At 33.6% G+C, this 576,716-nt stretch overlaps 3 protein-coding genes and 10 long non-coding RNA genes across 41 annotated transcripts in view; 7 read left to right on the top strand and 6 right to left on the bottom strand.

The window, feature by feature from the left end:
- Positions 1–57,614: 57,614 nt before the first annotated feature.
- LOC142241844 (uncharacterized) lies at positions 57,615–58,274 on the top strand. The gene is made up of 3 exons (XR_012723840.1): positions 57,615–57,927; positions 58,021–58,075; positions 58,148–58,274. It is a non-coding gene; the product is annotated as an uncharacterized LOC142241844 (long non-coding RNA).
- A 31,777-nt stretch (positions 58,275–90,051) lies between these two features.
- On the bottom strand, positions 90,052–175,094 carry hbs (hibris). 2 transcript variants are annotated; one of them, XM_075310118.1, is made up of 14 exons: positions 173,638–175,094; positions 94,666–95,160; positions 94,416–94,589; positions 94,193–94,346; positions 93,995–94,131; positions 93,612–93,911; positions 93,179–93,469; positions 92,802–93,104; positions 92,454–92,735; positions 92,106–92,387; positions 91,450–92,037; positions 91,163–91,374; positions 90,659–91,045; positions 90,052–90,573 (listed from the first exon to the last, which is right to left on the bottom strand). In XM_075310118.1, the coding sequence occupies exons 1-14, from the start codon at positions 173,690–173,692 to the stop codon at positions 90,565–90,567; spliced, it is 3,669 nt and encodes a 1,222-aa protein (XP_075166233.1). In that variant the 5' UTR covers positions 173,693–175,094; the 3' UTR covers positions 90,052–90,564. The 2 variants fall into 2 exon arrangements, with proteins under 2 accessions (XP_075166233.1, XP_075166234.1); XM_075310119.1 differs by having other exon boundaries at positions 90,659–91,024.
- A 7,748-nt stretch (positions 175,095–182,842) lies between these two features.
- On the bottom strand, positions 182,843–183,162 carry LOC142241720 (uncharacterized). The gene is made up of 2 exons (XR_012723779.1): positions 183,102–183,162; positions 182,843–183,044 (listed from the first exon to the last, which is right to left on the bottom strand). It is a non-coding gene; the product is annotated as an uncharacterized LOC142241720 (long non-coding RNA).
- Positions 183,163–237,595: 54,433 nt separating this feature from the next.
- LOC142240376 (uncharacterized) lies at positions 237,596–238,598 on the top strand. Its single transcript, XR_012723251.1, has 2 exons — positions 237,596–238,023; positions 238,088–238,598. It is a non-coding gene; the product is annotated as an uncharacterized LOC142240376 (long non-coding RNA).
- A 15,582-nt stretch (positions 238,599–254,180) lies between these two features.
- shot (dystonin-like protein short stop) lies at positions 254,181–526,805 on the top strand. 26 transcript variants are annotated; one of them, XM_075310682.1, is made up of 31 exons: positions 254,181–254,489; positions 307,901–308,558; positions 414,508–414,569; positions 420,250–420,339; positions 420,414–420,584; positions 453,947–454,226; positions 454,301–455,583; positions 460,269–461,187; positions 461,671–462,301; positions 464,864–464,999; positions 466,222–466,305; positions 466,956–467,177; positions 487,891–488,021; positions 488,143–498,565; positions 500,660–500,806; positions 500,869–508,349; positions 508,846–509,071; positions 509,154–511,113; positions 511,173–511,347; positions 511,541–511,600; positions 512,126–512,170; positions 513,463–513,537; positions 513,696–513,870; positions 513,942–514,059; positions 514,131–514,360; positions 514,427–514,544; positions 518,600–518,778; positions 519,012–519,273; positions 519,347–519,527; positions 522,806–522,922; positions 525,563–526,805. In XM_075310682.1, the coding sequence occupies exons 2-31, from the start codon at positions 308,465–308,467 to the stop codon at positions 525,705–525,707; spliced, it is 26,220 nt and encodes an 8,739-aa protein (XP_075166797.1). In that variant the 5' UTR covers positions 254,181–254,489; positions 307,901–308,464; the 3' UTR covers positions 525,708–526,805. The 26 variants fall into 26 exon arrangements, 25 of the variants coding, with proteins under 25 accessions (XP_075166797.1, XP_075166794.1, XP_075166805.1 ...); XM_075310679.1 differs by lacking the exons at positions 254,181–254,489; positions 307,901–308,558 and adding exons at positions 378,084–378,392; positions 389,538–390,239; XM_075310690.1 differs by lacking the exons at positions 254,181–254,489; positions 307,901–308,558; positions 522,806–522,922 and adding exons at positions 378,084–378,392; positions 389,538–390,239; positions 522,383–522,445.
- LOC142238942 (uncharacterized) lies at positions 441,947–442,401 on the bottom strand. Its single transcript, XR_012722872.1, has 2 exons — positions 442,205–442,401; positions 441,947–442,142 (listed from the first exon to the last, which is right to left on the bottom strand). It is a non-coding gene; the product is annotated as an uncharacterized LOC142238942 (long non-coding RNA).
- LOC142238941 (uncharacterized) lies at positions 478,677–480,778 on the bottom strand. The gene is made up of 3 exons (XR_012722871.1): positions 480,651–480,778; positions 479,649–479,776; positions 478,677–478,846 (listed from the first exon to the last, which is right to left on the bottom strand). It is a non-coding gene; the product is annotated as an uncharacterized LOC142238941 (long non-coding RNA).
- A 3,243-nt stretch (positions 526,806–530,048) lies between the features above and the next one.
- Positions 530,049–531,347, bottom strand: LOC142238844 (uncharacterized). Of its 2 annotated transcripts, XR_012722841.1 has the most exons (3): positions 531,040–531,347; positions 530,611–530,974; positions 530,049–530,546 (listed from the first exon to the last, which is right to left on the bottom strand). It is a non-coding gene; the product is annotated as an uncharacterized LOC142238844 (long non-coding RNA). The 2 variants fall into 2 exon arrangements; XR_012722840.1 differs by having other exon boundaries at positions 530,611–531,347.
- A 4,136-nt stretch (positions 531,348–535,483) lies between these two features.
- Positions 535,484–542,037, top strand: LOC142238036 (uncharacterized). The gene is made up of 3 exons (XR_012722621.1): positions 535,484–535,615; positions 540,365–540,789; positions 540,872–542,037. It is a non-coding gene; the product is annotated as an uncharacterized LOC142238036 (long non-coding RNA).
- A 1,491-nt stretch (positions 542,038–543,528) lies between these two features.
- Positions 543,529–543,981, top strand: LOC142238038 (uncharacterized). Its single transcript, XR_012722624.1, has 2 exons — positions 543,529–543,718; positions 543,790–543,981. It is a non-coding gene; the product is annotated as an uncharacterized LOC142238038 (long non-coding RNA).
- Positions 543,982–546,820: 2,839 nt separating this feature from the next.
- Positions 546,821–549,152, bottom strand: LOC142238037 (uncharacterized). Of its 2 annotated transcripts, XR_012722623.1 has the most exons (4): positions 547,873–549,152; positions 547,589–547,753; positions 547,419–547,524; positions 546,821–547,353 (listed from the first exon to the last, which is right to left on the bottom strand). It is a non-coding gene; the product is annotated as an uncharacterized LOC142238037 (long non-coding RNA). The 2 variants fall into 2 exon arrangements; XR_012722622.1 differs by having other exon boundaries at positions 547,589–549,152.
- A 22,690-nt stretch (positions 549,153–571,842) lies between these two features.
- The window catches only part of Shark (SH2 ankyrin repeat kinase), a gene marked incomplete at its 3' end in the record, with an annotated part of 19,376 nt that continues 14,502 nt past the window's right edge, over positions 571,843–576,716 (top strand). The window contains 3 exon segments of the mRNA XM_075310897.1: positions 571,843–572,062; positions 572,129–572,616; positions 573,675–574,205. Of these exon segments, the coding sequence (XP_075167012.1) occupies positions 571,957–572,062; positions 572,129–572,616; positions 573,675–574,205 (1,125 nt within the window).
- LOC142239118 (uncharacterized) lies at positions 575,678–576,465 on the top strand. Its single transcript, XR_012722919.1, has 2 exons — positions 575,678–576,023; positions 576,077–576,465. It is a non-coding gene; the product is annotated as an uncharacterized LOC142239118 (long non-coding RNA).

Below are 576,716 nucleotides of genomic sequence, written 5' to 3'. Positions count from 1 at the left end.
AGCGTGACTCACGCACGAATCACGAAAATGTTCGTGAGTCACGACAATTTCGTGTCACGTGCACACCTCTATTCCGAAACTTCTTAACCCAATGAAAGAGAATAGTTAGTTTTTCAAAAATATTTGTATTTTTCAATATAATCTCCTGAAACTTCAATACACTTAGTCCAACGCTTTTCTAGCAATTCTATCCCTAGATTAAAATAGCTTTCCTCAAGGTCTTCAAAATAGTGGTGTACAACTGTAATTGCATCTTCATTTGAGGTAAAACGCTTGCCAGCAAGGATTTTTTTTTAGATTTGGGAACAAGTGAACTCACTGGGAGCTAAATCGGGAGAATAAGGTGGGTGGTCAAGCAACTCGTACTTTAATTCGTTGATTTTAGCCGTTGTTAAAACACTCTTGTGCGCTGGTGCGTTGTCTTGATGAAAAATATTTTTTTTTTGTTGTAAGCGTTTTTCTCGAATTTGTACATTTAATTGATCCAAAAGGTTGCAATAGTACTCTAAATTTATTGTTTTACCCTTTTGCAGATAGTCAATCAATAAAATACCTTTGAAGTCCCAAAAAACCGTTGCCATAACCTTACCAGCCGATTGAATTGATTTTGCCTTCTTTGGGGCACTTCCTCCAGCTTCAGTCCATTGTTTGGATTGTTCTTTTGTCTCTGGAGTATAGTGGTGGACCCATGTCTCATCAACAGTTATGAAACGACGCTTAAAATCCATTTTATTTCGCTTAAAACGATCGAAACAAGCTTGAAAAGTGTTCATTCTTATGCGTTTTTGATCGACTGTTAACAAATGCGGCACCCATCTTTCAGAAAGCTGTTTCATCTGTAGTTCTTCATGCAAAATTAAATGGACTCGATCGTTTGAGATGCTCATGAAGCAATTTCACGCACTTTTATTCGTCGATCATTTAATTCCATATCATGCACTTTGGCTACAATTTCTGTTGTTGTTGCTGTTTTCGGATGTCCACTACGTGGTTCATCTTCAATGCTTGTACGACCACGTTTAAATTCAACAACCCAATTTTTTACTGTTGCATATGAAGGAGCACTTTCACCTAACACATTCACCATATCATTATGAATTTCTTGTCCCGATAAACCTTTTTTATGCAAATATTTAATGACAGCACACAAAAAAAATGGAAGACAACTGGGAACAAATCGTTGTATACCACTCAGAATATTACTCTAATAAATTTGCAACATGTCCAGTTTTTCGAAAAAAAACAGGCGATCATTTTGTAGGAAGTGTTTCGTGCGCTAGCAACTTTTATTGGAGTTGACTCAACTTTAAACACCCATACACAGTGATGCCAACTCCCGGAAGACAAAAAGCACTAAAACTGTATTTTAAATTCTAACATACCTGCTCTACTAAAAAAAACTAAGATGTGTTATAGAAGTATTGATTTTAAGCTTTTGACTTTAAGCTTTCGAAAGTCTATTCCGAATTTTTGTATGAAAAGATATCGTCAATTAATCTTAATACTGTTCAAATTGAAAAAAAAAAAAAAACACCAAAAGCACTAAATGAAAATGCCAGAAAGCACCAAGTTGATGCTTTTTTTGAAAAGGCACTAAAAAGGCAATTTGGTGCTTTTTGGAAATCAATAAGCACTAAATTTAGTGCTAAAAGCACCAAATTGGCATCACTGCCCATACAGTCGAATGCTATTTACTTTAGGTCTCATACGCATAAATCCACGATTCATCAACAGACACGATGTCAAAAATATGTTTGTTTGTTTTTATACCCTCCACCATAGGATTGGGGTATATCAACTTAGTCATTCCGTTTGTAACACATCGAAATATTGGTCTAAGACCCCATAAAGTAACATATATGTAATCTGGTCGTGGTGAAATTCTATGTCGATCTAGCTATGTCCGTCCGTCAGTCTGTCCGTACTGTGGAAATCACGCTAACTTCCGAACAATCACGCTAACTTCTCTAAAATTCGCCCTAAAATTTATATAGGTGCATAATTATATATAGCCCCCATGTGAACCGATTCCCAGATTTGACTTCCGGAGCCTCTTGGAGGAACAATATTTCATCCGATCAGGTTGAAATTTGGTACGTGGTGTTAGTTTATTGTCTCTAACAGCCATGCAAAAATTGCTTCAGATCGGTCCATAATTATAAATAGGCCCCATATAAGCCGATCCCCAGATTTGATCTCCGGAACCTCTTGGAGGAGCAAATTTCATCCGATCCAGTTGAAATTTGATTCTTCGTGTTAGTATATTGTCTCCAACAACCATGCAAAAAATTGCTTCATATCGGTCCATAATTATATATGACCCCATATAAACTGATCCCCTGACTTGACCTCTGAAGCCTCTTGGAGGAACAAATTTCATCCGATCCGGTTAAAATTCGGTACGTGGTGTTTATATATGGCCTCACACCCATGCAAAAATTGATCCAAATCGGTCCATAATTTTATATAGCCCCCATATAAATCGACCCCCAAAGTTCACTTCAGGCTCTCTAATTGCCACGCAACAGTTTATATCGGTTCGTAATTATTTATATACTCCCCTATATATACCGATCAAGAACTGAATTATATACGTATTTAATTGGCTTTTTTTAATATATACCCCGTATGGACCAACTTACAATTTAGAAGACGATGTTAAGAAGTTATAAGATACCTTGTCATCGGTTAGTATTGCCACAACCTAAGTAATACGTTTGTAGATGACAGTCTTTAGTAGAACTTTCTACGCAATCCATGGAGGGTACATAATATTCGGCCTGGCCGAACTTACGGACGTATATACTTGTTTTTTTTTCTCAAGTGGTGTCCTTTTTTCGATGACGAAAACAATTTTTTCATAGAGATCAAAAGATTTTAGGCTGTGACCATGTTCTTTTAACTGGAAAAAAAAACATTTTTGATGAATACCATAACATTTTAGATCGTTGTCTTTTGATTCAAACAAAAAGACAACCAAAAATTATTGTTGATTTCTCTGGGGCAGAGTCCGAAAACTCATTATCAAGACAAGTTTTTGCTTCCACCGTATTTTTCCCCTTCAAAAAACAGTATTTTATCAAAAATCCATTTTTTTCACAATAACAAAAGTTGCTTCACAAAAGACGCACTCACAATCTAATTGACTTACAGACGTTAAATTTTGACACGAATCATTTGAAGGTTGGTACTATACTATATACTATGTATCAGACCGGGGACTTATCAGCCAACCTGTTACACTTATCTCTGCGCGTGTCCCAAATCATCCAAGAGATTACTCTTTCCCGAATTACCAACGATTAAGTTTTCCCATTCTTTTGCCGTCAAAGAATATGCGAGAACATCAGTCAACTACAAATTATGTCATTTGGCATACGACTACGACTATTTATCCGTAAACCACATTTCACCACTGACCACTTGATAGCGTTGTCTTTTCCAAACTGTCAATAAACATAGACGAGCCTTATCTATTACATTGCCATTTAGTTAGACGATGGCGCCGCCATCAAGTGCCAATATTGACATTTCCATCGGCTAGCCCAAAATTCACACCAGAAAAGAAGAAAGAGGATACATCGGTGCTACCATTCACCGAGAAAGGAACTTCTTCTGGTAGCCGATGTAAACACATCATCAACTATTACCCATAATGGTTGGCGGCGTCATTAACAGCCACCCCAATATGAGGAAATTGTCCACAGTCGTCATAATTCATTGCAATGACATTTTCATGCCTTCTGTGTCCATGTTACTTGCGGGAGGATCATCTACTTGACCTTGCAAGATGCTGGCGGGCTAATTATAGACTTGTGACTGCAGCAGTCGGGGGTCGACAATAGTGGCACATGTTTATGTTTATTCTCAGCAGGGTGTCTCATTGCATGGATAACACTGATGAATTGTTGTTGCATTGTCATTACACCCAATGACGAGATGTTCCAAACAACCTATCCATCCATTAAGCGAATGAGGACAAAAAAAAATATGCACTGCATCCCTTCATCTGGGTGGGTGCATTCGAATTCGAGTAAATAAATTTAAATTATTTTTAATCAGTCTTTGAAAGAATACGGGAGAGACATTAGTCAGTCAATTGACAAGTGCCAAAAAACCAAGCTCTATGCTTCATCGCTTGAAAACCATGTATGGGGTATCATTGTCGTTATCGAGTGTTTAGTTTGTATTTAAATTGTAAATATGCGAGTCCTGGCTTTGGAGCACAAATCGATATGTTCATATGCTGTAGTAAAATCGCGTGTACAATAGGACGTACTAATTTTGTTTTTCTCCGACTATTCTCTCTAGAAGGCAGCAAAATTAAAAAATAAACCAATTGTATGGCAATACTAAAAGGCAACGGACAATGGGCTAAAAGCAGTATCGAAGAGGCGACCGGATTTGCAAATAATCTCCACTTGACCTTTTCAAATTCTTCTTATGCAACAAACAATACAGGACAAAATCTCCAACATCAAATAGATAACTGTGCAATTAGCGAGCAGCCGTTTGATAAAAATAACAATTAAAGAAGTTTATGATGTAGTGAATCAAATCAAGGTAAAAAAATCTGGCGGTTTTGATCAAATTAAGGTTGATATCTTAAGAAATTTACCATACCATGGTTTTATGCGTTTAACCACAATAATGAATGCTGTCTTAAAAATTAAATATATTCCAAATTGCTGGAATGTTGCAGATGTCGTCATGATACAAAAACCGGGGAAAGCAACACACGATCCCAAGTCATATATGCCAATTTCTCTACTTCCAGTAATTGGTAAGCTATTCAAAAAAATTTTCTGCAGTAGACTGGAATCATTTATTGTCTCAAGAAATATAATCCTGGACCATCACTTTGCATTCGACTATCGGTCAAGTTCATAGAGTCACCGATAATATTGAAAAAGCCTTCGAGAGAAAACAAGTCTGCTCCGCTGTATTCTTGGACACTTCCAACGCTTTTGATGGAGTATGGCATGATGGTCTCCTTCTAAAGCTCAGCAGATTACTTCCGAAGAATTATTGAGAGATACATAGCTCATACCTGATTAATCGTTTTTATAGAGTATGCCAAGATAACGAATTTAGTCATCTATATCCAATATCCGTAGGTGTTCCGCAGGGCAGTATACTTGGACCTATGCTGTATCTACTTTACACACACGATATGCCTGTTAACGAAGATTGTTTCATTGGAACATTTGCTGATGACACAGTTTTAATGTCAACTGGGAAAAAAAATACAGATGCATCCGTACATAACCTCTAGGCGTCTTTAAACAAGGTTCACCAATGCACTATGGGGCCAACGACCGGATTTTGAGGCAAAAACTACAAATATGCACTTATGGGTTTAAAATTTGGAACACATGTTGTGCATAACGTCAGAAGAGCTCATAGAAATTTTCAGATCGATCCGCTCACAGACACGTCCCTGAAACCTTTTATATTTATACCCTGCACTAGACTTTGGTTTTGTATTCAATGTCTAGGTCGCAATTTTAGACCAATTGACGTTAAATTTTGCACACGTATGTGTATTGGATCATGATAGAGCCCTATTGATTTTGGAGTAAATCGGTTGAGATTTAGATGTAGCTCCCATATACGAGTATATCTTATGCCCGGTACGCAAGAAGCCATAGTTTTATCCCAATTTTCCTCAAATTTTGCAAGTGTGCTAAATTTGGTTGAAATCGGTTCAGATTTAGATATAGCTTTCATATATATCGTTCACCTTATAGCACTTTATTGGATCCAGAGCCAGAGTTTCACCTTAATTTGTTTCAAATTGCACATAAAGATGGCTCTGAAAAGACCTCTAATTCTGTGAATCCTCGAGTCCTTCTTTGCATGATCAAGTCTTTATTATAACATTTATTTGTATTTAGTGAATCATTTCCCGGAAACAGCCAATGAGACGCATCTGATATTTGTGTTTCTTCCATTTTTGTTTGGTTCGATATATTTTCTTAATTATATATACCATGCAAGCTTACTTTGCATTCCTTGAAAATTTGGAATACGACACCAAAGGAATTCCGACGTTTTTACAGTAAAAATGTTACGAGTTTTTTTATTTTTAGAAACACTGAATTTTTTGAATTTTTAAAATTTTTTCATTATAAGCCGGACGCTGCCGGAATTAAACTTGAAGCCACCTGAAAGTACACACAATAACCTTTCTTCCCATACCAAAATGTCGGTGAATACACGTGAATACAGAAAGTACAATTCCACGAAACACAAACATTACATGAAAATTATAAAACAAAAACTTACCACTTTAACACAACACTTTTCTTTTCGCACAAACACAAACGAATTTTTAATACTTTTTATATTATTTTACGAACTTGCAGTACTATTTTCCATTTTACACAATGTAGATTAGCTTATTAGTTTATTTTTTACACCAAATTTTCTACAATGTGTTTTTTTGACTCGCGATTCAAAATGTAAATTGTCTAAAAACAGCAAACTTTGCCAGCTTGTTTTAAAAGCAATGAGTTGTCATATGTTTCTAATATTTTGTATTTCGAGCTTCTGGGATGTCTGAAACAGAATGACGTTATTAGTTTTTCCAATTTAAACTACCGAAAAACTGACTTTTTGCCGCAGAATGCAGTCATTTGCCCATAGTGCAATGGACAAAAAACTGGGGTCTAAAGCTCAACAATAGCAAATCGGTTCATGTTGACTTTGCGAAAATTTCCTCAAGATACAAACCCCTGAAAATAGGCAATGAGCAAGTGCCTTTTTCAAACTCAGCAAAATATCTTGGTTTTACACTGGATTCTATATTAAATTGGTAAAAAGTGCGAAGAACTAAATATTAAATACCGCAACCTAAGCTGGTTAATTGGGAAAAAATTAGTCCTCTCCACAGATAATAAACTCTTAATATATAAACAAGCATTAAAACCAATATGGATATATGGCATTCAACTATCCCAGCAAAAAATTCTTCGACAGTAAGAGTTTAGTTACGCTTTTTGGTATACAATAAAGTAGGCAGTGCCTCCACAATAACGTAAACGGTGGCAATAACGTAAACGAGTAATGAAACTAGCTTATGATCATTCGTTTACGTTATTGCAACCAATTCATGCAATATAGATGCATGAAATGTAGTGCTGTTTTCCTTCACGCCAGCAATGCTATACTCAAGATTTTATACAACTTCTGAGCAATTCTATCAGCGCTTAAAATGAGCAATTATATCAGCGCTATGTAGAAGCTGCTCTAAATTGGGACATTGTCCACAAAAGCGCTGATTCGGTTGTTTTGTAAGCAGTTAGTACCGCCTCTATCCCTTACAAACCTGCACTGAAAAAACAGTGAACCCTTTTCCATTGCAAAATGAACTAAACTGTAGTAATATTGACCATGATGTAGCCCTTAAGATTTTTTCAACTTGTCTAGTTTATAATTCTCTTAAATTTTAGTTAATCTATAACATTGTATTTTAGTTCATTTTTACAACACCATAAGATTTATATGTCCCTACCAAGTTAAAAAGTCAGTATTATTTTGGTTTACTTGCTTATTTTTTTGGGAATCCGATAATAAAAATTGGTTAACAGTCTCTTTAAAATGTCGACGACTAAACTATTTTCAAATCAATCATTCCACAGTACAGAGAAATTAAATAATTAAAGGAACAACAAACCGTTTTACTATTATGAAAATGTTCATACATTAAAATTCAACTTTCTTTAAGCAAAAGTACTTTATTATAAAAACTTATGATGAAAGTTCTTAATACAATGTTTTTGTGAATAAAAATAATGACCACGTGAAACAAGAAAGTAGTTTATTTTAACTCGCTTTTTGGACATTTTGACTTTTCCTTAGTTTTTTATTTGTCGTAAGTATCAACCCCAATCAACCTAGAAGATTGCGCCGCTTCAAACGATATTATTTAATAACTCGCTTTAATATATAAAAGTTTCAATTCAAAATAAAAATTTTACAACAACAATTGTCCTAGTTTAGTCTTAGAATATTGTAATTCCTATAAGTCTATTGATTGTTAATAAATAAACTACTGGTTAGTCACTTCGTAATAATAGAGACTAGTTGTAGTATAAGTTAAACCTTATATATGTATTTGTTTAAATAAATAAAAAAGTAAAATAAACTGTTTTATTTGCAGAGGGAACGACCTCGTGCAAAATTTCAACAAAATTGTATTCCATGTTAGAGAAATGTGACATTTTAAAACAAGGAACATGTAATACTTAGTATGCTGTTTAACTATAATTTTCGATATTTCTCCTTCTCATAAAAGAAATATTAACTAAATGTAAAGAAAAATCATTGACGCCAAATCATGAACCAGGAGTTCTTATTATTTTTAGAAATTGAGCGAACATTTTATTCTGTTCACCCAATAATTTTTATACCCACGTTTAATTCTTACAATGTTTGAGACATACTTGGATTTCAATTGTCTGAAGAAAAATTCGAAAAAAAATACTACACTAAAACAGAATATTTTAGGTAAATAATATTAGCAACAGTGAACCTTATATTTCAGTTCATGGAATTTTAACATTTTAAGAAAGTTTCCATGACTTAATATTTTTTTTGCGTACGTCAGTTAAATTAACTAAAAAAGGGGAATAAATTGAGCACAAATGAAGAATAAAGATTAACTAAATTCGTGTCTCCCACAAAATAGTTCAGAATTTCTTAAAATTTGTAAATTTTTTAATAATGCGCCAATCTTGAACTTCGTATGTCACTAAAGACATTTTTGCAATTTTGAACCAAATTTTTCCTTCAAACTACGAAATTTTCTCTAATAAGTGAAAAACAATAATATTGTCTAATAAATTTTCTTGAATTTATTGAAAATTATTTACTTATTTCGGAGTGACATCTGCGGTTCTAATACAGTTTAGTTAAAATTTTCTAAAATAAATTTATTTTTTATACAATTAACTAAATTTTTCTTTCCTGATGGGTTCAGTATTTGTATTGTAATTGAACTAAATTTGACTTCCTTCCGAAAAACTATTCCTCATATAATCCACTTGAAATTCCGTACACTCAAAAAAAATGAATCCACCAGGAATAAAATATTGGTCAATTGTATAAAAATTTAGTTGAACTCTAGTTAAAACTCCAATACAACAAAAATAAGTGAATATTTTTCGACATATTCGACACATTTCTTAGACATAATTATTTCATTTGTTTTCACTTGTTAAAAAACTTTCGTAGTTCGTAGGAAATAATTTGAGTTCAAAATTTAGAAAAATATCTTTGGTACCATACGAAGTTCAAGATGGGCGCGTTTGTGGTAAAATTTAAAAATTTTAACAAGTTCTGTTTGTGGGAATTACATTTGTGCATAATTTTCCTCTTTTAAGGTAAGTACTATGTTCGCTTTTCGAGTTGAAATTTTCGCGGTTACTTTATTTCAACATTCAATATAAAGCAGATAAATAAACTTAATTGACGCGCAGTTTTTCTAGATTTCGGCAAGACTTTACGGGAATATGTTTGTTTGTTCATTGATAATTTTGATTATTTCAGGAAAAGTAATCGCGAAATTAAAGTGATTTTCAACTTGAAAACCGAACATAGTACCCACCTTTACATAAAAATTATCAAAATGCTGGAAACTTTCTCATATTGGAGACATAAAAAAAAACAAATAACACATTGTTATTTCCATGAACTAAAATAGAGTTAAATTGGCTTTAGGGAACCTCCAGCGCTTCCCTTTTTTGAGTGTAGTTGATGTTAAATGCAACCTCTAGCAAACCAAAAAAAAATATTCTACAACGGTTTATAATAGTGTTGGGGAAGTAACGAGCATTTGATTACAAGTACTGACCAAATTTTTCAGTACTAGTTACCAGATAGATTTTAGGAAACATACTTTCACAAGAAGTTTGGTTCAAATCATACACCAGAGCATTAAATTTTATGATCCAAGCGTGGGTATAAAGTTCTCTTCTCTTTTGCGCACTTGATAATAGGAGACAAATTTGGATTTTCTATTTTTTCTCCCTTTTCTATTAATTTCCTTTAAAAGGTGTTAACGAAAACTTCCATTTTCAAATTCAACTCGACTTCAAGTAGAAATTATGTTAAGGTTCAAGTAAAAATGGTCTTTAAAAAATCGCTGTATTGTCCTCCAGGCTGAAATACAGTCGAACTTCCCTATAAAGAATATTGACGGGACCAGAACATTTCTTCATTATTTAGAAATTATTATCATTATAGAGAAATCATATCAGAATACAAGAAAATGGGAAGGGTAAAGCAGTGTTTTTGAAGTTTTCAGAGATAGCGTCACTGTATAGAAGTTTTGACAATACAAGAAGTGACAAAATGGCTGAGAAGTAATGTTCCAAAAATGTTAGCATAAATATATACTCAGATAATCAAGCTGCAATAAAATTCTTGGAGTCGGTTTTCCTTTACTCTATCCATCTACCTCTCAAAGCAATATCTGAGCACTGCCCCATCTAAAGTTAGATATGCTAGAATTTTCAAGACGTCATGTAGGTTTTTTAATATTTAGAGTCATGTAGGGACATAGGGGCGGAATGTAGCGACTTTTTCACTCAACACAATTTTTAATAATTTTTACATTTCGTGGCTCTGGGGGAGGAAATTAAAAGCCGGCAAACCTTGATCTTTAACAATGTGTGGCAACATTTATGTTTCGTTAAAAAATACAAGTATCTTCATATATAAGTATCTTATAGGAAAATGTCTTCGGAAATCTGTATTGGTAAAACGAAAAATAGAAGTGGCAAACATTTAAGTCCAACCGCCTTCAAATTTGGCACATGTTCCTAATTTGGGTCAGAATAGAACCCTATTGATTTTGGAAGAAATCGGTTCAGATTTAGATATAGCTCCCATATATATGTTTCGCCCGATATGCACTAATATGAACCCAGCAGCCAGAGTTTTGTACCGACTTTTTTTGGCCTTGTAGGATAAACCGAAAAATTTCCCCGCACTCAAAAAAATGTTTACTTGGATCCAAAGATTTTGACCTTCCCCTAAAGATTTTGGTATTAAAAGATCCAAAGATCCGGCTTCTTTAAAATAAAGAAATTTTTTAGCGACCTATCTGGCTTTAACTCTAGGACCAATAAAATTAAAATTAGAATAAAGATCTCATTTACCAAATTTTCATTCTCTTTTCGCGGATTATTAATAAAGGTACTCACGTACAAACAAATGCCAGTTTAAAAATCCAAATTATAACGGATACTTCAAAGTAAAAAATATTTTCTTAATTCCAAAAAAACTTTAAACCAAAGACGCTAAATCCTCAAAAAAAATCTTAGCCTATATTTGAAGCGTTTTTATCTTAAATCTAAAGTTTCAATATTTCACTTAATTTAAGCACAATTTCTTTAAAGGAAAATTAGCCCTAGTTCAAAGAGATGGGACTTTAAGGGAGTGATGCAAATTTACAAAATTTGTGTCCTAAATTTAATGAAAAAAATTTTTGAAGCAAAGATTATAAACTTTATTTTAATTAAAATTTCATTATTCTAAAGAAATTTGTTCTTAATATTTTGTAAATTTCGCATCCTAAAATTTAGGTTGCGTAATCTTAAATATCACGTAAATATTTTTTTCAGTGTGGCAACACTGCATCAGATATCACTCCTGACATCTGTAATAACGGGTCGCTGCATGTTAGCAAGTTTGCAGTTTGCATGAGGCAGACACGCCTCACGCTGCATTTTGTGTGAAGCGTGTTTGGAACGATCAGGTTGGTTGGTGACAGAAGGAAATAATCAGGTGGGTTCAGCGGTAAAAGCTCGAAGTGCCTTTAAAATTTAACATGAAATAAAACGGGCTACATAACCTAACCTATGGTAGCTACTATGGTGCGATAGTTAACATGCCAGCCTTCCATAAGATCATTGGCTTCGTTCGAGCACCATCGAGTTTTTCATCGGCGGTTTATCCCTTTTGAATGGATTCATGTACATCAACAACATTCATGTACATCATCAACATCCTTGTGTAAAAGCTTATGTGTTTTCTCAAAGTTTTTGGATTCCTAGTTAAAAAGGTAAAATTAAATACGTTTTGTTATAGGTATTCCACCTCATCTTCTGGAAAACAAAACAATCTCCTTTAAGGGTATCATATAGAGAGTATCGCCCCCCAAGATAGCTCTTCCCAATACGTTACCAGATTACATTATGATTATTACATATAAAAGTTTCTGCTTCTTTTATAGAGTTCAGTATTAACAAGACTTCTTCCTACACCTCCCACTGTAACGACAACTGCGTGCATCATTTGCGCTTGTCTACTTGTGCGTAGCAAATGAAGGAGTCTATAGTGTTTATTTATTTATTCATTCATATCGATCCATTATGTGAGCTAGTCAATTTGCAGTTGTTCAAATGCATGGCCCTTTTATCTGACAGATACTTTACGCCTTATTTGTTTGATAAACAGGCTGGAGGAGCGAAAATACACGACCCCATGTACTACTCACTTACACATGTTGCTACATGTGTGCTATGAGCGTGTATGTGTGTGCGTTGTACGAATTAACATGTAAATGACTATGCTACTGCGTGAGAATGATATGGTGATGGCGAGAAGAGAAAGAGACAGAATTTCAACACACATTTGACTGTTCATATTCATGATTTGATCCCGTGGGGTACATTATTGCTGTAATTCAATTTAATTGCCTACAGCGAATTTTTATTACTTTCACAGTCGGCTCATGTTAACAAACGACCAAGTCATACTAGGGTGCGCCCTCTTTAATATACTATTTTATAATATTCAAGTTCTACTTGCAAATGTGAAGAGGATACCATTTAGAATTTTCCATCATATTTTCATCAAAAACCACGATTTTTAACGATTAAATTTCGCGACAAATGTGTAAATATATAATCCTTTTTTGTCGCATAGTAGCCCAGCAAAAAAAGAGCTTCCAAAAAAATAGTTTGGATCCCCAATCTGTGATCCGGAAGTAGTGCAAACTTGGATCATATCCAATGAATTTTACATGGGCTTATCATAGGACGGAATTACTCCCTTTTTGGATCCTTTGCATTGCTTTAGAAGTTGTGCCCTGGAAGTTAATTTGAATGAAGAAATTTAAAACGCGAAAAAAAATTTTTTTTTTTCAACCAATTTCATTTTTTTTCAACCATATTTCTTATTATTACACTATTATCTATAGTTATATATATCCCTCAGATAAATCGATTTCCAATCACACAAAAATTGGTCCATATCAAGTTCATAATTGTATATAGCCCCTATATAAGCGACCCCCATATTACAATTCTGGCTCTCTACGTACCATGCAAAAAAGTCCAAATCGATTCGTAATTATTTGTAGACTAAACTATACATAACTTTTTTGTCTAATATATACCACGTATGGACTAACTTACAATTTAGAAAACGATGTTAAGAAGTTTTAAAAGATACCACAACCCAAGTATTTCGATTGTGGATGACAGTCTTTCGTAGAAGTTTCTACGCAATCCATGGTGGAGGGTACATAAGATTCGGCCTGGCCGAACTTACGGCCGTATATACTTGTTTTTTTTTATTATTTTTTTTACTTTTTTATTAATTTTATATTTTTTTTAATTTTCTATTTTTTTTGTGAAATTTAATTGTCCAAAATACTTTCTAATACTTGTCCACAAGGACTGCATCGGAAGTAGAAAAAAGTCATTGGCGGATCCGAAGATGCGCTTTAGAAGAAATGTTTGTGGACTTGTCCAAAAGGACTGCATCGGAAGTTGAAAAAAATCGATGTGGGATTCTGGGATGAGCTTTAAAAGAAATGTTTGTGGAACAACTTCCACAAGGACTGCATCGGAAGTAGAAAAAAGTCATTGGCGGATCCGAAGATGCGCTTTAGAAGAAATGTTTGTGGACTTGTCCAAAAGGACTGCATCGGAAGTTGAAAAAAATCGATGTGGGATTCTGGGATGAGCTTTAAAAGAAATGTTTGTGGAACAACTTCCATTTTTTTTGCTGGAAGTTTATTTACTTTTATCGGGTCTTAAGTGATAATGCGTAAAATAGTTTTATTGCACAGTGTGGTTTTATATCAGTTTACTTTTTTCCAATATTTTCCAAAATCAAGCAGACGTTGGATCTATAAAAAAAGTAACCTGCAACAATATTTCTTTTTGATTTCTATTTTTGTCGAAAAAAAACTTTGTCTTTCGAAATTAGTTATAATACATTTTTAAAGTTTTTCGCAAGATTTTGATATTCAAAGATCTTCGGAAGATTTTAAAATGTTGAATTTGAATCTATTGCATAGAGCTTTAAAAATCAAAAAAAAAAAAACAGTAACACCAATTTGTTATCTTTAGATATAGGGATCTAAGGACAATCTAATATACTAAAATTTAATACATATGCTCATATGATTAAGCTCAGATCCATTTGGTATCACTTTTTACAGTTTTCCCCCATTTCTTCATGACATGTTAACGATTCCATTTCAAAGAAAGTCAGCTATTAAGTATGATATGTGCGATTACATTTATATCGGATTAATAATCCTCTCTGCAGCATCTGGGTATGACGAAAAGTGCTGAGATATATTGGAGAAATAATTGTCCTTTCAATATTACCGGCCAGACATCATTGTGGTTATACAATATTTATTATAAAAAAGGTAAAGCCTTAGATAATCGAATAACATAATTAAAATTGAAAGACTAAGTAATCTGAAATATAATATGTACTCATATTTCAAAAATGTATTTTAGTGTTCATTAAAACCTAAGAATTTCTATATAAGAAGGAAAATGTGAAGTCATATTTCTGTTAATGGCTGTCTATCATTATATGTTACAATAGGAGTCTTTAAATTCGATTTGAAATGAATTTTTCTACAATACCTGCACGAGGAAATTATCAATCGAAAATGAAATTGTTTTTATGAGCCTCTATAGTTTTTTTCCCAATTCGATTTTGAGCATTGTTTTTTTATAATTTTCGCATGGCCAAAGCACGAAAGATGGTGTGATTTGTTTTTGAGTCTTCAGCAAACGAAACGAAGCAAACGAAAATGTTGAATATATTAAGTTGGAAAATTTTAATCTTCATGCTCAAAACCCCAAAAACATTTCTGGGGCACCCACCTAGGTACTCCAATGGTGGTGGTGTCCATGTATATCCGGGATACAAATGTCTAAAACCAATTTCTAACTAAAAAGCAACACCTAAATCCACTTTTTGCAATTTCTAAAATTTATAAAATCGAGTCTAAAAATGAGAAATGGAAAATGGTTGGTTTTTACATCCTTATAAATCGAAACGTTTTATTATCCATAAGAAGTAATAGGTACTTTTAGTTAATGTGGTATCACAATGGACTGAATAGTCTAAGTGAGCCTGAATCTTAATCGGGCTGCCACTTTAACCTAACCTAACGTAGCCTATTATCCATAAGAATAAGAGATTTGCTCTATTTGTATTTAATAGTACCTTAAGTTAGTCGAACCATATAAATGTGGACGTTGCTCCATATTTAGTATCTGACTTTACGTCATTTGCCTTATAAAAGAGGAATTTCAATTCCACTTTTAATAGATTTCGAGCCCAATGTGTATGAGGTATAAGGTATATTTCAGATAGATTTCAATAACATAATATGTTAATATCCCACTTCGGCGTAAAGAGATTCGTTCCTATTTCTGGATATTCTCCTGCAGTCCCTGTTTGGTTGTATCAGCTTATTTCGGATTGTAGGAAAACTTCAACCAAATTGTCTAATGTATGTATTTTTATATTTTTGGGGTTTTAACCAAAAGTACCACTGCTAGGAAACCTAGCTCGACGTAGAAAGGGTCCAAGCAAGAGGTGTGCGCGTGAAACGAAATTGCAGTGGCAGGCGTGAACCATGTGAATTATTGTATGGGACTAAAACAAATATGTCCAGGGTGAGTGAAAAATCGTTTCGTGAAATTTCTGAATAATCACGATCAAACTCACGCCCAAGATTTAATTCTCTCTCATACGTTAATCAGGTATATTATTTGAATATTGTCATAATTTGGTTGACTAACCATATGTTTTGTACTTTTGCTCATTCCTGGTTTCATGTAGTGAGTTTTGTCAATTTTTCGTGATTAGTGCGTGATTTATGGGTGGATGTGAGTGAGCATATCTTTTCATTTCGTATATATGCGTCAGCGTGACTGAATTATACTCAACATTCACAAGTAGTTTTTTTTTTCAAAAAGTTAACATTTCGATATATTTCAAAATCGAAAAGTCAAGTTGTTGACATCGATTACATTTTTTTCTATTCTCTCCTTTGGAGGTTGTATACATTTTATGTACGGATTTGACTTACGAATAATTTGTGCGTACTAAGTAAATACATCAATCAATTCGAGCGAACAATTATTTAAAATTTAGAATAACCACAATCTCAATGTATTTAAAATTAATGATGTCTAATTGCCAAGTCATGTATCATAAATCATACCGACTAATCCCGAAAGGATTTGCTATTCTAAATAACTTTAATTCAATTCGCTCACAGCATTGTCCTGGCAATTTCAAATTAAAAAGCCCAAAATGGTTTGGCAGTAATTAATTAAAAAGTTCATCATCATAAAGCATATACCTCACTTCATTATAGGTCTGACCGCCTTGCATGGCTGTGCATTTTAATTGTTTTTGCTAAAGTAAGCAAAAATTTATTAAAACGCCAGAACATTTTATGATTTCAAACCTAAAATATGGCAGCTGCCTAGCCAACCATTACAACTCAGAATCATAAAGTGTCCGCCACAATTTGCCATTCCCTGACCCCGTGTGTGACTGGGTTTTATGATATGGAGAGTGCGCACATACCCATGTGAAATCCAAACTCCCATCGCCGGACTTTCGATTATCATTAAATGATAAAACAAAGCCCCTCAGTTCTATATACATATGTAGCTACTATCATAGTTACAAATTAAGCAATATTATTAGCATTATACTACATTTGATATATGTGGGATAATGGTCGTATTATAAGGACATTTTTATATGCATACAGCAATGTCGTAAACTGTGGAGGATTAATCATTTAATTAGTTTTCCTCTATTACCGTCCATATTTCGGAATTGTGGAGCCTATGAGAAACAGACAACAATAGAAATGGGCCTACATAGGCATACCGCCTTTTATGCCAGGTAAATGCTCCTCAAAACCATAAGCTCATAATCAGATAATCGAATCTTACGTACTTTGTTAATTATTTACGAGATTCAAAGGGCCAACACATCAGCAGTTACCACACCTTTTAAACTAAATGTACATCTACAAAACATTATGTAGACATTTGTACATGCAAAAAAAAAATATTTTTTCCCAAGCCAAATTTTAGTTATTTTCTATCCGTTTTAAAAGCAAACTCCTTCTGGTCCTTGTCGTCATAAGCATATACAGTCTAGCATGTCTATTTATAGACCATATTGAAATGCACAAAGGAACTTCATTTATTAAAAAAAAAAAAAAATTTAGTTACAAATGTCCTGCCCTTCTTCCAACGATCCAAATGGTAAATCTAGAACTGACGCAACATGTCACAATTTAGGATTGGTAAATTTGCATAGTACTCTATCAAATTTTCAGATTTGCGAGAGATGTTACAGATTTCCGGTAGTATTCCACTGGTTCATCGCTCAACATAAACGAAATCTAAAAGTTTGGTCAAGCCGAATCTTACCCAGCAAAAAACTTGATGAATTTTCATCGCAATTGTAAAGGAGAATTGTCAGAGGCAGCGCTTGCCAAAGCGAGGAATTCATTGGTGAATTTATAAAGAAATGTCTCGCGAAAATGCGCTTACTTTATGCATACTTAGAAGCCCATAAACAAGCGCAGTTTGTGACACTTTACAAAAGCGCTGAATGTTAGCGCATCCATAATTGCCGAAAGTCGTACATGAAAAAATATCTCTGTGTGAAGCGCTTTTTCCTCGCCTTTTTAATGCGATGAAATAATGACTATTTATTTGTTTAATATTGAGGGAAAATATCATCCATTTATTGTTTTCTTTTTCATTTGTTGTTGTTTTATTAACATTTAATTCATTAATTTTAAGTAATTATAATACTTGGTGTTATATAAGGGCTTTTAAAGATAAGGAAAATTATATTCAGTCTTGAGAAATATGATTTCTCCAGGAACTCACACCACACCAACAAAAAGAAAAATAATACTTATATGATAGAAATACAAAATAGAATAGAAAAATAAAAAATATGATAGAAATAAAAAAATTACGCCTCTTCCGCAGTGTTGCCAACTCCCCAAGGCCAAAAAGCACCAAAATATATTATAAATTCTAACATACCACCTTCCACCACAAAATCGAAAAGTAAATGCTCTACTAACAAAAAAAAAACTTTAAAAAAAATATTCATATAATCTCATGTGTAGAAAATTTTATTTATGCAAAGGTATGTATACAATATTTTTATAATATTAAATTGAGCCGACGGGCTTTTTGGGCAGCAAATAAATCAATGACTTCTTTAGTCGGCACATTTATTCGGCGATGAACCGACATTAATGCCAATCCATTGAGTCTACTCTCGCCAGTCGAATTTCTAAGATACGTCTTTAATCTCTTCATTTTTGAAAATGAACGTTCGAATGAGCACGTAGTAACTGCAGGGATGGAAAATGCAGTACTAAAGTACTTTTTTCAATACTTTTTCACCCCGGTCAGTACCGTAGTACCCCCGCGAATGATTTAGTACCTTATGTGTAGACATTTTTGAGTCGATATCAGATTTATGGTACTATAGCTTTGACAAAATATTCTAATATTTTGAGAAAGTCTTTATCAACCTTATTTGCTAATAGTCTTTTACAAACATGGCAAAACAGACATGTTCATGTGGGAAGAAAATCTCGATTTTGTAAAAGATATAGTCAAAAACAGGATTTTATTGAACTTCAAGAATATTTTAGTCGAAAGAAGAATGCGATTCTATATTATCAATTTTTTATTTCGGTAGAAAATGTTGTCTAAATTTTATTTCTATATAGAATTTTTGCAAAATTTTATTTTTATAGATAATTTTGTCAAAATTTTATTTCAATTGAAAATTTTGTAAAAATGTTATTTCTATAGGAAATTTTTGCAAAACTTTATTTCTATAGAAAAAATTTTGTAAATTTTTTTTTCTATAGAATTTTTTGCAAAATTTTATTTCCCTTCGTTTTGTTTTGTTATTGTTGGTTTTGTTCTTTAAGTATTTTTGTTGTGTTTTTATTGCAGCTTAAAACCATACATTGACTAAACTACAAGTGTAGCTTAACAAACAGAGGAAAATAATGTTTGTCAAATTTATTCGGGCAAAGCCCTATAGACTGCAAGATGGTTGGATGGACGCACGTTTCGGAATTACCACATTCCTCATCAGCATCCCCTACTTGCAGCAAAACTATCAACCAATTATAAGAATAAATTCAGGCAGTTCATTAAACCCAACAATAAACCACACCTGAACCTTCAGAAAAAAAGGTTTTTGTATGATAGCCGGCTATAGAACATTTTTGCTTTTTTTTTATTTTTATAGAAAATTTTTTCAAAATTTTATTTTCTTTAAAATTCAGTCTCTTGACAATAATCTTCCAGTGAAATTTTTGTTGAAATTTAGTAAAAAGTACCTTTCCGCTCAAAAAATACCTTTTTTATACTTTCTTAAAAATTGTATTTTCCATCCCTGAGTTACTGGCAAAGTGACCAAAATTTTTAAAAGAATATGCACGTTTGGAAATATCTCTTTATTGCACTCTCCAAGTGCTTCCATCGCTGAATTAGGCAGGTTCTTTTCGCGGGTTTTGCGCCATTTCATTTACACATGTGTGTTTGGCTGTTTCGTTGTTGTTGCTATGGCCAAACAAAGCGAGTCATGTTCACAAAAAGAACAACAAACACACATAAAAAGCAGAAATACATTTTCCAAAAATGAAATTTGTTTTTTTTCGACCATCGTTTGACGGGCTTTTCAACTGGTATTCTAGGATTTGTGCAAGTTTTATAGGTAAGCGTTTTCAAAATAAAACCTTCAGCTTTCCTTCAACATCTTCGATAAGATTTTTCTATGCAGCTAAAAATATATATTTATTTATATAAAAATATTCATTCATTTCGGGGGGGTTTTATCCCCCTCGCCCCCCCCCCCCCCTGAATACGGCCTTGACCAAGTTGGTGCTTTTTTTGAAAAGGCACCAAAAAGGCAATTTGGTGCTTTTTAGAAATCAAAAAGCACTAAATTTGGCGCTAAAAGCACCAAATTGACAACACTGCTCTTCCGCATTGCTGTTGCTACTTCTCTAATAGATTTTTGTAAATCTCCCTTTCCTAAAATATGTTTGATTGTGGTAACCTGTTAAAACGGATAAAAAATAAAAATAAAATATTAAAATAAATATATATTTATAATATCATTCATTGCTAAATAGTCTTTTTATTTTTGGCATTTCGAACGGTACTACAAACGGTATTACAAATAAAATAAGTAAAAAAAACAAAAACAGTGGGGTTTACTTACCAAAGCTTTATGCTCTCAGAGCTCAAAACAAAAACATATAACTCTAACAAAAAAACAAGTAAGGAAAGTCTAAAGTCGGGCGGGGCCGACTATATTATACCCTGCGCCACTTTGTAGATCTAAATTTTCGATACCATATCACATCCGTCAAATGTGTTGGGGGCTATATAAAGGTTTGTCCCAAATACGTACATTTAAATATCACTCGATCTGGACAGAATTTGATAGACTTCTACAAAATCTATAGACTTAAAATTTAAGTCGGCTAATGTTAGTAAAAAACAAGTAAGGAAAGTCTAAAGTCGGGCGGGGCCGACTATATTATACCATTCACCACTTTGTAAGTCCACATTTTCGATACCATATCAAATCCGTCCAATGTGTTGGATGCTATATGAATCCATACCCATATATTTTGTATATCTGAGCAGATCTGTACAGAGTTCTGCAATACTTATAGATTTTACATTTAAGTCGGCTAATGCGCTGAGGTGGAACACAATGTTAGTAAAAAAAATATAGGAATCATTTAAATATGAACCAATTTTGAGGCAACTTCGCAAAAGTGTATTTCTGATTTATCGGTCGATAGATGTGTAATAGAGTAATAGGAAATTTTGAGTCATTTTAATACGTTTTCGACTTAGCAGTGGCGATTTGATAAGGAAAATGTAGGTATTTCGGCCAGTTTTACCTAAATAGGAAAAACATATATATGAAATCTGAACCGATTGCAATCAAATTTCACATGCATAGTTACTATGTTGAATCTACTCCCTGTGCAAAATTTCACGTAAATCGGATAACAACTTTGACCTCTGTGGTCATATGACGAAAAATCGGGCGAAAGATATATATGGGAGCTATATCAAAATCTGAACCGATTTCAACCAAAATAAACACGCATATGCAGAACCTTAATTCTAGTGCCTGTGCAAAGTTTCAAGTTCAATTCTACTCCCTCTGCAAAATTTCACGTAAATCAGAGTAGCACTTTTGCCTCTGTGGGCATATTAGTCCAAATCGGGCGAATGATATATATGGGAGCTATATCTAAATCTGAAACGACTTCAACTAAATTTTGCACAATTAACGATAATATAAAACGTACTTCTTGTGCAAAATTTCAAGCAACTCAGGGCAAAACTCTGGCTTTTGAGGCCATATAAATCCAAATCGGACGAAAGATATATATGGGAGCTATATCTAAATCGGAACCGATTTTAACCAAATTAAGCACACTTAACGATACTATTAAACGTACTTGTTGTGCAAAATTTGAAGCAAGCCAGGGCAAAACTCTGGCTTTTGGGGCCATATAAGTCCAAATCGGTCGAAAGATATATATGGGAGCTATATCTAAATCTGAACCGATTTCAACCAAATTTGGCACACATCACTATATTACTAATTGTACTCCTAGTGCAACATTTCAACCAAATTGGGCCAAAACTCTGGCTTCTGGGGCCATATAAGTCCATATCGGGCGAAAAATATATATGGAAGCTATATCTAAATCTGAACCGATTTCAATCAAATTTGGCACACATGACTATACTACCAATTGTACTCCTTGTGCAAAATTTCAAGCACAATTAACGATACTATTAAACGTACTCCTTGCACAAAATTTTGATCAAATCAGGGCAAAACTCTGGCTTTGGAAGCCATATAAGTCAAAATCGGACGAAAGTTATATAGGGGAGCTATATCTAAATGTGAACCGATATCAACTAAATTTGGCACAATTAACGATACTATTAAACGTACTCGTTGTGCAAAATTTGAAGCAAATCACGGCAAAACTCTCGCTTTTGGGGCCATATAAGTCCAAATCGGACGAAAGATATATATGGGAGCTATATATAAATCTGAACCGATTTAGCTGATATTTGGCAGTTTTTACGGGACTGACATTCAGATGTACAAAATTTGAAGAACCTCGGTTCATAAATACGTGAATTATGATCAAATCGGTGATAACTATATATGCCAGCTATATCTAAATCTGAACCGATTTTTTCCAAAATCAATAGAGATTGTCTTCTACTCGAAGAAAGACGTTATGTAAAATTTGAGGACGATCGGACTTAAACTGCGACCTGTACTTTGTGCACAAAATTACATATACAGACAGACGGACGGACAGACAGACGGACATCGCTAAATCGACTCAGAATTTAATTCTAAGCCGATCGGTATACTAAAAGATGGGTCTATGACAATTATTTCTTGGCGTTACATACAAATGCACAAACTTATTATACCCTGTACCACAGTAGTGGTGAAGGGTATAAATATGGGAAACATTTAAGTCTGAAGCAATTTTAAGGAAACTTCGCAAAAGTTTATTTATGATTTATCGCTCGATATATATGTATTAGAAGTTTAGGAAAGTTAGAGTCATTTTTACAACTTTTCGACTAAGCAGTGGCGATTTTACAAGGAAAATGTTGGTGTTTTGACCATTTTTGTCGAAATCAGAAAAACATATATATGGGAGCTATATCTAAATCTGAACCGATTTCAACCAAATTTGGCACACATCACTATATTACTAATTGTACTCCTAGTGCAACATTTCAACCAAATTGGGCCAAAACTCTGGCTTCTGGGGCCATATAAGTCCATATCGGGCGAAAAATATATATGGAAGCTATATCTAAATCTGAACCGATTTCAATCAAATTTGGCACACATGACTATACTACCAAAATTTCAAGCTAATCGGAATAAAACTCTGGCTTCTGGGTCCATATAAGTGCATATCGGGCGAAAGATATATATGGGAGCTATATCTAAATCTGTGCAATTTCAACCAAATTCGGCAACAAAATCTGGCTTCTGGGGCCATATAAGTGCATATCGGGCGAAAGATATATATGGGAGCTATATCTAAATCTGAACCGATTTCATTCAAATTCTGCACACTTGACTATACGACTAAGTGTTATGTTTGTACAAAATTTCAAGCAAATCGGTATAAAACTCTGGCTGCCGGGTACATATTAGTGCATATCGGGCGAAAGATATATATGGGAGCTATATCTAAATCTGAACCGATTTCTTCCAAAATCAATAGGGTTCTATTCTGACCCAAATTAGGAACATATGCCAAATTTGAAGGCGATTGGACTTAAATTGCGACCTAGACTTTGATCACAAAAATGTGTTCACAGACAGACGGACAGACGGACATGGTTATATCGACTCAGGGACCCACCCTGAGCATTATTGCCAAAGACACCATGTGTCTATCTCGTCTCCTTCTGGGTGTTACAAACATATGCACTAACTTATAGTACCCTGTTCCACAGTGTGGCGCAGGGTATAAAAACGCACACGCGAGAACACGTCCACTTGGCACAACTTTCAAACACAAACTGATGACCATACTCAATTTTTTCTACGACGCATACAAGATTTCGGTTTTCATCGTGAGCGATCGTATGAAAAAGAGATTAAAACTTACATACTTTAGAACATTTTTGTATACGAGGATGGATGCATTAATCATCCAACTCGCTGACTAACTTGCTTCATATTCTGCACAGTTTAAAAACTAAGTTAAAGCTTGCATACTTTAGTGCATCAAAGTATACGAGATAGGATGCACTAAATGAGATCTCGCATACCCAAGTGCTTTAAATTCGGCAAAGTTTTACAATGAGTTTGAAACTAACATACTTTTGTGCTGTTTTGTAAACGGCATGCATTAAATCGTATGTCCTTTACTTTCTTGTTTCCGAATCAGCATGAATTAAATATCGACGATTTTTTCTTCCTTCTTTTGTAAGCAAAAAAGTATGCGCTGAATATTAGAAATTTTTTACTGCTTCTAGATTTCTTAAAATTTTTTGCTGGGTATTTATCCTCCACTGTCGATTGCGTAGAAAGTTCTTCTAAAGACGGCCATCCCCAATCGAACTACTTGGGTTGTTGTAACCAAAGATTATAAATTGTAGGAAGATAGGAAATTAGCTATTGAGGCGATCGAACCATTTACCAGATTAGTTTAATTCTCGAACCAAACGCGTATACAAGTATTGACATAGCATTAAAATGCAAATAAAAAGAAATTAAGTACACGAAATAAATTTCCATAAAGGGGAAAATGTAATTTTTTTTTTGTTGTTGCCTAAAATTTAACATTGTTTCATTAAGAAAACTACATTTTTCATTTAAAAAATGAAAACGAAAAACAACTAAAAGATTACAAACATGTATTAAACTAATCTGGTAAATGCAACATTTGGTATGACGCATGCCAATTTCCTATCTTCCTCAAATCTATAATCTTTGGTTGTAACAATTGCCGATAGCAATATTGTTTTTACACCTACCACCATAGAATGGTGATGGGTGTATAAGAATTTTGTCATTCCGTTTGTAATGCATCGAAATATCGATTTCTGACTATATAAAGTATATATATTCTTGATCAGGGAGAAATTCTAAGACGATATAACCATGTCCGTCTGTCTGTTGTAATCACGCTACAGCTTTCAATAATTGAGATATCGTCCTGGAATTTTGCACAGATTCGTTTTTTGTTTGCAGGCAGGTCGAGTTCGAAGATGGGCTATATCGGTCCATATAAACCGACCCCCCGATTTGGGGTCTTTGGCTTCTAGAAACCGTATTTTCCATCCGATTTGCCTGAAATTGAATATCTAGAGGTGCCTATCGGTCCATCTTTTGGTATAGCCTGATCTCACATTATTACTTCTTGGGCTTCTAGAAACCGTAGTTTCAATCCGTTTTGCCTGAAATTTGAAATCTAGAAGTATTTTAGAACCACAAATAGTTGTGTCGAAAATGATGCCTATCGGTCCATGTTTTGGTATAGCCCCCATATAGACCGATCTCCCGATTTTACTTTTTAAGCTTCTATAAACTGTATTTTGTATCCGATTTGCCTGAAATTGGAATTCTAGAGGTATTTTAGGCCCAAAAATAGTTGTGAAGAAAATGGTGCCTAATGGTACCATGTTATGGTATAGCCCCCATATAGACCCATCTACCGTTTTTACTTCTTGGGCTTCCATAAACAACAATTAGGTGTGCTGAATTTGGTGTATATCGGTGCATGTTTTTGGCATAGCATTCTTTGGCTTATAAAAGCCGTTGTTGTTATCAAATTTGCCTGACATTTTAACGGATTAAGCTTTTATAGGCTTATTTGGTAGGGCCTCCAAGTAGACCGATGTTCACTGATCATGAAAACTGTCTGAAACCACATACGCATCCAGTGTGCCCGTTCGGACTAAAAATAATACAGGACTGCAAGTAATACATCCTAAGATACAATCACTAGTATCCGAAAGACAATACATCATATACACGCCGAGAAGGAATACGATCACCCCAAACATGTTTTAAGAGCAAAATGTTATTTTTGGACGGTTAAAATGGAACATTTTGGTCGCTAAAATGTTCTTTTCTCCGCAAACATATACATGGGTGCCGAAATCAGATACATAATTTTCGAGAAAATAACATTTTTGAGACAAACCTGTTCACCGTTCAAAAATAACATTTTGCTTTTGAAACATGTTTGAGGTGATCATATTCCTTCTCTGGGTGTACACTATACATTTTTTTTTTTTTATTTCAAACACGAAATTCGCGGATTCAATAATGGTTTTAATTGAAATGTCTTCAATCACGAAAATGACAGTATCAATTATCTAATTTGATTGAAAACCAACACGATTTTCAATTGAAAATTTAATTGACTTTTGTCACGGAATCAATTAATTGCGTGATTGAATCAATTAAAACAGTGATTGGTTTTTTTTACATAAAATTCAATCAATGTTTTAATTGAATCAATTAAAATTTTAATTAATTTCGCGACAAAAATCAATCAACTATTTGATTGATTCAATTAAATAATTAATTGAAATTTACAATAAATTTCAATACAAAATTTTTATATTGCGCCCCAAAATCTTATTTTGTCATATTTGAAATAAAAGAAAATAAGCGTTTCTTATAAAACAACCTGTATGCTAAATTAGTTTTTCTGAAAGTAAACAGAATAATTAGAACTTATTTTTGTTCAATTAAAAGTTTATTTTGTTAAACATTACCTGAATTCTTAGTTCCTTAGTTATAATCTTCATTTGCCTTCATAGTATTTTGGCATAAAATGGGCTAGGTTTATTTTAATTTTAGTGGCAATTCTTTTCCAAAATTTCGACACATTGAAATCGCCTATTAAAATCGGAACCAATCAGAGACAAAAATAATAGCAAAGCAATGTAATATTTGCTTTGCTTTGGAGATAAAAAATATAAATGGAAAATACATATTTTATTATACCCACCACCATAGAATGGTGACGGGGGTATAATAAGTTTGTCATTCCGTTTGTAACGCATCGAAATATCGATTTCCGACTATACAAAGAATATATATTCTTGATCAGGGAGAAATTCTAAGACGATATAACGATGTCCGTCTGTCCGTCTGTCTGTCTGTCTGTCTGTCTGTCTGTCTGTCTGTCTGTCTGTCTGTTGTAATCACGCTACAGTCTTCAATAATGAAGCAATCGTGCTGAAATTTTGCACAAACTCGTCTTTTGTCTGCAGGCAGGTCAAGTTCGAAGATGGGCTATATCGGTCCAGGTTTTGATATAGTCCCCATATAAACCGACCTCCCGATTTGGGGTCTTGGGCTTATAGAAACCGTAGTTTTTATCAAATTTGTCTGAAATTGGAAACCTAGAGGTATTTTAGGGCCATAAAGAGGTGTGCCGAAAATGGTGAGTATCGGTCCATATTTTGGTATAGCCCCCATATAGACCGATCTCCCGATTTTACTTCTTGGGCTTATAGAACCCGCAGTTTTTATTCAATTTACCTGAAATTGTAAATCTAGAGGTATTATAGGACCACAAATACGTGTGCCAAAAATTGAGGGTATCGGTCCATGTTTTGGTATGGTCCCCATATAAAACGACCTCCCGATTTGGGGTCTTGGGCTTATAGAAACCGTAGTTTTTATCAAATTTGTCTGAAATTGGAAACCTAGAGGTATTTTAGGACCATAAAGAGGTGTGCCGAAAATGGTGATTATCGGTCCATATTTTGGTATAGCCCCCATATAGACCGATTTCCCGAGTTTACTTCTTGGGCTTCTAGAATCCGAAGTTTTTATTCAATTTACCTGAAATTGGAAATCTAGAGGTATTGTAGGACCACAAATACGTGTGCCGAAAACTGTGAGTATCGGTCCATATTTTGGTATAGCCCCCATATAGACCGATCTCCCGATTTTACTTCTTGGGCTTATAGAAACCGCAGTATTTATTTATTCAATTTACCTGAAATTGGGAATCTAGAGGTATTGTAGGACCACAAATACGTGTGCCAAAAATTGTGGGTATCGGTCCATGTTTTGGTATGGTCCCCATATAAAACGACCTCCCGATTTGGGGTCTTGGGCTTATAGAAACCGTAGTTTTTATCAAATTTGTCTGAAATTGGAAACCTAGAGGTATTTTAGGGCCATAAAGAAGTGTGCCGAAAATGGTGAGTATCGGTCCATATTTTGGTATAGCCCCCATATAGACCAATTTCCCGATTTTACTTCTTGGGCTTCTGAAAACCGTAGTTTTTATCTGATTTGCCTGACATTGTAAATATTCTGGTATTTTAGGCTCACAAAAACGTGCATCAGATTAAGTTTTTATCGGTCCATTTGGTAATGCCTCCATATAGACCGACTTCACTTATTGAGGGTGTAGAAGGCGCACTGATCATGAAAATTGCTTGAAACTCAATGTAAAATTTCCAGATTTTACTTCTACAGATTTAAGATTTCAAATCAAGACGTTATTTTATAATTTTCTTGCACACTTACAAGAGATGTTAATGATTCCTCTAAAACTCAAACAAAAATGGTTCTTATAAATCCAGAATCTGATATAGTCCTCATAGTTGAAATCTTTAAATTTATCTTCGGGAAGTGTCCTCAAGCCCTCCTGAAATTTCAAAGGAAACCCTAATATTTGGTTCATGGTGGTGGGTATTTAAGATTCGGCCCGGCCGAACTTACTGCTGTATATACTTGTTTTATTTTATTTTATTTTATTTATTTTCGGACATTTTTCATATTTTTAAATCCCAAAGAAAGAAATGTCTTACCATTACATAGAGGTTGTATTGCTGCTCATTAGGTTATATATCAGATATGCTGCTCTTTACTTGCACGCACAGAAAAAACATGTTTGGACATGGTTGCCGCATCCATTTAATGCTTATTTAGAGTATGTAATTGTCCCGAAAACCATGTATTTTGTCTTTGTAAAAATAATTTTCGAGCGGAGAAAAATATATGTTGGCAATAAGCATTTAAATGGTTCTCAAATGCCGCAAACATGTTCTATTATTTAAATGATAGAATTTGAGACCATTATATGGTCAGGAAAATCATGTACCTGACCATTCAATTTTTTTACTTTTTTGCAGAGAAAAAAGTATTTTTATAGTTTACGTATAGACATGTCTACAACCATTACATGGCCATAAAGACCATGTACATTGTTTTCGTGACCATTTAATTTTTTAATTTTTTTGCAGCGACAAGAATTTTATAAAAACATTGAGCAGGTACACACGATTTTCATTTTGCGCGTCAGTCGTGTGTTGATTGTTTCTTGGAATGGACGGAGAATACGGAATTATTGTGTTTTGTGTTAATTTATTTATTCAGAAATGGCACGTGGTTTTATGTGAATACAAAAAAGAAAGTGTAATTGAAAAAAAATGACCTGGTTTCTGTTCTGCATTTTGATATATGGTATAATTTATTTTTATTTGCAGTTACATGATGTCTGCGTTTGTACATTTGATGGGCACGAAGTAAATATGGAATGATTACTTATTGTTGAAATTGAACCAAACTAGAGTGTGTAAAAATATGTGATGTTTGTGTGCACGACATTATAAATACAAATAATCAATGAATTAGTTTATATATAAATAAAAACAAATAAACAAAGTTGATTTTGTGTTTTCTTTTCTAAAGTGGCGTCCTTTTTTCGACGACGAAAAAAGTTTTTTCATAAAAATCATAAGATTTTAGGTTGTGACCACGTTCTTTTAACTAGAAGAAAAACATTTTTGACGAATAACATAACATTTTAGATCGTGACCATTGTCTTTTAATGGAAACAAAATTCTTTTTATCAATATAATAACATTTTAGATGAGGACAATAGTATTTTTCTGAGAACCCTGTTCACTGAGCCAACATGGTTGCAGGTTAAAATGTTACATGGTCGCCGGAAAAATAGCTGCTATCATATTATTTTGCTCTTCGAATATGATTGTGACAATCATGTTTCTTCTCTGCGTGTTTTGTTGACTTGTTACCGTATTCAAAATATTTATGCACACATTTCGAACGTAGCAGACAGAGAACGTAGCAGACACATTTCGAACGTAGCAGACATGTTTTTTTCAATTTATACGAAAAACAAAAACCCAACCGTTCGTTACGACTTACTTCCACAGACTGATCTCTCCATTACGTGTTGTTGAAACTTGTTCTCTTTTTGCTTTTTCTCTCCATCGCTCAAAACTATTCAATTTCAATCACAAAGGGGATTGAATCAATCAAATGTTTAATTGGGAACGGAATATTTTTCTATCACGTTTGTAATAGAAAATTTGAATTAACAAATTATTTGAATGAATTAATATTTTAATTGGAAACGTAACAAATATCAATAATTTTTTAATTGAATTTTATTCGAATTTAATTAAATAATTAATTGAATCCGTTTCCAAATTCAATTAAGTGTTGTGTACTCGTGTTTAGAACTCCTTACCCTTCACACTGCAAACTACAAGCAATGTTATCCGCTTTACAAATTCTCTTAAAATATTTGCTTAACTGTTGTACAATATTGTTCTCAATATGAAATATTGCTAACCTATCGAAATTTTCAATTATTATTATTATATTATATTATTGTTTTATTAAATAAGTCTTGTATTTATATTTATATTTTTTTCTCCTACATCATTTACATATTGTTTCTGATCAAAAATCAATCTCGTACTGTCTTAGTACTAGTTTTACAAATTATTTATAGATAAAATAAATAAAACAACATTCTTTGGTGCTAAATTACGGTCAATTTTAGTTTGGTTTAGTTCACATTTCGCAAATAATAATTCATGTTTTTTCGGTGTATGCGAAGAGTATAACCTTCCCATTAGTTTTCGTTTGATATATTGGGTCATTCTAAGAATAAAATTCCATTTAAGTTGAAATCAACTTCTGTTATATCGAAATTTTGTTTGGTCTTCTGTCTGTGGTGTGCCCTAATCTACTTGGGAGGAATATGTCTGGGAGGAAATATCATTTGACTTTTCGTCCAGACATATCAAGGTTTGTTTTTTCAAATTTTTGTCTAATTGGGAGTGTCATAGCAACACCTCTTGGCGATTTTGTTACAATTTTGTGTGGTGAGTTAATGATTTACGTCTCAAAATCAGAATTGTGATGTCTGTCGGAGGATATAGCATGCTACCTTCGGTATTAGGGAAGATTTCGCACAATATGTTGGTTTTAAAGTCAATTTGGTTGTGTACTCGAAAGACACGAAATAATTTCCAATGAATTTTCTTCACTTAATATCTCATTCTTTTCCTCGGCCTCTCAAATCTTCCATTCCACCAATTTGAACTTCCATTTCCATATTGAGTTGTATTTTCGTGGAAAAGATAAAGATGATTCAACATCGTGGCAAATCGCAAATGGGGAAATATAATTTCTATAAAAACAAGCGAGTGTTTACCCAAAGGAGAGCAAATATCTTCATAGAAACATGAGGGCGGAATAGATTCATGGAATAATTAAAATCATTTTGCGTTGAGAAGTGCTTTTGTGATGGAACTAAAGATTCAAATTTGTGAAAATAAAAAAGGACAAAGCACTTGGCATATCTCCAAGTAAATCCAACGTGTCACTGAGTCCTTTGGTAAAGGAAAACTTGACCGGAATCTTAACTACCACAATAAGCAACTTCTGAAAGCATGGTGATAAGAATATATAGGGAAATTCCAAGTAAAAGCTAATTACTTTTGTTCCGTTCGAATGTGAAACAAAGGTTTTTTATTTTGTATGTGTGTGTTTTCAGGTTGTGCACTGCATATCTATGGCGATAAGAACTTTCGAGCATACCTGTAAAAAGACATAAAATGGAAAACTTGAAATCGTCAATTCTATATAAGTATCACAGTTGATTAAGTTGACACTTTGTATTTTTTTTATATTATTCCATATGCTAAGGAATAGAAAGATAAGCGTGGATCGCACGATGTGATCACAACGGTAAACTTTTGGTTAATTTTAAAAAAATTTTAAATATTTTTAGCAAATTTTATCTAAACAGTGTAACAAATTCTGGCATCTCGCCGATATCACAAAAATAAGCAAATATTTTTCAAATTTCAAAAATTTATTAAGCATAATTATTTTTTTTTTCACTTGTTAAAGAAAATTTTGTAGTTTGAAGGAAAAAATTGGAGTTCAACATTGCAAGAATGTCTTTAGAGACATACGAAGTTCATGATGGACGCATTTGTAGTGAAATTTGCAAATTTAACGTACGCAAAAAATTATTAGAGTAGAGTAAACTTTCTCCAAACACAATAATTCCATGAACTAAAATAAAGTTAAATTGGCTTTAGTGAAATAGAGAGTTCACTTTTTTTGAGTGTTGAGCGGGGAACTTCACACTCAAAAAACAGTGGAAGTAAAATTGTGTATAATTTTAGAATAATTTTACTAAACTCTATTAAAAACGAAGATGCCATGCCGTTTTCAAAAATGAATATTCTTTGACAAATTCAAGAAAATTTATTAGACATAATTATTTGCTTTCACTTGTTTGCTTTCGTAGTTTGAAGGAAATCATTGGAAAACACTCAAAAAAAGTTTACTTGGATCCAAAGATTTTGACCTTCCCTTAATGATTTTGGTATTGATTCCGAGCCAAAGATGAAGTTTCTTTAAAATAAATATATTTGTTAGCTGAACTATCAATAAAGGAAAAAATGTTCATCAATTTAGTTTAGCCATTTTATTTCCATTAAGTTAAATTTTGTGGTGAAACAATAAAATTTACTTGTTCCAGTAAAAAAATCCTAAACTGAATGCAGTTAGGAATAGTTCATTAACTAGAATAAGGCATGGCATTTTACTAATACTGTTTTCTTCGCAAACATAATATATTCTAACATATCAACATATATGTCCAAACATTTTATGCTAATTTAGGAATATTATATTTTTGCACTTAATTATATTGTGTTTAAAAAATTCAGCTCGAAACATATTTTGTTTACATCGGAACATATGAAAAACATTTTTTCTATCCCTGTATGTGCTTTAGGCTAGTTGTAGAGTCCACAATGTGGAATTTCAAAAATATACCGAATTTTGAAAATTTTTTCGAAAAAGGCAACTGTGTTCTTGCTTTCGTAACATTTTTATACACTGAAAAAAACAGTGAACCCACCAGGAAGAAAAATTTCGGTTAATTTTAGAAAATTTTGAATATTTTGAGAAAATTTTAACTAAACAGTATAACAAACGCTGGCATCACGCCGATGTCATTAAAATAAGTAAATATTTTTCTACAAGTTCAAGAAAATTTATTAGACATAATTAGATTTTTTCACTTGTTAAAGAAAATTTTGTAGTTTGAAGGAAAAAATTGGTGTTCAAAATTGCAAGAATGTATTTAGTGACATACGAAGTTCATGATGAACGCATTTGTAGTAAAATTTACAAATTTAAAGAAATATTGAACTATTTTGTGGAAGAGACGAATTTAGTTAATCTTTATCCTTCATTTGTGTACATTTTTTAACTCGGTTTTAGTTAATTTAACTAACGTACACAAAAAATTATTAGAGTAGGGGAGACTTTCTTCAAGCATAATAATTCCATGAACTAAAATAAAGTTAAATTGGCTTTAGTGAAATAGAGAGTTCACTTTTTTTTGAGTGTACCCTCCACCATAGGATGGGGGTATATTAACTTTGTCATTCCGTTTGTAACACATCGAAATATTGCTCTAAGACCCCATAAAGTATATATATTCTGGGTCGTGGTGAAATTCTGAGACGATCTGAACATGTCCGTCCGTCCGTCCGTCTGTTGAAATCACGCTAACTTCCGAACGAAACAAGCTATCGACGTGAAACTTGGCACAAGTAGTTGTTATTGATGTAGGTCGGATGGTATTGCAAATGGGCCATATCGGTATACTTTTACGTATAGCCCCCATATAAACTGACCCCCAAATTTGGCTTGTGATTGCTCTAAGAGAAGCAAATTTCATACGATCCGGCTGAAATTTGGTACATGGTGTTAATATATGGTCTCTAACAACCATGCAAAAATTGGTCCATATCGGTCCACTTTTACTTATAGCCCCCATATAAACGGACCCCCAAATTTGGCTTGCGATTGCTCTCAGAGAAGCAAATTTCATCCGATCCGGCTGAAATTTGGTACATGGTGTTAATATATGGTCTCTAACAACCATGCAAAAATTGGTCCATATCGGTCCACTTTTACTTATAGCCCCCATATAAACGGACCCCCAAATTTGGCTTGCGATTGCTCTCAGAGAAGCAAATTTTATCCGATCAGGCTGAAATTTGGTTCATGGTGTTAGTATATAGTCTCTAACAACCATGCTAAAATTGGTCCATATCGGTCCACTTTTACGTATAGCCCCCATATAAACGAACCCCCAAATTTGGCTTGCGATTGCTCTAAGAGAAGCAAATTTCATCCGATCCGGCTGAAATTTGGTACATGGTGTTAATATATGGTCTCTAACAACCATGCAAAAATTGGTCCATAATTATATATAGCCCCTATATAAACCGATCCCCAGATTTGAACTCCGGAGCCACATGGACGAGCAAAATTCATCCGATCCGGTTGAAATTTGCAACGTGGTGTTAATATATGGCCGCTAATAACCATGCCAAAATTGGTCCATATCGGTCTATAGTTATATATAGCCGATCCCCAATCACACAAAAATTGGTCCATATCGATTCATAATCATGCTTGCCACTCGAGCAAAAATAATCTAGCAAAATTTGTCGAAACTTTATTCCTATAGAAAATTTTGTCAAATTTTATTTCTATAGAAAATTTTGTCAAATTTTATTTCTATAGAAAATTTTTGCAAAATTTTATTTCTGTAGAAACTGTTGTCAAAATTTTAATTTGAAAATTTAGTAAAAATTTTTTTTCTATAGAAAATTTTGTCAAATTGTTATTTCTATAGAAAATTTTGTTAAAATCGTATTTCTATAGAAAATTTTGTCCAAATTTTACTTCTATAGAAAATGTTGTCAAAATTTTATTTCTATAGAAAATTTTGTCAAACTTAATTATATACGTATTTAATCGGCCATTTTAAGTTTAATATATACCACGTATGGACTACGTGGTATATATTACGGTATTAGGAAGTTTTAAGATACCTTGTCATCGGCAAAAGTTACCGCAACCCAAGTAATTCGATTGTGGATGACAGTCTTCAGTAGAAGTTTCTACGCAATCCATGGTGGAGGGTACATAGACTTCAAGATGGTTGGATGGACGCACATTTCGTAATTACCACATTCCTCATCAGCATCCTCTACTTGCAGCAAAACTATCAACCAATTATCAGAATAAATTCAGGCAGTTCATTAAACACAACAATGAATCACACTTGAACCTTCCGAAAAAAGGTTTTACATGATAGCCGGCTTATGCCGACATATTTTTTTTACAAAATTCTCAAGTGGCAAAGCACCGATTGATAAGCTGATCTCTTTTCCAAAAACCTCATATGTTTACTAACAAACTGCAAAAACTTTCAACATTCAACCGGTAAACAGCTGATTTGCAAATTACAAAAAACTTGCCCTTTTTTAACGTATGCCCCCACTTTGGGGTTTATGGTAATAGTTCGTTCTCGCAAATTGTGTATTGGCAAGCATGTATATGCTTGGCGAGAAAAAATATTTTAGTACAGAAATGTTCTCCGTGAAAAAGTAACAACATGTGTGTTCTCAAGGTCATGGATTAGATAAAAACTTGATATTATTACTTTTTTAACCTCCACCGCACAGTGGATATCAACATAATTTTTTCTTTCTGTGTATGCTGAAGTGTTTTCCTCTAAGTTTCTGACTTCCTAGTGGGCTGACATGTAGGCGTTGAAATTTGGTCACCTCGGGGTATCAAATTTTATTTTAGCTGACAAATCCGCTATTATGAACCGATTTCGATGAATCTTTATCCGTTCAAAAGTTGCAGAATTATTTCCAAAAAAGAGCGATTTGGAACCACTGTGCACCATAGGATGGGGAGTAACTTACTTTGTCATTCCGCTTTTTGGTAAAGCCCCATATAAACCGACCTCTCAGGAGGAGTAAATTTCATCCGATCCGGTTGAAATTTGGTACGTGAAGTTAGTATATGCCCTCTAACAACCATGCAAAAATTTATTCATATCGGTCCGTAATATAGCCTCCATATAAAGCCAGTTTTGAACTCTGGAACCTTTAGGAGGAGTAAATTTAATCCGTCCTGTTGAAATTCGGTACGGGATCTAACTTTCTATCGTATTGATTTTTATTTTTTCTTAACTCTTTTTGATCATTTGAAAATTCCGTTGGTGAAATATTTGTGAATTAGCGCTACACTTATCTGTAAACTTTAACAAATTTAATTCATTTCTAAATGTGATTTAAAACAAAAATTTCCTCGTTAAGCAAACAAATGCGTAGTAGGAAACGGCTTTTAAAAATGTGTGTTAACAAAGTTTTAAATTGAATACGACCATAAAATCACTCAAGTGTATCCAAAGAATTGTCACAGATCAAATTGTCAAGTGACATTTTCACCCATTTCTCCCACAGCCGTTTTCTACCACAATTTCAGACGATTTATGGCTTTGGAGTTTCATGAGAAATACATTTCCCTATTAAACTCATTTGAAAATGTACTCCCAGCTTCGCCATAACTCAAGTTACAAATCAACATAAAACGATAATGAAATTCAATTAAGATTTGTTTTAAAGAAGAAATTCCAACAAATGGTTCTGAAGAGGTCCATCAGTAGCAATCATAACTTGGTTTTAAGATGACATTAACTCATTACAATGTCATTATGTAATAGAAAGACAGCCAATCAAACAAAAAAAAAAAAACAGAGCAAGCAAATATGGATAGAGATGCCGTATTAAAATCTAATCTTTCCAAGAAATGTTAGTATTTGAATTTCCAATACACAAAATTTTACATAATATGAATGACCTATAGAATGCTTAATAGTGCTATATTCATGATTCGGAAATAGTACCTAAATAACATACAAGGTCATTCGTTTGGAGACTAGACAATATACTAATTAAATGTACTTAATTACTTCATCTAGTGCATATTGCCAAATTGAAGTATCATATTTTTATGATATTTTCGGATTTCGACTATAAATAATCAAGTAGCAATTTCGCCCTCCTTTGTTCTAATCGAAAGTTATCAAGTATCCATATCATTGACCTGAAAAGAGAATCCAAATAGTCAAAATTACGTTAATATAATTGAGACCCACATATGCTCTCATACACTGAAAAAAGTAAAAAAATTTTGGGGAAACCTTAAGTAGAATATTCGAAAATTTAACTAAATTCCATTCGATGTTTTGAGTTTTCCGCAACGTGTTACTCAAAACCTGGAAATGCTCTGACAAAAAAAAACCAAATTTTCAATTTTCACCGGAGGATCGAAAAAGTTTTTCTACAAGCATTTCGGTTTAGACTTAAACACATAGTAGTCGAAATTTCCATATTTTCGGAAATTTGGAATTTTCGAACATTCCCAGCAAAAATTCTCATTACCCGGTAATCTTGTAGGTAAGCCTGTTTAAAAATTAATAACCACTTATTAAGTGGCATCGCTCCGGATTACATTTACATACGCATGTCCTAGGAAAAAAGTACTTCTCCCCAGGCATACCTTTGGCCATGAAATAAGTAGTGCTTTTAAAGCATATAATCACCTAATATGTAATCACTTATTCGTAGATATACCAAAGTTTGCAAAATAGTCACTTATTGTCTCAGGTAACCAAATCTCGAAAATATTGACTTCTCTAGCCGATTACAATGGATAAAAATATGGCTAGTAATGCTGTAATATGAACATTACTTGAATAGAAACGAATATTGTAGAAATAAACAAAAATGCAACAAATCATCTAGATAAGATTACACGCAAATTAATTTCACACTTAAAATAGAAGTAAATGTTGTTTAAGGGAGTTGGATTCGTACATTATATCCCGTTTTATAAGGCAAATGACGGTTGAACTCTAGTGAAGTCGATTTTGAAAGTGTAATGTGAATGAGGTATAATAAAGCATTTATTTAAAACATAATATGGCAATGCCATTAATTTAAAATACAATTGTTATGAAATATTCGTGAAGAACATTCCTTAAAAATCTTCAGAATTAACGTTACATAACATATTTTTTAACGTTTTTTTTAAGTAAATGCTCAATTATGTGAATAATTATACCTAATTGTACTATCATTTATTTTATTTTATTAAGTAATTAACAGCCAAATGCATTACATTTTGAAAATATCAATTCGAAAATTACCGATATGTATTTATTATTGTCATTACAAGTTAGTCATTATAACTCAGCCTAATGTAATGTAATGTGTAATGACAGCTTCACTCCTGGTAATGTAAATTGTAATGAGATGTGGTTACCTAGTTTTTGCTGGGTTTATGTTATAATGTAACGAATCGAGCTCGCGAGTGAAATTATTTTTCTATTATCCTGACGATTAAACGATTCTGTGGAATGTCCGTCATTACAGTGAGTAGGATTTCATATCCCCAAATTGGCAACACCTTCATTGAAATTGTGTGTAAAATGTGGGTAGTCTGGCAATAATTGCCTGAATCTAAAGTATAAACACCCAAAGAAAAAATAATTTTCTCAGGAACGAAATTTTAGACAAACGAAATTCCCCTTTTTATACCCTCCACCATAGGATGGCGGTATATTAACTTTGTCATTCCGTTTGTAACACATCGAAATATTGCTCTAAGACCCCATAAAGTATATATATTCTGGGTCGTGGTGAAATTCTGAGTCGATCTGAGCATGCCCGTCCGTCCGTCCGTCTGTTGAAATCACGCTAACTTCCGAACGAAACAAGCTATCGACTTGAAACTTTACACAAGTAGTTGTTATTGATGTAGGTCAGATGGTATTGCAAATGGGCCATATCGGTCCACTTTTACGTATAGCCCTCATATAAACGGACCCCCAAATTTGGCTTGCGATTGCTCTAAGAGAAGCAAATTTCATCCGATCCGGCTGAAATTTGGTACATGGTGTTAGTATATGGTTTCTACCAACCATGCAAAAATTGGTCCATATCGGTCCATAATTACATATAGCCCCCATATAAACCGATCCCCCGATTTGGCTTGCGGAGCCTCTAAGACAACCAAATATCATCCGATCCGTCTGAAATTTGGTACATGGTGTTAGTATATGGTATCTAACAATCATGCAAAAATTGGTCCACATCGGTTCATAATTATATATAGCCCCCATATAAACCGATCCCCCGATTTGGCTCTAAGAAACGAAAATTTCATCCGATCCGGCTGAAATTTGGTACATGGTGTTGGTATATGTTCTCTAATGACCATGCAAAAATTGGTCCATATCGGCCCATAATTATATATAGCCCCCATATAAATCGATTCTCAGATTTGTCCTCCGGAGCCTCTTGGAGGAGCAAAATTCATCCGATCCGGTTGAAATTTGGAACATGGTGTTAGAATGTGGTCTCTAACAAACGCGCAAGAATTGGTCCATATCGGTCCATAATTATATATAGCCCCATATAAACCGTTCCCCAGATTTGATCTCCGGAGCTTCTTGGAGGAGCAAAATTCATCCGATCCGGTTGAAATTTGCAACGTGGTTGTTAGTATAAGGCCGCTAATATCCATGCCAAAATTGGTCCATATCGGTCTATAGTTATATATAGCCGATCCCCAATCACACAAAAATTGGTCCATATCGGTTCATATTCATGGTTGCCACTCGAGCCAAAAATAATCTACCAAAATTTTATTTTTATAGAAAACATTGTCAAAATGTTATTTCTATAGAAAATTTTGTCAAAGTTTTATTTCTATAGAAAATTTTGTCAAAATTTTATTTCTATAGAAAATTTTGTCAAAATTTTATTTCTATAAAAATTTTTTTCCAAATTTTATTTCTATAGAAAATTTTTTCCAAATTTTACTTCTATAGAAAATGTTGTCAAAATTTTATTTCTATAGAAACTTTAAACATAATTATATACGTATTTAATCGGCCTTTTTTAGTTTAATATATACTACGTATGGACTACCTTGAAATTTAGAAGACGGTGTTAGGAAGTTTTAAGATACCTTGCCATCGGCAAGTGTTACCGCAACCCAAGTAATTCGATTGTGGATGACAGTCTTCAGTAGAAGTTTGTACGCAATCCATGGTGGAGGGTACATAAGCTTCGGCCTGGCCGAACTTACGGCCGTATATACTTGTTTTAAAGTATTTTCTTTTCGGCCAAACAAACCCAAATTTATGATATGCGATTCAACGATAGTCTCTACTTCTTTTTATTTGCCTTTCAAGAAAATTCTTTAGCCTCAAAAGAAAACCCATTTCAACCAAATCTGGCATAATTGACGGTACCATCAATTGTACCCTTTGTGTAAATTTGTAATCAAATAAAGGCATATGGGGCCAATTAAATCCATATCGCGAAAAGAGTTATGTATAAATTTGAACCGAATTATCGATTTTACTGCCTTGCAAAATATCACTTAAATCGGGTTCATGAAGCTCCGTTAGTGTCAATTTAGCTAACGAACTTTTAAACCGTACTAGGGACATATTTGTCATCTTGCTAACATATTCAATATACCAGTTAAGAACTTAACCGATGAAAATGTTTAATTAAAGTTAGAGAAGATATTAACAATTTACTTTCTGTTACAGATTGGTTGGGACGATCCTCATTTTGGCAGTTGCAGCTACTATCACTTGGCAGTTGAAGGGGGAAATATGACAATAATACACATATTTTACCCACGAGACTAAAGAAGACTTGACTTGATATTTTACACAGAGAGTAGATTTCACATTCACCAAATCGGCTCAGATTTAGATAAAGCCTCCATATATATGTTCTTCCGATTTGAAGAAATATGGCCAGAATGCCAACATTTTACACACAATTTGCCTTACCCAGATTGTAGTCATGTAGTCAACTTTTCACAGAATCGGTTAAAGCGAAGATAAGCCTTCGGCTTCTGATTTGGCCAAATATTGTTGGCCAAATATTGTCCAAAAATCCACAATTCACGAAATATCTTGGCGAGATCAAACGAATTGTGCACGGTATAATATTGTGGGGTCCGCCCGACTTTAGAGTCGCCTTTCTTGTTTTTGAGGTCAAATATTCCGCGATTTTTACTCCTACAAACATTCGGATCAAACAGAATCCAAGCTGAATCACAATCTTCATCTCCATTAACATGCTAGAAAGTGGGTACATAGAGTTATTTTGAATTCTCAAAAAAAAAAATATATAGAATACAAACCATTGTCCACAGGAAACATCCTCCCCTTAGATCATCCATAAGGTGTTGCGATCCCATCCATGGTGAAGATATGAGAAGAATCGACATTTTTGAGCCATTTTGTTGCTTCGATTTAAAAGTTTGAAATAAAATACATTTTTCTACTTCAATTAATTTTTATTAACGCAAATGACATTTAAAAATTTCAAACGCCATTCGGCTGTGAATGCTATATGAAAATGTTGGCATCTAAAAGATAGTTAAAAAATTTCCTCACGGTTGGTTGTATCAACTAATTTGACTCAACATTTTTCAAAGGAGGTAGATTTGGTTGCTACAACCATTTATTTTGTAGCATGACAGAAATTCTGTTGAAAGTCTCACCAAATAGTTACAGTTACGAACAAAAACATGTAAATCCAGAAAATTGGTATAAACAACCTATATTTATTTCTAAATGTAGAATGTTCATTACTACAGCGGAATTCCAACCACTCTCTTCTCTGTGTGTACTTATTTACAGCGCACTCGCGGTAACGTGAACATGCTTTTTCTCACACTAACTACACCGTAACGCTGAAAAACAAGAAATTTGACGTTAAAGGTAGATTCGCAATGCCAAAAACATTTTCAAATACACTTAGGAATTTTTTCGTCAATTTTAACTATTAATTTAAATTGCTTTATAACTACATACACACTGATATTTTTCCGATCTCTTTTTTTTTTAATTTTTTCATGAAATTAAAATTTTAATATTGCTAATAACTATCACGCTAGAACGTGTAAAACTCTCGAATATGGCTATATTTTGTTCTGAAATTCACTGAAGTTCGCTAACGTGAACTCTCTTGATTTTAATTAGCTCACGTTACGGCGAGTGCACTGCAATTTGATTCTAAGACGATCGGTATACTAAACGGTGGGTCTCAGACTGGTCCCCCTTGGCGTTAAATACGTTTTCTCCATTATTTTTTATCTTCACGAAGGACTTCACATTTATTTACATCTCTAACGGCATCCCTAAACTAAACGAATGAAAATGAAATTTAAAGTTTATCTGTGTCATGAGTGTTCCCATCGTTAGGCGACAAATTCATGCAACAAACAACGAAGAATTCAATTGTGTTATAGGCATTAATCGTTTGAACATTTCCAAATGTTCATCGCTTAATCAGTTAATTATTCTAAAGCTTCGACTTAGTGAAGAAACTTGAATCAAATTTAACATTTTCAGCAATGACTTTATTAATAATTGTTGAAATTATGAAATGTAATCTCACATCAAATGTTGGCACAAATATAGCATTTTTACTTCAAATGAAACATAGGGGTCCATTGTATATCTGAAATTTCGTTACGGAGGAAAGTACATTTTTATTTTCTGTATAAATGATCACAAAAATGTATTGAAGTCTTGGTGGTAGTTTTGCCAGACAAAAAAAAAATACCAAAATGTCAATATATTCAAATGGAACTTTCTTGGATTAATTTGAAAAAGTCTTCATAATATTCTTCCATCGAATCCTATAGTTTTTTAACGCTAATCCTAACAATTATATTATTATTATTAAATCCCAAACAATCATTTTTTGAAAGCCACACATAAATTTGTTTAGGAGCTAACAATTATTTTTTGTAATTTATCGTATTTGGAAACACAAATGAATATTAGTTGATTTATATTAGCGAATAATTCTGCTCTTAATTTCATTTCTCAAAATCTCAGTCGACTCCTCTTGGTCTCTCCCAATCAATAAGGAGGAACTAAACTTTGTTTTTGTACATCTCACTGTTTCATTTGTCATGCCGATGCATATAAAAACATCCACATAAAATCAGAACAAACAAGTATATACGGTCGTAAGTTCGGCCAGGCCGAATCTTATGTACCCTCCACCATGGATTGCGAAAGACTGTCATCCACAATCGAAATACTTGGGTTGTGGTATCTTAAAACTTCTTAACATCGTTTTCTAAATTGTAAGTTAGTCCATACGTGGTATATATTAGACAAAAAAGTTATGTATAGTTAAGTCTACAAATAATTACGAATCGATATGGACTTTTTGCACGGTACGTAGAGAGCCAGAATTGAAATATGGGGGTCAATTATATGGGGGCTATATACAATTATGAACTTGATATGGACCAATTTTTGTGTGATTGGAAAACGATTTATCTGAGGGATATATATATATCTATAGACCGATATGGACCTAGTTAGGCATGGTTGTTAACGACCATATACCAGCACAATGTACCAAATTTCAACTCACTCGGATGAAATTTGCTCCTCCAAGAGGCTTCAAAACCAAATCTCGGGATCGGTTTATATGGGGCTATATATGATTATGGACTGATATGGACCACTTTTTGCATGGTTGTTAAATATCATATACGATCACCACGTACCAAATTTCAAGCAGATCGGATGCATTTTGCTTCTCCAAAAGGCACCGGAGGTCAAATCTGGGGATCGGTTTATATGGGAGCTATATATAATTATGGGCTGCATGGAACCAATTCCTGCATGGTTGTTGGATACCATATACTAACATCACGTACCAAATTTCAACCGAATGGGAAGAATTTTGCTCTTCCAAGGGGCTCTGTAGGTCAAATCTGGGGATCGGTTTATATGGGGCCTATATATAATTATGGACCGGTTTCCACCAATTTTTGCATGGGAGTTTGAGGCCATATATTAACACCACGTACCAAATTTCAACTGAATCAGATGAATTTTGGTCTTCCAAGAGGCTCCGGAGGTCAAATCTGGTGATCGGTTTATATGGGGGCTATATATTATTATGGACCGATGTGGACCAATTTGTGCATGGTTGTTAGAGACCATATACTAACACCATGCACCCAATTTCAGCCGGATCGGATGAAATTTGCTTCTCTTAGAGGCCTCGCAAGCCAAATCGGAGGATCGGTTTATATGGGGGCTATATATAATTATGGACCGATGAGGACCAATTTTTGCATGGTTGTTAGAGACCATATACTAACACCATGTACCAAATTTCAGCCGGATCGGACAATAAGACTTCATTGAAGAGTTTATCGACTTTTGGACAAGGAAAAAAACTTTATATTAGAGAAATGCATCTTCTATGCTAAGCAAAATTTGCATTCGTCTTTTAAAGACATTAAATCTTTGACCTCACGACAATATTTTTTTTCAGTGTACTCATTTCAGAAGTTACAGTAATAGTGAATAGTAATGCATTTTATTGCTTTTATACCCTCCACCATAGGATGGGGGGTATATTATCTTTGTCATTCCGTTTGTAACACATCGAAATATTGCTCTAAGACCCCATAAAGTATATATATTCTGGGTCGTGGTGAAATTCTGAGTCGATCTGAGCATGTCCGTCCGTCCGTCTGTTGACTTTTTAAAATCTCTGTAACTTTTTTGTTTATGCATATAAGTAAATACTTCAAAAGCAAAAGTTTCATATTTTGTTAAGATCTTTATAATGGTTATCAGAAATGGGCATCATAGGGGTATACGAAGCGAAATAAAAAAATTAAAAATCAAATTTGACGTCGGAGTCAAAAATGACCAATGCACGAAATATAGCGCCCGATCAACCACGAACAACGATATGCGCTTCTTTTCGATCAGACTTCAAATGACAGCACAATAAATTGTATTTCGGGGGGTCGTAGTGTGCACGAAAAAAAAGTTTTGGTGTTCTGAAATTGTCTTCGAATATGCTACAAAACTGGGGGGTGACCGCATCAACTTTTTTTTGTGACCCTATCTACACGCACAGAAAAAACATGTTTGGACATGGTTGCCGCATCCATTTAATGCTTATTTAGAGTATGTAATTGTCGCGAAAACCATGTATTTTGTCTTTGTAAAAATAATTTTCGAGCGGAGAAAAATATATGTTGGCAATAAGCATTTAAATGGTTCTCAAATGCCGCAAACATGTTCTATTATTTAAATGATAGAATTTGAGACCATTATATGGTCAGGAAAATCATGTATCTGATCATTCAATTTTTTTACTTTTTTGCAGAGAAAAAAATATTTTTATAGTTTACGTATAGACATGTCTACAACCATTACATGGCCATAAAGACCATGTACATTGTTTTCGTGACCATTTAATTTTTTTGCAGCGACAAGAATTTTATAAAAACATTGAGCAGGTACACACGATTTTCATTTTGCGCGTCAGTCGTGTGTTGATTGTTTCTTGGAATGGACGGAGAATACGGAATTATTGTGTTTTGTGTTAATTTATTTATTCAGAAATGGCACGTGGTTTTATGTGAATACCAAAAAGGAAAGTGTAATTGAAAAAATATACCTGGTTTTTGTTCTGCATTTTGATATATGGTGTAATTTATTTTTATTTGCAGTTACATGATGTCTGCGTTTGTACATTTGATGGGCACGAAGTAAATATGGAATGATTACTTATTGTTGAAATTGAACCAAACTAGAGTGTGTAAAAATATGTGAAGTTTGCTTGCACGACATTATAAATACAAATAAACAATGAATTAGTTTATAAATAAATAAAAACAAATAAATAAAGTTGATTTTGTGTTTTCATTTCTCAAGTGGCGTCCTTTTTTCGACGACGAAAAAAGTTTTTTCATAAAAATCAAAACATTTTAGGTTGTGACCATGTTCTTTTAACTAGAAGAAAAACATTTTTGACGAATAACATAACATTTTAGATCGTGACCATTGTCTTTTAATGGAAACAAAATTCTTTTTATCAATATAATAACATTTTAGATGAGGACAATTGTATTTTTCTTAGAACCATGTTCACTGAGCCAACATGGTTGCAGGTTAAAATGTTGCATGGTCGCCGCAAAAATAGCTGCTATCATATTATTTTGCTCTTCGAATATGATTGTGGCAATCATGTTTCTTCTCTGCGTGTAGTGTACATTAACCTAAAATTTGTAATACCAGTGGAAGAATACTCTATTCTCGAAGCGGGCCAATTCGCAATAATTCAGAGTGGTAACGTCACAACAATTCAACGTTGAAGATTGCACTGAGTACTGACCGATTCCATGTTAAGCTCAATGACAAGGGACCTCACTTTTATTGCCGATTCCGAACGGCGTTCCACATTGCAGTGAAAACACTTAGAGAGACTTTAAAACACTCAGAAATGTCATCTGCATTACTAAGGTCGGATAATCCACAGCTGATAAACTTTTTGGTGTTCGGTCGAAGCAGGAATCGAACCCACGACCTTGTGTATGCAGGACGGACATGCTAACCATTCCACCACGGTGGCTCCCTCAAGTTAAAAAAGTGCGATTTTTCTCAAGCCAAAAGAATAATATCAATAGTAATCTCAACGAAATTTAAGTACAAAATTTACAGGACCGAAGAAATTAATTAAAATGGGGCACAACGCAGAAAAGGTAACACAAAACTCTTAAAAATTTGGCATTTTGTTGCACAACAAACAGTGGCATGGCATTGTCAACATCATTTTCGCAACTACTGTGCATCGTTCATTTAATATCGCATAAGTGAGAAAGTGCTTAAGCTGTGCATTTTACATCGTTAGTCACATCGCTCGACCGTCCTCCTTTCGAAATAAAACCACAAAAACATATGTTAACATTGCAACAACATCAAGTTGATGTTGGTTGGGATGGATATTGCACAAAGACATCATCGAAGAATATTCGAGCAACCGAAATAACTGGCCAACCACAAACATTTAAATTATTATTATGACGACGATGAGGCTGATGATAAATGTTTTAAAATTTTGTACAATTGTCACAATAGCAATTCTACCAGCAATAACGTCGTCCGCATTATTCACCAACCACATCGCACGCTTACACAAGCCCTCAAAGGCATACAATTTAATGAGTGGGGTCCCCAAGAGGCGAATGTATTTTTAATAAAAACCCTGCACAGTAAACTTTAGTGTTTGGATTATGAAACAAGTGACCATGAGTTCATACGAAATTTATTTCTCATCTGCCAATTTCTACTGGAAAAAACATATAGGTTAGGTTAGGTTAGGTTAGGTTATGTGGCAGCCCGATGTATCAGGCTCACTTAGACTATTCAGTCCATTGTGATACCACTCTCTTATCACTGAGTGCTGCCCGATTCCATGTTAAGCTCAATGACAAGGGACCTCCTTTTTATAGCCGAGTCCGAACGGCGTTCCACATTCCAGTGAAACCACTTAGAGAAGCTTTGAAACCATCAGAAATGTCACCAGCATTACTGAGGTGGGATAATCCACCGCTGAAAAACTTTTTGGTGTTCGGTCGTAGCAGGAATCGAACCCACGACCTGGTGTATGCAAGGCGGGCATGCTAACCATGCACCACGGTGGCTCCACAAAAAAAAAAAACATATAGGAATTTCCATTCTCGGTCAGAAACTTTTCTGACCTATTGATAACGAGCCGAAGAAGTGGAGAATACAAGTAAGGATGCTTTTAAGACACAATTCTCTTTTAAATTTAGGTTTTGTGTTCTTGCTTTTAGGAAGCAAATTTTAATTTTTCATTTTTCAGCTTTTTTTTCATATGCTATCTAAGTCCTTTAAAAACGAGTTAACGACAACTTTATTTTCCAAATTCAGACTCGACTTCCAGTAGAAATTATGCTACGTTTCAAGTAAAAAACGTCTTTAAAATAAAGTGTTGAAAAACATGTCCTAATTTTGAAGGTTTTTTTGCTTTGTAGTCAAGATGCAAAAAGACAACAAATTTAAAGACAATTTCATTAATTTTAAAGAATTTTTCTGAATTTTTAAAGTCAATTTGACCTTACCCCAAAAAAAATTTTCTTTCATGTTACGATACCCATTTTTAAGTCAAATCACTTAATTATATGGACAATACGACTTCGTTGAAAAGTTTATAGACTTTTGGACAAAGAAAAAAACTTTATATTAGAGAAATGCGTCTTTTATGCTAAGCAAAATTTGCATTCGTATTTTAAGGACATGAAATCTTTGGCCTCACGACAATATTTTTTCAGTGTGTTTAAGTTTATAATTCAGTCTTATAGATTACTTAATTTTATACTAACCACCCTAGGATTATTACAAATTTGTCATTACACTCAAAAAAATGTTTACTTAGATCCAAAGGTTTTGGCCTTCCCTTAACCCTCTAATGCCCAAGCCTGCCTTTAGGCGGTCTTCATTTAATAAGGAAGGTTTTAGTAAAACACACCTTAAGAGAACAAAAATGGGTAAAATAAAAAGAAAACTTAGTTAAAACTGTTCAAGAGGCTTTGCAGCATATACTGAATTTTACCGTATACATTTTTCTTGTTTAGTTTTCTTGCTTTCGTGTCGTTAACATTGAAAATTTAATCAGCTGGCAAACAAATTGGGGCATTAGAGGGTTAACGATTTTGATATTGATCTAGAGCAAAAGATCCGGCTTCTTCAATCTAACGACATTTATTCAAATTAAAATTAGGATATAGAGCTTATTTATCGAATTTTCATTCCTTTTTGTGCTATATTAATAAAGCTATTCACGTACGAACAAATGTCATTATTGAAAAAAAGGGGCTCTAATGCCAACTGAACTTTATTTTAGTTTATGAAGATTAGTTGATTTTAGTAAAATTGTTCACAATATGAGTAAATGTCCCTTACTGGAATAATTTTTTGCTAACTTTAATGACGTGAACTAAAAATAAGAAAAAAAGTTGTATACGAATATAGTGCACAATTTTACTAAAAAATAAAATAGTTCATATTTTCCTAAAATGGCAGAAGTTTGCTTAAATTGAGTTCATAAGTCTCTCAAATGAGTAAATTTTACTAAAATTGTACCTGTCTCGAACTTCGTACAGCGCTAAAGACTTTTTAAAAATTTTTAAATCCAATTTTTTCTTTCAACATATGAAATTTTCTTAAATAACAGAAAAAAATTAATTATTTTTAAAAAATTTTCTTCAATTAGACAAAAAGTATTAACTTATTTGTAACATGTTGCAATTAGAAAACTATTTCAGTTAAAATTTTCTAAAATAAACCTACATTTTCTTCCACGGTGAGTTCACACAGTGATAACAGAGAAATTCACCACCGTGGTATCACAATGGACTGAATAGTCTAATTGAGTCTGAAATATGTATAAAATGTTTTCTTAATTACAAAACCACATTAAACCAAATATGTAAAATCCTAAAAATAAGTCTTAGCCTATAACTGAAGCATTTAAAGAATTTTTTTTTTAGTTCAAAGACATGCGATTTTAACGGAGGGACGCAAATTTCCAAAATTCGTGCATTACATTCAACGAAAGGCCTTTTGTAAAGCAAAGATTATAAAAATCATTACTTTTAAGAAATTTGTCCTCAATATGTGTAAATTGCGCTTCCTAAAATTTAGGTCGCAAAATCTTTCATATTAGGGCAATATTATTTTCAGAGTCCGCTGCCAACACATCGAAATATGCATTTTCGACTATATAAAGAATGTTCATACACTGAAGAAAATATTGTCCTGAGGCCGAAGATTTCCTGTTCTTAAATTACGAATGCGAATTTTACTTAACATAAAGGACGCATTTCTCTGATATAAAGTTTTTTTCCTATCGTCCAAAAGTCGAAAAACTTTTCAATGAAGTTGTTTTGTCCTTATACTTAGGTGATTCGGCTTAAGTATTGGTATCTTTCCATGAAAGAAAATTGTGTTTGACTATTGTCGACTTTCTTTTGCTACACTCAAAAAAAGTTTACTTGGATCCAAAGATTTTCAATTCCCTTAAGGATTTCTGTAAAATAATATGGGGCTTCTTTAAAATCAATACCTTCTTAGTGACCTATCTCTCTTTATATATAGGATCAATAAAATGTAAATTAGGATACAAATCTCATTTATCGAATTTTCATTTTTCGCGGTGTGTTAATAAAGCTATTCAAAGTACAAACAAATGCCAGTTTCAAAACCCAAACTATAACAGATACTTCAAAGTAATAATGTTTTTTGTTTTTTAATTCCAAAAGAACTTAAAACCAATGATACTAAATCGTCAAAAAACTCTTTGCCTATATTCGGAGCGTTTTTATCTTAAATTTAAAGATTCAATATTCCAGTTAATTTAGGGACGATTTCTTTAAATCAAAAATGTGTTTTTTTACTTTAAGGAACATTTGCCTTGGTTCAAAAACATTCGGCTTTAACTGAGTGACGCAATTTAATAAAAAAAGGTTTGATCCAAAGATAACAAATTTTATTTTAATCAAAATTTCATTGTTTTAAAGAAGTTTGTCCTTAATACTTTGTGAATTGCGCATCGTAAAATTTAGGTTGCGTAATTTTTAATACCACATAAATATATATTTCAGTGTAAAGACAACACCGTTGGTATGAGCAAGCATTTTTTCAGTTTTCTGGTGGGTATTTAACTGGATAGAGTTTTTGGAAAACATTCTTTCGTCATGTTATATGTCCAGCACGAGTTAAAAATATTTGCTTGGCTCTGGTAACGAATTCTGCTTTGATTACTGTAAGCATACAAATCGTTTTTTATCTCTATAAAAATATTACAATTTTATGACCAGAAAACTTGTTTATTAAAAAATTTTATGTTTGCGTAAATGTTGTTTAGTCAAATACATACAGATATTTAGACACCCATACAATCGTGTCCCCTGAATTTCTTGAGCCACTTTGCATCAAAAAAAAAAAAATACTCAGACCCAAAGGTGTTTACCTTCCCTAAAGAATTTTAGTATTAATTCCGAGCCTAAAACGCGGCTTCTTTAAAATAAAGACATTTTTAGGCACCTTTCAATAAAATTAAAATGATCGAATTTTCATTCTCGTTTTGTAATATATTACTAAAGCTCCTCACGTAACAGGTTGGCTGGTAAGTCCCCGGTCTGACACATAGATGGCGTCGCTAATATTAAATGCATATATATTTTTATATAGTACCAACCTTCAACTGTTTCGTGTCAAAATTTGACATCTGTAAGTCAATTAGTTTGTAAGATAGAGCGTCTTTTGTGAAGCAACTTTTGTTATTGTGAAAAAAATTTAAAAAAAGGAATTTCGTGTTTTGATAAAATACTGTTTTCTGAAGGGGAAAAATACGGTGGAAGCAAAAACTTAGCTCGATAATGAGTTTCTGGACTCTGCCCCAGGGAAATCAACAATAATCGATTGGTATGCAAAATTCAAGCATGGTGAAATGAGCACGGAGGACGGTGAACGCAGTGGACGCCCGAAATAGCTGCTTACCGACGAAAACATCAAAAAAATCCACTAAATGATTTTGAATGACCGTAAAATGAAGTTGATCGAGATAGCAGAGGCCTTAAAGATATCAAAGGAACGTGTTGGTCATATCATTCATCAATATTTGGATATGCGGAAGCTCTGTGCAAAATGGGTGCCGCGCGAGCTCACATTTGACCAAAACCAACAACGTGTTGATGATTCTGAGCGGTGTTTGCAGCTGTTAACTCGTAATACATCCGAGTTTTTCCGTCGATATGTGACAATGGATGAAACATGGCTCCATCACTACACTCCTGAGTCCAATCGACAGTCGGCTGAGTGGACAGCGACCGGTGAACCGTCTCCGAAGCGTGGAAAGACTCAAAAGTCCGCTGGCAAAGTAATAGTCTCTGTTTTTTGGAATGCGCATGGAATAATTTTTATCGATTATCTTGAGAAGGGAAAAACCATCAACAGTGACTATTATATTGCGTTATTGGAGCGTTTGAAGGTCGAAATCGCGACAAAACGGCCCCATATGAAGAAGAAAAGTTTTGTTCCACCAAGACAACGCACCGTGCCACAAGTCATTGAGAACGATGGCAAAAATTCATAAATTGGGCTTCGAATTCTTCCCCACTAACCGTATTCTCCAGATCTGGCCCCCAGCGACTTTTTCTTGTCCGCAGACCTCAAAAGGATGCTCGCAGGGAAAAAATTTGGCTGCAATGAAGAGGTGATCGCCGAAACTGAGGCCTATTTTGAGGCAAAACCGAAAGAGTATCAAACAAGTATATAAAGCAGTAAGTTCGGCCGGGCCGAATTTTAAATACCCACCACCATGAATCAAATATTATAGTTTCCTGTGAACATTTCAGGGGGATTTTTTGACAAGCAAATCAGTTCAACCAGTACACTTCCCGAAGATAAATTCAAAGATTTTACCTATGAAGACTAGATCAGATTCTGGATTTATAAGAACCATATTTGTTTGAGTTTTAGAGGAATCATAAACATCGTGTGCAAGTGTGCAAGAAAATGAATTGAAAATGAAATAACGCCTTGATTTAAAATCTAATATCTGTAGATTTTTACCCCCATTATTTAAATGATTACCAGAAGTAAAATCTGGAAACTATAATTCAGATTCAAGTAATTTTCATTATCAATAGGTTAGGTTAGGTTATGTGGCAGCCCGATGTATCAGGCTCACTTAGACTATTCAGTCCATTGTGATACCACAGTGGTGAACTTCTCTCATATCACTGAGTGCTGCCCGATTCCATGTTAAGCTCAATGACAAGGGACCTCCTTTTTATAGCCGAGTCCGAACGGCGTTCCACATTCCAGTGAAACCACTTAGAGAAGCTTTGAACCCCTCAGAAATGTCACCTGCATTACTGAGGTGGGATAATCCACCGCTGAAAAAATTTTTGATGTTCGGTCGTAGCAGGAATCGAACCCACGACCTTGTGTATGCAAGGCGGGCATGCTAACCATTGCACCACGGTGGCTCCCATTATCAATGCACATGGACCGATATTCACCATTTTCGGCACACTTCTTTATGTTCCTAAAATACTTCTAGATTTAAAATTTCATGCAAATTTGATAAAAACTATGGTTTCTAAAAGCCCAAGAAATAAAATCGGGAGATGGGTCTATTTGGGAGATAAACCAAAACATGGACCAATACACGCCATTTTCGGCTCTCATATTTAAGGTCCTAAAATGCCTGTAGATTTCTCATTTCAGGCGAATTGGATAAAAACTACGTATTCTAGAAGCCTAAAAAATAAAAGCATTTCTTGCACACCTGTTTGTATTCCTAAAAACTTCCAGATTTTCGATTTCAGGCAAAGTGGACAACAATTACGGTTTCTAGAAGCCCAAAAAGTAATATCGGGTGATCGGTCTATCTGATGGCTATATCAAAGCATGGACCTATACTCACCATTTTCGGCATACCTTTTTATGGTCCTAAAATACCTCTAGATTTCCAATTTGAGGCAAGTTGGATAAAAACTACGGTTTCTATAAGCCCAAGAATAAAATCTGGAGATCGGTTTATATGGGGGCTATACAAAAACATGGTCCGATACTCACCATTTTCGTCACACCTCTTTATTGTTCTAAAATACCTCTAGATTTCCAATTTCAGGCAAATTGGATAAAAACTACGGATTCTATAAGCCCAAGACCCCAAATCGGGAGATCGGTCTATATGGAGGATATACCAAAACCTGGACCGATACTCACCATTTTTGGCACACCTCTTTATGGTTCTAAAATACCTCTAGATTTCAAATTTCAACCAAATTGGATAATAAGTACGGATTCTAGAAGCCCAAGAAGTAAAATCGCGAAATCGGTCTATATGGGGGCTATACCTAATCATCAATCGATAGTCACCATTTTTGGCAGACCTCTTTATGGTGCTAAAATACCTCTAGATTTCCAATTTCAGGCGAATTGAATAGAAACTATCGATTCTAGAAGCCCTAGAAATATAATCGGGAGATCGGTCTATATGGGGGCTATATCAAAACATGGACCGATACTCACCATTTTTGGCACACCTTTTTGTGGTCATAAAATACCTCTAGATTTCCAATTTCTGGCAAATTGGATAGAAACTAAGGTTTTTATAAGCCCAAGACCCCAAATCGGGAGGTCGGTTTATGTGGGGACTATATCAAAACCTGGACCGATATAGCCCATCTTCGAACTTGACCTGCCTGCAGACAAAAGACGAGTTTGTGCGAAATTTAAGCACGATTGCTTTATTATTGAAGACTGTAGCGTGATTACAACAGACAGACAGACGGACATGACTATATCGTCTTAGAATTTCTCCCTGATCAAGAATATATATACTTTATATGGTCGGAAATCGATATTTCGGTGTGTTACAAACGGAATGACAAACTTATTATATAAATTGGAAGGTCGTTATAATCGTTGTATCGCTCTTGAAGGAAACTATGTTGAATAATAAAAACGAATTTTGACAAAAAAAATGTGTGTTTTCTTTGGTAGACCGGAGACTTATCAGCCAACTTGTTACGTCTGTATAGGTTAGCTTAGGTTAAAGTGGCAGCCCGATTAAGATTCAGGCTCACTTAGACTGTTCAGTCCATTGTGATACCACGTTAACTATTAGATATGGGCACTATTATTAGATATTCGATATGGACACTTCTAGTTTTAACCACTGAACCTTCCCGATTATTTTCTTCTGTTGAACCAACCAGAATGTTCCAAAAATATTAGCAGACTGCTTAAGTTAACGTTTTCCAGGTCCGCCAGTAATCTAAAGCTATATGCCCCTAAAATTTCCTTACACAAAATGCAGGGCACTCACACAAGAGGTGTTTAATTGATTCCTTTTCCTCCGCATCATGACAGCTCATACAATAGTCATTATACTTCGCGCCAATAGTTTTTGCAAAATCGCCTATTAGGCAGCGACCCGTTATAGCAGATATCAGGAGTGATATCTGACGTCTCGAGAACACTAGCATATCTAGGGTGCGGTTTAAGTTTAAATGGGGCCATATTTTCTTGGTGTCGTTATAACCCTTGCAATTCTTCCATCGAACATTTGCCATCTTAACAGCCTTCTCACGCAGTATGAGCTTGCAGGTAGCCGGGGTCATACCAACAGATTCTAGTTCTCCTTGAATATGTAAGGTAGTCCCTAGCCTTACCAACTCATCCGCTTCGCAGTTCCCCGGTATGTTCCTATGGCCAGGCACCCACATTAGGTGAATATTGTACTGCTCAGCTATCTCATTGAGAGATTTGCGGCAGTCGATGGCCTGTATATATATTAATGCCAACATTTTTTGGAACAGTACTTCTCTGCCAAATCGCCACCTCTCTTACGAGTATTGCTAATATTTCAGCCTGAAAAACACTAAAGTGATTAGGTAATCTTTTCGCTATTCAAAGGTCCAGATCTTTAGAATATACTCCGAAATCCACTTGTCCATCCAATTTGGAACCATCAGTATAGAAAATTTTGCATCTTTGGTTTGATGTTTTGAAATTTTGTCCGTTATTAGTTGCAATTTTTTCGTATATGAATAGCTTTGTTAATAAATCGCAAAGGTAAAAAATTCGATAAACGAGATCTGTAGCCTATATAGCCCCCGGAAAAATGTCTTTATCTTGAAGATTCGGCATCTTGGACTAAGAGTCAACACCAACATTTTTAAGGGAGGGTTAAGATTTGCGGATTCAAGTAAACATTTTTGAGTGTACTTCACCCGTATGAATATCTTCATGTGAGACGTTAGTATACTCGATCTAAGGTCATATCGATACATTATTTCGGTAGTGTCTGATCCGATTTAATCTGGAGTTTTCAGAGCCCTGGAGACTAATATTAATCTGATCCTCTAAGAAAATTCCAGGCAAATTGCTGGCTAATTTTAAACGTCGTTTGTTCTAAACATGTCCCACTGTATAAAAATCAAATTATCCCGGACATTCATCGAAAACTTCACATTCTCAATTTATATCATTGAAATGAATCATTATTGAACAAACACCATTTCCGTATTAAACAATGCCTTCGGAAATTATCTATCGCGTCATTTACAAGGCAGTCACAGTGCAACGGAAATTATCTTCAATATGGGCCATAGGGAATTTCAAACTATTAAATGCTGCACTTGAGATATGTTCATGCCCAAATTGATGTTCTAGTGGGCATAAAACATCCGAATCAACTTCAAGCGTTCATTTCGAAAGCTGTTGCAGATTCTTTGTGGGATGGATTTTAGGTCGAATTTCCATTCAGATGTAGACTTGGAATGCAAGCGCCACATTTATCCATTCACCCATTATTAAATATCATCATAAATGTTGTCCGAAAATGAAGTTATGATCTGGGACAATAAAAAGGCATTTGTAAACTGTTGTTCATTGATGTTTTTTTTTTTTTGTCATTGTTGCTTGAAGTATATGGGAGGAGGGGTGTTACGTGATTGAAGCAAATATGTGGACCATAGGAATTAAACATTCACACCACAAACACCATCTCATATATGGATAAATGGAAATGTTAAATTGTTGTAATTTGTTGTAAAGTGTCAAAAAGACGCATTTCACAGCAGCCTCAGCATCAGCAGTCACTGTCACCCACACCGCCACTGTGATGTGGTGAACTCCTTCTGCAGATGCAGAAATACAAGAATTGAGCCGCACATCATTTTTCCATCCAGCTATCCATCCACCCATCCATCAGTCTACCAACAACCAAATGTCATGGCGACTCCCCATCATAGAGACGGACCATAACGCCATAACATTCTAGGTTGACTTGAAGATGAAATAAAGAGAAGTCAAAAACTGTGGTGACTACATTCGTTCGGGGGCAAACAAAACCGGCATGAAAACAAGAGCCACAATAATGTAGTCACTGCCACTGCAAAGTGTTTTCATCGGAATAACGAGCAGAAACTGTTTAAATGTCATTATGGCATATGGTTGTTTTCCCAGCAAAAAAATTTGGAAGTTCTTCCAAAGGCACATCTTCAAAAACAAAAAAGTTCATTATTTAAACCACACAGGAAGTTCTTTTAATTCAATTATTTATAACTCGTTTTTTTTCTTATTTTTAATGGGTAAATTGTTTTTTTTTTCAAAAAGGTAAAACACACAGTATCTTTCTCACAAATCCTTTAAATTTTTTGCGAGCTATATAAAGGTTTATATTCCCATATGCATGAATTTGAATCTGAATCGATTTAGACAAAATTGTGTATACACACAAAAAATTATCACCAACATTTTATCAATTAAACACTTAATTGAATTTGGAAACGGATTCAATTAATATGTTAATTGATTCAATTAATTATTTAATCAAATCCGAATAAAACCCAATTAAAAAAATGATTGATATTTGTTACGTTTCCAATTAAAATATTAATTGATTCAATCAATTTGTTAATCAATTCGGAAATAATTTTCAATTACAAACGTGATTGAAAATTTTTCCGTTTCCAATTACACATGTGATTGATCCAATCACCTTTGTGATTGAAATTTAATAATTTTGAGCAATGGAAAGAGCGAAAAGAGAACAAGAGAATGGGTATTTATTCAACAATGTATGATGGAGAGATCAGTCTGTAGAAGTAACTTGTAACGAACGGTTGGGTTTTTGTTTTTCGCGTAAATTGAAAAACATGATTGGCGACATTCTGTCTGCTGCATTGAAAATGTGTACATAAATATTTTGAACGCAACAACAAATCATAGCAAAGGGTTGAAATAAATAAAGTGTGCAACAACAAATGGCCACGTGGTAAAGGTTTGAAAAAATATATGAGAGAACGCATTTGAAATTACCTGTGTTTGTGTTTTGTGGTATTGTAAAAATGGAAAACAATCTACGTTTATTGAAGGTAAGAAATTGTGAAATGTGAATACCGTTTTCCATTGAAGCCTGTTTACATTAAACGGACTAAAATAATATATTTTTTATTCATATCTTTTAGTAACCAATTTTATTTCGTGAAATTGACCAATCAACTCCATCATTTTATCAAATATGTAAGAACATGTTTGCAACAAAAAAGTGGGTACCGTATTGATCTTTTAAAATTATATTTTTTTCACTACTAGTTTTCTTAAAACCAAGAGCGGTATGGGTTTGTTGGAAGATTCACCTTGAAGTTGCGAAGTGGCGTTGGCATTAAATTGTATTTTTGTTTTACCTGCCTTTTTCAGTTTGAACCCAAGTAGAGAGCAGTATATCTAATATATAAACTAATGAGCTGAATTGTGTAATGGGAAAAAAGTTCTTTCTTTTTGATTTAAAAATATGAAAAATATCCGAAAATAATAAAAATATGTATTTCCCATTTATATATTTTTTCTATTTTTAGAATTTGCAAAGTATCATCAATATAATACCAAATATTACATTGCTTTCCCATTATTTTTGTCTATGATTGGTTCAAATTTTAATAGACGATTTCAATGTGCGGAAATTTTGGAAAGGAATTGTTACTAAAATTAAATTACCGAGCTCCTTAATACACCTTTTTATGCTAAAAGACTACAACTGCAAAAGAAGATTATAAATCTGCAACCTGGAACTAAGAATTGAACTTGATATTCTATGCAGGTAACAAAATTAACTTTTAATTGAACAAAATTAAATTCGAATTATTCTGTTTACTTTCACAAAAACTAATTTAGCTTACTGATTTATTGGAAATCTAGGCGGATCTACATATTAGATGGACCATGCTAACATGGTTATTATTATAAGGAAGATAATGATTTATATAATTTATGTAATTGTATTTGTAAGTTATGTTAGAACAAACCACAAATGACAAGAACCAAATTTATTTGTCTATTGCATAATTCAAAAAATAATAAAATATTAAATATGTTTTATAAGAAACACATATTTTCTTTTATTTCAAATAAAATTAAATACGATTTTGGGGTCGCAATATATAAATTTTTTGATTGAAATTTATAGCCAATTTCAATTAATTATTTAATTGAATGAATCAAATAGTTGATTGATTTTTGTCGCGAAATTAATTAAAATTTTAATTGATTCAATTAAAACTGTGATTGAATTTTATGTTAAAAATCAATCACGTTTTTAATTGATTCAATCACACAATTAATTGATTCCGTGACAAAAGTCAATTAAATTTTTAATTGAAAATCGTGTTGGTTTTCAATCAAAATGGGTGATTGATACTATCATTTTCGTGATTGAAGACATTTCAATTAAAAAAATGATTGAATCCGCGATTTTCGTGATTGAAATCAAAAAAAAATTTTTTGTGTGTACTTCTACAAAATCTATGTACTTAAAATTTAAATCTAACGTTATGGGATGTAATACAATTTTAACAAAAAATAAAAATGCAAGGAAAGTCTAAAGTGGGGCGGGCCGATTATAATACACAACTTTGTATTTAGATCTACATTTTGATAAAATCTCAAATCAGACTTCTACAAAATCCCAGGCAATATTTGGGAAATATTTATAATTGTCTGGACAATTTCGCAAAAATGCATTTATGATTCATTCATTGAAAATTTTGAAAATTTGAGTCATTTCTACAAGTTTTCGACTAAGCAGTGAGGATCAGTGAGCATACAATTTTGGACAAAATTTTGTCTAAAGGGTGATACGGTCAAAATTTGGTCAATATAAACTTGACGTATTTCTTTCAATTTTGCATTTAAAAAACCTGAACACCCCTCATTTTGAAGGTGTGTGTGTGTAGAATGTTGCTCCTATTTTGATTTTGGAATGGATGTAATTAATTTGTACTCTGAAGTAGAAGTAAGATCATTAAAATATATAAAATCAAAAGATTTAACAATTGCCCTTAGTTCAAGAAAAATTTGCGTGATAGTCTGATTCCAATAATAGTTGTTAATAATAATCGAAATATTTCCGCCAATTTCTTTTGTTTTGATTTTATTATATCAGTGTTGCACCTTTTTTGTCGTTTTCACACGCAAACAGTGTTGTCGTTGCAAGGGGCTTCGGCAACACTGTGGTAACACCATACAATCTTGTACCATTTGTATGCAACACTTTTTTTCACAAACGAAATCACCATAACTTACGGCCTGCATGGACTAACTTACAATTTAGAAGGCGATGTTTAGAAGTTTTAAGATACTTTGCCATCGGCAAGTGTTACCGCAACCCAAGTAATTCGATTATGACAGTCTTTAGTAGACTGGTGGAGGGCAGGGCTGTGGAGCCGGAGTCGAAGTCTTGGAATCGGAGTCAGAAGATTTTGCTGGAGTCGGAGTCGTAAAAATTTTGCTCGACTCCGATTGCGGCTAACCGAAATTTTTTAAAACACTTCACATTTTTGTAACTAAGCAAGTTTTTACGCAAATTAGTTTACATTGCGTTATTCATTCGATCAATGTACAGCATGATTGTAAATGAAAATCAAATGGATCGATCCATTTTAATGCCCATATCAATTTATTTGAAATATTTCGAACAATCGAAATTATTTGTTTTAATTTTATTTTAAGGCCATATACATATGTGGAATACAGACAATTTTTTCAAAGTTGTTTTTTATAGAAAATTTTGTCAAAATGTTATTTCTATAAAAAGTTTTGTCAAAATTTTATTTCTATAGCAAATTTTGTCAGAATTTTATTTCTATAGCAAATTTTGTCAAAATTTTATTTCTATAAAAATTTATTCAAAATTTTATTACTATAGAAATATTTTTTTCTATAAAAAATTTAGTCAAAATTTTATTTCTATAGAAAATTGAGTAAAAATTTTCTTTCTATAGAATATTTTGCAAAATTTTATCTATAGATAATTTTGCAAAATTTGGTTTGTTACACAAAAAGTTTTTCAAAATTTTATTTCTATTGATAACTTTATTTCTATAAAAATTGAAGTCAAAATTTTATTTCTATAGAAAATTTTGCCAAAAGTTTATAGTAATAGATTTTTTTATAAGAAAATTTGGTAAAAATTTTGTTTCTATAGAATATTTTGCAAAATTTTATTTCTATAGAAAATTTTGCAAAATTTTGTTTGTTAGACAAATTTTTTTTCAAAATTTTATTTCTATTGATAATTTTATTTCTATAAAAATTTAAGTCAACATTTTATTTCTATAGAAAATATTGCCAAAATTTTATAGTAGAAGATTTTTTTTTATTAGAAAATTTGGTCAAAATTTTATTTCTATAGAAAATTTTGTCAAAATTTTATTCTATAGAAAATTTAGTCAACATTTTATTTCTATAGAAAATTTAGTCGAAATTTTGTTTCTGTAGAATATTTTGCAGAATTTTATTTACTACACAAAAATTTTTTTAAATTTGTATTTTTATTGATAATTTTTTCAAAATTTTATTTCTATAAGAAAAAATTGTCAAATTTTACTTCTATAATAAATTTTCTCAATTTTTTTTTTCTTACTGATGCTCACTGATACTCACTGCTATAAAAAATGTATTCAAAATTTTATTACTATAGAAATATTTTTTTCTATATAAAACTTAGTCAACATTTTATTTCTATAGAAAATTTAGTCAAAATTTTGTTTCTATAGAATATTTTGCAAATTTTGTTTTTCTATAGAAAATTTTGCAAAATTTTGTTTGGTACACAATTTTTTTTTTTAAATTGTATTTCTATTGATAATTTTTTCAAACTTTTATTTCTATAAAAAATTTTGCCAAATTTTATTCAAAATTTTATTTATATATATTTGGTAAAATTTGATTTCTATAGAAAATTTTGCCAAAATTTTATTTCTATAGAAAATTTAGTCAAAATTTTGTTTCTACAGAAAATTTTGCAAAATTTTATTTCTATATAAAATTTTGCAAAATTTTTTTTTACTAAAGGGTGATACGGTCAAAATTTGGTCAAGGGAAAACGCGTGTAAATCGGTGAAATCGTTTATTTAAAAAATCAAATTAAATTTCTTTTTCAAGTTCGAATAGTATAAAATTCAGGAAAAATATTCAGTTAGACTTTCGCTTTTCCAAATCCGAATTGCCGGGCCTCACGCTTGACACCTGCCATCAGATTTAGTACAGCCGCCTTGTCCACCTTCTTCGCCGCAGAAAGCCAGTTTGCCTTGAACTGCTGCTCGTCCTTAGCACTTTTTTTGGTCTTCTTGCTTGACAATAGCCCAGTATTTCTCAATTGGGCGGAGCTCTGGCGTGTTGGGAGGGTTCTTGTCCTTGGGAACCACCTGCACGTTGTTGGCGGCGTACCACTCCATGGCCTTTTTACCGTAATGGCAAGATGCCAAATCCGGCCAAAACAGTACGGAACAACCGTGTTTCTTCAGGAAAGGCAGCAGACGTTTATTCAAACACTCTTTCACGTAAATTTCTTCGTTGACAGTCCCGGAAGCTATGAAAATGCTGCTTTTCAAGCCACAGGTACAGATGGCTTGCCAAACCAGATATTTCTTTACGAACTTTGACAGTTTTATGTGCTTGAAAATATCTGCTCCTTTCCCCTTCCTTTTGCCGTATAAAACTCCTGTCCCGGAAGCTGCTTGTAGTCGGCTTTGACGTAGGTTTCGTCGTCCATTACCACGCAGTCAAACTTCGTCAGCATCGTCGTGTACAGCCTCCGGGATCGCGCTTTGGACCAAAGATTATAAATTGTAAGAAGATAGGAAAGTAGCTACTGAGGAGATCGAACCATTTACCAGATTAGTTTAATACTCGAATCAAACGCGTATATGACAAGTTTTGACATAGCATTAAAATGCAAATAAAAAGAAATTAAGAGCACGAAATAAACTTCCATAAATTGGAAAATGTATTTTTTTGTTGTTGCCTAAAATTTAACATTGTTTCATTATGAAAATTAGATTTTTCATTTAAAAAATAAAAACGAAAAACAACTAAAAGATTACAAACATGTATTAAACTAATCTGGTAAATGCAACATTTGGTATGACGCAACCCAATTTCCTATCTTCATCAAATCTATAATCTTTGCTTTGGCCGTCGTATTTTGTTTATCATCGCGATTTGGAGTCACTACCTTCTTGTAAGTCGATAGTCCAGCTCGTTTTTTGGCTCGATGCACGGTTGTAGACGATACACCCAGCTTATTTGCGGCATCTCGGAGAGAGAGGTTAGGGTTTCGCTTGAAACTACCGGCAACTCTCTTTGTCGTCTCAGCGGCTTCCGGTTTTCGATTTCCCCCCGGACGTTCCCCTAAGACTTTAATTACATTTGTAACGGTTGATTTGGCAACTTTTAGCTATTTTGCCAGCTTTGCGTGCGAGTAGCTCGGATTTTCGCGATGCGCGAGCAAAATTTTGAAACGCTGCTCTTCTTGCTTGGACGGCATTTTGACAACTGAAGAGTGAATTCCAAAATCAAAATAGGAGCAACATTCTACACACACACACCTTCAAAATGAGGGGTGTTCAGGTTTTTTTAAATGCAAAATTGAAAGAAATACGTCAAGTTTATATTGACCAAATTTTGACCGTATCACCCGGTTCCAAAATCTTTGGAACCGGGCATGCTTTTTTTTCAGTGTAACTATAGACAGATATGGATCAATTTTTGCATGACTGTTAGCGGCCCTAACTAGCGCGCAGTACTCAATTTCAACTGAATCGGATGAACATTGCTCCTCCAAGAGGTTCTGGAGGTCAAATCTGGAGATCGATTTATATGGGGGCTATATATAATTATGGACCGATATGGACCAATTTTTGCATGGTTGTTAGAGATCATATACTAACACCACGAACTAAATTTCAACCGGATCGGACGAATTTTGCTCCTCCAAGAGGCTGCGGAGTTCAAATCTGGGGATCGGTTTATATGGGGGCTATACGTAAAAGTGAACCGATATGGCCCATTTGCAATACCATCCAACCTACATCAATAACAACTACTTGTGCCAAGTTTCCAAGTCGATAGCTTGTTTCGTTCGGAAGTTAGCGTGATTTCAACAGCCGGACGGACATGCTTAGATCGACTCAGAATTTCACCACGACCAAGAATATATATACTCTATGGTCTTAGAGCAATATTTCGATGTGTTACAAACGAAATGACAAAGTTAATATACCCCCATACTATGGTGGAGGATATAATTATAAGTTAGACCATATAGAGTCTAATTAAATACCTATAAAACCAATTCAGGTTTGATCGTTTTTGAAGTTTTTTAATCTTAAGTCCAAAGATTTCTTTAAATGAAACAAGTATATACGGCCGTAAGTTCGGCCAGGCCGAAGCTTATGTACCCTCCATCATGGATTGCGTAGAAACTTCTTCTAAACACTGCCATCCACAATCGAATTACTTAAGTTGCGGTAACGCTTGCCGATGGCAAGGTATCTTAAAACCTCCTAACACCATCTTCTAAATTGTATGTAAGTCCATACGTGGTATATATTAATTCAAAAAAGATCGATCCAATACGTATATAATTCAGTTTGACAAAGTAGACATAAAATTTGGACAAAATTTTCTACAGAAATAAAATTTTAACAAAATTTTCTATAGAAATAAAATTTTCACATAATTTTCTATAGAAATAAAATTTTCACAAAATTTTCTATAGAAATAAAAATTTTGAGAAAATTTTCTATAGAAAGAAAATTTGACAAAAATTTCTACAGAAATAAAGTTTTAACAAAATTTTCTATAGAAATAAACTTTTGACAAAATTTTCTATAGAAATAAAATCTTGGTAGATTATTTTTGGCTCGAGTGGCAACCATGATTATGAACCGAATAAAATTTGAACAAAATTTTCTATAGAAATAAAATTTTGACAAAATTTTCTATAGAAATAAAATTTTGACAATGATGAAAATTTTATTGTGAACCGAATAAAATTTTAACAAAATTTTCTCTAGAAATAAAATTTTGACAAAATTTTCTATAGAAATAAAATTTTGACAAAATTTTCTATAGAAATAAAATTTTGGTAGATTATGAACAGATACGACTAACTTTTGTGTGATTGGACCAATTTTGGTATGGTTGTTAGCGACCATATACTAACACCACGTTCCTAATTTGAACCGGATTGGATGTATTTTGCTCCTCCAAGAGGCTCCGGAGGTCAAATCTGGAGAACGTTTTATATGGGGCTATATATAATTATGGACCGATATGGACCAATTCTGGCACGGTTGTTAAAAATCACATACTAACACCATGTTCCAAATTACAACCGGATTGGATGAAATTTGCTTCTCTTTGAGACTTCGCAAGCCAAATCTGGGGATCGGTTTATATGGGGGCTATATATAATTATGGACCGATGTGGACCAATTTTTGCGTGGTTGTTAGAGACCATATACCAACACCATGTACCTAATTTCAGCCGGATCGGATGAAATTTGCTTCTCTTTGAGGCGCCGCAAGCCAAATCTGGGGATCGGTTTATATGGGGGCTATATATAATTATGGACCGATGTGGACCAATTTTTTCGTGGTTGTTAGAGACCATATACCAACACCATGTACCTAATTTCAGCCGGATCGGATGAAATTTGCTTCTCTTTTAGGCTCCGCATGCCAAATCTGGGGATCGGTTTATATGGGGGCTATATATAATTATGGACCGATGTGGACCAATTTTTGCATGGTTGTTAGAGACCATATACCAACACCATATACCAAATTTCAGCCGGATCGGATGAAATATGCTTCTGTTAGAGGCTCCACAAGCCAAATCTGAGGGTCCCTTTATATGGGGGCTATACGTAAAAGTGGACCGATATGGCCCATTTTCAATACCATCCGACCTACATCGATAGCAACTAATTGTGCCAAGTTTCAAGTCGATAGCTTGTTTCGTTCGGAAGTTAGCGTGATTTCAACAGACGGACGGACGGACGGACGGACGGACATGCTTAGATCGACTCAGAATTTCACCACGACCCAGAATATATATACTTTATGGGGTCTTAGAGCAATATTTCGATGTGTTACAAACGGAATGACAAAGTTAATATACCCCCATCCTATGATGGAGGGTATAAAAAGTTTTTATTTTCGTTGCGGAAAAAAATTTTAACAAAGGGATGCAAATTTCCAAGACTTTTGTCTTACATTTAATGAAAAGAATTTTTAGAGCAAAAATAATAAACTTCATCTTTTAGTTTAAAGAAATTTGCCCTTAAATTGCGTAATCTAAAATTTAGATTTCATAATCTTTCACATTAGTTTAACATTTTTTCAGAGTGGGGGGTGGTCCGTTATGGCCCATTTGCAATATCATCCGGCCTACACCAACAAAAACTATTTGTGCAAAGTTTCAAGTGGATAGCTTGTATCGGTCGAAAGATAGGAGGATTTCAACAGATAGGCCTGACACAAAATACCAATATGCAATCCTACCTCGGATATTTTGAGAAAGAGTCACAATGATGAAAATTTCGCATATGTTTAGTACCGAGAGAATTAGTGGCCCCCATTACGAAGGCACCAATTTCAGGTTGCTATAATTTCTAAACTAACCATAACAGTTAATTTTATTATTTAAAAGTTTACAAGTTTACATTTTGACGTATTGTATTCAGAAAAAAACTTATTCGTGATGAAATGCAAGTGTGATAGTGAGATTGCTTTATATTTTGCTGAATCCCTGTGGGAAATTGAGGTGACTTTAAGTTAATAAATTGTTAGTCATAACTGAGTCACAGGTGACTAAAATCCTAACTCATTTCCCATGTAAAATCCTATTCAGTTTTAACACGAGTTGTCATTGGAACGAGTCAGTCCTCACTCAAACCTGCATAAGCTTCAGCTAACCAAAAGTTAGCTCAAAGTAAGTTAGCTTTAGGCTGATAATATATGAGCATACTATGAGTTAGCTCTTAACTGATTAGTTTATGGTGAGCTCTTTGTGGATAATAAAATATTTTGTTTTTGTTTTATTATTTTTGATTCATTTAATTTTGAATTAATTAAAAAATAATAATAATTCAGATTTTTTAAAATTATTTTACAATAAATAAAATATAACGTAAGTAAAAATTCGGATAATATTAGTTGAGTTCATCTTGTCTTGAGTTTGAGTGTTGTGTTAATTTTCTAGTTTAACTCAGAGGGAGTTGTACCTACTTTTGTAATGACGCACACTGAATGGAAGTGGGATTCGTCAGGAAAGTCCAAAAGGCTTAATGGCCTGTTCCTGTATATCGAACGAAAGCTTTCTTTCGTATTCCAAACGAAAAAAAATTGATTTTTGTTCTTTTATTTCGAAAAGCAAGTCACTTCACATTTTGTTGTCGAGTAATAAACGAACATATACAATAAGTGTCAAGAAAAAAGTAAAAGCATTGTTAACATTTGAATGAATTGTCAGGCCAAAAATTTAAAAATACTCATTTTTAATAATCAATGTATTCTCATACAAACGAATCGAACTTTCAAAAATAGAAAAACCCAAATTCATTCGAATTCGAGTGACTGCCTTTCTTTCGAACTGGTTTTCGTTCGATATACAGGAACAGGGCATAAGTGTATTTCCCAATATCTTCGTCCTCAAACAGCCATTTAACACTTTTATTCGAAGTTTCCATTTATTCCTTCACTGATAATGATGGGTTCTAGTGGAAATAAGGAAAGTTTAATTATTAAATTGCGTTTGAATTATGCATTTCTATGCTACTTACCGCTAACCGTGACAAAAAATTACAATAGTTCTCTGAAAATAAATACATAAATAAATTACAGCGCCGTTGTGATACTGGCAGTGTTCCATAGCGTCCAAAAACAAGTGAGCATGAACTTAGAACATTGGAGTTCCAAGATGTGTAAGTTCTCACCGACACACAAAAAAAAGTTTGGCTTGAATGGGCCAAGGAGTTGCTGCGCTTGCACGACAGGGGCCGGTTACCGAATTTGAATGGATTTACAAGTCAAAGAGGCTAGCTGAAAATGTACACATTCAATTGCCACCGGAACTCAAGCGACGCCGATGGTAATGGTGTGGGCGATGAACGCTCATCGCTCGTATGTAAAGACCGTGGGTCAAAATATATGCCGAATGTCCTGAAGATTGACGCCATTGAGGACATTCCACCAGGACTCAGCACACCTAACCAAGATCCTCACTTCACTTCTATCGCACAATGGCCACCAAAATCTCCGGATCTCAATCCTTTGGAATTATGCAACTAGGACAGAGAGTAAGGTTGACACTAAAAAATACCAAATGACCGACACCATCTCAAGACGGCGCTGAAATTCATTTCAGTGGGACGATATAATTATTAAATAAACGATTTGTATCCAAACAGAATATTTCCATTTGATGGAATTTAATATGTAAATTTTTGTTTCTCAAGAACACTGTAACCCATGAACACCAAAGATATTCACTGTAAACACTTGCTCCCGACGGTACTCCTCCATTACGGTATGTAAGTGTATACCATTTGGCATGGGAATCATCAGGCATCGCATAATTAATTCCCACGAATATATGGATGAACACATGTACCTCCTATGTTGATTCCGTCGAAGGAGGCTGAATAACAGCAGACCAAGAGCAATGTTATTCGTGGAAAGAGGGGAGACAAGCAGCAGAACATTGCAAAACAAAACAACAGCTCACAAAAAAGCTAAAGTAGATCGACATGAATGTACCTACAAAGCACATCACTACCCCCGTGGCAGGTCACAGCTCCATTTCCAACAACAAAATTAAATTACAACCGCACGAGAAAGCTCATAAGGAACCCACCACAGCTTGAGACAGATGAGTGAGAAAAAAAATCTCAGCAGGAAAAAATCTTCCTTTTTTGTTTTGATTTTTTAAGAAACCAAAAAAAAAAAAAACAGAAGCCTTCAGTCACACACACACACACCTAGGCACTCATATCCTTTTTCACTTCTTGTGTTGATGCATTCAAATACAGATGTCGATGATGTCGCAAGGTGCTCCCAACAGTAGCATTAAATCTTTGCGGTTCATTCCTAACTGGCGGCCGCAATGGTGGCCAAGTGCGAAGACAGATTCAAAACTCTGTGGCACACAGGTGCGTAAAGGTGAATTACTACGGGGGTTTATGACCCCCAATCAGATGCTAACACACAGGCTCACCGTCAACGATTCTTGTCTGTTTTATGACAGCCATTTGATGAAACGCTCATTCACTTAGGCCGCTTACTCGGATTTGTTGATTAATCGAGTTAGGCATGGAGAATCATTGCTCGGTGTATCAAATATCCCAAATTTACAGCTAAGTGTGAGGATTGCGAGCGTTATTTTGAGAGATGTATTTGCACTTGTTCCCAGAGGCCATAAAGTTATGCCAGATCATGTGATGGCCGACCCTCTAATTGAGTCGCACGACCAATACAATCCCTAATGTCTGCTTAGTACTCTCATATTCAGACTGACGGATTCGTTCTGCTATCGATTTACACATCAACGCTATTGGCAGGCAACCGAAAGTGTTTAAGTGGGCGTGGTACAATGACCTCATCTCATGCGGCAACTCCATAAATGGGCCACATTATTGCTAATTAAGTTATTAAGGAAGCGATTTTCTATAATTTACTTTGATTACATGACCCATGGCGCATATTATGAAATTGAGTTATTTCGTTGTCAATTTGAGGTTTGGGCGATGACTTGGGAATGTCTCCTTTATGTTAATTAGGTGGTTAGGGGCTTCGACGCTGCTTTTGCAACTATATAAAAAAAATTATATAAATACAATTTTTGAAAATAGATCACTTACAAAACATTACCATGAGTATATCTTAGAGCTGAGAGTACTTCAGAAAAAATCGCTGAAGTGGAGGATGCTGCGTATCAACGAACTCAAATGAGATGAGATAGGCAGCACACGCAAAATGACTTCCAGTTGCGAATGAGTGACGATAATTCTTTAGTATTTAAAATTCTATATATAAAACAAGCCTCGGGGAAATAAAAAAATAATTTTCGAATTTCCGGATGATGGATGGTAAAACTTGATTCAGAAATGAACACTTTGAAGCTAAAAAAGTCCACCTAGCTGGGATAGCGAACAATGTGATCGTTGATCGAGGTAATGCTGGACATGGAATCACTGCAAGAGGATGGCATCTATGTTATATTTCAGACAGAGCGAAAGTCACCGTGGAGAACACTTGAGAACAGAGTGCTAGTTTATCATGACCACACTAACACAAAGCATGCCCGGTTTGAAAGATTTTGTCTTTACACTGATAATTTTGGTAGTGATTCCACGCAGAGAAAAAACATGATTGTCACAGTCATATTTTATTTTTGCGGCGACCATGTAACATTTTCACCTGCAACCATGTTGACTCAGTGAACATGGTTCTAAGAAAAATAAAATTGTCCTCATCTAAAATGTTATTATATTGATAAAAATAATTTTGTTTCCATTAAAAGACAATGTTCACGATCTAAAATGTTATGGCATTTGTCAAAAATGTTTTTCTTCCAGTTAAAAGAATGTGAAAATGTTTTGATGTTTATGAAAAAACTTTTTTCGTCGTCAAAAAAAAAGGAGTCCACTTGAGAAAAGAAAACACAAAATAAACTTTATTTATTTGTTTTTATTTATTTATAAACTAATTCATTGTTTATTTGTATTTATAATGTCGTGCACGCAAACATCACATATTTCTACACACTCTATTTTGGTTTAATTTCAACAATAAGTAATCATTCCATATTTTTTACTTCGTGCCCATCAAATGTACCAACGCAGACATCATGTAACTGAAAATAAAAAAAAATTAAACCATATATCAAAATGTAGAACAAAAACCAGGTACATTTTTTTCAATTACACTTTCCTTTTTTGTATTCACATAAAACCACGTGCCACTTCTGAATAAATAAATTAACACAAAACACAATAATTCCGTATTCTCCGTCCATTCCAAGAAACAATCAACACACGACTGATGCGCAAAATGAAAATCGTATCAATGTTTTTTTATAAAAATCCTTTTCGCTGCAAAAAAAATTAAATGGTCACGAAAACAATGTACATGGTCTTTATGGCCATGTTATGGTTCTAGGCATGTCTATACGTAACCTATAAAAATACTTTTTTCCCTGCAAAAAAATCGACAAATTGAATGGTCTGGTACATGATTTTCCTGACCATGTAATGGTCTCAAATTCTATCATTTAAATAATAGAATATGTTTGCGGCATTTGAGAACCACTTAAATGCTTATTGCCAACATATATTTTTCTGCGCTCGTAAATTATGTTTACAAAGACAAAATACATGGTTTTCGCGAAAATTACATACTCTAGATAAGCATTAAATGGATGCGGCCACCATGTCCAAACATGTTTTTCTGTGCGTGTCCGAGCCAAAGAAGCGGGGAATTGAAGTAAGGACACATTTAATACAAAATTTTCCTTTATATTTGAGTTTTGCGTACCTAATTCTAGGAAACAAATTTAAATGTATTCCCTTTTTAGCGTTTTTATACCCTCCACCATAGGATGGGGGTATATTAAATTTGTCATTCCGTTTGTAACACATCGAAGTATTGCTCTAAGACCCCATAAAGTATATATATTCTGGGTCGTGGTGAAATTCTGAGTCGATATGAGCATGTCCGTCCGTCCGTCTGTTGAAATCACGCTAACTTCCGAACGAAACAAGCTATCGACTTGAAACTTGGCACAAGTAGTTGTTATTGATGTAGGTCGGATGGTATTGCAAATGGACCATATCGGTCCACTTTTACGTATAGCCCCCATATAAACGGTCCCCCAAATTTGGCTTGTTGAGCCTCAAAGAGAAGCATATTTCATCCGATCTGGCTAAAATTTGGTACATGGTGTTAGAATATGGTATCTAATACACATGCAAAAATTGGTTCTCATCGGTCCATAATTATATATAGCCCCCATATAAACCGATCCCCAGATTTGACCTCCGGTGCCTTTTGGAGAAGCAAAATTCATCCGATCCGCTTGAAATTTGGTACGAGGTGATCGTATATGATATTTAACAACCATGCAAGAATTGGTTCCTACCAGTCCATAATTATATATAGCTCCCATATAAACCGATCCCCAGATTTGACCGCCAGAGCCCCTTGGAAGAGCAAAATTCTTCCCATTCGGTTGAAATTTGGTACGTGATGTTAGTATATGGTATCCAACAACCATGCAAGAATTGGTTCCTACCAGTCCATAATTGTATACAGCTCCCATATAAACCGATCCCCAGATTTGACCTCCGGTGCCAAAAGTGGTCCATATAAGTCCATAATCATATATAGCCCCATATAAACCGATCCCGAGATTTGGTTTTGGAGCCTCTTGAAGGAGCAAATTTCATCCGAGTGAGTTGAAATTTGGTACATTGTGCTAGAATGTGGTCGTTAACAACCATGCCTAACTAGGTCCATATCGGTCTATAGTTATATATATCCCTCAGATAAATCGATTTCCAATCACATAAAAATTGGTCCATATCAAGTTCATAATTGTATATAGCCCCCATATAAGCGACCCCCATATTTCAATTCTGGCTCTTTACGTACCGTGCAAAAAGTCCATATCGATTCGTAATTATTTGTAGACTTAACTATACATAACTTTTTTTGTCTAATATATACCACGTATGGACTAACTCACAATTTAGAAAACGATGTAAGAAGTTTTAAGATACCACAACCCAAGTATTTTGATTGTGGATGACAGTCTTTTGTAGAAGTTTCTACGCAATCCATGGTGGAGGGTACATAAGATTCGGCCTGGCCGAACTTACGGCCGTATATACTTGTTATAGCTGAGTCCGAACGGCGTACCGCATTGCAGTGAAACCACTTAGTGAAGCTTTGAAACACGCAGAAATATCATCAGCATTAATGAGGTGGGATAATCCACCACTGATAAGCTTTTTGGCGTTTGGTCGAATCTGGGTTCGAACCCACGACCTGTGTATACAAGTCCCTTGTCATGGAATCGGTCAGCACTCAGTGATAAGAGAGAAGTTCAGCAATGTGGTATCACAATGGACTGAATAGTCTAAGTGAGCCTGATACATGGGTTTATGGGGCCAATTCCAGTTTCCACAGAATATAATAAAGTTTTTCGGTAGTGGATAATCGCTTCTCATTAGCTTCTCCAAGTGGTTTCACAGTAATGTGAATCGCCCTTCAGACTCGCCTAGAGTCCCATGTCCTTGTTCTTGAGCTAAACATAGAATCGAGCATAAATCATTAACAAGAGAGAAGTTCGCCACTTGTGGGCTGAATAGTCTAAGTGAGCCTAAAAACAAATATATACGGTCAAAAGTTCACCCGGGCCGAATCTAAAATAAATCAAAGAAAATTATTGTGTACGTAATGTGTATTTAATATATATACCCAAAGAAAAATACTTTTCTCTTATACATTATTTTCTTTTAGAGAAAATAAAGGCGAATTTATCATAAGAAATTTAACGATTGTCTTTAAACTTTTTTTATTTGCTTTCAAAGAAATTTTCTTAGTGTCAAAAGAAAACTTTGCTTATCTAAATTTCATTCCTCAGAAAAGAAAATTCGTCTTTCAGTGTAGAACAAAGATAATATGACGACTTTTTCTGCGGATAAAAAATAATATTTATTCACCAAATTTGAAATTTTCACTTTGCAACGTTAAAGTACATCTAGATGCAAACAAATCGGATTAAAATTACGGGTTTCATGCCATCCAGAAGTCAAATCAGGAGGTGTATCTATATGGGGGCTATATCAAAACATAGAGCGATATATTCCAGCTAACTTAAAATACTTCCATAGCCTCAAAATGTCAAATCGAGAAATCGGGTTGTATCAAAACATGTACCGATGTATACCAAATTCAGAAGAACTCTTTGCTGACTTAAAGATTTCAAATTTCCAGCAAATTGGATGAGAAGTGACGCTATATGGGACCGATAAGTACCAATTTTGCATATGTTTTAATGGAACTTAAACAACTCTAGATTTAAAATTTGACAAAATTCGAGTAAATCTAGCGGCATCTATATGCTCAAGAAGTCAAATTGGGAGACGAGTTTGTATGGGAGCTATCGAATATGTCCCGATGTTGTCCATCTTCGAACTTGATCTGAGTGCAAACTAAAAACGAATATGTAGAAAATTTCAGCACCATAGCTTCATTACTGAATCTCGATATTTACATTATTCAAAAACAAATTATTCTACATAATTAATGGCATTCACCCATTTGGGAAATTCACATATTAAAAGGAAAACTTGTAAACAATTTTGTTCATTTAATCATTTAATGACTTTGCGGAATCGACGTAATAATAATAAATATTTTAAATCTTGTTGTGTTCTTCGTTTTTGTCTTCTAAAGGTTTCAGAAATTGATGCTAATTGATGGGCATCCACTATGGATTTATATTTCGTGAGATGAGTCCATAACATGATTCGATATGTCCATATACAGTGGGGAGGAAAACCGAGTGCATGCTTTCACTTTTTGCTGTCTTTATTAGGTTAGGTTAGGTTAGGTTAGGTGGCAGCCCGATGTATCAGGCTCACTTAGACTATTCAGTCCATTGTGATACCACATTGGTGAACTTCTCTCTTATCACTGAGTGCTGCCCGATTCTATGTTAAGTTCAATGACAGTGAAACCACTTAGAGAAGCTTTGAAACCCTCAGAAATGTCACCAGCATTACTGAGGTGGGATAATCCACCGCTGAAAAACTTTTTGGTGTTCGGTCGAAGCAGGAATCGAACCCACGACCTTGTGTATGCAAGGCTGACATGCTAACCATTGCACCACGGTGCTGTCTTTATTAAATAGAAAATGTCTAGTAAGGCCTGCAAAGATTGGACCGTTGATAGATGGAAATAAGTTATATGGCCAGATGAAACAAAAATAAACCGCTTTCGATCCGATCCGAAAAAGAGCATTGCTGGTAATGACCCCAGGACATTCCTGGTAATGACAAAGTCTCACGTCAAGCAAACCGTTAAACATGGAGGGACAAGCAACAAGACGGCAAACCCAAGCATACTTACCAAATAGTAAAGAAATGGTTGTACACTAATAGAAAAAATTACGTTCCATAGTCGTGAACGGACGGTGACAAAATGAAACGTAAACGTTCACCAAAAATCAAAACGGAATGTTCACAATTTCGTCCACGGGCGTTCAAGATTTCAAGAACGGCATTCGTTTTTCTTTAGCCATGAAAAGTAAAATAACCGTTAGACGTTATTATGGCAACTCCCTCGGTGATGCAATGTGCTAATGCGACTGTTAACGCGTATAGTGCAGAAAACACAGGTTCGAGTCACTGTAGCCGAGATCTGTTTTTTTAATTTTGTAACCACAACGTTTTCAGATCGTGAACGCTGGTTGTTATTTCGACAACGCATGGTGTCATTTTATCGTTGTCAGATTGACACCGCCTGTTCTCCGTTTAACACCACATGTGTGTTGATTCACTTTCATGAACGAATCGTTTTGAAATGAGCACGCCGTGCATGATTTTTTCAATGAGTGTAGGGACAAAGTTTTCAAATGCTCAAATGGCCATCGAAATCCCCGATATCAATCCCATTGAGAATTTATGGTCTCTGGCTAAAGGCGCTTGAGATTACACCAAAGAGCACCAAAAATAGCGAAGAGCTCTAGACAAAGAGCTCTCCATATCCAAAGAACATCTTTGGGAGGGCATTTTTAGAAGTGCTTTTAAAGTAGTGCCTTTAGAAGAACTTCCAATTTTTTGCTGGGATGTTCATAAACAAGCATAACATGTTTGCAACATATATGTTAATATTAATGTTGGGACATAACATATTATGTTTAAGACATAACAGTTTTTAAATATAATATGTGAGTGGATGCAACATATATTAATTTAGAAATTGCCTATAAACATATAGTATGTGTTTCGAAAGAGAGACCGAGAGTGTATGCTGCAAGTAAAAAAATAGAAGTATCCAATTGGCGCCTTAAAAATATATACACACAAAGATTTCATTAAAAGTATTTCTACCAGTGTATGCCTAAGGTGGAACATAATGTGTTTGAACAATACAAAAAATATTTTGGTTGGACCAACCCAAAAAATATATATACTTGAAACAGAATGTTTTTGGGGATTTATGTCACAGAAGCGATTTTTTTAATTCAAGCAAATATATCTTTAAGAAACAATTCTGTTTTAATTTTCAATTTCGCGTACTTGATTTTAGGAAACAAATTTGAATTAATTAGTTTTTTTCAAAGTTTTTCTTCATGTGCTATCAAAGTTCTTTAAAAACGTATTAACGAAAACTTAAAATTCCAAATTCAGACCTCGAGTCAAATAGAAATTATGCTACATTTCAAGTAAAAATCGTCTTTATAAATACTTTGTAGTTTAGATGCAAACCTTCAACAAATTTACCGTGTCTAACGCCTACATTCTGTCTTCACATTAATGTTTTTGGTATTGATTCCGAGCCAAAGGAGCGGAGAATTTAACTAAATTCTCATGTGCTAAACTTGTTAACGACAACCTAAATATTCAAATTTAGACCCGTCTACAAGTAGAAATTATGCTATGTTTCAAATAAAAAACGTCGCTAAAATGAAGTATTAAAAACGTTTTTGTATCCAAGATACAAAAGTCAACACATTTAAAGACGATTTCATAAATTTTGAAGAATTTTTCAGAATTATTAAAACCATGTTGACGACCTTAGTCAAAGAATTTTTTTTTCATCTTAAGATACCCACTTCACCAAAAGACGAATCGACTACGTTGAAAAGTTTATCGACTTTTGGACAAGGAACAAATCTTTATATCAAAAAAATGCGTCTTCTATGCTAACCAAAATAGGCATTCATAATTTTAAGGACATGAAATCTTTGGCCTCACGACAACATGTTTTTTTTTCAATGCATGAAGGAATAAATTGCATCCAAATCGGATTATGGATGACAGTCTTTAGCAAACCTTTGTACGCAAACCATGGTGAAATAAGATTTGAACTTGTTCTTGGAATAACGTCGTTATATATGTATTAAAGGCATCATGTCTTTAATATCTGAACAACAATCCACGAATCTGTGATTTTCTCTTATTAAAATGTTATTTTTCCAAGGTGTATTGAAAATACTAACAATAACGGAAAAATACAATCTAAAAGATCTCAATTTGCTGCTGTTCAAGTGCTCGTGGCTTCTTTCTGTTGCAAAATCAAGTTTATCATCAAAATGAAACAAAGAAAAATGTCATGGCTTCTGTTAAAGTCATTGTGGCACCTTAATGAATTCTTGGGAGTTGCACTTGTACATGAATGGAGGTTGAGATGCGTATTCATCCAACACCCAATCGCATACTCCTGTGATGCTGGCACATCTGCATATGGATATGTATTCACTGGTGCATTCATTATATTATCTGTCACTGGTCCAATTTTCAACATTCGACTTTAATCACAATATCCCACAATATAACGGCTGTAGAAGTACCAGCCAAGGGGACACAAGGCTATGAGTGAGTGTGTGTGTGTGTGTGTGCGTATATTTGCGGATATATACCAGAGTCTGTTAAAAGTGTTCGGTGGATTGTATGAAAGATAGCAGAGGATATTCATTTTATTTCATTTTCAGTCCTCAGGATCTTCTTCTTCTTCATCTCCTATTTTATATCGTTGAGGTTCCTTTGTGTGTGTGTGTGTGAGAGTGTGTGCAAGGTCCTTGATTTGCTTGCTATACATGTTGAAGTCCTTTGTGCAATAATAAAGCACACCACCATCCGTCAAACACGTCCTTCTATTCTGTTCTTTTTTTGGTTTTGGCTTTTCTCTTGTGGTGATATTGGTGCTGGTGATAATAATGATGGTGGTGTAGGTCTTTTATCTGCAACGAGGATACCATGTGTTCGTTTGTCTCTATCATTTGCGTATGTCCTTTTATCCATGACATCGCTCACAATTTTGCTCAATGAAAATTAAGGACTTTCCGATCTAATCACCGTCGGTCTCTTCTGTATGCATTATTTTTATTTTATTTAAATAAAATGTGGATTCACTCAAAAACATGTCATTGCCATCCAATTAAAATATCTGCATAGAAAACTTGTATGGCATATGTATTTGTGGATGTATGTGCGTGTGCTTATGAATAAAGATCAGTTGAAATTTAAGTAAGATAAGTGAGGTCTAAGAAGCTTTTTCTTCTTCAAGGAAGTTTAAATTAATTGTCTCTTATAATCCAAACAATGGAAGGAGGCAACATAAATTGCGTATACAGAATATGGCGTAAGCAATTAAAATTTTAGGACAGGGTTTCTCAATTTAAAGAGTAAGTCAGTGTTTCCAAAATGTGCAGAGTTGCATAAATTTGTAGCTACCAGAAATATTAGTTGTAGACATTGGCGGGGCCAGCAAACATAAAACAAGCAAGTTTGATACTTACAGTGTAAGTTTTATACTTCACTGTACGTTCTCACCATGCATGTATTGGGGTTTGATATGTTTTCCCTTTATAAGCATTTCAAAACGAGTCGTTTTCCCCATACAAAAAATCAAGTTCAAAACACAAGTTTTCCTCCAAAAAAGTCAATTTTATAATGTAAACGCCCCAAATTTGGAATATGCTCTGACTGAACATACTCTTTTCAAAATTTATGTCAAATTATTAAAATAAATTTCATTGAAAAAATATGAATAAAAAAAGAAGGCTTTGAAGAACATAGGGATGTGAAAATAACTTAAAAAACTTTGCGTTCGCGGTATTTATTTGAACAAAAGGTGTATGCGAATTTCGAGTTTCCGTGGCAACCATCAAACTAAAACATCTCAACTCGGTGTGAACGGTGTAATGGTTTGGAAAAACGAATGAGGAAAACGAGTCAGTGCACACAAAGAAAAAAAGGTTTGGAAAACGTGTACCGAAAACGTTTTTCTTTTGTTAGAGTTTTTTGAATTACTTCGAAAATTTTAAACTGTTATAACCCAAAAAAAATTGCGTGTGGGAACATAGCATTAAATAAAATTAGTTTTTCTGGTAAGAATTAAAAACTTTGTAAATTGTACTAATATCAACCTTTATTTAACAGAAACATACATTTATTTGGGCACCGTGGACCAGTGGTTGGTACGACCGCCTTGCATACCAAGAGTCCTGGGTTCGATACCTGCTTCGACCGAACACCAAAAAGCTTTTTTTGTGTTTTTTTTTACATATATTGCAGATATGTTCCGAAGATTCCGAAGAGGTGTTTAATATTACATACTACTATATAAAAGTTTTACTATGAAACTGTAAAATGTGTCTTAATAAAGACTTGAAGTCAGAAATGAAGAGTGCTTGATATAAACGAAATGGACTGTGTTGATAGTTCAAAAATATTTTTTTTATTGGTTAATTAATGTATGAAAAGCTCATATTTGAACAAAACACTGTGACCAAAACCGCGAAAATACGAAATTTAATTTTGAACAGCATTGCTCTTTACTAACAAACAAAAGCAAATGCCGGAAAATTAATGTTTGGGACTGGCTCTTTACGAAATAATCAAAATGAAATGCCAGAAATTTGGAACTGACACATTTTTTTCAAGGAGAGGGTCTATAATCTATGACGCTAGTGCTACGAAATTGCGCTCATTTCAGCACTTCCATATTTAAACTAATTTTTGTCGGCCGTGCAATAAAAAAAAGCTATTAAGTGCGTCGCCCGCTGTAAACAAATAACTTACTTAGAAGAAGTAGCGCTGAATTCTGCACTTCCATTTTTGCGCAAAAAAGTAGCACCTACAGTATGGACACTATAATTTGGGTGCATCCTAATTTGTAATTATTTTTTGCTGAGGTATGAACGTATCATCCGATTTTAATAAATAACCATGAAAAACTGAGTAAGTACACTGAAAGGAGAGTTTTCTTTTCTGAGGAACGAAGTTTTAGACAAGGTTAGGTTAGGTTAGGTTATGTGGCAGCCCGATGTATCAGGCTCACTTGGACTATTCAGTCCATTGTGATACCACAGTGGTGAACTTCTCTCTTATCACTGAGTGCTGCCCGATTCCATGTTAAGCTTGTGGTGCCCACTTGCACTACATTAGCCTGTGTAGTAAATGACTTGTTTTAACTTTGCCAACTTATTTGAAAATTTTAATTTGCTTGAATTTAAATATATGTCAATCGTCAATAATTTTTTTCCAATAAAATTATATTCATTCAAAAAATCAATCCTCTCCTTAAAAGCATTTAAATATTTGTTATTTTAAATCAATTTTTGTAATTTACTTATTAAAATAAATCTGTAATTTTGAGTTTTATATAAACTGGTTGTGTGACTGAAGGATCTCAATCCGGTATCCAAAATACCACCCTTAACAAATAATTGGCTGACTTCTCAAAACAATAATTTTATCGTGGATACTAAGAAGATGATTATCTACATTGGTGGCCCCGACGTGACCTCCTTTTTATAGCCGAGTCCGAACGGCGTTCCACATTCCAATGAAACCACTTAGAGAAGCTTTGAAACCTTCAGAAATGTCACCAGCATTACTGAGGTGGGATAAAATAAAAGTTTTAGACAAGCAAAGTTTTCTGACGCTAAAGAATGTTCTTTAAAGGCAAACAAAAGAACTAGAGACAATCGTCGAATCGCAAATCATAAATTTGGATTCGTTTGGTCTAAAAGAAAATACTTTCAGACCAATACGTTCCTGAGGGAAGTATTTTTTTATACCCTGCGCCACACTGTGGACAGGGTATTAAAAGTTAGTGCATATGTTTGCAACACCCAGAAGGAGACGAGATAGACACATGGTGTCTTTGGCAAAAATACTCAGGGTGGGCTCCTGAGTCGATATAGCCATGTCCGTCTGTCCGTGAACACATTTTTGTAATCAAAGTCTAGGTCGCAGTTTTAGTCCAATCGACTTCAAATTTGGCCCAAGTATCTGTTTTGGCTCAGAATAGAACCCTATTGATTTTGGAAGAAGTCGGTTCAGATTTAGATATAGCTCCCATATTTCGCCGATATGGACTTGTGTGGCCCCAGAAGCCAGAGTTTTACCCTAATTTGCTTAAAATTTTGCACAAGAAGAGCAATTAGTACTATAGTCAAGTGTGCCAAATTTTATTGAAATCGGTTCCGATTTAGATATAGCTCCCATATATATCTTTCGCCCGATATGGACTAACACGGTCCCAGAAGCCAGAGTTTTACCCCAATTTGGTTGAAATTTTGCACTAGGATTACAATTAGTAGTGTAGTCAAGTGTGCCAAATTTTATTGAAATCGATTCAGATTTAGATATAGCTCCCAATGTCGAAAATCATGTATACTTCGTTTATAATATTAAAAATTTCATTAATATTATGTATACATTCATAGTCAATGAAAGCCTGTATTTTTTAATTTATGAACTTTTTTCATACAATTTATGAATTCCGTGTTTGGAAAATTTTTGGGAACACTATTCATAAAATAAATGAATAATTTTTTGTGTGTATGTAATAGGTACTTTTAGGTAAATGTGGTATCACAATGGACTGAATAGTCTAAGTGAGCCAGAAACTTAATCGGGCTGCCACTTTAACCTAACCTAACCAAGTAGTTTGGATCCCCGACTTGTGATCCGATAGTAGTGCAAATATCATCTCCGATGAATTCTACATGGACTTGTCATAGGACGGAAGTACTTCATTTTCGGATTTGTATTGCTTTGCATTGCTTTAGAAGTTGTGCCTTGGAAGTTCATTTAAATGAATCGACATTTTTTATTACACTTTTATATTATATTCTAATTATCTAATTTTTATAATTTGAAGAACTTTTTCGGTCCGACCAAATGTTTGTGATATTATCGTAATTATGTTTTTTACTTTTTGTTGATTTTCTATTCTTTTGTGCGACATTTAATTGTCCAAAATTAGAATCTTCACTTTAAATTGCCAAATATCGTATTTTTTAATACTGGTCCAAAAAAACCTCAATGTACGGAGAACCAATGTCGTGAGCAGAGAATGAAGCCGCCGAGTCGCGCCGCCGATTTTAGCCGTCGCCGACCCGTTTTTAGCAGTCGACGCCGCCGCCGAATATGTCGACTCATCTCGACTCAAATTTAGCCGCCAATTAATCTAAAATATTGATTTATATCAGAAAAATTTAATAATATTTGTTATAGTTTTTGCCAAAATTTTGAACTTTCCACCTTCAATGAATTAGTATCAAGTTGCTATAATAGTTTTACAAAAATTCAGCTCAAAAAATTTGAATGAAATGTAAATTTGATTGTAGGATTGGTTGTACAACTAATCTCATTACAATTCGGAAAACTTCAAATTGATTTTATAATAGATAATTTTGCGCCGCCGAATAGATAATTTTTTATCGGCTTAGCCGTCAAGCCGCCGCCGCGGGAGGCAAATATTTAGTGTCAGCCGCCGCCGACAAAAATGGGTCGGCTTCATTCTCTGGTCGTGAGTCGTTTGCTATATTAACACATTAAAATTAACCAAATTTAGGCGACCGTGGGTGTTCACTTCTGAGAGGTTTCACTGAAGTTAGTTTTCTTGAAATGCACTTGTGTGTGCATAAATGTTTCAACATTTGTTGAAACATTACTTTTTGCTAATATTTCAGCCTGGAAAACACTACAGTGATTAGGTAATGTTTTCGCTATTTTAAGTTCTTGGTCCATATATACCATAATGTTCATTTCCTGGGGTATGTGTGCTCCATGCCGCACTGTTGGGAATTAGAGTTTCAAACTTTTTGTTGCAAAGCTCGATTAATAATTGTAAAATTAGATATAATGTATTTGGACGTTAATTGCCTGTTTCGGTATCAGACTAACATGAAAAATAATAAGCAACGAAGAGCCCGTCGTAAAACTACGAAAAACACTACTAACACAAAAAAAAAGTGAACCCACCGTGGAAGAAAATGTAGGTTTATTTTAGAAAATTTTAACTAAAATAGTTTTCTAATTGCAACATGTTACAAATAAGTTAATACTTTTTGTCAAATTGAAGAAAAATTATTACAAATAATTAATTTTTTTCTGTAATTTAAGAAAATTTCATATGTTGGAAGAAAAAATTCGATTTAAAAATTGTTAAAATGTCTTTAGCGCTATACGAAGTTCATGACAGGTACAATTTTAGTAAAATTTACTCCTTTGCGAGAATTATGAAATCAATTTAAGCAAACTTTTGCCATTTTAGGAAAATATGAACTATTTTATTTTTTGTAAAATTGTGCACTATATTTGTATACAACTTTTTTTTCTTATTTTTAGTTCACGTCATTAAAGTTAGCAAAAAATTATTCAAATAAGAAACATTTACTCATATTGTGCAAAGTTTAACTAAAATCAACTAATCTTCATGAACTAAAATAAAGTTCAGTTGGCATAAGAGCCCCTTTTTTCTGGGTGAATGTACGCGTTAGAATTGTTGTTGTCTCCTTGAAACCAGTTTCTGTAAGTTGTCACATGTTGTTGTTGACTGTAGAAACAAAAATCATTGTTCGATTGTTCACCACTCAGGCGAATTACTGCAGTAACAAAACGAAATAAAAACAAGTAAATAAAGTAGAAAGTCGGCCGGGGCCGACTATATCATACCCTAAACCACCCTTACTGAATTAGTAATCATAAGCATTTGTGGGGTAACATTGATATAGGTCTGGGAGATAAACCGCTGTTGCATATTTAAGAAAATTAAGAGGTACATGTTTATGGGTGCTTTGTCTCAATCTGACTATAGCTCATAGTCAGTGTTGCCAGGGAAAATGTTCGGTTTACCCTACAAGGACAAAAAATGTTCTCTACTTTCCCATACATTCTCATACAATTTTCCCTACAATATTTTTCGTTAAATTTAACCAAATTTTACAAAACAAACATGGTTCTAAGTACTTTATTATCTGAAAACATGAATATTCAACGTATATAACCTAGAAAATAAATTAGTATTACCACTACGGTTGCCACAGTTTGTACAATTCTACGAAAAATAGTAGTTTTTTTTTGTTAAATCTCTATAGAAATCAAATTTTGGAAAAAGTTTCTATAAACAATTTTTTTTGAGAATTTTTTCTATAGAAATAAAATTTTGATAACAAATTCTATAGAAATAAAATTTTAAGAAAAAATTCCATAGAAATAACATTTTGAAAAAATTTTTTATAGAAATAATATTTTTGTTGTTTTTTTGATTTCAGCTTAAAACCATACATTGACTAAACTACAAGTGTAGCTTAACCAACAGAGGAAAAGAATGTTTGGCAAAGCCCTATAGACTGCAAGATGGTTGAATGGACGCACGTTTCGGAATTACCACATTCCTCATCAGCATCCTCTACTTGCAGCAAAACTATCAACCAATTATCAGAATAAATTCAGGCAGTTCATTTAACCCAACAATGAACCACACTTGAACCTTCCGAAAAAAGGTTTTACATTGATAGCCGGCTTATGCCGAAAATAAAATTTCTATTGAAATACAATTTGACAAAATTTTCTATAGAAATAAAATATTGACAAAATTTTCTAATGGAATAAAGTTTTGACAAAAATTTCTATAGAAATTTCTATAGATTTGTGTTAATTTTCAAATTTTGTTAGATTTTTTTTTGGCACGAGTGGACTGGCTTCTAATTTCCTCCTCTAGAGCCACCACAATGTAAAAATTATTACAAATTGTGTTGAGTGAAAATGTCCCTACATTGTGGCCCTACGTCCCTACAAAACGTTAAATATTATAAAAAACCTGCATATAGGGAATTTCCCCTACTTCTAGCAACACTGGCTGTAGTTGATATTGCACATACGGAGTTAGTATTCCACTAATATTGAGCCCATTATTAAAAAAGAGAAAATCGTTCCATTAGTGTGGGTAATAAATCCAAATTTGTAAAAATCGAGCAATATTCTTATGTAAGTGCTACAAGTACGTATAAATACGATCGGCCAGTACATCAAAATTTGAAATTTGAGTAACATTGGTTAATAAATAAGAGTACTATGGCCAAATTTGGGAAAATCGAGCGATGCATATATATGGAAGCTATATCTAAATCTGAACCAATTTGCATAATATTTTGCGGGTTTGATTAATACCACAAAAGGTTACCTTGTGCAAGATTTGAGTAAGATCAGTTAAGAAATGAGGCCTGTATGGTCAAACATAAGGTAATTAGGGGCGAATTTTTCAAAATCGGGCGATACATATATGGGAGCTATATCTACATCTGAACCGATTTCGATGAAATTTTGCACATATAGTTAGTACTATAGAAGACTATATTTAGCCAACTTTGAGTAAGCTTGTTTAATAAATAAGAGTTCTATGGCTAAATTTGGGAAAATCGGGCTATACATATATATGGGAGCTATATCTAAATCTGAACCGATTTCGATGATTTTTTGCACATATAGTAAGTGCTATAGAAGACTACATTTTGGCAAATTTGAGTAAGATCGGTTGATAAATAAGGGTTTTATGGCCAAATTTATAAAAATCAGGCGGTACATATATATGGGAGCTATAGCTAAATCTGAACCGATTTGGATGAAATATCGCAGACTTGAAGGGCGATGAAAAAGATTACCTTTTGCCAAATTTGGTTACGATCCGTTTGAAAAAAAGCGCAACGTGACCCTATTTATCGAAATCGGGCGATACATATATATGGGAGCTATATCTAAATTTGATCCGATTTCTTCCAAATTCAATTCGTCTTTGTACCCAAAAAACCCCCTGTACAAAATTTCATCAAAATCGGTTAATAATTGCGACCGGAATCCTGTTAACAACAAATACATGGACAGAAGGACGGACACCAAGCGCTAGATCGACTCAGAAGGTGATTCTGAGTCGATCGGTATATATTTTATGGGGTCTAAAATCAATATTTCTGGTAGGCACATTTTTTGGCAGATCAAACTTATTATACCCGGACCACTATGTGGTTTAGAGTATAAAAACGGGAAATTAGTCGATCGGGGCACTTACCAAAATATGGACCGATGTAAACCAAATTCGACACAGATCATTGTGCACGTAAAGTCCCTTCATATTTCCATCTTCAGACAAATGTGATAAGAATTTTGGTGTCTAGAAGTCCAAGAAGTCAAATCGGTTTATATGGAGCTATACCAAAGCATTGACCGATACCCACCCTATTCGGCACACACCTTTGTGGAACTAAACTAGCTCTACGTTTTAAATTTCATCCAAATCGGATAAAAAGTGGGGTATCTAGACGCCTCTTAAATCGTGTGTTTTAATTTAAGATCCATGGGTTCCCAGCAAAAAATTTGAAGTTCTTCCAAAGCACAACTTTAAAAGCACTTCCAGAAGATGTTCTCCCAATGATGTTCTTTATTTTAACTACACAGGAAGTTCTTTTCATTCAATATTTTATAACATGCTTTTTTCATATTTTTAATGGGTAATTTTAACTTTTTTTGTTTCAAAATGGTTAAAAACAGTTTAAGAATTCATAAAATGGTATAAATTATTTAAATTTTGTCAAAAAATGCAAAATTCAATGTAAAAAAATTGTGAATTTTTGAAAATATTTGAGGTCAAACGTTTCAGGCAGGCGTTAGAATCCATTAAAAATTATAAAAAAATATTTATTTGACAAAATATCACAGATTTTTCTAATTTACACCCAAAACATTGAATTCGGATCACACCTAAAGAAGTAATGCAAATTCAGTGCACCGGCTGTTGAAATGGAGGACTTCCGTCCTATGACAAGCCCATGTTAAATTCATCGCTTCTGCGTCAATTTTGCACCCCTTCCGGATCCAAAAAGAACATTTTCATTACTTTTTTGGCGACGCTTTTTTTGCTGGGTTCTTAAAGGTTATCCTGTACGACCACTGCTCTACTTCAGCCGACGAAAACCCACCTTACAGGACGAATAAATAATATGTATTATATCGGCAATTTTCTCCTACATTCATTACATTAGAAAAGAGAAAGTAGCCAGAATTCGAAGAAAGGTTAATTTGTGTAGTCCATGAAGACATTCGGCAAGTTTCGTTTCGTTTCTGATGTCATATGTGTGTTGGGCCAATTCCATCAACAAGTTGACCCAAAACTCAAAGTCCATTCTTGGATTTTCAATTTTCTTAGATGTGTGTTAGACTGCACTCTTTAAGGAGTTTTATTCTTTAAAAAATTGACCAATAATAAAGAAACATTTTCATTTCTGTGAACTAATTGTGAGTACGAAACCGAAATGGAATCTAAGAGAAGATTCAATCATCAACTACCCAACCATCCCTCTTTTACTTACCTTTCCTCCTTTATCCTTCTTTTTAGGTACTCATCAATGCTTCAAAGTTCGGACAGCAAATCAAATTAATGATCTACAGGACCAACATAATTGAACATACATACAGTCATCGCAGCACAAATACTCACCATCAGTAGAGGATTAAACGTCAAACTGTCTGACCGGCTAATGAACCAAGCCCAGGGGGAATGAAACAAAGATGATTTAAATTTCTTTTATATTTGGATTTATTTAAAATTGAATTTATTTAAAAAAAATTAATTTGGGAAATATGCTGTTGATGTTTTTTTTTTTGTATTTAAGATAAACATATACTATTAAGTAGGTACATATATATATATAAATCTATATATTATAAATATTTATAAAAAAAACTGAAACATATTTACAATTATACTCTAAACGATTTACACTGACGACCTTAAGTAATGAAACACTTGTATTCATTAATTAATTCATGCATTTATATGGTTTTTTTCTGTTTTTTTTTTTTATTCGAAATATATTTTTGTTTACATCCTTTGTTTTTCTCTTCTTTTGTCTTTGTTTTTGTTTCTTTTTTATCATCGTCACATTTGGCAATTATTTTTATTGTCTTTTTTCTTTTTTTTTTTTTGTAACAATTAAGGGATAAAAAAAGAATGAAAATTAATTGAAAAGTAAATATTTATACATGGTAAGTAAGAGGGAAGACCGATAATAGGAAATGAGGGGGATGTTAATTTATTTATTAACAAAACTAAATGATTTACTTTAAAAACTTAAAATTAATGACATTGTGAGATTTCTCATAAATTTAGATGGGAGATTGAATCTAGCAGGTTAAATAACACACAAAAATAAGCATGGTCTTGGCAATATTATACACTGAAAAAATATTTGGGGACTTCAACGACTTTATTGACTCAATTCATTATTAATTGAAACTAAAAATGTAATCCCGCGAATGGTTATACAAATTTAAATACTCAGCAAAAATTCTGCAAATTCGAATTTATTCTGAAAAATGCGTGGCATAAAGGACAAGAAGTTCTTTTGAGGATATGCAAGTAATGACTTAGAGAGAACTTCCAATTTTTTGCTGGTTAATTATTTGATCCACATAATGTTTATGGGTTTTTACTGATTATTGAAATTGGAAAAATATGTCATCAAACATTAATTGATTCTAATTTTATTGTAATTAAATAAAAATTCAATTACAGTGAATCCCCTCAACCTTGGACAACTTTCGTGAGACGCTTTATTATCGAATTAAAATTAACCCCTCATACATATATGGACACCTCCCAAATATTAAGAGTGCGTGGCCATTTCTGAGAGGTTCCACTAAACATCAATTAATTCAAGCAATAAAAATTTTAAGTGAATCAATTAAATTGTTAATTGTCATCGATGCAAGCAATTTCAATTAAAATTTTAATAATTTTGTGGAAAAAAAATATTTTTTCTGTGTATTGAAAAAATTAACTGCCAAAATAATTTAGAACCCTCCTACTACTTCTACACTTTCAAACCCATGAATATTGTGAATAATTAAAATAAAATTACCTTGAATCCTTCGCCATTGTAATTTAGCTGAATTTGGAATAATTTTAATTTGAAATTCTTTGTAATTTAGCTAGAAAATGAGGTGTGAGGAAGGCAAAAGAATTCGATTGATTGAATACCAGGAACGGGGTAAGCAGGACGAAAGGAAGGGAAGATCATTATCATATCTCTTGTGGAATTTGTTTGACGTGTTTGTTTTTTTCTGTTTTTTTTTTTCCTTATCATTTTGTATAATTCGCTGTAAATATAATTATGCTAAACATTTGATTCTTTTGTGTGAGTTAATTTATTTTTCACTTCTCGCTCTGTCAGTCGTCATCATCTAAATTTTGGGCGGGAGGTTTGCAAAACTCCCTCTATAAATGAACATTGGCAACATTTGCTTACAACTTTTCTCGTTCTTTTTTATCTTAAATGCTAATTTTGTTGGTTTTATGTGTTTTTTTATATTTCTTTTTGTAAATAGAGATAAAATGGTTTCAACAGGAAAAATGCGAATTTGGTTGTAATGGAAGGATGGAGGGCAGGATGTTAGGGTTTCGGACTCCAAAAAGAGGAGTCTCAGATGTAAGGGAAACTTGGAAATTCTTATCAATTGCCTGATAAACAGTTCTTGGTATACATATGTATATGAAGAAAGGGAGATGGAAAAAAAGGTAATGGAGGGGGAGGGGGAGTAAATGACTAACCATAAGTTATATTTAATTTTTTTATTTCTTGATGTTAATAAAATGCTAAAAAGTTATACTAGAGAAGAAATGATTTATGAACTATAACTATGCATGCTCTGATGCTAAATATAATAATCGTCATTGTCATAGTCCAAAAGACCATTGGCCACAGAATTTCCTTGCCACACATATACTGGGGAAAGACCTCGGCGATAGAAAGTTATCTTGAAATTGTATGGCCAATAAGGCCCAATGGAGTATGCATGTGTGTTTGTTGATTTCTATGTATGTGTGTGGGTAAGTGTAAAATATAAAACTACAGGGTGAAAATAAACCTGCTATCATGTTTGCCAGCAGCATGTTGTGCGGGTAACCCTTGAAAATGTTGGCCTACAATCTCGCTCACTCTCACATTTGATGATTGATGAGTCTCTGATGCCATGCCATTTGCGGGCCTTTGTATCTCTGAGTGTGTGTGTGTTTGTGACGGAGTGTTGGCTGCCTCTAAAGTGATGCTTATGACGCCCTTTTTTGTGTGTATGTTTGTTTTTGTTTTTTTTTTTTTGGATGCTGCTTGCATGCCTTGAGACATTTGATGGGGGCCCTTTGTTTTGGGTTTGTTGATGCGAGAATGGATGATGCCGGTTCTGCCACAAACACTTGAGCAGGTATTTTCAATATCACAGCCTTTAAGCACAAACTTGGAATTATTTTCTTCCAAATGTTCGCTATATGGAAAAGCAAACAAATATGACATTTTTGCCTAGGCGATTAGGCTGACTGTCACCTGGGGATTGGGGGCCATACCACAATCGCTTTTTCTATTTAGTTGACTTGGGGTTAATTCGTTCTGTTTGTACCACTTTGTAATTGATTCGATTTCAAAATTTTTTTGATTCGTTTTCTTTGTTTGTTTGTTGGGTTTGTTGTTGTTATTTTCGTCAGTCTACTTAATCTGAGTTAGAAGCTCTATGAGTTTCCACCATTGGTATGAGAGTGTGCTGTCGCGGGCCATTTTGCGTTGACACTACTGCTGCCTCAGCCGTTGTGATGCTTCAGTAGGCCTAGAGTAGCCACGCTTTAGTACAAGGAACATTCAAAATGCAAAAAAAAGAAAGGAGGGAAGGCGATTTAAACGCGTATACTCACCACTGGTGGATACGAGATGTACTTGTCGCTCATATTAAAATACGAGCCATCCGGTGGTGGGGCTGGCGATGGCGATGATATGTAACTGCCCTTGATGACCAGTGACGAGGCGGGCGAGGGTGATGGTATATACATGCCATTCGATATTAGCATGTGATCATCTTTGGAACGCTGACTCTGGTCGGGCATACCCGAGCGATTACTGTGGCGCTTGGGATTGGGCAGGGTTCGCGTGAAATCCGGATTGCACATGTATGGTGGGGTACACATCGAGCTTTCCTGATATTTGGGTGGATAGGCTGTGGACTGTATGATGTCGACATTCTCCACCAGATATGTGGAAGTGGCCTGTTTCTGGACATCAGCCTGCAGAGCAGAAATGGGCAACTGTGTAAAATTAATTTACGAGAATTATGGGTTAGTCCAAGCATATGAAAGTTATTTTATTTTCATGTCAATTGAGTAATGCTGAATGATGATTGCGAAAAACAAAGATTGACGTACCTTATAGACGGACTGATTATCTTCTTTTGAGTAGGCATCATCATTGGGTGCTTCCGTTTCAGCAGAGCTCTTATTCTGGCGCCTTATCACAAACCAAGCTACCAAGGCAGCATTCAAGACCAACAAAACCATAGCGGCAGAGGTAATGCCTATGATCATCATATTGGGCATTTCATCTTTCTCATTCAATTCCGCCGAATAGGGCTGGGAGCCTAAAAATCATACAAACAAAGAAAAATTCCCCATGAAAGCAAGGACTCATTGAAGCCCTAGATGATGGAAATTACCTTTAGTTAAAGTCAATTTAATGTCCGGCAGGAATTTACTTCCTCCCGCTTCATTGGCTGCCATTACCGAGAATACATAGGTACTACCCGATTTTAGACCGTCTATGCTTATATTCAAACTCCCTGGCTTAGCATCAATATGCCGATATTTGTCCTCACTGTGGACCTTATAGCGTAGGCGATAGTAAACCGGTAGACCTCCATCGAAACCAGGCACCCAGGCCAAGTCCACCCCGGTATCCGTAACATTATTCACCAACAATTCCAAGGGTGTATCGGGTCTAGTGGGTTTTGTGAACTCCAACGATGCACTGGCCTGGCCATGCGTATTGCGAGCCACACACTCATATTGGCCATAATCATCGGCCGATGTGTTCTCAATTACCAAAGTGGATTCATGTGTCAAAGCATCAAGTTTACGTTCCAAAGCCTTGAATTTATTGCGACGCATTTTCAAGTCTTTGCCATTGCGACGCCAAACAAAACTTGGCTGTGGTGCTGCCAAAGCTTTGCACACCAAACGACCACGTTCACCCATGCGAGCAGCAAAACGAACATGGGCAGGTGAATGATCCAATTCAGGAGCAGCTGAAAGATAATTGCATTGAACAAAATTTATAGTTGGGCCACATTACAAGTATCAGTGCTAAACTTACATTGGACAACGAGTAAAACATCCTTTTGGGCAGGTGGTCCACGCTGGTTGTCCACCACACAAGTAAAATTGCCAATGTCAGAACGTTGAACATGACTGATGTGCAAATAGGAAGTGCCATTGTCATAGGTGATGGTGGTTCTTTGGGCCATGTCATAACCAGCTCTGATCCAAGTCACATGTTCGGCGGCCAAAGGTCTAGCCATTATAGAGCAAGCCAATACAGCATCATCACCCTCAGCAAAACTGGAGCCATCGGTCACCGATTCAATAGAGGGAGGATCTGCAAATTCACACCACTGCTGCTTAGTATCCAAAGCAAATGCTCGTCAAAATCTTTAATACTTACATTCCACCATTACATGGATTTCCATAATGGCGGTGCCTTGAGAATTCATGGCTTCACAGATGTAATTGCCAGCATCGTTCCTAGAGAGTTTACTAATATTCAAGGTAGCTCCATCCGAGATAATCCTTTGACCTGGGGCATTGCTCATAATGGGCAAACCATCTTTAGTCCAGGTGTAGGTCATGCTCATGGGATTGCCACTGGCATGTAATTCAATACGCAGGGGTTCTCCTTCGACACCCATATATGAAGTCATTTGGGGATTTTCAAATTTAGGAGGATCTATTGAATGGAAATCCAAATTTTACAAAGTTCCCCTTGGGAGCCTAATGCTCAATTTTAACTTACACAGAATATCCAAATTGACAGTCTCGTGGACACTTCTCTGTAGGACTTCATTTATAGACTGACATGTATAGGTGATGCCATCCAAATCCTGTGTGATATTCACATATACCTCCAATGTCGATACTGAACCTCCCCAAAGGCCTGGTTTGGTTGATAGATTAACACCCTCTACGGGTATGCCATCCTTCCACCAGGACACCTTGGCTGGGGGATTACTCGAACTAGAATCGCATATCAATTTGGCTCTTATACCAGGGACCAGATTCTTAGGCTCCACAGATATTTTAACAGTTTCCGGAGGGACTAGAAATCATAAAATGCCAATCCATTAAAACCCCATTTGCCTCCAGAATAGAAAAGAACCCAATCATACTTACAATGGACATTCAATGTTTTTGTGGCAAACAAGGGAATCTCTATGGCAGGACTTTGAATCTCACATTTGTAAATGGCATTGTTGTCGGTGGCATTTACCAAAATTGTTAGCTCTGAAGTTACCTTGGAGTCCTGAACCTTTGCTTGGGTATTTAATTTCTTATCATTTTTGTACCAAGTCATGGTTGGGGGAGGATTGCCACCGGAAGAAGAACATTGCAATTTCTTAACAGAACCCGAAGTAATGACATCACCATCATTGTAACCCGTCAGAAGGGGTGGTGAGGGTGGATCTGTTGTTTTGTTGAAATCAAAAACAACGCAAAAACATATAAAGCGAGAGGGGGAGAGAGGGAGAGCAGAAGGAAACATTCCATAAATTATGTTTTCGATTCACTTTTCAATTAACGAGTCTCAAGACGATGAACAACTTACACAAGACATTGACACTGTGGGAACCCACCACATTTTGTGTCAGTTCCACATTGAGAGCATGACACACTACCACAAATGTGCGCGAATTGGAGTCAATTGTTATGGAGACATTGGATGTGGAAAACCAACCACCTTCAACACTTTTCTGTGACTTGTACGAAGAATTGCTCAGCGGGCGGCCATTGAGAGACCAACTAATGCGGGCCGGTGGATTTGAGGGTGCTGTGAGACAAGTCAATTGTACCACATCCCCCACCTTGGCTTCTGTGGCTCCACTGATGGTCACTTCCTTGGGGGCAACTTAATTATAGAGATGAAACGAAAGAAAAACATTTCAATTAGTTTGCAGTCCAGCAAGCATTTGGTCAATTTGTGGTGCTTACACAAAACCGTAAGATTGAGTTCGGCCTTGAAGGCTGTATTAGAGAGAATATTCTTGGCCTCGCATACCAAATGGGCACCATTGTCCGAGGCATCGGCCATAAAGCTATAGGTATTTTCCGATAAACGTCCCGAAGTTCTAAAAATTATCACAATTTGAGGTTTCTCGTTACATCCTTGCACATCTTCCACATTCTTACCTTTGGGGTGAATTGATGACTTGACCATTTTTATACCAAACCAATTGGGCAGGAGGATTACCTCCACGACTACGACAAGCAATTTTAACATTTTGTCCCCTACGCAAAGTTTCGCCTTGGACATATCCTTCAAAGAATGGGGGTCCAGGAGGATCTAAAAATACTCTCACCATTAGCAAACCGTAACCCTAGGGCTTTGGCTTAAAATCAGAAAAAAACTTACATAATACCGACAGTTGAATACCCGAACGCATGGGTACATCTGGAGGCAAGGCTTTGTGTTTGGCCTCACAGGAGAAATCTTTGTAATCATCATCCGCCTTTGGTTGTATGGTAATAATGGAGACGGTGGTAAAACGTTTGGGGGCAGTTTCAGTTATTTCGACACGGGGCTTAACTGATTAGTTTCAAAGGATTTTTTTAATTAGGGAAATGGGTCAATGATGCTTACGCTAAGAAAACTTTGTACTTACCTCCTGTCACAGGTACATTATTGCTATTCCATATTAAATTTGCTGCAGGATTGGCATTTTCTGCAATACACTTCAAGGTCAAATTCTGTCTCTCCACCACCTCCACTTTGGTATTGGGTGCATAGCCATCAATGGATATCGAACTGGGCGCCGCGACTATACTCAATTTGGCATTTGCCCTAATTGCTGGATTACCAGCAGCTGGTCCCACCTGACACTGATATTCGGCATCGTCTTCCAATGAGGCATTTTTAATTTGGAGATTGTAAACACCATTTGTGGCATCCACCAAAACCGAGTAACGTGGAAAGCCATGAATCACAGCCGAAAAGCCCAAGGCGAAACCATCTTTTGTCCATTGGACTTGACCGGCCCGATTGGCTACTTCACAACGCATAAGTGTGTCGGTACCCTCCAAGATCTGTAAGTCGTGGGGGGTAACACGAAACTTTTGTATTGGCGTCGTAGATTGTGCCACGGTGGTCGCTGTAATCACTGGAAAGTTGGAGAAAGACAAAAACAAAAGACAATGGTTAATTTAGTCATTTCGTAAGAGAAGAGGGTTTGATGGGATTTTATTCGTTGTGTTTTTGTTCAAGTCCATTTCTAGGTCTTAAGATTTTTCATCATCATGCGTTCACACTAATACTCTGCCCACTTTGTAATGTAACATCATTGTCACCATGGTCCCTCCAACCCACAGAAAAAGATGACTGTCACAAAACACCCACATGAGAAAAACCTGACCGGTATCTGGTTTCTATGCTCCCTTTGTCTCCAGGTAACAAAAACAGAAAACCGATGGGTGTTTTGTGAACTAATTTTCAAGCGGCAAAGCCCAGCTACCAATGCATTGATTCCCGCCAAACTGCTAACAATCTTGTATTGGTTCTAAGACAATCATTCCCAACCTACATCATATCACATAGTACACAAGTCAGTCAGTCAGTCAGGCATTCCATTTAATTCATTCATTGACTCATTCATGCATTACCAGCAACAAGCAAACTGATTAGCATAATAAACTAAGAAAGAAATCAATGGACTAAAATCCCACTAACGTTATCAACAGCCTGCGGTGGACTGGAGTAGTTTGGTGTGATCTACTCCACATACACCAGCACACACATGCCCAAGCTAACCAATTTTGACCATTGGTTTTCGGGATACGGTGGCTTATTGATGAATTTTGAAAGTGGGGTGGGTTGTTAATAGGCATTAAGGTACAAAAGGCCTACTAATCATTTTCCTAATGTACGACCAACAATAACAGCAACAATCAATAGCAACAGCATTAGCTTTGCATTAGAAAAACAACAACAACATCTACAGAGTTTCGTTCATTGATAACAAATAAACCAATTCCCATGGCTTTATTATCGACAAACTCACAGAGTTAGCCTCCATTCCAAAACACCCACCAATTACACTTGAAGAAAATCATTTGAGAGGATTTCCCACATTGAGTTGGAGAGAATTTTGAATCTGTTATGGAAGAGTTGAAAGGAAACTGTAGCTAGCAGTTATTACAGGTAATTTAAGACTATCAACTGTAATGCCACAAGGTGGTAGTGAACGTCTCCCTTATCAATGTGTGGTGCTCGCTTCTATTTTTAGGATATTTCATTGGCATCACTATCTGATAAAATGGGAATAAAATAAATAAAGGAGAAAGTTTTTGAAACATACTACAATATTGTAAGAATTTTATTCGGTTTAAAGAAGTACATGTACCAAAAGGTATGAAGTTATTAGAATTTTGCACCTTATAATAGGTAGGGAGTATATGATGTCGGATATAGATCCAGACTGACCAATGCGTAATTTAAAAAAAACTCGATTTTTCCCCTCCAAAGCTATATTTCTGAGCATATCGTAGTACTCTCAATGTGGTATAGAGCCTAAAAGTATGCTAATATTTCTATGCAAATTTTCTTTAGTAAATAAACTGTGGTAGAGAGAGAGAGAAGCCAGGATTTTTACAACGACAGATTTCCCGAAGAAATTAAGATAATGTGATCACGCAAAGAAGGAATATGATCACTCCAAAATATGTTTCAAGAGCACCATATTACTTTTTCATAGGAAACATGTACAGTTTTTTGGAAAAATATTCTTTTCTCATTAAACATAACATGCTTGCCGAAAGTAGATACAAAATAATGAGGCTGCTGCAACTAAATGTTTGTTTATGGTACCAACTGTTACGTTTGTCTCAAACGTATAACATCTTTAATTGAAATAAACACACTGCAAAACATCTTTATAACCAAATCAATTTTTTAGGGCTACAGTGAAACTTTTCAAACTTGGATACTCTAAAATCCGGACACCTCCCAAAACATTAAACCTCTCATAACTGGACACCACTCGTGGAAGTCTACTCCTCAGGGGTTTCACTGTATTTCATATTAAGTTTTATTGTTTTTTTTTTTTCCAGTGTATACTAAGAGTGTCTGGCCAACCGCAGATACGAGTTCAAAAGGAATCACGTTTAACAGGAACAATAACAGCGATCAATGGATTAATTGATTATTAGCCTCCACATAATGACTGGCAAGCCGGTGAATCGGTCATTCGGGCTTTTAGTCATCTATGTGTGGCTTGGCACGATTCATTTCCGCTGGGACAACATTCAATATAATTTATGGTAATTGTAATGAAAATGTCATCTCCCCAAGACATTGACTCTACACAAAGAGGTCCAAAGGAAGAGTGCTGTATTATAGGAGGGGCGAACGGTTGGCATCATGATATCTGCTAAAACAAAAAATAACCCAAAAAATGGTAAACGTGCAAACGTGAGACTTGTTTCCTAATGGACATAAACACTAACTCATACATCCGTTCTTTTAGGGTGAAATACATATTTCTTTTTGGTAAGACCAATTCACACCCCGGCCGCATGTTAAAATAATGCGCATTTCTTAATGTTGGTATTTTGCTGTGCGTATGGGTTTCGATGGATGTGTTACTGGGGCCCTTGTCCGCTATGTTTGTGTGTAGGGTTATTTGCAATTGAATTAAAGTATCTTGCAAATCCCCTACTTACTTTCCAGTTTCTTATGTTTCAAGCACACAACCTTCCTTCCACAACGGAACACTCGATGGATGGACAGTTTGTCATGGGTTTTGTGGTCTAAGTTTTCATAAAACAATTAATGCCTGTGAGAATGGTGTGATGAGAGGGGAATCAGTGAATGACACAAACGAATGACTGACTGACTGGCAGTTATAGTCCTAGCTTTGGTGGTTCTTGGCCAACACTGTACGATGGTTGTATGTGTGCAGTTGTCTCATAAAAACTCCTTCAACTGTAACAAGTTGAGGCAAAATGTGACATCTTTCAGTTCTTTTGGGTTTGTTTCCCTTTTTGGTTACTTTTTGAAATGTAACCAAAGAATAACACTTAAGCGGCTTCCTTCATTCTTCGTTTCATTCATAAAGTTGGTCTTCGTATACCGCTCTACAGCTATAGTTTCATATGTACATAGGCAGCACTTACTTGGTAATGTCACAACAAGGTTTTATGGTCATTTGTTATGGCCCATACACACACACATACGTTTGGTGGATATGAAGCAGGCTATAACCCCTCTGGCCATTTATGGTTAAGACGCAGTCAAGTATATTCGTTTATAAATATCATTTGTCTCCTGGCTTTTGTTTCCTTCAAATGTATGTTTTTTTTCTCTTTCTATTTAGCTCTTTTCCTTTCAAGTTCTTAGTACCACTATCGTCGTCATCATCATCATCACCGCTACGCCCATCAGTATTAAAACCAAAAATTACTGAAAATTGTTTACAGTTGATCCTTAACCACAGACACAAGGACTTCAATTGATGAACTCTCTAGTTAAGGTTTACAACACGAACAGTACCAGCAACAACAACACCAGCTACAGAGAGTGGCTATGTATATGTTATTGTGGTCTGATAGGACAATAACCAGCCATCAGGGTTTGAAAGAAATTATTTTTAGCCCTTTTCCAAATGCCACAATGATAGCAAATGCCACCGAACATTTTTGATCTGGGTAATTTTTCTTAATAAATATTTTCCCAAAAAGGGTTGGAAAAATTGCACTGTATAAAAAGTTATAATTCTTTGGAAAGAAACCTCATGAATATTAATAATATATTTTTTTATTTATTATTCATGTATTGCAGAAACTTTAAGATGTGCTGTGTTTTGCGATCTGTAATGCGACCTTCATATTGTTATATATTGATATTTTGAGAATTTTTAATTTTATAACTAAAGAATAATATTCTTTGAATATTGAATCAGTCTATTCAATTTTTAGATTATTCAGTATTATAAAACTTTATTAGTTTTTTTTTTTTTTTTGACTTACTCGTATATGCTCACGATCAGTTGTTATGTAAAATATGAGCTTATTTTTAGTTTATCATTAGCGATGAGGATGTAAAATTGCGAAGAAGTGTTCCTACGCCAATTTGGACAACAGTTTTCTTGCTCCTTAAAACGATGTTTACTCAATAAATCTTTCATTACCAGTACTAAGTATACTTTTCTGGTAAATATTTTATAGAATATTTGGTCTTGAGTACATCATGGATAAAATCAAATAAGAAGTAAATTTAATATTAAGTCATTACTACGTTAAGGTTTTCCTGACTATATTAATAAATGATCACCAATATCATCGCCAATTTTTAATGTTAACTTCCATTGGCGCACGGTCAGGATAATTTCGTATTTGAAATTTGAATGTTCTTCCAAAAATGCTCTCCTAGAGATGGACTTAATTTCCACTTCTTTTTTTTTTTGGGATTTCACGAAGCACCCAAAGCAAAAACACTTTCCTCCGGAACTAAATTTGAGGCAAATAGATCCGCATTTACGGCAAACTTTTCAATTGTTTCTTTTTTATTTAAAGAAAATTTTTTAGTATTAAAATAAAACTTTGTCTAAAAGTTTGTTCCTCAGAAAAGAAAACCCTTCTTTCAGTATGGTGACAACTGAAACTGGACTTGTGACAAGTCCATGTAAAATGTAAGGCTTCTGAGCCAATTTTGCACTACTTCCAAAAAGAACATTTATTTGCTTTTTTGCCTAAGCTTTTCTTGCTGGGGAATATAGTTCGATTTTTGCCCATGTAACAGGATTAAGAAAAGACCCGTTAAGGGATCCCAATAAATAGAATTTTGTATTATGTAGAAAAATCTCTATGTGCAAATTCAAACTCTGTAATAGTTTCGTCAACATTAGTTCTACTATATATGAGGTACTGGAAAAAATATATTCCAAAAGAACATATGTAAAATTCCTATATGAAATTCTTCTCGTTTTTTTTTTAATCTACAACAATATACAAGAAACAAGTGACAATGACAATATACCTAACACATACTATATTTAATGACTCCCAAGAAGAAATTGCCCAAGTCTCTACAAACAAGCCTAGTCAATTTTCGGCATACTAACATATATATACTTACACATACGAGAAGGAAAACAAAAATACCAAAAAATTTAAATGAAAATCTTACATATCTCCATATGACTACTTTAAGTCACCATTCAGTCACTCCATTTGTCCGGTTGTCCTTCTGTCACTGGACATCCTTGTGGTCTGTCTTTTGAGAAACTAATACAGAGGCAGGAAAAAACTCATTGTCAACTCAACTTTCTAGCAATTTTGTATGTGGCATAAACAACAGCACTTTTACAACTAAAACTACCAACACCAACACCACCATCAACAACATCAATTACCATTAAAACCAAAATCCAAATGACAACGTCAACGTCAATGACGATGGCTAAGAACAAGATGACAACAATAAAAACAAAACATAAAGATTTGAAAGAGAAAAAACAAGACATCCTGGTCTTATGACAACGAAAGAAAACTTACATCTGAAGGACACAAAAAGTCCATGTGGACTGTGAAAGAATATTCTGGTCAAGGTTGTATGGAATGCACCCTTCCAAAATTTCTGCATATGGATTTACAATTTTGAGTATATTGTCCTCTCAGATGTATTCTAGATTTATAAGGTCATGGGAGTTGTAAGAACTTCTTTAGGCAAGGCGAGTATGTTAGTCATTGCATAATGGTGTCTACCAAATTTTAATCACCTTCTTCGAGATTTGTTGTGTTTGCCAGCCATCCAGATATATCCGAGGACATACCCCGTCGACTTAGAATTTCATGAAAGAAACTTCCTCTGAAAAACAAATGGCATCTCTTAACTACCCGAATATAAGACCCCATATAAAGTGGTCAATGGTCCTTGCTCATGGATGGTACTAGTAGGATTATCCAAACAGTTCATAGCCTTAAACAGACGTGTGTTCACATATGACAACTGGCGGATGATCCTTAGTTTATGATGTGTTCATCAGTTTCGTTGCTCACCAGGTTCTAACTTGGCATACCAATCGATGAGGGCTGATTTCCTACACCAGTAGGCGGAATCTCTTCATCAAGCCAAATTTTTACTGCAACTGAATAATTTACACAAAAAAACTGACTTCATTCACAAGGCTGCAATTGTTTTACTAAATATCAAAAAGGTTTTATGGAATATGCTTTACTTTTAATGACAAACAACAATAAACCATATTATAAACTCATATGGAACGGTGACCATACAACCAACCAGCAAGTGTCCTCAGTTTATTGGAAAACCAAAAACTAAACCACTCGTTTAAATTTCCCATAAATCTATGGAAATGTTGCAAATCGGATGGCAAAGTTCCATTTGCTGTTCTCTGACACTTTGCCAGGTAGGGCATACGACATATAGAGTGTTAATCGAAAGTTTACCATACAGGCGCGTATGGTAATAACAGACCGGATGTCACACTAATGGCCACCACTCTTGCTTTATTTAGAGACTCTTTTTCGTTCATTCCTTTCTTTGGGTATCTCTTCGCCCTGGGATGTTGTTTTTGTCTTTCACCCTACTTCGATAGCTAATAGTTCAACTGACAAAAACACCCATACATATGGATTTTCTTGCCATCCCATCAATAACATCAGAGAAAGGCAATAACAAAAACGAAATACGCCATTACCACCATACCACAGGGTTATAGCCAATTCATTCATAAACTATTTGAAGTGGCCAAAAAGAAACCGATAGTAACCACAAAAACAACTACAATGTCACTTAACTGGCCCAAGAGCAGGCCATGTAGCAGTGAGAGCGGAAAAAACAAAAGTGCGTTCTTGATTTTTTTTTTAATATTGGCTTTGGTTGTTTTAGCCAAGATGCAGTAGTTCTTGGGAGCACAAGAAGACCCATGAATGAGATGTCACACATACACATGCACACACTTATGCACACCTATGGAGTAAAAACTAATGCAAGACCCATACGAATTTGATTCAAACCCCACAGCAACACAGCTCAGTGACTTTTCCAGTCGTTACGTTTGCATTACACCAATGCTTTTTGGGGTTCATTAATGGCTTGGAAGAATATTCAGTTTTTGTTTCGTTTTGTTTTTGTTTTTGGAGTTATTGTTGTCCATCCTTTACATCTTCTTTGCGTTTTGTGTCCAGCTGTAGACTTGGGGCTAGGACATAATGGTTATTAAAGTAGTTTCTCTTAAACACATAAACACACACACACATGCATATGCATGGCAAGTAGATATTCACTCTTCTGAAGCGGTCATAAAAAAGAAGGCCATTATTACAAACTGGGGAAGTAAGCAATTCTGGGGTCTATTAAACCGAAGAAAAAAAGGAAACGCAAACAAACACAAACTCCTGTCCTAAGTTTAAGTTCGATGGTCTTGCAGAGGTGCGAGTGTGCATGTGTGTAATCAAGAACAACTGCATTATCCGGGCATCCTTTACCACTTTAAGAGAAAAAAAAAACAAGTGGAAAAACTTGTTGGTTTTTTTCTTTCTAGAGCAATGGCAAGTGCTAAAGGTGCTTAAAGTAAGTAAAAAAAATTACTAAGTAAAAGGCCTTAAGAAATTTGTTTTATATCAAAAGGGGCCATGGGGCCTAATCAATTCCAGCTAGAATACTAAAAAATGTGATAGTTATCACAAACTACGCAATATTGCCAAAAACTAACCGCTTTGTGAACACGGAAAAAGATTGCTCGGTTCCATAGATTTTGGCTGTACATTAATGATTTTGGCATTGATATCCGAGGTGCGGAAAATTGCACTACGGATGTATTTGAGACGCAATTCTCATTTGAATTTGAGGTTTGCGTATTTTAAACTCCACTCCAAAAAATTTTATTTGGATTCAAAGATTTTGACCATCTTTAAGGTATTTTCGCATTTTTTCTGTTACTCATTAAATTATTTTTAATATATAACATAAGTATTATATTAAATGGCAAAACCCAGTGCCATATTTACATAAGTTTATTTCTTTTGTATATCAGACTTGTGAAGCTATGTGAGTAAGTCTTGTTGAGCCTTTTTTCAATCTTTTGAAGGTTTCATGATGCCAGTGGATTTGGGTGATTCCTGACTCTACTTTTGTAAGATGTTATGTTGGCATTGAGCAAAACATGCAGCTTCATTAAAATAGCCATATTTTTAGGGGCATAGGGCTTGAAATCTACACTGAAAAAAAAGTAAGTGATATTAAAGGTTACGCAACCTCAATTTTAGGATGCGCTATTAAGGACAAATTTCTTTAAAATAATTAAATTTTAATTAAAAGAAAGTTTATAATCTTTACTTCAAAAATTTTTTCATTAAATTTAGGACACACATTTTGAAAATTTGCGTCCCTTCATTAAAGTTGTGCATGACTTTAAACTAAGGCAAATTTTCGTTAAAGTAAAGAAACAAATTTTTGATTTAAAGAAATCGTCCTTAAATTAACTGAAATCTTGAATCTTTAGATTTAAGATAAAAACGCTTCAAATATAGGCTAAGACTTATTTTGAGGATTTAGCATCTTTGGTATAAAGTTTTTCCGGAATTAAGAAAATATTTTTTTACTTCGAAATATCCGTCATAATTTGGATTTTTAAACTGGCATTTGTTTGCACGTGAATAGCTTTATTAATATACCGGAAAAATAGAATAAAAATTCGATAAATGAGATCTGTATCCTAATTTAAATTTTATAGATCCTACATTTAAAGCCAGATAGGTCGCAAAAGAATTTCCTTATTTTAAAGAACCCGCATCTTTGGAATCTCGGAATCAATACCAAAATCCTTAAAGGAAGGTCAAAATCTGTGGATCCAAGTAAACTTTTTTTTTTTTGAGTGTAGGATCAATAGATTTAATTATCTGTAACATATCTCATTGATCGACTTTTCATTCTCTATTTGCAGAATACTAATAAAGTCGTTCAGGTACAAACAAATTTCAGATTAAAAATTATAACAGATACTTCAAAGTAAAAAATGTTTTTTTTTTTATTCCAAAAACTTTTGACCAAATTGGTAAAATGCTCAAAATTAATCTTAGGCTATATTTGAAGCAGATAATTTTAAGACTATTTCTTTAAAGTAAAATGTTTTTCTTTACTTTAAGGAAAATTTGCCTAACTTAAAGATTCAATTTAATAAACAAAAATATTTTTGAAACACACATCTGAAATGGGTTTCCAAGAGGTTATCCAAAACTGATTCATGGGGACATGGTTAGGTTAGGTTATGTGGCAGCCCGATGTATCAGGCTCACTTAGACTATTCAGTCCATTGTGATACCACAGTGGTGAACTTCTCTCTTATCACTGAGTGCTGCCCGATTCCATGTTAAGCTCAATGACAAGGGACCTCCTTTTTATAGCCGAGTCCGAACGGCGTTCCACATTCCAGTGAAACCACTTAGAGAAGCTTTGAAACCCTCAGAAATGTCACCAGCATTACTGAGGTGGGATAATCCACCGCTGAAAAACTTTTTGGTGTTCGGTCGTAGCAGGAATCGAACCCACGACCTTGTGTATGCCAGGCGGGCATGCTAACCATTGCACCACGGTGGCTCATGGGGACATGTCAAAGGACAATAATTTGGAATAAGCCCAAGTCATGTTCTAAAATTTGGTCCCTCAATAACAAGCCCATGTTCCCTATTTTCTTTTTAACCAGGTACTTACACATCAGGGACTAATCTTGAAACATTTCTGGTGTTGATCCACTTCCCGTAGGGTTCTTTCTCGTACGATAACTTTTAATTTGCATTCCAAAACGCTCACTTCATAAAAAGTTCTGTTGCGGTATATTGAAAAAATATTGTTTTTTAAATAATTTACCAATCGTACAAAAACCTTCTACATACATATATGGTCAGCGCAATATTTCCATTACTGAAGCTTGTTTGTTCGACAGAAAGACGGACATCATATTGGAATTTCACCCGATTAAGAACCCAGCAAAAAAATTTGGAAGTTCTTCCAAAGGCACAACTTTAAAAGCACTTCCAGAAGATGCACTCCCAATGATGTTCTTTATTTTAACTACCCAGGAAGTTCTTTTAATTCAATTTTGTATAACTTGGTTTTTTCATACTTTTAATGGATAATTTTAACTTTTTTTGTTTCAAATTGGTTAAAAACAGAGTAAGAATACATAAAATTGTACAAATCATTTAAATTTTGTGGACAAAAATTCTAAATCCAATCTGAAAAAATTGTGAATTTTTGAAAAATAGGTCAAACGTTTCCGACAAGCGTTAGAATCCATTAAAAATTATAAAAAAATATAAAAATTATTTATTTGACAAAATATCACAGAATTTTTTAATTTACATCCAAAACATTGAATTCGGATCACACCTAAAGAAGTGATGCAAATTCAGTGCAACGACTGTTAAAATAAATGACTTCCATCCTATGACAAGCCCATGTTAAATTCATCGCTTCTGCGTCAATTTTGCACCACTTCCGGATCCAAAAAGGACATTTTCATTACTTTTTTGGCGACGCTTTTTTTGCTGGGAATGGAATGGCAAATTTACTATGCCCTCTAATTTTGTATTTATTCTGCAAGAGTAATTAACATAATAACTTTTTATTTATAATTTATTACAATTTTAAAAATTATAATAAAAATTAAAACATTAGCTACAAAGGCTATCGGCCTTGTAGTTTTCTTCATTTCTTATTTTGTGTATAAATTCTAAAGGCCTTAATTTTATCGCCTACCACACTTTTCTCTCAGCATACTGCACAAACTAAAGTGTTATTCCTTGTGTGCTGATACTTGCAACTTGGTCATTGTAGTTGGCAGTACAAAAGGTTCTAAGACCTCTGCTTGGCTTGACTTAAAAATCAGTTTGAAAACTTTTGTTTTTAATGAAAATCTTGTATGCTTCCGCTCATAGAACAAGTCTACATACATTTTTGGAGCCTTCGAGCACGAAGGAGACCAGTAAATTTCATGATTGCCACTTTTATGAGAGTTATCAAACTACTCTAACTAACTCGAATATATTGTGGCAACACATTTATATCACCGGAAATCCGTTTAATTTCACTTGTAATCAACAAAAACCCGTTTTTCCTTGTACGCATTCACATACGCCTTCGATAAACTGTCTTCTATTCTCCTTAATTCATCCAGTCAAACCCAGTCAATCTGGTTGGGCAGAGCAAAAGAACCACTACTACTACTACCACTGATGCTGGTGATGATGGCCTATGGGAGTTTTACATTTTATCTCGGGCTACAAAATCATGAGAGCTTCCTTTCGTTGTTAATTATTTAACTATCATCACAGGAACAGGTTACATGACTTAGAGCTTCTTTCGTTTCATGTTTCATATCATTTGCGGATGCAGTAGCAGGCAAAGGGCCGATATAAAAATAAGCTAGCAAAAATATTACTAAATTGTAAAAAACTGGGGGGAAACTGACCACGTTCCTTTTTATTCTCAACTACATCATAATTCATTGTAACTTGTGACAGAGGATTTGCAGTAGCTAAGAATTCTGAAATAATAAAGATAACTTTTATGGTGATTTGTAAATGGTCGATTCAATGAAGGATGAAAATGAATATTCAAAGTTATATGCTTTTAAAAATCAATAAAACAAAATCAATCTAAGGAAGTTCAATAAGAAGAGATGGCCTCTAATGTCCATTACTGAAATGGTTTAATGGTCATCTAAACACTCCACTATTTTGTATCCACACTCAAAGCACTTATATAGGTCCAGATTTTCAAATATTTTTTTCTGGTTGAATTATATTGTCATAAGACTCAATAATCAATTAAAATTTTCGTGAAAATAAAAACAACTTCCATATACCCACAAAACTATCCACGGTACCACGAAAAAAAAATTTTCTACACTGAAGCCTACAAATTTTCATTGCCATCCTCGTAAGACATCTACATTCTGTCATCATGCCAATCTATTTACATTGCTAATCTAAATCCTCATGCTTAACTTAATTTTGTTAATTTCAAATATATATATATTTTAGGCTAGGCCTAGTAGCCTTTATTAATGTATTCATATTAATGAGACTAATAAGCCTATAACACATGTACATGTCGTTATTCTGTGGTATGTAAGTGTGGTAGTAGAGTGGATATGTTCACATTATACTACCCACACTTAATGGTTCGTAATTAGGGAAATTTGGGTCAACCATCTCTATATCTTTTGGTCTCTCAATATCTTTTGATGGGGGGCCCTGCTAACGGCGAGAGGAGATGCGTGTGTTAATTTATTTATCCATTGAGTTGTTATAGCAAATATTGTCTTACTCATCCTACAGCATTACAAATATTTCCGTTTGCTCGTTACCAATACCCTAAGGAAATAGGGTCCTTGCCGTATCTAGTTTCTTGGTTGTGGTGGGGATTTGCGGTGTCATTTGTTGTTGTGTTGTCTTGTCTCTTTGTCTTGTTTTTTGTAAATTAAAATAATTATTTTAACTTGCTGACTTAAAGAAGAGGAAATATTAACTGGCGGGTGGGTTTACATGTGTGTGCGAATGTAAACAAACACCCTAGCAAATATCCTCTAAAAGCGCCACACACTTCTCTATGTATAAACCGCAAGATGTTGTTAATGGTGAGAGCAAAAACGATCCAAAACATAAAAATTTTATATTAAGAGAAAAACATATCATGGACTTTCTATCTTATGTATAACCAAAAAATTTGTAGAGAGAAATGATAGCTTTACCCTAATTACTACAGAGTAGAGGTGTGCACGTGAGTAATATTTTATTCAGGCTCACGCACATTCACGACGGAAAAATCTTACTCACGCACACTCACGCACGATATTGTTTGGTAGGTCTCACGCTCACGCACACTCACGAAAAGAAAACTTGTACTCACGCACGAAAATGTCGAGACTCACGAAAAATATCGGGACTCACGAATAATTTTATGAGTAATTTACCTGAGGGACGTGTCTGAAATCATGAGCACGATTAAAATCGAGAGCATTATTAAACTCTTAACATCCTAGGTGTCACTAAAATTGCAAATTAATTTAACTTTTAAGCGTTTTATGTTGGAGAGCGGGATTATTTTCGTGAGCGTAATTCGTTACTCACGCACACTCACGAAGATATTGTTTTCGTGACTCACGCCCACGCACATCATTTTGGTTTGTTAATCACGCTCACGCACACTCACGCCGTTGACATGAGCGTGACTCACGACTCACGCGTGAGTTAAGAAAATTTTCGTGAGTCACGACAATGTCGGGTCACATTGTTGGGTTACTTTCTAAAAACATCTTTCTTTTAAAGAAAAATTCTTGTCTTTAAAATACGAATGCGGGGGTATCTTTATTTCATAAAATTTATTTGACCAATGTCAACTTGGCTTTAATAATTTTGAAAAACTCTTCGTCTTTAGATTGACTTTTTGTATCTTGACTACAAAAAGCGTTCAAAAATAGGAGACATATGTATCAAATCTTTAACTTGGAGACGTAAACATAGTAATTTACATAATTCGAATAAATTCGAATAATTTCCTAAAATCATGTACGCTAAACTCAAATTTAAAAGAGAATTGTTTTTTAAAGTTGTCGTTTCTTCAATTCTCTGCTTCTATGGCTCGGAATCAATATCAAAATCATTAGTGTAAAGATAAAGTCTTTGAAACCGTGCAACCTTTTTTTTCAATGTATATACTCTGAAAACAATTTCAAAGTAAATTGTAAAAACTTTATTTATTTAAGAAAATGTTCTTAAAATTATGAAAATTGTGTGTCCTAAAATTTAAGTTAAATAGTCTAGTCACAAACCAATATTATAGGGGAATGACTTTTGCCCTTTTCCTGGTATTTGCAGCAATCGTAATGATTTTTACAGGGTATTTTTATCTGTTCACAGCCACCATGATGCAATGGTTACCAGGCCCGCCTTGCATACATAGGGTCGTGGGATCGAACCCAGTTTCGACCAAACACCAAAAAGTTTTTCACCGGTGTATTATCCCACCTAAGTAATGCTGGTGACATTTCTGAATGTTTCAAAGCTTCGCTAAGTGGTTTCACTGCAATGTGAAACGCCGTTCGGACTCGGCTATAAAAAAGAGGTACCTTGTCATTGAGCTTAACATAGAATCGGGCAGCACTCAGTGATAAGAGAGAAGTTCACCACTTTGGTATCACAATGGATTGAATAGTCTAAGTGAGCCTGGAATATACGGCTGCCACTATACCTAAACTATCTGTTCAAAAACAAATTTCTCTTCAATCACGGTATTAATTGGTGCAATTAATTTTTAATTGAAATCATATTGATTTTTACCGGGTATTTTTTATCTTTACACAGAGAAAAACATTTTTTCTCTTCAAAAATTTTCAATCACAGAATTGATAGTATCAATCACCAGCGTTAATTAAAAACTCAAATGATGCAATAAGAGAATTAATTGTTTTTGTAGTTAAATATATTGTTGAGCTAATAATTGGAAACATTTTGGTAATATTTTATTGTGTGTTATAAACTATAAACAACCAATACACATACTCGTATAAGCCTTTGAATGTTTCAAAGAATTTTTGCTTCTATTCTAAGTTAATTAAGAGTTTTAAGATGTGATCTACAACGTGAAGCGATATCCAAGTAGCAATCACATAATTATGACTGGTCTTTGTGGTCATTTATTCAAAGCACCTTAATAAAGGAAACATAAAAAAATAATTTCATATGATTTTTGTGATTCACTGTAATATTTTCCCACGATATCCATATTTATGTTAGACCACTGTCATAAAATAAATTTTAATAATATTTACTTAGTATACCAATAAAAACCAAATCTCTTCTATGGCCAACAAAGATATATGTACAAGAAATGTGGATGTAGTTAATCCATTGTGATAAATTGCTTAAGTCATTTATAAATTAAAACTACCATGTTATTTGCTAAAGCAAAACTTGGCAAAAGCTTTATGGTTTAACTCACTGTTATGTTTAAAGCCTTTACATTTGAGAATTGACTTTTCACTCTCCCTCTCTCGCTCTCATTCTTTCGGTGACTCCCGAGACCCCCAAAACATATATCGTCTTACATTATCAAGAGCATCTATAAATTATGGCCCCTCAATTAGTAATGACGTGTGTCGTGTGTGTGTGTGGATATGTGAGTGTGGGTGGGGGTGCGTAAGGCAATAACAGTGACTTTTGTTGTTCACTCAAACCAATACGACAGCAACACGCAAAACCAAGTCACTATGTCTGCTGGTCCACTATAGGCGTAGGCTGGGTAAGCAGAAATTAGTTGGTACAAGTATTCGTCATACTTTCATATCAGCCTCGAATTACCAAAGTTTTTGGTGCGGGCTGTGTGGTTAACATGGATGCTGGTAATGGTTTTGAAACCAAGGAGCTGTTTCGTTTGATGCTGGCTGACTGGTCTAGCCAACCATATAGCTGGCAATCAAGTGACTGAGTGAGTGAGTGTTTGCGTGCATCAACTTCATTTAAAGTTGATGGCGTTGGCGTGGTATGCCGCTTATGGTGTCAGACATGAGTCAATAATTAGTGATGCGACTACATGACTTATGACTTGTCCTAATATGGATGATGGACTGCAAGTTCCATGTTTTTGAGTTTTCTCCAAAGTCACCACATCAACTTTGATCTTTAAATTGGGGTTTTATTTATTACTAAAATGCCCAAGTAGTGTGTTTTGCTCTTGCGTTTACCCTTTTCGGTCATTGTCATTCACATCCCCAAGAAATTCTACGAATATTTTTTCACTTTCGCTTTTATATGGTTGATGCTGTTGTTGTCGAATTTGATTAATAAAATTTTTATTAAGAAAAAATTAATTTTAACATAAACTTTTGATTGACAGTTCTTGGGTATATGAGACTTTAAAACGAAATTAGTCGAATGATGATATTATTAAATTCTTATTCGTTGGAAGAATTCTCATAATTGAATTAATTAAGAAAATTTCATTATGAGCTTAAACCACAATGAATGAATAGCATTGACACTTGGTGAGCAGCAGACCCACTTAGTTGACAGCCTTATGGTTGGGTGACTAAAACAGAACTCATTTGAAAATCCTAATTAAGTCCCTGAAAATGAATTACTACTCTTCAGCAGATTATTGCAAATTAAATAGCGAATTGCTTTATGTTATTGGCAAGAGAGAAAAAAACGCTGCCATTAATGACAAAATAAAGACTGTAGACAAAGTTGTTATCTGAGATAATCTGAAATCTTAGCAGCTATTACAATTAGACTGTTTTTTAAGTATATTTTACCTATTTATTTATAAATGCGCAAAACACAATATTCACAGAAAACCTTACATCCTTTAGTCTTCGACTAATTATTAATTTCTAGTCAACATATTTATGTAAAATTTTCATCTTGCGTCATTCAATATTCATATTTCGAAAAATTCTCATTGAACTAAAACATGTTTCTTTGGAATATTCATTAAAAAAGTTTTGGGTCTAAAACAAAACATGATGGATGTTCTTATCATCATTATGGCCAAATGGAAATTCTATTCCTTTTGTTCTTCCATGAATTGGAAAATCTAATTTCAATTCCTGTCATACTGTCTTTCAATTGACAATTAGCTGGAAGGAGTAGGGAGCAGCCCGCCATAGTCATATCATATCAATCGTTCACTGGTCTATGTTATGTGCCCAATGGTGTCCATTCATACTCATTTTGAGTAATACCCTTTATAGAAATGAATAACTTTTTTCACAATACAACTTAATTCTGCTTATGACAATTTTTTGATAAATCAATTTTTTCTTGAGAAAGACCAAGTGGCCTTTCGCAATAACAATGATGATGTGGAACAATTGAACTAACAGCAGGGAAGAAGCAAAAAAACGAGGCATTCGAGAAGGCCTTTAATAAGAATGTTACAGAATATTAACTACACTCAAAAAAAAGTGAACTCTGTATTTCACTAAAGCCAATTTAACTTTATTTTAGTTCATGGAATTATTATGTTTGGAGAAAGTTTCCTTTACTCTAATAATTTTTTGTTTACGTTAGTTAAATTAACTAAAACCGAGGAAAAAACTAAACTCAATTTTACCAAAAATGCGTCCATCATGAACTTCGTATATCACTAAAGACATTCTTGCAATTTTGAACTCCAAGTTTTTCCTTCAAACTACAAAATTTTCTTTAACAAGTGAAAAAACTTAGTTATGTCTATTAAATTTTCTTGAATTTGTCGAAAAGTATTTACTTATTTTGATGACATCGGCGTGATGCCAACGTTTGTAATACTGTTTAGTTAAAATTTTCTACAAATATTCAAAATTTTCTAAAATTAACCGAAACATTTCTTCCTGGTGGGTTCACTGTTTTTTCAGTGTAGCAATAATAATTAATTTAAATTTAAAATTAATTTACAGAAAATTAAGTTAAATTAAATTAAACTAAAAAATAATTCAATTAATGTAATATAAATTAAATTATTATTAAAATTAAAGTACAAATTAGCAGGTTAAATTTAAATTGTTAATTTCAATTAATTAAAAAATTTGTTATAGTAGCGAAAATACAAATATTCCTCGTGTTAAAGCACTTCCCAATACCACGGAATTGGTATAAACATTTTGCGAACAAAAATCGAAATTGTTTCAATCGCGGAATTAATGGTATCAATCACCGATATCAATAAAGAAATTAATAGATTAATTTAATTTATGTGATTACATAAAAAATAAAATTAGTTAAATTAAAACTTTAACTAAAAAGTCAGTTAAATCAATTACGATGTTGACGATTACGAAAGTAAAGCAGTAAAGACACAACTTTCAAAGCACTTCCAAAAATGTTCTCCCAAAGATGTTCTTTATTTTAACTGCACAGGAAGTTCATTTGAGTCATTTTTTTTATAACTCGCTGTTTTCATATTTTTAATGGTAAATGTATTTTTGTTTGTTTTAAATGATAAGTTAGGCTAGGTTTGGTGGCAGCCCGATGTATCAGGCTCACTTAGACTATTCAGTCCATTATGATACCACATTGGTCAACTTCTCTCTTATCACTGAGTGCTGCCCGATTCCATGTTAAGCTCAATGACAAGGGACCTCCTTTTTATAGCCGAGTCCGAAGGCCGTTCCACATTGCAATGAAACCACTTAGAGAAGCTTTGAAACCCTCAGTAATGTCACCAGCATTACTGAGGAGGGATAATCCACCGCTGAAAAACTTTTTTTGGTGTTCGGTCGAAGCAGGAATCGAACCCACGACCTTGTGTATGCAAGGCGGGCATGCTAACCATTGCACCACGGTGGCTCCCGTTTCAAATGATGCAACTTATTTAAATTTTGACGGAAAAACAAGCCAAATCCATTCTAGAAAACTTGCAAGTTTTTGAAAATATTTGATGTTAAATGTTCCAGACAAGCGTTAGAGTGCATTAAAAATCATAAAAAATTTTAAAATTTATTTATTTTTTAAAATATCACATAATTTCTTAATTCACATCCAAAACACTGAATTCGCATCACACCTTAAGAAGTGATGCAAATTCAGTGCAGCGGCCGTTGAAATGGTGGACATCCGTCCTATGACAAGCCCATGTTCAATTCATCGCTTATGCGCCAATTTTGCACCACTTCCGGATCCAAAAAGAACATTTTCACTACTTTTTTGGCGACGCCTTTTTGCTGGGATTTTATACGTAAGATACTTCCTGAATTTCGCCACCACTGAAGGTATAATTCCATTTAAGCCATATACGAGTATTTCTGTTTTTGTAAGGTGACCGTATTAACTATTGCACCACTGCCCGCTAATATTCAATGTCCAAAAGGCCCCAAAAACAACCTGGCCTGACAAATCTTAGTGACAATAATCAAAGCAACAAAAAACCCAATGCCATAAACAATCCATCAATTCACAAATTCAACTTTCCCAATGTTCTATGAAGAGGCACTTCATTCGCATATTTCCTGGTCAGCTGGTGGTGGATGTTGGCCATTTGTAAATGGGGGTGGGGTACTACTTGTTGTTGTTGTCTAGAATTCAATATTTGGTAGCACTTGTACCTTTTTGAGAAAATTGTTCGTGAGTATTTGGTTTTGTTTTTATTTCGTATGAAATGAAAATATGAAAAGCAATTTCCCTCTTGTATGGAATTTTTAGATTTCGGGACTTATTATAAATAAATGGAATAAGGGAGGGGGACAAATGTGAATAGAATGACTGACGGGCTAGCAAAAGAACTCCAAACCGAAACTCAATGAATGGACTTTTTCTATAAAAAGATAATTACTGCTTTGAAAAGCAGTGAACCCAAAAGACGTTATTTATTCCCCTACATTTTGGTTTTGAGAAATCCATGGATGGAAAAAAACCAACTATAAAGCCAAGCAACGGCAAGAACGACATTGATAAAAATATGAAAGACTTGAAAAACAAAATTAACCAAAAAAAAAAATTAAATGACCTTTTCATGTGAACCCATAAAAATAATTTAGAATATTTCCACCACCACAAACAAAAATGCTAGAATCAAAAGCAGTAACGAGCGCTGCTGGCACACTAGTGCTCACTACTCTATCATCCTCATCAGTAACGGCAGTAGCTTGATCCATCCATTCATCCGTTTCTATTAGCCACAAAAATTCTAAATGCCTTTGGACACACAAACACACGTGGTTGATGGTGGTGGCCTTAACGCAAACACTTGCCACTTGCTGGCTGGTTGACTTTAATGCATCCATCGGCATCCGCATCTTTCCATCCGATGCAATTCATCATGCAATGTGCCCTCCAGTCCATCCATAGCCAGTCATAAAGGTTGCGTCGTTATTGCTGGCAGAATTGTTCCGCTGGTATTAAGAGCTTGGAAATTTGTATGCATTTATGAAGTCCCACAGTAACGGAGAGCGGTGGTGACGACAACGACCCATGCCGTGAAACGATTACACAAATAAAATGTTGACCTTTTAATTGAAGTTTCTCTTGACGACGATGCCGAGCTATGTGACCATGCCATCAAGAACAACCACCACCACCATTAGAAGAAGCACTTCCACCAACGCCAATATTACTAAAATAGCAATAATAATACACCATGGTATTCCATGGTTATTCAAATGTTTCAAATAGCATTAGGTTTTGCGCTTTGTAATGAAGCCCCACGAAGTTTGATTATTTCATGAAAATATCAAAGCGAAATCTTAAAAATATGAACAAATAAAACAGTGGGACTGGAAAAATCCCAAAAAAAATTAGGAAAATCTTCGAACAGCAACAGGTTTGGAAGCAACATCTTCTATAAGTAGTCAAGTCCAAAGATTATAAATTGTATGAAGATAGGAAAGTAGCTACTGAGGAGATCGAACCATTTACCAGATTAGTTTAATACTCGAACCAAACGCGTATATGACAAGTATTGACGTAGCATTAAAATGCAAATAAAAATAAATTAAGAGCACGAAATAAATTTCTATAAAGGGGAAAATGTATTTTTTTTTTTGTTGCCTAAAATTTAACATTGTTTCATTATGAAAATTAAATTTTTCATTTAAAAAATAAAAACGAAAAACAACTAAAAGATTACAAACATGTATTAAACTAATCTGGTAAATGCAACATTTGGTATGACGCAAGCCAATTTCCTATCTTCCTCAAATCTATAATCTTTGGTCAAGTCGGCCTTGTAATTGAAGCAATAACAGTTCGGACCAATGCCTAAAAGTAAGCCAGTACGCATTTTCTCTCAATAACAGCAGAATAGTGACCAGTGTTACAGTTTTGCACCTTTCTGCAGTTTGCAACTTTCTTGAAGCCATTAATTTTCTTTATACTTTTTGTTGTGGCTCCAAATGCCACAATTTGTACATGTTTGTGCCACCTTTTTGTCATGTTGAGGCACTTTTTAATTAATTCCTTTTATGCTGTATTTTTTTTTTTGCAAATTACCATAATATTACGGATATGTTCGGAGCCTTAACAATTAATCGAGTGTTCCCCCTTTTAGCGCTAGTGACACCTTTTGTGTTATTTTTTAGAAAAACTCTATGATATTTATCTCTAGTTGTGACATGCTGCTCGGACTCGGCTCTTAGAAGGTAATATCTTATCATATCCTATATAAAAATCCTTAGACCGTCATGGTGATCGCGATTCCCCCAGACTTTAGTCTGGAACATGGCCTGATTGCTCTATAATAATGCTAGCCACAGTGTTTTTCTTTTTTTTTTTTTTGGGTACCACAATTTTTTTCTGATTCAATCACGAATTTAATTGAACCAATTAATTTTTTAATTGAAATGAATTCAATCACAAAAATGAGGGTATCAATTACAGTTTTAATTGGACATAACAAATATTTGATTAAAAAATTAATTGATTTGATTTGAAAATTTCAATTAATTTTTTAATTGATTCAATTCAAAATTTAATTGATGTTGATTGCAAAACTCAATTAATTTCTTGAATTAAAAACGTGACTATTTTTAATTATTTTCTCATCTGACTTCGTTATTTTTTTTGGGTTTGATTAAAAAATTGATTGTTTGAAATAAATTTCTATTTAAAAATTAAAAAAAAAGTTAACGGCCATTTTCATGTAGCTCCGTTAGGCTTTAACTGTCAGTTAATAGAAATTAAATTGCAAATATCTTCTCTACGGTAACCTTTTGCGGAAAAATTATCGGCAGTTAAGTTCCTAACTGGCATATAGAATATATAGGCAAGATGACAGCTATGTCCATAATACGGTTCAAAAGTTCGTTAGTTAACGGAACACTAACGGAGCTTCATGAAAATGTGGGTTAGTCTTCCGAGTTTGATTAAAAAGTTAATTGTATCAATTAATTTTTTAATTAAAAATTTGAAAATTATAAATCATTGACTTAATTAACTTAATGCTTCTGTCTTGATTAAAAAGTTAATTGTTTCAATTAATTAAATTTTTTCAACTTCAATCAACTTTTTAGTTGGAAATATTTTGGTGATATTTTTTCTGTGTACTACCTTTATCATTCTGTTTGTAACGCATCAAAACTGTGATATTAAAACTCTGTGGACAATTTTCGTTAGACGTTTGATATGTTATCATATTAAAACTAACCTCCCATAAATGAATATTTTCCAAATGTGGACAAGTGTCGACTTCTGGGAGGTTTCACTGTATGGTGAAATTGGTGAAATTCTGTGTCCATGTTGGATAGTCCGGCTAACGATCAAAATCATGCCATTAAAATCAATCCTGCCCAGAATTGCACCAATTTTTCAAGCAATTTCTTTAAATGTTGGCACATAAGGCTTATATTAAATATGCACTCCAATAACCCTAACAAAAATAGTCTAACTAGGCCTCTAATCAGGTTGGGCCGCATTCAAAGCGTTCTCTAGATTTGACTTAACGCTTAAACTAAGCGCAGATAACAATTAGCGATAGGCTATTAGCCATTGTGAGTCATTTTGCTTTTTTTTCAATTAAAGACACTTTTGTGCCACTTTCTTCCTTTGCAACTAAAACCAATACTTTTTTCATGTTTGTGCTACTTTTTATTCATTTGTGACACTTTCCGTATAATCAATTTAATTCAATGCTTCCATTAAGTGAGAACCGGAACAATACTCTTCCTTATATATATTTGCATGAAAAGAACTTTTAATACTATAAAGGCTTGAACATAATCACATCATAACTTTTCGATTATTTATTTATTTTTATTTACCTCAATTTTAGTTTACTGGAAAGCAAAAATTCATCAAACTTACCTAAAATGAAAAAGATAAAAATTATGAATAAATTATTATGTATTATTTAAATGTTGGTATAATTATTAAAATAAACATTTATGGTAAACTATTTGACTTGACCACCAATAAAATTTGGTTACTTCAAAAGTGTATATAGATAGATATCATAGGTCCATTAATTAAAAGTTTTCGTACAAAATTAAACATTTAAATTTTAATGTAAATTTTATTTGAGGTTTGAATTGAATATTTCCTCTTGCGTGATAAATTATCACTGATATTGAACTTTTGCTCTTGCTCTATTGCATAAGCTTGTGGTCTTGCGAACAATTTTTATTGGGTTTCTTAATTCTACATGCACTCCTTGAACTTTTGGCCAATTCTTATGGCCATAGTTACCCACTGTGTTTTGTTTTTCTTCTTTTTGGAAAATCATAAGCATTTGGTCTTGTCACCATAATAAATATTTCAATAGGATTTATATGGCTTGTCGTCATTTGCTACACAATTGTTGGCATTGTTTCCAATATTGTTTTGTTTTTTTTTTCTTTTTCTCTTGGCCTTTTTTACCAATATTGGCTCAATGGCTGGCAATTGACATCAAGCAACAAGGCAGCATTTAAATGCCAATAGTGGCATTTAAAAATCATTACGTTTCCTAAATACACATCAACGAACAAGTGCTCTTTTATTCCAGTTGATGTGATTGGGCTTCAACTTCAACTGGCTGGCAATAGGTGATTTGAATGGAATAGTTAAATAAATTCTATACGATTAACTTTTAAAATGTGGCCTGGATGCAGTTGAACGTGTTTCGTAGTATGGGTTGGTAGAGGCAAGTTGGCCAACAAATACTGCAACGGTATTTGGTATAAAGAAGTGGCTGACACAAACTCAATTGACTGAGAATTGGTGGTTGCAGGAAGCAAGAGAAAGGCCAGGGCTTAAAATTGGATGGATAAATTCTCATAGGTATGATCATAATTTTTCTACTCTAGAAGCAATGGAGAGACAAAAAAGGAGTAGAGGAACATTGTGAACGTACGAATGTGACCAAGTAAATGGGGTGATTAAGACATTTTGCCAAAGGCAAATCACAGATTAGGGTCATATGTATTTTTGTAATTTCTCACTTATCGCGTTTCAGAACAAAAGATTTTATGGTGAATATATTTTGCAAGATTTTGTCATAAAGACAAATCAGCTGGGTTTAAAAATTTACAAATTTCATTTTCATAGGCGTTGTTCAATATTTCAAGACATGAAAGCCTTTGTTTTCTATGCATGCAAATATTCCCATCTCCCATTAATAACAAGAGAGAAATCCACCAATTTTGATATCATAAAGGACAAAAACGTCCGAGTTTATCGGACACCATATCTAACGTATGCTGTCAGTTTTTATATTTAACACAATTCTAGGGAACTCTTTCTTATAAGGAGCCCAAAATCCTTGTCAAATCACCAAAATTACAGGATGGAGCAATATTCATGAGATTATCTTACCTACCACATAAATTTTCTTTGCATACTTTCAGGCGACAAACGTGTCTGTTTGAATGGTAAAAGAAAAAACTCTCGTGTTAAATCGTTTACATGTTAAAGTTCCGATTACATAGGGAACATAGAATGAAGCGGGATCTAGAAACAAAATCTCCAAAAAGAAAATGCTACAGTACAAAAACGTTAATTATAAAATGTCACAACTTAACAAAACTGTGGCATTTAGTCATAATGGCTTGAACAACTGGCAAATGGGCCACTTTAGCACTATATTGCATATAATCTTTCTTCTATATTCAATACCCAAGTTAGAGTACATCTCTCAGTCCTGATCAGTACATTGCACAAGCGTCATAGGACATTTCTTACTTGTACTTTATTCCTAGATTTCTCGTTTTCTTTCTGCCATCAAGGGAAGGGCTTCCTCTAGGATAGGTAACCACAAATTCATGTCACATATTTCTACGTTTGCCAACATTGAGCAAAATCTCATTTCGTAGAGATTGTGTTTTTTTTCGCGTGTACCTATTGTTCATATTTCATACATGCATTTGGAACTTCATACAGTGCTCATTATAATCACACACCTGTACAGTTTACTATTTATTCCACTGATCAAACAACTTGCAACAGACAATAATGATCGTGAATATGCAAACACAAACAATTTAAGCAAATTATTACTGACACTGTAGAAGTTCTAGAATTCATCAGCAAACGTAAACTGGACCTGTGGGGCGGGGAGTAGAACAAAACCCAGAATTGTAATAAGAACAACTCAAACGACACCCATGCACATACATACACTTGAATATGGATTTCAATGCATGTATTTAGTTTTCCACATGTGTGTGAGTGATTAAAATACTACCAATGTCCAATCCATTCGCTCTTTTTTCCGTCCTCACATCGGACAGATGGCCAGATCACTAGCAATTACAGCAACATCACAAACAAACGAACACATTTCGCATTTGTTAACTACAACATGTTTTACTTGTTATTGCGCAAAAGCACCAGCCAGCCAACAAGCCACCACTACGACCAAGTCTAAGAAGTCCATCTATCTGTTCAACAAGCCCCCATCCCCATTTACTTAAGCAGACTTCATGGAAAATGCTAAGCCAACACCAGTCATTCGAGCAACCAGTCAGCCGGTAAAGTAGCGAAAATCAACTTTAAAGCATCAGCATAATATCTTCACTGCCAGGTGCGTATTGGACATGGCGAAAAAGAGATCTAGCAAAAACAATGTCTCACACTTACAAAATGTTCGGTGTACAATCACCGGAGCCAAAGCTAAACATTATTTCAGTTATATTCTCTGGCTATAAATTCAAATTAAATTCAAAGCAAGACTTGTGGCGGAAAAAAATTAAAGACGCCAAACCAAAATGTTATGGTGACGATAGAGCACCGTGATTTTTAAATAGAGCTTAGAGAAATGAGAAGCTTTTGTGCCATTAATTGCGATACTCTTTACATTTTTACAACACCTTTTTACCATGCGGTGCAACTTTTTAATTATTTCCTTTTTTGTGCAATAGTTTCCGTATCTTTTGATCCCGGATCATGGCTGCCACTCGAGCTAAAAAATAGTCTACCAAAATATTAAGAAAATTTAACAAACTACCAATTAAAAAACAAAAACCTTTTTTAAAGTTTGTGGAAAACTTTTTTCTATAGAAAATTTTGCCAAAAATGTATTCCTATACAAAATGTTTGTTTAAATTTTATTTCTATAGAAAAATTTGTCAAGATTTTAATTCTATAGAAAAATGTGTGCAAATTTTATTTCTAAATATAGAAAATGTTGTCAAAATTTTATTTCTATGAATAAATAAATTTTATCAAAAATTTTATTTCTATGCAAAATTTTATCAAAAACTTTATTTCTACGGAAAATTTTATTTCTAGAGAACATTTTGTCAAAAATTTTAATCTGTAGAAAATTTTATCGAAATCTTTACTTCTACAATTTTTTTTATCAAAAATTTTATTTCTATTGAAAATTTTGTCAAAATTTTATTTCTATATATAGAAAATTTAAGTACCTCTTTTTGGTAAAATTCTACCAACCGTTTCGGCTCTAAAAATAATTTAGAATATTTCCACCACCATAAACAAAAATGCTAGAATCAAAAGCAATATTTTTATTCTATGCTAAATTTTATCAAAAACTTTATTTCTATGGAAAATTTTATTTCTAGAGAACATTTTGTCAAAATTTTATACCTATACAAAATGTTTAAACAAAATTTTATTCTATAGAAAATTCTGTCGAAAACTTTACTTCTACAAATTTTTTTTATCAAAAATTTTATTTCTATTGAACATTTTGTCAAAATTTTATTTCTATATATAGAAAATTTAAGTACCTCTTTGGGGTAATTTTTGGTAAAATTCTACCAACTGTGACAACCGTATCCTAAATGCCTTTCCAATTACTGCTAAGGATTGATTTTCAATGAAATGGAGACAAAATGTTTGTTCGGTTTATTTAGTCCTAATAAAAAAAAATTGCGACTTCATAGTTTTATAAAAAAAAAAACTTCATTTATTACGTATTTTCTTTTTTATAAAAAATTGCCACTTTCTGAAAATTCTAAACATTGATAACACATTAACATAGCATTTGCTAACCTATTTATGATGTGGTTTCGTACCACTGTATCATTTTAAGAAAACCGCAACAGCATCACAGAAATATTACCAATCTTCTCTCCTTGCTATTGTTCGTTTGTGTTATGGTCTAATCTAATACAACTTATTGCTGATATTTTTGACTGTTTGTCCGAACGTCGTTCTGCCTGTCGCTTAGATTGTTGGCTGTCTGTCGAGCACACAGATTGACGACCTATGAAATAAACTTTGGTTTTGTAACCGATATTTAAGCCAACTTTACTCGCGCTAACACTCTACACAAACTTACAAACGCATACACATACACATACACATCCCCACATACCTCAGTTAAGAGCAGAGTATGGTTCATTCATACGTTCATTCATAAAGACTCCATACAACTCCCTGGGATACGGTGTTGTGCGGTAAAGTTTCGTAGTAATCATAATGGATGTGGTTACTCCGACAAAACCTGCCACTGCTCTAAGCCAGGTTTAAATAAAAAAAAAGAAGACAAAAAAACAGAAATTTGTATAAAAACAAACCGTGGGCTGAATTAGTTTTTGCTTGGGTTGTTGGACTGGTTTCTCGGGGTGTTGTTGTTTTCTTTCTAATTTTTAGTTTGTTGTGAGCCTTTTTCAGAAGTTTTCTGCTATCCCCTCCATTTTTTAAATTCGTACATCTATTGGCTTTTTTCAGTCAAGTTTCATTAGGATCATCATAATCAATTCCCCAAACCACTATTGATTATTCCCAGCATCTATCCATCTAAGCATTGGTCTAATAACTGTCCTCATAGTTTTTGTTTTCTGTGTAAATTTGAAATGAATTCTTAATTTTAGTTCCAAGTCGATGATGATGATGATGATGACGATGAGTTGGTTGCATATGCCGTCTAGGAATGATGAGCGTTTTGTTGTTTATTGGCCTTTGGTCATTCGAGAGAGACAGGGGGATCTTAATGATGGTCACAGAACGAACTGATTAATAGTTTGACCATGTGGAAATGTTAATTAGTTACTTGAGTTTGAAGTCTTCCAAATCCTATGAATCTTATACATAGTCTGCTTATTGGCCATGATTAGATCTTGTGAGTTTTCACGTTACTTCTTCTCCAACTGTCTTAACTGATTGTTTTTTTTTTTTTTTTTGTGGTGTACCCAAATGATAACCCCCTAATGAAGCATATTATCTTGAATTGCTGGTCATTTTTATGATGTCTTGGTTCTGCCATGCCACCAATGAATGCGTTCTTATAAAGTTCACATTATAATTCTAAATAAATCCTACCGGTCAAATGATTTATGTATGACTGAAAACGAGAATTTTATGGAAAGCAGCATTCCAAATTGTTCAGCTAATGTCACCAATGGCCTAGCAAATTATTTGCTTATACCAAAATGACATAATGTCATAGCAATGGCCATAAATGTCTCCAAGAGCAATTGCCAAGAATAAAATCCAGTTAAAAATGTGAATGATATCATAATCTACATAAACATTGAAATGTCGGCAATTATTTTCAACAATTTTTTATTTAGCTTTTGAGCAAAGTCGCATTTATTAAGATTCTATTTTTGGTTAGATGTTCCGTCAAATTGGATAATTTTTAAAATCATATTTTTCTTGGATTCAAATTGATTTGAAATAAGAAACGACAAAGAATATGACATCGCCGGAGATAGGGAATAAATATATAATCAACGTAAAAACTCGTTAATCTAACAACAATTGAATTCGTTTTATTGCTGTATATATCGTGTAATTATCGCACAGTTTCGTTGTATTAACGTACATTTTCGTTATATTAACGAACGTTTGTCAACGAACGTTTGTCAACGAACACCAATCGTTAATATTACGATTGCTTTTGGTTAGAGCATATGGTGCCACCAGATTTGCTTGAATGTAATTCGTTTGTATGCCTTGATTGCGTGCACTTTAAGAAATCTGTTAACCTGCTTGGTTCAGAAAACTTTATTCGAAGACAGTACAAGACAGTCGAAGACAGCATTTTTGGCGCCTCTTAGGATCATCTCTCTCTCTCTCTCATACACATTACTTGCTTGTGTGATTTATTTTAAATCTCTATAGGAAATTTTATTCCTAAATTCTCAATTTTTTTCTTCTTACTAAATTTTCTAACATCCTGACTTAAATCTCACAAATGCAATGGAGAATCATTTCAAAACCATCCATAAGGTTGGTCATGGATCATGGCCCACTTACAAAGAAAATAATTACAACCTTAAAGTTACGTTTAGAGTATAAAACTTCTTTGGAGAAATTTGCGATTGAATCAAACAAATGAAGTAACGAAAAAGATAAAGTTCTTGTCAACAATTTCAAAGAAAAATAGCTGTGAGCAATGAGATTCATTTCTTTTCACATCCATACTGTTTGAGATATTACTTTCTGAAATTATGAAATTATTTCCTCTCTTGCATAAAATTCAATTCTTGAATACAAATGCCTCAAGACTCGAATGTCTGTCCCTGCAATACTTGCCAATCATTCAAGAAACTTTTTTCTGTTTTTTTTTCGCATTTATGTATTTTCAATTTGAAAACTTTTCTTTTGCTTTTTCTTATGAATTAATTAATACGACTGATATTTGAAGAGGACGACAAAAAGGAAAAAGCAACTCAGGTATTGAAGGTAACATAAGCATTGGTAAAAACATCAAGAATTGAATTAGGTGTGTGCCTCTTTGAAATGAAGACATCACTTCATTCATAATCATGATTATGGCTAAATCACCGGATGCCCTAATCATATCTAAGCTATTCCTCCCAAAAAGAAAATGAAAAGTATTTACGATAACAAATTTAGAGAATTCTCACCACTGACTTCCGTTCGAAAATCTATTAAAAATCTTAATGTGAAATATAAATTGTTGAGCCATGGGCTCAATATGTAGTATTTTGGCCTGAATGTGCCATTCAACGGCGGAAGTTGAAAACTTGTAAACGTCAATCAAAATTAGTAAGAGCTAAAATACGTCTGGCATGTTATAAACAATTTAAGAAAAAACTAACTTCAAATTATTCACAACAATGTCTAAAGTTTATCACACATTTCTCTTATCGAAATTATTGAAAAAAATTTACTTTTGTATTCCCGCTTCAACATTATTGGATGAAGCATCTTGATCAAGGGAACTTAGTCTCATATTAGGCGGGGGTTCCTAATGACAACAACCATAATGTCATAGTACATTTTTATGACACTATAATCTTTAATTAAAATTCTCTAAAAAGACAAATATTGAAGTGACCTTAGACTATGAAGATTTGTATCGTTTTACAATGAGAAATATTTAGTCATGTAAAGCAAATATAAAACTTCGATACGATTCGAAACAATCAAAAAGTTCCCAGGCTTTATATATCGTTTTTTGTATTTTTTTTTTTGTTTCTTCTTTATATTAACCGGTGTCAGCATGAATATTTATTTCATAAAGTAGAAGAAGAGGAGGAAAAAACAGAAATCACAAATTGCTGGCGGTTTTTGTAAGCATGACTTTATAGACCCCAACTCCACCAACCAACTGGCGGCCAACGGTGGTCGGTCTGTAACAGAAGCCAGAATTACCATCCGGTTTTTAATTTTCGTTGATTATTTATGTTTGCCATAGCTTTTGTTGTGGCTGTGACTGCAACTGTGTTAGTGTGTGTCGGTATATACGTATTTGTCTTAATCAATTTAAATATTGAAATCAAATATGGTTGTGATTGATGCAAATCGATGTTCAATCATCATAATCATTAATATGGGGAAATATAAACATGCCAATGTTTTCCATATTTGTGGTGTACAACTCTTCGCCTATGTTGTTGAAGTTTAATTGCAAAGCAATGCAAATTATTAATGAAAAGATATGAGTACAGCACTTAAATACAATTTTATAAGTGGTATTAATTGAGGGGGAAAGGCATTTTATGTTCATTTACAGCAGCAGCGACAATGGAATGGGAAAGGAAAAAATTTAAATCTTAACCATTTCTTGCATTTAATTAAACTTAATTTTATTAATTTAAAACATTTAACCAGCAATATTTAATTTGTAACAAATAAAAATCCCCCCACACTCTGAAAGAAGAATTTTCTTTCTTCTGAGGAACAACATTTTAGACAAAGTTTTCTTTTGCCCGAAAACTTTTTTTAACAGATAAAAACAATCGTTGAATCTTTTGTTGTCAACTTTACATTAAAGAGAAATTTCGTTTATAAAAAATTTCATTCCTGAGAAAAGTATCTTTTCTTTGGGTGTACAGAGAAGGACATATTCATCTAAAATATGTGTAAAGAGCAAAAGGGTGGGATTTAAATGGCGAACATTTTTGTTCCAAACATGTTGTTATCTCGCCAAACATAAATATCTATGTCGAGATCATATAAATGATTCCCGAGAAAATAACATGGTTGCGACAAACATGTTACATGTTCCCCGTTCAAAAATAACAGTTTGCTCTTAAAACATGTTTGAGATTATTATGTTTCTTCTCTGGGAGCATTTGGGGTTTTTTCACTTGTGACAAAACTATGAGATATGGAACAAATATCATTCCTTTAAAAATCTTTCTTTTCTCCGAAACGAAATTTTCTTCTTTTATAAGTTTTTTCTGTTTTTTTTGTTTTGTACTGGCAAAAAGCCGAAATTTAAGCGACTATATGAGTGTTTGTCTATATGAGTGTTTTGTTTGCCTCATAGGAATATAAGAAAACTTCTTTTGTCTATAGAAGAACCATGGTAACAAGGTTTCTTTAAAGGCAAATAAAAATGATTAGAGACAACCGTTGCATCGTTTGTCACAGATTCGAATTTATTTGCTCTTACAAAAATAAATTTACATTAGAATTCACAGTTTTTCTTTGGATGTAAATAATAGAATATGTATATCGTATTTAAGGATCATTTCAATGCTTATTGCCAAAATATTTTCTTATTGGTCTAAGAATTTTTTTTTCACTAAAGATGGTTTTTTTTCTAGCCATCATAATTGCATTGACTGAGGCTATTTATGCATGCATGCAACAGCATTAACTCTACTCATTTATGCAGCCGGAAGAAGAGTTAAATTAAATAAAATTCATTTTAATTAACACCACTACCACCAACAACAAGACCTCATATGCCAACACCATTACACCACGACCATTCACCATGGGAAAGTAATCAATGATATCATGGACCAAAGGGAGTATGAGAGCGACAACGAGGGAGAGAGAATTCATGTATGAAAATAAATTAAGCGATGTTTTTTGTCTCTCTCCTCTAGCATTTATTATCCAAACTTATCACCATTAATTTATTACTTCCTCTGCATACAAGTGAAGGATATTTGTTGTTGTGGCTACCATGACGAGCAACTTTAACAATAACTCCCCAAATGTTATTGGAAATCAGTGGATTTTAAAGTTGTAATGTGAAGAAGGCATTACATGTCATTGACCATCAACTACTCCATAGTTGGTATGGGGACAAAATTTCATTCATAAAAGATCCTCAATGGCCAAAAAGGAAGCAGTGCCATTATCCCCTTAAATCAATGGAAAAAGAAGCATAAAAAAACACAACACTCAAAAGTACTCAAGAGTGTTAAATCCACCATCGTGAACAGGTTGATGATTGTTGGACCTGGACTTGAAAGACCAGAATTGCTGGTCGATTATTCATTCATTCATCCAACGAATAAATGAATGGCTTAGGAAAATGTCCATCTACAGATCGAAAGATACATGACCAGAACAAGAAAAGCAATGAAAAATTGCCTCTTGCATGGCAGTGTTGATAGTAGGCCCTTGTAAGCTTCAAAGCGCTAATGATAAACAACTGCCAAACCAAACCAAAAAGCAGTAGCGACAGCGACAGCACAGGAAGCAATCAATGTCGACGTCATTATTATTATGATTATTTTTATCATCTTCATATTAACTTGGCCAGCAAATCAAAGCCAAGTAATACCAAAGTCACATCTCTTCTCTCCCCAACACTGTTTCCTCTCACATATGACCACAAGAGATAGCAAGAAAAAAAAAACAACCAAGCAAGAACAACAGCAGATGGGGATCAAAAAAAAAAAAAACATGAGAAACGAAAAGGAAATTAAAGGAAATTGAAAAAACACAGCTTTGAGAATCTGGTATCAAAAAATCAGTGCAACCAAATCCTTATATCATCATCAACTTCGTCATTCTCATGAATACACTGTGAAAAATTGATGTATATGTGATATTAAGAGTATTATTGAGAAAACAGGTAATCAGCCATAATTTCGTCTAACGTTTTAACACCAAAATTTTTAATCATAAAGCAGTACTAGAGACGATTTTCAATTATTTTTGCTTTTTTCATTTTATTTGGATATTTGTGCTCAATGACTAATTGCAGGAGAAAATAATTATAATTTCTCTTCAAAAAGAAAATGTCGTTGGTCTAAAATTTCATTTCGGAGGAAAGAATTGATTTCTTTGAATAGAAAAATATGCTATGAAGAAAATAATATAGAAAAAAAGAAACAAAATTAGAAAGCTTTTTTGTAAAAATTTTACGAAATAAATATGTAAATATTATATTTTTCAAATTAATTGTACTCTGCGTTACCGTTGAGAATTTCCAAAAAGTGGCACAAAAAGAGTCAATTGCAATAAAAGGTGGCACACTTTATTATAAAGAAAATATACGACTATATAAATGAATTTTATGGGCGATTTTTAGGAAATTTTAAAGCCGTATTTTTTTATCCTCATTTCATCGAACATGAATTCTTGACATTACCAGTTCATAAACGAATACGGTTTACCTATTATAGAACATTTTCTTTGCATATTTTCAGGAGTCAGAATTGTCCGTTTGATTATATTGTTGTTTGTGAAAGAAAAAGTGATCATAATAATAGTATTAGTTCTTTTTTTATGTTAAGGCAATGATCACATCTGTAATTTTAAAGGGATCAAAATTTACGAAAAGTATTGCACTAAAAAGGAATTTATTGAATGGAGGTCCAATATGGCAAACAGTGGCACAAAATGTAAAAAGTATGGTAAAAGTGTCACAAAAGTGTTAACGCTTACAAAAAGTGGCTGGTTGGAAGATCATTAAAAATCACTTCCTAACAATGAAAAGTTCATGAGAGTTATCAGGTTTACGTTGCATAGAAAATTTTGCATATTTTCAGGCTGTCAACGTGGTATGATTTAGAGGTGTGCGCGTGAGTGAAATTTCACTCACACTCACGCACACGGAGTCAAATATTTATTCACGCACGATAAGTGTCGTACCCACTCACAGTCACGCACATTCACGAAATGAAAAGCAGTAATCACGCACGAAGCACTATTACAGACTCACGTTCACGCTCGATTCACGTGACTCACGACATTTTCCCATCGGGAATAAGCAAGGGTAACAAAATTCATAAATAATATATAGTTCGAAAGCTAATTCAATTTCAGTTAACATACGAGTAAGAATTAAATCTTAATTTTTTTTCGTGAGCGTGATTTTGCAGAAATTTTATTCACGAACCGATTTTATTACTCACGCACGATATATTTGTTTTAGTCCCATTCACGCACATTCACGAGAGTTGCTTCAGATTTTATTTACGACTCACGCGATTCACGCGTGATACACCCGTGTCACGATAATTTCGTGTCACGCGCACACCTCTAGTATGATTGGTATGTTATGTGATGAACCAATATTAATGGAATTCGAAACAAAATTTTCAAGAAAATATTACAAATAATTTTCTCTGTTATTGATAAATTCCAAGCTTCCTCAAATGATGAGGATAATCGAATTAAAGCTAGCAGCCAAATATTCGCCCATAAAACTAGCTAATTTTTTCAAGGATAAAACACCTAATCCTCTTGGGAACATCTTAGACATAATCCTTTATAAAATATTAAAAATTATTACTTAACAAAAAATTATTTTGTTAAAGTGTATCGCCATAAACCACATCTCATCCTCTTCATCATTTAGGAAACGCACACACACACATTCACACCCATCTATAGAAAACTGACTTAACTCAGCAAGTAACTTTATATGCCAAACTGAATGAAGCATGTGTTAACTTCTTGGATCTTGGCTAAATCATTATTGTTGCTGCTGCTGCTGTTGTTGTTGTTAGTTTATGTATTTTTTCTTGCAGCTATGAAATATCGTCGTAGCCAAGTTAACACAAAATAAAAAAGAAGCAAAAAAACCAACTGACTCCCATCAATATAAAGTGCAGAGTGAACAAGGAAAAAAATCTGAAATGAAATACGAAAATCTGGAGAAAAATGTTCAATGTGCAAACTTCACAAAAAGAACAGCCAAAGTGCAAAACATCAATGAACGTCTAAACCAGATTCAAAGCTAAAAAGTAAACGGGAACAAAAAAACAGCGCAGAAAAAAAGAAAACCAAGGAACCAGAGGCTGGCGACCATGCGACCAGCCATACAACAGACTAAACGACCAACCGACATGTTTACCAATGGCCACTAAACTTGAGCAGGTGCACATTTAAAAGTTTCAACAACAGCAACAACACAAACAAACGATGTTGCAGTTGCAACAGGAATATGGGGTTTAACGCACAAAAGATAGCCGGTCAATATGGGTTCACTACTACTACCTGTGGTGAAGTATCTCAGTGACCAGCAGAAGCATATGTACATTGGCAGGAGATGCAGCAGTACGTACATGCTAAGAAACATATACAGTAGTGAACTGGACATGACAGAGAGGGAGAGAATGAGGTAAAGAATAATACTCCTCATTTTCATGCAAACTAATAACAGGGCAGTAGTTTCTGGAGATATCTGGCAGTCTTTGGCCAATGAATTAGGGAGGCAATGAAAGTTTCCATGAATCTGAAATTGTTGGAGAGGACAATAGTGAAGCTGTATATTTTTGGAATCCCTAGATTGTTGATGGTGTAAAGTGAGAACGAAGAATGTGAAAACTGTCAAGTGTTATGCTTAGCATGACCAAAGATTACAGATTACAGAAGATGGGAGATTGGCTATTGAGCACATCAAACCATTTACCACATTAGTTTAATACTCGAACCAAACGCGTATACGACAAGTATTGACATAGCAATAAAATGCAAATAAAAAGAAATTAAGAGCACGAAATATGTAATTTTTTGTTTTTTGTTGTTGCCTAAAATTTAACATTGTTTCATTATGAAAATTACATTTTTCATTTAAAAAATAAAAACGACAAAAAAACTAAAAGATTACAAACATATATTAAACTAATCTGGTAAATGCAACATTTGGTATGACGCAAGCCAATTTCCCATCTTCCTCAATTCTATAATCTTTGAGCATGACCGCCTTCCCTACAAAGAGTCATGAATCAAAACTGTGCTTAGATGGCGCTTCGGTTCGTCAGTTTCCAAGATTTTATTGTCATTCTTCAGAATTATAATTCAAGAGCGTGGTGCTTCAAAATTACCGGAAATTGGCGAAACGAAATCGCCAGATATAGATAAATAACGGCAAAATATCGGTAAATTATAGATTTCTTTTTACTACCCTCAATAGAATCAAACAGCAAACTTTAAAATAACCGAAAAATAATTTATACAACTATGGCTAAAAGCAGTCGGGTTAGGTTACGTTAGGTTTAAGTGGCAGCCTCCTTTTTTTGGCCTCTTCTTAAAGCCTTGTTCCCATTCATATAACCATGCACTGTAAATACAAGAAATTTCTCATGGAATATGTTCAAGTCATGTGCAGCAAACTTAAAAGACCAAATGTTGCACTCTGTCTCATCTTGACACCCTTAGTGCCTGACGTTCCTCTTCAGTGGTATCTAGTGCAGCCGGTTTTATTTTTCTTAACTGGATTGAAGACTATGAAATATGTTCCTTTTGGTTGGCTAGGTTGCGTTTTTTGTGTTCTCTACACTCGCTGGCATCTTGCCTTCCCCTGGGGCCCCCCTGGTTGTACAGTGCGTTTTCTTCAATTAAAAAAGTTTCTTCGTTTGCAAGTCAAGTCATTGTCAGCGTTGTCCATCCCCCTCAATGGAGGGCCGGGAGTAACTTAGTGTGCTCACTCATATGCAAACATCAATGGATGGAAACTGTCGGAGAGCAGACATGCATAACATTATTCAATAATACCCACGATGTAGCTGCTGCTGTTGCAGCTGATGATGATGACGATGACGACCAAGTGTTAGACAAGCAGAAGGTTTTGTTTAAATTTCATTCGTTTTTCATTCACTCTTGCTTAGAATGAGAATCAGCTAGAAGGGGTTTTAATGCCGTACTTGGAACCTTGGGGTTGATGGCACACATATCATACTCAATGAATACATAATGGCTATGGTCTTATTTGTTGTTTTTTTGTGCTCAACTTTTTATCACCATTATAGCCAAGACTTTTTTCGAAACCATTAATAAGGGTTAGTTGGTCTCTCTCTCTCTGTCTCTTTCAGATCACTTGGTGAATGAAGAAGGTCCAATTGTGTCTTAAAGGAAGCAAGCAAGGTGCACTTGTTCCTTTGTGGCTAAGGCCAACGCACCTCGACCACCACCACCATTGAACCACCAACTTTCTAGCAACAATCATGATTACACTTAAATATACCCCTAGTTCCGTTTCACCTCTTATCGTTGTGTGTTCTCTTCCTGGCCAACTTGGTCTTTGATAAATGAAACTTAATATTGACGAGAGTGCCCATTAACGTTTTTAGTGGGTTTCCCCATACCCTCTCCCCCTCATCTATTGTGTATTCTATTTTTAGTTCTCAGTCAGTTCCAAAACGTCACTCAGCTTCTAACAAACAAATGCGTAATTTTAACGGTCTTTGGTAAAATTTTGTTAATGATTTTATTTGGACCTCTACGTAATCGATATATAACATATTTGTTTCTTCGTTAAATATCTTAACGTTGTAGGGTTGTTAAGTTGTTTACGATACCCCATCGAAATACCTTTGACAAATGATGTCGAACATTTTGGCCACAAACTACGATGTTAATAACCCCCGTCAACATCATTAAGGGAAGTATGGGAGACGAAATGACTTTGTTTTGTGGTTAAGCAAAAGCTATTGATAAAATCTCTTGGAGCTTGTGGATTAGTTAAGTGACGAAATTAGTTTAAGACATTAATTTCTTTGCAATTATGAAATGGCAACAACAAGACCTATTCGTCATTGGAAATTAATCCGGGATTTTTTGTTAAGTAAAGATTTTAAAAATTTGGAAAAATGTAAGTTAAACAAATACATATAAAAGATGGCCGACAAATTGTAAAAGGGTGCCATAATTTGTATAACGAAAAAAGAACGAATTAAATGCATATGTATCGGATTTTTCTGTAGAAATTTGAATTCAGTCTTTTTGAAGTTGCAAATGAATATAACAATCAAGGGGTCCTATCCTCTGACTCTCGGGAAAAACAAAATTTCTTTAACGAATTGTTAGGATACCATACTCACTAGTTACACATGTAGATTCTTGCTATTAGAATGAAATATTATGCAACTAAGCTACAAGGGCAATTGGCAGTGAATGAATAGAATGAGAGCATTTCTTCTTGTCTCTCATCAGATATTTGTGGTTATTATGATCCGTAGTACCGTATATTCTCAGATAGCCAAACCAATAAGGTCCTTTAATAGACTTCGACAGCCCAATATCTCTCAAATAGCTGGCTTAGCAGTTTATTAGTTATTATTGAATGAGTTGGCATAAGATCTAGACCAAGATTGGAATCTTATCAGGTCGAATGCCTATTAAATTATTAAAAAATAGCAGTCCGCTATTTTAGGCTCACTTAGACTATTTAGACCATTATGATACCACAAGTAGTAAACATCTCTAACATATTATCAATGACTGCTCCCGGATTCTATGTTTAGATCAATGACAGTGGACCTCCTTTTTATAACTGAATCCGAACAACTTTTCACGTAACGGTGAAACCACTAAGAAGAGCTTTGAAAAACACAGAAATATCACAAGCATTTCCGAGAGGGATAATCAATCGCTGGATTGATTCACGGGCATTGCTAACCATTGGCCAATGATGACTTCGGATATGTGACTAAACAGTTTAATAGTCAATATCTAATGACAGCCTAATTAGTATACGAACATAAAATCTAAATGTCAAACATAAGATCTAGGCCAATAGTGGAATCTGATCGAATCGATTCAACATTAATTAGATAGGTTAGGTTAGATTATAGTGACAGACTGCTTTATTTCAAGCTCGTTCGGACCATTCGGTCTATTGCGATAACACATTTACTAAAAGTATCAATTACATATAGGCATTTCCACATTTTACCACAGAGTCCATACGCTTATATATCCTTCTGAACGAACCATTCGATATATCCATTTTTGGACTGGCTAACATTTACTTATATTAAATAAGACGCTTAAGACCTGTGCATAATAAAATGTTGTATCCCTCTAAGAATTCTGTAAAATTATCTAAAATAATATTTCCTATTGAAAATAAATGGAGCAATTATCTCAAAAAAGTCTGGAAATTTAAAGCTATGAGAAATTAAATGAATAAATCTTACTTTAGACATCAGCAAGTATTTTAGTTCACAGCATTTTATAATTTTATATTGAAAAAGAGATTTATAAAAAAAACTCTCACAACTCTGTTTTTCCGTCTTATATGAACGCTTTAGAAATTTGTTGTGGAAGTGACGTCAAGTGCGATCCCCTTGTGAAATTGAAACCCAATTAAAAATCTGTATGATGCCTTTTTCCTTTCTTTCCTTCTCCTAAAGGCTTAAATATCAAAGGATATAAAAGTCAAGTTTATTTTTTTTTTCTTGTCATTTTATAAACATTTCCTTGTTCTCTCCACTTGCTTGAAATGTGTTACAGGATAATCTGTCCTTTAGTGTTTTGTTTTTAATTTCTTAGAAAGGAATTTCATCTTTTTATTATTGCATGCGAAAATGGAAAATAATACCTTTTGGTTTTTTTTTTGTTTTTTTTTTTTTACATTCACATATTTAAGAAAATGCATATGAAAGATGAATACATATGATTGCGACACATATTTGGAATATCAAACCATAACCATGGTTTTTATGGATATTCTTCGAAAGAAATGGAAATATAGGAATATCTTCCAAAATGAGAGACATCAGTATTGAGTATTAAATATTAATGTGTGTGTTTTTTGTGAATACTAATAAAACAAAGCTAACACATATACAATCCCAGATTGTGGTGAAGGGGTCTATTACATTTCTTACTACTCAAAAGGACGAGCTGGTAGATTGCTTGAGCCATATCACCAGATTTTATTTCCCCTGGAATATACAACTTTGGAGTTAGTCTTGGTGACTATGTGAAGTTTTCTGACAATTATCTGTGCCCATGTTGGGTGAATATTAAACTGCTGAGACATCTCATTGAGAAAGCGGTCAATACTGGCAAGTCTAAGAGTAACGTGGGTGGCCAGTATAGCAGATACTGGGTACATGGCCATAGTCTTTGGAATCTTATATTTCTTCCTTTACCATTCGGACCATTCGGAACTTTTCACAAAAATTAATTATACAATCACATGTGGTGGGAGTATTTCAACATGAATATCGTCTCAAGGTTAACAACTGCAAACATGTCATACTATTTTTAAAAATATATTAATACACTTTCATGCTTCAACGCCTTAATTTCCATCTTTAAAATTGCAATTCCGAAAATAACTTCCCCATTACAAAACAAAAAGACTACCGATATACATTTCAAATCTCTAGTGAATTATTAGGTTAACTCTTCGAAGAACTTTAAAGTGTTCCATTCAAAACTTTGTTTAAATTATAAAGTAAATATAATCCTCACACCCAATGACACTTCAAATTCTTCTTCTAACAAAAGTGGCAAAAAGTTTTATCTTCATTTGCTTGGGAAGCCTATGATTTGTACCTTCTGCATATTAAATATGATAACAAATTTAAAGAAACTTTTCTTTTTGAGGCAATTTAATTTTTGAACTTTAGCACTTTTTACAGCTTTTCTTGCAAAACAAAAATAAAGACAAGGCAAAAAAAAACAACAACATGCCACCACATAAGTAACAAATTATGATGGCAATGCCTTCAAACTTGAGATGACAATTTAACGTTTATCCCCAGCAAAAGAGTGGAAAATAAATCTCATATATCCTGCAACGAAGCGGATATCATCAGTTTGTTGTTCACCATATGAATATGAGCAGGCGAAGTGAGGTGAGATGAAGTGTAGCAGGGGAAAAATCTGTTGCCTTCTCTCATTCACATGTTGTTTTTGCAAAATTAAATTAAATATACAAAACCCTTAAGTGATGATACGGATACAAGGATATACACAAGTTGATGTGATGTGATATGGTTGCAATCATAGTTGCCATCTTCTACGAAATTTGGAACATTTTGTTTTTTTGCAAGGGTTTAGTATCTTTTCGATGGCTTCTGGACACTTTCAGATATCAGAAAAATCCTAAAGCCGATCAGGTTGGAAAAGCCGTATTGTTTCCCAATGAGAAAATGAAACCGGGATCACGGGAACGGTACACTTGGTACTTATTTCCATTATTGATTATTCAATGTACATCCAGGATATCAGCAGTACAGTTGGTTTATATTTGATACTTATATGCTATTGTGAATTGATGTATTGGAAGTTTTCCTTTTGTTAAATTTGTGATCCCTCCATTCACAATATTTTATTGTAAAATGCACCTAAAATCAAATGAAAATAAATGTAACAAAGTGTAAAACAACTAAGTAGATTATAGACCATAAATTGGAAATTCTAACCAAGTATTTCTATTTTAACAATATATTTTTTAAAATCTGATTTTACTGTGATTATATTTAGTCGGCCAATGGCAGGGTTGCATATTTTTGCCCATGTTATGATTTCATTGGTTTTGTGTCCTGACTACATTGTATGATATATGGTATTAAACCCTATCATTGCTATTAGAATAAAAGTAATTAACTAAGAGATAGTCAACTATAAAAAAAAACTATAAGACCATTCACAAATACTTTTTATTGTGAATAACATGAAAACTCAAATGCAAATAAATATAACAAAGTGAAAAAACTAAGTAGTCATAATTTGAAATACTAAGCAAGTATTAATATTTGAACGGTCTATACATTACCAACTGATGATTTTTTACTGTGATTTGATTTGAGAGAAGTTCACCAATGTGGTATCACAATGGACTGAATAGTCTAAGTGAGCCTGATACATCGGGCTGCCACATAACCTACCCTAACCTAACCTACTGTGATTTGATGTAATCAGCTGATTGCAAGGTTGCATATTTGTGTACCATTCTTGATACAACGAAACCTTTAAATTTTTCACACTCTGAAAACCGATCGCATCCGGTATTTGGTATCCAGAATATCCGCTATTTCGTATCCAGAATGAAGCCTCCGAGTCGCGCCGCCGACCATTTATTGCCAGTCGACGCCGACGCCGACGCCGAATATGTCGACCCAAATTTAGCCGCCAATTAATCAAAAATATCGATTTAAATCAGAAAAATGTATTTATAATTGTCGTATGTTTTCCAAAATTTTGAACCTTCCACCCACAAACAATCATTTTCAAGCTGCTATAATAATTTTTACAAAAATTTAGCTCAGAAAATTTGAATGAAATGTAAATTTGATTGTAGAATGTTTGTACAACTAATCTCATTACTATTCGAGCAACTTCAAATTGATTTTATAATGGATAATTGTCGGCCGCCGAATTGACAAATTTTTATCGGCTTAACAGTCAAGCCGACACCGCTGGAGGGAAAAATTAAGTGCCAGCCGCCGCCAACAAAAATGGGTCGGCTGCATTCTCTGTGCATGGTATTTGGCATTGCTATTAGAATAACAGTAATCCTCTAATATATTTGCCAACAATATGGCAACCTTATAAATATTGTGACAATATTCGTTTCCTTGGAGTGGCAACCGTTGATGCAATGCAGCGTGTGATGTGATGATGATGATGAGGATGCCCTGATACTCTTTACATTTCGTCTCAGATAACACAACAAACATACAGACGGACATAAGGACAGGTCGCCATTGTATATGAATCTGCTTACTGCTGAGTGGCATTTGTTTCTCTTTTTTTCGTTGCGAAAAACTTTTTCAAGCTGCTGATGTTATTTTCTGTTTTTTGTCCTTTCAGGGCAAATTACACTTTACACAACCACGGACAGATACAGTCACTTGAACAACACATGAATACCTGTGTGAAGTGTGAACAAATTTTAATAGTTTGCAATTTGTTTTTGAAACTTTATTTCGTATTACAACAATATGGTTGGGAAAGCAGAGGCATCTCTACAAGGAGGAGAAGGATGAAAATAATCTGTAAAAGATATTATTATTGTTTTCCTTTCATGGAATTTGTAAGCCGAAATTTAAGAGAAAGTCCCCAACTCTATTGCGGTGGATGAAGCAGACCACAATCACCCTTTTCTTATGTTAATGTCATAAGCAAATATGGTCACTTAATTTTTAAACCATAAACTGAATTGACGTTCAACGATCATGTGGCAGCATGTGGCAACAACAGCAGCACCAGCAGTAGCATCATTATCACAGAGGCCCTCAATGCAACACAATATACATGGGCCACAAAAGGCCATTATTTAAGTATGTTAGTTCGAGAAGAACAGAAAAAAAAACGATACCGTTAACTGATGGCCCATAATTATAGAGTCGCCCTACCCCACTGATGCTGTCTCGGTCATCGTCTTCTTTGTGGCATAGTAATTTTGCCCATTAACTTGAATGTTGGGCTATACGCACTGAGTAGGCCGCCATATGCAGTGCAGACCGACCAAATAAACATTAAGGCCACAACATTTCCAACACCACAAAGCATCGCCATAATGATCATGCATCATGGCTATGAAGGCAATATTGATGGGGCTGACTGATCGACTCCAATATCATCCTCATACAGCCACTATAAAATGGCGATGTTGTTAATCAAAAAATCAACCCAATACCTTATTGTCAATCAATGGCAAGATGCAAAAATACGGGCAACCATTTATCACAAGACTAAAGGTGGGCTATATAAGGCCGAGAGAGAGAGAGAGAGAGGTATTTGATTAGGCCTGCCTAGCCAATGCAATGCAATCATGCCCATAGAACTCAAGGACGCTTATTTGATGATTGATTGGCTCTATAAACGACGGACATATGCATTGATCTAAAGACCAAAGAGAGATATATTTAAATTAGTGATATTAGACCAAAGCTCTGGATGCCATAGAGCAATTTGGAATATTTTGTAATTTCGGTTTAAAAATAATCTCCGTACTTTAGACAGAGTTATGTGTATAACATAATTAGTACATCAGGTGTGTTGTCCAAAAGAAGATATCAAATTTTTATGGAAGGTAATTACCCACTTTTATGAATAGGAGAACGGTTTCAACTGTATTATGGTAACGGAAAAATTTTCAGAATTTATTCAAGTTGCTCTAAAATTGTCATTACCTGTGTCCCTCTGTTTTAATTGGTAACCGCAAATTTTCTACTTCTTTGTGCGATGATATTTTTATGCCACTTTTTATTGTGCTACTAAATTTCATATTTTCTACATTTTTGTACCACTTTTTTATTCGACTGTGCTACTTTTATTTAAAATAATTATAATTTAATTCTTTTAATACCGAAACTGTTAAGATTTCGAATGTTATAGCCTATCACGATGCTTTCAATGTGTACGGCCAAAAAGTATGCCTACATTTCAATGGTAGTGATTTTATATCCACCATCAATATTTCGATTATTTCAGAACACCTATCAGTCAAGAGCCGGAAGTGCAATTGGTTGTCAAGAGCCATTTCGGTGCTGTGGGTATAGAGTAATCAAAACCGGTGGACCTGTTTACCTTCTTACACCGACCGTCGGTTTTGACGAAAATCCCATTTTTGGTGGGTAGAAAAACATAAAATTTAATACAAATACATCTGGGTATTTTAAGAGACTACAATGAAGATATTTCCAAACATACGAGTATAAATATAACAAGTATATACAGCACTAAGTTCGGCCGGGCCGAATCTTAAATACCCACCACCATGAACCAAATATTAGGGTTTCCTTTGAAATTTCAGGAGGGATTGAGGACTTGAGGACACTTCCCGAAGATAAATTTAAAGATTTCACCTATGAGGACTATATCAGATTCTGGATTTATAAGAACCATTTTTGTTTGAGTTTTAGAGGAATCATTAACATCTCTTGTAAGTGTGCAAGAAAATTATAAAATAACGTCTTGCTTTGAAATCTTAAATCTGTAGATTTTCACCCGAGAAGTATCTGAAATCTGAAAATTTTACATTGAGTTTCAAGCAATTTTCATGATCAGTGCGCCTTCTATACCCTCAAGAAATGAAGTCGGTCTATATGGAGGCATTACCAAAAGGACCGATAAAAACTTAATCCGATACACGTTTTTGGGAGCCTAAAATAATATTTACAATTTCAGGCAAATCGCATAAAAACTACGGATTCTAGAAACCCAAGAAGTAAAATCGGGATATCGGTCTATATGGGGGCTATACCAAAACATGGACCGATACTCACCATTTGTGGCACACCTCTTTATGGTCCTCAAATACCTATAAATTTCCAGTTTCAGACAAATTGTATTTAAACTACGGATTCTATAAGCCGAAGACCCCAAATCGGGAGGTCGTTTTATATGGGGACCATACCAAAACATGGACCGATACTCACAATTTTTGGCACACGTATTTGTGGTCCTACAATACCTCTGGATTTCCAATTTCAGGTAAATTGAATAAAAACTGCGGTTTCTATAAGCCCAAGAAGTAAAATCGGGAGATCGGTCTAAATGGGGGCTATACCAAAATATGGACCGATACTCACCATTTTCGGCACACCTCTTTATGGTCCTAAAATACCACTAGATTTCCAATTTCAGGCAAATAGGATAAAAACTTCGGATTCTAGAAGCCCAAGAATTAAAATCGGGAAATCGGTCTATATGGGGGCTATACCAAATATGGACCCATACTTACCATTTTCGGCACACCTCTTTATGATCCTAAAATACCACTAGATTTCCAATTTCAGATAAATTGGATAAAAACTACGGTTTCTATAAGCCCAAGACCCCAAATCGGGAGGTCCTTTTATATGGGGACCATACCAAAACATGGACCGATACTCACAATTTTTGGCATACGTATTTGTGGTCCTACAATACTTCTAGATTTCCAATTTCAGGTAAATTGAATAAAAACTGCGGTTTCTATAAGCCCAAGAAGTAAAAATCGGGAGATCGGTCTATATGGGGGCTATACCAAAATATTTTCCGATACTCACAATTTTTGGCATACGTATTTGTGGTCCTACAATACCTCTAGATTTCCAATTTTAGGTAAATTGAATAAAAACTGCGGTTTCTATAAGCCCAAGAAGTAAAATCGGGAGATCGGTCTATATGGGGGCTATACCAAAACATGGACCGATACTCACCATTTTTGGCACACCCCTTTATGGTCATAAAATACCTCTACATTTCTAATTTCAGGCAAATTGGATAAAAACTACGATTTCTATAAGCCCAAGACACCAAATCGGGAGGTCGGTTTATATGGGGACTATATCAAAACCTGGACCGATATAGCCCATCTTCGAACTTGACCTGCCTGCAGACAAAAGACGAGTTTGTGCAAAATTTCAGCGCGATTGCTTCATTATTGAAGACTGTAGCGTGATTACAACAGACAGACAGACAGACAGACAGACAGACAGACAGACAGACGGACAGACGGACATCGTTATATCGTCTTAGAATTTCTCCCTGATCAAGAATATATATACTTTATATAGTCGGAAATCGATATTTCGATGCGTTACAAACGGAATGACAAACTTATTATACCCCCGTCACCATTCTATGGTGGTGGGTATAAAAATGGGATTATCAAATCCAAAGATTTTGTCTTTACTTTAACAATTTTGGTATTGATTCCGAGTCAAAGAAGCGGAGAATACACAATTCTCTTTTAAATTCGGTTTTTGTGTACTTGACTCTACGAAGCAAATTTTAATTTTTCGCTTTTTAAGATTTTTTCTTCATATACTATCAAAGTCCTTTAAAAACAAGTTAACGGCAACTTTATTTTCCAAATTCAGACTCGACTTCCAGTATAAATTAAGCTGTGTTTCAAGTAAAAAACGTATTCTTTTAAGTGTTGAAAAACATATCCTATTTTTTAACGATTTTTTGCTTTGTAGTCAAGATGCAAAAAGACAACAATTTTAAAGACAATTTCATTAAATTGAAAGAATTTTTCTGAATTATTAAAGTCAAGTTGATCTTTCATGTTATGATACCAATTTTTAAGTTCAATCACTTAATTATAAGGACAACACGACTTCATTGAAAGGTTTATCGACTTTTGGACAAGGAAAAAAACTTTATATTAGAGAAATGTGTCTTCTACGCTAAGCAAAATTTGCATTCGTATTTTAAGGGCATGGAATCTTTGGCCTCACGTCAATATTTTTTTCAGTGTACATAGGATCATGGTTTCAATCCCAGTTTCTATCGACTTGCTGAAACTTCTTACGTTATAATTTATCTGCTATCACCACTGATGGTCATATCTGGAACAAAAAAAAAGTATTTGGAAACAATTGGCGAGCAATGAATTTGTATGCCTCGAAGAATTTGTGCCAATGAACTTTCTTTTGTTGCTATGAAAATTGTTACTTTATTTAAATGTCCCAAATATAGGTAGTTCAACCAAATATGATGGATTTCATTTTAGAAATCCTTAATAATTTTATGCCATACTTAACTAACTGTAATTATCATATGGTACCTTATTGAAATCCTTTGTTATTGATTTTTGTATGGGCGATACAAGGGTATCCAAATAACCGTTTTTTTTTTTTTTTGAATAAGCAGTTTAATGTGGAAATTCAATCTTTTTGAAGTGTTAATTAATTTAGTAAAAATGTGAAAAGAACTTTAGGACTGGTTGGTAGTAAAGTAAAGTAGACAAAGTAAAAAGATTAACAATTTATTGAAATAAAATTAAAGTCAAAAATTTTTCGGATTATCCGAAATTACCCATTTTTTATACCCGATTTCGGTCTTTGTAACCGAATTCGGTTAACCGGTTAATCACTGATACACATATAGCAGAATATGGCCAAAACCAAAAATATCTCTGCTGGCAGTGACTTTGTTTGTCCTGCATGTAACTAATCTCCAAATATAATGAAATTCCAAAATGATTCCATTTCCTGTGTATATGTATGCATGTGCTATGTGGTTTGTAATGCATCTTAAATGTAATGTCTCATGAATGCGGTCTGCCCCATTCGGACCTCAGACCATTCTAAAAATGAAATTCATTGTTCTTGACATCACCTCATCAACACATTTACCACCAGCAATTACTTTTCTGTTAACCACAATGCCTCAGAAAATATTTGTGATTTTGCAAAGGTGAATGAAAATGTGTTTATGGAAAAAGTTAATGCAAAATTTGAAAAATTTGCCATAACTTTTAATATAACAAACGATCAAATGCCAAGCAACGAGATGGCCTCCAAACAGACAGGAATGGTAAAACCAGAGAAAATTGGCCCTCAAAAACTTTTGCCCTAGAAAAGAGAGGCAAGAAAAAAGCAAACAGGGAATTTCTTTGCGAAATATGTAAAAGAAAAGGCATGTTCAACTTTTGCTTTTAACATGTAAATAAATCAAGCAAGCAGAAAATATGATGTTTTTTGCTTTAGTTGCAGCAGCAACGCAAGAAAATCAAATCAAATTTAAACTTTTTTCCATCCACCTGCTGCTGAATACTGCCTGGATGGATCACTGGCTGGCTGGCTGGCTGGCTGCCTGGTTGGGTGTTGTTAAGGCAAATTTACACATTCGCACTTGTCATGATGTAGGCTGGGTTTCGGGGAGTGTAGAAAGGGGATTCTAGTAGTTGCAGTGCATGGCTCACTTCGCTTACTCACTTACTCACATGCAGCTCATTCGACTTTTTGAATTTGAAAACTTAACGTTTAAGCTTCATTAGGTTTTGGCAACACCACCAACACAAATATCGTTTTCCGGTTCCGTTTTTTTCGTTTCTCCCTCTCCTTCTCTACCTCCATTTTACATAGAGAGATTTAGTGTGGAATGGGTATTTGGTATTCAGGGAGAGAATGAAACCACCATCATGGTGTGAGTAATGGCAAATGGATGTAAATGTTTTATAAAACGTTTAAACTTGTATTAAAAACTTAAAAGTAGTATATGCATTGAATTTGCATGAGAGAGTTTTCGAAGTGTGTGAGCGTGTGTTTGTGCTTTAGTGTAGATGTGAATTTCTGAAATGTCAACACCTTAAAAAACTTACCAGCATTTTTGGCAATAACTTTCCTTAAGCGAAATTCGTATTTTTCTGTAGCCTTCCACATAAAAAATTAAATTAAATAAATAAATGAATACTTCCCCTGTGGCCCCGAGGTGGAGTATTCGTATGTGAACAGCTCACTTGGCCATGGGCAGTTATAAAACTTTCAATGGCCCAAAAAACAAAATATACAAAAAACAAACAGTGGGATATGTATTGAGTTTGCTTATGTTTGAAAACTCTTTAAAGAAAAATATACAATTCTACCTTATCTAAAATTCTATGAAATCCTATAAAAATGTCAAATCACAGCTTACTCTTAATAATTTCCCTAGAATTGCGGACTTGCGGATTGTTGCTCAATATGCTAAACTACATCTTAAGCTTTGACACGATGTACAGATTCCACTATTTAGAATTTATATACATTTCTGTATATTTTTAAATCACTATGCTTACAAAGATTTACCAACCTAGAATCTCTCTAAAGATGATGTGCAATTTATGGGCAGGGTTATTCCAGATTTAAACCATTTTTCATATGGTCAACATATGTTATCGCACATTGTGTCGATTTCCCATTTGTTTGCTTTTTTATTCATGTTTTTAACACACAATATAGTATTCCAATATCCTACTGTGCACACAATATTGAAAAATTCCTCATGTTAAATAAATCCGAGAGTATGTGTTTGTGTGAACAAACAGGAAAAGTCACTTGCTTGGCAAATTTTCATAAAATTATACCACAAATATACATATAAATACATAGTGCTTATATATAAATCAAATCAGGGGCATATATAAGAGTGTATCGGAAATGGAATTTGTATATTAAACAATGAGTTTCTACTTCTCTGAAAATACCTATTTTACTATGATTTATCGCTCTATTGAATAATTTTATTTTATTTTATTTCATTCAATTTTTTTTTTTTTAATTTTAAAATTATTTTAAGAAATAATATATCTTTGTAGCAAGATAAATTTAATGTAACTCAACTTTGTTTGTCCTAAACAAACTAAGAGTTTCTAGTAAATATATATATATATATATTTTTTTGGAGTAAAGGAGGCTCAAATATTTTTATTATTCTCTATGCATGCTTATACAAATATTTATGAGCATGTAGAGAATGTAGGATTTTAAATTTCATACAGATATTTGTGTAGAATTTTTTTTTGTTGTAGATGGTCCTGACTCACAAAACAAAGTAACCTCAAAATGACAAATAAAAAGCAGAGAGTTCAACCGCACTGATTGTGTAAATAAAATGTAAAGTTGCTGGTTGAAGTTGATGGTGTTGCTGTTGTTGTTGCTATTTTTGTTCTAGTTGTTGCTGTAGAATCTTCCCATCTTACACTTGAACGGAAGTGAATTTGCAAAAATTCTGGTTTTGGGTATTAATTTTTTTCTTCACCAGCTCTGTTTTCTTCTTCTTCTCTTTCATAAAATAAAATTTATTTACCAACACACATGAATATGTTGGTTTACACTTACTCACACGCATACACACACAAATACATACATACCAGTGTTATATTGTATTTAGTTGGCATTTTATGTTTTATTAGCCGTTAACACAACAAAAGACTCTTCTCAACGACTCTAATGCAAAAACAACAATATTGCAGAGTATATATGCATGTGTTTAGTTGAGGGCAACAACAACAACAACAACGACATCAACAATATACATACACCACAATCAACCAGAGAAAAAAAGTACAAAGTTGTTTAACATTAGTTTAGTTTCACAGTTGGCTTTAATGTTAACCAAAATCAACATTTACACCGGATATACACTCCCGCACACACACAAACACACACACACATTCACAGATATGCATATATGTATGAGTGTCACCAAATTATGCACAAGCATTGTAGGTAGGCTTGAGGCATATACTTAGTCTTACGGTTGGCTTTATGAAACTTAACGATGTTAATAAAAAAACAAAACTTGCAAATTCTAGAGCAAAATTCTTTTTTGTTTTTTCTCACTACCATGCATAATGACATACGTACGTACATATGTATGCGTGTATGGTATGTGGTATCTACGTGAGATTAGCTAAGCACGATGTTGTATGTTTATATGAAAGTGGTCATGTGTGTGTGTGTGTATTAGATCCATGTAGTTTTTGTGTCAACATCATTGTCGTAACTTCAGGTCAGTAGAATTCTATTTGTGACCATTTTGGGCTATTACCTTTTGGCCAAAGCACATGGGATGGACAATAAATGCTAAGTTGTTTTTTTTTTTGCGTATTCTTTTATATATTTGCAAAGTAAACCACAGGAAATTGTTGGCGGAAAGCTTAAAGGGATCTCATGAAAATAGAAGAAAAATGTTCTAATATGATCTCAATATCCGGTTGGAAAGCCTACAATAAATTATTTTTAGGTCAAACATTTTATGGAATTATAATTTCTGGCAAATTTAGAAATGGTTATACCATGAACAATTTTTAAGGAGCACAATCTTTGCTAGAGGCTTATTCAGTAGGTATGTTTTATGGAGAGTATCTTATACACGCAAATAATTCTCTTCGTTATTTTTTATACTTCATTAAAACTACGAAAAGTTTTCATGAAAAATATGAAGAATTTCTTTAAGGAAAATAAAGAGTTGTACTCTCAATGTAAAGTTATTTGTTTGTAAAACAATGATATATTTCGTTCTTTTTACGAAGAGAATTCTTTCGGTGTAGTCGGTCCCACAAAATAGTAGGCTTGCTTCGTTGTTTATTTATCCATATTAACATAAATTAATATACATTTATCTAACCTCGACTTAAGTAATTTTAGTTTATGTTAATTTAAATTTTGTTTAATTGAATCTATTTTGCTTCTATGAAACTATCTACCGTACCACATGGAAAACTAAAACGAATTTGATATGCAGAAAATTATTATAAATTTCCATTCGAAAGGGTGATATTAGATGGGGTGTAATATTTGGAGACTATAATTTAGCTATTCATAATATCAGTGAGCTATGCCATTATAAGTGAAGGTACCAAAGGAATTAAACTCCTTAATAATCTTTGATAAATATGAGCAATTTTACAACGAACAAAAAAATTATTTTTTTCGTTTCTTATAGAGTATTTTTCTATAAAACATACTCGTAAACATTTGTATTTTTCAATCACAATAGAAGTATGTACTGGCCTTAATGCTTCTATGGGCTATGCAATTCAATACATTGTAGTGCAGTCCATCATTGAAAATCTCGCTGCAATAGCCATATTCTAAAAGTTTTATTTCATTTTTCAATCACAATAGAACTATTGTGAATTATTTCAATGTTTCTTAAGTACTGGACGTATATTTCTATAGGCTAAGCAATTCATTACATTCCACTGCAGTCCACTGTAGAAAATTTCGCTGCAATTGCCCATTTACTAAAAGAGCTCTTTCTACGCCCATGATAAGGGTTTATTGTGAATACACTGAAAGAAGAGTTTTCTTTTCTAAGGAACGACATTTTAGACAAGCAAAGTTTCCTTTTGACGATAAAAAATTTTCCTTCAACGCAAATTAACATTTTTATAGACAATCGTTGAATCGCTTATTATAAATTCTGATTAATATGTTCTAAACGAAAATATGTTATACTAAAGGTGAATTTCGTTTGTCTTAATACAATGAAAATATTCGTTAATTGTACGAAACGTTGCGTTGATTGAAAGAAAATGCCTTATATTAACGAATGGTTAGCATGACCGCCTTGCATACGCAAGGTCGTGGGTGGATTATCCCACCTCAGTAATGCTGTTGACATTTCTGAGGGTTTCAAAGCTTCTCTAAGTGGTTTCACTGCAATGTGGAACGCCGTTCGGACTCGGTTATAAAAAGGAGGTTCCTTGTCATTAACATTAACATGGAATCGGACTGCACTCACTGATAACTAAGAGAGAAGTTCACCAATGTGGTATCACAATGGACTGAATAGTCTAAGTGAGCCAGCTACATCGGGCTGCCACCTAACCTAACGAAAAAATTCGTTGTATTAACGAATTTGTGTCATTGGCTGACTTTTAACGACACATTTCATAAATATAACGAAACTTTTTCTTTTTTAATGACTAATAATTATTTTTTTTTTTTTTTCAGAAATAACTAAGAATTTTTGAAAATGACCACAGCAAATAAATAACACAAATCAAGGTGTTGATTTAAACATTTCAAGTCAAGACTTAGACAAATAACCAGTAAAAACGTGATATAATTATTGTGTATTAATTAAATATTTATTGCAAATATATATGACAATAGGCCTGTTTTCTTTTAGTACTGGATTGAATTTTCATAAAATGGCGTTTCTTTGGTTTACAATAGTAATTTGCACTATCAATTATTTGTTACCATTTGAACAATTTATGCATTAAACATGTTGAATTTCACTTATTTTTCCCTCTTCGTATTTAAACAGCTAATGCCAGTGTTGCGGAATTTTCGAAATGTTCTGGATAAACGATTATTGAGTTTTCTTGTAGTCCCTCACGGCTTGGTTATCCAGTACTAAAAGAAAAGAAGCCTAATAACTACATACTGAATTAAATGGTCTACATGCCCAACTTACACACACAGGACAAGATGGATTCTACCCCATTATCTAGTGGAATTTTCTAATATCTTAAAGCTTGGGCCTTTGGAGATATCTCTGACTTTTCGACTTTTTTAAAATTTGGAAATATCGGTACTATGAATAAACAGTCGATTAGTCAATTTTGGCTAGCATAAAAGTTCAATGACTCGATTTTCAATTAAAATTTTAAAAATCGGTTTAGTCTACTTTGTAAATTAAATACAGTCGACTTTTATTTGTCGCCTTGTTTGGCCGAAAGTCGTTTAGATGGAAAACCGAAATATTCGACTATTGTATTCCTAATTGAGCGTTAAAATCTCCTACGGTCCCTAAATTACTACATAAGAACTTCTTGTCAAATACAAATACAAGGCTCGGAATCATTCAGTCTAGTCTTTTAATATAAATAGCTTCCCTACTGTAATTCTTCCTCTTATTACAGCTCATTAAGGCTTCGATCTAAACTACAATCCAAAGCGAAAGGTAATTATTGGATTAGCATTTACAAGCAAAGAGACATAGCCAAGAGTGATCTGAAAACTCTGTTTAGCCCCAACTCTAGGCTAAAAATAAAGTGTCCCCCTGATTGCAAAATACCAAAGACTTTGCAAATACCTTCAGACGCATATTCATACAAAGTTGTTGCGACACTGTTTCTTTGACTAAATAGTAATTAAGTTGCATGTCAGTCACTCACTCATTGGCTCACTCACCATCTTGCCCCTAATGTGTTTGAGCCTAACTAGCCATGTAGTTGGGAGCCAAGTCCAAGAAGTATGTACCACAAAACCGAGAAACCACACCACAAAGTACACATTGGATAGGCTAACCCTCCAGTTTTTTTTTCTGCTTGTCCACTAGTGCTTTGTCGGTGCACATGTCTGTCCGTCTCATTCATTCGGTGGCTAGCAATATTCAAGTTTTGCTATTTTTATACGCAAAACACACCTCGAAGATAAAAATTCTTTAATTAATGTCGATTTTCTTCTTCGATGTCGATTCATTTGTTGCCACATTTTGTTGTTGCGATGTTGCTGTTATCACATCAGCATTTATTTATTCAAGTCATTTTCCTAAGACTACCTCGATAGCCTACATGGATGGTGGACAAAAGAAGGTTGAATGGATAATGTTGGAGTGCCCAGCTATGGGCATCGTAGAGATGGTTTCATTAACCACATTAGGTGGGCACATCCAGCACATGTGTATGTCAGACATGCAGACATATGGATGGATGGACGGAACTCAATGACTCTGTTTTTCTTTAAGATTTTCTCTCAATCCCGGGAAAAACATGTGTCCGTAGTTGTTTACATATTCTGCACATATTTTTGTAATATGACCTCGGTTGTGTCAGTGAGTTAGCCTACCCCTCTTGAGGGATATATAATTAGCTAGAGTCTTACTTTCAACACAGGATATTAAATTGACCCCTTTCTTTGGTGCAAATGCCATAGAGTAGCATTTTAATGGAGATTTGTTTTGTTTTTTTGCTTCTTTCATCTGTTTGAAGTTGTTCTTGAGCTTTATTAAGAAATTACTGAAGGGTTCCCTAGCAATGTAGGGAAATTTAGTGAGAAAAACGATGTCTTTACATTATTACATGTTCGTGATAATATTAGGCGTTAGTAGCCACTTATAATGAAATTTTTTCTAGGCTCAAGTAATCAGCAATTCATGGTCGTTTCATCACGTATGAAAAATGGTTTTGGTAGAGTTGGAAAATTCACTCATACCTTGAGTGTTCTGTATTGGAATACCTACTAACAATTACCATTATTAGATGCAATAAGACTATCTACCCTGTACTGAAACAAATATTAAATTAATATGAAAGATTATACATCCTAAATTTAAGGACATGCATTCCTTAAACTAAAGTTCATTATCTTTTATTAAATTTCATTTTTTGTTCATTAAATTTAGACACGAATCTTTTAAATCTGCGTCCCTGCCTTAAAGACGTAAGTCTATGAAGCCAGCCAACTTTTCGTTTTTTTTTTTTTCATTTAAAGAATTTATCTTTAAATTATCTGTGATATTTAAAATAAAGATAAAAGCATAAAATATGGGCTAATACTTATTTTGAGTGTTTTTTTTTTAATCTTTGGATCAAAGCCAATTTTCCTTAAATATTTGAAATAAACATGGAAATGCAAGAAATATAGGCTAAGACGACGCCGTTCGGACTCGGCTATACAAAGGAGGTCCCTTATCATTGAGCATAACATGGAATCGGGCAGCACTCAGTGATAAGAGAGAAGTTCACCAATGTGGTATCACAATGGACTGAATAGTCTAAGTGAGTCTGATACATCGGGCTGCCAGCTAACCTAACCTAGGCTAAGACTTGAGGATTTTAGATCTGGGATAAAGGCCAATATTTCTTAAAGTAAAGAAAATCATTTTTGATTTAATGAAATTTCTTTGGAATTAAATACGATAATGAATCTTGGAAAAAAGCAGAAAATATTTGATTAGACTTAGACTTGAGAATTTTGCATCTTTGATTTAGTTTTTTTTTTTTGAGATAATTTGCTTGAGGTATATGTTTGAAAGTGGCATTTTTTGTACGAAATGTACAGCTTTATCTTAATTTCTTTCTTAAGCTAGAAACGTCTTTATTTTAAGGAAGCTCCATCATTTGAATCCATGTAAACTCGTTTTGACTTTGGAAGCTGTGAGCAAAATGAAATCAATTAATATTTTATTCCCATTAAAATCCCTAACCTTAAGAGCCAAAAAATTATACAAAATTGTTACAATTTATAAAATTAAACTGCACAATATTAAATGTATTCAAATGTATATGTGGCATTCAGTAAACAAGTAAAACCCCTCCATTTATATGTCACCCAAGACTACCGAATTCATAGAATTGAAAGGAAAATATTTCTAAATTGTTATTCACAATAAAAAGTAACTTTAACTAATATTCCATGGTAACCGTAACAGCGGGCTGCTGTGCTCACCAAATTAACACCAATATGAGCAGTATTTCCTTACTATTTCACTAAAATTACAAGTGGGAGTTTTCTGAGGAATCATGACAATTGGACATCAATTTCACCTACAGGAAATGTTTATTATTATTTTTGCTGTGATTTGAGAGTTTCTGCGAATATTTCTTCATTAAATCTACGTGTGTCTTGTCTATGTTTCTTCCAAAATTCACATTAAGTTTTATTTAGAAAATTGTATATGTACGAAATGTAGAAATATTATACATTTCCATCATAATATTCATCAAGTTAAGGTGATATGTATTGTATTAACCAGAGTAATAAATGCGAAAAACAAAGATGTTTTCATATGAAATAATCGTTATCGTAAAATATCATCAAAAGGAAAGGGTCATAAAAATGAAAAAAAAAACAGAAACTTTCACAAAATCTGCCAAAGAAGAAACAAGTGACATAAAAACGCTGAAAGCAATTCATAAAATTGATTGGATGTAATAAAGTGTGATGACAGATTTATATCCATAATCGATATCAACGGCAGGTAAACATTTAGCATTAAATTTTTAGCATAGTAAGTAAGGTAACAAGAAGAATAAAACTTTGTATACTTAATAAAGATACCCCAAATACGATTAGAATAAATTGGACTTTAAAATCAGAGTGTCACAAGTTATAATGAAAATTTATGATTTGAAATACAAATACATTTTAAAATGTGAAAAATTTTAGAACACAATTGAAGTAAGATTCAGTAAAATTAGAAAAATATCAACTATTTTTGCGAATTTCGAATTTAGTACATCATCATTTGTATAAAACTTTTGTTTCTCAGTGTTAGTTCATGCCCCTTAAGAATGCTAAAACGCATTGAAATATGGAAAATATTCTCAAATTTGGCAAAATTTTACTTAAAAGTGGGTTCTAACATCGAATTTAGCCGCTAAAATTAAAAATAAATCAGTATAAAATCATACATCTTTGGTGCAAATTTTATTATAACTTGATGGAGAATAGCTTAAAGCAACTTTTTATAAAGTTTAAATTATTTAAAATGGATTATTAAAGAAACGTAATTGTGAGAAAAATGGTAATTTTAGCGGCTAACCTCGAACTTAATACCCACTTTAAACAAGGATTTATTTTCACAGACTAAAATAAATATTATTACAAATTTTATACAAGCTTATTATTGAAAAGAAAATGTCACATAGCAATCTGCACAAACCTACCTATACGTTTCATTGGTGTTGGGTACTATATGCAAAATTCTTATCGAAATAACATACTCGAATTATTCTTCCCAATAAAGTTCAAACGACTCTTAACATTTTCGTTAACTTTTTTCTAAGGATACCAAATAAACTGTCGCCATTACCCTCTATAATTTCAAATTTAAAACCCAAAATCCAATGCTAACTACTGTACTCCAAACTATTATGGATACAATTTTTCACTTAGGCAAAAAAAAATCCTGTTGATTACCACATGTCTATACGTTATTTTTCATGTCATATAATACCCTAAAAGTTTCCGCACAATACCATTATAGCCAAAAAGGACGAAAAACTATAGCTATAGTAGGAGAAAAAAAAGTTTTCAAAATCTCCTGTCATTTGTAAATGATATTGATCACGATATAGTTTGCAGCTAAACTTATTTGTCTTTTCAATCACATCAATGGCATATCAACTTGCAACTAATTTGCAACATTAATTGAAAACTAAATCCTCTGGACTCATCAACTTTTCATTTTGGCAATTTGTCAAAGTGTACAGGTAATGAGTCCATTAAGCAAACCCCTCTCCCCCCTATACCACAAAACAAAAAAAAGGAACAATACCCACTCAGCGGAGACCATTGTCTAAAAATATCTGCATAAAATTTCGAGCTATTGAGTCGATTATAAGCAAAACTTATTAGGTCATTGAATTCAATGGGTTTTCTTGGTCTTTCCTACTATTGTCGTAACGGGTCATTTCTATTCTTTGGAGACTTTTTTTGTTTGCAAAAATTTCAGTTCAATTGCAAAAGAAATCGATAAATCATTAATTAACAAATGAACGATATAAACAGATAGACATATGGACTTCAGAGAGATAGATAGGCAACACCAACAAAAAAAACAAAAACACAGCAAAAGTCACAACAAATTCACACACTCTTAGTTAGCGACCACCACCATATCTGGCTCAGTTAATTCAGTTAAGTAAGGCACATTCTCGGGGACCATGCAGACAACGACGAAAACTATGAACACCAGTGGAACACCAGTATCAGCAAAACCAGGGCCAAAACTCCGACAAAGTTATAAAGTTCTCAGCATGATAAAGAGCGATAAAGGTTAACAGGTTTTCTTGACTTTTTCTGCTTTAGTGTAATTTTACTGTCTGAGTTCATTTTGTTCGGACTAAAACAGCAAAAGTTGTTGGCTTTTTCAGTTGGACTAATAATATTCAAATGCATTGTATGAAGAATGCTGGAATAGTAAGTCAGTGGCACTTGCATACAAAAACTTTTCCAAGATTTATGCATAGGAGTTCGTACTGACTTCATTAAAAAAAAATTAAGAGTTATATTGATGGTGGTGATGTAATGGTTAGTAATTATTTTTGAAAAATTTTTGGTGTTCGATCGAAACTGGGATTGAACCGATGACCGATGCAAGTAGGACATGCCAGCCATTACATGGTGGCTCCCTTGATCCTGAATACCACATTATATTGCATTACATCTTTTAGTGTGTGTGTGTGTGAGTTTGTTTTATCTACGGTTGAGTACAAAATGTCCATGGCAAATCTTTATCAGCGGTTCAGTGCCGCCACGGAATTTACCTGGAAATTTTATCGGCAACATTTATTGTCATTACAAATATTGTAGATTATTCTTGTTGAAGTATTGTAATAATATGTTAGATGCTTACATTTCAATATTTATATTAAGATCTAATCTTTTATTCTTGTAATCTAGTGTTGCCTCTCAGTCAGCCTGCCAACCAGCCATTCATTGAATTTTGTACTTGAAGTGTAGGTAAATTTTCATTAGTGCCACCAAGTCTGACATCTAACGAGAACAGTCAACAGCGTTCTGAGTTTAGTATCAATTTTGAATGCTGGAACAATGTGGTTTGGGTGGGGGCCAAGATAGAGTGGAACACCGTCATTGCCATCATCATCGTCGTCGTTGTTGCCGTCTCACCCTTAGTGATAATAGAAATTCGAAATTCATATGAACGGACAGCGTATTTACCAACGCCAACACCAAACAAGCGAACAAATACGTAAACAACAACAATATCAAGTCATAAAATTTAATTTTAACAAAATCTAAATGCTTTGGACCAGACCAATTGAAGAGCAAGACAGTTGGGGCGTTTATTTTTTCCTATGGTGGCGAAGGCTATATCTCTCTAATAGCTACACGTGGGGTTGACTATGGCTAGGCATTGGAAGAAGTCGTTGAAGAGCTTGCCTGTTAACCTCCTTATTTATCCACTCCCCTGTCATGATAATGACTAACCCCTAATAAAAACAAAAAAAAACTCAGTCTATAAAAAAATAGACATTATAAATTATTTAATTAGCTCTCTCTCACATTTATAATTTATGTTCAGAAAAACTCCTAATTCATTTTCATAAATAATAGGAATTAAAATTACATTTCGACACTGTACAAAAACTGACATAAAAACAAACTAAAAGCTCACTCCTCTATATTCTTCAGAACTTCTCATTTAGAGACAACAAGGACTCTTGGGCATGAGTAACATTGCTCTTCTACGAACTCATTATGTTTGGCTTAAAGTTCCACTTATTGTATTTATTTTATGACTTTTGATGCCCCAGACGACATTTTCGGACGATATTAAAATGATTCGACGCCGACACCATCTACCTGCTTATCACAACAAAAAAAGTTAAACACCCAAAATGAAGCCTAAGTAAACTAAAATTCTGTAAATTTCAATTCATGTCTCGTAGCCAAGATAAAAACAAAGTTCCAGCGTTGACAAGTCAGCAAATTCCCTATTTTATTGTGACCGAAAAAGAGACAGACGATTATCATAGAATGCAGGTAAGCATTGCACTCAACGAAAAATATGCAAATGTGAAATAGTTACTAGGTTGTTGGGAATTCAATTTATTGATATAAATATTGCACCACATAAGATTTTGTTTAGTTTAGAAATTTATATATTTACAATCCCAAGCAGAAAAAAACATTTTGCAATTAGGATTGCAACGATTATAAGTTTTAAATAGAATTTTTTGTGACAAACACTTAGGGTCACTACAACTATGAACAAGCTCGTCATTCTCAGCAAAACTCTGGTATTATTTGGTTATTTATCTTTGAAAAGTAAACCACGGGAGTCGGCATGGTGCAATGATTAGCATGCCCACCTAACATACAGAGGGTCAATGGTTCAATTCCAATTGTGACCAAACACCCAATAGTATTTTCTTTTTATTCCAAACCCAAGTCGATAGCTTGTTTCGTTCGGAAGTTTACGTGATTTCCACAGACAGACGGACAACGCTAGATCGACCCACAATTTCACCGCGACCCACAACCAATATTTTGAATGTGTTACAAACGGAAAGACAAAGTTAGTATACCCTATCCCATCCTATGGTGGAGGATATAAACATTGACGTTACAATTTATAAAAACGTCTTCAGCGAAAGAAATAAATTCTGAACTACTTTGTGTGAAATTCATTGGAGGGAAACTTTCTAATATTGGGGACATTTTATGTAAGCCATGATAATATCCATGACCACAAATGTTGTTAAGTTGACTTGAATGCCCCTTTTTTTTGGGTGTTCGAAAGGTATGATTCTCGTGTCTATTTTATATAACACATATCTCATAATTCAAAACAATTTACTGACAGTTTATCGAAATAATTTACATGGTAAAAAAGATCTAAAATTTAGATTTGCATATAGGGGATAATCTTTGAGCTCATCATAAATAAAACACAAACATGGAATCAGCATTAAAGATAATTTTCAAATAATTGGAAAACTATGTTTATTTTGATCACCAGCACTGAGCTTTGGCAAATTTCAGAATTTTAATCTCAAATGTTAAAGTGAATATTTCGAAATATTCAAATACCTCTTACGGAGTTGTAATAATTAAAAAATAAGCCATTATGTCATATAGGAACACTGTTCAAAATTCAATTACTTGACGCCACAGGGAATTTAATATAGAGAAGTTAGAGAGCCATTAATACCAATTCAAAAAAATATATTAAAAGCTACACAGAAACAAATGCTATTCCTATCTAGAAGATTTTGTCCTCAGTTTAATTGTATTGACTATGAACAGACTTCCGTTATTGTCCTACAAATACTTCTAAAACGCAATTGAATTTCAGGTTGTTTTATATACGAGATACTAAAACAATAAATCCTATTTTGTTTCAGTGCAGTATTTGAAAAATATCCCCATAGCTTTAAAATAAAACATCATGCTTTGTATGGTAATAATCCCAATTACAAAGTCACATCGCCATTGGCAAGAGCTAGAGATTTTAATATAAATATTTCTCAAAGCTCCTTCATTAATCCTTTATTTGCAACACTTCACCAGCTATAATATTTTCCTAAATTAGAAAAACAAAATCTAGCTTTATCCCATACTTAACTGGTTATAATTTATGAAACTAATCTCTTACAAATGGATATGATAGATGCTGTTATACTGGTACTTATTGCATACGATTTCAATATTTCTATATTAAATACGATTGAATTAAAAAAAAAAAACTAATAAGCAAACAACAAACTGGTTACATAATACATAAACAAAAATTCAACAAATTTGGAAACCCGTAAAATACAAACAACTTACATAGCAAAAATGAAAAACTCAATATACAACTTTCCGAGAAAACCTGTCAAATAAACTACGCCTAATGTTTTGCCGCAATTGTCAAATTGAAAGAAGCCTCTCGAATATTTATGTCATGCCATTAAATTAGGTGAACTGCAGCAGCAGCATCAGCATCGGTACACCGATCACATACCGGACATACCATCCCTATAGGTCATATGTACTTTGGATCGTGTATGCATTTCTTATTTGGAAGATAAATCAAAGGCAGTGACATTTTCGAAAACTCAAACAAAACTCTAAACTCGCAAACGATACTAAGAGAAGCATATTCTGTCAAATCGAAGAAAAATCCCCTGAATAGAAAACTTTAGGCAAGGAGGCGTTTATCGATGGAAACAAAAAAGTGCAAAAGTCGAAACAAAACACAAGAAAAACTAAATCATATCCCGACTTTGGTGGCGGAGGGGAGCGGTAGATAGCAACTGAGTTTGAGATTTTCCATACGAGGTGTTTGATTTTAACACTAGAAGAGTGGCGGCCAAAGCTGCTGCAGCAGCAGAGGCATCATCACCCACAGTGCGCCAATAGATTATGGCGCTACCAACAGCCAAACACAGTACCAATCGCAGAATTTCCCTAAGCCAAAAACATCACAAACGTCCCCTCCCGCATTATCAATATGGCATGTGTATGTGTGTCTTTGTGTACTCTGTTTGTAGTGTATTTTTTTTTTTTTTTGGAGTTGCTCTATCGGAAAACAACGACTTTAGCAGATTGCATTTTAAGCCTGCCACAAACGAAGGAAACGAGATAGAAGAGAAAAACTTGGGCAAAAACTGGCTACAAAACATCCCCCCTTTCAAAAAGCAAAAAACCAACAGCGTCATGACATAACTTTGCCAATTGCATTTTATTGCCAATAATAATGCATAGACAAACGACGATGACGATAACAACAACAGCAACAGCAGCATCATACAACAACAGCAAGTGGCAGCGGCATTTACAAAAATAGTTGCGACAACATAGAAAAAAAACTCCATTCGATAAATAGTTTTGCAAGACCAGTAAAATATTTTTGGTGTGATTACCAAAAGGCTAATAAGTAATGGCTAGAACATTACCTTCAACATTATTTTACAATGTGTTATTCTAAGAAAGCATGTAGGGACAGGCTTGGTTTAAAATTTCACTTATCGTCTATTCAAAAAGTCGATATTTTCAAAACCAGTACAATACAAGTAACGACACGTCATCAGATTTGATCGATATCCAGGCTGTAGTGCGAGAAAACTTTCTCGTGGGCTGAACATATCGCGGAAACAGATGTAACGCATATTGAAAAATGAGATTGGACCATTCAAGTTCCAAAAATTTAGGCTGCAAAGAACCAAGAAATTGCTTAGTAGACACAACGAAGTGGCCAGTTACCGAATTTTTGTTTTTTTTTTTCGATAAGAAGCCATTCCAAATTGATCAGTTGTTGAAGAAACAAGATGTACTTGCCAAAGATATCAGCTGAAAATTTACACCTACGCCACCAGAACTCAAGCGCCGCCGATGGTAATGATGCCATCAAAATGTTCGTATCTCAATCCGTTGGACTTTTGCGCCTGGGCCATTTTGGAGAGTAAAATGGTTCTGAAGGCCGTAATTCGTGTCAAAGGTAGCCAATTCGAACAAAATTAAACTGATTCTACATTTACTTATTTATACACAGAAAAAAATTTCCGTAGTTAAACTAACTCTAAATATAACTTATTTTTATTGGAAAAAAATATTTGCTAGTAGTTAAATTTTATTATTTTTATCAAAATTTTCCACAGCTTAATGAAATCTTACTTTTTTAAGTATGTCTCAAACATTTTATGAGTATAAAGTTCAATGACCGTACACATAAGTTCAATATGAACTGAAGGAAAAGAAGATTTTCGTACGATTCCCAAAAATAGTAAGAATGAACTACTGTGTGGTTAAAATGGTCATGATTTGGCGCCAATGATTTTCTTCTTTACTTTTAATTAATTTTTTCTTCTATGAGATGATGTAATTTCGTGAGCTGCAGTTAAAAAGTACAACAGGACATTAAAATTTCCTGGATTTAACAACGCTTTGTGGAAATCTCAAAATGTGGAGCCAAATTTAGTTAAATTTTCGTGCGAGATAAAGGGTGATACGGTCAAAATTTGGTCAAGGGAAAACGCGTGTAATTCACCGATTTACACGCGTTTTCATCGTTTATTTAAAAAATCAAATTAAATTTCTTTTTCAAGTTCAATTAGTATAAAATTCAGGAAAAATATTCAGTTAGGCTTTCGCTTTTCCAAATCCGAATTGCCGGGCCTCACGCTTGACACCTGCCATCAGATTTTGTACAGCCACCTTGTCCACCTTCTTCGCCGCAGAAAGCCAGTTTGCCTTGAACTGCTGCTCGTCCTTAGCAATTTTTTTGGTCTTCTTTAGGTTCCGCTTGACAATAGCCCAGTATTTCTCAATTGGGCGGAGCTCTGGCGTGTTGGGAGGGTTCTTGTCCTTGGGAACCACCTGCACGTTGTTGGCGGCTTACCACTCCATGGCCTTTTTACCGTAATGGCAAGATGCCAAATCCGGCCAAAACAGTACGGAACAACCGTGTTTCTTCAGGAAAGGCAGCAGACGTTTATTCAAACACTCTTTCACGTAAATTTCTTGGTTGACAGACCCGGAAGCTATGAAAATGCTGCTTTTCAAGCCACAGGTACAGATGGCTTGCCAAACCAGATATTTCTTTGCGAACTTTGACAGTTTTATGTGCTTGAAAATATCTGCTACCTTCCCCCTTCCTTTTGCCGTATAAAACTCCTGTCCCGGAAGCTGCTTGTAGTCGGCTTTGACGTAGGTTTCGTCATCCACTACCACGCAGTCAAACTTCGTCAGCATCGTCGTGTACAGCCTCCGGGATCGCGCTTTGGCCGTCGTATTTTGTTTATCATCGCGATTTGGAGTCACTACCTTCTTTGGAGTCACTACCTCCGGCTCGTTTTTTGGCTCCATGCACGGTTGTAGACGATACACCCAGCTTATTTGCGGCATCTCGGAGAGAGAGGTTAGGGTTTCGCTTGAAACTACCGGCAACTCTCTTTGTCGTCTCAGCGGCTTCCGGTTTTCGATTTCCCCCCGATCCAGACTTCCTGGCTGTCGACAAACGTTCCCCAAACACTTTAATTACATTTGTAACGGTTGATTTGGCAACTTTTAGCGATTTTGCCAGCTTTGTAGCTCGGATTTTCGCGATGCGCGAGCAAAATTTTGATACGCTGCTCTTCTTGCTTGGACGGCATTTTGACAACTAAAGAGTGAATTCCAAAATCAAAATAAGAGCAACATTCTACACATACACGCCTTCAAAATGAGGGGTGTTCAGGTTTTTTAAATGCAAAATTGAAAGAAATACGTCAAGTTTATATTGACCAAATTTTGACCGTATCACCCTTTAGTTCATTCTTCCTATAAAACAGTTCACTTTTTTTCGGTGTAATATTGATAACCATAATAAATTATTAATATAAATAATGACAGAATGCAGGGTACTAACTACAAAGGTTTTCGACCCATTGAAAACTGATTCTAGAGTTTTCCGACATGTTTGGCTTTTGTACAATAAAGATTAAAAATATAGCGCTTTACTCTGTTGCATTATATATCGGTTACCCTGTATTATATATTGTCTAGGGTCTAGGATCAATATTTTTGTTAGGTATACATCTTGATCACTTTATATTATAGTAAGCGTAGGTTATAATTAGAAAAATAGTACAAACAGGAACGAGTTACGAAATTTCTCATACTCCTCAAATTATTCCAAAATCTGAAAATGATTATGAAATTTACAATTATATCCTCTATATCCTCACCATCATCTTCATTTAACGGCAATAAAAAAGTTCACTGGGATCTCTTTAGCATTCACTAAATTCAGATTTGCACAGATACTCTTCGACAAACAAAGGCAGCATCCAACACAGCAAGGCACAGCAGCTTTAGTTAGCATCACACAACCATCGGCAACAACATCACTTTGATAGACCATAATTATGCACTGTGGGAGATTCCGTTTGAAAATCTACATTACCATCAACAACAACGTTAGGCTGTCAACAAACGAGTACAACAACATCTTCATTTCCTTTGACATCCCATAAATATAATGTAGCTGATGCCGATGCTGATGCTGATGCTGTTCGAGATGTTGATGAGCATAAGGCGTTCGCTCGTACATTGGCAGTCTAATGCATAAATTTGAATTCAAATTCAAAACGATTTATTCCCAAGCCAATATTATGAGGACTCAGAATTAAAGCTTTAATATTGAAATTTTATATGAAAGCTAAACAAGATTAAATGTAACGGGTAATGATGTTGTAATACAACATGTATTCAGTATTTCTCGAATATGGCATATGACACCAATTTCCAGAAGGGTGAGAACTGCATAGGCCGTTCTTGTTAATTTTACAAAGCATTCTTCATTAAAACAACAACATTTTGATTGATTTTCATAAAATTCATAAAAGAGTGAAGCATGAAACTGTTTCATAAAAAGTACGAACACTTTTCATAAAAAATACAAACTTTTTTTAAATAAAAATTACGATATAATTTCGTAGAAAATACACAAAGTATTCGTTAAATGTTATCCATGCAAATTAAGAAGAACATTTGATTCTTTCTTTACACTCAAAAAAAAGTGAACTTTCTATTTCACTAAAGCCAATTTAACTTTATTTTAGTTCATGGAATTATTTAAAAATCGGGAAAAAAATTATACACAAATGAAGTAAAAAGTTTTACAAAATTCATACTTCTCACAAAATAGTTCATTATTTCTTTAAATTTGTAAATTTTACTACAAATGCGTCCATCATGAACTTCGTATGTCACTAAAGACATTCTTGCAATTTTGATCTCCAATGTTTTCTTTCGAACTACAAAAATTTCTGTAACAAGTGAAAGAAATTAATTATGTCTAATAAAGTTTCTTGAATGTGTCAAAAAATATTTACTTATTTTTGTGATATTGGCGAGTTGTCAGCGTTTGTAATACTGTTTAGTTAAAATTTTCTAAAAATATTAAAAAAAAAAATTCTAAAATTAACTTTTTTCAGTGTAGTTTTAAAACAATAAAAATTTTCGTTCTTTTAACGAAAGGGATTCTTCCAGTATCCTATCACCATAACCCAACTGAATCTTCTGTTACGAAGTATATTAATAAAATAAAATAAAATTTTAAGAAATCTTTTTCCTTAAATCTATAGTGTGAATGTGTCTATATGCACTGAAGTATACATATTGGAATTGTTTCTTATTAAAATAATATCCTTGTGTTGTTGCACACTTCAAATATGATTAAATGAATATTTGATGCTTTTTTTTACGGTAAAATAAAATTTATATGAAAAGTAGTTACATAAATTCCATATACTACTACTCCCTGATGGCTATAGGAAATAGGAATTCTGTAAACCTATTAAACAATTCAAATTGTTTGTCCCAGAATCTAACAAACCTCAACCCAAGTTTATTTATGTAATGTATTTTGCATGCAACTACAGAAGATTGTCTCTTTCTAACCCTAGAGAATTGGTTTTGAAATCCTTTTAGCATTCAAAGAAAAAGTCAACCCAAACTCTAAAACGAAATAAATATGTCACATGACTAACATGTGTTTTAAGGAAGTGACGACATTTATTGAGTTATGGCACCCCTAAAGGACCTCAGAGCATTACCAAGAACATACAAACGCCTTTATGTCCTGAGACTTGTTCAATGTGTTGATATTGTGGAAAAAAAAAATAAACTCAAATCCTGTGAATAAACATAACACGAAGAAAAAGTAAATAAGATGTTTTCTTTTTCGGAAAACGAAAACCAATTTTCTAATTTTAGAAGTGTTATTCTTTCTTCGGGAAGCTGTTATAAGGATGCACAAATGTTGTGATGTGGTTGTCGAGGAATTTTCGAAAAACAAAAATCAAATTAACCATTATCCTTCAAAGAGGATTACAACTGTTGCCGGCAACTAGGGTGCTACCTTAACAATATTCGAGACATTGTTGCTTACCGGAGTAATAGAGAGACAAAGATCAAAACAAGGGTATATTTCTAAGGGAAGGAATCGAATTTATTGTTTCCTTTCTTTACATCCACATTCGCTTGAAAATTGAATTTATTATTATTTTTTTTTTTTTTTTTGAATTAGAACTTTAAAACTTTTTTCTCTAATTTATACCAAAAATTTTCATACATGAAGAAAAGAAAGAGAGTAATATAAGTATAACACTGAAATAAGAGTGTATTAAATTAAATAAATATATAAAAATGACCCATAACAAAACATAAATCAAATTTAAACCAAATCATTTCAAAATGTATCTTGCTGAGCTCTCAAGAAATCAAATCTCCACAACTCTGTAGAACAGGGTATATGTTGTTAGTGCCACAAGGAGACGTTTTTTCGCTAAAACTATGAAGGATTTTCATGGGTTTTCTTAGGAACTTCCAATAGATTTTAGAATTTTACTCTGCATAAAAATAAACTAAAATCTGTCTAACCATTCACTAAAAAAATAATGAGCCCTTCAGGATATTAAAACCAATTTAATTTTAGTTCATGGAAATTCTTATATTTTAGTTAAAATTTCCCTTTTTTCTCATATTTTTTGTATTAATTGAACTAAAAAAGTGAACAAAATTTATACACAAATGGAACTTCGTATGACGCAAAAGACATTTTTGTAAATTCTAACTCCAAATTTTTCCTCCAAATTACGAAGTTTTCTTTAACAAATAATTTTTTTTAAACTTGTCGAAAAATATTTACAGTTCAGTTAAAAACTGCTAATATAAGCTTTCATTTTCTTTCCAGGTGGGAAAGAAACTCACGTGTGCTTAATCACAATTATAGCCGATATTACCCCAGCAAAGTGACTCAATTTCTTGTGGCAAAAAGAAACATCTGCTCATGTATAAAATCTATTATGAAATGTTCAAAATGGCTTCGATCGAGCGAGCAACAAATATACTGATAGAACGGCTGTCCGCTAAGTCGGCGGGGTTATCATTTTGTCATTATACCCTAAACATATAATGGCTTAAGCTAAAAAACCATGGTACACATCAGAGAACTGCAACCGGTGGCTTTTTTCCGTATTGCAATCTTACCCACAAAATGTCGGTGGCAGTGAGTAAGACACCAATTGCCATGCGATCTTTTACATTGATACAAATGCGAGAATAAAAACACCATTAGTATATAACAATGTTCGTATGCAGTGTCTTGCAATCTTAAACCAATCGACATCGTAACAACGCTCGGTTAACAAAAAACGAGTGTGGCACTTAAGTGTGATTGCACTCAACAACAACAATTGCCAGCAGTTGGCATTAGCGCAAGAGAATTGAGAGAGTACCAAATAAGAGAATACCAAACTGCTGAGATATGGGCAGTGTTGCCAGGTTGGGGGTTTTCCCCCCAAATTTAGGGGTTTTTTACACGTTTAGGGAGATTTTTAGGGGTAACATTTATTTGGGGGGATTTTTGGGGGTAAAAAAATATTTTAGACCCTATAAAGTGGAGCAATTCTCAACAAAATTTGGAACAATTCTGGCATGAATTTTGAAAAAAAATGAGGGAAGTCAACCCATGTTCTTAAATACAAGCAAGTAAGCAATGACATTCTGTTTTAAACGCATCTGTTGAAGGGGCATTTTTAATATTTGATACAATTAAAAACAAATTAAGAAATGGCATTGAAACATTAAATTATTGGTCTCATAATTTCACGCCTACAATTTTGGCGAATAATGTATATATTTACTGAACTTTAATTTTTGTTTATTTTTTATTTCTATTATTTATACTTTATAAGCCGCTGTTTTAATTAATTTGATTTGAAAGATTTATACATTGAATTATATTGTTTTGTCTGCTCTTTATATTTATACACATTTTGTATTATTATACCCATAGAAAAATTACTTTCCTCAGGAACGAAATTTTAGACAAATAAACCCGAATTTGTGAAAAGTGGTATAATGATGTTATCTACTGACTTTTATTTACTTCAAAAGAAATTTTGTTCTTAAGAAAAAAAAATCGTTCAGTATATATATTTGTGTTAAATTTAATTTGTAAAGTGTATCATTGCAGGATTTTTTAACGAAATTTGGGACACCTTTTTGACTTAATAACATTCTTAATTTTTTTAGGGGTTTTTCAAAAAAGTCTAGACCAATTTAGGGGTTTTTTTCTTAAGATTTGGGGGGAAGAATCAAAAATCACCTGGCAACACTGGATATGGGTAACCAATTTGTGTGATTGCTTTACTACGGTGTTTTCGAGAGAACAACACTCATACTAACAAACACCGGTTGCATTGGATATTGGTGGTTGAATTTTTTTTACCAATTGTTGTTTTAAGATTGCAAATATTGGCGTTTACTAAATACACTGGTCGGTTGCGGTAGATCGTAGCTGTTCTCTGGTACACATAACTGTAATTTTTTCAATTTTTTTTTTTTGGAAAATAAATAGGGCGTGCAATAAAGGTATTAATAAAAAAAACCAAAATGGCGCCCGAGCAAAAGGTTATTCATTTACAATGCATAACTAAATCATACACACTACACGGACAAAAAATACTGTTTTTCATATGTTTGGGTGTAAAAATTATATGTTTGGACATAAAATATTTGTAAATATAATATGCTTAGATGCAAACATATATTAATTTGGAAATAGCCTATAAACATATATGTGTTTAGAAAGAGAGACCTAGAGAGTATGCTGCAAGTAAAATAATGGAAGTAACCAATTGGAGCCTTAAAAATATATCCACACAAAAAAAAATTCATTAAAATTTTTTACTACAAGTGTATGCCCTAAGGTGAAACATAATATGTTTGAACAATACAAACAATATTTTGTTTCGACCAATCCTGAAAATGATATAGGCGTGAAGCAAAATGTATTTGGGGTATTTGTTACAGAAGCAATGTTTTTTTTTTGAGAGTGTAGGTTGTAATCTCGAACCACATAAACATTTCGTTGATTATATGAATGATAGTTGTCAATTTATGGTAAACAATTGTATTCGACTTTAACTTTTAGCCACATTGTGTGTGTGATTTAAATTTCAAATAGCAAAGACTTACTTGTTTAATATTTGACATTATATCTATAAACTAAATAGTAAATTAGGACACTTGACATTCTTTGGAATATGTAACATTGTGATACATAATCCCAACTTTAGAACAAATTATAGATTTTTATTTTTTGTATAAATATAAATGAGATTGTTTTTTTTTATAAATTTAAATTATCATTTAGGATATTAAAAATCAATAAATAAATTTAATTTTGCATTCCATTAAAGATTTTCTACTAAAGATATTTTTTAATTATACCAATGCAAATAGCTTCACACAAATCAATTATATTTCATTTAATCTGATATGTCAATTCCATCGCTTCAACACATACAGACATAAATGCATGAGCGAACATATTCATATGGTTTGTTTTTGTCTTTTTTTAGTCCTTCTTATTTTATGTGTGTGAGGGTGGGCGATCTATATGAAATGAGGTTTGTCAACAATGTCTTTTTAGGCCATAGCAGACCATTGTGCAGAGTTTGAAATGCCAACATTTTATGGGAGGCAATGCAACAGAGAACAAAAAAAAACAAACAACATCACAGCAAAAAAACAAATAGCCATAATATTTGCTGAATTATTAAATACACATAACAGCAGCAAACAGAGTTGGTACAAAAAGCAAATAATGTTGGGGCAAATGGCTAAACAGAAAAAAATCATCATCATTTGCTGGCAGACAAAGTGCAAAAATATTTCGTTTGCATACAAATGCGAAATGCGGTGGCAATAACACCAGCTAACCAACAATCACCATCGGACCCCACCACCAACATGGACAACAATTGTGGCAAGAAAAGAGGCTAAGTCAACACTACTCGGACAGACTCGATAATAATGTCATGAACTCTACTGGTTAGGAGTTTTGCATATTTTCCCTATGTTTTTCCCCAATTCAGCTAAGATTTCTATGCATTTGGGAACGCATTCTCATATGAGTAGTTGTCGATTTTGTTTGTTTGGTGTTTTTGCTTATCAAATGTGAACAAATCGACAGAAAGAAATGAATTCACATTTAAAATTTTGTGATTTCCCAAAAGTCTGTGGGAAAAGATTTCATTGCAATTTATTATCAAGTAGATTGGGAAATTCTCTCCTGCGTGATTTTGAATATCATCATAGCAAACTTCTCCAAATGAAATATTGATGATTTGATATGAAATTGAATTCGACCATCAGTTGTAATTTATTCTCATCATGGTTATATATTGATTGATGGTGAAAACCCCATGAACACTAAAGTGATAAGAAAATATCTGCCAAATTCATGTATATTTCTACTAAAAATCAAAATAACCAATTAACGAAAACAAGGCATATTATAATGCAGGTTTTGTATTGCTTAAAATGTTCATTATAGATAACAGCATTTTGTCATATTGTCAAAGGAATTTAACAAATTCTGTAATAAGAGAATATGGTTTAGAAAAAAGTTGTTAATAGAACTTAAATCACAAGAAATTCAATCACACTTTAGCCTTCTTATTTGAAGATATTATCCCTTAGGTTAGGTTAGGTTAGGTGGCAACCCGATGTATCAGGCTCACTTAGAATATTCCGTCCATTGTGATACCACAGTGGTGAATTTCTCTCTTATCACTGAGTGCTGCACGATTCCATGTTAAGCTCAATGACAAGGGACCTCCTTTTTATAGCCGAGTCCATACGGCGTTCCACATTGCAGTGACACCATTTAGAGAAGCTTTGAAACACTCAGAAATGTCACCAGCATTACTGATGTGGGATAATCCACCGTTGAAAAAAATGTTGGTGTTCGGTCGAAGCAGGAATCGAACCCACGACCTTGTGTATGCAAGGCGGGCATGCTAACCATTGCACCACGGTGTCTCCCGATATTGTCCCGTGAAGATGTTAAATGCCACCAGCTGGATACATTTGAGCCAGTATTCGTACCGGTCCCAAAATACATGAATTGATCATTTCAAATGTTAAAACCTTGCTAATATGGAATGGTATAGTATTAAGGAAGCTGGGAGTGGTTATGGAATTTCTTGTAAGAAAATATTTTCTTTCGTTGGAATATGGAATATAAATAATATGAAATATGAGAGGGAAATTGGTGGAATATATCTGACATTATTTGTTTATAACTCTACCAAAATTGGGATATCTTAACAAACAAACAATAGGCTCTAAACTCATTATTAAAATTAGTTTCAAACTGTTAATAAAAGTGTATAGAGTTTTAAGAAATTAAAATTTTAAGTAAAAAATAAGTCTTTAATATCTGGCTTAAATTTGTTTCACCAAATCTGAAATCTAGATTTTTTTTGGTCTAAACCTAGACCAATAATACAGATGTTCTAATAAAATACAATTCATCTTCTCTAAAGACAAATTGATGTGCATAGGTAATTCATTTGAGATGTCTTTATATTTATCGGTCTATGGTCTAGGGTAACTCATCTCTGATCCCAGGCTTATTGCTAAAAATTCCATTTATTAATATAATATTATAGATCTATCTGTTAATTAAAACAACACCAACACACAAAATGAGGTACAAAAAGAAAAAATAATTTCGCGTATTGTTGATTCTTGCTTAAGGCTCTATATCATATTAACTCATTCAATAATATTTAAATAATTGAATCATGTTATCGTAAATTATATCAAAATACTAAACTCAACTTTTTTATTTAATAAATAATATTTTTAAATAATCATTTAGTTAAATTGACAATTTCCCGTAAATAACACAATCGTGTGCGTGTGTTTTTTAACATAATTTAATTTTATTTAATTTAACTTAATTAATAATATAAATTAAAATAAATTTAATTTAAGTAAATACATTTAATTTAATTAATAATATAAATTAAAATAAATTTAATTTAAGTAAATAAAATCAAACAAACCGAAAGCTAACTAAATCGTTAAATAAAACAAAATGAATTTATACTTAATTAAATTAAATTAAAACAAAACAATTTAAGTATATTAAAATTTAATTTATTAAAATAAAATTCAATTAAAAAATGAATAAAAGTAAATGATTTTTTTTATATAAAAATAAAGTAAAGTTAAAAATGAAAACTAGTAAATTAAATTAAAATTTAACTTATTGAAATAAAATTCAATTTTTTATATGAAAATAAACTAAATTTAATAATGAAAACAAGTAAAACAACATTTTGAAAATGTGTCACAATTGACCAGGCTCACTTAGAAAAACTTGGAAACCCCCAAACCTATTAATAGACATACGCAAATCGAGAAAGAATCACCAGCTTATGCACCGAAAGAATTCTCTTCGTTAATTTTATGAAGAATTCTTCATTAAAATAACGAAATTTTCATTCGTAAATTTTACGAAGAACATTTTACGAATATACGAAACTTTTACGAAATATTCTACATTAACTTTTCTTCGTAAAAAGTTCGTACTTTTAACGAAGGTTATGTGGCAGCCCGATGTATCAAGCTCACTTAGACTATTCAGTCCATTGTGACGAAAACTTTCATGAATTTTGTGAAGAAGTTTCTACGAATATTTTACGAAACATTCTGCGTTAAAATTTCTTCATAAAAAGTACGAAACATTTTCTTTGAAATAACGAAGAAGTTTCATTGAAGTTGTAAAATTTCCGTTCGCGGTATTAAATTGTCTTTTATAATGTCCTTTAGTGTATTCCTTTATTCTATTTTTTTATGCAAGCTATGCTACTTCTCATTTGGGTGATAGCGCGCTATGAATATAAGTGAAGCAATAAAACTAAAAATTATTCAAAAACTTTAGATGTAAAGTAGTGATGTCATTTTTCACACTTGTAACTACAACCAAATGCACTTTCGACTATATTTTTTTTTGTTCTAAAAGTTCGAACATTTTTGAAAAAAAAAGTACGAAAGTTTTTCATAAAAACTACGAACATTGTTCATAAAACCTACGAAAATTTTTCAAAAAATTTCGAAACATTTTCATAAAAAGAACGAAATTGTTTCATAAAAAGTACGAAGATTTTTCATAAAAAGTACGAAGATTCTTCATAATAAAGTACGAATTTTTTTCTTACAAACTATGAAAATTTTTTTTTAATGAAAAGTTTCTTTGGTTATAAAACAATGACAAATTTCGTACTTTTAACGAAATTTTTCGTTCTTTTTACGAAGAAAATTATTTCGGTGTGGTGGCTACTATATTCGGTTCCGCAGTGAAGTACCTTAAAAAATAAAAAAAATGAAAAACTATAGATTATTATACTTCTTGCAAACGTAAAAAAACTGACGAAATGCGTATGTTTGGAATTAGAGCGTGTTAAATTCTTACATATGTTTGGTTTAGTAAGATTTAGAACGTGAAGCCATTTGCAATGTCATTTGGAAAATTAATTTGTGTACTATTATTTTCTAGAATAAAATGAATAAATCTTCGTCTTTCTCCAATTTTACATACTATTAAAAATTTGGCTCACTTTTATAGTTTGTGATACCCCTAATCTGCAAACTATTATCTCTGTACGATTAGACTTACTTATAGCTTTCATAAATATGACCATGTTATTTGCATTTCTGAAACGAGATGTTTCAACTTTGATATATAATATTCAAATTCTTTCTATCAGCTATGTCAGTTCAAAATCCAAATATAACTTCCATATGCATTCAAAGAGTTTGACAAATCTGGCCTTATTTTTTTTACTCTTCAATGTATAGACCTATCAGTTCGGATTAAGTTATAGAATATATATGAATCGCATGATTTTCACAATTATGGTTACACGAATTTCAAATCCATCATCCCAAAATTCTGTGCAAGGTATTCCCCCGAAATACTATATGCAATTGAAACGAATCATCAATTCGAAACACCCCAGTAGAAAAGCGTCGCCAAAAAAGTAGTGAATATTTTCTTTTTGGATCCGGAAGTGGTGAAAAATTGGCGCAGAAGCGAAGGACTTGTAATAGGACGGATTTCCACCATTTCAACAGCCGTTGCACTGAATTTGCATCACTTCTTACTCTGTGATTCTAATTCAGTGTTTTGGATGTGAATTAAAAAATGTTGTCATATTTTGACAAATAAATAATTTGTATATTTTTTATGATTTTTAATGCATTCTAACGCTTATCCCAAACATTTGAATTGAAATATTTTGAAAAATTCGCAATATTTGTTGAGAAGATTTTGAATTTTTTTTTCGACAAAATTTAAATAATTTAAATATTTAAAGCTTACTCTGTTGCTTACCTTTTTGAAACAAAAAAATTAAATTTATCCATTAAAAATAAGAAAAAATAATTGAATTAAAAGAACTTCCTGTGTAGTTGAAATAAAGAACATCTGGGAGTACATCTTTTGGAAGTGCTTTTAAACTTGTGCCTTTGGAAGATCTTCCAAATTTTTTTGCTGGGACCATACAGTGATAAATATGGAACTTATATCTTCCAATCTTCTTGAACCTCTTTCAAATTGTCGAAATCTATACGATTTTAATTCTGTACTAATTATTATTTGTATTTTTATTAGGTCGATATTTTAGAAACAAAAACTCTTGAACGTAAAAAAACGATCTAAGTGAAATCGAATATTCAAATATTCGCTAATATATACAATCACAAAAATTTTGAAAATTTCTTAGTAAAATTTATTTTTGGCATTGTTTAATAAGGTTTTCAAAATATTTTCAAAGCTCTTGAAACAATTAATCCCTATCAAATAAGTTTAGCAAAATCCCTAAGGAATTAACAAGGGTAAACACTTCGTTTGTTGTTGATCTTCCTTGATGATGGGTGGGCAACAAACGTATTTATTGTAGTAGCTGAGACACAAAAGTTTTATCCTTGAAATTTCCTCTGACAGTCTAATTTCCGTTTTCATTTTGGAAAATTTTCGCTATATTTTATTCCCATTAATCCAGCTTAAGATTGGCCACATTTTTAAAATGTGAGTTTGCAACAGCACAATTACTTAATAATAAAGACAAATGTAGACTTCTCCACATGTTGACTGGTTTGTTGGTTAGGCGGTTAAACCGTTGCTTTGTTACTGGGTGCAAGCCCTTGCGCTATTTTGGGTTGATGATGATGATGATAATGAACGAAGATTCTAGTGATGGGGACAGAAGTTAACAAAAGTCCTTGTGTATAACGATCCTTGTAGTGGCCATCCAGATGGATGGTTGAATAGATAATTCGCCAACATACTTTTGAGAGCATGTAAAAGGTCATAATTTCATACAAATTAATGCGTTTTTGTTGTTGCTGTTGGTGGTGTACTGTTGCTATTTGAACTAAAAAAGAAAACCTCTACCATTTGCAATTGGAATGGGGGGGCAAGCTTCTTCTCGTTGCTGCTCCTATTGTTGGCACCAAAGAATAATGGCAATATAATGGCTTAAAAAGCAGCTAACAGCAACGACAAGACACACAACACTGACATGATGGCACAGGGAAACAAAAGACTAATGCAGTAACCATAATATCTCAAGTTCTTAGACTCAAAGGGGGTCATCCGGTATGGTGGTGTTATTTGTCTGGCCTCTGTGCTCAAAATATCACCATGATGATATGAGAAGAGACTTTGGCTAACAAAGACCCAGGCAATTCTTAATGTTGGCAAAACTCTTGACTGGCTTTTTATGCATCTGTCTGTCTATCCAGCCAGCCAGCCAGCTTTGACTGCTATTCGTCCGTCCGTCCGTACATGTGGAGTCTGGTGTATGGTGTACAAGAAGTTATGTTATGACTTACCCGCAAGCAACGTAAATGTCAAAGTTATCCGAAAATGTGTTAACGGCAGATGCATCTTGTGGCATTAAATGTTGCAGACTGCTGCTGTAATGTTTTGTATTCTGTTGCTGCTGCTGCTCCTTGAACGATGAATGTCTTTCTTGGCTCACAGAGCCTACCGAGCAGACACTAAGCGAATTGGGAAGATCAAGTTTTTGTTATTTAATGTGTGTGGCACTTCAGCTGGTGTGCCTTCGTTTTTTTTTCGGCAAAAGGACTGTTAGGCAGCCATGGAGCTTTAATGAAAACGAGTTTCTTTGGTAGTTTCCTTAAATGTTGGTCACCACAATAACACAAAACACAATACACAGAGTTGAAGGACAGGTTCCAAGCACTTTCAATTTTCCTCAAGCAACCAAAAAAACATTATGTTCTTGTATGGAGGAAAGGGAGCTGGGTGGTTTCTATTCACTTGCACAGCTGTTCTTTTTGGGGGGGCTCTATTATGTTATGTTTTTGGCTTTCGTTAATAGAGTAGTTTTAATTTTTTATTTGCCTTTTTTATGGGTTATTAACATATTCTAATTTTGGAGAAGGCGTTTTATTTGAATTTAAATTTTTAAATATTTTTTGTGTCGAATTTCTGTTTTGTTCTCATTTAAATCGGGGGGCAATCACAGGAAACGCCAACGTAATTTTTTTGTTTTGTTTGATTTTATTGACCAAAATCACTAATCACACATTCGTTGTTCATTGATGAACTCAAAAAATCATTCATTCATTGACTATTTTGTCGTTTCTTTGTTTTGTTTATTTTTTTTTTTTTTTTCTTTACTATTTCAAGCTTTTGTTTTCTTAAAGCTTAGGAAATTATTGAGTCTTGTTTTGTTCTTCGCCACTCGCGCGCGCTCACACTAATTCACAAAAATTATTCGTAGACGTAAAGCACATCAAACACTTGTCTTTTCCCCCTCTTTTTTGTTTTGGTTGGTGTTATTAGCCCACGTACAGATAGGCTCATTCAAAACAAAACCATCAATATCAGGCCACACTATTCTTATTCAGTTAGGTTACGATTTGAACACTTGTCGCTCTGTGGCCAACAAACCGGTGTTAATATAAACTCTCGAGAAGCCGTGTACAAGCAACAAGCCCACTCACTCACTGGCTCTTTTTTTCAAACTCAAGGCAAATCGATCTCAACTTTGCGTTACAATCCCAGCGGCCAACATAGCCAGTTCGAAGTTAAAACTCAACTGAAGGGAGTTGAAGTTTATGGCGCAGAGCCACAGCAAACACTTACAGACTCATACACATACACACTACATTCATCCAACTTCTTGCAACTAAACTCCGCGAGGTCTATAAATGCGCGTGTGTGTGCGTGTATTCTTTTCTTCTACCACTTGACTATATTTCGTTGAGTCTTTGATTGGGTGTTCGAGCAAACCAACAATCCGTTGACCGTGTGTTAAACGTTCGAGGGGTCTTTGACGTTTGATACTTAAACGAATGTGGTTCCTTTTCGTTATGGTAGCATAATTGAAATATGGTTGCATGGGCAAGAAAACCAGTTATCAAACTTGGTTGTGTTTATGTTGTGAGTAAGAGCATCAGACAAGTATCGATGTGGTGGTATGGCTTAAAGGTTTGATGGCAATCTCATTTCAATATTCTCTTTAGCCATCAATATTGGAAAACGGAAATGGAAATTATGGCAGCACAAATGTTCAAACCAAACCAACCCTAGGTTCAAACCAAACCTATTGTCTTTGGTTCGAACTTGTCTGGTTCTTATTTGGTTCCACCATTTAAATTAAAATAAAATAAAAATGCAGTAAAATAAAATAGAAAAAATGAAAACAAATCTAATAAAAAATAAACAAAATAAAATAAATTGAAGTAAAATAAAGTAAAGTCAAATAAAAAAAATAAAATGACATGTATTGAAATAACCCAGCAAAGAAAGCTTCCCCAAAAAACTAGTGAAAATCTTCTTTTTGGATCCGGTAGTGGTGCAAAATTGGCACAGAAACGATTAATTTAACATGGGCTTCTTATAGGACGTATGTCCACCATTCCAACAGCATTTGTACTAAATTTGCATTACTTCTTAAGGTGAGATTGGAATTCAGTGTTTTGGATTTGAACTAAAAAAAAATTGTAATATTGTGCCAAATAAAAAAATTTTATAATTTTTTATGATTTTTAATGCATTCTAACGCTGTCTGAAACGTTTGAAATCAAATATTCTGAAATTTTCGAAAATTTTAATAATCTGTACCGTTTTATTATTTATTATATAATTTTAATCAGTTTTTAACACATTTGAAACAACAACAAAAATAAAATTACCCATTAAAAATATAAAATAGCAAATTTTAAAAAATTGAATTAAAAGAACTTTCTGTGTAGCTAAAACAAGCAACATCTTTGGGAGGACATTTTTGGAAGTGCTTTCGAAATTGTGCCTTTGAGTTTACGACATTGGGTATGGTCTAGTTCAATGGGGTATTTTATTAAAATATATGTCTTCTTAAATAGGCTGAAGGATTGCAACAAGTTAAAAGAGACAAATCTTTATAACAATAACACCACAATATATTTCGAAAAATATATTCAACTTTCTGTAATTTCTCCATCCACAGTTTGCCTTTATACATTTTCAATAATAACGATAATTTATCTTTGCTTCGAATGTTTTTGTTCGTTCATAGGACATAATTTAGTTCATGCTTTAAATATCGTCAAATAAAAAAAAGTTTAAGCATGTATTCTACTTAGTTGGATATTACAAAAAATTATTGTATGTTCGATGTTGGTTGTGGTAAACCAAGTTCTCTCTCAGACACTTGATTTCAGATGTTGTACAAAGCTACTACAAGAAGAAGATATAAAAGTCTTAAGAGAGACTTAATGCAAATCACACATGAGTATACCATCTCTCTCTCTCTCTCTCTTTACAAAATCGAAATCGAATTTCGAACCACATATTCAGCCATGGTGTTTAAGAGAACATAAATTTCGAATATCGTCATAAACCTGAATTAGCCCAGAGAATCCATGGTCAAATTGTGTATTCAATTATTTTCAAACATTTGCGTTACAAAAGATTGACCTAACGACCAACATGTTGCAACAAATTTGGATAGACTCACACTCGTACAGCCAACTCCAACAGATATTGCTGCTTTGGTGAAAAGTTCTCTTCTTTTTGTACGAAAACGGAAATGATGTTACAAAGGAAGTCAGTAATGCACATCTCGATGTTGCACAGTTAGTTACAGTTCTTAAGGGGAAGTATTAACAGGGCCTTAATAACAAGGGATATATTAAATATCTATTAGACTAGCTGGGTCAGGTCCGTATTGCAGATCCCAAATTTTTTCTCGTATTTTGAACTGCCTCTCGAAGAAAATCAAAATCAGTGTTTTTAGTTAGCAAGGTATCCTAAACCTTATTAACATTGTCTTCATAATTTTCATTTAGTCCATATGTTGCATGTTTTCCCAGTAAAAACTTGCAAAAGGTAACACACAATTATCAGCTGTTTTTACTCATGGACAAATCATATGAGCGACATATTGTGCAATGTCAATTACACCCTCAAAAAAATCGCTTCTCTAACATATGTTCCAAACATATTTTGCAGGAAGCACATATATTATTGGATATTGCCGAAACATTATTATGTTTGTTTTATGTGAACATATTATATGTTTGGAAGCATTTGAGCCCAACTTGGAAGAATTTTCCCCATCATCATTCCCTTACATTTTCACTTCCACGAAATTTTTTATTTCTTTGCACCTTTTTCTGTAATACAAATAATGTTGAAGAAATTATTCAATTTTATAAATTTTTAAAAAAATTTTATATTTCGCCTGGGCGGAGAATCGAACCGAGGACCATACAGTTTGTAAGCCAACACACCATCCACTGGGCTACGTAGCTGTTATAGTTACCAGTAGACAATTATCGTTATAAATAAGTTACATTTATATAGCATAGTTTGCAGCGCCGACGAGGACGTGCAAACATAACATTATTTAACAGAAACATACATTTGTTGGCCACGTGGAGCAGAGGTTAGCTGTCTGCCTCGCATGCAAAGGGTCGTGGGTTCAATCCCTGCTCCAGCCGAACACCAAATTTATTTATTTATTTATTTTTTTTTTTTTGTAATTTACACATTTATATATATTTATATTTATACTATATTAAATTTTTATAATGGAACTTTGAAATGTGGGTTATTAAATATTTACAGTCAGAAAAAGTGCTTCATATAATCGAAATGGACTGAGCTTTTGGATAAAATATTTTTTTTATTGCAAAAGTAACAATTTTGTAACAAAAAACTGTTTAGGTATAAGGATATGAAATTTTAGAAGGAATTAAAAAACTCTAACAAAAGAAGAACGTGGAGTCGAGTACAAACATACATAAATAATTTTATAATATACACATAAATTTATTTAGGCGTGAACAGTTTTTTACTAGCATTTAACACCATTTTAAATGCATTTAAAACTTATCGTGTTGTGTACTTAATTTCATTTTTACCTTTAAGTCCGGTATTAAGTTGGTATTATCGCTCTAAAATGCCTTTCATTCATTTTAAAGAAAATAAACTCTTTCAATTGTTTTAGCTGCAAAACTCGAACTTAATGCCCTCTTTTATATTTGAAGGTGTCCGTCAACTCCTGTTGGACTACGAGGGCGGTTCGGAAACTTCTTAGCCTATCAATGAAAGAGAATAGATAGTTTTTCAAAAATATATATATATATTTTTCAATATAATCTCCTGAAACTTCAATACACTTAGTTCAACGCTTTTCTAGCAATTATATCCCTTGATTAAAATAGTTTTCCTCAATTTTGAGGTAAAACGCTTGTCAGCAAGGATTTTTTTATATTTGGGAACAAGTAAAAGTCACTGGGAGCTAAATCAGGAGAATGCGGTGGGTGCTCAAGCAACTCGTACTTTAATTCGATGATTTTATTTTTGTGTTGTAAGCCAGGACGTTTTTCTCGAATTTGTACATTTAATTGATCCAAAAGGTTGCAATAGTACTCTAAATTTATTGTTTTACCCTTTTGCAGATAGCCAATCAATAAAATACCTTTGAAGTCCCAAAAAACCGTTGCCATTACCTTACCATCCGATTGAATTGTTTTTGCCTTCTTTGGGGCACTTCCTCCAGCTTCAGTCCATTGTTTGGATTGTTCTTTTGTCTCTGGAGTATAGTGGTGGATCCATGTCTCATCAACAGTTATGAAACGACGCTTAAAATCCATTTTATTTCGCTTAAAACGATCCAACAAGCTTGAGAAATATTCATTCTTATGCGTTTTTGATCGACTGTTAACAAATGCGGCACCCATCTTGCAGAAAGCTTTTTCATTTGTAGTTCTTCATGCAAAATTAAATGGACACGATTATTTGAGATGCCCATGATATTAGCAATTTCACGCACTTTTATTCGTCGATCATTTTTTGGCTAAAATTTCTGTTGTTGTTGCTGTTTTTGGACGTCCACTACGTGGTTCATCTTCAATGCTTGTACGACCACGTTTAAATTCAGCAACCCAATTTTTTACTGTTGAATATGAAGGAGCACTTTCACTTAACACATTCACCATATCATTATGAATTACTTGTCCCGATAAACTTTTTTTATGTAAATAATATTTAATGACAGCACGCATTTCTAATTTTTCCATTGTAAAAAAAATTGCGGATGCGTCTTGTTTGAACACCTGTTTCTATATGAGGGAGTTGCCAGATCGAAACAAAATTTAACATGTGTTCATAACAGAGATGGAAGTTTCCAAAACACTTAACCTTTTTCTTTTCATACCGCACTTTTTGTGCTAGGCTAAGAAGTTTCCGAACTGCCCTCGTACTTATTAATAAAGAGGAACTCAACTTTGTTTTTATACATTTTACTGTTTAATTTTTCACTATTTCCTTCTTTTTTCATTTTACTGTCCCAACTCTAAAAAGAGTATAGTGCCCTTTCATTATTTTTATGAAGATCCCTTTGTAACTTTTGTATATTTTCCACCGTTTTTTTAATTTCCTTTGCCTGAATATTTTGACTTACTCCTCGTACGTTCCGATTTCTTTTAATGAACCAAGAAAAAAATTGTGCCCATAATGCCAAAATGATAAACAAAACACATGTCCACACATACATAAAATGCTGCTCTTAAGGCGAAAACACATGATTTTTTTCAAATGTCTATTCTCTTCGTTCAGAATGTCTATTCTCTTTACTCTGAACACTCATTATAATATTCAAATTAAATAATATTTAGACTTAAGCATATTAAATTTTTTGCCTTATCATAAAATAGTTTTCCGAAACAACATGCAAGCAGTTTCACAGGAATTGCTCTCTTTTGATTCTCTCGCTGTGTTATGTTGATATCTTTCGTCAACCCTCCCGGTTTCCATCTCTATTTCTTTCTCTATAATCTCTCTCTCTCTCTCTCTCTCTGTCGCTCTCTGAATAAAATATCACAACATATATATGTTTACTTGAAATTTGTAAATTTATATATGTTTACATTCACACATATTATTTTTATGAAACATTCATTCCCCAAATATAATATATTCTAACATATTAACCTATGTGTCCCAAACATTTAGTTTTAGTTTAGGAACATTTCATGTTTGCACTTAAAAATATTGTGTTTAAAAGTTGTGCCCGAAACACATTTTGTTTGTATCGGAACATATTAAAAACATATTTTGTAGTAGCGTTTTCGAAAATATCAATATGTTTAGTTTTAATTGGTTTAAAACCGGTAAATGTGTTAATGGTAAATTGTTAAACGGGTACATATTTTCTACATTTATTTATAACTCTCTTGCAAGTTTATGTTATACTAAATAATTTTTATTGGAAAATACGCGAACGGACCTATTGGGATCTAATTTTCGTCAACGTAATTCAATTACTTTCTGCAGATTTGTTTTTATCGAGCTCATAACAATTTTTTGATCCTATTAATACGATTTTTATACCCACGACCATAGAATGGTGACGGGGGTACAATAAGTTTGTCATTCCGTTTGTAACACATCGAAATGTCGATTTCCTACTATATAAAGTATATATATTCTTGATCAGGAAGATATTCTAAGACGATATAACGATGTCCGTCTGTCTCTCTGGCTGTCTGTCTGTCTGTTGTAATCACGCTACAGTCTTCAATAATGAAGCAATCGTGCTGAAATTTTGCACAAACTCGTCTTTTGTCTGCAGGCAGGTCAAGTTCGAAGATGGGCTATATCGGTCTAGGTTTTGATATAGTCCCCATATAAACCGACCTCCCGATTTGGGGTCTTGGGCTTATAGAAATCGTACTTTTTATTCAATTTACCTGAAATTTGAAATCTAGAGGTATTGTAGGACCACAAATACGTGTGCCAAAATTGGTGAGTATCGGTCCCTATTTTGGTATAGCCCCCATATAGACCGATCTCCAGATTTTACTTCTTGGGCTTATATAAACCGCAGTTTTTATTCAATTTACATTAAATTGGAAATCTAGAGGTATTGTAGGACACAAATACGTGTGTCAAAAATTGTGAGTATCGGTCCATGTTTTGGTATGGTCCCCATATAAACGACCTCCCGATTTGGGGTCTTGGCCATATAGAAACCGTAGTTTTTATCCAATTTGTCTGAAATTGGAAATCTAGAGGTATTTTAGGACCATAAAGAGGTGTGCCGAAAATGGTGAGTATCGGTCCATATTTTAGTATAGCCCCCATAAAAACGATCTCCCGATTTAATTCCTTCGGTTTCTAGAAACCGTAGTTTTTATCTGATTTGCCCGAAATTGTAAATATTCTGGTATTTTAGGCTCACAAAAACGTGTATCGGATTAAGTTTTTATCGGTCCATTTGGTAATACCTCCATATAGACCGACTTCACTTCTTGAGGGTGTAGAAGGCGCACTGATCATGAAAATTGCTTGAAACTCAATGTAAAATTTCCAGATTTTACTTCTACAGATTTAAGATTTAAAATCAAGACGTTATTTTATAATTTTCTTGCACACTTACAAGAGATGTTAATGATTCCTCTAAAACTCAAACAAAAATGGTTCTATAAATCCAGAATCTGATATAGTACTCATAGGCGAAATCTTTAAATTTATCTTCGGGAAGTTCCTCAACTCCTCAAGCCCTCCTGAGATTTCAAAGGAAACCCTAATATTTGGTTCATGGTGGTGGGTATTTGAGATTCGGCCCGGCCGAACTTACTGCTGTATATACTTGTTTATTATAATTTTTAACATAAAACAAATTTGAAACTTTATTTCCTTAATTTTTTCTTGCACACAAAAGAATTCACATCTCAGTTTTTAACTTGGGAATAACGAAATATCTTGAGAATATTATAATAACATAAAAAATATAATAAGGACTCCATAAGAGAGTCAACAAATTTACAACAAAGTGTGTTTTCATCCCGTACTTAGCAGTGCTTTAATTAATTAATTTTCAAAAGAAAAATCGAAACATCGAGCACTTAACCCTTTCCCTACCGAAATAATCCTGATGTTAAAAACTTTTTTCATCTGTACTAGTACTAACAGCATGTAGAACAAAAATTGTAATTTTGAGAACCTACCTCAATTACTTCAAGAGCTATATGAGCTTGTTCTAAAAATTTTGTTCATGAATTGGGACCTAATGGCCTTACGAAAATAAGCGCTATATGGCCTATAATATCTTTCAAGGTGTGAGAAAAAATACAAAACAGAACCCGAAAAAGTATTAGCTATAGTTTTTGTATGAATGTCCATTTACTAGAAACATACAGTAAAGAAATTGTCTCCAATTTTCATATTTTTCGTTTATTGTTAAAGAAGATTATAAAAATGTATTTTAGTGCTCGCCAATATAGAAAATATTTATAGCTTATTTAAATTAAAGCTTCTACTTTTAAATAACATCGAAAAATAAATCGAAACTACACCCTCACAAAAAATCGCTTCTGTAACATACACTCCCAAACATATTTTGCTTCAAGCATATACATTTTTGGGTATTGCCCAAACATTTATTTGTTTGATATCTTCCAATATATAATATGTTTGAAAGCATATTGGTCTAAACAATATATGTTTGGGTAGTCTAAGTTCCAAACATTTTGTATTTTAATATTATATGCTTAAAAAAATTTCTCCCAAACAATATTGTGCTCAAAATTTTATTTATTTATTTATTTATATATAAATATATTTACAATCATAATGAATTATGAAAATAAACAGGTAATATAGGTGCTAACAACATAGGTTTTCGATCTGAATGCTCAAAATGTTGTTTCTGCCTAATTGTATATTCCTCCACATCTTTCTCACTTCCACGAGATTTTTTAGTTCTTAGCACCTTTTTCTGTAATGCAAACATTGTAGAAGAAATTGTTATATTTTATAATTTTTTTAATTTTACTTTTTGCCGGACGGGGATTCGAACAACGGACCACATAGTTTGTAAGGATCAAAGAAGTAGCTGATCAATCGCCCAAGGAAAAATAAAATGTTAATTTTGTAATAACAAGCCACAACCACCAACTTAATTCAATATCGCTCCCTGTTAAATAGCGCTCCAAGCTACTAAACACATATATGTTTATAGGCTATTTCTAAATTAATATATGTTTGCATCCAAGCATATTATATTTACAAACATTTTATGTCCCAAACATAATATGTTCTAACATATTAACATATATGTCCCAAACATGTTATGCTAGTTTATGAACATTATATGCTTGCACTCAAAAATATTGTGTTTAAAAATTTGTGTTCCAAACATATAATGTTTATAGCCAAACATATGAAAAACAGTCTTTTTCAACCGTGTAAGTAGAAAAATAGAATTTGGTGTCTTTTTCGAATGTCCTTCTAAGTGGATATCGGTAGTGAAAGGGTTAAAACAAAATTATTCCAAACAACATCCGATTCCGTGAATATAACAAGCGTTTGGACTATAGTGTTTGGACTTTGCCCAAATTCCCATGCATTAAATATAAGGAAAGCAAAAGTTTACACAATTTTGTTATAATAATAATATTAGGCCTCAACTCTGCCGAAATCCGCATTCGGTCCCCTTTGATAATAAAAAAATTGGTAACACACAAAAAAATTTACATTTTTATACTGTAACCTTATAGATTTGGGGGGTATAAAAACTTTGTCATTCCGTTTGTAACACTTTGAAATATTGGTCTCAGACTTCATAGATATTATTTGATATAGCGATATATGTAGAGTGCTAGACAAAACGCGATGTTTTTAAAACAAACACTGAGAAAAAACAGTGAACCCACAAGGAAGAAAACTTTTGATTGATTTTAGAAAATTTTGAATATTTTCAGAAAATTTTAATTAGACAGTATTACAAACGCTGGAATCACGCCGATATCGCAAAAATAAGTAAATATTTTTCGACAAATTCAAGAAAATTTATTAGACATAAATAACTTTTTTCACTTGTTAAAGAAATTTTTATAGTTTGAAGGAAAAAATTGGAGTTCAAAATTGCAAGAATGCCTTTAGTGACATACGAAGTTCATGATGGACGCATTTGTAGTACAATTTACATATTTAAAGAAATAATCAACTATTTTGTGAGAAATACGAATTTAGTAAATCTTCATATTTAATTTGTGTATAATTTGTCCCGTTTTTTACTTCATTTAACTAAAGTACGCAAAAAATTATTAGAGTAAAGCAAACTTTCTCCAAACATAATAATTCCATGAACTAAAATAAAGTTAAATTGGCTAAAATAAAGTTAAATTGGCTTTAGAGGGTTCACTTTTTTTTTTTTTAGTGAATAACCGGCATAACCAATTGTCACATAAAATAAACGAAAAAACTGATTCTATAATATTTTAAAAAAATTGACACAATTTTCTACTCAAATAAATGTTGCTCCTCTTGGGAAGAGTTTTCAATGGAGGATGTATTTGTTTGAATTTGTCATTAAAAGGGAAATTTCACAATAAAAAATAAAAACCATAACCGGTTTTGAGGCCTTAAAAACATCGCAAATGACATTTTCACGAATACCAGCAATTGGTGTAATAAAATAAACCGGTCCATCGGTATTGATCACAATATAAATTTATTAGAAGCGTTGTGACAATTGTCTGATATCTTTTTTATTAGCTTTTAAAGACAATTTTTAGTCAGACATCTACTTTTTTAAACGGGTATTTTCCCTTCAACTTTCATAAAAAAAATAAACAAAAATAATGTTTACAAAGGGAGCTCCTTAACGGTATTCAATTTTTCTATCACCCTGGAAGTACAGCATGCATCAATCTTAAGTTTGTTTTAAAATTATTATTTTATTACAAGGAATTATTAATTCGTTTTTTTTTTTGTAATAGAGTGTTTAAACTGAATTTGTTTAATTTTGATTTTTTCGGTTTAACGCGGTTAACCGGATTTGAGCAAAATAAAAACCCGAAACCCGGGTTTTAAAAATTGTGATTTTCGGATACTTTTCAAAAAAACCGGTTATTTGAATACCCTAGATGTCATATACCGCCCGGAAGCTACACCTAAATGGACCCATTAGCAATACCATCCGACCTACATAACATACATCAATAAAAGGTACTTGTGACAAGTTTCAATCTATAGCTTGTTTCGTTTGGAAGTTATCGTGATTTCGAAAGACGGACGGACAGATATCGCTAAATCTACTCTGAATTTCACCACAATCTAGAATATACATACTTTATAACGTCTGTAGGAAGAAATCTGTTCTATATAAATAAAACAGTGGATAAGTAAAACGTTTATATTCTTAAACTAATTCTCCCCTAACCTAACCAAACATAATCAGATTAACAGCATTCCTTGGATAATATTTTTGCATTACCTGTTGTTCTATGTTATGTTGAAGTGCTCTTAATTGCATACAGATTGATTATTATTCAAAAATTTCTTGTATTCTACAAATCCAATAAAAATGGTTTACTCACAATGAAAACTAAACAAAAGGTGTCTTAGTTGCCTCAGGGCAAATTCTGGTGACGCAGTAAATGCAAAAATTGTTCATCTATGATGCTGGCCTTCAAGCATTTTAGGAAAAGCGTCTAGACTGTAAATATTATGAATATTTCTTCAATTTCAATGCCACTTAAATAAACCAGTTGGCATATATTGAAATGAAGTTAGAATTTTTATTTAGTTATTAAGAATTGAATAGGAATGCACTTATCAATAAAAAAGTTGAAAGAATTATGCATTTTATAAAAAATGCAAAATCCCTTATTATTAAACTCAATATAGAATCGGACAGCACTCATTGGTAAGAGAAAAGATTAGGATGGACTAAATAGTCTAAGTGAGCCTACACTCAAAAAAAAAGTTTACTTGGATCGAAAGATTTTGACCTTCTATTAAGGATTTTTGGTATTGATGCCGAGCCAAAGATGCGGCTTCTTTAGAATAAGGAAATTTTTTAGCGACCTATCTGGCTTTAAATATAGGACCAATAAAATTAAAATTAGGATAAAGATCTCATTTATCAAATTTTCATTCTCTTTTCGCGGTTTATTAATAAAGGTACTCACGTACAAACAAATGCCAGTTTAAAAATCCAAATTATAACGGATACTTCAAAATAAAAAATGTTTTCTTAATTCCAAAAAAACTTTAAACTAAAGACGCTAAATCCTCAAAATAAGTCTTATCCGATATTTGAAGCGTTTTTATCTTAAATCTAAAGTTTCAATATTTCAGTTAATTTAAGGACAATTTATTTAAATCAAAAATGTGTATCTTTATTTTAAGGAAAATTAGCCTTGGTTCACAGACAATGGACTTTAACGGAGGGACGCAAATTTACAAAATTTGTGTCCTACATTTAATGAAAAAAATTTTTGAAGCAAAGATTATAAACTTTAATGAAAATTTCATTATTTTAAATAAATTTGTCCTAAATATTTTGTAAATTTCGCATCCTAAAATTTAGGTTGCGTAATCTTTAATATCACGTAAATATTTTTTTCAGTGTACACTGAAAAAACAGTTTACTTGAATACAAAGATTTTGAACTTCCTCTAAGGATTTTGGTATTGATTTCAAGCAAAGATGCGGCTCCATTAAAATTAAGACATTTTTCACAGGCCAATATGGCTTTAAATCAAGAATAAAAAAATTCAAATTAGGACAAAAACAAATGTCAGTTTAAAAATCCAAATTATGTTTATACAATGCCTTTCTTAATTCCAACAAAAACTTTAACCCAAATATGAAAATCATGTAAATAAGTCTTAGCCTATATTTGAAGCGTTTTTATCTTAAATCTAAAGATTCATTATTTCAGTTAATTTAAGGACGATTTCTTTAAATAAAAAATGTGCTTCTATATTTTAAGGAAAATAGACCTTAGTTCAAAGACATATGACTTTATCGGAGGGATTCAAATTTCCAAAATATGTGTCCTAAATTTATTAAAAAACAAGTATATACAGCAGTAAGTTCGGCCGGGCCGAATCTTAAATACCTACCACCATGAACCAAATATTAGGATTTCCTTTGAAATTTCAGGAGGGCTTGAGGACTTGAAGACACTTCCCGAATATAAATTTAAAAATTTCACCTATGATCACTATATCAGATTCTGGATTTATAAGAACCATTTTTTTTTTTTTTTTGAGTTTTAGAGGAATCATACATCTCTTGTAAGTGTGCAAGAAAATTATAAAATAACGTCTTGATTTGAAATCTTAAATCTGTAGATTTTCACGAGAGAAGTAAAATCTGGAAATTTTACATTGAGTTTCAAGCAATTTTCATGATCAGTGCACCTTCTATACCCTCAAGAAGTGAAGTCGGTCTATATGGAGGCATTACCAGAGATAGTCTGTATCAAACTTTTTTCGGTTTGCGACTGTCGCAATGTTGTAAAAGAACATATGCGTCGTAAATGTAGAAAAAGTAACAAAAGTCGCAAACTGAAAATACTTTAGTCGCGTCGGCTAGGCAGCGAATTCGATGATATCCAAGACGATGGTATGTACGAAGAAGTTTCAATTCTTAGGAATGTTCACAATTTTCGGTTTTAGTCCCCACATTTTCCCTATTGCCTTTTGCACGAGTACAGGGTAACCGTGGATTTTCTCGTCCTTTCTTAGCTTTAAGTTCAGTCTCCTGTCCAATATAACTCCAAGGTATTTTGCACACTCACCAACGGGAATTTCGATACCACCTAAGAAAATAGGCTTGACCATGGGAAAACTTTCACAAATTTCTGGAGAGACTCACAGCGAATGCTGTCAAATTAAATTAAAAAAATTTTCAGGATTTCTTCTATTCAAAATTTGGTTTTCTACATTAGGTTTACGACTTTTGCGACATACGTATTATACCGTCGCAAATGTATGTCGCAAAAGTCACAGTTTGTGACAGGCCAACCCTGGGCATTACCAAATGGCCCGATAAAAACTTAATCCGATACACGTTTTTGTTAACCCAAAAAACCAGAATATTTACAATTTCAGGCAAATCAAATAAAAACTACGGTTTCTAGAAACCCAAGGAGTTAAATCGGGAGATCGTTCTTATGGGGGCTATACTAAAATATGGACCGATACTCACCGTTTTCGGCACACCTCTTTATGACCCGAAAATACCTCTAGATTTCCGATACTCACAATTTTTGGCATACGTATTTGTGGTCCTACAATACCTCTAGATTTCCAATTTCAGGTAAATTGAATAAAAACTGCGGTTTCTATAAGCCCAAGAAGTAAAATCGGGAAATCGATCTATATGGGGGCTATACCAAAATATGGACCGATACTCACCATTTTTGGCACACCTCTTTATGGTCATAAAATACCTCTAGATTTCAAATTTCAGGCAAATTGGATAAAAACTACAATTTCTACAAGCCCAAGACCCCAAATCGGGAGGTCGGTTTATATGGGGACTATATCAAAACCTGGACCGATATAGCCCATCTTCGAACTTGACCTGCCTGCAGACAAAAGACGAGTTTGTGCAAAATTTCAGCACGATTGTTTCATTATTGAAGACTGTAGCGTGATTACAACAGACAGACAGACAGACAGACGGACATCGTTATATCGTCTTAGAATTTCTCCCTGATCAAGAATATATATACTTTATATAGTCGGAAATCGATATTTCGATGTGTTACAAACGGAATGACAAACTTATTATACCTCCGTCACCATTCTATGGTGGTGGGTATAAAAAATTTAACTGAATTGAATTCATATATGGAATGATTTTATTGAACTTTTTTCATTCATTTGGACAAATCTTACATATTTGTGGTAAACCTTTTACTTCGTTTTTAAATACAATTTTCTGTATTTATATAATCAATTTTTTCTTCAATAAGAGACATGGTTTATTAATATATTAAATATATTTATTTAGAATCAACAGCATCGACTGGCCTTGAAATATTAAAACACATTTTTTTCTTCTTCTAGTACCTTTCACTTTGAAAAAGTTGCTGCCTAGCAATTTTGTCCACCTTTTACAATTTCAATACCTACAAATATAAACAAAAAAATCCTAAACTATTTTTTTCACAAAAGATTAGCGTCACTGAATATTACCTTATAATTGAAAATTCCAAAATGAAGTCGAATGAAGGGGTTGGTATTCTGCTGGTGTTTTCTTTTTTCAAAAAAACGAAAAATTTTCTCACTAATTTAAAATAACAAATATTTGATATATTTTATTTGTTTTTATTATATTATTTTACTATATATTTTTTAATAATTTCTCCGTATACCATAACAACGCGATTCCAACTTAAAACAAGTATATACGGCCGTAAGTTCGGCCAGGCCGCAGCTTATGTACCCTCCACCATGGATTGCGTAGAAACGTCTACTGAAGCCGATGGCAAGGTATCATAAAACTTCCTAACAACGTAATATATACCACATAGTCCATACGTGGTATATATTAAACTACAAAAGGGCCGATTAAATACGTATATAATTAAGTTTAAAGTTTCTATACACCCTCAAAAAAAATCACTTCTTTAACATATGTTCCAAACATATTTTGCAGGAAGCACATATATTATTGGATACTGCCGAAATATTAATATGTTTGTTTTATGTGGACATATTATATGTTTGGAAGCATTTTGAGCCCAAAAATATTATATGCTTGGAAGAATTTTCCCCAAAGAAGATTGTAATCATTCCCTCACATAATTTTCACTTCCACGAAATTTTTAGTTCTTGGCACCTTTTTCTGTAATACAAATAATGTTGAAGAAATTATTCAATTTTATAATTTTTTTTTTTAATTTTACTTTTCGCCTGGGCGGAGAATCGAACCGAGGCCCATACAGTTTGTAAGCCAACACACTATCCACTGGGCTATGTAGTATTTATAGTCACCAGTAGACAATTATCGTTACAAGTTACATTTATATAGCATACTTTGCAGCGCCCACGAGCCCATGCAAACATAACATTATTTAAAAGAAACATACATTTGTTGGCCACGTGGAGCAGTGGTTAGCATGCCTGCCTTGCATGCAAAGGGTCGTGGGTTCAATTCCTGCTCCGACCGAACCAATTTTTTTTTTGAAATTTAGACATTTATACTATATTAAATTTTTATAATGAAACTTCGAAATGTGGGTTATTAAAAATTTACAGTCCCCACATACATAAAATTCTCCTCTCAAGGCGAAAACACATGCTGTTTTTTTGTTTTCAAATCTCTATGCTCTTGGTTCCGAATGTCTATTCTCTTTACTCCGAATACTCATTCTAATATTCAAATTAAATAATATTTAGACTTAAGCATATAAAATTTTTGGCCTTATCATAAAGCAGTTTTCCGAAACAACATACAACCATTTCACAGAAATTGTAAACATATATATGTTTGCTCGAAATTTGTAAATTTATATATGTTTACATTCACACATATTATTTTTATGAAACATTCATACCCCAAACATAATATATTTTAACATATTAACATATGTGTCCCAAACATTTAGTGTTAGTTTAGGAACATTACATGTTGGCACTTAAATATATTGTGTTTAAAAATTGTGCCCGAAACACATTTTGTTTATATCGGAACATATGAAAAACATATTTTTCTAACAGTGTAGAAATAAAATTTTGTCAAAATTTTCTATAGAAATAAAATTTTGACAAAATTTTCTATAAAAAATAAAATTTTGACAAAATTTTCTATATAAATAACATTTTGACAATGTTTTCTATAAAAATAAAATTTTGGTAGATTATTTTTGGCTCGAGTGGCAACCATGATTATGAACCGATATGGACCAATTTTTGTGTGATTGGGGATCGGCTATATATAACTATAGACCGATATGGACCAATTTTGGCATGGTTATTAGCGGCCTTATACTAACACCACGTTGCAAATTTCAACCGGATCGGATGAATTTTACTCCTCCAAGAGGCTCCGGAGATCAAATCTGGGGAACGGTTTATATGGGGGCTATATATAATTATGGACCGATATGGACCAATTCTTGCGTGTTTGTTAGAGACCAAATTCTAATACTATGTTCCAAAATTCAACCGGATCGGATGAATTTTACTCCTCCAAGAGGCTCCGGAGGTCAAATCTGGGGATCGGCTTATATGGGGGCTATATATAATTATGGGTCGATGTGGACCAATTTTTGCATGGTCATTAGAGAACATATACCAACACCATGTACCAAATTTCAGCCACATCGGATGAAATTTGCTTCTCTTAGAGGCTCCTCATGCCAAATCGGGGGATCGGTTTATATGGGAGCTATATATAATTATGGACCGATGTGGACCAATTTTTGCATGGTTGTTAGAGACCATATACTAACATCATGTACCAAATTTCAGACGGATCAGATGAAATTTGCCTCTCTTAGAGCAATCGCAAGCCAAATTTGGGGTTCCGTTTATATTGGAGCTATACGTAAAAGTGGACCTATATGGACCAATTTTTGCATGGTTGTTAGAGACCATATAATAACACCATGTACCAAATTTCAGCCGGATCGGATAAAATTTGCTTCTTTTAAAGCAATCGCAAGCCAAATTTGGGGGTCCGTTTATATGGGGGATATAGGTAAAAGTGGACCGATATGGACCAATTTTTGCATGGTTGTTAGAGACCATATACTAACACCATGTACCAAATTTCAGCCGGATCGGATGAAATTTGCTTGTCTTAGAGCAATCACAGGCCAAATTTGGGGGTCCCTTTATATGGGGGCTATACGTTAAAGTGGACCGATATGGCCCATTTGCAATACCATCCGACCTACATCAATAACAACTACTTGTGCCAAGTTTCAAGTCGATAGCTTGTTTCGTTCGGAAGTTAGCGTGATTTCAACAGACGGACGGACGGACGGACATGCTCAGATCGACTCAGAATTTCACCACGACCCAGAATATATATACTTTATGGGGTCTTAGAGCAATATTTCGATGTGTTACAAACGGAATGACAAAGTTAATATACCCCCATCCTATGGTGCAGGGTATAAAAACAACCCACGCACAAACATGTCGATTACATCGATGACAGGTATCGATTACAGGTAGATGAAAGAAATGTAGGAAATTTTCCTATATTCTAACAAGTGTGTTTCCTTAAGTTTTGAAAGGATTGAATACTTCTTAGTAGGAATGAACTAAAATATTTTTCTATGCCAAGTGTTATTCGTATGTATGATAAGCTTTCTATAATAAAGGAAGTCAGAATTATCATTTTATAAGAAATTTTACTAAATTTGAGGAAACTTGGTTTTAGTTCGGTTTTTGTTTATTTTTACGAATGCTTTGTTATCAGTGAATAAAATTTTCTTTTTCAGTAGTAAATTATTATACCCAGCAAAGAAAACAGTATTAGTAAAATTCCATACCTTAGTCTAGTTAATGAACTATTCCTAACTGCTTTCAGTTTAGGATTTTTTTTACTGAAACAAGTAAATTTTATTATTTCACACAAAAATTTAACTGAATGGAAATAAAATGGCTAAACTAAATTGATGATTCGAAGACACTTTTTTCTGGGTGCAGGTAAATGATAATGCTGCTGTTGGCTTTTCTTCGCTTGATATAAGCAACAATGATATACAGTTTGGGATTTCCAAACTGAAACCGTCATATCGTGTTGATTCCGACGGTTTTTATGGTTTTTTCTTAAAAATTGTGCCAGTTCTTTGGTTGACCCATTGCTAATGTTGTTTAAAATGTCTTTAGAAGAAAGTATTTTTCATGATAGTTGAAAGTTGGCGTCGATTACTTCGATTTTTAAATCGGGTGCTAAGGATAATATATCCAATTATAGACCTATTTCTAAATTATGTAATGTAAGTAAAAATTTTGAGCATATCGTGTTTGAGAAGCTATACTTTCCAGTAAATTCCATTATTTCCCCCTTTCAGCCTGGATTTGTTCGTGGAAGATCAACGGCAACAAACTTAGCTTTATTATCCATACAATATACACTGATTTAACCAAAGCTTTTGATAAAGTGTCGATCAAATTACTTATTCAATAATTATCTGCTTTAGGTTTTCATTCTTTATTTCTACAATGGATTAAATCTTATTTGCTCGATAGAAATTATTTTGTGAATATTGACGACTGTTGTTCTTATGTGTATGTTGCTACATCTGGGATTTCTCAAGGTAGTATACTGGGTCCTTTGTCATTTGTTTTATTCATTAATGATGTTCCTTCTTGTCTGAAATGGTCCAAAATGTTGTTATATGCAGATGACCTGAAGTTATATATGCGCAATAGTCTTGCAGATTGGTGTTCTTCCAGGAAATTCCTGACGATTAATGTCGGGAAATGTAGCAAGATCTCATTCTACAAATGTAAAAATCCAGTTTTCTATGATTATAAACTCAATGGATACTGTATTGTACGAGTTGAGGAGGTTAAAGATTTAGGTGTTATATTTGATTTCAGATTTACGTTCGTTAGTCATATAAATACTATTGCACCAAAGGCGTACTTCTTACTCGCTTTTATTAAGAGGAATTGTAAACATTTCAAGGATCCATATTGTCTGAAATTGGTATATACATCATTGGTACGATCTCATCTTGAATACTGCTCATATATTTTGGAATCCTTTCTATGGTGTTTATTCGGGGCGCATTGAAAGAATTCAAAAAAGATTTATTAAGTTCGCATTACGCTTTATAACGTGTTCCGATCCTTTTCCTTCCTATCTTGATAAATGTCGATTAATTCACTTAATGACTCTTGAAAATCGAAGAACATATTTATCGCAAGTTTTTTTGTTTAAAATAATCTTTGGTTTTATTGATTGTGCTCAACTTCTTGAGTTAATTTCATTCAATGTACCCGCAAGATCTTTGCGTAGTAGAGCTTTATTTTATACATATATACACAAAAGTAATTATTCAGCAAATGAGCCTATTTCTCGTGCCTTAAATGAGTTCAATAATAGCTCCAATTGTTATGAACTTGATGTTAGTTTTTGTTTAGCAAAGTATTTAGAAATTCTAGAATTCATATATTTTTGATTTTGATATATGTATAGTTTTTAAGTTTTTGTCTGTAAGGAATTCTTGTAATCCAAAGACAATGAATAAATAAATAAATAAATTGCGACAACTGAAAATGAAAAAAAAATCTTCACATATTTCTCAATCATAGAAATTTTACAAAGCGAGAATTCACATTCTCCTTACTGGACAAACTACTATATCCAATCGCAATGTTAGTTCCAATTCTGTTGAGAAGAGGAGTCTATGCATTTTATGTGTGTACGTGTTTATATAGGTATTTCACGCACAGGGTTGCCATTTTGGTCCGATCGGACCAAAATTGGTCCAAAAAATTATTAATTTTTAAATTTGGTCCGATGGTCGGACCAAATGGAATTTGGTTGATTTTGGTCCATTTTCATCAAATCGATATTTTTTTCAAAATTTTATATTGAAATAAAATTTTGGCAAAATTTTCTGTAGAAATAAAATTTTACCACAAATGTCTATCGAAATAGAATTTTAACAAAATTTTCTAAAGAAATAAAATTTTGCGATAACTTTCTATAGAAATAAAAGTTTGATAAAATTTTCTATAGATATAAAATGTGGGCAAAATTTTCTGTAGAAATAAAATTTTCTAATGAACTAACAAATTTTTCTACAGAAATAAAATTTTCTATAAAAAAATAAAATTTTCTATAGAAATCAAATTTTAATAAAACTTTTTTTATGGTAATAAAATTTTCACAAAATTTTCTATAGAAATAAAACTTTCATATTTTCTAATGAACTAACAAATTTTTCTACAGAAATAAAATTTTCTATAAAAAAATAAAATTTTCTATAGAAATCAAATTTTAATAAAACTTTTTTTATGGTAATAAAATTTTCACAAAATTTTCTATAGAAATAAAACTTTCATAAATTTTCTATAGAAATAAAAGTTTGACAAAATTTTTTATAGATATAAAATTTTGACAAAATTTTCTATAGAAATTTGGACAATATTTTGTAATGAACTAAAATTTTTAACAAAGTTTTCTACAGAAATAAAATTTTTTATAAAAAAATAAAATTTTTTATAGAAATAAAATTTTCACAAAATTTTCTATAGAAATAAAATTTTCACAAAATTTTTTTACAGAAATAAAATTTTCACAAAATTTTTTTACAGAAATAAAATTTTCACAAAATTTTCTATAGAAAAAAAATTTTCACAAAATTTTCTACAGAAATAAAATTTTGACAAAATTATCTACAGAAATAAAATTTTGACAAAACTTTTTATAGAAATAAATTTTGACAAAATTTTCTATAGAAATAAAATGTTAACAAAATTTTTTTAGAAATAAAAGTTTCCTATCGATGTATAATTTTTCCAAAATTTTAACTTTTAAATGATATTAATTGAAATTGGAAAAATGGTCCGCTGGTACGAATTTTGGTCCAAATTTGGAAAAATGTTGGCCTAAAATAAAAATTCATTGCGGCAACGCTGTTCACGAATGCGACATTTCACGCATAAATGTCTACACGCTCACAAAAAATCGCTTCTGTAACATATACTCCCAAACATATTTTGCTTCAAGCATATACATTTTTGGGTATTGCCCAAACATTTATATGTTTGATCTCTTTCAATATATAATATGTTTGAAAGCATATTGGTCTAAACAATATATGTTTGGGTAGTCTAAGTTCCAAACATTTTGTATTTTTGCATCCAAATTCAATAATGTTGTCTTCCAAAAAACAATATGTTAATATGTGAACATATAATATGTTTGGAAGCATTTTGCACCCAAAAATATTATATGCTTAAAAAAATTCTCCCAAACAATATTGTGCTCAAAATTTTATTTATTTATTTATATATTTACAATCATAATGAATTATGAAAATAAACAGGTAATATAGGTGCTAACAACATAGGTTTTCGACCTGAATGCTCAAAATTTTGTTTCTGCCCAATTGTATATTCCCCCACATCTTTCTCACTTCCACGAGATTTTTTAGTTCTTAGCACCTTTTTCTGTAATACAAACATTGTAGAAGAAATTATTCAATTGTATGATTTTTTTATTTTAATTTTACCTTTTGCCGGACGGGGATTCGAACAGCGGACCACACAGTTTGTAAGGATCAAAGAAGTAGCTGATCAATTGCCCAAGGGAAAATAAAATGTTAATTTTGTAATAACAAGCAACAACCACCAACTTAATTCAATATCGCTCCCTGTTAAATAGCGCTCCAAGCTACTAAACACGTATATGTTTATAGGCTATTTCTAAATTAGTATATGTTTGCATCCAAGCATATTATATTTACAAACATTTTATGTCCCAAACATAATATGTTCTAACATATTAACATATATGTCCCAAACATGTTATGCTAGTTTATGAACATTATATGCTTGCACTCAAAAATATTGTGTTTAAAAATTTGTGTTCCAAACATATAATGTTTATAGCCAAACATATGAAAAACAGTCTTTTTCATCCGTGTAGGAATACGAGCAATTCACAGGGACTTCCTAATTTAAGTTATTCGACTGTTTAAGCTCACTTGTGCATCTCTGGGTGAGAATATAAAAATAAATATAAAAAAAGTGAAACGAATCTACTAAGGTCAATAACTCATAAGAAGTATTTGAGTTCCTGATACTTCTCATTAATAACAAAGTTTTCGTTGACATTGTCCCCTCGTTTATGGATTCATCCATTCCACGATTCACCGGGCATAGGCATGGTACACAATTATTAATTCTGATATGGAAGATATCATTTTGTTTTTAATTTCTCCAAAAATAATGAGGACAAATGGGTATTTTAAACTTTTAGCTGTGGTGTCTGTGTACGCTACCAACACCAACGATGTGGTGAAAGGGAATGGGGGTCGATTACCACTAAGAATTTTAATAGCAAAATAAATTCGAGGTTTCATCACTCCGCACTGCCGGCAACCTTAAAACGCGCCAAACAATCCAGTCAGCAGCCCAAGAACTACGACCAATATCAGTTCATGATTTTCTGTTGTTTGTGGAAAAGTCCAACTCCCGCAGCGTAAATCATTTTTATTTAAACACTTGAAGGGATTGAAACTCTCCTTCGATATGCATTTTAGGATGGAGTGAGTGAGGAGGGTATGGGTATGGTTACATGGACATGGGGTTTTCAACGCATCCATATGTGTGTATGTCTATGTATGGCAAACATGGCGATGATGAACAACAATAGAATTCATGTCAACACTTTTTTTGTTGGGCCTTTGATTTTTTCTTTTTGATTTGGTTGGTTTTCAAATTTTGCCTTCCTCAGGCTCTAAATCTAAATTAACCACCCGCACCGCACTTCATCATCATGTCGTTCGTTCAGTGATCCCGATTGGGGTGAAGAGAGCTAAAACTATGCACTCACATGTACATGAGTAGACTAACACGCACACACACGCTCGAACAAAACCCGAGTCCGCAAATACATATTCCGCAAGCAAAAGACAAATTCGAACCCCATAGAACTTCAACACCGTCAACAACAACTTCCAGCAATGTCAACACGCGCGCTAACAACATTCAATTGTAATTTTTTATAGCCTCGAATCATAGACGTACACTCGAACACATTCACACACACACACACACACAAAAATCGAAAACCAAAACCCCACATGCAAACATTCACACCAACAACCCATAGGAAAACGAATAGACATACCAACAAAGCGGGGTAATCTTGGACAAACAATAATTTGGAACCCAGAGAGAAGTAATTGGACCACTAGTCTAGGACTAGTACGACTTCTAGTGTTGACCTCAATTCATGAAATGCATATTGAGCTGATTGACCGATTTGACACAGTACACAGATGACCCGAATGAAACATTATTCCATTTTCGACATTCAAAAAATTGTAAATGTCTTCATATAAATGTATAAAACATTGTAAATGTCACAAATCTTTACAAGATCTTAAGATGTGATTTAGAATTATTTTTTTAATACGTATTTAAAACTTTTAGACATTTTTATCATTAATTTGAGTTTTTTTTTTCAAAAGTAAATTGTAATTTAGAATTTTTAGATTAAACATTGACATTAAAAAATTTTCGGTTCAACACGCTTACAAGAGATATAGGTGAGACCTTGTCCAAAGATGATTTATTTATTGCAACTAACATATGGTTGCCTTCATTTCTAAATCCATCGTCTAACAGTTGACAGATTTTTTCCACTGACGGTTCATTTTGTTGTAGATTGTTCTATAAGTTGCTGTTTTTTCGGGTGGATTTTTCTAAATTTTTAAAGTTTTTAGTCATAAAGATACATCTCTACACGCAAAAAAAATAATTCTTTCCTCCCAAACGAAATTTTAGACAAAGTTCGTTATTCATTTGCTTTTCGCTGTAAGGAAGTTTCTTTGGGAGAAAAGTATATACTTTTGTGAAAAACGTTTATTCTTTTCCAGAATGTAAAAACAATTTCATAAAGACTAACTCAAAAAACAATCTTTTCTGGCTAATTGCATATTCCCTCACATTTTTCTCACGTCCACAAGGTTTTTTAGTTCTTAGCACCTTTTTCTGTAATACAAACAATGTAGAAGAAATTATTCGATTTTATAAATTTTTAAAATTTTACCTTTCGCCTGCACGGAGAATCGAACCGAGGACCATACAGTTTGTAAGCCAACACACTATCCACTGAGCTACGTAGCTGTTATTGTCATCAATAGATAATTATCCATATAAGTTGTATAATATAGCATAGCTTGCGGCGCCCAAGAGCCGATTAAACAAACTTTATTTAACAGGAACAAATATTTAGTTGGGCACCGTGGAGCAGTGGTTGCTACGTCCGCCTTGCATGCCAAGGGTGGTGGGTTCGAGCCCTGCGTCGACCGAACTTTTTTTTTACATATATTCCAGATATGTTCGGAAAATTCCAAATAGATGTTCAACATTAAATTTTTACTATGAACTGTAAAATGTGTCATATTAAAGACTTAAAGTTAGAAAAGAACAGTGCGGCGCCCAAGATCCGATTAAACAAACTTTATTTAACAGGAACAAACATTTAGTTGGGCACCGTGGAGCAGTGGTTGCTACGTCCGCCTTGCATGCCAAGGGTCGTGGGTTCGAGCCCTGCGTCGACCGAACTTTCTTTTTTACATATATTCCAGATATGTTCGGAAAATTCCAAAAAATGTTCAACATTAAAGTTTTACTATGAACTGTAAAATGTGTCTTATTAAAGACTTAAAGTTAGAAAAGAACAGTGCTTGATATAAATGTTTTGATATAAATTGTTTTGTTTGATATGTTTTGTAAATTTTTTTAAATTTAACGAAAAATATAGTAGGGAAAATTGTTTGGGAATTTATGGGAAAGTAGGCAACTTTTTTTGTCCTTGTAGGGTAAACCGAACATTTTCCCTGGCAACATTGACTATGAGCAATAGTCAGATTGACACAAAGCACCCATAGACATGTACCCCTTAATTTTCTTAAATATGTAACTGCGGTTTATCTCCCAGACCTATATGTTACCCCACAAATGCTTATGATTACTAATTCTGTAATGGTGGTTTAGGGTATGATATAGTCGGCCCCGCCCGACTTTCTACTTTACTTACTTGTTTTATAACAAATTTAATATCTGCTTTGTATCCCGAATTTAGTTACACATATGATTCAACAATAACCCTTTCGTCAACGTTATTATAATTCAAATAAATTAATTACTAAGTGAAAATCGTAAAAAAAAATCCGACTGAGCCAGAACATTGTTTAAAAAGGGGCTTGGCACGGCCCTATTCCACCTTGGATGTAATTCATACTGTACGATCAACATATATACCAAATCTCATATTCATACCTCTGATAGTTCATAAGATATATCCGTTCCAAGTTTGAATGGGCGGTGCCGCGCCCAATCATAACCTAGTATAGGCACGGTCTATTAGCAGGACAACAGTGGTTATGATTGGGAGGTGCCACGCCAAATCATGACCAAGTATAGCCAAGGATTATTACCAGATTAACAGTACAACATTGAGAAAGTTTCATGACAATCGGTCCGTTACTATGGGCGCTAAAGCTATTTTTAATAGTGGGAGTGGGACCGCCCACTTTTCCAAAAGATGTGTAACCTATGTCACTCAGTGATAACGTAGCATTATAATAGTGAAAGAATTTTTAAAATCGGATAAGTAGTTTAATTAATCTCAATTTTTTGCGATTTTGCCCCACTGTGCGATAGTCGCTCCCCGCTCGTATTCAAAATAAATGCCGACTGTTATCGGGAAAATGTCCAGTAATGAAATCCAGGGCAAGCAAACATTTCAGCCACAGACCAACAACACTTAGCACACGTCGACAAAGAATTGCTTAAATAGGAAATTCTCCTTTCATTTCTACCTCACAATGGCCACCAAAATTTCCGGATCTCAATCCGTTGGACTTATACGCCTGGGGCATTATGAAAAGTAAGGTTGGCACTAAAACATGTACGAGTAAATATGTCGATCATCCCAAGAAGGCGCTTTACCAGGGAATGGGTCAACACGCCGCAGAGCAGTGTTGCCAGGTGATTTTTGATTCTTCCCCCCAAATCTTAAGAAAAAACCCCTAAATTGGTCTAAACTTTTTTCAAAAACCCCCAAAAAATTTTCAGAGTATAAAAGTACAAAAAGTGGTCCCAAAATTACGTGAAAAAAATCCTGTAGTGATACACTTTAAAAATTAAATTTAACACAAATATATATCCTGAAAGAAGATTCTTTCCTGAGAAACGAAATTTTAGAAAAACTAAGTTTTCTTTTTATGGTAAAATTTGTTTTCGTTTGAAGTAAATAAAAAATAAAATTTGCTATTTAAGAAAATACTTTAAAACAAAAGAGATTTTCGTTTGTTTAAAATTTCATCCCTGAGGAAATTATTTTTTATGGATGTAATAATACAATATGTATATCAATTTAAAAAGCGGGCTTACTCGTAAAAAGCTTTCAGCTGCTAAGTTAGAATACGATTGTTTTTAATTTTTTCAAATATTAAAAATGCCCTTTCAACAGAAGAGTTTAAAAAAGATAACAAAAATAATACTATTTAGGATCTTCTTGTTGACTTTCCGCATCTTTTTTCTCATAACTCATGCTAGAATTGTTCCGAATTTGCTTGAGAATTGCTCCACTTTATAAGGTCTGAAATAATTTTTTACCCCCAAAAATCCCCCCAAATAAATTTTACCCCTAAAAATCCCCCTAAATTTGGGGGGAAAACCCCTAACCTGGCAACACTGCCGCAGAGCACCGAAAAAATTCCGCAGTTAAACTAGCGCTAAATTGAACTTATTGTTGTTGGAAAAGGGTTACTCGTATTTGTTTGTAGTTATTTTTTTCGAAATTTTCCACAGCCCAAAGAAATTTTCCTTTTGTAAAGTATTTCTCAAACATTTTATGACCTAAACGTGGGTATAAAGTTCAATGACCGTACACATAAGTTCAACATGAACTAACGCAATAGAAAATTATCGTACGATTCCCAAAGTTAGTAAGAATGAACTGTGTGATTAAAATCATGATTTGGTGCCAATGATTTTCTTTTTTACTTTTAGTTCATTTTTTTTTCGTGAGTTGTACACACAAAAAAAAATTCACGAAAATTTTTCCAATTAAAATTTTAATTGAGTTTTAAAAAATATTCAATTAAAAATTTAATTGATTCAACAAATTTTTTAATTGAAACAAAAATCAATCACAAAAATAATAGTATCAATTAATTTTTTAATTGGATAATTAACATTTTAATTGACCAATTTTGGGATTATTTGTTTGGCTTGAGGTCATGGACTAATGAAAAATGCTGGTGTTAATGTTTTTCATTACTTTTTATTGAAATATTGCTGTTCTCGGATATTTCGATACACCATCGGTGATCATCTTCAGCGAGATATTATCTATAAATTGTAATAATTTAAATATTTTACAATATTAACTTTAACAACGTTTTGAAACAAAAATATAACATTAATTGTATTTACATTTTACAAAGTAATACACTTTCTCGTTTTTTTAATTGACCTTCAATTAATTTTTTAATTGATGCTATCATTTCTGTGATTGAAGACATTTCAATTAAAAATTAATTGGATCAATTAATTTCGTGATTGAATCAGCAAAAAAAAATTTTTGTGTGTAGTTAAAAAGTACATCATGGCATTAAATTTTCCAGGTTTTAACAAAGCCTTTTCGAAAACTTAAAATGTGGGGTATAACATAATTTAGTTCAATATTCGCACGTTTTATAGCAAAAATGAACTACTACTTGCTATAAAACAGTTTACTTTTACTTTTTTGGGTATGGGCACATTTTCATGCATTCACATTTCCCCTTCCCTCTGTTTACATATACTATAAATAATTCCTTGTTCGAATAGAAATAGTTGGAGAAAATCTAGAATTGTAGGAGATTTTACTGTCACCATAGATCATCTAACACGCAGGCCAATTGTTTTTGGGTATAAAAGATTACTAGAATAAAACGACGAATGCGATGAGTTTTATATTTGGAATTTTGATTAGACTTGTATGTGTGTTGTATTTGTACTCGAACAAATAGCTGTTGTCCTGTGAAGTGAGCACGGACAACAGATTCTGACTGTCCACATTAGAAGGCATCCTGCATATAAATATGATGGAGCCATGGTGATTGTATGAGTTGAAGGATGCTGTGTTGAAGGATGCTCATCGAAAATTGTCCCTTGTTATCCTCGGAATCGAATAAGAATAGCTTGACATTTGCCCTAACCTATGGCTTTCGAAATATAAACATGTCTTGGGATCCTTTTGTTGTTTTGGATTCCTGCTTCAACCCCTATCGCAGAGAACAAATCATCCTTCCTAGGCATTAACCATTCATGGTTGCGATGGCGTTGGTCTTGGTGGTGTGCAACAACCATAGGCGAACACTTTCTGTGTGCCACTTCACACATCCACTCGTTTTGGGTTTATTTTTTGTCTGATGAATGTATATACGAAGCAAATGACATGTTCGTCCGTCCGTCCGTCCATCCTCCTTACCTCCTAGTCCATTACCATTACAATGCACTGCACTGTACAGGGCACGGCACACATTGCATTGGGCATTGGATTACACACCAGCAGTCAATTGGTATAATTCGTCTTTTGTTTTATGGTTTGTTTTCATTTAATATTTCTTCCATAGTGGATGGATGGATGATTATTTTTGGTAGCTTCTGTTGAACTTGACACACGGTGAACCTTGCACTCAACCATTGGATAGTCAATGTGTCGCTTGATATATTTAGTACTTGCTTGCTGTTGCTGCTGGTGTACAGCACCACCGCCGCCACAACCTTCCGTTGTGCTCACATTTGATCTAAAATTTTCTGTTGCCCTTTCTCTGGCAAAGGAGAAGTCTACGTGGCATGGGCTCTATTTTGGAACGAGAGCAACAGCTCTAATAAAATTTTTGGTGCGTTTCATTTTATATTTGCAACCATATATTTGTTTGTTAGCTGGTTCATCTCTCTTTTGCACAATGGGAATTGTTAAACGTATTTGGGCTTTTATACTGAAAAATATTGATCCAATACACCCAAAAAAAAAGTGGAAGAAAATGTCGGTTTATTTTAGAAAATTTTAACTAAAATAGTTTTCTAATTGCAACATGTTATAAATAAGTTAATACTTTTGGGCAAACTGAAGAAATATTTTTAAAAATAATTATTTTTTTTCTCTTGTTTAAAAAAATTTCATATGTTGAAAGAAAAAATTGGATTTAAAAATTGTTAAAATGTCTTTAGCGCTGTACGAAGTTCAAGACAGGTACAATTTTAGTAAAATGTACTCATTTTAGAGACTTATGAACTCAATTTAAGCAAACTTCTGCCATTTTAGGAAAATATGAACTATTTTATTTTTTAGTAAAATTGTGCACTATATTCGTATACAACTTTTTTTAGTTCACGTCATTAAAGTTAGCAAAAAATTATTCAAATAAAGAATATTTACTCATATTGTGCAAAATTTAACTAAAATCAACTAATCTTCATGAACTAAAATAAAGTTCAGTTGGCATTAGAGCCCCTTTTTTCTGGATGTATGAAGGATTAGGTAATCTAAATTTATGACACGCAATTTACTCAATAATAAATCAATTTTAATCAAAACGAAATGCTCAATCAAAATAAAATTCTCAATTTTATTTTACTTATTTTTATTGCAAAAAAATTTTCCATTCGTTTTGTTTTGTTATTGTTGGTTTTGTTCTTTAAGCATTGTTGTTGTTTTTTTATTTCAGCTTAAAACCATACATTGACTAAACTACAAGTGTAGCTTAACCAACAGAGGAAAAGAATGTTTATCAAATTTATTTGGGCAAAGCCCTATAGACTGCAAGATGGTTGGATGGACGCACGTTTCGGAATTACCACATTCCTCATCAGCATCCTCTACTTGCAGCAAAACTATCAACCAATTATAGCACATGAAGAAAAGAGGTATAAAAACCAATTAATAAAAATTTGTTTCCTAGAATCAAGTACGCAAAACTTACATTTAAGAGAGATTTGTGACATAAAATTATCATTATTTCAAATACCCGTTTCTTTGATTGGGAATCAATGCCAATTTTTTTTTTAAAACTCTTTTTTCATATTTTTAGGTATAACTTAAAATTTTTTTTGTTTCAAACACAGAGTAAGAATTAATAAAATGGTACAAATTTTTTAAATGTTGTCGAAAACAATGGTAAATCCATTGTAGAAAAATTTAGAATTTGTAAAAATATTTGATGTCAAACGTTCAGAAAATCATTAGAATGCATTAACTGAATTCGGTTCACACCTTAAGAAGTTATGCAAATTCTATACAACGGCTGTTGAAGTGGTGGACATCCATTGCATCCATCGGTGGCTCCCGACCAAGCACCAAAAAGTTTTTCAGCGGTGGATTATCCCACCTCAGTAATGGTGGTGACATTTCTGACTTTTTCAAAGCTTGTCTAAGTGGTTTCACTGCAATATGAAATACCGTTCGGACTCGGCTATAAAAAGGAGGTCCCTTGTCATTGAGTTTAACATAGAATCTGGCAGCACTCAATGGTAAGAGAGAAGTTAACCACTGTGGTATCGCAATGCACTGAATAGAGATGTTTTTGGAATTTTTAACTCAAATTTTTCCTTCAAACTTCGAAATTTTCTTTAACAAGTGAAAAAAAACTATGTCCAATCAATTTTCTTGAATTTTTCGAAAAATATTAACTTAGTTTTGTGAAATCGCCGTGACATCGCGTTTATAATACAGTTCAAATTTTCGAAAACTAATCAAAATTTTCCTTTCTGGAGGGTTCACTGTTTTTTGAGTGTAAGAACCTTTTTTTATGTCTTCTGGAGTGGGCATAGACATTCAAAGGCTTAAAACAGATTCCTTGAAAAGTAATCGGATTATTTTCCAAAGAAGTTACAAGTGACCCTTTTGGAAATCGACTAATCGTCGTTTGATAATGGATAAAATTTAATAACCGACTTTTAACAAGAATGTCCAAAGATGGACTTTTGATTAAAAGGGGACTACTACACTCAAAAAAGTCACTGAGGCCAACATCGCTGCATTTGAGTTCATGGAAATTTTTATGTTTTACTTAAATTTTCCGCAATATGAGAAAGTCGCATTAAGGTTAGGTTTTCAGCCTCTCTTACCAACGAGGGCTGTCCGATTCTATGTTTAACTGAATGACCAGGAAACTCGTTTTTAAAGTCTGAACAACCTTTCACATTGCCGTGAAACCATTTAGAGAAGCTTTAAGACACTCAGAATCAGTGATGCCATGCGTAGAGAAAATCCTTTTTTGTAGGGATTTTTTCCCTAAAATTACAACTGTAGGGAAAAATGGACAGATTTTTCATTTTTTATACAAATATAGGGAAATTTTCCAATTTTCAGATTTTACTATATTTTGCAACAAAAAGAGTACTTTTGCTTAATATTTCAAATATTATAAGATCCAAAATATATGGTAGTCAATGCATCAACTAATTATACGTAATTCACCGTCAACGATGTTATCGTAATGCTATTATTTAGAAAAGGTCAGCGGTATCGTTACAAGATGTTTTGCATTCGTATTTAATTATATGAAATAGATTTACTTGCAGGTATGAACGCTTCCATTTAGGTACGTAAACAGGTGATGGCTTCCCCAACTTGGTGTTTCCTAATAAAGGGTGGTTAAAATTTCAAGGGCCGATGTTGATTTTGAATAAAACACAAACTATTTAGGAAATTATTGTAATTTTATTTTACTATGATATATTGGTATTACTCAATTATGTATGGAACAAAATATCGGCCAAATGGGCGCCGCGACCTCGGTGGCATACCTTCATCCGATAGTCCAAATTTTCGATGACGCTGAGGCATAATGGAGGTTCTATGCCGTTAATGTGCCGAATTATCTCATCCTTTAGTTCTTGAATTGTTGCTGGCTTATCGGCGTACACCTTTTCTTTCAAATAACCCCAAAGAAAAAAGTCCAACGGTGTCAAATCCCATGATCTTGGCGGCCAATTGACATCGCCATTACGTGAGATAACACTGCCATTGAATTTGTTGCACAAAAGGGCCATTGTTTCGTTAGCTGTGTGGCAAGTGGCACCGCCCTGCTGAAACCACATATCGTCCACATCCATATCTTCCAATTCGGGCCATAAGAAGTTCGTTATCATCTCACGATAGCGAACACCATTCATAGTAACTGCCTGACCGGCCTCACTTTGGAAAAAATACGGCCCGATGATGCCGCCAGCCCATAAACCGCGCCAAACAGTCACTCTTTGTGGGTGCATTGGTTTTTCGACAATCACTCTTGGATTCTCATTCGCCCAAATGCGTGTTTATTGACGAATCCACTGAGGTGAAAATGTGCCTTATCACTGAAGATGATTTTCTTCGAAAATTGACCATCCACTGTTGCCATTTCTTGGAACCATTCTGCCCATTCACGACGTCCATGGTTCAAATTGAGAAAGTCTGAAATAGAGAAATGTCAAAAAAAATTCGGAAAAAAAACTTGGCGTTTAGGTGTGGTTCACATTCAACATCGGCCCTTACAATTTAACCACCCTTTATTTTCTACAAAGATCACTTCAGCAGTGCATTTGCGGTTCGCTTATATAAATATAGAATATTTATTCCGGAATATCTTTAAATACCTGTTTTACGCTGTTTACCTATGTTATGGACAAATTACATTCATAAGAGTTTTAATTTTTTAAAAAAATGTCATCTACAAAAACCATTCCAGCAAAATTTAGAAAACAATTTTTTTTGTGCAAATTTGCTCACTGTTGAATTAAAGGATTGACTAGAAATTGTGGAAAATCTGACCTGAAGAAACACGCGGCCTTTAAAGTTTACAAGAAAAATGTTGGTAGTGTTAAAAATGAGCAATGATGTTGCAAAGTTTGAAATCCGATTAATAATGTCAGTATTAATATTATTGCACATTTGGTGTCTTAATTGAAGGATACCTGACCTGAAGGTACCTGACTATTAATTTTAAAGAAATATTTGTTATTTTCTTGCCATATTTATTTGAATTTAGTCAATTTTTTGCCGTAGCGAAAAATGTAGGGGAATTTTTTTGGGCGTAGGGAAAAAAGGGAATTTTTAGTAGCCGCGTAGGGGAATTTTCAAAAAACATCCTGGCATCACTGCTCATAATAGTCGCCTGCATTACTGAGAGGCTGAGAATTTTTTTTGAATGCAATGAGGACATCCTAACCATTGCACCATTATGGCTCTAACTTCACTTGTGGGGTTTCTGCCAAATATAAAGCAATCACACTAACATACCACGCTGAAATTCAATCAAGAATAAATTTATTTCTGAATTTAAAATGCTTTTGCATACTTGTAAACAATAATCTATATCTGTCCATAAAGCTCGAAAAATAATTGTATAATTAGATATAATAATGCATTTTGACGTCAATTGCCTGTTTCGGTATCAGGCTAACATGAAATATAATAAGCAACGATGAGCCCGTCGTAAAACTAGGAAAAACACGACTAATGTACGCGTTAGAATTGTTGTTGTATCCTGGAAACCAGTTTCTGTAAGTTGTCACATGTTGTTGTAGTTGAATGTAGAAACAATAAGCATTGTTCGACTGTTCACCACTTAGGTGAATTCTAACACAATTAGCTTTCTAAAAATAAATTTCGTGTTGTTGCATTACTATGTAACAAAACGAAATAAAAATAAGATTAAGGGACTTGTAAGTTATATGAAAAGATGATGTACAGTGGGAAAAAAGATGATTCAATTTGTAAGAGGAAATTTCCCAAATGTTTTCTCCATAAGGAGTTAGCATAAAGGGCCCAAAATTGAGTTATCTCTCCCAGCCAGATCTATACTAAAGGCTGTGGAAAGGTTCATTCGCCCGAACCGAAACATGTACAGTCCAGGCGTGTATAGATTTGTATCTGGCGTTTTCTTTTCAATGGCTCTATTAACCATGTTCCTTAATCTATATCTGTCCATAAAGCTCGAAAAATAATTGTATAATTAAATGAACTGTCACTGGAATAAATCTGCCAGCTGAAGTTGCTTGCAATACATATCAGTATAATTTAAAAATGTGGGACAAGGGATGTCTCTCTCTCTCTCTATGTCCGTACAGCAAAAAAACAATTTTCAGTTTCTGTCACAAAACTTGCTTGCAAATTTCTGATGACTTAAGAGAATTGACGTTCCCTGCACAGAAAAATGTATCACCGAAAAATAACTAATACAATTAACTTTTTAATCAAATTAGAAAGAATAAATCGATTAAGTCAGCGATTGATTATTTTTATTAAAAAAATTAATTGACACAAATAGCTTTTTAATCAAACTCGGAAAACTAAGTCATTTTTTGGACTTTTTTTGTATTTTTTTTTTATTTGAAGTAATCACTTATTTAGTTAAACTAAAAACACTATGTCAGTTGAGAAAGTGATTGAAACTAGTTACGTCTTTATTAAAAATTATTTGAATTTTGCAATCACCACCAATTAAATTTTTCATTAAGAAACTAAATGAAATTTGTTAATGAAATCAATTAATTTTTTTGATGCTCAATTAAAACTGTGATTGATACTATCATTTTCATGATTGAAGGTAGTTCATTAAAAAATTAATTGTATTAATTGATTTCGTTATTGAATCAGAATACGAAATTTTGTGTATATAAATTTCAAATAAATCGGAAAAGGTAGATATCGTAAAATTAGCTACCCTACACTAATCACATAATTTGATCATCTACGTTTCCTGAAAATTTGCAGTAAATCGGCTGGGCAACTTCCGAGTTAATGATGATGATTTTCATAATGTCATTTAAAACTGATCCTAAGATATTTTAACAGATGAATTGGTATTATGGAAATGTATGGTCTACTACGCTTCTCCCATCAATCATTCAACAGTTGAATATATGCTCATAAATCGAAAGGAAGTGAATCTATTATTTCAACATACTCGTATAACATTGTATCCTGAACCAAACAATTCCATCACACTTCCTTCTGTGCATTGGCCATTGTGCATGGATCTGTCGTCATTTGTACACAAAAACACACATGTGGCCATTCCTTTTTGAATGCCCGTACACTTGTTGTCGCCGAACGTGAGTTTGTGTGGGCCTGTGTGCGTCTGTTGCATTTTCGGTTCAATAGACAGGCACAATTAAAATGGGTTTCTGGATGAAAAAGCACGTAGTCACATCAATGGCCATGGATTGCTCTATCTCATTGCAGGATAAGCCAGCATATATGCTCAAACAACAATGCATCATCGTACGAGTGGATTTATGAATTTTACAAGACATCTGCCGAAAACTTTTTCGAAATCTCTATGGGTATTCTGCATTAATGCTACAAACAATTTTGAATTGTTTTTGGAAAAAATCCTTTGCTCAATATTCGTACATGTTATTTGGGAATTCTAACCAAAAAAAAATAATAAATAAAAATTAATGTAAATTGTTATGCTCAACGAATAACAAATACATTGAAGGGTTATACCATACACTGGCAAAACTAATAGATACACTAAGCAACAGTTTACTTTGATCCACAGATTTTGACCTTCCCTTAAGTATTTTGGTGTTCATTACGAGCCAAAGATGTGGTTTCTTTAAAATAAAGAAATTTTTAGAGATCTTTGTAGCTTTAGGATATATATTTAAGATATTTTAACAAAACTATTTATATACAAATTAATGATAGTTTAACAATTATACCAGATACTTCAAAGTAAAAGAAGTTTTTAATTAAAAACAAAAAACTTTATTTTAATTTAAATGTAAATTTTGAAAAATGTTTAATATACGAGTATAATATTTTTTTTGTACATAGTTTGAATTACAGAATTTTTTACAACTAAATAAATCGTGTGCAATTATCCACAAAGTATAAACAAAAATTTATTATGAAATTGTTTTCACATCCTGTAAAAGAATAAACGTTTGTCACAAAAATGTTATACTGTCTTCCAAACAAACTTCTTTGTCTAAAATTACGTTTGAAAGGAAATATTTTTTTTGCGGCTTGTTCAGGCCGTCTAACAAGTTTCAAAATACACACTCAAAACACTATATGGCACTAAAGCCAATTTAATTTTATTTTAGTTCATGGAATTATTATGTTTCGAGAAAGTTTTCGTGTCTTTAATAATTTTTGGCATATGTTAGATAAATTAACTAAAAAAGGGGAATAAATTATACATAAATGAAGCATAAAGATTCACTAAATGTGTCTTGTGTCGCACAAAATAGTTCAGAATTTCTTCAAATTTGTCAATTTTTCCAATAGTCTTTTTTTGCAATTCTGAACTTGAATTTTTCCCTTCACACTACGAAATTTTCTTATACAAGTGAAAAAATATTTCTAATAATTTTTCTTGAATTTGTCGAAAAATATTTACTTATTTTTGTGAAATCGAAGTGACATTTGCCTTTGTGATACAGTTTAGTTAAAATATTCTAAAATTAATCGAAATTTTCCTTCTTGGTGGTGGGTTCACTGTTTTTTCAGTGTAGGCGTTGCATTGCTTTTACTTTGAGTTTACGGCAAATGGGTGTTAAACTACCGACAGTCGTCATCGGTGTGTTTACAGTCTACTGAATCTGACTTAAAATCAAATTTTGTGGTAATAAACAAATGCGATTCATTACCTGTAATGACAATAGTCAATTATTTGACTTCTGTCTGTACGTCAGGTAGAAGATATTGTGATTACTGTAGCCACAAAACGTGCTAATCCCTTTTTAATGTTTCTAGCCATAAAGTTATTAGAAAAATTTTACAGGCTGTTGGAAGATTAATTTAACAATTCCAAGAAACATTTATTCATAAAAACTAATGCAAATAAAATATTATGCGAATAATCGCCCGATGAAACCAAATGCGCGCCTACGCATAAGCATAAAATTAAAAGGCTATTGAGAATATTCTAAAAAATGTGTTAAAAGGGATCATGTAATAATACCTTAGGTCTTGTTCAAATACGATAGATTAAAAAGTAAGATAATTTGCAAGTATTAGGTCTTGTTCAAATACGATAGATTAAAAAGTATGTTAATTTGCAAGTATTATATAGTCATGCTATATAAATGAAAATTACAATGGGTGTCATAGGTCTTGTATAAAACCTTCAAAGTATATTATGGGATAAATATGAGTTTTTATACTCACACCCCCAAAAAAATCGCTTCTTTAACATATAACCCAAACACATTCTGCTTCAAGCATATATATTTTCAGGATTGATTCAAGCAAGATATTTTTTGTATTATTCAAACATTTTTTTGTATATATGTTTTTAATGTCTTTTATTTGCAGCATACTCACTAGGTTTCTCTTTCTAAACATATATATGTTTATAGGCCATTTCTAAATTAATATATGTTTGCATCCACACATATTATATTTACAAAAAATTTATGTCCCAAACAAAATATGTTCTAACATATTAACATATATGTCCGTAACATGTTATGCTAGTTTATGAACAATATATGCTTGCACTTAAAAATATTGTGTTAAAAAATTTGGGTTCCACAGACATAAATTTTACATATATTTTGTGGCGTGGTGAAACTCTGAATTAATCTAACAATATCCAACCGTCCGTCCGTTAGGTTAGGTTAGGTGGCAGCCCGATGTATCAGGCTCACTTAGACTATTCAGTCCATTGTGATACCACATTGGTGAACTTCTCTCTTATCACTGAGTGCTGCCCTATTCCATGTTAAGCTCAATGACAAGGGACCTCCTTTTTATAGCCGAGTCCGAATGGCGTTCCACATTGCGGTGAAACCACTTAGAGAAGCTTGAAACCCTCAGAAATGTCACCAGCATTACTGAGGTGGGATAATCCACCGCTGGTGTTCGGTCGAAGCAGGAATAGAACCCACGATCTTGTGTATGCAAGGCGGGCATGCTAACCATTGCACCACGGTGGCTCCCAACCGTCCGTCCGTTGAAATCAAGATAACTTCTGAGCGAAGCTATCGCAAGTACTGATTATTGATCACAAGTATTGCAAATGGGTCATATCGGGCCACTTTTTAGTATATCCCCCATTGAAACCGACCCCCAGATTCGACTGCCGGAGCATCTTGGAAGAGGAAGACATCCTGTAACAGATCAACCAAAAATTGATCAATATTGGTCCATAATAAAATATGCTTAGGTTGGGTGTAGCCGTAAGGTTAATGTGGCAGCCCGATTAAGATTCAGGTTCACTTAGACTATTCAGTCCATTGTGGGTGTAGTTGTAAGCCGTCAGTTTAGGTTCACTTAAACTATCCATTATGACACCACAAGTGGACTTCTCTTTTATCAATGAGTGCTGCCCGATTATATGTTTAGCTCAATGGTTCTTACAGGACGTCTGCTAACATCACATACCAAATTTCAACTGAATCGGATGAAACTTACTTCTTCTAACAATCATGCAAAAATTGGTCCATAATTATATGTAGGCCCCATATAATCCGTCTTTCAAATAAAGCGTTGAAATTCAGATCCTTTTTGTTTGAAAACGACTTTGCTTTATAGACAAGAAACAAAAGTGAACAAATTTAAAGTCGATTTATTTAATTTTGAAGAATTTATCAGAATTATTAAAGCCAAGTTGACCTTAGTCCAACAATTTTCTCTTTCATTTGATAAACTTAAAATTGAGTCGAATCACTTATCTATAAGGACAAACCGACTTCATTAATAAGTTTATCGACTTTATGACAAGGAAATAAACTTTGTATCTGAGAAATGCGTCATTGCATTCATATTTTAAAGACGTAACATCTTTGGCCTCACCCCAACATTTTTTCAGTGTACGCAAACTGCTGAAAGATTTTGCAATTGTTGCGGTAGTATATGTGCCAAGAAAATACTTATGGTACGGTCACACTCGGCAAATATTTGACAGAAATCAAAGAGGAATTCGTTGCCCCAGCCAAACCTACAAACATTTGTAGCCAATATAGGATATATTCCATCACGATAAGAGTATTTTTCGAAACCGGAATCGAAATATTTGGAAAGTGCTACTGGAAAAAAAGTTTGACACTCATTTTGGGCAAACATTTACCTAGTGTGACCCTTAGAGATTCTTATATGGAAAGGAAACACATTTCACTTTGACAAGTCCTGTGCGGTTATTATTTTTCCTTTCCAAAAACTGTACCAAAATTCTGCTTTCTTCTAAAATCCAGTTATAGAATAATGAAGTAAAGCTTAAAGGTTGCAAAAAAATTGATAACGTTGAAGAATTTTCTTGAAAGAAATCGATGTTTTATGATCAATTCAATGAATCAAAGTATGGTATTAGCATTTTCGTGGGTTCGATTCCTGCTTCGACCAAACACCAAAAAGTATTTCAGCTGTGGATTATCCCACCTCAGTAATGCTGGTGACATTTCTGAGGGTTTCGAAGCTTCTCTGAGTGGTTTCACTAAAATGTGGAACGCCAATCGGACTCGGCTATAAAAAGAAGGTCCCTTGTCATTGAGCTTAACATAGAATCGGGCTGCAGTCAGTGATAAGAGTGAAGTTCACCACTGTGGTATCACAATGGACTGAATAGCCTAAGCCTGAAATATCGGGCTGCCACTATACTTAACCTATCCTAACCTTACCTAATATACTTCAAGCATAGAACACTATGCTCAATTTAGCAACGATGGTTGATTGACTTATGTCGACTCCAATTTCACTGACTAGTTTATAAGCCTCATTTATAATGTATTTATTTTGGTGTCTACGTTCTTACGATGATAAGGACTGTGTCAATAATTTTTCTATATGTAATAGGTACTTTTAGTTAAATGTGGTATCACAATGGACTGAATAGTCTAAATGAACCTGAAACTTAATCGGGCTGGCACTTTAACCTAACCTAACCTATATGTTTTGCCCACCCACAAAACAAAATTTTCACATTCAATCACAAAATTAATTGATACAATTAATTTTTTAATTGAAATGTCTTCAATCACGAAAATGAAAGTATCAATCACAGTTTTAATTAAGCATCAAAAAAATAATTGATTAAATTTATTTCTTTAGCAAAATTTCAATTAATTTTTTAATTGATTCAATTAAATTTTTAATTGATGTTGATTGAAAATTTCAATTAATTTTTTTTATTAAAATCGACTCTATCTTTAATTGCTATACTATATTTCAATCACTTTCTATAACTATTTTTAATCCTTTTTAGTTTGATTCAAAAATTCATAGTTTCAAAAAATTTTTTAATTAAGAATTTAAAAAAAAAATCCCATAATTTTTTAACTGTCTTACTCTTCCGAGTTTGATTAAAAAGTTCATTGTACCAATTAATTTTTTAAATGAAAATTTAAAAATTTCAATCAGTCAAGTAATTGACTTAATGTTTCTAGTTTGATTGAAAGGTTAATCGTATCAATTAATTTTTTAATTGAAAAAGTTTTCAACTTCAATTAACTTTTTAATTGGGAATATTTTGGAGATATTTTTTCTATGCAGTGCTTTAAATCTAGGCTGTTTGGTACAGGTTCTAACATAGCCGAATATTGAGATACTATGCCTACACAGATTATGAATAATTATGTTGTAGCGGCACTATGAAGTAAAAATGTCGTTTTTTGTCACATATATTTCCTTCAGATATAAGACAATTGATGATTTGCACAAGTTTGTCTTTGAAATTACATAGAATTATTAGGTTTTTATTTCTTTTTCCCGTAAATTTTGAAATACATTGATGCTCGGCTCTAGTGGGGTGGCAGCTGCCCGACTTGCCCTCCCCTCCCAGGCTACGCCCATCGCCATAGCATTGATTGAAAATATGATCGTTATGTTCCCACAATATATTGCTAACATGTCGGGAGGTCCGTCCCTTAGGGCCCTATATTGAAACAATGATCGAACTTGGCATGGCTGCCTGCAGACAAAAAAAAATATTTTTGGCTGATTTAGACAATTCAGTCCATTGATAAAATTTTGTCTTATCAACGAATGTTGCCCGATTATATATATTTAGTTCATTGACATTGACCTCCTTCTTATAGTCGAGTCCATAGGGTGTTTCGCATTATGATGAACTCAGAGAAGCTTTACCACACTCAGAAATGTCACCAGTATTACTGAAATGGGACAAAACATCGCTGAAAAATTTGTTGGTATTCAGTCAAAACTGGGATTGAACCCATGACCCTTTGTACGCATTTTTTTTATTAAGAAATTTTAGTTTTACTATCTCCAAAGAATGGAAATTACTGTCCAGCTTAGCCATCATTTCATAAGAGACTAATTACGACATTTTTTTAAATAACCGTTTGAAATAATCATGGCTGTGTTTTTTTAACCGAAATAGACCTGAAAAAAAACAAGCATATTTCTTTGTAGCTGAGCATAATTGACAGAGATTTCATGGCTTATTAGAAACATGTTTATCAATTACACTTTTAATAAGTTAATTTATTTGGAAACGGGCAATTCCCCTCACTTCCTCATCAAGGAAAGCGATGGAGCGAATTGACTTCAGTCATTTTAGCTGAGGTCTCCGCCGTCGTCGCCATCGCTGTCATTTAAAATAACCATCGTAATGAGATGAGGCATGAAAAGTGTTGGTGATTGTGGGCTACCACGAACATTGAGTGAGTGCCACTGAACCGTGCAATGAAAGGAAAGAAACCTCCGGCCAAGCGTCTAAACTTTCTTAGACCACAGCACACCACACCATACCGCATAGACAACATCCAATCCAAATGGATTCTATGGGTGTTCTTTTGGTTTCCCCATTTTAGTTTAGTTTTCCGCTTTTTTCGGGAAGTTTTTCACTTGGCGTTTGTTTCATCTGGTTCATCGCTGAATTTAAATTTATATGAAAGCCAACTAACTAGATCAGAGGGGGTATTAAGGCGTGCGTGCGTGTATACGTGCGATTGTTGTTTTAGCCACGTTTGTAATTTAACCAATGTTATAAAGTAGGAATCATTATGAACTCCAGAGCAAAACCAAATGGAGAAGAAAACTTAAGGCGATATAGCATAAAAACCCTGTGACTAACTCGATGAAGACGACCACTACGACAACGATGACGACGACAAAGATTCATGTCTTGTGAATGGAGCAAGTGCCATGGGATGGAATATTTAATCATTCCCACGCGTCAGACAATAGTGGGAATTTTCCAACTCTTAACCGTCATTGTTCAGCATAAAATTTCGTAAATTTCTATAAATTGTTATCGTTGATGGGTCGTTCGCTGGTCCCTGTTGTTGTGACGAGTTACATGGTTTTTTTTATAGGTCTCTTCTTCTTCTTTTGCCAGTTTAACTATCATCGAACGAAGAAGGGTTGTTGCCGCTCACATGCAACTCATGCGATTCACATATACACTAACAGGCATACGGACCCACGGTCAACGTTTAGGGTCTGCGGAAGCGAAAACACAGATATATCGTTTTATGTATGGTCTTTGGCAAAGAAAAGTGTTGCCAGATTCCAGAGACGAATGCATATAATATTGCACCGTACACGTATATGGGTGATGACATTTGAGGTTCGACTCTTCGCCATGAACTAAACTAAAACAAACAATAGCCATAACGCTCACGAAGACCAGTAAGAAAATTATTGTATATGAAATGAAATTTTGTTCAAGACACATGTCTTATAATTTTGCAATAAAATAAAATTTGTTACAACAGAATATCCAGTTTTTCTTAAAAAGCATGCAAAACATCCATAAAGTAAATCGCCGATTCATATGCTGTCACGATGTCATAGAAGTTTTTTCAAGCACCACGATCGTATTTTTGGAGTATTTCTTACAACCAATCGAAACTAGCCTTTTTTGAGCGATTGACCAATTGTGTCAAATCCAACGCGAACAAATTTGTTGACGATTATATGCAATATTGAATATGTGCTGGTCCCACTAAAGCCTAAGGTTTTCTTAATCTCACGATAGGTCACATAACGATCTTGCAATATCAGTTGGCGCACAGCATCAATGGTTTCTGGAACAATAACTGATTTTAGACGACCTCCACGAAATTCATCTTGGAGTGAACCTCGGTTGAATTCACCATACCATCGATAAACACTGGTCATTGATGGAGCTTCATTGCCAAAAATTGAATTAAGTTACTCGATGCACTGTTATTAACTTAATCCTCGTCGAATGTTTTATAAAAAATCACAAGCAAATATTCACGTTTAATTCGTTTGTTTTTATACCCTCCACCATAGGATGGGGGTATTTTAACTTTGTCATTCCGTTTGTAACACATCGACATATTGATCTAAGACCCCATAAAGTATATATATTCTGGGTCGTGGTGAAATTCTGAGTCGATCTGAGCATGTCCGTCCGTCTGTTGAAATCACTTGGCACAAGTAGTTGTAATTGATGTAGGTCGGATGGTATTGCAAATGGGCCATATCTGTCCACTTTTACGTATAGCCCCCATATAAACGGACCCCCAAATTTGGCTTGCGAGGCCTCTAAGAGAAGCAAATTTCATCCGATCCGGCTGAAATTTGGTACATGGTGTTAGTATATGGTCTCTAACAACTATGCAAAAATTGGTCCATATCGGTCCATAATTATATATAGCCCCCATATAAACCGATCCCCCGATTTGGTTTGCAGAGCCTCTAAGAGAAACAAATTTCATCCGATCCGGCTGAAATTTGGTACATGATGTTAGTATATGGTCTCTAATGACCATGCAAAAATTGGTCCATATCGGTCCATAATTATATATAGCCCCCTTATAAACCGATCACCAGATTTGACCTCCGGAGCCTCTAAGAGAAGCAAATTTTATCCGATCCGGCTGAAATTTGGTACATGGTGTTAGTATATGGTCTCTAACAACCATGCAAAAATTGGTCCACATCGGTCAATAATTATATATAGCTCCCATATAAACCGATCCCCGATTTGGCTTGCGGAGCCTCTAAGAGAAGCAAATTTTATCCGATCCGGCTGAAATTTGGTACATGATGTTAGTATATGGTCTCTAATGACCATGCAAAAATTGGTCCATATCGGTCCATAATTATATATAGCCCCCTTATAAACCGATCACCAGATTTGACCTCCGGAGCCTCTAAGAGAAGCAAATTTTATCCGATCCGGCTGAAATTTGGTACATGGTGTTAGTATATGGTCTCTAACAACCATGCAAAAATTGGTCCACATCGGTCCATAATTATATATAGCCCTCATATAAACCGATCCCCCGATTTGGCTTGCGGAGCCTCTTGGAAGACCAAAATTCATCTGATTCAGTTGAAATTTGGTACGTGATGTTAATATATGTCCTCAAACATCCATGCAAAAAATGGTCGAAATCGGTCCATAATTATATGTAGGCCCCATATAAACCGATCCCCAGATTTGACCTCCGGAGCATCTTGGAAGAGCAAAATTCTTCCCATTCGGTTGAAATTTGGTACGTGATGTTAGTATATGGTATCCAACAACCATGCTGGAATTGGTTCCTATCAGTCCATAATTATATATAGCTCCCATATAAACCGATCGCCAGATTTGACCTCCGGTGCCTTTTGGAGAAGCAAAATTCATCCGATCTGGTCTGCCAGTAGGAAGCCGCAGTGGTGCAATGGTTAGCGTGCCCGCCTTCCATTCAATGGGTCATGGGTTCAATCCAAGTTGCGGCCAAACTTCAGGTCTTATTATTGTTGCTGACATTTCTCGGTGTTTCAGAGGTTATGACGGACTCGGCTATGAAAAGGAAGTCATTATCATTTGGAATAAACAAATAATGGAGCAGCACTTATTCATAAGAGAGAAGTTCACCACCTGTGGTACCAGAATGAACTGAATAGTCTAAGTGAGCTTAAATGGTACAAGAAACAAGAAATTCATTCACATTTAAATGCTGGAGGGCTCTAACGACTGCCACTTGTGGTTTTGTACCCAAATGTAAATAAATCACACTATCACGCTTGTATTCCATCACCTTTCATGCTTGTTATTTTCAAAGAACAATCTGGCAACCATAGTGCCGGTGAGAAAATTACCATTCCATGTGTTTTTTGGTGACTGTGTGAATGAGAATGGAAATACGCCATCGTATGGCACAATAAAATTATTGCAGAGGCAAATCTTATTTTTACAATTAGATTTTTTCCGTTTCTTGTTTGCATTCATCAAACGATGAACATCAAATTGAGGAACAACTCTACATACAACGTCCCTGTTGATGGGAGGTGTGTGTGTTTTGCCTTTTTTTAGCATTTCAAAAATATTTCCCGCCGAATATCGGTGTATGAATGATGTGGACTACATGTGTCGGTGTACCTATGAATATTGGCTAACAGCACGTATGCATTTGGATACATTCGGTACATGGTATATTAAGTGTAATTAAGCCTTTTACATGGAATCAGATATTTTTCACAATAAAAGGCTTCAGTCCAAATTGTCGGTATATTAGTCTGAAAATCGAATAGTCGGCTCCAAGTGCCAAATCAATTCCAAGTAATTGTGTTTGTCTATTTTTTTGGAGCAATTGCAACATTCATCCCCAATAAGCCTTGAAATGAAAACTAAAACGATATCGATTTAATGTATTCTGAAATTGGGGATTAAATTTGGTAGTTTCAAGTTTTCTTCAAATCAACCGTTAAGGGAAGAAAGTAGATTAACTAAATATAAATAGAATATACACTAAAATAAGAATGTATTTTTCTAAGAAACGAAATTTTAGACAAACAAACAAAAGATTTAAAATATTTTCTTTTAAAGCAACTAAAAAATGTTACCTATAATCGCTGCATCAGTTGACACAAATTTGAGTTTATTTGCTTTTATAGAAAATACAAGAAGGAATTTTCGATCAGTCTAAAATGTCGATCAGAAGAAAACTATGTTTTTCATTGTGTGCAATCTGATTCTTTTGAGGTTGTCACTTTCATATAAAAAAAGAACTTACTTCCTAGAAATTTTTAAAATAACCGATGTGGAATGGGTCTGAGACCGACCCATTTATTACCTTCTATACACAGAAAAAACAATTTTTTTTCTCAGGAATGAAATTTTAAAAATTTCGTTTGTCCCTTAATTATTTTCTTTTAGAACAAATAAAACAGATTAGAAGCAAAAATTGCACTGTTTGTCATAAACTCATGATTATTATCTACTACGGAATATACTTTACAAGGAAAGTAGTTTTCCTTTCGGCGTAATCTATTGCAATTTAGGGTTTATTTTGGAGACGGTTCGTTTCCACTCTGTTGTAATAAATATTTGTTATAATGAAGAGATTTGCTTTTTTTTATTTTATTTCAGATTTTTATGTTTAAAAGCGCATCGTATCTTTTAAGATACAGCTAGAAAACAATTTTTACGTGTTCAAATTTTGATCGAATTTTATGAAAAACACATAATTTTTTTTTAATGTGGTATGTAGATGTTCTTTTTTCAACTTTTTGCATATTATATATTTTTTCGTAGGAATCGGTGATCTTGTACCTTTACGGGTTATGTAGAGATTTGAATACCCTTTGGGTTAACCAAAGACTGTTTAATAAAATCGTAAATATAATGGCTTATATAAAAAGCATTCTGAAACCTATTATTATGTGCACTTTATTATGATGCTCACTGTATTTTCTGAATCGTGCTGCACTGAAAAAAATATTGTCGTGAGGTCAAAGATTTCATGTCTTTAAAATACGAATGCAAATTTTACTTAGCATAGAAGACGCATTTCTCTAATATAAAGTTTTTTTCTTGTCCAAAAGTCGATAAACTTTTCAATGAATTGTCCTTATAATTAAGTGATTTCACTTAAAAATGGGTATCATAACATGAAAGAAAATTTTTTGGGCGAAGGTCAACTTGAATTTAATAATTCAGAAAAATTCTTTAAATTTAATGAAATTGTCTTTAAATTTGTTGTCTTTTTTCATCTTGACTACAAAGCAAAAAATCGTTCAAATATAGGACATATTTTTCAACACTTTATTTTAAAGATGTTTTTTATTTGACACATAGCATAATTTCTACTGGAAGTCGAGCCTTAATTTGGAAAATAAAGTTGTCTTTAACTCGTTTTTAAAGGACTTTAATAGCATATGAAGAAAAAAAGCTGAAAAAGCAAAAAATTAAAATTTTCTTCCTAGAAGCAAGTACACTAAACCCAAATTTAAAAGAGAATTGTGTCTTAAAAGTATCCTTACTTGTATTCTCCGCTTCTTTGGCCCGGAATCAATACCAAAAATTTTTAAAGTAGAGACAAAATCTTTGGAACCGGGCATGCTTTTTTTTCAGTGAACACTTATAGAAAATACTTCGTTATATTAACGAAATTTGTAAATAAAATTGAGCCACTGAAACAATTGCAAAAATACAACGAAACTTTTCGTTATTTACTAAATAACGAAACATTTCATACTATTAATGAACATTTTCATTGTCTCTGTGAAATGGTTTCGTTATGTCAATGAAAGAAAGCCGTTGGCTTAATTTTAATGAAATGTTCTTTCTGTGCAGCCTATATCAATGAAAACACTTGTGTCAAGTTTCAAGCGTAATGATATTGTGGCGAAAAATTAGTACACTGTTAGAAAAATATGTTTTTCATATGTACATATATCAACATAACACAGCGAAAGAATCAAAAGAGAACAATTTCTGTGAAACCGCTTGTAGTTGTTTCGGAAAACTGTTTTATGATAAGGCCAAAAACTTGATATGCTTAAGTCTAAATATTATTTAATTTGAATAAAGAGAATAAACATTCGGAACCAAGAGAATAGACATTTGAAAAACAAACACCATATGTTTTCGCCTTGAGAGCAGCATTTTATGTATGTGTGGACATGTGTTTCGTTTATCATTTTGGCATTATGGGCACAATTTTTTTCTTGGTTCGTTAAAAGAAATCAGGGGTCTTCATAAACATAACGAAAGGGCACTATACTCTTTTTAGAGTTAGGACAGTAAAATGAAATAAGGAGGAAATAGTGAAAAATTACACAGTAAAATGTATAAAAACAAAGTTTAGTTCCTCTTTATTAATAAGTAGTCCACGAGGAGTTGACGGACACCTTCAAATATAAAAGCGGGCATTAAGTTCGAGTTTTGCAGCTAAAACAATTTAAAAAGTTTATTTTCTTTAAAATGAATTATTAAAGAAAAACAAAAGGCATTTTAGAGCGATGGTGTTAAATGCTAGTAAAAAACTGTTCACGCCTAAATAAATTTATGTTTATAATATAATATTATTTATGTATGTTTATACTCGACTCCACCTTCTTCTTTTGTTAGAGTTTTTGAATTCCTTCCAAATTTTAAAGTTTTGTACCAAAAACAGTTTTTTGTTACAAAATTGTTATTTTTGCAATAAAAAAATAACATTTTATCCGAAAATCAGTCAATTTCGTTTATACCAAGCACTGTTACTGACTATAAATCTTTAATAACCCACATTTCGAATTTTCTTTATAAAAATTTAATATAGTATAAATATAAATGTGTAAATTAAAAAAAAAAAGTGTTCGGTCGGAGCAGGGATTGAACCCACGACCCTTTGCATGCAAGGCAGACATGCTGACCACTGCTCCACGTGGCAAACAAGTGTTTGTTTCTGTTAAATAATGTTATATTTGCATGGGCTCGTGGGCGCTGCAAACTATGCTATATAATTATAACTTATAACGATAATTATCTACTGGTGACTATAACAGCTACGTAGCCCAGTGGATAGTGTGTTGGCTTTCAAACTGTATGGTCCTCGGTTCGATTCTCCGTCCAGGCGAAAAGTAAAATTTAAATAATTTATAAAAGTGAATAATTTCGTCAACATTATTTGTATTACAGAAAAAGGTGCCAAGAACTAAAATATTTCGTGGAAGTGAAAATTACGAGTATGTTAGGGAATGAGCACAATCGTCTTTGGGAAAAATTCTTCCAAGCATATAATATTTTTGGGCTCAAAATGCTTCCAAATATACAATATGTTCACATAAAAGAAACATATTAATGTTTCGGCAGTATCCAATAATATATGTGCTTCCTGCAAAATATGTTTGAAGCATATGCTAAAGAAGCGATTTTTTTTAAGTAGATAAGCTCTCTAGGGTTAAGCAACTAAATTGTAGATTGCCGTTATTTGAAAAGAACTGTGTTTTAATTATCGGGTCATTAGATACGCCTCAATATAAAAACGTAACAATATATTGCAAAAATTCCGAAAAGATGTTCGACATATTACTGTATTAAATTTTTACAATAAAACTTCGAAATGTGGGTTATTGAAGATTTACAGTCAGAAAAGATCAGTGCTTGATATAAACGAAATGGACTGAGTTTTTGGATAAAATATTATATTTTTTTTATTGCAAAAATAACAATTTTCTAACAAAAAAAATGTTTTTGGTATAAAAGTTTCAAATTTTCGAAGAAGTTCAAAAACTCTAACAAATGAAGAACGTGAAGTCGGGTATCAACATAAATAATTTTACAATATTAATTAACGAATAATTTAATTCATTTCAGAGAAAATAAACTTTTTCAATTGTTGCTTTGGTTCATTCCCCACCAAGTTATAATACAATTTGCCAACATTTTAAATGTATTTAAAATTGATCGTATTTCGAAATACAAAAAATATGAATTTTTATTAACGAATAATTTAATTCATTTCAGAGAAAATAAACTTTTTCAATTGTTGCTTTGGTTCATTCCCCGCCAAGTTATAATACAATTTGCCAAAAAACAGTTATAATATTATTCTGCTTTTAGAGACTCGAGTTTTGCCTCTAAAATAAAAATTAATTTTAGCGGCAAAACTCGAACTTAATGCCCGCTTTTATTTTTGAAAGTGTCTGTCAACTCCTCCTGGATTACTTATTAATAAAGAGGAACTAAACTTTGTTTTTATACATTGTACTGTTTAAATTTTCACAGATTCCCCCTTTTTCATTTTACTGTCCCAACTCTTTAACCCTTTGTAATATTTATATATTTTCCACTGTTCTTTTTTAATTTCCTTTGTCTGAATATTTTGACTTACTCGTCGTGCGTTCCGATTTCTTTTGACGAACAATGAAAAAAAAAACGCCCATAAAGTGTCTTACAAAAAATGGTGCTCTCAAGGCAAAAAAAACATGCTGTTTTTTTTTCAAATGTCTTTTCTCTTGATTCCGAACTTTTATTCTCTATACTCCGAATACTAATTTTAATATTAAAATTAAAAAATATTTAGACCTAAGCATATCAAACTTTTGGCGAAGCCTTATTCACATGCCAAGCGTGTTGCCAAAACCAATGAACTCATAAAACAGTTTTCCGAAACAACACACAAAAAAATATCAATTAATTTGATTGTCAATACAATTAAAATTGTTTAAATTTGAGCTAACAACGTATTTTGTAAATACAATTACGATTTTAGTCACTTTAGCAACTAAGTTTGTTATATCAACAAACATTTTGTTATATCAACAAAAATTTCGTTGAACTTCAAAATTTTCTGTAACAACAATTTATTGTTAGCTCAAAAATGATAATATTATTTTGTGTGAACATACAAACAGTTTCACAGAAATTGCTCTCTTTTAATTCTCCCGCTGTGTTATGTTGATATCTTTCGTCAACTCTACCAGTTTCCATCTCTATTTCTTTCTCTATACTCTCTCTTTCTTTGTCGCTCTCTGAATAAAATATCACAACATATATATGTTTACCCGAAATTTGTAAATTTATATATATTTAAATTTACACATATTATTTTTATGTGACATTCATGTTCCAAATATAATATATTCTAACATATTATCATATGTGTCCCAAACATTTAATGCTAGTTTAGGAACATTACATTTTTGCACTTAAATATATTGTGTTTAAAAAATTGTGCCCGAAACACATTTTGATTATAGGGGAACATATGAAAAACATATTTTTCTAACAGTGCAGGAAATCGGATTTACTTAAAGATATTTCCCGGTCATCGTTATCCCTAAAACCGCACACTAGATATGCTAGTGGTCTCAAGACGTCAGATTTCACTCCTGATATCTGCTATAACGGGTCGCTGCCTGATAGGCGAATTTGCAAAAACTATTGTTGCGAAGTATAATGACTACTGTACGAGCTGTCATGATGCGGAGGAAAAGGAATATATTAAACACCTCTTGTGTGAGTGGCCTGCATTTTGTGTAAGGCGTAAGCGAATTTTAGGGGCATATAGCTTTAGATTACTAGCGGACCTGGAAAACGTTAACTTAAGCAGTCAGTTAATGTTTTTAGAACAATCTGGTTGGTTCAACAGAAGAGAATAATAGAGAAGGTTCAGTGGTTAAACTAGAAGTGCCCATATGTAATAGGTACTTTTAGTTAATGTGGTATCACAATGGACTGAATAGTCTAAGGTAGCCTGAAACTTAATCGGACTGTCACTTTAACCTAACCTAACCTATCCCTAAAGGATCTTTGGAGGTGGAGGTGGAGGTGGTGCAGATTTTACTTGACTATTCGTTGATGCATTCTAATTCAATACATTGGCCGAAGCAGTTTCATCTTCTTCTTCCAAATCTTTGCGCTTCAAACCACGACCATTACGCAATACTAGTTTTATAGACAAATTACCTTTTACCCCTTTTTCAGGATGCTACGTTAGCTAACGAACTTTTAAGCCATACTATGGACATGTCTGTCATCTTGTCTACATAAGCGTAGGAAGGCCTCTGGGGAGGGGGCTTAGACCCCCCCCAGAAAAATTTTAGCCCCCCCCAGAATTTGAAAACCTATTTAAGATTTTACATTTTTATAAAAATTAAACAAGTATATACTCGTACAACGCACAAAGTTCCACTAAAGTCTTTCATGCACAATCGAATTACTTGGGTCGTGGTAGAAGTCTGATATTTATGAAATAAAGCTGTGGTTGAACTTATGATTTAGTTGAATTAAAAATAGTAATTGATATTAAAACTATTCTTTCATAAATTAATGTCTTAGCTGCGATATTTTTCCAAATATATAATTTTTATACTTTTTTAATGCATTCTAACGCTTGTTTGAAACGTTTTCCCTCGAATATTTTCAAATATTATCGATTTTTCTATAATGGATTTAACATTTTTGTGGCAAAATTTGAATAACTTGTTCCATTTTATTTATTCTTACTCTTTTTTTAAACCATTTGAAAAAAGAAAACAAAAAATTACGCATTAAATTATACAAAAATGAAGTAAAAAAACTTCCTGTGTGGAACTACCCTACGGGAAATGCATCAACCACAGAACTGGTACAGGTGTGTATGGACCAGTCCCAGTTCTGATCAAAACGTATGGAAGGGACCGTCCACTTTAACATGGGTTTGTCATTGACGGAGTAAACTTACATTTTAGGACGCGTCTTGGACTCATCCCAAAGGACACGTCCTGGGACAATTTAGCAGGAGCAACCCATAAACAGGTCCTCAGGAACCAGTCTCGGACAAACTCTTAGAAATCTCTTTCAATTTGGGCTCCTAATCGAACCCGAAATGAAAAAAAAAACGTTTGAAATATGTCGAACAAAAGGTTATTCTGATAATTTTATTTCACTAAATGTGAAAATTGCAACTAACTGGAGCAAAGGTACCAGTTGTGAGATAGGTCCGTCAGTGGCAATTTGCACCAATTTCCCGTAGGGTACTTTTAGTTGCTTTATTATAAATAGTCGAGTTATTTTGATGTCTATTTTTTTATTCAATTTTATGAAATAAAACATTGGTTGAACCTATAAGTTCAGTCTATAAAGTTTTAGCTAGGGGGGCTATAGCCCCCCCTAGGAAAATTGTCTAGCTACGCTAATGCTTGTCTATATATTCCATATGCCAGTTAGAAACTTAACTGCTAAATTTTTTTATTTTGCAAGAATATTTTTTTTTTCCAAAAATCCCTTAGTTTGAACTCACCTTCGGCACTGGACTATCTTTGGCACATGATTGTATAAAAAGTTGTTATACTTTTTCCGCACAACAAGTCCTACCTTTTGACAACATTTTCTATACACACAAAAAAATTTCACGAAAATTTTGCCAATTAAAATTTTAATTAAGTTTTAAAAAATATTCAATTAAAAATTTAATCATTTATGTGATTGAAGACATTTCAATTAAAAATTAATTGGATCAATTAATTTCGTGATTGAAAATTTTTTTTTGTGTGTAGGAATGAAATTTTGACAAAATTTGCTATAGAAATAAAAATTTGACAAGAGCTTGATCAAAAAGTTCAAATTCATTTTTTTTAATTTGTTATATTTGTGGTAAAATTTCCTTCAAATTATGATAGATTTTTTGGCAAAAAAAGGATCATACTAAAGATTTTCCTCTATCCTGACTGAAACCACATAAAAACCTAGGGGTGCCAGACGCGCTCTTTTAAAAAGCGCATGTGCTCTTTTTTACAAAATGTGCTCTTAAAAAAGATAGGCCAAAAGAGTACGCAAATGTGCTCTATTTTTAGTTAAGTACCCTTTTTGTGCTCTTTTTATGCATCACAACAATTATTACTCCAACGCGATTCCATAAATGGTAAAAGTAAACTGAAAATACGTAAATGTCACACTACGCCGTTATTTTCTAATTAAATAGTGTTTTACTTTATATATCTGAGTCGAAGAAGAGCACGTCCATGTTGCTTCTTCACTCTGTTCTAAATGTAAAAAAAAAAACTTCTTTCAATAACATTTTTCACAAAAACACCAAAAAATGACTTACAAAGTATTGTAAGAAAATTTGCATGAGTTGAAAGTGGGTTAGGTTAGGTTAAGGTTAATGAATTATATTTCAATAAATTGGAATTAAATATTTTTATTTTATTTGAAAAAGTGTGCTCTTTTTTTCGTATGTGCTCTTTTTATAAGCTGACTGTGCTCTTTTTGCCTCTTCAAAATCTGGCATCCCTATAAAAACCCATGATTCATCCATTACTTTCATCCTTTTTTGAAAAAAAAACAGAGACTTCCTACATACGTGTATGATCAGTAAAAGACAAAAGAATATTTCATCATTTCCTCAATTTGTCGTCGTGGAAACATTCCGAATAAAACGACAACAACGCACAACAAAATTTCAAATGTTCACACGCACTGTACTTTTCCCGCATACAACCCCTTGGACGATTTATCCATAATCTGAAAATCACTAAGTGTTACCCACAACAGTAAATTTTAATTGTGCTTTTATCGGCGCCATCTGCGGGAGCATAGATGTAAATGCTCTCGGTTGTCGTATTTACTATACAGAAAGCCCAAAAAATGCCCTACATGGGAAGCACAATATGAACAACAGGGGACTCTAGTGAATATTGTCATTGGAAAATATCATTTCTGATATTTCTTTCATTTCTGAACAGTGTTGCCGTTGTTAATTGCCGCACTAAAGACCAGTACTATGTTTATTTTTACGAAAATTTTAAATTAGAAATTATAGAAAGCCGTAGAAAGCCGTGTTTATTTAGGTAACTGGGAGTGATATTGAATTAAGCTATAACATGCAAATACCCACACATACACCTAGCCCTTTATTTGAAAAAGAAGAAGAATGTGCATTTATTTATTTTAGAAAACAATTTTATAAAAAAAACAACAATACAAATCTAACAAATAAGCTTTACTATATCAAACCAATATTTTATTTACGTTTATTCGATACATATATTATTGCACATACACAGAAAAAAGGTATCTCGTAAATTTAAGAAGATTTTTACAATAATTTATTACAGAAATGTTCCAGAATTTTGGTTCATTTTTCGTATCTTCAACGAAAATTAACTACTCGAAAGGAAATTTTACAAATTCTAAGTAGCAATCGTTTAGTTCATGGCCTATAAAATACGATGGAAATTTCCTTAAAAAATTTCTTAACTGGTAGTTAAAAATTCGTTTGTCATGTTATAAAACTACTTGTGAAATGTAAAGTACTTTCTAAATAATAAGTGCAATTTACTATAAGATTTTTTGTATCAGAACCTATTTTTTTACGAAAAATGAACTTGAAAGTGGATAGCAATTTCTTACTGATAATTCCTATAGTTAATAATTGTTTGTACACTGTTAGAAAAATATGTTTTTCATATGTTCCGATATAAACAAAATGTGTTTCGGGCACAATTTTTAAACACAATATATTTAAGTGCAAACATGTAATGTTCCTAAACTAACACAAAATGTTTGGGACACATATGCTAATATGTTAGAATATATTATGTTTGGGGCATGAATGTTTCATAAAAATAATATGTGTGAATGTAAACATATATAAATTTACAAATTTCGAGTAAACATATATATGTTGTGATACTTTATTCAGAGAGCGACAGAGAGAGAGAGTTAGTATAGAGAAAGAAATAGAGATGGAAACCGGGAGGGTTGATTAAAAGGTATCAACATAACACAGCGAGAGAATAAAATGAGAGCAATTTCTGTGAAACCGGTTGTACACACAAAAAATTTTTTTCTGATTCAATCACGAAATTAATTGATCCAATTAATTTTTAATTGAAATATCTTCAATCACAGAAATGATAGTATCAATTAAAAAATTAATTGAAGGTCAATTAAAAAGTTAATTGATCCAATTAAAAAATTAATTGATACTATTATTTTTATGATTGATTTTTGTTTCAATTAAAAAATTTGTTGAATCAATTAAATTTTTAATTGAATATTTTTTAAAACTCTATTAAAATTTTAATTGGAAAAATTTTCGTGAAATTTTTTTGTGTGTATGTTGTTTCGGAAAACTGTTTTATAATAAGGCCAAAAATTTGGTATGCTTAAGTCTAAATATTATTTAATTTGAATAGTAGAATAAGTATTCGGAATAAAGAGAATAGACATTCGGAACCAAGAGAATAGACATTTGAAAAAAACAGCATATTTGTATTACAGAAAATATGCGAAGAACTCAAAAATTTCGTGGAAGTGAAAATTATGTGAGGGAATGAACATAATCTTCTTTGGGGAATTCTTCCAAGCATATACTATTTTTGGACTCAAAATGCTTCCAAACATATAATATGCTCACATAAAACAAACATATTAATGTTTCGGCGGTATCCAATAATATATGTGCTTCCTGCAAAATATGTTTGGAACATATGTTAGAGAAGCGATTTTTTTTGAGGGTGTAGAAAATTACCCAATGAAATATTTTTAGTTCACATGTAATTAAATTTATAGACATTTTCATCAAAAATGGTAGATAAAATGTCATGAAGATTTTGCAAATTTTAAGTTAAACGTTTCATCGTTCATAAACTCTGATTTATAATATTTACACTGTTAGAAAAATATGTTTTTCATATGTTCCGATATAAACAAAATGTGTTTCGGGCACAATTTTGAAACACAATATATTTAAGTGCAAACATGTAATGTTCCTAAACTAACACTAAATGTTTGGGACATCTATGTTAATATGTTAGAATATATTATGTTTGGGGCATGCATGTTTCATAAAAATCATATGTGTGAATGCAAACATATATAAATTTACAAATTTCGACTAAACATACATATGTTGTGATATTTTTTTCAGAGAGCGACAGAGAGAGAGAGTATAGAGAAAGAAATAGAGATGGAAACCGGGAGAGTTGACGAAAGATATCAAAATAACACAGCAAAAGAATCAAAAGAGAACAATTTCTGTGAAACCGCTTGTATGTTGTTTCGGAAAACTGTTTTATGATCAGGCCAAAAATTTGATATGCTTAAGTCTAAATATTATTTAATTTGAATAAAGAGAATAGATATTCGGCCTTTTCGCCTTGAGAGCAGCATTTTATTTATGTGTGGACATGTGTTTTGTTTATCATTTTGGCACTATGGGCACAATTTTTCGTTAAAGGAAACAGGGGTCTTCATAAAAATAACAAGGGCACTATACTCTTTCTAGAGTTGGGACAGTAAAATAAAATAAGGAGGAAATAGTGAAAAATTACAAAGTAAAATGTATAAAAACAAAGTTTAGTTCCTCCTTATTAATAAGTAGTCCACGAGGAGTTGACGGACACCTTCAAATATAAAAGCGGGCATTAAGTTCGAGTTTTGCAGCTAAAACAATTTAAAAAGTTTATTTTCTTTAAAATGAATTATTAAAGAAAAATAAAAGGCATTTTATAGCGATGTTGTTAAATGCTAGTAAAAAACTGTTCACGCCTAAATAAATTTATGTTTATATTATAAAATTTTTTATGTATGTTTATACTCGACTCCACGTTCTTCTTTTGTTAGAGTTTTTGAATTCCTTCCAACAGTTTTTGTTACAAAATTGTTATTTTTGCAATAAAAAAATAATATTTTATCCAAAAATCAGTCAATTTCGTTTATACCAAGCACTGTTACTGACTATAAATCTTTAATAACCCACATTTCGAAGTTTCATTATAAAAATTTAATATAGTATACATATAAATGTGTAAATTAAAAACAAAAAACAAAAAAAGTGTTCGGTCGGAGTAGGGATTGAACCCACGACCCTTTGCATGCAAGGCAGACATGCTAACCACTGCTCCACGTAGAAATGTATGTTTCTGTTAAATAATGTTATGTTTGCATGGGCTCGTGGGCGCTGCAAACTATGCTATATAAATGTAACTTATAACGATAATTATCTACTGGTGACTATAACAGCTACGTAGCCCAGTGGATAGTGTGTTGGCTTACAAACTGTATGGTACTCGGTTCGATTCTCCGTGCAGGCGAAAGGTAAAATTTATAAAAGTGAATAATTTCTTCAACATTATTTGTATTACAGAAAAAGGTGCCAAGTACTAAAATATTTCGTGAAAGTGAAAATAACGAGGATGTTAGGGAATGAGCACAATCGTTTTTGGGAAAAATTCTTCCAAGCATATTATATTTTTGGGCTCTAAATGCTTCCAAACATATAATATGTTCACATAAAACAAACATATTAATGTTTCGGCAGTATCCAATAATATATGTGCTTCCTGCAAAATAGGTTTGGAACATATGTTAAAGAAGCGATTTTTTTTTGAGGGTGTAGTGCAAAATTAACAGGAATACTTGGGAATAAAGAAACCACGTCAAACGATACTAATATTTCTTCGTCGTCAAGTTTAATATCACGTATCTTTGTCTTGAATTCAATCACGTCTTTTACAGTAGGACGAAATCTAAGTTAAAAACAGAAGAAAAGTCGGATGTGGTTTATAAGATTAAATGCAGCGGCGACGAGTTGAACACATGTAATAAAATATATGTTGGCACAACAAAAACGAAACTTAAAACTAGACTATCAGCTCACAAATCTGACGTAAAGGCTATTGATCGTCCTTTGGAACAAAAAAACTGCACTCGCTGCCCACTGTGCATTGATTGGACATAAACCAAATTTGACCCAAGTTGACATTTTAGCTGAAGAGAGTCACCATAATAAGAGATTCATTTTAGAAATGCTACATATTATTGACGTTCCATCGGTGAAGAGACTTAATTACAAAACTGATACAGATGGATGCTCACACATATACAGGGATATCGTTATAAAAAGCAGAGATCGACAACGAAAGTTAGTCAGTAAGGTGTCATAAAACAGTAAAGTGCAATTCACTCTTGTTTTATTTAATGTAATTATTACACACTTAAATGTTTGTAATGTTAAAATAAAAATGTGATATTTTTGTTATATATTTGTTTACTACCTGGCCCTGATGAAGATTGACGATGTCAAATCGAAATATTGGCTTCAATAAAATAAAACTCAAATAAAAAACATCTGGAGTTTTTTCATTAATGACCTTGAGCTGGACTAAAACCAAAAATATTATTATTATTATTATTATTATTTTTTTTTTGAAACCAGTTTAATGTTTTTCTTTGTTGTAAAAGCAATATTTAATTTCAGAGCAACTGCAGATGGATTCTAAAAATTTTGAAAATTGGCTGTCTTTCAACTAGAATGACCTTTTTATCATCAAAATTACAGGTTTTTAATACCTTATTTTAGTATTTATTTAATCCAATTTTTTGGAAACCAATGTAATATTTTTAATGTAAAAAACAAATATTTAATTTCAGAAATAGTGAATTGGTAAGGATTCTTTAACTTTCTTTTAACCCTGGACAGTCATCCTTATTTTTTGTACATTAACGTCATCCTTCGTCATTTTGACTACGGCTCATTTCAAGACGCTATACTTTTCATCGTGAGCGAAAAAGTGAACCAAACTTGAATTTATTTTCTTATTCAATTCGGTTTTAATTACTATAAAACAAAAATTCATAAAACGGTCGAATTAGTATAACTTAAATTTACCATTTCCCAATAGACTAAAATGCGTTTTAAATCGAAAATGAAATTACGTGTCGTCATTTTGACGAATGATGACTGTCTAAATTTTTGGTTTTTTTATGCATATTATTATAATTTTTTTTCATTAGATTTTTTGGAAACATATTTAATAATTTTATTTAATGTAAAAAATAAATATTTAATTTCAGAGTAACCCAAATAAATTTGGATAACTTTTTATATTTCCCCTCAGCGTACAATTTAATAGAGAATTGGTAAGTTTTATATTAAAACTTTGGCTTTCTTTCAACTAGAATATTTTTTTTATTATATCCATCACATCGATAACAACACAATTTTATGAGTTTATATAGAATACTTCGTTATTTCTCTAATTGTTTCAGGTACACATTTTATGAGATACGTTTTCCAAAGAAAAGTTGAATTCGTTACACCATTTGATAAAATGCCCCCAAATATGGCAAGTTACAACCTAAAATGAAGAATTAAAAAAATATATCTCATTACATACATTAAAAAAATATATCTCATTAACAATTTTCATTTTTGCTTCCATTTTTTCCAGCAAGATATGTGAAAAAATTACCTACGATGAATAAAAAAGGATAAGTCAAAATGTTCAAACAGCGAATTCAAATGAACTACTCTCTGTTCCACGTGGTCATAATTTTTATTCACAAAAAACATTGTATTAAGAACTTTCATCATAAGTTTTTATAATAAAGTACTTTTGCTTAAAGAAAGTGTAATTTTAATGTATGAAAATTTAGTCGTCAACATTTTCAAGAGTGTTAACCAATTTTTATTATCGGGTTACCCAAAAAACAAGTATATACAGCAGTAAGTTCGGCCGGGCCGAATCTTAAATACCCACCACCATGAACCAAATATTAGGGTTTCCTTTGAAATTTCAGGAGGGCTTGAGGACTTCAGGACACTTCCCGAACAAAAATTTAAAGATTTCACCTATGAGGACTATATCAATTCTGGATTTATAAGAACCATTTTTGTTTGAGATTTAGAGGAATCATTAAAATCTCTTGTAAGTGTGCAAGAAAATTATAAAATAACGTCTTGATTTGAAATCTTAAATCTGTAGAAGTAAAATCTGGAAATTTTACATTGAGTTTCAAGCAATTTTCATGATCAGTGCGCCATCTACACCCTCAAGAAGTGAAGTCGGTCTATATGGAGGCATTACCAAATGGACCGATAAAAACTTAATCCGATACACGTTTTTGTGAGCCTAAAATACCAGAATATTTACAATTTCAGGCAAATCAGATAAAAACTACGGTTTCTAGAAACCCAAGGAGTTAAATCGGGAGATCGTTCATATGGGGGCTATACTAAAATATGGACCGATACTCACCGTTTTCGGCACACCTCTTTATGACCCGAAAATACCTCTAGATTTCCAATTTCAGGCAAATAGGATAAAAACTTCGGATTCTAGAAGCCCACGAAGTAAAATCGGGAAATCGGTCTATATGGGGGCTATACCAAAATATGGACCGATACTCACCATTTTCGGCACACCTCTTTATCGTCCTAAAATACCTCTAGATTTCCAATTTCAGACAAATTGGATAAAAACTACGGTTTCTATAAGCCCAAGACCCCAAATCGGGAGGTCGTTTTATATGGGGACCATACCAAAACATGGACCGATACTCACAATTTTTGGCACACGTATTTGTGGTCCTACAATACCTCTAGATTTCCAATTTCAGGTAAATTGAATAAAAACTGCGGTTTCTATATGCCCAAGAAGTAAAATCGGGAGATTGGTCTATATGGGGGCTATGCCAAAACATGGACCGATACTCACCAGTTTTGGCACACCTCTTTATGGTCATAAAATACCTCTAGATTTCAAATTTCAGGCAAATTGGATAAAAACTACGATTTCTATAAGCCCAAGACCCCAAATCGGGAGGTCGGTTTATATGGGGACTATATCAAAACCTGGACCGATATAGCCCATCTTCGAACTTGACCTGCCTGCAGACAAAAGACGAGTTTGTGCAAAATTTCAGCACGATTGCTTCATTATTGAAGACTGTAGCGTGATTACAACAGACAGACAGACAGACAGACGGACATCGTTATATCGTCTTAGAATTTCTCCCTGATCAAGAATATATATACTTTATATAGTCGGAAATCGATATTTCGATGTGTTACAAACGGAATGACAAACTTATTATACCCCCGTCACCATTCTATGGTGGTGGGTATAATAAGCAAGTAAACCAAAATAATACTGACTTTTTAACTTGGTAGGGATATATAAATTTTATGGTGTTGTAAAAATGAACTAAAATACAATGTTATAAATGAACTAAAATTTAAGAGAATTATAAACTAGACAAGTTGAAAAAAATCTTAAGGGCTAAATCATGGTCAATATTACTACAGTTTAGTTCATTTTGCAATGGAAAAGGATTCACTGTTTTTTCAGTGTACATAATTCACATTATGTATAAGTGTGCGTCTGTGTATTTGGTTGGTGGTTGTTGCTTGCTTTTACAAAATTAACATTTTATTTTTCCTTGGGCAATTGATCTGCTACTCCTTTGGTCCTATGTATATTTTGTATATATCGGAACAAAAATATGATCCGTATTTGCGTTATAAACCCACATATAGCAAATGGCGCCATGACATAAACGTCAGTTTTTCAACTCGATAAAAAAGTACCACAAATGGAAAAAATTTCACTAGTTTTTCTGATTTTTTGGTTTTTTATGGGATTTCGCAGCGGAAATTGAACATATTACCGGCCTTATGTCTTTGAACATAACACGAGTACTGTTGTGCGGATAAATTTATGTCTGGACGGCGCATAACTTGACATGACTTTACGCTATTAATAAATATGCTCATATATATCTGAACGCATGAATTCAAGCATTTCTATAGTTTGAATTGAAGCATTTCTCATGGGTTACATTTTATCCGCAATAGTAGTTCAGCAACATCTACGAGGCAATAGATGCTGTCCAAAACACTCAATTAAAATTATACACATTGTACAGCACCATCTGTATTAGCATAGCAACAGAAATCAATTAATTAATGTTCCGGTTTGTGTCTTTACTAGTTTGTAAATTTAAATCTCCACAAGATGGCGCGATTTATAATGTGGAAACATACCATACATCGTGTGAACAACTTCAAGGACGACAAATCCCAATAAACACTGGATGAGCGTTTTTCAAATGCAACACCTCTTCAGTTTGAGGGTAAATATAATTTTCAACATAAATTCAACTTGACTTGAAAAAGCTCATCTTCAATACATCTTCAAGTTGTTTGCGAATTACAACCAATTTGGCAAAATGTTGACGAAAACTTTGAAAATGTGTTGAAGATAATTGCAGAAAACTTTGACAAAACACTACCCTGAAATGCAACGAAAAAACCACATGGTTTTCAATACTACTTTGGACAACAAAGTTCGTGGAAGAAATACAAAAATGTGGAAATTTTTTAATAATCAATTGAAAATCCTTATAATAATTGGTAAGTAAAACTAAAACACGAAATGAAAACTTTAAGGAAGTCACTAAACTCAAATCTCTTTGCAGAAGACTAAAATATTTGGATGCTGATTCTTGGACACATTAAGAGGCTGGCCGATGAACAATGGTAGTGGCTTATCGAGAAGAGAAAGTTTCCATAAATCAAAATGCAACCAAAAAAACTTGGCATTTATGCTTTTCCATATCAACAACTACTGGATCATAATTCGCATCACATCGATAGTTTAATTTACATCGCATCATCGGTTTAATTTGTTATTTTGTGAATTGAAATTAATGGAAATTTATTCCAATTATCTGGTCATCAAGTTCCTGAAAATTGCCAGTATTTTAATAACAACAATTTTGTAACACCAACGTTCTTGAGGAAATCACGAAGTACGTGGTCAGTTGGAAGAAATACAAATTGGTAAGTCAAAATAAAAAGTGAAATGAAAACATAATGGAAATCACAAAACTCGATTGTTTTGCAGAAAACTAATATCATTGGATGGTATATTCTTGGAAGATGTTGGCCGATGAAAAACCAATGAAGGAAACAACAAAGAAAAGTTTTCAGAAAACTTACAAAGTGCAACCAATTAAAACAAAGTGCAACAATTCCTATATCAAGAACTTCTGGATGAAAATGTGCATTACATTAATTTACATCCCGTCATCAGGTTGATATTTTGTGATTTCCTCTTGCTGGAATCTATTCTAACACACAAGCCAGCAAGTTCCTCGATAGTAATTATTTCAAATTGCCAGCATATTAATTAATAGTTATTTGACACCAACATTATGGAGGAAATGGAATTATACATGTAAAAATGTTTAAGATATTTAAAGTTGTATTCATAGTTTTATTTATTAATACGTTTAATAAGATAATTACATTTTGATTGGTATTATATTATTATTTTTATATATTATTAATGTTATTTTTAAGATTATTATATTTGTTAACGAAAAAAATAATAAAATTTACAAAATCCCTAGAAATTGACTTTCAGTTAGAACTAGGATTGACTTTCATACAAATTGTGGTTTGAAAGGATTCGCAACAATGCTAATTTTTTATTTTTCTCACGTTGAAAAATGTTTGAGAAATTATTGAGTAGCGATGCATTTCAATTTGAGGATTATAATTGAGAAATTATTGCTATTGTGTTGAATTTTACTGTTGAGGGTAATGACTGTTTTTTGTTGAGAACGCGATTTTCTCAACAATTTCTCCTTTGAAAAAATGTTTGAAAAATTATTGAATTTTAGTATTTTTCAAACGTTTGTGTTTATTGGGATATAGAAAACTACACAGTTTGAAGAGAATGCTTAGAATTTTGTTTGATAATGTAAATGGCAGAATTGACCGAATTGTTTTATGCGCTTTACAGACTATCAGTTATTCCGGACGACATTGCTCGTGTCGAACATATCCCATATATTGTGCACAATATAAGTTAAATCCGAAAACATAATCGATACTGCTGCATGTTTATGGGATCGATAACACATTTACACTGACATTCCGTCCGGAATAACTGATAGTCTGTAAAGCACATTACAAAAACCAGCTAAATTCGCCCAAAAAATAGGCAAAAAAGCTAAAACATAGCCAGAAAAACCGCTAAATATTTTTCGTATCAAAATTCACATTTTTGATACAAATTAAAAAAGGAAATTTATTAAAATCAGCGTAAATGTTGGTTACTATGCCAAAATTTTACTGGAATCCATTCGTTTACTCCAAAAAAATAGCAAAATGTGTTATAGATAAGTTGCAGGTTTTTACTGAATTCATATTTCCAACTAAAAATGTCCATGAGGATGCACAAAATTATTAGAGTTTTTAAATCATAAAAAAATGATATGTGCAATATGTTATATTGCACAATGTCAATTGGAGGTGCATTAAAAATTTCAATCTGTTTAGTTTTGAGTTAATGGTAAATGGGTCCAATTTTGTTAATATTAACAAAGAGAGTAAAACCCATTCTTACTTGAAAATGTATGTTTATTTTAGAAAATTTTAACTAAAATCGTTTTTTAATTGCAACATGTTACAAATAAGCTAATACTTTTTATCAAATTGAAGAAAATTTAATAAAAATATTTGTTTCTGTTGTTGAATGAAAATTTAGCGCTACACGAGGTTCAAGACAGGTAAAATTTTACTAAAATTTAAGGTGGAATTACATACCATGCGATCATGCGTGCGTACGGTATATGCTATTGTTAAAATAGTTAAAATGTGGGAACTACTATTGTTTACTTGTTTATTTACACGGTAAAAGTAACGAATGCATATGACGCATGAAATTGACGAACTTTTAACTTTTTAATGCGTTAGGTGCGTTGACACCATTAAACAAAATGTAAACAAATGAAAAGTATTCTAATACCTCATTCACATTACACTTCCAAAATCCACTTTAACTAGATTTCAACTGTCATTTGCCTTATAAAAAGGGGATTTCAAATCCACTTTTACTCGATTTCGAGCGTAATGTGAATGAGCTATTAAATATGGACGAGGATTTAGTGAGGAAGTCAAAAAAGTAAAGTCCTATACTTTAAAAAGTGCGTGGAATACAAAAAGTAATAAAAAGAGCAGAGGCAAGGAATACAATCAACAAATTTATTGGTGTTGCTGTGTAATTCAATTGAAGAATCGTATTCGTCAACGATTTCGAATGCAATATGTGCTCGCATGACTTATGAACTCAATTTATTTTATTTTTTGGTAAAATTGTGTACTTTTGCTCATTTTGAGTTCACTTTATTAAAGTAAGGAACAAATTGTTCAAATAACGAACATTTGATCACATTGTGCAAAATTTAAATAAAATCAACTACATTTCACGAAGTAAAATAAAGTTAGGTTAGCGCCCTTTTTTGAATGTAATTATTAATTTAATAAGGTGAGAATGTTTCAATAACATAAAATAGTAAATAAGGACACCAAAATGAGTCAACAAATTTATTAATGTTTGAATTGAGCTTTAAAATATATGAAAACCCTTATTCTGGCAGCATGAGTAAGATAAAAATGCAATTTTGTCCATATTTCAATAGAAAAATGTCGAAAATAAAAAAATCTTATTTTCGACATTTTGACTTTAAGAAAAGACAGATCAGAAAAGAAAGACAGATCAGAAAATGTATAAAGAAATTGGAAAATATATAATGCGAAATTTTCCACAGCCCACTGTGGAAAAGTCTCAAACATTTTACGAACTAAACGTGGGTATAAAGTGCAATGACCGTACATAAAAGTTCAATATGAACTAAAGCAGAAGAAAATTTTCGTACGATTCCCAAAAATAGTGAGAATGGACTAATGTATGGTTAAAATGGTCATGATTTGGCGCCAGTACTTTTTTCTTTACTTTTAGTTAATTTTTCTTCTGTGAGAGGGTGTAATTTCGTGAATTGCAGCAAAAAAGTACACCAGGGCAGATATGCTTTTCTTTCTAAACACAAATCATTTAATTACACAATAATTCTATACCCTAAACCAGATAGTATTTGGGATATCTAATGATTTCATAGACTAAAGGTGAATACTAAGTTTGAGATTAGCCGCTAAAATCAAAAATATATCAGTAATAAAAAGGATATAAAATTATACATATTTGATGCAAATAACTGGATGGGTGAATAGCCCAAAAACCCACTTTTCACAAAGTTTATATTCTTTAAAATAGTGTAGTAAAGAGAAGTAATCATGAAAAAATGCACATTTTAAGGCCGGTACTCTGATCGGTTTTCGCGTTGAAACTCCATACAAAACCAAAAAATGCGAAAAATTTGCGAAATTTTTTCCATTTGTGATACTTTGTTTTTTCGTGTTGAAAAACTGACGTTTATAGCACGGCGCCATTTGCAATGTGAATTAAGAAATAATTTATTTATTAAAAACTATTTATTAAAAACTATTTGTTCCGAAACTATACAAAGGATCAAAAGAATTGCAGATCAATTGCCCAAGGAAAAATAAAATGTTATTTTGTAAAAACAAGCAACACCACCAACTTAATCCAATATCGCTCCCTGTAAAATAGCGCTCCAAGCTACCTAAAAAAACGCCGCTTTCTATGTACGAAATAATGGTTTCCATAAAAATTTTTCGCAAGAATGAACATAGTACCGGCCTTTAGCGGTTAAACTCGAACCTTAAGTCGTTATAATAAGTGTTTTGTTTTCTGTTTCATGTATGCATTTGAATTAGATATTATTTTGTAAAATAACTTATTTGTTTAACGTATTTGTTTTCGTAAAAATAGTGGGTGTATTTTTTTTTTTTTTCAAATTATAACATACGCAAATTAAGCGATAGTTTCGATAGAATCGATAGTGCTCAAGGAAACTATCGAATGGAGCGACTATCGATAGTTTTGCAGTTCTAATTTCCTCACCGATTTCATTATTTGTCCGTGTTTGAGAGGACACTAATATATAATAATAACAATAATATGTAGAACCCGCACCATGTCGAATCCAAAACTCGTCACAAAAGTGCCGTCACTATTGACAAGTTGTACCACGCCAAGATACTACAAACAAATATAGCATTATCGCAATTATTAGGTGCCTTTTGAGATACATTTAGAACGACGCCAATAAGAGTCCCTTCAAACTGTGCATTTTAAGTTAGTTGTAAAAGAATCATTTTGGTTAAGTAAAATACGATTGTTTAGTTGTTTATTACTTTGAATAAAAATTTTTAAATTATTCCAAGTATAAGATGAGTATTAAGTTCGAGTTTAGCCGCTAAAATAGCGAAAGTGAAAACTAAATAAGTAAGAAAAATGCATGAAATTATACATATTTGTTGCAAATTTTATTATAACTTGATGGGGAAAAACCCAAAGCAAATTTTCACAAAGTTTGTATTCCTTAAAATGTATTATTAAAGAAAAGTAATCGTGAAAAATTGACGTTTTTAGCGGCTAAACTCGAACTTAATACCCACCTATAGGTTAGGTTAGGTTAGGTTAAAGTGGCAGCCCGATTAAGATTCAGGCTCACTTAGACTATTCAGTCCATTGTGATACCACATTAACTAAAAGTACCTATTACATATGGGCACTTCTAGTTTTAACCGCTGAACCTTCTTGATTATTTTTCTTTGTTGAACCAACCAGATTGTTCCAAAAACATTAGCAGACTGCTTAAGCTAACGTTTTCCAGATCCGCCAGTAATCTGAAGCTATATGTTCCTAAAAGTTGCATGCGCTTTACACAAAATGCAGGACACTCACACAAGAGGTGTTTAATTGATTCCTTTTCCTCCGCATCATGACAGCTCATACAATAGTCATTATACTTCACGCCTATAGTTTTTGCAAAATCGCCTATCAGGCAGCGACCCGTTATAGCCGATATCAGGAGTGCTATCTGACGTCTCAAGAACACTAGCATATCTAGTGTGCGGTTTAAGTTTAAATGGGGCCATATTTACTTGTTGTCGTTACAGCCCTTGCAATTCTCCCATCGAACATTTGCCACCATAACAGCCAGGGGCATACCAACAGATCCTAGTTCCCCTGGAATATGTAAGGTAGTCCCTAGCCTTGCCAACTCATCCGCTTCACAGTTCCCAGGTATGTTCCTATGGCCAGGCACCCATATTAGGTGAATATTGTACTGCTCAGCCATCTCATTGAGAGATTTGCGGCAGTCGATGGCCGTTTTCGAGTTGAGGAACACAGAGTCCAAGGATTTTATTGCAGGTTGACTGTCTAAGTATATATTAATGCACACATTTTTTGGAACATTACTTCTCAACCAATTCGCCACCTCTCTTATTCCTGATATTTCAGCCTGAAAAACACTACAGTGATTTGGTTATCTTTTCGCTATTCGAAGTTCCAGATCATTAGAATATACTCCGAAACCCAATTGTCCATCCAATTTGGAGCCATCAGTGTAGAAATCTAAATATTCTTTATTCCCCGGGGTCTGTGTGCACCACGCCTCACTGTTGGGGATTAGAGTCTCAAACTTTTTGTCGAAAAGTGGACTCGCCAAAGTGTAATCCACTACGTTAGGCACATCTGGCATTATTTTGAGGACCGAACTGTGACCGTAACTTTTTTCCGACCACAGCGATAGTTCGCTCAACCGCACAGCCGTTGTTGCAGCTGATTGTTTGGCCAAAATGTCTAAAGGCAATAGATGCAGTATGACATTAAGGGAATTTGTTCCTGTCTTGCGCCTGAGATACACAAGCACGCCATACGCTGAACTTTGTCTAAACTTGTTGGCTAGTGAAGTGCCGGCCATCAGACTACAACACCATATAGCATTATAGGTCTAACCACTGCCGTGTATAGCCAATGCACAATTTTTGGGTTTGTCCCCACTTTTTTCCTATTGCCTTTTTGCACGAGTATAAAGCTACCGTTGCTTTTCTCGCCCTTTCTTCAATATTAAGCTTAAAGTTCGGCTTACTGTCCAAAATAACGCCAAGGTATTTTGCACACTCACCAAAGAGAATTTCAATACCCCCTAAGGAAATGGGCCTAACCGTGGGAGTTTTGCGATCTTTGCAGTACATGACTAGTTCTGTCTTTGCAGGATTTACCCCAAGACCATTGTCTTTCGCCCATTTCTTAGTCATCCGGAGGGCCCTCTGAATAATATCTCTGATTGTGGATGGGAATTTTTCCCTGACTGCTAGAGCCACATCATCTAGGGTAACCAGAAGGTTATTTATAGCAACATTCCAAAGAAGAGGTGATAGAACTCCTCCTTGGGGAGTGCCTCTGTTCACATACCTTTGTATGTTTGCTTCTCCTAGTGTGGCTGAAATACGTCTCTTCATTAGAAGTTCGTCTAATAGCCTAAGTATACATGGATCAACATTCAGAGTTGTCAGTCCATTTAATATCGAGCTTTGATGGACATTATTGAACGCCCCTTCCATGTCTAGAAACGCCACGATTGTGTATTCTTTGACAGATAGTGAGCTTTCAATAAAGCTGACTAGTTCATGTAATGCGGTCTCAGTAGACCTGCCCTTCGAGTATACATGCTGTCGTTTCGAGAGCAAACTTGAAACGACGCTACTTCTAAGATAAATATCTATCATCCTCTCCAGAGTCTTAAGTAGGAATGAGGATAAGCTGATTGGTCGGAAATCCTTCGCCCTCGAGTGAGAGGCTTTTCCCGCTTTAGGTATGAAAACGACTTTTGTTTCCCACCACTTTCCTGGGATATATGATAAGTTGATACATCCTTTATATATCGCCGACGACCAGGGGATAATTTTGTCAGTCACTGCTTGTAACTCCGCCGGAGTAATTCCATCAGGTCCGGGGGATTTGAATGGTCCAAAGCTATTTAGCGCCCATCTTATTCTAGATTCCGATACAATTTCCTCGATAGGAAACGACCGCTGAGCCACTGTGGCACCGCCAGAACCTGGTTCAACCGTCTGATTTCCAGGAAAATGTGTGTCCAATAGTACCTCCAGCGTCTCCTCCCTGGACGTTGTCCATTTGCCGATGTTTTAATGAAACCTGGAGCGGAGTTGGTGAATGCTAGAACCTTCCGTAGTCTGGAAGCCTCGGAACTATTCTCAATACTGCTGCACTAATCATTCCAAGAGTTATACTGAGCATTTGTCAGTTCTCGCTTGTATCCTCTCAGATTCTTCTTGTAAGCGTCCCAATCCTCAGGGGCGCTAGTGGACTTTGCCTTGTTAAAGAGCTTCCTGCAGGATTTCCTCATATTACTTAATTCCGTAGACCACCATGGTGGACGATTTTTGCCCCTTGGCTTCCCTCTAGGGCATGCAGCTTGCAGTGAGATGTTGAAGGCCTTAGTAATCCGCTCCACTGCATGTTCGATATCTTGCACATTTCTCATATTTGTCTCTGTTTTCATATTGAACGATTCCCTATACCTATTCCAATCAGCTTTCCTAACATTTGGCGGAAATATGGTCTTGGTGGTATGAACATCAAATTTGAAACTGATGTAGCGATGATCTGAGAAGCTGTGTTCACTTAAATCCTGCCACTCAGATATCATTTCATTCAGTTCTTGCGAGGCTAAGGTGATGTCCAAAACCTCTTGCCTGTTTTTAGTGACAAAGGTTGGGGAATCTCCCTTGTTGCAAACTACCGGATTAGTACACAAAATAAACTCTATTAGCGACTCTCCCCTTGCATTAGTATCACTACTTCCCCATATACTATGATGCGCATTCGCATCGCATCCCATAATGAGTTTCGTCTTTGTTTTCAGCTAAGGTCTTAACGACACATGGAGGCATCTCCCTCCCATGTAGACCGAAGATACCCAATATTTGCATTTGGCTATTTCTAAATTGGCAACGACAGTGTCTGCATTGCACATTGAAGGAAGCAGAAACAAGTTCAGCTCGTTTTTAGCAATTATACAGGCTCGATTTACATCATTACCAGTATACTGCAATAGCTTGAACCCCGGAGTACTTAATTCACATATTTTGTTTCTATAAACATATGGTTCTTGAATAAGAACTATGTCTATGTCCCCTTTCATCAGGAGAACTTTTAAGGCAGTACATTCAGCCTTACAATGGTGAAGATTTATTTGGAGGATCCGTAGGACCATCGAGATTTTACACAACCGTCACATCAGCCGCTTCAATCGAGTCATCAAGAATGTCCTCTTCAGAGATCTCGGTGACTCTCGCAATAACCATAAGTTCAACTTTAGTGAGTTCTGAGGCAGTAGAAACCTCCTCACGCATACGGTATCTATCCATGTCTTCAACTTTGGTATCTCCCTCGACTTCGCAAGAGGATCCGCTTACTTCTGATTCAGACAGAGGCTTGTCCATTTCTGAATCCTTTAGCTGATCGTTTTTATACACCTTAATTTGGATATAATGAAACCCATAACATACACGGCCCTGAGACTTTGCTAGATGTGGCAAAGACTGAGTGTTCAATATAAACACTGCATGCCGTCTTGGTCCATCCACTTCATCCAAGCGGCCAACCTCCCAATCAGCTGTTGGAAGATCTGGATTGCATCGTTTCAGCCTAGTTAAAATAGATTCAGGGTCAGAAGGGTTTGCAGGTATCCACGCATGTGCTCTAGGTCTAGCCGGTATGTCTTTCTTCTCGACTAACTCTAGAGCAGCTCCTTCCCAAACTTCACCAATTAGTATCAAAGCAGCTTTGAAACATTCTATAGACCTCTGGCCCTCAAATGCGACTAGCTTAAATCGTCCTTGATACCAACCAGCCTCTTGGTGTCGAGGATCTGGGCCGGGAAACTTTTCCAGCACCTGTGAGTAGACGACAGACAGAGCATTCTCAATTTCCCCCCATTTTTGCTTTGGAACCATACCGTCCAATGCTCCTTTATTAATGATAGCCATCACAAGGCTCTTTTTCCAGCTTCAAGAATTCCTTGAGCCCATTTTAAGGAATCGCTTTGTTTAGCCGACAGCGTGCTTGGGTCGACTGATCCTAACTTCTTTAGGCTAAACAAAGCATTTCTGCGTTCCTTGAATCTCTTTCGTGAGGGATTACCTCCTTTTGATGTCGTTACCTTAGAAAAAGTTCGACTTGTCAGAGTGTCGCCACCTGTCGACCCGTCTACAGGTCGACTAATTGGGCCTAACTCTTGGTCATTGCCCAGATTTATAACTCCAGTTGATACCCGTCCACTGGGCCCTGAAGTTAGCAACCCAGTGGATGACTTGGAATTTCGCTGCATGGTGGCTTAATATCCCACCACAGGTACCTATTACGATGAGTTTATTCGCTATTGAAAAACACGTCCGTTCCGATCGACGGTTGAATAGAGAATTCCAAGTATAACCTTAATACGATTTCAAGTATAACCTTAATACGAATAAATACACATTGAACATAGCCTTAACAAAGGAATTATGTTGATACAGTATGTCAAGAAAGTCTTTTGACATTGCCAAATATTTCAAATTCCAGAAATAATTGAAGTAAAAATCGAGTTGTTAATTAGTTTTGAGAAAAATAAAATATGTATACTTTGCAAAATACATAATAAAATATTTTTTAAAATTAAATTATATTTAATTTTGGAACAAAACATAAGTTTTATCCTATTGTCAAAACACTTTCTTGACAGACTGTATATAATTTGCTACTCTGCTATATTCGGCAGATGTTCCAGCGTCTATCAGTGTTTATTCTTGATGGAGGCAGCGTGTCTGGAAAAATATTTGAAAAACTATCACTTTATTCAATTTATAAAATGGAAAATTGTTCACCAATATACCTTTCACAATTTTAAAAGTAATAACTATGTTTTCGGCACTTCATTTACGTTTTTATTCAAATAATTTATAATAAGCTAGTTGCGCTTGGTGTTTCACAAAATATGAATGGCTCTTGCGAAAATAGTGATGGCAAAATACTTACGAAATGTAGTACTTTTCGATACACTTCCCCATCACAGTTGACGATTGTTTTAGTATCACATACGAGTCTGTGGTAGCGATAAAATGGAACGTTGAAATGCTGACAGGGTTACCTTAATCCTTGGAAAAAATGTTTGAAAATTTTTTGAATTGTTGCATTTCTCAAACGTTTGTGTTTTTTGGGCCACATTGTAATACTACGTTCACACTAGACATGAAATCTCGCTATTTAGAACCAAATTCTCTTTACAAATCTCAAGTGTTCGGACTGGCAAAATAAAGAGATTTCGTAGATTTGAGGATTTAACAGCTGTTTGTAAATATATCAATACAAACCTGTATGTGCAAACGCATACACACATTCATCTACAAGAGAAATTGGGCAGGGTTTGAAAAAAGCGCATTTTTAGTACTAAAACCACAGTTGTATAAGGCAGCATAGGGGATTTTGAGGATTTCAATTTCATAGGGGCTCGTAGAGGATTTCAACAAATTCTCTACGAGCCAGCTAATATTTGCCTATTGCAAATCTACTGAGATCTAGGAGGATTTCGGCCAAAATCCTCGTTTACGAGAATTTCGTGTCTAGAGCGAACGCAGTATAAGATTCTTTACAAACAAAGAAAGACTAGAAAAGAATTCTATTCTGCTACAAACAAAGACATTCCGTCCGGACAAAGTTATAGTCTGAGCGGCGCGTAATGCGCTGTCCAAATTAAATACTGCAGCTGTTAGTTGGATCGATAACACATTTATCGTTATTTTACATACCTTTGACAATTCTTAGCGTTCGGCCACACTGTAAGATTCTTTACAAACACGGACATTCCGTCGGAATTATGTGCCATCCAGAGTATAATGCGCTTTACGGACTATCAGTTATTCCGGACGACAGTGTTCGTGTCGAACATATCCCATATATTGTGCACATTATAAGTTAAGTCCGAAGGCATAATCGATACTGCTGCATGTTTATGGGATCGATAACACATTTACCGATTATTTAGTCATCGCCGACAAGTCGTATCGAACCGACACACTGTAAGATTCTTTACAAACACCGACATTCCGTCCGGAATAACTGATAGTCTGTAAAGCGCATAAGTTTATGCGGGCGGAATGTGTGTTTGAAAAGAATCTTTAGCGGACCTTAGACGGTCGGATAAACACTACGACAGAGGTTCGCCTATTTGTTGTGTGTTCGTTCAAGCTTTACCCTTACACTGCACGAACAATTATGATAACAATCCTGTCAATATTTTTTGAATTTGACGGCACTACTGGGAAACCCCACCACGTCGAAAACAATCGTATAAGACAAAAAACTCGTCGGAAAAGCGCCGTCACTATTGAGAAATTGTACCACGCCAAGTTACTACAAAAAGTTGCTCATCAGTGCCTTTTTAGATCAATTTACAACGACGACAATAAGAGTACCTTCAAACCATCATAATAAGTGCACTTTAAGGTAGTTGTAAAAGAATCATTGTGGTCAAGTAAAACACGATTATGTATATGTTTATTAATTTGAGTAAAAATTTATAAATTCTTATAAATATAACATTTTTCCGTTTATCTCATCACATTTAACATAACTTTCTTCATTAATAAAAGAACGATGTTGATTTTCACGTAGCAAGTTACATGTTGCAGCATCTATCGGCCAGTGCTTTTATTCTTGATGGAGGCAGCGTGTCTGGAAAAAAATTTGAAAAACTATCACTTTATTCCATTTGGAAAGTCAAAAATTGTTCACCAATATACCTTTCATAATTTTAAGCGAAATAACTATGTTTTCAGCACTTCATTATCGTTTTTATTTAAATAAATTATAAGAAGCTAGTTGCGCTTGGTGTTTCACTAAATATAAAATGGCTCTTTTAACAATACTAATGGCAAAATGCTAGCAGGGTTAGTCCAACTGAAGAAAAGAAAATAAATATTATGACAAAAATAAATTAATTAAACTTATACGGTCGGATAAACCCTGCGACACAACATGTTGCGGCGACAAATCCGCTAGTATAAAGCCTTGTTCGCGTGTTGTTGGCATAAAACAAGGCATATAAATTAAAGGTAAAGTCACGAGCAAGCGTGTGTACCCCCCCATGACATTAATAATGTCAAACTAAAATGGAAGATCACTCAAGTTTTTTGGATGTGTAGTGCTGTTGTGTTTGTGTATGTGTAGTGTTGTTGTATTGTTGAATGCATATATAAAACATCAACATTGTTAAATACTAAACGTAAACAAAGCCTTTGACAAGATGAATGTCGATATTAGTCACCTGATTGCATGACTTTACCTCTTTAATATGCCTTGGCATAAAACAACTTTGATTTTTTCTGGTTGGGAGGCATAAATCTTCACGTGTAAGGGGATGTTCGCCAAACATTACAGCCTGTTTCTGTATGTCGATCGAGCTCTATCGACTGAAATGCCTAAAAACAACTTATTTTTGGTTGTAAATTCAGCTGTTTGTTTCAATTTCAGTCGATCGACATACAGAAACAGGCTGTTAGACAAAGACAAATTTACAGCATGTTTCTGTATGTCGAACGAGCTCTATCGATCGACTGAAATGCATAGAAACAGCTGATTTTTGGTTATAAATTCAGCTGTTTGTTTCCATTTCAGTCTGATATAGCTCGTTCGACATACAGAAACAGGCTATTATTTTCATATTTAACAGCCTGTTTCTGTATGTCGAACGAGCTCTATCGATCGACTAAAATGCATAGAAACAGCTGATTTTTGGTTATAAATTCAGCTGTTTGTTTCCATTTCAGTCGATCGATAGAGCTCGTTCGACATACAGAAACAAGCTGTAAAACAAGCATTTCTGCAATGAAATTAATGATGGATCGCTAATTCTGTTTGGAATTTTTATTGTTTCTTCCATATTTTTTTTTAAATGGCTTCACACAACTTTTCGTCCATCTTCATTGTTTATGTCTATTCTTATTTCTTCATGTTGTTATCATAATTGTTCATGTAGTGTAATGCGCTTTACTATCAGTTATTCCGGACGACAGTGCTCGTGTCGAATATATCCCATATATTGTGCACATTATAAGTTAAGTCCGAAGGCAAGTTCAAGTTTTACCCTTATGCGCTTTACAGACTATCAGTTATTCCGGACGGAATGTCGGTGTTTGTAAAGAATCTTACAGTTATCAGATCGACACGACTGGTCGGCGATGACTAAATAATCGGTAAATGTGTTACCGATCCCATAAACATGCAGCAGTATCGATAATGCCTTCGGACTTAAGGTGGGTATTAAGTTCGAGTTTAGCCGCTAAAATCGTCATTTTTTCACGATTACTTTTCTTTAACAATCCATTTTAAGGAATATAAATTTTGTGAAAATTTGCTTTGGGATATTCCCCATCAAGTTATAATGAAATCTGCGACAAATATGTATCATTTTATGACGTTTTTTACTCATTTAGTTTTCACTTTAGTGAAAATTAGCGGCTAAACTCGAACTTAATACCCACCTTTAACTGATAATATCCCATATCCCATATATTGGCCACATTATAAGTTAAGTCCGAAGGCATAATCGATACTATTGCATGCTTATGGGATCGATAACACATTTACCGATTATTTAGTCAACGAATTATCGTATCGATTGGACACAATGTAAGATTCTTTACAAACACAGACATTCCGTCCGGAAAAATTATAGTCTGTAAGACGCATTAGAAGATGGAAAATTGGCTTGCGTCATACCAAATGCTGCATTGACGGCGCTAGGTCCATACATGTTTGAAATTTTTTTATTTGCATTTATTTTAATGAAAATCTTAATATTTTAAATTGAACAATGTTAAATTAAAAATTACATTTTCTTGTTTGTTCCAAGATATTTCCAACTCTTAACTTCTTTTTATTTGCATTTTAATGTGTCGAACCAAACGCGTAATGCGTCTTACAGACTATCAGTTATTCCGGACGGAATGTCTGTGATGGGGGAAGCCTATCAAAAAGTACAAAATGTACATGAAAGTATTTTGCCATCACTATTGTTACAAGAGCCATTTTATATTTAGTGAAACATCAAGCGCAACTTGCTTCTTATAATTTAGTTAAATAAAATCGATAATGAAGTGCTGAAAACATGGTTATTTCGCTTAAAATTGTGAAAGATATATTGTGACTTGCCAAGTGGAATAAAGTGATTGTTTTTTCAGATAGTTTTCCAGACACGCTGCCTCCATCGAGATTAAACAAACGGCTGATAGACGCTGCAACATGTAACTTGCTACGTGTAAATCCACATCATTCTTTTATTAATGAAAAAAGTTATGTTAAATGTGATGAGATAAACGGATAAATTTTATATTTATAAGAATTTATAAATGTTTAATCAACTTAATAAACGTCTACACAACCGCGTTTTAGTTGACAACAATGATTCTTTTACAACTACCTTATAATGCACTTTTTCTGATAATTTGAAGGGGCTCTTATTGGTGTCGTTCTAAATTGAACTAAAAAGGCACCTAATTATTGCACTGATGAGAAACTTATTTTTGTAGTAACTTGGCGTGGTACAAGTTTTCAATAGCGACGGCGCTTTTCTGACGACTTTTTGATGTCGTATACGATTGCTTTCTATGTGGTGGGGATTCTCAGTAGTGCCGTCAAATTCTAAAAATGTTGAAAGGGTATGTTAATTCTTGCGAAAAAAAATTAATAGAATCCATTATTTCGCACATAGAAAGCAGTGTTTATTTAGGTAACAGGGAGCGCTATTTGACAGTGAGCGATATGGAATGAAGTTGGTGGTCGCTGCTTGCTATTACAAAATTAACATTTTATTTTTCCTTGGGCAAATAATCTGCTACTCCTTTGATCCTTTGTATATTTTCGGAACAAAAATATAATCCGTGTTTGCGTTATAAACCCACACAAATAGTTTTAATAAATAAATTATTTCTTAATTCACATTACAAATGGCGCCATGCTATAAACGTCAGTTTTTCGACTCGAAAAAACAAACAAAGTACCACAAATGGAAAAAATTTCCCTACTTTTTCGCATTTTTTGGTTTTGTATGGAGTTTCAAAGCGAAAACCGAACAGAGTACCGACCTTAAAGGCCGGTACTATGTTCATTCTTGCGAAAAATTATTATAGAAACCATTATTTCGCACATAGAAAGCGGTGTTTATTTAGGTAACTTGGAGCGCTATTTTACAGGGAGCAATATTGAATTAAGTTGGTGGTTGCTGTTTGTTATTACAAAATTAACATTTTATTTTCCTTGGGCAATTGATCTGCTGCTCCTTTGATCCTTTGTATAGTTTCGAAACAAAAATATAATCCGTGTTTGTGTTATAAACCCACACAAATAGTTTTAATAAATAAATTATTTCTTAATTCACATTGCAAATTGCGCCATGCTATAAACGTCAGTTTTTCAACTCGAAAAAAAAAACAAAGTACCACAAATGGAAAAAAATTCCCTACTTTTTCGCATTTTTTGGTTTTGTATGGAGTTTCAAAGCGAAAACCGAACAGAGTACCGACCTTAACGCAAACTTTATGAAAATAGGTTGGCAGAGACATCTAGCGCCTCAGATTTGCAATGACACAGCTGTGCCTTAATACGAAGAATCTTATGGTGTTTTCTTTTCTGAAAAAAGTGCTTTGCCGTCATTTTGTCTGTACAGAATGCGCATTTTTAAAATGTTACCAGCAACCTAAAAAAATGCTATCATTTCAGCGGGCAGAAAAGAATTCAAAGAAGGAAACAGGGCAATCGCAGCACTCTCGTTTGTTGGCAGTGCTGAAAATGCCCGTAATTTGCCTCTATGCGTGGCACTATTTTCACAACAGAATTCGAAGCCTTTTCGCACTTTTGCCTGTTTTTTTAGAAAAGAACCTAAAAAGTAAATTTTCCGGCCAAAATGCAAAAAAAGTGCGCATTTTTCATAAGAAAAGAAAACGCCATTATTTACTTCTCTCCGTTTGCCATCCACCAAACAACCCCTGACAATATTATCCACACAGTAAAAACCCACCACTTCTTTGATCCGAGTTCTTAACAACGAAATGCCCTGTTTATGAAAAATTCTCTATGTGAAGAGGCAACACTGGATTGCACTCAGTTCGTATTTTGTTGTCACACTCGCAACCAACAAACAAATCAACCGGGTCGTTCGGTCGTTCGGATGTACTCAGAGTCTCGTCGTCCCTTCGCATTGAAATTCTAAGAAAATATAACTGAATTAAATAATTTTTAGTTTAATTTGTATAAAATAATTAAACCCAGTGTTGTTTGTGTTCCTCTAGTGAATACAGTGTCTTCATTTTGTCCTACTTGTGCGTTAAATAATAAAAGGAAAGACCCACACAAAAAATAAGTGCTGTCTTTTGGTGTTTGTTGGTGTTCCTTTTTCCTTTAAAAAGGAATACTTGAATAGAGAAAAATTTATGTCATCAACAAAGAAACGGGAAATCGGAAAATGGTAATAAAAATAAAATAGTATACAGCACAAAGTTCAAATGAAACTACAAGAGTTCTTGCACAAATATTTAAAGAAAAGAAAATACTTGCAAACCAAGCCAAAAATGTGAGTCAAATAAACAAAATGCTATCATGGTTCATTCAAAGTGCATGCATTCTCTCTGTTCTCCCGGTTTAGTGTGAAAAAGGAAAAAGAGAGCGGGAGGGCAAGACGTGAAGCAATAATGGAAAAAGAGAATGAACAAAAAAGTGTGTGACAGTGATTATTGAGTGGTGGCAATAATTTGATAATCTATTTTATTTGAATTACAACAACGTTTTGAGTATAGAAAATGTGCATCTTATGCAAAAATCCTATCAGTCCCATTCCTCCAAGGAATCGCAAAAGAACTATTGAACAAGCCAAATGCAACTATGACCAACAACAAAAACACTAACAACACACATGCATCCAAAGTGCAAAAAAGTGAAGAAAAAAAACTACTCAGAAATACAGTACGAATTTCTTTCTCTGCCATTTCCATGATTGAATGGATGGATGCCTGCTTGAATTCGTAGTAGATGGAGGGGAAAAACAGAGGCGGAGAAAGATGAGGGAAAAATATGGAATATGGGTTGGAATGAAAATTGTATACTTTTTTTAGTTTATAGTTTCCCACTACTAACTTGCTAGCTTGTTGGGCCCGATTGCTTTTTGTTTGTGTGTGTGTGTGTGAGTGACGGCTTGACATCGTTGTTGCAACCGCTATTGGCCTGGCTTGTTAGAAAGATCCATCGTTGTTGATTATGATGCGGTTGCAAACTGAAAACTATGATGTTGTTGTGAAAATTAACTGTGAAATTGTTGTTTTGTGGAAACCCCAACAACAACTGCATCCACGGATCTATTGCAATGGGGCATCATTATCACAACTACACTAATAAATGAATGCAAAAAACAAAAACAGCGAATACAAAAAATACGAAAGCCAAGAGGAAAAATTGCATTGCTTATAAATTGTGTTTGAGAACCAAGTTCACAAATACATGCTTGCTACTAATACAACAACCATCATCCATAGTATCTTCGAACAACAACAAAAAAGTGCATTTAACAAAAACAGATCGATACAGTGACCACAAAATGGTAAACATCGACCATTGGAGAGAATTTGGAAATTTAAGAAATTCTCAAATGTAGGGAATACTTGTTTACGCTATTCGCATTTTAAGGTTCTAAGTTATTGGAAACATAAAGACACCTGCTTCCTTTTTATCTGGGCATACATATATTGTGGTCTGTGAGAGATATATATTTTGTTCAACACATGATATTTGAGTGTATGGTAGACGCAAGTAATTGTGAAGTTTCAACAGACATTTATCAACAGATTTGCATTTGCGTAGAAAATTAACCGAAAACATCTAAAATGCCATTACCGTAGGTTTAATCAAAGCAAAGCTGAAGATATGTAGTTAACCCTTTCACTACCGAAATAAACCTAATGTTACAAACTTTAATTTTTCTTCTGTTTTTACTTGTATTAACAGCATGTAGAATAAAAATTGTAATTCTGAGGAACTACTTCAATTATTTCTATAGCTATATGAGTATGTTCTGAAAACTTGATTCTGGAATTGTGACGAAATAGCTCTATAAAAATAAGCGCTTTTTGACCTATTACATTTATCGACGTGTGAGAAAAAATACAAACAATAACCCGAAAAAATGTAAGCTATAGTTTTTGTACGAATGTCCATTTACTAGATATACAGTAGAAAAATTTACACAAAATTTCGTATTTTTCGTTTATTGTTAAAGAAGTTTATAAAAATGCACTTTAGTGCTCACCAATATGGAAATATTTATAGCTTATTTAGATTAAAGCCCCTACTTTAAAAAAACATCGAGGAATAAATCGAAACTAAATGAGGAAATAGAGTTTGGTGTCGTTTTCGAATGTCCTCCTAGGTGGACATCGGTAGTCAAAGGGTTAAGAAATTGCCAATGACATACACACGTTCCATGGATAAAATCTATCAATACAATAGCTATGACCATAAATAATCCTTTACATCGCCATTGATATCATGATAGTCATCGTAGATGACGATTTAAATTGAATAACAAAAACTGTTCGGGTATTTATTTCTTTTTATTAAGGTAGTTTCCATATTGACGATCCCATTCCAAAGAGCCATACTAAAGAATTGAACCATCAAATGATATAAACAGTTGCTGGTTCACTAAACTGGTACCTATGCTCTAGTTAAACAATATTCTTTATTTCTGCTGCCATACGAATGCTCTAAATGAAGATTGAGTCCTGGCCGACCTCTTAAGGCCAGGACGCAGTCTTGGGGAATTGTGAAGTCGCCACCTTAAAGTGACCAATCGCCAAGCAGGAACTATCTCTGTACCGGTCCTGCGGTTGAGTTGCAGTTAAACCGGTAAACGCTTTAACCTTATGGCGGTTTCAATTGGAATAAAATGTACAACATAATTCAAATTGGTTGCCTAATTTGAAGGACTGAGCCCTGTATCCCTCACAATATTATGAATTTTCAATAGCTTTGAAATGACATCATGACAATGAGGGAAAAAGTAGTGTAACACCAGGGTATCATACATTTTGCGAAACGAAATCACCCTTAGTAATTATTGAAAATGGCCGAATTTCACACATTTATATTCTTATCTATATCCAATAATTAAAAAAATATGTCGTCTACATATAAATTCGAAGTTACTATAGAAATAGTAGTATAATATTCGTCTTTTTATCTTAAGTCTGCTTTTTGACTTTTTCGGTAAAAGTGATTTTGACCATCATATAAAATCGACTGGATACGTTTTTAAAAAATGTGAAATTAATTAGTCGGAAATTCGATTATCTATTTTGTATCCTTTGAGGATTATTTTATTTTTCGAAGAACAATATACATGTAATTGATGCTTTTAATTACTGCCATATCAATAAATGATAAGCAATGAAACTTCTCAACAAATTGGACTCTTTAAAAATCGGGCATACCTGAAAAGTGAGCAATTTTGATGATATGTTTGATATATTATCACACTAAAATTAACCTCTCGTAATTGGCACTTCCCAAAAGATTATAAGCGCCCATGGATTTCCTTTTCTGGAGAATTCCCTTATACTAATTCATATACACAATATGTGAAGCAATCCAAAAATAAGATGAGCTCATTTGAACATTGATGTAACCACTGTAGATAGAATTGAACGCAAAGTAATGAATACGTTTCAAACATGCAACTTAAAACTGAGTGCAACCTTACACATTCTCCCCTAGCCATCTCCTACAAATAATGGCCAGTATGAAAAATAAAACAGATCCATATATACATACACAATTTATTTGTAGGGTAATGTGGGCTTGTGAATTTTTCTTTTCTTATGTTGCATGTCCATGACTTCACATGTACATATTCACATAAATGTACTTCATTTCCACATTACTTTGTTGATGGTGTCACTCCTTTGTGCCGCCTTCCCCACACTTTCTTTACCGTACGTATTTCTTTAGTCCAAATAAGCCAAACCCAGTTCATTGTAGTGTCCTAATAAATTTCCATAATTCCCAAAAACAAATGCTATCCTTCAGAGACAATTAGATGATGTTATATGTCATAGTGAAGGAAATTTGTGTTTGTGTTTTTGTTTAGGTTTATTTCTATTTAAGACCCTGCATAAAAAGTGGATTTAATTTCTAGTCACACCACTTTTCCCCTCTTTACTTTACTCAATTGTTCCTTCCATTTCAATTCAAATTGTTTGGGTTAGGTGTATGCGTTAACTGTGTAAGATCACTTAAAGTCATTTTACGACGCTAGTTTTCCCACATTAGAAAAGTAAAAGGAAATCCAGTTTTTTGAAAAGAAAATTTTGTTTGCCTTCTATGTCGACTAAAGGTTATTGTATATAAGGAACAATAATACGGGGCCATTGCTAGATTATTATCGCCATTTTCCTTTTTTCCATTGGCTTAATTAAGATCAATTTAAAGGGTTGTACTCTTCATCCACACTACTTTCTCTTCAAGTGGAATATCTTAGAAGAATTCTGTCTGTGTTTTTTGTTTTGTAGTATTTTTTTTTGTTATTAACAAATGTTTTGAGCATCATATATCGGTCAGAACAGCTGGTGTGTGGTTATATCAGTTTTGTACACCAACAAACCACCCTTAGTTGCTGGGCATCCAATAATGATATCGCTTAATAAAATTCTGTTGAAAACATATGGCTGATTCTGCCTTCTCATCAATGCTAATTTAATTTTTATAAACCTTCATTTTTATAAAATTTGTTGTTCTATAAGTTTTTGATCATATGGTTGTTGTTTTGGGAAGCCTTATTTATGTATAAAGTGTTAATAGTTTCATTATTTGAAGACCAATGTATCGTTACTAAATTCTAATGATAGAGCAACCCATAGTTCGAGAAAAGAAAATTTTAATAAATATTGTATAAATAAGGATATATCTCCTACCCTTTACTCGATACTTTGCATTATTTCGAAGATTTTTTAAACTTATTAGACCCAAAGCCCACTTTCCCAAACTCTTCTGACCGTGGGGCCCATTACGTAGGGATAGCGTACACACCATATTCCGCATGGTGGGGTTGAGGCAGAGGGTTGTGACGAGCTATAGCGAAAAGGACTTATTACGATCATCACCTCTACAAAAATCAATATAATTTCTTCACAATAACTTTCAACAGATCGATGAATATTGTCAGGCGAATTGCGGGCGCAACGAAAGTTTACTGACTTTTTCAAAGTAACTTATCGGTGGTATTTTGTTTGCTTTCCTATTCCCTTTTGCAAGCGCATTCACATTAATTACTTCTCAAGTCTGAAGAAAGTTGATCTAAGTCTTCTTACACGATGTTCTGGCCGTATTACTACATCCAAATATTAAATAAATCATATTACATTTATAGCAAATGTAATGTGATTTAATTTTGGTATTTACTATTCCAAATGAACTGTGAAATTTTGAAATGTGCCACTCTATTTCTTAATAATCAAAGCAAACAAAAACTCGTATTCAATTACAATAGGTAATTTTACTCTAAAAAAAAAGTACAAAAATTTGTGTCATCAATGTTGACTCAACATATTTGATTAAAATATAGAAACAACGTGAGATAAGATAAATGAAATTTGACAGTTTTGAAACTACTGTACTGTCTAGATGTTTCAACAATTACAACTCTCGTTACAGCGTTTATGGTGGTTGAAATGGAATTTCGATAAGATTAACCAGAACCTTACAGAAGTACATGAAAAATGTACCACATGTGATTTCATCCGATTTGGTACATGATATTGGTATATGGTCTCTAACAACCATGCAAAAATTTGTCCACATAGGTTCATAATTATATATAGCCCCCATATAAACCGATCCCCAGATTTGGCTTACGAAGTCTCCAAGAGAAGCAAATTTCATCCAATCCGGATGTAATTTGGAACATGGTGTTAGTATATGATCTTTAACAAGCGTGCCAGAATTGGTCCATATCGGTCCATAATTATATATAGCCCCCATATAAAACGTTCTCCAGATTTGACCTCCGGAGCCTCTTGGAGGAGCAAAATTCATCCGATCCGGTTAAAATTAGGAACGTGGTGTTAGTATATGGTCGCTAACAACCATACCAAAATTGGTCCATTCACACAAAAATTGGTCCATATCGGTTCATAATCATGGTTGCCACTAGAGCCAAAAATAGTCTACCAAAATTTTATTTCTATAGAAAATTTTGTCAAAATTTTATTTTTATAGAAAATTTTGTCAAAATTTTATTTCTAGAGAAAATTTTGTTAAAATTTTATTCGGTTCATAATAAAATTTTCATCATTATCAAAATTTTATTTCTATAGAAAATTTTGTTCAAATTTTATTCGGTTCATAATCATGGTTGCCACTCGAGCCAAAAATAATCTACCAAGATTTTATTTCTATTGAAAATTTTGTCAAAAGTTTATTTCTATAGAAAATTTTGTGAAAATTTTATTTCTATAGAAAATTTTGTTAAAATGTTATCTCTGTAGAAAATTTTGTCAAAATTGTATGTCTACTTTGTCAAACTGAATTATATACGAATTGGATCGATCTTTTTTGATTTAATATATACCACGTATGGACTTATATACAATTTAGAAGATGGTGTTAGGAGGTTTTAAGATACCTTGCCATCGGCAAGCGTTACCGCAACTTAAGTAATTCGATTGTGGATGGCAGTGTTTAGAAGAAGTTTCTACGCAATCCATGATGGAGGGTACATAAGCTTCGGCCTGGCCGAACTTACGGCCGTATATACTTGTTATTACTTCGCGATCTAAATTCAACCGTTGAACTGAACGGACGTGTTTTCTAATAGCGGAGGATTTCATCGTAATAAGTACTTATTACGAATTTCACGTGTGGTGGAAATACTAAACCACCATGCAGCGAAATTCAAAGTCATCCACTGGGTTGCTAACTTCAGGGCCCAGTGGACGGGTAACGACTGAAGTTATAAATTTGGGCAGCGACCAAGAGTCAGGCCCAATTAGTCGACCTGTAGACGGGTCGACTGGCGGTGACATTTTGGCAAGTCGAACCTTTTCTAAGGTGACGACATCAAAAGGAGGCAATCCCTCTCGAAAGAGATTCAAGGAACGAAGAAATGCTTTGTTTATCCTAAAGAAATTAGGATCAGTCGACCCAAGCACGTTGTCGGCTAAGCAAAGTGATTCCTTAAAATGGGCTCAAGGAATTCTTGAAGCTGGAAAAAGGGAACGATCACCGGATGAGCTACCATCCTCTAAACGGGATCAAAGATCGTTTGCCTCAGTTGCAAAAGACAGCCTTGTGATGGCTATTATTAATAAAGGAGCATTGGACGGTATGATTCCAAGGCAAAAATGGGGGGAAATTGAGAACGCGATGTCTGGTGTCTACTCAGAGGTGCGAAAAAAGTTTCCCGGACCAAGTCCTCGACGGCAAGATGCTGGATGGTATCAAGGACGATATAAGTTAATAGCTTTTGCAGACCAGAGGCCTATGGATTGCTTTAAAGCTGCATTGATGCTAATTGGTGAAGTTTGGGAAGGAGCCGCTTTGGAGTTAGTCGATAAAAAAGACATACCGGCTAAACCTAGAGCACATGCATGGATACCGGCAAACCCTCCTGATCCTGAGTCAATACTAGAGAGACTAAAAGAATGTAACCCAGATCTTCCAACCGCCGATTGGAAGGTTGGTCGTTTGGATGAGGTGGATGGACCAAGACGACATGCGGTGTTTATATTAAACATAGAGTCGCTGCAACATCTAGCCCAGACCCAAGGACGCGTAAGTTATGGCTTTCATGATATCCATATGAAGGTATACAAAAGCGATCAGCCAAAGGATACCGAAACGGACAAGCCTCCGGTAGAGTCAGCAGTGAAAAAGTCTCCTAGCGAAGCCGAAGGAGACATAAAACCTGCAGACTATGGCGAAAATCATATGCGGGAAGTTTCTACAGGCTCAAGCCTCACCAAAGCTGAACCGCGGATTGTTGCGAGAGTCACCGAGATCTGTGAAGAGGAAGCCCTTGATGACTCAATTGAAGCGGCTGATGTGACGGTGGTTGAAAATTTGGATGGTTCTACGGTTCCTCCAGATAAATCTTCACCATTGTAAGGCCGCTTGTGCTGCCTTAAAAGTTCTCCTGATGAAAGGAGACATAGATATAGTTCTTATTCAAGAACCATACATATATAAGAACAAGATCTGTGAATTAAGCACTCCGGGTTTCAAACTTTTGCATAATACCGGTAACGATATAAATCGAGCATGTATAATTGCTAAAAACGAACTAAACTTGTTTCTGCTTCCTTCATTGAGCAATGCAGACACTGTCGTAGCCAGTCTAGAGATATCCACATGCAAATATTGGGTATCTTCGGTCTACATGGGACATGATAGGGATATGCCACCCTGTGCCGTTAAGACCTTAGTTGATGAGTCACTAAAAACAAAGACAAAACTCATTATGGGATGCGATGCAAATGCACATCATAGTATTTGGGGAAGTAGTGATACTAATGCAAGGGGAGAGTCGCTAATAGAGTTTATTTTGCGTACTAACCTGGTAGTTTGCAATAAGGGAGATGCACCAACCTTCGTCACCAGGAACAGACAAGAGGTTTTGGACGTAACGTTGACCTCTCCGGAACTGAATGATAAGATATCTGAGTGGCAAGTTTTGAGGGAACATAGCTTCTCAGATCATCGCTACATCAGTTTCAGATTGGCTGTTCGTACTTCAAAGACCATATTTCCGACAACGTCCAGTGAGGAGACGTTGGAGGTACTTTTGGACACACACTTCCCTGGAAATCAGACGGTTGAACCATGTTCCGGCGGTGTAACAGAGGCTCAGCGATCATTTCCTATCGAGGAAATTGTGTCGGAATCTAGAATAAAATGGGCTTTAAATAGCTTTGGACCATTCAAATCCCCCGGACCTGATGGAATTACTCCGGCGGAGTTACAGGCAGTGGCTGAAAGAATTATCCCCTGGTTGACGGTGATCTATAAACAATGTGTAAACTTAGCATATATTCCAGAAAAGTGGAGGGAAACAAAAGTCGTCTTCATACCTAAAGCAGGAAAAGCCTCTCACTCGAGTGCGAAGGATTTCCGACCAATCAGCTTATCCTCATTCCTACTTAAGACCCTGGAGAGGATGATAGACATGTATCTTAGAACTAGCGTGGATTCAGGTTTGCTCTCGAAACGACAGCATGCATACTCGAAGGGCAGGTCTACTGAGACCGCATTGCATGAACTGGTCAGCTTTATTGAAAGCTCACTATCTGTCAAAGAATACACAATCGTGGCGTTTCTAGACATCGAAGGGGCGTTCAATAATGTCCATCCGAGCTCGATATTAAATGGACTGAAAACTCTGAATGTTGATCCAGGTATACTTAGGCTGTTAGACGAACTTCTAATGAAGAGACGTATTTCAGCCACACTAGGGCAAGCAAACATACAAAGGTATGTGAACAGAGGCACACCCCAAGGAGGAGTTCTATCACCTCTTCTTTGGAATGTTGCTATAAACAACCTTTTGTTTTCTCTAGAAAAAGAAAGGATAAAAGTAGTGGCATACGCAGATGATGTGGCGCTAGCAGTCAGGGGAAAATTCCCATCCACAATCAGAGATATTATACAGAGAGCTCTCCGGATGACTGAGAAATGGGCGAAAGATAATGGTCTTGGTGTAAATCCAGCAAAGACAGAAATAGTCATGTACTGCAAAGATCGCAAAACTCCCACGGTTAGGCCCATTTCCTTAGGGGGTACTGAAATTTCCTTTGGTGAGTGTGCAAAATACCTTGGCGTTATTTTGGACAGGAAGCTGAATTTTAGGCTTAATATTGAAGAGAGGGCGAGAAAAGCCACGGTAGCTTTGTACTCGTGCAAAAAGGCAATAGGGAAAAAGTGGGGACTAAGACCAAAAATTGTGCATTGGCTATACACGGCAGTGGTTAGACCTATAATGCTATATGGTGTTGTAGTCTGGTGGCCGGCGCTTCAGAAACCGACTTGTTTAGATAAAGTTCAGCGTATGGCGAGCTTATGTATCTCAGGCGCATTTAGTAAGACAGGAACAGACTCCCTTAATGTCATGCTACATCTATTGCCTTTAGACATTTTGGCCAAACAGTCAGCTGCAACAACGGCTGTGCGGTTGCGCGAGCTATCGCTATGGTCGGAAAAAATGTACGGTCATAGTTCGGTCCTCAAAGTAATGCCAGATGTGCCTAACGTAGTGGATTACACCCTGGCAAAACCACTTTTCGACAAAAAGTTTGAAACTCTAATTCCCAACAGTGAGGCGTGGTGTACACAGACCCCGGGGAATAAAAGATATATAGATTTCTATACTGATGGCTCCAAATTGAATGGACAAGTGGGGTTCGGAGTATATTCTAAAGATCTGGAAATTCGAATAGCGAAAAGATTACCTAATCACTGTAGTGTTTTTCAGGCTGAAATATTGGCAATAAGAGAGGTGGTGAATTGGCTGAGAAGTAATGTTCCAACAAATATTGGCATTAATATATACTCAGACAGTCAACCTGCAATAAAATCCTTGGACTCTGTGTTCCTTAACTCAAAAACGGCCATAGACTGCCGCAAATCTCTCAACGAGATGGCTGAGCAGTACAATATTCACCTAATATGGGTGCCTGGTCATAGGAACATACCGGGGAACTGTGAAGCAGATGTGTTAGCAAGGCTAGGAACTACCTTACATATTCCAGGGGAACTAGAATCTGTTGGTATGCCTCTGGCCACCTGCAAGCTCTTACTGCGTGAGAAGGCTGTTATGATGGCCAATATTCGATGGGAAAATTGCAAGGGTTGTAACGACACCAAGCAAATATGGCCCCATTTAAACTTAAACCGCACACTAGATATGCTAGTGTTCTCAAGGCGTCAGATAGCACTCCTAATATCTGCTATAACGGGTCGCTGCCTGATAGGCGAATTTGCAAAAACTATAGGTGCGAAGTATAATGACTATTGTATAAGCTGTCATGACGTGGAGGAAAAGGAATCAATTAAACACCTCTTGTGTGAGTGTCCTGCTTTTTGTGTAAGGCGTAAGCGAATTTTAGGAGCATATAGCTTTAGATTACTGGCTGACATGGAAAACGTTAACTTAAGCAGTTTGTTAATGTTTTTGGAGCAATCTGGTTGGTTCCACAAAAGTAAATAATAGAGAAGGTTCAGTGGTTAAGACTAGAAGTGCCCATATGTAATAGGTACTTTTAGTTAAATGTGGTATCACAATGGACTGAATAGTCTAAGTGAGCCTGAAATTTAATCGGGCTGCCACTTTAACCTAACCTAACCTAAACCTAACCTACTTCGCGATTCATTTGATAATTTGGGATAAACAATCTAGGGTTCCCAGATTCGATATTGTAACATAAAAGATTTGGAACATTTTTTAATAACAGTTGCAGTACGTTCCGAATTTCAGGTGATTCCGATTCAAATGTTGGAGAAAATAGAGTAAATACAAATGCAAAAATATCACAATTATACAGTAAATTAAATCTTATACAAATTAAAAAAAAATAGTCTGATAAAGGTGTAAATGATTAGGGACAATTTATATTCAATACAAAAATTACTTAATTGCATCAACTAAATTTTAAATTGAGTCAGTACATTTTCCCTTGGAACAACACATATTAATTTCGATGTTTTATTATTATACTGTGATTGAATCGATTTTCATTCATGATTCAATTAGTCCATTACCGCCCTCTTTCCCCATATGAGGACACCTGTTTAAAGTCACCAGAGATGATCCGAGTAGCAATATTTTGCCAAAATCCTTAAAGGAAGGTCAAAATCTTTGGATCCAAGTAAACTTTTTTTTGAGGGTACCTGTATAAAACGTAAAAAACATAGTAAATGTCAAAAATACTTACAGGGTCCTTATATTTGTTTTCAAAAACTATTTTTAATATGAAAACGTCATATTGAAGTATTTTAAATTTCTTTTATAATAATATGTATCTTTAAATGTATACTCAAAAGCCATTTGCATAATTTTCAGGAATATGAAAAACGTTTGAATGCAAAGCGTTTTCAAATTTCTGTGGCAAAAATCCGACTAAGCTACAACAATTTTTTAAATAACCTCAATTTTAATATGAAATCCAACTGGTTGGATGATATCGGTTCTGGGCGAAATTAGCACATTCTTACCATTTTTTATAAGAAAAAAACATTCGAAAATAAAAAAGTAAAACAATATAGATTCCCGTCGATGATTTCAGAAAGAGATCGAAATATCGAATTATAAAAAAATAAAACAGAAAATAAAAATTTGACCTCGAGTTTGAATTTACAAAAAGAAAACAAAAGGTAATAAAAAAGTAAGACATAAATGCTTCTAAAAAACGTATACTGCACAAATTCTTATATTGTCAAAAACGAAGTATTTTGTGAAGGTTTACGACTTTTTTGACGTATAGTAAAATACGACATACTATCTCTGAAAGTCACACAATTATGTGCGACCAAAATCAATTGAATTGAATTTAGTTGAACCAATTAATAAATTGGATGCACCGAAGAAATCAATTAATTTTTTAATCAAGTATATTTTCTATTTCTAATTAATTTCGTTATTGAAGCAATTTCACTAATTGGACCAATTGATTACGTGATTGAATCATACATATATTTTGTGTGTAATCTTTCTTATTCGGTTAAAATTTTTTCTGGGAACATTGTTGTCAAACAGTATCGCATTTTACTCGAAATCACCACAGGAATTTCTAAGTTTTCTCTGATGCTTGCTATTTTTTATGGCCGAATGTAATGAGAGTTGTAAATATTTTTCTTATCATAACTATATTTACATTAACTTTTCAACATCTTTTCGCAATTAAGTTATTGCTGACAAGAGTAATAAGCTCTAAAGAATTCCGAAATAAAGGTACACTTGAAAATTATGCCAAGTTATGAGATAAAGAAGAAAGCTTTTAGCAAATATTTTTGCATGATACACCACCATCAAAAATTCTTTGCACTCCGAGAAAGATGATAAGGGCAATACTAAAAAGGCGCTTTTTATACCAATTTTGTAAACAAAGCCAATCTATATTGGGTCATTGGCAGTAATCTTTGATCTGCATAACGAATTTCTTCGATGCTGCAGACAGCATGGATTACCCCATACCTAACATACATATATAAATGCTGGTTCATCCGTGCACTTGTTTCACTTACTCTCTCTCTCTCTCTCTATGTAGTTCTTCGCTCTATTAAGAGTAAGTCACATGTTTGCTTTTGTTTTAAATAATTCCGATGCTTGACGTGGATTTCGTCGTAGTCTTTTGTGTGTCTTAAAATAATGCGATGTGATGCCAGTCTTGCCATTTGGTTTAAAATTTTGCTTGCAAAAATGTTATGAGAATGCAAAGGAATGTTTTTGTGTCACATAGACAGGGCTGCCAATAAAATTTGAAGAAAAATCGTCACATTTTATCGAAGAAATCGTCATAATCGTCACTTCCATTTTAAAAATCATAAAAAAATCGGCAATGTAAATAATATTAATACCAAACAAATTTTTTGGTTAAAGGCCGGTATGCACCTCTAGCGAAATTTTCGGTAGAAAAAATTTATTTAAGTCTACAACAAAAAAACAGGGCTGTGTACACGAATTTTAAACCAGCTAATCGCTTTTAAAAATTGTAAATATATCTTCCAAATATTCCTCAAATAAATTGTTTATTATTTACAGAACTTTTACGCACACAATGATTGTAATAAATTAAATGTTTGCTGCCCAAATATGCTTTTGACAACCCTGTTATTTTCTTTAGAGGTGCGTACCAGCTTACGAAATTGAACACTACCGAAAATTTCGTTAGCATAAATAGCAATGCATTTCTTATGGGAATGAAATTTTTCGCTAGAGGTGCATACCGGCCTTAAAAACAAAAGTATTTATTTCATATAAAGAACAGAAAAATAACATACATAACTATGCATTTCAACAACAAAAGCATAATGAATTCAGTTTTGTATAAAAAAGGCATAAAAAACTTTTTTATGCAATGCTATGCTAATTCAGTAATATTTTGATTTAAAAATAAAAATACAGATTTTTAATATTTATGTGTCGAAATTTGACCACAAAAAACTCTCATTGATTGACTCTCCATTTAAGAGGTACAATTTTCTATAGAAATAAAACTTTAACAAAATCTTCTATACAAACCAAATTTTGACGAAATTTTATATAGAAATGAAATTTTGCAAATAAAGTTTTGCAAGAATGTTATATAAAATTAAAAATGTGCAAAATGTTCTACAGATATAAGAGTTTTGGAGAAGTTTTCTATAGAAATAAAATTTTGACAAAATTTTCTATAGAAATAAAATGTTGACGAAATTTTCTATAGAAATAAAATTTTGAGAAAATTGTCTATAGAAATGAAATTTTGACAATATTTTCTATAGAAATAAAATGTATAGAAACAAAATTTTGACAAAATTTTTGATAGAAATAAAATTTTGACAAAATTTTCTATAAAAATAAAATTTTGACAATATTTTCTATAGACATAAAATTTATAGAAACAAAATGTTGACGAAATTTTTTATAGAAATGAAAGTTTGCAAAAATTTTTTATAGAAATAAAATTTAAATTTTTTTTAAACAAAATTTTGACAAAATTTTCTATAGAAATAAAATTTTGACAAAAATTTCTATAGAAATAAAATTTTGCCAAAATTTTCTATAAAAATAAAATTTTGCAAAAATTTTCTTAGAAATAAAATTTTGCCAAAATTTTCATAGAAATAAAGTTTTGCAAGAATTTACTTTAGAAAAAATTGAAAAGATGTTCTATAGAAATTAATTTATGCAAGAATGTTCTATAAAATTAAAAATGTGCAAAAATGTTCTACAGATATAGAGTTTTGGAAAAGTTTTCTATAGAAATAAAATTGTTACGAAATTTTTTAAGAAATAAAATTTTGACAAAATTTTCTATAGAAATAATTTTTTTTGTTTGTCATTATTGGTTTCTCTTCAATCATTATTGTTGTTTTTGATCTCAGCTTAAAACCATGCATTGATTAAACTACAAGTGTAGCCTAACCAACAGAGGAAAAGTATGCTTGTCAAATTTATTTGAGCAATTAAATAATGTTTGAAGAGAAACCAACAATCACAAACAAAACGAATGAAGATAGAGGAAGCACGCTCAAAAACAAACCCAGCCAATTACATTCAAATCGATGATTTCAGTTTGGCAAAGGAAAAGAGATGTGCTTGCAAATTTGTTTTGGCAGTAGCCTACTATCAAACTTTTTTTTGGAAGGTTCAAGTGTAGTTCACTTTGGGTTGAGTGAATTACCCGAATTTATTCTGATAATTGGTTGATAGTTTTGCTGCAAGTAGAGGATGCTGATGAGGAATATGGTAATTCCGAAACGTGCGTCCATCCAACCATCTTGCAGTCTATAGGGCTTTGCCCAAAAAAAATTAACAAGCATACTTTACCTCTGTTGGTTAAGCTACATTTGTAGTTCAGTCAATGCATGGTTTTAAGCTGAGATCAAAAACAACAATAATGAAATAAATTTTTGACAAAATTTTCTATAGAAATACAATTTTGACAACATTTTCTATAGAAACAAAATTTTGCAAATATTTTCTTAGAAATAAAATTTTGCAAAAATTTTCATAGAAATAAAGTTTTGCAAGAATTTACTTTAGAAAAAAAATTGAAAAAATGTTCTTTAGAAATTAATTTTTGCAAGAATGTTCTATAAAATTAAAAATGTTCTACAGATATAGAGTTTTGTCAATCCAATGCAAAAAATATCTTGTAATAAGACATTTTTTCTTTACTTTAAAGAAAATGTGCCTACGTACGTCGGAGGGATGTACATTTCAAAGATTATTGTCCTGAATTTAATGAAACAAATTTTTAAAACAATGATTAGGAGGATCCTATATTAAAAATTTTCATTTTAAAAATACTTGCCCTTAATATTGTGTAATCATCAGAGTCATGATCAGATACAGACAAATTCCAAAAATTGTTAAATAACAGAGAACTGAAACCGGTGATATTTTTTTGCAATACGTTGTTACTCAATCACCAAGCAAATGGGGAAAAGAAGGTCGTTTGTCCAAAATTTCGTTTGGGAAGAATGAATTATTTTTTGTGTGTATAGATTAGAAAAAGTAAGTCTGCTGTAACAATTATCAAGCGTCCTCAATCTATTGGTTTTATTATTTTCACCGTAATAACCGTAAAATATCTCCATAGTAAATATTCAGAATGCCGAACAAATATTGTGGCAACATCGTTGCTACATCTTGATGCTGCAGCCGGCGTTTTCTTCTTTCTATGTTTTGTTCTTGCCATTGGGTTTAATTTTTTTATTGCCATTTACGAAGAATTTTAGTTGCACGACAGAAACCCAGAGAAGGCAGGCCCGTAAGTGGCACTGTGGAAGGCAATTTGAATTGAGCAAAAACAAAACGCCAAGTTATGAAACAAGAACATACGACATTGCCTGGCGGTGGCAGTGGCAATAACACTCTATGGCGTCAAGTTGTACAAATAATGGAAAGAAACTGAAATAAGACTGCGATGATGAGACTATGGGAAGAATGGATGACGTATATGAATCTTTTTAAGGGGTGTTTATGGCAAGTGTATGGTGAGATGGACGGCGATGATGATTACTACTGATTTTTTTTTCCCGCACTAAACTATTACCTTCATCACATCTCCTCCTCCCGAGATAATATAAACTATTTGCTATGAACGTGATGATATACAGATGGTGAAATTATATTCGCCAAAACTTGGGCATGGTACAGAATTTGAATGCGGTATAACAGCAGAACACATCAAAAACTATTTATTGCTCAATTTGCATGCGGGTAAAATCGATATTTTTGGCATGATGAAATAAACGGAGTATTAGTCATTGGTAAAATATTTTCATACTTTATGAATGAAACATAGTTTTCCCTCAATCCAAATACACACATCTATAGCCGAAACGGTAAATAAGCAAGGGATGTAGTATAGTGTTTTCCAAGCATTCATGAAAATGACTCAAATGTGCGTGACTACCTAGCTATAAAGTGACCAAAACATAGCTACCTTCAAATCAAAGTATGCTAAGTCAAAAATTATAAATATCAGATTGAACTATGCAATTTTCGAGTCATTGTCTTTTTCTAGTTCCAATTTGATTTTCTGCTCGACTAACTAATGGCTGGATAAAAAAAAAAAACAATTTTCTTAATAGCCTCCAAAATGGACTTAGCATTATATAGAATAAAGGTATCGATATGTATGTTCACATATCTAACACAAAGTGTGTATACTAGCAATTTATTTCCTCCCCTTAATTTTAAGTTAGGTTGCATTTTCCTAAGAATTTTATTTTCACCCTGACACTGACCACAGGCACAACACGTCTTGCTTGCATGTATTCGGTTCATGTGTCTCTATTTAATGATTACCTGTAAAATATAGTGAACCGAAAAAATCTACGTACTGTGTCGGTTTCACTTTGTTTTATAGAATACTTAATTTATTTTAAAGATCTTTTTTGAAAATATGTATTTCATTAAATATACTTTGTTGATGCTAATGTAGCTGGTGTATATGCGGTCTATTTAAATTTTGGTTTACAAGAAATTGTTTTCAAAACGTTCTTAAAAACGGACTTAAAGAATTCTCAAAAAACATTTCTTCTCTATATTCCACGGCATTCATATGGCGCAAACATTTCGTCTAATAACGGATGCAGGACTTTTTTAACCTTTAAATGCACAAGAACTGCGATTCCTAGAATATCTGCATAGCATATATTGTTCAAAATATTTTTTTTATTTTACAAAAATAGTGGTTGTATCTGAAACGGTGCTGTGCACAATAAACAAAGTTTTTGTTTACAAATAAACAATTTTATTGTAGTTGAGAAATGAGAAAAGTTCACCACAATGGTACCACAATGGACTGAATAGTCTAAGTGAGCCTGATACATCGGGATTCGGGCCGAAGTATTTCCCACTCAACGGCGAATCACTGATTTGGACCATATGGTGCATATCGGTCCATTTTTAATCGATAAATTTCAATTTTCATTTCTCGAGCAATTAGAAGTCGATTTCCTTATGTTAAATATTCGATGACTCTATATGTCCATAATTAATTGTAATAACGGCTTGTGTTTCATGATCTTTTGATCGTCTCCTGGTTTTGTTTTCGAAATCTTGATATTACTTTAACTCGCAAATTGGCTTCACCAAAATTTTATATTTTTTAAATTTTTAAATGATTAGGAATCTTTACAGCAGAGCCTTTTCCTTTATTTTATTTTTGCATAAAAACTTGCAAAAATGTATTGGGATTATTTTCGATGACCTTCAAAGTAAATTAGGAAATCGAGAAACACAACTGCTATATTGCAAGACAGACGTGTTTTCGGTGCGCTCCCGTTTTTTGTTTCATATATAGTGTTGTACACCTTCTTACCCTTCGTGCAGCATAAATATTAAAAAAAGCTTATCCGCAAAACTTCGGGAAGTTAAATAAACATTCAACACACACGTTTTTCGTACTTTTTTCTTGATTAAAAACTTCCTAATTTGTTAAATAATCTTGTAATCCAGTCCTGGAAATCGCTTTATAAACACTAATACCACAAACACAAAATCAAAATAAAGACAGAAGTGCTGGACTCTTCTATCAAACAAGTGGTGATATAGTGAATCGATAACGATAAGTCTATCGATTAGTGAACATTGACTGAAAATAACAGGGTGTCAACGATCAAATTTAAAATACAGTACCGCAAGGTTACCATCGCAAAATAAAATAAGTGCTTAAATAAATATAAGCAACAAAAAAAGAAACCAGTCTAAAAGATTCTTAATCACTTGTTCAATACAATAATATAAACAATTAAACCATGGTTAAACCAAATCAACATCAAAAATACTTGTCAACACCTTCCTCATCGAGAGTGCGCGCCAATAACAATAATGAAACACCTACTTCTTCCAACCACAAATCGCCCAAAATACTTCAACTCTTAGAGATGAAGTTCGCAAAGCAAAACAACATAATGATGCAAACTATAGAAGACTGCGTTAAAAAAAGCGTTGCTGATGCTATGAGAGAGATAAATGAAAAATATATAACAATGGAAAAAACTATTTCAGAACTTTGCGAAAGAGTGTCAAAGCTGGAGAATTGCTTAGAAGTTAACACTAACTTTAAAAACGAATTGGAATTGCTGAGAGTTAAAATAGCCCACCAAGAAAACCTAAATGTCTCATCTAATATTCGCATATGTGGTATACCCAGATTTGAAAATGAAGATCTCTTAAATCTTTTTTCAATTTTGTGTTCAGTTCTCAACACACCAACACCAAACATCAAATCAATACGACGTATAACCGAAAGAAAAAACAACAATTCACCCGATACAGTAATATTAGTAAAATTGCTCTCTCCTTTTGACAGAAACATTATTATGAAAAGTGTAAAGAGCTACAAACGCAATAATAAATCTGAACTGTCATTAAACATATTCGGACTACAAAGCAATAAGCCATTCTATATAAACGAAGATTTAACAAGCACAAACTTTAAAATTCTGAAAACTGCACTAAAGCTAAAAAAACAAAAATTCTTAACCAGTGCATTTACTCTACGTGGTTTGGTTTATGTTAGGCCTCTCTCAGCCGATCATATTATGCGTATTCATAGCATTGAGCAGCTCAACAGCTTTTTTCTACCACCGAAGCGAAAGACAACACCAAACAACATACAACAGCTGTCTGGTCCATTGTCAAATGATGATGCCATTATTGATGGTGATGCCAATATTGTCGGAGATGCCAGATTACTATGATTTTTGCTGGATCACAAAATCCCATATACACAATACTTTGCTATTTATACATTTTAAATTTTATACACAATTTAATATATCTTTACATTTTTTATTTCCTTTAATTATTTTTATTGCAATCTGTATCATGTATTTTTTTATTATTTTAAGTAATTATGTTTACATTATTAAATTTTTTAAATCGACTGTTACCAATCCACTCTATGTGATAAATGATCTGTGATACTAGAGTTAGTTCCAAAGACAGCATATATACTATGGTTCGCATATTAGCAAAGCAGAAAACTGGCCTTAAAATTATTCATTTAAATGCTCAAAGCCTAAATAACAAAATGGATGAGCTTCGACACATTTTTATTGGCTCTAGTGTTGACATTATTTGCATTTCTGAAACGTGGTTTCATTCCAATATATTCGATGCCATATACGATGTACCCGGTTATATCCTTTTCCGTGCTGATAGAGTAACGCATGCCGGCGGCGTGTGTATTTATGTACGGGAAGGCCTAAAATGCACTTTAAAGCAAAAATCCAATAATGACAACGAAATTGAATTCCTGCTACTTGAAATCAATGCCGACAGACGTAAAATCTTACTTGGCTGTGTTTATAGACCCAACCGTGGGATACAAATAGAACCTATAATAACAATCTTAAACGAAATATCCTTGTCATATACTGATATAATAATCGTTGGTGATTTATGTACGGGAAGGCCTAAAATGCACTTTAAAGCAAAAATCCAATAATGACAACGAAATTGAATTCCTGCTACTTGAAATCAATGCCGACAGACGTAAAATCTTACTTGGCTGTGTTTATAGACCCAACCGTGGGATACAAATAGAACCTATAATAACAATCTTAAACGAAATATCCTTGTCATATACTGATATAATAATCGTTGGTGATTTCAACTGTAATATCCTAGTTGATAGCAGCCTTACAGATCGCATGTCAACTCTAGATCTACACTCAGTAAATAATTCAAATCCTACTCATTTCTCTGGTGCAACAAATACCCTTCTAGATTTAATGTTTGTTAACAAACTACATAATGTTCTTTTCTACGACCAGTTAATGGCTACTGCCTTTTCTAAGCACGACGCAATCTTCATGATATACAACACAACTTTCTCCATTCATAACCAATACATTACGTACCCCGATTTCAAAAGGATCGACTTTAACGAGTTAAACAATACCATGAATAGTATTGATTGGAACTCAATATACACGATGGAGCAAATTGATGACCAAATTAACTTTTTGGAAAGTAGTCTGAATAGCATATATAACTTATGTGTGCCGACAGTCAGAAAACGTATTACACATAAACCTCAACCTTGGTTCAACTGTCATATCAAAAGGCTCATAAATGAAAGAGATTTCTGTTATAAAAGATGGAAACAATTCAAATCTGCAGAACATTTGTCTATCTTTAGAAATGCAAGACGTGAAGTTAACAAGGCCATTCAAATTGCTAAAACACAATACTATAGCGATAAGTTCTCTAGCGCAGTAAATAGCAAACTGAAATGGAAAGAAATTAGAAACATTGGAATTGGCAAAATATCTTCAAAGTGTCCCACAGATATAGATCTGAATGCTCTGAACAAGACATTCGTCGGGGAATGCTCTCCACAACCCATGAACAATATTTCCTTTGAATACAGTGATCCAGAAAAGGCTAGTTCTTTCTCCTTCCACTGTGTTAATCGAAACGAAGTTTTATCTTGTTTCAAAAACATTACTTCAAACGCTGTGGGGGCAGATGGTATCAGTCCAAAACTCATAAAAATGCTTTTACCAAATCTCCTTCCGTACTTCACATATGTGTTCAATAATATCTTGACTAAATCAATCTTCCCTGCGTCATGGAAACGATCACAGATACTACCGATACCGAAGACTAATAGTGAGTTCAGACCAATTTCTATTTTGCCATACCTATCGAAAGTACTTGAAAAGATCATGTATCAACAGATGAGCACTTACATCGAATCCATGCACCTATTTACACAACGACAATCTGGTTTTAGGCCAAAGCGTAGTTGCATCTCAGCTCTTATAGATGTGGTTGAATCAGTGAGAGAGAAAATAGATGAGAACCAAGTGTCCAGTCTTGTCCTGCTTGACCACAGCAAAGCATTTGACACTGTTAATCACACAATTCTTATTAATAAACTGGATAAACTATTTTATTTTTCAAACACTGCCTGTAAGCTATTGCAATCTTATCTTTCCAATCGTTCTCAATATGTTTACTGCAATCATACACGATCTAGTGAAATGAAAATCTACCGCGGAGTACCACAAGGGTCTCTTCTCGGACCTCTACTATTCTGTATATATATAAATGATTTGCCAAACAATCTAAAATACTGTAATATCCAAATATATGCAGACGACGTTCAACTCTACGCAAGTTCTGAATCCGGAAACATCACTTCGCTGTATCAGAATATAAATCATGATTTAAACGCAATATATTCTTGGGCAACTAGTAACTGCTTAACTCTTAACCCTAAAAAATCTAAATACATTGTGATTACTAAGCGTCGACAGGAGATCAGTTCATTACATGATCTTATAATTAATGATACGGTTTTAAAAAGAGTTGATACTGCACTAAACCTAGGAATAACATTCAATAAAGAGCTAACTTGGAGTAACCATATTAATAATACAGTCGGAAGAGTTAATGCGATGCTTAGAAACTTATGGGCTGTCAAAGAATCCACACCACAAAATATTCGTAAACTTTTAGCGAAAACTTATATCGTCCCAGTTCTGTTATATGGCTGTGAAATATATGCAAACTGTAGTGCTGCTGACTTCCACAAACTTAAAGTTGCCTTCAATAACATCACAAGGTACATATTCCTGAAAAAGCCAAGCGAACGAATATCTGAATTTGCGTATACAATTTTCAACATGAGCTTTGAAAATCTATTGAAGTTTAAATCAATGATATTTTTACATAAACTCATCTATACCCGAGAACCAAATTATCTCTTCGAGAGACTTCAATTTGCCAAATCAAATCGTGGCAATCGAATAATCCAGTTCCGATATAAAAGCCTAATATCTGAAAGGCAATTTTACATATCCACCATTCGTCTTTGGAACAACCTCCCAAATCATATACAAACAATTGGTAACATGTCTAAATTCAAAAAAGAAATATCTCAAATATTAGCATAATTACCTCAATATATTGCAATATAAAAACATTTTCACATATTATTCACATTAATTTAATTTTTTTATAACCTCATATTCCAATGTAATTAAATCTTTGTTCCTAACACCATCACTTATAAGGAGAAATCCTTGTCGTGTTAGTAGAAATTTAAACAAATAAATAAATAAATAAATAAAAAAATAAATAAATAAATCGTCCCGATTTTGGGGACAAGAGCCAGGAATACACAGAGTCTACACCTTGACATTTGTGTGTCCATTTTCAAAGCATAAGGCTGCCTCTCATTTATCTCTTTGTTTGAACGAGAGGTGTGCGATTGAGCGCAATTTTGCTCACGCTCCCGCATATTCACGAGGGAAAATGTTTATTTACTCTCGACATTTTCAAATGAGTAAAAGTAACATAACGAAAATAGAACATGTTTCACCAATCGAATGAATGTCAATTATTCAAGTAACAGAAGTAACTAACAGACATGTCAGAATTAAATATTTGGGTTGAACTTGATTTTTCGTGGGTGTAAGTTTGATCGTGAGCATGACTTTTGCAAAAAAAAATATTTTTCACTCACGTGCACGCACGGCATGTTTGCTTTACTGCCTGTTCATGGAATTTTCGTTCGCCTCTAGACGAACGAAAACCAGAGTCTGTGGAATACCAATTGTTTCGGTGTTCGATAGTAAATCATTAATAATGAGTTAATGACAAAATTCAGCATTTTCTAGCAAATATATCTAAAGTTATTTTAGTTCCAATCCAGACGAACGATTCGTCTCGAGTCGATTTTGTGTTTCATGAACAGGCAGTTGGTCTCATTGAGGCATATTCACGCGTGTCACGCGCACACCTCTAGTTTGCTCATACTACAAACAACATTATAGCAATTCCTGTTTGGTATGCAATGCGCTTCTTGGAAATGGAGTTGTTTCACTTTGACTCTAAACGTCACAAAACCATACTCATTTCTATTTATATTGCAATATAAAAAGAACCTATGATTCACTAAGTTCTTGGTTCCCTTTTTGACGCATCTCTGCCTCTCATTACTCAGTATCATATCCAGTGTTGCCAAGAAAATATTATTTTGAACTAACGTTTTTGCGAAGTTTTACTTTGACTGAAAACATTCTTTCAAGTCTATCAGTTGTCAACCCTTTTATTTGAAATACGTTTTCTAAAATATTAAATTCGCCTTTGTCATGAACGGAACATACATTCTGCTTTGCATTTGATATCACCTGAAGACACTTGTTGTCCTTACTGCTTAGAAAATACTTTTATATTCCAAAATTAAATTTAATTTCGTTTATGTCAATTGGTTGTTTGTTTGCATTAAATAAAGTTTCTTTAAATGGGCTTCTTTGTGTACAATCTTGTTCATCATTTGTTTTGTAATCCCAGACATTATCCTCTGGGTCCAGTAGTTCTTAATGAAATCATAACACACGATTCGTTATAGCCATCAGCACATAAGTAACACACAAGTTCATTTTGGGAAAATTCGTTTAAAGGAAACATACATCGTTAGTTAGACGCACATGATGCTCTTTTTCTTACGATGTATCAAATAAAACTTTTGAATGGAACGAAAATCAAACAAATGTAATTTTACATATGTATATTACAAATATTTTTGTACAATTTCCAAGTGGACAATTTAGAATAACAGGTTGGCTGATAAGTCCCCGGTCTGACACATAGATAGCGTCGCTAGTATTAAATGCATATCATTTTTATATAGTACCAACCTTCAAATGATTCGTGTCAAAATTTGACGTTTGTAAGTCAATTAGTTTGTGAGATAGAGCGTCTTTTGTGAAGCAACTTTTGTTATTGTGAAAAAATGGAAAAAAAGGAATTTCGTGTTTTGATAAAATACTGTTTTCTGAAGGGAAAAAATACGGTGGAAGCAAAAAATTGGCTTGATAATGAGTTTCCGAATTCTGCCCCGGGGAAATCAGCAATAATTGATTGGTATGCAAAATTCAAGCGTGATGAAATGAGCACGGAGAACGCAGTGGACGCCCGAAAGAGGTGGTTACCGACGAAAACATCAAAAAAATCCACAAAATGATTTTGAATGACCGTAAAATGAAGTTGATCGAGATAGCAGAGGCCTTAAAGATATCAAAGGAACTTGTTGGACATATCATTCATCAATATTTGGATATGCGGAAGCTCTGTGCAAAATGGGTGCCGCGCGAGCTCACATTTGACCAGTTAAAATCGTTGTATCGCTCTTGAAGGGAACTATGTTGAATAATAAAAACGAATTTTGACAAAAAATGTGTTTTTCTTTGTTAGACCGGGGATTTATTTTATTTATTTTACATTTTTACTACGAAGCAACGATAGTAAACAGATTTTTTGTGGTTTTAGAAAGATAAAAACTAACATTTGCGACAACTCTTTTAATATGCCATACTTTCGTTGACTTTTTGGAGAATTAGGTAAATATTAGCAAATTTTAAGACTAGGACTTTTACTAAAACCTCTTGATGAATTGGAAAACCACCAGTGAAACGTTGAATTTAATGTGAACTAAATTAGATTTAAAGAGAAATGCCTGCAGAACCAAATCTAAAATATATATGGACTTCAATGGCAACACTGATTGGTCACTGCTTTGGCAGACTTTATTCTCTTACAACAGCTTAAATTTTGCGAGTTGAGTAAAAGCAAAGGAAATATGTGTCAAGAGTGGTGAATATAATTTTTCCACCCCAATATAAAAGAGATACCATATAATTTCTCTTGTCTCTCATCATATGCTGCTGTCAAAACGACAATTTTTGGACGGAGACATGTGAAAGATACTGTCGGTATCATTGCTGACATTCACATTTCTCACACTTTCTCTTGTACATTATCTCTCGACATTTGACAGCTTTTCATCTCATGCTTATATATAGAGCACGTGTGAATGTCATCATTACTCGCATAATTCATTTCAGTTGAACATAACATTTTCCATCAATTTCATGCTCTCGCGACAGGAATAATTCATTTGTTACTCAAACAACACATATTGATTTGCGGTTTATAAAGCCAAGTGGTCTGGAGTTCAATGAACACCGTTTTTCATTTATCAGCATATGTGTGATATGGTGAGACTATGTATGTGAGAGTGGTTATTTGTGCACGGATGTTGATTTCGGCATAAGAACATAAACAAATCCATACAATTCAAATCAGTAAATATTGAAATGCATTTGTTTATATATGAAAAAAGAGACTGAGAAATCCATTGAGTAATTCCAGCAAATCCCCACATGATATCATCGATTATTTGGTGTGGTGTAAGTACCTACTTGCTGTGTGAAGGAGGAGATGGTGGTGGTTGAGTGATTATCCGGTATGAAATAAAATCAAGTAAATAATTGGCTCAAGGCCAAATAAATGGTTGTTCAAGAACGTCGTTATTGATTGTAGGATTTAATGTGTGGAGTATGCAAAGCATTCCTGAATTAGACGATATTAACAGGCGTGTTTTTTTATAGAAAAAACATTAAGATCGTGCGTTTATAGTGGAAAATATGTCGACCTTCAATAACGTGAACGTATTTCAAATGTTTGTAGGAAACCGAAAATCACCAACGCTGGTAGTATCTCGGTAACGAGCAATAGTACGAGAAACAAATGATATATTCATATTATATGCTGGAGGGCTCCAACAATAGCTACATGTGGTTTTCCAGCGAAACACTAGGATAAAATCCTTCTCATTACATAGCTCAAAGCGCATTACATTTCATGTCATTTTGGTTTAATTGAAACTGTCCTGAGTTATGTAAAACGTACACTCAAAAAAAAGTGAACTCTCTATTTCACTAAAGACAATTTAACTTTATTTTAGTTCATGGAATTATTATGTTTGGAGAAAGTGGCCTTTACTTTAATAATTTTTTGTTTACGTTAGTTAAATTAACTAAAACCGAGGAAAAAAATATACTCAAATGAAGCATAAAGATGAACTAAATTCGTGTATTCCACAAAATAGTTCAAAATTTCTTTTAATTTGTAAATTTTACCAAAAAGGCGTCTATCATGAACTTCGTATGTCACTAAAGATATTCTTGCAATTTTGAACTCCAAATTTTTCCTTCAAACTACAAAATTTTTTTAACAAGTGAAAAAACTTAGTTATGTCTAATAAATTTTCTTGAATTTGTCGAAAAATATTAACTTATTTTTATGACATCGGCGTGATGCCAACGTTTGTAATACTGTTTAGTTAAAATTTTCTACAAATATTCAAAAATTTCTAAAATTAACCGAAAGTTTTCTTCCTGGTGGGTTCACTGTTTTTTCAGTGTAGATGATTTTGTGAATGCACTGAAAAAACAGTGAACCCACCAGGAAGAAAAATTTAGGTTAATTTTAGAAAATTTTGAATATTTTTAGAAAATTTTAGCTAAACAGTGTAACAAACGCTGGCATCACGCCGATGTCATAAAAATAAGTAAATATTTTTCGACAAATTCAAGAAAATTTATTAGACATAATTAAGTTTTTTCACTTGTTAAAGAACATTTTGTAGTTTGAAGGAAAAAATTGGAGTTAAAAATTGCAAGAAAGTCTTTAGTGACATACGAAGTTCATGATGAACGCATTTGTAGTAAAATTTACAAATTTAAAGAAATATTGAACTATTTTGCTGAAGACACGAATTTAGTTAATCTTTATCATTCATTTGTGTACATCTTTTTCCTCGGATTTAGTTAATTTAACTAACGTACACAAAAAATTATAAGAGTAGAGGAAACTTCTCCAAACATAATAATTCCATGAACTAAACGAAAGTTAAATTGGCTTTAGTGAAATAGAGAGTTCACTTTTTTTGAGTGTGACGAGCCACCTAATATTGAAAAAAAGGAAAAGCAATTCGCACTCCCTCAATTTGACTAACGTCCAAATATTTGGTATATTCTGCGAAATGTTTATGTATAATTATACATTTTGTTTAAATTTATTGATAATTATGTTTGTTTAAAAATAGTTTTCGAAAACGTTTAAAATATTAACAATCTTAAATCTTTAGCCGAATACCTACCTAATTTATTCACCATATATTCTGAAAAGGAAGTATTTTTAATTTAAAAGGCATTAAATGGAAATGAAGTAAAATCGTGATGAAAAGCTAGAGGGCGTAAGTTATCAATTAGTCTATTCATTGTATAAAATCGGAATAAACTCTAAGGGCTGTATTATACCATCTGTGGCAAATTAAGACTGATTAATTTTAACTAAACTTTTGTTTTTTTTTTGCCATCGTTGATCTCTTTAGCGCTCATTGGTATATATTAAGACAAGCGACTACTTTATTTGTTTTATTAATTAACACACTAATATTTTCAAATAACTCGTCAAGCCGGTACTGATCACATAATATCGGAAATTTAATTCGAATAACACGCAAACATTAAAGATTCATGAAACTTGGACAATTGTTGGCATGCCTTTTAAATGATCCACAATTATTTTTTTATTAACGTAAGTCTTAGTTAAAAATGTGATTCAATAAGAATAATCATACATTTTAGCACATCACATTGAAGCAAATTTCTAAAAAATGTTTTAAATTCAATTTACTAGATTGCATCTTACACGCACACCGAAGAGTTGATTTTATTTAAAGTTCTACCCCTTACTCGTACATACCGCCTTGAACTATAGCCTGATGATCAGAATCAATTAAAACATTACAGTGCACAATGGATTGAAAATAGATTGTGATGAAGATTTTGTTTGTTTGTTGTACATATCAAAAAATTATATGTTTAAAAGCTTGAATGAGTTTAAAGCGACATAATTGAAAAGTTGAACGACTTTTGGACATTGTGAATAACCTTAGATCATTGGATTGCTTCTTCTATCATACACCCAGAAAAAAGTGCCTTCGAAACTAAAGGAAAAATTTTTCATCAATATAGTTTATCCATTTTATTTCCATTAAGGTAAATTTTTGTGAGAAATAATAAAATTTACTCGTTTCAGTAAAAAAAATCCTATACTGTAAGCAGTTAGGAATAGTTCATTAACTAGAATAAGGCATGGAATTTTACTCATACTATTTTCTTCGCTGGGTATAAGAATTTACTACTGAACAAGAAAATTTTATTCACCGATAACAAAGCATTCGTAAAAATAAACAAAACCCGAACTAAAACCAAGTTTCCTCAAAATTAGTAAAATTTCTTATAAAATGATAATTGCGACTTCCTTTATAATAGAAAGTTTTTCATACATACGAACAACACTTGGCATAGAAAAATATTTTAGTTCATTCGTACTAAGAAGTATGCAATCCAATCAAAACTTAAGGAAACACACTTGTTAGAATATAGGAAATTTTCCTATATTTCTATTGTCTACCTGTAATCGATACCTGTCATCGCAATCGATGTGTTTGCGCGTGGGTGTAATCGATATGTTTGCGCGTGGGTCGTTTTTTTAGTTGGAATCGCGTTGTTGTGGTATACGGAAAGATTGTTAAAAAATAATATTGTAAAATAATATAATAAATAACAAATAAAATATATAAAATATTTATTATTTTAAATTAGTGAGAAAATTTTCGTTTTTTGAAAATAAATCTATCAATGTTCGTGATGGTATATAAAGAAAGAAAACACCAGCAGAATAACAACCCTTTCATTTGTCTTCATTTTGGAATCTTCAATTATCAGGTAATATTCAGTGACGCTAACCTTTTGTAACAAAAATGGTTTATGATTTCTTATATTTGTAGGTATTGAAATTGTAAAAGGAGGACAAAATCGTTAGGCAGCAACTTATTAAAAGTGAAAAGTACAAGAAGAAGAAAAAGTGCGTTTTACAGTTGATAATATCACATGGAAATTGGAAACAGCGGAATAATAAACTAATATTTCAAGGAGATTCGATGCTGTTGATTCTTAATAAATATATTCAATATATTAATAAAACATGTCTTTTATTGAAGATAAAATTGCTCATATAAATAAATAAAATTGTATTTAAAAACGAAGGTAAGCAGTTCTAATTATGAAGTAAAAGTTTTACCACAAATGTGTAAGATTTGTCCAAATGAATGAAAAAATTTCAATAAAATCATTCCATATATGAATTCAAATCAGTTAAATTTTTTCATTCTGTAGTATAGTGGTACATAAATATAGGAAAATGTTAACTAATATATGGAATGCATTATACCTAATTTCTACGAAAATCACATCGTTCAAACAAATAAAAATGTCTTTGGCGCTATACGAAGTTCAACTTTCTTCACAATGAGTTCATTTTAACTTAAAGAAGGGGTCACTTTTTTCTGGGTGTACGTATTTTTTAAGAACAAGTAATCTTTTTTTCACGACAATATTTATTTCAGTGTTCTTTAAGGACACGGCCGGTATCTCACGAATAAATGCTTCAATGTTGTTTTTCAATGCGTCAATTGAAGCAGGCTTGTTTGTATAGACATGGTCGTTAACATAGACCCAATAAAAAAGCCTAAAAACGTTAAATCGTATGATCTAGGTGACCAATTGACCGATTACGAATGTGAAATAAAATGTTCACCAAAATCGCATCTCAATAACCCCATTGTTGAAAGCACATGTCATGCAAGCCAAGCCCTTGCAATCTTGGCAAAAAAAGTTGGATATCTTCTCACGGTAGCGCTTACCAGACTCAAAAAAAGTTTACTTGGATCCAAAGATTTTGACCTTTCTTTAAGGATTTTGGTATCGATTCCGAGCCAAAGATGCGGCTTCTTTAAAATAAAGACATTTTTAGGGACCTCCCTGGCTTTAAATTAAAATTGGATACAGATCACATTCATCGAATTTGTATTCTCTGTTTGCGATATATTAATAAAGGTATTCATATACAAACAAATTCCAGTTTCAAAATCCAAATATGTGCGTGAAGATAAATTCCGAATTTAATTAGTACAGACACAAACCATTTTTTTGGCAGAGCTCTGTTAATTAGTTAACAGAGCTTCATAAAGGAGCTAACAGAGCACTGTAAAGAGTTAACAGAGGTATTTTCTGCCCTAACCAATGACAGATTTATTTTTTGATCACCAGGAAAAATATTAAATGGTCTTCCTGACCAATTTACTTTATCTAAAACTAAACCACCCACTTGTGGCATTGTCACTCACAGCTACATCCACACATATGTCTAAAAATTTTGCAGAAAATTGAGTTTTTAGGCAAAATTTTTTGGGAGGATGGGACTCCAGTGGCCATTGTGGCCAAATGGACAATTGTCCCACTATGACCCATACACCATATGAAAGAGCATGAAGAGCTCTATCGATATTTGATAGAATTTTTTAGATCCGCCGGTCAGTTTTGGAGAAAAATCAATTTCTTTGTAAAATTCTGGACAGGATGCCTCCAATGGCCATTGTGGCCAAATGGACAATTGTCCCACTATGACCCATACACCATATGAAAGAGCATAAAGAGCTCTATCGATATTTGATAGAATTTTTTTGATCCGCCGGTCAGTTTTGGAGAAAAATAAAATTCTTTATAAAATTCTGGACAGGATGCCTCCAATGGCCATTGTGGCCAAATGGACAATTGTCCCACTATGACCCATACACCATATGAAAGAGCATGAAGAGCTCTATCGATATTTGATAGAATTTTTTAGATCCGCCGGTCAGTTTTGGAGAAAAATCAATTTCTTTGTAAAATTCTGGACAGGATGCCTCCAATGGCCATTGTGGCCAAATACACAATTGTCCCACTATGACCCATACACCATATGAAAGAGCATGAAGAGCTCTATCGATATTTGATAGAATTTTTTAGATCCGCCGGTCAGTTTTGGAGAAAAATCAATTTCTTTGTAAAATTCTGGACAGGATGCCTCCAATGGCCATTGTGGCCAAATGGACAATTGTCCCACTATGACCCATACACCATATGAAAGAGCATGAAGAGCTCTATCGATATTTGATAGAATTTTTTAGATCCGCCGGTCAGTTTTGGAGAAAAATAAAATTCTTTATAAAATTCTGGACAGGATGCCTCCAGTGGCCATTGTGGCCAAATGGACAATTGTCCCACTATGACCCATACACCATATGAAAGAGCATGAAGAGCTCTATCGATATTTGATAGAATCTTTTAGATCCGCCGGTCAGTTTTGGAGAAAAATCAATTTCCTTGTAAAATTCTGGACAGGATGCCTCCAGTGGCCAAATGGACAATTGTCCCACTATGACCCATACACCATATGAAAGAGCATGAAGAGCTCTATCGATATTTAATAGAATTTTTTAGATCCGCCGGTCAGTTTTGGAGAAAAATCAATTTCTTTGTAAAATTCTGGACAGGATGCCTCCAATGGCCATTGTGGCCAAATGGACAATTGTCCCACTATGACCCATACACCATATGAAAGAGCATGAAGAGCTCTATCGATATTTAATAGAATTTTTTAGATCCGCCGGTCAGTTTTGGAGAAAAATAAAATTCTTTATAAAATTCTGGACAGGATGCCTCCAGTGGCCATTGTGGCCAAATGGACAATTGTCCCACTATGACCCATACACCATATGAAAGAGCATGAAGAGCTCTATCGATATTTGATAGAATCTTTTAGATCCGCCGGTCAGTTTTGGAGAAAAATCAATTTCCTTGTAAAATTCTGGACAGGATGCCTCCAGTGGCCAAATGGACAATTGTCCCACTATGACCCATACACCATATGAAAGAGCATGAAGAGCTCTATCGATATTTAATAGAATTTTTTAGATCCGCCGGTCAGTTTTGGAGAAAAATCAATTTCTTTGTAAAATTCTGGACAGGATGCCTCCAATGGCCATTGTGGCCAAATGGACAATTGTCCCACTATGACCCATACACCATATGAAAGAGCATGAAGAGCTCTATCGATATTTGATAGAATTTTTTGGATCCGCCGGTCAGTTTTGGAGAAAAATCAATTTCTTTGTAAAATTCTGGACAGGATGCCTCCAATGGCAATACTGATGAATGGCCAACCAATACTGATTAAAGTTTGAATTAAAGTTTAATTGAAAATGCTGGAGAAATCAATTAATTTGTATATAAAGTGAATTTGTAATTTCCTATTAGTTCTGTGAGTGATACTATAGTTGCCGTAATCGAATCAATTTCATTTAATAGGAAATTACAAAAAGGAAATTACAAATTCACTTTATATACAAATTAATTGATTTCTCCAGCATTTTCAATTAAACTTTAATTCAAACTTTAATCAGTATTGGTTGGCCATTCATCAGTATTGCCATTGGAGGCATCCTGTCCAGAATTTTACAAAGAAATTGATTTTTCTCCAAAACTGACCGGCGGATCCAAAAAATTCTATCAAATATCAATAGAGCTCTTCATGCTCTTTCATATGGTGTATGGGTCATAGTGGGACAATTGTGTATTTGGCCACAATGGCCATTGGAGGCATCCTGTCCAGAATTTTACAAAGAAATTGATTTTTCTCCAAAACTGACCGGCGGATCCAAAAAATTCTATCAAATATCAATAGAGCTCTTCATGCTCTTTCATATGGTGTATGGGTCATAGTGGGACAATTGTCCATTTGGCCACAATGGCCATTGGAGGCATCCTGTCCAGAATTTTACAAAGAAATTGATTTTTCTCCAAAACTGACCGGCGGATCTAAAAAATTCTATTAAATATCGATAGAGCTCTTCATGCTCTTTCATATGGTGTATGGGTCATAGTGGGACAATTGTCCATTTGGCCACTGGAGGTATCCTGTCCAGAATTTTATAAAGAATTTTATTTTTCTCCAAAACTGACCGGGGGATCTAAAAAATTCTATCAAATATCGATAGAGCTCTTCATGCTCTTTCATATGGTGTATGGGTCATAGTGGGACAATTGTCCATTTGGCCACAATGGCCACTGGAGGCATCCTGTCCAGAATTTTATAAAGAATTTTATTTTTCTCCAAAACTGACCGGCGGATCTAAAAAATTCTATCAAATATCGATAGAGCTCTTCATGCTCTTTCATATGGTGTATGGGTCATAGTGGGACAATTGTCCATTTGGCCACAATGGCCACTGGAGTCCCATCCTCCCAAAAAATTTTGCCTAAAAACTCAATTTTCTGCAAAATTTTTAGACATATGTGTGGATGTAGCTGTGAGTGACAATGCCACAAGTGGGTGGTTTAGTTTTAGATAAAGTAAATTGGTCAGGAAGACCATTTAATATTTTTCCTGGTGATCAAAAAATAAATCTGTCATTGGTTAGGGCAGAAAATACCTCTGTTAACTCTTTACAGTGCTCTGTTAGCTCCTTTATGAAGCTCTGTTAACTAATTAAACGAGCTCTGCAAAAAAAATGGTTTGTGTCTGTACTAATTAAATTCGGAATTTATCTTCACGCACATAATCCAAATTATGCCAAGTACTTCAAAGTGAAAACTGTTTTCTTAATGCTAAAAAAACTTTAAACCAAAGATGCAAATCCTTAAAATAAGTCTTAACCTATATTTGAAGCATTTTTATTTTAAATTTAAAAATTCAATATGTCAGTTGAGTTAAAGATGATTTCTTTAAATTAAAAATGTTTTTCTTTATTTTAAGGAAGATCTACAACTTCAATAGAGGGACGCAATATTTCAAGATTTGTGACCTAAATTTAATGAAAAAAAGTTTTGAAGTAAGGATTATAAACTTTCTTTTAATTAAAATGTCATTATTTTAAAGAATTTTGTCCTTAGTAAATTTCGAGTCCTAAAATTGAAGGTGCATTATCTTCCATATTGGGTCTATATTTTTTTCAGTGCATTCACAGTTACCTTAAGATTTGCATCATCTTTGAAGAAGTGCAAACAAAAGAGTTTATTTGGATCCAAAGATTGTGACCTTCCCTTAAGAATTTTTGCATTGATTCCGTGATGCGACTTTTTTAAAATAAGGACATCAATTAAGAACCTATTCTACCTTCAATGAAATTAAAATTACGACACAGATCCCATTTAAAGAATATTCATGTTCTTTTTAAGGTATATTAATAAAAATGTTCACGTACAAACAAATGTCAGTTTAAAAATCCAAATTTAAAAAGTGTGTGTTTTCAAAATAAGTCAGCTTTTGAAGTGTTTTTATCTTAAATTTAAGTTTTCAATATATCAGATAATTTAAGGACTTTTTCTTTAAATCAAAAATGTTTTTTTTTTTACTCAAAGGAAAATTTTCCTTAGTTCAAAGTCCTACAACATTAACAGATTTGTGTCTTAAATATATTGAAAATTGAAGCTAAGTTAGGTTAGGTTAAAGTGTCAGCCCGATTAAGTTTCAGGCTCACTTAGACTATTCAGTCCATTGTCATACACACATTAACTATAAGTACCCATTATATATGGACACTTCTAGTTTTAACCGCTGAACCTTCTTGATTATTTTCTTCTGTTGGACCAAACCGATTTTTTGATGCTGAGATTGTAAACATTCTTTTAATTAAACATTTCATTATTTTTAAGAATTTTGTCCTTAACATTTTGTAAATTGCATGTCCTAAAATTTAGGTTGGTCAATATTTTTTCGGTGTACAGTCCAATGATGCCGCCAGCCCAAAAACTCTGACTTTTTCTGGATGCATTGGTAGCTTTTGCAAATCGACAATTCTGCCAAAAATGATCTTAATTGAAAACAATTTTTCAATAAGAAGACATCTGATAATAAAATTCAATAATTTGCAAGCGTTTTTCTTTATGGAGCGAATTGAATATGTTAGCCAGTGTTGCCAAAAAGGATAATAGCTTAAAAAAATCACCTTTTTATAACGTAACGTAATCACAATGGACTGAATAGTCTAAGTTAGCCTGAAATATCGGGCTGCCACTATACCTAACGTAACGTAAGTCAGTTCTGTAGACATATAGTACCGATAGAGGGTTGATATTCTGATAAAAGTAAAGGGTATACATATTCATACTCCTAAAAACTTTACTTGGATTTAAAGATTTTGGTCTTCGGTTAAGGATTTTGACCTTGATTTCCAAACAGAGGGAGGTATGTACGTCTTCTTTAAAATAAAGATGTTGAAATAATACCAGTCTATAATCTATTTTATAACAGATTTCGACAACTCTTTAAAGTAACACCCAAACGTTATCAAATTTAATTTTAGCTTATATGTTAAGCCCTTTTCTCTTGAATGCACAAATTTTTAATCTCAATTAATTTAAGAATTATTTCTTAAATCAAAAATGTTTTCTTTAATTTAAATAAAATATGCCTTATTTCAAAGACATACGACTTTAACGGATGGACGAAAATTTCAAAAGTTCGTGTTCTAGATTTAGAGAAAAACATTTTAAAGCGAAAATTATCATCTTTCTTTTAATATTTTTTTATTTTAAAGGAATCAGAGTCAAAGCACTTATTTCAATGCAGTTGGACGGGTTTGTTTTTATTATGAGCATTCTTCCTTTTACTTTAATTTGTTTCTTCAAATGAGACTAATTTCCAAATTATGCCAAAAAGTAAAGTAACTTTTTGGCATCACTCAACCCATTGTGCTATATTTCATAATAATGTCGATTTGTAGCCGGTTTTTTATGTTAATTTGCCAACTAATCGTTAAAAATTATATTTAAATTAATGAATAGCAATACTAAATGTCTTCGTCACTGTCTGTAAGAGAATAAATTCCATCGTATCGGTTTGGGGGTTCTGTGGGATAGCAAACCTTAAAGGTTGTTGTTCGTCATCAATCGAATAAATGGACGAAACGAGCTAAGACTTAAATCGGGTTGACCAAATTAGATCATAACCCCAGTGATTGGTGAATTCAAATTGGTTTCATTACAGAACCATTGACTAGCGGTGAAGTCAGTAGAGATGGTAAGAAAGTTCACGTAACTAATCGAACTAACTAATCTAGACAATCGTTTGAAGTCATAGATAACGAGAAATTAAATTAAATTTATAAAAAATGACATACTAGCTGGCTAACTAGCCGAGTTCGCTCGCTCGATCTATTCTTTGTTGGTTTACTACCCCTCCAAGTGTCGCACTAGAAGGCTAGATAGTTTACTGGCTAGGTCATTCATTCATTCATTCAGCTTTTTCTCTGTTCCTTAGATATTCCGACCAGCAATGACCAATGTTTTGATTGCTTTGCCTAGAAAATGGGAGGGGACTGCCACTAGTATTCTATTTTGTATTTTGTAACAATTGCCGTTTGTTCGGTTGGTTCTTATCTGAGTTATCAGTACGAATTTGGCGTTTGGCGATAGAAGAGCGCGAGTACAAAATTGAGTAGTACGCGTTCTGCTTTTTCAAGAATACGATCGAGTCTAGTGTCATTTTTGACGAAAGCGAGTTTAATCGTAACGAAGACTTCTGAATATGTTTGTGTTTTTTTGTACCGGTGATGTGGTTAGATGTGGTTAAACGTTGAACGTTCTTACATTACCGTTCTCATTATTTGACCAATTAAGATAAAAACAAAACGGGTCCGTGGTGATACCGGGACAGGTGGTGATAAGATATATCCCCCGTGCATTGCGCGCCAAATCAACCACCAACTATTGGAATAACGTTCATAACAGTTTTTATTTCTGTCGACAACTTTGGAGGTTTTCACCTCGACAACGACAACGATATTGAGATATCAAAAAATAAACAAATTTTAAATATAAGAAAGAAATACGAGGTCCAGTGGTTTTTATATAAGAGAAAATTTTATTAAAAAAAAGGAAAAAATATGTGTGTGTGAATGTTGAGACATCTATTGCTATTTAATTTTTTTTATTTATTTACGTGCTTGATATTTGGAAGTAGTCACAGAAACAAACCGAGTAAGTTTATTTAAATGTTTAGTTGAAATCGGGGTATAAAGAATGGTTATAGAGATACGATATAGCCGAAATAATTCTGCATTAGTTTCCTGTAATGCTACTTTAAATTATTTATCGTGTCTGTTCTGAATTATTGCTCAGGAAGATCAAGAAGAAAAATCTCGGAATCGTTTTATATGGGGAATATATATTGGGAGCGCATATTAAAAATTCTGGATTTTTGCAAATGTTTGAGAATTTATTCAGAAAAACAAATTGTAACAGTTCGACCAATGGAGGTATTGTCCATCAGTAGCCACTACATTTTCCCATTTTGCTGGAAACATACGGTCAACGCGAAGAAAAATAAGCGGCTATTTTAAGTTAATCCGCGAATCGACAAGGGTATGCCAAACCGAACCGGATAGTGAAACCCGGGTTTTAAGCATAGTTTACGAGGTTTTCTGTGTTTCAATGACATTTCTCTATTTTGTCATATGTCTAGGGTACTAAAGTCATTTGAGTTCATTGAATTATTATGTTTTGAGAAAGTTTCCTTGACTTTAATAATTTTTTTCGTACGTTAGTTAAATTAACTAGAAATGGGCAAACAATTATAACACGTGCTTCATGTGTTTAATAAATTCGTATTTCCCAGTTCAGAACACCAAGGTTTCCTTCAATTCTTCTTCTTTATCGAGTGAGTGAAAGAAAATAATTATGTTACATAAATTTTCTTGAATTTGTCTAAAAATTTTTATCTCCATGTATATTCGACTTATCAGACACAGCGTTACCGTTGTGCCACTTTAGTGGCAAATTTGCCACTTTTCTTGGGCGGTGCCACTTTTGCGCCACTTTTTGTTTGTGCCACTAAATGTGATACTATTTACGATTTTGTGCCACTTTTCCAATAATTTGTGCCACTTTTTCAAAAGTTTAAATATTATGGGTAGTTATCACCATAGATGTGTTATTAAGAAAATTTAATATTGTGCACCAACAGCCTTCGCTCATTAATTCTTATTACGTGAACAGTTACGATTCAACTTATTTGGTAAACCGTACTTTGAATATGCCAAATTTATTGTGGCATGAAATATCAGGATAAATATGAAAATGTTTAAGGTTTGGATTACGACCGCAGGAAATAATTGATGATGGATCCCATAAGGACCCAGTTAGAAAAAATTGCAATCGCCTTTGGACAGATTGTTCCAATTCTGCTATATTCCTCAAAATGAATGCTGGAACAGTGGACAGTATTGAAGCATTACCTCATTAGAGAAAAATTGGAAGAAATGTCCTAAGAAATTAGAGAAAGTATATGTTAAAGATCCAAAATGCACTTTCAAATACCAAAGATTTATCTTAAATTTTTAGTTTATATTATCAAAAGTATGAATACCGTTAACAAAACATTCCAAAGCGAATCCTCCTAAACGTGAGTACTATGTTCGGTTTTCGAGTTGAAAATCACTTTATTTTCGCGATTACTTTTCCTGAAATAATCAAAATTATAAATGATTGAGTTAATTTATCTGCTTTATATTGAACTGTTTTAGTAAAGTAACCGCGAAAATTTCAACTCGAAAATCGAACATAGTGCTTACCTTAAATTGTTTATTAATTATATTTAACAAAAATATTCTATTACAAATATACATAAATTTTGTAAGAAAGTTTATAAAACGTGATTTAGCAGATATCGACTATAAAAATTCTTTGTATATTAAAAACATTAAAACAATATAGATAGGTCACAAAACGACATCACAATCCGAAAGTTGTGGACAAATTTTACCATGAATTGACATAAATGACAAAAAACTGAAGAAAAGGGGTTCCGCATTACTTAAAAACCAATGATGATATAAATTATTTTGATATCGTTAATAAATTTAAAGATATAATTGAAAGGCCTGATTATTTTATAGACGCTTAAAAAATAATTTTAAATAGGATTTGTTCACCAATTTGTATGAATTCGCAAAATATATTTTAACTTGACCTCATAGCAGTATTTATTTCTTAATTTTTTTTTGTATAAGTTAATAAAAAGAATGTGCCACTTTTTGTGCCACTTTTCAAAAATAATTGTGCCCCTTTTTTCGACGTTTGCCACTTTTTGTGCCACTTTTTGAAAATTCCCAACGGTAACGCTGATTCAGACATAATATCAAACAAATTTTCTTGAATTTGTTGTAATAAATTTTAGATAAAATTTTCTAAAATTAACCAAAGTTTTCAAAAATTAACCACAACATTTTTTTTAATGCGTGTAATGCATTAATGGCTTAGTTCGACATCTAGGAAACGAGTATTTTCAGTGTATAATTTCTTAAATAATTTAAAAACGTTTGAAAAGGGAGCACCTCAACCTATTAATGTTTTTCTCCATTTTATTACAATGACTTACTAATTTTTTTTTCTCAAAATAAGTGTTTAAAATTCATTTTCCCTGATTTATTTTTTCAGTTTTAGTCGGTGAACCGTTTTTGGGCGAAACCCCGAACACCGGTTTTCAAAATTTTTGGATAAACCTAAAATTCTTTTTCAAAAAACCCGTTACATGGACCCAATTTTTGGTTTCCTTATAAAAACCGAAAATTCTGATCAGCGCGGTCATGCGTCATTAATCGGAACAAGTGGTATTCAAAAGCTGCGATATCTGGGCTATACGGAGGGTAGATAGGACTTTCCAGTTGAGTGTTTCCAAATCTGTTTTTGCTACAAAATTACCCTGTCGTCAGGGCTGCCAATAAAATTTCAAGAAAAATCGTCACTTTTTTCGATAAAAATCGTCATAATCGGCACTTGCATTTTAAAAATCGTCAAAAAATCGGCAATATAAATAATATTAAAATTAAACATATTTTTTGTGTAAAAACAAAACAAAAGTATTTATTTCACATACAAAATAAAAAATTAATGTACACAACTATGTATTTCAATAAAATAAAATATATAGAAATCAGTTTTGTATGCAAATAACATTAACATAAAAATAATTTTCTAGTTAAACAAAAATATTCCATAATTTTTGTATAAAAAACCTATTTTTCTAAAATATTGTTATTAATTGAGTAACATTTTTATTCAAAAAATAAATATTTTGAAACTCAATAAAAAGTTCCGCGTTTTCAAAAACAGGTGATTTTTATTGTGTTTCCGATAGATATGTCTATATGTCGCTATTTGTATATACAGTACTAGAATGTTATCATAATTAGTAAAAGTTTCTTTTGCACATTCTGAGTAAATCATTATCAATTTTGGTATTAAAACAACTTGATTTATTTCATTTTAGATTATTTTTGGAACAGATGAATTATTCTCCAACTATCATCTAATTTTAGCTGTGGAGTGTGGAAGAATCATGATTATTTGTACGAATTTTGACAAAACTCGAAAAGCCAAAGTACTCCATGTTTTGTTTCCAAAATTTTTCCCAAAATTTTTCAATTTTAATATTTCAAAAAATTTCTTCAAAATGTAAAAACTTTAACTCCCTTAACTATGTGTCTAATGAACGGAGTTAGCATCGTTAAAATCGAAAAAATCGGAATTGAATTGAAAAATCTGAGTAAAAAATCGTCAAAATGCCGATAAATCGGCAAAATTGGCAGCCCTGCCTGTCGTGCCTATCCAAATATTGTGGTCACTTATCACGCAATGCTCAAACGCATCAATTGAATCGAGACAAAGTTGCTGTGATCATTTCATTCTGTTGCAGCAGTCATTGTACACCACACCCATTTTATTCCACCATCAGGAGGCTCATGAAATCAAATCTGCGAGGTCTGCCATATATACATCAATAAAAATTATTTTTTCAATGTTACAGGCTGATATTTTGGTTCATTCGTAAGTTAGCATGATTCTGTCAAAGCCCAGCAAAAAAAGCGTCACCAAAAATGTAGTGAAAATGTTCTTAGATCCGGAAGTGGAGCAAAATTGACGCAGAAGCGATGAATTTAATATTGGGTTGTGATAGGACGAATGTCCACCATTTCAACAGCCGTTCCACTGAATTTGTATCACTTCTTAAGTTGTGGATGTGAAATAAAAAATTTTGTGATATTTTGCCAAATAATGTTTATATTGTTTGTATGATGTTTCAAGTATCCTGAAAAGTTTGACCTGAAATATTTTGAAAATTCGAAATTTTTCTAGAATAGTTTTAGCATTTTTTCGACAAAATTTGACTAATTTGTACCATCTTATTAATTCTTACTCAGTTTTACCCTATTTGAAACAAAAAAGTTAAAATTACCCATTTCAAATATGAAAAAGAAGAGTCATAAAAAATTGTATTAAAATCACTTAGGTTAAGTGGCAGCCCGATATTTCAGGCTCATTTAGACTATTCAGTCCATTGTGATACCACATTGGTGAACTTCTCTCTTATCACTGAGTGCTGCCCGATTCCATTTTAAGCTCAATGACAAGGGACCTCCTTTTTATAGCCAAGTCCGAACGGCGTTCCACATTGCAGTGAAACCACTTAGAGAAGCTTTGAAACCCTCAGAAATGTCACCAGCATTACTGAGGTGGGTTAATCCACCGCTGAAAAACTTTTTGGTGTTCGGTCGAAGCAGGAATCGACCACGACCTTGTGTATGCAAGGCGGGCATGCTAACCATTGCACCACGGTGGCTCCCTTTAAAAGCACTTCCTGTGTAGTTGAAATAAAGCACATCTTTGGAAGGACATTATTGGAAGTGCTTTTAAAGTCGTGGCTTTAAAAGAACTTCCAAATATTTTTGCTGGGCGACGGACGTACTGATATTGCTTTATCAACTCAGAATACTTTATGGAGTTCGAAATCAATATCAATCATTTTTGGTCATCTGATATTATATTTGTGCTTTGAAGATCAGATATTGAATAAAAGGATAAATGTATTCCACTTTTTCATCAAACGTGTCAATTATTACAATTTTACATCAATATTTCATGTGATAATAACAAGAAGTACACTTACTCCTAATCTTTCACTAGGTTATTCACCTATTGATAAGTGGATTTGCGCATAAACATTTTACTTTCGTAACTACCCTCGTACCGAAAGTTATTGCTACACATTATGTAAAACTACAATAAAGGAATGGTAGGTAGCTGACTTCCATTGAACATAAAAGAACCTATAAATTGTTTTCTTACCTATTTGCTTTTTTTTTTGTTTTTTAACATTATGTTATGATCGTTAAGGCGATTTTTGCGATCGTTAAGGCTAGCCACTTTGGGCAATACGAACTGTCCCTAGAACTAATCCAAAGTATATGAATTCTAAGGTCTTAAACTGTAATTTGAATCCAGAAACTGATTTAATATTCCAAGCATATGTACATGGTTATGCCTGGTGGATTGTGGGTCTATTGGTCAATGGAAGTCTGAGTTGGTAGCAAATTTGTGAGGTTTATTAACAAATTAACGGCAATCGATTGTCGAATACATCGTTCCCTATCTCTCTTCTCTCTCGTTTCTTCTCAATCTTCAGTTCTCACCCTATCTTAAGTCGTAATACCTGAGGGCATATCTAATGGAAAATCGCTAGAAATATGTGCTTAGGTAAGCAAAAACATCGACATATTTTCCCATAAAGCAAAAAACATTTCCGTCAAAAATTTAATAGCCCACTAAAGTTCTTACTTTTCGATTATCACTCTGCGATAAATGAAGTAAAAACTGTGCCGCACACAGTGGTCTCAAATTTATATGTAGCAGATAAAATGTTATAATTTTAGATACACACACACACAAAAAAATTCTGATTCAATCACGAAATTAATTGATCCAACTAATTTTTTAATTGGATTAATTAATTGATACTATCACAGAAATGGTTGTATCAATTGAAAAAATAATTGAAGGTCAATTAAAAAATTAATTGATACAATTAAAAAATTAATTGATACTATTAATTTTTGTGATTGATTTTTGTTTTAATTAAAAAATTTGTTAATTCAATTAAATTTTTAATTGAATATTTTTTAAAACTCAATTAAAATTTTAATTGAAAAATTTTTCGTGAAATTTTTTTCTGTGCAAGGTTTATTGTAGACATTTCCAGTTCTTAATAATAATTTCGCCTTACATACACGCCGAGAAATCATTGAAATTACACAATAATATAAAATATATAAATAAATGAATTAAAAATTATAAAAAATATTGTTGAAATATTAAGAAATGAAGTAATTCAATTAAATTTTAGTTTATTAAACGATTAGGTTAGGTTAGGTGGCAGCCCGATATTTCAGGCTCATTTAGACTATTCAGTCCATTGTGATACCGCCGTGGTGAACTTCACTCTTATCACTGAGTGCTGCCCCATTCCATGTTAAGCTCAATGATAAGGGACCTCCTTTTTATAGCCGAGTCCGAACGGCGTTCCACATTGCAGTGAAACCACTTAGAGAAGCTTTGAAACCCTCAAGCCTGGGATAATCCACCGTTGAAAAACTTTTTGATGTTCGGTCGAAGCAGGAATCGAACCCACGACCTTGTGTATGCAAGGCGGGCATGCTAACCATTACACCACGGTGGCTCCCAAGCGATTAGGAAACTTTTTATTTCGATTGAGTAATTTTTATGTCGGTAACAAAAACAATGTATTGTTTTCAATCACGAACTTGATTATGATAATTAATTTTAATATGGTTTAAAATTATTATAATACTATGCAATGTTGAACATGTTTCCGAAATCTTGTGACAAAGTTTACAATATATGTAAAATAACATTATTTCCGTTTCCAAAAGTTGAATTTGGTACATCGTTTTTAAGAATGGGACGGACTTTATTTGAATCGATAGTACGGTCCATATAATTTAATGATCAATCCGCTTAGTCCAATTTTGTCTAACTCTTTGCAACATTCCGGCTGTTATCTCACGAATAAATGCTTAAATATTGTCCTCCAAGCTGTTAATTGAAGCGGGCTTGTCTGTATAACAGGTTGGCTGATAAGTCCCCGGTCTAACAAAGAAAAACATATTTTTTGTCAAAATTCGTTTTTATTATTCAACATAGCTCCCTTCAAGAGCGATACAACGATTATAACGACCTTCAAATTTTTTGAAACCATTTTGGTAGTTCGGTTTTGCCTCGAAATAGGCCTCAGTTTTGCCGATCACCTCTTCATTTGCATTGCAATTTTTTTCCCTGCGAGCATCCTTTTGAAGTCTGAGAACAAGAAAAAGTCGCTGGGGGCCAGATCTGGAGAATACGGTGGGTGGGGAAGCAATTCGAAGCCCAATTCATGAAATTTTGCCATCGTTCTCAATGACTTGTGGCACGGTGCGTTCTCTTGGTGAAACAACACTTTTTTCTTCTTCATATGGGGCCGTTCTGCCGCGATTTCGACCTTCAAACTCTCCAATAACGCCATAAATAGTCACTGTTCGGAGCCGGTTCACCTGTCGCTGTCCACTCAGCCGACTGCCGATTGGACTCAGGAGTGTAGTGATGGAGCCATGTTTCATCCATTGTCACATATCGACGGAAAAACTCGGGTGTATTACGAGTTAACAGCTGCAAACACCGCTCAGAATCATCAACACGTTGTTGTTTTTGGTCAAATGTGAGCTCGCGCGGCACCCATTTTGCACAGAGCTTCCGCATATCCAAATATTGATTAATGATATGACCAACACGTTCCTTTGATATCTTCAAGGCCTCTGCCATCTCGATCAACTTCATTTTACGGTCATTAAAAATCATTTTGTGGATTTTTTTGATGTTTTCGTCGGTAACCACCTCTTTCGGGCGTCCACTGCGTTCACCGTCCTCCGTGCTCATTTCACCACGCTTGAATTTTGCATATCAATCAATTATTGTTGATTTTCCTGGGGCAGAGTCATTATCAAGCCAAGTTTTTGCTTCCACCGTATTTTTTCCCTTCAGAAAACAGTATTTGATCAAAACACGAAATTCCTTTTTTCACAATAACAAAAGTTGCTTCACAAAAGACGCTCTATCTCACAAACTAATTGACTTACAGACGTCAAATTTTGACACGAATCATTTGAAGGTTGGTACTATATAAAAATAATATGCATTTAATACTAGCGACGCCATCTTTGTGTCAGACCGGTGACTTATCAGCCAACCTGTTAGATATGAGCTTTAACGTGGCCCTGCAAAAAATAGTCTAAAGGTGTTAAATCGAACGATCTAGGAGCACGGTTGCCACAGCTGGTAGAAATCTACCAGAAATTGTAGATTTTTTACTGTTTTGGTAGATTTTGCAAAAAAATCCTCTTTACCTAAGAGATACTTCACTAATTTTCGATAGAAATAGAATTTTGACAAAATGTTCTCTAGGAATAAAATTTAAAATGTTGATTATGCTACTCTTGTAGTTTAGTCAACGCATGGCTTTAAGCTGACATTAAAACAACAATAATGATTGAAGAAGAAACCAACAATATCATATAAAATAAAGAAATAAACTTATAACAAAATTTTCTATAGGATAAAATCTTAACAACATTTTTTTCTAGGAATACAATTAAAAAAAAAATTCTCTAGTAATAAAATTTTGACAAAAATTTCTATAGAAAAATAAAATTAAAAAAAAATGTATAGAAATTAAAAACTGCAAAATAGGATTTTTTATTTGGTAGTTTTATGGTAAAGTTTTCTTCAAATTTTGGTAGATTATTTTTAGATCGAGTGGCAACCATGTCTAAGGGTCCTCATGCGTTATGTATGGCAAGTGGCGCCTTCTTGTTGGCACTACATGTACTGCAAGTCTTGCCTTTTGGGCAAAAATAGTTGGATACAGTTACGTCATCGTCTTTGAAGAAGTGCGATCCAATTATACCACCAGCCCATAACCCGCAGCCCATAGCTGTGACTTTCTGGATGCATTGGCAGCTTTTGCAATGATTCTCGTTGGTTTATATAGACCAAACTGAATATTTTCGACGGTGAAACAGAACAATTTTCTCGCCATATTTCTACGCAGCCACTGTGCGCCTATAGTTACAGTCATGGCAAAAAACATAATCGCATTACATTCCTACCATCAACATTCCGACGAAGTGTTGTCGATTATAAAGTTATGCCCAGTAAGGCAGACTGCCACAATAACTAACAGCGAATGCATTGTTCCTCAACTACCACCTGTCCATTGTCGAGGTACGGATTTACCGTTTTGCCTACACACTTGAAGCTCTTCTGTTTTGCACATTTTTCATTTCTTGACTTTTCATCATTTATTATGATTTGCGGCATGTCATGCCGGCATTGTAAAAAATACTTTTCAAAAGAGGCGAAAAATGGTAAACAAAATGGCAATCGATTAACTTCTCATATTGAAAGACAACTGGGCAGACGGGGACGCTTAGTCGGACATTCAATTCCTTTGTCATCGTTTGTTGTCATTGGGTTATGCTTCCGGTGTCATCTTCGTTGCCGTCGTCATCGTTACTGCTAAATTGTAGTTCTTAAGCCTTTTTGTTTTAAACCCGCCTCTAGGTACCGTCCACAGTCAATGTGGTTATTATTGTCTGCCAGAACAATGTGTGTCGAACAGTCCCAAACCGGTACTGTTTCTTTTTTTGCGCTGGTTTTATTTATGTGAACCTATTGATTAGGCAGGGCTAAAATGGCTTAATATCTATCGGCTGTCCATAGTCCATCGTTGTGAAGCCAGCGTTGCTGTTTTTGTCTATGCTGGCGTTGCTAGTGTCGTTTTCAGTTTCATTTCGATTAAATTAACCTGCATTAGGGTATCTTAAACTGGTGTGACACGTGTGCGTAAGGGGGTTGTTTTTTATCAACCACCACCAATACTACCACCAGTATAGTTTGGAATGAAAATAAGAAGAAAATAAACAAAAATGTTTGCGTCAGCCGGCTAAATAGCGGAATGGTTAATTTGTGCGTCTACTTGCTGTCTGTTTGTCTGCGTCAGATGGTTGATTAGGCCATCTCTGCCTGTATTCTATATCTATAAAACAGTGTTGCCAATTTGGTGCTTTTAGCACCAAATTTAGTGCTTTTTGATTTCTAAAAAGCACCAAATTGCATTTTTAGTGCCTTTTCAAAAAAAGCACCAACTTGGTGCTTTCTGGCATTTTCATTTAGTGCTTTTGGTGCTTTTGGTGCTTTTTTTATTTTGAACAGTATTAAGTTTAATTGATACAAAAATTTTGACAAGACTTTCAAGAGCCGAAGAAACTCAAATTTATTGCCAAATATAGAATTTGATTGTTATGAAGTTGGTATTGATTATTTTTTAATTAATATTGTTATTTAGTGTATTCTCTAGGAAAGTACAGCGATGAGTGCCGAATTTTTGAATTTGGTAAAGATGTCATTAAAAACGTTTGTATTAAATTCACAAAAGCACGCACAACTGAAATAAGCAATAGACTCCTTCCATATATTAATATTTTGAAAGTTAAAAAACATCACTGATCAAAATGAATTGGACGAAAGCATTAAAACTGATCAAGGTGTATACTTGAATAGCGGTTCATAATGGTGAGTACTAAGTTTGAGATTTGCCGCTAAAGTGAAAACTGTCTCACTAAAAATGGGCATAAAATTATGCATATTTGCTGCAAATTTTATTATAAATTGATGGGAAATAGCCAAAAGCAAATTTTCACAAAGTTTGTATTCCTTAAAATGATTTATTAAAGAAAAGTAATTGTGAAAAAATGACTATTTTAGCGGCTAAACTCGGTCTTAATACCCACCTTAACTTCTTGAAATTCAATTCACAAAAGTTCTATAATACATCTTCAGAAGTTTTTTTTTTTTTTAGTAGTAGTAGAGCATTTAATTTTCTATTTTGTGGTGGAAGGTGGTATGTTAGAATTTATAACAATTTTTTGTGCTTTTTGGCCTTGGGGAGTTGGCAACACTGCTATAAAATGTAAACAGAGTGTATACTTTTCGGTTCTCTCACTCACTCTCTCGTTTATAAAGAGGAGCAGTGTTGCCAGTATTGGGGATTTTCCCCAAAGTGGGGATCTGGGGACGAAATTTCTGAGTTGGGGAATTTCCATAAATTTGTGGATTTTTGTGGGGGTTTTTCAAAAAAATCGGTTTAATATTTTTCAACCAAATTTAATTTCTATATACAATTTTGTCAAAATTTATTTCTATAGAAAATTTAGTCAAAATTTTATTTCTATAGAAAATTTTGTCAAAATTTTATTTCTATAGAAAGTTTTGTCAAAATTTTTTTTCTATAGAAAATTTTATCAAAATTTTATTTCTATAGAAAATGTTGTCAAAATTTTATTTCTACAGAATGTTTTGTCAAAATTTTATTTCTATAGAAAATGTTGTCAAAATTTAATTTCTATAGAAAATTTTGCTTAATATTTTTTAACCAAATTTAATTTCTATATACAATTTTGTCAAAATTTATTTCTATAGAAAATTTAGTCAAAATTTTATTTCTATAGAAAATTTTGTCAAAATTTTATTTCTATAGAAAGTTTTGTCAAAATTTTTTTCTATAGAAAATTTTATCAAAATTTTATTTCTATAGAAAATGCTGTCAAAATTTTATTTCTACAGAATGTTTTGTCAAAATTTTATTTCTATAGAAAATTTTGTCAAAATTTAATTTCTATAGAAAATTTTGTCAAAATTTAATTTCTATAGAAAATTTTGTCAAAATTTTATTTCTATAGAATGTTTTGTCAAAATTGTATTTCCCAATCTAAAATTCTACCCATCTACAAAACAATAAAAAATCCACAATTTCTACAATGTATGCAAGATGGGCATGCTAACCATTGCACCACGGTGGCTCCCTACCAATGTGGTATCACAATGGACTGAATAGTCTAAGTGAGCCTGATACATAGGGCTGCCACCTAACCTAACCTAACCTACCACATTGGCGATCTTCTCTCTTATCACTGGGACCTCCTTTTTATAGCCGAGTCCGAACGGCGTTCCACATTGCAGTGAAACCCCTTAGAGAAGCTTTGAAACCCTCAGAAATGTCACCAGCATTACTGAGGTGGGATAATCCACCGCTGAACAACTTTTTGGTGTTCGGTCGAAGCAGGAATCGAACCCACGACCTTGTGTGTGCAAGGCGGTCATGCTTAGCATTGTGTACAACCATAATTTCGTTACTCAAAATTAGCATTGTTCAATACTTATGCATATGGGTAGTGTTATGTCGAATTTTCCAATCAGTCGACCTTATCTTATCGTCATTTTCCGCTGTGATTATGTTGCTCCTTATGCCGAATTCGTTTCAAAATTAATATTTTAAAAAATTGATTTTTCCAAAAAGTTAACTCTTTTATTCCAATTATCCAATCCCCTTTATCAACTGGACCCACTGTTTCTCCACTGACAAACAACGGTCTTTAGCAAATCAACTTACAAAATCTATGTAACTTTATTATAGACTTCTTCATCACTACGTTGATTTTAAAAATTTGTACTACGTTTCGATCACTGGGGAATTATTGTTGGAGTCTGGGAATTATTGTTGGAAAAGTATGGCAGCATATGTTTCATGTTGTTGTATTGAGATAAGAGAATCGAGCTGCAATCTATTCAACGTTTCATGATTACACATCTCTTTCCGTTTGATTCGTAAGAGTAGTATCTCGAAGAGAAAACATCGTTCGATGGATAAGTTATGGCAAAGATGTTGATTCTAAGTTCAGGTATATGCATGTAGATGGCGCAAAATGAATTTCTTTACTATGACTGAATTTGTTGATTATTGGTTTTAAAGTAGGAATCTCTGTACACCCAAAGAAAAATTACTTTCCTCTGAAACGAAATTTCTCGACAAACGATTCAGCGATTGTCTACTAACTTTTTTTGATTTCTCGTTTTTAAAAAAAGATATTTAACTTCAATAAAATCTTCGTTTATTTAAAATTTCGTTCCTCAGAAAAGAAAACTCTTCTTTCAGTGTATTATTGAATTTTATACATGTTACGCATTTATATTTTGTTGGGAATATTTTATGCCGAATAGTTGCAGCAGATTATGCGATTTGGAAGGCACTTGTATACACAGAAAATTATTACCAAAATGAATTAAATAAAAAAAACATTAAAAACAAAATTAATTATTTAGTTTCTTTCGTGTACAGCTGATGGCCTTAGCAGCCAATGCTACTTTTCTCTTTTTATCATACATTTACTGTATGATTAAAATAAATAATAAATAAATAAATAGTTTCTTTCGGAATACGCGAAATTATTCTCATTTTGTTGCAAACTGCTCCGACAAGCTGTTCATTAATTGTAATAACAATTACCAGCAGAAATAGAAATAAATGCTTTATTTAATCAATAGTTACAATCTGAGACATTATAACTGGTAAAAATTATAATCGTTCTTATCCATGTGGACCCGCAATATCTAAGCTTTCTTTGCGTAGTAGAAACTCCTGAATATTTTCGCAAAAACTGCATTCTACATCCAGACAAAGTTTCATGAGTCATGAGATTCAGTGAATATTTGAAATATGCGAAATAACAATGTGACATCATAATATTTCTCCAGAATTGTTAATTTTGGACATATGTGAATGTGTCATCATTCAAAGCAGAAGATGCGGCCATATTGACGACATTGATAAAATCAATGTCAATTGAATTAAAATCAAAGCAATACAATTGAAAACCATAGTGTGTAGCCAATTAAAAGCGGTCAAATAAATAAATTTGCCATTTCATAAAACCATCAACAGTCATTACAGACAAATTGATGGGAATACTAAGAAAAAAATGGAATTTGAGAACATATGTCTGTCAATTCAGGATGCAATGATGTGTGCTTATTCTGAGAATGGTTCTTCGGATTAATAACATTAGTTATGATTTATTTTTGATAGAAAGCATTTTTCAAACTGAAAGAAATAGATTATGATAAAATTTAAAATCAAACAGAAATATGTTGCTATCTGGATAACTGCTTGTATAAAAATGGAATAGTAACCATATTCGGTTCTTCTCTTAGGACATTGAATTGAAAAAGAATTTATTCCAAAATTTCAGGCAATTTGGACTAGACATATGCATGTCTTAGATGATCACAAATTCAAACGGAGGTTCTGTACATACAATGACATGGCAAAATTGATCAAAAAAAAAAAATCTTCTCAACAATGTATGCAGGATGATTGATTTGTACACCCTCAAAAAAAAATCGCTTCTGCACGCAGAGAAGAAACATGATTGTCACAATCATATTCGAAGAGCAAAATAATATGATAGGAGCTATTTTTACGGCGACCATGTAACATTTTAACCTGCAACCATGTTGGCTCAGTGAATATGGTTCTAAGAAAAATGTAATTATCCTCATCTAAAATGTTATTATATTGATAAAAAGAATTTTGTTTGAATGAAAAGACAATGGTCACGATTTAATATGTTATGGTTATATGTTATGGTATTCATTAAAAATCTTTTTCTCCTAGTTAAAAGAACATGGGCACAACCTAAAATGTTTTGATCTTTATGAAAAAACGTTTTTCATCGTCGAAAAAAGGACGCCAATTGAGAAAATAAAACACAACATTAAATTTATTTGTTTGTTTTTATTTATGTATAAACTAATTCATTGTTTATTTGTATTTATAATGCCGTTCAAGCAAACTTCACATATTTTACACACTCCATTTTGGTTCAATTCCAACAATAAGTAATCATTCCATATTTACTTCGTGCCTATCAAATGTACCAACGCAGACATCATGTAACAGCAAATAGAAATAAATGATACCATATATCAAAATGAAGAACAAAAATCAGGTACATTTTTTTCAATTACACTTGTCTTTTTTGTGTTCACATAAAACCACGTGCCACTTCTGAATAAATAAATTAACACAAAACACAATAATTCCATATTCTCCGTCCATTCCAAGAAACAATCAACACACGACTGACGCGCAAAATGAAAATCGTGTGTACCTGCTCAATGTTTTTATAAAATTCTTTTCGCTGCAAACAAGTTAAAAAATTAAATGGTCACGAAAAAAATGTAAATGGTCTTTATGGCCATGTAATGGTTCTCGATATGTCTATACTTAACCTATAAAAATACTTTTTTCCCTGTAAAAAAGTAAAAAAAAAAAATGAATGGTCAGATACATGATTTTCCCGACCATTTAATGGTCTCAAATTCTATCATTTAAATGATAGAACATGTTTGCGGTATTTGAGAACCATTCAAATGCTTATTGCCACCATAAATTTTTCTCCGCTCGAAAACTATTTTTACAAAGACAAAATACATAGTTTTCGCGGCAATTACATGCTCTAGATAAGCATTAAATGGATGCGGCAACCATGTCCAAACATGGTTTTTCTGTGCGTGTGTAACATATACCCCAAACCCAGTTTGCTTCAAGCATATATATTTTCACGATTGATCCTAACAAAATATTGTTTGTATTATTCAAACATGTTGTGTTTCACCTTAGGCATACACTGGTAGAAAAAATTTTTAATGAAATTTTCTTTGTGTATATATATATTTTTAAGGCGCTAATTGGTTACTTCTAGACGGTATGATGCCCCTTTACACTGAAAAAACTTGCCCTTCTCTAAAGATTTTGTCTTTGCACTAATGCTTACGACAATATGCTTTTTCTATGTGGGTCTTACTGCTTGGACTAATTCTAATATTAAGGCATTTGAAACAATTCCCAACCTACTTAACATGATTTGCGAAATACTCTGTCGGAGACTTTTATAAACAATAAACAACTAAATATTGTGTCTACTATTTAAACAAAAGTCGTGAATATTTGTTGAAGAGAAATATGTAAATAAACAAATAAATAAAACAATTGTTTAGAATTTAAGAAATAATACAAGGCAAATATGCCAACTAAAACAGCAATGAATGACTGCTAATTAAAGACACTTTCTTTCTCAATTCTAATTTCAGCTGATGACAAACTAGAAAATCCAAACTAAGTGAAAGGAAAAATACGAAATTTGTAGTTAGCATAATTTGGCTGAGTTGAAAGGGAGTACTTCTATTTGCGGCGGCCATTTCTACAAAAGCAGAAAAAAAGTTAAAATAATAAACCATAAAATTAAGTGGCTTCAATCAGCATCAACAACTACGACACTCATAAAACAAAATACTCCGAGTGATAGCAGAAATTCTGGGCTGAGGAAAATATACATCTAAGGCAACCTAAGACGGAGCAATAAATTTAGCAAAAATGTGTTTTTCGTGAAGCAGCCGTCATTAAAAAAGCCAAAGCACCTTGCTGGAGTCCTGAAGGAGTAGTGTGTTTAGTCAGTTGGTTTATTTATGATCCGGCTCTCCACTGAGTGAAAGTACTTCAAAGTTCCTCCAACATCGTTTACAAGCAATTCGTCCAAACTGGCGGAGAGAGAGGGACATTTTACACTTGCAGCGGGATGCTATGGTGGTAGCTCCCAGCAATTGAGTAAACGCAGACGCATTTATGCATCAACGGGGAGTGCTGCCAATATAACCATGGATCGGGAAAGCCTTAGTGAATGGGCAAAGGACAAGCCATTGAGCATATTGCAATTGGATCCAGCAGATCGTGCTGTTCTCCGTATAGCGGGTAAGTTTTTTTTGTACTTAAAACCGAAAACAAAAGAAGCGAAAAGAATTCCTATTTTCCATTAAGGGAATTTACGATTTTTTTTCCACAAATTAAAGTGAGAAAAGAACCGGTCCACCGGTTTATTTTTTATATCAATTTCGGGTTTGTTTAAAATACGCCTTTTAGGTGGACCGATAGAACAGGCATTTTCATGGTCTCCAAACTCACATGGTAAACACGGGTATAGTAAAAAAGCAAAAACTGTTGGAAATAACATCAAATTTTAGAATCAGTCCAGATTTGTTCGAATTGGCTACAAATTACGACTTTCGAACGGCAAAAGACCAACGGATTGAGATCTGTTGGATTCCTTTTTAAGTTGCTTGAGTTGGATTCCGTATCAGGGTGTAACGAGCTATGTTTGTAAAGGATAGCCTTATTACTAAAATCAAAACAACTTCTGGGCCTTGACGACCAAATTGCACTCAACGAATTCCATCCAACAAATTGTAATTGAAAATTCTCAATGCAAGTACTCACATTTTTTATTGTCTTGGCAAAATGAGATTTCAATCCGCACTATTTTAAAAGGAAAATATTTTCCAACTGACGTCATTTTCACTTAAAACAACATATAATTCATAATGTGAATACGATGCAAATATCGACGGACATTAAGTAAACATTTCAAGTTGTCATTTTGTAGACACACTTGAAGTTATTATTAATTGCCACAACATTCCTGATGCGAGTGGTGTGTAAGCACAGCAACTGGATAGTCTGAAACATTTCAATTCTGATCACCCACTTGTCCGTTTCCGTGCTCATGCTGTTGCAGACTCCTCCACCTTGATCTTCTCTGTCACTGCTGCAGGCTATGTGTTGGGTCTCTGTTATTATTACGATTACGATTATCATTAACATTATCGTCATCATCACCATTATGATTTGTGTATGGAGTTCAGATTTAGTTAAGTGGAATTTTCGAATGGAATATAATTGTTGGGAAAATGATTTATGGCCATGACATAAGTGACTAGCGTATGAGATCTATAGCTGATTGAATATGCTATCTTCAACTCATAGGTTTCTGCGTCATGAGAAATCGATTTCTATGCCGAGCCTATAGAAATATTTTACGTGGAAAGCTCCAAATGCATTGTAAATACGTCTCAATTTTTTTTATATAAACGCAAAAAAATAATTCTTTCCTCCCAAACGAAATTTTAGACAAACAAAGTTCGTTTCTCATTTGCTTTTCGCTGTAAGGAATTGTACTTGGAAGAAAAGTATATACTTTTTGTGATAAACGTTTATTCTTTTCCAGGATGTAACAACACTGTCATAAAGACTAACTCAAAAATTTTTTTTTCTGGCTAATTGCATTTTCCCTCACATCTTTCTCACTTCCACGATTTTTTTAGTTTTAAGCACCTTTTTCTGTAATACAAACAATGTAGAAGAAATTATACAATTTTATAAATTTTTAAAATTTTTTTACCTTTCGCCTGGACGGAGAATCGAACCGCGGACCATGTAATTTGTAAGCCAACACACTATCCACTGAGCTATGTAGCCGTTATTGTCATCAATAGACAATTACCCATATAAGTTATATTTATATGGCATAGCTTGCGGCTCCCACGAGCCGATTAAACAAAGTTTATTTCACAGAAAAATACATTTAGTTGGGCACCATGGATCATTGGTTGCTACGTCTGACTTGCATACCAAAGGTCGTGGGTTCGATCCCTGCTTCGACCAAAGTTTTTTTTTTTTTTTACATATATTCCAGATATGTTAGAAAGATTCCGCAAAAATGTTCAACATTACATTGTAGTATATTAAATTTTGAACTGTAAATTGTGTCTTATTAAAGGCCTAAAGTCAGAAAAGAACAGTGTTTGATATTAACGAAATGGACTGTGTTGTTGGTTCAACAATAACTTTTTTTTATTAAAAAAATTAACATTTTGTAACAAACGAATTTTTTTTGGTGATAAAAGTGTATTCTTTTCGAAGCAATTCAAAAAAACTCTAACAAAAGAAAAACGTTTTCGGTACACGTTTTCCAAACGTTTTTTTTCTTTGCGTGTATACAAAAATTAATAATATCGCCTGAAAGAAAATGTTAGACCAATGAGGTTATGGTATATTTTCTTAATCTTAATTTATTGCAAATTGTCAAGTTTGTTTTAAGTGAGTTTTGTTGCTCTTACTGAAATACCTTTAACAACTAATATATCTATAATATTTTGTTTGGGAGCCACCGTGGTGCAATGGTTAGCATGCCCGTCTTGCATACACAAGGTCGTGGGTTCGATTCCTGCTTCGACCGAACACCAAAAAGCTTTTCAGCGGTGGATTATCCCACCTCAGTAATGCAGAGGGTTTCAAAGCTCCTCTAAGTGGTTTCACTGCAATGTGGAACGCCGTTCGGACTCGGCTATAAAAAGGAGGTCCCTTGTCATTGAGCTTAACATGGAAAAGCACTCAGTGATAAGAGAGAAGTTCACCAATGTGGTATCACAATGGACTGAATAGTCTAAGTGAGCCTGATATATCGGGTTGCCACCTAACCTAACCTAACCTAACCTAACCTAATATTTCGTTTCGGAGAAAATAAATTTGTTGCATTGATAGAAGATTTAGTAATTTGAACAATATGTGTAAAATTAATGATTCGCAACCACCATAGAATTTAATAAGTTTTTCATTCCGTTTGTAACACATCGAAATATCCATTTCCGACTACATAAAGTATATATCTACTTGATCAGGGAGAAATTCTATGACCATATAACAATGTCCGTCTGTTGTAATCACTCTACAGTCTTCAATAATAACGCAATCGTCTAGAAATTCGATGTTTTGTCTGCAACAGGCCAAGTTCGAAGATGCACAGAAAAAAATTCCGTAGTCAAACTAACGCTAAATTTAACTTATTTTTATTGGAAAAAAAATTATTTGCTAGAAGTTGGATTTTATTATTTTTTCTGAAATTTTCCACAACTTAATGAAATTTTACTTTTTTTTTTAAATGGTCATGATTTGGCGCCAATGATTTTCTTCTTTACTTTTAGTTAATTTTTTCTTCTATGAAAAGATGTAATTTCGTGAACTGCAGTTAAACAGTACAAAAGGGCATTAAACTTTCCTGGTTTTTACAACGCTTTGTGGAAATCTCAAAATGTGGAGTAAAATTTAGTAAAATTTTCGTGCCAGGTAGTTCATTCTTCATATAAAACAGTTTACTTTTTTTGGTGTGGGCTATATAGGTTCAGGTTTTGATATAGCCCCTATATAATCCCACCCTCTGATTTGGGGTCTTGAGCTTCAAGACAGCACACAGAAAACATATCACCAAAATATTTCCAATTAAAAAATTTATAGAAGCTAATAGTTTGTTCAATTCAAAAATTAATTGTTTTTTAATTGTTTTTTATTCCTTAAGTAATTTTAAATTTTTTTACCCTGGACAGTCATCCTTTGTCAAAATGACTACGCGTAATTTCATTTTCGATTTAAAATGCATCTTGGTCGATTGGGAAATGATAAATTTAAGTTATACCAATTTAAAAATTTTATGAATTTTTGTTTTATACTAATTAAAAAAAATCGAATGAGAAAATAAACTCAATTTTGGTTCACATTTTTGCTCACAAATGCAAAGACGTTATGTCTTGAAATAAGCTGTAGTCAGAATGACGAAGATGACGTTAATGTACAAAAAATAAGGATGACTTTCCAGGGTTAATCAAACTGAAAATAGGTATACCGGTATGAAATGAACGTATTTTTTATTAATGGGAAAGTAAAAACCTTTTTTTCAATATATTGGTCATTGTTTTCTACACATTTTGACCACCTTTCTGGCAATTTGAATGAATACCACGCCAATAAAATTGTTCTTCTAAAGCAAACGACCCAATTTTCGACCTCCTCGTAGGAATCAAAGTGCTGCTCAGCCAATGCGTGCCCCATCGTGGTAGTCGGAAGGAGCCAAGTCTGGTGAATACGGCGGGTGGAGTAGCTGCTCCCAGCCAAGTATTTTGATTGTATCCTGAACCGGTTTTGCTTTGTGTGCAGGTGCATTGTCATGGAGCAAAATTACCTTGCCTTGGATGGTTCAAATTGATCATTTGTTATCGGTAGCGATCAATATTAACGGTTTCACCAGGTTTTAGGAGCTCGTGGTACACCACACCTTTCTGATCCCACCAAACACATGGCATTGCCGAATCGATCTGGTCTTGCAGTCGATGTTGATGGTTGTCCCAGATTAAACCATGATTTTTTCCGTTTTATGATTCTTAAAAGAAATCAATTTTTTATCGCCAGTAACAGTCTGATGCAAACCCGATTTTCTTTCGTATCATTGAAGCAAAATTTCACAAGTGTTTTTTTCGGTTTTCCATCTGCTTTTCATTAAATTCATGTGGCATACATTTTCCATACCTTTGGATCTTTCCCATAGCTTTTAAACGGTCAAAAACTGTTTGTTGTGCAACATTTAACATTGCTGCCACTTGCTTTTGACTCAAAGCGCCTTCAAACTTTTTTGGTGGTCTTCCACGTTCTTCATTTCTCACATCAAAATTATTATTTCTGACCGTTGAAACCGTTTGCATGTTGCTCCTGATAGAGCATGATCACCATATGCCTCGACAAGAATTCGATGCGACTCTGCAGCATTTTTCTTCAACACACAAAAGAAGATCAATCACGAACATGATTGTATCACTCGTAGTTTTAATTGGGCATAAAAAAACATAGCCATATTCGGGAGGCTTACAGGTTCTAGTGTGATAGCCTTTTATTTTTGTTATTAGCAATATTAAAAACTTAATTTAATTTCATGAACAAATTTAAAAAAAAAGAGATCGGAAAAATATCAGTGTGTATGGAATTATAAAGCAATTTGAATTCTCGGAAAAAGCCAAACTACGGAGTAGTTAGTGTATGAAAAAGTGTGTTCACGTTACCGCGCGTGCACTGCATTTTTGTCTGTGAAATGAAAACAAAAAATTAATGCTTTCCGCAAATCATCACTTTTTGGTAAAAATTCAACATTTTTAACACGATGAAAAAATATGATGTATACTAAATATGACGTGTACTAAATATTTTTCACAGATGTCAAATAAAAAAAAAAACAAGGGCTCGTTCACAACAAATGTTCCCTATGGAGATATTTGTATCTTGACGCTCACTTCTTACCGGTATATCTAAGTGACAACCTAGGTATGTTGTCACCATAACAAAACGTCTGCTTCGAACGGTAAATACAAAAATTTGTGATATGATCGTAATACAACGCCAATATGTAAGTTTCTAAATACTTATCGAGATGTTCTTTAGTATAATGAATACAAAAATTAAGAACGCAACATTTTGTCCTCTGCGATCGTATAAGTGTGTGTATGGTGACGTATCAATACATACTAAATAGATTGCTCTAATCTTTTAAGAATTACAATGCATGACTTTGCTGCATTATAAATCATAAAATGATTCTCCAGCCCATCCAAGTCATTTAAAATACTATTTTCGACAAGATTCATTCATTTTATTATAAAAGTCACCATTTTAATTTCCACATTTCTCAGTTGGACCTGTTAGCTGGGTCTTCTTGATAAATGTGCTATCTATACACAAATACATAAATATAAGACGATATAAGAAACTTCAGTGCTTTGGCGATGGATTCCAAGTTTATGGTTTGTGTATTTGCTTTAAGATATATTCGCCCCTTCCATTTACAATGGGTTGTGAGCCTTGCTATTGAGGTGTGGTGAGTATGAGAGCATCTACACAATGCAATGATCTTGAATGAATTACCACCAATTGAATAAGACCACAATTTAAAATCACATTTTAATTGCAATCATTGTGTTATCGTTTAAAATGCCATTCTAAATAGATGTAAATGGAAAATTCTAATTGGAACACAATTTATCGATTGAGATCGAAATTAAAAAATGTAATTTTATGGAAATTATTTTCCCTATTTGTAGTCGATTGAATTGCTATATATGGTGGTATATCACCAGTAGGGGTTGCATTGGTATTTAAGAAGGTTGGAAATTTAAAAAGAAGGTAGAAGGTTGGATTTTTAAAAAATGGGTATATTATTTTATTTATTTAACTCATTTTACAACCAAGCCGAAATGGCCATATACGGTTACAGGGATACTCAAAATAAAGAATTACATTAAATTTACTTAAACAAAAAAAATTATAAAAATAATTAGGACTACAATCAAGGACTGCAAAAACTTGACATTATTACACCTTATTACTAGGTATATATCTTACAACTATATGTAGACTACGTTACAAAAACCATTTGATATATAAATATAAAAATTTAGGAATTGATTACTACTCTCAATTTTTTTCTTTTATAAGAAATTTTTTTATATATTTTTTTCGTGAGAGAGGCTACGTAAACCTTGTATGTTTATGTAATATCTCTTATATCGACTACACTGAAAAATATCTATTCAAGGAGTTATTAGGTTAGGTTAGGTGGCAGCCCGATGTATCAGGCTCACTTAGACTATTCAGTCCATTGTGATACCACATTGGTGAACTTCTCTCTTATCACTGAGTGCTGCCCGATTCGATGTTAAGCTCAATGACAAGGGACCTTCTTTTTATTGCCGAGTCCGAACGGTGTTCCACATTGCAGTGGAACCACTTAGAGAAGCTTTGAAACCCTCAGAAATGTCACCATCATTACTGAGGTGGGACAATCCACCGCTGAAAAACTTTTTGGTGTTCGGTCGAAGCAGGAATCGAACCCACGACTTTGTGTATGCAAGGCGGGCATACTAACCATTGCACCACGGTGGAGTTATTGAAAATACAGGATTTATCACCATAAAAAACATATATAATTTTTTTGTTAAGAAACAAAATTTCGAACTAATTTCAATATATTAGTTTGCATGGATATATTTTACGCAATGGTTATTAAAAAAGTGCATGAATAAATAAGTGAAAATTTTCCAAAAAATTTTACACGCAAAAAATGATTCTTTCCTCGCAAGTGAAATTAATATCGTATCCCATTTGCTTTTCGCTGTAAGGTTGTTTGTTTGTAAGAAATGTATACACTTTTTGTGATAAACGTTGCTTGTGATACATAATGTAAAAACAATTACATAAAGACTGACAAAAAAAATCTGTTCCTTCTAATTGCATGTTTCCTCTCAATTTTCTCACTTCCCCGAGTTTTTTTTTTTTTTAGTTTTGAGCACATTTTCTGTATTGCGTAGTTTTGTGCGCCCACGAGCCGATGTAAAGAATCTTTATTTAACAGAAACATATATTTAGTTGACCACCGTGGAGTGATAGTTAGCATGTCCGCCTGGTATATGGTCGTGGGTTCAACCCCTGCATCGACCGAACACCAAAAAGTGTTTTTTACATATATTTTGACATATATTCCAAATCTGCTCGGAAGATTCCGAAAAGGTGTTCGCCATTACATTCTACCATATTACATTTTTACTATGACTTCAAAATGTGTTTGATTTAAACGAAATGGACTGTTTTTTGATCAAAAATTATTTTTTTTGCAAAAATAAATATTTTGTAACAAAAATAATTTTGGTGATAAAAGTTTGAATTTTCGAATAAATTCAAAAAAATTCTAACAAAAGAAAAACACGTTTTTTTGGTAAAATCGCAAAGGATCTTGATACACCGGTACATGTTTTAAGTACAATTAAAACGTATTGGCAAAACCTGTGTCAGCAAGAAAATAAGGCCTTATTAAAAAAATATTTAAACCAACTTAAACCAACTTAAAAATCTTTGCATTAACGCCCATTTTCATAAATCCCCGGGAGTTCATATCCCTGGGAGTTAAAACCTAACAGAGCTACATGAAAATGGCCGTAAAAATGTTTGTAGACAAAATTATTCTTTATAAATAAAAAAATGTATACCAATAATCTGCAGGTTTAATAGTTCAACATTTCGATATGTAATTTATTGTTTTTATTTGTGAAACAAAAACCCACTTACGCCACCTCAAATGTAGAGATTGTAGAAAATTGACAAGAACGTCAATAGCAACCGCTACAATTATGGCAGTGGCGAGAGATACAGCAAACAACAAATTCAAATTAGCCCTGGACCGCCCATTTATAAAGTTTTTTTTTTTCTTTTTTCTACATTGTTGTGTTAACATCCACCCACATCTTAGCTGTGGTACGTAACGTAATGAAGCTTGACTCTTAACGTTTTTAACGTCAAGTTTACCGATTTGTTTTGGCGACGATTGCTATAACCCGTCTTTTAAATTACTCAAACATAAGGGGGGCAATACTACGTCATGTGCCAATTACCCGCATTTTTGCAACTTGAATTTTTCCTCCCCCTCAATAACGGCAGCGTCAAGCAACAATTATGGAGGCGATGAGAGCTTATTTAACTGACATTTCGTATTCCAATTTAAATATTTTCAAGTAAAGATAATTCGACTTGACCATGATTGCATGGACAGACAGACTTATTGTAGATCTCGTAAATCAAAACAAAAGGACGGCACCCGTCTCTGTCACATAACTATGACAGAGATTTAGTCTCCATTAACAATGCTCTCATGGTTTTGTTTTGTTTATTCTATTGTTGGAAAATACTTGACTAAAGATTAATGATGCACAGACAAGCCAAATGGGAAGTTTTCTTATCGATGTTAAACTTCAAATGTGTTAAGTATTTCCAAGTATTATCAAATGATTGCATTAAGAGATGGGCTTCACTTAGAGGTAAAAAAGGATACAAAAATTTGAACATTGATATTACTTGCTAGCTAGAAATGCAAAGCAAGAAAAAAAAAAAACAAACACAAAACAGGGATCCTCAGCCTCAGCACTTCAGTTTAGCAATTGTATTATAAAACATGTAAGTAAAGTAGAAAGTCGGGCGGGGCCGACTATATCATACCCTAAACCACCATTACAGAATTAGTAATCATAAGCATTTGTGGGGTAACATATAGGTCTGGGAGATAAACCGCAGTTGCATATTTAAGAAAATTAAGGGGTACATGTCTATGGGTGCTTTGTGTCAATCTGACTATAGCTCATAGTCAATGTTGCCAGGGAAAATGTTCGGTTTACCCTACAAGGACAAAAAAGTTCCCTACACACAAAAATTTTTTTTCTGATTCAATCACGAAATTAATTGATCCAATTAATTTTTTAATTGAAATGTCTTCAATCACGAAAATGATAGTATCAATCACAGTTTTAATTGGGCATAGAAAAAATTCTTGATTAAAAAATTAATTGATTTCATTGCCAAATTTCAATTAATTTTTTAATTGATTCAATTAAAAATTTAATTGATGTTGATTGCAAAACTCAATTAATTTATTAATTAAAAAAGGTAACTATTTTCAATTACATTCTGAATTGGCTTAGAATTTTTATTTGGATTAACAATTGATTGTTTGAAAAAAAATTTTAACTAAAAATTTAAAAAAAAATGTTCATCATCATCATAAACTGACTTAGTCTTCCGAATTTGATTAAAAGTTAATTGTATCAATTAACTTTTTAATTAAAAATTTTAAAATGTTCAATCATTGACTTAATTAACTTAATGTTTCTATCTTGATTAAAAAGTTAATTGTACCAATTAATTTATTAATTGAAAAAAATTTCAACTTCAATTAACTTTTTAATTGGAAATATTTTGGTGATATTTTTTTCTGTGTACTTTCCAATACATTCCCAAACAATTTTCCCTACTATATTTTTCGTTAAATTTAAAAAATTTTACAAAACAAAAATGGTTCTAAGTACTTTATTATCTTAAAACATGAATATGCAACGAATATAACTTAGAATATAAATTTGTATTACCACCACGGTTGCCACAGTTGGTAGAATTCTACCCAAATTAGTAATCTTTTTTGTTAAATCTCTATAAAAATAAAATTTTAGAAAAAGTTTCTATAAACAAATTTTTGTGAGAAAATTTTCTATAGAAATAAAATTTTGACAATAAATTCCATAGAAATAAAATTTTGAGAAAAAATTCCACAGAAATAAAATTTTGAGAAAAATTTTTATAGAAATAATATTTTGAAAAAAATTTCTATAGAAATACAATTTTGACAAAATGTTCTAAAGAAATAAAATGTTGACAAAATTTTCTACAGGAATAAAGTTTACCACACATTGTTAAAGATCAAGCCTTGCCGGCTTCTAATTTCCTCCTCTAGAGCCACCAAAATGTAAAAATTATTACAAATTGTGTTGAGTGAAAATGTCTTACATTGTGGCCCTATGTCCCTACAAGACGCTAAATATTAGAAAAACCCTACATATAGGGAATTTCCCCTACTTCTAGCAACACTGGCTGTGTTGATATTGCACCTACGGAGTTAGTATGCCACTAATATTGAGCCCATTGTAAAAAAGATAAAATCGCCCAATTAGTGTGGCTAATAAATACAAATTTGTAAAAATCGAGCAATATTCTTATGTAAGAGCTACAAGTACGTATAAGTACGATCGGTTAGTACATCAAAATTTGAAATTCGAGTAACATTGGTTAATAAATAAGAGTACTATGATCAAATTTGGGAAAATTGAGCGATGCATATATATGGAAGCTATATCTAAATCTGAACCAATTTGCATAATATTTTGCGGGTTTGATTAATACCACAAAAGGTTACCTTGTGCAAGATTTGAGTAAGATCAGTTAAGAAATGAGGCCTGTATGGTCAAACATAAGGTTATTAGGGGCGAAATTTTCAAAATCGGGTGATACATATATGGGAGCTATATCTACATCTGAACCGATTTCGATGAAATTGTGCACATATAGTTAGTACTATAGAGGACTGGATCTAGCCAACTTTTAGTAAGATCGGTTAATAAATAAGGGTTCTATGGCCAAATTTGGGAAAATCGGGCTATACATATATATGGGAGCTATATCTAAATCTGAACCGATTTCGATGATTTTCTGCACTTATAGTTAGTGCTATAGAAGACTACATTTAGCCAAATTTGGGTAAGATCGGTTGATAAATAAGGGTTTTATGGCCAAATTTAGAAAAAATCGGGCGGTACATATATATGGGAGCTATAGCTAAATCTGAACCGATTTCGATGATTTTTCGCACATATAGTTAGTGCTATAGAAGATTATATTTAGCCAACTTTGAGTAAGATCGGTTGATAAATAAAGGTTTTGTGGCCAAATTTGGGAAAATCGGGCGATACATATATATGAGAACTATATCTAAATCTGAATCGATTTGGATGAAATGCAGACTTGAAGGGCGATGGAAAAGATTACCTTTTGCCAAATTTGGTGACGATCCGTTTGAAAAAACGCGCAACGTGACCCTATTTGTCGAAATCGGGCGATACATATATATGGGAGCTATATCTAAATTTGATCCGATTTCTTCCAAATTCAATAGCGATCGTCCTTGTGCCAAAAAACTACTTGTACCAAATTTCATAAAAATCGGTTAATAATTGCGACCGGAATCCTGTGAACAACAAATACATGGACAGACGGACGGACACCAAGCGCTGATCGACTCAGGAGGTGATTCTGAGTCGATCGGTATATATTAGAGCATTGCATCGGTCATATATTTTTGTGTTCGAGAACATCTCGAAGCCCAACAAGTAAGGTAGAGATTTGTAGTTGTTCCCGTTTGGACCGATGTTTGTAAGTTCGAATACAACCATAACTCGTTCTCGTTTGTGTTGTATGAAACGGTCAATCAAACAACTTCAGTCTTCGGGATCAAACACAACGAGTCAAAATGTTTTCGAAAACAAAGTGAAGGAATCGAGGATTTCGAATCTTTTTTTGCCCTCACGTAGTAACAATAACAACAACTTTTATATTTATGTATTGTACGTTTGTTTAGTTGTAAGTTGATGGAAAGGCGCTTGTGTATGAAGTAAAAAAAATAACATAAAGTGGACAAAACCTTCTGCATTTCTATGTAAAAAGGTATTAACAGCAATACAAAATATTGCTCTAGTTTTTAGGAGAAACATTTGGGATGATATTTTTGGGCATTATAGTAAGTAATCGTTAAAAATGCAATTCACTTGTTCGTATAAAAAATAAGGGGCATTCGTATTTAAAGGAAATAAAACATTTTTCCTTTTTCTATAGAAATAACATTTTGACAAAATTTTCCATAGAAATAAAATGTCGACAAAATTTTCTATTGAAACAAAATTTTCACAAAATTTTTTATAGAAATAAAATGTTGATAAAATTTTCTAGAGAAATAAAATGTTGACCAAATTTTTTATAGAAATAAAATTTTTGATAAAATTTTCTATAGAAATAAAATTTTGATTAAATTTTTTATAGAAATACGATGTTGACAAAATTTTCTATAGAAATAAAATTTTGAGAAAATTTTCTATAGAAATAAAATGTTAATAATTTTCTATAGAAATAATTTTTTTTTATAGATTTACTCGTTTGCGAATAAGTTCATTGTTCGGAGATGTTTCGAAATATTGGATAATATTAAATAAAAATACAACTCAAAAACACAACAACATCTGTTTTTATTCATATGACCTCAAGCCGAACTATACAAATATAATGTTGATAAAATTTTCTATAAAAATAACATTTTGACAAAATTTTCTATAGAAATACAATTTTGATAGAATTTTCTATAGAAATAGAATTTTGATAATTTTTTTTATAGATGTTAACAACATTTTCTATTGATTTATATTATATTTTGACAAAATTTTCTATAGAAATAAAATTATGACAACATTTTTTATAGAAATAAAATTTTGATAAAATTTTCTATAGAAATAAAATTTTGATAAAAAATTTTATAGAAATAAAATTTTCACAAAGTTTTCTAAGAAATAAAATTTTGATAAAATTTTCTATAGAAATACAATGTTGATAAAATTTTCTATACAAATAAAATTTTGATAAAATATGGCCCGTTTGCAATACCATCCGACCTACATTAATGACAACTACTTATGCCAAGTTTCTAGTCGATTGCTTGTTTCGTTCGGAAGTTAGCGTGATTTCAACAGACGGTCGGACGGACATGCGTAGATCGACTCAGAATTTCACCGCGACCCAGAATATGTATACTTTATGGGGTCTTAGAGCAATATTTCGATGTATTACAAACGGAATGACAAACTTAATATACCCCCTTCCTATGGTGGATGGTATAAAAAACAGACAAAAAATACAAAAATAAATTTACTTTTGCTAGTTACATATAAAAACATAACAAATTTAAACATTTGCCTTGTTAGAATTACTCATTTTATCGTCAATAAGCTTAACTATTAATTACACACTTATATCTAAAGAAACACAAACTGTATGACTTCTTTTCTCATTAAGCATGATTCCATTTTTTGTCATAACATACTCGAGAACTTTGCAAATTCCCGAAACTCCCGCTAAATGTTCGAGTATTCTCGATTATCCCGTTTCACCAAATGCAATCGAATGTTTGCTTGCGACCGAGAATGGAAACAAATGCACAACTTCAATGATGTGACGTCACAACAACATTCACTCGATACTGAATTATTGGGTGTGATTCAAACCATGTCTCATTCATACATTTACATTCATTCGAACCGATTCGGTCAAGCCAGTGTTCTCATTCTATTCATTCGATCAATGAAGATTATTCAGTCTTCTCGAACCGTTTCATGATTTCAGTTGTGTGCGCTATGAATGAATGTTCTCATGCAATGCTCTAGTATATATTTTATGGGGTCTAAAATCAATATTTCTGGTAGGCACATTTTTTGGCCGATTGAACTTATTATACCCTGACCACTATGTGGTTTAGGGTATAAACACTTTTTGGAGAAGTTAATTTTTATTCAAAATTAAACTACTAAAGTGATGTATCACAAATATAGCCAAAAATAGGTTTGTCCTTATTTACAATTTAATGTAAAGCAAATTTTTTCTTTTTTTTATAGTGCCATTATTATTTTTTCGTCCATTATTACTCATTTGAAAAAAATAGCATCTTGTATTTTCAATTAAACTAATTGATCCCAACTCAAAAGAATCTTCTTTTATGTATGTACATACAAAAATTGTTTTTTTGTTATTCCAATTAATTTTTTAATTGAAATGTCTTCAATCACAGAAATGATAATATCAATTAAAAAATTAACTGAAAGTCAATTAAAAATTTAATTGACTTTCAGTTAATTTTTGTGTCAATTAAAAAAATTGTTGAATCAATAAAATTTTTAATTGAATATTTTTTAAAACTCTATTAAGACTTTCATTGGAAAAAATTTCGTCAATTTTTTTTCCGTGTAAAGAGTTACTAAGGACAATACGCTTTCATTGAATAGATTACCGAGTTTTGGTCAAGGAACAAATCTTTATATCACATCCAAAGAAAAAAAATACTTTCCTCAGAAACGAAATTTTAGACAAACGAAATGTCCTTTTGTATATTTTCTAAACGAGCAAATAAGCCCGAATTTGTGACAATTATTGCAACGATTTTATCTAATAATTTTTATGTCAATAGAAATTGTTTAGAATCAAAAGAAAACTTAGTTTATCTAAAATTTCGTTCCTCAGAAATGAAATCTCTTCTTTCAGTGCACAGAAATGTGTCTTCGAACTAAGCAATAGCCGCAATTGTATTTTAAGGACATGTCATCTTTGTGCTTAACCCGCATGGCATAAAACTTGCAACATTTCGGCCGGTATCTCACGAATAAATGCTTCAATGTTGTCTTCCAATGTCAATTGAAGTGGCTTTTCTGCATAAACATGAGCTTTAACATAGCCCCACAAAAAAAGTCTAAAGGCGGCCAATTGACCGGTCCCAAACGCGAAATAAATTGTTCACCGACCTCGCCTCCGTTTAAGCCAATTTTACCAAAAAGATAATAGTTAAAAAATCTCCCTTTATATCCCGATATGAGTATATATGGTATATATTCTCTCGTGATTACTCTTTCATTCTCTGATAAGGGCAGTACATGGAAAAGAGGCTGCCAGTATAATTGGCTGTATTAAAAAGTGATGCCAATTTGGTGCTTTTAGCACCAAAAAGTACTAAACTTCCTTTTTAGTGCCCTTTCAAAAAAGCACCAACATGGTGCTTTCTGGTGTTTTCATTTAGTGTTTTTTTTTTTTAATTTGAACGGTACTGAGGTTAATTGACGATATCTTTTTCTGATTAGACTGTCAAAAGCTTAATAAACTCAACTATATTGTCAAATATAGAATTTGATTGTTATGAAGGTGGTATTGATCCTTTTTTAGATCAATATTGTTATTTAGGATATCCTTTTGAAAAGTCTAGCGAGGAGTGCAGAATTTCAGAACTTAAAGATCTCATTAAAAACGTTTGTATTAAATTCACAAAAGCAATCATAATTGAAATAAGTAATAGACTTCCTCCAAATATTATTATTTCCAAATTTAATATAGGCAAATTTATTTTCTCCTCTAAAAAAAAAACATATTTTGAAATTTGACAGTCATTACTGATAAAAATGAATGAAAGTAAAATAAGCATTAACAATTATAAAGTTGTACACTTGGATAGATAAAACTACAAAGGCTTGATATTTTTTTTTTAATAGTACATTGAGTTTTTTAGCTGGCTGGAGTAATTTTTATGGTTGGAACTGGTATGTTAGAATTTATAATATTTCATTAGTTCTTCTTGTCATTCGAGAGTTGGCATCACTGGTATTAAAGCGGCAGCGAAGTCAACATTAAATTTAGGATTATCACTTCAGTTTATCCAAGATGTTGCAATAAATAAATTTACTCAATTAAAAATTCAATTGATTGTTTTGATAAAATAATTGGTTGAATATATTTTCAACTTTTAATTAAATTAAAAGAATATTTGTGATATTAGTTTGTCGAAAGTTATTTTTTTATCGACGGTTCTTTATGAATATGCCTACCATGCACATAGTTTTAAATGGCAGCTTACGTCCATGTGATATAGGCTTCCATCAGAAATTAACTTTTATTTTCACTCGTTAAACATAAATGCCACCATTGATTTGATAGCGGCAAAACTTGAGATCGTCATCAGTAAAACATTAAGACCAAACAGAATACCCTAATCGTCGATAGATTCCACTTTGTTTAAGCACCTGTAACCATAATTCCATTGTTGAATGGTGTGATAATAATCTATGAATAATGAATACGATGCCATGATGATGGAGTTCACTGTGTGTGACCACCGCCCACTATCATTTCGAATGAATCGAACCATAATTGGTGAAGATCATTTTGAGATTTAACGAACAATCATAATCGTAAAGCCGAAATATTAATGCCGATAGATATTTTGCTGTGGTCATCTGAGATTTTGGTGACGAATTTAAGTATTTTTGAATATTGTTTCTTGATGCCATCACACACACACACACACTCGAAGATCCGAATGCATGTAGGTTTAAATGTTCCTTGTTTCGTTTGCTTTCAAACAAACACAAAAAAAAAACGAAAATCGTTAAACATTCATAACTTGTCTTAAATTTGTAGCAGAAACAAAAATGCTTTTCTCATTACCGAAAAAATAAAACGCCAAGCAAAAATGCTAAAAAAGTTTGATATGAATAATGAATGTGGGCAGAAAGTGTTGCTTGACCACTTTGTGAATGAGATACCTTGCAAGTCAGTTGTTGCTGTTCTCATTGCCCCGAAACGGAAAATATGAATATTTACTAATATTTTGTTTTTATTATTTCATGAATGAATTTCTTTTCACACCTTTTTAAGTCATGGCTTTGATATAGGGATGTCAATGTTTGATATATTTTAGTCACACAATTTAGGTGAAATCAGAATAGCAGCAAGTCTTTGGAATGCATTCGATTTGTTGATCTCCTCAATCGACTCGGGCTCTTTATGTTCTTTGAAAGACCTTTAAAAACTTTTTAATGACAACTTAATTTTCCAAATCCAGACTCGACTTCAAGTTGAAATTATGCTGTTTCAAGTAAAAAGTTTTTAAAATGAAGTGTTGAAAGGCATCTACTATTTTTAAACGCTTTTTTGCATTGCCGTCAAGATACATACGTCAACAAACTCAAAAAAGATTTCATTAATTTTGAAGAATTTTTCTGAATTATTAATGTCAAGTTGACCCCACACAAAAAAATTTTTTTTTTCTGATTCAATCACCAAATTAATTGATCCAATTAATTTTTTAATTAAAATGTCTTCAATCACGAAAATGATAGTATCAATCACAGTTTTAATTGGGCATAGAAAAAATTCTTGATTAAAAAAATAATTGATTTTTTTCAGCAAATTTCAATTAATTTTTTGATTCAATTAAAAATTTAATTGATGTTGATTGCAAAACTCAATTAATTTATTAATTAAAAAAGGTAACTATTTTTAATTACTTTCTGAATTGGCTTAGAGTTTCTATTTGGATTAACAAATTGTTGTTTGAAATACATTTTTAATTAAAAATTAAAAAAAAAATCAGCACTTTTTTTAACTGAATTAGTCTTCCGAATTTGATTAAAAAGTTAATTGTATCAATTAATTTTTAAAATAATTTTTATCTTGGTGATATTTTTTTCTGTGCAGTTTAACAAAATTTTCTTTCATGTAAAGATTCTAATTTTTAAGTCGAATCACCCAACTGTATGAACAATACGACTTCTGTGCAATGTTAATCAACTTTTGGAGAAGCAGAAAAACTTTATATCAGAGAAATGCGCCTTCTATGTTAAGGAAAATTCGCATTCGGATTTTAACCCTAGAATGGTAAATATATTTTTTAACGCTATAATGCTAAACTTCTTTTATAAAAATAGTTATTTCACTTAGAAAAGCAAAAAATATATCAAAACAAAAAAAGTTTATTACTTATTAAGTAACAAAAATAACTAAAAATAACGTACAACACTAGAATGGGTTGGAACGAGCGTATGCTTTGATACGAGTGAGCGATCGGGAGATATCATAAAAACAAAAAATTGCTTCGCCTCACAGGCTATGTTTAGCATTCTAGGGTTAAGGACATCTTTGGCCTCACGGCAATAATTTTTTTGACAATAATTTCATTGAATCAAAAATGCACTTTCGGTGGAAAATAACACCAAATTTTAAAATCAGTTTAGATTTGTTCAAATCGGCTACCTTTGGCATGAATTATGGGCTTCAAACGGCTCGCACCAATGGTGAGAATTTATATTTTTAAGCTGACCTCTCTTTGATTGTTCACAAACTGCTTCTCTGAAATGGCTTTTTTGGAATGGCTTAGAAAACCAAATTCAGTAACTGGCAACTTTCGAAGCTATTCCTTGGCTCTCTCCAATCTATCCTTTAATGTACATTGGTGTACTAATTTTTTTTACCTTAAAATGGTTTTAGTTCAAACCGAATTTTCAATATGTGTTGCATCAGTTCTCGCGATATGTTCAGCTCACTTCCAAATTTTCTACCAATGCGGCGAAGATTTAGCACTTTCTAACTTAGCTTTGATTTTATCACTACAAGCAGAAAAAGGTGAACCCGCCATGAAAGAAAATGTAGGTTTGTTTTAGAAAATTTAAACTAAAATGTTTTACTAATTGCAACATGATACAAATAACAATCTATCTTTTATTGTGCATTGGTGAGCTGTACTAATTTTTTTTTTCACCTTAAAATGGTTTTAATTCAAACCCATTTTTCAATATGTGTTGCATCAGTTCTCGCGATATGTTCAGCTCACTTCCAAATTTTCTACCAATGCGGCGAAGATTTAGCACTTTCTAACTTAGCTTTGATTTTATCACTACAAGCAGAAAAAGGTGAACCCGCCATGAAAGAAAATGTAGGTTTGTTTTAGAAAATTTAAACTAAAATGTTTTACTAATTGCAACATGATACAAATAACAATCTATCTTTTATTGTGCATTGGTGAGCTGTACTAATTTTTTTTTTTCACCTTAAAATGGTTTTAATTCAAACCCATTTTTCAATATGTGTTGCATCAGTTCTCGCGATATGTTCAGCTCACTTCCAAATTTTCTACCAATGCGGCGTAGATTTAGCTCTTTCTAACTTAGCTTTGATTTCATCACTACAAGCAGAAAGAGGTGAACTCGCCATGAAAGAAAATGTAGGTTTGTTTTAGAAAATTTAAACTAAAGTGTTTTACTAATTGCAACATGATAACATGATTTTTGTCAAATCGAAGAACATTTATTAAAATAATATTTTTTTTCAAGAAAATTTAATTTTTTTAAGACATAAGGGAAATTTACTAATTTGAGAAACTTAGGAACGAAATTAAGGTAAACTTCGCCCATTATAGAAAAAAATGAACTATTTTCAAATTTAGTAAAATTGTGTACTTCATTTGTACACCTCAAATAAGTTGCAAGATCAAAATATTATTTTTGGCCGGCAAACATGGAACATGATTGTCGCAAAAATGTTGTTTTCTCGCCAAACATGTACATGTTTGCTGAAATAAGGTAAATAATTTCCCAGAAAATGACATGGTTGCGACAAAAATGTTACATTTTTGCAGTCCAAAAATAATATTTTGCTGGATGTACAAACTTTTCCCCTCATGTTTAGTTCACCTTATTAAAGCAAGAAAAAAAAAATAATTAAAATAAGAAAAGTGTTCTCACATTTGGCAACATTTAACTAAATTTTCATGAACTAGAATGATGAATCGGCTATAACCAATTTCGTTGACGTTCTTATGAGGTTATAATCATTTATTTGACTCATGAATGTCAATTGTGGCTCAGTCCTATAATCATTAAATGTATATTCCAAAAAAATCATAGATAGCCAATCCCATAAATCGTTATCCCTATTTCTTAATTTAAGTTAACTCAAAGAGTGTATTTTTTCGATTTATTCAGAAAATTGTGAATGAATTTGCATTTAAGAGCTTACCACCATAAATGGTTGCGATGCCTCAATAATTATGGTTTTATAGTACGCCTGTGGAAGAAAGTTACATCATAGCCCAAGTATGTGGTGCTATGGCTATTTTGGATTTATTTGGTTCAACTGCTATTGTGAGTTTCTCATTACCATAATAATCACCAATGAAAAGCTATTATATGGATAATAGGATTTTCTCCATAAATGTTTTCATTTCAACGCCATACACACAAAAATCAAAATATTTAACTAGCCAGCAAAATAATTTGGAAGTTCTTCTAAAGGCACAACTTTAAAAGCATTTCCAAAAATGTCCTCCCAAAGATTTTCTGTTTCTCAACTACACAGAAAGTTCTTTTAATTCAATTTTTTATAAGTCGCTTTTTTCATATTTCTAATGGGTAATTTTAACTTTTTTGTTTCAAATCGGTTAAAAACAGGCTAAGAATTAATAAAATGGTACATATTATTTAAATTTGGTCGAACAAAAGGCTAAATCCATTTTAGAAAAATTGTGAATTTCTGAAAATGTTTGAGGTCAATCGTTTCAGAAAAGCGTTAGAATGCATTAAAAGTCATAAAAATTCTAAAAATTATTTCTTATTTCTTACAAAATTTTTTAATTCACTTCCAAACACTGAATTCGGATCACACCTTATGAAGTGATGAAAATTCAGCGCAACGGCTGTCGAAATGGTGGACATCCGTCCTATGACAAACCCATGTTCAATTCACCTCTTCTGCGCCAATTTTGTACCACTTCCGGATCCAAAAAGAATATTTTCACAACTTTTTGGCGACGCTTTTTTTGCTGGGTAGAAATGACGAATTTAGTGTGTGTAAGGACTTTATAGAAAATGAAAGTGTATTTTTTTAATTTCGTTTTTCCAGTTTGTGATTATGTTCTATTTCAAATTTTACTAAGATATGAAACTAGTTTCCTAACACTAATGCAAACATATTTGAAAAGTTAGGTATCCGCTCACTATTCACAGTTACGTTACGATTCACACCATCTATGAAAAAGCACGATCCAATGATGCCACTGGCGGATCAGCCACTGCAAACTGTGTATTTTTCTGAATGCATGTGTACACTGTTAGAAAAATATGTGCAAACATGTAATGTTCCTAAACTAACTCTAAATGTTGGGACACATATGTTAATATGTTAGAATATATTATGTTTGGGGCATGAATGTTTCATAAAAATAATATTTGTGAATGTAAACATATATAAATTTACAAATTACGTACAAAATACTATGAGTTTTAAATGCGTTTACAATGGTGTTAAATGCTAGTAAAAAACTTTTCACGCCTAAATAAATTTATGTGTATATTATAAAATTATTTATGTATGTTTATACTCGACTCCACGTTCTTCTTCCCAGCAAAATACTTTTTTTAATACTAATACAGTAATACTTTTACACGGGCATGACATTGGAGGAAAGTACTTCCGTGCAAGCATATCAGCAGTCGAAAAATAAGTACTTCTTCGCAAGCATACCAGCTCTCCAAAAATAATATCTTTACCATAAAGATAGCCAAAAAATTCGAACTCGCCCCTGTTGTTTTGTAATCCAACACACTATACCACACTCCACGACATGGATCTATTCAAAGATGTTATTTTGTAATATAAATTATGTACTATACAAGTTTAGAAAACAAAGGTATATTTATTGGCAATTTTTTTCTGAAATATAATTTGGCATTACTTATCGCTACTATTAACGGTGCCCACTGTAGAGCCGAACCCGGACCTCAAGATATGATTTTGATTGCCGGTATTAATAGAAAGAATCACTTTTTGCCTACACAGGTAAGTTATTATTTTGAAATCCCAGGTATTACTGCAAGTAGTAACTTTTTGATTACCGGTATTACTGAAAGAATCACTAGTGCTTACCCAGTTTTTGTTTGTTGGATTTTTTTAATTCCTTCCAAAATTTCAAACTTTTATACCAAAAACAGTTTTTTTTGTATTACAAAATATATCAAATTTAGTCAAAATTGTTATTTTTCCAATAAAAAAAAAATATTTTATCTAAAAGCTCACACCATTTCGTTTATATCAAGCACTTTTTCTGACTGTAAATCTTTAATAACCCAAATTCATTATAAAAATTTAATATAGTATAAATGTAAATGTGTAAATTAAAAACAAAATTGGTTCGGTCGGAGCAGGGATTGAACCCACGACCCTTTGCATGCAAGGCGGACATGCTAATCATTGCTCCACGTGGCAAACAAATGTATGTTTCTATTAAATAATATTTTTATACCCTTCACCACTACTGTGGTACAGGGTATAATAAGTTTGTGCATTTGTATGTAACGCCAAGAAATAGTGGTCATAGATCCATCTTTTAGTATACCAATCGGCTTAGAATTAAATTCTGAGTCGATTTAGCGATGTCCGTCTGTCTGTCTGTCTGTCCGCCCGCCCGTCTGTATATGTAATTTTGTGCACAAAGTACAGCTCGCAATTTAAGTCCGATCGTCCTCAAATTTGGCATAGGGCCGTTTCTGGGGACAGAGACAATCGCTATTGGTTTTGGAAAAAATCGGTTCAGATTTAGATATAGCTGCCATATATATTTATCCCCGATTTGGTCATAGTTATCGTGTTTATCAACCGATTTTCTTGAATTACCGAGCCTCCAAATATTTTATGAATCTCGCAAATCCTGCAAAATATCAGCCAAATCGGTTCAGATTTAGATATAGCTCCCATATATATCCTTCGTTCGATTTAGACTCATATGACCACAGAGGCCAAAGTTTACTACCGATCTTCGTGAAATTTTGCACGGAGGGTAGAATGACATTCTACCAATGCTTGGTAAATTTGATTGAAATCGGTTCAAATTTAAATATAGCTCCCATATATATCTTTCGTCCGATTTGAACTTATATGGCCACAAAAGCCAGAGTTTTGCCGTGATTTGCTTCAAATTTTGCACAAGGGATACATTTAATAGTATCGTTAAGTGTGTCAAATTTTGTTAAAATCGGTTCAAATTTAGATATAGCTCCCATATATATCTTTCGGCCGATTTGAACTTATATGGTCTCAAAAGCCCGAGTTTTGCCCTGACTTACTTCAAATTTTGCACAAGCGGTACTTTTAACGATACTATTGTATGTGCCAAATATGGTCAAAATCGATTCACATTTAGATATAGCTCCCATATATATCTTTCGTCCGATTTGAACTTATATGGCCTCAAAATCCGGGGTTTTGCCGTGATTTGCTTCAAATTTCGCACAAGGAGTACGTTTAGTAGTATCGGTGATTGTGCCAAATTTGGTTGAAATCGGTTCAGATTTAGATATGGCTCCCATATATATCTTCCGTCCGATTTGCACTCATATGACCAGGGGTCCAAACTTATACTCCCATTTACGTGAAATTTCGCATAGATAGCAGAATTATTATTCTAACTAAACATGTCAAATTTAGTCAAAATCGGTTCAGATTATATATAGCTCCCATATATACGTACACCAGAGTTGGGGAAATATGGTAGACTGTTACACATTTTAGACCCATTTTCAATGGTAGTTTTCTCCAATTAACTGGATAGCGTTAGCCGATTTAAATTTCAATTCTAGAGATTTTGTAGAAGTAAAAAAAATTGTATCCTTTATATAGCTTCCAGCAAATGTGAAGTAGTTGAGATGGTAACACAATTTTTGGCCTACATAGGGGTGAAGGATATAATATAGTCGGCCCCGCCCGACTTTAGACTTTACGTACTTGTTTTTGCATCGGCTCGTGGGCGCCGCAGGCTATGCTACATAAATATAACTTATAACGATAATTGTCTATTAATGACCATAACAGCTACGTAGCCCAGTGGATAGTGTGTTGGCTTACAAACTGTATGGTCCTCTGTTCGATTCTCCGTCCAGGCGAAAGGTAAAATTTAAAAAATTTATAAAATTGAATAATTATATAACATTATTTGTATTACAGAAAAAGGTGCCAAGAACTAAAAAATTTCGTGGAATTGAAAATTATGTGAGAGAATGAGCACAATCTTCTTTGGGGGACAATTCTTCCAAGCATAACATATAATATTTTTGGGCTCAAAATGCTTCCAAACATATAATATGTTCACATAAAACATACATATTAATGTTTCGGCAGTATCCAATAATATATGTGCTTCCTGCAAAATATGTTTGGAACCTATGTTAGAGTAGCGATTTTTTTAGGGTGTAGCTTTTGCAAGGGTTCTGGTATATTCTAATCAATTCTACTTATTTACGTTTACCATTGAGCTACAAATCCATTTGGGCGCTGAACACAAAAAGAGTGCGATGAACTTCCTTGACAGAGCACGCATTTTGATAATAAAACTCAATAAATTTCAAGCTTACAGCTAACAAATCACCCTTTATGGTTAATTATCCGCTTTTTAACAACAACAATTACTCAATAATTACCGCTGCTTAAAAAGTGGACCTTATGGGTCTGATTACAATCTCTACTACAAAGACATTTTCTATACTACAGAATATTCCAACTTTAGTTCAACAGATTTTCTTAACCTATTCCAAAAGCCGATTTGATAAATTCTACGAGCAGTATGTTTTCAATGAATAGTTTACTCGTCTAATACTTTATTCAAGTAGAATTTTGTCATATGACAATTAAATTGATGATAAACTCCCAAGATATTGAAGAATATAATAATAAAACACCCTAATTTCTTAGTAAACTTTCCTCTAAAGATGTTTTTGTTTTTTAATATTTTATTCAGAATGTAAAACTATAAATTATTGTTAAAATGATTAAGAAAGTTATTATCTAATACAAAACTGACGAATACAAACACGAAATATTCACTCAAAACAGAATTCCGTATGAAAAGTGCCGCTGACTCGAAATCTCAATGCCTGAATGATTAAGATAAAATTAAAAGTTTTTAATTGGGGTGAGCTTTTTGTAGTGCTGTTTAGTGCAACCTATATTTTGGTCTCTGTGTTTCAATCAGCCGGCAATATTAGCCTCACATAACATTCAATAACTTATCCATGGAACGTAACTTTTAGAAATATCGTGACTTTTGGATTACTTTTAAAACTGATGCATGATATCTCGAACCAATTCAAACATATGTCAATCTCAATGAAACATATGCGCTAATAATTACCTATTCGCAAATTATCATTCGCAGTGAAGTTCACAACAATTTCTTATTAGTTTTGAACTGTTTTCGAATGCGTTTCAAATCAATCAAATTCGCCATTTAAAGTGCAAAAAAAAAAAACGCCCGCGCATGCGTATCGTACATGAATGACAAAACAAAATCGAATGTTTTCTCTTTCTCTGCCACAGTCGTTGGACAATAATAAACACACATGTGAGGGAGCTAATCTTAGAGAAGTTTAAAATGCAAAATGTTAGGAAATGATTATTAATCAAATTCATTCATTGATGGCGGCTTTTTCAGAGCTTGAAGCAAGCGGGCGACAATCTTATTAATCATGCACGACACAGCAGATCCCATTAATGTTCCGCCACCCGTAGCCCCAGTACTTAAATCACTGGCTGGCCACATGAATACTGGCCACTTTGAAAAGTTTGTCTGTCCCTTCTTCCTGCTCGAATGAATGACTTTGCTCTTGTTTATCGAATAAGGTAGTCGAAGCAAATGAATGGGCCGTCTCCATGCGGAGACATTAAATAGCCTCGAGAAAAATAGAAGAGAAACTCATTATTGACAAAAAAATCGAGATATATTTAAATGACAAATAATGACTTAATTTATATTTTACATTGTAAAAATATATTTTCAAGCCGGATTTTATAGATGGAATATAATTATATAGAGAATATTTAATTTAGAAAATCATCGTCTAGTAACTATACCCTATGGGAAATTGGTGCAAATTGCCACTGATGTACCGATGTATATACCGTTCAGTTCTTATAATAATAATAATTATACATAATCGTGAATTAGTCCAAAGTTGCTATAGAAACCATATCTGATACAGATGCTGAAGAATTTGAACAAGACTGGTTTATGGGAACATGTCTAAAGACTGGTTGTACTACTTAACTGTTCTAGGACTGGTACTTTGGGATGAGTCCAAGTCATGTCCTATAGTATAAATTTACCTCGTCAATGATAGACACATATTAATGTGACCGGTCCTCTGCATACTGTAAGATGACTCATTAAGTACTTGCAACTGAACAAATTTGAGGATACTGCCTCAGAGTTTTATGTCATTTTCTACTTTAAGTAGCTTGTCGACATGGCTGTCGTTGATTTTTGAAAAACGTGCAATAGTCAGTAGTAGCAAGCGTGTCGATCACAAAATCTTTGCTGTCAAAAAACGAAATAAATAAAATTGCATGGACAATTTTTCAGAATAAGAAAAATCTGAAAAAGGAATATATTTACCGTTGGCAAACCACAACGTTGGTGGTGGAAAAATGTAACGTAATCTAGAAGCATTAGTGTTATCTGCAAAACAGAGTGTGCGACATTGAGGAATGCAAAAGTCCCTGTATTTAACACATCTCGTCCAGATTCAGTTTCGCCTCGTGAATGGATTGTTAATGTCGAGCGTATTAAGTACATATTTAATTGAGACGACAAGACCAAAGTATTTTACGTTGCGTCATCATAGTTTACGAGCATTAACGAGATGGAACAGCCATGGAAGAAATTCAAGGAACCTACTACCCGAGGCTTTTTCGTGTGCAAAAAATAGAGCTGATATACAACTTCGGTTCATGTATATTACACAAAACGCCATGGTTAGGTTAAAGTGGCAGCCCGATTAAGTTTCAGGCTCACTTAGACTATTTAGTCCATTGTGATACCACATTAACTAAAAGAACATATATCAGACGCCATTGAAGCTGTTAGGCTATGTTATATCAGCAACGGGATATTTAGAAGCAACGGTTTTATCCAGAATGCCCATATTGAAGGGCATATAGTGTTTTGTGATCTTGACCTAGTTTTTGGAGTTAGATATATAAAGCTGGTGAGTTTTGGTGGAAGCGAAGTTTTCGTAGTCGGTAATATGAAGAATGAAGTCAAGGTGTAAGAAGTAACCCTTACTATTTACATTATCGTTGTTGGAAATGACAACTAGGAGAACGAAACGATCATTGGGCAAAACGTATAGGTATAAAAATGATTCGGAAGAATGGTACATTGAAAATCTCAAAGATAACAGAAACTTCAGAATTACTAGGTATTAATTCAAAGTTCAATCTAATATTGACCCAAAATTAGATGAGAAGAATTTATCAAAGTTATTTGGTGTAATGGAGAAATATGGAACGAATGTGAAAGTAGCACGTCCCAATGGGGGAACACCAGGGTTGCATATTCAATTGAAGAATCCAGAGAAAAATATTTTTCATATACCCAATCGCGTACCGCTTAATTTGCTTGAGAAAATTGTTTCGGAACCTTTAAGATGCGATATAATAGAAATTTCACTATCAGCGTACGCAAGTAGACCACACTTAGTTCCCAAAGGAAATGGTCCTAAGTATATCATTGGAATCGGGCAGGATGATTGAAAGTAGATTTCCCGGATGTATTTTAGGTTGATTAGTTGGCGTAATTTTCTTGCTTGGTTGTGACGGCTTTGTGACTGTAATACACATTTAGTGATGATGGATTTGTTTGTTCCCTGGACAGGTTGGGCGATTTATTGGTTCGGTAGCAGCAAAGTTTTCTGTAATTGAAGATTAAGTCACGATCACTAAGGACAGTCATAGTACAAGATTACCGATTTGTAAGCTGACTAATTAAGTACTTGCAACTGAAAAAACTGAGCAAATTCAGAGTTATATTTCATTTTCTACTTTACGTAGCTTGTCAACATGGCTGTCGTTGATTGGTAGTAGCAGGCGTGTCGATACGTTACGGGCTTTCAATAAGTATTTACCAGTACTGGATCATGTCCATACATGTCAGAGACTATGGGGAAGAGGGGGGTTGATCCGTTTCCCGTAGGGTAGTTAGTAGTTAGTACAGGTAGTAGGTTGTTAGCTCATCATCGGATTTCCACATCCTGATCAGTTTTCTTTATTAGACATATCTACCGATTCAAATTATTAGGCACATTTTCAAATGTTACGTTCGAGCTTCAAAAATTTCCCAAAGTATCTTTTTCTTTGCGTATGAATTTCATTCGAGTGTATCTCCAAGATTTGTAGGTAAACATGTTTCGCTTATAGATAAGACTTCCACTCAGTTCAAATTTGCCGTGGTATTGTTGCCGTACACCAGCACTTTCCAATCACAGTGATAAATTCGCAATTACAACACTCACAGATAGCGTAACCGGAAACGTAATCGGATGCCTTCTATCTAGCTTCTGTGGCTGCTCTAACAGCCAATGCTTAGTGGCCAAAATTGTTAGACTCTCAATAACTCCAAACGATGCTCGTAAACTGGAAAATATTGTAAGCATTTTGTTGATTGCCAAAGTTTAATGATGTGGGGATCGCCTACCCACCATGTAAATATTTATGTAGATGAGTAATTAATTGACTGTCGGATTCCTCGATGTTTTTTTTTTTTTTGTTTTGGTTGCGTTTTCCCAAAAATAAAACGCTTGGGTGCCAGACAGTAAGATTTCAACTAGAAATTCTCATCAATTGTAGCCAATTAATATTTTTGTGCTTTGCTTTAGCCGCTTGGGATTCGTGTTGAAATTGAAAATCTCAGACATTTGCCATGGGCCAAAATCCTTGGGTAATTCTGTAATTTATGTGGTGGCCAATAACATTTTGTATTACTTACCACCATCAACAAGTGGTTTTGTGCCACCTTACTCTCGGTCATTGATCAGTTCCAGCGCCATGCGATCTATCATATTTATTTTCTTTACCCATACTCCCGCCGCCCCTTACCTCAGTCATAGAATAAAATACAATAAAGTGGTTGGTGCTAACAAATCGGCTATTCGTGACGGTTCATCAGTACTGAATATTTTATTCATCTCGATGACTAGTTGCTTGGACGATATGTATCTCCTCACATAGATTGCAGTTAACATGATGATGTTAATTGGAAATTGATAAACATATATTCTTCGCGTTTTTTTTTTTTTTGGTATTTATGCCATCGGTGCAATATTCATACAAAAGAGACAGTAGCATGTGCCTTTTCATAATGTCAGTCATGGGTGAAGTTATTGTCTTTCTGAGAAAAGTGAAAAAGATACAGTAGCAGCCATAGCATGTGGAAGTTCATTTACGAGGTATATTTTGGAATTTGGATAATGCAGGTGAGGACACTTCTCATTAAAAAATCCAAATGGTTCAAATAATTTGAGCCTGCGCTGTTTTGTGTAATACAGTGGCTGTAATTACAACTAAAATCCTGTGTGGTGTTTGAAATATCCAAAGGTTGTTGATAAAGTTGAACACGTGCAGCAATTCTTAATGTCATATTGTATCTATTAGCCTTTTTAGGTAAGCAATGAGTGCAATCAAATCTGTATCTCAACGGGTTGAGATACATCAAAAAAACAAAAAAAAAAAAGCGAACCCACCACGAAAGAAAATGTAGGTTTATTTTAGAAAATTTTAACTAAAATAGTTTTCTAATTGCAACATGTTACAAATGTCAAATTGAAGAAAATTTATTAAAAATAAAAATTTTTATATCTTGAAGGAGAAAATTGTTAAAATGTTTTAGCGCTGTACGAAGTTCAAGACTGGAACAATTTTGGTTAAATTTACTCATTTGAGAGACTTATGAACTCAATTTAAGCAAACTTTTCCCATTTTAGGAAAATATGAACTATTTTATTTTTTTTTTAGTAAAACTGTGCACTATATTTGTTCACATTGGAAAAAAAATTAACTAAATTCAAGTAATCTTCATGAAGTAAAATAAAGTTCAGTTGGCATTAGCGCCCCCTTTATTGAGTTTAGATTCCCCTTTAATGTTCTTGGTTTTAATTTGACTAATCCACAACTGATGATTTTGAAACTTGTCTTTCAGATTTTTTATATTGGCCGACGTCCAATTGAAACCCGCTACAAAACATCGAAAAATATATACCGTAATACCTCGAGAGTATATTAATGGATATATCCCTAAAAAATTTTCCATATTTCCCAGAAGTTCAATTGCCATTCTAGCTTCAAAGAAAATATTTCTTAGTACAACTTGTGGAAATTTCTTAAAATTGAACTTGCATTTCATGAAGTTCAAAATACCCTCGCAAGTGTTTGACAATTTAATTAGCAAAAATAATTAGTTGAACAAATATTGACACAAGTCAATGATTGTGAAGAATCTAAAAGCGTATTAAGTCCACAAAAAAGCTTACGACTCATTTGAATTGATGTGATTTAAGTGCATCTGCAAGCAAATACACTCAGAAAAATACAATTTCTAAATTGAAACTAGTTTCAATTGAATCTCTAATCACAAGAATGATAATTCAACAAACCAATAATTAAAGGGTGGTTAAAATTTCAAGGGCCGATGTTGATTTTGAATAAAACACAAACTATTTAGGAAATTATTGTAATTTTATTTTATTATGATATATTGGTATACTCAATTATGTGTGGAATAAAATATCGGCCAAATGGGCGCTGCGACCTCGGTGGCACACTTTCATCCGATGGTCCAAATTTTCGACGACGTTGAGGCATAATGGAGGTTCTATGCTGTTAATGTGCCGAATTATCTCATCCTTTAGTTCTTGAATTGTTGCTGGCTTATCGACGTACACCTTTTCTTTCAAATAACCCCAAAGAAAAAAGTCAAACGGTGTCAAATCACATGATCTTGGCGGCCAATTGACATCGCCATTACGTGAGATAACACGGCCATTGAATTTGTTGCGCAAAAGAGCCATTGTTTCGTTAGCTGTGTGGCAAGTGTCACCGTCCTGCTGAAACCACTTATCGTCCACATCCATATCTTCCAATTCGGGACATAAAAAGTTCGTTATCATCTCACGATAGCGAACACCATTCACAGTAACTGCCTGACCGGCCTCATTTTGGAAAAAATACGGCCCGATGATGCCGCCAGCCCATAAACCGCACCAAACAGTCACTCTTTGGTTTTTCGACAATCACTCTTGGATTCTCATTCGCCCAAATGCGGCAATTCTGTTTATTGACAAATCCACTGAGGTGAAAATGTGCCTCATCACTGAAGATGATTTTCTTCGAAAATTGATCATCCACTGTTGCCATTTCTTGGAACCATTTAACACGTTGTTGAATTGTGTATCTCTCCATGGTTCAAATAGAGTAAGTCTGAAATAGATAAATGTCAAATAAAATTCGGAAAAAATTGGCGTTTAGGTGTGGTTCACATTCAACATCCTTAACCACCCTTTATTTATATCTGTTCTATTAGATCAACATAGCAGAGCTGAGAAATCAACGCCGCTATAACGAATCTTTATGGGACCATAAAATAGCTTCATAATATAGAAACTGTATTTCACATATTTTAGAGAAATGTACGAACATTTTCTTTTGTTTTAGTTATCATTATCATCCATCATACATTTGTTGAGGCATTAATGGAATATAGAAAATTACACTGGGGTGGGAAAATTAAAACGTAAACTAGAACAAAATATTTGTTTTGTAATAAATTTAAGTAAATTTTAGAATCATTTTAACAAAAGACTTTTTTCTGTGTAACTACATCTGTTTCTACTCCTTCAACTTTATTATTGGCTTCTTGTTCTTCTTCTTCTTTGTGATGCGTCCAAATGCTACTACGATGCATCATTTTCGACCCACTGAACATCACTAAGTGATGCCAATATTGCAATTGGCGCGATTTTCCCCATTTAGGAATCCCCCCATTATATATGTCTTTATTCTCGGTAGACGCAGCTGTTCGCGTTTGAAAAATTCATTATAAGGGGATAAAACGCGAATGTACACTTTTACAATTGTTTGAGGAGTTGACTTCATACTTGATTAATTTGATCTATGATTCGATCAGTGTCTGTCGGGAACATGGACATGGAGTTCTTTGAAGTATTCTCAAAAAAACTGTACACAGAAAAAAGTGTCTTGTAAATTTAAGGCCCATTTGAACTTTCACATAGTTCAACAAATTTACTGTAATATAGTTCATTTTTCGTAACCACAACGAAAATTAACTTAGCTAAATGAAAACTTATAAAAATTCAGTAAATGTTTTTTAGTTCACTAACTACGAAATGGGAAGGATTTTTCCTAAAATAAATTTCCAACACAGTAGTTAATGCATCGTTGATTCTATTATAAAAATACATGGGCAATATACAAATCTTACTACGAAATGTGGACAATTTACCAAGAAAAAATTTTGTATGGAAAAAATTTTTTGTAGTAAAAATTAACTTAACGACATTACCGATTCGTATGATGGCTACCTACAGATTATTTCCCTTTTTATTATAAGTTGGAGTGTTTTTCCTCACATTGAAAATTTGAGATAAAGTAGGATAAAAAGTAGTTAATATAATCTTTGACGGGTGTATATCATTTTTTATAGATTCCTCATAAATTTGGTATATATTTTACCTTAAATTATAGATATAATTCCAACTAATCAATAAACGTGCTACTGGAAAATGAAGTGAGAAGAGAGTAATGAAATCATTGCATCATGTGAGGGAGTCTTTAGAGACATTTTGTGTATATGATTGTTTGTGTTTGTTATTGCGTCATTTATGCTGTTGTTGGTTATTTTGATTCTAGAGACAATGGAATGTTGATTGTGTGTTGTTGGTATTTTTTGTGGTGAGATTTGTTTTCTTGCAATAGCGAGATCAGAAAGGGATCGTGTGTGTATGGAGTTGTTTTTCTTTACGGCAGGTATGTATCTTTTATGACTATTTGTGTCTTTGAGTTTTATTGCTGCATTCAGTTCTGTTGATGCATTTATGAAGTGCACACGTGGTTTTAATTTTGCAAAATTGTACTTGCGGTATTATTGGTTATTAATGAAAATACATTTATTTCGAAACATTTTAGAAACTGAGAAGTGAATGATGTGATGTTAAGAGAAATCAAAAACTCTTTTTATTGATAAAAAAAAACAAATAACAAATTAAGGAACTGTATATTTCTGTAAATAGTTTAAAATTAGTGCGGATTTTTAATTGATTTACATAAAAATATACAACATGAGTGGTAATAGGATGATCTATATTTATTCTACATCTGGATCACAGGTTGGAGATGCAACCATTTTTTTGAATCTATATTTTTTATGTTACAGCAATTCCTACAGGTGAGTACTAAGTTAGAGTTTAGCCGCTAAAATTAAAAATAAATCCCTAAGAAAAGTATAAAAATTACGTCTTCAACACAAATTTAAATTTAACTTGATGGAGAATAGCCCAAACCAAGTTTTTTATAAAGATTATTATAGTGGATTACTAAAGATTTTTATAGTGGATTACTAAATCAAACTTATCATGAAAATTGCGATTTTAGCCTCTAAACTCGAACTTAATATCCACCTTAAATACTAAATGCTATACTGACAAGTGAAAATTATGTCTAATTTTATAATATTTTTTATTTCAAATATATTCTGGGAATAATTTCAAAAACGTCCTATTAGTCCATGGATATGATTCCAATAATGTACCAACTGGATGGATTTTTAAATGTGGTAAGTTTTTCTATAAACGGTATTTTGTTCGTTTTTAATAAAACCAAAATTTCAATTTATTAAAAATAATTATTTTCACTTGCAGGTATACAGGTCTTGTAATTGTAATTTTTTTGAATATTCTTACTGTTTAATGCTAACTAAGCTGATATCCTTATTTGCTCTAGGAAATACTCTTGAAAACCGTAAGTTAAAAATCAATATGGACGGTAGAATTTGATAATATTTTTCTTATATTTTGTATAACTTTGCAATTTCAGATGCTTATAAGACAAATCCGCCCAACAAAAGTTAGTCAAAATCGATGAAATTGGCCAACAATTCAATGAATATAGCAACTTATGCCACATATATCTTTCATATGGATAGAAAACATGGAAATTTAAATTAATTAGTTTAGTCCTAATAACATAGAATATTACTCTTTTGAAGAAGCAATTACTAACTACCGACAAGTAACTGCATCCAACGTACGAATAAAAATATTTCCTTTATTGTATATCATAAGCCATAGTTTTGTGTAATATAATAATAATTTTTTGAAATAAAATCCTAGTGGTTATAGAAAATTGACTTGTTTTGTACGAAAATTTTCTTTGTTGTATATAGGCTTGTTGTACCTTTGATTCCTCAATTTCTCTACTTTTTTGAAAATTATACTGACAAACAGTTTATTTCAAACCAATTTCTTGATTCAGGTTTCCCAAAAAATTGTTCATTTTTCCGGATGGCAGGAATATTTTGAATGAGTGTAAGTGCATTCTTCCCACAGCATAGTAATAATGAACTAAAATACGATGCAATACATGAACTAATTTATAAGAAAATCATGAACTTATCTAGATGAAAAAAATCTTTGGCGCCAAATCATGGTCATTCTTACTATGGGTTAGTTCATTTTTCATAAAAAATAGTAAACTTTTTTTCGGTGTAGCTAGTCTACGGTGCAAATGGTTACACTGATTAATTTACCAAGAAGAAACATTTCAATTGTTTAGTGCCACGACAACAAATTCGACATTAAATATACAGTGCACTCGCGGTAACGTGAACTAATTAAAACCAAGCGAGTTCACGTTAGCGAACTTCAGCGAATTTCAGAACAAAACATAACCGTATGCGGGAGGTTTCCACGTTCTAGCGTGATAGTTTTGTTATTAGTAATTTTAAAAACTTAATTTAATTTCATGAAAAAATTAAAAAATATCGGAAAATATCAGTGGGTGTGGAAATATAAAGCAGTTTAAATTAAAAATTAAAATTCACGAAAAAAGCCAAACTATATCACTAAAAAATTAAGTAGGTGTATTTGAAATTGTAATTGGCATTGTGAATCTGCTTTTAACTTCAAATTTCATGTTTTTCAGCGTTACGGAGTAGTTAGTGTATGAAAAAGCGTGTTCACGTTATGCGGTGTTCACGATGCCGCGAGTGCACTGTATTAAAAAAAATAGAATCCAAACGTGTTTAATAATAGTTGTTAAAAACCGAAATATTTCCGCGAATTTTCTTTTGTTTACAAACCACTTGTTTTTTTCGATTTTGTATCATTGTTGCACTTTTTTGTTCGTCTTCAAACGCAAACAGTGACCTTTGCAGGCGGTTTCGGCAACTTTTCTAATTTTAGAAAACTAAACTATATAACAAACGCGCTGCCACGCCCATTGCACAAAGTAAAAATTTGTTGACAATGTGAAGAAAATTTAATAGACATAATTATTTGTTTTTCACTTGTTAAAAAAAAATTTCCTAGTTTGAAGGAAAACATTGAGTTCAAAACAGGAAAAATGTCTTTAGTGTCATACAAAGTTTAAAATGGGCGCATAATTGGTAAAGTTTACAAATTTTGAGAAATTCTGAACTATTTTATGCTATAAACGAAATTAGTAAATTTTTATGCTTCATTTGTGTAGAATTTCCCCCCTTTTTTAGTTGATTTATCTAATGTATGCAACAAATTACACTAGTTTACACTGAAAATGTACACTTGATGAGAGTCGACTTTTCTTATGTATTTGATCTCCTGAATTCGAAAAACATGTTTAAAAATTTTTTTATGGAACTGTTTTTGAGATATCCCGTTATTTTTAGTTGTTCGCTCTTTTTTCACTAAACAAATTATATCTCGAGTTAGAAATGTTCGATTGGTTGGTACTTAAATGAAAGATATTAAGATGACGAATAATCGTGTATAATTGGATCTGAGTAAGTGGTTCAAAAAATATCGATGCGAAAAAGCCAAATTTTCAAAAAAAAAATCGTATTTGACAATGGACCTTTTCCGCCAGAAAAGTATAAACCATTGAAAAAACGTCCGGTTTTTTTTCATGGTAATTCACTCACACAAAAATGCCTCTCGGCCACAGAGAAATGCATTTTTGTAAGGGTGAGTAACTCATATTTGCAGGATTTGACATCGTATTTGTTCACTCAATTTCTTATAACTTTGTCATTTTTCGGGCATTTTTCTTCTAGTTGGTCTTATTACTTACGTTAGAGTATCATCTATACGACCATGGAGAGAAAAATGGTTTGTACTTTTCTGGCGGAAAAGGTAAAACGCCTTTTTTTGAAAATTTGGCCTTTTCGCATCGATATTTTTTGAACCACTTAACTTATCACAGACCCAATTATTCGTCATTCTTATACCTTTCATTTGTATTTGTATTTATTTATGTCTTTGTTAAACCAACATAACAAGATTTACTCTTATATGTGAGAGTGTTGGCTTCATTGGTGGGAAACACAGATTTGTACATTATTGACTTATATCTACTACATTGGGAGCCACCGTGGTGCAATGGTTAGCATGCCCGCCTTGCTTACATAAGGTCGTGGGTTCGATTCCTGCTTCGACCGAACACCAACAAGTTTTTCAGCGGTGGATTACCCACCTCAGTAATGCTGGTGACATTTCTGAGGGTTTCAAAGCTTCTCTAAGTGGTTTCACTGCAATGTGGAAAGCCGTTCGGACTCGGCTATAAAAAGGAGGTCCCTTGTCATTGAGCTTAACATGGAATCGGGCAGCACTCAGTGATAAGAGAGAAGTTCACCACTGTGGTATCACAATGGACTGAATAGTCTAAGGGAGCCTGATACATCGGGCTACCACCTAACCTAACCTAACCTAACCTATATATACTACATTAAAGATACAATAGAATTTATTTTAATAACAGTACATTTATGTGTAATTTAATTGAAAATGTTTGAATATTTCTGTTTTAAAAGTCGTATTGTTACTTATGCGTTGTATTTCAAATGGCAGTTTGTTCCAGAGACGTATCGTTGTTGCAAAGAATATTCTCTCAGAGTTCAGACAATTTATTCTGGGAGGAATAAGTTTCATACCCCTATTTGAGGGGGCAAATTTCAGGCGACAAAATAAGTAATCCGGTTTCTTTGTTTGTATTATAACTGTGGCTTGGTGCTAAAAGGGTCAATGTCAATATTTTGCTGTTTTGAGTTAATCATTGCATTAGTTTTCTTTTTTTGCTCTCTTTCATAATTATAAAACAGTCAATCTTAAATTTTACCCAGAAGGGGTTAAATAAGCGTAAAGCTGGCCAATGTCATTATGAACTCATCTATAAAACTTAATGCTAAAAGGGCCAGTATCTACTTTAGCCCTTTCATAAACGTCAACTGTGGACATTTAACCTTACCATCTACCAAACGATGGGAAGAAAATCATCTTCTATGGAATGAAACACGTTACGTATGGAATGAAACAGTGGCTGCTATAGTTAAAATAGTTTTTGTTAAAACATTCAAGTTCAATTATCTCAAAACTGAATATTTTGACATTGGCCCTTTTAGCACCAAGCCACAAATATTGTGTAGTAGAATTAGATTCTTGATATTTAAGTAGTTTTTAAACGAATCATTAAATATTTTATATGCATATTGAGATATACTTTCATTTCGTTTTTTATTGACGACATACCTAGCGATGTCATTATAAACTATTTTGAGTCTGTGACTATCATGGGAATCACAGTTTCTAAAAACCTCGCTGCTATATAGAAGTACAGGTATTATGTAAGATTTTGCTAATAGCATGCGTACACACAAACAATTTTTTTCTGATTCAATTACGAAATAAATTGATCCAATTAATTTTTTAATTGAAATGTCTTCAATTACAGAAATGATAGTATCAATTAAAAAATTAATTGAAGGTCAATTAAAAATTAATTGATCCAATTAAAAAATTAGTTGATACTATTAATTTTTGTGATTGATTTTTGTTTCATTTAAAAAATTTGTTGAATCAATTAAATTATTAATTGAATATTTTTTAAAACTCAATTAAAATTTTAATTGGAAAAATGTTCGTGAAATTTATTTCTGTGTATGTCAAATGGCCATAAATTTCTTAACATTCCGTATATTTTGCCAATGGTTTTGTTAATATGATTGTGCCATGTCAGAGTTGAATTGAATGTTACACCTAAATTAGTAGCAGAATCAACAGAAGGTATAATGCAGTCATTGAGTAGCACGCTTGTATCTTTCAGATCTGATATTTTTCGCTTATATATGGGAATCAGTTTTGATTTTGCTGGATTTATGCGCAGTTATTCTTGGCCCAGTTGTTGACAAGATTTAAATCGTTGTTTATGTCAGATATGCACTGTTGTACATGACTAAGGGCGTTTTCGTTTCGCAAAAAATATGTTGCTCTGGTGTTGCACTACTTTTTTCCTCATTGTATTTTCCCTGAAATTAAAGTGTCATTCCAATGTTATTGTTAATTCATAATGTTGTGAGGGATACAGGATCCAAAATCTATGATAATGTCCTTCACATTTGGCAATCAATTTCGAGAATGTTGCACATGTTTCCCCTATCGAAATCGCCATAAGTTTTCCGCCAGTATAAAGTTGTACATCAACAACGATAGGTTAGGTTAGGTTAGGTTAAAGTGGCAGCCCGATTAAATTTTAGGCTCACTTAGACTATTCAGTCCATTGTGATACCACATTTAACTAAAAGTACCTATTACATATGGGCACTTCTAGTCTTAACCACTGAACCTTCTCTATTATTTACTTTTGTGGAACCAACCAGATTGCTCCAAAAACATTAACAAACTGCTTAAGTTAACGTTTTCCAGGTCAGCCAGTAATCTAAAGCTATATGCTCCTAAAATTCGCTTACGCCTTACACAAAAAGCAGGACACTCACACAAGAGGTGTTTAATTGATTCCTTTTCCTCCACGTCATGACAGCTTATACAATAGTCATTATACTTCGCACCTATAGTTTTTGCAAATTCGCCTATCAGGCAGCGACCCGTTATAGCAGATATTAGGAGTGCTATCTGACGCCTTGAGAACACTAGCATATCTAGTGTGCGGTTTAAGTTTAAATGGGGCCAAATTTGCTTGGTGTCGTTACAACCCTTGCAATTTTCCCATCGAATATTGGCCATCATAACAGCCTTCTGACGCAGTAAGAGCTTGCAGGTGGCCAGAGGCATACCAACAGATTCTAGTTCCCCTGGAATATGTAAGGTACTTCCTAGCCTTGCTAACACATCTGCTTCGCAGTTCCCCGGTATGTTCCTATGGCCAGGCACCCATATTAGGTGAATATTGTACTGCTCAGCCATCTCGTTGAGAGATTTGCGGCAGTCTATGGCCGTTTTCGAGTTAAGGAACACAGAATCCAAGGATTTTATTGCAGGTTGACTGTCTGAGTATATATTAATGCCAATATTTGTTGGAACATTACTTCTCAGCCAATTCACCACCTCTCTTATTGCCAATATTTCAGCCTGAAAAACACTACAGTGATTAGGTAATCTTTTCGCTATTCGAATTTCCAGATCTTTAGAATATACTCCGAACCCCACTTGTCCATTCAATTTGGAGCCATCAGTATAGAAATCTATATATCTTTTATTCCCCGGGGTCTGTGTAAACCACGCCTCACTGTTGGGAATTAGAGTTTCAAACTTTTTGTCGAAAAGTGGTTTTGCCAGGGTGTAATCCACTACCTAAGGCACATCTGGCATTACTTTGAGGACCGAACTATGACCGTACATTTTTTCCGACCACAGCGATAGCTCGCGCAACCGCACAGCCGTTGTTGCAGCTGACTGTTTGGCCAAAATGTCTAAAGGCAATAGATGTAGCATGGATTAAGGGATCAACAACGATATAATCAAACATTTCTAACTCGAGATATAATTTGTTTAGTGAAAAAAGAGCGAAAAACTAAAAATAACGGTGTATCACATAAACTGTTCCATAAAATTTTTTTTTTTTTAGTTTTTTCGAATTCACCAGATCAAAATACATAAGTTGCCTCTCATCAAATGTACATGAAAATTGTTTTTTTTTTTTTGTAAACTAGTGTTATTAATGTCAACTAAACTGTCTCAAAACATAGTAACTCCATGAACTAAAATAGAATTAAATTGGGTTTAGCGTTACATGAAGTTCACTTTTTTTGAGTGCAGAGAAACAGCTATTATTTCATTAAATTTCAATTTATTTTCATTGAAAGTAAAGTTTGTAGATTTATTTTTCTGTTGTCGTAAGTAACAATCTCTTTCCATGTCGATGTGTTCACCGTCATTGGCACTCATTTCATCACACGTTCAAGATGGTTAAAATCTTGAGGCAGTGTCCAGAATCGCGTCATCAATCCCTGTTATTGCTTGAACTGCACTGAACGAATTCGATTATTTTCAGAAAATTTTAACTAAACAGTATTACAAACGCTGACAACACGACGATATAAAAAACATAAGTAATATTTTTCGACATATTCAAGAAAATTTATTAGACATAATTAAATTTTTTTCACTTGAGAATTAAAAAAAAAAACAAATTATAGTTTGCAGGAAAACATTGGAGTTCAAAATTGCAAGAATGTCTTTAGTATTATATGAAGTTCAAGATGTAGTAAAGTTTACAAATTTAAATAAATAATGAACAATTTTGTGAGAAGTGCGAATTTATTAAATCCTTATGCTTAATTTGTGTATATTTTTCCGTTTTTTAGTTCATGTAATTACGTACGCAAAAAATTAGAATAAATGAAACTTTCTCCAAACATAATAATTCCATGAACTAAAATAAAGTTAAATTGGCTTTAGTAAAATAGAGGGTTCACTTTTTTTGAGTGTGTATTTTTCTCCTTAACAAAGCAATATTCGTGTTTATCATTTTTTCTGGAAAATAAGTTGTTTCAGTCAAAATGATACAAATCATAAAGCAATGAGTCGACAGCTGTAAAATTTATACTACTCTAGACTAAAACTCATGTGGAATTAATTCTAATAACGCCATCTATGTGTCAGGCATGTGGATTTCTAATTGACTTGTTACCAATGTTTTAGATGTTCAAAATGACATCGAAGACTTAGATATGTGAAAATAATTAAAATGATATTGTAGTATTGCAATTAATCGTTGAAAAACATCGCCAGCTATAAGTTGTCTATTGTAAAATCTTCAGTTTCTACACAGAAAAACAATAAACTGTTTATGAGAAAAATAAACTTTTTAAGATTTCCACAATGCATTGTTAAAAAAAACAGAAAAATGTAATGATCCGCTTGACTTTTTCCTACCACTTACGCAATTACAACTTCTCATAAAAGAAAAATCAAAACAGTGTACGCGACGATTTATCGACATTGTTGTGTTGTTTTTAGTATTAATTTATTTCGATTTGTTTGTATCTTTGACTAATTTCGATATAAATTTGTTTGGTTGCTTATTCGTTTAAATGCTCATGAAAATCTTGTTTCAATATGAAATTATCTATTGGATGATTGCTTTTTAATTACAATTTTATTGGAATGTTATGGTGAGTAGTGTGGGTGCAAAGGGGTTCACGGAGGGGAGAATAAGGGGTGTATTTTTTTTTGCTTCTTTATTAAATGTCGATTTGATTAACAATGAAATGTGAGGCAATAATTTCGGGTATTGTCGACACTTGCAGCACTTTGAACAAGCTCCAATGGAGGTGTTTAGTAGCAAAATTAATTTGATGGGATTTCTATTTCATGTTCTTACTTGGGTTTCAGTTTTTATTTGAAGTGATTTGTAATTTGATATTTATGGGAGATTACTACATTTTAAATCATTAACTTGAAGATTCACAATGGTATTTGAAATCCTTCAGTTGTAGTAATTAAACATAATGTTATCTGTGCGCAGCTAAAGTTGGATACGGTAAAACCTCTCAGAAGTGGAAATCCATGGTCTCCAACAATTTCTTTAGTTTTGAGAGATATCCACTTATGAGAGGTTAGTTTTAATACCATACTCTCATAAGTCCTACGAAACTTATCCCCTTTAGTTAGGTGTCCCCTTTTCAGAGTGTTCAACTTTGAGATTTACTTTATTTATAATACTGCGGTAAAATTGTAAGATTTTGTCCTTCACAAAAATGCAGAACTAATAACATACGAGTATATGAGACTTCGAAACAGCTATCTTCTCATAAGTTTTGACTGTATATTTATTTTTCCCCGCAACACCATAAAAAACAACAATGATGGTCCATTTTATTATATGTGAAAAAGGTACATTTCTCATATCCACACTGTTAGAAAAATATGTTCCGATGTAAACAAATATGTTCATATGTTCCGATATAAACAAAATGTGTTTCGGGCACAATTTTTAAATACAATATATTTAAGTGCAAAAATGTAATGTTGCTAAACTAGCATCCCCGGTTCGGTTCTCCGTCCAGGCGAAAGGTAAAATTTAAAAAAAATTATAAAACTGAATAATTTCAACTTTATTTGTATTACAAAAAAACAAGAAAACAAGAAGAAGTTGGGCCAGGCCGAATCTTATATACCCTCCACCATGGATTGTGTAGAAACTTCTACGAAAGACTGTCATCCACAATCGAATTATTTGGGTTGTGGTATCTTAAAACTTCTTAACATCATTTTCTAAATTGTGATTTAGTCCATACGTGGTAGAGCCAGAATTGAAATATGGGGGTCGCTTATATGGGGGCTATATACAATTATGAACTTGATATGGACCAATTTTTGTGATTGGGGATCGATTTATCTGAGGGCTATATATAACTATAGACCGATATGGACATAGTTAGACATGGTGTTAACGGCCATATACTAGCATAATGTACCAAATTTCAACTGACTCGGATGAAATTTGCTCCTCCAAGAGGCTTCAAAACCAAATCTCGGGATCGGTTTATATGGGGGCTATATATGATTATGGACTGATATGGGCCACTTTTGACATGGCCGTTAAATATCATATACTACCACGACGTACCAAATTTCAACCAGATCGGATGAATTTTGATTCTCCAAAAGGCACCGGAGGTCAAATCTGGGGATCGGTTTATATGAGGCTATATATAATTATGGACTGATATGAACCAATTCCTGCATGGTTGTTGGATAACATATACTAACATCACGTACCAAATTTCAACCGAATCGGATGAATTTTGCTCCTCCAAGGGGCTCCGGAGGTCAAATCTGGGGATCGGTTTATATGGGGACTATATATTATTACGGACCGATTTTGACCAATTTTTGCATGGGTGGTTGAGGCCATATATTAACACCACGTACCAAATTTCAACTGCATCAGATGAATTTTGGTCTTCCAAGATGCTCCGGAGGTCAAATCTGGTGATCGGTTTATATGGGGGCTATATACAATTATGGACCGATATGGACCATTTTTTGCATGGTTATTAGAGACCATATACTAACACCATGTACCAAATTGCAGCCGGATCGGATGAAATTTGCTTCTCTTAGAGGCTCCGCAAGCCAAATCGGGGGATCGGTTTATATGGGGGCTATATATAATTGTTGACCGATGTGGACCAATTTTTGCATAGTTGTTAGAGACCATATACTTACACCATGTACCAAATTTAAGCGGGATCGGATGAAATTTGCTTCTCTTAGAGGCTCCGCAAGCAAAATCGGGGGATCGGTTTATATGGGGGATATATATAATTATGGACCGATGTGGACCAAATTTTGCATGGTTGTTAGACGTCATATGCTGACACCATGTACCAAATTTCAGCCGGACCGGATGGAATTTGCTTCTCTTAGAGTCCCCGCAAGCCAAATTTGGGGGTCCGTTTATATGGGGGCTATACGTAAAAGTGGACCGATATGGCCTATTTGCAATACCATCCGACATACATCAATAACAACTACTTGTGCCAAGTTTCAAGTCGATAGCTTGTTTCATTCGGAAGTTAGCGTGATTTCAACAGACGGACGGACGGACATGCTCAGATCGACTCAGAATTTCACCCCGACCCAGAATATATATACTTTATGGGGTCTTAGAGCAATATTTCGATGTGTTACAAACGGAATGACAAAGTTAATATACCCCCATCCTATGGTGGAGGGTATAAAAACGTTCCAAGAACTAAAAAATTTCGTGGAAGTGAAAATTATGTGAGGGAATGAGCACAATCTTCTTGGGAGAAAATTCTTCCAAGCATATAATATTTTTGGACTCAAAATGTTTCCAAACATATAATATGTTCACATAAAACAACATAATAATGTTTCGGCAATATCCATGTGCTTCCTGCAAAATATATTTGGAACATATTTTATAGAAGCTATTTTTTGAGGGTCCATGTTGTATAACATATGGCCTTTATATGGACCATCACCATAGGATGAGGTATGCTAAGTTTGCCATTTCTTTTGTAAAACATCGAAATATTTGTATCAGATAAATTAAATTCTGTGTCGGTCTAGCGATGACCATTCGTCCGTCACGCTAACAACTGGTGCAAGTCGTTCTTATTGATATAGGTCGGATGGTATTGCAAATGGGCCATATCAGATCAGCCCTCATATAAACCGACCGCCAGATTTGTCTTCAGGAGTCTCTGGGAATTGTAAATTTATCCGAATAAGAATTCAACTACTCTTTGAAAACAGTGCCTAAGTTCCTCAGTAATGCTGGTTATGTTTCTGAATATTCATCTTTGGACAAAATATTTTGAAAAAGGCGTCCGGGATTGCATAGCACTAAAATGTGTCATTTGGAAATCGATTTAGAATAACTCCACACTCGCACAAATCAAAAATGTTGTATTTTTTGGGGGTGATAAAAGTTTGTATATTCAAAGAAATTAAAAAAAATTGTAACAACCGTTTAATGTGAAAATATATTGTTAGAGATAAATATCTTACGGCTTGCAATAAATTCCAGTTTTTTTCTCTTGAAAGAAGAATTTTTTTTTCATGTTTTCGGATTACCATATTAAGACTATTTTTGATTTATATAAAATCATATCAATATTTCGATCTTTATGAGGAAGTTATTTTATTTATTTATTGTTTTTGGAACGCCTATACTGGCGATGTTATATCTTATAATTGACAGTACTAGCTTAATTTTGATGAATCAATTCAATATGAATATCAGAAAGGAATATTCTAATATATAGTATTTAAAAATGTTGGTTAATTAATTCTAATAAAAAATTAATTAATTTAAGGATAAATATCAGAACAATATTAAGAGAGAAATATGAAAGTTCCGTTTTTAAATAACAGGTTGGCTGATAAGTCCCCGGTCAGACATAAAGATGGCGTCGCTAGTATTAAATGCATATTATTTTTATATAGTACCAACCTTCGAATGATTCGTGTCAAAATTTGACGTCTGTAAGTCAATTAATTTGTGAGATAGAGCGTCTTTTGTGAAGCAACTTTTGTTATTGTAAAAAAATGGAAGAAAAGGAATTTCGTGTTTTGATAAAATGCTGTTTTCTAGGGGGAAAAATACGGTGGAAGCAAAAACTTGGCTTGATAATGAGTTTCCGGACTCTGCCCCAGGGAAATCAACAATAATTGATCGATTGCAAAATTCAAGCGTGGTGAAATGAGCACGGAGGACGGTGAACGCAGTGGACGCCCGAAAGAGGTGGTTACCGACGAAAACATCAAAAAAATCCACAAAATGATTTTGAATGGCCGTAAAATGAAGTTGATCGAGATAGCAGAGGCCTTAAAGATATCAAAGGAACGTGTTGGTCATATCATTCATCAATATTTGGATATGCGGAAGCTCTGTGCAAAATGGGTGCCGCGCGAGCTCACATGTGACCAAAAACAACAACGTCGTAATACACCCGAGTTTTTCCGTCGATATGTGACAATGGATGAAACATGACTCCATCACTACACTCCTGAGTCCAATCGACAGTCGGCTGAGTGGACAGCGACCGGTGAACCGTCTCCGAAGCGTGGAAAGACTCAAAAGTCCGCTGGAAAAGTAATGGCCTTGGGATGCGCATGGAATAATTTTTATCGATTATCTTGAGAAGCGGAAAACCATCAACAGTGACTACACGCAAAGAAAAAAAACGTTTGGAAAACGTGTACCGAAAACGTTTTTCTTTTGTTAGAGTTTTTTGAATTGCTTCGAAAATTTTAAACTTTTATCACCAAAAAAATTCGTTTGTTACTTCTACATTGTTGGTATTACAGGAAAAGAACTACAAATCCTCGTGGATGTGAGAAAGATGTGAGGGACAATGCAATTAGCAAGAAAATAATGTTTTTTTTTGAGCTAGGCTTTATGAAATTGTTTTTACATCCTGGAAAAGAATAAACGTTTATCACAAAAAGTATATACTTTTCTTCCAAATACACTTCCTTACAGCGAAAAGCAAATGAGAAACGAACTTTGTTTGTCTAAAATTTCGTTTGGGAGGAAAGAATTATTTTTTTGCGTGTATTATATGGCGATATTGGAGCGTTTGAAGGTGGAAATCGCGGCAAAACGGCCCCATATGAAGAAGACAAAAGTGTTGTTCCACCAAGACAACGCACCGTGCCACAAGTCATTGAGAACGATGGCAAAAATTCATGAGTTGGGCTTCGAATTGCTTCCCCACCCACCGTATTCTCCAGATCTGGCCCCCGGCGACTTTTTCTTGTTCTCAGACCTCAAAAGGATGCTCTCAAGGAAAAAAATTTGGCTGTGATGAAGAGGAGATCTTCGAAACTGAGGCCTATTTTGAGGCAAAACCGAAGGAGTACTACCAAAATGGTATCAAAAAATTGGAAGGTCGTTATAATCGTTGTATCGCTCTTGAAGGGAACTATGTTGAATAATAAAAACGAATTTTGACAAAAAAATATGTTTTTCTTAGTTAGACCGGGGACTTATCAGCCAACCTGTTATAGTAGCATTGCTAATAGTTTGTATCCGAGATGGCGATGAGTTCCAAAGGCGATAACCGTGTACGAGAAATTTATTTAGTTCAAAGACATACGACTTTAACTGAGGGGCGCAAATTTACTAAATTTGTGTCCTAAATTTAATAGATAACATTTTTGGAGATTATGAACTTTATTTTAATTAAAATTTCATTATTTTAAAGAATTTTTATCCTTAATATTTTGTAAATTGCACATCTTAAAATTTAGATTGCACAATCTTTAATATCACGTAAATATTTTTTCCAGTGTAGGATGAATTATTTTCAGGCTTCTGTTCGATTTTGCAAATCGGATGTAGCTGTATAGATTAGACGGCTGCTTCGTGTAAATTATTTTGTGGAATAGTATGAGGCATTTCGCTTTCAGTAAATTTTCAAACGTTATTTTAAAAATTTGGTATGCTGATTCTGAGATCCTATCTCGGCGACCCTATTTGAAGACATATTTTGTTTCAGAATATTCAATATTTACTTTCAAAATCTGGCTTAACTAATAGAGAAATTAACATTAAATTTCATACGGTTCAGAATCAACTGTCATGTTAATAAATTTCAATTTCAAACGAATTGAATTATTTATTCGTATGGCATTAGGAACAAATTTCGCACTGTTTTCACTTTCATGTATCCGCCTATTCTCTTTTCTATTATCTCAAAAACAAACAAAAATCTCTCGTTCCACTTTTTAGGGAATGCTTGAAAATTTTTTTTTTGTAAATTCTTATTAAAATGCTTCACGTGTTAGATACGAATGACGGACATGGAGGCTGCTACTAGACTCAAGACTATCGTTATGGAAATATGGATACGAAATGATCTTGGCGTGGTATTTGTGGCTTATATTTATTAATTCCTGGGCTTAACTCCAAGATCGTATAACGGGGCGGGTAGTTGTCTATTGAAAACGCCTCCAGATTCAGTGCAATTAATTGCCTTCATAGAAATCGAAATGGGAATTAAACCAAACGATAACAATGACTCTACGGTAAAACGACAGTAGGATGGGGAGGTTCCTGCTTGTGTTCACAATGCATTTTACAATCATTTATTTTGTTAACTGTTAATTAAAAGTTTCACTTATTGAAATTAATTCTACAAACCTAGTGTTTCGATTGGCGACCCATATTTGCCACCGCTCCCTCCACTCTATTCAAGCATGCTGCTAGCAACAGATGTTGCCTTGTATGAGACGCCAACGACATATGTGACACCTACAACAAAATCATTGTTGTTTGGTGTTTTTGTGCTTTTTTTTTGAAATGTTGATTGAGTCTAAAAATGGAACGATCCATGGGTCCAATACAAACGCGTTTTATGCCAATTCTGATCCAAATTGGTTCGCATAAGCAGCAACTGTTTTCCATCGGGTGCCTGTGGTGGAAGCAAATCTGGTTATGGTTGCTGCCAATGCGATTGCCTGACTGATGGATGAATCGCGGAGGTGTCTCTTATGACAGTGGTTCTATAACTCCGCGAATGAACAGAATTTATGAAACATTATTTTTTTTATTAAGTGGAAATTTGCCATATATTCGATGTTTATGATTGAAGAATTTTTCAGAGTTATTAAAGCCAAGATGAAGGTCAACTTCGAAGTCGAACAACATTTTCTTTCATACAAAGATACCCATTTTTAAGTCGAATCACTTAATTAAAAGGATCGGCAAGGAAAAAAACTTTATATCAGAGAAATGCGTCTTCTTTGCGAAGCAAAATTAACATACGTATTTTAAGGACATGAAATCTTTGGCCTCACGAAAGCGATAAAATTGTTTGAAATTGTGTTTTTGCAGTTTTGATTTGGTCGTCTTGAGTTTATTCTTCTAACGCTATTAATGATACAATTCTTTAGAATAAAAATTGTAATTAAATAAATGTTTAATATTTTTGTTTTAAATTTTTTGAAATAAAGATTTCAAAATATAAGACGAATAATAAAAAAATCAAATTTTTCGGCAGAGCTCTACTTTGGACATGTTCTCTAAAGTGATCAAAATCGGTTGATGAAAATCCTATATTCGGTGGATCGGACCGGTGTTTTCCAGACCGCAGGCATTCAATTTAATGCCAAATGTAAGAATATGTGTCTGAGAATTCTTCACAGAAGATTATTTGAAGCAGTAGATTGAAGGAAAATATGGGCTAAAACTTATTTTGATGGTTTCGAATCATTGTTTTTGTTTTTTAATTAAGATTATTAAATTCTTGTGGTATCTAGAAGCCAAAGATGTACAATCGGAAGGGGCTTTACGAAAACAGGGACCCATTAAAACCAAATTCTAAACAAGTCTATGTGGACCTAAAGGTATATTGGCAGCCCGATATTTTACGCTCATTAGATTTTTCAGTCCATTGTGATACCACAGTGTGTTGAATACGTGCTGTCCGATTCAAAGGACCGCCTTCCTTTAGCGGAGTCCACACTCCATAAGTCCTCTCCCCAATATCACTAAATCTTACAGCCAAACAGATGAGTTTGGTTGCAAAATCATCATATTAAATTTTCAACTTTGAGCCACTGTATTCATTTATGCTTTAGCGTATCCTTATAAGTATATATGGAGCAAAAATACCAGCAAGGCTTGCTATGTTCAGCAGATTTAATAATTTTAGCTGCGATTGATTGTGGAGTCCATAGCATTCGGATGATATTGTGGTGGCTTCTCGGAAATGCATGATATCATTGGCGTTTTATTCATATTGCTGCTGCTGCTGCTAATGACGATGGCAATGATGATGCTGGTGGTTGATGATACTATTAGTACCTATAAAAATGCCATATAAAAACTGAAGTTTGATCAAGTTAGAAATTGTTTGGTTGCTATATTAAACGGAGAACAAAATGTTCCGATTATTGGACCAATTTACCCAAGTCAAAATTGAAAATGACGTCAATTTCCATGCGCGCCTTGTTGGTTGACAAAAGCGAAAAAACGAAGTTAGCTTAAAGATATGTACATAAAACCAGCTGCGTCGGTGTATATGGATGAGGTGACTTTATCGGTGGTTGAAAATAAGTCATACTCCCACGGCATGAGTACCAAAATTATCCATACAATAAACAAACGTCTTGTGGACAAACCCAATATGTTTGTGAAACAAACAACCAACCACTCTAATGAAAACTCCGAGATATACATTTCATAGGAATTCACCAAAACAAACAAAATGGTATCCATTGCGTTTACAAGGTTCTTCTCTGTGTTCTTCCTCACTTGGATTTGGAATGACAATTGTGGCCCCGAACCAACTTTGTCTGGCTATTGTTTATATTTCGTGGTCAGTAATATCTTTGGCAGTAAATTAGCGAAGTGATTCATTTGGACACTTGCATACCTATTTATTGTCATTATTTCTCCTATGTCTGGCCAAATACTTGGTGTTGGGAACTTTGGAAATGCTCTACAGCATGCAAAGGCATATACGTTTGTATTAAATCGGAGTGTTGTTTCTGTAATGCTTGATGTTAAATATACAGTGAAACCTTTTGAAGTTTGACTCTATGAAAAGAGGAAAGGGTTCACTTTAGATGGAATAGAAATTCACGATCAGATAATCTTGAGTTTTAAATTAAAAATTTTAGGAGACATTTCTAAGTTAATTTTTTTTTGTTGCAACAAAAATTCTATTCCATTTTTTACGCTCCCGCTCCGAGAAAAAAAAGTCCACTCCATGGCCTTTTTACCGTAATGGCAAGATGCCAAATCCGGCCAAAACAGTACGGAACAACCGTGTTTCTTCAGGAAAGGCAGCAGACGTTTATTCAAACACTCTTTCACGTAAATCTATCACAATGGACTGAATAGTCTAAGTGAGCCTGAATCTTAATCGGGCTGCCACTTTAACCTAACCTTCACGTAAATTTCTTGCTTGACAGTCCCGGAAGCTACAGATGGCTTGCCAAACCAGATATTTCTTTGCGAACTTTGACAGTTTTATGTGCTTGCACCGTGGTGCAATGGTTAGCATGCCCGCCTTGCATACACAAGGTCGTGGGTTCGATTCCTGCTACGACCGAACACCAAAAAGTTTTTTCAGCGGTGGATTATCCCACCTCAGTAATGCTGGTGACATTTCTGAGGGTTTCAAAACTTCTCTAAGTGGTTTCACTGCAAGGTGGAACGCCGTTCGGACTCGGCTATAAAAAGGAGGTCCCTTGTCATTGAGCTTAACATGGAATCGGGCAGCACTCAGTGATAAGAGAGAAGTCCACCACTGTGGTATCACAATGGACTGAATAGTCTAAGTGAGCCTGATACATCGGGCTGCCACATAACCTAACCTAACCTAACCTAACCTATGCGCTTGAAAATATCTGCTACCTTTCCCCTTCCTTTTGCCGTATAAAACTCCTGTCCCGGAAGCTGCTTGTAGTCGGCTTTGACGTAGGTTTCGTCGTCCATTACCACGCAGTCAAACTTCGTCAGCATCGTCGTGTACAGCCTCCGGGATCGCGCTTTGGCCGTCGTATTTTGTTTATCATCGCGATTTGGAGTCACTACCTTCTTGTAAGTCGATAGTCCGGCTCGTTTTTTGGCTCGATGCACGGTTGTAGACGATACACCCAGCTTATTTGCGGCATCTCGGAGAGAGAGGTTAGGGTTTCGCTTGAAACTACCGGCAACTCTCTTTGTCGTCTCAGCGGCTTCCGGTTTTCGATTCCCCCCGATCCAGACTTCATGGCTGTCGACAAACGTTCCCCAAACACTTTAATTACATTTGTAACGGTTGATTTGGCAACTTTTAGCGATTTTGCCAGCTTTGCGTGCGAGTAGCTCGGAATTTCGCGATGCGCAAGCAAAATTTTGATACGCTGCTCTTCTTGCTTAGACGGCATTTTGACAACTGAAGAGTGAATTCCAAAATCAAAATAGGAGTAACATTCTACACACACACCTTCAAAATGAGGGGTGTTCAGGTTTTTTAAATGCAAAATTGAAAGAAATATGTCCGGTTTATATTGACCAAATTTTGACCCTTTATCATCTGAAAGGCGGTACATTTATCATATTTCCTTTAGACCCTAGACGACCAAGCTTATATTTCTTTAGAACTTAGACAAAAATGTTTTTTTTTTTATAGATCTTATACTGTCTGATGTACTTTTCATATGTGCAGACTTTAAATCTGACTTCCGGAACCGTACTATTTGAACCGATATTCCTAATGGGGGTATATTTCATCAGATCCACATGAAATACTTTGCACTACAAGTTTCAAGTCTTTCTTTATGACGATGTTTTGCAAGGGAAATTTGTTACATATCGGTGGGTATTAAGGATTTGGTCAGGCAGTTTGAGACTAAAAAGCTTCATTAAATCATCTGAAAGTGTTAGCTTCTTAATACTGACTTTTTCGGGAGGTTCCTACATAATATAGACCAAAAAATGGTTCCATCGGAATCAAAAAGGATTTGATGTAAACCACGTAAAGCACTTTCAACATAAAATAACATACATTTTGGAGTTTCAATCTAATGAAAAGAAAATTTCCATTTCATATGCTCAACATATAAAATCGCGAGATAGATATTTATTAGGTCTCTACTATAAAAGAAGGGTTCCAAATTTCCGATAAGTGAGATGGAAACTTCTATTACTATGTGTTTACGGATAAAAATTGGGCAATAATGTGCACTCATAGAGAAAATTATAAACGGTGTTCACGTGTGAAAACAATCCGTTCATGAAAGTGAAGTGAACACATTTGTTGTGAAACGCAGAACAGACGGTGTAAATCTGACATCAATAAAATGACACCATTCGTTGTCCAAATAACAACCAGCGTTGATAATGTAAAAACGTAATTGTTACGAATATTTAATTAGGCATGTACGATTTAATTTTTAATGACAAACAAGAGCTATGAGCTACAGTGACTCGAACCTGATTGTCTGTTCCACACGCGTTAATAGTTGCCTTAGCACATTGCCATAACACCGTCGAAGGATTAGACTTCTCACGGCAAAAGAAAAACAAACTTCTTCATGAAATCGTGAACGTGCGTGGAGGAAACCATGAATATTTTGTTTTGCTTTTTCTTGAACGTTTCCGTTTCATTTCGTTACCGTCCGTTTACGATTTTGGAACGTATTTTTTTATTATTGTGCTGCTTCGGCAAAATAAGAGCGCTCCACTCGTGGTCTCAGGTTTGAACACCATTTCTTTAGAATAGAAATCTTTTGTTCGCATAGAGAACAATTTGTCTTATTTGACTTTGTTTGTGACAGAAGAACGCAAATTTCAAATGCAAGTATCCCATATTTAAGAAAAAAAAAAAAAAAAATAAGATATTTACTCCCAAATACCAAAAAGTTACATTTACCATAAAAGTTCGTTCAATAAACTGGTTTGTATTTTAGCATTAAAATTTAAGACGTATTCAAGACATTTAAACTTTAGAAATTAATATTGATATTCTGGAAAATGTTCATAATATTTCTCAATATTTATTTTCAGGTAAGTTCGAATAACATATTATAGTGCATAGTGCAGTGGACTGGTGAAGGTAAGCTTGACGAGTTCGTAAATCGGTGCGAGACATTTACTATATTACCAGGCTAAATTTAACCTATGATAAGTGAATAACTCCCAAATGTGGAGAAAATTTAGGCGATCATGGGTGTCCATGAGAGGTTTCAACGTATATGAACCAAGCAAATGGTCACTTTGGATCCAAATATTTTGATTTTCAATTAAAGATTTTGGAATTAATCCGACCTAACGACGGGTTTCTTCTATATCTTTACATTCTATAAACCCAGTGAAGAAATATGATCAACTCATACATGTTTCAAAATCAAAGTATTGTAACATTTTTGCGGCTCGTGAAACATGTTTCAGGTAATCGTTTTCCTTCGCTGCGTGTAAGTAGAAAAAAAAAAAATAATTTGTTGATAAGCAGTTTATTACATTTTATATTATATTATTTTATATTTCATTTATAGTGTCGATTGAACCTTTTAGATAGTCAAATTGAGTAAATTTTTATTATAATAAATTTACATGAAATTCTCTTCCACCTAATGTTGCTCTAATTTATGTTAGAAAAAATCCAATAAATTTAAAATAAAATTCATCCATTTAGAAGCACATTAGAGGTGCCCTTAATTAAAACAAATTAGCATGAATTGATTTTTGAATAAAACCATTGGGATCTATATTTTAGAAACACAATATCGATATAGAAGCTTGCGGATACCTATAGGAGTAGACTCATTTAATTCGTAAGGGAATAAACACACTTTCCACAAATTTATTAAATACAATCGGAGTGTATGAGATTTAATCGTTTTGGCCATGATTTGTGGGTTTTGTTTTAGTCTATGGAAAATTTGCATGTCTCCCAATAATTATGTCTAGGAAACAATTTTCAAAACACCAAATAAATGTTGAATAGAAGCTCTTCGATATTTGTTTGTTGATGGTTGGTTTGTTCTTCGATTTTGAATGTTGTGACGTTATGTGTACGTTACGTTATATGCATATTTTGTAGTTTTGAATATCGCGTGAAAATGGATTTCAATTTAATCAAATAATGGCATGTAATGTGAAAAGTGCTAACACTTGGGTAAATTGATTATTGACGAATGACTACCTTCACATACTTGCAGAAAATATGGCCTGTTGCGAACCCCATTTTTTTTAAATATATATTATAAAATTTACCTCTCACAAAAGATTTTTCGCAATTCTTAAATTTATTATATACATTTTGGGATACTTTAGTTTCTTTATACACCCAAGGAAAAAATACTCTCCGGAACGAATTTTTAAACAAACGAAATTCCCCATTCTTACAAAGTACTTTCTTTTAGAACAAATAAACTGGAATTTATAAAAAGTGATTCAACGGCTGTCTCCAATTTTTTTACTTGCTTTTGAAGTCAATTTTTTTTCGTTTTGTTTGTTATTGCTGGTTTACTCTTCAATCATTATTGTCGTTTTTGATTTCAGCTTAAAACCATGCATTGACTAAACTACAAGTGTAGGTTAACCAAGAGAGGAAAAGTATTATTGTCAAATTTATTTGGGCAAAGCCCTATAGACTGCATGACGGTTGGATGTACAGCTGTTTCGGAATTACCACATTCCTTATCAGCATCCTCTACTTGCAGCAAAACTATCAACCAATTATCAGAATAAATTCGGGTAATTCACACAACCCAAAGTGAACTACACTTGAACCCCCCGAAATAAGTCGGCTGCTGCCTAAGCAAATTTGCAAGCATATCTTTTCATTTGCCAAAGTGAAATCATCGATTTGGGGAGGTTCAAATGTAGTTCACTTTGGGTTGAGTGAATTACCCGAATTTATTCTGATAATTCATGAAATGTAGAACTGGACGACTACTATTGAAATTTTAAATTTCAGACCAAATTCAAATATATGTAGGTCCCGTCCTAGCAAAAACCTGCTGAATTTTGTAAGGGAAGTCACGTCCGTGAGGAATTCACTGATGAATTTATCATATAAGAAAATGTCCCACTTAAATGCGCTTCTTTTTTTGTATAACATTCTGAGCCTTCAGAAGCAGTAAAATTACATGAGGAAATCCTAGCAACTTCAGTGCAGTAAGGAATGCACATAATAATATCGAATATTGGAACCATTATAGTGCTAAAGTACTGTCAGATAGGGGTAAAATACTGCCATTAGAAATTATGAAATGAACACAATTTTTTAACAGTCTTCCTTTTCTATAATTATACTAGCTGGGCCCAGTCCGCGTTGCTGGCCCCAAAAATTATTCTTACCTCGAATTAAATTAAACAATATACAAAACAAGAGAACACAAAATGAGTTCAATCGTCCGCAAAACACGTCTTTATTGTTCAAACACTAGAATTCAACTAAATTATTTTTACTAATATCTCTTCGCAGAATATCGTTCGTTCGTAAGAAGTCGTGATAATAAAAACACAAAAATATTTTGCATACAGAAGTGCAACTTGGTAAGTGAAGGAAGAAGCACCGCTTACTCTAGTGCTATGAAATTGCGCTAATTTCAGCACTTCCATATTTAAACTAATTTTTGTCGGACGTTCAACAAAAAAACCATTAAATGCGTCGCCTGCTGTAAACGATTAACTTTGAATAAGTAGCGCTGAATTCTGCACTTAAATTCCACAGAACAGTAGCGCCTATAGTAGGGACACTATAATTTGGGTGCTTAGATTAAAGTGCCAGCCTGATTAAGATTCAGGCTCACTTAGACTATTCAGTCAATTGTGATACCACATTGGGTGCTTCCAATTTTATAACTATTATTTTTTTGCTGGGATATGAACGTATCATCCGATTTTAATAAATGCACATCAAAAACTGAGTAAATACACTGAAAGAAGAGTTTTCTTTTCTGAGGAACGAAGTTTTAGACAAGCACAGTTTTTTTGACGCTAAAGAATGTACTTTGAAAGCAAATAAAAAGAATTAGCGACAATCGTAAATAAATCATAATAAATTTAGGTTTGTTTGGTCTAAAAGAAAATACTTTATAAGAAAGGGGAATTTCGATTGACTATAATTCCGTTCCTACACTCAAAAAAAAGTTTACTTGGATCCAAAGATTTTGGCCTTCCCTTAAGGATTTTGGTATTGATTCCGAGCCAAAGATGCGGCTTCTTTAAAATAAAGACATTTTTTACGGACCTCCCTGGCTTTAAATCTAGGATCAAATAAATTAAAATTGGACACAGATCTCATTCATCTAGTTTTTATTTTCTTTTTGCGATATATTAATAAAGGTATTTATGTACAAACAAATTCCAATTTCAAAATCCAAATTATGCCAGGTACTTCAAAGTAAAAACAGTTTTTTTAATGCTAAAAAACTTTAAACCAAAGATGCAAATCCTTAAAATAAGTCTTAGCCTATATTTGAAGCGTTTTTATCTTAAATTTAAAAATTCAATATGTCAGTTGAGTTAAAGACGATTTCATTAAATTAAACATGTTTTTCTTTATTTTAAGGAAAATTTGCATTACTTCAAAGATCTAAAACTTCAGCAGGGAGGCGCAAAATTTCAAGATTTGTGTCCTAAATTTAATGAAAAAAATTTTTGAAGCAAGGATTATAAACTTTCTTTTAATTAAAATGTCATTGTAAGGAAAGTAATTTTTCTTTGGATGTAGTTTCGGGGAATAACTGATTACTTAAGAATAATGACTTACCATCAAAGGACGATTTCAGAGATCAGAGTTTCATGAGTAATATGTAGCCCTTCGTAATGCTACATGGAAGTACTTTCCTCTTAGGACATACCCATGTGAAAGTAAACAGGATTTCCATTTAATAGCAAATGGTAACCAATTTTGATCTATGTCAACTCCAAGTTTATTTGATAATGAAAGTTGTTGCTGGATGTGTCCCCACCATTTATAAATCGACATGAAAAAAACTATATGAAATTTCTTCACTCCACCATCGTAATTCATAGACATAACCTTGTAATATGCAAAAATTAGGTGAAGCAGCATTGGTTAATAATCAATGAGGATTTTTTTTCTTTGTCGATTAATTATTTCTCATTGGAATTGATCAACTAAAGAGGTCATTCTCGATTTGTTGCAATTTTTTAAATCGATTTTTGAAATTGTTACGCCAAAATTTGATTAAAAGTGTGCCATTAGAGAGCCAGTTAGGTTGCTTGCTGTTGCATGCACTTTTTAAATTTTAAACTCTAACAAAGCGGATTAATGTCCAATAGCATTTTAAGAATTTATCACCTGCTTTAGTCTTGCACAAACTTGAATATACGGAGGTGTATTAAAGCCACATCTCATGCAAGCCAATTTCATTGCAACATGGGTAGTTATTTCGTTAATATGATTTTGAATAAAAACAAAATAACGGCCTAAAAATCGTAATAATTTTTCACGCTGTCAAGATTGCAAGTTGGCTGAATCAAAAAACATCAATGATAAATTCTTTGGCTAAATATTAGTGTGTATAGTTGGAGAATCGTTAAAAAATAGCGAAAATTAACTACCCGCTTGTTCAAGTAACTAGTTATTGACTATCAATTTCATCCATCTCCAATAAGTACCACTAGTTACTCCTAAATCTACTCGACATGTATTTAACTGGTGAATTTAACACGGGGATGTCATTGGAGGGAGTCAATTGGATACTCTTAGCATTACAATTAGCACAAGAAATAACTAGAGAGATACATATATAAATAGCTTAATTTCAGTATTGTAATAATTAGAAAAAAATCAATTAAAAAAATAATTTTAATATTTTTACGTATTGATTTATTATAATCTATTATAATAAACAAAAACTAAGTATATTTCTGAAATATATTTGAAGATAAAATTAAAAATCACAAAACAGAATACAGAATACAAGAATTACATAATAGCAAAATGTCTTCACGGGAACGCACCGCATAGAATGTTCATATGGAGTATATAGTATGTACCTGGAAATATAGAATATAATTTACAAACTTATAAAAAAAAATGACATACTATACTTACATACTGTACTACTAGAAAATGTCCAATATAGGCAAATATTTTTTGTTAAATTGTTTACAATACCCCGCGAATAACGTCTTGTTACGAAACCAACAGGCAAGTTACTAAATTCTGAGTCTATGAAAATTTCAAAGTATTGTATCAGAGCATTGTTGCTTTTTTGTTCTTAAGAATAACGGATGATTATCTCAGAGCCCTCTACAAATTGTCAAGTAAATAAGAGAACTCTTCATCGTCTATCTTAAGACAACCAGTTATCTGTATTATAACTATTGGACTATTCCAAAGATTACTTATAAAGGGTGATACTGTCAAAATTTGGTCAATATAAACTTGACGTATTTCTTTCAATTTTGCATTTAAAAACCCTGAACACCCCCCATTTTGAAGGTGTGTGTGTGTAGAATGTTGCTCCTATTTTAATTTTGGAATTCACTCTTCAGTTGTCAAAATGCCGTCCAAGCAAGAAGAGCAGCGTATCAAAATTTTGCTCGCGCATCGCGAAAATCCGAGCTACTCGCACGCAAAGCTGGCAAAATCGCTAAAAGTTGCCAAATCAACCGTTACAAATGTAATTAAAGTGTTTGGGGAACGTTTGTCGACAACCAGGAAGTCTGGATCGGGGGGAAATCGAAAACCGGAAGCCGCTGAGACGACAAAGAGAGTTGCCGGTAGTTTCAAGCGAAACCCTAACCTCTCTCTCCGAGATGCCGCAAATAAGCTGGGTGTATCGTCTACAACCGTGCATCGAGCCAAAAAACGAGCCGGACTATCGACTTACAAGAAGGTAGTGACTCCAAATCGCGATGATAAACAAAATACGACGCCAAAGCGCGATCCCGGAGGCTGTACACGACGATGCTGACGAAGTTTGACTGCGTGGTAATGGACGGCGAAACCTACGTCAAAGCCGACTATAAGCAGCTTCCGGGACAAGAGTTTTATACGGCAAAAGGAAGGGGAAAGGTAGCAGATATTTTCAAGCACATAAAACTGTCAAAGTTCGCAAAGAAATATCTGGTTTGACAAGCCATCTGTACCTGTGGCTTGAAAAGCAGCATTTTCATAACTGTCAACCAAGAAATTTACGTGAAAGAGTGAAACGTCTGCTGCCTTTCCTGAAGAAACACGGTTATTCCGTACTGTTTTGGCCGGATTTGCCATTACGGTAAAAACGCCTTGGAGTGGTACGCCGCCAACAACGTGCAGGTGGTTCCCAAGGACAAGAACCCTCCCAACTCGCCAGAGCTCCGCCCAATTGAGAAATACTGGGCTATTGTCAAGCGGAACCTAAAGAAGACCAAAACAACTGCTAAAGACGAGCAGCAGTTCAAGGCAAACTGGCTTTCTGCGGCGAAGAAGGTGGACAAGGTGGCTGTACAAAATCTGATGGCAGGTGTCAAGCGTGAGGCCCGGCAATTCGGATTTGGAAAAGCGAAAGCCTAACTGAATATTTTTCCTGAATTTTATACTAATTGAACTTGAAAAAGAAATTTGATTTGATTTTTTAAATATACGATTTCACCGATTTACACGCGATTTCCCTTGACCGTATCACCCTTTATTTAAGGCCTTTAAAACATAAATTCCATTTTTGCGTAGCATTGAAGACGCATTTTGCTGATGCAAAGATTTCTTACTTAATAAAAAGACACTTGCTATCGGTAAAAGTTGATATATTTTCGATTAAAGCCGTTTATCCTTACAATTATGTGATTCAACTTTAAAATGGGTAACTTTACATAAGAGAAAATTATATTGAACTGAGGATAACATGAATTTAACAAAATTTCTTCAATATTAATAAATCAACTTTAAATCAAATATAAATTTTAGACATTATTCGTTGAAACATGCATCCCTCCGATAAAGTTGCATGTCTTTGAAAGGCCTTGGATACATAGCAAAATAGGTCCCCTAAATATGTACTTATTCGAAATAAGCAGCATCTTTGGCTCGGAACCAATACCAACACATTTAAGAGAAAGTCAAAATCTTTGCATTTAAGTAATTTTTTTAGTATAGAAAAACGATCAAAATTAAGATTTGTGCCCAGTATCAAGTACGTTTCAATACCAAAATAAAGTTACTCGTAAGATTAAATCTTTGGAACTGAGCAAGCTTTTTTTCCGTGTATTTAAAGAACGTGAAATCTTTATGTTTAGGGCAATATTATTTTCAGTGTACGTTTTTTCCATCTTTCATTTCTATTCTAATTCAAAATTCCCAACTACCAAAGTGAAATATATTTTCAATAATCAAGACAAAATGTGTAATTGATCTTGGCAACTTCCTGAAAGACAAATATCCCGTGTGAAACAGTGTCCCATTACCAATTTGTAATCTATAGCTAAAAAATACTCTTAAGGAAATAAAAAGACACTTGCTATCGGTATTTTTTTTTGCTATATCAGTAGACTGTTTTTAGGTTTGCTGGTATATGTTGGTTGATATCCGAGGGTTGTATGAAATTCTGTCTGTCCATTCCGGCTTTTGTACATAACACTCTAATGGGTATGTTTCAAGTATTTATGCATAAATGCGAATGTTTTGGGAGAAAAATCATGTTCGAGCTCCATCTCTGTTATAATTAAGCCACATTAATGAATGGAATGGAAAGCAAAAGATACGAGTTGGCCAACTTAAATGGACATGGAAGTTGATATTTTTGGTTTTCGTTGGTCTTACATACGCATGCGCAACATATTTTGTTTTTTCTTCTATTGCAAAGGTTGAGTGTGATGTTGTAATATGTGTGTGTATTACCTACCTACATACTTAGCTACACGCAAAGAAAAAAAACGTTTGGAAAACGTGTACCGAAAATGTTTTTCTTTTGTTAGAGTTTTTTGAATTGCTTCGAAAATTTTAAACTTTTATTACCAAAAAAATTCGTTTGTTACAACATTTTTATTTTTTCAATAAAAAAAGTTATTTTTGAAATAACAACACAGTCCATTTCGTTTATATCAAACACTGTTCTTTTCTGACTTTAGGTCTTTAATAAGACACATTTTACAGTTCAAAATTTAATATAGTACAATGTAATGTTAAACATTTTTTCGGAATCTTCCGAATATATCTGGAACGTATGTAAAAAAAACAAAAGCAAAAAAAAAACTTTGGCCGAAGCAGGGCTCGAACCCACGACCCTTGGCATGAGAGTCGGACGTAGCTACCACTGCTCCACGGTGCCAAACTAAATGTTTGTTTCTGTTAAATAAATTTGGTTTATTCGGTTCGTGGGCGCCGCAAGCTATGCTATATAAATATAACTTATATGGATATTTATCTATTGATGACCATAACAGGTACATAGCTCAGTGGTTAGTGTGTTGGCTTACAATGTGCATGGTCCGCGGTTCGATTCTCCGTCCAGGTAAAAAAAAGTTAAAAAATTTATAAAATCGTATAATTTCTTCTACATTGTTGGTATTACAGGAAAAGGTGTTAAGAACTAAAAATCCTCGTGGATGTGAGAAAGATGTGAGGGACAATGCAATTAGCAAGAAAATAATGTTTTTTTGAGCTAGTCTTTATGAAATTGTTTTTACATCCTGGAAAAGAGTAAACGTTTATCACAAAAGGTATATACTTTTCTTCCAAATACACTTCCTTACAGCGAAAAGCAAATGAGAAACGAACTTTGTTTGTCTAAAATTTCGGTTGGGAGGAAAGAATTATTTTTTTGCGTGTATCTACCAGTAATAGCAGCAGCAGCAACAGCAATCCCTCAAAAACATTCAGTCGAGCGTTACTTAAATTCAATCGGTTTTAGACATTCACTCCTATTGCTGAATACTTATTTGCGGCCCCCTCTGCCCATTTGTCCGTCCGTACATTCGTCTGATATGCAAATCATTGCGTTGGTGTATTACAAGGTAAATTTGAATAAAACTAAAAACAAACAAGTGTAGATAACCAAATCGAGCCGTGCTGACATCGTCAGCGTATAAAAAGAGGAAAAAAGTAAGACTTAGTTCTTTGGTACGGGGCCATATCCACTTACGACCGACCACTTACATTTCTGTTGATTGAACGGATATTTTTCTTTGGAGTTTTTGCCATATTTTTTCTTCTATCGAGCAGTAAACCAACGCCCGATATTATTCGTCGGTGTTTTGTCTACGCCAACTACTGTTAGAGGCATAAACCCCACATTTGCAGGCAAACAGGTCGTATCTGTTGAGTCATTGCCATCGCAAATGACACCGGCTGCATATTGAGTTCGTTTGTTCAGCTCTGGGTATGACAGTTTTTTTTCGCAAAGACGCTTAAATCATGTCGCTTTTAGTTGTTTCTTGTTTTAAATTTAATTAGACTTTAAGTAGGTAATTTTCATTGTATTTTTCTATGATTCATATGGCTCTAAACCATGTTTAGCTTCAATTTATTACCGCTGGCATCCGCCGTTTTTTCGCACAAAAAGTAAAAAAAAACTGGAACTTTGGGGTTGTTCTATTAAATTTAAATTAGTTTGTACTCTCTTGTTTTGGTACCAAAGGATTGGTATTTAATATAATACTTGAGTGTTTTACCAAAAATTTGACTAAATTACTTAACGAGTAGTGAAAGGCATCCTGTTTCTGCAAAAACAAAAACTTTTGTTCTTTTTTTTTTTGCAAACATCATTGTTTTATTCGTGTAAGTTACTCCACGTTTAAAATTGGTTCATTTTAATGTGGCATACTGAAAAAAAATGTTGTCGTAGGCACAATAATTTCATTTAAAATACGAATACCGTTATTGCATAGTGTAATCTTTTATTTTGATTTCTATTTTAAATAACTTTTGTTATCTGAAATTTTTAATAATTTGGTTTGGGCGCTATTTATGTTTTACTATATTCACACTGAAAAAAATATTGTCGTGAGGTCAAAGATTTCATGTCTTTAAAATACGAATACAAATTTTGCTTAGCATAGAAGACGCATTTCTCTAAAATAAATTTATTTTCCTTGTCCAAAAGTCGATAAACTTTTCAATGAAGTCGTATTGTCCTTATAATTAAGTGATTTGAATTAAAAATGGGTATCATAACATGAAAGAAAAAATGTTTGGGCTAAGGTCAACTTGACTTTAATAATTCAGAAAAATTCTTTAAAATTAATGAAATTGTCTTTAAATTTGTTGTCTTTTTGCATCTTGACTACAAAGCAAAAAATCGTTCAAATATAGGACATCTTTTTCAAAACTTTATTTTAAAGAAGTTTTTTGCTTCAAACATAACTTTCTGCTGGAAGTCGAGTCTTAATTTGGAAAATAAAGTTGCCGTTAACTCGTTTTTAAAGGACTTTGATAGCATATGAAGAAAGAAAGCTGAGAAAGCGAAAAATTAAAATTTGCTTCCTAGAAGCAAGTACACAAAACCCAAATTTAAAAGAGAATTGTGTCTTAAAAGTATCCTTACTTGTATTCTCCGCTTCTTTGGCTCGGAATCAATACCAAATTTTTTAAAGTAAAGACAAAATCTTTGGAACCGAGTATGTTTTTTTTTTCAGTGCAATACTTAATAATGCACTCTTATATAATTAACAGTGCTATGTTCAGTAGGAATTAAATGTTAAACGCAATTTTAACCCTTTAACGACCGCTCGATAGAAGTAAGTTTTTCTTGCGAATTCATATTGAAAATACACCCATTTACTTAGTAAAGTGGGGTCAAAATAAAAAAAAATAATTCCTTCCACGAGAAATTTCATGGGACATTCGTCTTCAAAGGAAAATATGTCGTCAGAAAAATGTTTTAAAATACTTTATATAATTCACTACAAAGTACATCATTTGTAAAATACAAGCAGCATAAAAAATACGCCACTTAGCAAGTATTCATGACCACGCGTGCTTGGTTTTGAGCACTTTGTGTGAGCTTGCACCCATTCCAAACTTTATTGCTAAAAAAGTTTTTGTTTTTCCTATAAGCCAAGAAGAGTTTAAGGTAATTTTCGTGTAATAATAGTAATATTGTATTGCACACAAAAAAAAATCTGATTCAATCACGAAATTAAGTGATCCAATTAATTTTTTAATTGAAATGTCTTCAATCACAGAAATGATAGTATCAATTAAAAAATTAATTGACAGTCAATTAAAAAATTAATTGATCCAATTAAAAAATTAATTGATACTATTAATTTGTGTGATTGATATTTATTTCAATTAAAACATTTGTTGATTCAATTAAATTTTTAATTGAATATTTTTTAAAACTCAAGACTTTAATTGGAAAAAATTTCGTTAAATTTTTTTCTGTGTGGTTCATCATTTTTTCCCACCCTACAGGATGAATGGCACACATATGTCCCATTCAGCGTTGCCACAACTAATTTTTATTTTGGACCAACATTTTTCCAAAATTGGACCAAAAGTCGTACCAGCGGACCATTTTCCCAAATTAAATTTAAATCATTTAAAAAATTTTCCAAAATTTTACTTCGATAGAAAATTTTGTCAAATTTTTATTTCGATTTATTTTTATAGAAAATGTTGTCAAAATTTTATTTCAGCAGAAAACTTAATTAAAATTTTAGTTCATTAGAATTTTTTTTTTTTTCAAAATGTCATTTCTTTAGGAAATTTTGTCAAAATTTCAGTTTTATAGAAAATTTTGCCAAAATTTTATTTCTATAGAAAATTTACCCAAATTTTGTTTTCTATAAAAAATATTGTTAAAATTTTACAAGATTATTGTGTTTATCGACCTTTTTTCTAATTATTGTTTTTTTCTGTATGTATTTTCTCTGGGCTTTCAAGGTCATTTTTGAATGCGAATAAAACAAATATTGAATTATTCCATTATTTTCATTTATTTCTATAAAAATTTTGTTAAAATTTTATTTCTACAGAGAATTTTGTCAAAATTTTATTTCTAAAGTATATTAAAAAAAAAAAAGATTTGACGAAAATTGGCCAAAATCAACCAAATTCCATTTGGTCCGACCATCGGACCAAATTTGTAATCTTTTGGACCAATTTTGGTCCGATCGGACCAAAATGGCAATGCTGGTCCCGTTAGTGTCGGTACCTTTTTAGAAAAACTATGTAGCCGAATTAGTTAATTTAAACCGTTATCGATAGAGGATGAGTTGATACACATTATACCACAGCCACCTCAGACAACCAATACTTGAAATATAAAAAAATTGTTTCGTAAAAAAAAAATCCAGATTTTTCATGTTTATAACTTTCCCCACACACAAAGTACGCACAACTACCCCAATTTAAATTTACAATTTTATAGCTACATGTGTTCTGAGTCGATAGAATCTATTTTTTGAAAATAGTAGATTTTACAACGGAAATACGAAATGGGACAGACAGTCGACTCCGCTTTACTGAAACGTTAAAAATGCAGCCATTTAATTTCAGTTATCCGAAGTTTTTGCTAAAGCGGACTACGGATAACTGAAAAAAAACTTCCAGTAATGCGAACTTCGGATAACTGAAAAAGTTTCAGTAAAGCGGACTCCGTATAACTGGAAAAAAATCCACTCAATTTCAGTTAACCGAACTTATGACCAATGCTATGTACATAAAATAATAAAAACAAGGTGTTTGATTCCGTGTGTGTGCCATCTACAATTTTACCTTTCAGTTGATTTTATTTACAGAGTGATTTAAACTGTTTTGAAAGTGCCATCTTCACTTGAAATAAAGCGTTCTCAATACGGAGAAGAAAATGTACTCTCTCTCAATAGCGAGAATGTGGCATTTTCAGTAAAGCGAAGTCATACTAATGTGACGAAACTCATTTGAACACAAAAAACTTTTCAGTAATCCGATTTTTTCAGTTAAGCGGAGTTTCACTAAAGCGGAGTAATTTAAATGAAATGGACAGAAAAAACAACTGGGGAATGCGATCGATTTCAGTTATCCGAGGTTTTTCAGTAAAGCGCATTGCGCTAAAGCGGAGTCGACTGTATATGTCCCATTCGTCGTCAAAGGGTTAAAGCAATCTCAATGCTCATAGTTTTCATTACTTTCTAACATTAATACCTTTCTAGAAAATACACAGCTCACATTTTTTCTGTGTATCATTTGATGTTACATTTATCATACCGATAATTCAGCTCATATTCAACTAATGAAGGGTTCCCATTATAGCAAGGTTTTAGATATTGCATGATTGAAATCCTCCATTTATCCATTCGTTTCTATCACACCAATTGTTTGGCAATTTCTCGTAATATTCCAAAATATGGGTCAATTTCCACTTGTTCTTGTACCACCACATACACTTTATGTTCTCAGTTTTATTGCACACCTCCATCAGCAACTATAGCCACAAAAGGCAAACAACGAACACACCTGAAACGGGAAGTTTGCAATCGTCATATGGTTGGATGCACATACAGGTCTTGGTGTGGAATTCTTGCCACCAGTTAACCGTTGATTATGCCACAGAACATCATTGTAACAGCCCACACCTTGTAATTGTCGATGTGCCATGACAATCCCAGGCAAAGTGAATGATGGGAGTTCTTCCAGAAGACACATTCGATGGTTTTAACATGAACTGTCTTTTATGTTAGTGACGAAACCAATGGAATCTCCATATCAACCCATGACGACTTTTCAAGTCAAGAAGAAAGTAAATGAATGAAGAATTGAAGCCTCACCATCTTGTTGGATTCCTTCACTTCCCCACATATGCTGTGATTTGTCATTCTACTTGGCATATCTTCGACAAAAATCAATCCACAGGTTATTGGCATTTGAGTATTTTTAGCATACCAAGCTGAGGACGGACATATGGAACAATCTTCGCAGCTTAAGAAAAAAATAAAAAAAAACAAACGTAAACGTCGATGTCAGCAGAACTCTAAAGCCGTGGCGGCGTTAACAAAAAACGAAAAACAAAGAAGACATTAAAAATCTCAAATATGGGCCGCCGCTTCGTTCAACCACCATAGTAATTTGTCCGTCCGTTGGAGAATCTGCGGGTATTGCGCCACTTTAATAACTTAATCGCCTTACTATCTTCCTCTACCAGTTGTTTGGTGAGTGGTTTGGCTGCCACTATGTCTTGTCTCAATGCTTTCAATTTTCCATTTCACTTAGTAGGTTTTCTCCGACATTCCTTTAACCAATGCTCCTGTTTGGAAATGAAAAAGATATAACAACAACAGCAATGTAACCAATAACCAACATTGTTGTTATTATGGTTTGTTTACATGATTTAAGCCATTGGCGAAGACACTTTGTAGTCTTCTTCTCGTTTTGTGATGAGCAGGGTGACAAAGGCCAAGAAATACTCACTCACTCTAAACTCCAAAGTGAATGAAAAAAAAACAAATTCCTGGGTTGTGGAATATATGAGTGAAGTTTAGCCGCTCTCAGTCAATCTCTCCTAGTATTATTACTCTTTAAGTTTATGAGACCACAGTGATCTGGGGAGCATTACACAGAGAATGTTAATGAACGGAATTTTATCTACAGCAAATCACGTGAATAATAGTGAATTTCATTAATTAAATTTGGTTTTTATATCCAGGATTCTCATAATATCATATTTTCTTCAATATATTTGTTGCATCCAATGGAAAGAGAGGGACTTTGTTATCTCTCAATGTATAAACCCATGCGAATATTTTCTTTCTCTATTAAAAAACAACAATGGCAATTTGTAATATGTTCCGCTTATTTACCATACGCTTTTGTTGTCTGAGACTAAATCCACTAACTCCCGTTTCGATTTAAAAAAAATGATGCCAATATTCATCATCTTCCAATAATTATATAGTTTCTTCACTCGCGTTCTTAATTTATTAAATTTTCTAAAATTAATATCGAAATTCTACAATTTTTAGTAAACATAAGTACATTTCGGACCAACAACCATTTCCATCGAATTCATATCCTCTACGATCTACACACAAAAAAATATCAATTAATTTGATTGCAATACAATTAAAATTATGTTTAAATTTGAGCTAACAACGTAATTTGTAAATATAATTACGATTTTAGTCACTTTAGCAACCAATTTTGTTATTTATATCAACAAACATTTTGTTATATCAACAAAAATTTTATTGAACTTAAACATTTTCTGTAACAACAATTTATTGTTAGCTCAAAAATTATAATATTATTTTCTGTGTACGATATTTATTTCCTTTTTGCTTCATGACCGTACTTAACAAAGCGTTTTATACTTCTAACACAAGGCAGTATTTATGGGTTCCTTACAGTGCAGGATCCGTTGTATTTTTGCAGACAATTTTCCTTCACCAATTATACTGTTATAAATATGACTCTCTGTATAATATCTCAAATATGTTATGATTTTGGACGAATTCAAATTGCAACACATCTTTTGTTTTCCTTTCATATTATTTTGCTTTTGGCAGATAATTATCACAATAATAATTATTTTTTCTGCAAAATCACAAAAAAATTGATTTGCATACTAATGATTTTTAAACTGGGAAAAACAAAATCTGCTTCCAAAACTCCCCTAATGTGCTTTTTTAAAATCTCAGTTCAATGAGAGTGAGCGGGAGAATGAGAGAGCAAATGGCAGCAGTTGTTTTATTATGAGTGGGTTTTAAACCAATTAGAACATTCTCTCGCACCGTCACAGAACAAAATTGCTGAATTTCATGCAAACAACCCAGTACTTGAATTAATTTATCTTATGTGTGTGCAATAAATAAACAATTGCGACATTGTCAAAGCAAACAATTTAGAATGATCTTCAATTTGCAGTTAAATACAGATGCAATGACAATATCGTTTGTGTGTGTGATGGCTCCCACTCCTCGTAGTTATAACAACTCCACTCAGTTATTCCCAAGGAGATATAAGACCCAACAACTTATGAGAGAGTGTGAGACAAGTAAAGGTGAGAGAGAAAGAAAGAGAGTGAGAGCATAATAATGAGTGAGTTCACTACCACCTTCATGGGGCTAAACCTAAAAAGTATCTCTCAAACTATTGCTTAACCTCTCTGCCTACACACATTTATTCTTCCCCCTATGGATCCCTAACAGCCACAATGCATTTAACCAGCAGCAAGTGGTTCCCCAACTCACCAAATTGAGTTGGGGGCACAGTACACACAATGGTGGCCGTAGTCGTTGTCATCGTCAAGCGTTGTTGTGGTATTAGTGTTGTTAGTTGTGGGCTTTTTTCACTGTGTTTATTATTAAGTTATGAGTACTTTTGTGGCAATTTCGTATCGATTTTGAGTTTAGTCCAATTTGAACTACGGAACCGAGCGGTAGTCTCTTCTTCTGATATTGAAATTAGTGTGAAATTTGAAACGGCAAAAAGCACAATAGCTAAACAACACAAAACGAAAAGAACAAAAAAAAATCAAATCATTTGAGAAAATTTTGTGTGCTTTTTTTTGTTAAAAAAAAAACTATTCGATGATAAAAGTAAATTTTATGATTGTTGTTGTTATGCTGGAGATACACAACAAATCTTATTGAATTGTTACGTGTTGTTATTGTTGGCATTGTTGAAACATTTTTGTTGCCCATCAAAGTGTTGGTGTATCTATGTGTATTTTCAACAAAACATCGTCGATAGTGTGTGTGCGTGTGTAATGAATATAACAAATCTCTGAAACTGTTTTGTTTTTTAATTAATTATTGTCGTCGATTTTGTAATAAAAAATTAATCAATCAAATAAACGCTAATCTCAAGAGTTTTGAAGCAACAAAAAAAATCGATACAAATTGAAAATAATTACGAAAAATTCGTTCAGAGCAAATACCGTTTAATTTAGAAATTCCAAAAAGCAAAGCATATTTGTGGTTCTACAGAAAGGATACAAAACAAAGAAAAAAAGTTTCAAAATAAAAAAGCAATGCTAGCTGTTCAACTTCTTGCCTCTTATATGGCAAGATTTCAATTTCATTGAAATGTTGGTGGCATACCTAAGTACCAAACACCACCAACTACAACAAAATCGAATCTATGAAAACAGAAAAGTCAAATCATGTGAAAAGAAAGACACAGAAAAGATAACCGACAAAAAATACCAAAACCCCATACACATTCCGCGCCGTATTGGTTTGAGCCAAGTTTAGTCTTGGCTCGAAGTTAAGCTGAATATGTATGTGTGGATGTGTGTGTAATGTTGTGGTGTGTAAACGACCGACCTAGCGATCAATCGACCGCCGAGAGTGTATGACTCGGCCATCTATGTTTAGCTGTGTGACGATGGCTCTTCTGCGTGACTTTGTGACTAACTGACGTTTCGTTGGAATGACTGGCCGGTCTGTCTGTTATTTGCCTTTTGGTCTGGTTGCTTGGCTCTTAATTTCAATTCATTGAGTTAACAACCAGTTTTGTTTATTTGATTTTCGTTACTCGCATCGATGTTATTGTTGTTGCCGTGCTTCCATACAACTTTGGAGACTCAAGACTGGGTCGAATAACAACAATGCAAACCATACAATAACATCATCATCATCTCGGTCAAGCACCTACTACCCAACACTAGCTGTTTACTCCTACCTAACAAAAATACTTTGGCAGCGCCAGAATCTTTTTGTGGACAACAGACTATAGAAATTGAGCAAAAACTTAGCAAATGCTACGACAGACGGACATTGATAGTCGGATCAGATCACAAAACCAAACAAAATGTTTAAGCCAAGTTTATACATTAAAATGTTTTTGTTTTTTTTTTCGTTCTTTGTCTGTGGCATAGGAAAGGAGAGAGAGAGTCTGTAAAAGAATTCGATTTTTATGGCAAATAAAAATTCTTGAAAGCAAACCTATATCCCTAAGAGAGATTTTTTATACAAATTCCTACACTGGAAATAAAATAGGAAAACAATTTGACTTTTTTTTAAGTTGCCAAGGAGTTTCTTCCCTAATTCTTCTGAGGGAGAAAAATTGTTTAAATGACTCCCTAGAAATTTGTTTGTATGAAATGAATCTAAAAAAAATTTGTAGATTAAAATTTGGAAAACATATATGTGAAATTAATCCAAAATACGGTTTAAATAAAATGGTTTATCGATTGGCAAATAAACTGCCAATAAAAATTCTTAAAAATATTCTATAGAAAAAGTGCATGGAAAATTAATCTGAAATACTGTTAATTCTAATGTTTTTGTATCAATTATTATAATTGACTACACTCAAACAAAACGTGACACACTAAAAAAGAAATTCAGGTTTCTTTTTAAGAGATTTTAACTCAAATATATTACAAATGGCGATATGATACAGTCTTTTATTTAAATTTAAATATAATTAAGTTTTTTTCTTTTGTTTAAAAAAATTGCTTATTTTGAACAACAAATTGAACCTAAATCTGTTAAAATGTCTTTGTCACTTTACGAAGACGTCTTACAATTTAAGACCGACATAATATGAGTAAAACTCACTCATTCTAGTAAAATATGATTTATTTTGTGAGAAGTTCGAATTTCCTAAAATGTGTACTTCATTAGCGTAAAAATTGATTTTCCATTTAAATAAAACCAAGAAAATTGGAAAATTTAACTGGAATTAAAAAATTTTCATGAACTTAAATAAAGTTGAATCGGCTTAGAAAACTATCGTTGGCATGTTAACCATTTATCGCGATGGATTCCAAAAATCATTATAATTTGCACTATGTTAGGTGAGATGGTTGTCTGTTGTACAGATACAATGGCAATGATTGTTCGACCTTAAATTAATATATGCTATATTTTTTCTTAGTGTACACTAATAATTTCTCTTATTCAAAAAACATGAATTTCTCTCTCACACGCTCTCAACACGAATGTATCTGGAAGCCATGCAAACACAACAAGAATTTTATCTAAAGAATGTCGAATAATTGCTTGTTGTTGTCCTCAGGGTTTCCACCGTTTGCTGCGTTGACCTATGGAGTTATTCAAATGTTTATTTTTATTTTATTCTCTCCACTGTTGTTGTTTTCACTGGCGGTTTATGTGCTTAACATTTTTGTTCAACCAACGAAATATTTATAGCATAGCCAAAAAGTATTTGGAGGGAAAACTCTTGGAAGCGAATATTGAAAAGTGCAAAACTGTGCCCTACCCTTTTGGGATTTTATAGCGGTTGCTGATTACTCATGTGATTGCAATGTGATGTGTTGCAAATTATGTGCAAATAATCCTGAACTATTTTAAACAGAAATGTTTTTTCCAAATATTTTTTCTGTCCAATCAATTTTCTATTGCAATAATACAAAAAGAAAAAAACTAAAGGTACGACACAACTTGATATTCCAGCAAGTTTATCTTTTTCATGGGAAACCCTTGCATGTTTTTGCATCCCTTAAAATCTTGATAGCCAATAATAAACTGTGTTAAAGGGTTACATTCTGTTTTAAACAAAGACAACGGAAATAAAAGTTGTCGTTAGATAATAAAAGGAAAAGGGCATTTAGAAAACAATATGAGTCTAATATATTAACATTATACCGCCGTCAAAAACAATAATAATATTTACCGTAGCTCTCAAGGTCGTACTGTTACGTCAGAGTGAGCATTAATCAACTATTCCAGTGCTTTGTTTCTTTCTACGACTACTGTTACTTTCATTTTCATAAACAAAACACAAAGCATTGAAATCTTCAGAGGAAATAAGTCACCAAATAAAAAAAAATATACAATTTGAATGTCAGTCTGTAGTTTGGTTGTATCAGACATTTAAAACTTATGTACATCCAGAAAAACATCAATCGATTTGGACATCACTTTAAGCGCATGCGCATGGTCAGTATTGACCACTACTGAGTTCCTCCCCCTTTCATACAGATACTCAGTTGTTATCTAAGAATACTGCACTGAAAACAGTTGAAAGTTTTTGTGAGTTTGGTATTGATGTCCACATTCATAAGATACCCTAGAGGTTTGGTGGATTTTACCGTGAAAATCACTTTTTTTCTATGCTATCCCAATGGAAAAGATTAGCGATAATCGTTGAATTGCATTTCATAAATTCGGGTTTATTTGCTCTCAATTAACATTATAACAACCAAGAATTTCGTTTGTCTAAAATTTCGTTCCGGAAGAATTTTTCTTTGAGTGTAATGGAATATTCCAAACAGAGAATGAAACCGACCCATTTTTGTCGGCGGAGGCTGACACTAATTTTTGGCTCCGGCGGCGGCAGTTTGACGGCTAAGCCGATATAAATTTGTCTATTGATATTGACTGATTTTGGGTGGAAAGTTAAGCATTTTGACAAAAACTCAATATTTTTGATTAATTGGCGGAAAATTTTGAGTCGTTGTGAGTCGACAAATTCGGCGGCGGCGGCTAAAATCGGCGGCTTCATTCTCTGATTCCAAACTCTTTTATAGAAATCAACAAGTGATCTCTTCTAAGAATTCAAACTTAATAATTGGAAATTCTTGTAATGGTGTCACTCAGAGTTGAGAGAATTGCGGGCTTGATGGATAATCGATTTAATTTTATGGCTTATTGCTTGATAACCAGTGTATCTTCGTTTTGATTTTTTATTTGCGTTTTTGTTTTAGATGGCAACAACTATTCCATTATTTATCATTGTCTTTTGTCATAGCTTTTATTCATGCACGTGGTAAAAGAGGGGTTTGTCTTTCTCATTACATTTTTATTCCATAGGTTTTCAATATTTGTTGGAAATTGTGATTTCACTCCCTATCTTTTTGCAAAATAATACTATTGTACCTGAGACACTAACAATAGAAAGAAACAGGGACTAGGGAGGTTTGCCATAAAAATGTGTAAAACATCCCCACTGTAGCCAAATGGCAACGACGAAAGCATTCACACACATTAAATGCCTATTCAATGAAAATGAAAGAAAGATGAAAAACCAGATGCAACAACATTCACTTTTATTACAAACACTCTCTCCCCATACTTGGATCTCTCATTCTCTCACTTTGTCCTCTATTACACTTCTCTCCAGGTGACATTGCAAAGAAATTCAACAAACAAACCTTTCTGATCTAAACACTCTCTCTGGCCGTGAATATGAGTTTTTTTTACAGATGTGATTTTCATATTTTTTTATATTTGGGTGATTGCGATAAACTTGTTTATATTGTTGTTGGCTTTTCGCACTGGCATATCATTTAATAATAATAATAAATATATATATAGTTACTATTTCATATCTAATCAATGTGTTTTTCTGCTATAAACTCCAAAGCTACAAGCTATACCGGCCAACAAACCCAACGAACTAAACAACCGATCATATTCGGGTATATTGGGTATTCTTTGACTCGCTTTTCGCTCTTCGTTTGTTCTATTGTTGCCAAATGATTCAATCCGATGAACGAATTTTATTTCATTTAACAGTGTCTATGTGATAATAACGATGACGTCGTGCCCACCATCATATGTGATAATGACCTTAGAGCAAAGCGATATCATGGTTCGGTAGTAGGAATCTTAAAAGTTCATAGATTTTCTTCTATCAGCAGATATCAAAGGAACTAGATAGGATTTATTTTAAAAAAGTTATTTTAATTCTTTTTTATAGTATCTGAACTGGTTTAGTTCAATACAGCTGTTGCTTTGTTGTCGCGGCATTAGAATTCTTTGAAAACAAAAGAAAACTGGTATTATTTTTAAATTCATAAATCTAGCAAGACAGGTGTGTAAGGCTATGAGGTCATAAATTTTTCAAATAAATATGAGTGACTTTAAAATAATACATTTTGCAAGATTATTTATGTTTTTCATTTATATTTTTTTCTTTTTGAAATAAAATATTCCCTGAGTACATTGGTATTATAACATATTTTTCGTGTAAGGGTAATGCCTTACATAGTAATCACAATTTTAAATACACTGACAAAAATATTGTTGTGAGCACAAATATTTCTTGTCCTTAAAATATGAATGCGATGTTTGTTTAACACAGAAGACGTATTTTCGTTTGTTTTACTTCATCAAAAATCAACAAAGTTTTTAGTGAAAGCATTTCCTCCCTAGTACCAAGTACCAAAACTCACATTGTAAATTTAAATGCTCCATTAGTGCAATTTTCCGCTTCTTTGGCTCGGCTAAATATTAACCCTCTAATGCCCCAATTTTTTTTCCAGCTTATTAAATTTTCAATGTTAACGACACGAAAGCAAAAAAACTAAACAAGAAAAATTTATACGGTAAAATTCAGTATATGCTGCAAAGCCTCTTGAACAGTTTTAACTAAGTTTTCTTTTTATTTTACCCATTTTTGTTGTCTTAAGGTGTGTTTTACTAAAAGCTTCCTTATTAAATGAAGACCGCCTAAAGGCGGGCTTGGACATTAGAGGGTTAAAATCATTAAAGTAAAGGATAATTGGAATCGGGCAAGCTTTTCGTAAGTGTGAAATGCTACATTTATAGATATTTGCAACTATTAACCACAAGAGGATGCAATGCCAAGAAGACGAGAGAAAACTTATTTTTCAGCAGTCTAATTCCATTACTCCAGTTACTCAGCATGAGACACTTCTCATAGAGAAGTTTATTTAACCTCTCTGTGTTATCATTATTAAGTTGCGCTAACAATCGGACAACACTCATTGATTGAAAGAAACTTTATTCGACAGCGGACTGAATATTTCCACCTACACCTGTTTCTAATCTAGTAGAATGATGTTTCTATTCAGAACAGTGTTAGCCCACATCGGAAAGGTTTAGTCTTTTAAAATTACAGATAATCTAAACTTTGTTGAATTCGTATTTAGACATAAATTCAATGTATATTTCAGTTTAAGTGAAGCCTGACACGGCAGGCTTAACTTAACAGACTATCCTTCTTCAATGTCACCCCTTACCTAGCACTTCCAACCACTCTGCATCCCCATTAAGTCCAGTTTTCGTTTTTTTTTTGCTTAATTTTTCGTACTGCATACCTTTATGTGACATTAGCATTTTCAATAAGAACTCAATTTGGTCGTATCGATAGTAAAACAAGAATTCGATTTGGGATATCTAGATAGATCTTCAATATAGGTATAATTTGAATGTAAAAAATCTCCAATTCTTTATTTATTACTTTCTTCGAGAATGTGGTACATATTCTAGCCAATCAATAATTACATACTGAGATTTGAACATTTTCGTTAAATGCTCTCGATTTATGCAAATGTCAGAGCTACTTTTCGTATGACCTTTAAATCGTCACCAATGGACTTTCTTCGAACTGTCGTATATTCCTATGAAAACTTTGCTTGTGCTAGCGTCGTAAATTTTGATATTAAGATTTAGATGTCAATGTTGCTGCAGCTGTTGTCCATATTGTAACATAAGTTTTCCATCGAAAAAAAAAATCTCATTGCTCCATCGTCAACATTTGTGGAAGCGGATTGAGAACAACATAACCATACGAGGAAGTTGTGTTAATTTCTCTATAAAGATGATTTTGTCATCATCATCATAATCATCGTATTGGAAGATTCTAGACCATCAAATATTTTTGGAATAGGAATCATTTAATCTAACGTGGGCCGTGTTCTTCTCTTCGTTTTACATGTAGGCGATACATTTAAAGTTCGTTTTGGAAATTTCACATTCCCAATACTGTTTTTCGAGTGATGTTTCAAAAACAAATTCTCAATTTTCCATTCATGTCGAAAAGTTTTAGCAAATTGCATTAATCGAATTTAGAAGTAAATGGGTCATAACACCTGTTAAGCTCTCTTGTTCTAATGGACTTGTTTTGTTGTCATCCATCCAGCATCTCTTGAGATCATCAATCTTACTTTGTTGGACTGCCCATTGAAATCATTGTTTGACTCATGCTTATTCGTTTGACACAGTAGAACATTTGTCTTCATGGGTGTCATCATCTTTTGCCAGGAGAAAAGAGCCCAGAATATGCCTCAAGTCAGGGCGTAGCAAACGAAAAAAAAAATATTCAGTAAATTGACTTCAATTGACAATTGGTTTGAATTGAATTTTCAACAAAATTGTTGTTGTTGTGTTGTAGCAACTAAGGCACATAGCGACAGTTATGCCCATCACCCATCGCATCATCACCTCATTGAGCTGCAGATGGTTCATTATTCTACTGCATTACATTTTACTGTGGGCAACAGCAACATATGATCCCATTTTGAAGTACAAATTGGAGTATGTGTAACTTGTTGACAATAGTCCATAATTTATTCAAATCAAAGATGACTTGAAGAGATCATGGTGGTGCTATGACAGATGACTGCATGGACATGGACTATGAGATTGAAATTCGAATATACCATAAACATGTGTGGGGGAGAGGGCGTGAGTTCAGTGGCCTCAGAATTTGTATAACAGCATGTCATACACATTGGTACTTGGTTGCTGTCAGAACAGTGGATAAAGTAAAGGGACAGAAAATATTTTTATATTTCCCATCTCATCACAATGAACTGAATAGTCTAAGTGAGCCTGACAATAAATCGAGCTGCCACTTTAACCTAATATAGGCTGATGTCACCGGTTAAGCATATATCCGACTGGCAAAAAGATGGATACAAAAAGTGTTTGATCAAAAGTTGATATATAGCATATAATTGCTAAACCTCTATATGTGTACAAGATAAATTTGATTTAGAAGTTTACATCTTATCACAAAGCCGGGACACAAACCAGGAATACAAGCCCTGTGCCTTATAGTAATAATTTGAGAAAGGACTTGAACCCATCTTCTCAAATCGGGAAAATCTTCACTGGCATTTCTATTGATTATTTTTTATAGTATGGCTAGTAGAGTGATCAAAAACTGGGGTTCTTGAAAGTAGCTCGGTCTTAAAAACCGGACTTTACCCAAACCTGTGGACGGTGTTTTTGAAACAAATAAGTATATGCCACTAGTACAAATGGTTTTCATAAAAACACTACACCGGTCCACGTAAACGGACAATCGGTGTAAGAACAAAAACCGGTCCACCGGTTTTGATAGCTCTAGTAGCTAGTGATATGTAGTGAAAAACTCCCACAAGTATATTAACTACCCCCATTTCATACTGCAATTGGAGCGAATTGCACAAAACTTTTATGCGTTTTTAGTTTGTATTGTTGGCACAAACAAATGCAAATGGATTTGAAATTCGTCGTTGATAACTTAACATGATGCATGTTTATGCGAGGCCTATTTGTTTTTTTTTCGAACAGACATTTTCTCATAAAATAGCCTATAATTCCCACAGAGGCAGTGTCATGTTGCGGCATGAACATGAACACTAAATTCCTTAATACACTCAAAAAATAGGTTACATATTATTACGATTTTATATGAGATTATTGGACAAGAAAATTAAGGGAATTGGTATCATTAGCTCATTGAAAAAAAAATGCCAGATACCAATCTACACAAACCTAGCTGTACATGTTTTATCGGAAGGGAAGTTTTAAAGATTATTTCATTTAAATGCAATTTCGTTATTTTAAAGCAATTTGTACTTCACGTTGTGTAAATTACGTGGCCTAAAATGTACTGCATAACCCCTCATGTTAGGTCAATATTTGTTTCAGTATAGATAAAGATGTGACTCTGTCCTTACACACAAAAAAAAAATCTGGTTCAATCACGAAATTAATTGATCCAATTATTTTTTAAATTGAAATGTCTTCAATCACATAAATGATAGTATCAATTAATAAATTAATCGAAGACCAATTAAAAAATTAATTGATCCAATTAAAAAATTAATTGATACTATTAATTTTTGTAATTGATTTTTGTTTCAATTATAAAATTTGTCGATTCAATTAAATTTTTAATTGAATATTTTTTAAAACTCAATTAAAATTTTAATTGGAAAAATGTTCGTGAAATTTTTTTCTGTGTACGTTAACATTTTCTTGAAGTAAGATAAATTGTCCTTGCTGCAAAGAAATATATTTGTCACTTACAGACACTTTCTTTACATTGAACGACATTTTGACATTGAAAATATTTTAGAAAAAGAAATAGACAGAATTATTATTTTTCACTTTTAAAGAAATCTTCGTAGTTGGAAGGACAAAAATTGGAGTTCGAAGTTGGAAAAATGGCTTTAGTGCCATACGATATTCAAGGTGGACGCATTATTGGTAAAATTTACAAATTTTAAGAAATTCTGAACTATTTTGACACGAATTTAGTTAACCTATGTGCCCCCCTTTTTGTATAAGTATGTCATCTGTTTTAGTTAATTAAATTATTTAGTTAAATTATTAAATTATTTAGTTAAAAAATTATTAAAGTCATGAAATCTTTCTTAAAACGTAATAATTCCGTGAACTAAAAGATAATTAAATCGGCTTTAGTGAAATATAGGGTTCACTTTTTTGAGTATAGTTTATTTACCACCCACACAAAATTTTTTTTTTTATTTAATCACGAAATTAATTGTTCCAATTAATTTTTTAATTGAAATGTCTTCAATCACGAAAATGATAGTATCAATCACAGTTTTAATTGGGCATAGCAAAAATTCTTGATTAAAAAATTAATTGATTTCATTAGCAAATTTCAATTAAATTTTTAATTGATTCAATTAAAAATTTGATGTTGATGGCAAAAATCAATTAATTTTTTTTTGAAATGTAACTATTTTCAATTACTTTCTGAATTGGCTTAGAGTTTTTATTTCGACTAACAATTGATTGTTTGAAATACATTTTTAATTAAAAATTAAAAAAAAAATGTTCATCGCTTCTTTTTACTGACATTCATCGCTTTTTGTACCAATTAATTTTTTAATTAAACATTTTAAAATTTTAAATCATTGACTTAATTAACTTAATGTTTCTATCTTGATTAAAAAGTTAATTGTATCAATTAATTTATTAATTGGAAAAATTGTCAACCTCAGTTAACTTTTTAATTGGAAATATATTGGTGATATTTTTTCCTGCGCCACTATGACGATGAATATTTTCTTTCTGTGTATTCTCTGAAATTTGCTCTTGGTCAAGATTTTTTGGCACCTTGCCAATTGGATCGAAAAAAAAAACGTTCTATTATCTTTTCCCAAACTACCGGTTGGTGTTTGCTTGTTTCCTTGTCTTTCTATTGTGTGGTTTTTACCGGCCGAAAACACACAAAAGAGGACACACTTGGCAAAATAGACGGTGATCGGTGTGAGAGATGGTCGGCCAGAGACCGACCAACCGCCAGTACATGATGTTTTCTGAATAAGAAATAACATAAAATAGTGGGAAAAACACATACGCCGATAAGCCGATATCTGCAGATGTGTGAGGCCAATGGCTCTCTGGTGGACTATTTAAGTGAAAAGTGTTTGTTCAGTTTGTTGGCTTCATTTTGCCGGTTGTCCCCACATGGTTGGGCCTCCTTTTCTTGCTTCCCACCACTACCATTAGCGACATAATAAAGAAAATACAACAACAACAAAAAAACTCAAAGACAGCTAAATATCTATGACGAATTAGTGAACTCATTTGGTTTTGTGCAATAATGAAATAAAATGCCATAAAACAACGCATATAGCAATGTAAAATGATTTCTATTTCTATGCCCCACACATACACACACTATACACATACATGCGTCTAAGCCTTAAATGTATGGCATAATGGGATTCCTGAAATGCACTAAAAAAAAATAAACAAAGTGTGCCATATCTAATGAATGTAGAACGAGACCCGGTCTGGTCTTCCCTTTCATTTTAGCCACAAGTGCACTTCAACGTTTGGTTCACATCGGCTCATTGCTTTTAACGTAATTTTTCGTAATTTTTATGTGCTTTGTGTTTTTGGTTAATAATAAATCAATCTGAAAAATTCTTTTAGTTTTGGAATCTTAAATGGGATTATCTCTTAATATAATCCTTCCAAATCAACATTAAAAAAAAATCAACGATCAAACAAAAAAACGCTAATCAACAACGAATAAAATTAAGTGCCATTCCATAGAAAAAGAAGAAGAAGAAGAAGAAGGACAAAAATATATAGAAAGTGTTCAAGAAAATAAAAAATAAAAACTAATCGCCCAACAATTTAACTAAATTCAAAGTTAGCGAGTGTCATTTAAAAAATTTTAAAGAAAAAATTGCCATTGTCTTTACTCTGGTCTTATGTTCAAGGCATAAAAACGGCTGTCTAAAACTAAACACCGAGGTGTCTTCATTGGTGCGATTTGATTGAGGACACAAACAGTCGCCATGACATCGCACCCCTATTACAAGAACCGCCTGGGGCTAGATTTAACTGAAACGCAATACGAATCTTCAACAGCAACACGCCGTCGCAGCCATAATCAGAGTAGCAGCAACCACCACCAGCATACGTCGCAGCATTACGAGCATCGCAGTCAACATGCATCACCGACCCATCATCATCACTCACCGACTTCTCCAGCTCGAATCTCGATATCGCCTGGTGGCGCATCGCTGGATCATTATGGCGACATAAGTCCGCCTAAGAAGGTCAAGGCCCAGTCATCGATTCAACCACCGCAGAGTGGTTATGAAGATGCACTGACTCAATTCAAAGGTACCATGTCTGTATGGGAGTATTTTATAGAAAATTGGGATATATTATGTAAGTCGAATTTAGAGCCATCCAGATGGCCGGGCTTAGACACCTTAGATTTGGAAAATCTCAAAGGAATCATGTCAGCCCCGTTTTCTCTTTGTCGTTGATTTGTTGCCATAACCGCTATTGAATGCGTCCGCAATAACCTGCTTGAGCTACAAAATGCCTCCTGAGTTCTTCGTTTTGTTCTAAATGCTTTTGGATTTTCTCATGTTGAGCACAGTGGGATGATTCGATCATGATATATTTGTTTACGAATCCATAAATTAGCTTCAATTATTATCATTAAATTAGATTACTTTACGTAAAATTAAACTACATTTTCTAAAATTAAATTAAAAGTACCTACATACCAATAAAGTTACATTATATGTTACGCTAAATTAAAATAAGTACTTAAAAAAAAAAAGCACCATGGTTTGAATTTACATATTATTGCTTTAATATATTTTGACGTAATTATATTTAACTGAAGTAACTAAACTTAATTATTATATTTTATTTTATTTTATTTATATTCAAATATAAATAAAAAAGTAATAAAATTTTTCTTAGATTTCAAATTTTTTATTTTCTACTAAATTACACATAATTTAGTTAAGTAATAATAATTAAATAATTAATTTTAATTAAATTTCGATAAATTAGACTGCACGTATATCCCGCGATCATATCATGGGGATAGGAAGTACAAAGAGTGCAACCCAATTACCTGCCAGCAGTGCATTTTTAATAATAATAAATATTTTTGTTAGATTAAATCAAATAATTTTTTTTTTAATTTAAAATAAATTGAACACACTTATATTAAATGAAATAAAATTGTAATAAATTACAGTTCAGTTTTTTAATTTAAATAATAATGAATTGAATGGAAAATATTTTAATTTATACTTAATATACAAAAATAATTTCAAATCAATTAAACACATTAAAATAATTTAAATTAAATTTCTGTAAATTTATTAAGTTGAATCATATTATCCCTAATGAATAAGCAATTTAAACTTCTCTATGCACACAAAAAAAAAATTTCTGGTTCAATCACGAAATTAATTGATCCAATTAATTTTTTTAATTGAAATGTCTTCAATCACACACACACAAAAATTTCACGAAAATTTTTCCAATTAAAATTTTAATTGAGTTTTAAAAAATATTCAATTAAAAATTTAATTGATTCAATAAATTTTTTAATTGAAACAAAAATCAATCACAAAAATAATAGTATCAATTAATTTTTTAATTGGATCAATTAACTTTTTAATTGACCTTCAATTAATTTTTTAATTGATACTATCACTTCTGTGATTGAAGACATTTCAATTAAAAATTAATTGGATCAATTAATTTCGTGATTGAATCAGAAAAAATTTTTTTGTGTGCATAAACGATAGTATCAATTAATAAATTAATTGATCCAATTAAAAAATTAATTGATCCAATTAAAAACATAATTGATCCAATTAAAAAATTAATTGATCTAATTAAAAAATTAATTGATACTATTAATTTTTGTGATTGATTTTTGTTTCAATTAAAAAAAAATTTGAATCAATTAAATTTGTAATTGAATATTTTTTAAAATTCAATTAAAATATTAATTGGAAAAATGTTCGTGAACTTTTGTATTATCATAAATTTATATGTGGTAGAGATGTCCTTTGCGGAATGTCAAGATGTTCTTTTCAGTTTCAATTTTATCAATTAAAACCTTTATTGAATTTGACAAATATATGCATTTAAAAAATAAGTATTCAATTCAATAAGAATTCAATTGCAAAATCAGTTACAAAAATAAATTGATTTAACGCATCTTCTGATGTTTCTGTAAATAATTTAAATTTCGTTAAGTTACATTAATAGCTATACTTGTATTTTGTAAATTATACTGAACTTTACAGGAGTTTAATTAGATTATTTTATATAAAATTTAACATATTTTTAAAAATGATTTGAAGTAAATATGGATACGTATTTTGATAAAACTAAACTAAATTACATTAAAAATGCAACAAAATTGTATTACTATTGTTATTTATACCAATACAGAAAAAATCTGTCTGCAGCATCAATCACGAAATAAATTGACCACAATAATATTTTAACTGAAATTCAACAATTAATTTTTCGACACTTTCAATAAATTTTTTAAATTGTTCAATTAAAAATGTAATTGATTTTAATAACAAAACTCATGTTTTTATTTGAGTGCCTCAATTTATTTAATTTCCCTATTATTATCATAATTTTCTTAACCCAATAATATCAATCAATTTTTGTGTCATTAATGGTTAACCAATTGAATGCCAAAAAAAAAAATCCCCCACTGTGCTCAAATTGTAGGGCTCTAAACATAGGATGACGTACGTGCCTGTTGCGAATTTTATGATCATAAAATTCAAGTGAGAAACCGTTTAACACAATTCAACCCTTTTTTTGTTATTGTTTCTTTGTTGATGTTGTATTATTTATTACTTATTTGTTGCTGCCTTCGTTTTTTCTGCACGTTTTAATTTATTTGCACTAAAACAAAATTTGATAAAAAAGCAAAACAAAAAAAAAAATGAAATGAATTGGAAAGAACACATTTGAAGATAGCCTTCTGCTACTATTTTTCCCCCTTTAGGCCAATTCTTCTTCTTCATTGGAAATACGTTACGCTGTTATCATTCCTCGAATGGTGGCTAGTAGTGAATCAAGTCAGTTGACTGAATTTTTATAGAGTCAGCGATGAAGGAACAAATCACTGCCATATCGTTGACGTACGTATGTTGTCGTTATATCTAAACGACCTTGCTACTACCTTCTTTCATAGTGAAACGTAAATAATATTTACTTATTTATTTATAACAAAAAAAAATACAACCGAGGATTGTGGAGTAACTAATTGGCTATTATCACAAATGTATGCTAAATAGCCCGTTTCATCGTAGAATAAATATCACATGAGAATCCAAAGATCGGTACATCGATCGATTGCTTCCTCTACCCCCCAGAAACCCCTTTATGATAGAGCATATGTAATGAGATTTGACGATTTGTCAAGTAAAACATATCGAAGCGGGAACTTCTTATGTCCATTTAATGCGATTATTAGCATTTAAAGATTTATTTTGCTTGTCAACTTATGGTTCATTGTTCATGTCTTTGCATAATTTCCGAATAAAATAACAATTTATGCTAATTAATTATAACAAAATAACATTTCCCATAGAGAGTAAAGCGAACATAAACAGATTTTAAATTTAGTGTGACTTCATCCAATAGATAGATTTGTATTAGGAAGATACACAAAATTAACAAAAACTCGTATCTCACCATCAATGGTGGTGAACATGTGTTCTCACTTTGCTTATAATGTTTTTGTTTTTCAAAATCAGTTCATTCGACCATACCAACTAAGTTGAGTATTGAGTTTCGCTTTTAACAAATCTAGAATGGGAAATAGACTAGCGGGTATCTTTTGATTTCTAATGAGCCAAGTAAACACACTATCGTGTTTAGAATTTAATTTGTACTGTATTAATATTGGAAATATAATTCTTATCTTAATTGAGGAAATCAATTTTGTGTCGTAGTTTATTTCATCTATTAATTTACTCTTACCAAACGAAAAACTGGGGTGATATCCACTGTTATGTTTTGTATTTAGGAATTTTAAGGAATTTCTTATACAATTTATATTGTTATTTTTTTTAATATTACTTTGAAATATTGAGCAAAACCCATTGTTGAAATAACTTTTAATTTGAACATCAATTGCACAAATAATAGTTAAAAAAGTATTATTCGCAATTTAGGAAGATAAAAGCCCATACACGCAGAGAAGGAATATGATCACCTCAAACATGTTTCAAGAGCAAAATGTTATTTTTGTATGGTGACCATGTAACATGTTTGTCACTAAAATGTAATTTTCTCGTCAAATATAACCTACTTGCAGAAATCGGATACATGATTTCCGAGAAAATAACATGGTTGCGAAAATCATGTTACATGGTCACCACCCAAAAATAACATTTTGCTCTTAAAACATGTTTGAGGTGATCATACTCCTCTGGGTGTACATAAAGCCTAAATTGGGACATATAATAAATAGAGTAGTACACAATTTCTAATATTCTCCAAGAAATTTTTGTTTTTGTTTTAACAGTACACTCAAGAAGAAGAGTTTTCTTTTCTGAAGAATGAAAATTCATTTTTTTAAAAGCAAATAAAAAATATTAGAGAGATAATCGTTGCATCGTTTTTCAAAAATTCGAGTTTATTTGCTCTTAGAGGAAAAGATTTTATAAAAAAAAAGAGAATTTCGTTTGTCTAAAATTTCTTTCCAAGGAAATGAAAGTATTTATTTATGTGTAATACTATCTCATAAAATTGCAAAATATCCACACACTGAAAAAAATATTGTCGTGAGGTCAAAGATTTCATGTCTTTAAAATACGAATGCAAATTTTGCATAGCATAGAAGACGCATTTCTCTAATATAAAGTTGTTTTCCTTGTCCAAAAGTCGATAAACTTTTCAATGAAGTCGTATTGTCCTTATAATTAAGTGATTTGAATTAATAATGGGTATCATAACATGAATGAAAAAATGTTTGGGCTAAGGTCAACTTGACTTTAACAATTCAGAAATATTCTTTAAATTTAAGGAAATTGTCTTTAAATTAGTTGTCTTTTTGTATCTTGACTACAAAGCAAAAAATCGTTCAAATATAGGACATGTTTTTCAAAACTTTATTTTAAAGAAGTTTTTTACTTGAAACATAGCATAATTTCTACTGGAAGTCGAGTCTTAATTTGAAAAATAAAGTTGTCGTTAACTCGTTTTTAAAGGACTTTGATAGCATATGAAGAAAAAAAGATGAGAAAGCGAAAAATAAAAATTTGCTTCCTAGAAGCAAGTACACAAAACCCAAATTGAAAAGAGAATTGTGTCTTAAAAGTGTCCTTACTTGTATTCTCCGCTTCTTTGGCTCGGAATCAATACCAATTTTTTTAATGTAAAGACAAAATCTTTGGAACCGGGCATGCTTTTTTTTCAGTGCAGAGCTAAGTGGAATGAAATAATATATATAATAATAAGGGCCAGTTTCTCAATGTCTTGTTATTATTTATCGTGTCGATAAAACAGCTGATCCCATACAAAAATTTTACTAACCGGAGGTCTATCCACCGGTTAAAATTAATCGGAGGATGAGAAACTGGCCATAAGTCTTTGCCTACTTTTGAAGCTTTTTTATCTTTAATGCAAATATCCAATATCTCAGTAAAGATTATTTATTTATGTCAAAAGGGGTTTTCTTTATTTTAAGGGAAATTAGCCTTACTTCAAAAACATACGATTTCCAACAATTCGTGTCCTAAATTTGAAGAAAATAATTTTTAACCACAGGATTATGACCTTCATTTTAATTAAAGTTTCTTTATGTTAAAGAAATTTGTCGTGTAAATTTTGTGGCCTAAAATGTAGGTTGCATAATCATTCATATGAAGTCAATATTATTTTCAGTGTAGTAATGTACTTCACTTTTCTTAAAATGTCGTATTGCATATATTGGGTTTAGACATTTTAGCATCCTGTCTGCTCAAAAAATATGGCTAAAGTGTCTCATAGCTTAATCTTATCAATATGAAGGAAGTCCCAGACCATTCAGAAGAAACTAAATTCGAGTTGCACTCCTTGGTATGGGAGAAAGTTCTCCTTCGTTTTCTGGCATATATGGCTCAATTATGTATGTAATCTTTCACCATGTAATGTTCTATAAAGAGAAACAAACCCTGTAGCAAAATATTGTGTCGACTACTTCGATCCACAAAACCAAGAGGTTTTGATTTATGTTGTCCGTTTATCAAATTGTCAAAAAGAAGCCTTTATATCTATAAACTTGAATGTGGAATATTAATAAAATCATTAGTAATAAATTTACCACTTTGAAACTTCGTATCCATATATCATATGCGTCGATGAATTGGACACTCCCATCTTTAACGTCTACCGATGATTTAAAGATATTTTAAAATCCGTGGTAATCGTTTTGTTTTAAACCAATGTCTTTATTTTCATAAAAATTAATTCCAAAAAATTTGAAATATGAATATAATCAAAGCCTTTGCAGCTGTGATATGACTTAATATTTTTCTTAAAAATGTAATTAATTAAAAACACAAAACTAAATTCATAATCTACCACATAAACCTCTCAGACACGCCATAGTGCTTATTCATAAATTTATGCATTGTTAAATGAATTTTAATTTTGGCATTTCCTTATCCATCAACCAGCAGTCGAATTCTTCTCACGCATATATCAATTTTATCGATTGGATTGGATTGAATGAATTGTTTGTGGTATCTATATTTGGCCACTTAAACCGTTATTAACATTGACCCTGAATATGACCAGAGCCAGGCCACCACATGGTTTTAAATATAATAATAACAATAATGATAACTATAATAAATATGCATACCAAAAATTTAAAAATAAACTATGAATTAAACCTGGACTATAAAATTAGCATGACAATAGCACAAGTTGCACATTAATGTTAAAAATAAATTTGGCGTTTCCAATTTGTCCAATTGATATAAATTTCCATAGCGATAAATGTGCACATGAGCTCACCGCTAGGCTGGGGGACCAATGGGAGGAACTTGTTTGCATGCATGCATGTATGATAGAAAACGACAAAACAAAACATAGTCACAACATCAAAGTTCAATAAAAAAGCCAATGACTTTGTTTAATTAATAAAATATTGTTCTACTTTTTTTTATAAAATATTGAAAATATTAAAAACAAACAAAAAATCAATATTATAAATAGGCAGTGCAGTGGATGTCAACTGCTCAATAGCATTGACTAATTAAATATCTGTTGGACAGTTCATTATGTTTATGTACAGTGGAGATCATAATTTTTTAATCATCACATAGATTTCTTCGATACAAAATATTTATAAATAAATAATTGGTTTAAGAGAATAGAAAAATCAACCAAGTGTCCTTAATCCCCACCAATAGGTGCTCTTGATGTAATCATGCAACTATTGCATTTATAACAATAGTATGCGGCAGCATCCAAAGCCAACCTTACTCTCAAAAAGAACGTAGCCGCAAAAGTCCAATCTATCAAAATTTGAAGAAAATTTTAATGAGGAATGTTTTGCAAAATCTCCAAAACATCAACCATTATTGATAGAATTCTACCAACTGTGGCAACCGTGATTAAGATCCGTAGATTTGGTGGCCATTGTGCGGTAGTAACCCAATCACTTTATTTGTTCAAAAACTGATCTCGTCTGAGAAACCCAACTGCGGTAACTGCCGAAGCAACTCGTTGTCTCTTTCAAGTCTAACTTATTTTGTGAATCGGTGAGCTCTTGCACTCTTTGGAACTTCAATGGTTTTAGTTCAAGCTTATTTTTCTTTTCAATATCCCAGCAAAAAAAGAGCTTCCAAAAAAGTAGTTTGGATCCCCAATCTGTGATCCGGAAGTAGTGCAAACTTGGATCATCTCCAATGAATTTTATATGGGCTTGTCATAGGACGGAAGTACTCCCTTTTTGGATCCTTTGCATTGCTTTAGAAGTTGTGCCCTGGGAGTTAATTTGAATGAAGAAACTTAAAAAGCGAAAAAAATAAAATTTTTTCAACCAATTTCACTTTTTTTCATCCATATGTTTTATTATCAATTATTTTCCTATTATCTAATTTTTACAAATTGAAAAACTTTTTTGCTCCGACCAGGGGTTGAACCTGGGTTTGCTGGCACCATAACAGAACGCCTTAGCACACTCACCCACAAACGCCATTGAACATAAAGCGTCGAAAGGTCAATTCAAATGTTTGTGATATGATCGTAATACGACACCAAGGAATAACATTCTAATTGCTTCTCGAGATGTTCTTTATTAGTATGAACGAAAAATAGTATGAACGAAAAAAAAGAAAAATAAGAAAAAATGATTTTTTAATGTCATACATCGTTTTTATTTTTTATTTTCGGCATATATTTTCATATAAATGTATTTTTTCTATTAAAAATCAATAAAAAAATTAAAAATTCTCGTAATTTGCAAAACCTTCTCAAAAGAACTTCCATGGAAGAGAAAAATTCAAACGACACAGGTTCAAATCCCAGCGGGGATGAAATTTATTATTTTTATTTTTTTTTTTACTTTTTTATATAATAATTTCTATTTTTTTAGTTTTTTTTATTAGTTTTCTATTTTTTTGTAAAATTTAATTGTACAAAATTTGCACCTAAAATAGCGTGATTGCGTTCTTTCTAATACTTGTCCACAAGGACTGCATCGGAAGTAGAAAAAAATCATTGGGGGATCCCAAGATGCGCTTTAGAAGAAGTGTTTGTGCACTTGTCCAAAAGGACTGCATCGGAAGTGGAAAAAAATTATTGGGGGATCCCACGATGCGCTTTAGAAGAAATGTTTGTGGACTTGTCCAAAAGGACTGCATCGGAAGTTGAAAAAACTCGATGGGGGATTCTGGGATGGGCTTTAAAAGAAATGTTTATGGAACAACTTCCATTTTTTTTTGCTGGGATGTATTGCATCCTTTCTTGCGCTATGTTCAGCTAACAAGTAAGTTTATCACTGCGACGTTGATTTCGATCAAATCTGGTCTTAACTTTTCGGATCATTTCTGGTGTTGTTACCGTTTTTTCGTCCACTTTTTTTTTTGTCGGACGCGCTGCAACACTGCCAGTATCACGATAACGAGCAATGGTACGAGAATCAAAAGATTTATTCAAATTTTAATGCCGAAAGATTTTAGCGATAGTCACTGGTGGATTTCCAGTCATATATAAAACAATCACACTTCACGCTTGAATTCAATCAAGATCACTATATTTCTGAATGCAATACATATCAGCCATCCTGTCATATGTCCCCTGTCATAGAGCTAGTTTTTCGAGTTTCTGGCTCTTTTAAAATATTCAAAAACGTACTTTAGACAACATAAAAGTTTAGAGAATTCGACTTGGCGTACGCAAAGATCAATTTTAAAGCTTACTGATAGTTTTTTTTTACGATAAAGATTATCTTTTATCAAATACCAATATTTGATAATCATTTTTGACCATTAACAACCGATTAAACCATTAAAAGTCAATTTGCCTACTTGATTTAATTTGGAAAATTATGAAGAGGAAACAATTAATCGAAGTGGGATGTTTGCTTTACAAAAGTTTCGTTATTCGATGCTTGAGTTTCCTTCTTTATATCGGTAAACAGAACTTTTTTATAATTTTCACTTTGATTTCATTTTCCACATTGCAATCTTTTTATCCAAAGATTTAGTAAAACAAAACCTCTACAATTTCCAGTTTTAAGACACTGTGTTCATGATGGCGTGAATGGCATTTTTGAATATTACATGAAGGTGAGGATTATGCATTAATTAAATGGCTTTATAATGGACAAAATGTAAATATTTGAGTTTTAAAAATATCGGTGAATAAGCCATAAATAAGTAAAAAAAAAAAACGAAACAAAACTGTTAATTAGAGGAGGGGGTAAAATAGACCCAATAAGGTTAAAATTCCATTTTGTACGTGAGGTGGCAACTAGTTTTTATTCTCCAAAAATATAATTTTTTTATTATTAGTTATTGTAGAAAAAACAAAACGAACTAAAAATCCACAAACAATTAATTAGACAATCTATATTTCTTTTTGAATTACAAATCAACCAAAGCCCTTCTATTCGGATTTACATACAAATATTCATAAATGAATATATTTACGTAGACGATCAAAAATGTGCGCAGGCGCACACACCTACCATAATTTCAAAAAACTGCTATTTGAATTCCCGCTGATTTTTATGGGCTAGCAAATGTTGTTTTCTAGCTATCTGGCTTGGCTGATTTGCATGGAAATGATTCATCACCATTTAAAGAGAATTGGAAACAATTAAAATACAACAAATATTAGGTATTTAAGACATTTAAGGCGAAACTTAAAAACAACAAAAAAAAACATACCATGAGCCAGCTTAACTAACAGCAGTATCTGACAAAAATCATGGTATTTTGAAAATTCCCAATTTTCTGCTCAAAACAATGATTATTGTATCGTGTTTAACCAAACTGATAATAGTCAAATTAAATTCATCAAAGTTTTAAGCTTATAACTCATAAGCATGACTTAGAAAAAAAAAAAACAATATAACGAAACGTCATATTTCCGCTTGGGAAATGATTATTACGAGGTGCATGCTACGGAATTTTAACAAGACCCGACTTGAGTATAGTTTTTATTTTATTTTTTTTCTTGCATGGGGGAATATTAAAATTGCAAATTTCTTTAAGCGGAAACAATGCGATGTAGTGACTTCATATTGGATAGTAGGAATAGAATTGTTATGAATGCATAGATTTTTTATTCTTGGAACAATGTCATCTGACGCCATCATTTATTTATTTATTGTGATAATGTTTGATCAATTTCAATGGCTTTTTAATGACACCACGATCTTAGTCCAAGACTAAAATACTATAGTGAAAAATTTCTATTTATATGAGTGAGAAATTCACGGAGAATTTCAAATATGTAGAATGTTGTAAATAAATAAAATAATATTAATAAAAGTTGATCAAGTGAAGTAAGTTCATTAATGCTGCAATGTATTAATGTATGTGTTTTTTTGCTAAATTAAAATTTCGAAGCGCTAAAGAAAATGCTCATTGTCATGAACATATTTCGTTATATCTACAAAAAAGTTCCTTGAATTCATTCTTAACGAAATTGTACTTAACATCTCTTTGTTTAGAATGTATATCTAATCCGCTGCTAGAGTTTAAGAACTTCTTTGTTATGGGAAGTGCTCTAGTATGGGAAGTGCTCTATTTATATGAAATTTTCTAGTTTTGTTTAGCATGACTGATTTATACCCTACTGATATGTCCATTGTCCAAACACCCATGTTAGTTGAATATTTAACTACTTCGTCTTCTCTTTGAGATGAATTCAACACCACGATAACTACGCATTCAATTGTACTATCTGAATAATTATATAGGTTTATAAATCGTGAAAATTTGTTCCGTAAAATGATATAATGTTCAACTGAGACTCATTAGTACAGAAATTTGAATAAACTGCTCCTTCACTGTGGTTGGCAGATCTGGCTTCCTTATAAGAACTACTGTATCCTTACAGAAATACTGTAATGCAATGTGACATTTCACTTGTTTAGCTTTTAACTCTATTAACCCTTTTAAACATTAAGGTACCCTTTTGACTGTATGAGTATGGATTTTACAACCAATTTTTGATAACAGTCAAAGTCTGAAGCATAGTAATATTGCAATAGATTTGTTTAAATATTTTCAAAATACTCTCATCGAAGATCAATGCTCGTTTGCATATACTCACTGAAAGTGATCGTTGATTTTCCCCTCCGATTGGATAATAGTCTTCTAATGTTTAGTAGATAGTTTATTGAAAATTTGCATGTATTTATATTTACCTAGAACTTCAATACTTTCTTTATTCGTATCATACGCTTCCAGATATCAACACACATCATTTAGGCATGTCCTTCCATTAAAGATCAAGCATTCTCTAAATGAAGACTGAACAGGTGATCTTCATCGAATTAAATCTTTATTGTTTTTTTATTCTGCCATAAAATAAACAAAACGGTTCTTAGTTTAGTTAGTTATTAATTATTTATACTAGTAGTTCTCAAATTGTTCAGCAGGATATATATCATTTAAACCAATGATTTATCTCTTTGATTATATAAAATGGTTTCGGTGTTGCAGATTTTATCGTTATTAGACCATAGAATGTTTTAAAACGAACATTGGGCGAGTCTATGGCTTTTATACCATATTCTCAACTTGAAGTTCTTATGGTGTCCGATATTTCTACTTCCTCTTCTTCAGATTACTGTCCTGGTGAAAGTAAAAATTACTTATTACTAATAGTTACTGAAAATCTATTATAGTCAGGTCGTTGAAAAAGAACACTGAATAGTTGCCGTAGCATAACCAATTTTTCCTATAAGAGTTATATATTTAAATAGAATGCCATCTGTCGTGATTGTCACATTATTCTTTTGTCAGCTTTTTTTATACCAAACATTTTTCCTACCTAAGAATTATGTTTCGTTACTTGAGTTTTTTCTTATATGAAATGTGCTTATAGCCGTTACCGTTAGTATTGATTATTTTGTTAGTTTTAAATTTTGAGAACGTTTTAATTGTACTAGTTTCATCAAATAACCAGTATTTCAATTACCAAAAACTTATGAATTTATATACATTTGTGTGAATACAATCATCAGTTGCCGTAACATTATCAATATTTTTCAATATACATTTATTTATAAAACTAAATCAACATTATATATTTATAAAATGATTTAACTTAACATAAATAGAAATATCAATGAAGACCTAACAATTTTTTACAATGCAGATAATTGGATGAGCATATACATTTTCACATACCTTGTTTTTTGGTAGTTGGTTATCAGTAGCATATATGTAGTTATCTTTATTTTTCTACAAACAAAGTATTGTTTGAAATAATCGTACAAAATTGTTATAGTGACATCATTCAAATTCAATTAGAAGCAACAAAAAAAAAAAAAAAATAATTTAAATTGAAAATCGTTGCGATCAAAGATCATTTTGATGGAATGGGGTTAAATACTCTTAAGACTTTGGTAACATGTGACAATATCGTAAATTTTAACAGAAGGTAAGTCCACATGACAGAGAGAATGAGCCTAGAATAGACTAAAATGGTAGACGATTAATAGTGAACCGTTTTTTCGTATTCATCTCTTAGGATTTAACAACACTTCTTATTTATCGTTAAAGTTTCTCAATTATGGCTTTCAAATTGAATTAATCTTTTTGTTGTTAATCCATAGGAATTTGGCGCAACTTCATTTAAATACACAAAGTGATACCACTTCTTCAAAGAGAAATTGCACTATCCAGTTATGCTTAGAGTACTTAGTACAGTTATTATTGTCCCCCAAAGAGGGTATTCGAAAACGACACTAAATTCTAACTCCTCACTCAGTTGCGAATTATTTCTCGATGTTGTTTCAAAGTAATGGCGGTAACTAAATGTACTATAAATTTTCCATCTGATGGGCACTAAAAAGGCATAAAACTTATAAACTTATTAAAATCAACTAAAAATTCGCAAATTTTAGACCATTTTTCGTTTCTAATTTATCTACGTTAAAAAAAATCTATTGCTAATATTATTTCAGCCATATTCTTTTTGTATTTTTTCAAACAATTTGACAAATTTTGTAGGCCAAATTGCGTAAGGCCATTTATTAACAATTAAAGAATGACGTTTACCGAACAAAATCCTATAGCTTTTTAACTAATTGAGGTAGGCCCTCAAAATTGTATTCTACATAGTGTTAGGCACAAGTAAATTAAACCGAATTAAACATTAGGTTTAATTCGGTAGTGAAAGAGTTAAAGATATCTGTATTGATAAGTATCCAGTTAATGTTTATGACTTTGATATATCTTCTCGTTTCTCTCGTGCTATGGAAATATGTTTACACTCTGCACGATGGCGATGCAGATATTGCATCGTTTATGGGTAATAGCGGTTATAGATTCGCCACAAGGGAATATTTATTTCCTTCAAAATGTTTACACACATGGCATTGCAGTTTTAAACCAAGTTCATGAATACAATTAATCAATTGCCTACCATTGTTTACATTTTTTTATTATATGGAGGTTTTCCACTATTGCATTTGCTATTGTAATACACTTCATACAAACACACTCACATATCAGTGCTTAGAGATAAAATTTAGCCAAGAGAAAGAGAGCGGTTATGAGGAGAATTATGGCTTGAATCGTAGATATGATTAGTATGACATGAGAGAGACAAAGTCTTTGTTTAATGATAACAAATACTAGTTTGCCCTTAAATATAGAGAGCCAGATAAAGAGAGATACCATATAACAAAATGATCCATCATATTCCTATTCTCATTAGTGTTGGCAATCACTTCTAAAGCGTGTAGTATTTACCTAGGGTTTTTTGTTGTAGTTACTTTTGTGGGTAGAACATTAAACCACTTGTCATATGTTTGCATTTTGGCTAGCTGGCTAATTGCGCTGAGAATTCAAGTTTTCATTTTTTGATTATTAAACAAATTTACTTTCATTCTGGCCATTAATAAATAGTTGTTGTTCTCACTGACTTTTTGTTAAGCAAAAAAATCGAAATTTACATAATGTCTGTTTGTTCCTGTTTATTTATGGTTATTTATTTTGGTTTGCAATATACCAAGTTATTTCATAACTAAAGTGATAACAATAAAATTGCAATCAATTTTTCACACCAGCAAAACCAGTGCTGTTGTTCCTCTTCTCCATCCAATTTAGTTGTTTATTACTATCAATGACGTTTATAAATGATTTTGAAGTGTAGATAATCAATTTAATGTTCAATTCTAACCCACTGCCACCCATACTAATTGGCCAAACTTCTGTTTGGTGAGTATTTGAATGTCAACCTAGTTAATTGAAACAAAATTAATGTACCAATAAAGAGCTTGTTTGCGATTTGGGTTCTAATAAATTTAAATGTAGTTATGTAGAATTTATACACAGAAAAATCCAACTGTTATTTTAAATTAAAATATTTTTTTTTTAAATTTTAAAATTAGATTAATAGAACCTGCGTCACCTTTTAACACTGTGGGAACGGGTAGATAGCATGAAATTATTAAAAATATAGGACAAGATATATGTTTGGAAGTTTGGAAGCTATTTCTGAGCAAGTCAATAGCAAATAAAAAAGTACTGACAGCGAAATCTTACACTGATAGAAAAAGTTTCGTTATATTAACGAAATGTATCATTAAAAGTGAGTCAATGAAACAAACTCGTTAATACAACGAAATTTTTCGTTATTATAACGAATTTTCTGTTAATCAACGTAACGTGTCGTACTATTAACGAATATTTTCATTGTATTAATGAAAATGTTTCGTTATATCAGTGAAATATTTTCTGTGGCTCAATTTTAATTAAATTTTCTTTGTGTGTATAAAAATTATAACATTTTCGAATTATTGCTAAAAAATAATAATAGTGTAACACTAGGGTAACACCTTTTCGCAGAAACGAAATCGCTGTAAATGGCTGCCAGTTTTTCCTATCACTAATGGTATATAAAACATAAACTACACACTTTTACTTTCTATTTCTCCACCGAATAAACCATTCCTAGAGCGAATAAACACAAAAGCTAAATCCGACAAAGCCACGTCATTAACCAAAAGTTAGAAACAACTTTTGTTGTATTATGGAAGTTATCAATGACCTTGAGCCATTTATCCATCTGTCAGAAGGCCTTGTTGATTTTGTTTTGTCTATGGCTTCAGTTAAACTACTTAGTGGTTATAAATGCTAGCTTTTAGTGGGCGTAAGTGTATATTCATGAATGAAATTTAGAAAAGGCTATATATTTTTTTTGTTTCGTACAATAAAAACAACAAATATATGTACTCAACAACATATTTGGATGTTGTTAATAGTTCCGTTTTTTTTTGTGGATCTTTGGTTCATGATAAAAAGTTCGCCAAACTTTCAATGCAATTTTAAGTAAATTTTCCTTTTAGTTTAATGAGGTTTAACACCCCGTAATTACAACGAGTTAGTCTATTTGCATTATTACTGTCTTGGCACTTTAGCAGAAAAGTTTTGTAGAGACAATAGTATTGTCTGGGTGAATGATTGGTAAACAGTTGAAACTGCAAAAACTTTGTAAATTGCTGGTAATTGAGTTGTAAACATACATAAGTAGCAGAAAGAAATGTTTATTGGTTACAAAAAAAAAATATTGAAATTTATAATATTATAATTCTTGCTATTTTCAATCAGTTAGGTTAGATATATTGACAGCCCGTTATTTGAGGCTCACTTATCTATTCAGTCCATTTTGGAACCACCAGTGGCGAACTTTAGTTCACCGACAAGAGACCTCCCTTTTTATAGCCGAGTCCAAACGGCGTTTCTCATTTCGGTGAAACCTCTTAGAGAAACTTTGAAATACTCAGAAATGTCACCACACCGTACTGAGAGGGATAATGCACCGCTACAAAACTGTTTGGTGTTTGGTCGAAGCTGAGATTGAACCCATGATCTTTATATGCAATGCGGACATTCTAACTATTGCACCACTGCGGCCCCCATCAGTTATTTAAATTTTTCAGTAGCGTTTGAAATAAAATTATAATATAACTCTTTAACCCTAAACCACCAGTTGTATCTTCAAAGATACATTAAAAAATTAGAGCATTTAATAGCAATTAGAACATTTAATAATTTTCCTAATTTCAAACCTTAATTAAAATTTTTCTTAATGTTTCAAATCTTATAATAAAATATTCAAGAGGGCAAAGAAAAACGAATTAATGAAACTCCAAACAAAACCTTCAAACACAGTGTTAAACCAAATTACAACAAGTAGCACCATCTAGATTTGAAAGTATAAATTACAATAAAATTGGGGTTTGGAAAAGCAAATTAAGGTTTTGACGTTGTCAAAATTAATTAAATTTTAAATTGAAATATAAAAAAATGTAGTAATATTTTTTCTATGTAGCAATAATAATAATACAGGATAGTGGAGACAACATTTTTACATTGGTATATCTATAAAACTAAAAGTGACAGTTGCGGATGATGATCCGGTACCGGAACTTCTGTTGTAAATTTGTTTACCTTAGGGCTGTAATTCGAGAAGAATGTTTCTTTTTGTTCATTAGCATCTTCTTGTCATATTTATTGGATTTGTTTGTGTACGTTTGTGTGTGGGTCAAATATCGAACATCATTTTGAACTGCAACCTAGCAAATAGAAACAAGTGAGTTGGTGTGTATGAGTAATCGATAAGTGGGAGTAGTCATTACAAGAACCAAATCGGATGTGTCATTCAAATGTGTTTTTGGTTTTTTAGTTCAGTATTGGCCATATTTGTCATTTACAATTTATTCACATCTAATAGTTGCTGTTGTTGTTTTTATTTATTTTTACCATATGGTAAAATAATCCATATTGATTAGTAATGCTATTATAATCGTACAAGTAATCTCAAAATAAACGATATTAAATTTCAATATATACTAAACAAAAAATTTATAAAATATTGTCGTTAGGTGTCCTTAAATTATTAAACCGATGATAAAATGTTTATAAACTTTAAATTGAAGTCAACTTTCCTTTAATAAATCTGAAACGATTTTTTCAATATTATTGAAATCGCCTTAAGTTCTTTGACTTTTTTAATTTTGAAGCTGGAAAACATTGAACAATATGGACCGTCTTTGAAGACAGTATTACTATGGGTCTAACTACTGCTAAGAAAGTTTGACTGTGTTCACCTTTAGATGACGTGAATATTTCGTGGTCAGTACACATTCAATAAAGAGTTTTCCACGATCCAAGGAGTTTAGTCCCCAATTTAAAACATATTAAAAAATATACTTTAAAATATCAGATTAAAAATTCCTTTCTAACATTAAAAGGTTCGCTTTGAGTCAACGACTTTTAACTAATGTTAATGATAATATATCAGTTTTTGATGAAAATTTTATTTGTTAATATCACAATAAAAACTTTCCTACATGGTCCTACATGGACCATAATGGTATGCATGTATGAAGGTTCAAATAAATGTCATACACTAACTAAAACGTTCCGCAAATATATCAGGTCGAATAAACCGTCTTTAAAAATACTCAAAAGTTTAAATTGGGAATACTTTATATGAAGAATATATGAAATTATCCCTTGTAATTGAAATATATTTGTGCCAAATTTCTAGAAAATATTACCATAGCTTTTAAATCAGTGTAGCCAGCTTCAAAATATTAAAAACCTTAAATTTTTCTAGCTTAAAAAAACACATTTTTTTTTAGAAATTTAAAATAGCTACAATCATGTAATGTAACTTCAAAACAATATATAATAACATGTAATTCAATATAAAAAGCAGGCGAAACGAAATAATTCAAGGCGTAAATATTTTAAGTCACATTAATTAAAAAATAGCATTAATTAAAAAATAGCACGATTTGAAAATTGAGTATTATAATCTCCAATCTGGCAACACTGTTTTAGACCCAATATTAGACACTAACCAAAAATACATATAGTTTAAATAGTGTCATACAAATATTTCGAAACGAAATAATTCAAGGCATAAATATTTTAAGTCACATTAATTAAAAAATATCACGATTTGAAAATTGAGTATTATAATCTCCAATCTGGCAACACTGTTTTAGACCCAATATTAGACACTAACCAAAAATACATATAGTTTAAATAGTGTCATACAAATATTTCGTAGTCTCTCAAATAGTTTAAAAAGGACCTTATGCCTCTATGCCAACATGGAGGATATAAATAAAAACAATAAAACAAAACTGGTAGCAGGTGGCGTATGATTGTTATTATTTTGGGCAGCGTATACGTATAAGTTATATGCGAGTTGAGCTAGCCATAAAGTATACGTCACATGTACGAAAATGAAAAGTGTTTATGTATTTTTTCTTTCTCATGTAATTAATGCCAAAATGTGCGATATGATTAATTCATAAATTACAATTTTACAAGGGAAACGTTGTAGACTCCGGAAAAGATAAAAATAATATCGTAACATTTGTTCCCCACATTCATTGAGGGTTTATATTTTAAAAAATATTGTATTTTTTTTTTTTTTTGAAAATACCTTGATTTACATAAATAATGCAGTTTATGTCGAACAAATGACCCGCATTTATTTACTTAATTTCTGCCAGATTTTTAAGGTTTATTTTTGGTTTTACCTAATCGACGTTTTGTTGTCTCCTCCCCTGTCTCGATTCAATTATTGCTCTATTAATCGTCCATTGTATTGTATTATCATTGATTGGCATACATCATTTACCTGCAATTTTATGACAACATTTATTAATTGAAACTTTTGCAATATAAAACTAGAGCGCTGATATCATTTATAAAATTGGCAGAAGAAACGGTGGAATTTGACACTTTGCAAGTGTTTTTCAACAATTAAACAAAAAAGACATTGTTGTTGTTGGTTGGTTTGTTGTGTTATGACAGGTTGTAATGTAATCACTGATAGTTTGAAACATATAGTGAAACAAATGTAATGAATAGTTTTCATTTATAAATGTTCGTGAACGAACTTAAATAAACTTGGAAATCCATAGTAATGTCACTGCGAGCTTCATCAAAGATTGCGAATCTTTTTGGTGTTCGATCAAACCGAAAATAGAAGCCATAACCCTTTGCATGAGACTCTTAGTCAAACCAGTGACTCGCAGTGGTTCTATGCGCATATGCATTTTGTAAATTCCTTTCAAAATGTCTCATTTACTCTCCGACAAACACACAATTATGAAGGCGATTCACCAATGTGGTATCACAATGGACTGAATAGTCTAAGTGAGCCTGATACATCGGGCTGGCACCTAACCTAACCTAACCTAAAGGCGATCGATCATAAACAACATTTATCCAAGTGTTTCACACAGAGACCTTGAAATTCTTTCCCACATTCTTGCAGTACCCATTTCTATGGAATATCTTATCATTTGCATTTACTGCCTGTCCATTCGTTACAAATATAGACTCCAAGCTACTTGCATTAATATCTGATGATGACATTGATGATACCACATGTTTAAATATTGTATCTAGAGTACTAGTGATGACGATTATATTTAATGTCGTTTTCTCGCTATATCACGCCCCCCACTCATTGCTATAACCACATTCTATTAATTGGTCCAGTCACTCATTTAACCACAAAAACACATTCCAAATTTAGCCACTCTAAACCAGACCTTTGAATTAATCATCACGCTTTTTCCCATTTCTGGGAGAAACAATTCACAACAAATCCTATCAAAAGGTACTTCGAATACAATTATAACAAGCGCTAAAATCTGCAAAATATATGTGGTTAGTTTCAGTTTTGTATATTAATAACATTTGTTGAAAAGAAAAAATCATTAACAACCATAAAATGATTCATTCCACCATTCATATAAAATAATCAAAACTTTCTTATTGAGGGCTCACAATAAAATAGTAAGACTACTAACAATAACACAAATATGAAGAATTCATAAAGAAGTTTCAACTATATTTGAAAACAACCAAGGTGGATGGGAAAATACTCATTTTTTGATATATTTTTTCCTGTCTGACTTTATACCATCTACAAAATTATACAATAAACATACCAATTAATTCATATTAAAGTCTTTTGCCAGTTTGTATAATTAACAAGTATTTGATTATTGACCTTGTTTATTTAATTTTATTGTTAGTATTGTTATTATTTTTTCTATTATTAATTTTTACTAACTAAAAACGTCGATTTTGTTTTAGACAACACCATTTCGATCGTTAACAGCTTCTGTTAAAAAATATGAGAGTAATTCTCTATTGGCAAACAGTGTTGCCAAAGTAATGAAAAATAGCAGGCCAGTTTCATGGTCATTCAGTAAAAACTAACTGTGAAACGTTCTTCAACAACCAAGAAAAGAAAAGTAATAGAAAAGTTTTAAGAGAGCAATGTCAAAATGACTCTCATTCATAGTTTACTTTTATTGCCAGATTTTACGGGACAAGTTTTCCGTCTTCGATTTGTTTTAAAGACTTACTTTCATTAAACCTACTTGTGTTTGAACTAGATAGAAGTTCATCACGTAAATAATAAAACACATACATTTGATCAATTATTACAGATAGAACACCAACTCCATATTGTAACATACAAAAATTACATCATCTGGGAATATTTTGCATCCGGCGTTCGATACCTCGAATACCAAACGATATTGGCAACCTTTGTTTGGTTATAAATGCTTTGATCACATTAATTTCTTTCTCTGTACTATTAAAAGTCCTTCATTGTTATGTATAATTGTTTATGATACTCATGCGTATGAATTTTGTTAATAGTGGAGTGATAAAATGATCATACGTCATATAGAGATTTTGCTAATGTCTTTATTATAGGAAATTTGAGTAAGTCGGAGATATTAAAGTCATAGTAGAAAACAAATTTTATGATGTAGATAACATTTCATTAGACATATAATTTATCTAAAACAACAACAGCAACTATAACTAATTTTGATGCAGATAATTTTTCTAAATTGATGCGTGCTCTCTTTTTCCATAGAGATTTTGTCAAGATTTATGAGTAATATGTTGGCTTACATTTTTTTTTTTAATTAATTTAAAGAAGTAACTGCAAATATCGAATAATTTTTAACTCGGAAAACCGAACAGTATATTAACTTTTGAAATTTCTGCATTGATTTTGCGTCAGATATTTGCTAGGATTTTGGTGGGACCTATGGCCCACCTTTATAAGTTAATAAAAAATTAACTACTTTAGAGAAGAAAATTTGTTCGCATTTTTTACTTTGGTGACTTCTGCTTTGATTGCGAGTCAACTTTTTGCTTTTATTTTGGTGGGACCTTTGGACATATTATTTATTTCTTTGTTTTTTATATTTGTTTCGTATATTTTTGCTATTCCTTGGCACTTTTTAGTTAATATTGTATTAATCATAAATTTTGTTTATCCAAAATAAATAATTTAGCACTTTTGTTGTTTACGTTACAAAACAACAAAAATTACCAACATTTTAACCATAAACCATTTCTAAAAGTATAATCCGAGTCGTGAATACAGGAAGACATGCGACCGCATAGCGATTACTGTGGTTTTTCATGTACATTAGGGTTATACAAAATTTTTATACATTTTTTTTTACCATTGTCCACATTCTAAAAGAACTCGTTTCTCCAAATTCATAATAATTTAATTTTTCAATTTTCAACGTTTTTTATGGAAGTTATGATAATTTCGATAGTAGATGATATTTTACTCTATTTGTGAAAAAAATATTTCTCTAAAGTAGGGTAGTATATTCGGGTTTCGAGCCGAAAAGCAGCTTTTTTCCACTGCAACTGTGTTTTAATCAATTAATTTTAAAAGATGTAATTGTACTCAATCAATGCTTGAAAGTTATATAATAGTCGTCATGTATATTTTTGAACATTTATTTTAAAGGTTTGGTGGAAAGATCGAACATTGTACCATCCTTAAGACCATAAAATTTAAGACAGGACGTTCCATTGTCCTGATGCGATTATAAACTACACGCAAAAAAATAATTCTTTCCTCCCAAACGAAATTTTAGACAAACAAAGTTCGTTTCTCATTTGCTTTTCGCTGTAAGGAAGTGTATTTGGAAGAAAAGTATATACTTTTTGTGATAAACGTTTATTCTTTTCCAGGATGTAAAAACAATTTCATAAAGACAAACTCAAAAAAAAAAACATTGTTTTCTTGCTAAATGCATTTTCCCTCACATCCACGAGGTTTTTTAGTTCTTAACACATTTTCCTGTAATACCAACAATGTAGAAGAAATTATACGATTTTATAAAGTTTTAAAATTTTTTTACCTTTCGCCTGGACGGAGAATCGAACCGCGGACCATGCACTTTGTAAGCCAACACACTAACCACTGAGCTATGTACCTGTTATGGTCATCAATAGATAAATATACATATAAGTTATATTTATATAGCATAGCTTGCGGCGCCCACGAACCGAATAAACAAAGTTTTTTTTAACAGAAACAAACATTTAGTTTGCCACCGTGGAGCAGTGGTTGCTACGTCCGACTTGCATGCCAAGGGTCGTGGGTTCGATCCCTGCTTCGACCAAAGTTTTTTTTTGTTTTTTTTTTTTTACACATATTCCAGATATGTTCGGAAGATTCCGAAAACATGTTCATCATTACATTGTAGTATATTAAATTTTGAACTGTAAAATGTGTCTTATTAAAGACCTAAAGTCAGAAAAGAACAGTGTTTGATATAAACGAAATGGACTGTGTTGTTGTTTCAAAAATAACTTTTTTTATTAAAAAAATAAAAATTTTGTAACAAACGAATTTTTTTGGTGATAAAAGTTTAAAATTTTCGAAGCAATTCAAAAAACTCTAACAAAAGAAAAACGTTTTCGGTACACGTTTTCCAAACGTTTTTTTCTTTGCGTGTATGTTTTACATTTATTTATTAAATTTAATATGCTCATATTTGAAGCAAAACAAAGTTTGCTTAATAAATAAAGTAAAGAAATAATCTTCAATTTAACTGAGATTTTTAATTTAGGAATGTAAATTGTAAAAAAAAGTTTCAAATATTGGGTAAAATTTGTTATGCAAGATTTTGTGTCATTGATTTAATGTTTGTTTTCGAAGTGTGTTATAATAATTATTATTTTTTTTTATTGATATTTAACTGTTCATGAATATCTTTATTACTATGTCGTAAAAGGAAAATGAAACACATTTGTATTTTAAGTTAAATTTTATAAATATATGAATTAGGATGGGCACTTATTTTGAAGAAGTCACGAACTTGGCTCCAAATCAACAGCAAAATATTGAACCTTTTCCAAGAAACAAATTATCTCTATTCTTAGGAAGAAAATATGGCCTATATTTCCTTCCTAAGAATAGAATGTTGCGTCTCTAAATAAAGACTTCACTTGGTCTCTACATTTACTCATCCCCGTCTGCCACGTCTTTTGCATCATCAATTCATTTAATAATAACACCGATATGACTGCCATTATTGTCTTATTACCTTAAATGGTCACGTTCAAAACGATTTCGTGATTCTCTTCAAAATTAAACTGAATTTCTTCAAGGTCCTATGAAATGTCATTCGAAGTTTTGGAAATATTAAAAAAATCAAAATTATTTAATTTTTGTTAATGAAATAAACACGATATTCGTTTATTTCAATTTGTGGCAGGCGTCTCCAAAAACAACTTGGGAATAAAAATTGATTAATTTATTGCCGCCATAAAGAAGTGTGCCCTCTATTGTCCCCATTAGAATGAATTTGCAGATGAAGATTTATGCTTTGAGTTTTTATGAAATTAAGGCACAATACAGGTGGAATGAGGGAAGAGAATAACATTCCATATTGCATGTACAATTAGTGATTCTGATTCTGGCATCATTGTTTGAATGCTATTCGTTATTTGTTTTTTAAACTAATAGAAAATTATTTAAATTAAAAAAAAAATATTATACTTATATCTTTCTTTTTTTTTCATCTCTTTTTTGTCTTTAGATGAACGTGATGCCATTCAAAAGAAAACATTCACAAAATGGGTCAACAAACATCTGAAAAAGGTAATGTAAAAAAAATTATTTGAATTTTTAACTATGAATTCATATTTCTCACACAGATCAAACAACCTTCCATCTAATGATGAATGAAAAATGGAGGAGTTGAAGAATCACATTAGCATTGTAAAGATTTGCAGTCAGTCAGTGAGATAGTCGCTTGCTTTAGGCAGTCGACCGACAATGTTGATGTGGTGATTATTTCTACTCCTCATTTTCATTCTCAGCATCATCAGCATCACGTGTTTGTCATAATTGAACACACGCTTGAATAACCCCAACTCCCCCATTATAGTTGTTACACTGTAAAAAATGTATTATCTATGTGTTTCTATCTACATAGAAAGTTTGTCAAAATTTCTGAAGTATGGAAAATATCTAAAAAAAAAAAAGAAATGCTAATTTTAATATGTTCATTTTGGTGGAAAGAAGGAGTATAGCGCCTAAGGCTTGTTCTTCCCATTATTTCCCTTGTTTAGGAATTCTGTCAACTCCTGCCTGGACTTTGTATCTTCCCAATTTCGACATCGGCATATTGTGAGAGCAGGACATTGAAAAAGGAAAATGTCCAAGGTTTCATCACCTCTTTATGAGCCCTACATTCACGATCGTTAGTTGCTCCCATTATTGTCATTTCTATTGAAATTGAGGCAATTTAAATTAAAAATTAATTGAATCAATTAATTTCATGATTAAAGCCTAAAATTTAGTACTTTCTGAGCGATTGATTTTTATGTTGTTTGCAAAATTAATTCAACGAATTAAGCTTCTAATTAAAAAAAAAAAACATAATTAAAATTAAGAAACCGTGGTCTCAGTATTATAGGCTCACCACATAGTTTGACCACAAATTCATCAATTACAGCTGTCTTGCTAAATAATCGCCTTTAAGATATTTTTCATATACTAACAAAAGTACTGTTAACCCATTTGTGCTCTCTTTTTCATATTTATTTACACATAGATATTTTTTTTCAGTGTAATCCAAACTATAACAACAATAGAAAACCAAAAAGAAACAGAATTGTAATGATTTCGTATTCTGCTGCTGAATCTGAAGTGAGAAATTATTGCGAGCTTAGGGCGTCCGCTTGTATGACTTTCACTGATCACGGAGAGATCATGTGAAATGTCTATTCATGTCATTGGACAGTTTGTTTCCTTCAAATAAAAATACCAAAAACAAAAACATGGACAACAAAACAACTTTTACTTGACACTTAATTTTTTCTATAATCAGTCTATATAGCTTCGGCATGCTTTGTGCAAAGAAAGTTTTATCTCATCTTTTCCCATATGTGTTTTTTCTTTTGTTTCTCTCTCTATCATTTCCTCCAATGAACATTTCATTACCCTGTTGCAGCATTGGAAATATGCAAAGGTATACAAATTTCTTAAATCATAAATATGGATTAAAAATTGCATTTTTCTTTGTTTGTAATTTTTATGTTTTTGATTTACAAATTTTTGTTATTTAAATTTTCTAAAAATTGTTTCCTATCAAGTAGTTGTCATACATTTCTTAAAAATAAAATTTAAAAAATCCCTCATTAAATTCCAGACATATACAATGTTACATGTTTGTGTCTACACAAATGGAGTTCCCTGTTGTCCACTGTCTGCCGTAAGTTCTCCTTGGCTGTTCTTTAATGACAGCAAAGTAATTTTTTTTTTATTTTTTTTTTTTTTTAGTTTTAGTTAGAATGTAATTTTTATTATTTTTTTGTATATCTTTTTTTTTTTTTGTTTTGTTTTGGAATGCCAGTAAAATCTTTAGCTTTGGATCAGCTTTTAAAATTTTTTCGCGTGTTCCTTCGCCCATTAATTATTACAATAATATCGAAAACAAAATATTGTTTGTTCCTTTAAAAGGAAGTTTTATTCAGTATTCACGCCAGCATGCAAAACATGTAAATAAATTTGAATGACCTAGACCAAACAAATCATTTTTGTGCTCTATGAAGACAGATAGGGACAGCGTTTGATATTGGAAGCGCTTTGGTACTGCTTCATGGTATTTATACTCAATAACAAATTATACCAGGACGGTACTCCATTTAATGCTAAATAGAATTGATAGTTAATCAATGTGGTACAAAAATCATACTGTCCGTTTAGTTTTTATTTGTTTGTTTAGATATCATTTAGTTTTTGATTTTGAAGAAGAAACATTGTTGTTACGAACACATTCGAAGAGCATTATAATACGATTGGAGCTTTTTGTGGCGACCATGTAACATTTTGATCGAAACCATCTTCACCCAGTGGTCATAGTGATAATTTAATTTTTACGATGATATGATGTTGATGAAAATAATTTTATTCAATTACAATCGAATATGTAGAAAATATTTGTTTCCCCGATCGAAAACCAAGGTCATCGTCTAAAATGTTATGATGACGACGATGACATTTAGGAAAAATTTTTTATTTGCCTTTATATTTTCCTTTTTTCGTTTATTTATTTGGGTTTATGCAAGCTAATATAAACTATTTATATTCGGTTCATTTTCAATAATAAATAAGCTTTCCATATTTACTCCACGTCCTTATTAAAAGCACAAAGCACACATACATGTAACTGCAAACAAAAAATCACACAATTTAGAAAGACTGAAGAGGAAAAAATATTATCAAAAACACACTTTCCTTTTTTTATATTCATAAGCCACTTATGAATAAATAAAAATTTCACAAACACTGTAATGCAGTATCCTTCCAAGCATTAAAAAAATTCTTTTCGCCTCAAACAAGTCGACAAATTAAATGATTGCAGAAAAATGTTCTTGGTATTTGTGACTCTGTAATGATCGCTACAAAAAAAGTAGAAAAAAATATGGATGTCATGCAATATTTTAAAATTCTATGTTTTTAATAATATTACTTGTTTCATATTTGAAGACCATTTAAATCCTCCTTGCAATCCTATTATTTTCTCAACAAACCTGTTTTTCAAGTGCTAATAATACTTGCAGTATGGCAGAACTAAATATATTATTATGCTGCTTATTGACAAAAAAAAATCGCAACATGTTCTCCATAAGAAATTAATCTATTCCAAAGGATAATTATCTAACAACAACAGAATGTAAAATCAAAACCACGGGAAACATTTAGTATCTTAAAGTAGCCAAGATTTTCCTGAACTTCTAATAGAAGAACATGTCTAATAGTTGGCAATTCGTCATTTAGAGGTACAAAAATATTACGCTGGGACAATATACTCATCAATCAAACTGGCAATATTGGTCTTTCCGAAAGCTTAGGATTGAAGTTTAGAAGTTCCCAAGGGTTCTCTAATATTCGACAATCGAAAATAGGAATATGTCTATACAATTACACAAGATCTTCATCAATATTAAAAAATGGCCCAAATATATCTAGATAGTCCCGAAGATATACAGTTTTCCTTTATTATCCTTTCGGATTGCCCTATCATCGATCATACACAGTTCTAGGCAGTATGAGTCACTTCAAGCAGATTGGGTGCTTATTAGGATAGCATCTTTATCTCTGCGATTTATTACAAATTATGTGGTCTAAACTATCTGTGAATTTTTCTCTTATCGCTAATGCAATGTCATTCCCGTGTGCCATCGCCTTAGAATACCGTTTTTAGTATAACTCCAGTAGTGGCACACCAGCTCTTTACGAAATGCCTGTTTTCAAAACCTTTGTGTACTCTACATCTCTTCGTTAGATCACTTGTTAGCTAACTTCTTCATATCACATGTACGTCCTAAATCAAAAAGGTATACCATAAATACAGAATTGATAGCCATCCAAATCTATTAGCATCAAGCCTAATGACAAATCCCGAAACCAAGATATTAATTTTAAATTAAAAACAACTATAATGCAATGAAATAATCTCAAATTATAATATGCCGCACTATAAAAAAAATAATATATGGGTTGACAACTGGTTTAATGCCATTTGAAATGTATCAATATTATCTTGAATAATTTAAATATCAGCTATAGATAAACAATTTTAATAAAATGAAATTAAAAACAATATCATAGTCAACCTGTAATTACAACATTGCCTCTATGATTTTAATTCGTATTAAGAAACGCCCTCCAATCATCAAAATGATATTGTGGTCCGGAATATACAAGAAGTTCGTATAAGACATTGTAAGTAGAATTGAGTTTAGACGAGGAATAATCATTAGAAAGATATTGAAAAGCTGGACAAATATGATAATCTAAGGATAGCTTGTAGCAATCGCTGCCTGGAAGTTACACAGAAGCCATGTTTCGCATGTCTGCCTTGCATATTGGATATCTTGGGTTCAATACCAGTCTTGACGAATAAAAAATGCGATTTTCTTCATATTTTTACAATATTTCATACGAGCTTATTGGACATGAAGATTAAGGAATTGATATTATTAAGTTATTGGAAGAGAAAATTGCAGATACAAATCTACACCTGCCTGACTATACACATGAGTTAATTGAGTCAATTAATTATGTGATTGTTTTTTTATGTTTTTTTTGTTTAATTCAAATCAGATCTTTATCTTAGGTTAGGTTAGGTTAGGTGGCAGCCCGATGTATCAGACTCACTTAGACTAACATATTCAGTCCATTGTGATACCACATTGGTGAGCTTTTCTCTTTTCACTGAGTGCCGCCCGATTCCATGTTAAGCTCAATGACAAGGGACCTCCTTTTTATAGCCGAGTCCGAACGGCGTTCCACATTAGAGTGAAACCACTTAGAGAAGCTTTGAAACCCTCAGAAATGTCAACAGCATTACTGAGGTGGGATAATCCACCGCTGAAAACTTTTTGGTGTTCGGTCGAAGCAGGAATCGAACCCACGACCTTGTGTATGCAAGGCAGGCATGCTAACCATTGTACCACGGTGGCTCCCAGATCTTTATCTTAGTATAGAATCGGACAAAGGTTGCTACAAGCAATCTTTATGATGAAACAATAAGACTCAATTGAAAATTCCAAGATACAATTAAAGATTCACAAAATGATTCCTCCGCAATTAGGTTTAAAGTCAATAAAAAAGAGCGAGGGACATTTACATTATGATCCCTGCGATCCCTGAAGATGACAATGGAAATCCGATTCTAAGAGAAATCATTAATTTATTGATTTTGCTTGTTTTCTGTGGTGTCCTCTAGATTACATAACTGTGCGATTGCTTTTCAGCAGATTTCTTCTGGACCTGTTTATTATGCAACATTTCAAGATAAGCTTTAATTATTTGTTATTGCTACCATGCCCTCACTTGTTTGTTTTTGGCGAATTAGATTTTAAACTCAATGCAAATCAGCGAGAAAAATTACGAAAACGCTTGAAGATTTCTACATTTTCAATTTCTCCATTATGGCTCTTGCTTTTGTTGTATGATGTTACTTAGTCTGTTGTTTTTTTTTTACTAATTTTCAATTTTCGTTCCACATTTGTTTTCTTGAGTTGTTTGATTTGCATTTGTTTTTTTTTTGCATGAAAATATTTTGAACTTTTACTTTTTTTACTACACATACATCATTGTTGTGTCTTTAGCAAGATGGTTTACAATGAATTAATTATTCTCATTTTATTTTGTTTTTATCTCCTGATACCTGACACTACCTTTGCATCAACACCACCACCATCGTTATGATTTGAATTCCGTTTGAAAAAAATATGGACACTGTATTTGACCTTCCCTCCCACAGGCCAATCGACGGGTTGAAGATTTATTTGAAGATTTGCGAGATGGACACAATTTACTCTCACTCTTGGAAGTGCTTTCTGGCGAACACTTGGTAAGTTATGATCAGTTTTTAGGTGTTACTGTATTTGACTAACAATTCTCTCTGTCTCCCCCTGTTTTTTACAGCCAAGAGAAAAGGGAAAAATGCGTTTCCACATGCTGCAAAATGCACAAATGGCCTTAGATTTTCTTCGCTATAAAAAAATCAAATTGGTTAACATCCGAGCAGAGGATATTGTAGATGGCAATCCTAAATTGACACTTGGTTTGATCTGGACAATTATTTTACACTTCCAGGTAAGTCCGTCAAAAGTAGATTTAAGTTTGTCCCAATCTTTTGTCACCAAGCGAACCCAAATGCTTCGGGATTTCATAAGGCGTTTTGCGTCATTTAGCTGTATATTCTGTCTCTTCCTACGATTGTCTGAACAAGTTTTTGTTTTGTGTGTTCTTGCACTGGAACTTTCAGTTTCTCAAAGCTGATTGAAAAACAAGCTGGCATTCAATGAAGGAGAATCGCAATTCACACATTATGTGTGGTGGTATTTAATAAATTTGGTATCATGAATGACATGCGTTGTCGTTGTTCCATGGTTCCAGTGTTTTGATAGTAGGAGCATTTCAACACCACTTGCTGCCCACACATGTGTGATGATTGCCGCTGCCGCTAAACACCGAATAACATGCAATCAAGCAGCTAGCCATACCGCCCAGACTGTCAGCCATCGAACTTCCACTTTGGCAATCAGAGCCTCCAACATGAAACCTAACAACCAACCAGCCTACCTGCCAAAGACCACGAATCTTGAAGATTTTCGTACACCATTCATCGAGCAAGGCTGTTTGATCTGTCTAAGCTGAAAAATACTCGAATTCAATGCATTAAAAGTGTGTGATGGATGTCGTCGGGTATCGATTGTTGTCATACAAGTAATGCCAAATATGGCTGGTAGGTGGCCGCAGTAAATACGAGGCTTTAGCATAAATTGCCAAAGCTGTGCTCTGCTGACATACATATGATATGTCTGTACCCACTACTATAGATCCATCAGCATATATAAACTGGCTTAGCAAATAACACTGAGAACATTAAAAACCGAAGGATTATATCGCAGATTGTTTAAAAACGAACAAGGAACTCCAGTTAATCCTTATCCAATAGGATATCGTCATTGTTTACATCTGCAATATGCTAAACGTTATCCTTGCAGAAAATTCGAGTTTTTCACTGCCAGAAATTCAATTATTTTGCTATATGGTAAAACTTTTTTAACCATCCGGAGATGCTTTAGATTTTTATTATTTCATAACTCTGCATTTTTCCTGATCTCAAGCAAAACAATTCATAACTGCAGGAAGTGATAAACCGTCATATTTGACATCATATAAAAGACAGATTTATGCATAAATAAAAGCTTTACACCCATCAGAAGGTTAAGCTATCCGCTCAGCCAATTCTATTTGTGAGAGAGAAGTTGAGAGGGTGACAACACTTGGTGTGCTAATAATGAACCCTTATTGTTAACTTTTAAGCCTATTTGACCTGGCGATCTATGTAGAGCCATCTTACAACCGACACAGAGTAGTATTACATAAAGACCTGCCAGAGATAAATAATATCTTTGCAGAGGCATAATTTTCAATTACCCACATTTAGGTTAGGTTAGGTTATGTGACAGCCCGATGTATCAGGCTCACTTAGACTATTCAGTCCATTGTGATACCACTGAGTGCTGCCCGATTCCATGTCGAGTCCGAACGACGTTGCACATTCCAGTGAAACCATTTAGAGAAGCTTTGAAACCCTCAGAAATGTCACCAGCATTACTGAGGTGGGATAATCCACCGCTGAAAAACTTTTTGTTGTTCGGTCGTAGCAGGAATCGAACCCACGACCTTGTGTATGCAAGGTGGGCATGCTAACCATTGCACCACGGTGGCTCCCACCCACCACATTTACCCACATTTACTGAACCCGCCATACTACAGTTTCTCAACCAGACTATTAATGTATTGATATGTTACTCCAGTGAAGAAATAAAACATTTTTTTTTTTTTAATTTTTTGTTGTAGTTTTCACTTCAGCGTATGTTGGGGGTAATAGAAAAATTTAAATCGCCTATAATTAAAGCTATGAATTAGTAGGATTTACTGCTTGTATAAACGTTTTTTGTTGGACTAGCCTAAGTTAAATATTTGAATTCCATGTTTGGATCTTTAGAATTTGAAGAAAATTCTTGTAGTGCTAACGCCAATAAGATCCTGTTTCCATTGGAAAATTATACTTTTGTTATAAACTTTTTTATTTTTTGTTCTGGTCTTAGATATAACTCGAAAACATAATACATCGACCAACTCAGAGTCGTCAAACTCCTCAGTAACATTGTCGATATTTTTGAGTATTTCATTCTTGCAAAACTTCTGTAAATGACAAACAATGCGTGGCTACCAACAGTCCGATATCTTTCCACCGGCTGGTAAATAATTAATGGCAACAATTGTTCATACAAACACTCCTTTATATGTACACAAACAGAAATTAACTTCTTCCGGAACAAAATTTTAGACAAACGAAACTCTCCTCTGCTTTAAATTGTTTTATTTAAAGACAAATATGCTAAACACGAATTTATGACTAGCAATGCAAAGATTTTTTAACCTGTTTTATTTGCTTTTAGAGGAAAATTTTTAGCGCCGTTTTTCGTTTCGTTTTTCCAGAAGTTTCGACACTTAAAGGAAAACACTTCTTTCAGTGTACGTTTTTGTATTTATGGAAGCTGAGGAATTTATTAGAATATATATTTTATATATTAGGATATATTTATTCAATATACATCCCATCTTTTATACGATACACGTTTAACGGTAGCCTTGACATTGCGGAGCACTTTTTCTTCAAAGTTTGGTAGATTGTTTATCACACGAGTGGCAACCTGTAAACCTACTTTTTCTTTCAGGTTCATTTTTTGCGATACATTTTATTAATACTTGAAATACATGTCGATAATTTGGTATTTGTTTTAATTTCTTTTTATTCACTTATATTTTACAAAAAATCTGATCTAATTAGCAAAGGTAATAATTTTTCAATTATCCTTTTCACATTCCTCAATTTAACTCAATACAATCTTATATAAAATCTCACATAAAAGATGCGACTTCTATTATACAAATAGACAGATAGGGCTATATCGGTTAGTATATATTAGGAGGGTTCGAGTGCCAATATTTCTGGTTAGAATATTCTATCTAAAGATTGGATAAATCCACATGTGAAAAATGGATAGAGAGGCAGATGAGCGGACAAATAGACTAGATCGAACCAGAAAGTGGTGCTAAGTCGATTCATATATCTAATATGGGGTCTAGTAGGTACATTATCAAATAATTCATGTTTTCTTTGGAGACAAACTAAGCCGAACATCGATTTGTATTTACCATTAAATAATATTCTTGAAATTTTGTTTGTCTACGTCTTCGTTTCAGACAAACGAAAAAATCTTTGGAAGTTTGTGGCAAACAAATTCTATAGCTAATCAAAATTTTTCCATGTTCTCCTTGAAACATGTTTGGGATGTTAATCTATTATACAAATAGACAGATAGGGCTATATCGGTGAGTATATATTAGGAGGATTCTAGTGCCAATATTTCTGGTTAGAATATTCTATCTAAAGCTGAGTACTATGTTCAGTTTTCAAGCTGAAAACCAGCTTGTTTTTACGGTTACTCTTTTTAATTAACTAATTTAGAAATTTAAAATCATTTGCAATCAATTCCTTGGATTTTTTCCATCCATTATTCGGCAAGACTCGATCAAAATATAATCGTCTTCATAAATATATTTGTACTTTTAATTTAGTGTTTTGGTGAAAAAGCCGAACATAGTACTTACCTTAAAGATTGGATAAATCCACATGTGAAAAATGGATGGAGAGGCAGATGAGCGGACAAATAGACAAAATCGAACCAGAAAGTGGTGCTAAGTCGATTCATGTATCTAATGTGGGGTCTAGTAGGTACATTATCAAATAATTCACCGACATGACAATAAAAACCATATTCCTCTTTGTCATGCCATGTTTTCTTTGGAGACAAACTAAGCCGAACATCGATTTGTATTTACCATTAAATAATATTCTTGAAATTTTGTTTGTCTACGTCTTCGTTTCAGACAAACGAAATAATCTTTGGCAGTTTATGGCAAACAAATTCTATAGCTAATCAAAAATTTCCCATGTTCTCCTTGAAACATGTTTGGGATGATAACATTGATTCCCTGGGTGTAGCTTCGAACTTTGTATAAACTTTTCTTTGTGTGTATCTAATCTGAAATGCGCTTGCGCACCGCATATCAAGTTTTCGTGGTACACCTACAATGAAATCTCTTACACACACTTGTGATTCTTGTGCTGCCAATTATTTCGTGAAACTCACTCGATTAAAATCTCAATAATTGCATCATAACATTTTGAATTTAAATGACAACAATTATTTACATAAAATTTTAATTCCAATGTTGAATCAACAGCATATTATAATAATTTGTTATCCCAAACAAATTCGGTTTATCAAATACTAAACCTGGACAATTGACATAGAATAAAATCATGATAATACTGACATAAAAATGTAAAAATTTCTGTGACCTGCTACAAGCTGGAAACAGTTCTCAGTTCTCGAAATACAATTTCATAGAGTTTATCTGTCCATCTGTTTCATCTCGATTGTAGCACCAGTAGCACTGTGTTATTTTGTTATTTTCTGTCTCAAGGATTTATGATGATTAGTACGATCCGTATTGTTGTTGTTACACTTGATCAATGTGCGATTAATGTGGATTGTGTGTGAGCCAGTATCACGGCTATTTCCTTCAATCGTAAACTGGAGCTCTTGACAGATTGCCTGGTGTTGGTGGTTGTCATTGTTGACATCGGTTGCATCTATACCTCCTCGTTTGACTATTGTTGTTCCATACCAATGGACAATTAAATGAATGCATAAATTGCGGGCGAATTGTTGCTCTTTGATGTCAGTGATAATGATGACAATGACGTTGGCGATGTCGACGGCGGTCACATTTCGATACTGACGGCCGACCGAACAATGCGATGATGTCATTGTCTCATTACATGCCGTGTTTATATAAAACAAAATTTATGATTATTTGCCTTCAATTAAGTTTTTTTCTGCGTTTGTTATTCGTACAATCTTTTGGAATCTCAGCAAACAGCCATAAACAAAACAAAAAGACCTAAAACAACATATCTGGGAAATCAATTGTTGCTGTTGTTGCTCGACTTTGTTTTGTGGAAAAAGGACACGTACTGCATCTGGTTTGTGTATTCCTCACCTTTCTTAATGTGTCACCATAACTTGCTTTATGAGCATTAACGCTCGTTGATGAATTGTTAAAAAAAGCTTCAATTCAATATCGTATTTAGGTCAATGTGATGGTAACTTTGTTTTTTTAGGGACCCATTAAGGTAATATCAGAGAGCGTTATTTAAGGAATTTACCAGACTCATAAAGCTCTCTATTCTTCGTTGTCCACTATCAGAGCAGCATAATTAACATTAGATTAATTATTCTAATTGTGACCTTGATCCAATTTTTACCTATGAAATGTTGCTAAGCTTCGATATTATCGCAAAATAAATATCGTTCAACTCTTAACCATTTCAGGGTTAAGGATTTTTAACTATCGTTAAGTCCATAATGGATTCCTTTATAGTACTAGACTTTAACTGATATTATTTCAGATCACATGTTCTATTTATCTTGAATTCGGAAGGTCCATTGGTCGCTTATCTATGATTACTGACCGATTCTATATTTAGCTCAATGACAAAAGGTCTCTTTTTTTATCGCCAAGTTCGAACGGCTTGCCACATTATGTGTGATACCTCTAATGGAAGCTGATGGAGTGTGAATAAAAATACTAGGATCTCACCGTCCTTGATCAATTTCCACGATATTTCAAATCTGATGTTATTTAAGACCACAAAGCAATTAGCAGAATATGGTTTATGTCGGTCCATTACATATGGAAGATATACATTTTCTACTTTATGAGCACCTAGATTTTGTAATAACTTGCGAACTTTGCTATTTTTGCACTTATAAAAAGATATGCTGAAGATGTTAAGCGCACCATGGCACCATGTACCATGGAGAACAATTTACTCCTCTTGCAATTTTCATCTGAAAATGAGAATACACTTAAAGAAGAGTTTTCTTTTCTGAGGAACGAAATTTTACACAAGCAAAGTTCTCTTTTGACGCTAACAAATTTACTTTAAAACCAAATAAAAAAAAAAAAGATTTAAAAGAAAAAAATTTATAAGAAAGGTGAACTTCGTTTGTCTAAAATTTCGTTCCGGCGTAAAGTATTTTTTCTTTGGGTGTATGAATGTTTTTAGAACCATGGTGGATATCATTCGTTTTTTTCTGAAATTTATATCCAATTTTCAAGGATGTTTTGTTTTATTAAATTTCATAGCACTACTTGACATTCTGCTTCTCCAAACGATGCTTTTCATCGTTTATGGAAGGGGAATACACCCAGGGAAGGAATATGATAATCTCAAACATGTTTCAAGAGCAAAATATTATTTTTGGATGGTGACCATGTAACATTTTTATCGCATAATTTATTTTCTCGGAAATTATAATTTATTATAATTTATTTTCTCGGAAATTATGTATCTGTTTTCGGAAAACATGTTATGTTTGGCGAGAAAACAACATTTTTGCGATAAACATGTTACATGGTCACCATCCAAAAATAACATTTTGCTCTTGAAACATGTTTGATGTGATCATATTCCTTCTCTGCGTGTAGTTCCATTCATTACAACAATTCAATCCGCAATGAATCACGATCCACTTCATTCTATCATGGAAGCGGAGTTCTTGAAAATAAATTAGATTTTGATGTAGAGTTTACTTCAAGGAAAGGAAATTGCCAAAAATCGCCACGAAGCTTATTCAGGTAAGTTTCTAAAAGAGTGAGTTATTGCAACCGTCGGAATAATTTTTTATTATTTTTTCTTTGATCTAAAATTTAGACAAAGAATAAATATTGTAATAATTTACCTCTATTCTCTCTTGCCCTATCTGACGTTTTTAAACATATATATGTATGTTTATACAAAATTTCTAATTATTCAGAAAATGTGATGCCCCAAACGTAATATGTTGTAACATATTATCATTAGGGTTTTTCCCGGGAATTCGCTATTTTTTCGCTCCCGGGAATTAAGTGCGGAAATTCTTGGGAAGTTTTCTTTACCGTATTTTATACAAAAAGGGGGGATAAATACTACAAAAACATTATTTTTAGTACCATTGGGTAAATTATCATTCTCATTACACTTCCAAAATCTACTTTAGCTACTCTTCAACTGTCATTTTCTTTGTAAATAAGGAACTTCAAATCCATTTTGAATCTCATGTGAATGGGGTGTAATTTAGCCTAAGTAGAGAAGAATATATACAATAATTTAATTGTTTTTTTTGGTATTTTTGTTTAGATAAAATAAACTATGAAATGAAATAATTTAAGTAAAAATATTCAATTACTGTGGAAATTGCATTGAATATGGTACCAAGTAGTAATAGTTGCCTTGTCCGACATATTTAGTCGTGGATTCTAGCCCAGGTCTTCCATTTGGTTAAAAGAAGGTTGCTCTTCCTAATTTTTTTATCGTCATATTTCTGTAAACCGGCATTCCAATAGACTGGTGGATTACGCCAAATGGGCGCCGCGACCTCGGTGGCACACCTTCATCCGATGGTCCAAATTTTCGATGACGCTGAGGCATAATGGAGGTTCTATGCCGTTAATGTGCCGAATTATCTCATCCTTTAGCTCTTGAATTAGTGCTGGCTTATCGACGTACAGCTTTTCTTTCAAATAACCCCAAAGAAAAAAGTCCAACGGTGTCTAATCACATGATCTTGGCGGCCAATTGACATCGTCATTACGTGAGATAACACGGCCATTGAATTTGTTGCGCAAAAGAGCCATTGTTTCGTTAGCTGTGTGGCAAGTGGCACCGTCCTGCTGAAACCACAAAGCGTCCACATCCATATCTTCCAATTCGGGCCATAAAAAGTTCGTTATCATCTCACGATAGCGAACACCATTCACAGTAACCGCCTGACCGGCCTCATTTTGGAAAAAATACGGCCCGATGATGCCGCCAGCCCATAAACCGTACCAAACAGTCACTCTTTGTGGGTGCATTGGTTTTTCAACAATCACTCTTGGATTCTCATTCGCTCAAATGCGGCAATTCTGTTTATTGACGAATCCACTGAGGTGCCTCATCACTGAAGATGATTTTCTTCGAAAATTGATCATCCACTGTTGCCATTTCTTGGTACCATTTAACACGTTGTTGGATTCTGTATCTCTCCATGATTCAAATTGAGTAAGTCTGAAATAGAGAAATGTCAAATAAAATTCGGAAAAAATCTTGGCGTTTAGGTGTGGTTCACATTCAACATCGGCCCTTTCAATTTAACCACCCTTTATTTTGTTATTACAAAATATTTCTTATTTTAGTATGATTTATGGCTGATATAAGAGATTAATTGTTAGTTGTCCATACAGCTCCTTATAACCGCAGCTTTAGGTGATTTCTAATTTATTCAAATGTCTAAATATATGTCACATCGAAGCAAGTTTCCCTTTGACCGGAATCCCGGGAAATTCGAAAAAAAATTACCGCTTTCCCGGGAATGGAAAAAGTCCGGGAAAACCCCTTAAATAATATATATGTTCTAAACATATTATACTAGTTTATGAATATTATCTGCTTGCACATACACCGAAACATATGAAAAACTGTATTTTTCATTCGTGTATCAGCCATTCTTACTCCCCTATTCAATCTTACTGTTTTTGAGAAGTAAATGAAAATTGTCTTCTGTTTAGTTCGCATTGAACTTATTTGTTGATGTGTATACTGACATTTAAATCATAGAATTAAGATGTAATTGGTATAAAGAAAATTTCATTAGTCAAGTCAACATTTCGTAAAAGAAACAAAAAAAAATTATTCCAATAAAAATAAGTTAATTTTAGCATCAATTTAACAACGGACTTCTTTTTCTCTGTAAAAATCAAAGATTAAACCTATACCTATAATTGAACATTGATTTCTCTTCTCTTTCTTTTTTATTTTACTACCATTAAAATGGGTAATGTTGATAGGAAATCTCATTATAATTTTCAAAATGGAACTTGTTAATGATTTCACACTGTTACCTTAGTTTCATTTGTCTTGTCTCGGAGGTGCTGCCTGTTTTCATTCCATTTTATTGTTAGCTAACTACATACAGATATCTGTAGCAAAAGTTGTTGATTAAAATTTCCAAAAGTCACCAAGACTTGAAATAAACAAAACAGCAATAACATCTACAAACTCATTAAAATGTACGAAAGAAACTATGCTAGATGATTTGGTCATAATTTTATTGTTAACAATTTTTGTAGAAGCTACTGTATCATCTTACAGCTTGTTAGTGTCATTCCATGAAGCTGTTGTCTTTTCGATTGTCTCCATCTCTGGACCTTTCATGGTTTCTTTGATTTGTATTATTTGTTGTTGTTGTTAGTGTAGACAAAAGCAAAGCTCACGGAACTAAGGAATGTCTCCGTCAAGTGAGAGGTGCTATTGGAAAAAAGGGTTTCTCTCATTCATATCCCCAATCACTATATATGGTATGACATACCTCTCTCAAACATGTCAAAATATGTGTATTTCACCTTCAATTATAACATTTTTGTTGTCTGTATGTTTCTTCTCATACTGTAGTTGTTGTTGTTGCTGGTGTTATTCTTTATTGTTGATTTCAATGCTGGTTAATGTTGTTGTAGTTGTAGCATTCGAAGCGGGGGAGGTAAGAGGTTAGGGTTTTATCTTAACCAAGACAACATAGCAAATATCTGAGACAAAAACAACAAAATGACGAAAACTTGAAAATAAAATCACTGGTACGGGTAATGACATCATCACTTGATCGTTTTAAGCCAAAATAAAAGCAAAACAAAAGCGTTTTTTCTATAACATTGGACTGTGTATGTGAACCACAACAGAATCGCAAAAATGTTGAAAAGAAACTATAAAAAGAAATCTCAAGAGAGTATCCGTTTAGATGGCTTGAAACATTGATTCAGCCCTAGTTCTATTACTACTTACTTACAAAGATTTTCAGATGTGTTTTTACACCACCTATTTGCTTTGGTATTGGTTTTTAGAATTATGTCTTAGTATTTTATTTAAATATTTATATAATTTAAGGAATATTGTTGATTTTTATACTCTAACAGTGCCGATATACACCCTCAAAAAAAATCGCTTCTCTAACATATGTTCCAAACATATTTTGCAGGAAGCACATATATTATTGGATATTGCCGAAACATTATTATGTTTGTTTTATGTGAACATGTTATATGTTTGGAAGCATTTTGAGCCCAAAATATTATATGCGTGGAAGAATTTTCTCACCAAGAAGATTGTGCTCATTCCCTCACATAATTTTCACTTCCACGAAATTTTTAGTTCTTGGCACCTTTTTCTGTAATACAAATAATGTTGAAGAAATTATTCAATTTTATAATTTCTTTAAATTGTACCTTTCGCCTGGACGGAAAATCGAACCGGGAACCATGCAATTTGTAAGCCAACACACTACCACTGGGCTACGTAGCTGTTATAGTCACCAAAAGACAATTATCGTTATAAGTTACATTTATATAGCATAGCTTGCAGCGCCCACGAGCCCATGCAAACATAACATTATTTAACAGAAACATACATTTGTTGGCCACGTGGAGCAGTGGTTAGCATACGTTCCGATTTCTTTTAACGAACCAAGTAAAAAAAATTGTGCCCACGATGCCAAAATGATAAACAAAACACATGTCCACCCATACATAAAATGCTGGCCTTATCATAAAACAGTTTGGCCTTATCATAAAACAGTTTTCCGAAACAACATACAAGCGGTTTCACAGAAATTGCTCTCTTTTCATTCTCTCGCTGTGTTATGTTGATATCTTTCGTCAAACCACCCGGTTTCCATCTCTATTTCTTTCTCTATACTCTCTCTCTGTCGCTCTCTGAATAAAATATCACAACATATATATGTTTACTCGAAATTTGTAAATTTATATATGTTTACATTCACACATATTATTTTTATAAAACATTCATGCCCCAAACATAATATATTCTTACATATTAACAAACATTTAGTGTTAGTTTAGGAACATTACATGTTTGCACTTAAATATATTGTGTTTAAAAATTGTTCCTGAAACACATTTTGTTTCTATCGGAACATATGAAAAACATATTTTTCTAACAGTGTACACAAGAATGTCCGTCCATCTATCTTGCTGCTCGAAATGTTTGCGGTAAAAGAATTAAGAATTAACATTCGGATCACATTTAGATTTGTATATCACATATATCACATATATCACAACATTGCCGATATTTATTAACCTATTTTATCCAGCATTAAAGCTGCAAAATATCAGTCGCAATGATCAAAATATCATTATAGCCACGGCTATGGAGTCCGAATCTGAAGATTTTACTAGAGTTGGAAAAAAATTATGCAATACTCCGTCCCAGGCCAAACCAAAATATTAAAAATTATTGTGTTTTTCAACCGAACAACGACGTCGTAAAAAAGCATTTGTTTGACTGCAATTGCGCTGCAACTGCCAATGGTGAAGACTATTTTATGTTACAAGGTTAGACTAAATGATGGGCTGAATCAATCCATTTTAGTGGCCACTACGAATTTTAGTTTTTAGGACGAATTCGAAAACAATCAATATATCAATACTCCTCTTCAAGGATATCACGAGAATGGGAAAAATCAATATCTTTGTTATGAGTGTAGATAACTATATGGTTTTTGTGTATATTTAAAGAGGCTTCTTTTTTTGACTCATGTATACTTGTTACAGAGAATAAAAACCAGCTAAAAAGCAAATAGAGAAAAATTTAAACATTGTAGTGCATACCTAAACATAAATGGGTAACTATTTGTGTTAGATGTCACCTTTCCTGAGGTAATCTAATCTACCATATACTAAACAATGTATATTGTTCACCTTATATGGAAAATAAAGGAAGCGTTTATACAAAACCTAAATATTGTGTGATGAAATAAAAATATCTAAAACCAGTCATTTATTTTTTTTTTACTTTTTATGTATGATATGATGATCAAACCTGAGAACCTAAAACATGTACGAAGGAAGTGTCATATAAAAAGAATAATAATGTAATCAGGATGTGTGCACACAGAGAAGGAATATGATCACATCAAACATGTTTCAAGAGCAATATGTTATTTTTGGATGGTGACCATGTAACATGTTTATCGCAAAAATTTTGTTTTCTCGCCAAACATAACATGTTTTCCGAAAACAGATACATAATTTCTGAGAAAATAACATGGTTGCGATAAAAATGTTACATGGTCACCATCCAAAAATAATATTTTGCTCTTGAAACATGTTTGAGATGATCATATTCCTTCCCTGGGTGTGGCCTTCAAAATGGGAGGATTACATTCCATTTGGAATTAACTAAAAGAAGACACAGTTTTACCATTGTACAAAAACTAGCTTTGGCCAAAATTTTGTATGTAATAGTAGTCCGGCAAAATGATATTAGGCCTAATACCCAAGCAGAATGATAATTAAGGGAGTCGGATAAACCTTACTACAAAGATGGACTATTATAACTTTAATCGCAATAAAAAGCCAAAACAATGGTTTCTAAAGAGGTCCTAGTTCATGTAGTTTTTTTCCACAATTCTGGTTTAGATTTAGGTATCTCCAACCAGAATTGGTGATCCTTAGTTAATTTCAATATTGAAAGACTTGTTTTATAATGAAAATAAACTTGTTTTCATTTTGGGTGAGCATACCCTTACATCTAAAGATTGGTACGCCTCGTCCTGAAGAAATCAAATTTCGTTTGATTTTATGCCAACACGTCCGCGCAACACGCGAACTCGAACTTAGTACAAACTAGGAGATTTCTTGCCACAACGTTTTGTATCATAGGGTAGGATAAACTGTGCTCATAACATAAGTTCAGACTGTGTTAGAGAAAATGATAATCTGAAAGAAATGATGAGGAGTCAGTTTCTCCCTTTCCCCAAATCATGTCTTAATTTAATATACAAAACGTTGGCGTATTTTGATAGAAGAGAATACTCGGAATCGGGTAAGAGAAATTCAGGAATGACCTCAATGGATTGTAACCGACATTAAACAGTCAACTTTTCGAACAATTAAATTTCAGCGGATGGAAATTTAGTTCAATTTTCTCACAATGTACTTCACTTTTTTTCATAAAACAAATTACTTTTTTCCGTGTGTAGCAACACTATCGGATTATGATTGTGATCATGAGTTCCTAATAAATATTGGGCTTTGCCAAACTTGTGAGAAAATGCAAACCTGTGTAGTCTTCTAAATTTTGGTCAACATTTTTAGTTTTCCTTAATACCAAATAAACACTAACTTTATGAGGTTTATAAATTAACCTACACATTGTAAATATGAAGCATTCGTACTAGTACGCTTTTATAAATAAATTTAACTTAAAAGTGAATATAATTGCTATCTAGATTTCTTTCTATAGTTACATATTTTATTGTTTTTTTTTTTTTTTTTTTTAATCCCAAAATGTGTTTTGTTTTTTGTGACTGGCATCCACATATCGGTGTTCCATTGATTGCATTGCTCTATTTGGTCATTCATGGCAATTTCAACCAACGCTATTTTACAAATTAGCATTCAACGATATCTCAATTTAATATAGAATATATTTGAATAAAATTATGTAGGAGCAAATGTATTCTGGGATAAATTTCATATACTGTCTATCAAAGGTGTAGCCCTTGTCGGAAATAATTCCAATAAATACTAATGCTAAATAATAAAATCAACCACCTTTACCACTTTATAAATGTTGGGGTTTTTATAGCAACGCCCACTCTTAATTCTGACACTCTGACCATGCCGTCATTTCCTTTGGAATGCAGTGTAAATTTTAACTGATTTTCCCATATTTGTCAGTTCACAAACAGTTGTAAATATCAGCTATTTTGATAAATTATGCATATTTACAATGGAATAATGATCTGTTTTGTTGGCAATTATTGGCATTGATGGCTAACATCTATTGCCGCGCACTCTGCGCTGCCACCATCTCCGAGGCAAGTGTTAAAATCCACAGGTGTATGGCGTGTGGGTTGCATTGATGATAAGATGCGAAAACAAATCTCGAATATCATCATATCATCTTGACCAAAAATAGCACCTTAACTAATCCTCTTCTAGATTTTTAGCTTTTTTTGAATGTACTAATTGATTTGAGAGAAAACTTTAGGCAATTTAAAGCGATATGTTTTTCTGAATCTTTGCATTTTTTTATTTCATTAAGCCCTATATGAGATTTGTGTCCCATCTTTAATGTGAAAATGTCTTAAATCAATAAATGTTTAATGTAATAGAAATTAGTTTCCTCGATCACAACAATAGAAAAAGAATTTTATGGTTAATTTTTAATAAGAAAAATGTAATCCCAAGTGTCGTATTATCGCTACTATAAATTTCCCCAATATTTAAACATTACGACGCCACATATCGTAAACTTCTCTGCCATGGAAGAAGTCAGTCCAATATCATTTTGGATTTTCACTAGCGATTCTAATTACTTAACATATTTGGAAATCTGCAATCTCAATATATTTGGCCATCTTCGAGTTGAACGGAGATCCCAAAGATTTGTTTGCAGTCACAATGTCTTAGTGTCATTAATTTTTGGAAAATTATATGCCTTCTCATTTGTTGCTAATCTTCAGCCACTTTGGTGCAATGATTGGCCTTGCAAACAAAGGGTCATCGATTTAATCCCAATTGCCATCAAAAACCAAAAGGGGTTTCCTCTCTGTGATGCCGGTGGCTTTTCTAAGTATTTCAAAGCTTCTCTAAGTGGTTTCACCGTAATAAAATATAGGTCCTCTTGACATTGATAGGAGAGATGTTGTGTAAGCCTAAAATAAAGGGCTGTCACTATACCCTAACCTCACCTAGTGCTTCATCCTTAAAACGTTACAGCAATTAGGTAAACTTTACAACAAGTTCAGAACCATGTAGAGGTAGTGTCTATGCAACATTGCTTTACCTATTTTGGCCACCAGGCATAAAGCATTGCAGGTCTAGCTTCTGCTTTGCATAGTCGCAGTATAACAAACAAATTGATTGTGGGTTTCCCAATATTTCTACAATACTGATGAGTTTAAAGCCCACTTTTTTCTCCAATACGACTCCAAGGTACTTTGTGCATTCATCCAATAGAATTTCGGTGAATTTGCATTCATGCAGTTTTTCAATGAAAAGTTTGTTTTGTGTGTAGCGTCTACAACATTCACTTTAACTTGACAGTCATTTGTTTTACTACAATCGCCATTTAATGCACCATCAATTGCAAATTTGCCACATTTTTGTGTCATTTCAATTCCTAAATTGGAAATAGAATTTGCTGTTTTAGTTGCAGTCCATAACATTTTTCTTAAATTGTTAAATATGCAAATTATTTTTGAAATTGTGATTTACGAAAATCATGGGTATTGGGTAGATCGATAGAAGACCGGTTTGATCAATTCTTTTAGCTTGACACTTGAATTTATTGGCAACATTTATTGAATGAATTTTTCAAATTGTTTGCAACAACAATAATAGTAAACAAATAAAATAATACTAATAATGTTAGGATTTCACAATGATTGAAGTGCATTTCACTGTCTTTGAATCGTTGTTGTTTCTGTAGAATTATGAATGAATTTTGTTGCGTAGGTTGTTGCACAAAAAAAAATAAGACTGAATCATTCCATTAAAGTATTTGGGTATTTATTAAATTAGTTTTTAAAATATTTTTCTCTAGAACTTTTTTCCACCATATTTTTGGTATAAACATAGAAAAACTTTTATAGAGCTCTTACAAAAATGGCTAAAGAATGTTGGTGTAAATGAGTGTGATTTTGTTCGTTTGTAATTATTGTTTAACTTAAAAATAATTTAACAATTCAACATCAATATTTATAAATTACATTCATGGGCTCCCATAGATTACGTTTGCTAATTCAGTTTTTTTTTTTAAATATTTTTAATGAAATTTCATAGATTTTGTTGTTGTTTAAATGTATCTACAACAACAATTTATGCGAAATGGTTTTCATGGTGACACTTGCAATAGTTTTTCTGTGTATGGCCTATTATTATTCCTATGCAGTTGCTTTAAACATGTTTAAGAAAACATGTCATTTGGCCGCTTAAATTTAAATTTTGGATAATTTAATGCAGAAAAAAAGAATCAAAAGTCTTTAAAATGTAAAAAAAAAAAACAATAAAAAAATTAAAAATTTAATTTCCGAGGGAATTTGAACCTATACCCCTAGACTTTTTCAATTACATGGAAGATGTTAATAAATTTCCCACTGTTGAGATTTAAAATTGCTTTCTTTATTGTTTAGTCATAACTTTTAAATCAATTCGAACAATCCGAAAACGAAGTCCTTCCGTCCTATGACAAGCTCATGTAAAAATTATTGGAGATTACCCAAATTAGCACTACTTCCCGATTACAATTTGGGGACCCACACTACTGTTCTGGACGCTCGTTTTTTGCTGGGATAATATTAAATTGAAAATAAAAATTCACTGCCCTACACAATAGCATGGCAATGTAATAAGTTTGTCATTCCGTTTCCATTCCATCGGTCCAGATGAGACTGGATACTAGATCTGAAATTGGGACCAATACTGTGTGCAATAAATTATGCATTTATTTTTGTTGTTTTGTATTGAATCACTCTCTAAAACCCACCGTTACCTTCGGAGTAGTCTGTTAAGTGATTAAAAATATGTTACGAGAGCTGGAGTCCTACTATTAGTCTATATCTTTACAATGTTAAAATTGTTGTAAATATCTTCTTGACACTCACATTAGTTATTCACTATCGGACTGATTGATTGCATTTTCCCTATGTTTCTCTAACGTCTACTTCGAAGAGGATATCTTTATTAGACATCATGATATTGATATCAACATAAATTTGTTTTTAATTAGGCGCGTTTCTTTCATTTTTCACATCTCACAACCTTTTAAATTTATTTAAAGCCTATTAGAATATTGCTTTGCCGATTTAGAGAAATTTTATTGCAACAATTTGCTCTTAATTTACATTCGATGTGAGCACAAGGTGCGATCATTACCTTCTTCTTCTCGTACCCATCTGGGTGATGAACAATCCATTGGTATGCGAGTCGATATAGGATTCCTCCGTTTACAATTCGAATAATTATTGCTTCCATTAGGCTTTTGTGTTGTTGGATCTGTTACAATTCATTAGTTTTTGTTGGTGTAACATGTTAATTAAACAAATGCATACAGATGAAATTAAATAGATGGTGATGATGATGATCAGAGGGAAGTTGTCATGCGATGTGATGAGAATTTTCATATTCCATATTATCTTGGACAAATTCCTCAATGCAACCATCTGTACATGTACCTAACACATTCTCCAACATTAGCAAATATATTCTGTCGTTGTCTCTGGCATATAAAAGAAGAGAGTGTTTAGTCTCTTTCTAAACATTTCCATTTTTCCGTACGGTTGTTTGACTTTGTATATTGTTTGTGTTTTTTAATTAATTTATTTATTTATTCGCATTACCGGTAGTTTATCGTTCTTGTTAGCATTCCCGTAAAACATGCATTCTTCCCATTCACCAGTGCAGCCATTGTTACAAGGAAAAAGGGTGCGTTGCATTTAATGCATACTATAGGCCAGTTATTGAGAAGGTTTTCTCATTTATACAGATTGTGCCAAGTGTGTACAAAAAAATCTCTTGTATTTTGTTTTTACACCCAGAAAGAAAGGGGCTCTAATGCCAACTGAACTTTATTTTAGTTCATGAAGATTAGTTGATTTTAGTTAAATTTTGCACAATATGAGTAAATGTTCCTTATTTGAATAATTTTTTGCTAACTTTAATGATGTGAACTAAAAATAAGAAAAAAAGTTGTATACAAATATAGTGCACAATTTTACTAAAAAATAAAATAGTTTATATTTTCCTAAAATGGCAGAAGCTTGCTTAAATTGAGTTCATAAGTCTCTAAATGAGTAAATTTTACTAAAATTGTACCTGTCTCGAACTTCGTACAGCGCTAAAGACATTTTAAAAATTTTTAAATCCAATTTTTTCTTCCAACATATGAAATTTTCTTAAACAACAGAAAAAAATTAATTATTTTTAAAAAAATTTTCTTCAATTTGACAAAAAATATTAACTTATTTGTAACATGTTGCAATTAGAAAACTATTTTAGTTAAAATTTTCTAAAATAAACCTACATTTTCTTCCACGGTGGGGTCACTTTTTTTTGGTGTAATTTTGTAAAATTCTTTGAAGTTAGCTAATAAATGAGTTTTCCAATATGAGATGTTATTTTGGTATTCAAAGAAAAAAAAATTGCAAAATGTTTATTTCATAATTCTAGTGGTTAAGAAGTGAAAGGTAGATATTCAAATACGACCGAACTAGAGAAGCCAGTTCGGTCGTATTTGAATATTCTTTCATCGGAATTTTTCGGGATTGACCTACCTGTCAGTACAAAATTGCACTGGGTTGGACGATATAGATTACTTTATGTGTCTTATCCCTCGCAGTAGCTGCCACTGATTAGGTATGTGATTATCCTTAACCCTTTCGACCCCGAATTTTTATAGGTATCGCTAAATTTTTTTTTACTTTTAATCATGTTGAAGTCATTTAAGAAGCGTCTAGCCAAAATTTCGGGTCGCCACGCCCATTCGTTTAGTCGGTAGAAAATGTTGCCTGTGGGCAACTTTGGGCAATTGTGACTACAAACTATTTTGTTTTGTAATGATAGACGTATTACGTTTTATTAGATTTTTGTTAAGTTTTTTGTTATTTTACAGTAAATATATACTTAGATGCGCGCGTGAGTGGAATTTCAATCACGCTCAAACACATTCACGAAGAAATATTTGTACTCACGCATGCCATGTGGGTAGGAATTCACGTTCACGAAATGGAAAGTCATACTCGCACACGCTCACACATGAACAATGTTTATGTCTCACGCTTTCGCACGATTCACGAAAATTTTCGTAATTCACGACAAATCTCGTAAGTCACGAATATTTTCGGAACACGACAATTTTTGTGGCTCAATAAAATTCTGGTAATTAACGAAATTTCTCGTGACTCACGCTATTGAAATCTTAAGCGTGATTAAATATGTAAAGGTGATTAAAATCGGTGAGCTTGAATTTAATCGTGAACGTGAATTTGTTCGTGATTATGACTTTTTGTGTCTGTTTTACCGTGAGTGCGAATTTTATCGTGAATATGAATTTTATTGTTAACGTGAATTTTATCTTGAGCGTGAGTTGGATCGTGAGCGTGGGTTGGATCGTGAAAGTAAATTTTTATCGGGAGCGTGATTTCGGAGAAAGTTTACTCACTCACAATCACAAACACAATTTGATTTTTACTCACGCTCACGCGCCACACATTTTTCTTTAATCCCGTTCACGCACATTCACGAGGTTTCGTTTAAATTTCATTCACGAGATTTCGTTTAAATTTCATTCACGGCTTCGCGTGAATCACGCGTGACTCACGAAAATGTTTTGTATTTTTTTTGTTTTTAACCCATGTCAATTTAACTGGCGGTGTAAAAAACCAAAGTATTATAAAGCGTCAATATTCGTGCTAATCCACTAGTATGTTGCCAAGAAGTGGCTTCCTCCCTTTTTACGATTCCTTCCCAATTCCCCACTGCACTGCAGATATGTTTTCCACATCATCGCCGCATTTCTCGTCACTGGGACATCCCAATTGAAGTTCAAAATTTTTTCAAAATCATTGTTTTTCAAACCTTTTTTCTCCAGGTCTTATGTTCAAAAATATGTAATTTTACTACCACAATTGCCCAAAGTTGCCCACAGGCAACTTTTCAATTTTGAAAATTTCCCATCTGTTGTTTTTTTCCAATTCTAAGATTTGACTTCCAGAAATATTTTATTTGACATGTACTACAATAGATTTAATAAAAACTTTCAACATTTTAGATGTAATTTTTGAAAAAAGTCACATGTATAAAAACCTCTTTTTAAATTCGCAAATATTTTTTTCTTGAGGTACGTGCGTTATAATGAAAAAATTTTTGCTAATTGACAACCAAATTAGCTTATTTTTCATTCAACTTGAAGAAAACACTTGTAGCTTTCGATACCGTTACAGTTTTATGAACAAAAACAAAAACAACGCTGACAGTGAGTCTCAAAACACAAAAAGTTGCCCACAGGCAACTTTAGGGTCGAAAGGGTTAAGTTTGTTCTGGAGTGGCAACCCTTTGGTATTTTTCCACTGGGTACAACTATTACTTAAACGTCTTCTATTCTTACATTACATGTTATAATCATTTCCTACAGATCATCTTTTGAAGATCCTGTTTCTGATCTTGGCAACAATTGTACATGTTTACTAAAGAGGATCAGATATCAAATGTGACACCAAAACTGCAAGTTTTGACATGGAAACTTTACGAGAGGAGAGAGAGCCTTAATCCTCATATCAACACTGAAAAAAGTATGCCCGGTTCAAAAGATTTTGTCTTTACAACAATGATTTTGTTATTGGTTTCGACCTAAAGATAGAATAGAGAATTGATGCTCTTCTAAATATGATTTTGCGTAATTGATTCTAGGAAACAAATTTTAATTTATTCGTTTTTTCAACTTTTTTCTTCACACCCTAAAAAACAATCGCCTCTGTAACATATATTTGTTCAAACAAAAAAATTGTTTCTACTGTGTAAGCATGCCATATTTCATCCTAAGCTTATGTGGTTTTAAGGACCCAAATAGATAACTCCAGTTTCTAAACATTTCAGCAGTTTCGGCAGGTTTAATAACAACGAATAAAAGTGTAGATTTTATTCATTGTAAGTAAACCTGCCGTTTTCCATATACTTTCATCTTGAATTTTAGACTTTATAGTTATTGTGGACTAATGTTATCACTGAAAATATTTTTAATTTTTTTATTATCTACGAAGAAATGGATTATAATTTGATGTTTTTCACCGATTTTCTTCGAAATTTGAGTTCCAAACATATAATTTTTACACCTAAACATACACCCAGAAAAAAGTGACCCCTTCTGTAAGTTAAAATGAACTTATTGTGAAGAAAGTTGAACTTCGTATAGCGCCAAAGACATTTTTATTTGTTTGAACGATGTGATTTTCGTAGAAATTAGGAATAATGCATTCCATATATTAGTTAACATTTTCCTATATTTATATACCACTATACTACAGAATGAAAAAATTTAACTAATTTGAATTCATATATGGAATGATTTTATTGACATTTTTTCATTCATTTCGACAAATCTTACACATTTGTGGTAAAACTTTTACTTCATAATTAGAACTGCTTACCTTCGTTTTTAAATACAATTTTATTTATTTCTATAAGCAATTTTATCTTCAATAAAAGACATGTTTTATTAATATATTGAATATATTTATTAAGAATCAACAGCATCGAATCTCTTTGAAATATTAGTTTATTATTCCACTATTTCCAATTTCCGTGTGATATTATCAACTAAAAAAGGCACTTTTTCTTCTTCTTGTACTTTTCACTTTTAATAAGTTGCTGCCTAACGATTTTGTCCTCCTTTTACAATTTCAATACCTACAAATATAAAAAATCATAAAACATTTTTGTTGCAAAAGGTTAGCGTCACTGAATATTACCTGATAATTGAAGATTCCAAAATGAAGACAAATGAAAGGGTTGTTATTCTGCTGGTGTTTTCTTTCTTTATACACTATCACGAACATTGATAGATTTATTTAAAAAAACGAAAATTTTTCTCACTAATTTAAAATAACAAATATTTTATATATTTTATTTGTTATTTATTATATTATTTTACCATATTATTTTTTAACAATCTCTCCGTATACCAAAACAACGCGATTCCAACTAAAAAAACAACCGACGCGCAAATATATCGATTACACCCACGCGCAAACACATCGATTACGATGACAGGTATCGATTACAGGTAGACAATAGAAATTTAGGAAAATTTCCTATATTCTAACAAGTGTGTTTCCTTAAGTTTTGAAAGGATTGCATACTTCTTAGTACGAATGAACTAAAATATTTTTCTATGCCAAGTGTTGTTCGTATGTATGAAAAACTTTCTATTATAAAGGAAGTCGCAATTATCATTTTATAAGAAATTTTACTAATTTTGAGGAAACTTGGTTTTAGTTCGGTTTTTGTTTATTTTTACGAATGCTTTGTTATCGGTGAATAAAATTTTCTTTTTCAGTAGTAAATTCTTATACCCAGCGAAGAAAATAGTATGAGTAAAATTCCATGCCTTATTATAGTTAATGAACTATTCCTAACTGCTTACAGTTTAGGATTTTTTTACTGAAACGAGTAAATTTTATTATTTTTCACAAAAATTTACCTTAATGGAAATAAAATGGATAAACTATATTGATGAAAATTTTTTCCTTTAGTTTCGAAGGCACTTTTTTCTGGGTGTATGAAAAACAGTCTGTTTCACCCGTGCATGAGCTTTTAAATCTTATAAAAACGTGTTATCGACAATTTAAATTTCCAAATTCAGACTCGACTTCAAGCAGAAATTACGCTGGTTTTTAAATAAAAGCGTCTTTAAAACAACGTGTTGATACAAAAAGTCAACAAACTTAAAGACGATTTCATTGGTTTTAAAGAATTTTTCAGAATTATTAAAGCCAAGTTGACCTTAGTGAAACGGAATTTTCTTTCATATTCAGATACCCATTATCAAGTCGCATCACTTCACTATAAGGACAAAACGACTTCAAAGATACGTTTTTTAAGATAACTATATATTAGGGCTGTTTTCTTTTAACACTGGATGCAGCATTTGTATGGGCTATCCAGAACATCGTTGCACTGGTGTTCTATCCAGAACATCTCATCAGTGCAAGTCGTGTCGGTATTACCAGATTGCATTTTGATAAAGTGACGCTTTTTAGATTCACAATAGCAGTTTATTGTGACTAATTTATCGAATATCATGAAATTCAAAGTGATACAGTGTCATGAATAATCGTAGCAGTACATATTTATAACTATTTGAGCATTTCATACATTAAAAATTTAAGATTTCACTTGTTTTCTGTGATTGTTTTTAAACAGCTGATGACAGTGTTGCATATTTTTTGGAGATGTCCTGGTTAAACGAGTACTCTGTTTTCTTTTAGTCCGTGACTGCTTAGGGTATCCAGTGCAAAAAGAAAACAGCCCTATTAATGAAATGCATCTTCTATGCTGAGCAAAATTCACATTCATATATTTCTTTTTGGTGAGATCGGGGACCTTCTTATAATACAATTTAATTTAATTATGAAAACTTTGTTTAACTCTTCTTCCAAAAGTAGTCTTCATACCAGAGTTTTGATATTCCGTAAGATCAAAATCTTAATATAAAGCCCAACCCAACCCAACCTGGTCACTGACAAATGCGATTTTTTGTTTAGATCTTCACAATTCTTTCTCCAATTTCAAGTTGAATTGTGTTGGTCAACCAAGCAAATGGTCAAGAGCCAGTTAAAAGCCCTAGTGAATTCAGCCAAGAAATTAGACAACAGAACAGCAATAACAAAAGCATACATTATAATGAAAATAAAACAAAACAAAATTAACCACCACAACAAGGAAATCTAAGAAACTTGAAAATGTAGCATACGACGCAAATAAAGTGAAGTGCCAATAGAACATGAGAGTACTAAATCATAGAACACGAGTCGAGACAATTCGAGCCGAAACGACTATGGCTTAAATTACAATTTCGTAACAACGAGGGTCAAACATAAAAATGATGTAAATTTTCAGGTTGTAATATAACCACAATGCTCTTTGTAGAAATTTACTTCCAAGTGTTTAGTAATAATTTCAGCATTCATGTTTTATTTGTCCTACATAGAAATTTGAGCTAAAATATCGTTATACATATTAATTGTTTTACCTTATAAAGTATTGACAACCACTGCCTCTCCGTCAATTCTTACTAGTAGAGCCTTTTCGAGTTTTTTTTTTTTTTTTATTTGATAATTTCGACTTTGGTACCAGTTATTATTGTGTAACCTCTAATAATGTAGACTTAAATTAAATTCATTTTCAATCCATCGATGTTTTTATCAAACAAGAGTTTTATTGCAAATTTACATTTACAGAATCTCGCTCTCAATGAGTTGTCTTTCTCCGTGTCATCATACGACCTTCGTATTCAAATCTTCATCGGTGGGCATCATCAAGCATTAAATTATGATGTTCTTTTAATTTATGAAGCTTTCGAGTTTTTTTTTTTTTTTTTTTTTTTGTAAGAAGCAGAACAAATCCAATGTCACAAAATTTGGCTTAAAGCACTGATATCGAAGGCGACAGCAGTGTATGTGAAATGATGACGATAACTGTGGTTTACATTGAATGTTACATGGCGTTGGCGTTATGTTTACAAATTGGTGTTGCCATTTCTTTGCAATGTAATCTGTTTGAAAGCAAAAGTTGCCAATGAAATAGAACTCAAATCTATTGGTTCTCTTTATGGCATGACATGAATAAGAGCGTGAGCGTTATCAATGCTAAATATGTGTTGCTCTGGCCGTTGTTGTTATTCTTGGATTTGATATGAAAAACAAATGCAATTGTATTTTCACTACAATTGTGTTTAATTTTGTTGTGTAATTGCAGCAACCTGTTGCCATTTATTTTCGGTAGCTTAGATGATGATGTGATGTTGCTGCTTATTCGTTTTTGACGATGAACACCGCAACAGAGAATCAACAGTCCATAACCGGCAAGCCACTTGTGGTTCGAAACTGTTGAAGATTGCCGCCCCAAGAACTTACCGCAACGAATGTGCAATTAAAGATGACGTTGACGTTGTCGTTGTCGTTGACACAGGCGTTGCTTCAATACTGCCACTGAATTTACGCTTATCGTTTTGTTGGTAGTAGTGGTGGTGGTCCTACTCTATTGTATATACTTTTGTTTAAATTGCAAACACTATAAAGACAAATACCGCCAACGCCGGTCTCACCAAATTTCCCCTCAACAAAATGTACCAGCTAGTCAACCGCTAAAAAGAGCTTAGCAATATTTCTCCCTCTTCCATTCAACCATTCTCTATTTTGACGATTTCGCTGCAGAGAGTAACATGAAAAAAATTCTCTAACAGTTGTTGACTTAAATCTAGCGTAGTGCTGATAACGCCTTTGTGTAATTCTATGTATCCAACGTTAAGGCCATGGTAGCTAAAGCTAAGCTTCGAACGTCAACTATTTTGACGGCGTTTGCGTTGACGACGGACGTAAACGTTAACACTTTGCTGCTCTCATTCATCACTTGTTTTGGGCTAACAGAGTTTAAGCGTTGCCAGTTGAAGCAATCGTTGTTAGTCGTTGTCGAGAAGCCGTCTATTTTGGTAGAAACAATAATTCAAGTCGCGGGCGCGAATTTTTGTTGCTTTGCTAATTGAATTTATACCAACTACAATAAATTCTTACAAAGCGAAAAATTACCATTGCCATTGGCCATTGAAATAATAATCGTTAGTGTAAATTATATTTAATAGTGAGAATGAAAAAAATAGATTGTGTAACGAAACAAAAAATTAAAAATAGAAAGAAAGATAGAAAATAGAATCTTTATATTTTTTCGGGATAAAATAATAAAGAAACGCTATTTCCCTATGTGAACAAAGTGCTTCGGTCTCTTGTTTTCTTGTATTTGTGGCATACGAGTTATTGTACATATCAATCTGTTGCGCTGTTTACTGTTGCTCAGTCTGCTGATATGACAAGGAGTTCAACAATGTTCAAGTCAAGTGTTGCACTTTACCACCCCACAACGACGACGACAGTGACAGCTGATTGAGTCTATTGGGGTCTACCCTTTTTGGAAACAAAAAAGAGTTGAGAAAAACGTCATTAAATTACTGCTGGTGATGTCAGTAAGATAAGCATCGTTTGTTGTCTTTTTTGTGTTTGCTACGCTCTATTGTTTACCGCTGCTATATTCATTAGGTGTATCTCCTCCCGCTTCACTTCCTTCTAGTACTGTCATCACAATATCAACAAACAGATGAAATTCCTCAAATACTCTGTACTATATTTTACTGGGTATTCCATTAAAAGGCCTTTTGAAAAGGCATACAAACTCAATTTAACGATTTAAAGTTCTTCCGATTTAATTCTGCTCAATAATTATGGTCGCATTTCGGAGCATCCGATAACATTATCACACAAAGTTGTAGGTCATTCCCTGGACTGAATAGTCTAAGTGAGCCTGAAACTTAATCGGGCTGCCACTTTAAACTTACCTTAACCTAGGTCATTCCCAGTCGGCTAAAGAATAGAGGCGTTAATATCATTGAGTGGACAATAACATTGTAGGTTTTTTTAGAAATCAGAGTGAAATCTAAGTGATTCTATAGGAACAAATAGAAGCCACTCTTATCCACTCCAGCTTTATTTCGCATCTAATGTAAGCCAATTCATCGAATTTATTGGCCCAATATGAGTATCTGGCATATCTTGCATGTTAGCGCTAGATATCAGGACTAGGAATAAAAAATCTCCGCCATGAAATTATAGACACACAAAGTTTTCTTTTGTTCTTGAAAAATTTAAAGACACTATGACAATCAAATCCGACTGAATGATGGACAAAACTCAATCTTATAGCTGAACCCCAAATTAAAAACAGGAGCTTTGTTGCCCTGCTGAAGGCGAATTCAAAATTTAGATTACTTTGAAATCTCGTTCTTTTTGATGAATGATTTAATACGTTAGCTTTACCACAATACCGCTCAGTTGACACGAAGAAAAACGACTGTTTTTCATGTCCACAGTGGCAAAGATTTCACCCATCGAATTAGTTTCTATAGAATAGGCCTTTTGTAGCTTATCTAAAGGCCCTACATAATGTGTACTTTGTATTGCTATACTGGATATAATTTTGTTTACCCTGAGTACAATGCATTGGTGCAATTTCTGTGTCTGTTATGGGTTTTGTAAAGTGTGCTAATCTGAATACACGACCACCCCACCAATATTCTAAACGTGATCTGCAAAACTGAGTGGACCCTCAATGTATGGCAACTGCCTTTTATGCATTTTATTTCACTTTTCATTGGTCGGTTCTGTATTAAATGTTTTTGTTAAATTTTTTATAATACTCTTGCTTCCATGATATTGATGAAAGCTCTCTCTTTGTTGGTCATCCCTTTGTATGACGTTCGTTGCCACAAGCTTTCCATTATTTTATTAGAAGCGACATTAATCATTGCAATTTGTTTCAATTATAGGAATTCATTAAAAAGTTATCTTGATAGTGGCCAGCCCCGTGGTTATTGTCTTGCATGATAATGATCTTGGTTGGCCGCCAAACGCGCCTGCGTTCATTCAAATTTCAGTTCAGTTTTAATTCGTCTGTAATATTTTTTTATTTCATTGTTGTAATGTCTGTAATGTCTTACAGAGTGATCATCATTAAGTTTGGATTTTCATCCAAGCTTGCAACTCTTCTCAAGGGCACTTAATTTTTTTGTTTTAAAGGAAACATTTTGAAACATTTTCTTTCAAAAAAAACGTCGAGTGACACTTCATACAAGATTCAGCACAGTGAAAAAATGGTGACTTGAGCACAAAGATTTCTTGTCTTATTATAATATAGATGCTAGTTTTGCTTAGAATATAAGAATGTGTTTCCTTAGAATTAAGAGATTGAGATTCTTCTCTATTCTATTCTCAAAAAAAAAAATAAAGAAGAAAACATAAAACACATCTTCAACACTATTGAAATCGCCCTTAAATTCTATGATTTTTTATAACTTGACTAGCTCTATAGTCAAGTTATAAATGCATTCAGAAATAGGAGATTTTTCAAAACTTTATTTTAAAGACGAATTTTTTGAGGCATTACATAATTTCTTCAATTTATCAAATTTGAATTTGTAATTTTAATTTTAGGCTAACACGTTTAAGGAGGACATGCAAAATCCTAACGGAAACCCGAATAAATTTATATTTGTATTTTAGAATAAAGAATGCAAAACTTAAGTTTAAAAGTGAATTGCAGCGTCAATACCGCACTGAAAAAAATATTTACGTTATATTAAAGATTACGCAACCTAAATTTTAGGATGCGAAATTTACAACATATTAAGGACCCATTTCTTTAAAATAATGAAATTTTAATTAAAAAAGTTTACAATCTTTGATTAAAATTTTTTTCATTAAATTTAGGACACAAATTTTGTAAATTTGCGTCCCTCCGTTAAAGTCGAGTGTCTTTGAACTAAGGCTAATTTTCCTTAAAGTAAAGAAACACATTTTTGATTTAAAGAAATTGTCATTAAATTAACTGAAATATTGAAACTTTAGATTTAAGATAAAAACGCTTCAAATATAGGCTAAGACTTATTTTGAGGATTTAGCGTCTTTGGTTTAAAGTTATTTTAGAATTAAGAAAACATTTTTGACTTTGAAGTTTCCGTTATAATTTGTATTTTTAAAATGGCATTTGTATGTATGTGAATAGTTTTATTAATAAACCGTGAAAAGAGAATGAAAATTTGATAAATGAGATCTGTATCCTAATTTTAATTTTATTCGTCCTAGATTTAAAGCCAGATGGGTCGCTAAAAAAATTATTTTAAAGAAGCCGCATCTTTGGCTCGGAATCAATACGAAAATCCTTAAGGGAAGGTCAAAATCTTTGAATCCAAGTCAACTTTTTTTTTGAGTGCGCAATTTCCCTCTTCTTTGCCACGGAGTAAGAGCCACAAACATTAGTGAAAAAAATCTCTAGAACAGGATAAGCTTATTTTAGTGTTTAACATCAAACAGAGTCAGTTTTTACTGTGAAAATCCTGCAATAATTTGCAATTTCAAATTGTAATTTTCCTCTCCGTGGAACATTTTACTAATATATAACAATAAGCAATTGGGCATTTGGACTAGATTAGATTGACTTCGTTCTTTAGTACCAAAATATTTAAAGGAGAATTAAAATCGTTTAAATACAAAAACCGCTTTTTTGCGTATAAAATCAATCCTCATTTTAGTGCCTTTGTAAAAAGTTTACAAAGTGGTTTTGTCATTTGGTTGTTTTTACAGTGATTTACTGATCTATTAAAAATGCCGAATAAACCCTGCAGTCGAATCTTTGTAACGCCCTCATATCAATCAAGAATATTATAATAGAATGGCATTAGATGTTTAGAAGAGGTTTAATGAATATTTTAACTTAATGGTACCACCTCCTGCATACCCCCACTTAATAGGTGTCCATCTAGCAAACAAGCACATCAATTTCATTAAGAATTTAACCATTTTTTACGGCTAAAAATATTTACACACTTCCATCAATCATCAGAAATTCAATTACATTTCAATCATGTCAAATGCTTTGTTATTGTTGTTGTTGTTGTTGTATTTGTATATGGCGATAAATATTTGATTTTATTATTCTACTTTATTAAAACACCAGTGTTAATTATCAAATCTCTGAACAAAGTTTGTTTTTAACAGTTGTCTAATGATCACATCATTTAGATCAGATGTGAATTGAGAAGGTGTTATCGAAGAGTGGGTGTTGATATTGAAAAAAAAAAATTGATGATTGTTCGTACTATTGGCTTGCATTTGAATACGAGTCTTGACTATTTATGGTTATTAAGATTTTTATTGATTTCAATTCATATATGTATGTTGAATCGAATAGATGTCGTTCCCAAAAAAATGGATATATTGAAATTTAAATTTGATGACATTCTTGTTTAGATTTTTAAGCGTTTAGCTTGAAATACTCTAGTTGCAAAATTTGGTTATCGATATTTTCCACCTAATCGATTATTGTTAGTCTCTCTGATGCAGTGGCTGGCTCTTCATGTTAAAATAACTATCTTTCAAATACATTTACAGAGACAAAGAGAAAGATGGGGAGAGAGAGAGCAAGAGAGAGAGAGTTTAGGTTAGCTAGTCTAAGAGATCATAGAGTGCCAAAAACGAACTCTAATAATGTCGATGAACGCATAAAAGGCTTTTGTTTTTGGCTGTTTTGGCTAATACTTTATTTTTTCATTGTTATTGCTTGCCCCTCTCTTATCTCCCATCATTGTTTTATTCTATTGTTGTTACTCGCTTGCTTACTTATTGTTGCTCCAAATGACTAATGTCTTTGCCACTTTTTGTTTGACTATTTTTGGCCAAGCAGGCAGGTAGGCTAAAAGCCAGCTAGAGTCGGGTTGGCGGCAGCATGACAACGTTCGAGGCTTTAACTTCTTAACATTTAATTTTTTTATCTTTCAAGAATTTCAAAAAAAAAACATAGTTTCGCATACAATTTTTCGTTTCTCTACTTTTGGCTAATGACTTTTCCGAGTTGTCATGCTGAGTAACAAATTTAATTAAAAACAAGAAAGTCTCTAAGTTGGATCAGGCCGAAGCTCATATACCCTCCGATAGAAAAAAATATTAATCTAAAGATTGGATAATGTAAGATAATACATCTACAATATTTAAATGTTGGACTCTGATATAGTCTCACAATTTAATTTATTATATAGAAAATGCACCTTCTCTACTCTCAAAGGAAGAATATTCCCCGCAACGAAATTTTAGACAAACGAAACTCCTCTTGAAGTAAAGTATTTAACAGTAAATAAAGCAAAATGTACGACAAGCAATACAACAATTTTTCTCTAATCTTCTTTTATTTGTTTCTAAAGAAAATTTTTTAGCTCCAAAAAGAAACATAATTTTCCTCTGTTGGTTAGGCTACTCTTGTAGTTTAGCCAACGCATGGTTTTAAGCTGAAATCAAAAAAATAATAATGATTGAAGAATCATATCAGAAAGCTCTTCTTTCTGTATAGAAACCAAGAAGAATGATATCCTGTTGTTATTGTTCGTTATTTTTACTTCAAATAATACATTTTACATTTTCAAGGAATTTAAACCCTTTTCTATCAATTAAATGTTTAAATTTGATGAAAATTTGTTCTGTTCTGTGTAAGTATGTTGAGAATAAATTAAAAAGGTAATTCATTCAATTTATTTCTTAATTAAAACAAAACTCAATTTTTTAATTGACATCAGTGATTGTTGTTATAACTTCTATGCTTTTAATAAAAATCTGATTGGGCAAAATTAATTCTTCAACAATTAAAATTCTTAATTCTTCAACAATTAAAAATTTGAAAAAGTCGGCTTTTCGACTCATCTCGTACTGTTATTGCTCATTAATGTCTAAACCAATAAATGAAATTTGACATTAGCTGTACACTAGGTTAGGTTGGGTCTAACCACTTCCGTACACAGCCACTGTTTCTTTCTTGGTTTTACTTGACACTTCTCCCCCTATTGACTATATGCGTGAGTACAGCCTCAGCCCTTTTAAATGTCCCTGAGATGCACTAGGACACCCTTAGTTATATTGAAGGTTAGGTTATGTTGGGTCTAAATACTTCCGTATACAGCCACTGTTTACTTCTTGGTATTATCGACACCTTTCCTCCATTGACAAATAGTCAGTAAAGGAGTACACCTTGAGCTTTTTTTCCTCAATATGAATGAATATTCTTAGGACCCCAGTTAAAGAATTCTCTTGTTTGATATGCCTTGTGTAGAAGTTTCTAATAAAATTATATGGAATATTAGTGTCTTCGCACTTGCGTGTAAGAACTTTCGACATGAATGGCAATCATAATTTTTCCTCTTCAATAACTCCTACACCGCAATATGAAGAATAAATGAATGAATTCCAGAAGAAACCAAAAAACGTCCAAACAAAAACCTAAATTTTGCCACAAACCCCAAAAGACAAACGAGCAACGCTTGGTTCCAAAACTACGAACAGACTAGCCATTCAACATTAAAACAACGACGACGTTACATGCATGCCTTCTCCACAATAGACAGTACATCCGGTTAATTTTTGTGGAGGGGCAAAAATGTAGACGCAACAGTAACAGTAAAAGCACCACAACTCGGCCAGTGAAAATCTGAAGCACCAAACCCACAAACACGAATATTTACTACAATATTCGAAAAAAAGAACACATGTTTGTATTTTTTTTTCTTGTTACAATCCACTTTACAGAACGGACGGATGAATGCTATTACGAGAATAAAACAACAGTAACAAAAAACAAGAGAAAATCCGTTAAAATTCAAACAACAGCAAATAAATCATGCAACGAATGTAAAGCTAACACGAAACGATTAACGAGAACTTTAACACGAACTCTTAACGACAAAAAAAAACACAAACGCGAATACTCTCCAAGCAACCAAGTTTGCAAACTTCGAACATTACTACGTGCAGTTGTTCCATTCATTGTTTTTGGTGTATGTATAAAATTGACAAGAAATTTGGAACGGGCCACAACAAAAGATTTAGTCTTAGGGGAGGAACTATCTCTACAGCATCATCATTGTCTAGCACACTTGATGAAAGTGTACTGAGAATGCATTCGTCGGCAACTACCTCCACAACTTCATCATCATTGATGAAGAAACGTGGTTCAGGTTATGGAAATGCGGTGTCGCAAGCTTTAGTACCTTCTCGAGGACCGGCTATTACTACGAATATTGATGAGAAAAGTGCCCAATTTCAACATCAGTTCAAACATGAGAAAACCATTGAGGCTGTTATCACGGACTATCCTGGAGTTGCTCCAGAATCAGCTGTACCACACGAGCGTATGTCATACGATCGTTCTATAGTCTTGCGCAAAAGTTTTCGCAATGGTGGTGACCAGGATACTTCACCCCTGAGGAATGCTGTAGGGCCGATAGTGCCCAGCAATCAGCATCATGAAATGCACGAATCATATCAACAGATAACGCGTAATAAACGCGTGTCCACGGAAATCCTAGGTTCCAGTGTGGAAAGCACAAAGACTTCACAGCGAGGTCCCAGTGGTCATCGTCGCATTACCACACATATTGTGCGCAAAGTAACCACCTTGAGTCGGGCTGAGGAACAACAATTACCACCAGAAGATTTGTTGCCTCCCGCAAAAATGATACGCAGTGCAGATTTGGAGTATCGCCATACATTGCCCAGAACTACCACCGTACCGGCTATAGAACCAGCATCATCATCTACTACAACTATCCGACGCACAAAGGTAACACAACCATGGTATTCGTGAGAGGAAGTTGAGGCAAATTAATGGTCATAGTAATAAAAACAAAAAACATATTAACTAATGATGTTAAGAGCAATCACCTTAAGTAAACTTTTTTATGGTTCCTTGAAGAAAAACAGCGAAAGATTTAATCCTCTTTTTTTGTGCTTGTAAATTGTAAATTGAAGCAGGGTTCGCTACATAGACAGCTATTTATACCAGCCCTTTCCCCCTTTCTTATTACGATAATATTTTAATGTTATATAATTCATTGTTTCTTTTTCTAGATCTCCGATATCGTTGTTGGCAAAGAAGACAATGTATCAGCACGTGAAGCACTTTTGCGTTGGGCCCGTCGCTCTACTGCTCGGTATCCGGGAGTTCGTGTCAACGATTTTACATCGTCATGGCGCGATGGTTTAGCATTCTCAGCCCTGGTTCATCGTAATCGACCGGACTTGCTTGACTGGCGAAAGGCAAGAAACGATCGACCAAGAGAACGTTTGGAGAATGCATTCCATATTGTTGAAAAGGAGTATGGTGTTACTCGTCTATTAGATCCTGAAGGTGAGTATATCGAGCACTTGAACATGTCGCCATTGTTGTGTATTTGAAAATGAACGAAACTAATTTTTTTACAGATGTTGACACCAATGAGCCCGATGAGAAATCATTGATTACGTATATATCATCATTGTACGATGTATTCCCCGAACCACCTGCCATTCATCCACTCTATGATATGGAGTCACAGCGTCGTGTCCACGAATACCGTGATTTGGCGCAACAATTTATCTATTGGTGCCGTGAAAAGACTGCTTATTTGCAAGATCGTTCCTTCCCGCCCAATTTGATCGAATTGAAACGTCTGCTTGGTGATCTTCACAGCTTCCGCAGCGATGAGGTGTCGGCACGTAAACGTGAAAAGTCCAAATTAGTCCAAATCTATAAGGAACTTGAGCGTTATTTTGAAATTGTCGGTGAGAATGATGTCGAACCTGATCTACGCCCCGAAGCGATCGAGAAGGCTTGGTATCGTATGCAGACGGCATTGCAGGATCGTGATATGATCTTGCAACAGGAAATCGAACGTTTGGAACGTTTGCAACGTCTTGCCGATAAGGTCCAACGAGAAATCAAGCATGTTGATATGAAAATAACTGATTTGGAGACTCGTATTACCGAAGAAGCCCGACACATTGAAACTCTTCACCCAGTGAATGCCAAGAATATTGTGGAAGCTTTAGAGACGGAAATACGACATTTGGAAGAGCCCATACAAGAAATGAATCAGGATTGTCATATCCTAAATGAAGGACGGTATCCCCATGCCGCAGAATTGCACAAAAAGGTGAACAAATTGCACCAACGCTGGGCTCAACTCAGAACTACATTCCACACCGTACTTGTACAGAAATTAACTGGTCTTAAATATCCCGTCCACGAGAAAACCACAATTCGCCAACAACGAACAGTGGTCGAATCACGTCAAATCGAGACCAACCCCCATTTCCGGGATCTTCAGGAACACATTGAATGGTGCCAAAATAAATTGAAACAAATGCTTGCCGCCGACTATGGCTCAGATTTACCATCGGTTAAGGACGAATTATCACGTCAACAACACGAGCACAACATCATCGATCAATTCCATGCTAAAATACTCAATGATGAACGCCAACAAAGTAAATTCTCGGGTGATGAATTGACCCTGTACCAACAGCGTTTAAATCAACTGCAAAAGGTTTATGCCGAACTATTGAGCACATCTACCAAACGTCTTTCCGATTTGGACACATTGCAACACTTCCTGGCACAAGCTTCGGCTGAGTTGCAATGGCTGAATGAAAAGGAACAAATTGAAATCACCCGTGATTGGGCCGATAAAAATTTGGACTTGTCTTCAGTGCACAGATACTATGAGGTAAGTTGACTCTTCTAAGGCATGGTCTATATAGATCGAGGTGTTATTTTCAAATAATTACACATTCGATACTGCTTGGAACCTCCAGCAACATACATATGTAAATACCATCATAAAAACACATACCATACATTGTTTTCCCCCTTAACTGCTAATTATATTTGCTTTTCATTCGTATTTATATTCTTGCAATTTCTGAAACAAGCGTGCATTTGGTAATGGAGACGAGGTGAGATGGCCAAAAAAAATGTTCCATATGTATACAACAAAAAATGGATCCTTACTCTACTTATTATTTGCCTCCTTATTTGTTTCATTTTGGTTTTGTGTGTGTTTTTTTTTTACAATTCGAAATGCTATTACCAAGTGCATACATTTGTGGTATTAGTTATTATCAGACATTAATTTAATACAGTCGAACTTTCCTTTAATGGATCTTGATGGAACCACAAAATTACATACAAACTATATATTTTGCCACCATTTCATAGGTGTTTTCATTTTCTGTACACAGAACTGTTAGTGTACGTTTAAAAAATCATTATAAGGAAACGATTTCGTGTCGAATTTACACCTATCAGATTATTTTATAGCGCAGAAAACTTAATTAAAAGAAGATCATTTTAAAGAAGTTCACAATAGCAAAGTTCGACTGTTTTAAACGAATTTTAAATACAAACATTTTCGACGTAATTAAATATTTAGAAGGTGAAATTAGTTTCTGTTTTAACATATCTTTATTTAGAAACACATTATCACCATAAAAACGAAAATACCACATTTATAGGGTTGTCAATTGTTTTTCCTTATTTAAAAATTGATTTTCTCTTTATTAATTCCCAAAATTAATAGTAATATTTATACTAGTTTAATATCTACCAATCGATTTTGTTAAGGTTTTTCAAATCGTGTAGCAATGTTTACTATATAATTAAAATGTTTTTGTTTTCTTTATTCTTCACTGGAAGTGAGCTAGCGCGGCACCCAATTTTCACAAAGTTTTCCCATACCCAAATATTTCTGGATGATATCTTAAGAGTAGCTTCTATCCTATCCGATTTCAAATAGCACTCATTCTACGTAATTTTTTTCGATGCTTTCCTCGGCAACAACATCTTTTAAATGTAGCACACCAATCCATGCTAATTATGTTTTCTGTCCGAAAACTCGTTTTACTTCAACTGCATCTTTATAGAAAAATACCTGCAAGAAACAGCATTCAGTGCTTGTCGACATATTTATGTAATTCTTAGCCTAGCGATCAATAGCCCTCTAATTTCTCAAGAGGCTCCTAAATGCAATCAACAAGCATAAATCGTATTTTAGATATGTTTCGGTGTAACCGAGTTTCAAATCCAGTAAACAATGCTTGCTATTTCAGTGGGTGTTTTCCATTCTTCAGCAGATTTTTGCTTTAGAAAATTGTATCTGTTTTCTCTACTAACAAATTGCTTTGCCTGCTTCCCCCTTATAAAAGCAAAGTTAAAAACTATAAACACACAATTTCCTTTGAAACTATTTTTGCACAATAAAAACTGCTATAATTCATAAAAAATGTTATAGCTCTTAATCTTAAATACGCGTCTTTTATAGTGTTATAATTTAAGTTAGGTTAGGTGGCAGGCCGATGAATCAGGCTCACTTAGACTATTCAGTCCATTGTGATACCACATTGCTGAACTTCTCTCTTATCACTGAGTGCTGCCCGATTCCATGTTAAGCTCAATGACAAGGGACCTCCTTTTTATAGCCGAGTCCGAACGGCGTTCCACATTGCATTGAAACCACTTAGAAAAGCTTTGAAACCCTCAGAAATGTCACCAGCATTACTGAGGTGGGATAATCCACCGCTGAAAAACTTTTTTGGTGTTCGGTCGAAGCTTAGGTCGACCTTGTGTATGCAAGGCGGGCATGCTAACCATTGCACCACGGTGGCTCCCAAATTACAGTAGTTGACATATAGCCAGCAAAAACTCTCATTACCCGGTAATCTTGTAGGCAAACCTGTTTAAAAATTATTAACCACTTATTAATTGGCATCGCTCCGGATTACATTTACATACGCATATCCTAGGGGGAAAGTACTTCTCCCCAGGCATACCTTTGGCCATGAAATAAGTAGTGTTTTTAAAGCATATAGTCGCCTAATATGTAAGCACTTATTCGTAGATATACCAAAGTTTGCAAAATAGCCACTTATTGTATCAGGCAAACAAATCTAGCCGATTATAATGTATCAAAATATGGCGAGCAATGCTGTAATATCAACATTACTTGAATAGAAACGAATATTGTAGAAATAAACAAAATTGTAACAAATCATCTAAATAAGATTACACTCAAATTAATTTCGCACTTAAAATAGAAATAAACGTTGTTGTTTAAGGGAGTTGGATTCGTGAATTAAAGGGTGATACGGTCAAAATTTGGTCAAGGGAAAACGCGTGTAAATCGGTGAAATCGTTTATTTAAAAAATCAAATTAAATTTCTTTTTCAAGTTCAATTAGTATAAAATTCAGGAAAAATATTCAGTTAGGCTTTCGCTTTTCCAAATCCGAATTGCCGGGCCTCACGCTAGACACCTGCCATCAGATTTTGTACAGCCACCTTGTCCACCTTCTTCGCCGCAGAAAGCCAGTTTGCCTTGAACTGCTGCTCCTCCTTAGCAGTTTTTTTTGGTCTTCTTTAGGTTCCGCTTGACAATAGCCCAGTATTTCTCAATTGGGCGGAGCTCTGGCGTGTTGGGAGGGTTCTTGTCCTTGGGAACCACCTGCACGTTGTTGGCGGCGTACCACTCGATGGCCTTTTTACCGTAATGGCAAGATGCCAAATCCGTCCAAAACAGTACGGAACAACCGCGTTTCTTCAGGAAAGTCAGCAGACGTTTATTCAAACACTCTTTCACGTAAATTTCTTGGTTGACAGTCCCGGAAGCTATGAAAATGCTGCTTTTCAAGCCACAGGTACAGATGGCTTGTCAAACCAGATATTTCTTTGCGAACTTTGACAGTTTTATGTGCTTGAAAATATCTGCTACCTTTCCCCTTCCTTTTGCCGTATAAAACTCCTGTCCCGGAAGCTGCTTGTAGTCGGCTTTGACGTAGGTTTCGTCGTCCATTACCACGCAGTCAAACTTCGTCAGCATCGTCGTGTACAACCTCCGGGATCGCGCTTTGGCCGTCGTATTTTGTTTATCATCGCGATTTGGAGTCACTACCTTCTTGTAAGTCGATAGTCCGGCTCGTTTTTTGGCTCGATGCACGGTTGTAGACGATACACCCAGCTTATTTGCATCTCGGAGAGAGAGGTTAGGGTTTCGCTTGAAACTACCGGCAACAACACACATCGTTTAAAAAAAAAGTTATTTAATTTTTTGCAATAAATTGTAGACTCGTTATGTAATTATTTAATATTTTCCTGCTAATATTTTACTATTAAGTTTTAAGTTAATTCAAATTGTTAAAATCAAATATCGACCCGCACTGTAATTTATAAGATTTATCTTGTTGTGCTTGGTATAACATATAAACTAATAAATCAAATCAAATCAAATCTCTTTGTCGTCTCAGCGGCTTTTCGATTTATATATCCCTTTTTATAAGCCACATGACAGTTGAAATCTAGTGAAGTCGATTTTGAAAGTGTAATGTGAATGAGGTATAATAGCATTTATTTAAAACATAATATGGTAATGCCATTAATTTAAAACACAATTATTGTGAAATATTCGTGAAGACTATTCCTTAACGGAAAAATCTTCAGAATGACCGTTACATAAAATATTCTTTTTGAGTTTTTTTTTTAAGTAAATGCTCAATTATGTGAATAATTTTACCTAATGGTACCATCATTTATTCTGTTTTATTAAGTCATTAACAGCCAAATGCATTACATTTTGAGAATATAAATTCGAAAATTACCGAGAAGTATTTATTACTGTCATTACAAGTTAGTCATTATAACTCACCGCAATGTAATGCACTGTGTAATTACAGCTTTACTCCTGGTAATGTAAATTGTAATGAGATGTGATTACCTAGTTTTTGCTGGGTATTTTTAACTTTTAACTAATATATCTATAATTTTTCTAATTTATTTAGTCCCAATTTAAAACAAAAATAATTCAAGTTCATTACCGGCACTAAATTTGTACAAAATATTATTATTCAACTAAATTCACAAAATCAGAAAAAATAAACATTAAAAAGGGTAATCTAATGGTGTTTTCTTTTCTGCAAAAAAAATGTTTCGCGTTCATTTTGTTTATACAGAGAGTACACTTTTTTTGCAAAAGAATCTAGAAAAGGTCATATTCCGAGCAAAATGCGAAAAAGCGGTCATATTTTACATGAAAACGCCATAATATAGACTTCAAATAAATAAAGAAAATAAGGTAGAATATTACGCTTGCCTACACAGCGAGAATCTTTTACCACATCAACTTAAGTTGGTGAAACTTGCGAACTTCCGTTATAGCAGCAGCGAAATTTTTTTAGTTCACGTATTTAAGTTCTGTAAAACCATCATTTAAACTTAAACAAATTTGTTTGGTAGAATACTTGCACTTTGTTCCCCATTATACAGCTTCAATTTGTAGTAATTTGGCATTGTTTTCTTTTTTAAATGTATTTATTCTCTTATAACATTGTTTGTCAAACCTAACGTTATTGCTGTTTTTTTGCAGAATCTTATGTCCGAATTGGAAAAACGTGAACTACACTTTGGCACCATACTTGATCGTGGTGAAACACTACTGAATCAACATCATCCCGCATCCAAGTGCATTGAAGCGCATCTAACAGCTTTGCAACAACAATGGGCTTGGCTTTTGCAATTGACTCTGTGTTTAGAGGTCCATTTGAAGCACGCCACGGAATACCATCAATTCTTTGCAGAAATCAAGGATGCCGAACAATGGCTGAGCAAACGAGATGAAATTCTCAATAGCGAGTATTCAAAATCAGAATTTGGTCTTGACCAGGGCGAAACTTTACTGCGTGGTATGCAGGATTTGCGTGAGGAATTGAATGCATTTGGCGAAACTGTGGCCAACCTGCAGCATCGTGCGCAAACTATTGTACCTTTGAATAAACGTCGTCAACCAGTGAATCGTCAAAGTCCCGTCCAGGCCATCTGTGCTTACAATCAACAGGGTCAAGTTCCCGTCGACAAAGGAGAAACTTGCACTTTAATGGATAATTCTGGTCGTGTTAAATGGCGTGTGCGTACCGCCAAGGGTCAAGAGGGTTTGGTGCCAAGCGCTTGCTTATTAATGCCTCCACCAGACAAAGAGGCCATCGATGCTGCCGAACGTTTGAAACGTTTGTTCGATCGTTCCGTCAGTCTGTGGCAGAAGAAACACTTGCGTCTAAGACAGAACATGATATTTGCCACCATTCGTGTTGTCAAGGATTGGGACTTTGAGCAATTTTTGGCCATGGGACCTGAACAACGTACTGCCATACGCAGAGCGCTTAATGATGATGCTGACAAGTTGCTTAGTGAAGGCGATCCCAATGATCCTCAGTTGAGACGTTTGAAACGTGAAATGGATGAGGTCAATCGTCTATTCGATGAATTCGAGAAACGAGCCAGAGCCGAAGGTAATATTAATGAGATCAACTTCTATAGAACACATAATTAACAGCCCCGAGAACAGTTTTGCAATGCTTCAGAAACTTGTGGGTGGTTTTTCTTTTTGGTAATTGTCATCACGTACTGTACACAATTGCATATGAATATACTCTTGTAGCAAGAGTCACACAAGGTGGTGACGTGGGCTTTTTTTATGTCTGAATAACATTTCAATTAAGGTTTAATTAAAGAATGAAATGTCATCTAAACATCTGGACATCATCACATTTATTCACTTCAATCATGAACATCGGAAAGATCCCAATCACCATTAGACTTTCATGTCAGTTGCCAGTTCTTACAGTGTGGTCAAAGAAAACGTTAGAAAATAAATATGAAAAACCTGTTCGCTAGTCGCAAAACCAGGGGTATAGGGTTCAACAATATTCGTTTATTTTTGTAAAATTACAAAATTTATTAATAAATTTATTTCTCCGTTTACATTCAAACAGAGGAAAGTAAGCAAGCCAGCCGTATATTCACTGAAGAATGCATTACCATCAAAGGTAAACTGGAAGATATGGCCCGTGAATTGGAGCAAATTATCAGTGCTCCTTTGCCTAGAGATCTGGATTCATTGGAACATGTGCTTGAAATTCATTCCGATTATGAAAGACGTCTTCAATTATTGGAGCCAGAATTGCAACATCTGCAAGAGACATTCCGCACAATTGCCCTCAAGACTCCAGCCCTTAAAAAGAGTTTGGATAATTTGATGATATTGTGGAAAGAATTGAATACCTTGAGTAATCTACACAAGGACCGTTTGAAACTGTTAGAAACATCTCTGGCTGGCCTAGAGGACAATGAACATTTCATATCGGAAATTGAAAATCAACTTGCCAAACATCAGGATCTACCATCAACGCCCGAACGCTTGGAAATGGTATTCAAACAGTTAACACATATGCAAGATTTGATAACACAACAGCAGCCGCAAATGGATAAGATGACGGATGCTGCCGATCAATTGGGCCGTATGGGTGTGCCCACTAAGGTTTTGGGTGACCTGAAACGACTACATGCAAATGTCGAACGTTTGAATACACGTTGGAGTTCAATATGCAATCAATTGGGAGAAAGGTATGTATGATTATACCCAAGTGTTGGGGAATACGCTGGTGAATATAATTTAGTTGTAAAGGATGTGCAAGATCTTTTTAGTTTTGAAGGATTTCATCTGCTAACTACCCTGGCCTTTTATAAACACATCCATTGTGAGATAATAAGACTCATATTTTCGGTATACGGTTTTTTCTGTATACATCTATTGACCAAAAAATATTCTAATAGTTTTTTTGTAATGCTTATGTATAGCATTTTTTCGAATTAGTTATTAATCTCGATGAGAACCTTTAGTGAAATTCAGTTGAATTTCTTGAACGTTAACTTTTTCTTTGCATTATAGGTGCATGCCTGGCTTTAAAACAAAAAAAAAAGACAAGGCAATAGACTAACCAAATGCGCTGAATTGTTGCCTTAAAACTTCTGCTAAGACTATCAAAAAAGATAATTTCATTTAAAAACGATTTAGTGAAATATGTAAAAGCGAAAAAGCTTCGTTTTCTGTTAGAACTATCAGATATTCATTCATCAGCTTAATTTAATGTCAAATTAGCCAAACTTGCCGTAGCTTTAAAATCTGTTTCTTTTATAAATGAAGATTGTTTTCCCATTCCAGCAGATAAAAACTATTGAACAGATTTTTTTTTTCTTTTTTTATGTTAGTCTGATATCAACGCAGGCTGGTTTTTCGTCCAAATATTTTTTTTCTTTTGAAAGCATGGTAGCTACTGATTTGTCATGTACACACAATTTTTTTTTTTTTTTGATTCAACCACGAAATTAATTGATCGAATTAATTTTTTAATTTAAATGTCTTCAATCACGAAAATGATAGTATCAATCACAGTTTTAATTGGCCATAGAAAAATTTCTTGATTAAAATATTAATTAATTTCATTAGCAAAATTCAATTAATATTTTAATTGTTTCAATTAAAAATTTATTTGATGTTGATTGCAAAACTCAATTAATTTTTTTATTAAAAAGTGGAACTATTTTCAATTACTTTCTGAATTGGCTTAGAGTTTTTATTTGGATTAACAATTGATTGTTTGAAATACATTTTTAATTAAAAATTAAAAAAAATTAACTGACTTATTCTTTCGAATTTGATTAAATAGTTAGTTGTATCAATTAATATTTTAATTTTATTTAATTTTAAAATTTTCAATCATTGACTTATTTAACTTAATGTTTCTATCTTCATTAAAAAGTTAATTGTATCAATTAATTTATTTATTGAAAAAATTTTCAACTTCAGTTAACTTTTTAATTGAAAATATGTTGGTGATATTTTTTTCTGTGTATTAAAGACTGTGGCATTGTTTTCATCATCATTTTATTGATAGCACATTTAAAGTGCTAAAAACCCCACAGTTGCACCAGCTTGCTCATTTAATAGTGCAAATCCCTTCAGATTTTAATAGGGAATAACGATAAATAGTCTTATCCAATGGATATTCTTGCCTTCTTTTTAATAATTTTTTGCTTCTCTACACACAAGTGTTATTTTCCATTCTTATATACTTCACGACTAAGTGATAAGCGTGTAATGATGTAAGTACTGATCACTTCAGCGTTACCTTATTAATAGACTTCTATCTCTACTAACCCTTATATGTGTAGTTGACACGAAGTGTTTTTTTTTTTATAAATGTATAAATGTTATTTAAATTTTCGAATCGATTAACTTTTGCTCGATATTGGCCAATGCGAAAATTACGTTGACTGGTGCCCAAAATGTAATCTGACGGTATTTTTGAAATGCATTTTAGCCCTACTATCTAGCAAATTGGACGTTTTTCTTGTTAGAGGCAACGACATTCAGAAATTCACCAATTTTATGGAAGAGCAGCAACAATTTTGCTTTTTGCTTTGGTACTATCTTCGTACTTGTAAAGTTTTACGTTGAAGCCATTTTTCAATACGTTACAATCTTTTCTATAATATTTGCTCAGATGTTCAGCCATTTTAAAGCCTTCATTCGCCGAACCATTTCAAACATTTTTGCAGTTTTTTTAATAATTATAACGATTTCTGAGGGCATACACAAATATTTTAGCTTGACAGGTGTACATTGTATAACTTCGTGGCAACATTTGAAGCGTAAAGACTCTCTTTGAAAACCTTGCTAATCTGCAATAAGCCCCCGATTATTTCACGTCCTTTCATGAACATTCATGATGGGTACCTCTTGTGTTCTCTAGTTTGATTGCTCGAACTAATACTTTCCCCTTTTATTTTTCCTCAACTGATCTTACAAAATATAATTTTACGGTAGTGTTACGCCTTGGCCCCCATAAACAACATCATTCTTGTATGCTTGGCTTAAATTCTCAAACATTTCATTTTCTAATTCACAAATCCATTAAACAACGGATTTGCGTCAATGGTTTTGAAGATGCTTAACTAGGAAATTAGAATAATTATCGGTTTCACTCAAACACCTCCCACTCATTTATTGAAATCTTTTGACACCATTAGCAATACTAGAACTTTTGATCGATCTTTCTGGAGGTGATTATAACACCTGATTTACAATATGTTTATGGTAATTTTCCTTCTTTTCACCTTTTACAGAATGCGCTCATGCGAGAATGCTATTGGTCTCATGAAAAATTTGCAATCAAGCGTGCAAGTCGAAGAATCATGGGTTGATGGAACAACGGAAAGGTTATCAGCCATGCCAACGGCAACTTCAGCTTATGAATTGGATGTAAGTATATTCTCTGGGTATTTTTATTTTATCGTCATATGAATTTTGTTTTTTAGTTCAGAAGTTAGGAAGAATTCTCATTTTAAATATTCTAGTAGGATCTTTTTTCTTAGAAATGAAACAAGAGAAATTTATTTTTTTGTTTTTAATGTATACCCCTTTTGTTTAAGTTTCACTGGATCCTATTATTTTGATTGGGAGCATATTCCCTTATGATGAATGAAAACACAAAGTATATATTGAATCCTGTTTTGAAAGCAATTATTGATATTCTGTTATTTTGAATTGAAACTCCCCCTTTTTTATTGGTGTTGGTAATAAAAAAAAACAAAATCTTCTCGTGTGTTGTTCAATTGTCCTTTCCCAGTATGTATAATTGTGTGTTTTCTCCAGTCCCATATTTTCATATGTAGCATTATGTAAAAATTAATTTTTGTGTGTTTTGTCCTACAATAAGCAAATGTGTCCGTTGTTTGTTTCTATTTTCTGTACATGAAGACATATATATATATATATAAACATTTATATTAGATATTTAGTAGATTTTGATCTCAAAATTGTGGAAAACAAAAAAAAACAAAGTATAGAGTATCCTTTGATGCTAATAAATTAAACAAAACAAAAAATATGTTTAGTGGTGGGCATGGGTAGTAGTTACAAGTTTAGTTTAGTTTTTTGGTAATCTTGTGGATTTATATATTTTTGTTTTACACTGAAAAAAATCCCACAGTAGTAAACTACAATGCACACACACACACATATATTTACAATTTTTAAGACACACATACACACACGTATTTCTCCACCGCCAACAACAACAACCCACCTACACAATTCACACAATAGGAAACAGAAGAGCTCCAGAGTCAATACCAAATCCTTTCCAACAATAAAAATTAACTGTACTAGTATTGTAGTTATTTTTTGTTGTTGTAATTTTTAAATGACTACATTTTTGACATATTTGTTGCACTAAACAACTTTTGTAGACAATCTTTGAACTAATTGTATTTTTGTCTAATTTTTTATATTTTTCACCCACAAACAAAAAAAAAATCCAAACAAAATAATACAAAAAAATTCCACAAAAACACCTTTTTTAATTAATTAAAAATATCCAAATATGATCCTAATGGTTTGGAAACAATATGCACCCCCAATGGATTCTTTTGTTAAAAAATAAAAAAAAAACACCCATGACCAAACTCTAACAAACCCAAAGAAATTGCTGGGAGCTGCTATCGAACAAAAACCCAAAATCGAAAATGTCAACTTGGCTGGAGGCAAATTGATAAGGGAAGCTAAGGTAAATGATGAAATCACTTAAAATCTATCCTCCCCTCTCTATCCCAGAATCAAAACAGAGACACCCTTTCAATTTTATTTTCGTCTTTCTGTTCTGTTTTAATTTTTGTTTTTTGCACCATTCGGAATGTTTTGGGTAAGAGCATTTCGAATTTGGCGGCAAATGTGAATTTTTGGTAAATTTTGATGTAGTAATGTCTATTCGAAACAAAGGTATATTTAATGCTTTTTTTTGTAAACCAAAAAAATTTGGAAGCCAATATTTAATCGTAACTCTAAATTAAACCAACCCCATAATGGAATATAATAATCGGGTTTAAAAGGTGATGCGTGAATAACTTCAAAATCTTAACTCCAACCATAAGAACAACCAATGGGAAAAATACTATTTGCCCATAGTAATGAAAGATTACAATAATAATAATGAAAAGCACTAAATATTTCGTATAAAGAGTCTTACTCAAATTTGTTTAACTTACCTTCTCTATACATACATACATAACTACTACTGCAATATATCCAAATAATTATATATCTCTAAATAATATCGAATTGTACTAACTTAACCGAATAAATTTAACTTAACATTAACCACCCTCCAAACCAACAATAAAAATTTAACCAAAAATGAAAACATCACCATACGTAAAGATTTACGATGGTAAATGCCTGCGCTTCATCGATTGGCTGTTGGAAGTACGTCCTTCATTTTCACCGCCTCGTCGAGATTTACGTCCCGCGGATAGTGATCCCGGTGCTACACAGTATTACAGTCAACGTTTAGACATATTAAATACGAAATACGATCGACTACTGGAACAATTATCGCAACGTCTAAAGACGGCCATTGAAGTTAATGGCAGCGATGGTTTGGTAAGTTTACTTTTGTAATATAAATGTTGTTTTGTTTTTACTATTCTTCTATTTGTTATTGCCTACCAAACAAAGTGGTTAATAGAAATTGAAAAAAAAATAAAATGTTTGAAATTTTTTTGTTTGAAATGCTCACAAAATTCAAAACAATTTATCGAAGAAATTTAAATGGATTTGATCATATAAACTTCAAACTTTTAAGTAATGTTTTCATACAAACAATTTGTAAAATTGGGTTTTCATTTTATAGCAATATTTTTATTATATACGGGGATTTTTAGCTATTTTAGAAACCCTTTCTGTCAATTACACTAACATAGTCTGTTAGGTGTTAATATTCTATTATGTCCGTTATGCTGCTAATTTTATTTTTATATTCTTTCGATCAATAAATCGATATACTTCAAAAAATAAAATCTGCAAATACCGGCTTTCGAAGGATGCTGCTATATTTCTGTAATTTTTGAAAAAGAACAAATACTTTAATCTTCCAAAGACTTTTGCAATAACCATTGAAGTATCTGTGCATTTTCAAGCAAATTCAAGCTTGTTTTGGTGCCAATAAGTTTAAAAATAACCAAGTTTGATATTTATGCAATCAATGATTCCTTCTGCATACTTTTAGCTATTAGCAGATTTTACTATTCACAAAGGTTTTTGAGTGAATACAGTTTGAGGAGGTTTGACATATACCTCTTATTGGATATTGAAGTTTCGAAATTTAACCGATGAGATTTTACAAAAATCAACTTTTTGAACATTTAGAAAAATTCGAGTTTGGCGATTCTTGAAAATCCGCTTTCGACGCTAGATAAGAAAAATACCTAAACGTTGGAGAATAAGTTTGAAAACTGCCTGTTTCAATTGTAGGATTAGTTCTTAGCATAGTTATGACTTTTTCCAAACAGATACTTTTTCTATATTAAAACCTTAGGTGGGATAAGAGTATTTGGCAAATAAAAGGAAAATACATGTATTAAAGTTGACATTACTTTCTACAAAGTTAGACAACAAAGATCTTTATAAAAAATTCGGTATCACCTTTCTATGAAGCCGAAATCGACTTTTCGACTTTTAATGAAAAAGTCAAAATTAGATTGAATGGGAAATATGTCCAACATAAAAAGATGAAAGACGATTAACGTCAAATGTCGATAAGTTGAACTTGAAGATTACGAAAAAAATCGATATTATTATGGAAGTGATCCCATTTTTGGAACTTTGGAAAAATCAACTTTTTCGATTAGAGAACCATTGAACCTAGAAATCTTAGGCCACTATCAAGTTTGATAACGTTTTTTACTTTTACTTATTTTTTACTTGCAATATTTTTAAGCGAATTTCGTCCAATATAAAAAGTCGATTAGTCCCTTTTTGCCATCATGAAATATTAGTTAGTTTCTAGTTTTGACGAAAATCGATGCCTTTGTCCTTAGCAGAATGAAACAGATGTTAAAAAATGTTTTGATTTTTTAATTCGAATATGTGATTGAATTCATGGCCTTATGATCAAGTTACGATTTATTTGAAGTTGATTTATTGATCTAACTAACTTCGCCGATCATTGTGTAATACAAATAAAAAGACACATGCCCTCAAGACTATTTGGTGCCATTAAAACATAGTCCACAATCTTCAGAAGACAACAGTTTTGGGTTTTCATACCATCATTCTGTTGACGAGACATATTGGTAATTCAAAATGATTAATTTTTCCATTATAACAAATAAATACAATCTTTGAGATGTTAATATACAACTCATCTCATTGCATGTATGAAAGTTTCGTATCATTTCGGACAAATTTTGATCTTAAACACAACATCTATAAAGTCTATGAATTGATGTATAGATTATAAGAAATTAAAACAAAAAAATGAAGTCATTTAATGGACAGTGTGTAATTTCATTATTAATGAAGTAATTTTTGTTGACTTATTAGAAGTGTTTTCATTGTATATCGGCAATTTTTCACAAAATTTTAAAAACACTGCATATATTCTATGCATTTGAAATATTAGTACCATTTGCATAGCGACTAATTTTAAAATCACCAAAACCCCATATGGCAAATATGGAAAAGATGCCGCTCTATGACAAAAAAAAATCCAATTAAAGAATATAAATGTTTTCTTAAGTGGCTTAGCAATTTTTTAGGAGTTTGGAGTGCGGAATAAACAAAATCAAAACTGGTTTTCGGTTTAAATAAAACTGATTTAATAGACAATGTATGCGAACGTAATAAATGAACATTTAATTTATGCAAAACTAAATAAGAATTTTTATTTTTAATTAGTTTAACGGGCATGTAGCGAATCAAAAGTACCCTTCACTTGAACGAGTTAAAAAAAAAGAACTCTACTTGATATATTTTTTTATTATTAATTAAATTCTGAATACACGCCTTGTTTTTTCATGATTTTCGTATTTACATTGCAAATTAATTCAAATCCAATATTGCTGAGAAGACAAATTCAGAAGAGATGGAATAAACAAATATGTCTCAATAAAATAAAAAATGGATCATTTTGTGAATGCCTTTTACTGTTTGCAATTAAGTAGATTTAAATTTTTTAATTCCAAATGTTTGTCTAATGAATCCTAATAGGGGGCGCTATGGGGAAGTCATAGAGACTGTCAAGCTTATTTTATGATAATATTTGCATTGTCATCTCAAACCAGTTTCTTTATCCATTAACAAAACCAACAAAAAGAGTCAATGAATTTTAATATCAACATATATTTAATTTTCTTATATAATTAACAAAAAACGCAGCCAATAAATAAGCCAACCGAAAACAAAACATTGGCGTCTAAGAATATAAAAGCGCAGAGCTAAGAAATATAAAAATAAATCATGACTGCAAAAAAAATACGCGTGCTACACTACAGCATGTGACAACTGAGATCGTTCATCATTCCAAAATAACATTTTGTTTTGAATTAAAGACATGAATATTGTGGAATTAGAAAGAATTAATATTGATTGCAATCACATACTAAAAAATTCTAATGATTCCATAGAATTGATTACTTGCCAATGACAGATAAATAACACAATGCGTGACTATTGACTTTACTTCTCCTGGTGTTGTGGACCTCGTTTGCGGTTTCGCATATCAATGTTTCAATTTGAATGTGGCTCAACTTCAGCCAAATCTTGATGGCAATGAATTTCTGCTGTACTACGGTCAACACCGACGCAATTACTCTAAAAATAAAATATAACATCATAACAGCTAATGCATTATTACCTGGTTGGCAGACAACAAGCACCAGTAGAATAAGTAATATTTTCAATGCCTGAATTCGTAGTCTACACACAAAAAAATTTGTTTCTGATTCAATCACGATCCAATCAATTTTTTTGATCCAATTAATTTTTTAATTGAAATGTCTTCAATCACGAAAATGATAGTATCAATCACAGTTTTAATTGTGCATAGAAAAAAATCTTGATTAAAAAATTAATTGATTTTATTAGCAAATTTCAATTAATTTTTTAATTGATTCAATTAAAAATTTAATTAATGTTGCTTGCAAAACTCAATTAATTTTTTTATTAAAACAGGTAACTATTTTCAATTACTTTCTGAATTAGCTTAGAGTTTTTATTTCGATTATCAATTGATTGTTTGAAATACATTTTAAATTAAAAATTTAAAAAATGTTCATCATTTTTTTTCTTGACTTAGTCTTCCGAATTTGATTAAAAAGTTAATTTTATCAATTAATTTTTTTAATTAAAAATTTTAAAATTTTCAATCATTGACTTAATTAACTTAATGTTTCTATCTTGATTAAAAAGTTAATTGTATTAATTAATGTATTAATTGGAAAAATGTTCAACCTCAATTAACTTTTTAATTGGAAATATTTTGGTGATGTTTTATTCTGTGTATATATGTATATGAAATATTAACTTGGCTTCTTAACTAAAATCCCATGAGCGATAGGTTGGTCAGAATAGCAATATTCAATCATTGTCATCCAGTATATAGATGTTGTTATTGTTATTAATGCTATAAATTGCCTATATTTCTATTACATATAGCCTATATTTAATGTATTCTAATCCCAGCAAAAAATTTTGGAAGTTCTTCCAAAGGCACAACTTTAAAAGCACTTCCAGAAGCTGCACTCCCAATGATGTTCTTTATTTTAACTACCCAGGAAGTTCTTTTAATTCAATTTTTATAACTTGGTTTTTCATACTTTTAATGGATAATTTTAACTTTTTTTGTTTCAAATATGTTAAAAACAGAGTAAAAATTCATAAAATGGTACAAATCATTTAAATTTTGGAAAAATTGTGCATTTTTGCAAATATTTGAGGTCAAACGGTCCCAACAAGCATTAGAATCCATTAAAAATTATAAAAATTATTTATTTGACAAAATATTACATAATTTTTAAATTTACATCCAAAACATTGAATTCGGATCACACCTAAAGAAGTGATCCAAATTCAATACAACGGCTGTTGAAATGGAGGACTTCCGTCCTATGACAAGCCCATGTTAAATTCATCGCTTTTGCATCAATTTTGCACCACTTCCGGATCCAAAGAGAACATTTTCATTACTTTTTTGGCGACGCTTTTTTTGCTGGGAAGCGCACAGAGGAAAATGTATCATTGTGATTGTAATCCGAATCTAAAGACAAAATTGGACTTTGCAATATTTTGCATATAATTTTTGGAGAGTCCGAAATGGTACTATGTAAGTACATACAATACATACGTTATAACAGATATAACTACATCCCATATCAGAAAAACGCATATAAGAAAGATTTTTTAGAACACCAGCTTTTTCGACATTTCTTATAAGAAAAACGATCACAATAAAAATATAACTCCTAACATATAGGAAAAAATGGTTTGCGACTGCTAATTAGTCAGTGTGCACTAGAATGCATTTCTATTATTTTTTTTTTGGTAATAAATGAAATACAAGGACGGGAATTAGAGGAAGTGTTTATGGCAGAGTGAAGTTATTAAAATTTCATTAGTATTTTTCTTACATTTTTTTTTCTAATTTCGAAACCTGAAATTTTTATAAAACATACTCCTATAAGAAATAATTTACTTTTATTAATATGTATGTCTAAAATAAACTTTTTCTTATAAACGTCAAACACCTATAAGAATAATACACACATAAGAGATGTTGTGGTTTTTTCTTACATTTTGTTCGACTTAACGGTTCAATCGTATCGTATTTCCGAGTCATAAAAATAAAATTCAAAGAAAATTTTAGTCTTGAAGTAATCTTAAAATCGGCATAAAAAATTCTACTCTCTAGTCTACATATCGTTGATTTCTTTGCGCTAGAAGCCTGTCCGGCGAATTTTCGTCGAACTTAAAACTATATTTGTCGAGTTTCTTCATTCTATTCGAAATTAAACACCGAAAAACGTTGTCCACTATTATCGTTAAGTACGCATTAGCCTTTAATATGGTTAAGTGCACAATTTTCTGTTGTTTAATATATCCAAAGTTATTAATGTTTCTTAATCAATCATAAATTCAAGTTGCCAAAAATTTTTACAACTTTGCCATTGTAGGTTTTCAATAAAAATCTACCTTTTCCAAAACTCAATTTTCAATATTGGAATTTGAATGCCAGACTCTGCACTATTTTCCTATAACTTCAACCCACATTATTGTATACGATGGTGTATAACATATAATTACAATGGCAATATCAATTTAAGTTTAATTATTAGCGCCATCTCTCTAATATATATATTTGTATAATCGTTGATATTGAAAATTGTTTCTTTTGTTAGTTCTCAATGTTTTTGTTATTGACTATGACTTATGTACTGTAGCAGAAAAAACAGATTAATCGTTTGTTGTACCCTGTCAAATCTGTACGATTAATTGTTGCCATTCGCTCTTTTCCCACCATACGATGACAGCATTGATAAACACGAATACATGTAACAGTGTTGCGTTACCGTGAATGAATCGATAGTCTTCTTAATGTTCTGTTGTGATGTCATCAGCTGATCACTCACTCACGCATGCATACGACCTCATGACACCGGTAAGTGTATATGTATGTGTGCGTATGCAAAGTTTTGCTGTTCAAAAAGCTTTTATTGTTCAGCCGAAAAAATGAGAGTTTTATTTTTTAATTTACATATTTCTGCTATTGTTGCTTTTGCAATTCAAGGTTCATTCAATAAACGTAAACAATTTAATTTAAATGGCACAAATAATTTATATTATCATCATATATTCACCATTGATGCCATGATTAATGTGACAAAGATAATGCGATGAGATAAAGTATTATTAAGCATATATTTGTGAGACACACTTCTATCTGACAGCAGATGTGTTACATTAACTATGTAAATTTGAGGCCTAGTGTTGTCAAATGTGATGAAAAATGACATGGTAGAAGACCCCAAAATATATTTTTTTACAATTTTTAATTCACCGTGCAGAAAATTTATTTAGTAATTATCTTTACTTCCCTACATCATAAATACAATGACGTCTTAGCTTTAAATTACGAAATGCCATCGTTAATGTTACAGTGTTTTAATTTACTTATAGTTTATAACTAGGGTTTTTTCCCGGGTTCCCGTTCACGGGATTTTGCCATATTTTCCCCCTTTCCCGGGTATTATGTGCGGGAATTCATTCATTATTCACTATGCAATAATTTATCCGACATACATAGAGGTGGGTAATAGTCCAGATTGTAACGGGCTCCCAATACTTTTAAATGAAGGTTTATCCTCCTGAGTTATTATAGTGATACCTCAATGACCCCGCATTTCGATAGACTATTAGACTAAGTAAACCCTTATAAAGAGCACTTTCGTAATTCCAAATTTCAAAATATTTGAATAATTATTGCAATGAAGTATTAATGATATATGGAAATGACGTCCTTTGTGATCACATCTTTTTTTAAATTCAATTTTAAGTGATTTCATAGTTTTTGAGTAATATTAACAACCTTGTGCGTTTAATTCTATAAAACTAATTTTCATGTCGTCGTTACATCTGACTTTTTAATATCCAAACAATTTTTTAATTTTTACAAAAAAAACATCTTTTGTTTCTTTGACAATGAAACCTCTCTGAGACTGTCCTAATCATTGTAAAATTTGCTTTTATTACAAAATATTTCGGTTTGGATTCTTCATTGACATGTTGACTCTTTTTGATGAGATTTTCTGGCAGATGCTTGGGCGGGATCCCGGGAAATTTGAAAAAAAAAAATTCTTTCCCGGGAATGGAAAAATCCGGGATAAAGAAATCCCTATATATAACATATCATCAAATAAATTTCTATCTTAGACAATTCGACTCTTAATTTTATTATAATTGGTTGACTTTTTATTTAACCATATGGCTGAGAATTATATGGTTTTGAGGGAAGTTAATAAATCTCCAGTTCCAACGGTTAAACCTTATAATGTAGTAGATATTAAAGAGTCCAAAACCAACCTACACAAACAGAAATAAACTTATATTCTGAAAAAATTTAACTAAGTTTTAGTTCATATATTTTTGAGAGCACGCGAAAGAATTTAATTAAGTGGGAGTACATTTTTGTCATAAAAATTTTCTCACCATAACGAATAATAGTTTTCGGCAGAATCTTTAGCCTGCAGCCTTAATTGTATTCTTCACAATAATATATATTCTTCACAAAAAAAATTATATAATGTAAATAAGCTACTCCTGAAAAATTTGCTTCTGCCAACATTTTACATTTCTGTTAATTTTTAGTTTTATCTATTTTGCTACAATAAACTTAATAAAAAATTGCTTGAAATGATGATTAAATATTTTTAATTAAAATGTTAATTATTCTATTTGACAATTTAATTAAATAAGAAACATATCTAACTAAAAATATGATTGAAAATTTAGTAGTTTTCAAATAAAAATTAGGTGTTAAATGAATATATAAAAAAACTAATTGAAAATTTTGTTTATGCTGAACTAAATAATTGGCTGTACACGGACGAAAATAACTGCTGTTCATATGTTTGGGTGTAAAAATTATATGTTTGGAACTCAAAATTTTAGCACATTATTTTTTAGTGCAAGCATATAATGTTCATAAACTATCATAACATGTTTGCGACATATATGTTAATATGTTAGAACATATTATGTTTGGGACACAACATTTTTTTAATGTAATATGTGTGGGCATATATTATTTAGAAATTGCCTATAAACTTATCTGTGTTTAGAAAAATAGACCGAGAGAATATGCTACTAGTAAAAAATGGATATAACCAATTGGCTCCTTAAAAATATATACACACAAAGAAAATTTCTTGATTTTTTTTTGAGGGTGTATCAGTGGAAAAAATAATTTAGTTATGCGATCAAATCAATTAAAATTTTATTAGAATCTAAAAACTCAAAAATACCAAACTTTTAATCAATTATATTTTTGATGCATAATTAATTCTGTGATTGATACTGTCATTTTCGTGATCGAAGCTATTTAAACTATTTACATTTATTAATTTCGTAATTGTCTCAAGAATATGTGTGATGTCATTTTTTCTTTATTGGAAATTTCGTAATATAAAATATGAAAAAATAAAGTCACAAAGCAGCTAAGAGTCGGAGGATGTTTAGTTTTTCGTGTGTTTCAATTAAATTTAGCAAATTTTTTGCCATGTAGTTTTAGATTTTTTCTATTATATTTACTATCTTACGGCCAATTTCATGTAGCTTAGGCTTAAACTGTCAGTTAACAGAAATTAAATTGCGAATTTTTTCTCTCCGGTTAACTTTAACTGAAAATTTTTTCAGCAGTTAAGTTCATAACTGGAATATGGGATATATAGGCAACATGACAGATATGTCCATAGCACGATTTAAAATTTCGTTAACTAACGTAGCACTAACGGAACTTCATGAAAACGGGGGTTAACGACATAACATCGATATTTTTAGCAAGGATTTTCATTATTAAACAAATTTACTTTACTTTAAAATACATGTCAATTACATACGAGTATGTGATACTCTAGGAATCCATTAAATGTAATTAAACGCCTTATTTTCTTGCACAATTTGTCTATTACAAATTGTTAGGCACTTTTCGTACGTGACTATCAAAAAGGGCAAAAGAAAAGAAAAACGGGCTATAACTAAGCCTTAACTAAATGCAAATACCAGTAGTTTCACTTTCATAACCGGTTATGGATGACGTTATTACAATTCTAAACAAAATTAGTTGTCTAAAGTTGAAAGTAACTGTAGAATAATTTTATGACTATAAGTATATTGTAAACCAGCAGTACTGAAAACCTACTATGAATTCAATCAAATGACATCATACATTTAACGTTTTCAAGCCTCAATTCTATGAGGTTTCAAGCAACTTCAAAAATACGACGTATTTTAAAGTGGCTTAAAAAAAGGGTCTATGTCTATATTTGGCCATGCGTGTGTAGGTTAACAGTCCAACACACTTAAAATGTAGATGACTACTAGCAAATAGTTTCTATATTTCATGTTCATCTAAGACTCCAATCTTAATTCTCACAATTAAATCTGCTTATTAACCGAGCATAATAATATCTACAGACAAGGCATTCTATATCATAGCAACATAAAATGCTTCCTTCTTTTCGTAGATTTTAAACATGAATAAGCCAAAACATGGTTGAAGGTAAAAAATAAAAACATATCTTCTCAATGCACGGTAGAGTAAAATAACAAAACATATGTCTCCACAACAACTAGAGAAGAGAATTACCGGCATGTTTTGTTGTTTTGTTTTCAACCAGCTATTTATATGGCGTAACTAGAGTAAAACAATTTGAGAAAGAGTGAGAGCATCTAAAATTGAATAAAAATGTTAAGATAACATATAACTGTTACTCTTTCGAATGAGTATAATACATTTCTGTACGATTGCTGTTCTCTTCTTTGGATTGTCAATTTTCAATGAAATAAACAAAAGCTTTACGCTCTTCATTGCTAGTTTGTGCTAGGTGCTGCTACTGTTGTTTGGAAACTAACAGAGGCCCCAAAATTGCCAATTTTTCAATCAGTCTGAATAACGACGTGGTTGTGTAACGACGTTGCTTTTTTAATTCTTAGCTATAGCTACGTGTACATCTGTCGTTTGTGTTTTTGTGTGTGCATACCTTTCCTCGGCTCTCTCTCCCCGCAGAAGAGAGAGAAATTGAAAATTTTGATGTTTGAATATTTTTTGGCAAAAAAAGAAACAAAATCGTAATCAAAACCATATAGTTTTACTAATAATAAAAATTATTTCACTTGTCTGCCTACAACTGAGGCGGGTGCTGGTTTGTCATCATTGACAAGAAGACAAATAACACAAGAAAAATTCCCCCAAAGAAAATAAAAACTACAGCGAAAAGCATTTATTGAGCTTAACACAACTAGCCTACCAACGAGTCAACCATGCATGAAATGAAGTGTAAATTATAAAAGAATACCAAACCTCTCGATTGTTCGCATATGAACAAGTGTGTCTGTGTGTTTTAAATGAAAAAAGTTCAAAGATAAAAAAATCGTCATAAATTTTAACTGAAACTCCTTGATAGAAATAAAAGAGTGTTTATGTTTATGGGTGCGTATGGGTGTTGCTCAATAACTCCTTAATTATGGAATCCTCGGTTACGTATACGCCACTTGGTATATAAATTTCAACATGATGTCATTGGTTAAACAAAAAATCCCCTATTCTACTTTGTTGTCTCGGCAAATTCATTTGTTGTCATTGTTGTTTCCTCTATTTATCAATATTTATTTGATATTCATAACAAACAGACTTTAATGAATTCTAAAACAAACTGAACTAATTTCGAAGTGTGGGGTTACTCAAATATTCTCAAAGTGTGGCCAACGACAAAAACCTTTGAGTAAAAACACCTCAATCAAAGTCAAGTAAAATTTACATTTTTATGAATGTTTTTGTCTTTTCATTTATTGAACTTTTTTTATTTTCTGCGGGTCTTAACGTGTGTTTAAGGTAAACCAACATAATTTCAAATGTGACAACGTGTGTGAAAAAAATTCAAATTCAACTAAGAGTCGCACCATATGCCACGCGGTTTTGTCACTCGTACATATAAGAAAAAATATTCGGCATCCCAGTCATATTCACACAAGTGAAAATGCCCTTTCTCATAAGAACTTTTATGTGTGCCATCATTCTAACCTTGAATTATTTTTAGCATATGGTCCTTTAAAGAAACGTGAAATATTTTGAAATTTGGCCTAACACAGTTGTTTATAATTTTACAAAATTGTTGTAAGTGTCAAATTGTGCACAAATCCTTAGATAAATAATGATATAGCTACAGTAACTAAAAATGAAAATATGATGATAAGTCTTTTTTTATTTTAGGCAAAAACATTAATTAAGTGGGTAATTAAATTAACCGAATTAGTATAAACTATGTTAAGTCATCTTTCATTAAATTATATCGAATTTAATCCATTTGAATATAATTTAAAAATTATTTACTTGAATTACTATTAGTTGCTAGGATATTATTATTATTATTGAGTGCCAGGCATATTTAGAGTAGATCAATCATAGTTACTCTTAGATATTTTTTGTAATGGATTTCCTTGGTATCGATACATTCTTCGTTGACTTTTGCAACCTTTTCTATTAATAAGATTAAAATAAACTGAAAATAAATCAAAATTTAAATTAATGATACGATTTCACTAAAACAAATAGCTAGAATACTCCATGTTTATTATATTAGTCATATTGTATATTGATAAAATGCAACATTTCATCAATACGCCATCAATCTATAACCGTTGAATTTCAAATTTTTATGATTTTTATCAAATGCAATAAACTGTTGTTTGATTTAATTAATACTTCTTTGGATATCAAATCAAAACGCGTGGAAAATATTTTTTATTTTATTCAGTATTTTAAGTTTGTTTAATATTTAATTTTATTTTGTACAACTACCAACATTACTACAATAGATTTTCGCATTTCTGTAATCATTGGTATTAGTATGCGTCAGAGATATAGCAATTTTAGTAGCATTCATTCAAATTAGTCCGATTTTAGTCATAAACTTGATCGCGTTCGGCTTTGGGTTGTGAGAACAACAAATCGGCGAATAATCTGGAGCTATATCGACGAAGGGGGCGATTCAAGATCTTAGCGAATATTTCAGGAAGTTATATTTTATATGGATAATTCCATTAACGTCGAAAACTTGAAACTGTTATAATACGCTATAGAAAGGAAAATTAGTAGTTTTTTTCAACACAGTTTCATTTAAGTTGAAATTTTTTCATTTAAAATGTAAAAGGTTTCAATTTGAAGGAAAAGGTAACGTTTGAAATGAAAAAGGTTTCACTTGATTTGAAAAAGTTTTAATTTAAAATGTAAAAGGTTTCATTAGAAGTCAAAGTGCTATATACTAGTTTAGTTTTCACTTATTTATATATTGAACATCTTACCACAGCCAAAGGGGACTTCTTTCATGCCAGTGAGGGAGTCCGATTCTTTTTTCGTGTGAACAATAAACCTCCTCTTTCCGAATCTGAACGGCGTACCACACAATGTTACGCACAACATATAGAGAAGTCTGAAATATTGTGAAAAAAGTGAAAGGTTACACCACAATGATTTGATGTTTTTGTCAGTGTCTGCCATTGCACCTGAAATAAAATCGTTCTGTTAAGTTTTTTTATACCGTTTGACAAGAAGAGGTGAAACGGTAATGACCGAAAAGAAGAACTACGTGTCAATTTCTATTAAACGGAAGTGCCTAGAGAAAATGCATCATGACATCATAGATTGCATGGGCTAACGTCATTGCATCTCAGGTTATTTTACAATAACACACATGTTCTTATGTGCTCTCTCTCGTTCTCTGTTGTATTTAACATGATGAAAAATGCCCATGTAAAATTCTACAACAATTCTGTTTTGATTGGGCATACATTTTTATTCGATTTCCTTTTCTATTGATTAAACATGTGTACAAAGGTTTTTGTTGGTATTTTCAAAAGATATATAGATAGTACTTTTACTCTTTTACTGCCATAGTAAATGCGGTCAGACAATTTGCTTGCGTTAACGATTTAATTAAAATTTTATACATGCTTCTGTCCACGTCCACTATCATAAACCCCCTTTTGGGTTTGCGAGAGAAAATATTTCGTTTGTTCGACTTTGTCAATGAAATACAACAAATCTGCATGCATGTAATTTTTTGTACGCCTCAAACAACAATAAATATGTTAAATATGTAGGGTTCACAAAAAGATCAAAGTATATGTAATATGTGCTAGCTGATAGAACGCTACCAGAAATTTCTTTTTCCGCTACTGCGTCTGCTTCAAATCATTATAATCAACAACGCATTCTTACTAGATCATTCATAAATTTTTCTTTTGTAATATATGGTATTTGTAGTCTTTTTGTTGATGGGCCATCGAATCAAGGCTATTACTCACTTTTCCTTTTCATTCCATTGTTTTTGTATTTTATTGTATATTATATTGCTATTCGTTTTTCATCTTTCACAACCATTGAGTGTTTTGGCCAATGTGATGTATACGGGTTTTTTTCGCTACTACATCGGTAGCATGATGACAACTAATAAACAAAATGACTGAATAGCTAGCACCCATACTCTCTCCATCTCTAAGCTGATAGAAATGAGTTGGTGAGAGTTCTATGTGAGTAAGCGATTCATATATTTTACTTCATTCCGAAAGATTTTCCATCTGTTTAGAAACTTGTTTTGTTCTTTATTATTTCTTCTTAAATCATTAACATCATCATTAATATGTGTGATGATGACATCATTTGCTTTTATTTTTTAATATTTGTTTGTTACGTTACCATTCAGCTTTAATGTATATTTGTGTTGGTCAGTGCCGCCTTTCTTGTTGTTGTTATTTTATATACATTTATAATTTATACTTAGTCTTAAATGAAATATTTTTACTTGGTAATATTCTCTGGGATTTCGTAAAGATTTGTCTGTTGGTTTTTGTATTGTTGTTTGTTGTGTTTCACAATATTTTCACCATTGAGAAATAATTTGTCATGGGAACTTTAAATTGTTATATTTCATTTTCAAATATTGACTATTCAACATTTCTAACAATTATTTTATTATTTGTATGGGAGAAGAATGAGTGGTGAACTAGGTTCCTTTTGTTGATCAAATAAAACATGTTGGAAAAAGTTGGCTACATCTGTGTTACTTTATTTGTCCTTAAAGAATCAACTACAACAATTAACCTTTAATTTTGGTGAAAAATATTTTTTGCGTGTATTGGAATATTATAAAATCTCAAAAGCATAATTAAAAGAAAATAATAAATAGATTTATGTTCAGGAGATTCAAGGTTCGCCTTAATCTTAATATTTTTAAATGGATACACAGTGTTGGTTAAGAAAATAAGAATATAAGCAAGGCAGCGGTTATTGTATGTAATTGGATTTAACTGTTACATGTCATAGAAACTCATGACCGAAGAGTTGCCAAATTCATTAAAAAAAAAAACCCTAAAATTCTTCCGTTAGTGGTTGTTTAGTGTTACAAAATTATTTGCTTCAATTTAAAAGTACCTTTGATATACATAAACATACAGCGGCATAGGTTAGGTTAAAGTGGCAGCCTGATTAAGTTTCAGGCTCACTTAGACTATTCAGTCCATTGTGATACCACATTTAACTAAAAGTACCTATTACATATGGACACTTCTAGTTTTAAGCGGCATATGTTCAACTTATTTTATTATTTCAGCCGCAAAAGCTTTTTCTATTCCAGATAAATGTTGAGATTTTTTATTAAGATATCATCGTTTGTTTTGTGTTTATTACGTTAATTGTTTTATTTCCTGATAGATAATCAAATGTTAATTGTTTAGTATTTTCTATAATTGACATATTCAAAAATATGAGTTCTTTCTTAAATTATTAATAAAACATAAAGAATTTGAATCATTAAAATTTTTATCAGCTTTCGAAAAATAGGTACGAACAAATATTTTTACTATCAAAGATAAGCAATTACTGTGGAAATTATTCCGTTAAAATAATTTTAGGTCACCAGAGCATACAGTTGTGGTTTCTCTAATCGTTAAATACGCAAAATTTGTAAAGGCTTAAGTATACGATTATACGGAGCATATACACACAAAGAAAAAATATTTTCATCCTGAACGATATTATAGAAAAACGAAATTTCCGTTCGTTTCGAAATATTTTCTTTAAGAGCAAACAACACCTAATTTATACTAGCGATTGAAATATTGTCTCAAATCTTTTGTTATTTGCTTTTAAAATAATTTTTTCAGTGTCAAAAGAAAAAATTGGGTTCCTCAGAAAAGAAAACTCTTCTTTCGATGTAATTGTTTAGCGATGAACATGAATTGTGTTCTTTGTAATGCAATTTGGAATATGCTCTGATAAGTAAATGTTATATTGGCTGGTCGTGGAACTTATATATAGAATTCTCTAGTTTGCCAACAAAAATCCTTTCATCAGTTCAAATTGGTGGGAAGACAGCTATTTCAGATTCCCCATCACTTCTAGCTTTATACATCCCAAACAGTTTTCGTAGTGCAAATTTAAACTGTTTTTCACAACACCATATATTAAGGTATAAAAGGTATATTTTAAGGATCCGTTTTGGAAAATACATCGTCTTTGAGCGCTTCCTAAATAAAAAATACTATATAGTTTAATAAAAATGTCAATGTTATAGACTTCTTTCAAAGTAATTTTCAATAATATAAAAAACAAATACAATATGTATTTAAACTCAGCACGCAGAGAAGGAATATGATTAACTAAAACATGTTTCAAGAGAAAAATGTTATTTTTGAATAATGAACATGGTACACTGTTGTCGCAAAAATATTCTTTTCTCGGCAAATATATACATGATGGCAGAATCACATACACAATTTTCGAGAAAATAAAATTTTTGCGACAAACATGTTACATGTTCCCCGTCCAAAAATAACATTTTGCTCGTGTGTAAAGTGTAGACGTAATTCATGGTTCATTGTTGATTTCAGCATTTCAAATGTAACAATTTATCAAAAAAAAATTAGATTATTTTTCAGCGATCAATGAACCTGAGAAAGCGTATACGAAAAAGAGAACATGAAAAACATCATTCTTAGCCTGCCGAAAACCCCCAAAATGATGTCAGACCAGTTAATGAGCATATTACTGATGGTTTTTGAATACCGTAATTAAGCCGTCTGGTACTATTATTAGTAGATTTTTTTCAGTCTTTGGCGGGAACTGAAGGCGTTATTCATATCGAATGTTGTTCTAGTTACCTACTATTTCGTTCACTCATTATTAGAAACTAGATTACTCGCAAACGAAATTTAAAAGCAGAATATTTCTCTTTTGTATTCGAAGAAATTGTAGGCAAAAAGTCTGATTTTTAGTTTGGTCCTGGTGGTTCTTTTTCTTTTCATTTCTGATTTGATTTGATTTTTCTTCCCTTAGAATCTTAGTACTAGTTTTGTTGTATAAATCATATACCGTGTTTCTGAACTATTGTGCTAGTTTGTTGATATCATTGTTGTATTTATTTGATTTTTCAAATCTCTCGGAGAACCCCAGTATAGATATCGTCCATTTCATGATTATAATTTTGAATTGAAAAATTGGATATTGTATACGAATCTTTAGATTAAAGTAATTCAAAGTAATCTCTTTTTTGAGCGTATAATTTATGCCCTAAAGTTCTGGTTACATAATATTTCATGTTAGGTGAATATTTTTTCAATGTACGTGGATCTAAAATAAAAATATCGCATCGTGACTTTAGGATTGCAAATAACTTGAAACTTGGCTGACCGAAAGCAGTGCACTAGCACTACAATCGCGTTGGCCAACGAGGTCATCTATCCATTGAAGATTAACCATTGCTTTTGTTCGAATGTATTTTTGTGCGAATGTCTGGCTAAAGCAAATTTCTTTTTTCTCATTTTGTTTTGCAAAGTGAAACAAAATTCTTAAAATTCAATTAAAAATTTGTTTTGTGTTTTTCTGGTTTTTCTGCATGTGTCTTTCTTTAAAACAAAGACGGTCCCTTCACATTCTACCAATGGATCAAATGATAAATGTGCCATTATAACATTACTTACTCAAGTGCTGTAATGGCTCCCATGTCCACTCTAAGAGTTCTTTGACATCATCATTCACTGTTTTGAGAGTCTAAGGTCTGTGTCAGTGTATATTTTTGCTTCAACGTGTATGGTGCAAAATAAATCATTCATGGGATCTTGCATGTGTTAGGCTTCATCTCACCGTGAGTAATTTACTCATAGAGTACAAATACGAGCTAAAAAATCGTCATTATCTGAAATAGCCGGTATTTGTTATTGATGTTGCTGAATTGAATTAATTTAATTTACTTGTACTCAGTCCAAGACTATTGGCATTTGCTTAGATTTTTTATAACAAACTGGCGTCTTATCGATTTTTTTTTGTTTTTGTTTTTTTTTTTTTTTTTTGTTTCGTTAGCATTTCGCACTCACTTGATGTATATAAAAATAGAGCTTGAAACAGAAATGAAGTCACTTCTATGAAATTACGCTGAGCACATTAACTCACATATACATGTGAGTTGGAGTGCAAGGTAATTTATTTTCAATATAATTTAAAATAATCGACAACGCCATCTCTTTTGGTGGTTGTGTGTAACTTTCTAAATTCTAACAAAATTTAATTTTATAGTGAAGAAGGGATCATTGTATCGTATTAGCAATAATAAACTCAGAGAAATTTGTTAGCAAATTAATAGCCATTTTCATGTTTCCGGTAAACTTTAGTTACGGAACGTAAATTTCACATATCTTCTCTTCGTTTAAATCTAACAAAAGAATATTCAGCAGATAAGTTCCTAAATGCGTAAATCTCAAGATTTTTAAATTCCACTTCCCCAAATTATTGGCCGAATTAGAGGTGAAAGTTCATGAGTATTGAAATCAGATGATTTGCAGCACGAAATTTTAATTTTATGTAGTTATCTCCTCGTTCAATCATGAAATGTTCCGTTGTAACCGATATAAGGAGTTACCACAAGTATTGTCTCAATGATTACCCATATTAGATCTATGTTACACATCTAAGCCATGTTTTATTTATTGATGGTTTTGTTTAGTAAACTCAAGTGAATAATTATCTCTCTCGAGGAATCAAAAATGAATAGTTTAAATAATGTCAGTCTCCAAATAATATTCAAAATTAAAATACTTGATCACCAAGGAGTTAAAGATTCTACTTCCCCGTTTTATACTTCTTTAGATCTCAAACATTTTTGCAAATAATATTTGTCAATGAGTGATGCTTGAGATTTTTATAAAGTGTTTTTTATAAACTTGTTACGTAGATTATCGTTTCATTCGTTTTTTTTTTTTTAATCTTGAAATTATGCTAATATATTATATTTGTATACAAAATTGTTTTCAACATTATTGTTGAAGTTTGTCATCGTTTGACAATAGATTTATTTTTTATTGATTGATAATCACATTAATTTATTTATTTTGTTATATCTTATAAACAACTCTGTTTTCTAAGTCTATTTGATTTATAGTATATCCGCTTAGTTTTTTTTAACATATACATGATGATGATGATCAATAAACGAATGAATAACAGATTACAGTTGGTATTCCCTGCAAAAGTATACAATTGTTATTTTTTCATTGAGTTTAGAAGCAACTTCCATGAAAGTAAATTCCAGTTAATTTAAACTGATTGGTCGATAAAAGACCAATCGATTTTTACACAAATGGTGTTCCTTAAATTTGTTTTTTTATTCGTTGCAATCTAAATTTAGTTCGTGGTAACCGTTAGCAAACGTTTAATTTAGCCTTAAATAATCAGTTTTTACCCTATGGTGGTCTAAAATTATGTTTAAGAAAAAAGATCTAGATTTCGGCAGTTTTGGCATTAAGACATTCAGAAAATCTTAATGCACCAAAAACAAACAAAAAAACTCTTGCACAATAGCAATGTAAAAAATTCAAAGTAATATACCAAACGTACTCTACCACAATGAAATGACAAAATTAAGATGATTACTAGTACTAATTTGTAATATTTTTTTTTATTAATGTAAATTACTATAGAATTACACATGTAGTAAATGAATGAAATCTAGGGATACTTAACTGTCAAACCTCCCACAGTCTTATGATAATATATCATTGTTAAATTATTTTTATTTAAAATTAATTGTTATCACAGTTTCATTGTGGTATTTATGTTATAAGTAAATTGAATATAACATTTGATACCAAAAGACTATGCGGTATATGATATGTAGTTACTTATTGATACCATAATTTCATAATATTCCAAGTTAAGAGATTTTAAAAATGAAACACAACTACCTCAACATTTTCTAAAAACTTTCGGAACTGTATTGAGATTTCAACTGCGTATGCAGATGATGAAATTTTTCAAAGAAATCTATCTGCGGATTTTTATTGGCATAGAAACCCAACATGAAAACTTCTTTAAATGAACAACTTCACTTCTGACGATCTTTGAGATTCCGAATTTTCATTTCAACTGGTATTTGTTAAGAAAATAAAATAGAAAATTCTATACAGACTATATATATATGATATACTATTTATGTTAGATATAGTGACAACCCGTTATATTAGACTTTCCTAGATTACTGAGTCAATTGTGTTACCACAGGTGGTGAACTTCGTAGTTAAATTTTTACTGGGATACAATACATGTGAATTTACTAATTGGGACTTTGGAGTTATTTTTATTTAAGGCCATACCAAATTGGTAGCAGTGACATAAAAAATAAATAACCAAAGAACCCTCCCTCCTACGCTCTAAAAACATAAACACTTTAAAAAGTACAAATAATAACAATTAATGGTGTGTTTACATTTATTCATATTGGCATTTTAAAATATCAGTGTGAATTTTATTTTCAACAATGATTGGATTATTGACCAATATTCAAATGTATTAAATTTAAATTATTTTTTATACTGTTGATATTAAATTTATAAACGTTCAAAAGTTACCTGCATATTATGTTAAACGCTCAAATAACAATTAAGCAACAAATAAAGTTCCTAGAGAAACACAAAGGAAAAGTATTATAAGAAAAATTCGTTAGTAAGCTGAGTGGTGGAAAAAGTTACCCACCAAAAGCTCCAATGGCAGAGGAGAGTGAATATGATTTTGCTTTTGAATTTCAGGTAAACGAGAAAAAAAAAACAAATCTTAAAAAAATCAAACATTATAGTAGTTCTGTTGATTCCTTAAAATAAATTCTGTTTATCACAGAAAAAAGTACACCAATATTTTTTTTTAATTAATGTCTTAATTGAATTTTTTTTAATTGAAAATATTTAAAATCTTTTTTTATAAAAACAAAACATCCTCAGGAATTAATTGAAACAATTATATATTTAATTGTTATTTTTTTTAAATTTAATTTGTTAAATTGACGTCAGAAATTGATTCTATCCTTTATAAATAGTAAATTAGCCAAGATATGTAAAAACATAGTTGAAAACTCCACTTTAATTGTGGACATAAACGGGCAGAATTTATTTTGTATATCAACTAAATCCACTCAGTGGTTTGGATTAGGCAATAAAACAAATGTTTAAGTAATTTTTATGTCTATTCTTTTAATAATTTTTTTGTTTTCAATTTAATTCACAGCAATATGCTGAAAGTTTGCAGAAACCACTAAAAACCTTCCGCGTAGATTTCAGCGCCAACAACGTACCGACTGGCGAAGGTTACGTTGCACGCGATGGAGATCTATTCACAACAACATACAGCACAACACAGTAAGTTCATCATTCATTTTATATGATAACATTTGTACCGCCTCCCCACCAGACGATATGAGCGTGTGGTAATATGACTGAGCACTCTCATTATCCATATCATTTTCGAATGTTATTTCAGATTTAGCACAACAAAAACCACAAAGAGTGTCTATGACGCTACCGATTATGTACACACGACAACTGCTACAAATGGAACAGCTGGGCCTGTTCCCACCGCCAACACCTCGAAACAGTCACAAATACAATTTAACGAAATCCATAGTCTTAAGAGGGTACAAACTAAAAACGAAAATGTGGGCACTACCGAATTCGTCGGTGGTGGCACCAATGTTAAGCATCTCCTAGATATTACAGGTATACGCGACCCGAGGACGGGTCGCGTTCTTACCATTGGAGATGCAATTCAAATGCGTATATTAGATGTTCGTACAGGGGAGATGTTGATAGGGGATAAACGCATTTCTCTGGAGGAGGCTGTGAAACAGGGTTTAATCGATGCCAAATTAGCTCATCAATTATTGCAGCCTGGCGCTGCTCGTGATGGTCGAGATGGTCGAGAATTATCTCTTTTGGAGGTCATACAACGAGAAATTACAGAAGCTGAGTCTGGTTATGAGACGGCCGAGAAACGTATTAAGGTAACTGTGGAAGATTCGCCTGATGCTGAAAATCCGAAAAATATTGCCGACGCCATTTCTGCTGGAAATGTTGATACCAAGACTGGTCTCTACCGGGTCAAGTCGGGCAAGACCATAACATTGGCCGAGGCTTATGAACGTGGCTACCTGATCCGCCATGAATCGGTAACAATAAAGTCGAATGCCTTATGCCTGAGTGATGCTATTGCTCATGGTTTGGTGGATACCGCTGGCTGGATTGCTGATCGCAACTCGGGCGATAAATTTAGACTTGATTCGGCGATTGCAAATCAGTTGATTGATCCCAATATTCGTGAAGTTGTGGATGCCAAAAAGGATACGAAAATAACACTAACGGAAGCTTTAAATTCGGGAATATTGAATCCAAAAACCGGTCGCTATTGGAACGAAGTTACAAAGGAAAAGTTGACATTTATCGAGGCCAAAAATAGACAACTCATCGTAAAGCCCTATACCTTGAAAGATATTTGTGATTTGAATCTTTTAGACAAACAATCAAAGATTACAAGTCCCATGCGGCGCGAAAAGTTGAGCATAATGCAGGCCATGGAATCGGGGGTATTAGATGGTAACAACTTGAAATGCGTCACCAAACGCAAGGGTGAATTAGTTACATTGCAAGAAGCTATAGCCGATGGAATTGTTCTACCAGCAGAGTCCAAGTACAGGGATTACATGACTAGTGAGGTTCTCTCAATACCCGAGGCTGTAGAGCGTGGCTTGATCAGTAGTGTCTCACAGAAATCAATATTTGACATTGACGGTTTCAAGGATATGCGTAGCAATGATTTTGTTAGTTTCAATGTTGCCTTATCACGTGGAATTCTGCGTAGGAAGAGTAATGGATTTGCCTTAGAGACAAGTCGTGATACCCATGTGCCTTTAGAAGTAGCTTTGAACGAAGGTCTAATTAGACCGGAAGTCTACGAAATGTTTAATAGAGGCATTGGAGTCCATAACGCCAGTGGCAATGAATTGAGTGTCTTTGATTTATGCTATCACAATTTAATCGATCCAAAGACCGGCTATCTTTTAGACCCCAAAGCCGAAGAAACAGTTCCCCTTGATTTAGCTATTGAACGTAAATTCATAACACCCGAAGGTGCCCTTCTATTGAGTAGCCTCTTAAATATTACCTTAACCACTGAGACTGTGACTAGGACAATTAATCGTTATGTTACAATACGAGCTGGTTCCCAGGAACCTCTCGAAAGTAGTGTAGTTTTAACGTTTACCGAAGCTCTTCGCCAAGGTTTCATAGACGAGGAAAGACAATTATTCAAGGATCCCAAAACGGGTAAAATCTATTCGGTCCAACAAGCTCTAAGCCATGGACTATTGCAACCTGATGCCAATGACACAGTGCCTGAACCAACAAATCGAAAGAAAACCAAATCGACTATAACCATTGTCACCAAACAAATAGTGCCTGAATCTGAGCCAATCAAATTGAATACTCAGAACTTTATAGAGAAATCGGTAGAGATTCCCATAACTGAAGAGGTCATCAAATCGGGCAAAATCAACACAGACTTCATTCAAAGCGAAAAGACGTCCTATGTTGAACAAAACGTCCACGAGAGGCAGATCATAGAATTCCCACCAGGTGGCTGGCCCTTAAAGGATGCAATCGAACAACAACTGTTCAATCCTGACTCTGGAGTTTTCCATATTAAGGGCACCGAAAGAGCAGTTACATTCGAGGAGTGTATCAACAAATACATTATCAATAGTTTGTCTTTGTCGGTTATAGATCCCCGGACAGGTGAAAAGTTATCGATTCGCAATGCTTTCGAAAGAGATATCATTGACTCATATGGCAACTACACAAACAAGAATGATGAAATCGAGACAATGAGGTCAGCGATCAACAATGGTAAAATTATATTGGAGCATGTGCCCTCGACTAAAACTTCTGCCAGAGAACAGTGTATTTTGCGCATCAGTAAGATTAATAATCTACCCGAAATTGTCGAAATTTCAACGCCACTTTTGTCGGGATCTACGCAGAAATTCGTTGAAGTACGCACAGTTCAGAGAGAATTGACATCGCCCGAGCCCTTACAAATCGCCCCCGGTGCTATTTACGATCCGTCCACAGCTTTAGTGATATTCACACACAACGGTCAAACCGAAAACATATTCGATGCTGCCCGCCATGGTCTAATTGATGAAAATCTCATTCGCATATTAGATCCTCAGACGAATGAGGTCATATCGATAAGTGAAGCTCTGGAACGTAAGATTTATGATCCACAAAACGGAACTATTTTAACAAGTGAAGGCTATTCCGTAGATATTTTGACAGCAATACAAAAAGGTCTTATTATAGTGACCGGAGCCCCATTGGTGGCAGCTGAGGGTGCTTTGCGTACCATTCGTTTTGTAACCGATCCACGCACAGGAGAACAAATCCCTGTTGAAGTTGCATACGAACGTGGCATTGTTTCGCGCGATCAGCTGAGGAAAACAAAATCCTTCGAAAGTGATTCAGGCGAGGAAAAGGTGGTAGTTCTTCAGAAAATGCGCAAAATGATTTTGAAGCCAGGCGATGCCTTCAAGAAGGGTATAATTGATGCTACGGCTTGTAACATACTGGAGAATAAAGATAATTTCTTGGATGAGAATAATGAGGTATTAAACATTTCAGAAGCATTGGAGCGGGGACAAATTGATGGCAGCAAGGGTAAAATTGCTGATCCCCAACGTAATCGCTTTTTGAACATCAATGAGGCAGTGAAAGAACGTATCATAGATCCCGAAGAAACAAATCACATTTTGATACCCCTAGCCCAATCTCTTTCGATACCTAAACTTATGGAACAAGGTTTAATCGATACAAAAACCCAAACTATTGTTCACCCTGAAAGTGGTTATGGCTTGAACATTCGCGAAGCCATTGTCTGTGATGTCTTAGACCAATATTCTAAACTAAAGCGACCAATCAAATGCACGCTGGAGGAAGCCATAGAAAAACATATTGTCGATCCCGAGGAATCCACTTTTAATGTGAATGGAAAAATTCTAACCCTCGCTCAGGCCATAAGTGCCGATGTGTTCGACAAAAGCAATGATAATGTTAAACCATTGGTGCCTATAGCACCCGTAGGAATGACTTTCCCAGTAGTGGTGGAAAAGGGACTTTTAAAACCGGAAACAGTTTCCGTAATACATCCTGAAACTAGAAAGGAAATACCCTTAAAGAAAGCTATTGAAGAAGGCTTTATTATGTCTGTTCCTTATCCTCCTCAATCAGATGCCATTGAAGTTCACCATGCAGTACAACACGGCTTAATAAATATTGTGGATCAGACATTCAAACATCCCAATGACAATGGCCAAGCAACAGCAATCCGTCCCGCACTCGAAACTGGGCGGTTGGTTGTCAAGCCAATTAGCGATTTTGTTGTAACACAAAAACCAATAGCACGGACTGAAGTTATGGAAACAATAACGGCAGTGCATACGGTAACCACAAAAACCATTGAATTAGTTCAGGGCTATGTCCTAATTTCCAACAATGAAGTTCAAAATGTACAAACTGGAGAAGTATGTACTCTTGACGAAGCCAAAGCATTAGGTATATTGCGGGAAGAAGAGACCTCAAAAGAATCACGTTCCGTCTCAGGTAATAAGGACAATATTGATGAACTCCTCGAACAAAACAATGACGATCGACAAACACCATCCTCAAATGATACTGTTCCTACGACTATGGATAATAGAAATAAATCGCAAGTTATACAACACGTTACAACAACCATTGAGGGATCCCATCGCACTGCTCAAGATTCCCCTACTGACAGCAAACTATCTTCGACATTGAATAACGTAAAAGAAGCTGCAAAAATAGGAGCCATTGGGATTGTTGCTGCGCCCGTTTTAGCTGGCGGTGCAATTGTAAGTGGTATTAAGCAATTGGTCAAAACGACAACAACAACTACAAAATCTTCAGAGGAAGCTCAACATGATGTTTTACCAATCAAAGAAACATCAACTACAGTTGTATCCATAGAAAGTGGGGATAAATTACCCAAATCAAAAGATCTCCTACCATCTCATGGATCAAATATTGATGATCCCAAATTATCTACCACAGTCACAACTACTGTTACCAAAGATGAAGTTAACATATCGCAAATACCCGAAAATTCATATAAAAAGAACGATGATGCTTTACAACCAAAAGATGCAGTCTCCCATTTGCCAACAAACGATCCGCAAAATATTGATAATCTGGTGAAGGAAACAGAAAACTTCATCACTACAACAACTGCCAATTTCATTAATCAAGAGCAAAATGTGGAATATTATGCACCGGAGGGAATGCAAATTTCAGATACTCCTAAGAATGAACAGAACAAGGGCACTACTACTGCAACCCCTTCGAAAATGGAACCCAACATTAAGACTGAGACGCATGCATCGGTTAGCAATTTACCAGAGTCTGACGACCAAGGCCATAAACAAATTGCATCCAAAGATGGATCACGAGACGATGCCTCCACAGTTGTAATAACAACCGAGACTTCCGTGGCATCCACTGATCCCATCAATGAAATTGTGGAAATATCCGATGGTAAAGTGCAGCCAACATCTGTTAATAAAGCCGGTGAGGTGGAAAGTACTACCATGGACACAACTACTACTACAACGACAACAACAACAGTAACAACTACTAAAATAACAAAAGAATTAACTGCTGCAGATACTATGACTATGGAAGCTATTGATGTCGCCGATAACAAACATCCTGAAAAATATAGTAATGTGACAGACTTCATTCGGCACGAAACCAATGTACTCAGTAGACCAGAGGAATCTGAAATGCCTTCATCCGGTTCGAAATCTGAAATTGCAAATATAACGAAAAGGGATAATGTAAGTGAAATACCGTCACAACTAACTGAACACACAATCAATACATTGGAGATTACGAGGAAAGATACGGATGTTATTGGCAGTGGATCAGTCTTTGAAGCACCTCTTCAACCATTTGAAGAAGCCAAGCCCGATTTAATGTCTATTGATGAAGAAACCACACTCATTGGTGAAACAATAAATGATAAAGTACAGACAAAGCAAGATGAAGGTCAATATATATTAGAACCGATTGAGAGAGTAGATAGCAGTATACAAAGGCCGTTATCAGACGTTAGATCTGAAGCCACTGCATCTGAAGACGATAAAACACCATATTCTCAAGAAAAAATATATGAAGAAATCTCTCCGAAATCTTCTCCATTGACGACAACTCCAGAAAAATCTTTAAATGAAAAAGATGCACAAGAATCTAAAACAACAGATGAGAGTTCAAAATCTACAGAAGATCCTAATTTCACTTTGTCTACGCAAACTAAGGATAAGCCTACAACTGCAACAAGAAGCACTACAGACAAGCCAAGCGATTTAACTCAAACTAAATCCCATCCAAAGGATTCCCACCAGAGTGTTGTTGATTTTATACAAGCGGAAAAGGGAGACCACCAGACACCCTCTGAAACTTCAAGCAATGTTTTGCAAAATGTTAAAGATGCTGCTAAGTTTGGTGCCTTGGCTCTTGTGGGTGCCCCTGTTTTGGCAGGCAAAGCTATCGTCGATGCTCTCAAATCAGATGGGAAACCATCAGATGTCATCTCTTCAACTACCTACAATACAACCGTTACTACTATTAGTTCTACAACAACAAAACCGATTGAAAGTGCAACGATCCCAGAATATACATCGGAAAGTGGAAATCAACAGCGATCATCTCCACCAAAAACTTTGGCTTTGGGCGATGCAATTTCACAAAAACTTATCTCACCCGATGAATGTAAAATTGTCGTAGATGGCGAAGAGCAAGACCAAAGTGTAAGCGAACTCCTCAAAGACGAACAACTAAGTCCCTTAGACGAAGTTCAGGTGCTAGATGATAAGTTGGTAGTTTTGCAACCTTTGACTTATATGATTGATGCTACGGATGATCTAACTCCCGAACACCTAAGCGAGTTAAACATTTATGATCCAGTCAACCAATACTTCATAGATCCATCAAGTGGCATGAAAATTTCATTCCAAACACTAGTGTTTGACATGAATATCTTTAATCCAGAGACAATTCTTGTAAAGAACTTCAGCACCGGACAATATGAAACGTTGACGGATGCCCTGGAAAGGCCACTACTCGACAGACATAATGGTCATATGGTCGACCCTAAGACTGGCAAAAAAATTCCATTTTTCGAGTGTGTTAATCGCAATTGGATTATTCGTGCCAATCCTGAAAAGGAAAAACCGGCAGCTATTGAAAATGTCATTGACCCAGCAACTGGTAAGGTTATATTGGGCGATGGTCGAATTTGCTCCATTGTTGATGCAATCAATAATGGTTTATTGGATATTCAGTCGATATCCGTTCGCGACCCCGTAAGTGGCGAGGTGATTCCGCTGCGTATGGCAATTGAGTTGGGAGTTGTGGATATGCAGGCGGGTACTGTAATCGATATTCAGACATTAAAGGAAATTCCTATGGAAGATGCTTTCAAACTTGGTTTTCTTGTGCCAGGAGCTCGTAAACCCATTTCGTTAGAGGCTGCTGTCCGTAAAGGTCTATACGACCCCGATACAGGCAAACTATACGACTCGGAATCTGACAATCAAGTTGATGTTCAGAAATCCATTGAAATTGGCCTTGTTGACCCAAAGATATCCCTCATCGTGGATTCCAAATCCCAAAAGGCCATTAAACTTGACTGTGCAATTGAAGATGAGCTTGTGGTTACAGAAACTGGAAAAATTAAGGACACCAAAACTAATACATTGGTACCATTTGATATAGGCGTGGAAAAGAAATTGGTAAAAACCGACAGTATAACATGGAGTTTGCCCGAAGTCCTCCAAAGAGAATATTATTCCCCAAAGACTGGCAAAATTTTGAACCCCACCACTGGCGAAGAAATTCTTCTACAGCAAGCCATTGAAATGGGATTTGTTGAGATAGACACATGTTTGGTTAAAGATGATGACAAACATGCTATTGTTTCTGGCAAACAAGCCGCTAAAGTGGGACTCCTTGATACTGTTAGAGGTTGCTTAAATAGTCCCAATATCAAATTGGATGAAGCTTTTGTCAAGGGCTATTTGATTAGCACAAAGAAACCCCTCTCCCTAGTTGACTGTCTATTGCGTGGTCTCTACGACCCAGATACATCTAAATTTACTATTGACGATAAAAACGTCGATCTGAAGACGGCAATCACTTTAAAACTGATCAATGCCGATGAACTTGTTCTACTAGATCCGAAAACCGAGTCGATTATTTCTCTAACAGAAGCTATTTCCAAAGGTTATATCGATCCAGTTAATGGGTATGTCATTAATCCATATACCGGCACTAAATTATCCCTAAATGAGGCACTGGAAAATCGAGTTCTTATACCGCCAAAACGAAAACGCAGTTTGCCTGATGCTGTGTACCGTGGCCTGTATGATCCCAAAACTGGTGAATTTAGCAATACCATAACCCGTGAGAAACTCTCAACTGAACGTGCTATTCGTAGAGGCATTTTAGATCCGGATTCGACCATTGTCAGTGTAGCTGGCGAAGTAATTCCATTTGAAAAAGCTGCTCAGGTTGGCATTGTTGATAGTCATAGGGGCACCGTTAAGGATGATGAGGACAAAGAGATTGATTTCAAGGAAGCCTTCGATCGTGGTGTGCTGCTCGAAGCAAAGAAACCTTTGCGTCTAATCGAGGCGGTCATTAAAAATGTATACGATGAATCTGATGGAAGCTTTATGGATCCGAAAACGGGTCTCAAACTCTCATTTGCCCAAGCCGTTGACTCCAATCTCCTTGACGAAGAGAGTGTTCAGATACGCGACTTTAACACTGGCCTCTACAAACAATTGAATCTAGCCCATGCCACTGAGTCTGGCGTCATCGATGGCAAAAATGCTAAATTGGTCTACAACAATCAAAAGATTACAATAAAACATGCATTTGATGTGGGAATCCTCATGGATACGCAAGCTCCTTTGAGCCTACAACGTGCCCTGCATCAAGGTCTTTTAGATGAGAAAACTGGCAAATTGACAGACGCCAAGACTGGACGCAAAATAACTTTACTCGAGAGCATACGCAGTTTTGTAATAAATCCCCAATTGCCCTGTTACTTCGATGAAATTAACGAGCAAATGCATAATCTCAATGATACCTGCCGTATGGGTATAATCAATAGACGTGAAGGCGTATTCCGCGAACCCGGTAGTAATACATTTGTTTCCCTGAACGAGGCCTTAAGCCTGGGTCTCATTGTTGATATTGAAAATGCCAGCTTTGGCCTGTACGAACTTCTAGCAATGGGTTTCTACGATGTGAACACCCGAAAGGTTATACATCCTGTAACAGGAAGAAAATTAAATCTGAACGAAGCGTGCGTTGAAGATGTAGTTAGTCTTTCATCAAGTTTGATTAAGAATCATAAAACTGGTAAATACATAAGATTGGCCCAGGCCATCAAGGAGCAGGTAATTGACGACACGAATGGTTGTTACAATCTCAGCCCTACAGAACGTATAGATTTGCAAGAAGCACGCGCCCGGGGACTCATAGTTTCCAACCGTAGACTTATGTGCTTAGAAATGGTAATGCGTATGCACCTCTTTAGGCCTGAAACAGGAAGGTTCTGTGATCCTACCACAGGTGAATTTTACGATTTGGCTGAATCAATCCAAAACGGATTTATCGATCCGGCTACAACTATTTTCAAAAATCATATAACAGGCAAGGAGTTGCCACTTAACGAAGCCATTGCCAATGGTGATATAGATGTGACGAAAGGTCGGGTATTTGACCCAAAAACCAAATCAGCCTATAATTACGAGGTTGCTTTAGGCCGTGGTATCTTGGTAACAACAATGAAACCATTGACAGAGCGTTCTGAGGTAATAAACCGTCAGGATAGTGTAGAACTGTTGAGTCAAACACCAATGAGTGTTGTCATTAGTAAGCCTCGTGAAATGTCTCTTGAAGAAGCCATTAAATACAATATTATTGATCCAAAGACGGCTTTGGTACGCGATTTTGATTCGTTTAAATTCGTACCTTTTGAAGTTGCTCAACAGAACGGTATGATCGATATGAGCAAACGAACTATTGTTGATCCAAAGGCATTATACTTTGTATTTGATCCGACGCTTGTGATCTATGTGAGAGAACCCATAACTTTTGAACATGCAGCCGAAATTAAGAGTCTAGATTTAGAAACCGGAATGTTGACGTATCACGAACCAGCAGCTTCCCAACCAGATCAGACGACAGAAAATGATGATACAAAAGCTAAACCCTTGGAACCGTTGGTGTACACTCTAAAGGATGCTACAACCTTGGGTATAATTGATCCAGATTCCGCTTTTGTCAAAGATTTAGCCAAGTCGAAACTGGTTCGTTTACCCGAAGCCTTCCGCAAAGGTCTAATGGATGCAAATAAGGCGAATGTATTGAATACGAAAACATCCAAATTGTTCTCACTAAACGAAGCCTACGAAAATGGACTGATAGTTACACCCAAACGTTCCTTTGGTTTGCTCGAAGGTATATCCTTCAATCTTTACAATCCCACCAATGGTTGTTTCGTCGATCCCTTCCAAATGAATCCAGATATTATAAAACGTAAAAAGTTCACCCTCGCCGAAGCCATAACGGCTGGTCTAATCGATCCCACATCAACGGTAGTAAGAAATCCATCAACCGGAGAAATTCTACCACTAACAGCGGCCATACAAACAGGCCTAATAGATGCCCATGAGGGGCGTATCTACGATGAGGTCGACAGTAAAAACAACATGGATCTTGTGAAGGCAGCCGAGAAAGGTCTTCTTTTAGCCGCTGAACAAAGGGTAAGTTTTACGTATGGAACATCGAGGCAAATGATATTATTTCATTCCTTGCCATCCAACAATGCTGCAATGATTGTTCACCATGCTCAAAACAATGCTTGTTTTACTCTCCTATCTATCTGTTGCTCTTTATTTATCTACACATAAATTCGTATATATATTATCTATTTTATACATATATGGCAAAGCTATTATCCATTTATTTCTCATTTTTCATTTTCCCCCTTAAGCGAAGTTTAATTTCGGCAATACTAGTAATTCTTATAATTTTGGCATGTATAGTTTATTTCTCTCTTGATGTTCATATGCTTGCATATCAGCAAAATTTTGATGTTTTTCTTATGATTGGTTTTTCAGCAGCAAAAAAAAAATATCCAAAATGCAAGTATTGCGATTATTTATTGTTTTTTTTTTTCAAAATTAAAAATTCAAAATTTTTTTATTTTACTCTAATTTTCACCCATAACTCCTATTAGCTCCGTTTACTATAGTCCCAACCAAAACAGAGCATGGTGTTTCTGGTCTTTTTTAAAGAATTTATGTTTTTTCTATATTTCTCTTCCAACAACGAAGATGTTGCCAAAATCACATAATTCCAAATCAATCAATCACCCATCATCGTACATGGTACATGAATCACATGCATCATCAGATCCTATATACTTCACACAATACGATCACATAAATCCATTACGCCTACTTGGATGCTGCGAGTATCACACATTTTCCAACATAAATGTCGTCGGCAAGAGAACATTATTGGAACATTGCATATTTTTATATATAGTTTTTGTTTCTACATATATTTACAATATTCTCTAAATATATACACATTTTGTTATGGTTCCACATTCATTTTGTTTACTTAAGGAGATTTTTCCACTTTTTCCTATAGACTAGAGGCCAGGTACTAGTCCTTCCTTTCCGTATCCATATTAAATCATACCTTCTTTATTGGTATTTAGCTTGGTATATCCAGTCTATCTGTGTCAATTCTTAGTAGAGTATTCTAAATTATAGTCTGTCAAAACAAAAAAGACTGGTCAACATCCTGTTAGTTTGCCCATTAAAAATTCCTCAAGCATTTTCCCTTATTTATGTCTAAGGATGTTGGAAGAAAGTTTTCCAACGTATTTCCCATTCCAAAATAGAAAGGGCATGTCGTATGATACTCCAGCCCCTCTCTCTATTGTGAAAATAAGTATTCTACTTTTAATTTTATCTCTATTTCCATTTGGAGAATGGTAATTCTGTTTTTAGTTTAAGTTTATCCATGTAACTCTTTATTATTGCTATCATTATGATTTTCCAATTTTTATTATTTCATTCATATCGATTTTCTACTTTTTCAGATTTTTTTTCCAGTTTAAAGATTCAAAACAAAACACAATCTTATTTTGATTATATTAAAATGCCAATTAACTCTAACTTAAATGAGCTATTCTAACCTAACAAATTGTAATATTATTTGACTACATTCCCCCCATTTATATATAGATGTAGTCTCTGTATATGTAGTAATGGTAGTTTGGTGTATTAACCAACAACAAAAACGTAGTTAGAAGTAGTGTAATCCATAGTAGTATTAACTTAAAACTTAATAGTATAGTCTGTCTTAGTATATTGTTGTTACTTCGTTAAATGTTTTATGTTTTGCTTTTTTACTTTGGCGTTTTATATGCTTTTGCTATGGTCAATGGCCAGGTATATGCTTTGTATATAGCTTCCTGGGCATATGCTTTATTTAATTCAAAACAAAATAAACAAAAAAGAGAAGCAACAAATTCAGAACATACGTACATAAATATATATATATTTTGTGTTTATGATTTACCAAACAGACAAATTTTTACAATACTTTGCATTTTTAGAATTGGGCTAATTTCCTCTATGAATTATACCTGCAATATCTATATCCAATTTATTTAAAATTTGAGAAATTTAGCCCACTTTAGGGAATATGCGAATTGCGAATATTTCTTGGTGACTAATATTTTTTCTATTACTTCTCTCTCTCCATATATCTTTCCTTTGCTTTTGCATTGGTAAATCACTTTCATTTTCATTTCTGGACCCTATTGTCACCAATCATAGCAAGCGGTATTCGAGAAGTTCAATATGTGTGAAGAGAATGTGAATGAGTTGCTCAAATGGGTGTACAGTGTCGAGCACAAAATTGCCACTGTTGGTGGGCCTAGGGAAAAGATTGATGAACTGCGCAACCAAATTAATGCACTTAAGGTAAGGATTTCTTGGTAACTGACTATCAACGGCTGTTGTTAATTCCATTATTTCTTCAACAGCAAATCAAGGATGAAATCGAGGCCCAACAACGACCAGTGGCTACTTGCTTGGAACAAGTCCGTCAAATTGTTTTGACTGGTGGTGATGTATTATCCGCTCCCGAAGTTACTACATTGGAGAATGCAGGACGCGAACTACGCTCTCGTGTTGATCGGGTTAATGATCGTACTGTTCGTCTTTTACGTCGCCTTGAAGCTGGACGTGATGAACTCACAAAATTACGAGGAGAACTTGATATTTTCTCTGACTGGTTGCAATCAGCCCGACGTACATTGGAAGATAAGGAACGTGCGCTATCCGATATAACACGTCTTTCCTCTCAAGGTGAATCTGTTCGAGAATTTGTTAGCGATGTTATAGGCCATCAAGCCGATCTCCGTTTCATAACTATGGCTGCTCAGAAATTCGTGGATGAAAGCAAAGAATTCTTGGCAATTCTCAATGAATTTAGAACATCTTTGCCTGAACGATTGCCCCATGTTGAACCACTTGCTAGCTCTGAAAGTCCCATACGTCAAGAAGTCTCTTTGGTATCTGCCCAATACAAAGATCTTATGAATCGCGTCAATGCCCTCCAGGATCGTATATCTGGCCTAGGTGGTCGTCAACGTGAGTATCAAGAAGCTTTAGATAAGGCCAACGAATGGTTGCGTAGTGCTCAACCCCGTGTATCGCGAGTAATTGCTGAACCTATTGCCGGCGATCCAAAATCGGTACAAGAACAAATGAACGAAGCCAAGGCGTTACACAATGAACTCCTCTCTAATGGTCGTCTTGTTGATAACGCTCAACAAGCCTTGGATAGTTTACTGTATTCATTGGGCGGTCAATTGAGCCCAATGGAAATAAATCAATTAGAAATCCCCGTCGCCGATCTCAAGGACAAATATCAAAAAATACTTGATTCATTGGGTGAGCACTGCAAAACTTTGGACAAGACTCTAGTCCAATCTCAAGGAGTGCAGGAAGCTCTTGATAATCTGGGCAATTGGGTTAATCAGGCCGAGGACAAATTCAAGTTGCAATTAAGACCGGCATCGCTTATTAAGGAGCGTCTACAAGAACAGATTAGAGAACACAAGTCCTTGTTGGCCGATATGCAATCTCATCAAGCCAGTATAGACAGCGTACAGTCATCTGCTAAGCATTTGATGAGTACAGCTTCGAACGCTCGCATCGCCAAGAAAGTTGAAACCAATCTCAACGATGTCACCACTAAATTTGATAAACTTTACGACAAAGTTGTTAAACGTGGTGAATTCCTTGATGATGTTTATAATCGTCTAGTCAAATACATGGACGAAATCAGTGGAATTGAGCAAGAAGTCGTCTCCTTGCAAGATGCTCTTGATAACCGTGACACCAATTTATTGTCATCGGAAGATCTTGCTCGACGCATGCAGGAGCTGTCAAATCATAAGGAATCTCTAACGCCAAGCTATGAAGATTGTATCAGAAATGGCAAGGATCTCATTAGCATACGCGATGTGACAGACACCAGTGCTTTGAGGGACCGTATAAAGGCTCTTGAATCACAATGGCGTAACGTCAATGTCAGTTTGGATGAGAAAGCAAAACTTTCGAAACAAAAAGCCGAACACCAAGTGGCTTACGAAAGTCTCAAGGATCAAGTGTTATCTTGGTTGGCCAGTACGGAAACACGTATCAGCGGTTTGGCGCCTGTGGCGATTGACTTGGATAAGATACGTCAACAAAACGATGAATTGAAGCCAATATATAAGGACTATCGTGATTATGCCTCAACTATTGACAAAATTAACGACATTGGCGCTCAATATGACGCACTAATTAGACCTGAAAGTCCTGGTCGCAAGCGTTCAACATTCAGTCCCATTAAACGCGTCAGTCCCTTACGTCGCATGTCCGGGGATGCTAGAAGCCCTAGTCCTACTAAGGGAGGTATTCTGTCGCCACTATCGACTGGTTCCAGTGGATTTGGTAGCCGCAGATCCTCTCAGGATGGCTTCCAACTTTCCGAAATGTCTCCAGTTCAACAACAACTAAGCGAAATCAATAACCGCTACAGCCTGATTGGGGTACGAATAAACGATCGTCAAAACGAACTCGACAATATGAGTGAGGAAGTGCGTAAACAGTTTGAAAATCTCAAAAATCTTGCCACATTCTTGGAGCGAATTCAGCGTCAATTGCCAAAAGAATCTGTTTCGAACAAAGATGATTCTGATCGCTGCATTAAACAAGCTCGCAAAATTCTTGAAGATATGTATGAGAAGCAAAGTCTTTTGGATACCACAAAAACTCAAATCAAGGATATATTGCGTCGCAAATCGGACGTTCCTGGAGCTGAGCAATTGCGCGTTGAAAATGATAACATAGTGGAAAAATGGAAGCAATTGAGTGACATATGTAAGAGTCGCATCAACTTCTCAGAAAAACTTCGAGACTTCCTAGATACCCACAACAATTTGAAAAATTGGCTAGACAGCAAAGACCGCATGTTGACTGTCCTGGGTCCAATCTCATCTGACCCCCGCATGGTCCAGAGCCAAGTGCAACAAGTACAGGTACTACGTGAAGAATTCCGCACACAACAGCCACAGCTGAAACACTTCCAAGAAATTGGTCATGATGTACTGGACCATTTAGAAGCTAATACTCCTGACGCTAATGCAGTCGATAAAAAATTGCAAGACATCAATAAGAAATGGGAGGATTTGGTTGGCCGTTTGGATGAGCGTGCGAATAGTTTGGGTGGCGCTGCTGATAGCAGCAAAGAGTTTGATGCAGCCGTCAACAGACTTCGCGAAGCTTTACAACAAATCAGCGACAATTTGGATAGCTTACCATCAGATGGCGATCATCAAGAGAATTTGAGAAAAATTGAAAACCTTGAACGACAACTGGAAGGCCAACGACCTTTACTCGCCGACGCCGAACAATCTGCCGCCGCATTGTGCAACATTTTGGGAGATCCTGCATCTAGATCTGATGTAAATTCACGTGTTGCTGCCCTTGAGAAGCAATATCAAGCGTTGCAAAAGAAACTCGACACCAAGAAAGCAGAAACCGAAGCAACCCTCCGAGATGGTCGCCATTTTGCAGAAAACTGCTCAAAAACCCTGGGTTGGCTTTCAGCCGAACTATCCAACTTGGCCGAACGCCTTTTGGTGTCAGCCCATAAGCCCACATTGCAACATCAAATTGACACTCATGAGCCCATCTACCGTGAGGTGATGGCGCGCGAGCACGAAATCATTATGTTGATAAACAAAGGTAAAGATCTTTCTGACCGCCAACAAGATCGCACTGTCAAACGTGATTTAGAGCGCATTCAACAGCAATGGGAAAAACTTCGTCGAGAGGCGGTTGACCGCCATACACGCCTTCAAACATGTATGGAACACTGCAAAAAGTATGCTACAACATCAGAAGTTTTCTTGGCTTGGTTAAGAACTGCTGAAGATAAGTTGACAGATTTAACTCCAGGTGTTCTATCGAAATCCAAGCTAGACACTCGCTTGCGAGACCTGCAAACATTCCGTAGCGAAGTGTGGAAACATTCTGGAGAATATGAGAATACAAAGGGGTTGGGCGAAACTTTCTTAACCAGTTGTGACGTTGACAAGGAACCAATCAAGGGAGAACTACAAGATATACGTGAACGGTGGGAACGTTTGAATAACGATCTTATTGCCCGAGCTCACGAAATTGAGAATTGTTCTCGCCGTTTGGGTGATTTCAATGATGAACTTCGTAATTTGGACCATGCAGTGGGTAGATGTGAAGATCGTTTGGCTGCCCATGATGCTTTGGGAGGCGCTGCTAAAGATCCCAAACTTTTGGATCGTGTTAAGGCCATACGTGAAGAATTGACCAATTTGCAGAAGCCTTTGCAGACTCTGAAGGGAATGGCCAAGGATATTTGTGCTGAAGCTCGCGCTGCAGGTGGAGACGCCGATCATCTCACTGATGACGTTGATGGCATATCCGACCGTATTGGCGAATTGCAGAGTAGACTGGATGATCGTTTGGGTGAACTCCAGTCGGCAGCAACAGCCGTTACTCAATTCAACGAACAGATAAAGAACTTGAGCATTGATTTGAACTCAATTGAAAGCGAAGTGGAAAAACTCTCGCCGCCAGCTAGAGAAATTAAACGAGTCCAAGGGCAAATTGACGACACCTTTAAATTGCAAACTAAGCTTGAACGCATTGTCGAGCGTATTGAAGATGGCGAACGTGCTGCCGATGCTTTAGTTGATGCTGGATTTTCTCCAGACACGGCTCAAACACGAGAACAAATTTCTACCCTTCGTAAGACTCTTGCACGCTTAGATAATCGTGTACGCGACCATAGTCAAAATTTGGAGGACACTTTACGTTTACTGCAACAATTCTATGATATGGAATCGCAAACTATGGATGACATTCAAGATATTAGCGAAGAATTCCGTCGCATGAAACCTGTTGGATCTGAACTTGAACAAATCCGACGTCAACAAGAAGACTTCCGCAGTTTCCGCGAAAACAAGATCGAACCATTGGCTCAAAACATAGAAAAAGTTAATGTGGCCGGACGCGATCTAGTCAGATCTGCTGCAAGCGGCGTTTCCACAACTCAAATTGAAAAGGACCTTGAGAAATTGAATGACCGCTGGAATGACTTAAAGGAACGCATGAACGAACGTGATAGGCGTTTGGATGTTGCGCTACTACAATCAGGTAAATTCCAGGAAGCATTGGCCGGACTTTCCAAATGGTTATCTGACACTGAGGAAATGGTTGCTAACCAAAAGGCTCCTAGCTCCGATTACAAGGTGGTGAAAGCTCAATTGCAAGAACAGAAATTCTTGAAAAGAATGTTGTTGGATCGTCAACATTCGATGTCATCCCTATCGTCTTTAGGCAAGGAAGTTGCGGCCCATTGTGAACCATCTGAGAGAACGGCGATTGAAAAACAACTCCATGATTTGATGAAACGTTTTGATGCCTTAACAGATGGAGCTGAACAGCGAGAACAAGATCTTGAAGAAGCCATGGAGGTTGCGAAACGTTTCCATGATAAAATCACGCCTCTGGAATTGTGGCTGGACAACACCGAGCGTGCCGTTAAGGGCATGGAGCTCATTCCCACAGACGAAGAGAAAATTCAACAACGTATTCGTGACCATGGCCGCTTACATGACGAAATTTTGGGTAAAAAACCCGACTTCTCCGACTTGGCAGATGTAGCCGGACAATTAATGCATTTGGTTAGCGACGAAGAGGCTGTCAATTTGGGCGAAAAAGTTCGCACGATTACAGATCGATATACAGGCTTAGTAGATGCCAGCGATAACATTGGTGCATTATTGGCAGATTCTCGCCAGGGACTCAGACATCTGGTGTTGACATATCAGGAATTGGTGGCATGGATGGAGCGTATGGAAAACGAACTAAAACGATTCCGTTCGGTGCCTGTTTATGCCGAAAAACTCTTGGAGCAAATGGATATTTTAATTGAGTTGAACGAAAATATTGCCAACAATGCTCCAAATGTTGAATCAACTGTTGAATCTGGTGCAGAATTAATGAAACACATCTCTAATGATGAAGCCATTCAGCTGAAAGATAAATTGGATTCATTGCAACGTCGATATGGAGAACTTACAAACCGTGGTGGTGACTTACTGAAGAGCGCAGAAAACGCGTTGCCATTAGTTAAGCAATTCCATGAGGCGCACAACCGTTTAATTGAATGGATGCAAGTGGCGGAAGCTGCACTTAATACAAGTGAACCTCGCCAATCTGACGTCTTGCGATTGGAAACAGAACTCGCGGAAATGCGACCAACTTTGGATTGTGTTAATCTAGTAGGACCAAAACTGTGCCAATTGTCGCCCGGCGAAGGTGCTTCTACTATTGAAACCATTGTTACAAGAGATAACCGCAGGTTCGATGCTATCGTTGAACAAATCCAACGCAAGGCAGAACGTTTGCACCTAAGTAACCAACGGGCAAAGGAGGTCACTAGTGACATCGACGAGTTGCTTGAATGGTTCCGGGAAATGGATGCCAATTTACGTGAAGCCGATCCCCCGGCAATTGAGCCCAAATTGGTTCGTGCACAATTACAAGAACATCGTTCTATCAATGACGACATATCAAGCCAAAAGGGCCGTGTACGAGATGTCACGGCTGCATCAAAAAAAGTTTTGCGCGAATCTCCCCAAAGTGAAAATACCACCACTTTACGAGAAAAACTTGACGATCTTAAAGAAATCGTTGATACTGTTGCCCAATTATGCAGTGAGCGTTTGGGAGTTCTTGAACAAGCTCTTCCGCTTTCCGAACATTTTGCTGACTCACATGCTGGTCTTACCACCTGGTTGGATGATATGGAACAACAAATCTCACGACTTAGCATGCCAGCACTTCGGCCCGACCAAATTACCCAACAGCAGGACAAGAACGAACGACTCTTGCAGTCGATTGTTGAACACAAACCTCTGCTTGATAAATTGAACAAGACGGGTGAAGCTTTGGGCGCTCTAGTTGCTGAAGATGATAGTGCTCGTATCAATGAAATTCTTGATTCTGATAATGCTCGCTATGCAGCTTTACGTCTAGAATTGCGCGAACGTCAACAAGCTCTAGACAATGCTCTCCAAGAATCGAGCCAATTTTCCGACAAACTTGAGGGCATGTTACGTGCCTTGGCAAACACAGTAGACCAAGTTAACCAATTGGATCCTTTGTCCGCCCTTCCGCAAAAGATCCGTGAGCAAATTGATGATAATGATGCCATCATGGAAGATTTGGATAAACGCTCTGATGCCTTCAGTGCAGTACAAAGAGCAGCCAGCGATGTTATCGCCAAAGCAGGCAATAAACAAGATCCCGCTGTACGAGATATTAAGAGCAAACTGGAAAAATTGAACAACTTGTGGAATGATGTCCAAAAAGCAACAAAGAAGCGTGGTAGCTCACTTGATGATATACTAAATGTTGCTGAACCATTCTGGAATCAGCTGCAAAGTGTTATGAAGACATTAAAGGACCTTGAAGAGACTCTCTCTTCACAGGAACCTCCAGCTGCCCAACCACAAGAAATTCAGAAACAACAAGTCGCTTTGCAAGAAATTCGCCATGAAATCGATCAAACGAAGCCCGAAGTTGAGCAAGTAAGACGCCACGGCAGCAATCTAATGCACCTTTGTGGCGAACCCGATAAGCCCGAAGTGAAGAAGCACATCGAGGACTTAGATCATGCTTGGGATAATATCACCGCATTGTATGCCAAACGTGAAGAGAATCTCATTGACGCAATGGAAAAGGCCATGGAATTCCATGAAACACTACAAAATCTCTTGAAATTCTTATCTAAGGCTGAAGAAAAATTCTCGCACTTGGGCCCAGTTGGCTCGGACATTGATGCGGTAAAGAAACAAATCGAACAGTTGAAGGCATTCAAGGATGAAGTAGATCCACATATGGTGGAAGTAGAGGCATTAAATAGGTAAGATTGCATCAAACTTAAACTTTTTTTTTTAATCTGAACTATTATATTAATACAACAATATATATTTATCTTGATTCCTGATATAAAACCGTTATTCTGAAACACGTATGAATTCCGAATTGGCAGAGGTTTAGAAAGGCAAGGCATATGTTTAGTGCTTGATTTTCTATGTTGGGTTGTTTCAATTGCATGGTACTCTTTTGCGAATAAAAAAACTTTCGCCATATATAAAAATGCTTTTTTATATGTGGAGTTTATCCTGTAGCCGAGCTATGTCAATATTGATAAATGGTCCATCGGTCGATAAGATTACAATGGCAAATGCACCATCTATTGAGTTTTTTTTTTTTTGCCTTTAAGGCAAACCAAAAAATATAAAAACACTGCGCTTTATGTATTCGCTTCCCTTGTTGTGTTTGCATGTCTTAGTGGTGTTTTATTTGTGAATTTATATCGAAAGAATACTAATACAGTTTTTTTCCAATATTTGCAGACAAGCTGTTGAATTAACGGAAAGAACTTCTCCAGAACAAGCTGCTTCGATTCGTGAGCCTTTGGCAGGCGTTAATCGCCGATGGGAATCATTATTACGAGGCATGGTTGAACGTCAAAAACAACTGGAACATGCTCTTTTGCATTTGGGCCAATTCCAACATGCACTCAATGAACTCTTGGTATGGATTAATAAAACCGATGGAACTTTGGATCAATTGAAACCTGTAAGTATTGACTTTTTCCAGTGAGAGTGTGTGTGTTGCAAATGTATCCAACTGTTTTTTTTTTTTTTTTTTTTGTAAACAGATTCCCGGAGATCCACAATTACTGGAAGTTGAATTAGCCAAACTAAAGGTTTTGGCAAACGATATTCAAGCACATCAGAACTCAGTGGATACACTGAATGATGCAGGTCGTCAATTGATCGAATCTGAAAAGGGCTCCGTTGAAGCTTCAACCACTCAGGAGAAATTACGCAAGCTCAACCAAGAATGGAAGATGCTTTTACAAAAGGCATCCGACAGACAACACGAATTGGAAGAATCTTTGCGCGAAGCTAACGGCTACATTGCCGAGGTTCAAGATATTCTGGGTTGGTTGGGAGATGTTGATGCTATAATAGGAGCTAGTAAGCCAGTAGGTGGTTTACCTGAAACCGCCACTGAACAGCTTGAACGCTTCATGGAAGTCTACAATGAATTGGAAGAAAATCGAGCAAAGGTGGAGACGATTCAAGCACAAGGCCAAGAATACATTAAACGCCAAAATCAAATGAAGGTATCGTCAACCAATTTAACGCATACCTTGCGTACCTTGAAGCAAAGATGGGATGCTGTAGTTTCCAGAGCATCTGATAAGAAGATCAAATTGGAAATAGCTTTGAAGGAAGCAACCGAATTTCATGATACCCTACAAGCATTTGTTGAATGGTTGAATCAAGCTGAGAAACAGTTAGCCAACTGTCAACCAGTCTCCAGAGTTCTAGAAACTATTCAGGTCCAAATGGAGGAACACAAAATTCTTCAAAAGGATGTGAGCACACATCGGGAGGCTATGCTATTGCTCGACAAGAAGGGTACTCATCTGAAATACTTCAGTCAAAAACAGGATGTCATTTTGATCAAGAATCTATTGGTGTCAGTGCAACACCGATGGGAACGCATTGTCAGCAAGGCTGCGGAACGTACTCGTGCTCTCGATCATGGATACAAAGAAGCGCGCGAATTCAACGATGCTTGGAACAATATGATGCAGTATTTGCAAGAAACTGAAACTGTGCTTGACCAAATTATCGAAGAAGCCACCTCTTCCAAGGACCCACAAAAGATCAAGAAATGTATTGCCAGACTAAAAGACACCCATCGACAATTGACAGGAAAACAATCGTTGTATGACTCTACCATGCGCAATGGCAAAAATCTGATGGAACGTGCTCCAAAATCTGACGAGGCTGTTCTGGGCAAAATGCTGTGTGAACTCAAAGATCAATGGACCCGTGTTTTGTCAAAGAGCATTGAACGCCAACGCAAATTGGAGGAGGCCCTACTTCTATCGGGACAATTCTCCGATGCTCTTGGTGAGCTTTTGGAATGGTTGAAAAAGGCGAAACAACGCCTCAATGAGGACGGTCCAGTTCACGGAGATGTGGAAACAGTCAACGGTCTATGTGAACATCACAAACATATCGAACAAGACTTGCAAAAACGTGCTGCACAAATGCAGGGTGTTCTTAAAACAGGCCGTGATTTAGAGCGATCCGGAAACAATCCAGATGTAGGTCGCCAATTAGATGAATTGCAAACCGTATGGGATGAAGTTCAAAAGGCCACAGCCAAACGTGGCGAACGCTTACAATTTGCCCTTAAGGATGCACAGAAATTGAATGGTAGCATACAAGCTCTGTTCGATTGGTTGGATCATGCCGAACACAAATTACGTTATGCTAAGAATGCTCCAGACGACGAAAAGATTTCTCGAGAAATGATGGATATGCATATGGAATTTATGAGGGATCTACGTACCCGAGAAACACAAAAACATGAGACATTCGAATTTGCCGAAGAAATTATTGGAAAAGCATATCCCGATGCCATACCTATTATTAAAAACTGGTTGAGTATTATCGAAGAACGCTGGGAAGAAGTCAAGCAGTGGGCAATCAATCGTGAGGCTAAACTGGAACAACACTTGCAATCTCTTAAAGATTTAGATGAGACCATCGAAGAACTCCTTGCCTGGCTTAGCGGCTTGGAAGCAACTCTTCTGAGTAACTATATAATTCCAAATATTAGTTAAAAAGTTTATACCAACAATGTTTTCTTGTAGATTTGGAACGTGAATCGTTGCCGGACGAAATACCTCCTTTGGAGAAATTAATTGAAGATCACAAGGAATTCATGGAAAATACGGCTAGACGTCAAACCGAAGTCGATCGTGCTTGTAAACCAAAACAATTACCTCCAGGTGCTCGCAAAATGTCAAGAACTGCCAAAACCCCTGTGTAAGTATACAATGCGATGTATAGCTAAAAGCCAACGAAAAGGCAGATGCTATGACCCTTCTTCCCTATGTTCTGGTATATTTTTGTTTCATTTTTATTATTTTTATTTCTTCTTTTTTTTTAATTTTATTTTTTTTTATTATATATATATTATGTTCGTTTCCCTTTCAAATCTTCACATTTCAAACAAAAGTCGTGGCTCAAGTCATGATATACGTGAACAATCACCCGATGGTACTTTAAGACGACAAAGGTTCGTTCTATTATTTCAACTACACAACCAACAATAAACACTCACAGCGCTTAATTCAAATAATCGTTCTTTCTTTTAATTCAAATTATGTCCATGTCATTAAAAACATTAATTCATAACAGCATTTAGCATGAAACCATATCGTTCGGAGATTGATCCTTCCAACTTCCCATAAAAATAAAAAGGTCAAAATTCTAACGCAAATTTGGTCAACTAATATACATTTGAAATTACATTTCGTTAGTATATCAATTCCCAAAGAGTTTATTAAGTACAGATACAATAATATTCATAACCAAAACAGTAGTAGTAAAGTCTAATATTTTGAAATTTTTCTGACAATTGTTTTTTTTTTTTTCAATCATTTACAATCCATATTTGCTACTTCATTCTAATTAGTTTTAATGATATCGAAACATTAAGACAATTCCATTGTATTGCTTAACCCATTTGCTTTACTTTTTGTGAAAAGTCTTCAATTTTTTGTTTTCTTACTTACACAATTTTTTATATTTTTTTACACAGCTTCAAAGGATCCCGCGATCAAGGTCTTAATAACCGTAAATCAAGGTAGGTTAATATAATATATTAAAAATCTTAGATTTGCATGTTTTGTAGTAACGTCGTAGCTTAAGTACAAAATTTTTTTAAACAAGATTATTAATGCACTTAAAATGATTTTAACCTTTTTGAAATTATTCTGTATAATAGATATTTTCTAATTAGAATAAATACACAGATGTACAATATATAGAATGCCAAGCTGATGGATATATAAGACATAGCTCTAATTTATTATTATTTTTTTTTTTAAGTTTTCATGTGAAACATACAAATAATCTTATAATACAGTAGTAAAAAAATTAGATTGAAACACACAAAATGTAAAAAGGGGAAAAGTTAAGTTAAAGCCGAAAAGTAGGTTACATTTTATTGGCGGGTAGCAATATGGAAGAAATATATACGGCTAGACAGTAAAAGTCAATACTGCTCGGGTATAAGGGAAATTCTTCTGTTAATTAAATTCTTCTGTTAAGTTAAATTTTATTGACGGGTAGCAATATGGAAGAAGTGTTATACGGCTAGACATTAAAAGTCAATACTGCTCGGGTATAAGGAAAATTCTTCTGTTCTTCCGATATGTAAATTACAAATTATTGGGCTCTTTTCACGATCGAACAATGAAAGTTTTTAAATTCTAACAATGAGATAAATAACATAAGATAATTTTACATTTAGTAGCACAGAGTAAAAATAAAATTAAAAATTATTATTAAATTAAAAGGTATTGAAAAAGTTAAAATTGTTTTATGCTAATTTTGTAATTTAGGTTAGGTGGCACCCCGATGTATCAGGCTCACTTAGACTATTCAGTGCATTGTGATACCACAATGGTGAACTTAATGTATTTTTTTTCGCAATGCAGCCAAATATTAGTCATTAGCATTAGGGAACTACATTTTTGCAAATAATAACAGAAATAAAGCTTGCTTTGCCAAATGAGCTTAAAAACTAACAGACAAACTTCGTTTCAAGTTTCCATAATTTGCAGGATTTTAGTGCTTTGAAATACACATATCTCAGAATTGGCTCTCATTCTATATTTATTGTACATAGTGCATTCCTTTACGACGTTACCAAATATGCTATCAACAGATAGGATACGCATAGAATGAGTTTTTGTAGTATATTGTTTAATTTTATGCTCTTTGCTTTATGTATGTTTTCTGATTTATTTTCTTTTTATGTTTGTCTCTCATTGTTTATGTATGCTTTTGTTTGTCTGACTATTTTTCTATGCATTCATTTTGTTTGTACTTCAATCAAATGCTGCCGCTGCTAATATGTTTTAAAACATACAGTAGTCGCATGACTCCAAATCGCGATACACCCGATAGAGATCGCTTGCCTCATTATGGTCCTCGTTTCTCACCAAGGTAAGTGCATGGCGCTAAGAATGTCTTTCGTTTTATAGTTTTTGAAGTATTGTGCATATTTGTTTGAATTTACAAATTTTTGTGGAATGAGTAGTTTTTAGTATCAAACTATGATTTTACAATTTGGTGTTCATAATGTGTGTGTAACCTTTCGACAGCTCTGTGGGTCCTGAATTGGAATTCCGTTCTACCAGAGCCAAACTGCTTTGGGATAAATGGCGTCATGTTTGGATGCTTTCTTGGGAACGTCAGCGTCGTCTTAATGATCACTTGATGTACTTGAAGGATTTGGAACGTGTACGAAACTTCAGTTGGGACGATTGGAGAAAGCGGGTATGTGTGCTAACATAAACTCTTACATCTTTTATTTTGAAGCTAATGTATATTCGAAATTTTGCATTTAGTTCTTGAAGCACATGAACCACAAGAAGTCTCGTTTGACCGACTTATTCCGTAAAATGGACAAGGACAACAATGGCCTCGTACCCAGAGGTGAATTTATTGATGGTATTCTAAATACAAGTAAGTTATTTCAAACTGCATCCATAATTTCCACTGATTGTATGTATTTAACGGTAACATCATATTTATAGAATTCGATACATCACGCATGGAAATGGGCGCTGTTGCTGATTTGTTTGATCGCAATGGTGAAGGTCTGATTGACTGGCAAGAATTTATAGCTGCACTGCGACCTGATTGGCAAGAACGTAAACCACAAACTGACTCCGACAAAATACACGACGAAGTGAAACGATTGGTTATGCTCTGTACGTGTCGACAAAAATTCCGTGTATTCCAAGTTGGTGAAGGCAAATATAGGGTAAGTTGATAGTAAAACTTTGCTATGTTTTAAGAAAATATTCTTATTTTTTTAATTTTTTATTAGTTTGGTGATTCTCAAAAATTGCGTTTAGTTCGTATTTTACGTAGTACCGTAATGGTACGTGTTGGTGGCGGCTGGGTCGCCTTGGACGAATTCCTCACAAAGAATGATCCTTGTCGCGGTAAGTTCATGAATCTCCAGCATATACAAATATATTTTTTATTTTTAGATTTTAATATTTTAATTGGTGATATAAGTTTTCGACAAAAAAATTTTTTTATTCAATCAATGCTTCATTCTTGTTAAAAAAAAAATCAAGCCAAATAAGTCATTCATTAAGCAATCTAATGTATTTGTCATAGTAGTTACTAGTGAATGTCATTACACCAACATATGAGTTGTATTACTCATTCTAATTACAAAAGAAATAATCACATTCCATTTAATACTATTGGTGCTATGGGCTCATTTATTTTCGCAATTAAACAATAGTCAAATACTTGCAAATTTAAATAAGGCCACAGTTATCAATTTTTATTTTTTTATTAATTCATTATAACATCAATGATTCATTTATAATCGATAATATCGCCTTCATATATCATTCAACATGCCATAACCATACAATATTAAACTGTCCTACGTCTTAATATTATTTAATTATTGCAAAATACGGAAATGGTCATTTAACAAAACATTTTGGAAACATTACAAAACAATGGTCTTATTAAACAAACAAAAAAAGAATAAAAACAAAAATACTAAACTTTGAAATGATTTGTTGGTTAACAAAATGTGAATAAGGAATATTTGCCATTTTTTGACCAATCAATCCAGTCATTTGACAGATCTCGAAAGAGAAATGCTTTATTTGTTTATCGTTATGTTATTATTAAAAAATATTACATCGCTTGTAGTGGATATCATTGTTATGATTAACAAATATAAATGCATGCTTCTTTTTGTTACATTGTCTTCATCCATATATCACATTACATACACCCATATACAGTAAAGTACATATGAAATAGCCGTCGCAGTATGACATTTACACACATACATAATCATAAATTGTCATCGCTTTCAAACAACATGCTTAACATATACAAGTCCACTCTCTCTTCGTAATTGTTGCATTAGTCAAAGGATAGCAAGCAATCGTCGTATAAATTTGATACATACATAATAGGTAGTGCACATAACATATTTCGTCGCAGTCGTTCCATTTTGACCCGTATGCCCTCGTAGTTTCATGCATATGGGTCAAAATTTCATGACAACGATGATACCTTGCCACAATGATATTATTTTAATACGCACAGAGCAACAAGTTTTTTTTATTCGGAATGAATCACATAGGGACATTTGGTGTTTAAACATTTTTGTTATTCTATTATATAAAGTTATTATTAATTAATATATATTATTATTAATCCATTATTAAAGTTATTAATTAAATAGATAATCCCCAAATCTTACAAGGAATTTGCGAATAAATACCACAGTTTAAAACTAGAAATGTTGGAAAGTATTTGCTAATTACATTTGGTTGTTTTTAAAAATCTGCATTATATAACCAATTACAGTAGTACCCGATAAAAATTCCAAGTCATACAAAATATTCGGCATGAGTAGGGTATGTGCCAATCAGTGCATACTTCAATCGGTAGAATAATGTCAATGTCAATATAACATCCTTAGAGTCATTCTTATTATTTTCAACAGAATTAAAAACTGATAACTTCCAGTGAATTCGATGCAAGATAGATGCACAACTTATCCTTAATAATGACCTCAAATGCCTTAGACAAAATTGTGTCCTTCTTTTGCAGAGGAAAATCCTTATATAGCTTCCAATCAGAGAGGAATATACCCGTCATAATAATCGTATTGAACAAATTTAGAAAATGTTCTTCCCAAATCATTGCATTTAATGTTCACCCAAAACTGCTCTTCTAGAGATATGCCTAATGAAAAAATGGACAGTGAGCCATCTCTGTTTTTTAAATATGAGCAATTGCTTGTGTGTTTCTAAACATCTTTACAAAGGGATAAAAATTGAAAAAGAAAAAGGTTTAATCACATTACCCTCGATTTACGTCGCCTCGGTTAACGTTGTCAAAATTGTTGTTCCATCAAACTTCGATTTACGTCGCCATTCGATTTACGTCGTCGATTTTTTTGCCCACTTTATCAGAAAGGCCTTCCATAAGTAAAATAAGTATCAACGATGATGATATCGAAACATTTTTTTCTGAAATTCTTACCGAATTCGGTACTTCTTACCGAAATTACTTTATTTTTTAATAAGTTTTTTATTATGTACACGCACATACATACATAAATGGACTTAGGAGTAAGTATGAGCTATTTGTAATTCGGTTTACGTCGTTTCGATTAACGTCGTCAAAATCCGGAACCAATCCCGACGTAAATCGAGGGATTACTGTAGTTGATTTAGAAAACAAGAGAACTGGAATAAAGACACAATATTCATAATTTTGTTACAGCGGGGACCATTTTCTCATTGACTTTTTATCGTTTAGAGGATCAGAGGATAAAAGAAACTTTCCAATATCAATCCTCATTATCTTGTTTGTTTGCCATGTACATAAGTTGCTATTGAAAGTTGTTTATGCGGAACAATAAATATTAAAGTTAAAACCGAATAATTGAATATCAAATTGTAGGTCATTCCATCATTGTTAGCTCTAATCTAAACAAGTATGCTGCACAATATGTATGAAACATCAAAGAAGATTGCTTTAGTTTGAAATGCTTCGTAGAGAGTATGCTTTTAATTTCTAGAACAGCGTTAATGTAATTTTTTTCTATTTTTGTAGTGTATAGTTACAATATTTTTTTCTTATATATTTTTATTACATGATTTTATAATTTCATAATTTATATATATTTTTTTGGCTTCTTTTCTTTGTTTTTATTTTTGTTTATATCTTGTCAAAATAAAACCAAAATGCCGTAATGCCAATCTCTAATTCAATACTTCTGTTACATCTTTAATGTGAAATCTGCAATATACACTTTTGTATTTGAATTTCAAATCCTTAAAAATTATACCAAAATCAAAACTGAATGCCTTAAAATAATACTCATCACATGTATTGTGTTAACATGAATTTATGAAAATGCAACACTCCTGCAATGCAACGCAATGTTTTTGCGTTTTTGCGGCTTGAAACTTGTACCTGATTATTGTTATCCTTGTTGTTGTTATGTATTGTTGTACCGAATTATGTGATGCGGTTAAAACCCAAACTAAATGAATCATTGAACTATGTATTCAGCTAAGGGACGTACTAATATTGAATTGCGTGAACAATTTATTTTGGCCGATGGGGTCTCGCAAAGCATGGCTACATTTACGCCTAAACGTCCTGCCACAAATGCTGCTCAAAATGGTAACAATACTAGCAACACGCCGCCATATATGAGTTCACAAGGCCCAATCATTAAGGTAAATAATTACAAATACAATTATTTCATTCATCGACTTAACTCTTAGACATTCATAAAAAAACATCAAACACAACTCATTCTATTAACACCCCATGTCCACACCCAAAAAGACCCCGACCTTGCTAGAATTTTTGGAAAATTTTGATACATACATACATACACATGTTCTTATAGTCCCAACAAATGTGTTGTACCATGTGGGTTATATGCGTAAGGTAAGTGTTTGAATGTTGGTTGTTGCAAGCACTATTCTACACGTTTTAACTTGAACAAGCAGCTCAAATATCGACGAAATGGTTGTTGCATTATTGTTTTATGTTCTTATTTTAAATGTGTGTACTCATTTAAGTTGTAAGCATGTTTTCTTCTTGTTTTTTGATCATTTTGTAAAAAATAAGACTACTTTATTTTTCAATGCGGCTATATCATAAACATAGCTATCACAAGGAATCCTCCAGGTTTATAATGCACAGAAGCAATGTATTTATAATTATTATGATCACCTATTTTACACCATACTGTTTTCAAATTAAGAAGCCAGCTAGCTATCTATCACATTACAAACAAACGAAAACCAAAACATTCAAATCAAAAGGCCAACGAAATGTTTTCAAAAAGGCAATTACGCTAAAGAAAAAGTTTTCTTAAATGATCATTCAAGCGATTTTGTGAAATTTTTCTCTTTTTTACATTCCTTTAATTTCAATTTTTCAAAAACAAACAAATATCAAACTTTCTTATTACAACTTATCGTAACAGCTGATGAACATTTGGCTGAACTAATGCCGATATTTGAACGTATTCGTGCACAAGAGCAAGTACCTTGCGCCTTCCCAATACATATGGGCGCCGGTGGCACCGTATTTGTACGTTGCAATAGTAGTCGTTCAGTTCCATTAAGTCCACATGTTATGCATTGCCATCCGACAACACATTGGGTAAGTTATAGACCATGCCAATTATTGATGTTGATCGACGAAAGCGAAAAAAATGTACTTACTCTTTATAAATTCTAATATGGAGTTCTCTGGACGTACGTCGCAAAAAAAAACAACAGACTCATATAGAATGGGGCGACACCACGATAATTTCATTACTTCATTATATTCTAACCTGCCTATATTTTTGTATTAAAACTAAACTAATTTTGAAATATTTTGTTTGTGCTTAGGTACGGGAACGTTCTGTTCGTTCTATACCGATGAAACAAACTCGCTCATCGCAGTCCGTCTCAACACCAGACTCATTGAGTGATAATGAGGGTAGTCATGGTCATGCATACACACCACGGAAAGTAACGTATACAAGTACTCGTAATGCCTTAACGCCTGGAGGGTCTCGCGGAGGTTCTAAACCCAATTCACGTCCTCTAAGCCGACAGGGTTCTAAGCCCCCATCTCATCATGGTTCTACGATGTCGTTAGATAGTACCGGTAAGTTCATAATTTACACCTTTGGTTTGTTGATATTTATCATAATCAAGTATATGTAAACTGTCAACTTCAGGCGAGCATACACCTTCACGCATTCCACAACGCAAACAATCGGGAGCCAGCACAGTTTCTGGTACAGGTACAACGCCTAGACCTGCAAGGCTATCGGTAACATCAACCACATCTCGAACAAATGGCACCTCAACAATGACGCGAAAAACTGCTTCCGGCTCCGCCAGCCCCGTCCCCACAAGGTGAGTTTTAATGAAACAAAAATTAGATTAAAGAACAACTATATACATAATATAATGAATTCCAAATCCACCCTCGAGTCTGTATAGCATATTGAGAATTTTGTCTTTGCAAACAATAGAAAAATCTATATAACAGAGAAAAGTCAACAAATGTTCATAAAGGAACTCATCATTGTACAAAAACTAAATAGGAAAATTAATTAATTTTGAGAAACCTCAAGTTTTACTGTTAAAGCTGCTTATATTTCGTCCTGATATTATGATTGCTCTATATAAATGGTAAACCTATGTTAATTTGAATAACAAAGGTCTATTGAAAATGTTTTTTTTTTTTTTTTTGATCCGGAAGTGGTGCAAAATTCGCGCAGAAGCGATGAATTTAGCATGGGCTTGTCATAGAACAGATTTCCACCACTTCATTTTGTGATATTTTGCCAAATAAATTATTTTTAAAATTTTGTATGATATATAATGTATTCTAACGCTTGCCTGAAACGTTTGGCATCAAATAATTTCAAAAATTTTTTTAGAATGGATTTAGCATTTTTTTTCGACAAAATTTAAATAATTTGTACCATTTTATAAATCCTTACTCTGTCTTTAACCTATTTGAAACAAAAAAGCGAGTTATAAAAAATTGAGTTAAAATAACTTCCTGAGTAGTTAAAATAAAGAACATCGTCGGGTGGACATTATTGTATTAATAATGCACTAATGCACTAATACAGAATACGGATCTTTTTTTATAGGGCTCAGCCAAACAGAGCTTTAAACTCGACTAGTTCTTTAGAATAAAATTCTTATAAAAAAATAAAAGTTAAGAAGTTTCAAGTCGAAATAATGATCATACAAAAAATATACTCATATAAAATTGGTTTGGGCAATTTTGACCCCCTATTACAGGATAAGGGTTAAAGTTGTGCCCTTAGTAGTACTTCCAAATATTTTTGCTGGGCAACTTTATATCGTAATTCAAGTAAGTCGATGTTATCAGATTACAATAATCGAATAGATTTCAAGACAGAAATTGCGATGCATAAATATATACGATCAGTCAAATCTTTCTTAAAATGTTTAGCTATACATATACTTTTAATCGGATTTAATATCTAATTATACATCACTATGCTTTCTTTAATGTACAGCCAAGATCCTACACCCCACACCCTATCGTGGTGAATCACTTCTTGAGTCAATCTAGGGCTGGTTGTCCGTCCGCCCTTCCATTTTGTTGTTCGCAAAATGGAGGTGGCAATTTTTATCCGATGTCCATAAAAAATTGAATAATTTTATTCGTGATATATTACGATTTTAACCTTACTTTTTAATTAGGTTATAATGCAATAATGCGTTATTATTCCTTGAAAAATGAGACCATTACATATCCACTTTTACCAAAGCGAAAACATTAACATTCCAGAATATTAACAACTTCCTTACGTTAACATTTTCCTAGCCCGTCAGTTCTCTAAAGCGATATAACAACTAACACAAGAAGTATTTTTATTTATTTATTTACAACTAATTAAATTTAAATTAACTAAATTTATAGTAAATACAAAATTGGTATAAAAAATAAAAAAAGGCATTGGTAACAGAGGCCATCATCTAATCATTTGTACAGTAAAGGCATTTGTGTACTTGATTTCGATATGAAGTTATATATTACGTTAATGGGAGTTTTAATCATCTATATGCCCTTATTGTTGTACCGAAAAAAAATTCCGTAGTTAAACTAACGCCAATTTTATCCTGTTTATATTGGGGAAAAAGCTATTTGTTGGTAGTTAAATTTTATTATTTTTCGTATGTATGTTAAAATGGTCACGATTTGGCGCCAATGATTTTCTTTTCTTTTAGTTCATTTTTTCTTCTATAAGAGGGTGTAATTTCGGGAATTGCAGTTAAAAAAGTACACCAGGGCATTAATTTTTACCTGGTTTTAACAACGATTTATGGAAGTCTCAAAATGTGGAGTACAATTTGTTCAATTTTTGCAGGATGACAATTTTAGTGTACGTTTGTTAAAACAATACGTCTAAGCAAATTTGTCACTTATTTTAGTAGACACCAACAACAACTTGTCTAAAAATCTAAGTTACTATAAGTGTTTCAAATTTCTTGTCGGAAGATTATAATTTCACATGATATTCTTAAATTCATATAAATTAAGTTTCCGATATAGCTGGCATCTATAATATCAGGACAAAAAGAAGCGCTTATATATTAATAGTAGTCTTTTTCTTTTTGATGCATATAAAATTTTTCTATTTATATGGTTTCGAATATATAATTTAGTACGTATCTTTAACCTACCATACGTGCTAAAGATATATATACATTTATGAGCAATAAATTGCTTGTGGCCATTTGACTCGACATTGGTTTCTGTTACGAACATGTATTTATCTTATGATAAATCGTAATATTTAAATCAAGTGTTATTTCCTCTTCAAATGGCCATAAGGAAGAATTGCATATAGTTACAATATATCCCTATGAAACCCATATTTTACAATTATCTCCCAAAACAAAATGAATATCACTACTACAGCCTCCCTATTCGTATATTAATAACTTTATTTTTTATTTTTATTTTTACATTCCTTTATAAATCGATCGATAAATCTTTATTCGAAAACATCATCATTCATTGGCATGTTGTTTCTTTTGTTGAAATAATACATACAAAATGTAACAATTTTATAAAACGACTAAACCTACAATCATAAAAAAAACCTGAATGATCCCTCCTACCTATAATGCAACACCCACAAAAACTAAAACCCATCATGCGAATCAACAACAAAACAAACTATTAATACAATTTATAACATTAATCCAAAAAACCAAAGAAACGGAGGCATGAGTAGATCATCCAGTATACCTGCACTAACAGGCTTTGGCTATAAACCTAGGTAAACAACAAACCACTTATACTATACAAACATCAAACAGTTGACATTTTCATTTTGTAGTGTATTTTGTAGTAATGTTGAAAGCCATTTAGTTAACATAGTATGCCATTGCATTGCATCTACTTTCATCGATTTAGGTCTGTTTTCTCAATACCCGCTTGTTAAATTTAACACTGTTCACATGTATACTTACAAATATACTATAGCAACGTTATTCTATCTCCTTATCTTTATACCATTAGGATTACATAGTTGTTCTTCTAAGTAATTTTATAGTAATTTGTGTAAAGTGTATCATTCTACAGTAATTAATATTGTATTGTATTCTTATTCTACCTCTTCATACTTTCAACTCTTAAGCTATCGTCCATCAAGGATACCAGTTAAAGTGTCAAATTCATTTGATAAATCGTTAAGTGCTAATTCATCACCAACCAATTCAACATCAAATAGTTTGAATCCAAATTCCAGTTTGGGGTAAAGCAAACCAGCAAGCCAACTTAAAATTGTGTATATGTCCTTATAGCAATATTATCTTATGTTACACATTCGCAATCATGCGTCAAAATATCAGAAATCGTACATATATATGTCAATAGACATATATCTATGTATAAATGCCTGTTTGGCGCTTGTTTGTACAATTATAATATTTATTGAGCAAAGTAAATATTTTTCCTTTGACTTCTTTTGAGTTACGCAATTTTAATGCATTTGCTGAATGTTGTTGTTTTTTGTTACTTTATACACTTTTTGAATTCCGTTTTTGAAGTTTCTCCTTTATTCATATTAATTGATGCATGACATTCTCTTATTTTATTAATATTTTTGTAAAATTTTATCGTCTTTATATTGATTGTGATTGTCCATAGATAGACTGTAAATGATTTCAATTGGATAATTCATTAAATATGAATTAGAATTTTATGACAACGTTTAATTTTCATATATAGCGATATAAATTGTTCGATGTTATCAACTTCGTGTCAAATAGGTAATGTTATAAATAAAAATGAAATTGTTCTGTGACATGTAATTCAGTATACATTTGAAGGGCAATAAACATATTTGAATTGTATTGTAGGACCTGATAAGTTTTGTAACAATATTGTACTGAGATAGAGCAACGATACTGTTCCTTGTAGAAATTCATACGTCACAGAGAAAATTCTGCTAATAATAGCAATCAGCGACCAGTGCTTTTCAGCTGACTAATTACTGCTATTTTAATAATATTATATTAATTATTAAAGGCATTTACAAATTTTGTAATAGCAGAATTTATGCTAAAAAGTCTGTTAAAATGTTTTTGTTTTTATAGGTAGTTATAAATTTTTTATAGGTAGTTTTCAATTTGTACTGCCGTTTGTCCAAAATTGTATCACCATCTCAAACTAGCATTATTATCAAATTGAGAGAATCATGTGGTATCACAACGAACTGGTGTTCTAAGGATATGTTTAATAACAACCACTTGGGCTTCGATTAAAAATAATGTCGGAATTAAAAGCATAAAAGTTATGCTGTAAAGGAAATTTTTAATACAACTCTTTTTAATCGGTAGAAACGTTGCTCAGTAAAATAGTAGGATACGTTCCATGTCATCTAAACCCCGTGAATAAAATGATGGAACAAGCAAAAAAAAAACAAAAAGAATCCAGAATTAAGAACAGAAAATTAGAATTGAAATAAAGAAAAAATAATTATTCGTCGCTTCATGATAACAAGCGCATTGTGGATTATCCCCTCTCAGTAATGTTAGTGACATTTCTGAGTGTTTCAAAGTTCTGTAAGTGGTTCCACCGCAAAGTGGAACGCCATTCGCACTAGGCTATAGTGCCATTGAACTATACATAGAATCGACCAGCATTAATTGATAAGAGAGAAGTTCATCGCTTGTGATGTCATAAAGAACAGAAGAGTCTACTTAAGCCTAAAAATAATGGGCTGCCACTATAGCCCGTCGACTTTTCTACTAAAAGATCTTGTATAGCAAGTTTAACTTTTAGTTTTTCAAGTTCTTTATACCCCGCAAACATCATTTCAGCAATGTCGCCAATGATACCAAATGTTTCAACTTTGTAATTCCAAATCCGTTGAAAAAAGTAGTTGGGTGCATAAATATTATACGCTATTATCTCGTAAGACTGGTAGAAGAAGTGTAAAAAATATATAATATAATCGAACATGTTCATGTAAATAATTCCAATATAAAATTATTTCCTATTTTCTATCTTTTATGTTTATTGTATGTATTTACTATTACTCATTTAGCCTTCTTGTATATAGTTCCGTAAGAAGTCTGATATAATTGTGTATTACATATTTACATATATGTATGTCATAAGCTCTATTTCTTTATTTACTACTATCCGGGCAACCAAATCTACCGAAATGATCAGTAAAGGTGGGTATTAAGTTCGAGTTTAGCCGCTAAAATCGCCATTTTTCACGATTACTTTTCTTAATTAATCCATCTTAAGGAATACAAACTTTGTGAAAATTTGCTTTGGTATTCCCCATCAAGTTATCATAAAAATTGCAACAAATATGTAATAATTTATGCCGTTTTTTTTACTGATTTAGATTTCACTTTAGCGATTTTAGCAGCTTAACTCGAACTTAATACCCACCTTAACACTTAAAATCGGAACACTTGGCAAATAAAAATTTACATTCTTCTTCAAGTAAAAATGTTAATGCAGTATGATGCACTTTTAATATGAAGTATCGATTTTAATTTGTAACGACGAATTGCCTCTTAGTTTTAAATTTGTTTTTCACATTACAAAGATATTTTTGAAATTTGGAAGTAAAACAGGCCCAAAACTATAATTCGCGAATATTCTCTCTTCGGCAGGCGCAAACACAAATATGAAAATATATATCAATAGATGGTTTGACATATGTAAATTAACGTGAAAAAAGTAGTCATATATCGACTAAAATGATACTAACTAAAGAAATAGAGTTATAATGTATTTGTATTTATATTTCGATTTTTTCGTTTTGCTGCATGTGTTTGTATTTGTTTAAATGTTTTCTTGGCTTTTAGCGTTTCTCTTTAAATCCTTATTATTCATTATTTTAATTCATTTATTATTTAATTTTTCACAGGCGTAATGTAAGTGGCACATCGACTCCCTCTGGCATGCAAACGCCTAGAAAAAGTTCTGCTGAACCAACCTTTAGCTCCACAATGCGTAGTAGAACTTCAAGGGGAACAACACCAGTTGAAAAACGGGAGCCTTTTAGACTTTAAATAGTAAAATATTGCGAAACAAAAAACAACAAATGCCACAACATAACAAATCACATATATAAAAAGCCGGCAAAACAATCCCATATATAAAAACTACTGACTTAAAAAAAATAATAATAAAAAATAAGCAATAAAATGCAACACAAAACCAATTCATGTAGCTATACATTATTGAAAATGTATAAAAATCCTATTCTATTGACGGAACCATTTTCGCCAGATGTTCATGCAACATTAATGGTTTCTATATGGAAATTCAACATAACTAAATAATTTAGTTAGACACAAAAAATACATAAAAAAGACATAAACCTCCTCAATGATTTGTACTACAAAAACCTATTGCTACTTTTTTACTATTTATACAAATTTATATAAACTAGAACTAACTTAATTATAACAAATACACACAAACACACTGTACCATTCTTTTTATTTTGCAACCACACTACTAAGTTGTATTTAATTGAATCTACATAATTACTTACCTTAAATTTGTGTTAATTTTTCTGAAAACATATATTTTTGTACATAAAAACTATTATAGAAAAAAAAAGAAAAAAACACTCCAAGTGCTTTAAGTCAAAAAATATTGCAAATGAAAACCATAAAAACAAACAAAAAACCAAAAAAAGAACACATTCGAATTAAAGGCGTACCCGTTTTGGCAAATTTTGATGAGGGTGTATTTGAAATCGCCAGTTCAAATATACTCCCATCGAAAATAATATACGGGTATGCTGAGAAAAAGTTGGAAATTCTCCAAATAAGTATGAATAGACTATATAAATAACTTTTTGTTTAAATTTCTGTTAAGATACGAATTAAACTAATTTAATATAATATAATAATATTATTCTTAATTAATAATTTAAAGCAAAAACAAAATCATTTACTAAAAGTCATTAATGTAAGCTTAATATTATTAATACTGTTTAAGAAATAACTCCTCTTTTTGTTTTTTATGTAATAATGTATTTAAAATATTGTACATTACTAATATTAAATTATTATGTTGTCGATTAAAAAATGAATAATTGATTTTTTTAATTTTTTATAAATCACAAAGTATGAAATAAAAAAAAAATAATAACCAAATATTCTAGTGTTTTACTTATTTTTTCCAGAATGTGCCAGGTTAATTTAATATCAATAGGGCTGTTTTCTTTTAGCACTGGTTGCAAGATTTGTGTGGACTATCCAGAACATCGTTGCACTGGTGTTCTATCCAGAATATCTCATCAGTGCAAGTCGCGTCGGTGTTGCCAGATTCCATTTTATTGTGACTAATTTATCGAATAACATTAATTTCAAATTGGCAGTCTCATAAATAATCGCAGCAGTAAATATTTATTACTATTTCGACATTTCATACATTAAAAATGTAAGATTTCCCTTGTTGTCTGTGATTGTTTTTAAACAGCCGACAGTCTTGCATTTTTTTGGAAATATCCTGGATAAACGAGTACGTGACTGCTTAGGGTATCCTGTGCTAAAAGAAAAAAGCCCTAATGACTAGATCCCAATTCCATTTTCATCTCATGCGCCGTCCAGACTATAAATTTATCCGGACGACAGTGTTCGCGCCGCACATATCCAAAATGTTGATTACACTACAAGTTGAGCGGACCTTACACGGTCGGATCAATGCTACGACGCCCTTATGCGTCTTATGCGCTTTACAGACTATCAGTTATTCCTGACGACAGTGCTCGTGTCGAACATATCCCATATATTGCGCACATTATAAGTTAAGTCCGAAGGCATACTCGATACTGTTGATGTTTGGGGAACATCTCCTTACACTTAATGACTTGTGCCTTCCAAATAGAAAAATAAAAGTTGTTTTGATATTATGCCAACATGTCCCGCAACACGCGAACATGACCTTAGGTTAGGTTAGGTTATGTGGCAGCCCGATGTATCAGGCTCACTTAGACTATTCAGTCCATTGTGATACCACAGTGGTGAACTTCTCTCTTATCACTGAGTGCTGCCCGATTCCATGTTAAGCTCAATGACAAGGGGCCTCCTTTTTATAGCCGAGTCCGAACGGCGTTCCACATTCCAGTGAAACCTCTTAGAGAAGCTTTGAAACCCTCAGAAATGTCACCAGCATTACTGAGGTGGGATAATCCACCGCTGAAAAACTTTTTGGTGTTCGGTCGTAGCAGGAATCGAACCCACGACCTTGTGTATGCAAGGCTGGCATGCTAACCATTGCACCACGGTGGCTCCCATGACCTTATACTAGCAGATTGGTCGCCGCATCGTGTTGTGTCGCAGGGTTTATCCGACCGTATAAGGTTCCCTTTATGCTCGAAGACAATCGATATTGCTGCTTGTTTATGTGATTCATAACACATTTTCAATCCCAATAAACACAGGATGAGCGTTTTTCAAATGCAACACCTTTTCAGTTTGAGGGTAAATTTCATTTTCAACATAAATTCAACTTGACTTGAAACAGTTCATCTTCAATACATCTTCAAATTGTTTGCGAATTACAACCAATTTGGCAAAATGTTGACGAAAACTTTGAAAATGTGTTGAAGATAATTGGAGAAAACTTTGACAAAACACTACCCTGAAATGCAACGAAAAAACCACATGGTTTTCAATACTACTTTGGACAACAAAGTTCGTGGAAGAAATACAAAAATGTGGAAATTTATTAATAATCAATTGAAATTGATTATAATAATTGACAAGTAAACCTAAAACACGAAATGAAAACTTTAAAAAATAAAAAATGAAATAAAACTTTAAGGAAGTCACTAAATGTATATCTCTTTGCAGAAAACTAAAATTATGGATTCTACGTTCTTGAAAACATTAAAAAGCTGACCGATGAAAAAATGGTGGACAATTAACTGGAACTGCTTCAAATAGTTTATAATAATTGGTACGTCAATATGAAAAATTAAATCAACACTTTAGAGAAGTCACTAAATTTAAATCTCTTTGCAGAAAACCAAAATCTTTGGATGCTACATTCTTGCAAACATTAAGAAGCTGACCAATGAAAAATGAGTGGCTTATCGACAAGAAAAAGTTTCCAGAAACATTACAAGCGCAACCAATTAAAATTGTTAAAAACAACAATTTGTTGAAATCAACAACTTCTGGATGAAAATGGGCATCACATCGTCAGTTTAATTCATATGCTATTATCAGTTTAAAATGGATATTTTGTGAATTTCTTCTGCTGGAAATCAATTCTAACACGCGGTCCAGTACGTTCCTAATTTCAAATTGCCCGCTTGTTAATAAATTTTAATGCTGTTTTATGACACCAAAAGGAAGGAAAACGAATTATCAATGCAAAAGTGTTTACTAATAATGTTTAAGATATTTAAAGTTTTGTTGTTTTTTTTTTTTTTTGTTCTTATTTCTTGATATGTTTAATAAGATTATTATTTATCAATTGGTATTATAGTGTAGTGTATTATTATATATTTTATTTTGATGAAAATGAATAAATTATACAAAATTCATAGAATTTTGGCTTTGACTTTCAATTTGAAGTGGGGATACCATTCATACAAATTTAGGTTGAAAAGTATTTGCAACGATGTTAATTTTGAATTTGATTCGCATCGAAAATTGTTTGACAAATTATTGAGTAGCGATGCATTTCAATTTGAGGATAACACTTGAGATATTATTGCTAATGTGTTGAATTTCACTGTTGAGGGTAATGTCTGTTTTTTGTTGATAACGCGATTTTCTCAACAATTTCTCAACTTGAATATTACCCTAATCCTTTGAAAAAATGTTTGAAAAATTGTTGAAATTTAGCATTTTTCAAACGTTTGTGTTTATTGGGATTATTTAGTCATCATGCATCGATTGGCCACAGTGTAAGATTCTTTGCAAACACACCCAATAAACACGAACGTTTGAATAATGCTAAATTTCAACAATTTATCAAACATATTTTCAAAGGATTAGTGTAATATTCAAGTTGAGAAATTGTTGAGAAAATCGAGTTCTCAACAAAAAACAGACATTACCCAATAAACACAAACGTTTGAAAAATACTAAAATTCAATAATTTTTCAAACATTTTTTCAAAGGATTAGGGTAATATTCAAGTTGAGAAATTGTTGAGAAAATCGCGTTCTCAACAAAAAACAGACATTACCCTCAACAGTAAAATTCAACACAATAGCAATAATTTCTCAATTGTAATCCTCAAATTGAAATGTATCGCTACTCAATAATTTCTCAAACAGTTTTCAATGTGAGAAAAATAAAAAACTAGCATTGTTGCGAATACTTTCAAACCACAATTTGTATGAAAGTCAATCCTAGTTCTAACTGAAAGTCAATACTAAATTTCTAGGGATTTTGTAAATTTTATTATTTTTTCGTTAACAAATATAATAATCTTAAAAATAACATTAATAATATATGAAAATAATAATATTATACCAATCAAAATGTAATTATCTTATTAAACGTATTAATAAATAAAACTATGAATACAACTTTAAATATCTTAAACATTTTTACATGTATAATTCCATTTCCTCCATAATGTTGGTGTCATTAATATGCTGGCAATTTGAAATAATTACTATCGAGGAACTTGCTGGCTTGTGTGTTAGAATAGATTCCAGCAAGAGGAAATCACAAAATATCAAACTGATGACGGGATGTAAATTGATGTAATGCACATTTTCATCCAGAAGTTCTTGATATAGGAATTGTTGCACTTTGTTTTAATTGGTTGCACTTTGTAAGTTTTCTGAAAATTTTTCTTTGTTGTTTCCTTCATCGGTTTTTCATCGGCCAACATCTTCCAAGAATATACCATTCAATGATTTTAGTTTTCTGCAAAACAATCGAGTTTTGTGATTTCCATTATGTTTTCATTTCACTTTTTATTTTGACTTACCAATTTGTATTTCTTCCAACTGACCAGGTACTTCGTGATTTCCTCAAGAACGTTGGTATTACAAAATTGTTGTTATTAAAATACTGGCAATTTTCAGGAACTTGATGGCCAGATAATTGGAATAAATTTCCAGCAATTTCAATTCACAAAATAACAAATTAAACCGATGATGCGATATAAATTAAACTATCGATGTGATGCGAATTATCATCCAGTAGTTGTTGATATGGAAAAGCATATATACCAAGTTTTTTTGGTTGCACTTTGATTTATGGAAACTTTCTCTTCTCGATAAGCCACTACCATTTTTCATCGGCCAGCCTCTTAATGTGTCCAAGAATCAGCATCCAAATATTTTAGTTGTCTGCAAAGAGATTTGAGTTTAGTGACTTCCTTAAAGTTTTCATTTCGTGTTTTAGTTTTACTTACCAATTATTATAAGCAATTTCAATTGATTATTAAAAAATTTCCACATTTTTGTATTTCTTCCACGAACTTTGTTGTCCAAAGTAGTATTGAAAACCATGTGGTTTTTTCGTTGCATTTCAGGGTAGTGTTTTGTCAAAGTTTTCTCCAATTATCTTCAACACATTTTCAAAGTTTTCGTCAACATTTTGCCAAATTGGTTGTAATTCGCAAACAACTTGAAGATGTATTGAAGATGAGCTTTTTCAAGTCAAGTTGAATTTATGTTGAAAATTATATTTACCCTCAAACTGAAGAGGTGTTGCATTTGAAAAACGCTCATCCTGTGTTTATTGGGTACCCTCAACAGTAAAATTCAACACATTTCTCAATTGTAATCCTAAAATTGAAATGCATCTCAAACAATTTTCGATGCGAGTCAAATTAAAAATTGGGTACCCTCAACAGTAAAATTCAACACATTTCTCAATTGTAATCCTAAAATTGAAATGCATCTCAAACAATTTTCGATGCGAGTCAAATTAAAAATTAACATCCTTAAAAATTAACATTAACATCAAATTAAAAATTAACATACTTTTCAACCAAAATTTGTATAAATGATATCCCCACTTCAAATTAAAAGTCAAAGCCAAATTTCTATGAATTTTGTACAATTTTTTCGTCATTTTCGTCAAAATAAAATATATAATAATACACTATATAATACACAACAATACCAATTGACACTACAATACCAATAATTAAACATATTCGATTTCCTTTCTGTTGGTGTCATAAAACAGCATTATAATTTATTAATATCCGTCAATTTGAAATTAGGAACGTACTGGATCGCGTCTTAGAATAGAAGGAATACACACAATATCCATTTTAAACTGATAATAGGATATAAATTAAACTAACGATGTGATGCACATTTTCATCCAGTAGTTGCTGATTTTAACAATTTGTTGTTTTTAACAATTTTAATTGGTTGCACATTGAAACTTTCTGGAAACTTTTTCTTGTCGATAAACCATTCATTTTTCATTGGTCAGCTTCTTAATGTTTGCAAGAATGTAGCATCCAAAGATTTTAGTTTTCTGCAAAAAGATTTAAATTTAGTTACTTCTCTAAAATGTTGTTTAATTTTTCATATTGACTTACCAATTATTATAAACTATTTAAGGCAGTTCCAGTTAATTGTCCAACATTTTTTCACCGGTCAGCTTTTTAATGTTTTCAAGAACGTAGAATCCATAATTTTTGTTTTCTGCAAAGATATATACATTTAGTGACTTCTTTAAAGTTTCATTTCATTTATTATTTTCACTTTCCTATTATTTTAAACTATTTGAGGTAACTTCAGTTATTTGTCTAAAATTTTCCAATTTGTTTATTTCTTCCAATTGTGTTACGAAACCCTAGGCTGTGGCTAAGGATATTCTGCTCAGAGCTCACCGGCTAACCCCGTCGCCTCCCAGGAGTGGTCCCATCCCAAATCCCCTAGCCCTAGGGACGCATCAATAAAATGAATTGTACAAAAAAAAAACACATTATTACCACACATTCCATTTAGTGGGAGATCCCCTCAGACCTCCAGCCGCCCGCCCTACCATGATCACCTGAGTTCTTCCAAAGTGACCCCAAAAATCCGCCACATCACATCACTTACCTCGACCTTACACCCCCCCCATTTTCAAAATTAGTTAAGACTCATTATTTCTGTTTCGTCTTTATCATTATAATCAAAATCTTAATTTTTATTGAATCATAAATTACTAATTACTAACTATTCTAAATTTTATAATCCTCGCTCTGCTAAATTTCAAAATACCAATGAATAAAATGAATCAATGTAATATTTAAATAACACAAAATTTGTTGTTTTTGGTCTTTTAGAAGATAAATTTATCGAACGGCTAATGGCCAATATATAAACAAATATAGATTTTGAATAAAAACAAACCAAACGAAAATAGGACCCACAAAGCACAAGCACAAAAACCATCGAAATTGTTAACCCAAACCTAATCCACCTAACTGAGCTCAATCAGGAAAGTATTAAGGGGTAAAGATAACCTGACGCAATTTAATACTTTGGGGACCCTACCACAAATCTTACTTATCAGATCAAGTCAATTTTAAAAATCAAATAATGTTTCAGATAAAGAAAATTATAATAAACACATGAACATTAAATTAATAAAACAAATCATATATAAAACAAAACCTAATCAAAGGACATACATCAGACAAATGATAATAAAAATTATAAATTAAATAATATTAATTAATAAAATGTTTTTGGTATGAATATATGTTATGCTTTTGAATTATTAGGGGATTATCTCTTTTATCGATACTATTTCCGGTTTGATGCAGATAGAAGTCATCTGGGATCAGCTTTGTTCTTAGTGTCGGTGGTCCCTGGGTTTTAATCTTTAATGTTGGACACACACTGAACATACAGACGTAATACCCAATAAGGTTAAAAACTCGGATTCAAATATTTGTAGACTTCGAAAAATGGTAATTTCTTGTCTCTTGGTTTATGGCAATTATGGAAAAAAATATTTGGTGCCGAGCCAGGCTATATTTCGGGCCAAAGCTTTTGGTTTCAACATTCGATATTTGATCCGGTAGTACGGCGACGTTACGATGATAATTATTTTGAAATAGGTCTCAAACTTCACGCCGAGGTTTTCCAGAGATTTTCTTTTCCTGGCGAATTTTGACTAACTACTCTCAATCTCGGATCCGTTGATGGAATCAAATAAATAGGATTGTCCTACCTTGTTTTAGGTGGTTACCACTGTGGCTACTTAATCTGGTGGTGAACAGCTGCCCCAGACGTTCCCGGTAAGTATTTGGAAATCTGTCAGCCGTTGTTGACGCCCAATCGCCTCCCGGAATCGTTGAGATCTCCCCCTTTATTTTTGGAATCACTAGGTATTTAGGCAGCCTTTCCTAAAAATTACGTTCTATTTAATTTCCGTCCCGATTATCACTTTTCCAACCACAAACCTTTTCTTTTTCCTTTTTTTTTCTCAAGTAAAAGTTCAAATATATATATATATATACCACAGATTTAAAACAACCAAAATACACTCTTTGCAAACTAGACACTGCACTCAGCACCAAATTGCTTGATTACTGGCGCATTTCCCTCCATCATACCCCTTTTTATAGTTTCGGTTCGATTGGAACATTTCCAGACTCGACATTTTGTACCCCCGTCGTCATTTTTAATTTATTTCATGATCCCTTGCACACTATTTGACCCTCTCTACATTACTTTCGGAGTTTATTGATCTTCTATCTCATCAAAAGTATCGTAACGACTTCTATGAATGAAAACTTCGTGCACCGTATTATCAGTCTTCTAAATAATTACTACTCTCCTATTCCCAAAATACTACCACTCTCTCCACTCTTACTACCTTGATTACAACCCCACTATAGATACATGCGATTGGCAACGCTTTCATACCACTATGGAGGCCTGGCTGTCAAATAAAACACAATTTGTAAAAGCGGGAGCAGTAGCATCATTAATTCGGTCCAATTTTAGTTATTCTATTTTAAATCAATCGCATTCACTAATATTTCTATTTTTCTGTTCCTTTTCAGGTATACTGCATGGAATTGAGCGCACATCTTCGGGCTCATAGCCAGTGAAACACCAAAACCCTGCTTCAACATGGTTTTGTTGTTGCCCTTTGCTATACTCAAAAATGTTTGTTCAATTTAATGCATTAAGAACCCCATCACCACGCTATTGGCCCTGGGAATAACACTATATTAGCCACCAGCAACCCATCACCTAGATCCCTAGGGTCAGTGGTCGCCTGTGGATGAGCTGCCGCCATATAAGCTCCCCACCAAAAAAAAATACCACAAAAATGATCTCCATCAATGTCTGTGTATGAGCTGCCGCCACATAAGCTCTACACAGACCCCATAGAGTCATCTCCTAGACCGTCGTGTATTTGTGGATGAGCTGCCGCCACATAAGCTCTCCACAGAAGTCATAGAGACATTTCCTAGATCGTTGTGTATCTGTGGATGTGCTGCCGCCATATAAACTATCCACAGAGACACACCCACAACAACACAAAATATACACATGTCTGTGCATGAGCCGCTCCCACATAGGCCATGTACAGAAACACGACTCCACTCGGCGTAGCCCACATTTCACTCATTGGAGGTCCTCCTGGTTTCCAGCTGTTTTCGTTGTTTGAAAGCATTTTGAAACCAGAAGCATCTCCAACCAGTTGTTTGGTCATGCTGTTACCATCTGCATTACCCAGTAGTTATCATCGGGGGTGCGGTGATTAGTACGAGGGCCCCGCAACAAAACTCCAGGGCTGACAAAGAATGACGACAGGACTGGTGTGCGACGGGCACGGACTTATCTAAATACGGCCCCAACGTGGGGAATTCTCACGCCCTGAGATCCAGCCGGGCATTCGAAAAAAATATAATATTAGGGAAGTACACCTCGGATTTCAACTCCTTAAGAATGTTACCTTTTGGTCATTGTCATCTTTCCAGGACGGGCGCATCGACAATCAGAATACCGACGTAAGACGTACGTATTTCCATAACCCTAATCGTCTATAGCCAATATCAAACTTAGGTAATCAAAAATTCCTGTCTCTCAACTGTTACTTCGACATTAAACTAACAAATGATACCGTTTAGCTCCTCCAAAGTATACGCATTTGCACATAGTAAAATAATCACCATCCTTTTTCCAATTTTCATTACTTTCCCAATTGACGTTGGTGATCGATATCATGATTCTCTGGTTGTAGACATTCTGTCCAAACTCAATTGGATCAACAAATCTCATGATCGAAGACAATACAACACATCGTGAGTCTACTACCATGTCCTAAATCAAGCTCAAGTACATTCCGTAAAATCCGTATGTGACATTAACCTTCACTAAATGAAACAAATCTATAATAGAGTCACAAAAATATTCGTTAAACTTTCATTTGCCATTATCACAGTATAAATATATGTTGCAGTATAGATTAAATTTCCAATATTAGGACAAGCACATAACAAAAACTTATCCTAATATTGCACTTGTTCTATCACAGTTCCTATATCTATATTGCACTAACTACGAATATCCTTTACGTGATAAATCCCAATAGATTTGCCCTGAGGAGTCTCCAGTTCATACATGTTTTCCCCTATAGGCCTCACTATACGGCATTTCACAAATTTTTTACAAAATTTTGAGTTCCGATTCTTAGCAAAGTCTGAGAGCACAATGTTTCGCCTGTAAACTTCCTGTCCGGGTTTAAATGTGGACTTTCTAGCCCTCTTATTGTACCTTTCAGAACTCCTCTCATATGCCTTGTGCAGATTTTCCTTAATTCTTGCCCGAATTCTTTCCATCCTCTCCGGCCCACTTAGATCCTTTATTTCATGCTCCGTCAAGGATAGCAGCTTTCTAGCTAGTTTGTAATCGGCTCCACTGGAAAACATATGAAAGCCAAATAAGGCGAAAAACGGTGTTTCCCCAGTGGCTGAGTGAACTGATGTCCGTAACGCACATTCGATCTCCGAAAGATACATGTCCCAGTCTCTGTGGTCATCTTGGAGATATGTCCTTATCGCAGTAATCACAGACTGGTTAACACGTTCTGATGCATTTGACTGCGGAGAATAAACGGCCGTCCTTAAATGTGTGATTCTGTATGACTGTATCATGTCTTGGAAACTCTTTGAAATAAACTGCGCCCCATTATCGCTGTGGATCACCTCCGGTACACCAAACTTATGAAAAATGTCTTCGGTTAGAAATTTTATAACATTTCCTGCAGTTGCTTCTCTCATAGCCTTGAGAAATGTGAATTTCGAGAAGTGATCCACAACGATAAATATATACGCGTTCCCCCTTTTCGAGCGAGGGTACTTGCCCAAGAAGTCAATATATAGCTTCTGAAATGGTCTTTCGGTTATGACTTCTTGGCCGAGCCCTGGCATCAATTTCTGGTTACATGCTTTGGATTCCTTACATAATTGGCATTGCCTTATATATTGACGAACCTGCATATCCATTCGCGGCCAGTAAAAAAAACGTTTTATCCTGTCCAAAGTCTTGGTCACTCCTCCGTGTGAGGATATCAGCGGTTTATGAGCCCTCTCAATAATCTCGTGAGTCAAACTTGTAGGTATCCACAGCTTCCATATCGATCCATTCTCCATATCTTGGTCAAAACGAGTTTTCTTGAAAACTAGTCCATCTTTGACCCTCAAATCCGGTAATACGTCTTGATTTTCTTCCACATTCCTAATAAGGTCCACATATTCCTCGCTCTCAAATTCCGTCGTTTCGAAATCCAGTAATTCATCTTTGGATATCTCATCAGACCGAATCAAAGGAATTCTCGACAGCATATCGGCCACTGTATTTTCCGCCCCCTTTCTGTGTTCTATATCAAAATCATAGGCCTGGAGCTGTAATGACCAGCGAGCCAGCCTCCCACTTAAATCCTTTAGGCCCATCAACCATTTCAGGGAGGCGTGGTCGGTAATAACAGTGAACGGCATCATTTCGACATAAGGCCGAAATCTTTTCACTGCCATTACCGCTGCGAGACACTCCTTCTCCGTCACGCTATAATTCCCTTGACAAGAATTCAATTTCTGCGAGTAAAATGCTATAGGGTGTTCCTCATTTCTACTATTTAGTTGGAAGAGGACCGCCCCTATTCCATACTCGGAAGCATCACATTGTATATAGAACCTCTTGGAGAAATCTGCGTGTCTTAGTACCGGCGCCGTAGTCAAAGCTTTCTTTAGGTCCTCAAATGCTTTTATGGCCTCCGGGCCCATTTGAAACTTCCTAGACTTCCTCAGTACGTCAGTCAAGGGTGCTGAAATTGTAGCAAAGTCTTTGATAAAGCGCCTATACCATCCAGCAGTCCCCAAGAAGCTTCTAACTTCTCGTGGGCTTCTCGGTATCCCAATAGATCTTATGGCATTCACCTTCTCAGGATCAGTCCTCAGTTTTCCATCCCCGATTATAAAACCAAGGTACTTCAACTCCCGGAAGCAAAAGTTCGATTTCTTCAAACCAATTGTTAAATTGGCTCTTTTTAAACAATCCGACACTTCGCCTAATACCCTTAGGTGCTCATCAAAGTCACTCGAGATTATTAACAGGTCATCCAAGTATATGAAAACATTCTCTTTTAACCTTTGCGGTATCACCCGATCCATAAGCCTACACAAACGTTGAGCCGCGTTACAGAGCCCAAACGGCATCACCCTAAATTGGTAAAGAGGCCGTCCGGGCACTGTAAACGCAGTGTAAGCCTTACTATCCTCATCCAGTTCGATTTGCCAGAAGGCATATTTCAAATCGACGCTGCTTATAAAATACGTCTCATCAATTCTGCTTAAGATACCGTCTATATTCTGAAGTGGATAGGCATCCTTAATCGTCAATTTGTTCAGCTTCCGAGCATCTAAACAAAATCGGTTCTTGCCAGGTTTCCTAACGACTGTAGTCCGATTGCTCCACGGACTTTCACTTTCCTCAATCACATTCAGTCGAAGCATGTTATCAATTTCCTCATATACAATGGCCTGGACGGCTGGAGAAATCGGGTAATGGCGATCCTTCACCGGCACAGCGTCCTTCACCAATTTTATGGTATGCTTCTCCAAACTCGTCCTGCCCAAACCCTTCTCCTCAAATGTATCAAAACCTTTAATAACGTTTTGTAATTTCTCATTTTGTACCGGTGTTAAAATATGGGGGCATAATTTGTTATCCTTCTCTTCAGTCGTGTCCTTTTGTATCCTTTCAGGTTCCAATTCTTCAATCGGTATTACCTCCGGAGCCAACTTAAACAACCTCCAAAAATCTATGCCAAGATATACTTCCTGCTCCAAATCTGGACATAAATAAAAGATCATATTCTCTTTTACCCCTTGATAAGTGATATTCAGATCTATCTTCCCCAATATACGATGACTGGACCCCCCTGCAGTCCTCACGTTTGAAAAAATCCTTAATATTGGACACATAAGGTCCTCCACCAACTCCCTGCATCCTTTTCCCAGTAGACTAACTGAGGCGCCTGAATCTAAGAGACCCTTCTTTCTTATACCTTCAATGTCTACTTCCACAAAAACTCTTGGATCCGGCGATACTTCTACTTTTCCTATCGATTCCACAAGTTTCCTAAACATTTTTCTCTTTTCGGCGAATTTCCGTCTGACCGCTTGAATTCTACTTGCTTTCGGTTGGGGTTCCTGTCCTACCTCACCTGCGCGTAACGACATCTCATCCGCTCCAAATATCTTCGCTCTTACAATATCATAATTTCTTTTCCTAACTTCTACTGGTAAATAGTGTCGAAGATTCGGCTCATAACTAAGTCTATTACACTCTACTAAGCTTTTACTTATATTCCTTTCAGTCATTTTCTTCATTTTGTCCTGAATGGGTTCTCCATTGGACGTGGTACCCCCATCTGGTCCACGCCCCTGTTCCTGTTTCCCTGTTGACAAATTGAACACTTCGGGGTAGTAGTCCCCGGGTTACCACACTTATAGCAAAACAATGTCCTAACAGCCGAATCACAATCTCGAAATGAATGTCCAGATTTCCGGCAATTCCAACACAAAAATTGACCATTTGCCTGTTTGTCCCTTCGGATTGTGGATACCTCATCCAATTGATGGCTAACTTCCTCCTCAGACAGATCGTCAGCCAAATTGGTGTATATCTCATTCACCTGCCTGATCGGACGCTGATGAGACGGTATATTGCGAACTTCGCGCCTTGGGAAATGTTTCTCAGCCTCATTACACTCGACCCTAAGCTGCTCAACCGATGATACGGATATGGGGTAAACTATCCTCCCGATATTATCCCTCACATTCTTCTTCATGATCTTAATCATATCAAATTCCGTAATCGGCTGAACTAACTTAGCCCTAATCTGACCCATGACATGAAAATAGGCATCTATAGACTCATTTGGTTCCTGTCTCCTCTGCGCCAAATCCGTGAGGATTTCGAAATTTGACCGTGACGATTGGTATTGGCTTAGTAGACTGTACTTTAGTTCCTCCCAATTATGAATTTTATGCGTCTTCTGAAAAAGCCAATACCAGGATTCCGCGCGGCCCGATACAATTAATGGGAAATCCCTTATTATCTCGGCCCATGGAATGTGATATTGCCATTGGAAGTATTCTAACCGATAGACGAACTCCTCTACCCCTAATCCATTACTTGACCCATCGAATTGTAAACCTAATTTGTTTATTCTTATCATATTTTCCTTTCCTTGATTTCCAGGTGTACCTGAAGTCCCCACTGTGCTTGGCCCGTCACTATATTGTCCGGTGGATCTTCGGGATGTCGCCTCATCATTCGGACCATTATTAGCATTGACTGGAGCACTATTCGACGAAACTGATGTCTTTTGAGCCTGACTCGCTGCTAGATTCGACAATATCTTCACCGCCTTTGACAACTCCCCCAAAGTGTTGCGAATGCCTGCCATCTCTTTCTGGACTGTTTCCACTCTGTCTTCTAAACCCAAATGATGACATGCTGGTTCGCTATTTGCTGTTTGAGATGCGTTTGTTGCCTGTTCTTGCTGACCTTGCACAACTAATGGACCTAAGCTATTTGTCACCGGTGTCCTTATATTAATCGTATCCGACAAATCCCTAATCTGGGCATCTACGCCACTAATTGCCTCTTCCATTTCGCTATAGGTAAGATCCCTCCTTTTCTTCTCTTCTATATAAATTGATCGATTTAAATCAAATAACTCGGGCCTATTTCTTTTCTTCCTAGTTTTGGATCGAGTTTGAATATTCATTACCACTCGGAAACCACAATTGACACCAAATTTCAACACACATAAATTCACGCAATTATATCCCAAGACTAAACAATCATATATCCATTCGAGGGGTTTGTAAGGCGAGATGTGATGTGAGCGGTTATTTCCTCTCGGCTATAAAATTACTTTTTGGAATGTGCAAAACAAAACTAACACTAGAGGTGTATATAACAAAACAAATATTCAATAGTGATCTGATATGGACTGTAACTACCACCAATCAGTTTCCAGATCCCATCTTCCCGATACAGCTGACCTCTAAAACTATTCTAGAGCGGATATCTTTGTATTATGAATCTGTTTCACCATGAATTTCAGGCTGAATCTATCCTAACCCATCAAGGAAATTATGTGCAAATACTTGGTCCTCTTTAGTCCATCCGTATGTCACCTAATCCCCTTGTTTGAATTTGTCATTCGAAATTCTTATATCCCGTTTCTCCGGAAAGAAATTACTCGCACAACTTCTTCTAGATCCATGCCAGAACGGTTGCGAATATTTTCTCCCTGTTCCACCTTCAATAAAAATTCCAAATGTAAGGCTATTTCCATTATCCTAGTGGCCTATTGATTAGTGCTTTGGTGACATACACTATAAATTACACTATCATTGCCGAAGACAACGACTTTCTTTCTTTGGGCGCCATATTGTTACGAAACCCTAGGCTGTGGCTAAGGATATTCTGCTCAGAGCTCACCGGCTAACCCCGTCGCCTCCCAGGAGTGGTCCCATCCCAAATCCCCTAGCCCTAGGGACGCATCAATAAAATGAATTGTACAAAAAAAAAACACATTATTACCACACATTCCATTTAGTGGGAGATCCCCTCAGACCTCCAGCCGCCCGCCCTACCATGATCACCTGAGTTCTTCCAAAGTGACCCCAAAAATCCGCCACATCACATCACTTACCTCGACCTTACACCCCCCCCATTTTCAAAATTAGTTAAGACTCATTATTTCTGTTTCGTCTTTATCATTATAATCAAAATCTTAATTTTTATTGAATCATAAATTACTAATTACTAACTATTCTAAATTTTATAATCCTCGCTCTGCTAAATTTCAAAATACCAATGAATAAAATGAATCAATGTAATATTTAAATAACACAAAATTTGTTGTTTTTGGTCTTTTAGAAGATAAATTTATCGAACGGCTAATGGCCAATATATAAACAAATATAGATTTTGAATAAAAACAAACCAAACGAAAATAGGACCCACAAAGCACAAGCACAAAAACCATCGAAATTGTTAACCCAAACCTAATCCACCTAACTGAGCTCAATCAGGAAAGTATTAAGGGGTAAAGATAACCTGACGCAATTTAATACTTTGGGGACCCTACCACAAATCTTACTTATCAGATCAAGTCAATTTTAAAAATCAAATAATGTTTCAGATAAAGAAAATTATAATAAACACATGAACATTAAATTAATAAAACAAATCATATATAAAACAAAACCTAATCAAAGGACATACATCAGACAAATGATAATAAAAATTATAAATTAAATAATATTAATTAATAAAATGTGTTTGGTATGAATATATGTTATGCTTTTGAATTATTAGGGGATTATCTCTTTTATCGATACTATTTCCGGTTTGATGCAGATAGAAGTCATCTGGGATCAGCTTTGTTCTTAGTGTCGGTGGTCCCTGGGTTTTAATCTTTAATGTTGGACACACACTGAACATACAGACGTAATACCCAATAAGGTTAAAAACTCGGATTCAAATATTTGTAGACTTCGAAAAATGGTAATTTCTTGTCTCTTGGTTTATGGCAATTATGGAAAAAAATATTTGGTGCCGAGCCAGGCTATATTTCGGGCCAAAGCTTTTGGTTTCAACATTCGATATTTGATCCGGTAGTACGGCGACGTTACGATGATAATTATTTTGAAATAGGTCTCAAACTTCACGCCGAGGTTTTCCAGAGATTTTCTTTTCCTGGCGAATTTTGACTAACTACTCTCAATCTCGGATCCGTTGATGGAATCAAATAAATAGGATTGTCCTACCTTGTTTTAGGTGGTTACCACTGTGGCTACTTAATCTGGTGGTGAACAGCTGCCCCAGACGTTCCCGGTAAGTATTTGGAAATCTGTCAGCCGTTGTTGACGCCCAATCGCCTCCCGGAATCGTTGAGATCTCCCCCTTTATTTTTGGAATCACTAGGTATTTAGGCAGCCTTTCCTAAAAATTACGTTCTATTTAATTTCCGTCCCGATTATCACTTTTCCAACCACAAACCTTTTCTTTTTCCTTTTTTTTTCTCAAGTAAAAGTTCAAAATATATATATATATACCACAGATTTAAAACAACCAAAATACACTCTTTGCAAACTAGACACTGCACTCAGCACCAAATTGCTTGATTACTGGCGCATTTCCCTCCATCATACCCCTTTTTATAGTTTCGGTTCGATTGGAACATTTCCAGAATCGACATTTTGTACCCCCGTCGTCATTTTTAATTTATTTCATGATCCCTTGCACACTATTTGACCCTCTCTACATTACTTTCGGAGTTTATTGATCTTCTATCTCATCAAAAGTATCGTAACGACTTCTATGAATGAAAACTTCGTGCACCGTATTATCAGTCTTCTAAATAATTACTACTCTCCTATTCCCAAAATACTACCACTCTCTCCACTCTTACTACCTTGATTACAACCCCACTATAGATACATGCGATTGGCAACGCTTTCATACCACTATGGAGGCCTGGCTGTCAAATAAAACACAATTTGTAAAAGCGGGAGCAGTAGCATCATTAATTCGGTCCAATTTTAGTTATTCTATTTTAAATCAATCGCATTCACTAATATTTCTATTTTTCTGTTCCTTTTCAGGTATACTGCATGGAATTGAGCGCACATCTTCGGGCTCATAGCCAGTGAAACACCAAAACCCTGCTTCAACATGGTTTTGTTGTTGCCCTTTGCTATACTCAAAAATGTTTGTTCAATTTAATGCATTAAGAACCCCATCACCACGCTATTGGCCCTGGGAATAACACTATATTAGCCACCAGCAACCCATCACCTAGATCCCTAGGGTCAGTGGTCGCCTGTGGATGAGCTGCCGCCATATAAGCTCCCCACCAAAAAAAAATACCACAAAAATGATCTCCATCAATGTCTGTGTATGAGCTGCCGCCACATAAGCTCTACACAGACCCCATAGAGTCATCTCCTAGACCGTCGTGTATTTGTGGATGAGCTGCCGCCACATAAGCTCTCCACAGAAGTCATAGAGACATTTCCTAGATCGTTGTGTATCTGTGGATGTGCTGCCGCCATATAAACTATCCACAGAGACACACCCACAACAACACAAAATATACACATGTCTGTGCATGAGCCGCTCCCACATAGGCCATGTACAGAAACACGACTCCACTCGGCGTAGCCCACATTTCACTCATTGGAGATCCTCCTGGTTTCCAGCTGTTTTCGTTGTTTGAAAGCATTTTGAAACCAGAAGCATCTCCAACCAGTTGTTTGGTCATGCTGTTACCATCTGCATTACCCAGTAGTTATCATCGGGGGTGCGGTGATTAGTACGAGGGCCCCGCAACAATTGACCACGAACTTCGTTGCACAAATAAGTATTGAAAACCACATGTTTTTTTCGTTGCATTTTTTGTTTCGTGTTTTGTCAAAGTTTTCTCATATTATCTTCAACACCTTTTCAAATATTTCGTCAACATTTTGGCAAATTGGAAGTAATTCGCAAACAAGTTGAAGAATTATTGAAGATGAACTGTTTGAAGTCAAGTTGAATTTATGTTGAAAATTATATTTACCCTCAAACTGAAAAGTTGTTGCATTCGCTCATCCTGTGTTTATTGGGCAGACATTCCCCTACCGTCAAATGAGTAGCTGACTACCAAAAACACTAACTTTAAGTTCGCTAACTACTATGCAATGCAGAAATTACATTAACAAAAGTGTATACAACACTTCGCTAACGGCAACGATGCCTTCCGATTGCAGACAGCGTCGTTTTTATACCCTCCACCATAGGATGGGGGGTATATTAACTTTGTCATTCCGTTTGTAACACATCGAAATATTGATCTAAGACCCCATAAAGTGTATATAATCTGGTTCGTGGTGAAATTCTGAGTCGATCTAAGCATGTGCGTCCGTCCGTCTGTTGAAATCAGGCTAACATCCGAACGAAACAAGCTATCGACTTGAAACTTGGCACAAGTAGTTGTTATTGATGTAGGTCGGATGGTATTGCAAATAGGCCATATGGGTCTACTTTTACGTATAGCCCCCATATAAACGGTCCCCAAATTTGGCTTGCGGAGCCTCAAAGAGAAGCTAATTTCATCCGATGCGCCTGATATTTGGTACATGGTGTTGGTATATGGTCTCTAACAACCACGCAAAAATTGGTCCACATCAGTCCATAATTATATATAGCCCCCCTATATAAACCGATCCCCAGATTTGGCTTACGGAGCCTCAAAGTGAAGCAAATTTCATCCAATCCGGTTGAAATTTGGAACATGGTGTTAGTATATAGTCTCTAACAACCATGCCAGAATTGGTCCATATCGGTCCATAATTATATATAGCCCCCATATAAACCATTCTCTAGATTTGACCTCCGGTGCCCCTTGGAGGAGCAAAATTCATCCGATCCGGTTCAAATTTGGAACGTGGTGTTAGTATATGGCCGCGAACAACCATACCAAAACTGGTCCATATCGGTTTATAGTTAAGTTAATGTGGCAGCCCGATTAGGTTTCAGACTCACTTAGACTATTCAGTCCATTGTTATATATAACCTATCTCCAATCACACAAAAATTGGTCCATATCGATTCATAATCATGGTTGCCACTCGAGCCAAAAATAATCTACCAAAATTTTATTTCTATAGAAAATTATGTCAAAATTTTATTTTTACAGTAAATTTTGTCAAAATTTTATTTCTATAGAAAATTTTGTAAAAATTTTATTTCTATAGAAAATTTTGTAAAAATTTTACTTCTATAGAAAATTTTGTAAAAATTTTATTTCTATAAAAAATTTTATTTCTATAGAAAATTTTGTCAAATTGAATTATATACGTATTTAATCGGTCTTTTTTAATTTAATATATACCACGTACACCCAGAAAAAAGTGTCTTCGAAACTAAAGGAAAAATGTTAATCAATTTAGTTTAGCCATTTTATTTCCATTAAGTTAAATTTTTGTGTGAAATAATAAAATTTACTTGTTTCAGTAAAAAAATCCTAAACTGAAAGCAGTTAGGAATAGTTCATTAACTAGAATAAGGCATGGAATTTTACTAATACTGTTTTCTTCGCTGGGTATAAGAATTTGCTACAGTACAAGAAAATTTTATTCACTGATAAAGGTAGGTACTATTTTCGGTTTCCGCAGCGAAATCCCATACAAAACCAAAATTGCGAAAAACTACCGAAATTTTTTTTCATTTGTGGTACTTTGTTTTTTGTCGAGTTGAAAAACTGACGTAAAGCGCACAGTCCCTAATTAGATCGTGTTAAATCCTTCCATATGTTGAGATTAGTTACCCAATAAACACAAACGTTTGAAAAATGCTAAATTTCAACAATTTTTCAAACATTTTTTCAAAGGATTAGGGTAATATTCAAGTTGAGAAATTGTTGAGAAAATCGCGTTCTCAACAAAAAACAGACATTACCCTCAACAGTGAAATTCAACACATTAGCAATAATATCTCAAGTGTTATCCTCAAATTGAAATGCATCGCTACTCAATAATTTGTCAAACAATTTTCGATGCGAGTCAAATTCAAAATTAACATCGTTGCAAATGCTTTTCAACCTAAATTGGTATGAATGATATCCCCACTTCAAATTGAAAGTCAAAGCCAAAATTCTATGAATTTTGTATAATTTATTCATTTTCATCAAAATAAAATATATAATAATACACTACACTACATAATACACTACAATACCAATTGATAAATAATAATCTTATTAAACATATCAACAAATAAGAACAAAAAAAACAACAAAACTGTAAATATCTTAAACATTATTAGTAAACACTTTTGCATTGATAATTCGATTTCCTTCCTTTTGGTGTCATAAAACAGCATTAAAATTTATTAGCATGCGGGCAATTTGAAATTAGGAACGTACTGGACCGCGTGTTAGAATTGATTTCCAGCAGAAGGAATTCACAAAATATCCATTTTAAACTGATAATAGCATATGAATTAAACTGACGATGTGATGCACATTTTCATCCAGAAGTTGTTGATTTCAACAATTTATTGTTTTTAACAATTTTAATTGGTTGCACTTGGAAACTGGAAACTTTTTCTTGTCGATAAGCCACTCATTTTTCATTGGTCAGCTTCTTAATGTTTGCAAGAATGTAGCATCCAAAGATTTTAGTTTTCTGCAAAGAGATTTAAATTTAGTGACTTCTCTAAAGTGTTGATTTAATGTTTCATATTGACGTACCAATTATTATAAACTATTTGAAGCAGTTCCAGTTAATTGTCCACCATTTTTTCATCAGTCAGCGTTTTAATGTTTTCAAAGATGTAGAATCCATAATTTTAGTTTTCTGCAAAGAGATATACATTTAGTGACCTCCTTAAAGTTTTATTTCATTTATTATTTTCACTTACCTATTTTTATAAACTATTTGGTTATTTGTCTAAAATTTTCCATTTTTTATTTCTTGCAATTGACCACGAACTTCTTTGCACAAATAAGTATTGAAAACCACATGGTTTTTTCGTTGCATTTTAGGGTAGTGTTTTGTCAAAGTTTTCTCATATTATCTTCAACACCTTTTCAAAGATTTCGTCAACATTTTGGCAAATTGGAAGTAATTCGCAAACAATTTGAGAATGTATTGAGGATGAGATATTTCAAGTCAAGTTGAATTTATGTTGAAAATTATATTTACCCTCAAACTGAAAAGTTGTTGCATTTGAAAAACGCTCATCCTGTGTTTATTGGGTTCTCATATTATCTCCAACACCTTTTCAAATATTTCGTCAACATTTTTGGCAAATTGGAAGTAATTCGCAAAAAATTTGAAGATGTATTGAAGTTGAGCTGTTTCAAGTCAAGTTGAATTTATGTTGAAAATTATGTATACCCTCAAACCGAAAAGTTGTTGCATTTGAAAAACGCTCATCCTGTGTTTATTGGGAATGTATTAATTTCAGTCAACGAAGATTTCCTGGTATAGAACACTAACATCCCTTTGTGATGAATTATCTTGCGAAATATAAGTCGGGAACAGTGACTTTTGCTTAGGAACTACCCTTGAACGTGAGTTATAGGCTTATGTTGATTGAACAAAAAGTTTCACTTTGACTATAGCTATTGCATGGTGTACGTGTTTTAACTGGTCACCCCATGATGCTGTTCCCCCCGAGGTAACAACATTGGCAAATGAAATGGCGTTATTATCCTTTGTGGGAACCGTGGTGGTGACCATTGGATTTGAAATTGCTAGTGAGGCGACAACAGCATGGGCATAGGTACACTCTTGTCCGCTGGTATTGCAATGCGATTGTGTAGATATTGTGGACACCAACGAATTAAGTTTGTTGATGAATGAGTCCATTGCTGTGCATGATGTAAAAGTTAGCATAACACCGGAATTATATGTTTGTTAGATGGGCGTTACAAATTGACGGTATCCATTTGGAAAAGCTGAAGAAGACGACAATGTACCACATGTCGTTAAATCTGTTGCCGAATGTGGTAAGACACATTCGGCTGGCGTTTTATTCTTAACAATTGTTAGTGTCCAGTAGTCTTGTGTCGTTCCGGAACGAACTAGTTCCAATGAACGGTTCACTAAAAGGAACGATTGTCACTAGTTCCATCTCTTTCGTCCTCATCGTTCCTTTTGTCATTTAGTTTTATGTTGAACTTACGCTCCATAGTTCAGCGGATCGCAATTTGATTTTTTGACTTTTGTTTGAGCTATATGACAATTTATTCATTTTGGCGCGTATGTATATTAAATCATTGATTGGTATGCTGCTATTCAATAGAATCATTAGTTCCATTTCATGCTCTTCACAATACACAAAAAAATTTTAATTTCTTGAAATGAGTTTAGTTACTTCTTTAAATTTTCCATTCATTATTTTTTCTTCCTATATTTCTATAAACTATTTTAAGTAATTTTACTCAATTTTTAATATTTTTTGTATCTTTCATTTGACCACAAACTTCGTTGCACAAAGTAAACAATGTTATCTCTGCCTTTAGTAGATGACAGTGATGACAAATATAAAAAGCTGGAACGAAAAGGAACGATTTGAAGGAACTAGTTCCTTTGTACAAAAGGAACGACGAGTCCGAATCACTATGGTGAACGATTTTGCCCAAGATTAGTGTCCAGGTCTGTGTGAGGTTTGGTTGCAAAACAATTTAAAAACTGGTACAAAAAAACTTCAAAACATTCCCAATAAACACAAACGTTTGAAAAATGCTAAATTTCAACAATTTTTCAAAGGATTAGGGTAATATTCAAGTTGAGAAATTGTTGAGAAAATCGCGTTCTCAACAAAAAACAGACATTACCCTCAACAGTGAAATTCAACACATTAGCAATAATATCTCAAGTGTTATCCTCAAATTGAAATGCATCGCTACTCAATAATTTGTCAAACAATTTTCGATGCGAGTCAAATTCAAAATTAACATCGTTCAACCTAAATTTGTATGAATGATATCCCCACTTCAAATTGAAAGCCAAAATTCTACGAATTTTGTATAATTTATTCATTTTCATCAAAATAAAATATTGTTACGTTTTTATATTTAGGCGTTTTTAATTACCCGACAATTAAAACACAGTTCTTTTAAATAACGACAATCTACAATTTATTTACTATGACTTCACACTTTACAATTCGTTCACACTGAAGATATTCGTTTGACGCTTTAATTAAGACTGACTCGTTAGCAGCATGCGAGCGCTTTTATATATGACGGTGTGGCAATACGAGAACATTCTGGTAGCACCACAATATTATGGCAACGCCAGAACATTCTTAGACAATGCTAGAAGAATCTACGACCATTAAGTTATTCGTCTGGTGGCTGCCAAACACATACACACTCACATAGATATATGCTCGCATTACTACAACAACAATGACAATAGACAATGAAATGAGAATGCAGAATAACAAAGCAAAGGGGTTGCTATTCTATGAGAGAGTAAGAACTAACATTTCGGTAAGCAAACAAAAGAACATAAAAGAAATTCAGGAAAATACTAGAAAATGAATAGATGATTCCAACAAGTGATAGCGAAATTTTATCGTTACAATTTGAAATTTTAAATTAACGGAAACTAATTGAAATAAACTTATATCTATAATTATCAAATTCGTAACAATATATAATAATACACTACACTACAATACCATTTGATAAATTATAATCTTATTAAACATATCAACAAATAAGAACAAAAAAAAAAACAACAAAACTTTAAATGTCTTAAACATTATTAGTAAACACTTTTGCATTGATAATTCGTTTTCCTTCCTTTTGGTGTCATAAAACAGCACTAAAATTTATTAACATGCGGGCAAGTTGAAATTAGGAACGTACTGGACCGCGTGTTAGAATTGATTTCCAGCAGAAGGAATTCACAAAATATCCATTTTAAACTGATAATAGCATATGAATTAAACTGACGATGTGATGCCCATTTTCACCCAGAAGTTTTTGATTTCAACAATTTGTTGTTTTTAACAATTTCAATTGGTTGCACTTGTAATGTTTCTGGAAACTTTTTCTTGTCGATAAGCCACTCATTTTTCATTGATCAGCTTCTTAATGTTTGCAAGAATGTAGCATCCAAAGATTTTGGTTTTCTGCAAAGAGATTTAAATTTAGTGAATTCTCTAAAGTTTTGATTTAATTTTTCATATTGCCGTACCAATTATTATAAACTATTTGAAGCAGTTCCAGTTAATTGTCCACCATTTTTTCATCGGTCAGCTTTTTAATGTTTTCAAGAACGTAGAATCCATAATTTTAGTTTTCTGCAAAGAGATATACATTTAGTGACTTCCTTAAAGTTTTATTTCATTTTTTATTTTCACTTACCTATTTTTATAAACTATTTGGTTATTTGTCTAAAATTTTCCATTTTTTTATTTCTTGCAATTGACCACGAACTTCGTTGCACAAATAAGTATTGAAAACCTCATGGTTTTTTCGTTGCATTTTAGGGTAGTGTTTTGTCAAAGTTTTCTCATATTATCTTCAACAACTTTTCAAAGATTTCGTCAACATTTTGGCAAATTGGAAGTAATTCGCAAACAATTTGAAGATGTATTGAAGATGAGCTATTTCAAGTCAAGTTGAATTTATGTTGAAAATCATATTTACCCTCAAACTGAAAAGTTGTTGCATTTGAAAAACGCTCATCCTGTGTTTATTGGGTTTATCATGAATGCGTGTGTGTAAACAATCTAATCAGCTGCTGCGTATACATATGTAATAATTTTATGACGTTTGGCGATGTTGTCAATTAAATTTCGGAGAAATAAACGCGAAATATTTCCAAAATGGCTGTTTTCTTCCTTCGAAATCTATTGTCAACACTCTCATTTTTCAACGCGAAAGAATGATTTAGGGACTTTTTTCGTGCCAATAAACAGGGCTGTTTTCTTTTAATACTGGATGCAACCGTCGAACGGAACGGACGTGTTTTTCAATAGCGGATAAACTCATCGTAATAGGTACCTACTACGAATTTCAAGTGTGGTGGGATATTAAGCCACCATGCAGCGAAATTCCAAGTCATCCACTGGGTTGCTAACTTCAGGGCCCAGTGGACGGGTATCGACTGGAGTTATAAATCTGGGCAATGACCAAGAGTTAGGCCCAATTAGTCGACCTGTAGACGGGTCGACAGGTGGCGATACTCTGACAAGTCGAACTTTTTCTAAGGTAACGACATCAAAAGGAGGTAATCCCTCACGAAAGAGATTCAAGGAACGCAGAAATGCTTTGTTTATCCTAAAGAAGTTAGGATCAGTCGACCCAAGCACGCTGTCGGCTAAACAAAGCGATTCCTTAAAATGGGCTCAAGGAATTCTTGAGACTGGAAAAAGGGAACGATCGCCGGATGAGCTGCCATCCTCCAAAAGGGATCAAAGATCGTTTGCCTCAGTTGCTAAAGATAGCCTTGTGATGGCTATCATTAATAAAGGAGCATTGGACGGTATGATTCCAAAGCAGAAATGGGGGGAAATTGAGAATGCTCTGTCTGTCGTCTACTCACAGGTGCTGGAAAAGTTTCCCGGCCCAGATCCTCGACACCAAGAGGCTGGTTGGTATCAAGGACGATTTAAGCTAGTCGCATTTGAGGACCAGAGGTCTATAGAATGTTTTAAAGCTGCTCTGATACTAATTGGTGAAGTTTGGGAAGGAGCTGCTCTAGAGTTAGTCGAGAAGAAAGACATACCGGCTAGACCTAGAGCACATGCCTGGATACCTGCAAACCCTTCTGACCCTGAATCTATTTTAAATAGACTGAAACGATGCAATCCAGATCTTCCAACAGCTGATTGGAAGGTTGGCCGTTTGGATGAAGTGGATGGACCAAGACGGCATGCAGTGTTTATATTGAACACTCAGTCTTTGCCACATCTGGCAAAGTCCCAGGGCCGTGTATGTTATGGCTTTCATTATATCCAAATGAAGGTGTATAAAAACGATCAGCTAAAGGATTCAGAAATGGACAAGCCTCTGTCTGAATCAGAAGTAAGCGGATCCTCTTGCGAAGTCGAGGGAGATACCAAAGTTGAAGACATGGATAGATACCGTATGCGTGAGGAGGCTTCTATTGCCTCAGAACTCACCAAAGTCGAACCTATGGTTATTGCGAGAGTCACCGATATCTCTGAAGAAGACATTCTTGATGACTCGATTGAAGCGGCTGATGTGACGGTTGTTGAAAATCTCGATGGTCCTACGGATCCTCCAGATAAATCTTCATCATTGTAAGGCTGCATGTGCTGCCTTAAAAGTTCTCCTGATGAAAGGGGACATAGACATAGTTCTTATTCAAGAACCATATGTTTATAGAAACAAAATATGTGAATTAAGTACTCCGGGGTTCAAACTATTGCAGTATACTGGTAATGATGTAATTCGAGCCTGTATAATTGCTAAAAACGAGCTTAACTTGTTTCTGCTTCCTTCAATGTGCAATGCAGACACTGTCGTTGCCAATTTAGAAATAGCCAAATGCAAATATTGGGTATCTTCGGTCTATATGGGACATGACAGGGAGATGCCTCCATGTGCCGTTAAGACCTTAGTTGAGGAGTCACTGAAAACAAAGACGAAACTCATTATGGGATGCGATGCGAATGCGCATCATAGTATATGGGGAAGTAGTGATACTAATGCAAGGGGAGAGTCGCTAATAGAGTTTATTTTGCGTACTAATCTGGTAGTTTGCAACAAGGGAGATGCCCCAACCTTTGTCACTAAAAACAGGCAAGAGGTTTTGGACATCACCTTGGCCTCGCAAGAACTGAATGAAATGATATCTGAGTGGCATGTTTTAAGTGAACACAGCTTCTCAGATCATCGCTACATCAGTTTCAAATTTGATGTTCATATCACCAAGACCATATTTTCGCCAAATGTTAGGAAAGCTGACTGGAATAGGTATAGGGAATCGTTCAATATGATGATACCGGAAATAACAGAGACAAATATGAGAAATGTGCAAGATATCGAACACGCAGTGGAGCGGATTACTAAGGCCTTCAACATCTCACTGAAAGCTGCATGCCCTAGAGGAAAGCCAAGGGGGAAACATCGACCACCATGGTGGTCTACGGAATTAAGTAATATGAGGAAATCCTGCAGGAAGCTCTTTAACAAGGCAAAGTCCACCAGAGCCCCTGAGGACTGGGACGCTTACAAGAGGAATCTGAGAGGATACAAGCGAGAACTGAGAAAGGCTCAGCATAACTCTTGGAATGACTACTGCAGCAGTATTGAGAATACGTCCGAGGCTTCCAGACTACGGAAGGTTCTAGCATCCACCAACTCCGCTCCAGGTTTCATTAAAACATCGGAGGGAAATTGGACAACGTCCAGTGAGGAGACGCTGGAGGTACTATTGGACACACATTTTCCTGGAAATCAGATGGTTGAACCAGGTACTGGCGGTGCCACAGTTGCTCAGCGGTCGTTTCCTGTCGAGGAAATTGTATCGGAAACTAGAATAAGATGGGCGCTAAATAGCTTTGGACCATTCAAATCCCCCGGACCTGATGGAATTACTCCGGCGGAGTTACAAGCTGTAACTGACAAAATTATCCCCTGGTTGTCAGTGATATATAAAGGATGTATCAACTTATCATATATCCCAGGAAAGTGGAGGGAAACAAAAGTCGTTTTCATACCTAAAGCGGGAAAAGCCTCTCACTCGAGGGCGAAGGATTTCCGACCAATCAGCTTATCCTCATTCCTACTTAAGACTCTGGAGAGGATGATAGATATTTATCTTAGAACTAGCATCGATTCAAGGTTGTTCTCGAAAGGACAGCATGCATACTCGAAGGGCAGGTCTACTGAGACCGCACTACATGAACTAGTCAGCTTTATTGAAAGCTCACTATCTGTCAAAGAATACACAATCGTGGCGTTTCTAGACATCGAAGGGGCGTTCAATAATGTCCATCCGAGCTCGATATTAAATGGACTGACAACTCTGAATGTTGATCCATGTATACTCAGGCTGTTAGACGAACTGCTAATGAAGAGACGTATTTCAGCCACACTAGGACAAGCAAACATACAAAGGTATGTGAACAGAGGCACTCCCCAAGGAGGAGTTCTATCACCTCTTCTTTGGAATGTTGCTATAAATAGCCTTCTGGTTACTCTAGAAAAAGAAAGGATAAAAGTGGTGGCATACGCAGATGATGTGGCTCTGGCAGTCAGGGGAAAATTCCCATCCACAATCAGAGATATTATTCAGAGGGCCCTCCGGATGACTGAGAAATGGGCGAAAGACAATGGTCTTGGGGTAAATCCTGCAAAGACAGAATTAGTCATGTACTGCAACGATCGCAAAACTCCCACGGTTAGGCCTATTTCCTTAGGGGGTATTGAAATTCCCTTTGGTGAATTTGCAAAATACCTTGGCGTTATTTTGGACAGGAAGCTGAACTTTAAGCTTAATATTGAAGAAAGGGCGAGAAAGGCAACTGTAGCTTTGTACTCGTGCAAAAAGGCAATAGGAAAAAAGTGGGGACTGAAACCAAAAATTGTGCATTGGCTATACACGGCAGTGGTTAGACCTATAATGCTATATGGTGTTGTAGTCTGGTGGCCGGCACTTCAGAAACCGACTTGTTTAGATAAAGTTCAGCGTATGGCGTGTTTGTGTATTTCAGGCGCATTCAGCAAGACAGGAACAAATTCCCTTAATGTCGTGCTGCATCTATTGCCTTTAGACATTTTGGCCAAACAGTCAGCTGCAACAACGGCTGTGCGGTTGCGCGAGCTATCGCTGTGGTCGGAAAAAGGTTACGGTCACAGTTCTGTCCTCAAAATAATGCCAGATGTGCCTAACGTAGTGGATTACACTTTGGCGAGTCCACTTTTCGACAAAAAGTTTGAGACTCTAATCCCCAACAGTGAGGCGTGGTGCACACAGACCCCGGGGAATAAAGAATATATAGATTTCTACACTGATGGCTCCAAATTGGATGGACAAGTGGGGTTCGGAGTATATTCTAATGATCTGGAACTTCGAATAGCGAAAAGATTACCTAATCACTGTAGTGTTTTTCAGGCTGAAATATTAGCAATAAGAGAGGTGGCGAATTGGCTGAGAAGTAATGTTCCAAAAAATGTGGGCATTAATATATACTCAGACAGTCAACCTGCAATAAAATCCTTGGACTCTGTGTTCCTCAACTCGAAAACGGCCATCGACTGCCGCAAATCTCTCAATGAGATGGCTGAGCAGTACAATATTCACCTAATATGGGTGCCTGGCCATAGGAACATACCGGGGAACTGCGAAGCGGATGAGTTGGCAAGGCTAGGGACTACCTTACATATTCCAGGGGAACTAGAATTTGTTGGTATGCCCCTAGCTACCTGCAAGCTCATGCTGCGTGGGAAGGCTGTTATGATGGCAAATGTTCGATGGGAGAATTGCAAGGGTTGTAACGACACCAAGCAAATATGGCCCCATTTCAACTTAAACCGCACACTAGATATGCTAATGTTCTCGAGACGTCAGATATCACTCCTGATATCTGCTATAACGGGTCGCTGCCTGATAGGCGATTTTGCAAAAACTATTGGCGCGAAGTATAATGACTATTGTATGAGCTGTCATGATGCGGAGGAAAAAGAATCAATTAAACACCTCTTGTGTGAGTGTCCTGCATTTTGTGTAAAGCGCAAGCAACTTTTAGGAGCATATAGCTTCAGATTACTGGCGGATCTGGAAAACGTTAACTTAAGCAGTCTGCTACTGTTTTTGGAACAATCTGGTTGGTTCAACAAAGAAAAATAATCAAGAAGGTTCAGCGGTTAAAACTAGAAGTGCCCATATGTAATAGGTACTTTTAGTTAATGTGGTATCACAATGGACTGAATAGTCTAAGTGAGCCTGAATCTTAATCGGGCTGCCACTTTAACCTAACCTAACCTAACCTTTGTATGTGCTATCCAGGACATCGTTGCACTGGTGTTCTATCCAGAACATCTCATCAGTGCAAGTCGCGCCTATGTTGCCAGATTGTATTTAGATAAAGTGACGCTTCTTCGATTCACAATAGCAATTTATTGTGACTAATTGATCGAAAAACGTGAAATTCAAAGTGGTATAGTGTCATTAATAATCGCAGCAGTAAATATTTATTACTAATTGGAGCATTTAATACTTTAAAAATACAAAATTTCACCTCTTTTCCGTGATTTTTTAAACAGCTGATGACAGTGTTGCATATTTTTGGAGATGTCCTGGATAAACGAGTACTCTGTTTTCTTCTAGTCTTTCACGGCTTAGAATATCCATTGCTAAAAGAAAACAGCCCTGATGTTGATTTACAAGTGGCAAGTTACATGTTGCAGCGTCTATCAGCTAGTGTTTTTATTCTTGACAGAGGCCGTGTCTGTAAAATATCTGAAAAATAATCACTTTATTCCATTTGGAAAGTCAAAAATTGTTCTCCAATATACCTTTTACAATTTTAAGCGAAATAACTATGTTTTCAGCACTTCAGTATCGATTTTATTTAAATAAATTATAAGAAGTTAGTTGCGCTTGGTGTTTCACAAAATATAAAATGGCTCTTGTAACAATAGTGATGGAAAAATACTTTCATGTACATTTCATACGCTTCCCGCATCACAGTTGACGATTATTGCAGTGTCACGAGTCTGTGGTAGCGATGAGGATGAAATGGAACTTTGAAATGCTGGCAGGGTAATTTCTGTTTTTTGTTGGGAGCGCGATTTTTCAGCAATTTCTTAACTTGAATATTACCCTAATCCTATGAAAAATGTTTTCAAAATTGCTCTTGGTTTTTTGTACTTTTGGATACGTTTCCCCCATCACAGTTGGCGATTGTTGTAGGGTCACACAGACCCCGGGGAATAAAGAATATATAGATTTCTACACTGATGGCTCCAAATTGGATGGACAAGTTGGTTTCGGAGTATATTCTAATGATTTGGAACTTCAAATAGCGAAAAGATTACCTAATCACTGTAGTGTTTTTCAGGCTGAAATAAAGGGTGATTTGTTAAGAGCTTGATAACTTTTTTTAAAAAAAAAACGCATAAAATTTGCAAAATCTCATCGGTTCTTTATTTGAAACGTTAGATTGGTCCATGACATTTACTTTTTGAAGATAATTTCATTTAAATGTTGACCGCGGCTGCGTCTTAGGTGGTCCATTCGGAAAGTCCAATTTTGGGAAACTTTTTCGAGCATTTCGGCCGGAATAGCCCGAATTTCTTCGGAAATGTTGTCTTCCAAAGCTGGAATAGTTGCTGGCTTATTTCTGTAGACTTTAGACTTGACGTAGCCCCACAAAAAATAGTCTAAAGGCGTCAAATCGCATGATCTTGGTGGCCAACTTACCGGTCCATTTCTTGAGATGAATTGTTCTCCGAAGTTTTCCCTCAAAATGGCCATAGAATCGCGAGCTGTGTGGCATGTAGCGCCATCTTGTTGAAACCACATGTCAACCAAGTTCAGTTCTTCCATTTTTGGCAACAAAAAGTTTGTTAGCATCGAACGATAGCGATCGCCATTCACCGTAACGTTGCGTCCAACAGCATCTTTGAAAAAATACGGTCCAATGATTCCACCAGCGTACAAACCACACCAAACAGTGCATTTTTCGGGATGCATGGGCAGTTCTTGAACGGCTTCTGGTTGCTCTTCACTCCAAATGCGGCAATTTTGCTTATTTACGTAGCCATTCAACCAGAAATGAGCCTCATCGCTGAACAAAATTTGTCGATAAAAAAGCGGATTTTCTGCCAACTTTTCTAGGGCCCATTCACTGAAAATTCGACGTTGTGGCTCGTTAGTAAGTCTATTCATGATGAAATGTCAAAGCATACTGAGCGTCTTTCTCTTTGACACCATGTCTGAAATCCCACGTGATCTGTCAAATACTAATGCATGAAAATCCTAACCTCAAAAGAATCACCCTTTATTAGCAATAAGAGAGGTGGCGAATTGGCTGAGAAGTAATGTTCCAAAAAATGTGGGCATTAATATATACTCAGACAGTCAACCTGCAATAAAATCCTTGGACTCTGTGTTCCTCAACTCGAAAACGGCCATCGATTGCCGCAAATCTCTCAATGAGATGGCTGAGCAGTACAATATTCACCTAATATGGGTGCCTGGCCATAGGAACATACCGGGGAACTGCGAAGCCGATGAGTTGGCAAGGCTAGGGACTACCTTACATATTCCAGGGGAACTAGAATTTGTTGGTATGCCCCTAGCTACCTGCAAGCTCATGCTGCGTGAGAAGGCTGTTATGATGGCAAATGTTCGATGGGAGAATTGCAAGGGTTGTAACGACACCAAGCAAATATGGCCCCATTTCAACTTAAACCGCACAATAGATATGCTAATGTTCTCGAGACGTCAGATATCACTCCTGATATCTGCTATAACGGGTCGCTGCCTGATAGGAGATTTTGCAAAAACTATTGGCGCGAAGTATAATGACTATTGTATGAGCTGTCATGATGCGGAGGAAAAAGAATCAATTAAACACCTCCTGTGTGTGAGTGTCCTGCATTTTGTGTAAAGCGCAAGCAACTTTTAGGAGCATATAGCTTCAGATTACTGGCGGATCTGGAAAACGTTAACTTAAGCAGTCTGCTAATGTTTTTGGAACAATCTGGTTGGTTCAACAAAGAAAAATAATCAAGAAGGTTCAGCGGTTAAAACTAGAAGTGCCCATATGTAATAGGTACTTTTAGTTAATGTGGTATCACAATGGACTGAATAGTCTAAGTGAGCCTGAATCTTAATCGGGCTGCCACTTTAACCTAACCTAACCTAGGGTCACTTACGAGCATTAGCGTAGCTAGACAATTTTCCTAGGGGGGGGGCTATAGCCCCCCTATATAAAAATTTATAGACTGAACTTATAGGTTCAATTATTGTTTTATTTCATAAACAAGAATACAAAAATAGACATCAAAATAATATATAATAAAGCAACTAAAAGTAGTTCCACACTTTTCCCAGCAAAAAAATTGGGATTTGTTTTAAAGGCACAACTTTAAAAGCACTTCCAAAAATGTCCTCACAAAGAAGTTAATTATATTAACTGCACAGGAAGTTTTTTACTTCAGTTTTTTCATATTTTAATGCGTAATTTTTGTTTTCTTTTTTCAAGTAGTTTAAAAAAAGAATAAGAATAAATAAAATGGTAAAAATTATTCAAATTTTGCCACAAAAATGCTAAATCCATTATAGAAAAATCGATAATTTTTGAAAATATTCAAACAAGCGTTAGAATGCATTAAAAATCATAAACAAATATAAAAATTATTATAAATTAATGTTTCTTGAAGCTCGAGGTCTTTATAAATATTTATATAATTCTAACAAAAGGTCGACCAAAAATCAAATAAAAAACGAATAAATAAAAATTATTTATTTGGGAAAATATCACACAATTTTTTAATTCACATTCAAAACTCTGAATTCGGATCACACCGTAAGAAGTGATGCAAATTTATTGCAACGGCTGTTGAAACGGTGGACATTCGTTCTATGACGAGTTCCTATTACATTCATCGCTTCTCCGCCAATTTTGCACCACTTCCGGACCCAAAAAAAACATTTTCACTTCTTTTTTGGCGACGCTTTTTTGCAGCATTATTAAGATATTAATTTATGAAAGAATAGTTTTAATACCAATTTCTATTTTTTAATTAAGATGACTAAACCAGACTAAACAATATAATAAAGGAGCTTTACAGCCTGTTTCTGTATATCGAATGAGCTCTGTGGATCGACTAAAATGGAAACAAACAGCTGAATTTTTAACCAAAAAACATCTGTTTCTATGCATTCCCAGCGGGAAATGGAATGGACGTGGAATCGATGATGGAAGTGCTGCCCGGGTAGCTATAAGGCCTGGGCGCTGCATTACGTGTTCATTTCAAAATAACATTGGATTGGATTAGAGACCAAGGCCTTGCCTCTCGCTTCTATTCGTATGCCTTCTAGAGGTGGTGTCGTCGATGCCATGTTATCAGGCCTTCATACTAAGTACAAAAATCATGCCTTCCAAAGAAGGCCCTCAAAAAGGCCTGGACAGGAAGGCATAAAATAAAGCGTGGAAAAATAAATATTGTTACGAATTTGATAATTATAGACATAAGTTTATTTAAATTAGTTTCCGTTAATTTAAAATTTCAAATTGTAACGATAAAATTTCTCTATCACTTGTTGGAATCATCTATTCATTTTCTAGTATTTTCCTGAATTTCTTTCATGTTCTTTTGTTTGCTTACCGAAATGTTAGTTCTTACTCTCTTTGCTTTGCTTTGTTATTCTGCATTCTCATTTCATTTCATCTCATTGTCTATTGTCATTGTTGTTGTAGTAATGCGAGCATATATCTATGTGAGTGTGTATGTGTTTGGCAGCCACCAGACGAATAACTTAATGGTCGTAGATACTTCTAGCATTGTCTAAGAATGTTCTGGCGTTGCCAGAATATTGTAGTGCTACCAGAATGTTCTCGTATTGCCACACCGTCATATATAAAAGCGCTCGCATGCGGCTAACGAGTCAGTCTTGATTAAAGCGTCAAACGAATAACTTCAGTGTGAACGAATTGTAAAGTGTGAAGTCATAGTAAATAAATTGTAGATTGTCGTTATTTTAAAGAACTGTGTTTTAATTGTCGGGTAATTAAAAACGCCTAAATATAAAAACGTAACAATTGGTGTCGGAAGTGAAATAACGAAAAAAAATCTACAATGAAGTTTAATGAGCTTCGTGTGGAAGACTTAAAAAAGGAATTGAGCAAACTGGAGCTGCCGACAACAGGCAATAAAGCCCAGCTTCAAAAGCGTCTACTGGAAGAGTTCGAGCGGCGCAATATTGATATCGAAACACATGAGTTCGATTATAAGGAAGATCTTGACGAATCAGTAGTAGCCAGCGCCCTGGAAACTCCATCTGTAGCTTCTAATGTTGTTGATTACACATCGATGGTCAATATTTTGAGCAAAATGATGGAAGCTAATTCTAGAAAATTGGAAGAAAAATTCGACGAAAATTCAAAAAAGATGGACGAAAATTCTAGAATTCTAAATGAGAATATTCAACAAATTGCTGAAGGCATGGAAAAACGTGTGGACCATATCGAAAGCCAAATTGGGGAGCTGGATAAGAAGATTATTTCTGTGGATGAGAAAATTATGGTTCATGATGAGAGGTTTCTACACATTGAAAGAAAAATGTCAGAGCTGGAAATTAAAGGTGGACCAGTGCGCGTTATCGAGGGCTCGAAAACCAAACCTCCTGTTTTCGATGGCTCAACTTCATTTGATGTATTCAAATTCCAATTTGAAATGGTTGCTTCTAGAAATTTATGGAACGACAATGACAAAGCCATTGAACTTCTATTGGCATTAAAGGGCAACGCCGCTGATGTGATACAAAGCATTCCCGCTGCCTCTAGAAATAATTATAATGAAGTAATAGCGGCACTTCAACGTAAGTACGGCGGAGAACATAAGCAAGACATCTTCAGAATGGAATTAAGAGGAAGAGTCCAGAAGTCAAATGAGACTCTACAAGACTTTGCAACAGAGGTTGAACGGTTGGTGCTTTTGGCATATCCAGGAGAGAGTCACCCACTTGTGGACCGCATCAAAATTGAGACCTTTGTGAATGGCATTCGGGATCCAGACATAAAATGTGCAACATATGCGTCACAAAAAGCTACATATGTGGAAACTGTAACATTTGCCCTTGCACAAGAGACAGCGAGAGTACTAGCACGTCCTCAAGTTCACAAAGTACGTAAGGTGGAGACTGAGAATGACGAATCAAATTCCGTGATTGATTCAGTGAAAGAAGCCGTTAAGCAGGCAATGCAAGAAATGAAGCAGGAGACAACAAAATCCAGAATGAAGTGCTATAACTGTGATAAGCCTGGACATGTTGCTCGGGAATGTAAAGCACGTCGTAAGCGATCAAGATCGAAATCGCCATCCCCATCAAACAATAGCCATAAGAAGGTGACCCCACAGTCAAGTGAGTCACCTTTAAACTAAATCGAGCTAGTTCAGCGGGGCAAGAGCTGGCTCCCACAGACGATGGCCCCACCATCTCCATAGCAATAGTTCAACAGAAAAATAACAATTTAACTATTGCGGGTGTTATTAATGGCGACAAGCGTACTTTGACGTTGGATACTGGTGCATCAAAGTCTATCATTAGATCTGATTTAGTAAAAGGAAAAGTTACACCACTGATTGGAGTCAAGCTACGCACGGCTACAGGGGAACCCGCAACCGTATATGGAAAGGTCACCGTAAAATTAACTATTGCTAACAAATCCGTTACTTATGATTTCATTGTGGCCGATATAGTAGACGAAGTTATAATTGGAGCGGATTTCATGATTGCTTTTGGTCTCAATTTGGATATGAAGCGCCGTGTAATGACATGGTGCGATGCCGAAATAACGGTAAACGTGGGATACGACGGGAATACACCTGTCAGACGTTTGACAACGAGCCAGTCAGAGTCTATACCACCGAATGCCGAAGCAATTATATGGGTTTCTATGAATGGAGATTGTGAAGTCGGCCAATTGTGGGTTGTTGAACCAGCAGAAAACAAAAGCAACAACATCTTGATAGCAAATGCCCTGGTAACAACGAACGAAGAGAGACTAATACCAGTTCGTGTCTTGAACTTGTCTGACAATCATGAGCAAATTGTAAAATTTTCTGATATTGGAAAATGTACACCAGCCGAGGCAATAGTCAATTTGGAAGGCAACTCATCAAAGACACATGGAGCAGTGAGAAAACATCTGGAAGGGTATTTCGAGGCTTGGACACGTCATCTATCGCCGTCAGAGAGAAATAAAGCCAAGCAATTGTTGTGGAAAAACGCCTCTGCTTTTGCTTCTGAAAAGGGGAATCAAGGAAGAACATCTGTAGTGAAACATGAAATTAAAACCGCAGAAGAAAGGCCCATAAAACAGGCACCACGAAGTGTTCCCCTGGCAAAAAGAGACGAAGTTCAAAAGCTCATAAAGGAAATGGCGGAGAGTGGAGTGATCGAGCCATCATCAAGTCCTTGGTGTTCCCCAGTTGTGCTGGTCAAAAAGAAAGATGGAAGTACCCGATTCTGCGTGGACTACAGAAAACTGAATGATGTCACCAAAAAGGACAGTTATCCGCTTCCACGCATTGATGACACGTTGGACACACTAGCCGGAACAACATGGTTTTCTAGGCTTGATTTGCAGAGTGGATATTGGCAAGTAGAGATCGTCGAGAAAGACAAGGAAAAAACGGCTTTTGGCGTTAATGGCGGTCTCTGGCAATTCAATGTAATGCCGTTCGGGCTCTGCAACGCTCCGGCTACCTTCGAAAGATTGATGGAGCGGGTACTGAAGGGGTTGCACTGGAAGTCGTGCTTGATATACTTGGACGACATCATAGTGATGGGCAAAACATTTGACGAGCACCTTAAGAACTTGAAAGACGTTATCCAGCAATTTCAGCCGCTGGTCTACGCCTTAACGCAAAGAAATGCTCCCTTTTCCAGCGGGAAGTTAAATACCTGGGTCATCATGTGACTGCAGAGGGCATATCCACCGATGAAGACAAAATCCAAGCTGTCAGAGATTGGCCACGACCCCGAAATCTCCACGAATTAAGAAGTTTCCTTGGGTTATGTACATATTACCGACGATTCGTCCCAAACTTCGCCAGCATCGCCGCTAGTCTCCATAAATTGACGCAAAAGGGTCAGCAGTTCCAGTGGAGCGACGAACAGGAGGAATCATTCCAACATTTAAAAGAACTTTTATGTTCAGCTCCTGTTCTAGCGTATCATATTCCGGGCGAAAAATTTGTTTTGGATACAGATGCTAGCGCGCATGGTATTGGAGGTGTGCTATCCCAACAGATAGACGGCAAGGAGAAGGTCATCGGATATTTCAGCCGAACGTTGTCCAAGCCCGAAAAGAACTACTGTGTAACGCGACGAGAGCTGCTAGCCGTCATAGAGAGTGTAAAACATTATCATAAATATTTGTATGGACAACACTTCTTGCTCAGGACTGATCACTCAGCTCTACGATGGTTGCTCCAATTCAAGAATCCGGAAGCTCAACTGGCACGTTGGATCGAGAGGCTCCAAAGCTATGATTTCAGTATCGAGCATAGAAAAGGTGGAAAACACGGTAACGCTGACGCTTTGTCACGTCGACCTTGCAGTATAGAATGCAAGCACTGCTCGAAAGCTGAACATAAGGAGGATATTGTTGATATTCGGCTGTTACACATCGAATCTGGAGTGGACTAGCCAACAGAACAGCGTAAAGATCCCATTTTGAACAAAATTATTTCGGCAAAGGAAGAGAACAAGAAGCCCAGTAAGAAAGACATCGCAGCCGAAAGTCCACTTATGAAATCATACTGGGCTCAATGGGATAGTTTAGTTCTAGTCAATGGATCCCTGCAACGTAAATGGGAAAGCCAAGATGGCAAGAGCAGCCGAAATTTGATCATCGTACCGGATTCCAAAATAAGAGACGTTTTGGCGGAGTTCCATAATGGTCCCAGTGGAGGTCATCTGGGAATAACCAAAACAGCAGAGAAAGTGAAGCAACGATTCTACTGGGTTGGATGCCAGAAATCAATTGCTGAATGGGTAGCCAATTGCGAGAAGTGCATGAAGGCGAAAGGTCCAACAAGGAGAAGTCGAGGTCCTATGCAAGAGTATAGACCAGGAGCCCCGTTTGAAAGAATAGCAATGGACGTGGCAGGCCCTCTCCCAGTAAGTGATTCTGGAAACCGTTATGTCCTTGTGGTCATGGATTACTTCAGCAAATGGCCGGAGGTGTATGCAATTCCAAACCAAGAGGCAAAAACGATTGTGGATGTGGTCAACAAAAACTGGATATGTCGCTACGGTGTGCCGTCCGAGATTCACTCAGACCAGGGAAGAAATTTTGAATCGGCCATATTCAAAGAGATGTGTGAATCCCTTGGTATCAAGAAAACGAGGACTACGCCATTACATCCACAATCCGATGGCATGGTAGAAAGGTTTAATCGCACTCTGGAGGAACATCTTCGAAAAGTAGTGGACAACGGTCAGAGGGACTGGGACGAGCATATACCAAAGTTTTTGCTGTCGTATAGATCTGCCATTCATGATTCCACCTCTCGAACACCGGCCAATGTTCTATTCGGAACTGAGTTGAAGTTGCCTGGAGATCTGATATTCGGCGCTAAACCTAATGAGCTCGCCATGGAAGAAAACAGAAACGACATCCCAAACACTTTCGGTGAAGTTCACGAATCAGTGCGCAACAAAATAAAAATGGTCAGCAACAGAATGAAGGCGAGATACGATCGTGCTGTAAATACTGAGGGCTTCCAAGAAGAAGAATTGGTTCTGCTATTTAACCCGCAACGAAAGAAAGGATTGTGTCCTAAACTGCAAACACAGTGGGAAGGCCCATACAAAGTCATCAAGAAGATCAATGATGTTGTATACCGGATTCAGAAGGACGACAGCCCTAGATCAAAGATGAAAGTTTGGCTCCTTACGGAACAGGTTCTGTGCCTGTTCGGGACGAACAGGCTTAAGCGGGAGGCAGTGTTACGAATTTGATAATTATAGACATAAGTTTATTTAAATTAGTTTCCGTTAATTTAAAATTTCAAATTGTAACGATAAAATTTCTCTATCACTTGTTGGAATCATCTATTCATTTTCTAGTATTTTCCTGAATTTCTTTCATGTTCTTTTGTTTGCTTACCGAAATGTTAGTTCTTACTCTCTTTGCTTTGCTTTGTTATTCTGCATTCTCATTTCATTTCATCTCATTGTCTATTGTCATTGTTGTTGTAGTAATGCGAGCATATATCTATGTGAGTGTGTATGTGTTTGGCAGCCACCAGACGAATAACTTAATGGTCGTAGATACTTCTAGCATTGTCTAAGAATGTTCTGGCGTTGCCAGAATATTGTAGTGCTACCAGAATGTTCTCGTATTGCCACACCGTCATATATAAAAGCGCTCGCATGCGGCTAACGAGTCAGTCTTGATTAAAGCGTCAAACGAATAACTTCAGTGTGAACGAATTGTAAAGTGTGAAGTCATAGTAAATAAATTGTAGATTGTCGTTATTTAAAAGAACTGTGTTTTAATTGTCGGGTAATTAAAAACGCCTAAATATAAAAACGTAACAATATTTTGAAGGCAAGGTTGTCTATGAACTGAACATTTGCCCTCATAGCTTTTACGTTAGAATTTAATTTGACTTACTTTTCCTATACAGTTTATCTTATTTTTGTGATTTTAATATTTACCTCAAGTGTACTTTTATTTTTCTGCTCCGTCGGGATTTGAACCGGGGTCCTCGTTATTGGTAGTCCTACACTCATCCACTGGCCTACGACACATTTATGTGATGTGGGCGCCAAAAGGTAAACTTAAGCTACACGTGAGGTCATTCCCCGTTCCCTTCTGTTGGAAGTGAACGTATAATGGGTATCGGATCTTTTATATGTTACAGAGAATGTCTTCTAGAAGGCCAAAGTTAGGAGTAACTAGACATAAGCAAATTAATAGCTTGGCAGCCAACAAAGAATGAGTATGGGATCATTGGTGGGTTTCGAACAGATTCTACCATAGGCAAAATTATAGATTTTTGTTATTATTAATTTAATTATTAACTATTTAGAAAGATTTATGTTTATTTATTTAACCGCAGTATAAAAATAAGTAAATACGACCGTAATGTCAGGCAGGCCGAGTGTTATGGACCATCCACCATGTATTACGAAGAAAGTTCTACTAAAGACAAGGTATCTTAAAACCTCTTAACATTGCCTTAATGTACATGGAGGTAGATTAAATACCTATATAAGCTAAATCAGTTCTTGGTCGGTTAACATAAAAATTTCCAATTTCGATTGGATCGTATGAAATATGTCCCTGCAGAAGCGCAGGAAACCAAATATGGAAATTGCTTAGGCCGATAACCTCCAGTTGCTAGTGCCCGTATAAATAAGTTTGTTGTAATTTGTAATTATTTATGATAAATTAAATAATAAATAAATAATGGAAATTGCTTTTTATGGAGGCTACATATATTTTTGGAACGATATGGGCCACTTTTGCATCGTTGTTAGAGGCCAGTTACTAACACCACGTACCACATTTCAACTGGTTCGAATGAATTTTTCACCTCCAGAAAGCGCAGGAAATAAAATCGGGGGATCGGATTGGACTAATTTTTGCCTGGTTGTTACAGGCCACGTATCAAATTTCCACCGGATGTGATAAAATTGTCTCCTCCAAGAGGATCGTGGGCTACGCCTAAATGTGGTCCGATATAGCTCATTTGCAATACCATCCGAACTACATAAATAGTAGCTACTTGTACAAAGTATCCCGTCGCACAGTGGGGTATTTGATCCCCAAACTGGTATTAATTCAAGGGAACACCCGATTTACATGAAATTTGGCAAAACGTTTGCTCTTGTTAATAGTAGTATCTCTGTCAATTTTCAAAGAGATCGTGTCAGGTATATATATATACATATATAGCGCCCGTATATATAATCGTCCGATTTGAGTTTATATCCCATATTACTCAGCCAATTTTTTGAAATTTTGAACAAACATTTTTTTTGAGTGGCAAGCACTTTTACTATATTTAGTTCAAACCTGATCGGAGTTATATATACCTCCCCATATGTACAGGGTGACTGATATGTAATACAACAAGTGCTATACTTTTTAATTCTTTTTTAAATTTCATTTTTCAAAAGCAAGGGAGAACAAACTATAGTAACCATGTAGAGATAAAACTGCACATATAAGGCCGGTATGCACCTCTAGCGAAAAATTTCATTCCCATAAGAAATGCATTGCTATTTATGCTAACGAAATTTTCCGTAGCGTTCAATTTCGTAAGCTGGTACGCACCTCTAATGAAAATAACAGGGTTGTCAAAAGCATATTTTGGCAGCAAACATTTAATTTATTACAATCATTGTGTGCGTAAAAGTTTTAAAAGGTCTGTAAATAATAAACAATTTATTTGAGGAATATTTGGAACATATATTAACAATTTTTAAAAGCGATTAGCTGGTTTAAAGTTTGTGTACACAGCCCTGTTTTTTTGTTGTAGACTTAAATAAATTTTTGCTACCGAAAATTTCGCTAGAGGTGCATACCGGCCTATACAAACAAAAAATAATTGAAAAAAGTTCATAATCTTAAATTAAAATCTATTTTATTTAAATTTAGTACACGAGTCTTTGAAATGTTCGTGCCTCTATCAAATAGGACCTAAAAGTAAGGCCAATTTCACTTAATATAAAGAAGAAATAAAATGATTTAAGTGAATAATCTTTTACTTAACTGTGATATTGAACCCTTGTATTAAAGATAAAAAACAAAAAACTTCAAAATAGGCTAATACTTATTTGGAAGATTTTGCATTTTTGGTTAAAAATTTATTTGAAAATAAGAAAACATTTGTTGCATTAATGTGTATTTTACAATTTGGATTTTTATTCGACATTTATTTATAGCTGTATACCTGTGTTGATATATCGCAAATCGTGAACGAAAATTCAATAAATGAGACCTGTATCCTAGCTTTAAATTCACAGAGCCTAGATCTATAGCTAGTTAGCTTCCAAAAAAGTGACTTTATATTAAAACAAGTATATACGGCCGTAAGTTCGGCCAGGCCGAACCTTATGTACCCTCCAACATGGATTGCGTAAAAACTTCTACGAAAGACTGTCATCCACAAATTTCAACTCACATGGTTGTTAAATATCATATACTACCACCACGTACCAAATTTCATCCAGATTGGATGAATTTTGCTTCTCCAAAAGGCACCGGGGGACAAATCTGGGGATCGGTTTATATGGGAGCTATATATTATTATGGACTGATAGGAACCAATTCCTGCATGGTTGTTGGATACCCTATACTAACATCACGTACCAAATTTCAACCGAATGGGAAGAATTTTGCTCTTCCAAGGTGCTCCGGAGGTCAAATCTGGGGATCGGTTTATATGGGGCCTATATATAATTATGGACCGATATCGACCAATTTATGCATAGGTGTTTGAGGCCATATATTAACATCACGTACCTAATTTCAACTGAATCAGATGAGTTTTGGTCTTCCAAGAGGCTCCGGAGGTCAAATCTGGTGATCGGTTTATATGGGGGCTATATATAATTATGGACCGATATAGACCAATTTTTGCATGGTTGTTAGAGACCATATACTAACACCATGTACCAAATTTCAGCCGGATCGGATGAAATTTGCTTCTCTTAGAGGCTCCGCAAGCCAAATCTGGGGATCGGTTTATATGGGGGCTATATATAATTATGGACTGATATGGACCAATTTTTGCATGGTTGTTAGAGACTATATACTAACACCATGTACCAAATTTCAGCCGGATCGGATGAAATTTGCTTCTCTTAGAGGCCTCGCAAGCCAAATTTGGGGGTCCGTTTATATGGGGGCTATACGTAAACGTGGACCGATAGGGCCCATTTGCAATACCATTCAACCTACATCAATAAAAACTACTTGTGCCAAGTTTCAAGTCGATAGCATGTTTCGTTCGGAAGTTAGCGTGATTTGAACAGACGGACGGACGGACATGCTCAGATCGACTCAGAATGTCACCACGACCCAGAATATACATACTTTATGGGGTCTTAGAGCAATATTTCGATGTGTTACAAACGGAATGACAAAGTTAATATACCCCCCATCCTATGGTGGAGGGTATAAAAAACAATATCTCAGATTCAATAACGAAATCCTTAAGCAAAGGTCAAAAGATTTGAAGTAAAATAAATTTTTCTGTGTGTATGCTCTCACAACAACATTACAAAACTGTATAAAAACAACAACAACCAATATAGAAGACAAATAGAAATATCACGATCAAAACAAACGTATACAGTAAAACCAATGGAAAATATGTGGGTAAATTTATCTACAACTAACTATATGTCCATCGCCAGAAACGCTGTTTCGAATACAAAACTTCACTTTTTACTGCTTTTTTGTTCCTATGGTGGAGGGTATAAAAATATATTCTATTTTAAATACACTGGAAGGCGGGGAGGGATACTAATTTCCAAATTTCTGGCAAATGGATGAGAATAGCGCATTACATGCTCTAGAACTAAAATCAACAACTATATCTAAATATAAATTATCTTGCGAAATAACAGCAAATTTTAGTTTTGAGGCAAATCGGTTTAAAACCGTGTCCTGTTAAAAACATTGATACAAATGTTTGTTTGGTGATTATATAAAAAACTGAATTTTCGTTATTATAACAACAATGTAGGTCCTTCTTTTTCCAATTCCAAAAGAATGCACAGAATAATGTTTGCGGGCATTTTTTAGAAAGGAAGTGCAAGGCATTTTAACATGCGTGATAGGAGAAGGCATATGGGAAGGTGTTAAGGATCCCAAAATCATGGGTTAAGAAGGCATGATTTTTGCTGTACTTCGCAATTTTCCCGCTGGGTTTCAGTCGATCGATTGAACTCGTTCGACATACAGAAACAGGCTGTTAGTTATTCAACTAAACCATAAGTTCAATCACAGCTCATTTCATAAATATCAGACTTCAAACATTGCCATCGGCAACTGCTACCACAACCCAAGTAATTCGATTGTGCATGAAAGTCTTTAGCGGAACTTTGTGCGATTGTATATACTTGTTTAATTTGTATAAAAATGTAAAATCGTAAATAGGTTTTCAAATTCTGGGGGGCTAAATTTTTTCTGGGGGGTCTAAGCCCCCTCCCCGGAGGCCTTCCTACGCTTATGCTTACGAGTCAGTGGTAGCGATGAGGATGAAATGGAACTTTGAAATGCTGGCAGGAAATTTTCTGTTGAGTGCTACGTCTGTTTTTTTTGAATTAAATTCTATCTAATTGTTTGAAAAATATTTGAATTTTAGCATTTTTCAAACGTTTGTATTTATTGGGATGCTATTGGTGATATTGAGTACTCATTGAATAGTAACGAGTACTTGTAATCAAATACTTGTTACTTTCACAACACTACAATCGATCGTTCGTGATCGTTATTAATTAGTGATTATTGTTTTTATTTTTTATTATTGAATTGTTTATGCAGAGAGAAATTGAAAGTAATTGTTATTTAGGAATTTGTTATACTGTATGTTCACAGGCACATACCTGAAAGACAATATGAGTAGAGATGAAAATTTATGCTGGTTTCATGGACGAATACCTCGCGAATCGGCTGAAGAAATATGTAAAAAGGGTATGGTAAAAATTATTCACATTTCATTTATTCTTAAATCTGCGAAATATCCATTATTGATTACAGATGGGGTAGATGGAACCTTCCTAGTTCGAGAGAGTAATACTGCTGAAGGAGATTTCGTATTGACATTGTTGAGTCAGGGCGAAGTTTGCCATTATCAAATACGACGACACGGCGAAGATGCTTTCTTCTCGATAGAAGATAAAGTGAAAATTCTACATGGATTGGATACATTGATCGATTATTATCAACAGGCTGCAAACGGTTTGGTAACAAAATTAACAAAGTTTGTGCGAAAGGATCCCCCTCCAAATGATACTAGAAGTCACGGTAATACAAATCTTCTTCATCGCGCAGTTGTCAATAATAATCACATAGTTGTATCGGAGTTACTAAAATGTGGCTATCGAAATGTGGATGCAAAAAATCAGGAAGGCATGACCGCAATGCACCTGGCAGCATTGCACAGTGATGAGGCTATGTTAAATTTACTCCTCAATGCAGGTGTTAATGTCAACTGCATGGATACGGATAATAATATGCCATTACATGTAAGGATTGAGCATTTATTTAGTTTGAAGAATGTATTTTATATATATTTTTATAACATGGTATTATAAGTTAGTGCATATGTTTGTAACACCCAGAAGGAGACGAGATAGACACATGGTGTCTTTGGCAATAATGCTCAGGGTGGGTCCCTGAGTCGATATAACCATGTCCGTCTGTTTGTGAATACATTTTTGTGATCAAAGTCTAGGTCGCGATTTAAGTCCAATCGCCTTCAAATTTGGCACATGTTCCTAATTTGGGTCAGAATAGGACCCTATTATTTTGGTTGAAATCGATTCAGATTTAGATATAGCTCCCATATATATCTTTCGCCCGGTATGCACTTATATGGACCCAGAAGCCAGAGTTTTATCCCGATTAGCTTGAAATTTCGCACAAGGAGTACAATTGGTAGTATAGCCATGTGTGCCAAATTTGATTGAAATCGGTTCAGATTTAGATATAGCTTCCCATTATATTTTTCGCCCGATATGGACTTATATGGCCCCAGAAGCCAGAGTTTAGGCCCAATTTGGTTGAAATTTTGCACTAGGAGTACAATTAGTAATATAATCATGTGTGCCAAATTTTGATTGAAATCGGTTCAGATTTAGATATAGCTCCCATATATATGTTTTTCTGATTTCAACAAAATTTGTCAAAATACCAACATTTTCCTTGTTAAATCGCCACTGCTTAGTCGAAAAGTTGTAAAAATGACTCTAATTTTCCTAAACTTCTAATACATATATATAGAGCGATAAATCATAAATAAACTTTTGCGAAGTTTCCTTAAAATTGCTTCAGATTTAAATGTTTCCCATATTTTTTTACTAAAATTGTGTTCCACCCTAGTGCATTAGCCAACTTAAATTTTTAGTCTATAGATTTTGTAAAAGTCTATCAAATTCTGTCCACATCGAGTGATATTTAAATGTTTGTATTTGGGACAAATATGGTATCGAAAATTTAGATCTACAAAGTGGTGCAGGCTATAATATAGTCGGCCCCGCCCGATTTCAGACTTTCCTTACTTGTTTTATTTATATTTTTGTAGTACGCTTGCCGGCATCAACCTGGTTCCTTCGTAAAACGATTGATATCTGCACAAGCTAATGTTCAGGGTCGCAACATAAGAAATGGCTACGTTCCACTGCATGAAGCTGCAAAGAATGGAAATTTAGAGGCAGTAAAGGAACTACTGTCCGTTAATGTGCCTCTTCTACCACGTACTTCTATGGGGGAATTTCCTATTGACTTGGCGAAAGAAGCTAATCACGTGGAAGTAGTGAAATTTCTTGAAAATTATAAATTAAAGCCCGCAACAACATTCAAATCACAATGGTATCATGGAACATTAAGTCGCGAAGAAGCTGTGGATGTGGTAAAAAGCTTTGCCGAAAAACTAAATCAGGCACTACCAAGTGATCCTAATGCAGTGCCAACTACTGCAAAAAATGCCAATGAACATGCTGATACATCTGGGTGCTTCTTAGTTCGTTTTTCAGAAAGAAAGACATCCGGATCTGGTTATGTTCTAACCCTGCTTTATGATGGTGTTGTGAAAAACTTTATTATTTCTCAGTCGGTAAGTTGTCTATATTTAATTATTAAAGAGCATTTCTAGCGTGAAATAAATTAAGTTTGCTGTGCTTTATGTCTGTTTTTTATAAAATTGTATAACTGTATGCATAATGTTGCCCCTAAACAACCATCCCCAAATGAATTCATACCTACAATCACATTTGCCAACACTGGTAGAATTGTAGATATTTTCCAGAATGGTAGAGTTTTGGTATATTGTGCATACCTAAATTATCTGTCTGCAACATCTACTCTTGGAAACTTACAGCACAAAGAAATTGCGATAACGTAAATTATTCAATTTGTATTCATTTCGAGACTCAATGGTATCATTTTCTCAGTCACTTTTACAATGTTTGGGAGTTTGGGAGATTTTTGACACTTGTATATCACAACGCAATTTATGAAGATGAAGATATCAAAACAGCCTCTCTTCATTTGTTGTTGCCAGGGAATTTGCTACCAAGATGTTGTTGTTTTTGTTTTCTGCTGGTTCAACAACCCACAATTGGCCGACTTCACAATCTCCATTCATAGAAACCCATATTATTGCTTCTGCGGAGACCAAGATCATCCCAGTGCGTCTACACAATTACATGTTATCAAAGCAGTGCCTCTTGGGTTGCGAATCAGTCATCCAAATCATCATCTTGTAGATAGACAACCTCCACCCAGGAGGGTCTATCCACAAGATCTCGCGCTCACCTTCTACAGCGCGAGATCCAGCTTTATAAAAGAGAGCCTCTAGATTAGCAGCGTACCAGACAAGTCTGAACAGGATTCATGACGATACTATAGCTGAATCGGTGAGAAGCCACAAGATTAATCCTGTTCTCGGAGTCCGACCACTGCCCATAGCACCGGAGTAGAGAGACCTCCCACGGCAGACCTGGGTAGTTTTGGCCCAACTATGATCAGGCAAGTGCAGCCGCCTCAATTCCTATTTACCAGTGATTGATAGCAGCGTAGCTGACGTATGTCCCATCTGTAATCAAGGGCCATATGACACTCGTCACCTTTTCGCTTGCTCAGCTAAGCCTACCCATCTCACCACCAGATCACTCTGGACACACCCCATCCTTGTAGCAGGGTTCCTTGATCTGGTTACTAATTGAAATACCTAAGCATAGAACGAAATGGATGAAACTACATTAAAACTGTTACAACAACAACAACAACAATTGCTTCTGCATTAGGTGGTATTAACTCCTACTGTCTCCTTGTCAAACGTGTGATAGGTGTATCCTAGCTGTATCCCACGTTTATCAGTATTTGACATCGCACGAGTCATTACACGACGCTTCATATCTAGATTGAGACAAAAAGCAATAATTAAATCCGCACACCATGAACTCATAATTAATAGATTTTTTTGCAATAGTAATATTACGGCGACCTTTCCATATACGGTTGCGGGTTTCCCTGTAGCCTGACTCCCAATCAGTGGTGTAATATTTCCTTTTACTAAATCAGGGGGCTAATCACGGCATTCGATATCGAATTCATAATCGTATCGAAAAAATTGTCGATACGATTAAAAGTTTGGATCACGGGATTCGATCGAAATTTGATGCAATTTCTTAAGCGTTGCCAACAGCAAAAAACGAAGCAGAACAAAATGAAATGACAAAATTAAGTTAGCGTCACAAAATAGAATGTAGAAAAAACATGTTTTTAGAGGTTTCAAAGTAAAAAGTAAATTGTATTGCATTATATCTTATGGACCCATACATTCCTCCGAATTCCTTCCTAATTGGAGCATGAGATGAATATAAAATAATTCAGCGACAAATAAGGAATAAAAGTGCACATTGTTATTGGTGTAAGTACATGGGTTTGAAATGGTGTGCACTGTTAGAAAGTCACCTTTTGCAGGATCAATGGACGATTTCGGCTGGCGTTCAAATGGGAAATAATTTTTGGTGGCATGTCAATTCTATCACTTTACAATTGTCTGCCGTCTTACAATTTGTTGCGAGTGGAAACCTTCATAATTCACTATTCTTACAAGGTGGTCCAGAAGCGTTATGTTGTCACGGAATGGTACGGTATTTGGTTGATCACAATCTCTTGGATATCGAATATCGATCTAGCATGTGCACTTTATATATGGTTCTTTGCCAAGCTAGGATGCTCGCTCCCGGACTCGACTATGACCAATTTTTGATTAACTTTTATTGGAGTTGCATTAGTCCTAAATATTCAAAATATGTTCATTATATGTAAATTTACTACAAATTAGCAACAATTCGAACTAAAACTAATATATTTACTATTCCTATATGGCGAAAACAATGTAAAAAAACAAGTGAAAAATGTTATACGATTGCAATTTACCAATCGAAAAAATTATCGATCCAAAAAACTCGATATCGACTCCCGTGATCCGAAAAATTTAGATTTCGATCAAAAGTTCTCGATATCGAATGCCGTGATTAGCCCCCAGATTTTATGATAAACTTTGATGCACCAGTATCCAACGTTAAAGTACGCTTGTCGCAATTAATAATAGTTA

This window comes from Haematobia irritans, chromosome 5 (assembly GCF_050003625.1).
Source record: "Haematobia irritans isolate KBUSLIRL chromosome 5, ASM5000362v1, whole genome shotgun sequence".
NCBI classification, from domain to species: domain Eukaryota; kingdom Metazoa; phylum Arthropoda; class Insecta; order Diptera; family Muscidae; genus Haematobia; species Haematobia irritans.
The sequence above is the reverse complement of the archived record's forward strand: the minus strand, read 5'-3'. Positions and strand labels throughout refer to the sequence as shown.

What these genes read in the sequence shown, in the direction of transcription:
- shot (XM_075310671.1), top strand. Translation starts at nt 452,877, where the DNA reads ATGTATAAAATTGACAAGAAATTTGGAACGGGCCACAACAAAAGATTT. An exon ending in GAAACGAGCCAGAGCCGAAG is followed by an intron (nt 461,188 to 461,670) that starts GTAATATTAATG and finishes ACATTCAAACAG; the next exon opens with AGGAAAGTAAGCAAGCCAGC. An exon ending in GATGTCGTTAGATAGTACCG is followed by an intron (nt 519,274 to 519,346) that starts GTAAGTTCATAA and finishes TGTCAACTTCAG; the next exon opens with GCGAGCATACACCTTCACGC.
- hbs (XM_075310118.1), bottom strand. Translation starts at nt 173,692, where the DNA reads ATGCATCTGCCGTTAACACATTTTCGGATAACTTTGACATTTACGTTG. An exon ending in ACTCAATCTTACGGTTTTGT is followed by an intron (nt 93,912 to 93,994) that starts GTAAGCACCACA and finishes TCTATAATTAAG; the next exon opens with TTGCCCCCAAGGAAGTGACC. An exon ending in TAAATTGACTTTAACTAAAG is followed by an intron (nt 91,375 to 91,449) that starts GTAATTTCCATC and finishes TATGATTTTTAG; the next exon opens with GCTCCCAGCCCTATTCGGCG.